Consider the following 576,716-nt stretch of genomic DNA (forward strand, 5'->3'; position numbering starts at 1 on the left):
CTCAGTCACTGCTTTCTTGCTAAAGTATAGCTTTCTAAGGCACTGTGCCTCACTCATAGGTAGCCATGCCTGCGATGGTACACACAGTGGATGGCATAGCAAGTGGGTGTAGACAATACACTGCTGGTGCCATCTGACCTCTGACAGCCTGTGCTTGTTCAGCTTCCCCTGCCAAGTTCAGTGCCTAAGACTATGGAAAAGGTTCCGATGCAAACGGCTGCTCCTGCAGGACTGCCCAGCGATGTTACCATTAAGGACACCCCTTCTAACGAAGGCTGCTGTGCTCCCTGAGCGTACAAAATCGGCCTTCCATTCACAGCAATGTCGAGCGTGGCGTGCAGCGACCGCGGACTTGCAAACAACCGTGTCCGCGACAGGAATTCTCAGCCTCTCCCCTGCTTGCGCGTCCGCTGTTGTCCTGGCAACAGCTGAACACAGTGTGAACATCAAAGAGAGTTCAGCACTTGGGAAATAGGGACGCTGCAAGATTACCTTCAAACTGCACCTTCAGGTGGGGCCGTATTAACAGACCAGAAGGTGCATTCATTTCCCACGGGCAATTTTTAATAAACCTCTATAATAGCTGAAGCCTGGACCTGGAGTAGGGAACATGGTGTAACGATTCGTGGGAAATGCTAATATAAGTTTGCACATGTCTTGTTCTTGATGTAATTCACTGACTGCTCTGGGGTGTGATTATGATCTTAGGTACAAATATGGAGAAAGGAATTGAAGGAGACTGGAAGCAGCACGCACGAATGGGCTGGGAGAGACTTCAACAATACATCATCAGCAGCAAGCAACTCAAGATTGGTAAACAACTTCCAGCTCTTTGGTTGATGCAAGCTTTAAAATGAAACTTTATCAAAAGCGCACATACAACGCGGGCTAATTTTCAGGTCTGTGCTCACTATTTTTCATGTACGTTCAGCCAGTTGCCCCAAATTACCAGGGGTGTTAAACTGTGTAGCAGTATAATGATCACTGGCAAAACCAACCACTGTGAATACCGCGCATTATGTCGCCTTTTACAGGGCAAACATTGCATCTGCTGCAAGTGCTTCCACTGGCAGGAGCTGGGTGAGTGGGGGCCATAAATGGGCGAGTTCGCACATTGGTGAACCCCTGGATGATTCGTGCGCTGTGCAACTTCGTACATTTTTGCACAGAATGTGCCAGAACTTCATTAGATAGTGAAATACAATGCAAATAGGGCATAATGAGGCAGTCCATGATGTTTCCAGTTTCTTCCTGATTCCCACCCAGTGTTAAATCTGTTCCTTTAAAACGAGTTAAAGCCCAGCTGGGAAGTGATCTCTTAAAGAGGCATTGTGACGTTTTCTCCCCACCAGACTTTCAATTGCAAAACATGAGCTTCCTTCCAGGATTAAGAAGTATGTGAGGGAGATCAACCGGCACCAGAGGCAAATTGTTCTCACCTGCCATTATATGATCAACCGAATCTGCAGGCCCCACCACTCCTACCTGGCAATGGCCAAGAACAACTATCTCTGCAGGCCCCACCACTCCTAGCAATGGCCAAGAACAACTACGTCTGCAGGCCCCGCCACTCCTACCTGGCAATGGCCAAGAACAACTATCTCTGCAGGACCCACCACTCCTACCTGGCAATGGCCAAGAACAACTACCTCTGCAGGCCCCGGCACTCCTACCTGGCAATGGCCAAGAACAACTATCTCTGCAGGCCCCACCACTCCTACCTGGCAATGGCCAAGAACAACTATCTCTGCAGGCCCCACCACTCCTACCTGGCAATGGCCAAGATCAACAACGTCTGCAGGCCCCGCCACTCCTACCTGGCAATGGCCAAGATCAACAACGTCTGCAGGCCCCGCCACTCCTACCTGGCAATGGCCAAGAACAACTACCTCTGCAGGCCCCGCCACTCCTACCTGGCAATGGCCAAGAGCAAGTACCTCTGCAGGCCCTGGCACTCCTGCCTGGCAATGGCCAAGAGCAAGTACCTCTGCAGGCCCCGGCACTCCTGCCTGGCAATGGCCAAGAGCAAGTACCTCTGCAGGCCCCGGCACTCCTGCCTGGCAATGGCCAAGAGCAAGTACCTCTGCAGGCCCCGGCACTCCTACCTGGCAATGGCCAAGAGCAAGTACCTCTGCAGGCCCCGCCACTCCTACCTGGCAATGGCCAAGAGCAAGTACCTCTGCAGGCCCCGGCACTCCTGCCTGGCAATGGCCAAGAGCAAGTACCTCTGCAGGCCCCGGCACTCCTGCCTGGCAATGGCCAAGAGCAAGTACCTCTGCAGTCCCCGGCACTCCTACCTGGCAATGGCCAAGAGCAAGTACCTCTGCAGGCCCCGGCACTCCTACCTGGCAATGGCCAAGAGCAAGTACCTCTGCAGGCCCCGCCACTCCTACCTGGCAATGGCCAAGAGCAACTACCTCTGCAGGCCCCGCCACTCCTACCTGGCAATGGCCAAGAGCAAGTACCTCTGCAGGCCCCGGCACTCCTACCTGGCAATGGCCAAGAACAACTACCTCTGCAGTCCCCGGGCACTCCTACCTGGCAATGGCCAAGAACAACTACCTCTGCAGGCCCCGGCACTCCTGCCTGGCAATGGCCAAGAGCAAGTACCTCTGCAGGCCCCGGCACTCCTGCCTGGCAATGGCCAAGAGCAAGTACCTCTGCAGGCCCCGGCACTCCTGCCTGGCAATGGCCAAGAGCAAGTACCTCTGCAGGCTCCGGCACTCCTGCCTGACAATGGCCAAGAGCAAGTACCTCTGCAGGCCCCGGCACTCCTGCCTGGCAATGGCCAAGAGCAAGTACCTCTGCAGGCTCCGGCACTCCTGCCTGGCAATGGCCAAGAGCAAGTACCTCTGCAGGCCCCGGCACTCCTGCCTGGCAATGGCCAAGAACAACTGCCTCTGCAGGCTCCGGCACTCCTGCCTGGCAATGGCCAACAGCAAGTACCTCTGCAGGCCCCGGCACTCCTACCTGGCAATGGCCAAGAGCAACTACCTCTGCAGGCCCCGGCACTCCTGCCTGGCAATGGCCAAGAGCAAATACCTCTGCAGTCCCTGGCACTCCTGCCTGGCAATGGCCAAGAGCAAGTACCTCTGCAGGCCCCGGCAATCCTGCCTGGCAATGGCCAAGAGCAAGTACCTCTGCAGGCCCCAGCACTCCTGCCTGGCAATGGCCAAGAGCAAGTACCTCTGCAGTCCCCGGGCACTCCTACCTGGCAATGGCCAAGAGCAAGTACCTCTGCAGGCCCCGGCACTCCTGCCTGGCAATGGCCAAGAGCAAGTACCTCTGCAGGCCCCGGCACTCCTGCCTGGCAATGGCCAAGAGCAAGTACCTCTGCAGGCCCCGGCACTCCTGCCTGGCAATGGCCAAGAGCAACTACCTCTGCAGGCCCCGGCACTCCTGCCTGGCAATGGCCAAGAGCAAGTACCTCTGCAGGCCCCGGCACTCCTGCCTGGCAATGGCCAAGAGCAAGTACCTCTGCAGGCCCTGGGCACTCCTGCCTGGCAATGGCCAAGAGCAAGTACCTCTGCAGTCCCCGGCACTCCTGCCTGGCAATGGCCAAGAGCAAGTACCTCTGCAGTCCCCGGCACTCCTACCTGGCAATGGCCAAGAGCAAGTACCTCTGCAGGCCCCGGCACTCCTACCTGACAATGGCCAAGAGCAACTACCTCTGCAGGCCCCGGCACTCCTGCCTGGCAATGGCCAAGAGCAACTACCTCTGCAGGCCCCGGCACTCCTACCTGGCAATGGCCAACAGCAAGTACCTCTGCAGTCCCCGGCACTCCTACCTGGCAATGGCCAAGAGCAAGTACCTCTGCAGGCCCCGGCACTCCTGCCTGGCAATGGCAAAGAACAACTACCTCTGCAGTCCCCGGCACTCCTACCTGGCAATGGCCAAGAACAACTACCTCTGCAGGCCCCGGCACTCCTACCTGGCAATGGCCAAGAGCAACCATCTCTGCAGGCCCCGGCACTCCTACCTGGCAATGGCCAAGAGCAACTACCTCTGCAGGCCCCGGCACTCCTACCTGGCAATGGCCAAGAGCAAGTACCTCTGCAGGCCCCGGCACTCCTGCCTGGCAATGGCCAAGAGCAAATACCTCTGCAGTCCCTGGCACTCCTGCCTGGCAATGGCCAAGAGCAAGTACCTCTGCAGGCCCCGGCAATCCTGCCTGGCAATGGCCAAGAGCAAGTACCTCTGCAGGCCCCAGCACTCCTGCCTGGCAATGGCCAAGAGCAAGTACCTCTGCAGGCCCCGGCACTCCTACCTGGCAATGGCCAAGAGCAAGTACCTCTGCAGGCCCCGGCACTCCTGCCTGGCAATGGCCAAGAGCAAGTACCTCTGCAGGCCCCGGCACTCCTGCCTGGCAATGGCCAAGAGCAAGTACCTCTGCAGGCCCCGGCACTCCTGCCTGGCAATGGCCAAGAGCAACTACCTCTGCAGGCCCCGGCACTCCTGCCTGGCAATGGCCAAGAGCAACTACCTCTGCAGGCCCCGGCACTCCTGCCTGGCAATGGCCAAGAGCAAGTACCTCTGCAGTCCCCGGCACTCCTACCTGGCAATGGCCAAGAGCAAGTACCTCTGCAGGCCCCGGCACTCCTGCCTGACAATGGCCAAGAGCAAGTACCTCTGCAGTCCCCGGCACTCCTGCCTGGCAATGGCCTAGTGCAAGTACCTCTGCAGTCCCCGGCACTCCTACCTGGCAATGGCCAAGAGCAAGTACCTCTGCAGTCCCCGGCACTCCTACCTGGCAATGGCCAAGAGCAAGTACCTCTGCAGTCCCCGGCACTCCTACCTGGCAATGGCCAAGAGCAAGTACCTCTGCAGTCCCCGGCACTCCTACCTGGCAATGGCCAAGAGCAAGTACCTCTGCAGGCCCCGGCACTCCTGCCTGACAATGGCCAAGAGCAAGTACCTCTGCAGTCCCCGGCACTCCTGCCTGGCAATGGCCAAGTGCAAGTACCTCTGCAGTCCCCGGCACTCCTACCTGGCAATGGCCAAGTGCAAGTACCTCTGCAGTCCCCGGCACTCCTGCCTGGCAATGGCCAAGTGCAAGTACCTCTGCAGGCTCCGGCACTCCTACCTGGCAATGGCCAAGAGTAAGTACCTCTGCAGGCCCCGGGAACTCCTGCCTGGCAATGGCCAAGAGCAAGTACCTCTGCAGGCCCCGGCACGCTTGCCTGACAATGGCCAAGAGCAAGTACCTCTGCAGGCCCTGGCACTCCTGCCTGGCAATGGCCAAGAGCAAGTACCTCTGCAGGCCCTGGCACGCTTGCCTGACAATGGCCAACAGCAACTACCTCTGCAGGCTCCAGGTTTGCAAAAGGCAGTTGCAGACTGGCACCATCACTGCAAGACCAACAGTCAACCTCCTTGGGATGGCACTGCCACTGGCAGTCAAGATTACCTCCCTCCCTCCACTGTTGTGCCTCTGCCTCCTTTCAGGCTGTCATAGGAATTATCTGCAGTATCAAACAATGCGTTATTTACAGAGGTAGCAAACAAATGGCAGATACGGTGCTCAGCAGGGAAGTAGTGTCATCTTCTTTCCCACTAAATATCAAAAACAGCATGCCACAACCGCCCAGTTTCACCATATTATTGCATTTCACAAGGTACAGGGGGTAGCAGATAACATCTATGTGGTCATCTGGATTGCATGTTCTAGCTCCTTCTCTGGTAGCACCACTTGGTCTTCCACATCTTTGCACTGTACTCGCCCAGTACTACCTCCTTCAGCTCACTAACAGTATCCTGCAAGCAGCCTGCTAGTGACCCACAACAAGCCAGCATCTCACAATCCCCTGCGTTCCTCTCACCTGTGCTGATGCTTGTAACTTTTGGTAAGAAGAAGTCAGGGTACTGTGAGGTGCTCCCTTGTTCTGGGCCACAGGCAGGCTGCTCTTTCTGGCCTACAATTCCAGAAAAGGATCATCTATTACAATCCTGGCTCCGAGAAAAAGCTTCAAACATATTTCCATTGCAAGGCACTGTGGCTGGTGGTTTTATGAGTGTGTGTGCACCTGTGTATGCGCATGAGAGAGAAAGAGGGAGAGAGAGGATGGAGTTTGCACATTCTCCCCGTGTTTGCGTGGGTTTTCTCCGGGTGCTCCGGTTTCCTCCCACAGTCCAAAGATGTGCGGGTTAGGTTGATTGGCCATGATAAAAAAAAAGTTGGCCCTTAGTGTTAGGGGGGATTAAATACGTGGGGTTACGGGGTTATGGCTTGGGTGGGATGGCTGTCGGTGTAGGGACCGGGTGCTAGGGTTTGGATGATCAGCCATGATCTCGTTGAATGGCGGAGCAGGCTTGAAGGGCCGAATGGCCTACTCCTGCTCCTATCTTCTATGTTTCTATGTTTTCTATGTAGAGGGAGAAAGGACCAATCATAAGAACAGGATGGTATTAGCCCTAAGCTTTGGGGAGGCCTTCAGCTTCACTGTTCCCTCTGCCCTTAGCATTCTTATAACAGCAGCAGCTTGTATTTATATAGTGCCTTTTATGTAGACACGCATCACAAGGCACTTTGATGGAAACAAACAATAAAAAGGAATGGGCACTGAGCCATGGTGGGTGTGTTAAGAGATACGACTGTAAGCTTGGCTGAAAAATGGATTTTAAGAAGGTTTTTAAAGGATGAGAGAAAGGTAGAGAGGTTTAATGAGAGTGTTCTAAAAAGTCAAGCCAAAGCACATGAAGGCTCTGCCACCAACAATGGAGTGAAGAGAAGGGTGCAGAGAAGTCCAGAATAGGAGGATGGTAGGCCCTAGAATGGAAAGTAAAGTTGGAGGAGATTGCAGAGTCAGGTTAGGGCAATAGATTTAATGAAAAGAATGAGGATTTTAAATTCATGACACTGGGAGACATGGAGCTAATGTAGGTCAGTGACAATGCGAGTGATGGACAAGGGGGACCTAGTGCAGGATAAGGAATTCACTGCTGAGTTTTGGACAAATTAGACAGGGAAGATGGTAAACAGTATTTTATAGAAATTGAGTCAAAAGATGGCAAAACAGTGGTTAAATGTTTTGGCTGTGGTGGGAGTGAAGTAGAGGCAGAGGCCGGCAATGTTGTGGAGGTGGAAGTTAGCAGTTTTGGATAGAATATGGGATTTGAAACTCAGCTCTGGGCTGAACTGGATGCCAAGATTTCACATGGCCTGATTCAGCCTGAGTGAGTGGCCAGGAATGCAGTTGGAATCAGTGGCAAGTGAGCAGACTCTATGGCAGTGACAGAAAACAGTGGCTTTGATTTTGCTGATGTTTTAATTTGAGGAAATTTTGACTCGTAGATGACTTAAAGGCAAGGATGCCTAGGGTAGTCTCCTTAAAGGGCTTGTCATTTTTGGGCACTCCTCCAATTCAGGTCCATTTCCTATTAGCATAGGAAAAATTCAGTAAAACTGCAATACAGGAAGAAAGCCTTGCTAAGCAGGTGCACAAGTTGGAGATAATATGGGCTATAAGATTATCATCCCAATTCTCAGGCCCACACACCTATCTACCGAGGCTCAGCTGTGGGAATGTAGCTTCACTGAATTTGTTCTTATGTGCAATTTTGTCCTGTAAACAGAAAGTGAGTCTTGAGATGCTGTGAAAGGGACAGCAGGCCTGAACTTTTTCACCTCAGGCTCTTTTAGGCTGGCAGCATGGACATCAGCAACATGAGTCAGTCTGCAGCCCACATATGCACTAAGCAGGTGACTGATGCATTGTTTGCAAGAGCAAGCATTCATATAATTTTCCTCATGGGCAACAGCCAACAGCAGAAGAGAGCCATTGGATTCTTTCAACTGGGAAGATTTTGCAAAGTCCAGGGTGCAAATGTAGCCTTACCTATACCTGCAAAGTCCTTGAACATATTGTCGCCTCATGGACTTCTTTGTCATTAAGATTGAGACCATCCACTCAGCTGCCTCTATCGCTTCCCTCCCTTCCCCAAGCCCCAAAAGTGCAAGGCAGGAGACCAGGAATATCCCATGCAGCTGTGGCTCATGATCTCTCTGCACCATCCATGGATAGCAGCAGTGTACAGATTTAATGACGTGCATGTGTTCTACAGGAGTTGTCACTGATTCTATTCCTTTGACAGATCCTCTGGTACAGTTTCATGAATCATTCTGTGTGCTGCATAACTTTGATCTTCAGTGAGGAGTCCGTATAGATCAGCTGCAGCAAGAGGCCGCACAGTGTCACCAGGGAGAGGTCATTAAAGAGTTGTAGAAACCAGAGGATACAGGTGCACAAGAACCTTTGCCATTTGGCAATGTCTCAAATGACAGCATCAGTTAATCACGGCATTGACTCCCTCCAGCCTTCCCTGCCCTGGATAAATCACCAGCCTCTACATTTGCACAGCAAACCTAGTAATCTGACAGCCACAACACTCCTCTCAAATGTACATGTATTTCCACAGGCATACACATGAAACTGAACTCATAATTTGAAGACGCTTGAGTTGCAATATCAAAAATGTGATGCGTCTATGATGTACAATAGGTTACAGCTAAGAGCTGCCATATTAATGAGGTACAAGGGGGCTTTCCTGACCATCCCACCTCATTTTCTTCCCTCAGCACCGGAAAGGTACTCATATTAAAGAACAGGCAGTAAAAACAACAGGACTCAAAGCAAGTCCTTTTTATTTTTTATGGGGCAGGGATCAGTGCTGTAGCCCTTCTGATTACTATTTTTGGACAGCAGACAGAAGACTTTGATGCCGGTGGCCATTCCTGCTGCTGCAAGCCTCTCAGGTCTGCAGCAGCACTTATTTTCCCTTCCCCACTTCCATGTGTTAGGCCCTGCCAGGGAGCGGGCCTGTGGCAAGGGAGTGTCTGACCTATGTAAATGACTTGGACCCAAGCCTACAGCAGGCTGAGGTCATTGTAGTCAGATCACACTTCAGGCATTTTCTGCCTGCCTGGCAGCCAGTGCAGAGGACAGATAAATTGGTCCCGATGACTCTCAAGGGCTGAAAGTAAAGACTGTATTTGTAAGTTAAATAAGCAACAAAAACAGGCCAGTGGTTAACTAATCAACAGTTCAGAATTACCATTGAGGTATTTTTGACACATTTATCTACTTGTGAAAAGAATATACTTAGGCCTAGAAATTCAGTATAGCCAGTTTTGGGGCGCTAACGTTAGCGCCCGCCCCAAAGTTGCGCCCCCTTCGCGGAAATTCAGTCGCTTCGCCCTAAGAGGTTGCTGGAGCGCTAAAACAGGCGTTGCACGACTATCTTCAGGCGCTAAGCTGTCAGGCCGGAGCGCAACCCCCGAGCTCGGGCGCAGCGCAGGTGCGGGGAGCTGGTGATTGACGGCAGACACTCTGGTGCCAGTGAGCTCTTAAAGGGGAAGGGTGCATGTGTTTTTTTCAAAGGCCGAGTCTGAGAGGGAGGAGGAGGAGGAGGACGGAAACACAAATACACCTTTTACAACAACACACTGGACCCTTCCACACAACACATGCAGAGTGCCTTTTAGAGAAGTGCCCTTTAATTTGCACTCCCCGGGGCCCGCGTCGGCTGTGTTGCGTTCCATTTTACAAACGCTCTGGACGCCAGCCGCACAATGGGGTGGTCCGACTGAAGTTTGGAATCGGGGCGCGCAAAGGGCGTTGCACGTGGATGTGACGTCATTTTCTGCGCGCGCAGCCGGGCGGGCGCTAAACTTTGCGCCGGCGCTAAGGGTCAACTTAATTTGGGGCGAGGCGCAAACTGCACTGCGCCCGGGCGCTACACGCATAGCGCCCGAAATTCACTTCTCTTAAGGCGTTAACTGCTGGCACAACCAACTGAATTTCTAGGCCTTATTATCTCCATTAACCACTAATGCTTGATTGGAAAATGTTACATTATTATAGTTTTTACAACATTAATTAATTTTAATCTGCCACGGTGATAATTTTCATCATTATTAGGAGTATCCATTGGTGCTACAGAGTCTCCTGACAATTTCAATGTACACTGGAATTGAACTGGAAGTAGAGTGGAATGAAAGAATGCTAGCGGTAACAGCACTGTTTACAGATGTGCATTTTAGCCTCAATACGAATCTTTTTTTTATTCGTTCATGGGATGTGGGCGTCGCTGGCATTTATTGCCTATCCCTAATTGCCCTTGAGAAGGTGGTGGTGAGCCTCCTTCTTGAACCGCTGCAGTCCATGATATTCTTTGTAGCGGTTTGGTACAACTGAGTGACTTGCTAGGTCATTTCAGAGGGTGGTTAAGAGTCAACCACATTGCTGTGGGTCTGGAGTCACATATAGGCCAGACCAGGTAAGGACGGCAGATTTCCTTCCCTAAAGGACATTAGTGAGCCAGATGGATTTTTACGACAGTTTCATGGTCACCATGACACTAGCTTTTTATTCCAGATTTATTTAATTAACTGAATTTAAATTCCCCAGCTGCTGTGGTGGGATTTGAACTCACATCTCTGGATCATTAGTCCAGGCCTCTGGATCACTAGTACAGTAACATAACCACCATGCTACTGTACCCCTATTCTAGCCTATGCAAGTAGTTCATCCAATTTCATACCAGGATTGACACCTATAATGTACCATGTTCATCACCAAAATGACCAATGCTGGGGATGATGCAATGCAGGTGCTACAGTGAAACGGATGCCACCTAAAGAACTCAGATCAAACTTATAGCATGTGAGTGAGTCAGGAAGAGGTGGTATTCCCACAGCTGTCTCAATTCAATGTAACGGAGTGCAAAAGGCAAAGCTGAAGCGTTTGCAACCATCTTCAGCCAGAAGTGCCGAGTGGATGATCCATATCGGCCTCCTCCTGAGGTCCCCATCACCACAGAAGCCAGTCTTCAGCCAATTCGATTCACTCCACATGATATCAAGAAACGGCTGAGCGCACTGGATACAGCAAAGGCTGTGGGCCCCGACAACATCTCAGCTGTCATACTGAAGACTTGTGTTCCAGAACTAGCCGCGCCTCTAGCCAAGCTGTTCCAGTACAGCTATAACACTGGCATCTATCCGACAATGTTGAAAACTGCCCAGTTATGTCCTGTCCACAAAAAGCAGGACCAATCCAATCTAGCCAATTACCGCCCCATCAGTCTACTCAATCATCAGCAAAGTGATGGAAGGTGTCGTCGATAGTGCTATCAAGCAACACTTACTCACCAATAACCTGATCAATGATGCCCAGTTTGGGTTCCGCCAGGAACACTCAGCTCCAGAACTCATTACAGTCTTGGTCCAAACATGAACAAAGGGGCTGAATTTCAGAGGTGAGGTGAGAGTGACTGCCCTTGACATTTGACCGAGTGTGGCATCAAGGAGCCCTAGTAAAACTGAAGTCAATGGGAATCGGGGGGAAAACTCTCCACTGGCTGGGGTCATATCTAGCACAAAGGAAGATGGTTGTGGTGGTTGGAGGTCAATCATCACAGCCCCAGGACATTGCTGCAGAAGTTCCTCAGGGCAGTGTTCTAGGCCCAACCATCTTCAGCTGCTTCATCAATGACCTTCCCTCCATCATAAGGTCAGAAGTGGGGATGTTTGCTAATGACCGCACAGTGTTCAGTGCCATTCGCAACTCCTCAGATAATGAAGCAGTCCATGCCCACATGCAGCAAGACCTGGACGACATTCAGGTTTGGGCTGATAAGTGGCAGGTAACATTCGCGCCACAGGAGTGCCAGGCAATGACTATCTCCAACAAGCGAGCGTCTAACCACCGCCCCTTGACATTCAATGGCATTATCATTGCCGAATCCCCACCATCAATATTCTGGGGTCACCATGGACCAGAAACTTAAATGGACCAGCCTCACAAATACTGTGGCAACAAGAGCAGGTCAGAGGTTGGGTATTCTGCGGAGAGTGCCTCACCACCTGACTCCCCAAAGCCTTTCCACCATCTACAAGGCACAAGTCAGGAGTGTGATGGAATACTTTCCACTTGACTGGATAAGTGCAGCTCCAACAACACTCAAGAAGCTCGACACCATCCAGGACAAAGCAGTCCACTTGATTGGCACCCCATCCACCATTTTAAACATTCACTCCCTCCACCATCGGCGTACCGTGGCTGCAGTGTGTGCCATCTACAAGATACACTGCAGCAACTTGCCAAGGCTTCTTTGGCAGCGCCTCCCAAACCCGTGACCTCTACCACCTAGAAGGACAAGAGCAGCAGGCGCATGGGAACACCACCACCTCCAAGTTCTACTCCAAGTCACACACCACCCTGACTTGGAAGTATATTGCCGTTCCTTCATCATTGCTGGGTCAAATTCCTGGAACTCCCTCTCTATCAGCACTGTGGGAGTACCTTCACCACACAGACTGCAGCGATTCAAGAAGGCGGCTCACCACCAACTTCTCAAGGGCAATTAGGGATCGGCAATAAATGCTGGCCTTGCCAGCGACATCCACATCCCATGAACGAATATTAAAAAAATAATGGAATAGTTTCAGGAAACACTGGCCTACATACCTAAATCCCACACTGAAATCTTTGGCCCAGAATTCAGCCTTGGGCCGAAAATGTGAGACTTCTGTAGGTGTTTGGATTGGAGAGTGAACAAAGGCTACTGTACAAAGACTACTGTGCAACAAGGAAATACACATTCAGACAAGAGATGTCAGTACAATGACATAAAATCACATGTTGGTGTCTTTGCTATACAGCTGTGAAGGTTAGCATTTTGGAGTGTGATTTCTATTGAAGTGTAGACAGGATGCAGTGGGCTGCCACCATGAGAGGCAACTTAGCTTCCAGAGCACAGGTTAATAGGTACCCCATCAAGTTTGAACTAAGAGCTGGATGTCAGCTTGTACCTGTCTGGAACAGTAAAGAAAAAAACAAACTCCGCAGTTATATATAAAGAGGGATTTTTTTTTGCAGTTATACAGACAATGGCATTCTGTGTTACTATGACTAAAATGCATTATCGCTCGACCTCTGCAGCTTTCAACAAGGTTAGCCTCACATCCTCCTTCATCGCTCATCTATGTGGAAGACCGTGATATCCCCTTGTATGATTCCATTCCTACCTGTTAATAAAGGCAGCGCATTTCCTACTATTGCTTCTCCATCCTATACCTGGTTGATCACCTGCAGTGAGCTGCAAGGTTCCTGCCTTGGCCCCTTCCTATTACTTAACCATATGTTCTCCCCTCGGTAACATCATCTGTATGCATGAGGGCAGCTTTCATACATATGCCTAACAATACCCAGCTTTCCCTCTCCAAGATCACCCTTGATTTCACAGGTGTCCAATTACCTGTCCAATGCCAAGTCATGGATGAGCCAGAACTTTCTGCAACTCAACATTGGCAACAAGACTGAACCCATCCTGTTGGCTCCCATCAGAAACTCAATGCTTTAGCCTAAGATCCCATCTCCCTTACTGGGTGCTTAGCCAACAACATGCAACTCTGGTGTACTACTTGACCAAGAATTAATCAGTGTTTTAATCCACCTCCCCTCAAGAAAAAAGCTGACATATGATTATCTCTAATAATCAGGAAAAGTTTGTTCCTGTTTTCTAATAGTTTTATCTCTCCTGGCAGGAGTGAGGTCAGTTTTCCCACTGGACCCCCTTTCTAGATTAGCATTTTAGAGTTAACAGTTCAAGCACATTTGAGGAAGAATTTTGAACATTCTGTACAAATGCACATATTATGATATTTATCTACATGGATTTCCAGCTTAATTTCTCTTTTTCAATTCCTAACTCCCATTAGGGAACAATAAAGACAACAATACAATGTGGGCAAAATCCAAACCTGCCCGTCACACCCACGGTACTAATAACGGCCAGGTGCAGAAGAACCTCAGAATACTTCGCTATGTGAAAAAGACTCCTCTGTATCATATCCACAGAAATCATGATGTGAAGTACTGGTATGAGGAGCCAGGTATTGGAATGGGTAAGTTACGTGATACCATCATTATCAAGTTATTTGAATGTAGCTGTATTGGTGTCTAATTCTGTTGAAAATGGAATTACAGGGAGAATACAGTTCAATAACTGACACAAAATAAACCTTTCTGTTGGACTCAAATAAATATATTTGCCCCTTTTTGTGCCCAGTTCCAGCAACAAATATTCCCACTCAGTCCCATCAGTCTACTCTCAATCATCAGCAAAGTGATGGAAGGTGTCGTCGACAGTGCTATCAAGCGGCATTTACTCAGCAATAACCTGCTAACTGACGCCCAGTTTGGGTTCCGCCAGGGCCACTCAGCTCCTGACCTCATTACAGCCTTGGTCCAAACATGGACAAAAGAGCTGAACTCAAGAGGTGAGGTGAGAGTGACTGCCCTTGACATCAAGGCAGCATTTGATCGAGTGTGGCATCAAGGAGCCCTAGCAAAACTGAAGTCAATGGGAATCAAGAGGAAAACTCTCCATTGGTTGGAATCATACCTAGCACAAAGGAAGTTGGCTGTGGTTGTTGGAGGGCATTCATCTCAATCACATGACATCACTGCAGGAGTTCCTCAGGGTAGTGTCCTAGGCCCAACCATCTTCAGCTGTTTCATCAATGACCTTCCCTCCATCATAAGGTCAGAAGTGGGGATGTTCGCTGATGATTGCACACTGTTCAGCACCATTCAAGACTCGTCAGATACTGACGCAGTCTGTGTCCATATGCAGCAAGACCTGGACAACATTCAGACTTGGGCTGACAAGTGGCAAGTAACATTCGCACCACACAAGTGCCAGGCAATGACCATCTCCAACAAGCGAGACTCTAACCATCTCCCCTTGACATTCAATGGCATTACCATCGCTGAATCCCCCACTATCAACATCCTGGGGGTTACCATTGATCAGAAACTGAACTGGACCAGCCATATAAATACTGTGGCTACAAGAGCAGGCCAGAGGCTGGGAATTCTGCGGCGAGTGTCTCACCTCCTGACTCCTCAAAGCCTTTCCACCATCTACAAGGCACAAGTCAGGAGTGTGATGGAATACTCTCCACTTGCCTGGATGAGTGCAGCTCCAACAACACTCAAGAAGCTCGACACTATTCAGGATAAAGCAGCCCGCTTGATTGGCACGCCATCCACCACCTTCAACATTCACTCCCTCCACCACCGGCGCACTGTGGCTGCAGTGTGTACCATCTACAAGATGCACTGCAGCAACTCGCCAAAGCTCCTTCAACAGCAACTTCCAAACCCGCGACCTCTACCACTTAGAAGGACAAGGGCAGCAGACGCATGGGAACATCACCACCTACAAGTTCCCCTCCAAGCCACACACCATCCTGACTTGGACCTGTATCGCCGTTCCTTCACTGTCGCTGGGCCAAAATCCTGGAACTCCCTTCCTAACAGTATTGTGGGTGTACCTACACCATATGGACTGCAGCGGTTCAAGAAGGCGGCTCACCACCATCTTCTCAAGGGCAATTAGGGATGAGCACCAAATGCAGGCCTAGCCAGCGACGCCCACATCCCATCAATGAATACAAATTTTTTTTTTTAAATACTGCACTAAGACTGTCAGAATAAATTTCCTTGTGACTCTTAACAATCATCAAAATGGTGAAGGAGGAAGGGGGAATTTACTCCTTCTGTTTGAATTGAATTTGAACTAGGGGTTGAAAAGGTATTTTTCTATTGCATATTGCTAAATGATGTGAATACATCTCTCACTGAAAACAGTAGGGGTGAGAAAAGGAAATAAAAGCTTGTAATGTATTACTTGGGAAGTGGAATTTTTATGTGCATGGTACACACTCAGTGCAGAAAAAGTACAATGAAATCCACCCCTCCATGACACATGAACTAAACGGACAAAAGTCTTTATAATATTGTGAAAATTAAAAACAAAAATCATGGGCTTGATTTTCTTGTACTGCTTGTCCTTTCCCTACCCAGTGCAACCAAATGGTGACAAGGGGGCGGGGCCCAGGTCCCCAGTGGATCTTCCTGGCATCAGCCCATAGTACTACTGCTTCCCAGGACTGCCAAGTGGAGTTAGGCCCCAGGAGATGGCAGTAAAATCCCTGAAGTCTCTCTAATCAGGCACCAACCCACCTACCATTGTGGGACTCCATCTTTCCGGAGACCTCCGGAAATATATCACCGTTCCTTCATCATTGCTGGGTCAAAATCCTGGAACTCCCTATCTAACAACACTATGGGAGTACCTTCATCACATGGACTGCAGCGGTTCAAGAAGGCGGCTCACCACCATCTTCTCAAGGGCAATTAGAGATAGGCAATAAATACTGGCCTTACCAGCGACGCTCAAATTCCACGAATGAATGAAAGAAATGTTGACATTCTGCTATTCAGTTTATCTTTTGCACCATTTAAGTAATTTTCCATAGAAGGAAATCATCAGTTGCCAACAAAAAACATTATCCACAAACTCTTGCCAGTTTTTGTGATGTTGCTTTAATCATGGACTGGAATTATCTTTTATAGTTGTGGGACTGAATTAGTTATGACATTGATTAACAATGGGACTTTCCTCAGGCAATGATATAAAGGTTCTTTCTCGAACAGTAGCCCAATTAGCCCCATTCAACACCCTCCTCTGCTTGGCTGAACTTGTTCTCACCTTGAACAATTTTTCTTTTAACTCCACTCATTTCCTCCAGATAAAAGGTGCTATGTGAACCTACACAAGTTCCAGCTATGCTGATCTTTCTGCAGAAATATTCTTCATGTCAGCACTTCCTTGATGTTTTCTTCTGCTACATTGACAACCATGTTGGTGCTACTTTTTGCTTTTTCTCTGATCTGGAGAATTTCATTCACTATGTTTTCAATTTCCACCCATTTCTCACTGTCACATGATCCATCTCTGGCTTTCCCTTTTCTTCTTGGACTTCTTTTTCTATCTCTGATGAAGTACGTTTCTTCCCACCTGCTTTTACAAGGACTCCATACCTTCTATTTTCTCCATCTCTGTCACACCTGCTCTGATAACTCTACAATCTGCATCAGTGTTTCCGAAAAGTCTGTTTTCCTTAGCTGAGGAATCTCCTCCGCAGCGGTCAACAGGGCCTTTGAATGTGTATGGCCCAGTTCCCGTGCCTGTGTCGTGAACCCCAGACCCCCCTCCTCACAACCATAAAAGAGTTCTCCTGGTCTTCATCTTCCACCCCACAAGCCTCTACATTTGCCAGATTGTCCTCCTCCATTTCCACCATCTACAGTGTGATCCCAGAACTAAATCCATCTTGCCCTCTCTGCTCTTCAGATGGTATGTTTCCCTCCATGACACCCAGGTTCACTCTTCCACCACCCCGAATTTCAGCTATCCTCTCCCCAGCACCTTCCTTTGCAACCACAGGAGATACAATGTCTTGTCCATTCATCTCTTCCCAGTCCATTGCCCAGAGCCCTAAACTCCTTCTGTGTGAGGCAACAATCTATCTGTCCTTCCTTTAATCTGGTGCACTGTACTTGCTTCTCACAATGTAGTCTCTACATTGGGGAGATCAAACACACATTAGGCGACCACAATACCTCAGTTCTGTCCACAAGTATGATCACGAGCTCACCATGTTATCTTCCCCTTCCATTCCCACTTTTCCTCTAATAATGCTCCAATGAAGCTCAACACAAACTTCAAGAACAATATTTCATCTTTTTCCTCAGGCCTACATCCCTTTGGTCTGAACATTAGATTTAGTAACTTCAGACATATCCTCAATTTTCTTAACAGTAGGTGTTGCTGGTGATGTGGGGTGGATCTGTCAGTGTTTAAGGGAAGGAGGTACGGCTTGACCTTTGAATGCTGGGCTCCGTGAGCGTGAGAGAAAGGAAAAAGTAATCGAAGTGTGACATCACCAGAAAGCAGGTAAGTGATTGGTTGGTGAGTATTTCTCTCTTTCTCGTTTTTTCCAAACTTAAATTTTGTGGTTTATAGTTTCTAGGGTCTCTGTTGTGTAGCGGGGACTGCTGTTAAACAAGGGCCCTTGAGTATATCATTTAATTGTAGTGTAATTGGTGGGATTGATTTGATTTAATTTAATTTGAATTAATTAAAGGGTAAGTCATGGCAGGACAGCTCGGTGCCGTGGTATGCTCCTCCTGCACTATGTGGGAAATCAGGGACACTTCCTGTGTCCCTGATGACCATGTGTGCGGGAAGTGTATCCAGATGCAGCTACTGGCAGACCACATTGCGGCACTGAAGCTGCGAATGGATGCATACTGGAGCATTCACAATGCTGAGGACATCATGGATAGCACATTTAGGGAGTTGGTCACACCGCAGGTAAAGGATGCACAGGCAGGAAGAGAATGGGTGACCACCAGGCAGGGTAGTAGGCGCAGGCAGGTAGTGCAGGGGTCCCCTGTGGCCATCCCCCTCTCAAATAGATATACTGCTTTGGATATTGGTGAGGGAGATGGCTTATCAAAGGAAGGCAGCAGCAGCCAACTTCCTGGCACCGTGGGTGGTTCTGCTGCACAGGACGGGAGGAAAAAGAGTGGGAGAGCTATAGTGATAGGGGATTCTATTTTAAGGGGAATAGATAGGCGTTTCTGTGGCCGCAAACGAGACTCCAGGGTGGTATGTTGCCTCCCTGGTGCAAGGGTCAAGGATGTCTCGGAGCGGCTACAGAGCATTTTGGAAGGGGAGGGTGAACAGCCAGTTGTCGTGGTGCATATTGGTACCAACGATATAGGTAAAAAATGGAATGAGGTCATAAAAGCTGAATATAGGGAGTTAGGAGGTAAATTAAAAAATAAGACATCAAAGGTAGTAATCTCAGGATTGCTACCAGTGCCACATGCTAGATAGAGTAGAAAAAGAAGGATATTTCAGATGAATATATGGCTAGAGGAATGGTGCAAGGGGGAGGGATTCAAATTCCTAGGACATTGGAACCGGTTCTGGGGGAGGTGGGACCAGTACAAAATGGACGGTTTGCACCTGAGCAGGACTGGGACCGAGGTCCTAGGGGGAGTGTTTGCTAGTGCTGTGGGGGAGGGTTTAATCTAAAATGGCAGGGGGTTGGGAACCTGTGCAGGTAGACAGAGGAAAGGGAAACAAGGATAGAAGCAAAAGACAGAAAGGAGAAAAGCAAAAGTGGCAGTCAGAGTAATCAAGGGTTTAAATCAAACATGGCCACAGTAAATAATAATTCTAAAAGATCTAAGAGTGTTAAAAAAAACAAGCCTGAAGGCTTTGTGTCTAATGCGAGGAGCATTCGTAATAAGCTGCGCAAATAGATGTAAACGGATATGATATGATTGGGATTACGGAAACATGGCTCCAGGGTGACCAGGGCTGGGAACTCAACATCCAGGGGTATTCAATATTCAGGAAGGACAGGCAAAAAGGAAAAGGAGGTGGGGTAGCATTGCTGGTTAAAGAGGAGATTAACACAATTGTAAGGAAGGATATTAGCTCTGATGATGTGGAATCTGTATGGGTAGAGCTGATAAATACCATGGAACAGAAAACGTTAGTGGGAGTTGTATACAGACCCCCAAACAGTCATGCGGAGGTTGGGGATGGCATTAAACGGAAAATTAGAGATGCATGCAATAAGGGCACAGCAGTTATCATTGGTGACTTTAATCTACATATAGACTGGGCTAACCAAATTAGTAACAATACTGTGGAGGAGGAATTCCTGGAGTGTATACGGGATGGTTTCCTGGACCAATATGTCGAGGAACCAACTAGAGATCAGGCCCCATTCCCACTCAGACCTCACTGCACTTGGGCTCTTGCATTGTTCCACGGAAGCTCAGCGTAAACTCGAGGAACAGCACCCCATCTTCCGATTAGGCACTTTACAGCCTTCCGGACTCAATATCGAGTTCAACAATTTCAGATCATAACCTCGGCCCCCATTACATTTTTACTGATTTTTTATCCCCACCTTTGTTTTGGCCTTTTTCCTCCCCCCCACTTTTTTTTCTCTCTCCCACATGGCAGCTGTCTCTCATTCTGCCAGCACATTTCACACCTAATCTAGAGCCATCTTTTGTCTCCACTAGTCCTATCATCATCTTGTCTCATTTGGAATACCTCTTAATGTCTCTTCACTTCCCTTTTGTTCTCTCCCAGCCTGGCCTCTCAATCTATTTCATTTCCTGTGCCTTTCCAGTCTTGACAAAGAGTTTGACTCGAAACGTTGACTCTATTTTCTCTCCACGGATATTGCCTGGCCTGCTGAGTTATTCCAGCATTTTCTGTTGTTATTTCAGATTTCCAGCATCCGCAGTATTTTGCTATCGTAGAGATCAGGCCATCTTAGACTGGGTATTATGTAATGAGAAAGGAATAATTAGCGATCTTGTTGGGCGAGGCCCCTTGGGGCGGTGCGATCATAATATGATAGAATTCTTCATTAAGATGGAGAGTGAAGTATTTGACTCAGAGGCTAGGGTCCTGAATTTAAATAAAGGAAACTACAATGGTATGAGGCATGAGTTGGGTAGGATTGATTGGGGAATGTTACTCAAAGGGTTGACGGTGGATAGGCAATGGCAAACATTTAAAGATCGCATGGATGAACTACAGAATTTGTTCATCCCTGTTTGGCTTAAAAATAAAACAAAAAAGGTGACTCAACCGTGGCTAACAAGGGACATTAGGGATAGCATAAGATCCAAGGAGAGGACATATAAATTGGCCAGAAAAAGCAGCAAACCTGAGCAGTTTAGGATTCAACAAAGGAGGACAAAGGGATTAATTAAGAGGGGGAAAATAGAATATGAGAGTAAGCTTTCAGGGAACATAAAAACTGACTGTAAAAGCTTCTATAGATATGTGAGGAGAAAAAGATTGGTGAAGTCAAGCGTGGGTCCCTTGCAGTCAGAATCAGGGGAATTTATAATGGGGAACATAGAAATGGCAGACCAATTAAATATATATTTTGGTTCTGTCTTCACAAAGGAGGACACAAATAATCTTCCAGAGATGTCAGGGAACATAGGGTCTAATGAGAGGGAGGAACTGAAAGAAATCAGTATTTGTAGGGAAATGGTGTTAGGGAAATTGACAGGATTGAAGGCCGATAAATCCCCAGGGCCTGATAATCTATATCCTTGGGTACTTAAGGAAGTGGCCCTAGAAATAGTAGATGCATTGCTGGTCATCTTCCAAAATTCTATAGACTCTGGAACAGTTCCTGTAGTGTCCGTATATCAATAATACACGGACTGCAAGAGAACAATAATAACAGGTATTTACTGAACAGAGGGTACTCTTTTATTTGGACCCAAAAAAAACCAATTCGACTGTAAATAAACAAAAGTTCAACTAAAGCTTAACAAATCAAATTAAAATTTGGTTTTCCGTGTTGATGATGCACTCCAGTCCCCGCGGCGCCCACCGGTCGCGGAAATACTCAAGCGCACCGGCGGACACCGCGTGCTCCATCTCCAGGGCCACCCGGGCGCGAACATGGCCGCGGAAGAGATGCAGGCAATCCGGCTGGACGACCCCCTCGACCGCCCGCTGCCTGGACCAATTGATGGCTCTTTTAGCCAGGCCCAGGAGCAGGCCCACAAGGAGGTCCTCCAACCTGTCCGCTCCCCTCCGCACCGGGTGACCGTAGATCAAGAGCGTGGGACTGAAGTGCAACCAAAAATCGAGGAGCAGCCCCTTCAAGTAGTGAAAGAGGGGCTGCAACCTCTCACAATCCATATAAACGTGAAACACAGACTCCTCCAGGCCGCAAAAAATGCAGGCGGCCTGGGAGTCCGTGAACCTACTTAAAACCTTATTGCACGGGACCGCTCCATGCAACACCCTCCAGGCCAAGTCCCCGATGGAACAAGGGAGGACTCCCGCATAGAGAGCCCTCCATTGGGGACCTCCGCTACCGCCGGTCGGCAAAACGCCACGCCAAGGCGTGTCCGGACGGTAGACGAAGATGGCAAAGTGGAGAGTGTGCAGGAGCAGCCCGTACAGGAAACCCCTCCGCGCGGAATGAAAAGGCACGGAGGGTATTTCCTCGAGACGGCTCAAGTTGTGAGGCGCCGGTTCCCGAGGGGAGTTTCGGGGCCGGGCGCCGATGAGGAATTCCGTCCGAACGGGGGTAAGCTCGGACGGGATCGCCCCACGTGCTTGAGCCGCCTCGATACACCTAGTGGAGTCGGGGCCCAGTGCCGCTTTTACCGATTCGATGGTTTCGACCGCGAGCTGGACGTTGGCCCAGGACAGGCGCCGCGCCAGCTCCTCCGGCGCCATCCAGCCCGCTCCTCCGCCATCGAGCAGGTCCCCGACTCTGGTCACCTTGCCAGCCACAGCCCTACCCTCCGCCAGCCGCCCGAACCCGTGTTCGTGGAGGTGCGGATTCCTGAGCAGCGGCTCCCGAAGGAGAGCCGCCGCTCCTGACGGGGGAGAGCTCCGCCTGGAAGCGACGTAGTTCCAAACCCATAGTAGTTCCTGGTAGAAGACAGGCAGCTCCCGCAGGCCGGCACGCCTGCTGCCCACTTTCGCAAACAGGAGCTGCGTGTCGTAATTGAGGCCATGCAGCTGGCGGAAGAAAAACGTCGCCAGCGCACACCATCTCGGAGGATTCTCGACGTACAGGTATCTCTGCAGCGTCTGAAGACGGAAAGTCGCAGCCTGGGTGCGAAGGCACACCAGCGCCTGACCGCCCTCCCTAAGCGGGAGACACAGAACCGCGGCAGAGACCCAGTGCTTCCTTTTGTCCCAGAAGAAGTCGATGAGCTTCTTCTGAATCTTGGCGACAAACGCAGGGGGAGGGATCAAAGTGACCAACCGGTACCACAACATGGCGGCCACCAGCTGGTTTATGACCAGCGCTCGACCCCTGTAGGACAACACTCGGAGCAGTCCTGTCCAGCGTCCTAGGCGAGCGGTGACTTTGGCCTCCAGCTCTTGCCAGTTCGCCGGCCAAGCGTCCTCGGCAGGGCTAAGGTAGACTCCCAAATAGAGGAGGTGCGTGGTGCTCCAGGCGAAAGGCCTGAACTCCTCCGGCAGGGAGTCCACCCGCCACTGACCCACCAGGAGTCCGGAACATTTCTCCCAGTTGATCTTGGCGGAGGATGCGTCCGAGTAAATCTGCTGGCATTCCCGCATCCTCCGCAAGTCAGCGGGATCCGTGACCGTGAGGAGCACGTCATCGGCGTAAGCCGAGAGGACCACCTCCACGCCCGGCCCTTGCAGAGCCAGTCCCGTCAACCTCTTCCGCAAGAGGCGCAGGAAAGGCTCCACGCAAATGGCATATAACTGACCGGACATGGGGCATCCCTGACGCACCCCCCTCCCGAAGCGAAGGGGCGCCGTCAAGGACCCGTTAACTTTAATCAGACACTCCGCGGCGGCGTACAGAAGTCGGATCCGGGCGACGAAATGCGTCCCGAACCCGAATGCGCGCAGAGTCCCGAAGAGATACTCGTGATCCACCCTGTCGAACGCCTTCTCCTGATCCAGGGAAAGGAAGGCGACCGACAGACCAGCCCTCTGGGAGTGGTGGACCAGGTCCCGGACCAGATGGATGTTATCGTGGATGGTCCGGCCCGGGACCGTGTAGGACTGGTCGGGGTGGATCATGTGGGCCAGCACGGTGCCAAGGCGAGCAGACATGGCCCTGGCAAAGATTTTATAGTCCGTGCTGAGGAGGGAGACCGGGCGCCAGTTCTTAAGGAGGCGGAGATCGCCCTTCTTAGGCAGCAGGACAATGACCGCCCTGCGCCAAGAGAGGGGCATCTCCCCGGTCGCCAAACTTTCCCCCAGGACCCGCGCGTAGTCGCCCCCCAAGACGTCCCAGAACGCCCTGTGGAACTCCACGGTCAGCCCGTCCAGCCCCGGGGACTTTCCCCTAGAGAGCTGGCGGAGGGCGCCGGTCAGCTCCGCCAGACTTAGCGGAGCGTCCAATTTTTCGGCGCCCTCCGGGCCAACCTTCGTCAGGTCCTCCCACAAAACTTTGCGCGCATCCTCGCTGGACGGATCCGGAGAGAACAGAGCCCTGTAATAGGCGCGGGTCTCCGCGCTGATTCCCTCCGGATCCGAGACCAGAGATCCGTCGTCGGCCAGCAGCCCCAAGAGCTGCTTACGGACCCCCCGTCTTTTTTCCAGCGAGTAGAAGAAGGGGGAGCCACGGTCCAGGTCCCGCAGGAGCTGGATCCGCGACCTCACGTACGCGCCTCGGGACCCGACGAGCTGCAGGTCCTTCAGCGCGCCCTTCTTCTCTTCGTACACCTTCCGCAGGGCCGGGTCCTCGACGACCTGACCGAGACGGGACTCCAGGTCGAGCACCTCCTTCTCCAACCGCCCGACCCGGGCCTCCCGCCTCTTGGTCGACCCCTTCGCGTACTCCTGACAGAAGAGACGGATGTGAGCCTTGCCCACATCCCACCATAGCCTCAAGGAGGGGAAGCCCCCCTGCTTCCTTCTCCAGTCGGCCCAGAATCGACGAAACGAATTCCGGAACCGTGCGTCCTCCAGCAGCAGGTTGTTAAAATGCCAGTACACGGACCCCCCCCGCGCGCGCAGCGGAGCGAGCTCCGCCCACACCAGGTGGTGGTCCGTGCACGGCACCGGCCGCATGGAAGCTGCCGGAACGCAGGAGACGAACGCCCGGGAAATGTAGAGGCGGTCGATTCTGGACCTTCCTCCCCCAGACCTCACGCTAGTGAAGGCGCTGGAGTCGGGGTGGAGATTTCGCCAGACGTCCACCAAGTCGAAGGACCCAACCAGGTCCCTCAACTTCTCCATCGCCGCCGGGCTTCGCGGGGGACCCGAACGGTCCCTCGCCTCGAGGGTGCAGTTAAAATCCCCCCCGAGGATGACGCACTCGCCCACGTCGATGGAGCCCAAGAGAGCGGACACTTCTTCGAAGAAGCGCACTTGCTGCGCACTGGTCTGAGGGGCGTACACGTTCACTAGATGGAGCAGCACGCCCCCCAGGCGAACAGTGACATGGAGCACGCGGCCCGGCACGTGCTCCTTGACCCCCAAGATCTCCGGCTGAAAATGCGGGGCCAGCAAGATAGCCACCCCGCTGGAATTGTTGGAGAGGTGACTCATGCTGACCCCTCCTTGCCACTCCAGGAGCCACGTGGCTTCGTCTCCCGGAACGGTGTGGGTTTCTTGCAGGAAGCACACCGCATACTTCCCGTCCCGAAGGACCGAGAAGTTATTGAATCTGCGGCGCGCCTCCCTGCTGCCGTTGATGTTGAGGCTGGCTATGGTTATCTTCATGTCAGAAGCATAGTGCAACCTCTACCTACACCTAACGGGGCGAGGAAGCGCAGCCGCTGGTCCGCCGCCACTTCCTCAGCAGCCCAGTGAGAAACGTTGTGAGCCGACGCAGCTCGAGCGGGTTCACACCCTCGTCCGCGCCCAAGATCTTAACGGCGGCGCGGACGGAATCGATGAGCAGCGCCAGCTCCGACCACCTGTCGAGGGCCAGCCGGACCTTATTGCGCTGACCCAGGCACGTGGCCATAAAATCCCGGAGTTCCCTTACGGAAATGAGGGGAGACTCGGCAAGGGGCACGAGGTCATCCATCGCCACGTCGGCGCTGGAGTCCGAATCGTCCTCCGTGCCCATCACCGAGTCCCCATCCTCCTCCAGGGGGTCGTCACCAGCGGCCGACCCGTCCGCCGCGCAGTGCGAAGCGAACGACTCGGCCGCGCCAGCCAGCCCCGCCTCCGCCCGGATCCCACCCCCAGGATCGGCGGCAGAGGATTTCTCCCTGGGCTCCTCTAGGGATGCCGGGCCAGAAGACGGTGGCGGTTCAGAGCTCCCCTCCGCCTCAGACGCCGGAACGACCGGAGAAACCGGGGAGAGAACAATTTCCAGCTCCTCCAGTACGTCCGGCACCAGAGACGCAGCCAGGGGGCCATCCTCCTCCCCGCCACCAACCTCCGACCCAGCGGACGGGGGGTTTTGAATTAAAAGCTCTACCAGGACGAGCATCCCCTGGGAGACGTCCGGGTCGCATTGGGCGAGCTCATTATCCTCGAGCTCGCCCGACCCAGCCCCCAGGCTGCCCGACCCGGCGAGGGGTAACGACACCGATAAAAGGTCAACTTCAATTACTGCCGCGGGTTGTTCCGCAACCCCCCCCACGGGCAGGGTCTCATCCCCATCCCCGGGAGGCACATGCTGGACAGACACATCTGCCTCAGCCTCCCGAGGGACAGGCGACCCCTGCCGATCGCTGGTGATGACGACAGCGCTGGGGGGGCGGGGGGGCGCAGTACCCGCGGCGGGCGACGACTCCCCCTGCTCGGAGGGACCTTCCTCCTCCCGGTCCTCCTCCTCATCCAGGGGGTCGCGCCTTCATTTTAGCACGGAGGGAGCGAGGGAGACCTCCATGTCTGCAAAGGCCTCCTCCTCGACTCCCTCCGGCGGAGCAGGTTTGTCGGGTTCCTCGGGCCCGAGCCCGGCCGCAGGTATTGGCATTACCGCTGCGGCCACAGGCTCGGGCACGGGGCCCCTCCCGCTCACATCTGCCCTGATCAACTCCGCGAGGAGCGCGGGTGTAAGGGGCTCAAGGGGCAAGGGCTCACCATCCACGGGGTGGCCTGCCCCAAGGTGCTTCTTTTTTCCCCGCGCCTTCTTTCCGGCCGGACATGCTCCCTCCCCCCCGCCGGAGGCCTTGGTGGCATCGGCCCCCGACGTCAACCGCGCATCAGACGTACTTGACGCGCGGGCAGATCCGGGGGGAAGGGCGGCGGCGGCGGCGCCAGCCTCGGCCGCACGAGATGATCCGGCGGCCTTGGAGGCAGGGCAGTTCCTCCTGATGTGCCCCACCTCCCTGCAGGCATGGCACCTCACACCGTCCGACGTCCAAAAGGCGCGGTAGGCGGTCCCCTCGTGGAGGACGACGAACGCCCCTTCAGTGTCCTCCTCCCGCGCCAGCTGGATAAACAGCTGGCGCCGGAAGGAGAAGACGTGGCGAAGGCTGGCCTCCCGGAAGCCGAGCGGGATGGGCGTGATCCCCGACCTCACCTCCCCAAGTTGTCGCAAATGGGGAAGGAGGAGCTCACCAGGAACATAGGGCGGGACATTGGAAATAATGATCCTCTGCGCGGTGGCCTCGAGAGGATCCACCGGCAGGAAGGTCCCGCCCACGGTGAGCCCCTTGGCGACAGCCAGGGACACCGCCCGCTCCGACCCCAGGAAGAACACAGCCTTCCCATACATTTTCGAGGCCGCGACGATGGCTGAGGGGCCGACAACCCCAGCCATGGCCTTGACGCAGGCCTCGATGGTCATAGTGGGGTGAGTGTAGCTCTTCACCCCAAGCTTTTTCGTTATTAATTGAAAAGGTGACGGGGCAGCAGGAACAGCGGGAGCAGCTGTGGCTGTGGCTACCACTCTCGCATAGGTCCCGGCTGGCCCCGCCACCGGCGAAGATGCAGTCGCCATTCTGGGGTGCTTTTTTTAAGGGCTACACTCACCCCAAGTCACAGGCCTGAAGGTGTTAATGGCCTCGGTGTATATATATATATATTTTTTTGTCCTCTATTGAGCAGAGGGAGCTGATTAAAATGAGGACACACCTCTCTCCTTATTGATTTAAATTGGGAGAGGAGCCCTCGCCCCTCTGCTCAATTGGCAATTAATAAAATAGATGAAACTAAGGTGCCTTAGAAAGACAGGCAGAGAGAGACAAAGAGAGAGAGAGAGAGGTGGGGGGGTGGGAAGGAGGGAGGCCGCAAAGGGCAGTGTTGCCACTCAGGATGGTGGGTGGGTGTAGGCAGGGTTGCACTCTCCGATGGAAAAAGTCTTTGGTGATGGTGGTCTTCTGGCAGGGGGAGAAGACGTCTTCACCTGGAAAAGCTGGAGAAGCCCAGGCTTAGTCCTGCAACAGGTCTTAACGATGTAATTAAATTAAATTAAGGACTTCACCTTGGGCAGCTCCAAGCTCTCCCAGGGCAGGCAATAGAAGGGATGCTAATTAGTGGTGTGTGTGGCCTAGCTTTTAACAAGAGCACACACACACACACACACTACACCCCTTGATGATCCGGCCTTGCTTCTTCTTTTCTCCCCCCACCTAAAATACAAAGTCTTGGGAGAGTGCCCCAAATAACACCCACCTGTAGATGTTCCGGATGAAGTTTTCTTCCCTCCTTTCAAGCAGTTGGTTTCTCTCCCTCTCCTGAAGTGGAGGCCAAATTGGGGAGGCAGTGATGGAAAGGCCTCTCCCCTGGTTGATGTTGATGATAGGCCTCCTTTCTCCTTTTCCTCCTCTGTCCTCTCTCTCCAGGCACCTCAGTTGATGTAATGATGGTGGAGTTGGTGGTGGTGGTCCAACGTTCTCCTCCTCTTCCTGGTCAGGGGACCACCACTTTAATCCACTCTCCAAAGTCTGGCTGCTCCCTCTGCTCGTGCTTGCAGCTGAACAGAGGGTACTCTTTTTGTTTGGACCCAAAAAAAAACCCAATTGGATTGTAAATAAACAAACGTTCAACTGAACAGAGGGTACTCTTTTATTTGGACCCAAAAAAAAACAATTCGACTGTAAATAAACAAAAGTTCAACGAAAGCTTAACAAATCAAATTAAAATTTGGTTATCCGTGTTGATGATGCACTCCAGTCGCCGTGGCGCCCACCGGTCGCGGAAATACTCAAGCGCACCGGCGGACACCGCGTGCTCCATCTCCAGGGCCACCCGGGCGCGAACATGGCCGCGGAAGAGATGCAGGCAATCCGGCTGGACGACCCCCTCGACCGCCCGCTGCCTGGACCAATTGATGGCTCTTTTAGCCAGGCCCAGGAGCAGGCCCACAAGGAGGTCCTCCAACCTGTCCGCTCCCCTCCGCACCGGGTGACCGTAGATCAAGAGCGTGGGACTGAAGTGCAACCAAAAATCGAGGAGCAGCCCCTTCAAGTAGTGAAAGAGGGGCTGCAACCTCTCACAATCCATATAAACGTGAAACACGGACTCCTCCAGGCCGCAAAAAATGCAGGCGGCCTGGGAGTCCGTGAACCTACTTAAAACCTTATTGCATGGGACCGCTCCGTGCAACACCCTCCAGGCCAAGTCCCCGATGGAACAAGGGAGGACTCCCGCATAGAGAGCCCTCCATTGGGGACCTCCGCTACCGCCGGTCGGCAAAACGCCACGCCAAGGCGTGTCCGGACGGTAGACGAAGATGGCAAAGTGGAGAGTGTGCAGGAGCAGCCCGTACAGGAAACCCCTCCGCGCGGAATGAAAAGGCACGGAGGGTATTTCCTCGAGACGGCTCAAGTTGTGAGGCGCCGGTTCCCGAGGGGAGTTTCGGGGCCGGGCGCCGATGAGGAATTCCGTCCGAACGGGGGTAAGCTCGGACGGGATCGCCCCACGTGCTTGAGCCGCCTCGATACACCTAGTGGAGTCGGGGCCCAGTGCCGCTTTTACCGATTCGATGGTTTCGACCGCGAGCCGGACGTTGGCCCAGGACAGGCGCCGCGCCAGCTCCTCCGGCGCCATCCAGCCCGCTCCTCCGCCATCGAGCAGGTCCCCGACTCTGGTCACCTTGCCAGCCACAGCCCTACCCTCCGCCAGCCGCCCGAACCCGTGTTCGTGGAGGTGCGGATTCCTGAGCAGCGGCTCCCGAAGGAGAGCCGCCGCTCCTGACGGGGGAGAGCTCCGCCTGGAAGCGACGTAGTTCCAAACCCATAGTAGTTCCTGGTAGAAGACAGGCAGCTCCCGCAGGCCGGCACGCCTGCTGCCCACTTTCGCAAACAGGAGCTGCGTGTCGTAATTGAGGCCATGCAGCTGGCGGAAGAAAAACGTCGCCAGCGCACACCATCTCGGAGGATTCTCGACGTACAGGTATCTCTGTAGCGTCTGAAGACGGAAAGTCGCAGCCTGGGTGCGAAGGCACACCAGCGCCTGACCGCCCTCCCTAAGCGGGAGACACAGAACCGCGGCAGAGACCCAGTGCTTCCTTTTGTCCCAGAAGAAGTCGATGAGCTTCTTCTGAATCTTGGCGACAAACGCAGGGGGAGGGATCAAAGTGACCAACCGGTACCACAACATGGCGGCCACCAGCTGGTTTATGACCAGCGCTCGACCCCTGTAGGACAACACTCGGAGCAGTCCTGTCCAGCGTCCTAGGCGAGCGGTGACTTTGGCCTCCAGCTCTTGCCAGTTCGCCGGCCAAGCGTCCTCGGCAGGGCTAAGGTAGACTCCCAAATAGAGGAGGTGCGTGGTGCTCCAGGCGAAAGGCCTGAACTCCTCCGGCAGGGAGTCCACCCGCCACTGACCCACCAGGAGTCCGGAACATTTCTCCCAGTTGATCTTGGCGGAGGATGCGTCCGAGTAAATCTGCTGGCATTCCCGCATCCTCCGCAAGTCAGCGGGATCCGTGACCGTGAGGAGCACGTCATCGGCGTAAGCCGAGAGGACCACCTCCACGCCCGGCCCTTGCAGAGCCAGTCCCGTCAACCTCTTCCGCAAGAGGCGCAGGAAAGGCTCCACGCAAATGGCATATAACTGGCCGGACATGGGGCATCCCTGACGCACCCCCCTCCCGAAGCGAAGGGGCGCCGTCAAGGACCCGTTAACTTTAATCAGACACTCCGCGGCGGCGTACAGAAGTCGGATCCGGGCGACGAAATGCGTCCCGAACCCGAATGCGCGCAGAGTCCCGAAGAGATACTCGTGATCCACCCTGTCGAACGCCTTCTCCTGATCCAGGGAAAGGAAGGCGACCGACAGACCAGCCCTCTGGGAGTGGTGGACCAGGTCCCGGACCAGATGGATGTTATCGTGGATGGTCCGGCCCGGGACCGTGTAGGACTGGTCGGGGTGGATCATGTGGGCCAGCACGGTGCCAAGGCGAGCAGACATGGCCCTGGCAAAGATTTTATAGTCCGTGCTGAGGAGGGAGACCGGGCGCCAGTTCTTAAGGAGGCGGAGATCGCCCTTCTTAGGCAGCAGGACAATGACCGCCCTGCGCCAAGAGAGGGGCATCTCCCCGGTCGCCAAACTTTCCCCCAGGACCCGCGCGTAGTCGCCCCCCAAGACGTCCCAGAACGCCCTGTGGAACTCCACGGTCAGCCCGTCCAGCCCCGGGGACTTTCCCCTAGAGAGCTGGCGGAGGGCGCCGGTCAGCTCCGCCAGACTTAGCGGAGCGTCCAATTTTTCGGCGCCCTCCGGGCCAACCTTCGGCAGGTCCTCCCACAAAACTCTGCGCGCATCCTCGCTGGACGGATCCGGAGAGAACAGAGCCCCGTAATAGGCGCGGGTCTCCGCGCTGATTCCCTCCGGATCCGAGACCAGAGATCCGTCGTCGGCCAGCAGCCCCAAGAGCTGCTTACGGACCCCCCGTCTTTTTTCCAGCGAGTAGAAGAAGGGGGAGCCGCGGTCCAGGTCCCGCAGGAGCTGGATCCGCGACCTCACGTACGCGCCTCGGGACCCGACGAGCTGCAGGTCCTTCAGCGCGCCCTTCTTCTCTTCGTACACCTTCCGCAGGGCCGGGTCCTCGACGACCTGACCGAGACGGGACTCCAGGTCGAGCACCTCCTTCTCCAACCGCCCGACCCGGGCCTCCCGCCTCTTGGTCGACCCCTTCGCGTACTCCTGACAGAAGAGACGGATGTGAGCCTTGCCCACATCCCACCATAGCCTCAAGGAGGGGAAGCCCCCCTGCTTCCTACTCCAGTCGGCCCAGAATCGACGAAACGAATCCCGGAACCGTGCGTCCTCCAGCAGCAGGTTGTTAAAATGCCAGTACACGGACCCCCACCGCGCGCGCAGCGGAGCGAGCTCCGCCCACACCAGGTGGTGGTCTGTGCACGGCACCGGCCGCATGGAAGCTGCCGGAACGCAGGAGACGAACGCCCGGGAAATGTAGAGGCGGTCGATTCTGGACCTTCCTCCCCCAGACCTCACGCTAGTGAAGGCGCTGGAGTCGGGGTGGAGATTTCGCCAGACGTCCACCAAGTCGAAGGACCCAACCAGGTCCCTCAACTTCTCCATCGCCGCCGGGCTTCGCGGGGGACCCGAACGGTCCCTCGCCTCGAGGGTGCAGTTAAAATCCCCCCCGAGGATGACGCACTCGCCCACGTCGATGGAGCCCAAGAGAGCGGACACTTCTTCGAAGAAGCGCACTTGCTGCGCACTGGTCTGAGGGGCGTACACGTTCACTAGATGGAGCGGCACGCCCCCCAGGCGAACAGTGACATGGAGCAAGCGGCCCGGCACGTGCTCCTTGACCCCCAAGATCTCCGGCTGAAAATGCGGGGCCAGCAAGATAGCCACCCCGCTGGAATTGTTGGAGAGGTGACTCATGCTGACCCCTCCTTGCCACTCCAGGAGCCACGTGGCTTCGTCTCCCGGAACGGTGTGGGTTTCTTGCAGGAAGCACACCGCATACTTCCCGTCCCGAAGGACCGAGAAGTTATTGAATCTGCGGCGCGCCTCCCTGCTGCCGTTGATGTTGAGGCTGGCTATGGTTATCTTCATGTCAGAAGCATAGTGCAACCTCTACCTACACCTAACGGGGCGAGGAAGCGCAGCCGCTGGTCCGCCGCCACTTCCTCAGCAGCCCAGTGAGAAACGTTGTGAGCCGACGCAGCTCGAGCGGGTTCACACCCTCGTCCGCGCCCAAGATCTTAACGGCGGCGCGGACGGAATCGATGAGCAGCGCCAGCTCCGACCACCTGTCGAGGGCCAGCCGGACCTTATTGCGCTGACCCAGGCACGTGGCCATAAAATCCCGGAGTTCCCTTACGGAAATGAGGGGAGACTTGGCAAGGGGCACGAGGTCATCCATCGCCACGTCGGCGCTGGAGTCCGAATCGTCCTCCGTGCCCATCACCGAGTCCCCATCCTCCTCCAGGGGGTCGTCACCAGCGGCCGACCCGTCCGCCGCGCAGTGCGAAGCGAACAACTCGGCCGCGCCAGCCAGCCCCGCCTCCGCCCGGATCCCACCCCCAGGATCGGCGGCAGAGGATTTCTCCCTGGGCTCCTCTAGGGGTGCCGGGCCAGAAGACGGCGGCGGTTCAGAGCTCCCCTCCGCCTCAGACGCCGGAACGACCGGAGAAACCGGGGAGAGAACAATTTCCAGCTCCTCCAGTACGTCCGGCACCAGAGACGCAGCCAGGGGGCCATCCTCCTCCCCGCCACCAACCTCCGACCCAGCGGACGGGGGGTTTTGAATTAAAAGCTCTACCAGGACGAGCATCCCCTGGGAGACGTCCGGGTCGCATTGGGCGAGCTCATTATCCTCGAGCTCGCCCGACCCAACCCCCAGGCTGCCCGACCCGGCGAGGGGTAACGACACCGATAAAAGGTCAACTTCAATTACTGCCGCGGGTTGTTCCGCAACCCCCCCCACGGGCAGGGTCTCATCCCCATCCCCGGGAGGCACGTGCTGGACAGACACATCTGCCTCAGCCTCCCGAGGGACAGGCGACCCCTGCCGATCGCTGGTGATGACGACAGCGCTGGGGGGGCGGGGGGGCGCAGTACCCGCGGCGGGCGACGACTCCCCCTGCTCGGAGGGACCTTCCTCCTCCCGGTCCTCCTCCTCATCCAGGGGGTCGCGCCTTCATTTTAGCACGGAGGGAGCGAGGGAGACCTCCATGTCTGCAAAGGCCTCCTCCTCGACTCCCTCCGGCGGAGCAGGTTTGTCGGGTTCCTCGGGCCCGAGCCCGGCCGCAGGTATTGGCATTACCGCTGCGGCCACAGGCTCGGGCACGGGGCCCCTCCCGCTCACATCTGCCCTGATCAACTCCGCGAGGAGCGCGGGTGTAAGGGGCTCAAGGGGCAAGGGCTCACCATCCACGGGGTGGCCTGCCCCAAGGTGCTTCTTTTTTCCCCGCGCCTTCTTTCCGGCCGGACATGCTCCCTCCCCCCCGCCGGAGGCCTTGGTGGCATCGGCCCCCGACGTCAACCGCGCATCAGACGTACTTGACGCGCGGGCAGATCCGGGGGGAAGGGCGGCGGCGGCGGCGCCAGCCTCGGCCGCACGAGATGATCCGGCGGCCTTGGAGGCAGGGCAGTTCCTCCTGATGTGCCCCACCTCCCTGCAGGCATGGCACCTCACACCGTCCGACGTCCAAAAGGCGCGGTAGGCGGTCCCCTCGTGGAGGACGACGAACGCCCCTTCAGTGTCCTCCTCCCGCGCCAGCTGGATAAACAGCTGGCGCCGGAAGGAGAAGACGTGGCGAAGGCTGGCCTCCCGGAAGCCGAGCGGGATGGGCGTGATCCCCGACCTCACCTCCCCAAGTTGTCGCAAATGGGGAAGGAGGAGCTCACCAGGAACATAGGGCGGGACATTGGAAATAATGATCCTCTGCGCGGTGGCCTCGAGAGGATCCACCGGCAGGAAGGTCCCGCCCACGGTGAGCCCCTTGGCGACAGCCAGGGACACCGCCCGCTCCGACCCCAGGAAGAACACAGCCTTCCCATACATTTTCGAGGCCGCGACGATGGCTGAGGGGCCGACAACCCCAGCCATGGCCTTGACGCAGGCCTCGATGGTCATAGTGGGGTGAGTGTAGCTCTTCACCCCAAGCTTTTTCGTTATTAATTGAAAAGGTGACGGGGCAGCAGGAACAGCGGGAGCAGCTGTGGCTGTGGCTACCACTCTCGCATAGGTCCCGGCTGGCCCCGCCACCGGCGAAGATGCAGTCGCCATTCTGGGGTGCTTTTTTTAAGGGCTACACTCACCCCAAGTCACAGGCCTGAAGGTGTTAATGGCCTCGGTGTATATATATATATTTTTTTTTGTCCTCTATTGAGCAGAGGGAGCTGATTAAAATGAGGACACACCTCTCTCCTTATTGATTTAAATTGGGAGAGGAGCCCTCGCCCCTCTGCTCAATTGGCAATTAATAAAATAGATGAAACTAAGGTGCCTTAGAAAGACAGGCAGAGAGAGACAAAGAGAGAGAGAGAGAGGTGGGGGGGTGGGAAGGAGGGAGGCCGCAAAGGGCAGTGTTGCCACTCAGGATGGTGGGTGGGTGTAGGCAGGGTTGCACTCTCCGATGGAAAAAGTCTTTGGTGATGGTGGTCTTCTGGCAGGGGGAGAAGACGTCTTCACCTGGAAAAGCTGGAGAAGCCCAGGCTTAGTCCTGCAACAGGTCTTAACGATGTAATTAAATTAAATTAAGGACTTCACCTTGGGCAGCTCCAAGCTCTCCCAGGGCAGGCAATAGAAGGGATGCTAATTAGTGGTGTGTGTGGCCTAGCTTTTAACAAGAGCACACACACACACACACACACTACACCCCTTGATGATCCGGCCTTGCTTCTTCTTTTCTCCCCCCACCTAAAATACAAAGTCTTGGGAGAGTGCCCCAAATAACACCCACCTGTAGATGTTCCGGATGAAGTTTTCTTCCCTCCTTTCAAGCAGTTGGTTTCTCTCCCTCTCCTGAAGTGGAGGCCAAATTGGGGAGGCAGTGATGGAAAGGCCTCTCCCCTGGTTGATGTTGATGATAGGCCTCCTTTCTCCTTTTCCTCCTCTGTCCTCTCTCTCCAGGCACCTCAGTTGATGTAATGATGGTGGAGTTGGTGGTGGTGGTCCAACGTTCTCCTCCTCTTCCTGGTCAGGGGACCACCACTTTAATCCACTCTCCAAAGTCTGGCTGCTCCCTCTGCTCGTGCTTGCAGCTGAACAGAGGGTAACTTAAGACTGAAGCACAGAAGCCTGCTATGGCTTTATATACAGGGGTGGTCACTGCCGGTACTGCAGTATAGAATCAGTTCTTCTCTTAAAGGTACATAGACAACAATTCCTCCCCTTTTAGATAAACAGTACATAACATTCATTTAACAACGAATTAATAACTAATTACAATTACAATTTTCTCTGTACTATATACATCAACTGAAATAATCATTTATAAGTTCAGTCTTTGAGGAGGCTTCCTGATCCTGACTGGATAGCGCCTTTCTCGAGTATCCTGTTTTTGCGGCGGAGTTGATTCTGGCTCATTGTCATTGGTTGGTTCGTCAGCTTCCAATACCACTGCTTCTGAGGTAGACGCAATCTGTACTTCGGGTTTATTACCAGGTGCATCTGCTCGTGGTATGGGTTTGGCTTGTTCCTGTGACTCTAGAATCTGGTCAGCATGGCGTCTCACGATGCTCTCTCCAACGTCCACTGTGTACATTAGTGGTCCCTGCTGTGTGCATATCGTTCCTGGCTGCCATTTTTCTGTTCGGTAGTCGCGGGCCAAGACTGGTTGCCCTATCTTGAAGCTCCGGGTTGGCTTCTCATTTATGTGCTGGAATTGCTTATCCTCAACATCTCGTCTTATGTTTGGTTTGACCAAATCCAGGCGACATCTTAGCCTTCGGTTGAAGAACATTATGGCTGGAGCTTGGTTGGTCACTGCATGTGTCGCATTCCGGTAAGCAAACAAGAAATTATCCACCTTGTGTTGCAGTGGTATGTCGTCGTTATACATCGCCTTTATTGCCTTTTTAAAGGTCTGAACAAACCTCTCAGCCAACCATTTGTGGCTGGATGATATGGGGCAGATGTGTAATGTTTTACCCCATTATTCCTCAGAAACCTCCGGAAATCCTCGGACACAAACTGTGGCCCATTGTCGGAGCAAATCTGTTCTGGCAAGCCATTCCTGGTGAAGATGGTCCGTAGGACTGCAATAGTTTTCTCCGTGGTGGTGGAGGACATTTTGATGACCTCTGGGCATTTCGAATGGGCGTCCACGGCGATTAGGAACATTGAGCCCATAAATGGACGAGCAAAATCAATGTGTACCCGTTGCCATGGAGATGAGGGCCACTCCCATGGATGTAGCGGGGCCTGTGGTGGAGCGTTTTGGACCTTCTGGCATCCTGTGCATCTCTTGGTCATATCCTCGATTTCTTTATCGATTCCCGGCCACCACACAAACGCCCTGGCTAGGCGCTTCATTTTTACCCCTCCCAGATGACCCTCATGAAGCTCATTGAGCACTCTATCTCTCAACTTGGGTGGAATTACCACTCGGGATCCACACATCAAGGTCCCCTGGCACACTGACAGCTGTTCTCTCCTTGGCGAGAATGCTGGCAACAGTGAGTCGCCATGTGCTGGCCATCCCTTCACCGTCAAATCATAGACCCGAGAGAGTGTCGGGTCATTTCGGGTTTCCTTCTCTATACTTGAGTTTGTAACAGGTAGACATTCGACTATGGTCGCATGGAATATCTCAACAGGGTCCACTGCAGGTGCTTCCTCTACCGTAGGCAACGGTAGGCGCGACAGCCCATCAGCATTTCCATGCTGTTTCCTACCCTTGTACTCTATGTCGTACTGATGTGCCCCTAGAAAAAGTGACCATCTTTGCAGCCGTTGTGCCGTCATCACCGGAACGCACTTCTTTGGGTTAAAAATGGAGACCAGGGGCTGATGATCAGTCAGTAGGGTGAATTTCTGCCCGTGCAGATAGTGATTGAACTTCTTCACCCCCCACACCAGGCTGAGGGCCTCCCTGTCAATCTGGGCGTAGTTACGCTCGGCTGAGGTTAACGAGCGCGACGCAAAGGCTATTGGCCTCTCTGAACCGTCAAAGAATTTGTGTGACAGCACCACTCCGATGCCATAGGGAGAAGCATCACATGCTAACTGAATCGGCAGTGTTGGATTGTAGTGGGCCAATACTTCTTTTGAAGTGATTAGGCATTTACATTTCTGAAAGGCACGCTTACACTCATCACTCCATTTCCATGTTACTCCAGTTTGCAGCAGGGCATACAGTGGGTGCAGAATTGTAGATAAATTCGGCAAGAACTTATGGTAGTAGTTCACCAACCCGAGGAACGACCTCAGTTGCGACACATTATCCGGTGCTGGAGCCTTGACTACAGCCTCAATCTTGCCCGGCGACTTATGCAACCCTTCCTCATCAATCATGTGGCCACAATACGAGATTTGTCTCCTGAAGAACTCGCATTTGGGGCAGTTGGCTCGTAGCCCATATTCTTGTAATCTAGTGAGCACCTGCTCCAGGTTGGCAAGGTGTTCACTGTCATTTTCGCCCGTAACCAGGATGTCGTCCAAATAACACTGGGTCCCCGGGATCCCTTGCGGGACTTGTTCAATCGCCCTCTGCCAAATAGCCGGGGCTGATGCTACCCCGAATACCAGTCGATTGTACTGGTAAAGGCCTTTGTGAGTGTTTATCGTGAGGTATTTCCTAGATGCTTCTTCCACCTCCATTTGTAGATACGCTTGGGCCAGATCAATCTTTGTAAAGCGTTTCCCTCCAGATAGTGAGGCGAAAATATCTTTTATCCGTGGAAGTGGATATTGTACTGTGTGCAGGACTGGGTTCACAGTTACCTTGAAGTCCCCACAGATGCGAACCTTCTTCAGCTCCCCAGGCGTGCTGCTCAATGATTTCTTCATTACAGGAACAATGGGTGTGGCCCACTCGCTCCAGTCCACCTTGGACAGCACACCCGAACGCTCCAGACTCTCCAGCTCTGCTTCAACGGCTGGGCGGATCGCGTACGGTACCGGTCTGGCCTTAAAAAATTTGGGGTTTGCGTTATCTTCGATTTTTATCATTGCCGTTACTCCTTTTAGCGTCCCAAGTCCTTGTTGGAACACCTCTTTCGCGTCAGTTAGAATTTTTGACAGTCGTCCAGGTGTGACGTCATCATCGTTTTTGTCAGTCACAGTTAGCGCCTGAATGGAATGCCAATCCAATTGTATTTTTCGGATCCATTCACGTCCCAATAATGGTGGTCCTCCATCTTGTAGTATATATAGATACAGTTTCTGTGTTTTCTTGCCGTTGTATTTAACTGGCACCCTTATTTTTCCTCTGGGGTAGACTTTTTGCCCCGTGTATGTCTTCAATACGATGGACGTGTCCTTCAAGGGTATGTGTGAGAATAGCCGCTCATAGTCTCGTCGATTCATGACAGTTAGGGCTGATCCTGTGTCCAATTCCATCTTTACTGGGGACCCTGCTATCATGAGGGTGACCCAAATGGTTCGGTGATCCTCCTTTGTGATCACATTGTGTAACTTTAGACAACTTAGTCTCCTGCTCCCGGAGCCATTATCACTCTCCTGATCTTCCGAACTACTGTCTGTCAATTTCTTTACTTTCTTGTACTTTTCCTTAGTAGCTCTTGTAGTGTTGGTTTTCTTTCCCAACCTGCAGACTCTTGCTTTGTGTCCCATTTTCCCACATTGCCTGCATACTTTGTCCTTAAACCAGCAGTCCTTCTGATCATGGGTTGTTCTGCCGCAGCGATAGCACTTTTCTGCTCCATACGCCATTTTGTTAGCGCTGTATTCTTGTGGTTTCTGTTGTATTTCCGCAGCTCCCCGTGCTGCTGCTTCGTAGGACACTGCCACACTGAAAGCCTGTTCTAGCATCAGGTCCTTTTCCAAAAGTAGTCGTTTCTGGGTTCAACTTATCCCGTAAGGTGTCTGCCAGTCCTGATCCAAACTGGCAGTGCTTCGATAACTTGCGTAGTTCCGTAAGATAATCAGCATTGCTCTCATCTTTGTGCGAGTTTCTTTTATGGAACTTGAATCTTTCTGCTATCAGCAGCGGTGTAGGGTTTAGATGTTCCTGTAAGAAATTGACAATCTCTTCAAAACTTTTCTCCATTGGTTTAGCTGGGGTAATTAAATTCCTCAATAGGCCGTACGTTCTCGCGCCCATCAAATTTAATAATACCGACGCCTTCTTTCCATCGGCCACCTCATTTGCCTTGCAGTACACTTCAATTCTTTCCACATACGTGGTCCAGTCTTCTACCTCGTTGTCGAAAGCAGTGATACTGCCACTTTTCGGCATCTTGGGTGATTTAAAATGGCGCCTCCCGCGCTTTTTCTTCTTCCCCAATGGATTAAAATGGCACCTCCCGCGCTTTTCCTTCTTCCCCAATGGAATAAAATGGCGCCTCCCACGCTTTTCCTTCTTCCGCTTGCTGCCACGCTGCTCCTAGCATTCTACAGGGTAATGGCGGAGACCCACGGCTTCGGCGCGTCTCACTTTTCCTTCCCCTCGTTTGTTTTCGCTAAGCTGCCCGGTTCTTGAGTACCGACCGCGCCCTGTGCGCTCCACCCTCTCTCTCACTTTTTTCCTCCCAACGACGCTGCACGGCCCCGTTGCAGAGCCGCTCGATCGAGCTCGAGCCCGCCGCAGTCCGGAAGGGTCAGTGCACTACCTGCTACCAGCACGATTTACTGGAACACCTTGACTGGGGAGCCAAGCCCAGCTCTCCACAGCCTCTCCTGCAACTCTCCGAACTCCGATGGATCCTTGGGCGGTTGCCCGCGGTCGACGCCCGTTGCTCTGACTTCGACCTCCAAGAAGCTTCTTCTCAGGGAAAGATCCCTGTGAGGTGATGCAGTACCGCAGGTGAGTTCGCACCTGTTCGTCGCCAGTATAGTGTCCGAGTATCAATAATACACGGACTGCAGGAGAACAATAATAACAGGTATTTACTGAACAGAGGGTACTCTTTTATTTGGACCCAAAAAAAAACCCCAATTCAACTGTAAATAAACAAAAGTTCAACTGAAGCTTAACAAATCAAATTAAAATTTGGTTTTCTGTGTTGATGATGCACTCCAGTCCCCGCGGCGCCCATCGGTCGCGGAAATACTCAAGCGCACCGGCGGACACCGCGTGCTCCATCTCCAGGGCCACTCGGGCGCGAACATGGCCGCGGAAGAGATGCAGGCAATCCGGCTGGATGACCCCCTCGACCGCCCGCTGCCTGGACCAATTGATGGCTCTTTTAGCCAGGCCCAGGAGCAGGCCCACAAGGAGGTCCTCCAACCTGTCCGCTCCCCTCCGCACCGGGTGACCGTAGATCAAGAGCGTGGGACTGAAGTGCAACCAAAAATCAAGGAGCAGCCCCTTCAAGTAGTGAAAGAGGGGCTGCAACCTCTCACAATACATATAAACGTGAAACATGGACTCCTCCAGGCCGCAAAAAGTGCAGGCGGCCTGGGAGTCCGTGAACCTACTTAAAACCTTATTGCACGGGACCGCTCCGTGCAACACCCTCCAGGCCAAGTCCCCGATGGAACAAGGGAGGACTCCCGCATAGAGAGCCCTCCATTGGGGACCTCCGCTACCGCCGGTTGGCAAAACGCCACGCCAAGGCGTGTCCGGACGGTAGACGAAGATGGCAAAGTGGAGAGTGTGCAGGAGCAGCCCGTACAGGAAACCCCTCGCGCGGAATGAAAAGGCACGGAGGGTATTTCCTCGAGATGGCTCAAGTTGTGAGACGCCGGTTCCCGAGGGGAGTTTCGGGGCCGGGCGCCGATGAGGAATTCCGTCCGAACGGGGGTAAGCTCGGACGGGATCGCCCCACGTGCTTGAGCCGCCTCGATACACCTAGTGGAGTCGGGGCCCAGTGCCGCTTTTACCGATTCGATGGTTTCGACCGCGAGCCGGACGTTGGCCCAGGACAGGCGCCGCGCCAGCTCCTCCGGCGCCATCCAGCCCGCTCCTCCGCCATCGAGCAGGTCCCCGACTCTGGTCACCTTGCCAGCCACAGCCCTACCCTCCGCCAGCCGCCCGAACCCGTGTTCGTGGAGGTGCGGCTTCCTGAGCAGCGGCTCCCGAAGGAGAGCCGCCGCTCCTGACGGGGGAGAGCTCCGCCTGGAAGCGACGTAGTTCCAAACCCATAGTAGTTCCTGGTAGAAGACAGGCAGCTCCCGCAGGCCGGCACGCCTGCTGCCCACTTTCGCAAACAGGAGCTGCGTGTCGTAATTGAGGCCATGCAGCTGGCGGAAGAAAAACGTCGCCAGCGCACACCATCTCGGAGGATTCTCGACGTACAGGTATCTCTGCAGCGTCTGAAGACGGAAAGTCGCAGCCTGGGTGCGAAGGCACACCAGCGCCTGACTGCCCTCCCTAAGCGGGAGACACAGAACCGCGGCAGAGACCCAGTGCTTCCTTTTGTCCCAGAAGAAGTCGATGAGCTTCTTCTGAATCTTGGCGACAAACGCAGGGGGAGGGATCAAAGTGACCAACCGGTACCACAACATGGCGGCCACCAGCTGGTTTATGACCAGCGCTCGACCCCTGTAGGACAACACTCGGAGCAGTCCTGTCCAGCGTCCTAGGCGAGCGGTGACTTTGGCCTCCAGCTCTTGCCAGTTCGCCGGCCAAGCGTCCTCGGCAGGGCTAAGGTAGACTCCCAAATAGAGGAGGTGCGTGGTGCTCCAGGCGAAAGGCCTGAACTCCTCCGGCAGGGAGTCCACCCGCCACTGACCCACCAGGAGTCCGGAACATTTCTCCCAGTTGATCTTGGCGGAGGATGCGTCCGAGTAAATCTGCTGGCATTCCCGCATCCTCCGCAAGTCAGCGGGATCCGTGACCATGAGGAGCACGTCATCGGCGTAAGCCGAGAGGACCACCTCCACGCCCGGCCCTTGCAGAGCCAGTCCCGTCAACCTCTTCCGCAAGAGGCGCAGGAAAGGCTCCACGCAAATGGCATATAACTGACCGGACATGGGGCATCCCTGACGCACCCCCCTCCCGAAGCGAAGGGGCGCCGTCAAGGACCCGTTAACTTTAATCAGACACTCCGCGGCGGCGTACAGAAGTCGGATCCGGGCGACGAAATGCGTCCCGATCCCGAATGCGCGCAGAGTCCCGAAGAGATACTCGTGATCCACCCTGTCGAACGCCTTCTCCTGATCCAGGGAAAGGAAGGCGACCGACAGACCAGCCCTCTGGGAGTGGTGGACCAGGTCCCGGACCAGATGGATGTTATCGTGGATGGTCCAGCCCGGGACCGTGTAGGACTGGTCGGGGTGGATCATGTGGGCCAGCACGGTGCCAAGGCGAGCAGACATGGCCCTGGCAAAGATTTTATAGTCCGTGCTGAGGAGGGAGACCGGGCGCTAGTTCTTAAGGAGGCGGAGATCGCCCTTCTTAGGCAGCAGGACAATGACCGCCCTGCACCAAGAGAGGGGCATCTCCCCGGTCGCCAAACTTTCCCCCAGGACCCGCGCGTAGTCGCCCCCCAAGACGTCCCAGAACGCCCTGTGGAACTCCACGGTCAGCCCATCCAGCCCCGGGGACTTTCCCCTAGAGAGCTGGCGGAGGGCGCCGGTCAGCTCCGCCAGACTTAGCGGAGCGTCCAATTTTTCGGCGCCCTCCGGGCCAACCTTCGTCAGGTCCTCCCACAAAACTCTGCGCGCATCCTCGCTGGACGGATCCGAAGAGAACAGAGCCCCTTAATAGGCGCGGGTCTCCGCGCTGATTCCCTCCGGATCCGAGACCAGAGATCCGTCGTCGGCCAGCAGCCCCAAGAGCTGCTTACGGACCCCCCGTCTTTTTTCCAGCGAGTAGAAGAAGGGGGAGCCGCGGTCCAGGTCCCGCAGGAGCTGGATCCGCGACCTCACGTACGCGCCTTGGGACCCGACGAGCTGCAGGTCCTTCAGCGCGCCCTTCTTCTCTTCGTACACCTTCCGCAGGGCCGGGTCCTCGACGACCTGACCGAGACGGGACTCCAGGTCGAACACCTCCTTCTCCAACCGCCCGACCCGGGCCTCCCGCCTCTTGGTCGACCCCTTCGCGTACTCCTGACAGAAGAGACGGATGTGAGCCTTGCCCACATCCCACCATAGCCTCAAGGAGGGGAAGCCCCCCTGCTTCCTTCTCCAGTCGGCCCAGAATCGACGAAACGAATCCCGGAACCGTGCGTCCTCCAGCAGCAGGTTGTTAAAATGCCAGTACACGGACCCCCCCCGCGCGTGCAGCGGAGCGAGCTCCGCCCACACCAGGTGGTGGTCCGTGCACGGCACCGGCCGCATGGAAGCTGCCGGAACGCAGGAGACGTACGCCCGGGAAATGTAGAGGCGGTCGATTCTGGACCTTCCTCCCCCAGACCTCACGCTAGTGAAGGCGCTGGAGTCGGGGTGGAGATTTCGCCAGACGTCCACCAAGTCGAAGGACCCAACCAGGTCCATCAACTTCTCCATTGCCGCTGGGCTTCGCGGGGGACCCGAACGGTCCCTCGCCTCGAGGGTGCAGTTAAAATCCCCCCCGAGGATGACGCACTCGCCCACGTCGATGGAGCCCAAGAGAGCGGACACTTCTTCGAAGAAGCGCACTTGCTGCGCACTGGTCTGAGGGGCGTACACGTTCACTAGATGGAGCGGCACGTCCCCCAGGCGAACAGTGACCTGGAGCAAGCGGCCCGGCACGTGCTCCTTGACCCCCAAGATCTCCGGCTGAAAATGCGGGGCCAGCAAGATAGCCACCCCGCTGGAATTGTTGGAGAGGTGACTCATGCTGACCCCTCCTTGCCACTCCAGGAGCCACGTGGCTTCGTCTCCCGGAACGGTGTGGGTTTCTTGCAGGAAGCACACCGCATACTTCCCGTCCCGAAGGACCGAGAAGTTATTGAATCTGCGGCGCGCCTCCCTGCTGCCGTTGATGTTGAGGCTGGCTACGGTTATCTTCATGTCAGAAGCATAGTGCAACCTCTACCTACACCTAACGGGGGGAGGAAGCGCAGCCGCTGGTCAGCCGCCACTTCCTCAGCAGCCCAGTGAGAAACGTTGTGAGCCGACACAGCTCGAGCGGGTTCACACCCTCGTCCGCGCCCATGATCTTAACGGCGGCGCGGACGGAATCGATGAGCAGCGCCAGCTCCGACCACCTGTCGAGGGCCAGCCGGACCTTATTGCGCTGACCCAGGCACGTGGCCATAAAATCCCGGAGTTCCCTTACGGAAATGAGGGGAGACTCGGCAAGGGGCACGAGGTCATCCATTGCCACGTCGGCGCTGGAGTCCGAATCGTCCTCCGTGCCCATCACCGAGTCCCCATCCTCCTCCAGGGGGTCGTCACCAGCGGCCGACCCGTCCGCCGCGCAGTGCGAAGCGAACGACTCGGCCGCGCCAGCCAGCCCCGCCTCCGCCCGGATCCCACCCCCAGGATCGGCGGCAGAGGATTTCTCCCTGGGCTCCTCTAGGGGTGCCGGGCCAGAAGACGGCGGCGGTTCAGAGCTCCCCTCCGCCTCAGACGCTGGAACGACCGGAGAAACCGGGGAGAGAACAATTTCCAGCTCCTCCAGTACGTCCGGCACCAGAGACGCAGCCAGGGGGCCATCCTCCTCCCCGCCACCAACCTCCGACCCAGCGGACGGGGGGTTTTGAATTAAAAGCTCTACCAGGACGAGCATCCCCTGGGAGACGTCCGGGTCGCATTGGGCGAGCTCATTATCCTCGAACTCGCCCGACCCAGCCCCCAGGCTGCCCGACCCGGTGAGGGGTAACGGCACCGATAAAAGGTCAATTTCAATTACTGCCGCGGGTTGTTCCGCAACCCCCCCCACGGGCAGGGTCTCATCCCCATCCCCGGGAGGCACGTGCTGGACAGACACATCTGCCTCAGCCTCCCGAGGGACAGGCGACCCCTGCCGATCGCTGGTGATGACGACAGCGCTGGGGGGGGGGGGCGCAGTACCCGCGGCGGGCGACGACTCCCCCTGCTCGGAGGGATCTTCCTCCTCCCGGTCCTCCTCCTCATCCAGGGGGTCGCGCCTTCTTTTTAGCACGGAGGGAGCGAGGGAGACCTCCATGTCTGCAAAGGCCTCCTCCTCGACTCCCTCCGGCGGAGCAGGTTTGTCGGGTTCCTCGGGCCCGAGCCCGGCCACAGGTATTGGCATTACCGCTGCGGCGGTTGCGGCCACAGGCTCGGGCACGAGGCCCCTCCCGCTCACATCTGCCCTGATCAACTCCGCGAGGAGCGCGGGTGTAAGGGGCTCAAGGGGCAAGGGCTCGCCATCCACGGGGGGACCCGCCCTAAGGTGCTTCTTTTTTCCCCGCGCCTTCTTTCCGGCCGGACACGCTCCCTCCCCCCCGCCGGAGGCCTTGGTGGCATCGGCCCCCGACGTCAACCGCGCATCAGACGTACTTGACGCGCGGGCAGATCCGGGGGGAAGGGCGGCGGCGGCGGCGCCAGCCTCGGCCGCACGAGATGATCCGGTGGCCTTGGAGGCAGGGCAGTTCCTCCTGATGTGCCCCACCTCCCTGCAGGCATGGCACCTCACACCGTCCGACGTCCAAAAGGCGCGGTAGGCGGTCCCCTCATGGAGGACGACGAACGCCCCGTCAGTGTCCTCCTCCCGCGCCAGCTGGATAAACAGCTGGCGCCGGAAGGAGAAGACGTGGCGAAAGCTGGCCTCCCGGAAGCCGAGCGGGTTGGGTGTGATCCCCGACCTCACCTCCGCAAGTTGTCGCAAATGGGGAAGGAGGAGCTCACCAGGAACATAGGGCGGGACGTTGGAAATAATGATCCTCTGCGCGGTGGCCTCGAGAGGATCCACCGGCAGGAAGGTCCCGCCCACGGTGAGCCCCTTGGCGACAGCCAGGGACACCGCCCGCTCCGACCCCAGGAAGAACACAGCCTTCCCATACATTTTCGAGGCCGCGACGATGGCTGAGGGGCCGACAACCCCAGCCATGGCCTTGACGCAGGCCTCGATGGTCATAGTGGGGTGAGTGTAGCTCTTCACCCCAAGCTTTTTTGTTATTAATCGAAAAGGTGACGGGGCAGCAGGAACAGCGGGAGCAGCTGTGGCTGTGGCTACCACTCTCGCATAGGTCCCGGCTGGCCCCGCCACCGGCGAAGACGCAGTCACCATTCTGGGGTGCTTTTTTTAAGGGCTACACTCACCCCAAGTCACAGGCCTGAAGGTGTTAATGGCCTCGGTGTATATATATATTTTTTGTCCTCTATTGAGCAGAGGGAGCTGATTAAAATGAGGACAAACCTCTCTCCTTATTGATTTAAATTGGGAGAGGGGCCCTCTCCCCTCTGCTCAATTGGCAATTAATAAAAATAGATGAAACTAAGGTGCCTTAGAAGGACAGGCAGAGAGAGACAAAGAGAGAGAGAGAGGTGGGGGGGTGGGAAGGAGGGAGGCCGCAAAGGGCAGTGTTGCCACTCAGGATGGTGGGTGGGTGTTGGCAGGGTTGCACTCTCCGATGGAAAAAGTCTTTGGTGGTGGTGGTCTTCTGGCAGGGGGAGAAGACATCTTCACCTGGAAAAGCTGGAGAAGCCCAGGCTCAGTCCTGCAACAGGTCTTAACGATGTAATTAAATTAAATTAAGGACTTCACCTTGGGCAGCTCCAAGCTCTCCCAGGGCAGGCAATAGAAGGGATGCTAATTAGTGGTGTGTGTGGCCTAGCTTTTAACAAGAGCCACACACACACACACTACACCCCTTGATGATCCGGCCTTGCTTCTTCTTTTCTCCCCCCACCTAAAATACAAAGTCTTGGGAGAGTGCCCCAAATAACACCCACCTGTAGATGTTCCGGATGAAGTTTTCTTCCCTCCTTTCAAGCAGTTGGTTTCTCTCCCCTCTCTCCCTCTCCTGAAGTGGAGGCCAATTTGGGGAGGCAGTGATAGAAAAGGCCTCTCCCCTGGTTGATGTTGATGTAGGCCTCCTTTCTCCTTCTCCTCCTCTGTCCTCTCTCTCCAGGCACCTCAGTTGATGTAATGATGGTGGAGTTGGTGGTGGTGGTGGTCCAACGTTCTCCTCCTCTTCCTGGTCAGGGGACCACCACTTTAATCCACTCTCCAAAGTCTGGCTGATCCCTCTGCTCGTGCTTGCAGCTGCACAGCCAACAATGCTGTGCAAACTGAACAGAGGGTAACTTAAGACTGAAGTACAGAAGCCTGCTATGGCTTTATATACAGGGGTGGTCACTGCCGGTACTACAGTATAGAATCAGTTCTTCTCTTACAGGTACATACACAACAGTTCCCATGGATTGGAGGGTAGCTAATGTTACCCCACTATTCAAAAAAGGTGGTAGAGAGAAACCGGGGAATTATAGACCGGTAAGCCTGACATTGGTAGTGGGGAAAATGCTAGAGTCCATTATAAAAGATGTAATAGCAGAGCACTTGGAAAGCAGTGACAGAATCGGACAAAGCAACATGGATTTACAAAAGGTAAATCGTGCTTGACTAATCTACTGGAATTTTTTGAGGATGTATAACTGGTAAAATAAATAAGGGAGAACCAGTGGATGTGGTGTATTTGGACTTTCAAAAGGCTTTCGATAAGGTCCCGCATAAGAGGTTAGCGTGTAAAGTTAAGGCACATGGGATTGGGGGCAAGGTACTGACTTGGATAGAGAACTGGTTGGCAGACAGGAAGCAAAGAGTTGGAATAAACGGGTCTTTTTCCGAGTGGCGGGCAGTGACTAGTGGGGTACCGCAGGGATCGGTCCTAGGACCCCAGCTATTCACAATATACATTAATGATCTAGATGAGGGAACTAGATGTAATACCTCCAAGTTTGCAGACGACACAAAGCTGGGTGGGCGTGTGTGCTGTGAGGAGGATGCCGAGAAACTCCAGGATGATTTGGATAGGATGGATGATTGGGCAGATGCATGGCAGATGCAGTATAATGTGGATAAATGCGAGGTTATCCACTTTGGTGGCAAAAACAGGAAGACAGATTATTATCTGAACGGCAATAGATTGGGAGAAGGGGAAGTGCAACAAGACCTGGGTGTCCTTGTGCACCAGTCGCTGAAGGTAAGCATGCATGTGCAGCAGGCGGTTAAGAAGGCAAATGGTATGTTGGCCTTCGTAGCGAGAGGGTTTGAGTACAGGAACAAGGATGTCTTGCTGCAGTTGTACAGGGCCTTGGTGAGACCACATCTTGAGTATTGTGTGCAGTTTTGGTCGCCTTATCTGAGGAAGGATGTTCTTGCCATGGAAGGAGTGCAGCGAAGATTCACCAGACTGATACCTGGGATGGCAGGAATGACGTATGAGGAGAGATTGGGTCGATTGTGCTTATACTCGCTGGAGTTTAGAAGAATGAAAGGGGATCTCATTGAAACTTATAAAATTCTAACAGGACTGGACAGATTTGATGCAGGAAGGATGTTCCCGTTGGCCTGGGAGTCAAGAACCAGGGGTCACAATCTAAGGATAAGGGGTAAGCCATTTAGGACAGAGATGAGGAGGAATTTCTTCACCCAGAGAGTGGTGAACCTGTGGAATTCTCTACCACAGCAGGCAGTTGAGGTCAATTCATTAAATATATTCAAGTAGGAGTTAGATATATTTCTTAAGGGTAAAGGGATCAAGGGATATGGGGAGAATGCAGGGACAGGGTACTGAAATTGGATGATCAGCCATGATCACATTGAATGGCGCAGCAGGCTCGAGGGGCCGAATGGCCTACTCCTGCTCCTATCTTCTATGTTTCTATGTTTATATGGGCAGTCCTTTGTCAGAACACAGAGCTGATGGAGTAGTGGTGCTGGTGGCGGGGGAGGGACAGTGGTCCTTGTTAACCCGTTATTTTTCTTTTTGAGCTAGTGGACCTAGTGTACTTTGCTAGCATCATCGGATCTAATTTCAAATATGATCCGCAGGTTACCTATCTGCCAGTTTCTCACATTTTTTAGGCCTCTCACTGCTTCCGATAGTCACACATCCTGTTTTTTCTTTAATTTCTTTAAAGGTTCTGTCCACTGCTTGACTGAGATGATCGGTTACATCACCCAATCATTCCACTGATACTTCTTTTCTCGGTTTGTTTTTTCAATCCCCTTCCCTTTTCTGGTACTATTAAAATGCTTGTTCCTCCCTTACTTTTCAGTTCTTAAGAGTATGAATCCAAAACGTTGATGTCTGTTCTCTCCACAGATGCTGATTGACCTGCTCTGTATTTCTAGCATTTTCTGTTTTTGCTTCAGATTTCCAGCTATTTTGCTTTTTATTTGTAATGATGTAATCACTTGGTTGATCGTAATTGTTAAAACAAATTGCTAACTGCATTATAATAAATTGTTAACCTTCATTTGTTCACATTTCAACAAAGCAAATGCTATTCCTTGTTAATACATTGAATGCCCAACAAGAATGTCAGGACAGGAAGATAAGCAAGTTTTATAGCAGTTCAATCAAAAATCAGTGAACTGTAATCCCCCAACTTACATAAGTATATAATTTATGACCAATGTTCTCTATTGTAGGGAAATGTTTTGAATCGGTAACATAATTTTTACTCGTCACTGCGGCACTTTGAGAATGAAAATGCCTTTGTTGTTTGTATGAAACAGGAAAAAAGCCCCAGACATTAGGGACGTATGGGACTTTCCTGGGATTGTGCGACTCCTTACGGAAATGAAACCCAGCGCCAGCGACTGTAGCAGCTATTTCTCATAAGAAAATATGGCAGTAAGGAAGACCAAAACCCTGGGAATTTCAATATTTGACCATTATTATCTGTAACACTTGAATCATTATTCCAAGGTTTATTTAAACCATGCTGGAAAATTAATAAAGCTAAAGAATAATATTATGCACATGAATGTTATGCTTAGAAATAAGTAAAAATTTCATTTAGATTGGTAGGTAACCATATACAAAGATATGCAATTGTATAAAATAGTGATCTGCTTAAACAAGATCAGGGTCAGATGTCTGGTACAAATGAAGCCAGACCTATAACCTCTACCACCTAGAAGGACAAGGGCGGCAGACGCATGTGAGCACCATCACCTCCACGTTCCCCTCCAAGTCACACACCATCCTGACTTGGACATATATTGCTGTTTCTTCGTAGCTGGGTCAAAATCCTGGAACTCCCTACCCAACAGCACTGTGGGACATCACACGGACAGAAGCGGTTCAAGTCGGCGGCTCACCACCACCTTCTCAAGGGCAACTAGGGATGGGCAATAAATGCTGGCCTTGCCAGCAATGCCCACATCCTGTGAATTAGTAAAAGAAAAGGTTGGAACTGGGCAGTCCTACAGTTTATAAGTCATTTGAAAGAATTGTAAGATCATCTTCTTTGTTTGTTGGCGTAATATTGTGGTCTAAAGGTGCAGGGTATTAAATTCAAGAAAGCTACGCACACAGTGTGCTGTGCCAGAGATGTGGGTTTCATGTGCATCATTTCTTAAATGATGACTTTTTGATCTTTGCATGTGCTGTTAGGGACAAGCTGAGTAAAGGGAGAAAGGGAAAATCAGCAGAGTTACCTCTCGCAACTTGTGCCCTTCTTCATGATCAGCTCAGGAGTGACACAGTCATTCAGTCAGGCAATGGTGCATGATCTGGGTTTGCAATTTTGGTTTGATATAAATAGGCTGATTTAGCAATGACTTTACAGCTTTTAAAATTTAGCATGCTGTTTTTCACAAAAGTATATTCATTTGTTGTTTAAAATCAAATTTGAATAATACATGGTGGAAGAATGGTTCTTTAATTAGTTCTTCTGTTGTCTGGGATTCAAGAATTTATATTTTAAAATATAACAGCCTGCATCTTAGGGCAAGTTACATGTACATGAACTTCATTTGTACCACAATTATGTTTTAAATTACTGAATAATAAAAAGGTAGCATTCAAAAACATAAAATGCTCTGTTTGTAAGATTTGTTTTTTTAGACTTTATCATAGTGTTGCTCTTTCTGTGGTTATTGCAATCAAATATTCAGTTTGATTTGATCTGAGTTGACCCCTCCCATCAAATCTTAAAGCAGGTTCAAACCATGAGAAATCTACAGATAAGGGAAATTTTAGCTCAGCCCCACTATTTCTGAAAGAATAAAGAAAACATCAATTTTTACAAGACCCTGAACACAACACAAATGAGTTCTGAATAAACTTTGAAGTTTTCACAATATCGTTACTTCAAAATATAAGTTTATTGTGCTGGGAATATGACTTTTTTTTGGATTTTGAGTTTGAATATGGTTGCAAATATTGAAAATGTGAGCATATCAAATCATAGGATTAAGCTGAAATGGTTTAAAAATTTCAATCCTGCCCAATTCAGATTTGTACAGACTCATCCCCCTAAATAAAATAATAGCATTCATGATACTATTTTCAAAGTCACACTGAAAGGTTGTACCATCTACATGCTTGAGGCTGAACCAGACTGTTTGCAACCTTGGTGTCATATTTGAACTCGAAATGAGCTTCTGACCACATATCCGCGCCATCACTAATACCGCCTATCTCCATCTCCGGAACATCGCTCAACGCCACCCTATTAGGAATGAATACCAAACTTGGTCGATTTGAACTGGTCTGAATTTGGACTTTTTTCTAAAACTTTTCTTCTAGATATCAATTTACGTAAGCATACCAAGCCCTCATGAATCAAAATCTATGCCGTGATTTCGCCGACCGAGGTGGGTCCGCGGCAGCCGGGGTCGGTGTCACGGTCCCAGCCCGCTGACAACTGTAGCCTACACTCTCCAAGTGATTTTATGTTAATAGGGATTGTTAAGCCCGCCCTGCAAGGTTCCCAGCCAATTAAAAGGAAGCGGGTCCGAAGACATTATTTGATGACGTGTCACCAACGGGTTTCCTTAAAAGAGCCATGTCCAAATTGATTTTGACAGCACTGCTGTCAGTGTTCTACAGCATTGAGATGCTGCAAACACTGACAAGCACTGCACAAAGGTACACGCCTGCACCCAGGATCTACCATGACTCCCTCCATAAGCATATGGAGGGAGTCACAGCACGCAGGGAGGTTCTCTTTCCTTTTCATGGGCGGAAGAGACCTCCCCAGGAGATCAACGCAGCCTGGTTGCACATTGCACAGGACGGCACAAGCAGGGATGTTGTCAGGAGGACTAGGCTGCAGTGGCACAAACCTTTCAATGATCCTCGTAGATCACGAAATGTTACTGCCAAGCCACACTCAACCTCATCCTGCTGTGCCATTCATCACATCCCCATCACTCTGCCTTCCTTACTCTACTCCTGCACATCTTTACTCACACCAACTTACCTTGCACCTCCACCCATCCCTCCCTATCGACATTATCACTTCCCCATTTGACTAGCCACCCCTCACACTCACCCCATCCGACTGCAAGCATACCAACTAACAACACACAAGGGTAGACGCTTGGGTGGTTTAGCCAATGTTTATGTGAAGTTTCTGGTAATGTGCTGTCAAACATTGAAACCTTTATTTTCAGCACTTTGCATTCTTGGACGGATTTGTGTGCACCTTTGGAAGTGGCTTAGTGAGTTGGAGTGAATGGTGAGACATAAGGTTACTTCCTCCCCCCGCCCTCCCCCTCCTCCACCCCCGCAATTGTGACGAGTGTGAAAGGAATGGCTTGGGCATTGTAGGGATGCTTTATGGTGTTGGTGTGGGGTGGTGCCAAACTGGCGCATCATGTGGCAGGACAGAAGCAATCAGTCAATGGTGAGAGAGTTTGTTCCAATGAGGTGGCACTGGATAGAGAGTTGGCTCCAAACACTTGTAAGCTGCAGAAAGCTCAATATGTCTTACAAATGCAGTAAGCAACAGTTTCTGAGCTTTGAAAGTGAACAGCTGTAACATGGGATCTTTTATACAACTTTGGCAGCTGTCAGGTCCTGAGATAATTCAATGCTGAATCCACTCACGACATGTTGAGCTGACGTGTTCCCCGAGCAGCGGGTAACCCATGGGGGAGCACGTAAAATTGAAATGAAGGCTTAAAATAACAGTGAATTGGATGTTAACCCATTTAATGATGTGAATTGCTTCCCCCGCCGCTTGGTGTCGGGTCTGTTCAGCGCCAACAGACCCGATACCTGGGAGACTCGCGTGGAGGCGGGTTGACAGCGGATTCCCTACTCACTGTCAATCTTTGCTATTTTGACAGCTGATCTGCCTCCGAACCCACCCTCTGAGCGCCAGCAAAAGTCAGCCCAATGGGCTGAATTTTGCCAGTGTGGGCGGGCTGGGGCATGTCAGGTGGAAATCGTGTCAGGACCCCAACTCCTAAGTGAAGTATTGAAAAAGTAGGATTTTCCCCTAATTGGGCAATTGAGTTCCTGTGTGTGGGAACCCCTGGCCCAATTAGTCTTTTCATACAGAAAGTTGCCTCCGATGATGTCATCAATGCTGCTGGATTTAAGGCCTGCAAGCAGCCTTGCTTTCTCTGGAGACTGCAAACGCTTTGCAAATTGTATGAAGGAGTTGATTTCCCGACAATGTCCACGATCAAGCAAAAGTGTGCACCTCGGTTTGATGAGCCCTCCCTCCAAGCTCTGGTGCACAGAGCCAGATGTAATAAGGAAGTGCTGTTCCTTTCCTCAGGGAGAAAAAAGCCACCCCAGCAGACTAAAGCTGTGTGGCCGCAAGTGGCCGAGGTGGTTAGCTCCATTTCAATGAGCCACAGAACCTGGCTGCAATGCAGGAAGAACTTTCATGACCTTCTCCGCACCGGAAAAGTGAGTATGACTTTCCCATCACCCTCAATCTGATCCCCATCGCCTAATAAAAAGGGCAAAAGCAGGAACTAAGTGTCACAAAACATCTTTGAAAGTTCTCTATCTGAATGCACGTAGCATTCGTAACAAAATAGATGAGTTAATGGCACAAATAACTACATATGGGTATGATCTTGTGGCCATTACAGAAACATGGCTGCAGGGTGACAATGCCTGGGAATTAAACATACCAGGTTATTTAACGATCAGGAAGGACAGGCAGGAAGGAAGGGGAGGTGGGGTGGCTATGTTAATAAAGGAAGGAATCACTGTAATACAGAGAAATGATATTGGGTCAAAAGATCAGGACAATGAAACAGTTTGGGTGGAGGTAAGGAATAATAAGGGGAAAAAAACACTAGTGGGCGTAGTCTATAGGCCTCCGAACTGTGGCAACTCTGTTGGATGGAGTATCAATCAGGAAATAGTTGAGGCTTGTAATAAGGGAACATCTATAATTATGGGGGATTTTAACTATCATATTAATTGGACAAATCAAATTGGGCAGGGCTGCCTTGAGGATGAGTTCATTGAGTGTATTAGGGATGGGTTTCTTGAGCAGTATGTAACTGAACCGACCAGGGGGCAGGCAACCTTAGATCTGGTCCTGTGTAACGAGACAGGATTAATTAAAAATGTCCTAGTAAAGGATCCCCTTGGAATGAGTGACCATAACATGGTTGAATTCCATATTCAATTAGAGGGTGAGAAGGTTGGATCTCAAACAAGCGTGCTAAGCTTGAATAAAGGAGACTATGAAGGTATGAGAGCGGAATTGAGTAGAGTGGACTGGGAAAATAGGTTAAAGGGTAAGACGATACATGATCAGTGGTGTACATTTAAGGAGTTATTTTACAACTTCCAAAAAAAATATATTCCACTGAGAAGAAAAGGGTGTAAAAGAAAAGACAGCCATCCGTGGCTAAGTAAAGAAATTAAGGATAGTATTCGACTAAAAACAAGGGCATATAAGGTAGCCAAATCTAGTGGGAGGATAGAGGATTGGGAAAACTTTAAAAGACAGCAAAAAATAACAAAAAGATTGATTAAGAAAGGGAAGATAGATTATGAAAGTAAATTAGCAAAAAATATAAAAACAGATAGTAAGAGTTTTTATAGTTATATAAAAACAAAAAGGGTGGCTAAAGTAAATGTTGGTCCCTTAGAGGATGAGACCGGGAAATTAATGGTGGGAAATATGGAGATGGCAAAAACACAATGAATATTTTACATCAGTCTTTACAGTAGAAGACACTAAGAATATCCCAACACTGGACAAACAGGGGGCTATAGGGGGGGAGGAGCTAAACACGATCAAAATCACTAAGGAAGTGGTACTCAGTAAAATAATGGGACTCAAGGCGGATAAATCACCTGGACCTGATGGCTTACATCCTAGTGTCTTGAGGGAAGTGGCGGTAGGGATTGTGGATGCATTGGTAATAATTTTCCAAAACTCCCTGGACTCGGCAATGGTCCCGGCAGACTGGAAAACTGCTAATGTAACACCCTTATTTAAAAAGGGCAGTAGACAGAAGGCTGGAAACTATAGACCGGTTAGCCTAACATCTGTGGTAGGTAAAATTTTGGAGTCCATTATTAAGGAGACAGTAACAGGACATTTGGATAATCATAATTTAATAGGGCAAAGTCAGCATGGTTTTATGAAGGGGAAGTCATGTTTGACAAATTTGCTGGAGTTCTTTGAGGAAGTAACATATAGGGTGGATAAAGGGGAACCAGTGGACGTAGTGTATTTAGACTTCCAAAAGGCATTTGACAAGGTGCCACACAAAAGATTATTGCTTAAGATAAAAAATCACGGGATTGGGGGTAATATTCTGGCATGGATAGAGGATTGGCTATCTAACAGAAGGCAGAGAGTTGGGATAAATGGTTCATTCTCAGACTGGCAATCAGTAACTAGTGGTGTTCCGCAGGGGTCAGTGCTGGGTCCCCAACTCTTTACAATCTATATTAACGATTTGGAGGAGGGGACCGAGTGTAACATATCAAAGTTTGCAGATGATACTAAGATGGGAGGGAAAGTAGTGAGTGAGGAGGACATAAAAAACCTTCAAGGGGACATAGACAGGCTAAGTAAGTGGGCAGAGATTTGGCAGATGGAATACAATACTGGAAAGTGTGAGGTTATGCACTTTGGCAGGAAAAATCGTAGAGCAAGTTATTATCTTAATGGCAAGAAACTGGAAAGTACTGAAGTACAAAGGGATCTGGGGGTCCTGGTGCACGAAGCTCAAAAGGTTAGTATGCAGGTGCAGCAAGTGATTAAGAAGGCCAATGGAATGTTGGCTTTCATTGCTAGGGGGATAGAATATAAAAATAGGGAGGTATTGCTTCAGTTGTACAAGGTATTGGTGAGACCGCACCTGGAATACTGCGTACAGTTTTGGTGTCCATACTTAAGAAAGGACATACTTGCTCTCGAGTCAGTACAAAGAAGGTTCACTCGGTTAATCCCGGGGATGAGGGGATGGACATATGAGGAGAGGTTGAGTAGATTGGGACTCTACTCATTGGAGTTCAGAAGAATGAGAGGCGATCTTATTGAAACATATAAGATTGTGAAGGGGTTGGATCGGGTGGATGCAGGGAAGATGTTCCCGATAGAGTCATAGGGCTAGATTTTCAGTATAGACAGTTTTGGGGCGCTAAGCTTAGCGCCCGCCCGAAGTTATCGCCCGCCCCAAAGTAGCGCCCCGTTGCCGGAAATTCAGTGGCTTCGCCCTAAGAGGTTGGTGGAGCGCTAAAAGAGGCGTTCCACTAGTATCTTTAGGCGCTAAGCCGGCGGTGGAGAGCGCAACACCCGAGCTCGGGCGCAGCGCACGGCAGACACTCTGGTGCCAGTGAGCTCTTAAAGGGGAAGGGTGCATGTGTTTTTTTCAAATGCAAAGTCTGGGAGGAGGAGGAGGAGGAGGAGGAGGAGGAGGAGGAGGAGGAGGAGGAGGAGGAGGAGGAGGAGGAATGTTGTGGTGGCCGGAAACATAAATACACCGTTCACAACAACACACTGGTTACTTCCACACAACACATGCAGAGTGCCTTTTATACGAGTGCCCTTTAATTTGCGCTCCCCAGGGTGTGTTGCGTTCCATTTTACAAACGCTCTGGACGCCAGCCGCACAATGGGGCGGTCCGACTGAAGTTTGGATTCGGGGCGGCCAAAGGGCGTTGCACGAGGATGTGACGTCATTTTCTGCGCGCGCATCCGGCCGGCCGCTAAACTTTGCGCCGGCGCTAACGGGCAACTTAATTTGGGGCGGGGCGCAAACTGCGCTGCGCCCAGGCGCTACACGCATAGCGCCCGAAAATCACTTCTCTTAAGGCGCTAACTGCTGGCGCAAGCAACTGAAAATCTAGCCCATAGAGTCATAGAGTTATACAGCACGGATAGAGGCCCTTCGGCCCATCGTGTCCGCGCCGGCCATCAAGCCCTGTCTGATCTAATCCCATAATCCAGCATTTGGTCCGTAGCCTTGTATGCTATGGCATTTCAAGTGCTCATCCAAATGCTTCTTAAATGTTGTGAGGGTTCCTGCCTCCACAACCCTTTCAGGCAGTGAGTTCCAGACTCCAACCACCCTCTGGGTGAAAAAGTTCTTTCTCAAATCCCCTCTAAACCTCCCGCCCTTTACCTTGAATCTATGCCCCCTAGTTATTGACCCCTCTACTAAGGGAAAAAGCTCCTCAGCATCCATCCTATCTATGCCCCTCATAATTTTGTACACCTCAATCATGTCCCCCCTCAGCCTCCTCTGCTCCAAGGAAAACAAACCCAATCTGCCCAGTCTCTCTTCATAGCTGAAGCGCTCCAGCCCCGGTAACATCCTGGTGAACCTCCTCTGCACCCTCTCCAACGCGATCACATCCTTCCTGTAGTGTGGCGACCAGAACTGCACACAGTATTCCAGCTGTGGCCTAACCAGTGTTTTATACAGTTCCATCATAACCTCCTTGCTCTTATATTCAATGCCTCGGCTGATGAAGGCAAGTATCCCATATGCCTTTTTTACCACCTTATCCACCTGTTCCGCCGCCTTCAGGGATCTGTGTACTTGCACACCCAGATCCCTCTGACCCTCCGTCTTGCCTAGGGTCTTACCATTCATTGTGTATTCCCTTGCCTTGTTAGTCCCCCCAAAGTGCATCACCTCGCACTTTTCCGGGTTAAATTCCATTTGCCACTGTTCCGCCCATCTGACCAACCCATCTATATCGTCCTGCAGACTGAGGCTACCCTCCTCGCTATTTACCACTGTAAGAGCCATAAAAGCTTAAGAAAATACTTTAAAATAGTGGCTAAATGGCATAATACAGTTAATTTACCTGAACGACTTATTGTATTAAGAAACCCCCTATTTTCTTGCTCCAGTAGTATAGTCCGACACCCCCTTCATTCTTGCCACAATGGAACAGTCCCTAAGCCACACATGGGTGCAGCCATCTTACAGTTTTAAACTGCACGTGGTGAAAGAGGCAGAAGCTGTGAGGTTTGGAGCAGTACAGTTTTTGACCGTGTTCGTTTATACGTGTTTGCTTTGTAATTCTGTTTGTTAAGTGTTATAGTAAACCGTTTAAAAGACAAAGCTACGTTTGGGAACGTTTTATTTCGACACGCGTCTACTCGATGTTAAAAGCCCCACAGCCCAGTGGCCTGCCTGTTTGGAAACTAAGAAGCGCCACTACATTAGTCAAAAACTAGCTCCCTAAGAAGGAAGGGACGGAATCGTCGGCGAACGTATACATGAATGGTCACGGAGCCAGACGACAATTTAAGAAAGCGAAGGTACAGTGACTGTTACTTGCTTTGTTCATTCTGTTGAGAAGCTAAATAAGATCTGCGGGTAAAATGGCCGAGGCCTTACGGAGCCAGGAGCTTCCCCCAGCCAGAAGGATTGCTGGCCAAAAGAGGGAAATAAAGCTCACCCCAAAGGCAAGGGAAGAGAAGTTACATAGAAGCATAGGTGCAAGGAAGGCTAAATTAGTTCAGATAACTGGAAAAATGAAGATAATTGATCGTCTCATGGAAGATAATGCTAATATTAAGAAAGCTGAAGACATGATGTATTACGATTTCTCCAAGCTGCATGAAGAATTCAATATACTCAATGAAGATGTATTAGCACTTCTGTCTGAAGAAGAGGGAAACACTGATCAGCACGACTGGTTTGATCTTAAATCAACCAGCATTAAGGACTATATCAAGGCCACGGAGCAGTGGATGTTAAAAATTCGTCAAGATGCTGATACAGCAGAGAAAGATAAGGTTGACGATGAAGTCGGACCAGACGATAGCATTTCAGAGACTTCCGCCAGACCGAGCAAAAATCGAAAAGAAGGTAGCTCTGTTTCCGGACGCAGGTCAGTCGCTTCTACCACAAGCTCGGCGCGACGCATGAGAGCGGAGGCTGAACGGGCGGCGTTGATGGCGCGCGCAGCATCTTTAGATGAGAAGCAAGCTCTTGAACGGGAAGAGGCCCAACTGCAGGCCCAACAGGCCCAACTGCAGGCTCAACTGCAGGCCCAACAGGCCCAACTGCAGGCCCAAGTGCAGGCCCAACAGGCCCAAGTGCAGGCCCAGCGGGCCCAAGTGCAGGCCCAGCGGGCCCAGGTGCAGGCAAAGAAAGAACGGCTGGAGATGAAAACAGCTATCGAGGTCTCAGATGCCAGGTTGAGTGCGTACGAAGATTATGAAGGCTCACGGGATGGCGGGAGCCACTGCCAGTCAACGTTGCCACATAGAGTTGGATCCAGGGCACCTTCAAGAGTTACAACTGAGCCCGAAAGCAATTCCCCGGCATTACAGCGTGGAAGAGTGGCCTCTCCACTAACAGGAGCACGTGATGCTACCCCAGACGTCAGACGGTCTAGACTAGACCCTGCTGATGACCACCAGAGGCCTGAAGACACAGGGAGAAGCCTATACCGAGTGATGCAACGTCAGAACGAAATTACAGAGATGCTTGTAAAACAACAGAATCTGTTTCGACTCCCTCAAAGAGACATACCAGTGTTCCAAGGCGACCCACTCAAGTATAAGCCCTTCATCAGATCCTTTGAACAAGCCATTGACTCCAAGACAGAGAGCAGCAGTGGTAAGTTGTACTACCTGGGACAGTACACCAGTGGTAAACCACAAGACCTGGTCAGAAGCTGTGAACACATGAGACCGGACCGGGGATACATAGAAGCCAGGAAGTTGCTGCAGGAGCACTATGGTAACGAGCTGAAGATAGCCACTGCATATATCGAAAAGGCTACCAAGTGGCCACAGATCAGATCGGAAGACGGAGAGGCATTGAATGCATATGTTCTCTTCCTCATAGGATGTCGCAACACCATGGAGGATGTTGAATTCATGGAAGAGATGGACAATCCTACGACTATGAGAATCGTCATCTCTAAGCTTCCTTACAGGATGAGAGAACAATGGAGAAGAACAGCCTTTGAGATAATGGAGAGATGGAAAAGTAGAGCCAGGTTTGCAGACTTAGTGAATTTCATAGACAAACAGGCTAAAATTGCTAGGGACCCATTGTTTGGAAACATCCAGGATGTCAGCCCGACCACCGATGGAAGAGTGAAAGCCAAGCCTGCTGAATCAAAGACTCTCAGGAAAGGTGGTTCCAGGGGAAGCAGCATTGCAACTATCGTCACTCAGGCCGAGGAAGAAAGGCCCCAGAACTCATCTCCCAAAAAGAGCAGCACAGTGACGCCTGCTAATGCCTTTCAGAAGCCATGCTTATTCTGCCAGAAGAATCATACATTGGATTTCTGCAGCGACATCAAAGCACAGCCACATAAGGACGGAATCGAATTCCTGAAGTACAACGGCCTATGTTTTGGATGTCTCTCTCAGGGGCACCTGAGTAGAAACTGTAAGCAAAGAACAACATGCAGAGAGTGCACTCGGAAACATCCCAGTCTGCTGCATATCCATAAAGAAGAACAAGTCTCTAAGAAGAGTGAAGAAAACAATACCGACGAGAAGGTTGTTTCAAGTGCTCTGGTGTCGCTAGAACCAGAGACTTGTGGACTCACTGGGGCCGGTGACAGTGACTGTATTCTTGCCATCATACCAGTAAGGATCAAGTCTAAGAGGAGTGAGAAGGTTGTGGAGACTTACGCCTTCATGGATCCAGGTAGTTCAGCAACGTTCTGCACAGAATCACTCATGCGACAGCTGAACGTTAGAGGCAGAAGAACAGAAATCCTATTACGCACCATGGGTCATGAGAAGTCAATGCAAAGCTATATCCTGTCAGACCTAGAAGTGTGTGGACTTGAAGAGAAGGACTTCATAGACCTGCCTAATGTTTTCACACAGAGGGAGATTCCTGTTAGAATAGGGAACCTAGCCCTGCAGAAGGATGTGGATAGATGGCCCTACCTAGAAAAGGTGCGTCTCCCATACATTGAAGCAGAAATTGGCCTATTAATTGGAACCAATGCCTACAAAACTATGGAGCCATGGCAGGTGATAAACAGCAAGGATGACGGACCCTATGCCGTCAGGACAGCCCTTGGATGGGTAATCAATGGACCGGTAAGGAGAGATGATGGCCACAAGTCGAACAAGGAGGAACGACAAAACGTCACAGTTAATCGCATCTCTATCGCAAGCATTGAAGAGCTGTTGATACAGCAGTTCAACGCAGACTTCTCAGAACGCAGCTGTGAGGAAAAGACAGAGATGTCACAAGAAGACCATCAGTTCATGGGTTTGATGACAAGGTCTACACAGTTCATTGATGGCCACTATCACATTGGTTTGCCACTGAGAAGACAGACCGCGAAGATGCCGAACAATCGCTGCATAGCAGAGCAACGCGCCATCAGTCTAAAGAGAAAGCTGAACAAGAACCCCGACTTTCACGAAGACTACAAAGACTTCATGAGAAACATCATAGCGAAAGGCTATGCTGTAAAAGTGCCCGAAGAACAGTTGAACAGAGACGATGGAAGGGCCTGGTACATTCCTCATCACGGGGTGTATCACCCAAAGAAGAAAATGATCCGTGTAGTGTTTGACTGCGCCGCCTCATTCAGAGGAACTTCATTGAATGACCAGCTGCTTCAAGGTCCTGATCTTACTAATACCCTCATTGGCGTCTTGACTAGGTTTAGACAAGAGCTCGTTGCCATGATGGCAGACATAGAATCAATGTTCTACCAAGTCAGAATCCCTGACGAAGATGCTGATCTTCTGCGTTTCCTTTGGTGGCCAGATGGCGACGTTAGTGAAGCGATGGTGGAATGTAGAATGGCCGTACACCTGTTTGGAGCCACATCATCTCCCAGCTGTGCAAGCTACGCTCTCAGAAAAACTGCAGAAGATGGCAAGGGCAAAGCACCATCCGAGGCTGTGGAGACAATCTTCAGAAACTTTTATGTCGATGACTGTCTGAAGTCCGTGTCAACAGAAGACGATGCCATCGCACTGTCAAGAGACCTTAGAACTCTGTGTTCGAATGGAGGATTCCATCTGACTAAGTGGATAAGCAACAGCAGAGCAGTTCTAGCTTCTATCCCAGAAAAGGAAAGAGCCACTGAAGTCAAAGATCTGGACCTGAGCCACGATGTCCTTCCTATCGAGAGAGCTCTTGGTGTACAATGGTGCATCGAGTCAGACACGTTCAACTTCAGGATAATGGTGAACGAAAGACCATCCACAAGACGAGGGATTCTCTCCGTGGTCAGTTCCATCTACGACCCTCTCGGATTCCTGGCACCACTCATTCTGCCGGTGAAGCTGATGCTACAAGAGCTGTGTAGAGACAAGAGAGGATGGGATGAAGATATCCCAGAAGGTCAAGCTCAGAGATGGCACAGATGGCTGACAGATTTGCAACAACTTTCTAGCTTCAACGTCAGTAGATGCATCAAGCCTGCGAGTTTTGGAGTTACAAAGACGGCTCAACTACATCATTTCTCGGACGCCAGTGAGGATGGCTATGGCATGGCTACCTACCTCTTGCTGACAAATCAACAGGGCCAGAAACATTGTGCCTTCCTCATGGGAAAATCCAGGGTGGCTCCGCTGAAGCAGGTCACCATCCCGAGACTGGAATTGACGGCAGCGGTTGTTGCAGTTAAAGTTGACCAGGTGATGCGTAAAGAGTTACAGCTCCCATTAGAAGAATCTGTCTTCTGGACGGATAGCACGATGGTGCTGAAGTATATAGAGAATGAGAAGATACGCTTCAAGACCTTCGTAGCAAACAGAATCTCATCCATTAGAGAAGCTACACAACCATCTCAATGGAGGTATGTAAACACCTCATTAAACCCAGCAGATCAAGCCTCACGGGGATTGAAGGCTGAAAACTTCATGAGGAGTGAAACTTGGATACAAGGCCCAAGTTATCTGCTGGAAACAGAGAGATCATGGCCAGAAAGACCAGATATGCCAAGTCAGATTACTGAAGATGAAGTCGAAGTCAAGAGATCAGTCACAGTAAATTTCATAACTACGAAAGAGAACTTTGACACAGTGAACAAGCTTGTTAACCATTTCTCAGGATGGCACCAGTTGAGGAAAGCAGTTGCATGGTTTCTAAGGTTGAAAGAGTTGCTGCTACACCTGAGCGGTAAGAGAAAAGAGTACCGAGCCACTATCAGTCAGTCTGAAAGTAACCCTGATAAGCAGAGAATGCTTCTACAGCAGTATATGCATCAGCACAAGACCACATTGAGCAAGAATTCATTGACCGTGGAGGATTTGGCCAAGGCCGAGAAGGAGATAGTTTGCTTCAGTCAAAGACAGATACGCACCGTAAGAAAACTACTCAGTTCTGTACTGAAGCAGCAAGCGCTGGACGACGAGGGACTCCAAACCGTTCTGTGCGAGGTCGAAGCCATCATTAATGACCGACCGATAACTAAGACATCAGATGATCCCAATGACCTCGAAGCCCTGACTCCGAACCACCTGTTGTTGTTGAAAACACAGCCAGCCATGCCCCCGGGAGTCTTCAAAAAGGAAGATCTGTATGCCCGTCGGAAGTGGAGGCAAGTTCAGTATATGTCAGACCTCTTCTGGACCAGATGGACAAGAGAATACTTACCTCTGCTACAGGAGCGTCAAAAATGGTCCAAAATAAAGAGGAACTTCATCGTCGGAGACATTGTCTTAATTGTGGATGATCCAGCCCCTAGAAATTCTTGGTTGATGGGAAAAATAATTAAGACCATGCCAGACTCCAGAGGCGTCGTTCGTTGTGTCTGTTTGCAAACCAAGACCAGTACCCTGGAGAGACCGATCACAAAGCTCTGCCTGCTACAAGAAGCAGCGTGAAAAGCTCCTGAACGAAAGAAAAAAGTGGACACTTGTATTGTAAATATGTTGAACTCATTAGTTTATGACTCTTAATGTTTGAGTAATTGATATGCTTCATGTGCCTAGTCAATTAGGGGCCGGAATGTAAGAGCCATAAAAGCTTAAGAAAATACTTTAAAATAGTGGCTAAATGGCATAATACAGTTAATTTACCTGAACGACTTATTGTATTAAGAAACCCCCTATTTTCTTGCTCCAGTAGTATAGTCCGACACCCCCTTCATTCTTGCCACAATGGAACAGTCCCTAAGCCACACATGGGTGCAGCCATCTTACAGTTTTAAACTGCACGTGGTGAAAGAGGCAGAAGCTGTGAGGTTTGGAGCAGTACAGTTTTTGACCGTGTTCGTTTATACGTGTTTGCTTTGTAATTCTGTTTGTTAAGTGTTATAGTAAACCGTTTAAAAGACAAAGCTACGTTTGGGAACGTTTTATTTCGACACGCGTCTACTCGATGTTAAAAGCCCCACAGCCCAGTGGCCTGCCTGTTTGGAAACTAAGAAGCGCCACTACAACCACCCTACCAATTTTTGTATCATCCGCGAACTTACTGATCATACCTTTTACATTCATATCCAAGTCATTAATGTAGACCACAAACAGCAAGGGACCCAGCACCGATCCCTGTGGTACCCCACTGGCCACAGGCTTCCAGTCACAAAAACAACCTTCGACCATCACCCTATGCCTTCTGTCACTAAGCCAGTTTTGTATCCAATGTGCCAAGGCACCCTGGATTCCATGGGCTCTTACCTTCTTGACCAGTCTCTTGTGCGGGACTTTATCGAAGGCCTTACTGAAATCCACATATACCACATCCACTGCGTTACCCTCATCCACACACCTAGTCACCCCCTCAAAAAATTCAATCAAATTAGTCAGACATGATCTTCCCTTGACAAAGCCATGTTGACTATCCCCGATTAATCCTTGCCTCTCCAAGTGGAGACAAATTTTGTCCCTCAGAATTTTTTCCAATAATTTTCCTACCACTGATGTTAGGCTCACTGGCCTGTAGTTCCCCGGTTTTTCCCTACTTCCCTTCTTGAATAATGGTACTACATTAGCGGTTCTCCAGTCCTCTGGCACATCCCCTGTGGCCAGAGAGGTCCTGAATATATGTGTTAGAGCCCCCGCAATCTCTTCCTTTGCCTCACACAGCAGCCTGCCATACATTTCATCCGGGCCTGGGGATTTATCCATTTTTAGGCCAGCTAAAACCGCCAATACCTCCTCCCTCTCGATGTGAATATGTTCGAGCATATCACAGTCCCCCCGCCCTATTTCTATGTCTACATTGTCCTTCTCCATAGTGAAAACAGATGCAAAAAATTCATTTAGAACCCCTCCTACATCTTCCGGCTCCACACACAGATTGCCACTTTTGTCCCTAATGGGCCCTATTTTTTCCCTAGCTATCCTCTTACCCTTAATATACTTATAAAACATCTTAGGATTTTCCTTTATTTTGCTCGCCAGTGTTATTTCATGGCCCCTCCTTGATCTCCTAATTTCTTTTTTAAGTATCCCCCTGCACTTTTTGTACTCCTCTAGGGCTTCCTCCGTCTTTAGCCTTTTGTATCTGCCAAAAGCCCTCCTTTTTTTCCTAATCCATTCTCGTATATCCCCTGACATCCAAGGTTCCCTATGGTTTTTGGAACCACCCTTGACCTTTACGGGAACATGTTGCCATTGTATGATCCCAATCTCCCTTCTGAAAGCCTCCCATTGCTCTGATGCGGATTTTCCTACAAGTAGCTGATCCCAGTCCATTTTGGCCAGATCCTGCCTTATCCTATTAAAATCGGCCTTCCCCCAATTTAGAACCTTTATTTCCGGCCCATCCCTGTCCTTTTCCATGACCACCTTAAATCTTACCATATTATGGTCACTGTCACCAAAGTGCTCACCTACTAGCACTTTTTCCACTTGGCCGGCCACATTCCCTAGAATTAGGTCCAGTACCGCCCCCTCTCTTGTAGGACTTTCTACATGCTGGCTCAAAAAGCTCTCCTGGATGCACTTTAAGAATTCTACACCCTCTGAGCCTTTCACACTCTGACTATCCCAGTTAATATTGGGGAAGTTGAAATCCCCCATTATTATTACCCTATTATTTGCACATTTCTCTGAGATTTGCCTACATATCTGTTCCTCTATCTCCCCCTGACTGTTTGGAGGCCTATAGTACACTCCCAGCAAAGTGCTTGCCCCCTTTTTGTTTTTAAGCTCCACCCATATGGCCTCATTAGAGGAACCTGCTAATATATCATCCCTCCTTACTGCAGTAATTGACTCCTTAATTAATATTGCGACACCCCCTCCTCTTATACCTCCCCCTCTGTCTCGCCTGAAGATTCTGTACCCCAGAATATTGAGCTGCCAGTCTTGCCCCTCCCTCAACCATGTCTCCGTGATAGCAACAATATCATACTCCCATGTGCTTATCAACACCTTCAGTTCATCCACCTTATTTGCAAGACTCCTTGCATTAAAATAGATGCCATCCAGCCTTGCCCTTATATATTTGCCCTGTCTACCAAGCTGACTTGTTTTTTTCTCTATAATTGGCAGCACATCACCCCCTATTTCAGCTCCCCTCTGTATCCCATCCCCCTGCCAAGTTAGTTTAAACCCCCCCCCAACAGTGCTAGCAAACCTCCCCGCTCTGGTTCAGGTGCAACCCGTCCGACTTGTACAAGTCCCATCTTTCCCAGAAGCAGGCCCAGTGATCCAGGAAAGTAAAACCCTCCCCCCTACACCAACTTTTTAGCCACGCATTCATCTGCTCCATCCTCCCATTCCTATACTCACTAGCACGTGGCACTGGGAGTAATCCAGAGATTACAACCTTTGAGGTCCTGCTCTTTAATCTGTTACCTAGCTCCCTAAATTCTTGATGCAGGACCTCATCCCCCTTCCTACCTATGTCGTTGGTCCCAATGTGGACCACGACCTCTGCCTGCTCACCCTCCCCCTTAAGAATGCCCTGTAGCCGCTCAGTGACATCCCTGACCCTGGCCCCAGGGAGGCAACAAACCATCCTGGAGTCACGTTTGCGGCCACAGAAACGCCTAGCTGTTCCTCTTACGATAGAATCCCCTACCACTATTGCTCTCCCACTCTTTTTCCTCCCTTCCTGAGCAGCAGAAGCGTCCCTGGTGCCAGGAAGCTGGCTGCTGCTGCCTCCCCCTGGTGAGTCATCCCCCTCAACAGTATCCAACTTGGTATACCTGTTTGAAAGGGGGATGACCGCAGGGGTTCCCTGCACTACCTGCCTGCCTTTGTTGCTCCGCCTGATGGTCACCCCCTGTGCTGCCCTACCCTGAGGCATGAACAACTCACTAAACGTGCTATCCACGACCCTCTCAGCATCGCGCATGCTCCAAAATTCATCCACCCGCAGCTCGAGCGCCGCAATGCGGTCTACAAGTAGCTCCAGCTGGATGCATTTCCCGCACACATGGTCGTCAGGGACACTGGCAGCGTCCCTGACTTCCCACATGGAGCAAGAGGAGCAGAACACGGGTCTGAACTCTCCTGCCATGACTTACTCCTTTAATTAATTAAAAAATTTATTCAATACCCCAGTTACAGGTATACTCTAGGGCGCTTTATTTACCAACTGTCCCCACTACACCACAGAAATTTAACACCACAGAATTCAAGCTTGTATTGAAAAGAGAGAAATACTCACCAACCAATCACTTACCTGCTCCCTGGTGACGTCACACTTGGATTACTTTTCACCTCTCTCCTGGAACCTGGATTGGTATGCCTCTGACTGCTCCCTTTTAAGCCATTAAGCTCTCCCGCCTCGGGCTGCTCCCGCGCAGGTCCGCTGCTTCTCCGGTCCCGGGGCTGTGGGCCTCGGTGCCTCTGACTGCTCCCTTTTAAGCCTTTAAGCTCTCCCGCCTCGGGCTGCTCCCGCGCAGGTCCGCTGCTTCTCCGGTCTCGGGGCTGTGGGCCTCGGTGCCTCTGACTGCTCCCTTTTAAGCCTTTAAGCTCTCCCGCCTCGGGCTGCTCCCGTGCAGGTCCGCTGCTTCTCCGGTCTCGGGGCTGTGGGCCTCGGTGCCTCTGACTGCTCCCTTTTAAGCCTTTAAGCTCTCCCGCCTCGGGCTGCTCCCACGCAGGTCCGCTGCTTCTCCGGTCTCGGGGCTGTGGGTGATGGGTGAAACTAGAACTAGGGGGCATAGTCTTAGAATAAGGGGCTGCTCTTTCAAAACTGAGATGAGGAGGAACTACTTCACTCAGAGGGTGGTAGGTCCATGGAATATGCTGCCCCAAAAAACTGTAGAAGCTACATCATTACATAAATTTAAAACAGAAATAGACAGTTTCCTAGAAGTAAAGGGAATTAAGGGTTACGGGGAGCGGGCAGGAATTTGGACATGAGTCTAGGTTCGGATCGGTCATGGCCCTGTGGTTTGCGGAGCGGGCCCAGGGGCCGTGTAGCCTGATCCTGCTCCTATTTCGTGTGTCTAATTCTGTTAGATGCAGGAGATGGTTCTGTGATAGTGGATTGGCAGTTAGGATCAGATCAGCCATGATCTTATTGAATGGCGGAGCAGGCTCGAGGGGCCGATTGGCCTACTCCTGCTCCTATTTCTTATGTTCTTATGTTTATGTTCCTCACCAGCACTCTGCTTTGCCAACCTCTTCCTCCACATCCCACTTGACACTTACATCCCTGCACCCTTACCCATTCCCTCTCTCTCTATGGTCATATTCACTTAACTATTCGACCATGCAGCCCTCACACTCCCTATCACTGTGATGCAATGACAACAACAACTTACAACACACAGGGAGGGTCCTTTGTATCCTTCTAAGCATCTATGCTATGGATTCTCTACACTCACTCCTTCATTCTCACTCAAACTCCACTTGTGTCCCTCATTGCAGGAAAAGAGAGTCCACAATAAGAGGGAAAGAGCCATGACAGGAGGATGGCCACCCTCAGTAGCTAGGCTCACCCCCTGGGAGGAGGCGGCCCTGGAAATCGCTGGGATCAAGGACAATACTTAAGTGGGGGACGGACAGACAGGCGCATCACAGCAAGCTGGTGACAGAATAGTTTGGCATCTCTCTCATTGACATTGCATGAGTCACTGATAATGAATCTGATGCTCTAACAGATTGACTTATGATCATCTGCACAATTCAATGTGCATGTAACCTTGACCTCACATCTCTAACGCTTTCCTTTACTCCCCCACAGGACCATCGAAAGCCCCCATCCCCACTGTCCAGGAGGAAGAGCCTGAGCTTCTAGACTCCTCAGAGGAAGCTGCAACCTCTGAGGGCGCAACGTCACCAGAATTCAGCGCACCCAGCACCAGCGCAGACACTCACACCTCGGTGGGACCTTCGTGAGATAGAGTAGAGTTGGCACCTGGTGTATCAAAGCTCACAAATGAGCATCAACAAATGGTGGAGACAGAATCAGCAGTGGAGAGTCCTCGTCGGAGGGCGCAGGACTCTGCCAGCTTGGCTCAGCTGCATGTGCCTCTGGGTCCATCCAGGAGAGCAGTGCTGGAACTCCAGGAACAGGTGCAGGAGTCTCTGGCAGGTTTTGTCTCCAGGGTCGCTGCGAGTGTGGAGTGAATGGAGGAGTCCATCGCGAACATGAGCAGAGCCTTTGTGGAGGCATTGGCGCATGAACTCATCGCCACGGAAAGGATGGCAACCTCCGTGGAAAGAATGGCTAACTCTGTGGTAAGGCTGGCTACGGTAGAGGAGAGGATGGCTACGGCCATGGAGGAGCTTAGTCACCAGGGTATGGAAAACATGTTAATTGTTCAGAATAGAATGACATCTCTTGAGGAGCGATGGTCAGCTATTGAGCATACAAACCAGACCTTCATGGAAGTCCTCTGGAGTAGGACTTCCAGTGCAGAAATGGGTCCTCATGGCACCCCTGAAGTGCAGCAAGGTGCTGTCAAGCCACTTGCTAGCTCTGAAGTGGAGCTGACCCATGAGAGGGATGTTGGTGGCAGACAACAAGGAAGTGGGGGGTCCTCTCCAAGCGCGCTCACAACCATGCCACTGCAGAGCCCTCGGTCAGAGCCCCACCAGAGTCCTCACCCAACTGTGATGGGCATCTCAGCCCCTGCACAGCCGCAGGAGCAGCAGTCTGTTGGTGAGCCCACACAGGTTCGCCACCCCAGTGGACGGCCACCAAAGGCATCAAGACAGGAGCAGCAAGAAAGTGAACAAGGGGCCTGCACATCTGTTGAAGCCACAGGGGAAGCACCACGTAGGAGCACGCGTAAGAGGAAGATAAAGCACAAGTATTCACAAGGGTAGTCACTTGGGTGCTGTGATGTTTTGTATTTGGACCAGCCATCATTGTCATTGTATTATAAACAGATTTGATGGCAAACTGTTGAAGTTGTGGCCTGTGTCATTTCACAAATGGGACTTTCACATTGAGGGCTTAGGGCACGCCTTGCAATTGTCAGTATGGTGGTCAGAGTGATAGGAATCCACAGGTTCTTGTCCATTGTGGATGCACTGGTAAGAAGGTGCGAGACAAAAGTGTTTGATTGTGTAGGCTCACCAAATCTGGCCAAGATGAGTGCATCACTTGCATCCCGGGCAGCAATGTTGTCGCATGCTGGCACCTTCTGGCCTGTGCAGCTTCAGGTGGGTGACGAGCAGTTTGGCGCTCCTGTTGTTGCTCCTGCTGTTGGTGGTGTTGTTGTTCAGAGTTCTGCTGCTGCCGCAGCTGGTCTTTGTCCGAATCTGATGTCCAGGAGGAAAGGAATTAAATGGTCGCCATGCTTCTGGTATATGCCTTAGTTGAAGAAGCACTCAGTCAAGGTGGGGAGAGGGATTTCCCAGGAGGTCACACTGGAGATGGGTGTCAGGCTCCAAACTTCCACAACACTGAGTATGCTTGCTAAAAGTTCGCCCAGATCCGAGACAACAAAGTTCTGCCACCTGCAAATGATCATCGGTGAAAACTCCTTTGTAATGGTGGAGCTGCAGCTGTTAGTAAGCAATCCACTTGTGAGGCCACCAGGATTACCTGGCGTGTTCCAGAGGAGGTGTGTAGGATGGGGGAAATGTCTAAAAATTGGAAAGGCCTCTCAAAATGGGATAATAGAGGCAATTAAGTGGTTGTTAAGGGCCTTAAGGGCCTATCCCACCTCTTGGAGGCTGGATGGAAAGGGGATCAGAAAACACACATTTGGGAAAATGGCTTGGAAGCGGGATGGAGACGGGATCGGGCCCGCCTGCCATTTTTTGCGATTTTACCACCTTGCACGCCTCCAAACCCGCCTCCTCGTGCTTGGCAAAATCGAGCCCATTGGGTCAAGAATACCAAAGTAATTACATGTGCATGAATCATTATCTATTGAAATGGGTGATGAAAGAAAGAAAGAAAAATAAAGCGAGAGAAAGAAAAAAGAGAGAAAGAGAAAGAAAGAGCGAAATAACTTGCATTTATATATCGCCTTTCACAACCTCAGGATGCCCTAAAGCGCTTTACAGTCAATTAAGTATTTTTGAAGTATAGTCAATGCAGGAAATGCAGTGGCCAATTTGTGCACAGCAAGCTCCCACAAATAGCAATGTGATAATGACCAGATCATCTGTTTTTTAGTTGGTTGAGGGCTAAATATCAGCTTTACTTCGAAATGGGATTTTTTACGTCCACCTTGGTTTAATGTCTCATCCAAAAGATGGCATCTCTGACAGTGCAGCATGAAGGGGCGTTTACTAGTCCTGGCCCCTTTAGGGCTACCCCGGATCAGGCATATTTCTCAGACGTTCACTTTCAACTAAAGTTTGAGGTAGCCGAATCCTAAAGGCGCTTAATTGGGTCTAAAGGTCCAGGCTATCCTCTCCCTAAAGGAAAAGAACAACCCGAGAATGTTACCGTACTCCAGATAGCGCTTTTAATAAGTTTAGCTAGACTGTAACGTCCCAGATATTATGAGGGTCTGGAAAAACTCCCTCAGAATTCTGTAACTCTAAAGAGTGTACAGAAATTGAGTTTGCGAGTTATTGATATAAAAGACTTGTGTAAGACAATTCTAAAAATATATAGAGATTTATTAAAAGAACCGACATGCAATTTACAGTTGGTGAATCAGTCAATTGCAACATTAACAGTTCTAAAAAGAGAAAAAATACTGCCCAGAAATTCGGGTCTCCACGGGTGAGTATGCACAGGGTACTCACCCGTAGGCCCGATGGAAGAGGTTCAGAGGTTGAACACGTGCGCGGGGGAGGCTGTGCGTGCGCATTGAACTTTGTTTTTTTTTACAGGTTTTCCCGGGAGAGTAAGCCTGCAGAATTTAGAAATATAAAAAACATTTTTTCCACAGGTTTATTATTTTTAAATACTTTAAAGCAAGGTAAGTTGATTTTTAGCCCCGTTAGAAAATAAAATTATTTTTTTCAAAAATTTAAATTATTGTTTAAAATAGTTATTTCATGTAATTTATAGTTTATTTTAAAAATGTGATTTTTAAAAAATTTATTTGAAGATTTAGTGCTATTTTGGGGCCGTAGTATTTATAAGTCTTGACAGCACTTCCTGTCAGACTTATGAATGGAGCATTCCCTGCTCCGATTGGCTGCCCATAGCCCACGTGATTCCAGGGGACACATCGAACTAACTGCGCCCCTGGGATACGCAAGTACTGCGCACCGGCAGCTGGACCAGGCCCCGGATCGGAATTCCACGGGAGCCCACAGCTCAACGGCCGGCACGCAAGGTAAGTGCAGGTCGGGGGCTTACACCTGCGGGAAGCCCCCGACCCGAATTTCTGGGCCAGTACTATCTTTTTAACAGAGAATCTTACTTTTAAATCTTAACTTCGCTACAGTATTACAGTTCTTAAAGTTTTCTATACAGGATATCCATCAATATCAAATAGCTTTGATCCCCAAGATACAAAGAGTTGGAGACTACAGAGCTGCCTCTGAAGCCAAGAATCGCTTTGCCCAATTAAAGCGACTCTGATATCCCATTTGAAACTTTAATATTTATACCCTTTTCCAGTGGTATTTCCTTTAAAGTCAATTATCCCTGTTCATCTTTCTGCTGACCCCTGCAATTCTTATTGCTACATCAGCCAGAATCTTGTCTCATCTCCAGGTGTTCTAGGGTCACCATATAGAATGGTGTGAAAGGCAGGTGTTCCTTATTTTATGTCATCTTTACGAGGGCAGATGTTCCTTATCTTATGTGCCATCTTTACGAAGTTTAAATTAGAACACCTTATCCAGGGTGAACCATTGTTTTTGTTCTGAAAGGTCAGCCTGTCGGAGCCATGCACCTTCTGTTTCAATAAGATTATTTATTCAGGGTCAACAACTGTCTTATCTCAATAGCCAGAATTCTTTCATAGCTATTTCATAGCTAGGTTTCTAAATTTCCAAACCCAGTTGGTCATGTTTTAATAAAGCCAGAATTCTTTCATAAGATAGTGTATTTTTCTGAATAGGTTATATGGCTTATTCCTTCACAAGCACTCCTTCAGTACTGTACTAGAGTGTTAGCCTAGATTTTGTGCACAAGTCTCTGTAATGGGACTTTTACCTACAACCTTCCAACTCAGAGGTGGGAGTGCTACCACTGAGCCATGGCTGACACCTACTACTAATACCCATAATAAAATGAAGCAATTACTCACTTATTTTCTTTGATTTGAGATTGACATGAGATAGATTTTACAGGTGGATGCGCTCCAAAAACAAATGTATATTATGGGTTATTTGTAGTCAGGGTAGACTGAGATGGCTAGTCAGAGGTCGGGAGAAAGGAGGCTAATGTAGTGTTTGTCCCTTTTCTCTCTGCCTAATCAGCCCAATACATTTCCAAAAGAGAGATTTTGTTTTATGTCTATCTTATTAGGAAAGATGTCTGACCCTCCATTCTGTTCCTTTATGGTTTCCTATTTTTGTGAATGGGGACTTGGGGATCTCCTTCCAGGCAGTTGCTTTGTTTCACTTTTCGCTATTTATTTCTCTAGCGGATTTATTTTCATCTTGATTCTACAATGGTCTCTAGTTTCCTGGTGTCAGTACCTTTAAATGTGGCTATTGATTTTATTTCCGTCTCTGATCATGGTCTATGGAACTCCCTTGGACCTAATCCAGAGGTTATCCGGTCACAAAAATGGAAGCTTAATGAGTTGCTTCTTAAGGACCCTCACTGGTGAAAAAGATATCGAAGGAATTTCAAGAATACTTAGATATTAATGACACACTTGGGACACTGTCAGCTTTGCTTTGGGAGACAAGGAAGACTTTCCTAAGAAGGGGGGGATTAATTTTAGACAGAAAAAACAATCTGTGACAGCCAACTGTCCTTATAAAAGAGGAAATTTAAAATGTTCAGAGGTAAAGTATGTAAGAAATCTAAACCAAACCTCCCGAAGGAATCCAGTGACCTAGTTATATTGCAGCTTTTGTGTCACTGCAACTGTGATATACCTACAGAGTTGCTGAACTGACAATCCTTCATACATTGGCAAGTGGTGTGAGGGCACCTCAAGGAGACAGTATCACACCACTTTGTGGATTCACATTGGCAAACTGTGACAAAGGAAATTTTGAAAAGTTCTCAGGTAATTCATTGGAATGTCCAGGAACTTTTTAAACTTCATTTCCAAACCTTTTAACACTAGCAAAAACTGACAGGAGAGTTTGTTTTTAGCTAACATTAAAAATGTAACCGGGTGCACACAGCTCCGCTTGCTTCACCCACGAGTGAAGAGGAGCTGACAATGTGACTTCGCACTGCCATCTCCACATCACACTAATCAGATGCCAGTCACAAAGGACCTGCAGTATAATAGTGCCATAGCAGTTAAAAAACATAAGCCTAATACAGTGCTAGCAGAGAGATAGCTATATATGGGAAAAGATCAATACACGTATGTAGAAATGATGGACAAAACAGTTTGCGGAAGAGAAATTGAGGGTAATGAAGAATCAACAACAATATTTGCAATTGTATCGCACCTTTAATGTAGAAAACATCCTAATGTGCTTTAAAGAGAGGAAAGGCATGGAGTAGTTAGGAGGAATGAGTGAAATGTTTTCAGGAGGCTTTTAAAATTGAGAAGAGAAGTAGTAAGACAGAGGAATTTAAGGAGGATGTTGAAGGGAGGAGGACTGGGATGGCTGAAGGCTATTCCATGGTGGAACAAAGGCAGGGTGGAACCAAAGGCAGAGGTCTGAAGGGCACGGGCTGGGACAATAAGTTGGAGGAAGTTATAGAGTGTGATCTATGTTGCGGAGGTAGACATAAGTGACCTTAGTGAAGAATAGCATATGGGGGTTTGAGGTTTAGGGCTGAATTTTGTCAGTGCTGCGGGGGGTGGGTTTGGAGGCGGGTCCGCTGTCAAAATAGCAAAGATTGACAGCGAATAGGAAACCAGCTGTCAACCTGATGCCACTAACCTCCTGCTGAATTTCACGGGAGGCATTAGTGGCGCCGCCCCCGAGTGCTAGTTGCTTTGCACCTGATTAGTGCTAACGGGAGGTGCAAAGCAACAGAATTTTGCCCTCATAGAGATTTCTTTAGCTTGCAAGTGTTTAGAGCCAACTCTGTATCCAGTGGCACCTCATTGGAACAACCTCTCTCACATTGACAGATCGCTTCTGTCATCTTAACTTCACCTGCCATCTATTCCAGCCCTTGAAAAAAATCACACCTTGATCCTCTGAATCCCTTCATGATCAGCCCCAACACCAACATCACCAGGCACACCAACATCAACAACACCAACAATAACACCAACCTCTCCGCCATCACCTGCACAGGACACAGGGCATCAGCACCTGACAACATTGCTGCCCAGGAGGCCAGCGATGGCATCACCATGGCCAGATTTACTTAACTTGGCGCTATAAACCCTGGCTGCCACATGATTCGGCAGGTTGACACCATACCACACCAGCACCATAACACATCCCTATATTGTCCAAGCCATTCCTTTAACACTTATCAAAATTAGGGGGGGTGGGTAGAAGTTATGTCTCAACGTTCACTGGAACTCACTAAGACACTTCTCATGGTGCGCACAGATCTGTCCAATAAGGTGAAGCGTTGAAAATATAGATTTCAATGTATGACAGCACATTACCAGAAACTTCACATGAACATAGGCTGAACCTCTCAACTGCCTACCCTTGTGTGTTGTTAGTTGGTATGCTTGCAGTAGGATGAGGGTGAATGTGAAGGGTGGCTAGTGAGATGGGGAACTGATAATGTAGAGAGAGAGGAATGGGTGGATTTGCAAGGCAAGTTGGTGTGAATAAGGATGTGCAGGAGTAGATTAGGGAAGGTAGAGTGATGGGCACAGCAGGGTGAGTTTGAGATAAAAACAGAAAATGCTGGAAATACTCAGCAGGTCTGGCAGCATCTGTGGAGAAAGAAACAGAGTTAGGCCCAGAAATTCGGGTCGGGGGCTTCCCGCGGGTGTAAGCCCCCGACCTGTACTTACCTTGCGCGCCGGCAGTTGAGCTGTAGGGCCCCGTGGAATTCCGCTCCGGGGCCTGGCCCAGCTGCCAGCGCGCTGTGCTTGTGTGTCCCAGGGGCGTAGTTAGTGCGATGCGTCCCCTGGGATCACGTGAGCCATGGGCAGCCAATCGGAGGAGGGAAAAGCCCATTCATAAGATTGACAGGTAGACCTGTCAAAACTTATAAATACTACGGGCCCAAAATAGCAGTAAACCTTCAAATATTTTTTTTTTAAATCACACTTTTTAAATAAACTATAAATTACATTAAATAACTATTTTAAACAATAATTTAAATTTTTGAAAAAAATAATTTTATATTATAACGGGGCTAAAAATAAACTTACCTTGCTTTAAAGTATTTAAAAATAATAAACCTGTGGAAAAAATGTTTTAATTTTAATTAATTGACCACTTACCTTGCAAAAAGCAGGCCTTACACCTGCCTTTTAAATGTGTAAATCCTGTAGGCTTACCCTCCCGGGAAAACCTGTAAAAAAAACCTAAGTTCAAAGCGCACACGCAGCCTCCCCTGCGCGCGCGTTCGACCTCTGAACCTCTTCGTTCAGAGGATCGGAAGTGCCGGTTTCCCGCGTATGCGCAGTGCATGCAGGAAACCGGCAATTCCATTCGGCCTACGGGTGAGTACCCCGTGCGTACTCACCCGGGGAGAGCCGAATTTCTGGGCCATTGTTTCAGGTCGATGACCCTTTGTCAGAACTGGAAAAAGTTGGAGATGGGACAGGTTTTTAAGCAAGTGTAAGGGCAGGGAAAGGGGGAAGGGGAGGAAAGAACAAAAGGGAAGGTCTGAGATCGGATGGAAGGCAGGAGCGATTAAGAGACAAAAGGGATGATGGTGCAAGGCAAAAGGAGATGGTAATGGGACAAGTTAAGAAACAAAAGATGACTCTAGATGAAGTGTAAATGGCACTGGCAGAATGATCGACAGCTGCCATGTGAGAGAGAGAGAGAAAACAACATGAAAAAAAAGATAGGGGCAGAGGCTATAGTCTGAAATTGTTGAACTCGATATTGAGTCCAGAAGGCTGTAAAGTGCCTAATCGAAAGATGAGGTGCTGTTCCTCGAGCTTACATTGGAACAGTGTAAGAGGTCGAGGATGGAGAGGTCACATTCTTTGTTCCAGTCCTACTCAGGTCCCCTCCCTCATCTCTTTTTCCGGTACATTGATGACTGTATCGGTGCCGTTTCCTGCTCTTGCCCTGAACTAGAAAATTTCATTCACTTTGCTTCCAATTTTCACCCTTCCCTCACAGTCACATGGTCCATCTCTGACTCTTCCCTTCCCTTCCTTGACTTCTCTGTCTCCATCTCTGGGGATAGGCTATTGACGTCATCAGACTCGCTTCCTGTTAATTGGCCAGGAACCCCACAGGGTGGGCTTAACAAGGCCAATCTACAGAAAATCATTTTCAGAGAGTGGCTGCAGACGGGAATGGGATCAGAGCTCGCCAACCAGCTCTCCTGCCTCCATTGATAGTCATCTTTCGATTAGGCACTTTACAGCCTTCTGGACTCAACATCAAGTTGAACAATTTCAGACCATAACCTCTGCCTCTATCTTTTTCTCATTTTTATTTCCTCTCTCACACGGCAGCTGTCGATCATTCTGCCATTGCCATTTACACTTCATCTAGAGTCATCTTTTGTTTCTTAACTTGTCCCATTACCATCTCCTTTTGCCTTGCACCATCATCCCTTTTGTCTCTTAATCTCTCCTGCCTTCCATCCTATCACAGGCCTTCCCTTTTGTTCTTTCCTCCCCTTCCCCCTTTCCCTGCCCCGACACTTGCTTAAAAACCTGTTCCATCTCCAACTTTTTCCAGTTCTGACGAAGGGTCATCGACCTGAAATGTTAACTCTGTTTCTCTCTCCACAGATGTTGCCTGATCTGCTGAGTATTTCCAGCATTTTCTGTTTTTATTTCAGATTTCCAGCATCCGCAGTATTTTGCTTTTGTAATAGGGTGAGTTTGAGTGCGGCTTTGCAGTAATGTTTCGTGATTCACTGAGATCATTGAAAGGTTTGTGCCACTGCAGCCTGGTCCTCCTGACAACATCCCTGCTTGTGTCCTTCTGTGCAATGTGCAACCAGGCTGTGTTGATCTCCTGGGGAGGTCTCTTCTGCCCATGGAAAGGGAAGAGTACCTCCCTGCGTGCTGTGACTCCCTCCATGAGCGTATGGAGGGAGTAATGGGAGAGCCTGGGTGCAGACGTATACCTTTGTGCAGTGCTTGTCAGTGTTTGCAGCACCTCAATGCTGTAGAATACTGACAGCACAACTGTCAAAATCAATGTGGCCGTGGCCCTGTTAAGGAAACCGGCTGATAACGCATCATCAAATGACGTCATCGGACCTGTCCTGTTAATTGGCCAGGAACCCCACAGGGCGGGCTTAACAAGGCCAATCTACGGAAAATCATTTTCAGAGAGTAGCTGCAGACGGGAAAGGGACTGGAGCCCGCCAACCAGCTCTCCCACCACCATCCTGCCTCTGCAGGGAAAATCCAGCCCTTAATCTGCATTGAACAGGACTCTGAGATTGTGAAACATGTGATACAGAGTGAACAAGCAGTCAAGGAGCAGGAAAAAATGTAGCTAGACAAAGGGGTTTAAGGAGAAGATTTACAGGGAGCCAAATACAATGGCTTTGATCTTTCTGATGTTATTCCAAGGTTATGCCATGACCCTCATCAACACAACGCCAAAATGTTTGAACTATAGGGGAGTCAAGGGTTATGGGGAGCAGGCAGGGAAGTGGAGTTGAGGCCAAGATCAGATCAGCCATGATCTTATTGAATGGTGGAGCAGGCTCGAGGGGCCACGTGGCCTACTCCTGCTCCTAATTCTTATGTTCTTATGTTCTTATTCTAATTAAAATACTACTAGGGAAAGGAATGGGTAATGAAATTATATAAAATATTGTTCTTTCACTTCTAAGTCCTGTGTCTGAAGTGAAAATAGACATATGGAATGAAAGTCTCCTCTTTAAGATGGCTGTGAGGATTCTAAGTGAAACATGTTTGGCCAACCTCAACTGTATAACAACCGTGCTTGAGCCCACAGCCCAAAATTTCCAATACACAGTTACCTAGCATTAAATTGTCAATCTCAATCAGAGCCGAGCAAGATAGCTGGTGCCAGAAATAGCAATGGCACTCATGCAGCATTGGATTTCTTTGGAGTTTGAATTCAAGCCACATCGTTGGGTCTTTGTAGAGACATCTGTACCTTATTTTTGATCTATGCGAGACATAGGATTGCTTGGAGCACACAATGGAGGAAAAAATTGCAGCACTGAAATTTGGTTTAATGAACACAAAGTATGAAACTACTAGTAGGGTGGTTGGTGAGGACGATGCAGGAAGATCAAGCCAATTTTGTGAAGGACAGATTGATGACAATTTTTTGCATTTTCTTTGCTGTCTTGCAGAGAGATAGATTCCTCAGTGGTTACAGGCTCTGTAAATGTGGAGAAAAGATTTGACGTTTTTGATTTGGAGCTTTTCCTTTGTGGATATCCACAATCTCCTCCAGTCCAAAGACTGATGATTATAAGCCATTGTATCTCTGCTACATGACACCTAGGCAGAAATATAGCAGTTTACAGCAGGATTGCCAAATCTCTATCTGTGTTTGAATTTTATTTTGAAGAGACTAGCTGTACAATCCAGAGGAAGAGTGAGTTTTGAGTTGGTACTAGGAAATACAACCTTCCATACTGAGATAAAAATGTATTGCTCTTTCTGCTTGATCTGCAGGACCTAATCATTCCTTCTCAGCATTAATGGAGAGCAGTTAGTTAAAAAATTACCCAGGGAAAGTCAGTGTCAGTAATTGGCAAGGGTTAGAATCATAGAATCATAGAATGGTTGCAGCATGGAAGATGGCCATTCGGCCCGTCAAGCCTGTGCCGGCTCTCTGCAAGAGCACTTCAGCTAGTTCCACTCCCCCGCCCTTTCCCTGTAGCCATACACATTTTTTTCTTTCAGGTACTTATCCAACTCCCTTTTGAAAGCTGTGATTGAGTCTGCCGCCACCACCCTTTCAGGCAGTGCATTCCAGATCCTAACCACTCGCTGCATAAAAAGGTTTTCCCTCATGTCGCCTTTGGTTCTTTTGCCAATCACCTTAAATCTGTGTCCTCTGGTTCTCGGCCCTTCTGCCAATGGTAACAGTTTCTCTCTATCTACTCTGTCCAGACCCCTCATGATTTTGAACATCTCTATCAAATCTCCTCTCGACCTTCTCTGCTCTAAGGAGAACAACCCCAGCTTCTCCAGTCTATACACGTAACTGAAATCCCTTATCCCTGGAATCATTCTTGTAAATATTTTTGCACCCTCTCTAAGGCCTTCGCATCCTTCCTAAAGTGCGGTGCCCAGAATTGGACACAATACTCCAGTTGAGGCCGAACCAGTGTTTTATACAGGTTCATCATAATTTCCATACTTTTGTACTCTATACCTCTATTCATGAAGCCCAGGATCCCGTAAGCTTTTTTAACAGCTTTCTCAACCTGCCCTGCCATCATCAACGATTTGTGCACATGTACCCCTAGGTCTCTCTGTTCATGCACTCCCTTTAGGCTTGTAACCTTTAGTTTATATTTCCTCTCCTCATTCTTTCTACCAAAATATATCACTTCACATTTTTCTGTATTAAATTTCATCTGCCACTTGTCCGCCCATTCCGCCAGCCTGTCTATGTCCTCTTGAAGTCTATCACTATCCTCCTCACTGTTCACTATACTTCCAAGTTTTGTGTCATCTGTAAATTTTGAAATTCTGCCCTGTACATCTATATCCAAGTCATTAATATATATCAAGAAAAGCAGTGGTTCTAGAACCGAACCCTGGGGAACACCACTGTATACCTTCCTCCAGTCTGAAAAACTACTCTGTTTCCTGTCACTTAGCCAATTTCGTATCCATGCAGCCACTGTCCTTCTTATTCCATGGGTTTCAACTTTGCTGTCAAGTCTATTATGTGGTACTTTGTCGAACGCCTTTTGGAAATCCATGTACACCACATCAACCGCATTGCCCGCATCAACCCTCTGTGTTACCTCATCAAAAAACTTGATCAAGTTGGTTAAACACGATTTGCCTTTAACAAATCCATGCTGGCTTTCCTTAATTAATCCACACTTGTCCAAGTAACTGTTAATTTTGTCCCTGATTATTGTTTCTAACAGTTTCTCCACTAATGAGGTTAAACTGACTGGCCTATAGTTGCTGGGTTTATCTTTACACTCTTTTTTGAACACGGGTGTAACATTTGCAATTCTCCAGTCCTCTGGCACCACCCCTGTTTCTAAGGGGGATTGGAAGATTATGGCCAGTACCTCCACGATTTCTTCCTACACATCCCTCAGCATCCTAGGATGCATCCCATCCAGTCCTGGTGACTTATCTACTTTAAGTACAGCCAGCCTTTCTAGTACCTCGTCTTTATCAATTTTTATCCCATACAGTATCTCCTCTACCTCCTCCTTCACTATGTCCATGGCAGCATCTTCTTCCTTGGTGAAGACAGATGCAAAATACTCATTTAGTACTTCAGCCATATCCTCTGCCTCCATGTGTAGGTCTCCTTTTTGGTCCCTAATCGGCCCCACCCCCACTCTTACTACCCTTTTACTATTTATATGTCTATAGAAGACTTTTGGATTACCTTTTATATTAGCTGCCATTCTATTCTCATACCCTCTCTTTGCCCCTCTTATTTTCTTTTTCATTTCTCCTCTGAACTTTCTATATTTACCCTGATTTTCAGATGTATTCTCGACCTGACATCTGTCACACACGCTCTTTTTCTGCTTCAGCTTACTCTCTATCTCTTTTGTCATCCAGGGAGCTCTGACTTTAGTTGCCCTACCTTTCCCCCCTCGTGGGAATGTACCTCGACTGTACCCAAACCATTTCCTCTTTAAAGGCAGCCCATTGTTCTACTACAGTTTTGCCTGCCAACCTTTGATTCCAATTTACCCGGGCCAGATCCGTTCTCATCCCACTGAAATTGGCCTTCCTCCAATTAAGTATTTTTACTCTCCCAATTATCCTAATATAAAAGCAAATTTGAACAGATGAAAAAAGCCCAGTGAAGGTCGCCCTATCCACTGGCTCTTCACTTAAACTTAGCTCCCAAATTCCCAGACCTCTCTGCTGTCAAAACTACGCTTCTCCACTAGACTAGTGATCTAGTGACTAGTGGATCGCGAGTGGAGTTCGGGGCCAGGGATCGCAAGAATATGTGCTAATTTGATCCTGTGAGAGACAACATCATTCATGTCCGAGGCTGGGACCCAGGAGCGAGGACGAGCTCAGCAGCGAGGTCAAGGCCCAGCAGTGGCGCAGCGTGGACCAGCAGCGGGGTCGGGGCCCAGGGAAGGTGCGGCACAGGCCAACAGCGAGGTCGGGAGGACCACAATGCATCCTATGAAACTCAGGCAGAGAGGGCCTGCAGGAAGGAGGGAGGAGGACAGTAGCATTATGTTTGTGTGTGTGTGTGTGCTAAGCCGATGTAGCAGAGCCTGGTCTCCAATCGTCTTGGATCCCCTTGCCATTGGACCAAGACCTTGCTCTGTCAAGCCCGTGTGGTAGCTGGTGTGCAACGGCCACTCCACGTTAAAAGAATTCATGCACAAGCATCTCCCACCCTTTAAAATTAAGTTCGGGACCTGGAACGTCAGGACCCTCATGGACAACCCCAATAGTGACTGACCAGAACGCCGTACTGCTATCGTTGCCTGGGAGCTCGCAGGCAGCACAAGGAGCGCACGTCAACCCAAGCACCCCACCCACCCCCCCTTCAACCACCGTCCGCCCCACCTGTGACAGAGACTGTAGGTCCCGCATTGGACTCATCAGTCACCTGCAAACTAATTTTTAATGTGGAAGCAAGTCATCCTCGGTTCCGAGGGACTGCCTAAGAAGAAGAGATTTTTACTCCAGATTGCTCACTGTCCTTTTCCATAGCTAATCTAAACCTTATGGTACTATGGCCTAGAAATTGAGTGGGGTTAGCGCCCATTTTGAGGCGCTAGAGGGCCTAGCGCCGCAAGTACAGCCGATTGAGAAATTCACTTGGGCGCTGCCATCGGCATTAGCCGGTTGCGCTGCGCCGGCACCGATGACGTCATCGGTGTGCGCAGCGTCCCGGTTGCCGTGGCAACGCGCCCGAACGCCGAAATTGAGTTGCGGCCGCCTCGCCCGTGGCAGCCGCAACCAACGATTTTTCAAAAGTTCGCTACGGGTCTTAGCGCCGGCGCATTAAGGTCGCGCGGTGGCCGGCCGCTTTCCCGGCGGCCGCCTGCCCGCACCTCCCTCCCCGGACTCCTCCAACACCCCCCCGCGGCACAGATGCGTGTGGGCCGCGAGCCCGGCACTTCTCCGAGGTGCCGGGCTCATTTTTCTCCACAGATCAACGGCCAGCGGTCGGGTGCAGGCAGCTCCTCCTTAACGGAAGGAGGAGGCCTGCACTTCCCCAGCCTGCCGCACCGCATCGGGTGCCGCAGCGGCGGATTAGCGCCGCAACGCGGCAGTCATCGCCCATTGCGAGGCGCTGACACCCTCCAGTAGCGCCGGCAGCCGTCTGGGCGTGCCGCTACTGAATTTTTGGCGCACGCAGGGGGACTTAGCGCCGGTGCTAAATTTCCGGCGCTAAAGCCCTGGCGCGGCGCCAACTCAATTTCTAGGCCTATGATTCCTGTTTCCTACTGACACTTGCTCCACTTGACCTACCTCATTCCCCAGAACCAGATCCAGCAATGCCTCCTCCCTCGTTGGGCTGGAAATGTACTGCTCAAGAAAGTTCTCCTGAACACACTTCAGAAATTCTTCCCCCTCCCTGCCCTTTACTCTATTACTATCCCAGTCTATATTAGAATAGTTGAAGTCCCCCATTATCACGACTCTATAGTTTTTGCATCTCTCTGTAATTTCTCTGCAAATTTGCTCCTCCATATTTTTCCCACTAGTTGGTGGCCTATAGAATACACTGAGTAGTGTAATGGCACCTCTATTATTTCTGAACTCTAGCCATATAGATTCTGTCCTTGACCCCTCCAGGGGATCTTCTCTCTCCAGCGCTGCAACATTCTCCTTAACCAATGCTGCCACACCACCTCCTATCTTTCCTTCCCTATCTTTCCTGAACACCTTGGCCCGTAATTTCCGATAGGAGGCTTCGTGCGTGCAGATGCCTCCTATCGGGAAAAAATCTACGGCCTTACCTGAGGGCTCCTGAGGTCTGGCCATTTCCAATCCTGGGCCTCTGCACGACGAAATGCACAGGGCCCACGATCCCAGGGGCGCATGCGGTTCGCAAGCGTCCCTGGGATCACGTGGGCCATGGGGAGCCAATGGGAGAAGGGAATCTCCCTTCATACACTTGACAGATAGACCTGTCAAATATATAAATGGAGATCACTGAAAAAAGACACTAAAACATTAAATAAATGTTTTAAAAACATCAGATTTTTAAAATGATTTAAAATTACATTAAATTTAATATTTTTAAACAAAAATTAAATTTTTTGAAAAAAATAATTAACATTTTTTACAGGGCTAAAAATAAACTTACCTTTTTTTAAAAGTATTTTTAAATTATAAATGAGTGAAAATTAAAAAAAAAAAACTTTTTTAAACTCTTATGCTGGTAAGTGCAGGCCTTACGTCTGCTTTTACCAGGTGTAAGATTTCTAAGGGTTTTCAGTGGGCAGAGGTTCTGCAGAAAGCGGAACTATCCGCCCGCAGAGGCCCTTCTCCAGGGCAGGCGCCCGATCTGTCAAAAGCATTCTTTTTGCGCTTCGCATGCCTGAAACTGGCATTTCCGATGTCCCTACGGGTGTGTACACACCTCATACATACCCGTAGGGTTCGGAAAATACGGGCCAGCCAGTATATCTAGGAATATTTAAAACCCAATCCTGCCCTTTTTTGAGCCAGGTCTCTGTCATTGCCACGACATCATATTCCCATGTGGCTATTTGTGCCTGCAGCTCACCAACTTTGTTTACTATGCTTCGTGCGTTCACATACATACACTGTAAACCTATCTTAGACCCTGCTGTGTTCTCTCTTAGTCTGACCCCACCTAATACTTTACTATTTTTTAGTTTAGTGCTATCTGTCTCTCCCAATCCTTTGTGCCTATTGTTTCTCCTTTCTAATGCTACATCCTGGTGCCCACCCCCCTGCCAGCTTAGCTTAAACTCTCCCCAACAGCACTAGCAAACCTTCCCACGAGGATATCGGTACTGGCTCTGTTGAGGTGCAACCCATCCGGCCTGTACAATCACTCCAGCACCAGCTCTCCAGACATGCATTCATCTGCTCTATCCTCCTATTTCTATACTCACTCATGCGTGGCTAACAAGGGAAATTAGGAATAGCATAAGATCCAAGGAGAGGACATATAAATTGGCCAGAAAAAGCAGTAAACCTGAGGATTGGGAGCAGTTTAGGATTCAGCACAGGAGGAAAAAGGGATGAATTAAGAGGGGGAAAATAGAGTATGACAGTAAGCTTACAGGGAACATAAAAACTGACTGTAAAAGCTTCTATAGATATGTGAAGAGAAAAATATTGGTGAAGTCAAGCGTAGGTCCCTTGCAGTCAGAATCAGGGGAATTTATAATGGGGGACAAAGAAATGGCTTACCAATTAAATACATACTTTGGTTCTGTCTTCACAAAGGAGGACACAAATAACCTCCCAGAGATGTTGGGGAACATAGGGTCTAATGAGAGGGAGGCACTGAATTAAATCAGTATTTGTAGGGAAATGGTGTTAAGGAAATTGATGGGATTGAAGGCCGATAATTCCCCAGGGCCTGATAATCTACATCCTAGGGTACTTAAGGAAGTGGCCCTAGAAATAGTTGATGCATTGTTGGTCATCTTCCAAAATTCTATAGATTCTGGAACAGTTCCCATGGATTGGAGGGTAGCTAATGTTATCCCACTATTCAAAAAAGGTGGTAGAGAGAAAACGGGGAATTACAGACCGGTAAGCCTGACATCAGTAGTGGGGAAAATGCTAGAGTCCATTATAAAAGATGTAATAGCAGAGCACTTGGAAAACAGTGACAGGATTGGACAAAGTCAACACAGATTTACAAAAGGTAAATCGTGCTTGACTAATCTACTGGAATTTTTTGAGGATGTAACCGGCAGAATAGATAAGGGAGAACCAGTGGATGTGGTGTATTTGGACTTTCAGAAGGCTTTCGATAAGGTCCCGCATAAGAATAAAGGAAACTACAATGGTATGAGGCGCGAGTTGGGTAGGATTGATTAGGGAATGTCACTCAAAGGGTTGACGGTGGATAGGCAATGGCAAACATTCAAAGACCGCATGGATGAAGTACAGAATTTGTTTATCCCAGTTTGGCATAAAAATAAAACAAAAAAGTGACTCAACCGTGGCTAGCAAGGGAAATTAGGGATAGCATAAGATCCAAGGGGAGGACATATAAATTGGACAGAAAAAGCAGTAAACCTGAGGAGTGGGAGCAGTTTAGGATTCAACAAAGGAGGACAAAGGGATTAATTAAGAAGGGGAAAATAGAATATGAGAGTAAGCTTTCAGGGAACATAAAAACTGACTGTAAAAGCTTTTACAGATATGTGAAGAGAAAAAGATTGGTGAAGTCAAGTGTAGGTCCCTTGCAGTCAGAATCAGGGGAATTTATAAGGGGGAACAAAGAAATGGCAGACCAATTAAATACATATTTTGGTTCTGTCTTCACAAAGAAGGACACAAATAACCTCCCAGAGATGTCGGGGAACATAGGGTCTGATGAGAGGGAGGAACTGAAAGGAATCAGTATTTGCAGGGAAATGGTGTTAGGGAAATTGATGGGATTGAAGGCTGATAAATCCCCAGGGCCTGATCATTTACATCCTAGGGTACTTAAGGAAGTGGCCCTAGAAATAGTAGATGCATTGCTGATCATCTTCCAACATTCGATGGAATCTGGAAGAGTACCCATGGATTGGAGGGTAGCTAATGTTACCCCACTATTCAAAAAAGGTGGTAGAGAGAAAACGGGGAATTACAGACCGGTAAGCCTGACATCGGTAGTGGGGAAAATGCTAGAGTCCATTATAAAAGATGAAATAGCGGAGCACTTGGAAAACAGTGACAGGATCGGACAAAGTCAACATGGATTTACAAAAGGTAAATCGTGCTTGACTAATCTACTAGAATTTTTTGAGGATGTAACTGGTAAAATAGATAAGGGAGAACCAGTGGATGTGGTGTATTTGGACTTTCAAAAGGCTTTCGATAAAGTCCCACATAAGAGATTAGCGTGTAAAGTTAAGGCACATGGGATTGGGGGCAAGGTATTGACTTGGATAGAGAACTGGTTGGCAGACAGAAAGCAAAGAGTTGGAATAAACGGGTCTTTTTCCGAGTGGCAGGCAGTGACTAGTGGGGTACCGCAGGGATCGGTCCTTGAACCTCAGCTATTCACAATATATATTAATGATCTAGACAAGGGAACTAGATGTAATATCTCCAAGTTTGCAGACGACACAAAGCTGGGTGGTCGTGTGTTCTGTGAGGAGGATGCTGAGAAACTCCAGGATGATTTGGACAGGTTGGGTGATTGGGCAGAAGCATGGCAGATGCAATATAACGTGGATAAATGTGAGGTTATCCGCTTTGGTATCAAAAACAGGAAGGCAGATTATTATCTGAATGGCAATAGATTGGGAGAAGGGGAAGTGCAACGAGACCTGGGTGTCCTTGTGCACCAGTCGCTAAAGGTAAGCATGCAGGTGCAGCAGGCGGCTAAGAAGGCAAATGGTATGTTGGCCTTCGTAGCGAGAGGGTTTGAGTACAGGAACAAGGATGTCTTGCTGCAGTTGTACAGGGCCTTGGTGAGGCCACATCTTGAGTATTGTGTGCAGTTTTGGTCGCCTTATCTGAGGAAGGATGTTCTTGCCATGGAAGGAGTTCAGCGAAGATTCACCAGGCTGATACCTGGGATGGCAGGAATGACGTATGAGGAGAGGTTGGGTCGATTGTGCTTATACTCGCTGGAGTTTAGAAGAATGAGAGGGGATCTCATTGAAACTTATAAAATTCTGACAGGACTGGACAGACTAGATGCAGGAAGGATGTTCCCGATGGTCAGGGAGTCCAGAACCAGGGGTCACAGTCTAAGGATAAGGGGTAAACCATTTAGGACAGAAATGAGGAGGAATTTCTTCACCCAGAGAGTGGTGAACCTGTGGAATTCTCTACCACAGATGGCAGTAGAGGCCAATTCATTAAATATATTCAAGAAGGAGTTGGATATATTTCTTAAGGCTAAAGGGAACAAGGGATATGGAGAGAAAGCAGGGCCAGGGTACTAAATTTGGATGATCAGCCATGATCGCATTGAATGGCAGAGCAGGCTCGAGGGGCCGAATGGCCTACTCCTGCTCCTATCTTCTATGTTTCTAAGAGATTAGCATGAAAAGTTAAAGCACATGGGAGTGGGGGGCAAGGTACTGACTTGGATAGAGAACTGGTGGCAGACAGGAAGCACAGAGTTGGAATAAACGCCTCTTTTTCCGAGTGGCAGGCAGTGACTGGTGGGGTACCACAGGGATCGGTCCTAGGACCCCAGCTATTCACAATATATATTAATGATCTAGACAAGGGAACTAGATGTAATATCTCCAAGTTTGCAGACACAAAGCTGGGTGGGCGTATGTGCTGTGAGGAGGATGCCGAGAAACCCCAGTATGATTTGGTTAGGTTATGTGATTGGGCAGATGTATGGCAGATGCAGTATAATGTGGATAAATGCGAGGTTATCCACTTTGGTGGCAAAAACAGGAAGGCGGATTATTATCTTAACGGCAATAGATTGGGAGAAGGGGAAGTGCAACGAGACCTTGGTATCCTTGTGCACCAGCCGCTGAAGGTAAGCATGCAGGTGCAGCAGGCAGTTAAGAAGGCAAATGGTATGTTGGTCTTTGTAGCGAGAGGATGCGAGTACAGGAACAAGGATTTCTTGCTGCAGTTGTACAGGGCCTTAGTGAGACCACACTTTGAGTATTGTGTGCAGTTTTGGTCGCCTTATCTGAGGATGTTCTTGCCATGGAGGGAGTGCAGTGAAGATTCACGAGGCTGATACCTGGGATGGCAGGAATGACGTATGAGGAGAGGTTGGGTCGATTGGGCTTTTACTCGCTGGAGCTTAGAAGAATGAGAGCAGGTCTCATTGAAACTTAGAAAATTCTAACAGGACTAGACAGACTAGATGCGGGAAGGATGTTCCCGATGGCGAGGGAGTCCAGAACCAGGGGTCACAGTCTAAAGATAAGGGGTAAGCCATTTAGGGCAGAGATGAGGAGGAATTTCTTCACCCAGAGAGTGGTGAACCTGTGGAATTCTCTACCACAGAAGGCAGTTGAGGCCAATTCATTAAATATATTCAAGAAGGTGTTAGATATATTTCTTTAGGCTAAAGGGATCAAGGGATATGGGAAGAAGGCAGGGACAGGGTACTGAGTTTGGATGATCTGCCATGATCTCATTGAATGGTGGAGCAGGCTCGAGGGGCCGAATGGCCTACTCCTGCTCCTATCTTCTATGTTTCTATGTGGCACCAGGAGTAATCCAGAGATTACTACCTTTGAGATCCTGCTTTTTAATCTCTTTCCTAGCTCCCTAAAATCTGCCTGCAGGACTTCATCCCTTTTTCTACCTATGTCGTTGGTACCGATATGGACCATGACCTCTGGCTGTTCACCCTGCCCCCTCAGAATGTTCTGCAGCTGCTCAGTGGCATCTTTGACCCTGGCACCAGGGAGGCAACATACCATACTGGAGTCACGTCTGCAGCCGCAGAAACTCCTGTCTGCTCCCCTAACTATCGAATCCCCTACCACTATTGCTGTCCCTTTCTTCCTCCTCCCCGACTGTACAGCTGAGACACCTGTGGTGCCATGGACTTGGCTCTGGTTGCACTCCCCAGAGCAACCATCATCCTCACCAGTACTCAGAACAGAATACTGGTTGTAAAGCAAGATGCACTCAGGGGACTCCTGTACTACCTGCCTGGTACTCCTCTTGTGTCTGGCAATGACCCATTCCCTCTCTGCCTGCGCACTTCTTATCTGTGTGTTGACCACCTCCTGAACTGTGCTATCCACGTAACTCCCAGCCTCGCGGATGCGCTGCAGTGACGCCAGCTGCTGTTCAAGCTCTGAAACCCGGAGCTCGAGCTCCTCCAGCTGACAACAACTCCTGCACACGTAGTTGTCCAGGTCATGAGAAGCGTCCTGGAGTTCCCACATGGCACAGGATGTGCATTCCGCTGGACCAAGCTGCCCTGCCATGCCTTTATTTATTCGACTATAAACTAACTTTACGGAAAGTTAAGACTAAGATGTATCTAATTCAAGTTATTAATATAATATAGTATTAACAGTTACTAATTTAATATAATATTAACAGTTACTAATCTCCAAGCTCCTGCTTTATCCCTAACCAACTATTTCATCCCGGCCCCTAACTTGAAGAGAAAAAAACCCGGTGTGACTGTAGTGTCCGCGTATCAATAATACACGGACTGCAGGAGAACAATAATAACAGGTATTTACTGAACAGAGGGTAAGCTTAAACTGAAAGTACAGAAGCCTGCTATGGCTTTATATACAGGTGTGGTCACTGCCGGTACTGCAGTATAAAATCAGTTCTCTCTTAAAGGTACATACACAACAATTCCTCCCCTTTTAGATAAACAGTACATAACATTCATTTAACAATTAAATAGTAACTAATTACAATTACAATTTTCTCTGTCCTATATACATCAACTGAAATAATCATTTATAAGTTCAATCTTTGAGGAGGCTTCCTGATCCTGACTGGATAGCGCCTTTCTCGAGTATCCTGTTCTTGCGGCGGAGTTGATTCTGGCTCATTGTCATTGGTTGGTTCGTCAGCTTCCAATACCACTGATTCTGAGGTAGACGCAATCTGTACTTTGGGTTCATTACCAGGTGCACATGCTCGTGGTATGGGTTTGGCTTGTTCCCGTGACTCTAGAATCTAGTCAGCATGGCGTCTCACGATGCTCTCGCCAATGTCCACTGTGTACATTAGTGGTCCCTGCTGTGTGCATATCATTCCTGGCTGCCATTTTTCTGTTCGGTAGTCGCGGGCCAAGACTGGTTGCCCTATCTTGAAGCTCCTGGTTGGCTTCTCATTGATGTGCTGGAATTGCTTATCCTCAACATCTCATCTTATGTTTGGTTTGAGCAAATCCAGGCGACATCTTAGCCTTCGGTTGAAGAACATTATGACTGGAGCTTGGTTGGTGACTGCATGCGTCGCATTCCGGTAAGCAAACAAGAAATTATCCACCTTGTGTTGTGGTATGTCGTCGTTATACATCACCTTTATTGCCTTTTTAAAGGTCTGAACAAACCTCTCAGCCAATCCATTTGTGGCTGGATGATATGGGGCAGATGTGTAATGTTTCACCCCATTATTCCTCAGAAACCTCCAGAAATCCTCAGACACAAACTGTGGTCCATTGTCGGAGCAAATCTGTTCTGGCAAGCCATTCCTGGTGAAGATGGTCCGTAGGACTGCAATAGTTTTCTCCGTGGTGGTGGAGGACATTTTAATGACCTCTGGCCATTTCGAATGGGCATCCACGGCGATTAAAAACATTGAGTCCATAAATGGACCAGCAAAATCAATGTGTACCCGTTGCCATGGAGATGAGGGCCACTCCCATGGGTGTAGCAGGGCCTGTGGTGGAGCGTTTTGGATCTTCTGGCATCCTGTGCATCTCTTGGTCATATCCTCGATTTCTTTATCGATTCCCGGCCACCACACAAACGCCCTGGCTAGGCTCTTCATTTTTACCCCTCCCAGATGACCCTCATGAAGCTCATTGAGCACTCTATCTCTCAACTTGGGTGGAATTACCACTCGGGATCCACACATCAAGGTCCCCCGGCACACTGACAGCTGTTCTCTCCTTGGTGAGAATGCTGGCAACAGTGAGTCACCATGTGCTGGCCATCCCTTCACCGTCAAATCATAGACCCGAGAGAGTGTCAGGTCATTTCGGGTTTCCTTCTCTATACTTGAGTTTGTAACAGGTAGACATTCGACTATGGTCGAATGGAATATCTCAACAGGGTCCACTGCAGGTGCTTCCTCCACCGTAGGCAATGGTAGGCGTGACAGCCCATCAGCATTTCCATGCTGTTTCGTACCCTTGTACTCTATGTCGTACTGATGTGCCCCTAGAAAAAGTGACCATCTTTGCAGCCGTTGCGCCGTCATCACCGGAACGCCCTTCTTTGGGTTCAAAATGGAGACCAAAGGCTGATGATCAGTCAGTAGGGTGAATTTCTGCCCGTGCAGATAGTGAGTAAACTTATTTGCCCCCCACACCAGGCTGAGGGCCTCCCTGTCAATCTGGGCATAGTTACGCTCAGCTGAGGTTAACAAGCGCGACGCAAAGGCTATTGGCCTCTCTGAACCGTCAAGGAATTTGTGTGACAGCACCGCTCCAATGCCGTAGGGAGACGCATCACATGCCAACCGAATCGATAGTGTTGGATTGTAGTGGGCCAATACTTCTTTTGAAGTGATTAGGCATTTACATTTCTGAAAGGCACGCTTACACTCATCACTCCATTTCCATGTTACTCCAGTTTGCAGCAGGGCGTTCAGTGGGTGCAGAATTGTAGATAAATTCGGCAAGAACTTATGGTAGTAGTTCACTAACCCGAGGAACGACCTCAGTTGCGACACATTTTCCGGTGCTGGAGCCTTGACTACTGCCTCAATCTTGTCTGGGGACTTATGCAACCCTTCCTCATCAATCATGTGGCCACAATACGAGATTTGTCTCCTGAAGAACTCGCATTTGGGGCGGTTGGCTTATAGCCCATATTCTTGTAATCTAGTGAGCACCTGTTCCAGGTTGGCAAGGTGTTAACTGTCATTTTCGCCCGTAACCAGGATGTCGTCCAAATAACACTGGGTCCCCGGGATCCCTTGCAGGACTTGTTCCATCGCCCTCTGCCAAATAGCCGGGGCTGATGCTACCCCGAATACCAGTCGGTTGTACTGGTAAAGACCTTTGTGAGTGTTTATCGTGAGGTATTTCCTAGATGCTTCTTCCACCTCCATTTGTAGATACGCTTGGGCCAGATCAATCTTCGTAAAGCGTTTCCCTCCAGATAGTGAGGCGAAAATATCTTCTATCCGTGGAAGTGGATATTGTACTGTGTTGCAGGACTGGGTTCACAGTTACCTTGAAGTCCCCACAGATGCGAACCTTCTTCGGCTCCCCAGGCGTGCTGCTCAATGATTTCTTCATTACAGGAATGATGGGTGTGGCCCACTCGCTCCAGTCCACCTTGGACAGCACACCTGCACGCTCCAGACTCTCCAGCTCTGCTTCAACGGCTGGGCAGATCGCGTACGATATCGGTCTGGCCTTAAAAAATTTTGGGTTTGCGTTATCTTCGATTTTTATCATTGCCGTTACTCCTTTTAGAGTCCCAAGTCCTTGTTGGAACACCTCTTTCACGTCAGTTTGAATTTTTGACAGTCGTCCAGGTGTGACGTCGTCATCCTTTTTGTCAGTCACAGTTAGCGCCTGAATGGAATGCCAATCCAATTGTATTTTTCGGATCCATTCACATCCCAATAATGGTGGTCCTCCATCTTGTAGTATATATAGATACAGTTTCTGTGTTTCCTTGCCGTTGTATTTAACTGGCACCCTTATTTTTCCTCTGGGGTAGACTTTTTGCCCCGTATATGTCTTCAATACAATGGACGTGTCCTTCAAGGGTATGTGTGAGAATAGCCGCTCATAGTCTCCTCGATTCATGACAGTTAGGGCTGATCCTGTGTCCAATTCCATCTTTACTTGGGACCCTGCTATCATGAGGGTGACCCAAATGGTTCGGTGATCCTCCTTTGCGATCACGTTGTGTAACTTTAGACAACTTAGTCTCCTGCTCCCGGAGTCATTATCACTCTCCTGATCTCCTGAACTACTGTCTGTCATTTTTTTTACTTTCTTGTACTTTTCCTTAGTAGTTCTTTTAGTGTTGGTTTTCTTTCCCGACCTGCAGACTCTTGCTATGTGTCCCATTTTCCCACATTGCCTGCATACTTTGTCCTTAAACCAGCAGTCCTTCTGATCATGGGTTGTTCTGCCGCAGCGATAGCACTTTTCTGCTCCATATGCCATTTCGTTAGCGCTGTATTCTTGTGGTTTCTGTTGTATTTCTGCAGCTCCCTGTGCTGCTGCTTCGTAGGATACTGCCACGCTAAAAGTCTGTTCTAGCGTCAGGTCCTTTTCCGAAAGTAGTCGTTTCTGGGTTCCCTCACTCTGGAGCCCGCAGACAAACTTATCCCTTAAGGTGTCTGCCAGTCCTGCTCTGAACTGGCAGTGCTTCGATAACTTGCGTAGTTCCGTAAGATAGTCAGCATTGCTCTCATCTTTGTGCTGGTTTCTTTTATGGAACTTGAATCTTTCTGCTATCAGCAGCGGTGTAGGGTTTAGGTGTTCCTGTAAGATATTAAGAATCTCTTCAAAACTTTCCTCCATTGGTTTAGCTGGGGTAATTAAATTCCGCAATAGGCCGTACGTTCTCGCGCCCATCAAATTTAATAATACCGACGCCTTCTTTCCATCGGCCACCTCATTTGCCTTGCAGTACACTTCAATTCTTTCCACATACGTGGTCCAGTCTTCTACCTCGTTGTCGAAAGCAGTGATACTGCCACTCTTCGGCATCTTGGGTGGTTTAAAATGGCACCTCCCACGCTTTTTCTTCTTCCCCAATGGATTAAAATGGCGCCTCCCGCGCTTTTCCTTCTTCCCCAATGGAATAAACTGGCGCCTCCCGCGCTTTTCCTTCTTCCCCTTGCTGCCACGCTGCTCCTAGCGTTCTACAGGGTAATGGCGGTGACCCGCGGCTTCGGCGCGTCTCACTTTTCCTTCCCCTCGTTTTATTTTCTCTACGCTGCCCGGTTCTTGAGCACCGGCCGCGCCCTGTGCGCTCCACCCTCTCTCTCTCTCTTATCCTCCCGACGACGCTGCACGGCTCCTTTTGCAGAGCCTGCCGCAGTCTGGAAGGGTCAGCGCACTACCTGCTACCAGCACGATTTGCTGGAACACCTTGACTGGGGAGCCAAGCCCAGCTCTCCGCAGCCTCCCCTGCAATTCTCCGAACTCCGATGGATCACTGGGCGGTTGCCCACGGTTGACGCCCGTTGCTCTGACTTCGACCTCCAAGAAGCTTCTTTTCAGGGAAAGATCCCCGTGAGGTGATGCAGTACTGCAGGTGAGTTCGAACCTGCTCATCACCAGTGTAGTGTCCGCATATCAATAATACACGGACTGCAGGAGAACAATAATAACAGGTATTTACTGAACAGAGGGTAAGCTTAAACTGAAAGTACAGAAGCCTGCTATGGCTTTATATACAGGTGTGGTCACTGCCGGTACTACAGTATAAAATCAGTTCTCTCTTAAAGGTACATACACAACAGTGACCTTTACCAACCCATCAGTTACCAGCTATCCTGTGATGTCACTCCTTGTGTTTTTTTTGAATCGCTGCCCAGCTCCCTTTATGCTGCTGCCTCTGCTCCCGCTCAGATCCGCGCTCTGTCTTTAGATACGGGTATCCTTCACCTTTTTAAACTCCCATGAAGAGTATCACTGGAAATCTTTGTGATACCATTGCATAGGTCAGGTAATCCAACACATCCTTCTGCCTATTCTGAGTCAGAAATACTTCCCCTTGAGAAGGGAAATTCCTCTTTGATATCTTAATTGCCTTTATACCTGTAACAGCAGTTCCTGTTCCCACTCTTCTGGCCAACAACCCAGCTGAAGGGATCGGGTTTCCTGATTTCATGTTATAATAAGTGCTGGGTTATCTCACAATATTGAGCAATGTCATGCCTGCCATGATAGATAGGAAGGCAATCATAATATCCAACTGGAATCTCTCTATCCCAGAACCGGATCTCTGAATATTTCTCTCAATCTGTTCGGTGTGTGCAAATGCATGCATGAGACAAATGGTGAGAGTGCAGTGAAAGAAATGCACAGGAAGACAGTCAACTTAGGTCTGTTGGAGTTTGCTGTTCTTAAAAATTTTTGCAATGGTGTCCATCTCTATTTTCATTGATGTGATCAGTGCACGATGAGATAAAAATGGACACTCTAGTCTATGACAGCAGATTAAAGCATGAAGCAACCTGTAGCACTTGATCAGTCAGAGCTATTGTGATAATTGTGTGTAAGTGCGAAGGTTGTGTTCTCGAATAAAGGCAGAAAGTTCATTAGTGACACTCTGGGCTTTATTATTCCAGTATAGAATCTGTGGGCTGGATTTTGCCAGCTGAGACGAGTTGGGGGCGGGACTGCTGCCTTCCGGGTTCTAGTCCCGCCCCCAGTGACGTCTGACGAACCCACGCTATTTTCTCTTGATTGGCCTCGTTACCGGCCACTTAAGGGAAAGGCGGTGACAGATGACGTCAGCGTATGATGCTTCATCTGTCGAAAAAATTTTGACAGGCAGTTAGTTGGCTCTAATCCCCTTCCCGCCTCGAGGAGACGGGTCCCTGCGCGACTCAGGGACCCGCTTCCCGGGAAGATGGCACGGAAGTGGGTTGGGAGCGGGGTCGGTACCCGCTCCCAGTTTCTGCCATTTTCCTGGCAGTCCCGCCTCCAAACCCGCCTCCTCAGGGCTGGGAAAATTCCCCCGTGTGTTTATTCCTGATGACCATTAATCCATTGCTGTTTTTAAAATTTAACTAAAGTTACAAAGTGGAACTGGACAATGGTTAAAATCTACTCAACAGCCATTCAAAATATTGATTATAAAATTCATATCAATTAAAGCTTTACTTGAATATTGCTGCATTTTGATGTGGAAAAACATGCAGCAAGTATAGCAGGAATAAATCGCTTTCTTTATAAGAATAACAAACGTGAAAACTAATGCATTAGGACTCAAACCATAGACACCGCATTCCTATTGGAAATGTATAAATTGCTACTTATTTCTTCTTTCCAATTTCTATGGAGCATCTTTTTCAGGACATTTTCATCACTGGCCAAAAGGTAAATCAATATAAACATTTGTTGGGTGGATGACCGTCTGCTGAACCAGTCAATAATCAATTGGATACAGTCAGCCTCGCTGTCCATAGCTAAGTGATTATTCACAGGTCTTAACGCTGGAATTTTGGCTCTAACAGCCACAGGTGAAAGGCAAATTTTTGTTTTGTCACTGTGCGTTGACAGTTAGGAGTTTATGATATTATTTTTGTTCTTTATTTATAATTTCTTTTGCCAAGTAAGTCACTGCCAGGAATCCAGTATAGTATTGCCATACACACGTGAACAGTGTTCGTCTTAATCAGCTATCTTGTGTTGCTCTCATCAGATTTTAAGTGTGACTCCTCTGCTCTTAGAGGGTTTCTCAGTTCGGTCAGCAGTGGTGGAGGCAAAGAATATGTGGGGGAAAAAATTTGCCATCGACCATTTTGTGGCGTTAATATCGGCCGGGTGCAAAATTTAGCACCTGGCACAAATTAATGCCGGCGACTGGGAAATGAGTCTCCAGTGCCCCTGGAGGTGATTGGAGCGCTAAGTCAAGCGCTATACACTTCTCTTAGGGCGCTAACGTCGGGGAACGGGGCGCTACCTCAGAGCACTACTCAAGCTCAGGCGCTATCAATTACCTTGTACTCAGACAGACTGGCGCCCTCCAGTTCTTAAAGGGGAGGGTCCATCATGCTGCACAGCCTCACCCTGATCATTGCTGCATTTGACCTGGGCCTGCAAGGAGGTGCAAATCTTCAACAACGATTATCATGGCTACTCAGAGGCCCAGGGAGAGCGCTCGCCGGTTTATCAATGAGGCACTGGTGGCTCTGGTTGTGGCTGTGGAACGCCAACAGGCAGTGCTGTTTCCAGACACTGGCAGGTGGCCATTGCCCCGGGAATTCACAAGGGTGTGGAGGGAGGTTACCCATTACGTATCTTCCAGTAGCCTGGTCCAAAGGACTTGCACGCAGTCCGCAAGAAGTCCAACGACCTCACTCGGGTGGTCAGGGTGAGTAGATGCATGAAATACCTCTACATCCCATCATCTCAACCTCACTCTGTGCACAGACAGTATAAAGTGCCAAGTCCCCAACACTCACCCAACAACTATGCCCATCTACTAAAAGTCACATCCACATCTCACACCTTGCAGACATTAACGGTTATTCAACTATGGTAGGCACATCTGCCAAACACATGGCTTCACACTCACTCGCACGCTGTCCTTTTTCTTGCAGGCCAAGCTTTTTCATAACAGGAGGGAGCAACAACACACGGGAGATGGACAGGCAGAGCTGCACCCCCCTCACACAGCTGGAGGAGCGAGTTCACAGACTCATCGTGAGCCATGTCGTGGGCATTGTGGCAGTCGGAGAGGTCGACCTCCTTGGGCACAGCAACGGTATGTTCATCATCTCTCTCTCCTCTCTCATACCACTTCCCCCTCACAACACCAGCCCTTCCTACTTTTCATCTAACTATACTGTCTCCATTCCTTGCTCCCTTCCTGCCCCCCTGCCCTCATGTTAAAGCCACTCTTGTACCTTCCTGCTTTCAGATAGTGAGCCTCCATCTGACCAGCCTGTCCCTCAGCCTCCCAGTGACAGCGATGTGGGAGAGGATCAGGAACATCAACCCGGAGCCTCACCGCCTGTGTCTCCCAAGGGCGAGACATCCGACACTGGGGTCACGCGGTCACTGGAGGGGAACAGAGGATTTGGCTCTGATGTGGGTGAAGCTCTGGGACCCAGTGGCTGCAGCAATGCCATGGGGAAAGGGAAGCTCGGGGGCCATCTCCCCGGAGGGTGAGTACACACACGAGTTCTGTTGCACAGGACTCGGATGAGGACCTCAAATTCGCGGCGATGAATACTCAGGCGATGAGCATGCATGGGTGCTCTGGCAAGGGTGCCCGACAGCATGGATGCACTGGCTGGGAGCGTAGAGGAGTCGACCGCCAGCACAGCTGTCATCTGTGTGCAAACCCTCGAACCCATCCTTGCCTCGTGGGGGCCCATGCCGCATGTAATGGGTGAGGTAGCAGCATCTATTGCAGCACAGGCCGAGGCAACGCAATGGCTTAGTGCTGTAATCGAGTCATTGGTTGGTGCCATCCAATGTCAGACTGCTCTCATGCAGTCTCAGATTGATGCCACACAAGCGCTGACTGCTGCCATCGTCGCTGGGTCGCTCACTGCCCACCGGGGATCTCACGGTGCCGCAGCAGGCCAGCAATCTGTGCTCGAGCAGATTGCTCCGGATGCTGAGGTTCTGCCCCGAGGGAGTGGCAGTGTGTTGGTCGAGCAGGAAGGTGCTGTCCATCTCTCAGGATGACAGCGTTCCTGCTCCCACCACTGCCACTCCACCATTGCATTTGTCACCGCCTGTAACCCAGCCAGTCCAGACTGCTGCCACCCATGCAGAGTTGGTGCAGTCTGCAGCCGGCCCTCCAGGCCCACAGCTGGTCGAGGGCATCCTGCAAAGCCATCTGCAGTCTCTGGATCCAAGATTCAGCAGCCTTCCGCCAGCCTTGCTGCAGCCACTGGGGCCACATTACGGAGGAGCAGTAGGGTGGGAAGGGGGGAAGTGCGCAGGGGAAAAAACATTCTCGAAGGACAAATAGCTAAAAATTTTCAAACACATGGGGGAATGTTTCTACCAAAGTTGGATGTGTTTATAAATATATTAATCACTCTGTTGAGACTTATTGCGATGTCGTGAGAACCAGTGTTGTTTGCTAATGATTTGTTGTGTTTGTTTGTTATTGGTTGTGCTTAATAAGACACAGTTGGTCAGAAAAATCATTTTTTTTATTGAAACGTTACAAATTTCCTCATGTTACCCATTGGAACTTTGCCCGGTGATAGGGGCTACGGGATGGTTGTGATGATGTGCTTGTTCATCCCAAAAGCCATCTTCTCTGTCATTCATCTGAAGCGGTGTTTTATCAGGCGTTCACGAACGGCCCTTGCAGAAGCAACATTGAGCGCCTCCCTCACACATTGTTGCTACTCATCCTCCTCTTCTTCCTCCTCCTCCGCCTCCTCCTCTCCCTCTCCCTCTTCCTCCTCCTGAGGTGGTCCACCAATCCCTGGTGGCAATGGCTGGGCCCTCAGAATTGTGAGGTTGTGAAGCGTGCAGCACACAACAATGAAAACCGATACTCGATCGGGGGAGTATTGCAGGGCTCCTCTAGAGTGGTCAAGCCACCAGAACCATTGCTTCAGCACGCCAATCGTCTGTTCAATGAGGTTCCTAGTGGTGCTATGGCTCTCATTGTTTGTGAGCTCAGCAGGTGTGTTGGGGTTACAGAGCGGTGTCATCAGCCAGGTGCGGAGTGTATAACCCTTGTCCCCAAGGAGCCAGCCACGAGCTTGATGCGGTGGGTGGAAGAGGTCTGGGACACCAGTCTGGCACAGGATGAATGCATCGTGGCTGCTGCCAGGATAGCGGGCATTGATGCGCTGTCTGTGTCCACATACCAACTGGACTTTCAGAGCGGTTGCGGAAAACCTTTGCATTTTCATGAGGTGCCTGCAATGCCACGTGCGTGCAGTCAATGATGCCCTGAACTATGGGGAAGCCCATTATCCTAGTGAAGCCACTTGCGTGTTCATGCTGTTTGTCTCGGGTCATGGGGAATGAGATGCACTCCTTTCTCCTTTTGTAGGAAGCATTTGTGACCTCCCGGATGCAGCAATGGACAGCGAACTGGGAGATGTTCGCAATATCCCCTGTTGAAGCCTGGAAGGAGCCACTGGCGTAGAAATTGAGAGCCACCGTCTCCTTCACTGCCACCGAGACGTCCTGGTCCTGAGCTGAGGCTGAAGCTCTGGCTGCAGGAGGTGGCCGAGCTCTGTGACCACCTCCTTGCTGAAGCGGAGTCTTCTAAAACGCTGTTCCTCGGACAGATGAATGTAGGAGAATTGCTCCTGAAATACTCTGGGAGGGTAAGGTCTCCTGTGCAGAGCCCTGTTGGCCCTCCTCCCTCTGGCCACGTTTTCCACTCTCTCTCTCCGCCTCCGCTGCCTCTGACGGTGAAGCTGGAGGGTGAGGCCCGATGCTAGTACAGCCTCCATTAAATCTTCTAAATGTGGTAGTAATAAAGCTGACAGAAATGGGAACCTGAAAAGTCTTGCTGACGAACAAAACTCCTTCAAGTAGGACAGCGTTAAATGTCTCCAGATGCCTCTCTCAACCTGCGTATGCAGAATTGATTGCCGACAGGAAAAAGCAGGAAGTGCTCCCCTTTAAATAGCGCTCCCCAGCTCCCAGCCGACTGCAAACCGTCCCCCTTTATCTGTCGTTCCTAGCGCCATGTGCTGAGGCAGGGGGTGTGAATCAGTTTCTGGCCTGGGGCGCTAACAGGGCGACGCGCACTTGGATGACATCATGATCTCCGGGCGCAGGAGATCGTGGCGGTAGTGTTTAGCTCCACCACAAACTGCCAGGTCAATTTCACGGGCGGCACTAAAATCGCCACGCTCGGGTGGTAAGTTGTTCGCGCCCCCCTGGAGGCGCTAAAGGAAGGCACTAACCAACCGAATTTATCGCCCATGGTCTCCTAAGAGCCATCCCACCAATGCTTTTCCAGTTCATAAAATGCAAGCACCATAGATTCTTACTTAATAAAGGCAAATTGGCTGTTTCCTGGATAACAGTCACTGATGGTTTTTTTAATGTTTCTGTGGTCAGATGCCACCTGAACATTGAGTACAAACCCCTTCTGTTCACATAGGCAACTGTGTTGATATGGGAAGCCCTGATGCCCACTTGGGTGCCATCTTTGCTGCCTTGCACTCAAGAGAACCCTGCTACCTGGTGAAAAGCTGTGTCCTCTGGTGTCTTCTTTCCACATGGGAAAGTGGAAGGATTTGCCCATTGCACACTTTATAGTTGTCACTTGCTTGGTACATGGTGTGCACTGCAGACTGCCTGATGTGACAAATATTTTCAGTGGTGCTTTGGGAAGATCCAGCAACATGAAAGCTTCACGTCATGGTAACCTTCACTTTCACAGGTAGAGCCCTACATCTGTTCTAGATGTTGACTGTAGGTCATTCTGCTGCAGGTAGCCTTGTGAAGTGAAAGCATATCTCTGACTTATTTTTAATTTGTTCTTGGTCTGTGGGTGACATTGACAAGGCAGTATTTATTGACCATCCCTAGGTCCCCTAAGGACATTTAGAGTCAAACATTTAGTGGAACTAGAGTCACATGTAGACCAGATCAGTGAGATGGCAGGTTCCCTTCCTTGGGTCAAGTTTTTTATGGTTATCCGGCAGCTTTCATGGTTATTTATTTCCTAGTATTAACCTGAACATTACCACATTTTGTTTTTCAATTGAATTTCACAGCTTGCCATGGTGAGATTTGAGCTCACCACTTCTGGGATGCCAGTCCAGTAGTATGACCACAAGGCTTCGTACATGTACAAGAATGCGTGGAGTAGCCTATAATGCAGGTCCTGGGGTGTATCATGTGTTGTCTCTGCATTTGTTGTCTCTATGAACTCATCTTTCGCTTCTAAATCATGGCAGAAATAGCAAAAATAATGCATGGAGCAAAATGTAAATTAAACAAACTTTTACTGGCAACTCAAAGTGTGACCCAATTTTAAGAAGCTTACTTGGGCAAACCAGGTCCAAGGACACCCAATACACCAAGTTAATATGGGCAAAGTGTGTACTGTGGGCAAAGTCTTGCAAAAAGTCATGAGGTTCAGCGTGGGACCTCGTTTTATTTATTATACCATGTAAATGAGGCTCGTGTATACCTCATTGTACCCCACCCCCAAAGTCGCGCGTTGTGAAATGCAGTGGACAGTGAATGAGGTACACAATGTCATTGGCCACACCCATCACCAGTGAGGCTCCTCGAAGCCAGTGGAGCCTTGCAAAAGTTACCCCATATATGCGAAATAATCAGCTGACTAAACATGGTTTTACTTTGGGATATTTTATGTACCAATCAATTATCAAACATTGGATAAGGTTTGTTCGGTAATCTGTTTGGAGGTTGCTGTGAAAACTCAGTCCTTGAACGGTCATGATTTGTCATAGAATTTGGCCAGTTAGGTTTAAAGTGTGTGCCAAACATCAAACCCTAAAGGCAAAGCAGAACAAATGGTTTACTTGGGATTCCTAATTAACCCATTTAGCAGGTAAAGCGTTGAAGCGTGCACAGAACTACTTTGATTTTAAAAAATGAAACAAAAAGGGTACTACACGCCTTTTGCAAGTCAAAACACAAACATGGATACCAATTGTTAAAAAATCTATAATATGTTTGAAATTGATAGAATTATGATATTTACAGTGCATATTGCTACAAAGGTTATTTAGTGTTGCACCAAAGAAAAGCAGAATACCTTAAGTTTAACTTAGTTGGCACTTTGAATCTGTGTTTTCTGAGCAATAGGCCCAACCTCTCCCCAGCTTTCCAGTCAATCTAGCCCTGCACTCCCATTCTCTACAGTTTCTCCCCATCCCTCCCATCCTCTCCAAGCTCAACTTGCTCACATTCTTTTCACTCACTCCCCCTCCTGACATTGTCAATAGTTTGTTTTCCTCAGTCACTATCCTTTTTCCTCCAAAGCCACCTATATCACCCCTTTTTTTAAGAAACCCACCTTTGGCCCCCTTAAATCCTTGCCAAGTAGTGCCCCATCGCCAACCTCCCTTTCCTCTCTGAGGTCATCAAGTGTGCTGTCACCTCAAGCTCTAGGTCTGTCTCTCCCAACACTTCCTGTTTGAACCTCAGTCGAGTTCCTGCCCAGCCACTACACTGAAAAGACCTTTAGCCAAAGTTACAAATTACATTTCCTGTGACTGTGGTTCTTTATCCCTCCTTGACCTGTCCAAGGTGTTTGATATGGATGAACATACCTTTCCCTCCATCATCCACTCATTGCAAGGTGAAATTCCTACTTATCGGAGTCTCCAAGAATGGCTTCTTTTGTCCCTGTACTTGCATTTTCAGAGACCCCAGCGATCTATCCTCAGCCTCTCCTTCCCTATTTACATGCGGCAACCTTCACTGCAATGTCCTCACTGCCTCGCTTGATTTCACAACTGCCTGAGTGCTGTCAGACTGTCCTTTTAACATCAAGTGTTGGATAAGTTACAACTTCTTCCATCCATTATCTTTTTTCCCAGCCATAAACTCCACCCTTGCTACGTTCTCAGGCTCACCCAGATCATTTGCAATATTAGCATCTATTTTAACGCTAAACTTTAAACTCCACATCCTAACCTTTATCAAAACCGCTTACTTTCACCACCGCAACATTGCTCACCTGCCCTACCTAAGCACCTCCACTTTTACACAAGCCTTTGACACCTCCAGACTTCTCTAATGCTGTCTGTGCTGATCTCCCATCCTGAATGCTCCATAAACTCAAACATGTCCAAACCTCTACTGCACATAACCTCATCTGCACTAAGTTCTGCTTGCCAATCACCCATGTCCTCTCGGACTTACATTGGCTCCACATCCCCCAATGCATTTCACTTAAAATACTCATCCATGTCTTGAAATCCCTCCATGTCCTTGCCCCACCCTACCTCTGCAATCTCCTGACCTCCACTCACCTTCACCCACCACTGGTGACAGATCTTCCTACTGTGTAGAACTCCCTTTTTAAACCTTCTCATCTCTCCTTCTTTAGCAGCTGTGGCTCAGTTGGTAGCACCCTCGCCTCGGAGTCAGAAGGTTGTGGGTTCAAGTCACACTTCAGAGACTTGAGCACAATAATCTAGGCTGACACTCCAGTGCAGTACTGAAAGAGTGCTGCACTGTCGGAGGTGCCGTCTTTCAGATAAGACATTAAACCGAGGCCCTGTCTGCTCTCTTAGGTGGATGTAAAAGATCCCATGGCACTATTTCGAAGAAGAGCAGGGGAGTTATCCCCGGTGTCCTGGCCAATATTTATCCCTCAATCAACATAACAAAACAGACTATCTGGTCATTATCACATTGCTGTTTGTGGGAGCTTGCTGTGTGCAATTGGCTGCCGCGTTTCCTACTTTATAACAGTGACTACACTTGAAAAAGTTTTTCATTGGCTGTAAAGCATTTGGGATATCCTGAGGTGGTGAAAGGCACTATATAAATGCAAGTCTTTCTTTAAAAGCCTTCTCAAAATCCATCTCTCCATCCAAATTTTTGGTTATCCCTCCTAACCTCCCCACTCCTGGCTTGGCATCTGTTTCTTTACATTTATTTGTGAAGCATTTTGGGTGAACCATATAAATGTAGGTTGTTGCTACCTGTATGTCACAGTTTACAGTGGATCTTTTTAGTTTTATAGTAGGTTTCACGGCTTGCATGTCATCGTGAAGCAGGCAGAGGATAGTGACAAACTTTTGAGGGCAGCCGAATTTGAGGAGGACACTCCATAATCCCTCACAGTTGACAGTGTCGAAGGCCTTTGTGAGATCAAAGAAGGCCATGTACAGCGGTTGGTGCTGTTCCCTGCATTTCTCTTGTAATTGACGTGCGGTGAAGATCAGGTCCATTGTGCACCTTAGTGGGCGGAATCCGCATTGCGACTCTGGGAGGAGCTCTTCGGCCACTGGGAGAAGGCGATTGAGGAGGATTCTTGCGGTTCCACCACAGACCCAATTCACGTACGAACCGGGGTCAAGCAAGGCTGTGTCATCGCACCAACGCTCTTCTCGATCTTCCTTGCTGCAATGCTCCATCTCACCCTCAGTAAGCTCCCCACTGGAGTGGAGCTAATTTACAGAACAAACAGGAAACTGCTCAACCTCCGTCACCTCCAGTCCAGATCCAAGGTCGTCCCATCCTCTGTCGTCGAATTACAGTATGCAGACGATGCTTGCGTCTGCGCTCACTCGGAGGTCGAACTCCAAACCATTGTAAACACCTTCACCGAAGCATACGAGAGCATGGGCCTTACACTAAACATCCGTAAGACAAAGGTCCTCTACCAACCTGCCCCCGCCACACAGTGCTGCCCCCCGATTATCAAAATCCACGACAAGGCCTTGGACAACGTGGACCACTTTCCATACCTCGGGAGCCTACTGTCAACAAGGGCAGATGTCGATGACGAAGTCCAACACCGCCTTCAGTGTGCCAGTGCAGCCTTTGGTCACCTGAGGAAGAGAGTGTTTGAAGACCAAGACCTCAAACCCGGCACTAAGCTCATGGTCTACAGGGCAGCAGTGATACCTGCCCTCCTGTATGCCTCAGAGACATGGACCATGTACAGCAGGCACCTCAAAGCACTGGAGAGGTACCACCAATGCTGCATCCGCAAGATCCTGCAAATCCATTGGCAGGATAGGTGCACCAACGTCAGTGTTCTTGCTCAGGCCAACATCCCCAGCATCGATGCTCTGACACGCTCAATCAGCTCTGATGGACGGGTCACATTGTCCGCATGCCCGATACGAGACTCCCAAAACAAGCGCTCTACTCGGAGCTCCGGCACGGCAAGAGAGCCCCAGGTGGGCAGAGGAAACACTTCAAGGACACCCTCAAAGCCTCCTTGAAAAAGTGTAACGTCCCCACCGACACCTGGGAATCCCTGGCCCAAGACCGCACAAAGTAGAGGAGAATCATCCGGGAAGGCGCCGAACACCTCGAGTCTCTTCGCTGGGAGCAAGCGGAAGCCAAGCGCAGGCAGCGCAAGGAGCGCACGTCGACCTAAGAACCCCACCCACCCGCCCCTTCAACCACCGTCTGCCCCACCTGTGACAGAGACTGTAGGTCCTGCATTGGACTCATCAGTCATCTGCGAACTCATTTTTAATGTGGAAGCAAGTCATCCTCGGTTCCAAGGGACTGCCTAAGAAGAAAGAAAGAAAGATAGTAGGTTTAGTCACTGTCATACACATTGAACCTAACCAACCTAAATCCATGATAAATCCAGACAGTGTAAAAGGCTAAAACAACCAAAGGAAATCAGAGAATCTTACAGCCATTCGACCCATCATGTCTTTAAAACAGCTAGCCAATTAAAATTGTCTTATCTACTGTTGACATTATATAAAATATCCTGTAAAACCACATTTTGTCATATAAGTGATTAGCATATCTATCTGTATAAAAAAAGTTTTGCGTAAAACACACAATTTCTATCTATTTCAGTATCACGATTTTCTGTCACGTCTACTTTTGTCCTACTATCTGTTATGTCTGGGTGTTAGTTGTTAACTGTAAGGTATCTATACTTACTATTATACGTGTCTTTCAGTCCGCCTGATCCTAGGTGGCATTGTTTCTTTTCCATCCACAGGCGTGACCCTGAGCTCCCTGTCGCTTGCCACTTCAATACGCTGTCCCACTCCCGTTCGACACTGTTCCAATGAAGCCCAATGCAAGCTCGAGGTAGGTCACCTTGTCTTTCTATTAGGAAGCCGTTGGGCCTTAATATTGAATTTAGTAACTTCAGAACTTAACTGGAGCTTCCACATTCTCTTTGGTAAGAGGTACTGGTGATGAGGGATGTATGGGCCAATATTCCTGGGGGTGGGGAAGGAATGAGTTGATACTTGGGGTAAGGACCCTCTGTTGGAATACTGTGCTGATGAGTTGGTCTGTACCCTTTTTTCGTGTCCCAATCTCCTGAGCTGCTGTTTAGTTATGCTTCCATTTCTACTTGGCTCATCCCCCATCCCCTCGATTAGTAACAAAGGGGGTGATTTTGCCAGCCCTGGGGAGGCGGGACTGCTGGGAAAATGGCAGAATTTGGGGGCGGGTGCCTAACCCACTCCCAACCCACCTCCATGCCATCTTCCTAGGAGGCGGGTAGCGGGCCCGTCTCCTTGGAGGTGGGAAGGGATTAAAGCCTATTAACTGTCTGTTAACAGGTAGTTAACAGGCAGAAAATAGGATTATCCCCTTTTTGCTCTCACAAGTGCGAGTTTCCCGAAGGCTCCGAAACCCACCAGGTCACCGAGCGGGTCTGCAGGGCTCGGGGGGAGGGGGGAGGTGGGGGTTGTAAAAGTGTGCTGTGAAGGTAAGTGATGGGTGCAAGTGTGGAGAGGTGAGTATCTGAGGTAATTGCAAAGTGTTAGTAAAAGTGTACTTACCTTTGTTTCTTCCTGCAGGCTTCAGTCGGTGGGTATGCGGAGAGTCTCGCACCTCCGCAGTAGAGATGACAGATGGCTGTTGCATTCTCCAATGCAACAACCATCTAATTTCTGCAAAAGAAAGCTGTTTGATGAGCTCTTAAATTTAAGACCTCATCAAACTACAGAGAATGTCAGTGTTTGACAGCTTCACAGAGCTGTCAAAAAGATGACAATTCATCTGTCAAAAACTCTTGACAGATGAAACGTCATACGTTGATGTTCTCTGCAACTGGCTTTCCCTTAATTGGCCTGCTAAGCCCGCCAAGGTCAATCAAGGGAAAATAGTGTGGGTTGGCCAGAAGTTGATGGAGGCGAGACTAAAACCCGACAAGTGGGAGTCCCGCCTCCAAAAGCACCCCATTGGCAAAATCACCCCCATATTCTCTGTCTCATAAATGTCTTTCATTTCTTTCATTATGCCTTCAATTTGTCTCATGCGAGGATCTCTTCTACTACTTAACCATCTCCTCTCTTCCATTTTTTTTCTCGTGTGTGTGTGTGTTTCTTCTCTCCCTTCTCCTTGTTCTATTCCTTTTTAAATGCTGTTCACCTGTAACATCCTGCAGTTATGATAAAGGTTCCACACCCGAAACAATAACTCCTCTATTCTTTCATGGGTGAGCCTAGGGCAGCAGCGGTCCAAGCTTTCGCTGTGAGGCCCATAGGAGCATTGCTGGCCCTCCAGGCCCCACAGAAATAATTTTTACATTTACCTTTAAAGGCCTCTGCTTCTTGTCCGCCAGGTTTTACTGAGCAAAGTGTCTGTGACAGGCACTCCACCCAGTAAGCCATTAATATAGCTTTGGGGTCCCATGTACATCATAGGACTGGGATTTACATGCATTCACGAATCAGGTGGACATCTCAACTACTCAAGAAAACCGGGACTGTAATATAACAGTAAGTGCACCGCTTGGATTTGAACTCCCATTCTGCCTGGTTTCGGAAGTTAAAATTCCCCCTTCTGTTTCTATTTCTCCTGATGCTAGGTGGCGCTGTTGCTCCTTCCCCGGGTCCATTTTTAAACCGCCAGAAAGGTGCAAGTTTTTTTTTCTCTCACTGGCTTTTATTTTAGGTGAATGCACTCACCTCGGCTGCTGCCACCTCGTAGGCTTTTTATTTTGTAAGTGCTTTGCCTTCCCCCATTCCTCACCAGCTGTCACTTCTTGCTCAAATGAGAAGAAAAACAAAAGATGACAGAGACAAGCAGAAGAAGAAATAAAAAGATAAACAGCAACACAGCCACGACACAGACACAGACTCACCATGACCAGCATCACAGGCGATACACTCATAGTATTATTACCTGTGCATGTTGTGCAACTTTAAAAAAAAGTTTGTTTGAGTTTTTTGCTCATTAAAACGAAAGAGGCCAGTTCTGGGGAACTTCCTTGAGGTGGTAGTCTCACCATGATGCTTATATATAACTACAACAACTGGTGCATGTGTCAATTGTGAAGCTTTTCAGGTGATCCACTAGCTGCCTTTATCCCAAGGTCAAAGTAAAAACAGATGAAAGGGGTAAGTTGGCTCGTCTTAGTTAAGATTTACAATCTCCCCATCATGCTATCTAACTGGATTTTGAATGAATCAAAGGTTTTTGCCCCACTCCAGAAGACCATTCCAAATCTTGATCACTCCTCACAGGAAGGAGTTGTTTCTGACATCAGTCTTAAATTGATCTTGCACCAATTTTAGCCAGTGCAGTCTTGTTGTACTCTCTGGCCAACGAACCTCAGTGTCTCATGACTCAATCTTATTAAACTTTAAGGCTTTGAAATTATGCCATGGGATACCAGAATACAAATGCTTACTGCGTTCACCTGAAATTTCATTCTGTTATTTAGTGCAGGTGAAAATAAGTGGATTGATACCCCTGCTAAAATAGCAGAGAGAGAGCTGCTTTATCTGACTGAGCTGAGCATTTGTATACCAGTATCTAATAGCATAATTTCAAGGCCTACAGTGTTCATGATAGAAGAGTTAATGAGATAGGCAACTCTTTTCTAAGTTTAAAAACATTCACTGACAATTTTAGGTGTGCAGATCTCTGCATTTATGTAAGAGTGAAGAAACTATGCTTTGTCTGATGCAGGAGCAATATAATTGCCGTATAAAGGCACTATTACACAATAACTAAAATGTGCTGCTGCTCGTAAGGAAGAGATATAAATAACAACAGACTAAAAGACACAGAGCTGAGAGAACCAACAAATTGGGGAGGGGAGGTAAAAAGAATAACTGGGAAAATAAAGATACAAAAGGATGAAAATGAAAAATGGGAAAGGTGCCAAGATGTACATAGAAAAAACTGAAGAGCAAAAAAAACCTGAGGTAATATGGACTTCATAGGAAGAAGTCTATTAGATAGAAGAGGAGGAAGTGATTGATGACCAACTATAACCACTTTATTGAATTTTCATCATATTCAGGTTTCATAAACCGCACTGTCCAACTCCAGCTGGTATAGGTAATAGAATTGTTCCATGGTGTGAGGCAGGGTCACAGAGACAACTGCAATGTTTCTTTACCTTGGGTACATTGAGAATTATAGTACAAAAACAGCACAGAAAACACATCAAATCTACAAAAGAACACTCCAGAAATTTTTGACAAATGTACCGGGATAAACCTGTTGGGCCATGTGGCCTGTTTCTGTGCTGTAAATACTTGTAATTGGCATCTGAACACCCCCTCCCCCCTGCAAGAAGATTATGCAGAGATTAACAATTTGGTGATTTATTAGTTAGGCTGGCACCAATAATGAGACTAAGAATGAAAAGTAACAGAAGCATATAAAGAGATGGAGGCAAAGAGATAGAAACCGAAAAAGAATCAGACAAGCTGAGAGAAAGAGATTGGCAGAGATGAAAGCAAACAGGAGGATGAGGACCTGATAAGTCCTGCTGGCTGACCAGCCTCCAGAGCAGCACTGATTGTGGCCACTGAGAAGTCCAGAGCTCACAGTTACAGCTGCAAGATGAACTGTAGTAATCAGAAGCAGAATTAAGAAATGCAAAAAGCACAGAAAATTTATGACCGTTAGAAGCACTGGTGAACATATCCATCTCATTACCATTGCCGAATCCCCCACCATCAATATCGTGGAGGTCACCATTGACCAGAAACTTAACTGGACCAGCCACATAAATACTGTGGCAATAAGAGCAGGTCAGAGGCTAGGTATTCTGCGGCGAGTGTCTCACCTCCTGACTCCCCAAAGCCTTTCCACCATCTACAAGGCACAAGTAAGGAGTGTGATGGAATACTCTCCACTTGTCTGGATGAGTGCAGCTCCAATAACACTCAAGAAGCTCGGCACCATACAGGACAAAGCAGCCCGCTTGATTGGCACCCCATCTACCACCTTAAACATTTACTCCCACCACCACCGGCGTACCATGGCTGCAGTGTGTACCATCTACAAGATGCACTGCAGCAACTCACCATGGCTTCTTCGGTAGCACCTCCCAAACCCGCGACCTCTACCACCTAGAAGGACAAGGGCAGCAGGTGCATGGGAACACCACCACCTCCAGGTTACTCTCCAAGTAACACACCATCCTGACTTGGAAATATATCTCCGATCCTTCGTCGCTGGGTCAAAATCCTGGAACTCCCTACCTAACAGCACTGTGGGAGTACCTTCACCAAACGGATTGCAGCAGTTCAAGAAGGCGGCTCACCACCACCTTCTCAAGGGCAATTAGGGATCGGCAATAAATGCTGGCCTTGCCAGCGACGCCCAGATCCCAAAAGCGAATTTAAAAAGTTTCATTGTTTTTACACATTTTTCTTGGTGTATTCTAACTTGTGCATACAGGAAAAAATATAATATACAAGAAAAACATGATCATGATTTGGGTCCACCTGAGTTCACTGCAACGTTAATGCTTTTGTAAAAAAAAAGAGATGAAGAAGTGGGCAAGTTCAGAAAAGCACTTTGTGAAACCAACACCATACTTGATAGCTTGAATGATTATTAATTGCCTGGCCTCATAGCACTGGGGTTAAGGTTTTTTCCCTTTTCACAAAGGCTCTGATGATGCAGCTATGCTACCATATAGACTTCTCCCTCAGCTTCTCAGTTGCTACCTGCAGTGATTAATTTAAATAATCAATCATTTTCTTTAATGTCTTCTGATGTACAGCAGTATATGAACTTCAACAGTTGTCAGCCCTGGTGCTGGATTCCCCCTTTCAATTTCTCACAGTTGAAAGGAGGGACTGAGATGTGCTTTTTGATCATTTACTGTAAGCATCACCCTTAGAACCAGGCTCAGATAAGGCAGGTGTCAGTCTTCATCTCATGGAGGTGCCCACAATCAATTCAGTTTATCCTGCATATTTAACATTTGTTTGCCATACAGGATAAACAATAGAGTGATGCAGTCACCAAGTTATCAATTAAGTTACCATTTCTACTTATAGTAAACAAGTAATATTTAAATGTACATAGCACCAAGCACCAAATCATATCTATAAAAACATTTCACTGGTTGATTTACAGTCAATGTTGTCATGCAGACAAATGCAGTAGCTGTTTGGCACATAGCAACATCCTACAAACGGCAATGAGCTAAATGGCAAGTTAATCTGTTTTGAATGGTTGAGGGAGGAATGTTGGCAAAGACACTGGTAGAACTCCTTGCTCTTCTCGAATAGTATTATGGGATGTTCAATATTCACTTGAATCACCTGAACATGCTGAAGGATGACATTTTCAACAGTGCAGCACTTCTTTAGTACTGCACAACCTAGATTATTTGCTCAAGTCCTGAAATGGGGCTGACAATGCAAGAGTCATAGGCCTAGAAATTGGGTTGATAGCGCCGGCGCTGAGCGCCTAAAGAGACCTAGAATTGGGGCGATGCCCTATGTTGGGGCGGGCGCCATGAAGATAGTGACAACTCAGATATTGACTATACATTTAGTGCCTGCGCTAAGTGTTTGCACGCGAGCGCAAGCAGTTCATGACGTCATTTCAGTGTGCAATGCCTTCTAGGAGCGCCTGAGCGCATATTGGGTGGCGCCCGGGGCCTTAGCGCCCAGCGCTATTAGTGACAGTTCGAGGGAGGGCTAACAGGCCCTTCTCGGAGTAGGGGGGCGCTATTCAAAGGGGACAGCTTTAGTGCAGATTCTTCTGCCACTTGGCCTGCTCATTGCGATCGTTGCCAGAGAGAGTTGGCGAGCTAATGTGGAGCGGAGTTCTGGGATTTGAGCTTTACAGTACTTGGGTCCTTCAAACCTGTCCGAAGCACTTGCAGCACTACACCTAAAAGCCTTTTGACCAACTGGCATCGGAATGAGAGCTTGTTTGGAGGGCGACGGCCTCATCGCCCAACACTGTGAAGGGGCAGAGAGAAGGCGGCAGAGAGGGCCGGGATTGGCCAGAAGGAGGAGGGGCAATGGAGGTTGGCCAATCCGACGGGAAGCTGCGAGGGTCTTTAGGCAGCAGGTGACAAGCCTTGACATGTCGGAGGAGCAGTGTTTGGGAAGGCTCCGATTCTGGAGGGACATTGTTACTGATCTGTGCCACCTGTTTGGTCATGATCTGCAGCTGCGTGAACGCTGCAGAACCTCTCTGTCCGTGATGGCTAAACTGACTGATGGCCTCCATTTTTATGCCAACGAATCCTTTCAGTCAGCCATTGGGGACATTGCGACTGTCGCTCAGGTTGCAGTCCACTGTTGCATCCGACAAGTTACAGAAGCCCTTTATAGGCGAAGGCGTCAATTCATTACCTTCCCTCGGACCCTGCACAAGCAGGCGGAGGGCGCGCAGGGTGTCGCTTCTATTGCGGACTTCCCCATGGTGCAGGGGGCGAGTGACAGCACACACTTGGCTTTGAGGGCGCCATGCCATCATCCTTAGGACTTCCGCAACCGCAAGGGGTTACACTCCCTCAACATGCAGCTGGTCTGTGACCACCGGCAAATCATCATGGCAGTCACCGCGCATTTCCCAGGGTGCAGCCACGATGCCTTTATCCTGCGGCTGACTTCAGTTTGTAACCTTTTTGAGGGGCTGCCTCGAAGACGAGGCTGGCTTACTGGGGACAAGGGCTATCCTCTCTGGCCATGGCTGATGACAACACTCCGTGTGGCCGACACCCCAGCAGAAGAGCTGATCAGCAGCGGCCATCAGGCGACCAGGCACAGTAAACAGCACACTATTGGTGTTGTCAAAAAGCGTCTCCAATGTATAGAAGATTCGGGGGGATCCCTGCAGTACTCGCCGCAGCAAGTGGGACACATCGTCGTCGTCTGCTGCATGCTCCACAACTTGGCGATTCGACGCACACAGCCAATTCCACCTGTCCCTCAACGACCAGCAGAGCAGGCGGAGGAGGAGGAGGAGGAGGTGGAGGAGGAGGAGGAGGAGGCGGAGGAGGAGGAGGAAGAGCAGGCGGAGGAGGAGGAGGAGGAGGCGGAGGAGGAGGAGGAGGAGGAGGAGGAGGAAGAGCAGGCAGAGGAGGAGGAGGAGGAGGCGGAGGAGGAGGAGGAAGAGGAGGAGGAAGAACAGACGGAGGAGGAGGAGGAGGAGGCGGAGGAGGAAGAGCAGGCGGAGGAGGAGGAGGAGGAAAAGCAGGCGGAGGAGGAGGAAGAGCAGGCGGAGGAGGAGGAGGAGGAGGAGGAGGAAGAAGAGCAGGTGGAGGAGGAGGAGGAGGAAAAGCAGGCGGAGGAGGAGGAAGAGCAGGCGGAGGAGGAGGAGGAGGAGGAGGAGGAAGAAGAGCAGGTGGAGGAGGAGGAGGAGGAGGAGGAGGATGAGGAGGAGGAGGAGGAGGAGGCGGAGGAGGAGGAAGAGGAGGAGGGAGATGGAAGGGCTGCTGAAAGTGGAAGGGCCATACGTCAGAGGCTCATCTGGACTCGTGTCGAGACCCCTGTGGCGGAATGATGAGAGTCTTAACTCATGCGCACTTTGGATGTTTGAGGGCCTGTGAATGCCAGCATCACTGAAACTAGTCACATGCACCATGCTGCATTGAAACTTCTGTTTATTGGCACAAAAGTCTTTCATTACAGCTAAACAACGTAATGTCAACAGAAACCATAACTTTCAAAAGAACTGTGAACTGTTCGGCAAAGCCGCAAAACTCAACAAACCTTCTGCAAATATAACAACAGGTGAGGGTGTCCTTGCATTTGGACAAACAAACGTCTCAGCACCTCACTCTACAACTGGCCCCTTGAGGGAGAACGACTTCTCTTTCGCGCCCGGCCCCTTCCCTCCCTGCTGCTCCGACGTAATTGGACCCCAGTGGCGGCCTCAAGGCTGGGGGACGCCTGCTGACTGTCTGGAAGCGCAGAAGCCCCTGAGGGACGGCCTGGCCGACCTCTGGGCTAGGAGGGTGTGGACGCAGGATGCTTGATGGGACCATGGCTGGAAGCAGTGTGGCCTGCAGGTGGTGGCAGCTGCAATGCAGGCGTCCCAGCGCTGGCATGTGCAGTGGTCTCCTGCTGAGAGAGGACACCTGCACCATGGTCGGACAACACACTGGCTATCTGAGGGGAGCGGGTCGGCTCTACCGCCACAATCGCATGCTCCACTGATTGCTGGCCTTGTATGGGACTGGAAGGGCCCGGGGTGATCCTAACTGATGCAGAGAGGGTGGCTACAGTGAGAGATCGCGTTGCGTCAATCTGGCTGTGGAGGAGCCCAGCAAGTGACTGCGTGGCAACAGTGAGGACCTGTGTGCCAGGTGCCAGTGCTTCGGAGAAGGCCTGGACAGTTCTTCCCATTGCTTCGGACAAGCCAGGTGCCGACCGCTCCACTGCCTCGGACAAGCCCTGCACAGACCTTTCCAGGGATTGTCCGAAGCCCTGAACAGTCCTTTCCATAGCCGACTCAAAGCCATGGACAGTCCTCTCCATTGTTGGGCCGAAGCCCTGGATAGTCCTGTCCATTGTTGCCCCGAACACCTGCAGAGTCCTGTCCATTGTTGCCCCAAAGCCCTGGAGAGTCCTCTCCATTGTTGCCCCAAAGTCCAACATACTCTTAGCCAATGAATCTATTGACTCAGGCATCTTCTCCACTGCAGCCATCAGCTCCGTGTGTCTGACCCGGGCCTGTTTGCTCATCTCAGCCAGGCGACAGACCTCATCTGCACTCTGTGCAGCAGTCATCACGACCTGCCTTGCCCTCTGGGGAGATGGTGGCCGAACTTGCCTACCCCCCATGCGTTGCTGCATGCCGCTTGGTCCGGCAACTGGTTCATCCTCAGAGCCCCCCCCCCTCCTCCCCTCCAGGGGACTACTATCCCCAGTCTGTAGATGTGTCAGCTCCCCGGATTCTGCAACGGCTGGTCCGGATTCCTCCTGGTCCTCGCCTCCGGTGGCACTGGCACTGGCAGCTTCAGCGCGTTGAGCCCGAGTTGGTGCTGCTTCATCTGAAAGTGGAAGGTGGAAGAGTGGCTTTAGCAAAAGGACAGCTTTGCTGAAAGGCATGCCAGATTGCGGCAAGGCTCTGACATGGCTGCACACTGAGGATGCATGCTGGTGGGGGGACCAAGTGGAAGGCAACAGGTGAAAAAGGTGAGTCTTACCCTCGCTGTCGGTAATGGGGTCGGCAGATGCAGTGGTCACAGGACCAGACAGACGTCCTCCAAGTATCTGGTGCACTCTCTCCTCCAGATCCGTCAGAGTGACCACTTGTGGAGGTCCGCCACCGGTTCGACGCTGCTCCTTTCGGATCATGGCCAGTTTGGACTGCAGGGGAAAGAAGGGGAAGTTCTGTAACATGAGGCCTTGAGAGATCATCGCATGCCCCCCATGGTGCAAGAGCCCTTACATGAGGCCTTGAGAGATCATCGCATGCCCCCCATGGTGCAAGAGCCCTTACATGAGGCCTTGAGACATCTGTCCATGTGTGTGCCCAGAAAGGGCCATGGGTGCATGCTGACAGATGGCCATTGGGGCATCATTGCAGCAGGGTGCCCGAAGTCAGCTGCAGATGGAGGGAATCAGAAGATTGCTAAACCATCACTCACCCTGACGATCCGTGTGAGGTCGTTGAATTTCTTCCTGCACTGAACAGGGGTCCTGGTCGCCATGCTGCTGGAGTTGACCCTCACAGCAACCTCCCTCCAAGATCGTCGGTAAGCCTTCTGATTCGGCCTCTTGCCATTATCCGGATACAGGACCTCTCGACAGCGCTCAACTGCAGCCATCAAGTGGTCCAGAGCCTCAGTGCTGAAGCGCTCTGCTCTCTGTCTAACCTTCTCCATGCTGAACAACTTTGTACCGCCAGACAAGGGCAAGCGCCGAATCTGAGGCCTACAGGGCGTTGGGTGTTGAAGCTCAGGCTGACTGACCCACCCCTTTAAGAGCTGGCCGGCGCCTGGAGGTCTCGTGGTTTCCCGTAATTGAGATCACCTGCGCTGCGCCCGTCCGCGTCGATATTGAGTAGCGCCTGAACTTTTGCGCCTTAAGAGCACCGTGCAACGGCTGAATTAGCGCCTCAACACCCTTTGGGGGCGATGCAACCCAATATCTTGCCAGGCAGCGATAACTTTCGTCTGGCTATAAACTTAGCGCTTCGCCAATTCTAACGCCTCAAGCGAGGCTATACCCAATTTCTAGGCCATAGAGTCATACAGCACAGGAGGCCGCCATTTGGCCCATCGAGTCCACGCCGGCTCTCTGCAGCGCAATATAGTCAGCCCCATTTCTCCGTTCCACCCCCGTAGCCCTGCAAGTTTATTTCCCTCAAGTGCCTAACCAGTCTCCCCTTGAAAACATTGAGTGTGTCCGCTTCTACCACTTCCGTCGGCAGCGAGTTCCAGGTCCTCACCACTCGCTGCGTAAAAAAGTTTTTCCTCACGTCCCCCCTGTATCTCTTACCCAAAACCTTAAATCGGTGTCCCTTAGTCCTTGTATCATCAACTATTGAGAACAGCCTTTCCCTGTCTAGCCTATCCAAACCCGTCATAATCTTGTACACCACTATCAAATCACCCCTGAACCTCCTTTGCTCTAATGAAAACAAATCCAGCTTCTCCAACGTGTCCTTGTAGCTAAGATCCCCCATCCCCCGAACCATTCTGGTAAATCTACTCTGCACCCTCTCAAGTGTCTTCACATCCTTCCTAAAGTGTGGTGACCAGAACTGGATGCAATACTCCAGTTGTGGCCTAACCAGCACTTTATAAAGGTTCAGCATAACTTCTCTACTTTTGTACTCAATACCTCTATTTATGAAGCCCAAGATCCCATATGCTTTGCTAACCACTCTCTCAATATGTCCTGCCACCTTCAGGGACCTATGCACATTAACTCCCAGGTCCCTCTGTCCCAGCACACTCTTTAAAATTGTGCCATTAAGTGTATATTGCCTCTCCCTGTTCCTTCTGCCAAAATGCATCATCTCACACTTCTCTGTATTAAATTCCATTAACCACTTGTCTGCCCATTCTGCTAGCCTTTCTATGTCCTGTTGCAGTCGATTGGTATCATCCTCACTGTTTGTCACACCCCTAAGTTTGGTGTGATCGGCAAACTTAGAAATTCTACTCTGTATTCCAATATCCAGGTCATTTATATATATCAAAAAAAGTAGTGGCCCCAGTACTGACCATTGGGGAACACCACTGTCTACCATCCTCCAGTCTGAAAAACAGCTATTTATCACAACTCGCTGTTTTTGTCCTTAAGCTAATTCCTTATCCAAGATGCCACTGACCCACCTATTCCATGAGCCTCAATTTTGTTAACCAGCCTTCTGTATGGTACTTTGTCAAACGCCTTCCTAAACTCTATGTAGACAACATCCATTGCATTCCCTTTATGAATCCTCCCTGTTACTTCATCAAAAATTTAAATTAGTCAAACACGATCTGCCTTTTACAAATCCATGTTGGCTCTCCTTAATTAGCTTAAACTTTGCCAAGTGCCCGTTAATTTTTTCCTTGATTATTGTTTCTGAAACTTTACCCACCACTGATGTTAAACTGACGACCTGTAGTTACTAGGATTGTCCTTACACCCTATCTTGAACAATGGTGTCACATTTGCCACTTTCCAATCCTCAGTCACCTCCCCCACATCTAGGGAAGATTGGAAAATTATGGCAAGCCCTTCCGTTATCTCCTCCCCCAATTCCCTTAGCAACGTGGGATGCAAGCCATCTGGACCAGGCGACTTATCCACTCTAAGCATACCCAGCCTTTCTAGTACATCCTGTCTATCAATTTTCACCCCTTCCATTGCTTCTACCTTTTCCACTTCTGCCAATATTTTGTCAGCATCCGCCTCCTTAGTAAACACCGCTATAAAGTACTCATTGAGTATTCTAGCCTTGCCCTGCGCCTCTAAGCATATATCACTTTCTTTGTTGCTAATAGGCCCCACCCCACCTCTTACTACCCGCTTACTGTTTACATGCCGGTAGAAGATTTTTGGTTTCCCTTTTATGTTAACCGCCATTCTACTCTCATATTCTCTCTTTGCCAATCTTAATTTCATCTTCACTTTCCCTCTCAACTTATTGTATTTGGTCTGGTTCTTGTAATGATATCAGCAAATAGTGATGTTATTTGCCTGTTTGATTATGATGCCTTACCAGCATGTTTGCATGTATTGATTACTTATGCCTGACCAGCAGAGGTCATGTGACAGAGACAAGCAGTTTAGTTTAGTTTCAGTTTCGTTCTAGATGGATCACTAGCATGGTGTCTCCTGAAATGCTGTATAAAGAGTTGAACAGACTTAAGATTCTCTTTCATAAATGCCTCGTCATTGAACCCACAAAGAAATCAATACATGGTGTCAGAAGTGATTGAAAGAGATGAAGAGGAAAAATCTGAAGTTAAATCAGCTCTCCACAGATTAGCAAGCCAAAAGAGAACATCGTTACTTACCATTAGAGAATAGCTAACGAAGTGAAAAATGGAAGGTTTACTCCCACCGGCGACGCTTCAGTTGACAGGTAATGTGGCTGAAAATTGGAGAAGGTTCAAACAACGTGTGGGGTTGTATTTATCAGCAATCGGAGCTGACGAGAAAAGTAATAAAAGGAAATCGTCACTGTTCTTACATGTCGTGGGTGATGAGGCGCTGGAGGTGTATAATAACTTCACATTCGCTGCTGATGGAGACAAAATGAAGCTAGATAAAATAATGGAACAGTTTGAGGCCTACTGCATACCTAAAAGTAACGTGACGTTTGAGAGGCACAGATTTTTCACATGTGTACAGAAAACGGGTGAGACTATTGATCAGTATGTGACTGAACTGAGAAACAGAAGCAAATCGTGTGAATTTGGGGGACTGACAGACTCGCTGATAAAAGACAGACTGGTGTGCGGTATTCCAGATAATGGTCTAAGGGAAAGACTGCTAAGAGAGCAAGATCTAGGCCTGGGAAAAGCCATAGCACTGTGTAGGGCTACAGAAACTGTGAAGTCGCAGGCAAAGGAGCTGTTCAGTGACAGTAGCTGCAATGTGGATGCAGTGAGAAAGAACGGATACAAACCGTTTAACAAAAAGAGCGCCAATGTGAAAAAAGAGGCGTGGCCAGCAAACGAAAATGAAAGGGACAATCGAAAGACATGTAGTCAATGCGGTACACAGCATACACCAAGAAAGTGTCCAGCATATGGTAAAACATGCAATAGTTGCAACAAGAACAACCATTATGCCTGTTGCTGCAAGAATCAAACGCAACAAAGCAAGGTCCATGCAGTAGATGAAAGCGAGATAGAGGAGTTCAATGTGGATGTTGTGTCTGAAAACAAAAAAGAAGAAAGAAACTGGATGTTGACACTAAAAGTGAATGACATACATATTCCATTTAAATTGGATACTGGAGCACAAGTTAATGTGATATCAGAGACTGATTTTAAGAAAATTAGACCCAGACCAAAGATACATGGAATAAAAGTGAAAGTGACAGGATACACAGGTACTGATATACCAGTGAAAGGAAGATGCATTGTCAAAGTAACACACAAGGACAGAGAGCACACGCTAGCATTAATCGTGGTGCCAAAGGATGTGCAAGCCATACTAGGTTTAAAAGCCTGTGAGAGACTGAACCTGGTAAAGAGAGTCCTTGTTGTGGAAAGCGAAGGAGAGACAGTCTATGATGAACTGAATGTTGCGTACACACTGGGTAAGCTGATGTATACAGCAGACACGTTGTCCAGAGCTGTTGACCCAGGAAAGCCCGCAAACACAGTGAAAAGACTGATGTACAAGGCAAAAGACAGTGGAACTGACTTCTACCAGAGCATGCTTGTATACCGCACAACGCCGCTCGAGTGTGGTAAGTCACCAGCCTAACTCCTTATGGGACGTCGGCTAAGGTCAAACCTACCCATCCCGGAGAACCTCCTGAAAACAAAAGAGGGGGAGAAAGTGAGGAAGTTCAAAGAGCAACAGAAAGAAAAGCAAAAGTACTACTATGACAGAGGAACACAAAACCTACCTGAACTCCACACGGGTGACCAACTAAGTTTCAAAGACAAAACAAACACATGGACTCAGAAGGGAACTGTCCTGAGTGAAGTTCAACCAAGATCATACACCATTCAGACAGATGAGGGTGCTGTTCTGAGAAGAAATCGTCGAGATCTTCTCATGGGACCAGCCACAGCAGGTCAAAAGACTGACACTGTTGAACAACCTGATCACACAGCAGGTCGAAAGACTGATACTGTTGAACAACCTGATCACGCAGCTGAGAACACATCATCTGAGGCAACAACTCAGATTCAAGGACAATCAATCAGAAAATCCTCAAGACACGTGAAGCCTCCTGAGAGACTCATTGAGCAAATTTAAGGACTATTGTTATAGAAGGAAGTAATGTTATCTTATTCTTTCTTCAAGTTCTAGTGTATTTACATATTTTATGTGAACACACAAAGCAAGGTTAAAAAACCTTGATCATGATAATGATAATGTAAGTTCATTAAGTGTTACCGTTAAAATGCAGATTAATACAAAGAAAACATGTTGTTAGTTAAAAGTAAAATACTTTTGTTTTAAGAAAGGGAGATGTAATGATATCAGGAAATAGTGATGTTATTTGCCTGTTTGATTATGATGCCTTACCAGCATGTTTGCATGTATTGATTACTTATGCCTGACCAGCAAAGGTCATGTGACAGAGACAAGCAGTTTAGTTTAGTTTCAGTTTCATTCTAGATGGATCACTAGCATGGTGTCTCCTGAAATGCTGTATAAAGAGTTGAACAGACTTTAGATTAAAAGACATTCTCTTTCATAAATGTCTCGTCATTGAACCCACAAAGAAATCAATATAGTTCTCCCTTGAAGAATTCACCTGACATTCATCATACATCCTCTTTTTTTGTTTCATCATCTTCTCTATCTCCCTCGTCATCCAAGGAGCCCTTTGGTTCCCTTACCCTTCCCCCTTGTTGGAATGTACCTAGCCTGTACTTGGAACATCTCCTCCTTAAAGATCACCCATTGTTCCATTACAGTTTTTGCTGTCAGTCTTTGGTTCCATTTTACCCTGGTTAGATCCTTTCACATCCCATTGAAGTTAGCCCTATTCCAGTTGAGAAGTTCCACTCTAGATTGTTCCTTGCTCCTCTCCATTGCTAATCTAAATCTTATGATACGATGATCACTCATACCCAAGTGTTCTCCCACAGACACTTGGTCGACCTGGCCCACCTCATTCCCCAGCACCAGATCCAGCAATGCCTCCTTCCTAGTTGAGCCAAGAACATACTGGTCAAGGAAATTCTCCTGAACACAGAAATTCCTCCCCTTCCTTTCCCTTTACCCTAGCATTATCCCAATCGATATTTGGGTAATTAAAGTCCCCCAATATCACCACTCTATAGCTCTTGCATATCTCTGCGATTTCCCTGCAGATTTGCTCCTCTATCTCCCTCTCGCTATTTGGAGGCCTGTAGAATACCCCAATAGCATGATCATACCCTTGTTGCTTCGCAACTCTAACCAAATGGTTTCTGTCCTTGTCCCCTCAAGAACATCCTCCCTTTCCAACACTACAATGTCTTCCTTAATCAGCACTGCCACCCCGCCTCCCTTTTATCCATCCCCATCTTTTCTGAACACCCTGTACCCTTGAATATTAAGTGCCCAGTCCTCACCGTTTTTAAGCCACATTTCCGTTATTGCCACAACATCATATTGTCACACGGCTAATTGTGCTTGTAGCTCACCAACCTTATTCACCACACTTTGTGCGTTTATGTACATGCATTCTAAACCCATTTTTCGTAGTCTTACTTAGTCTGCTCCTATCTAATATGGTACTACTTCCACCTCTAGTACTACTTTCTTCTCTAGTACTAACCAACACAATCACCCTTTTATGCACCTTACTCCTCTTTTCTACTCCTATATGCTGGTGCCCATCCCCCTGCCAAGCTAGATTAAATCCTCCCCAGCAGCACTAGCAAACCTCCCCATGAGAATATTGGTCCGGGCTCTGTTGAGGTGTAACCCGTCTGGCTTGTACAGGTCCCACCTTCCCCAGAAACGGTCCCAATGCCTCAGGAATCTAAAGCCCTCCCTCCTGCACCATCTCTCCAGCCACACATTCATTTGTTCTATCCTCCTATTCCTGTACTCACTAGTACGTGGCACCGGGGGTCTCCTTTGAGGTCCTGCTTTTTAATTTATTTCCTTGCTCCCTATAGTCTGCCTGCAGGACCTCATCCCTCTTTCTGCCTATGTTGTTGGTACCAATATGGCCAACAACCTCTGGCTGATCACCCTCCCCCCTCAGAGTGTCCTGCAGCCGCTCAGTGACATCAATGATCCTGGCACCAGGGAGGCAACATACCATCCTGGAGTCATGCCTGCGTCCACAGAAACACCTATCTGTTCCCCTAACTAATGAATCCCCTATCACTATTGCTCTTCCACACTTCTTCCTCCCCCGCTGTGCAGCTGAGCCACTCGTGGTGCCGTGGCCTTGGCTCTGGCTGCTCTCCCCAGAGGAGCCAGCAACCCACCTGTTTCCAGAACTGTGAACCGGTTAGTGAGCGAGATGCACTCTGGGAATAGATTTGGTTGCTCATTGCAACTACAGGTATCCAAATTCTACTTTCTTTATATAATCAGCTAAACTTGTTGCTAATCTATAATTTTGAGGCAAAAGGATAGCTATTATGGAGGTTACCATCTTGAATCTTACAAACTTTCAGTTACTGATTATCGAGTTTATATACGCCACATCTCTCCTAATGCAGCCGTGTCTCAGAACGGTACTTAACAGGTATTGGAACGGTATTGGATTTAACTCAATAAAGTGAATTCACCTATGTAGATATATTAATTTTAGGCTAAGAAAACTTACTGCATAATGTTGGAGGAAATTTTAAAATGGCACCGTAGTGCCTGCTGAAATACTTGACATTCATTGACATTTTGCAGACACTGGCATAACAGACAGCTGACTTGATCTGCTTACACCAAACGTGTGATGTCACTTGTACAGAACAGTAATATAATTAAGTTGTTTGCTAACGGTATAATAATATAATCAACTTGTTTTTGACAGAATGTGATTAAGGGTTGCTAAGGTATCGGATTGGCCAAAGTTAAAGGATGCTAAAGTACCAGATTGGCCAAGGAATTAATGTAATATGGTATCTTTCCTGTTTTTAAATTGTATAAAAGGAGCGCGGCTGCTATTGTAAAGCTGAGAAGCTGGCGATTGCACCAAGGGGGTGTATAGCACTTCTCCCAGAGCGCTCTGTAAATAAAAGTGTACTCGCACATTCCAGCAAGGTCCACAGTAGTCTGAGTTTATTGCTCTATAAGTCAAAGTTGGGTATACGTCGACCCTGTATATCACTGGGTCCGTTCAGGCTCCAATTCGGCGGTAACAAATTGGCGCTGCGAGCAGGGTCACCAGTGTTTTAGTACTCTGATCAAGTATAAGGACGCCGAGTGATCAAAGAATAAGTGGACTAGTGGAGTGTGGGACTACACTTGACATTTGTCTGTGATGAACTTATATTCGTATCTGTATTGACAAAATTTTAATCCTCAGGTCTTATTCGGGACTAACAGACTGATGTTAGGAACTTGTGGAGCGGGGTAAAATGTTACACATCCGGACACTCTTGAAAGACAGAGAAACCCAGACCTCTGAGAACGCCGTTTCGAGTATGTTAAAACGCCCGGGTATTCTTAGAAGAAAAGAATAGGGGGGCTTTCAAAAACGTGACTCCAGACAAAGAGGAAAGGTCGGTGGACTACTGATGTCAGGTAAGGAGATTAAGAGGGGGCCCCCGGGCTCCCTCATCGATTCTTATATGACAGACAGGCATTCACTAATTTTAAAAAATGCAGAAGGACGGATGGGACGTATCACAGACATTAGAACTTCAGAGAAATTGGCTGAGTGAACAGAAAAAGGATAAAACTAAAAAGGCGGGCATGTTACTAGTACACCAATTGTCAGGACTGATAGAACAAGTAAATGTAATTAAGAAAATTGTTAAAGATAAAACATAGGACATTAAAACTCTCGAAACAAAGATAACTTGCCAAGATAAGGTAATTAAGGATTTAGAAAAGAGGGCTACATGTGAGGGCGGACGAATGAGTGGTTGGACGGATACTACTTCCCTTCCCCCATACAAGACACTAGATCCAACGGCTCCCATGTTTGAGGAAAAGGTCGAAAGTGTCGACATGGCCCCAGTAACCCGGGGTGGAACCGCCGCTGCACCAACAGCGAGTTATAAATGCTTTACCCCCGGGGAGAGACAACAAATCATGACAGTCCTGGGAAAACTCCAGACCCGTAGCCTGAACGCAAAGTTTTGGGCAGAACTCAACACTGTTTGGGTGGGGCATCAGTTACATCTAAGAGACATCCATCAGTTAGTTCGGGCAGCCTGTCCGGCAGACAGGTGGCGACTTGTGGTGGGCGATCCCGGTGCGGGCGCCACCGCAGCCACAAGGGATTACAGTGGGGGACGCTGGACACATGCAGTAGCCCTCACTGCCGAAGTAGACGCCCAACAGGCACCCTTTGTTCTCTTTAAAACTGAAGTCCAACGGGTTTTAGGTAACTCCCCCACTAATTGGAGTAAAATTACAGCGACTAAACAATAAAAGGGAGAAGGGGCCTCAGAATATGGCGAGCGACTATTTAGTATTTACCAGGAAAGTTCGGGCCAACCAAACGCAGTTAGGACAGATCCGGCATTTATACAAGCATTTAAGGACGGCTTATTACCGGCACACCAAACAATCATAAAAATGGGAGTAATGACCGCAAGAAATTATGATGACCTGGTAGAATGGGCATGTGAAATAGACGGAAACGAGATGAAGGATGAGATAGTGACAAAAGTTAAACAAGAAAAAATAGCTGCGGTCGGCCAATTGGAAACTGGAGCAAGACCCAAAAAGGGATCATGCCATAATTGTGGAAAGACGGGTCACCTTGCAAAAGAATGCAAGGGCAAAAAGAATGAGAGACAATGTAACTATTGTGGAAAAAGGGGACACTTGGAAGCCACTTGTTATAGCAAACATGGCAGGCCAACTAGCGGGCAAAATACGATGTCCGCCGAAGACTACAGGGAGTGGCAGGAGTATAAACGACAGCAACAGAATAAGTGACGTCCAGCGGCCCCTGTAAAAAGCAAAAAGGAGGGTAGGATTTATGTGTCTGCACTAATAGGGGACCGACAGTGTGAAATGCTAGTGGACACGGGAGCGTCAATATCCGTAACCGACCTTCCCCTCCCTACAACCAGTAAGATGATATATTTAACAGGGATCGGTGGCACCAAGGTGCCCGCCTTCCTAAGTACCACCCAAATGGTAGAAATAGACAATCTTTACATCCCGATGAGATTCTACATATGTAAAAATAACGAGGGCACAATAATGGGTAATGATCTTATGAAAGAATACGAAATATTAATCGATTGTGGCAAGGGAAAACTAATGTGGCCAAAAACAGACGGTCACGTAGCAAAGGTAGGGCGACTCGCAAATAATACCGGCACGGTTGGAGTAGCCACAGTAACCAAAAGAAACTGGCAATTAGATACAGGTGATTACGGGGCCATTTGCGCCTCCGTCCCCGGAGTTTGGGCAGAAACAAAACTAGACACAGGAAAAGCTGGTATTGACCCTATCAAGATCCCCGGACCAGAACATAAGCCACACCGCCAGTACCCCATAAAAACCGAGGCAAGAAAGGCAGTCATAGACATAGTAAAAGGACTTGTAGAGAAAGGCATCCTGAGAGAAACAACAAGTACCACCAATTCCCCTACATGGCCAGTAGGAAAACCTGACAGAAGCTATAGGTTAACTATAGATTACACTGCCCTCAACAAGGTCACCCCTAAGTTACACCCTATCGTCGCCAGCCCCTCAACCATCTTAAACGGTCTAGCCCCAGAACACCAAATCTTCACGGTCCTGGACATAGCCAACGGATTCTGGGCCTTACCCTTGGACCCAGAATCACAGGAAAAATTTGCATTTACGGTAGGGGACAAACAGTATACCTGGACCCGGCTCCCACAGGGGTTTCACAATAGCCCGGCTATCTTTCACCGAGTCATGAGCGACATCTTAAAAAGGGTAGAACTGCCCAGCGGGAGTACGATTCTCCAGTATGTTGATGACATACTAATAGCTTCGGAAACAAAAGAAGGGCACCAGACGACCCTGTACCTAGTATTAAAAACATTGGAGCTGGCTGGCCTAAAGGTGAGCCCCAAAAAGGCACAGATAGGAAAAACCCAGGTATTGTATCTGGGACACCTTATCTCCTAGGGACTTAAAGAAATGCCACCGGACAGAAAGGACGCTGTCCAGAGTATGCCCAGGCCCGTAACAGTGAGGGGAGTAAGGAAGGTATTAGGCCTCTTTAATTATAGTAGAAATTTTATCCCAGGGTTCGCTAAAATAGCAGAACCCATACAGCGGCTAGTGAAAGGGGGCAAACCAGCACTGGACTCAATAGAATGGGGCCCAGAGCAGGAGGAAGCTTATATCCAACTGAAGTCAGAATTAATATCAGCCCCAGGATTGGGATTACCAGGCACGTGCAAAGACTTCCACGTACACTGCAATAATGAAGGGGGATTTTATACAGCGGTGGTAACACAGGATCATGGGGACAAGCGCAGGCCAGTGGCATACTACTCCACTGCAGAAGGACCTGTAGTAACCGGGCTTTCACGGTGTATAGCCGCATTAGATTGTGCTGCCTGGGCCATAAAGGTCAGCGAGCCAATTGTGATGACAGGAAACATTATCCTTCACACCAAACACACCTTGGTAGAAATGCTGAACACGGGAAAATTGAGATCCGTCTCAAATATGAGACGAGCAAAATGGGAAGCGGTCCTCCTCCCTCCGAGTAAAGCAGTAACCATCATTAGGGTTCTGGGGGACAATCCGGCAGAAGGAATATTAGGAACCGGAGAGCCTCATAATTGTGGGGATGTAGATATGAACTTAGAAGAAGATAGAATAAAGGATACCCCTCTGGCGACGGCCGAAGGAACACTTTACGTAGATGGGTCGCGCAAATATATGGATGGACTACCCTGCACAGGGTGGGCCATAGTTAATGACCGACTGGAAACAGTAGAGTCAGGGCGAATCGACGGGGGTTTGTAAGCCCAAGTGGCCGAGTTAGTGGCACTCACTAAGGCACTGGCGATGTCGGAAAATAAAGTAGTAAACATCTACACAGATAGTAGATACGCCTTTGGGGTAGTCCATGACTATATGACCGCCTGGGGTAGGAGAGGATTCATTACGACAGGAGGCAATCCTATAAAACATCAGAGAAGGATAGAGGCCCTCCTTGAGGCTAGTAATAAGCCCCAACAAGTTGCAGTAATAAAAATCAAGGCGCACCAGAGAGAGCCGGACAGAACTAGCCCAGATTGGTTAAACCACCAGGGGAACCAAGCAGCGGACAAAGCTACACAATTCGTGTTAGAACAAGAGGAGATTAGCGACACACCAGTGGCTAGCATAAGTAACCCAGGAGATGAGATAAGTATTGAAGAACTGCACAAGGACACACCAGATGTTGAGAAAGGCACGTGGGAGAAACAAGGCGCTATACGAGGAAGCAATAACGTCTGGCGAAAGGATGATAAGGTAATGGCCCCAGAGTGCATACAAAACACTCTGTTGGAAATTCACCACGGGCTCTCTCACTCGGGAAGAGAGGCAATGACAGGAAGTCTCGGTACAGAATGGTGGTGGAAAGGGATGGGAAGAGATATTGCTAAACACTGCCACCAGTGTGTTACGTGTGCACAGTACAATCCAGGCAGGCCAATAAAGGTTAATATGGGACATCAACCCAGGCCGCGAGGCCCATGGGAACATTTGCAAATCGATTTTACCGGCCCTCTACCCCCGTCCCATGGTAAAACATACTGCCTGGTAATCATAGACCAATTCACTCGATGGGTGGAGGCTTTTCCAACACGGAACTGCACCGCCCTGACGGTTGCCAGAATCCTAGCAGAAGAAGTAATTCCCCGATGGGGAGTTCCCCTTCAAATCGACTCCGATCAAGGCACTCACTTTACTGGCAGTGTCATAAAAACCGTATGTCAATTAATGGGTATAAAACAGAAGTTCCACATCCCCTATCACCCACAAAGTTCAGGAATGGTGGAACGGATGAACCGTACCCTTAAAAATGCATTGGCCAAGGCGATGCAAACATCGGGAAAAACATGGACTGAAGTGCTGCCCATCATCCTGATGAAACTTCGGGCCACTACAAACCAAACGACTGGCCTTACCCCTTATGAACTAATGACAGGAAGGGCGATGCAATTACCCGAAGGCATCATAACAGGTGGGGCCGATGTAGGTCCTCTAAAAGATAAATTAAAACGGTATGTTTTGGAACTCAGCACTCAATTAAAGGAGATGCGTAAAAATATCCGTGACCAACAGCGGGAAAGGGACAAGGAGCTAGAACTTAACACGCTCCCGGACGTTCCCCCCGCCGGAGCGCGGGTCATGGTAAGAAATCTACCTGGCAAACCGGGGTTCGCGCTGAAATGGAGCGGACCCTATGAGGTCATAATCAGTGGGGACACCTGTGCCTGTCTGGACATAAGGGGAAAGGGCATATGGAAACATTGGACTCAGTTGAAGTTATATAAAGGACATGAACGTGAATAATTACCCCCACTGTTCTGAATCTGTTCCACAGAAAAAAAAGGGAGACCCCTTCGGCAATAACTGGAAGAAGAATATTGCATCAAAAACATGTATAAGTTACTGTGTATAGTTGCGTTGATACGTATTGTCACGGGAGATGCGGCGACAGGACCGCATAGAAAACGGGGATTGCATGTAAATACGTTTTTATATATGTCATATAAGTATGCCAAACGGAGTGGGATAGATGCCTGTTGGGTATGTAGCCATACTCCCACTCATGCGAAAGGAGGGATACCCTTGCGACCAATACCCTTGAACCTCACAGATATGGCAGAATGGATAATTAATAGAAATCATACGAAACAGAAAAATACCACTTTATCCACCTTCGGAAAAACCTGGGAACAGAAATGGACTAGCCTAAGGAATGAGTTCCGGGGAGGAGGATATTCGTTAGAAAATTTTAAAGAATGGTATAAGCCAACATATAATTATACAAAAGAACCCCCCTTTTTAGTTCTTACCAATACGTCAGGAAAGGGCCAGCCGATTGGGGAGATATGTTGGGAGCGCGGTACAGAACAGACTGAAGGGATCAGAATTGATGTGGGGAAAAGTCATTGTATACAAAATTTTACCACATATAATGCAGAAAATTCCATGGAAAGCTGGTGGTTCAATACCACCAATTTGATGAATTTGACCAATAATAAACCATGGAATGGGACCAGGCGAACAAATACTGACAACCAGATGGGTTTTACCATCTTCCGCGCCAACATAAACCCCGAACAACCGGGACAGATAATGACAGCCTATAATGGGACATACTTCATATGCAGTCATAGAGCATACCCCTGGCTACCAGAGAATTGGGCAGGATCATGCTATTTGGGGTATGTAGTACCATATATACACCACATAAAGGAATTGAAAGACCACCACAAGCATAGTCGTACTAAAAGAGAACTTCCCACCTGGCAGGTGGTACTAGGAGCTATGTTCCCCATGGCTGAAATAGTGTTTACTTCTCAAGAAATATGGTTATTGGCAACCATAATTGAGGGAGTAGCCAATGACATGGCTGAATCCCTGAGAGAGATGAGTGCCGAAATGGTAGCCCTAAGAACTGTCGCCCTACAAAATAGAATGGCACTAGATTACCTACTAGCTGCACAGGGAGGTACATGTGCCATGATCGGAGCAGAATGCTGTACATACATCCCAGACAGTTCTGAAAATATTACCAACCTAGCGGGCCATATTCAAAAACAAGTAGCTTTGCTCCATCAATCCAATATTGGAGGCGGATGGTTTGATTGGTTACTGGGAGGATCAGGCTGGGGTGCTTGGCTAGTGCAAATGATATTGATCATGGTTGTGATATGTATACTGCTGTGCTGTGCATTGAGTATCATTAAAATGTGCTGTCAAACTACTGTGAAAGCTGTGCTGCCAGTAGCTTCTGTCGAAGAATACACCGACCACCTGCCCAGAAATATGGGTGAAGAAGAAGAAACGTATGATGACGTGGCCGGAACGGCCGGTTCTCACGAGATGAGTCAGTGGTTGTAAACCAACCCTGTGAAGAAACGAAGAACGATGGTCATCTGGGAGCAAGAGGATCGTGCTCCAGGACCAAAAGGAGGGGCTGTTGGAGGAAATTTTAAAATGGCACCGTAGTGCCTGCTGAAATACTTGACATTCATTGACATTTTGCAGGCACTGGCATAACAGACAGCTGACTTGATCTGCTTACACCAAACGTGTGATGTCACTTGTACAGAACAGTAATATAATTAAGTTGTTTGCTAACAGTATAATAATATAATCAACTTGTTTTTGACAGAATGTGATTAAGGGTTGCTAAGGTATCGGATTGGCCAAAGTTAAAGGATGCTAAAGTACCAGATTGGCCAAGGAATTAATGTAATATGGTATCTTTCCTGTTTTTAAATTGTATAAAAGGAGCGCGGCTGCTATTGTAAAGCTGAGAAGCTGGCGATTGCACCAAGGGGGTGTATAGCACTTCTCCCAGAGCGCTCTCTAAATAAAAGTGTACTCGCACATTCCAGCAAGGTCTGCAGTAGTCTGAGTTTATTGCTCTATAAGTCGAAGTTGGGTATATCTCGACCCTGTATATCACTGGGTCCATTCAGGCTCCAATTCGGCGGTAACAATAAGATCACTGTGGAAGTAGTAACACTGTGACCATGCATTAGTGTTGTAAACCCCCTGCATAGTTACTTGTTGATTGTAGAACATTGAGACCACTTACCACTGGCATAAAGATTCTGCCATTGTTTAAAATTAAATTTTAAATTATGAATTTTTAACTTTTAAACCAGAAACAGGTTCCAACATCTTGCATTATATAGTGCCTCAAACGTAATGATTGCCCCAAGGCACTTCACGGCTAGAAGAGGTTGCGGATTTAGGGACAAGGCCAAGGCTATTGAAGTCAATGAGTTGGAGGGGGTGCAGCACAGATTCACCAGAATGATACCGGGACTAAAAGGGTTAAATTATGAGGGCAGGTTGCATAGACTAGGTTTGTATTCCCTTGAGTATAGAAGATTAAGGGGTGATCTAATTGAGGTGTTTAAGATGATTACAGAATTTGATGGAGTAGATAGAGAGAAACTATTGCCTCTGGTGGGAGAGTCCAGAACAAGGGGGCAGAACCTTCAAATTAGAACAAGGCTGTTCAGGGTGATATCAGGAAGCATTTCTTCACACAAAGGATAGTAGAAATCTGAAACACTCTCTCCCAAAAAGCTGTTGAGTCTAGGTCAATTGAAAATGTCAAAACTGAGATCGATAGATTTTTGTTAGGCAAGGTTGTTAAAGGATATGGAATCAAGGTGGGTAAATGGAGTTGAGATACTGCTCAGCCATGATCTAATTGAATGACGGAACAGGCTCGAGGGGCTGAATGGCCTACTCCTGTTCCTATGAATTGGGGAACGAGGAGCTAATAGAGCTTGGTGAAGAAAGGAGATATGGGAGCAGAAATTACTATAGGATCTAACTAAAATTAAAAACCTTACTGTCTTGTAACTTATGTTGAGGAGGCTTTTGAAGGTGGGGAGATATGTAGCAAGGTGAAGGGGTTTACTGTCTTGTAACTTACTTTCCTGCCTCGTTCTTTTCCCTTCACTATGCAGTAGTTCTGGGATTTATAAAGATTTAGATGCTTTGTGAATTTAAATACTTTTTTCCCCCTCTAGACAACCACAGGGCTCTACAAGGTACAGATTGCAATAAAACTCTCAGCACTGGTACTATGGAAAAGTTAAAATAAATCAAGAACAAGTAATTCATTAGCCTCAATCCTGGTGCTCTAAACCAGTGACTTTCAAATTGTGGCCCGTGGGCCATATGCCACACTCCAGTCCTGCCCATCCAGTCTTTGAAATCCAAACAACTCAGGCCTATTTGCATTTGTATTTCTTATGTGTTGGCTCATCCTGTTTGAATTTTGTGGACCGGAAGGTTTGCAAAAGGCTTTTCTTAATGACGTTGCTTATAGATATGTCAGAACTACCGCATTGTGGAGGGAAAGAAATGAGACATGAAGATAAGTTACAAGACAGTAAAGTCTCAGAGAATCTGTTGAAAGGCTGTAATGGCAATGTTAGGTCCCAGATGTTCCACTGAGGTCTGCAGAGAAGTGGCATTCGTGACCTGACAAAGTTCAAAGGTCATGTGCTATTCCTTGGCTGATAGTAGTTACAGGAATGCATTAGGTGACAGATGATCTTTAAGCAAATATGAAGCTGTCAGTTATTGCACACTGTAGGCTCAAAGATCAAATGAATTAGCAACAGAAAAGCTGCAATTAGATTTCCTTTGAATTGAGATTAAACTTCTGGGAATCCCCAAATTAGTTGAATTACTAAACACATACACGATTCTCAAGTGCACTGTTAGTCTACAAATCTATCCATAGCCCCGAGCTGTGTACTTTAGTTTCTGCTCAAGCATATTTACAGAAACAAAATTACCATGATTATAGTGCAAACAAAGGCAGAGAGAACATAATTATGAATTGTATATCTTGAAAAGAAAACATTAACAATCTTCTAACCACTAATGAAATGCTACCTATGCAGATATAGTCTACAAGATAATATTCTATTTACATTTGCACTAACAATATACTTTTCTCCTCGAGTTCAAGCTTTGTGGAACTGCAGACAGTATATTTTGAAAGTTTAGTTAAGGTACCCAGGCTGCAGTTAGCAATGGATAAAGTTGGATAATTTCCACAAATGATATATTTACAGAATTATAGCTTTCACATTATTTGCTGTTGTATATCTTTTTCATCATGTCTTCAAAGCATTTAGAATAAAATTTAAAATCCCATAGGCAGGCATTGCTATTATGTACTTTTGCTTGACTTTAAAATATTCAGCTCCACAATCACTTTTCAATGCTGTTTAGATTAGTGGGAGGAAGATTTTTTTTTAAATCAGAAGCTGCTGTGACTTGGCTGACAAGATGTTACTCCAGGCCCCTAGCACTAGGTGGCAGCAACATCCACTGAATGGAGTGAAGATCGTGATCTCTGTGCTGATTATAAACCTGCCTTGATTTTAGTGGTTTAGAAGATAAAATGGTACATCTGCTTTCTAAATATTGATGTAGATGTTGCAGGTTGTTTATTTCACATAAATATCTAAGATTAAAATAAAAATCACATAGGCAACTGAAAGGGAATGTTGAAAGAATTGCACCTCCAATTCAGTGCAAGTTGAGATATTGCATTTTTTAATGTATGTAAGAAGTCACACAACACCAGGTTATAGTCCAACAGCTTTATTTGAAATCACAAGCTTTCGGAGCGCTGCTCCTTCGTCAGGTGAAGTGGAAAAATTGTTTTGTGTAAATAGTGGAATGCTTTAGGAGTGAAAGAATCTGATTTGTTCTTGGCTCGATAGGGAAGCACCTCATCTCTCCTCACACAGTTGGGACTCAAAGAAATTTGACACATCAAGCTGGTTGATATTAAAATGTAATAATCCTATCTAATTATTGCACTGAATTATATGGTGTATATAAATCTCATGGTTTGCCTCATTTATCAAATATCTTGCTAATTATTTAACTAACCACATTAGCTTTTGTTTTAATGCTTGCAATTTCTTATTACAGGCTACTCTTGATAATGCTAAGTTCCTTTTGCACTAAAAAATTGAATTATCCAATTAAGTGAACTTAGGAATATAAATAACACAGTAAATTTGGAATTTAGTACTAAAAATTTGTATAGCCTGGAAATCTGAATTTAGCAACTTTGATTGCATTGCCAACCTACATTGTATCAGTTTTACTGATCACAAAACAAACCGATGCAACAAAATTGTACCATAAATCTTACACTGCAACTGTAATGTTGATGCAAAGTGGGTTCACGTTGCAGATATTACAGTTATCATATAAATGTAGCCTGAATCCAGAGTCAGGTCCTCACCTGACAACAGAGTGAAGCAAAGTGTGACTCCCTGGAAGAAAACGTCTCAGTCCACTTTGCTCCAGAGTTTAACGCTGGTAAACTTGTAGGCAATAATTTTCCAAATATATGCTGGCAGTGAGGAAACCCGTCCACTGCGAGTGCATATTGTAAAATTTACGCTGTGGTGTAAATTTAGTCTCTTTGCAAGGCTCCATATGCAGATGTCTTGGGGCTTCATTCAACCTTGATCGGCAAATACAGTTTTACATGCAATTGTCAAAGATTTTCAGATATCCAGAACTGGCATCGAAGTACTGAAGAACATATGACTTTGAATGAAAATGTAGAGCTATAAGTCATTAGGACATTACTAGCACTAGAATATACACATGCGTTGATATTGTTAAACTTTATAATTAACAGCCAGACTTTCCCCAAATTGATTGAAAACTCATGCTTCCTGCTTAGCCCCGTCCATCAATAGTTAATCCACATCGAAGCCATATTTTCAACTCAAACCATGTCTTCATATTTTTAACATGATCACTTGAGGAATTATGCTGCTTGAGCTGCATTGACATGTTCTGTCAGTTTCTGGGTTGATTTCAATCATCATTTGCATGGAAGCAGTCCACTCGAGACGCTACAGGACAGTACTGAGGGAGTGCTGCAACGTCGAAGGTGCCATCTTTCGGATGAGACGTTAAATCGACACCCTGTCTGCCCTCTCAGGTGGACGTAAAACATCCTTCAGCACTATTTGAAGAAAAGCAGGGTAGATTTCCTGGCCAACATTTATCCTTCAGCCAACACCTAAAACAGATGATCTGGTCATTTATTTCATTGTCGTTTGTAGGACCTTGCTGTGTGGAAAATGGCTGCCACGTTTCCTACATTACAGCAGTGACTACATTTTTAAATACTTAATTGTCTGTGACGCGCTTTGGAATGACCTGAGGTTGTGAAAGGTGCTATATAAATGCAAGAAATAACAACAGAAAATGCTGGAAAAACTCAGCAGGCCAGGCAACATCTGTGGAGAGAGAAATAGAGTCAACATTTCGGGTCGAAACCCTTCTACAGAACTGAGAGAAAAGGCAGGAAATGAAACAAAAGGCAGTTTAGGGGCTGGGAAATGGGGGAGGGGATGAAAGAAGAGACATTAAGAGATATTCTAGGTGTGACGAGATAGTACAGGAAACTTTCTGGTATCCGGCACTGACGGGACCGAGCTGGTGCCGGTCGATCAACACTGCCAGAGAAACCAGCGCTAATGTTAAAACATACGGAGCTTCTGAGCTCCGTATCTAGCAACAAACCCTGTTGCTTAGCAACAGCTTCAAAACAGTCGGCGCAGCTTGCAAGCATCTCTGTAGCTAAGCAACAGCTTCAGCTAGACGCTTGCAGAGCCAGGAATGGAGAAAAAAAAGCAACGAAAAGTAAAAAAATTATCTGAACCGACTCCTGAATTTTGCCGGTGGATAGAGCATTCCGGAGATTTAACCTCCATTTAAACGAAAGTTTCCTGTAATAGGATAGGTAAAGAAACAAACAATGGCTCTAGATGAAGTGTGAAATGCGCTGGCAGAGTGAGAGACAGCTGCCATGTGGGAGAGAGAAAAAAAAAGGAAAAGTCACAAACCAAAAGTGTGGATAAAAAATTTAAAAATATAATAGGGGCCGAGGTTATGATCTGAAGTTGTTGAATTCGATATTGAGTCCGGAAGGCTGTAAAGTGCCTAATCGGAAGATGAGGTGCTGTTCCTTGAGTTTATGGTGAGCTTCCGTGGAACAATACAAGAGGCAGCAGACGGTGAGGTCTGAGTGGGAATGGAACGGTGAATTGAAATGACAGGCGACCGGAAGCTCGGGGTCATCCTTACGGACTGAATGGAGGTGTTCCGCAAAGCGGTCACCCAATCTGTGTTTGGTCTCCCCAATGTAGAGGAGACCACATTGTGAGCAGCGAATACAGTATGCTAGATTGCAAGAAGTACAAGTAAATCACTGTTTCACCTGGAAGGGGTGTTTGGGGCCCTGGACAGTGGGAAGGGGGGAGGTATATGGGCAGGTGTTACATCTCCTGTGCTTGCACGGGAAGGTGCCGGGTGAAGGGGAAGGGCTGCTGGGGGTGATAGAGAAGTGGACTAGGGTGTCTCGGAGGGAGCGGTCCCTACGACTTCCCTTCCTCGACTTCTCTGTCTCCATCTCTGGGGATAGGTTATTGACCAACATTCACTACAAGCCCACTGACTCTCACAGCTACTTGGACTACACTTCCTCCCACCCCGCCTCCTGTAAGGACTCTTCCATTCTCCCAGTTTCTCTGTCTCCGCCGCATCTGCTCCAATGATGCCACCTTCCACACCAGTGCTTCCGACGTCTTCCTTTTTGCTCAACCGAGGATTCCCCTCTACCGTGGTTGATACGGCTCTCGACCGGGTCCGTTCTATCTCCCGCACTTCAGCCCTCACCTCTGTCCCTCCCTCCTGGAACCAAGGTAGGGTTCCTCTTGTCCTCACCTTTCACCCCACCAGCCTCCACATTCAACGGATCATCCCACCATCAAACACATCTTCCCCTCCCCTCCCAGCATTCCATAGGGACCACTCCCTCCGAGACACCCTCATCCACTCTATCACCCCCAACACCCCTTCCTTCGCCCGACACCTTCCCGTGCAAGCGCAGGAGATGCAACACCTGCCCATATACCTCCCCCCTTCCCACTGTCCAGGGCCCCAAACACCCCTTCCAGGTGAAACAGCGATTTACTTGTGCTTCTTGCAATCTAGTATACTGTATTCGCTGCTCACGATGTGGTCTCCTCTACATTGGGGAGACCAAACACAGATTGGGTGACCGCTTTGCGGAACACCTCCGTTCAGTCCGTAAGGATGACCCCGAGCTTCCGGTCTCCTGTCATTTCAATTCACTGTTCCATTCCCACTCAGACCTCACCGTCTGCGGCCTCTTGCATTGTTCCACGGAAGCTCACCGTAAACTCGAGGAACAGCACCTCATCTTCCGATTAGGCACTTTACAGCCTTCAATATCGAGTTCAACAACTTCAGATCATAACCTCTGCCTATTTTTATATTTTTTATCCACACTTTTGGTTTGTGACTTTTCCCTTTTTTTTTCTCTCTCCCACACATGGCAGCTGTCTCTCACTCTGCCAGCGCATTTCACACTTCATCTAGAGCCATTGTTTGTTTCTTTACCTGTCCTATTACTATCTCGTCTCACCTTGAATATCTCTTAATGTCTCTTCTTTCATCCCCTCCCCCATTTCCCAGCCCCCAAACTGCCTTTTGTTTCATTTCCTGCCTTTTCTCTCAGTTCTGTAGAAGGGTTTCGACCCGAAATGTTGACTCTATTTCTCTCTCCACGGATGTTGCCTGGCCTGCTGAGTTTTTCCAGCATTTTCTGTTGTTATTTCGGATTTCCAGCATCCGCAGTATTTTGCTATCGTATATAAATGCAAGTCTTTATCTATATAGGCTTCTGAAACAACTAATATGAATAGGTGGCACGGGCTTAAGGCAGGCACTGCACAATGCCATAATCAAAATCTTTCTTACAAATGGAATAAACTGGGTCTCGCAATGTTTTCCATTTTGTATTTTGTTCATGCAATGTATATGGGATTCATAATATTTTTTTCAAAACATAATTTAAGTTTTATCATCTCATTGCTCAAGATTTTTATAGGCACGTTAGTGCTCCCTGTAAATCACATAAGCTGCCTCTCGACTCTCTCCAGCCATATTGGCAGCTATTTTAAAAATCCCCAATTGAATTAAGGAATAAGCTGTGTTGAGGCTGTATTGGCCCAAATCTTTATTTCTTTCACCACAGAGATAAGGATGCACATTTAATTCTATAACCCAATAAAAGACAAAGGTTTTTTTCAAATTTGCTATTAGTCAACTATGAAAATAAAAGTTGCCTTAGGCTTCATCTCCATGTAGTAGGCTTAAATGTAGGCATCACTGCTCTAAAACACCAGAATACTGTCAAATCATATCTGTAATGGGCAGAAAGAAATAGTTCTGATTTTGCTTAGCATACGTATATATATTTTCCGTATCATACATGTTTGTATATTTTTCCATATCATACGTGTTTGCAATTAGTTTATCACAACCAAAATAACTTAAAACATTCACAAACTTGTTTCCTCAATATATTCTTACGATACCAGTGAAAATGTCAATTAAAAATGACAAAATTAAAGAAAGACTTCCTACTCATTGTATGTATATATTCACACAAATGTAACAATGTCATTGCTCAAAACAGTATCCACCTTTCTTTTGGTTACAGTTTTTGGCATGAAATATAAATAAAATATAATTGTATTGGATAATATCTAATATCCTGCAGATAGTTAAATAATTTCAAAGCATACTAAGCAATCAGCTGCTGCTTTGACTCATATTGCCCTTGATGACCATTATATATATCCAATAAATACCCGCATCAAACTAACTGGTAACATTAGAGCTTTGTTGCCCACACAGAACATATACTTACTTTCACCACAATGATTTAATTCTGTTTTCATACAACAGCAAGACTTTTACGTGAAATAACATGAAGAACATTTGCAGCAGTGTCATTTCAAAGGCCAATTTTAAGGAAAAAACGCACATTGAAACAGGATGTCCTTGACGCAGAATGGCCGCTTCAGCTCACCGCTCTCTTACCCAGGAGACAGTCCGCTTCTGTTGTCCTCCACAGTTCGTAGCACAGGAAAGAATGCACCACACTTTCTCTGTGCTGTGTCAGGTCTAATCCAGGGTTATGTTTCCATAAAATGTGTAGAACGATTAGATAATAACTACTTAAAATAACCTGAGTATTGTTATATAGCCCATTTATAATGGCTTTGCAATGTCAGAGGTCTCACACACTTCAAGGCTCCCCTTATTTCAGTTCCCAATAAGCCTGTTCGGATACTGAGCCCTCATACAAAGAATACAATTCAGTTACTATGTCAGTGTTTTCAAAATTCTGCGCAATAAATGATAAAAACAAAAGATTAAAGAGACCTGTAAGAATGAACAGAAATGAATTTGATATAGCTGGTAATGTGTTATTAAAGTCATTCAAAAGGTATTTAATACCCTCGTCATCCTGTACTAGGTCTATTTGCATTGTTATGTAAGTAGTCAGTGCCACAATATACTAGGCACTTGCAATGCTATTATGCAATGAACTAGCCCTACTTAAAACTCTGAGCAAATGTGTTCTAGTGCATACAGAAACTGTGATTTAAGTTACCTCTTGTTTTGTTTCTTCTGACTGGAAATACTCGCAGGAAGTGGCACATGTTCAAAAAGAGATAAATAAATGTATCTACTTTATAGTGGCTGTAGTTATACTGCCGATGGTAAAAAGAGAAATTGGCAGAAGGCCAGCTCTTGGACGTGGCCTCATTTATATATCTTCATATAATAATAATCATGGATGGACAGAGGCAGAAACCCTCATCTCATTTAAAAAGTACTTGGATATGCACTTGAAGTGCTATAACCTACAAGGCTACGGACCAAGAGCTGGAAAGTGGGATTAAGCTGGACAGCTCTTTTTCAGACTGCGCATACACGATGGGCTGAGTGGCCTCCTTCTGTGCCGTAAACTTCTATGATTCTAGGACCGTGCTATGCCTTACTTTTTGGGCCAGTCTGATTATAATAACATTGGTCCCAACTGGGGTAGAAGAAATATTTTTTCAATCTGTATTTTTTTTTTTTTTTATAAAAGTGTTCTGCTTCAGTGACAGTTTTCAGACTTCTGCTTATTTACTATTTATATACAGCAGATAAATGCGTTTTATTTCATTATGACCAGACTGTGACATTAGCCCCATTGTTTCCTTTACACATTTGTTTACTAATGTCTTTTGGCATTTTAATGTTATTGTCCAGCTAATCCTAGGTTGGTGCTGAGGTAATTTATAATTTAATCAGCCTGCATTTTTGTCTCAAAGTTGGAGGGGTATCAGGCTTGTTGTTGCTGTTTTTCAGGTGCATTTCTATATATTCTGTATTAGCATTTGACTATAGAAAAAGTAAATGCGTTGGATGAACTTACTATATAAAAAAAGTCTGCATTGTTAAATATGGTATAACCAAGAACTATGTAAGCACACATAATAAAATCCAGTCACATTAGTTATTACTAATGCACTTAGTCTCATGTCCAGAGAGTAATAATCTTGCATAGGTCAATATGTTGCCAATGATGACTCTGGTTTTCTGACATCATGCAACTATTAACTATTAATGGATTTACATCACTAGATGTGTACTTCAATTACGGACAAGTAGATTTATCCCCAGGGCGTGATAAAAACAGATAGTGAGAACAGATTTTTTTGTAATCGTGAAAAAAGTAGTGCAAGCATGAAATGGGGAAATGCTGTGGAAAAGTCCAGTCTTGACCACCTGGGCCTACCAGTTGACGGTTCCACATATGCACAAGTTCCACTAATTCCTAAGAAAACAGAAATAAAAAAGTACATATGTGGAAAACAAGCACCGTTTAAAAAACATTGTTCTCAGGATGTTGGCATCGCTGGTAAGACTGTATTTGTCATCAATAATTGGTGTGCTAGGCCATTTCAGATGACAGTAAAAGTCAATCAGAGTCACTTGTAGATTAGACTGGATAGGAGTGGCAAGTTCCCTTCTCTAAAGTATGTTAATGAATCAGTTGGGCTTTTATGACAAAATGGCAGTTTTCATGGTCATATTTTCTGGTGCTAGCTCATAAATTACCAATTTATTGGATTCAATTTGACATACCTCTGGGTTGCTAGTTCAGTATCATAACCTCTACCTTTGTTAATGGTGACAGTGAACTTCAGCCATTCTCTTATTGCTTCAAAGAACCATCATATGGGTATTTCACACTCAAAAAAATCATCTATAATTCATCTTCATCAGTGAGATATCTTCAGTTACCTCGGAAATCTCAAGTTGCTCAACCTGTGCAGTAACTTGTGTGGATTTATTGCACAACATATAAAGCCAGTGAAAATGAATCTCTTTTCTAACAGGTTCTAAAGCATGCTTCATAACACTTTCAAGTCCAAGATCAAAATGACTCACCAGGGAGAGTGAGCTTTAATAGGCAAGTGCCTTTCTATTTTTGTACAAATGCTGAATTAAGTAGAAAACAAAAGGTTGTTCATAACATTTTTCTGTTTGTGTGCTGCTGAGCTACATGCTTCATGCATCAATCTCAGAATTGGCTCTCTAATGGCTCAGAGAATTCATCCAGTGAGTAGCTGAGGTACACAAACCAGGAATGTCCCATATTCGATCCCTGGACTGAGCTGAGTTGGCTAATCTTGGCTGGGATAGTGGTAGAAATGCTGCAATGGCTTCAGGGTCATGGAGAGGTGTCAGCCAGGGTTTCCAGCCCTCATGGCTATCTGGCAACCTCTACAGGGAGAGAGAGCGTGCACATATCTGACATTGGTGAAGGTGGGGTCAGGCTTGGCTATGACACCTCCTGTTGGCACACACTGTCAAGGCTCACACATGAAGAATGACCACTGGGACATGGTGTGCAATGCCTGAGAAAACATGCTCCAACAAGATGTCAAATCTTTTACAAGGAGAAAGTGAGGGGGGGCGGGGGAGAACGGGAAATCAAGACTTAAGTACTAAACAATTGCACTGCCAGTAAATATGAGGACTCAGTTTCTGTTCATCGGTGGTACAATAAAAATGGAAATTTCTATAAAGATGAGAAAAGATTTAACAATTGTTTTAAAATTAAAATGACTTCATATTTTTGTACATCATAACTTTAACAACAGAATTCAGGCACCATTATAGTTTATGCTATCTGCACAGATTATAAAAACTGATTGGTCTATAAAGTCAGCCAAGGGAAAGTCAAAGTTAACAGTAAAGCCAGTAAATGTGCAACACCTTTTTTCCCATTGCTTTTATCAGTTGCCAATAAATGTAATAGTAAACTTGGCCATGAACTAGAAGTCCTTTGTTACTATGTAGACAGAAGTGTTGACCGAAGTGTTGTTTGAAGTTCTTTCTGTTGCATGCTGTTGGATCTGCTACTATAATGAAGTTCTTTCTGTTGCATGCTGTTGGATCTGCTACTATAATGAAGTTCTTTCTGTTGCATGCTGTTGGATCTGCTACTATAAACACAGGTGAAGTTCTGCTTTTGTTTTCCTTTGTTTAAAAAAAAAGGGGAGGAAATGGATTTACAGTAGCTGGTAAGCCATCATTCTCCATCCTGTCTTTAGTCCTTAGCTGCTCAGCCAACAAGCAACGTGCAGAATTTCAAGGCCAGGCAAATCTGCTGCAGGCACCAAAATCAGAAGAGGGACTTTTGAGCCCAGTAAGTCTTCTAGGGATCTCTCCAAATCTAAAAATAACAAGAGTGTTAAAAACGTGCTTTCTAATAACTTAATTACACAGAAGTTTAGAAATCATTATTTAAATAACGGGCACCATTCTAAAAATATGTATTGTAAAAGAAAGGACATGTATGATATAAATAATAAATCACATTTTCTTAAAATACTATTTCTGATAGTGTTAAATTTCTACATGGTGAGAAAGAATTTAATAGAACGTGAAAGCTCTTTGTCTCAGCTGCCTTCACAAAAAAAATCTATATTGTCTGGAAAGCTGCGCCGCACTTTGTTTGCAGCATATGGCAAGCTGGGTTTCACAAACCTCACATCAAACATCTGAACTACCCAAGGACTACCCCTCCGAGTATAAATTCCATACATGGCTTGTGCTGTGAAGAGGGGTCCCACTGGGGATTGGATTCCTGGTACTAGGGTAAGAAGTGTTGTCCCTAAAGATGTGCCCTATGGTCAGTGGAGCACTTAACCCATTGACCAGGCCCTATATGATTATTCAGAAGTTATTGATGTCTCTTGGTCCCTAGCAGATTGTGGAATATTCACATCTCCTTACTGTCAAAGCATATGGCCACTAATTGGATGCATTAGAAAGACAGTAGCTTTGGCTTCATTGATGCCAAACTAAGGACCTACGGTGAATGACCCAAGACTGATTGTTTTTAATGCATGGTTTGCTTTCTGCTGAGTGATCATTAATTAGTTCCTACTTTTTCTGAAGAGTTTGATTAAAAGCATATACAACCAGGGCTTTTCTAGAAAATGTGTTTTTGAGCACTAAAATAATAAACAGTGACCAGAACACAATACTTTTACACATACAATATATAATTCTTTAAACAGTGAAATCTAAATGCAGAGAAATGGCTGAGGTTGCTCCATTTGCAATGCAAAAACTGTCCTGTAAACAGAGCTGTGAGAATACGGTTTTAATATTAATTCTTTTGCACTCTTGGGACTATCTGATCTTTTATAATGTATGAATCATAGCAACCTATTGCTATTAGATCAAGGTATAATTGTTCACTATGGCTCGTTAAAGGGCTGCATATATAGTACAATGCGACCTGTTAATTCTTATTTGACGTAAGAAAAAGGTGATCTTAAGGAAACTCTATTTTTGCTGTAATAATGAAAAATAATTAACAGTACTTTCTAGCTGCCTTTAGAAAGTACTGAAGTATGGTAAATATTAGACTGTACAAAGTGTGCTAACAATATCAAATATCATTGCTCTGCTACAATATTACAGAACCAAAAAATAAACTCACTTCTGAATAGGATTTTAATGACTCGAATTTTCTTATCCATAATTTGCGCAAACTTGTTACTTGCTTGCAGCAAATACTACTATATGTGCGCTTGGTTCAAATGCAAACTGGTTTCATGCCGAGTTTGGCAGAAGGAACCCAGTTCCGAAGAAAAAAGGCTTTTTCCAACTGTAAATGACGATGATATTTAGTTAGTCCTTCTGACCAAAAATACCACCTCAGTTGTGGTGAACTTGAGTGGCTAATGGGAATAAGGAGACCCAAGGTGAGGAATGTAAAGTTCAGAACTTCAACATGATTCAGGTTAGATCTTGAATCCCAGAAACATTTGCTGGAGTTACCTAGTGACAAAAATATTGAAGCTGAACTCTAAATGTTGGGACTTTCACAGTCATAAAGTAAAGTTTTGTCAGAACGGCCTGGCCGGGCAGGGGGACTTACTTTGTCACTGTATACTTGAGAGAGGCAAGTTTGGTTTGGTTAGCACTGACAGTTCTAAAGACCAAATATAGAGCAAAACTTCAATTGAAGAATAACCTTAGGGTGGTGGTGTCTAAAGTAATTGGATAAATCAGTTTGTTACACTCCAAAAAATAAGCTCATCTTTCACAATAGGTAACTTATTCTTCCCTTATTTGTCATTGCACAGCTGGTATCAATGTGTGTTCACTAAGAAGATGCTGCATGGAAGCCTTCATTTTGCTCATCATATGACGACTGGCCAGAGGGCACATTTGGAATTTTGCCTTCTACTGTGGATTTGCGGCTAATTAATTAACTAAAACTAGCAGAATAATACAAATCTTTTGGGGGCTGAATGCTTAAATTATTAAACTTTCAATTATGCACTTGTCTCCATGGGGTATTTAAAAAAAAAAAATTATAAATGTAATTAAGTTTTGCTTCTTGGCAGCGATGATTTATGCAGGTTATTTTAAAAGGTCTTTTTTTGTTTTTATTCCATAATGGTGTATAATATATTATTACGTATGCCAGTGTTCGCGTGTTATAATGATGGGCCCATCCGTTTAAGAACTATTGTATCCAATGGGTACACAATGGGATTCTGTCGATGCCATGGCTAGAAACAGAAAAGTATTCTCTTTCTTTAGGTTAGACTAGATCAGAAAATAGAAATAAAAGTGGCAGAGACCTAACTCGGATAAAGGCAATGCAGCACATCGTGATGTCACAGGAGACACAAAGCCCTCTCAAAGCAGCAAAAAATGCACTGATTCGGTCAGTATTGTGACTGAAGAAGCTCAAGTGGTTTGTTAGGTTAGGAAAGCCTCCTATTCATCTTGGCACTGAGATTACTAAGGGAACGCGGGATGTTCTCAGTGCACAGATGAAGATATCAATTACCGTTAAATAGTCAATATGTTCAGCTACACCCATATCTGGGATTAGAACCATTGTGGAAATGATGACTCGTGTTGTTCCCTCATGGTTGAACAGTGTAGCCATGGTATAAAACGAATTTCATTGTGAATGGGGATCACATGGCCACACCAATAGGCGTGCAGCATTACCGCTGAGCCCCTGGATCAACTTTCATTACTCGCCACCAAAAGTTTACTTTTGAAACTCCCAATGTAGCAAACACAGAGGATGAAAGGCCACAAGTAGCTTTATTTGTTCAAGGTGGCAAGGGAGAAATGACCAGCAATTGTCTGAACTTTGTGCTATCGCAGGCAGCATCAGTTTTAATACGATGCGACTGAATTTCAGCACTGAATAACTGATTTCTGGTGACTGAACTATGGACAACTAAAAACAAAGACACTATTTACATGTGTTTAGAGGCCTGAAACAGTTAACAATGAAACTATACATCCCAAAACGTATGGTTTGATGCCTTAACTGAAAGAGGTGCATTTTCTAGAAACTTTAACACCAGCTAAGTTTTCTCAGGCTCATCAAATGTTAAATTTGCCAGACCACACAGGATTGCATTTATTCTGGAGTATGTAATCCCAAATAACAATTCATATCGTCAGATTTTAAATGCACCAGGAGGAGGAAGCCATTATGTTCAGCCAGAGACATAGCTCAATTTCTTGTGTAAAACAATGGGAATTTTACTCAGTTAAATCCCATCTTCTCGCCTCAGACGCTAAAGCAGTAATGGGTCCAGGCAGCGGTGAAGAAAATCTGTAAACTATTGTACTAGCTTAAGCACGGCCTCAATTCCTTGCATGCCTCAGCATGACGTAGGCTGTCCGCGCACATGTACTGAATTGCCAGGACCAGGCCTATCAATGCCTGGGCCAACGTATTGCAAAACTGGAGATTCAGCACAGCAGGATGGAAACTGTGGTTGGGCCGTTAACCTCCTCCACATAAAAAACAAATCCCGACGTGAACAACGGAGATGCAGTCCAAAAGATTCCACTTTTAGCCATCTGCCTTTTACTTCGAAAGTTTTTCACCGTCTTAAATCTCTTTTAAAGTCACAACTGCACCAAAGTTGAACCCAAGCAAAGAGGACATGTGAAAGACCATTAACTATCATTTCTTTCAGAGAAAAAAGGTGCGGTTTGTCCAGTAGAATTGGTAAAACTTCAATAACTTAATAGCCAGTTACAACTGTTTGGTTAATAAGAAGAAAAAAGAGAAGTTTGAATTTACGTAGCACCATATCACATCCTCGGGACTTTCCAAGGTGCTCCACATCCAATTAATTAAGTGAAGTTATTTGTTATATAGACAAATGTAACAACCAGTTTGCATGCAGGATCCAACAAACAGCAATGAGATGAATCCTCCCCTCCCCCCTTTCCCTACCCCTGCACTTGCTTAAAAACCTGTTCCATCTCCAGTTTTTTCCAGTTCTGACAAAGGGTCATCGACCTGAAACATTAACTCTGTTTCTCTCTCCACAGATGCTGCCTGGCCAGATGAATGACCTGTTGTGGTGTTGCTTATTGGCAAGAAAGACAGAGTGAACTCCCTGTTATTCTTTGAATGGTGTCATGGGATCTTGTACATCCACTGCAGCATTGGTTTAATGTTGAAAGGTGCCACCTCTATCAGTACAGCACTGAAGCTTAGATTATGTGCTCAAACACTGGGGTGGGGCTAGAACCCATAACGTTCTGACTTAAAGGCAAAAATACTACCAGTCTGTCACAGGGACACCAATGTTAAATATTCTATCTTTCGATTAGGCACTTTACAACTTTCCGGACTCAACATTGATTTCAATAACTTCAGATCATAACCACTGCTCCCATTTTTTTTCAGACAGCAGTTGCTGGCAATGGTTCTGCTGTTGCCATTTACAGCTCCTCTAGACCCATCTTTTGTTTCTTTACTTGTCCCATTATCATCCCTTGCACCATCATCCCTTGTTATTTAATCACTTGCCTTCCATCCTATCACAGACCCTCCCTTTTGTTCTTTCCTCCTCCGCCACTTCTTTCCCTGCCTCTGTACTTGCTTAAAATCTCTAACTTCTTCCAGTTCTGTCGAAAGGTCATCGACCTGACTTGTTAACTCTGTTTCTCTCTTCACAGATGCTGCCTGACCTGCTGAATATTTCCAACATTTTGTTTTTATTGCAGATATCCAGCATTTTGCTTTAAAAAAAAATCTATTTCCTGATTTGTCAATAATTTGCCAGCACAACTATTTTAAATTTCAGTCATTCTTCTTGCAGAAACATTATCCTTAGTGCAGTCAGAATAATTACAGCTTTTTTTTTTACCATGATCCATTACCTCACACTTAATGACATTGAATGCCATCTGCCACTTTTTAGTCCATTCCCTCGTCTTATCAATATCCCTTTATGGGTTTTTTGATCTTCTAAGGAATTAACTACAGCTCCTAATTTTGTATCTTCTGCAAATTTTGACACCACTCCCTCTGAGCCAATATCCAAATCATTGATGTACACAGTGAACAAAAGTGGCCCCAAAAGTTAACCCTGTTGGACACCACTACCCACTTCTAACTGTCCTCAACTCTTATCCTGTTTTATCCTTTCTTAACCAATTCTTAATCCAGTTTGCTATCCTCCAACTAATTCCACTCCCCTTAATCTCTCCCATGTGCTACCTTGTCAAAGGCTTTCCTAAAGTCCATGTATACTACATCCACTCCACTTGCCCATTTACTCTGTCTATTACTTCCTCAAATAATTCTATGAGGTTTGTCAAGCATGATTGTCCTTTTGAAATCTGTGCTGGCTTTTCTCTTTATCTAGAGATATGGCAATTTTGTCCTTAATTAAAAATCCTAAAATTTTCCTTACCAGATGTTGAACTGAATTAACTGCATCTACCTTTTAAAAAATGGGTACCACACTGGCCTCCAACGTACATAATTGCTAGGGCTGTCTGAAATTCGTGCTCTGTTTTCCTTTAGCTTAATGAACTTAGCTAAAATTTTCCTTTTAACCCTCACAATATTGCTCATCTCACTCTCAACCACTTCAGGATTGATCTACTCTCCGCTATCCTTTTCTTTAGTAAAGCCTGATGGAAATACATATTCAATACCTCTGCCTTTTTTTTATCATTATCTATAAATTGACAATCCTCCCCTCTCAAGGGTTCCACCTCACTTTTAACAATTTTCTTTTTACTGATATCTGTAAAATACTTTACTGTTCCTTTCGATGGTTTTTGAATTTTTTTCTTCATACTCCTTCTGAGCTTTCCTTATCCCACCTTAACCTCTTTTCTTATTTTCTCATTATTCCTTTAGTTTTTTTATTTTTAGTTTTATGGTCCTTTTCTTCAATTTTAAGTGGTTTCTAACCTCTAATTAGCCATGGCATCTTGAAACTACTAGTAGTTTTTTTCTTTTTTTAATGGAATATACTTATTCTCTTTTTTAAAAAAAAGAACATTCTGCTGTTGCTCTGCAGTCCTGCGTGCCAATTTCTTCTTCCACCTTAGCTAGCTTGCTCCTCAACTTTCTAGAATCTGCCCTAATCCAATCTGGAGCTCTAGTTTTTGTACTGACTGTTCTTCCTTTGTAGTAGGATCTTAAACTTTATCATATTGTCATCACTCCTCCCAAGGCACTCACCAACATTTAGCTCATCTACTCGATCCATTTCATTATTAATAACTGGATCTAGCAATGCCTCTGCCCTTTTTCAACTTATGTGCCTCTTGAGGAAGGAGTCCTGCACACATTTTGGGAATTCCATTGCCTTTTCTCCATTTACTCCCTTTCTGTCCCAATTCATAATTAAAACTCCCAGAACAATAATTTTATGATTCCTACTCATCTCTCTAATCTAACTGCAGTTTTCCTTCTCATTATTTGGAGGTCTGTAATAAACCTTTATGAAGTAACAAGCCCTTTTACAATCTTTGAGCTTCAACCATATTGACTCTGTCTGTACCCCTTCCTTTCCTACATTAACCCTCTCTGCAGCATGTATTCCCTCTTTAACTAATATTGCCATTCCACCTCCTTTCTTATCTATTCTTTGCCTCCTGAATATATTATATCCTGATGTTTAGTTTGTCCAGTTTGCAGCCAGGTTTGTGTTTATTTTATATCCTTGGTAGTTTTTCATTGGAAGTCTGTGTACCAGTTTTGCCTGCTCATCCCTACCTGTCCAGCTGCGATTGCTGCTAGTTTATGAATATGAAATGTAAGTCAATCAGGAGTATGTGCAAGACAAAAATTTGATAATAAATAGATGCAACACCAAAGTGTGACTGACTCAGCTGTACGTGGTACATACTTCAGAAGAGAAATCAGACAGACTATTAAAAAAGAGAATCCTCAGGTGACTGGCTGGCACAGTGGATTAGCACATTGTTCTTTTACCTCTCATGGCCCACCCCCTCGACCTTGCCATCTCACGTGGCCCCTCTACACCCATGGTCTCGATCATAGACAAGGACATCGATGACCATTTTCTTCTACCTCTCACAACCTACATCCCGCTACCCCATTCCAACCACACTTCTTCCTGCAACCACCCTTGGGGAAAAAAACTCTTCCTAAAGTCACTTACAATTTACATTTCAACCTCCCAACTGCCTAGCCTTTGGTCTTCCATTCGTCACAATACTTTTGCAGCTGTCCATCTGCTCATTCCCTCACCTTGCCTTTTATGCCCTTTCCCCCCATTAAAAATTCTACTGTCTCCCATCCTGGTATGGGCCCCATCTCGACTCCCTCAAGTCTAAGGGGCACAGACCTGAGTGTATCTCTCACCGGTGTTATCCTCGGTGTCCTAGCCAATATTTATCAGTCAATCAACATCACTGAAAACAGATTATCTGGTCATTCTCACATTGCTGCTTGTCCCAAACGTCTCCATTTTAAATATCTCATCTTTATGGTTAAACCCCTTTATGGCCTCTCCTGCCCCTATTTCTGTAACTTCCTCCAGCCCTACAACCCACTCACCCAAAAAAGCTTTCTGTTCCTCCAATTCTTGCCTCGTGAACCCCCTCCCTTAGTCCCACTTTTCAGCTGTATCTTTAGCAGTCTAGGCCATAAGGTCTACAATTCCTGCCCTAAACTCCTCTGCCTCTTCACCTCCTTCTTCTTTAAGACTCTCCTTAAAACACACTTCTTTGATCAACTGTTGGTCACCGCTCCAAATATTTCCGTATTTGTTTCGATGCCCATTTTTGTCTGATTACACCGCTGTGAAGTGCCATGGAACATTTTTCTACGTTAAAGGCACCATATCAATGCAAGTTGGGCTCAAATCATGCCCAGAGATGTCAGTATTGGACAAACATCATGTGATATTTTCAGCTGCAACCAATACACTTGCGGTTTTGCCTCATGCCAAAAACATAAATTTGGATAAACTGCTGCAAGCTGCGTCTTTCACATGGGGACCATCAAGTGGCTTTAGTGTATTCTTCACTCCCTTTTCCAAGTCTTTCCCTCCTTATTTTATCTCTCATCATCTCTATTTCTCTATAGAACAAGTGGGTGTGAGATTTGTGAGATTCTTTGCTTTTTCCAAAGCTTTATTTTGGGCAAGTTTCACATTTAGAATTATCAACTGCTCCTTTTCTATGGCTCAATCTTTACCTCGCCGACAGTTAGACAACACCTGTGATTAACAATAGCTGGTTTCTAGCTGTTAGCTCATGAAAAGTGGTTTTCTTTTCTCAATGGAAAAGTCGAATAGGGTTTCAGTCTGCTTTTCCAAGTGATTTAAACGTAGCTGAAATGTGAATTTGAATTATACTAGGGTCTTCCTGACGAGCTGATATCTATAGTTATCACTGCAAACTCTTTCTTCATCATTTTAGCTAAAAGTTGTTAAAAATCTTGTTTTTTCTAAGAAAGACAGTGAACCATTTTTGAGGCCTAAAGATAATTTTATTGTATAAATTCTTGGAATGTTCATAAAAGATGAACTTTAGAGTATTTTATAAGGCAGTTTTGTTTATTTATGGGAAAGTGTTGTTCATTAAAGATAGCAAAAGCACCAAGTACTTTAAGGAAGGAATCGGTTGACAGCATGGAATGCAGTGAGGATGGGGCTCAAAGGAACGACAGATTGGCATAAGAGGCTGACTGGTGGAAATGCGGTGGGGTGGCTCACTCATGGTCTAAAAAGAGCCAAGGTCAGTTTGGGTCTCATTCTTCTGGGCCCTCTCCTCCTCCATGATGAGACCAGTCTCTGCCCCGCCCCCCCTCCAATACTGCCAGAGCCCATCCTCACCCCAATACTCTTCGAGTTCCCTCCTCAGCTCTCTTTTCATCCTGTCCAGGACATTCTCCCACTCTAAAACCCTGGGCCGCCCTTCCACGGCACCTTTCTCAATGCTCCCAAATCCCAGCGCCATCGTCAATGCTGATAGATCAGTGCCCCATGTAATACTAATTGGCATAATGCCACAGTTCTTATAAAGCCTTTGGCTCACTGTCAGCAACACCATGGGACATTAGCTAACATTATATATACAATTTAAAAAAAACAATTTATGGTGAATGCTTTAGAAAGTGTTCATCAACCAGCAAACATAATAATCTTGTGTAGTGAATTCATTGAACTAATCAATGTATTAATTCTCTTGTTTTTATACCTCGATACTTAAAAACCAAAAATAATAAAATAGCCATTACCGTTTCTGTTTATTAAATGAGTTAGCCATAATTATGCTGTGTAAGAAACCATTCCCCCCCCCAAAAATACATAACTGTACAAAACTGTACTAAAACAGTCTATTCTCAGGCACCACGTAAAAATGATAAAGATATGAGTCGTGTTTTCTACTGCTCCCAACTGAAGAAAACAAGGGAAACATGCACCCAATGATACTTTAGTTGCTGGCACAACATGGCGACGGACTGTTGGGAAAAATGTGCCACATCATTGTCGGTCAATCTAAAAATGACCGTCAGCTGCAGCAGCTTTCTACTATTACTGCAGCATTACTACTTGTAGGTGAAACAGCAATGTACGCACAGTTGAAGTATTTGTTACAGATCATTACCAAATACTTCTGTAATTTAATACTTACCTGTTGCAAAAAAATGCTCTCAAGCAGCCATCCTTTTTGTAAAACAATATGGCCATACAAAGTCAAAAAATGAAAGATTTGCAAAATTTCTACATTTCTCCAAAGGCTGTTATTAATAAACGGGACCCCGCGTGGACATTTTAAATCAAAAAGGGTACCCAAGATGGCGTCCGTGCCTCGTGGCAGAAAGCCTGTGGGATTTTAAAATGGACTCTGCAACGCAGACAGCTTGTGGATCGAAACCCAAGCTGCAGGTTTCTGTGAAGAGAGACTTTGTATTTTGGAACCAGACAGGACTCTGAATTATGCATTAGACCGAATTGGAGACAAATCTAAATTCAGTTTAGGCCTATAGTTAAGGCCATCAAGCAGTCTACATATATTATCGGAAACAGATTAACAGAGCCATCGAGGCTGGACAGGCCCATCAAGGAACTTTCATGACAATACAAGTCAATTATCGGGCCGGTAGACGTGATTACCGGCCATCTAAAAACAGTATGGATTGCTACCATTATTTAAAATAGCCCACCAAAATTAAGACAAAGAACTAACCTGATTTGGCGCGCAGATAAGGATTTTCGAAAAAGGTATAATTGAAGGCCCCCGGGTAGCAATCGGGGGTTGTTCTTCGGTGTGCTGTCCTGGTGCTGCTGCTCTCTCTGCTCTTTGGCCCCTCGCCCTCGTGGCTGCCGCTCTTTCCCCGTCCCATGCTTACCCCCTGGCCTTTGCCTGTGCCTTTCCCCACTCCATCTGGAATCGCCCCGGCACCGGGTTGGGCGGGCACGGACAATTCAGGCCAGGCGAGGCGGGATGCGCCGAGGGGAGGAGGGAAGACCACCGGAGGGAAGGCCACCTGAGGAAGACCGGCTGAAGAAGACCAAGTGAGGAGACGAACTGAGGGGAGGCTTCGAATTATCGGGCCTTCAGCCTCAGCCGACCTTCGAATATCTGCACACCAACTCAAACTGTCGGCTGGCGACGAAGAATCATCCCTGCAAGGTAAAGTACCCAGAGACTTTAACTTTGGGGTACTCGAACCTGGACAACGCCCTTGCAGTGCTCGGAGGCCACGTGACGACGGCAGGCTCCAGAGAGCACCAAGAGCGAACCCTGAACCCAACCGCTGTTTTGAGTCCAACAAACCCTTTTGATTGGTGAGCATGAAGTTCTGACCCCTCATAGCTTAACCTAGTTAGGTATAGGGGGTGGGATAAAGATAAGGGGATTGTTAAGATAGTTGTTTTCCCTCGATGTGCCGTGTGTTCCTCATTCCCTGTATAAGTATATAGTTATTCTTCTTTTGTATTTTCGCCTGTAGAAGTGTACACTAGTAGTAATTTTCCATAAGATTGTATCAGTTTTTCCTCTTCAATAAAATCTGGGTTTTTGTTTACATCCAAGCACCTGTCTACTCGAGTCTTCTCTGTACCACCGCCTTGTACCTAAGTCCGGTATCTAGAACCCAGGGGCATGGGAGCGATTCGAACCGCTCACAAAACAGTCAGAGGCATAACTGACTGGGCGTACGCGCCAAACACCACCACACGCCACCCCCTACATGTGACATCTGCATTGTTGTGGGGATGGTTCATTCCCCATGCAATCAATGAATTGATGACATTGCATCACCAATTACATAATCCTTCTATAAACGACTTTATTAACTGATGCTCAAAGCAGTCCTACCACTATCCGCTAATTGCAATGCTGTTCTTGATGCTCTATCTTATTTCCATTCACTTTACTGTGCTTCTGTGTGGCCAGAAATAGCTAAGTTTTCTCACACTTTACAATTTACATCAGATAGTTATTTTGTTGTATTTTACCTTGTGAACAATATTTCTGTCAATAAACTCAGGAGGACATCTGATTTCTGTAAAAAGCATTCAAGGTTAATTGCAGTGTAATACTGAATTTGCAGAATTACTGAATGTAATCTGAATATTAACTCTGAAATATTTAATCAATATGTTCCAGTTAATGGCTTCACGTAGTTGTTTTCTGGTACATAACTACAGAAAATGTTGAGTGAGAAAAGGTCAGTCGGTCCATCAGATACACTCCCAGATGCATGACCACCTCAATCATGGACTCCTCCCCCTTCCAAGATCTCTTACTAACCCCCGTGAATGAAAATTCTGTTAATGGGCCAGAATTTGCTGGAGCAGGGCATCACGCTCGGGCGTACCCGGTTAGTTAGACATTTTCCTGCACCTTCACCTCAAAAAGGTTTTGTGCTGTAAGTTTCTGGAGGTATGAGCTGGTAACTGCACAGCGAGGGCAGCAGGCCATCTGGGACCTTGGTGAATGATGGGAATCACAGTGCATTTCCCTAACCTATGAGATTTAAGGATGGAGAAATAAACAGAGGAAGGACTGAGAAAGAGGGTGAATTAGAGTGGATGAATTCAATGTCAAATCAATTACAGAAGGAGAAATAACGTTATTTAATAAGGTAAAGAAAAAGAAAGGCTGGATTAAGCAAGAAGGGGATAAAAAGAGATAGAAAGGAAAAGTAAGTTGTTTTTTTTTTTTAATTGACATTTTTGTAATCCCCAACAATTCACTACGTGAAGCAATGAGACTCCACATTTTAACTGTTCACTTTCTGGGCCAGAGAGGTCGATTGGCAGTCATTAACAATTATCATGCTATTAAAAAGGTACTTATGCTATTAATTACTAGACTTAATTTTCTGTAACGAGTTTAATGAGCAATTAATGTGCAAATGCAGCAATTTCATGAAACTCATGGGGAAGTTAAGGACGGGATGCCGTTTTTACGAAGCTAATGGCGGAGTGCTGCAAATCGACCAGCAACTTGTGGTGATCTGCAATTTATGGGGTATCTCTTCGTCACCACAAGTTGCTGCCCATTCAGACACCGTTATTTTTGCAGCAAATTCTGGCCCAAAGTCTTTATAAACCGCAATCCCCTTTCTTGACAGCTGTATTGCACTTAATCATTTTCTGCTGAAAAAGTGTTAAATGCGTCATCTTAAATGTAACGTTTTGCCTTTTGTTACGATGCCTGACTGGAGATCAGCAAAAGCTTCATGCAAGTGCCTTGGGTCGTTTTACTACGTTAAAGGCGCAATATAAATGTAAGCTGTTGTTGTTGATGATGACAACTCGAATAGGATTAAGCCAGCTGTGTCCAGAAAATCATATACGTAAATGGACAGGAGAATTTCCATTAAATATAACAAAAGTAGGAAATGTAATATTTGCATTTTAACATGCCCACATCACACATATGACTCCAATAAACGTGGTCAGATGGCAATTCTTCAGGCTGGTTAGTAAGTGCTGACAAGCTGTTCGACTGTGAAGATCATTACATCCGAACCCAATCCTGTCCTCCAGATACCCATTCCAAGTAGCAACCAGTATCAAATCTTGGACCTTCCTGATCCATATAGCTCACCAAAAACTGTGGAGTAGAACGTCTACGAGGGTTCTCCAAATCCCTGCCAAAACTTTGGAGGAAAATCTGCGGAAATCCTGGAGAAACAGCATAAATGGCCAAATTTCCAGGTGCACATATTTAATAAATTGTCATGGAACAAGTTTAAATTTTGGTGGCTCAAGGGATTCCAAACGTTAGGAAAAGAAATGAATAAATGTTAATGTGTGGGACAAGAATCGAATAGTTTCTACAATCTGTAGGTAAGGCATGGTTGCTACTATTTATCTGCAGGCTGTGATTTCAAAGTGTGTATTTTTTTACAAATATTTGCAAATCCAATGTGTCAAAGAAATCTAAACTAGCTCCATAACAAATTTATAAAGTACACATAGCAATTTGGATGCCTGTACTTTCTCAGAATTAAAAAAAATCAATATATACATAAAGGTACTTTATAGTAACACAATTTAGGTAAAATCCACATTATGTAAACTAAGTTTTAGCTTCACTCAATTGCTAGCACTCATGTGTGTGTGTGTATATATATATATATATATATATATACACATATATATATATAAATAAATTTCTCTGAGTCAGCAGGTTGCGAGTTCAAATCCCACTCCAGGGTTGAGCGCATAATCTAAGCTGACACTTTACTGCAGTGCGAAAGGAGTAATACATCGTCGGAGCTGTGGTCTTCAGGTTGTTACGTTAAGCTGAAGCTCTGTCTTCCTATTCTGCTGCTTCAAGGGGCAATTAAAGATCCCATGGCAATATTCAAAGAGTTCTCATGGTGTCCTGGCCAACATTCCTCCCTCAGCAAACATCGCCAAGACTGATTAATTGGTCATTCATTTAATTTGATGTTTGTGGGACCTTTGTGCGTGCAAACTAGCTGCTGTACTTGACTCCATAACAACAGTGACTACACTTCAAAACTAATTTACTGGTAATGATTTGGGACATTCAAGCACTTTTACTAAATTCAAAAACACAGCCTGCACTATGTTTTCATGGGACGGCATATATTAAGATCTGTTCAGCTTCCTGAAAAGACTTTGAACTTTGAAATAAATTGTGTAGATTTTATTTTTGACACGCCTTTTTAGAGTTAGCAAAGTATTTTAATTACTGTTTTTCTTAAATGGCTGGAATCTTGGGACATCCTGAGGGTGTGAGAAGGCGATATAAAAATATAAGCTTGTTCATTCTTCTAATGGCAATTGCGGCGTATTCTCCTTACTTAAATTAATGGTAAAAGTAACAACAAAAATGCATGCTGTTTTAAATTAATAAATTTATGGCCATTTATAGTATAAATACAATATTTAGCTGTTAAATATTATATATGACAATATAAGTTATACTGCTCAACTCATCTTGTGCTTAAAGTATGAGATAAAATCTGTATTGAACCTCTTCTGTATAAAATGCAAACTATGAGCCCCAACTTAACTCAGAGTGTATAAGACACAGTACCTGTACTTACTTTAAATTTTATAACATTTAATTTCTCCCAGCTCCTTAAGTTCATCCGTACCACTCTGATTGAGAGGAGGAACAGACAATCCGCTGTTCTGCCACCGTCACTGCGTATCAGCTCAACAGGACAGTGGCAAGTGTGCGGATCCATTTTCTGATGTTCTTCATTTCCCCTCGAGGAAGCACTGCCTGGCATATACCCCTGAAATGCCCAACTGAGATCAAGAACTAACCGCGGAAGGAACCATGGTAAAGAATTTGCCTCTTACCGCTCTGTGGCGAGGAACATCAATATACTACTGGCCTGTGCCAACAGGGCCACCCAAAGGTTTGATTTGTTTTTGATGCTGTATTTTTGACAGCTGCTTTCCATTTTCCCCTTATTACTTAGTGTACAACTGGCTTGTTTTTACTATAGTTTGGGACAATTCCCAAGGCTAAAGAATGTAGCATAATGCATGACTAATCCACAGCAGGCAATGTAAATCTTTGCAATATAAAACATATTAATTTATGGCACATATCAGTGCACTCCTAATACAGAGAAATTACAGTAATGAGATACTGCTGAATGTGTTTGTTTTTATATATGCATTACTCACTTAGTACTATGTTGCCTTAGGCAATAAAATTAGTATTCAGTATAGCGCCAGGGAAACGGTACAATGAAACAAAGACTGTTAGAGAAAATATTGATCTTTCATCAAATTTGCTCTTAAAAGGTCTACACAGGTTCTCTACCATAAGAATGCCAAGAAAGAAAACAACTGTAGGAGATGGTGTGGTGGCTGAGCGAGCTGTGGACTTCTATCTGTGATCCAGCACACCATGCTGTAGGGGATGGTGTGGTGACTGAGCGAGCGGTGGACTTCCACCTGTGGTCCAGCACACCATGCTGTAGGGGATGGTGCGGTGACTGAGCGAGCTGTGGACTTCCACCTGTGATCCAGCACACCATGCTGTAGGGGATGGTGCGGTGACTGAGCGAGCTGTGGACTTCCACCTGTGATCCAGCACACCATGCTGTAGGGGATGGTGTGGTGACTGAGCGAGCTGTGGACTTCCACCTGTGATCCAGCACACCACGCTGTAGGGGATGGTGCGGTGACTGAGCGAGCTGTGGACTTGTAGCTGTGATCCAGCACACCATGCTGTAGGGGATGGTGCGGTGGCTGAGCGGGCTGCGGACTTCCACCTGCGATCCAGCACACCACGCTGTAGGGGATGGTGTGGTGACTGAGCGAGCTGCGGACTTCCACCTGTGATCCAGCACACCATGCTGTAGGGGATGGTGTGGTGGCTGAGCAAGCTGTGGACTTCTATCTGTGATCCAGCACACCATGCTGTAGGGGATGGTGCAGTGACTGAGCGAGCTGTGGACTTCTATCTGTGATCCAGCACACCATGCTGTAGGGGATGGTGCAGTGACTGAGCGAGCTGTGGACTTCTATCTGTGATCCAGCACACCATGCTGTAGGGGATGGTGCAGTGACTGAGCGAGCGGTGGACTTCCACCTGTGATCCAGCACACCATGCTGTAGGGGATGATGTGGTGGCTGAGCGAGCTGTGGACTTCCACCTGTGATCCAGCACACCATGCTGTAGGGGATGGTGCAGTGACTGAGCGAGCTGTGGACTTCCACCTGTGATCCAGCACACCATGCTGTAGGGGATGCTGCGGTGGCTGAGCGAGCTGTGTGATGTGCCTCAATAATCCCGAGACTCGATGTTAGCGAAACAAAACAAGGCTTTTATTAACTTAGAAGATAACACGCAGTGGAGAGAGGTATCTTCCCTGGAGGTCTGCAGTACTGGCTGTGAGGCCAGACTGAGCTGGCTTACATAGAGGCCAGGTATGGGCGGAGCCCTACACACAACACATTCCATACATTCCAATACACAATACAATGGTGAGGAGAAACCTGAAACCAACCACAGTCACGGGCAATACAATGGTAAGGGGGAACCTGAAACCAACCACAGTCACAGGCAGTGATGAATGGAATATTTCATCACATTCACCCCTTCTATAGATTTAGTCTGTTCGGGGGTTTGGTAGTCCTCTGCGACCGACGTGGCTGTTGTGGTGTCGCGGGTGTCGGCTGGGTGTCCCCGGTGGCCTCCTGGGTCTCTGCCGGGGGTGCCGCCAGGGTTGTTGAAGGGGTAGTTGGTGTGGGTGCCGTTGGTCGATGTTCTTCCGGGGGTGATGAAAGAGTAGTGGGTGGGTAAGAGTTGCTGTGGTCGTTGTTGCTGCTATTGCCGTGGTTGTTGTCGTTACCGGCTGGGGCGACGTCTTTTATTGACACGGTGTCCTCCCTTCCGTCGGCGTGCCGGACATACGCGTATTGGGGGTTGGCGTGGAGTAGGTGCACTGGCTCCACGAGAGGGTCCGTCTTATGGCCCCTCACATGCCTTCGCACGAATACCGGACCCGGGGTGGAGAGCCATGACGGCATGGATACGCCTGAGGTGGATTTCCGGGGGAAGCTAAACATTCGTTCATGAGGCGTGGCATTAGTGGCAGTACACAATAGCGACCGTATCGAATGGAGCACATCTGAGAGGACTTCCTGCCAGCGGGAGATAGGGAGGCCCTTGGTCCTTAGAGCTAGAGTGACTGCTTTCCATACTGTCCCGTTCTCTCGCTCCACTTGACCGTTACCCCGGGGGTTGTAGCTGGTGGTACGGCTCGTGGCGATACCCCTGGACAGCATGTACTGGCGTAGCTCTTCACTCATGAAGGACGCCCCCCTATCCGTGTGGATGTAGCTCGGCATACCGAACAGGCTGTTGAGGCATTTAATGACCGTGGCGCTGGTCATGTCTGGGCAGGGGAAGGCGAATGGGAACCGGGAGTATTCGTCCACAATGTTCAGGAAGTAAACATTGCGGTCGACGGACGGGAGGGGGCCCTTGAAATCTAAGCTGAGCCGCTCAAAGGGCCGTGTAGCTTTGATTAAGTGGGCTCTATCTGGGCGGTAGAACCGAGGCTTGCACTCAGCGCAAGTGCGGCAGTTCCTGGTCAGGGACCGAACTTCCTCAATCGAGTAGGGTAAGTTGCGGGACTTTATGAAGTGGAACAGCCGCGTGACCCCTGGGTGGCAGAGGTCGTTGTGGAGGGTCTGTAGCCGATCCCCGGTGGCGCTGGCACACATCCCTCGTGAGAGGGCATCTGGGGATTCGTTAAGGGCCCCTGGCCGGTAAATGATGTCATACTCGAAGGTGGAGAGCTCAATCCGCCACCTAAGAATCTTATCATTTTTGATCTTCCCCCTCTGTTTATTATTGAACATAAACGCTACCGACCGCTGGTCGGTAAGTAGGGTGAAGCGTTTGCCGGCTAGGTAGTGGCGCCAGTGGCGCACTGCCTCCACGATGGCTTGGGCCTCCTTTTCCACGGAGGAGTGTCTGATCTCGGGCCCTTGGAGGGTCCTCGAGAAGAAAGCTACGGGCCGCCCCGCCTGGTTGAGGGTGGCCGCCAAGGCAAAGTCAGACGCATCACTTTCCACTTGAAATGGAGTGTTCTCGTCCACTGCCTGTAGCGTGGCCCGCTCAATATCCTGCTTAATGCTTTTGAAGGCGGCATGGGCCTCAGCAGAGAGCGGAAAAGAGGATGCTTTCAAGAGGGGGCGGGCTTTGTCGGAGTAGTTGGGGACCCATTGGGAATAATAAGAAAATAACCCCAGGCACCTTTTCAGGGCTTTGGGAGTGTTGGGCAGGGGCAGCTCCCGTAGGGGGCGCAATCGGTCGGGGTCTGGTCCGATTTCCCCATTCTCCACCACGCTGCCTAGCATGCAGAGGCGCGTGGTGTTGAAAACGCACTTGTCCTCGTTGTAGGTGAGGTTGAGTTTTTGTGCGGTTTTCAGGAACCTGTCGAGGTTCGAGTCGTGATCCTGCTGGTTGTGACCGCAGATGGTGACGTTGTCGAGGTAGGGGAAGGTTGCCTGCAAGTGGTGGTCATTGACCATGCGATCCATCTCCCTCTGGAAGACCGAGACCCCATTCGTCACCCCAAAGGGGACTCTGAGGAATTGGTAGAGGCGTCCGTTCGCCTCGAAGGCGGTGTACGGGCGGTCCTCTGGTCTGATAGGGAGCTGGTGGTACGCTGACTTGAGGTCGATGGTGGAGAACACCCGGTATTGGGCGATTTGGTTCACCATTTCTGATATGCGGGGTAGCGGGTAGGCGTCTAGTTGGGTGTACCTGTTGATCGTTTGGCTATAGTCGATCACCATCCGTTTCTTCTCGCTACCCCTTACCACCACCACTTGGGCGCGCCACGGGCTATTGCTGCGTTCAATAATGCGCTCTTTCAGGAGCCTGTCTACCTCGGTTGCGATAAACCGCCTGTCCTCCCAGCTGTACCTCCTGCTTTTGGTCGCTATTGGCCGGCAGTTAGGGGTAAGGTTCGCGAATAGCGAAGGCGGCTTTACCTTCAGGGTAGCCAGGCCGCACACTGTGAGGGGCGGCTGGGACCCACCGTACTTGAGCGTGATGCTTTGGTGGTTGCACTGGAAATCCAGGCCCAAGATCACGCTCGCGCATAGATTCTTCATGATTAATACTTTAAAATTATCGTATACAGTCCCGTTAACGGACAATTGTACCGTGCAGTAACCCAGAATGGTCGATGTCTGGGTTTTATCAGCCATAGAGATGGTACCCCGAGTAGGGACCACCTTTAGGGAGAGTTGTCGTGCCAGTTCCGGGTGGATAAAACTCTCCGTGCTTCCACTGTCAATTAAACATTTAACCCCGCACCCATTTACCTCGATGTCCACCATTGATTTGGATAGCGGGTGGGGCCTGGTCTGGTCCACAGTGACCGATGCCACTGTAGGGCCCTGATCGAGACAAGGTGGCATCCGCGCTGTCTGCTCACAAGATGGCGGACCCCACGAGGTCGGGCAAGATGGCGTCCAAGATGGCCGCTCCCACGGCGCACACGCGGCGGTGGCGGGTTTTGGTTTTCCAGCGGGGTTCCCTCTGCACACCTTCCCAAAGTGCCCCTTCTTACCGCACTTAAAGCAGGTGGTGCCTTTCGCCGGGCACAGGTTTCTGGTGTGCTTTGGCTGCCCGCAGAAGTAGCAGTTGGGTCCCCGACGCGTCGCGGCTGTCGTAGGGCTTCTGGGGGGAGAGCGGGGCCCCGACGGTGTCGGGCTGCCGGGCGGGGAAGATGCCTTCCAAGATGGCGGCGCCCTTGGTGCATACGTGGCGGCGTGGACGGCGCGGGCTGAAGAGTAGGCGTCCGAGTTTCTCTGGGTCACATCCAGGGATCGCGCGGTGTCCGCAGCCTGTTTCAGGTCCAATCCCGTTTTTTCCAGCAGTCTTTGCCGGATGTAAGTGGAGCTGAGGCCTGTGATAAAGGCATCGCGAACAAGCTCGTCGGTGTACACTGCGGCTTTTACATCTCGGCACTTGCAGTCTTTGCCAAGCATTTTCAGGGTGCCTAGGAACTCCTCCACCGATTCCCCAGGTCGCTGTGCGCGAGTGGCGAGCAGATGCCTAGCATACACCTCATTTGTAGGCTGCTGGTAATGCGCCTTTAAGATGTCGCAGGCGGCCAGGTACGTGTCGGCGTCTTGGATGAGGGGGTAAACCCGGTGGCTTACCCAATTCCGCAGAATTCCGAGTTTCATACTCGCAGCATCCGTAGCGTCTTTGACGGCTGCGGAATTGTCCAGGAAGAATTCCATACACATAAACCAGTGTCCGAAGCGTGCTGATGCGTCCGGAGCATGCTGATCCAAATCCAAACGTTCGGGTTTCAGGAGTTGATCCATTGTGTTGAAAAATAAGTTAATAAAATTGATGTGCCTCAATAATCCCGAGACTCGATGTTAGCGAAACAAAACAAGGCTTTTATTAACTTAGAAGATAACACGCAGTGGAGAGAGGTATCTTCCCTGGAGGTCTGCAGTACTGGCTGTGAGGCAAGACTGAGCTGGCTTACATAGAGGCCAGGTATGGGCGGAGCCCTACACACAACACATTCCATACATTCCAATACACAATACAATGGTGAGGAGAAACCTGAAACCAACCACAGTCACGGGCAATACAATGGTAAGGGGGAACCTGAAACCAACCACAGTCACAGGCAGTGATGAATGGAATATTTCATCACACTGTGGACTTCCACCTGTGATCCAGCACACCATGCTGTAGGTGATGGTGTGGTGACTGGGCGAGCGGTGGACTTCCACCTGTGATCCAGCACACCATGCTGTAGGGGATGGTGCAGTGACTGAGCGAGCTGTGGACTTGCACCTGTGATCCAGCACACCATGCTGTAGGGGATGGTGCAGTGACTGAGCGAGCTGTGGACTTCTATCTGTGATCCAGCACACCATGCTGTAGGGGATGGTGCGGTGACTGAGCGAGCTGTGGACTTCTATCTGTGATCCAGCACACCATGCTGTATGGGATGGTGCGGTGACTGAGCGAGCTGTGGACTTCCACCTGTGATCCAGCACACCATGCTGTAGGGGATGGTGCGGTGACTGAGCGAGCTGTGGACTTCCACCTGTGATCCACCACACCATGCTGTAGGGGATGGTGCGGTGACTGAGCGAGCTGTGGACTTCCACCTGTGATCCAGCACACCATGCTGTAGGGGATGGTGCGGTGACTGAGCAAGCTGTGGACTTCTATCTGTGATCCAGCACACCATGCTGTAGGGGATGGTACGGTTACTGAGCGAGCTGTGGACTTCTATCTGTGATCCAGCACACCATGCTGTAGGAGATGGTGCGGTGGCTGAGCGAGCTGCGGACTTCTATCTGTGATCCAGCACACCATGCTGCAGGGGATGGTGCGGTGGCTGAGCGAGCTGCGGACTTCCACCTGTGATCCAGCACACCACGCTGTAGGGGATGGTGTGGTGGCTGAGCGAGCTGTGGACTTCCACCTGTGATCCAGCACACCATGCTGTAAGGGATGGTGCGGTGACTGAGCGAGCGGTGGACTTCCACCTGTGATCCAGCACACCATGCTGTATGGGATGGTGCGGTGACTGGGCGAGCTGTGGACTTCCACCTGTGATCCAGCACACCATGCTGTTGGAGATGGTGCGGTGACTGAGCGAGCTGTGGACTTCCACCTGTGATCCAGCACACCATGCTGTAGGGGATGGTGCGGTGACTGAGCGAGCTGTGGACTTCCACCTGTGATCCAGCACACCATGCTGTTGGAGATGGTGCGGTGACTGAGCGAGCTGTGGACTTCCACCTGTGATCCAGCACACCATGCTGTAGGGGATGGTGTGGTGACTGAGCGAGCGGTGGACTTCCACCTGTGATCCACCACACCATGCTGTATGGGATGGTGCAGTGGCTGAGCGAGCGGTGGACTTCCACCTGTGATCCAGCACACCACGCTGTAGGGGATGGTACGGTTACTGAGCGAGCTGTGGACTTCCACCTGTGATCCAGCACACCATGCTGTAGGGGATGGTGTGGTGACTGAGCGAGCTGTGGACTTCCACCTGTGATCCACCACACCATGCTGTAGGGGATGGTGTGGTGACTGAGCGAGCGGTGGACTTCCACCTGTGATCCACCACACCATGCTGTAGGGGATGGTGTGGTGGCTGAGCGAGCTGTGGACTTCTATCTGTGATCGACCACACCATGCTGTAGGGGATGGTGCGGTGACTGAGCGAGCTGTGGACTTCCACCTGTGATCCAGCACACCACGCTGTAGGGGATGGTGCAGTGACTGAGCGAGCTGTGGACTTCCACCTGTGATCCAGCACACCATGCTGTAGGAGATGGTGCGGTGGCTGGGCGAGCTGTGGACTTCCACCTGTGATCCAGCACACCATGCTGTAGGGGATGGTGCGGTGACTGAGCGAGCGGTGGACTTCCACCTGTGATCCAGCACACCATGCTGTAGGGGATGGTGCGGTGACTGAGCGAGCGGTGGACTTCCACCTGTGATCCAGCACACCATGCTGTAGGAGATGGTGCGGTGACTGAGCGAGCTGTGGACTTCTATCTGTGATCTAGCACACCATGCTGTAGGGGATGGTGCGGTGAGTGAGCGAGCTGTGGACTTCTATCTGTGATCCACCACACCATGCTGTTGGGGATGGTGTGGTGACTGAGCGAGCTGTGGACTTCCACCTGTGATCCAGCACACCATGCTGTAGGGGATGGTGCGGTGACTGAGCGAGCTGTGGACTTCCACCTGTGATCGAGCACACCATGCTGTAGGAGATGGTGTGGTGACTGAGCGGGTTGTGGACTTCCACCTGTGATCCAGCACACCATGCTGTAGGGGATGGTGCGGTGACTGGGCGAGCGGTGGACTTCCACCTGTGATCCAGCACACCATGCTGTAGGGGATGGTGCGGTGACTGAGCGAGCTGTGGACTTCCACCTGTGATCCAGCACACCATGCTGTAGGTGATGGTGCGGTGACTGAGCGAGCTGTGGACTTCTAGCTGTGATCCACCACACCATGCTGTAGGGGATGGTACGGTTACTGAGCGAGCTGTGGACTTCTATCTGTGATCCAGCACACCATGCTGTAGGGGATGGTGCGGTGACTGAGCGAGCTGTGGACTTCCACCTGTGATCCAGCACACCATGCTGTAGGAGATGGTGTGGTGGCTGAGCGAGCTGCGGACTTCCACCTGTGATCCAGCACACCACGCTGTAGGGGATGGTGTGGTGGCTGAGCGAGCTGTGGACTTCCACCTGTGATCCAGCACACCATGCTGTAGGGGATGGTGCGGTGACTGGGCGAGCTGTGGACTTCCACCTGTGATCCAGCACACCATGCTGTAGGGGATGGTGCGGTGACTGAGCGAGCTGTGGACTTCCACCTGTGATCCAGCACACCACGCTGTAGGGGATGGTGTGGTGACTGAGCGAGCTGTGGACTTCTATCTGTGATCCAGCACACCATGCTGTAGGGGATGGTGTGGTGGCTGAGCGAGCTGTGGACTTCCACCTGTGATCCAGCACACCACGCTGTAGGGGATGGTGTGGTGACTGAGCGAGCTGTGGACTTCCACCTGTGGTCCAGCACACCATGCTGTATGGGATGGTGCGGTGGCTGAGCGAGCTGTGGACTTCCACCTGTGATCCAGCACACCATGCTGTATGGGATAGTGCGGTGACTGAGCGAGCTGTGGACTTCCACCTGTGATCCAGCACACCATGCTGTATGGGATAGTGCGGTGACTGAGCGAGCTGTGGACTTCCATCTGTGATCCAGCACACCATGCTGTATGGGATAGTGCGGTGACTGAGCGAGCTTTGGACTTCCACCTGTGATCCAGCACACCACGCTGTAGGGGATGGTGCGGTGGCTGAGCGAGCTGTGGACTTCCACCTGTGATCCAGCACACCATGCTGTAGGGGATGGTGTGGTGACTGAGCGAGCTGTGGACTTCCACCTGTGATCCAGCACACCACGCTGTAGGGGATGGTGCGGTGACTGAGCGAGCTGTGGACTTCCACCTGTGATCCAGCACACCATGCTGTAGGGGATGGTGTGGTGACTGAGCGAGCTGTGGACTTCCACCTGTGATCCAGCACACCACGCTGTAGGGGATGGTGCGGTGACTGAGCGAGCTGTGGACTTCCACCTGTGATCCAGCACACCATGCTGTAGTGACTGAGCGAGCGGTGGACTTCTATCTGTGATCCAGCACACCATGCTGTATGGGATGGTGCAGTGGCTGAGCGAGCGGTGGACTTCCACCTGTGATCCAGCACACCATGCTGTAGGGGATGGTGCGGTGACTGAGCGAGCGGTGGACTTCCACCTGTGATCCACCACACCATGCTGTAGTGACTGAGCGAGCGGTGGACTTCTATCTGTGATCCAGCACACCATGCTGTATGGGATGGTACGGTTACTGAGCGAGCTGTGGACTTCCACCTGTGATCCAGCACACCATGCTGTAGGGGATGGTGTGGTGACTGAGCGAGCGGTGGACTTCCACCTGTGATCCACCACACCATGCTGTAGGGGATGGTGTGGTGACTGAGCGAGCTGTGGACTTCTATCTGTGATCGACCACACCATGCTGTAGGGGATGGTGCGGTGACTGAGCGAGCTGTGGACTTCCACCTGTGATCCAGCACACCACGCTGTTGGAGATGGTGTGGTGACTGAGCGAGCTGTGGACTTCTATCTGTGATCCAGCACACCATGCTGTAGGGGATGGTGTGGTGACTGAGCGAGCTGTGGACTTCCACCTGTGATCCAGCACACCATGCTGTAGGAGATGGTGCGGTGACTGAGCGAGCTGTGGACTTCCACCTGTGATCCAGCACACCATGCTGTTGGGGATGGTGCGGTGACTGAGCGAGCGGTGGACTTCCACCTGTGATCCAGCACACCACGCTGTAGGGGATGGTGCGGTGACTGAGCGAGCTGTGGACTTCCACCTGTGATCCAGCACACCATGCTGTAGGGGATGGTGCGGTGACTGAGCGAGCTGTGGACTTCCACCTGTGATCCAGCACACCATGCTGTAGGAGATGGTGCGGTGACTGAGCGAGCTGTGGACTTCCACATGTGATCCAGCACACCATGCTGTAGGGGATGGTGCAGTGACTGAGCGAGCTGTGGACTTCCACCTGTGATCCAGCACACCATGCTGTAGGGGATGGTGCGGTGACTGAGCGAGCGGTGGACTTCCACCTGTGATCCAGCACACCATGCTGTAGGGGATGGTGCGGTGACTGGGCGAGCTGTGGACTTCCACCTGTGATCCAGCACACCATGCTGTAGGGGATGGTGCGGTGACTGAGCGAGCTGTGGACTTCCACCTGAGATCCACTACACCATGCTGTAGGGGATGGTGCGGTGACTGAGCGAGCTGTGGACTTCCACCTGTGATCCAGCACACCATGCTGTAGGGGATGGTGCGGTGACTGAGCGAGCTGTGGACTTCTATCTGTGATCCAGCACACCATGCTGTAGGGGATGGTGCGGTGACTGAGCGAGCTGTGGACTTCCACCTGTGATCCAGCACACCATGCTGTAGGGGATGGTGCAGTGACTGAGCGAGCTGTGGACTTCTATCTGTGATCCAGCACACCATGCTGTCGGGGATGGTGCAGTGACTGAGCGAGCTGTGGACTTCTATCTGTGATCCAGCACACCATGCTGTAGGGGATGGTGTGGTGACTGAGCGAGCTGTGGACTTCTATCTGTGATCCAGCACACCATGCTGTAGGGGATGGTGCGGTGACTGAGCGAGCTGTGGACTTCCACCTGTGATCCAGCACACCATGCTGTAGGGGATGGTGCAGTGACTGAGCGAGCTGTGGACTTCTATCTGTGATCCAGCACACCATGCTGTCGGGGATGGTGCAGTGACTGAGCGAGCTGTGGACTTCTATCTGTGATCCAGCACACCATGCTGTCGGGGATGGTGCAGTGACTGAGCGAGCTGTGGACTTCTATCTGTGATCCAGCACATCATGCTGTAGGGGATGGTGCGGTGACTGAGCGAGCTGTGGACTTCCACCTGTGATCCAGCACACCACGCTGTAGGGGATGGTGTGGTGACTGAGCGAGCTGTGGACTTCCACCTGTGATCCAGCACACCATGCTGTAGGGGATGGTGCGGTGACTGAGCGAGCTGTGGACTTCCACCTGTGATCCACCACACCATGCTGTAGGGGATGGTGTGGTGACTGAGCGAGCTGTGGACTTCTATCTGTGATCCAGCACACCATGCTGTAGGGGATGGTGCAGTGACTGAACGAGCTGTGGACTTCTATCTGTGATCCAGCACACCATGCTGTAGGGGATGGTGTGGTGACTGAGCGAGCTGTGGACTTCTATCTGTGATCCAGCACACCACGCTGTAGGGGATGGTGCAGTGACTGAGCGAGCTGCGGACTTCTACCTGTGATCCAGCACACCATGCTGTAGGGGATGGTGCGGTGACTGAGCGAGCTGTGGACTTCCATCTTCCACCGCACTGCGGAGTTCCCGATTTCACCCGCAGTAGTGCGGGAGAGGGGGAAAAAACAAATAGCCATCAACATCAGGGCTTGCTTCTGTGAATCTTCCAGTGGGCAGCTGAGATCACAATCAGGGTGCCTACATGCAACTGTCAGGAAGACCAAGAGTAAAACAAAGTTGACAAGAAAACAATTTGAAAAGTAGGTTGCCTCAGACTTGGCAGTAGACTGTTCTTTGGAAATTCATTTTCCCTTTTACACCAAAGAAAGTGCTGTATATAGATGTTTACTAAGTTAGAACAATATTGCACATACAGTGGTGCCATGTAAAAACCACACTGAATAAGTATCTCTAAGGAAAAAAAGTGCTATATCTGAGGCAGGCAGTAGAGGAGATGGATACATTACTACCCCATTTAAACCTTCTACATTATGTTGATCAGAGATCAGAAATGCATAATACAGGCAATCATGCTGTCAATGAAATTTGTTACAAATTGTCAATACCGTAAGTGCTGATTTGTGTGCAACACTGGGGGGGATTGGGACTGATGTGTAGCACCATCAGACCCAACGCTGCTAATCGCCTGGTAGTATTCCCTCTCCAATTTTTCTGTTCAGCAGTAAGCTTGAGTTAATGGCAAGTTAATACTGTTTCTATCCACATTACAGACTTAGCTATTCTCCTGATGAAGCCTCTCAGCCACACTAAGTTCTGGTTCCCTGATACATGTGACTTCCTGTACAGGCACACACTGATATTTGTGACAGATGTGTAAAGATAGAGAGCAGCCCTACCCCCAACTGCTCCCCACCCACATGGAGTGCCAGCCAGTCCAGTGCAGCAAGGACAGTTGTAGCTACCACATGCTGACCAGACATCCTCACTGCCTGGTTATCAAGCAGCTGTGCACAAAGTCACAAACTAAACAAATGAGAAAGTCAATCAACATTTTCCCTCACACAGCAGGAGTCCAAACTGCACACTGCATCGAGTGGCTGGCAACAAGTCCAATGCAATCATCCTACATTACAACAGGGACTACACTTCAAAGGTACTTCAATGGCTGTGAAGCAAGTCCTTTCTTCTTTCTATTATTCCGTGCAGCTGATCGCGACAGATTTCACATTGGGATGCACCCAACTTCAAAGTTAGCACTGAGATAATGCGGCATATGGCGAGTATCACTCTGAAAATGATCTCCAAACTTACTCCTTCTATTTTGGAAGCAGTCATTGGGCAGTTCTTTCTGGTGCAAAAGTAACATGTAAAGAGAGAAAGACTTGCACTGATATAGCGCCTTTCACGACCACCAGACGTCCCAAAGCACTTTACAGAGTGTAGAATTTGCAAAATTGAACATTGTCCTGTAAGGGTCTATTGGCAGAAAAGGCCTTAATTTTAAAGACTGTTTTAAAAGAAGCCCAGAAAAAGCGACACACAAAATGGCCACCGGACCCCGTGACCAGCTTTTGAGACACTTTAAAATGGTTCCTGCAGTCCCCAGACAGCTTTTGTGGATTCAGCCCACAGTAGGTTCTGGAAGGCAGTTTCAGGGAAAACGAAACCAGACAGAGCCCCATACATATAGATTGGATGCAGATCCGATCAGATCGGCCTGTTGATAAAGGCCATCTAAATGTTTACCCAAAGGGGAACAGATTCAAGTTCGAAGAGGGACATTAAAGACAATACAGGGTCGTTCCAGACCAGAGATGGCAGTTACCGGCCATCCCGAAGATACTTTAAAAAACAAAGACTACCCCCACTGTGCTGCAAGCCCGCCAAAAGTTAAACAAAGACTAACCTTGATTTGGCGGGAGATAAGGGCCTCTTTGAGAAGTATAATTGGGAACCCAGAATAGCTATCGGTACGCTTCTTAGCCTTGGGAAGGCTTGACATCGGAGAAGGTGGTTCGAAGAAGAAGACGACGAGACCCGGGGTAGTCATCGGGAGATCATCGACAAAAACCCCGGGCCGTTGACGAGAAGAGAGGACGAAATGCCCTACAGCGTCGTGTGTAGGAGTACGGAGAAAAACGAGCTGCGGGCGAAATGATGGTCAGCGCGTCTTGCTGAAGAGAAGGAGCCATCAGCTTGAGCAGCCCGCTACTCCTACAGCCCAACGACCACGTGGAGACAGGATGCCTGAGAGGACCAAAACGCAGACTTCAAAATCTCTATGTTTCTAACTGGGATTGGTGAGCATGTTTCTGACCCCTCGTAATCTAATCTAGCTAGGCTTAAGGGGTGGGCATTTTGGGTATAATTTAACAGTGAATTGTTGTCCCTCGATGTTCCGTGTGTTTTCCTATTTCAGGATGAATCTTGTAAAACTTAATATGCCTGTAGATATGTTGGTTAGTACTGTATTATGATTTTTTTTTCCTCCCATGTACCTTATTGGCTTATATTTAATTTTTCCTCCATGCAATAAAATTTAATTCCGTCTCATTAAACTTGGTCTATAGAGTATTCTCTGCATTGCAGTTCCTGCCTCAAAGTCCAGTGTATAGAACCTAAGGGGTGAGTGGATTGAACCACTCGGTGAATTACTGTGCACGAGAGCGAGGCCTCCAGAGCGAGAGAGAGAGACCTCGGCGATCGGAAAACCCCTTACAGAAAATGGCGACCGCGGCAGGACACTGGCAGCAGGATTGCAATGTATTAGACCCAGGTTTAAATGGACGAAATGTTATGGATGAGAGGATAGTGGATTATGTTTTTGGCAAGGTAAATCTCACTAAGCAGTGGATTTCCGATCTCTTACTGGATGGGCGTCTGGTAGACGCAGCCGTCAGGTGGACAGAGAGTAAAGAACATAAAAAGTCAGTAGAGAAGGCAGTGTGGCTGATGTGCTACAAAAGACAAGTCCAGATTTTGAACAAAGTCGTTGCAGCGCAGGCAGCCAAGATCAAAACCCAGGCTTCAGAGATAGAGGAAAAGGCCATGGGTGGGGAAAAGCTAATCGCAGCGCTTCACGCGCTGAATCAGGAACGCCAAACTGTAGCCAGCCAACATCAGGCTAAAATAGAGTACCTGGAATGTCAGGTTACTGAGGCAAAGTTGCATGAAGCGAGGGTACGGGAGAAAAGCGCCCGCCTCGCACAACAGCTAAGAGCGCAGGAGGAGAGAGTAGTAGAGGTCAAGGCAGCTTACAAGCTGGCTATTGAGAACGGGTTTGAGGGCGCAGACCACGGCCCCTGCCAGAAGGCATTAGAAGACCTAAGAACGGCCCTGGCAAAGGCAAAAGGCATGGTACGCCTCGTAGGCCCAAAAGCGAGTCAAATAGACTTCCTGAAGGAATCCAAAAGACCGATTCCACACGAAGTAGTTGTGGCACCAGCCACTGAACCCTCAGCACCGCCGAGCTATAGTGAGGTTTGGCCCGAAGGGGGGGTGGTAGAAGGGGAGGAAGCCGAGGTAGAACCGGAGGAGGAACAACCCCTGGTAGTGAAGCCAGAGCCGGCACCAATGTGTCCTACTCGGCACCAGAGGTACGGTCCCGTTGACGCAAATGGCGTTGACGGACCCCTCCTGAACCAGATTGTGTTGCCCCACGGTGCTAAACAACTCAGAGCGATGGTGAGCCACCTTCCAAAGCTCTCCGAGAAGGGAGATCCCTCGGTCCATTTCAGGGAGATAGAGCAGACAGCCGCCGTCAATGACTGTGACGGTTCGGAACAGGCTAAGATGTTGCTGTTCTCCCTGGATAGTACAATCCTCCAGTGCCTCTCAGACGGGAGAAAGAGGGGGCAGAGAGGGTATGAGGAACTCCGGGGCGAGGTCTTGGAGGTTATGGGAGTGGACGACGGCAACCCGTTCCTCCGTGTGGAAGGGACTACGCAGCTAACTGGAGAGCCCCCACGGGTTTTCGCAGAAAGGCTGTGGCCAGTGTATCGGCGCAGCTGTCCGGGCATGCCCGAACGGGCCGCAATGAACAACGTCCAGCGGGTTCATTGGCTCCGCTGCCTGGTTGCCAACAGCTCACCGCAGATACAGGCCCAAGCCAAATCTTGGTTTGACCCCCAAGGTCCCGGGATCACAGAGGAGACAGTGCTCCGACAGCTCACCATTGCGTATAAGAATTGCAGGAGTCAGGAGACACCTACCTCTAAGGGAAAAGTGCATGAGGCAAAGCCCGCAGCCCCAAGTAAAAAGGAGTGGCATCAGGAGGGGAATCGCCTTCCCCAAGCCAAGCTCAACTGCTACGGGTGCGGGAAGGATGGACATTGGCGCAGGGACTGTAAAAATCCGCGGAAGGATAATAAGGGAAGATCTCCCGCAGCCCAAACCCAAGCCCAGACCGCCGCCCCAGCACGAATCCAGGTCCAAGCCGCAGCCCCTGTCCCAGAAAAGGGAACCGGTGCAGCTATGGATCCCGCTGCGATAGAGTCAATTTTAGAGACAATGCGGTCTCTTATGATCTCGCAGGGGAGGGTAGCAGCCACCACCGGTCCTGTCGTTCTCGCAAACCCGACCGTTTCACCCCAATGACTAGAGCCAGCGCAGCCCATTTACCTGTGTTCGCTGCGATATGATTTATGGAGACGACCCCTCGTGGAGATGGAAGTAGAGCAGGAAAGGGGGACCTATCTGTTGGATACGGGGGCATCGTGCACCGTGATCCACACAGCTAACCCTACCACCTCACCTCTGTCCACCGGGGTTCCATATATTCTGTCGGGCTTCACAGGTAAAGAACAGGCTGGCGCATTCTCCATCCCTCTCTCCATTCATTTAGGACCACTCCGCACCACGTGGAAGTTTATACTGATGAAGTGGGAGGTGGAGAGTGGAAAAGGGATCCTTGGGTCCGATTTCTTAGTGGAACACGGGATTCTCGTGGATCTTAGAAATCACTGTCTCTGGGGAGCGAGCACGGGTAAGAGAGGCGAGGTAGTCATCATCCCAGAAAAGGAAGGGAAAGGGACCCTATGTACCGTGAAGCCAAAAGAGGGCTACGACCTCGAGCTCATGGTCGCAAGTGTCCCACAAGATCTGCAGGCATTCGTGTCAGACCACCTGACTACGTTTGCCACTCACAAACACGATTGTGGGAGCGTCACCGGGTTGGAGGTCAGAGTAGACGGGGACCCCATGGCCTGACCCCAAAAACAGTACAACTTCCCCAGGGAAGCGGAGCCCGACATGGAGACGGCAATGTCTTCACTGGTGCAGCAGGGCGTGTTGAGGCCGATAGCCACCCACGTAAACTCTCCTTTGTGGCCGGTGAAGAAGCCGGACAATTCATGGAGAGCCACGGTGGACTACAGAGTCCTCAATAGTAACATCCCAGCCTGCGCGCCGACGGTAGCAGCAGTTGCCGACCTGATAGGGAGTATTCCAGCATCTGCGCCCACGTTCACGGTGCTGGATATTTCCAATGGGTTTTGGTCCATCCCTTTAAGGAGGGAGGATCAGTACAAGTTTGCCTTTACTTTTAAAGGGCAACAGTACACCTGGAACTGCTTGCCACAGGGTTTCCATAACAGCCCCAGCATTTTCCATCAATGTATGGCAGGAAGCTTAAAAGAATTCAGCCAGCCCAATCAGCTAGTGCAGTATGTGGACGACCTGCTCCTGTTCACAGATTCCAGAGAGGAGCATGGCCCACTATTGGCCGAGCTATTGGAGCTGTTGGGCAGAAAGGGTTTCAAGGTGAACCCGAAGAAGGCACGGATCGGCCAGCAGGAAGTAAAATTCCTGGGCCTGACCATCCGCGCTGGAGAGCCATAGACAAGGCTAGACGGGAATCGGTGCAAGATCTACCAATCCCCACCACTGTAACGGGTGTGAGGTCCTTTCTGGGACTGACCGGGTACTGCAGAGACTTCATTGATGACTATGCAGCCACAGCAGCCCTGCTGCTCCGACTCCTACACAAAGGAGTGGAATGGTCCTGGGATGAGGGTTGCCAGGCAGCATTTGAAAAACTCAAGGGGGGCTTGCAGACCGTGCCAGCTCTGGGGGCCATAGATGGAGAAGAGTTTTCCTGGAGGTAGCGGCTAGCGGGGATAGCCTAAGTGCTGCACTGCTTCAAGAGCGACACGGCAAGCTAAGGCCGGTGGTTTACTCCTCCAGGGTGCTCACAGATGTGGAAAGGAGTTTCTCCAATTGCGAGCGGCATCTTTTGGCCACGCATTGGGCTGTGAAAAGGTCTTTGATCTTCACAGGCACCTCTCCCATCACTCTCCTCACCCATCACACACCCACCCGGATGCTTCTGGATGGAAGGATTAAGGATGGGACAGTAAGCAGTGCCCGCATTGCACGCTGGACCCTCCTCCTTTCCCAGATGGATCTGAAGGTGAAGGGTCTCTATGAGCCCAAGCTCGCGGCCAACATGGTATATCCCGGAACAGCCCATCGGTGTTCCGTAGAAGGGGTATGGGAAGTGAACGTAGGTTTACGGGCCAGGATACATCCCACGGGATGTAGACGGTTCCAGCATGGTGTCTGCTGGCGAACGACTCACAGGGTGTGGAGTTTATGACCCCGCGGCAGACATTGCCTTGGCGATTAAGCTCCCCAGCACTATGAGCGCCCAGCAGGCTGAACTGTCCGTGGTATGTGTACGTCGTTACACATCCCAAAATCTTCCCCACCCCATACACGATTTGCTCAGACAGCATGTTCACATGCAACTCGTGTACGGAATACCTGGCCATCTGGTCTCGCCGCGGATACACCTCTGCGGACGGGCGACCCTTAACCGTGAAGCCCCTACTAGAAAAAATCCTGGCCGCAGTGGGGGAGGAAGGGGAAGTCTTTATCCACAAGGTGAAGGCTCATTCCTCCACGGAACCCCGCAACCAGGGTAACCAGCAAGCGGATACGCTAGCCAGGGAAGGTGCCCGCACCGGCACTTTCTGGGATCCCTATGGGTCCAAACCCATGGCAGTAATCCGAGGCAGGGATGGGAATCAGGGGACCAAAGGGGTGACACTGCCCCCAGACTTCAAGACCGTCCAAACCCTAGATCCCGCCCTAAAAACAGTCCTCAATGCCATCACTGAGGGCAAGTAGAAGGTCCGTACGGTACAGCAGCCCTTTCCATCAAGGAAGGCATGCTGTTCCGAGAGGAACAGTGGGTTGTGCCGCAGCAGCACCGGAGGGAATTCCTTCAACTGGCCCATGAGGGTCCAGGAGCAGGACACCCCGGGCCTGAGGTCACCTGGCAATGGGTAGAACAGGCAGGATGGTGGCCGGGACTTCGGGACAATGTCCGCGAGTTCTGTGCTAATTGTCTTGTATGCGCTACAAACAACCCAGACCCCCAGAAAAGGAAGGTGCCCATGGGACACATCAGGAGAGTAGAGGGACCATGGCAGTCGATACAGGTCGACTACATCGGGCCCCTGCCCACCGCCCAGGGGGGCTATAAGTATTGCCTTGTCCTGGTGGATGTGTTCACCAAATGGGTAGAAGCCTTCCCATGCAAAACAGCCACGGCACTTAGTACTGCCAGGATCTTGGTCCGGGAAGTGTTCTCGCGGTGGGGACTACCACGATTTGTGGAGTCTGACCAAGGGAGTCATTTCACCGGCCAAGTGATGCAGAACACCCTCATGCTCTTAGGCATCGAAGGGAAGTGGCACGTGGCCCACAATCCTCAGTCATCCGGGATTGTGGAGCGCATGAACCGCACCCTCAAAGAAAAACTGAGGAAAGAGACGATGGACTCGCCCCAGAAATGGGCGGAGGTCCTGCCTCTAGTCCTCATGGGGATCCGGGCTAGCCAGTCTAAAAGTACAGGGTACTCCCCGCACGAATTAATGACTGGGAGAGTCATGCGGACCCCCACCCATGTACTAACCCCGGTGCTCACTGAAGGTCAGCTCCGAGAGGTAAATCGGGATAAGTTTGCCCAGACCCTTTTTGAGCACCTGAAACAGATTTATGGGCAAGCGGCTGGGAACATGGGAAAGCAGCATCAGGGCAACCGGTTGCTGCTCGAACCCCGTAAGACACAGGAGTGGGAAGTAGGAGATCAGGTCATGGTGAGAAACTATGCCCGAGTGGGGAGTTTAGAACCACTGTACATGGGCCCTACAGTATTGTAGACAAAGCCAGCCCCATGGTTTACGCAGTGAAGTTGCCCCGACGCACTAAATGGTTTCACGTAAATCAGTGCAAACTATTTAAGCCGGGTGCAAAAGGGCCAACAACCGAAGCCAGGTCTGAGGGTAAAAATCCTCAGCCTGAGGCGTGCAAAGAGTCACAGACCACACAGGTGAAACCACAGCCTGCTTGAGGGGAGGAGCTATCCCGCCCACCTGGGAGGTTTCCCCATTGGCCTGGGACTCGGACGGGGAAGAGCCCGAACAGCTAGGCCCCGCCCTTGACACGATTCTGGAGGAGGTGGAGTCGGAGGACGGAGGTCCTGCCCTCGACTCAAGCGTAGGGGAGGTAGAACTTGGGGGCGGAGATCCTCCACCTGTAGGGACAGGTAGGGAGAAGTCGTCTGCCACAGATCCAAATCCCGAAGGGGCGGAGCCTGAGGGAAGGGAGCCGAAGCTGGCAGTCGTGGTGGAGCCACGGGCTGTGAGGGCTAAAGTCCCAACCAAAGGTCCACTCGCTAAGGGAGCCTCGCCCAAGGCACCCCCTCGCAGGTCGTCTCGAACGCCTCAGCCAGTAAAGCTCTGGCCAGATTCCCCCTACTTCAGCAGACACCGACTTGGGAAATCCCTAGAAAGGCGCAGTCCCCAATTGGCAGCAAAAGGCTGCAGGGGACTCAAGCTACAGGTCAGTGTGGCCCCGCCACAGGGAGCGGAGAGCTGCAGTCCGAACAGGGATTAGGTAGGCTGCCCGGGGACGGGTGGCGCTGTACATAAGTTTAGCTAAGTTTAAGATTGGTTAAGTACAAAGTGTGTAAATTTTTAAGGTGATGGGTGTTATAAGGAATAGTTCTAGAATCTGCCCAGCATGCGTGTTTGTTTTGGATCGAGGTCGAAAGACCCGATCATGCCTTCACCTAGGCCAGAATCTCTCGGGAGCCTGGCTGTATCGTTTAATCTGTTGCAGGAACCAAAGATACTATGGAAAGGATTCTCATTGTGTTCGCGGTGATCGGGTGTAGCTTGGCCTATCGGGGCTACACCAAGGACTCCATCGTATATGGATGCTCCGGGGACATAGCCCCCATCGCGACTGATGGGACAGGAGTATGGGACGTTGAAGAAACAGCTACCTACTTCCACGAAAGGAGGTGGCCAGGATGGCTGGGGTCGAACTCTACGGAATACTCCAGCCAGTCCGGGTTTGCATACAGAGAGACTTCTCTAATGTGTCCCAGGGTGAGGATCATCGTGCCCAGAGTCAGCGTCACCGTCGGAAGGAAGATTTGTTTGATATGCCATGGACATGTTCCTTTGGACAGATGGTGGTGGCTCCGGAAGCTGAGCAAGACCATGAAGAACTCCACGGTCGAGTGGGAGCGACTGGGTAACAATACACATCGGACTATTACGGGGACTCATGGGGGACTGAGTGTCTGTTGGGACAAATGGTGGGAACCAGATGAGGGGATTTACATCTGTATGTGGGGTTCAGAACGCGTCTGCCCCACAGGCGTCTCCATCTTTTTCCAAAGACAGTGGCAGGATGCTGGGAAAGGGATGAGGTGGGACGTCATCACACGGGCGTGCGGAGTCCCATACTCTCAGATCCCGGTGAATTCCACTGAGCTCATCACCCGCCCCCGCAAGCCCCTGCCCACGATTCCGGTAGCCAAAGCCCGCAAGGGAGGGTGCCCCACCACTATCAAGGGACCCGGGAACGGATTGGTATTGGTACCCACAGGTCAGGTGCTGTACCAAGGGGTGCACTACGCGGTGGCCTCGGGGATTTTAAACCTCACCAAGATGCGATTGCCAGAGTGGTGCCCCAAGGAAACGGAGCAATTGTACCAGGTGCTGTTAACAACTATGTTCAGACAATTTTATGAGTTCGACTTTGCCGATGTCGACAGAGCCGGATTATACACCACACCACGAGGTCTTGGACAGGGTAGGGAGACAAAGAAGGGGTACAGTCAATGATATTTTTACCGCTTTTAACACAGGGACTTCCGTCATCAACACTCTGGATGACGTGGAGCTGCAGACCCAGATCAATGGTTTAAAGGGGCGGTTAAGAAAGATACTGACGGACGAGAATAAGGTAGTGGGTTCTGAGTTACATGAGGACCAGGCCATGACACTACACTTAAAAGAAATCATAGCTGAGCTGGAGAAACACGCTAAAACGGTAAATGCTCTCATCAGAGAGGATCGGAATGCGTCAGATCAGGCTGCGCAGAATGAAGCGTGCGTGCTGTATGGGGCGTGGTTACTGGGCGAGGGCCGCAGTAATCTGGAGGAGTTAAAACAAGGTTTGGTCCCCTCCTGGATCGGCAATAAGCAGCTCGCAGCCCTCCACCCTTTTGAGAACGCATTAAGTCCGTGCCAGCTCAGACTAGCTTCAGAGGCCTACCCAGTCCCAGTGGACTGTGGGCGGTCTAATCACACCATTATGGGTATAGTGGTAAGAATGCCGGTTATGGGAAAGACAGCTAAACCCGCCCCGGTATACAGGGTGGAGAATATTGGAGTCATTCAAGGGGGTGCACACATTCGCTACACAGCGGTCCCACCTTACGTCATTCGATGGGAGCATGCAATGACGGGTACCGACCTCTCGGGGTGCCGGAGCCGGGGAGCACACATCATCCTGTGTCCCCAGCACTTGAATGCCTATTCGAAACCACAGTGCGGGCTCAGAACTGCTGGCGCGAAGCCTATAAATTGCACCATGGAGGCAATGGCACAAGGCCATGTGCCCCCGCAGGTGGCATATATAGGAGGTGGGACATACTGTGTCACCACTGCAGCGCCCCACTACCAACATGGACAGCACGGCTGGTGTCCGGTCAGTGACAGCAGTTTCTGCTTCAAACCCAAGGCAGAAGTTCAAGTGGCCCAAGAGCGAATTGTTCCCATTCCTGAACCTTCCACTGTTCACATCACTGTCAAAGAAAATTTCACCGATCTGCAACAATTCGTTGCACATTTTGGCTGTATCATTCCCCCTCTCCCTGAACACCTCACCAAGATACTAAAAGCCGTTGCTGTTTCACAGAAACATTTTTACACGCTGGAGCAGAAGACTTTAGAAATAGGGGCAGATATATTAGATGTGGTGGGACCTGTTAACTAATATAGAAGTCCCTTCATGGATTAGGATAGCCTCCCACATCCTCGTAGTATGTCAGATTTTTATCGTGATTTATTTACTCTTTGTACATTGTAAGAGGGACAAACGTTTCCAGAAGTATGAGAACAGAGGAGAGTGGAGGGAGCATTATGTGCGGGTAGACGAGGAGACACCCGTTTGAATTTTTGCTGCTATGTATAAAGATAGAGTTTCCCTCCCTCCCTCTATATTTTTTTTGACCGTTTTCGTGTGTATTTTCTTTATTATTTTATTGAAGTTTATTATGTGTGTTGTTATTAATAAAAATAATATGTATGAACCAGGTGGTGTCGGGGTATTAGGCTGAACTCAATATCAGTTTCCTGAATGTCAAGGATCTAAATGCTCCAAAAAAAAGAAAATCCTCACTTATTTCAAAAAGAGGCAAGCTGATGCGGCAGTTCCACAGGAGGCCCACCTTATCTCTTCCGAGTCCACCAAGCTCATGAGGAACTGGATGGGCTAAAGTGTAGCAACCAAGAGCACAGGGCTGGCCATACTTATTAATAAACTACTGCAATATATAATTCAGTCAACTACTTCTTCCTCAAGCAGTCACATTTACCCAAATCAAAAGCTGCGCTATAAGGCAAAAAGATGTCTCTAACCATACTCCACTTAGTCTCCAGCCCACACTCATTAACCGACCACTCCACTCCTGATGCTGGTGCCTAAATTCAATACTGCAAACACTTGCAGGTCCAAAGCATTAAGACAGGCTCAGTCTTGCCAACCTCAGGTACTACTATTGGGCAGCACAATTCTCAGGGATTATAGCCTGCCCCCACAGTACTTGTCTGACCACAGAGCCCTGGAGCTCATAGCCTGCCAGTAACAATCTCCCAGAAAAGGCTGACAAAGGCCCAGAAACACCCAATAATAGCTATTTACCTGAAATATCGATGAAAATACCTCAGGTCTTATTGGTTCTTTTTCCAATCTGGCTCACTGGGGAACTTTCAGATACATTTCCCAAAGGTAAGTCCTGAACTTGCTACGATATAAGCATCACTAGGCTAGGTCAACTCCACAACATAACCCAGATTATGCTACTGCAACAACTGACCTCACCAAGCTACCAAATTAAACAACTCTAGGTCCCGACCATGCTCCATAAACTCCAACATGAGCCATCCCCCCACCACAGAACTGTACCTATACTCTCTGATAAATTCCTGCAATGCACCTCCATCTTCTGTTTATGTTCGCTTCCAGATCAAAAGACAGCACAGAAACCCTTAAAGAGGCCAGGGAATTAAGAAAAGGATGGAAGCCACTACTTGCAACAGAATGTTAGAGAGCCAGTACACTGAACATACTGCACTCCACAACTGATCTACAAATTCCCCTCCTCCCTGACGGATGAATACTGAAGGAGCTGGAGAGGTACATTGCTGCACACATTCTGGTCTTTCCCCCTCATTCAGCCATTCTGGATGGCGTCCAAGAGGTCACAGAGCCAACCGGCCTCACAATCCCTGCAGATTCGAGTCCGAGCCTGTTCAGCCTATCCATTATTGAGAGAACCCCCTCCCTGCAGTATGTGGGCCAGTGCCACTGTCGCTGCTAGCTGTAAGATGAGACCACTCTCCATTGTGTTGAAGTACAACCCTCCACATAACAAAATGTGGTGGGACATCTGTGGGGCATATGGAAAAGGTGATGTATGCACTCTGCCTGGAACTCAGGAAGTACCAAGCAGTCTGGAATGCATTTCAGGAAACCCACATGACCAGCCACTTCCCACAGAGTTATACACCCCCAAGAAATTCAGAGTGTTGCATAAACTGACCACCCACTCCTCGCGCTCCTCTAAGGGCAATTCTTTCGCCCTATCAAGTCCATCACTAAGTTTGCAAGATCCTTGATACCCTCATGAACAAAGCAAAACCTAAGGATCCTTGTCTGGATATTGTGACCCCTCCCCAGAAACAGCATGCAGTTCCCAACATGTGCACGGTGTACTTAAAACCACCATATACTCTTCTGCAAGTACCCCGTTACAAACTGTACAGTTACGTCACAAAAATATGCATTTGCTTTTTTTTTTAAAGTGTGTTAAAGGCTAGAGGATCTTGTTCCTCGCACAACGATCGAGTGAACAAGTTCTTGTGGTAATACATTAGTGAAGCTGTCTGGGAATTTGGTGTAGATGATAATAGGCTAAAATCATGGTTGAAATCTTAAGTGAAATTTGACTTTATAGAATACAACTTAAAAATGCAATTTGTTTCAGCCCAGGGAATGGAATTGGTTTTGAATGTGGTAGACTTTTGACCTAAAGTATAATTGGACCGATTCACACATAATCATAAGTGAGCTGCAACATAGTATTAAATGGCCATTTGACTGTGGTAGATGACACCCCAGGCTGATGAATTATATAATTCAGCGTGCCACAACAGCACTATAGTAACGTCATACAAATTACCAAAGGAACATCTGTAAACTATCTTCTTCCGTGGAGGCAGCAGATGCCAGAACGGTTCTACAGAAAGACCAGAGTGTGAATTTAGGGTCCAGAGTCAAATGAAGAATAACTGACCCAGCTTGTTTAATGGAGTCTTTTGTCATTATACTATTTTTTTTTAATGGAAATCTGAAATAAAAACTGAAAATGTTGGATACACACAGCAGCTCTGTTAGTATTATAATGTGAAACTGTTTTTAAAATCTGCTGGTACTTCCAGGATTTTCTGCTTTTATTTCAAACCCTGGGAGAGCCCATGAGATTTATTTTCATAAAAGTAAAATAAAACAAAGCAGCTCGACTATTAAGTCTTAAGATCAACTTAGTCTGAATGCAGCTTATTTGAGAGGATTCTTCTACCAGGTGGCTTTTGCATATCATTATCGAATGCATTTGCACAGATTGTTCCCCCTGTCCACAGACTATCATTGCAGAATCATGAAGCCGATTCCTTTTGTAAAATGAATGTCATAGTGCTGATAATTTTCTAAAATACACCAGGCGATAAGATATATTCCATCTCTCATCTACTGGATCACTTTGCTCTGAAGTTCAAGTTCTTGTGAATAAATTTGATATTCCTTTTTAAAAAATAAATGTCATTTTAATCCCTAGTTCTCAGTCAAATTTTGCACAACATTGTATATATAACAACATTTTATCACACTGGTCAGATTGCAAGGTTTTGCAGTTCGCTCTAAAATGGCTGATATAATCAAAATCTTAACAAAATTGCAACAGCATTTACTACAAAAGAGTGACTCAATATTTTTGAGTGATTTTATCGCAAAAAAATCTGAAATGATTCTGTGAGGAAGACTATGCAGCGTTCAGATACTGTCATTGTCACCTCGTTGGCTGACAAACTGAGAATAATAATAGGAATTCACCTTATTTGTGCACTATTGTTTTATTCCATGTGACTGTTCTGCCCAACTGCATGAACTTACATAGAACTACATCGAATCTACAGCACAGAAATAGACTAAACGACCCAATATGTTTTATGCTGTTTTTTATACTCCACGCAAGCCTCCTCCCACTCTAATTCTCGTTCCACCCTGCCCATATAACATAGCCTACTAAAATTAGAAGTAATTATATAAAGTTGCCACAACAATTTGCATTTATATAGTGCCTTTAATGTAGTAAAACATCCCAAGGCACTTAAAAGTTAAACAGAAAGTGGTTTCATTCAATAAATTGACATCGAGTTACAATGCTGCAATTTATTAAGTATCTTTGATGGCATCATGAACAAAGGGAACAGAACTGAAGTCAGTGATGAAAGAGAGAGATCAGGGTGTTACATATTAGGAAGCTATAGCTGAAGCAAACAGGGTTATAGGTTGTATGCACAGGACAGTTCACTACAAAACAAAGATACCATTTTGTTCAAGACCTTGGTTAGGCCTCAGTTAGAATAAGGTGACCAGTTTTGGTCTCCTCACATGGTGGGGGATTTTGAGGCTTTGGAAGCTTTGGAGGGTCACTAGATTGACACCTAGTTACTGTACCCAGAAAGGTACAAATAAGCATAGACTCGGGTGATTTGATTGAGGTTCATAAAATGAAGGGACTAGATTGTGTTTAAGTGCGCCATTTATTTCAACTGGCTAAGTTACGGAGGACCAGGGGTCACGCTTACAAGTTATGTAAGGGCAGAACTGAGATGGATGTTAGGTGGTTCTTCTTTTCCCAGAGAATCGTGGGCCTGTGGAATGGCTCCGGGTGGGTAGGGAGTGTCTGTGTGGTGATGCATAGGGCAGCACAAGTTTATGGGACAGGTTAGATGGACCAGTGGGTCTTTTTTTGTTGGTCATTTTCATATGTTTGTAAAGCTCGAGTGGTTACGAATAATAACACAACTCCACAGTGGAATTGCTACGCTTTAAAATAAACAATATTTTCCTTAATTTTGAAAAGCTTCCCAATAACAAGCTTGTGAAATTCAGTAGAGCTGGCATGAAGTCACAAAATCGGTCCAGATGTACAAGGCCCTTTGGCACTTTTGATTTCACCCTTTCAGAATACCAACCCTACCATCTTCCCATTACAGCTTCGAGCTGTTTCTTAAGTAAGTTCAGTAATCCTGGCCTCGACCACGCTTACTGGCAACCAGTTCCAGCTGTTGTTCACTTTATACGGTAAAGTAGAGGAAATGGTAATGTAGAAAATAGTATTGGTCCTAAAGCTCATGACAGCGTGTAATTGGTACTGTATTATGACATAATTCCCCCACCGCCAAAACTGATCTAAAGAAAGAAAGAACTTGCATTTATATAGCGTCTTTCACAACCTCAGGGCGTTCCAAAGTGCTTTACAGCCAACAAAGTACTTTTGAAGTGTAGTCACTGTTGTAATGTAGGACACGCGGCAGCCAATTTGTGCACTGCAAGGTCCCACAAACAGCAATGAGATAAATGACCAGATAATCTGTTTTTAGTGATGTTGGTTGAGCGATAAATATTGGCCAGGGTGCTGGGAGAACTCTCCAGCTCTTCTTTGAATAGTGCCATGGGATCTTTTAAGTCCCTCCTAAGAGGGCAGACGGGGCCTCGGTTAAATGTCTCATCCCAAAGATGGCACCTCCGACAGTGCAGCACTCCCTCAGTAGTGCACTGGGGTGTCTGCCTAGATTTTGTGCTCAAGTCTCTGGAGTGGGGCTTGAACCCAAAATCTTCTGACTCAGAGGCGAGAGTGCTACCAACTGAGCCAAGCTTGACACCAAAGAAATTAGCACAACACCATACATTATGAGGTCTAATTGTTACTATAAGCAGTGAATCTGGTGACTTCTCACAGCTGCTTTTGATTATTTTACATGAACATTGACTGCATACAGTTTATTTGTTTAAAATCACACATCTGGCTGATGCTGTGCTATTGCTAGGTTAAAAAGAGGCATTGAGTAAACCTAAATACTCAACAGGATATCCAAAATACTTTTCATTTAAAACAACAACAGTTTGCTGGTCAGAAATTGGTGAAAGGGATAACTTGAAGCTGCTGTCTGAGCAACCCAGTGGTGGAACCAGTTGGGGGTCATGACCCCTCCCCCCAATCATTTTGAGTGTCGGCCAATGCAGCTTTGGAGGACCGCCTCCATTTCGCTCCCAGGAACCTCTGTCACCAGTCTTCAACCTCCAGTGGTGCTCCGCTCAGCCTTCCAACTAGGTAAGTCAACATTCCCCAGTTCTCAGCTTGGTCTCTTCCCTGCCAAGTCGGCCAAATCTCGAGTACGACCCCCAACCCCACGTTCGGTCAAACCAAACTCCACCACTGGCGCAAGGGCAACCACATGATGCAGTGACATTTGTTATCTTCCCAGAAAATGTTGCAACAAGACTTTGAAATAAGATGACACCATGACACTACTATTGCTCTGAAGAATTACTAAATCTCAGGTAATGCACATGCCAAATAAAATTGGTGGATGGGTTTTCTATCCGTATGATCATAAAACATACTTGTTTAAAGCCCACAGCTGTGTCTTTTCTACACCACGTGGCTAAGCAGTAAAACAAAATTACTTGTATAAATACACCAATCATGGATTCAAAGATCATAGAACTTTGCATAAAGGTGCAACATCAGCATTTGATTATAAGGTACCCAGCTGCTAAAGTTATGCATCTTTTACAACAATTATGCAGCATGTCACTTGAACTTTTAAAGAAAATAAACAAAGATACCACTTTCATCTTACCACTGCATCCAAATTACTGTCCTCAAGATGGAAAAATAAAATACTCCAGCTCAGATGTTGCCATAGATGTTATCAATGCTACCTTGGGCTATTCAGAAGTTATACTTGAATAATGATAAACCCATTTTTCTTCCCTTACCTACTACAACAATAACTTGCTTTTATATCGCACCTTTAATATAGAAACACATCCCAAGGCACTTCACAGAGGCATAGTTAAATAAATGGACGCGAAGTCAAGAGGGGGATATTAGAAGGGGTGACTAAAAGCTTGGTCAAAGAGGTGGGTTTTAAAGAATGAGAAGGTATTGTAGAGGCAGAGGGGTTTGGGGAGGAAATTTCAGAGCACAGAGTTTAGGTGGCTGAAGGTATGGCCGCCAATAGTGGGGTGAAGGTGGGGGGGGGGGTGATGCACAAGAGACCAGAGTCAAAGGAAAGGGCAGTTTTATGAGGGAGTTAGGGATGAACAAAGTTACAGAGATAGGAAATGGCGAGGCCTTTTGGAAATGTCCATCCGAAAATGTCAGTCAACCCTGGGATTTGAACTCTTGTCTCGAAGTCAATAGTTCAACATTCTAGCATTGCAGTTATATATTTCCAACTAAACTATAACTTCTAGCAATGAGACAGTCCTACCTCTTTGCACGAAGCTGGGATTTATGGTGTCTTCACAATAGAAAGTTTTGAAGCACAGAGGAAGTTGGGTAACATCTTGAGGGAGCTTATCCATTGCTTGCTGGAATACAAGAGCTAGTTCTTGCAGTGCATCCTTTAAATCTAAAGAGGTCACTGATGGCAACAGAAGACTTAGAGTCAATGAGATAGCAGCACTTGACAGCGAACTTGACACAACCACCTCACAGTCAATTATATAATCATCCAACTTCTTATTTATCATGAAGGATTTTCTCTCACAGGGATCGTCAGTCAGGGCAATGACATGCCACTCCACTGCAGCACTTTTTGGCAGATGAGGGAACACGGCTACTACCAGTAGGCCAGAAATAGCCTCCGAATCTCCATAAACTTCATCCTGTGATTCATAATGAAAATATATTAGGAAAATTAGTGCATGTCACACAAATTCACATGTTTGGAGCATTACTGTGAATTCGTAGAAGACTCCTGCAATCTGTAAACTAGAAATAAAAACTGTTTCCATGGTTGCTACCTTATCAATCAGCACATGGGTACCACTTCCCCACCGAGACGGACTGACCAAGTACCTGAACTGTGCACAACTTACGCTATGCAACATTTTTCAGCAGTACCATGCTTGCCCTCATCAGTTCCATATAGCAAATTTTAAAATGTTTTTGTGTGCTTGCAGAAGTCAAAAAATTAAAGTAGCAGCATGACTCCCTGACAAAAGTAGCAGTTATCTGTGGCAGAGGCAACCTCATGAACTTATTACATCAATCCTATTCCAGGGAGTATAAAGATGGTGCCAAGCTCATCTCTGAAGACAGCTGAAAGCTCATGTGAAGAATACCATTTGCACTTGTGCCAACCCTCATTAGAATTTAAACAAATGCACCGAATGTAATCATAACTCAGTCTTAAAAGCAAAAATGGTATTTCATTAGAACAATTTTTTTCATGAGAAATAAAAGTGTGGATTGCATATTTTAATTTTATTCTCTAGGCTCATAACCTAAACATGAATATTCTCCAGAATTGTAGTAGTACCAAGCAATAGCTGCCAATACTTAATTTTTTCTAGCCTCCTGCTGTTCGCAACGCATTTACTCCAATGCATTTACCCCAATGCATTCCCCAATTGGTTGGAATTCAGGCAAACTGATGGGCAGCAGCAGAAATGGAGACAGAAATATTTTGCATATTGACTGCGACAAACAATCCTGGGTCAGGTACAGCCGCCACTAGACCTAATGCGGAGCTTCCCAGTATAAATAATGATTAAATCCAATCTTACATGAGTATTCCCTTTACGCTGTATCAGCACTGATTTCTCATTTTATGCATTCAACTGCCTACATTGAGATTCCTGAACAAATCTTATTGTGCTAAATTTTGTTCATTTTCGAGGACCGATTGAAACAGCAAACTGCTGAAGACATTTCTGGATTTTTCAAAGCAAAGAACCTAGATTCGCACTAACAAACATACCCTCCACTGCTCACACTGTCTCTGTTTTTCAGTTCCTGTCCCAAGATTTTGCTCATCACTTTAAAGAAAAAAAGAGGGTTTAAAATCAACCCCATCAGTCACACAGTCTCTTGAGGGAGGCGAAAAAAAATTCAACCAATTTAGGAAAATAAAAACTGTGAAATTCCTCTCTGCCTCCCAAGAACAATTAGGCAAACTCCAGCACAACAGTAACTGTAACTTCTGGCCCCACCTCTCTCCTTTAAATGGAGAAGGTTTCCACTCACAGGAACTTCTCCTGCTCTCTTCTGAAGGCTTGTAGTGAATCTAATCCAGAGGTTACTGGGGAAGACTATCGATTTGGGTGTTGAACGGGCACGATATCGGCAATGCACCCAAGGCGCCCGCCCCAACGCAGCAATCGGGAGGCCGCAACCACTTTCAGGTTCAGGCCTCACCAACAGTTGGTTGGTGAGCTGCAGTCGACAAATAGGTGCCCTGTTGCAGCTCATAGGTATCTTGCAGCGGAAAGTCGGCCGGCCACAGCTCACAGCCAGTCGACGGTTAAGGCCTGTCCAGTTTGGGGGGGGGGGGGGGGGAGGCGCGGATGTTAGAGGGCGCGAGAATGGTACTCCTCCTGGTCCCACAAAAATCTGAAAAACACAACAAAACTTAGCTTTTTGGCAAGACCTCCAGTGGTCCCTTTAAGGATCGTTGATTAAGCTTCTCAGCACTTGAAGAAATGCTGTTCATGCTCGGAGTTGCTTATATTTGATTGCAATATTTTTAAAAATGCAGATTGTTATTTTTCATTCCCACTTTCTGCATGTAAATTGGTACATATCTTACTGCTTCATTTGTGGCTTGTTTAAAGTTTAATGAATGTTACATTTGAGCCAATCTGAAGCAGGTATGACACAGAACTTCTCATACATGCCCAGTCTTAAAAGTTAATTATTGCTGTTTGACAAACCTTTTTTCCCTTAAATGAAAACAGTAACATGACATGGTAAAAGATCACTTATTGGTATTTGCTTTTCATGTAGAGGACACGCACTTTTATCTGGATGATTATTTTTTAATTATGATTAGATTAATAGACAAACACAGAAGTTTGAGCCATTTTTAATATTCTTTAAATTAGTTTCAGCAAAACGGAAGTAATCTGAATTACATACTATAGCGCACCAATAAAGACTGCTCCTGTTTGGACTTCACATCTCACCACAGTAAATTTCATGAAATTTCTCATCGCAAACCACTTTACTTGTAATCTTTCCTCGTAAAAGCTTTAATCTAATAGTTGAGCATTTTATAACAAGTGTTAACCACAGTGACGACACCGCAAGGGACTTAAATGTAACCCTTAACAAAAATTGGACCAGCCTTTGAAAATCGTTTTTCCACTTGCTGTGTGCTGTCTTAAAACGGGACAGGAATGAAATCAACAAATTACCAAGTGAAAAAAAAACTGTACACGCATCAATAAGGGCACAACACTTATCCCTCTTTCAATTTACAGGATCAATTTTCATCCACTTGCACTTCGTGAGTGGTGCATAATAATAGGTTACACATACTCCATTTCACAACTCGGCTACTAAATTACTGTAAAGAATACCCATAGCATTTTTCCACAGTGAAATACATTGCTGCTTGATTGTAGTGCACTGTTTAAATAAAAATCACCCTCACTTGTGGATTAAACGTTAGCAGAGACTAATTGTATATCAACAGCAAACAATCACACAAGTATCCTTGTTGTGTGAGGGATGGCAAAAATAGAAATGATTTCACCTCAAATTGCTAGCACTTCAGACACAATAACATTTCAGAGAGCAGTTTGCTTTTGGTGTATTAGGTATGGCAGGGAAGTGGTGTAAAGTTACCGACAGATAAATGTTGTATTAGCACTTACACGGGTAGGCTATTCTCCTTCAGGAGACAAATTCTATCCTTGTCAATACTAATTCTACTCCAAGTGGTAGAAAACAGTTTGAAAAGATGAAAATTAGAGCTCTGTGCTGGAAAGAGCCAAGCTCGCTCAAGCTTAAAGGCCATTTTGTTGGCCCAAGGTGCTAAGGTGCAGCTTGAAAACATTTCCACAACTTCCAGGTCAACCCATTCATCTACAGTAAACTTTTCTCTTTTTTTATTCAACCTGTCACAGGTTTTAATGTCAATACCCCTTCCACTTAAAAAGACTGATCCTCTCACAGCATAAATGATATTTTGTGTCTATATATTGTAGAACATATTTTAAAATACTGTGCAGCACTTTACTGGAAATTAATTCAACTGATTTTTTTAATGAATTTCTGTGAGAAAGAAGTGTTTTAACAGAAAAATAAACTAATGCAGTTTTTCTACAAATTTCTTCAAAATGTATGTTTTGTTACAATGCCTCAACAAAAGTCCAAAATGGTTTCTGATGTTTTCCATAATTTTAACCTTTTGCAATGCAGTTATTGTTTCCCCCCATTTTTCTCCCCTAGGCAAGTCAAACTACACCACAAATATCCTCCAGCTAAAAGAGCAAGACAGATGGAGCCTGGGGCTTCTCCACTCATGCTGCTCAGTGGCTGGCCAGCAGGAGGCAGGATTCAACTGCAGCAAGCTGAAAATGTTGGCTTTGTTGCATTCTGACTGAGAATTGATGAAAATGTGCAAAGTTGAGGCAAACCAATTACAGTGACAGGTGGCCTGTGGACTCAAACTTGGCAACGGTGGCTGCCAATAAAGCACAACCTTGCCCAGGATTATTTGTCAAGGTCCAAATGAGCTCAGTTTCCTCAAGCTTGGCTTGGCAGGTACCACAATTTTGTATTCTAAGATTCACCTGGTCTTGCCTTTATTGGTCAAGATTACACGTTTTTGCACAACATGACCTATGTCCAGCTGAGTCTTGGGTTTTTACAGGTCATCACTGAATCCAATGTGAAGCCAGAACTTGATTCAAATGGGATGCAATGTCAGCCAGTATACACATTTAATTAGCATTTTACAACATAGAAGCTAGACAATTTATCAAAATCTATCACCCTGAGTAAAGTTATTTTGAAAGTACATACCATCATTTCAAATATATTAAAACACAAGGGGGATCATTTTCGATGCTGCCACCTGGGCAGTAACCTGGTAGAGCTGATCACCCACCTGTTGTAGAACCCGCCCGACCCCTTTGGCCAGGTCACCCATTCAGGTAGTGAAGTTGAAAATGACTCCCAACATCCGACAAATAATATTCTATTTAACAATAATGTGACATTTATTTTTGACCAATAAAGTGTGAATTTTTCCGTAAGAATGCATTACCCTGAAGAATTCAGCATTGACGGGCTATTTGGCCCAGCTTGATGAGCTAATGCACTGTCTATCCTTCCCCATGAAAGGTTTAAATGATTGATCTACCTCCTTAAAGATTGCCCAGTGGAGGGCTCTAGGGCTAAGTGTTCAACAACCTAGTAATTTCCCATTGTGGCCCGTCAGTGCAGCCCTCCATCACTGCTAATATGAAGCAGATAAAAACTTTCCAGATGCCTCATTTTAATAATCAACAACAAAACCATATTTTGCAAGATATATAGTTGAAATTCCAGTGTTATTTCCCAAGCAAGTAAGAGAATAAAAGCTTTGTGGCTGCTGGAGTTTTCTTGAGAAAACCATGCAATACTACATTAGCTGTTCTAAATGGAACAAAAATCTAACAACATTCTATTTTCCGACATTAAAGCCAGTGGTTCAAAACTTAAAAGATCCTTTAATCAGACTTCTGCTGATGGTGAAAATCCACAGGATACATCTTTGAAAAGTTGAGGCTGGGAATTTTCGAACAACCATTCCTGAGGGTGGAATTATCGGATCCTATCGAAGGGCCATCTGGAGAAATTAGGTACTGTTCAATTTGTAGTCAGTTTAAGGACTATGACACAAGTCAACAGCTTAGTGCCCTACCTTGGAAAGCTATGCAGTTTAATGCATGCTCAGGAATTCCTAACGTCCCTCATTGTTAGTTAGGCTAAGTCTATTTTTGATTACTTTCCACCTGACAGCAACTTTGAAAAGAGGCAGTTTAGGCCGGGTGGGACATGCAGTTAGGACAAAAAGACTATTATCATTCAATGTGAGGGTTTTCTTTTTCCAACCCATCCCACGGTAATAAAAGAAAGTTGCATCCTTTTTTATTTTGTGAAATCTATTCCGGGGAGTAGTAAATATTGTGGCCATCCTGCATGCTTCTGGCAGAACCTAGATTTTCAGTTATTTAACACTGTTTAATGATCGTTGAAAATGAAGTGACAGCACTTGTCAGAGGGATTTTGCTTTTTGCCCAGTTGATCACATATCTCCACGATATTTATCACTAGGGTTGCAAAATTCTGGGAATTTTTAAAGGAGGAAACTTTCCATGGGAATTTTCGGGAATTTAGAGTTTTTTTGCACACTGATGGCTTTTGTCTCTGACCCTTATATTGGCCCAGAAATTCAGGTCGGAGGCTTCCCGCGGGTGCAAGCCCCCGACCTGCACTTACCTAGCGCGCTGGCCGTTGAGCTGTGGGCCTGCGTGGGATTCCGATCCTGGGCCTTCTCCAGCTGCCGGCGCGCAGTGCTTGCGTATCCCAGGGGCGCAGTTAGTTCGAAGCGTCCCCTGGGATCACGTGGGCCATGGAGAGCCAATGGTAGCAGGGAAATGTCTATTCATAAAATTGACAGGAAGAGCTGTCAAAACTATAAATACTATAAGTCCCAAAACATAACTAAAACTCCAAATAAATTTTAAAAAATCACATTTTTAAAATAACTATAAATTACATAAAATAACTATTTTAAACAATAATTTAAATTTTTGAAAAAATTAATTACATTTTCTAACAGGGCTAAAAATAAACTTACCTTTCTTTAAAGTATTTAAAAAGAATAAACCTGTGGAAAAAATGTTTTAATTTTAATTAATTCATCACTTACTTTGTTAAAAGCAGGCCTTGCGACTGCTTTTTAAAAGTGTAACTGCTGGAGACTTACCCTCCTGGAGAAACCTGGAAAAAAAACTTAAGTTCCAGGCGCACGCGCTGCCTCTCCGGCGTACGCGTTCGACCTCTGAACCCCTTCCTTTAAGGAAACGGAAGTTCTGGTTTCCCATGCATGCGCAGTGCATGCACGAAACCGGCACTTTCGTTGGGCCAATGCATGAGTACCCAGCACATACTCACCCGTGGGGGCCCGAATTTCTGGATTATCTTTGTAGATTATCTTTATCATCAAAATAGACATACTGTTCCATACAAATAAAAACAGGCTTTCAAAACTTTATTTAGGTTATAATTTTGAACTTTATTGAACCCCCACAAAAAAGATCCATCTATAATAAAATAAAAAGAGTGTCAGCTTATTTAGCCTGTAATTTGTCCTTATTTTGTCCCTTTGAGTCTTCTACTCATGAGTCTTCTACTCATCATTGCTCCTCCTGATTCTCTGACTCTGGCTCTGACATGTCCATTTCCTCCTCTGTGTCACTGTCTAGCTGTGTGGTGGACACTTCTGTATCTGGCTCAATAAGTTGTAGGTTCGCCCGGATAGCCACCAGTTTCTCCACTCTCTTGTTAGTCAGCCTGTTGCGCACCTTTGTATGCGTATTCCCAAAAAGTGACCAGTTTCGTTCAGAGGCCGCTTTTGAAGGTGGAATTTGGAGTATCACAGATGCAATGGGTGACAGGGCCTCAGATGCACAAAGTCCCTTCCACCAGGTATGTGCACTGATATGCTTGCATGATTCCCATATCCCGTCCCCATCCAAAGACATTGCTTGGTAGAGAACTTTGCCAGACTTCCCAGAACTTTGCCCACGTCCAGATTGAGGTGGCGTGAGAGGGTAGAAATCACACTGTAAGCGCTGCTGATCTGTTCCCCAGAAAGTATTGGTCTCCCAACATGCTTTGGGTCCAGCATGTATGCTGCAGCATGAATCGGCTTGACACACAATTCTTGACGGGTCTGACGGGCCTTGGTGAGACCACACCTTGAGTATTGTGTGCAGTTTTGGTCGTCTTATCTGAGGAAGGATGTTCTTGCCATGGAGGGAGTGCAGCGAAGATTCACCAGACTGATACCTGGGATGGCAGGAATGACGTATGAGTAGAGATTGGGTCGATTGGGCTTATACTCGCTGGAGTTTAGAAGAATGAGAGGAGATCTCATTGAAACTTATAAAATTCTAACAGGACTGAACAGACTGGATGCAGGAAGGATGTTCCCGATGGCTGGGGAATCCAGAACCAGGGGTCACAGTCTAAGGATAAGGGGTAAGCCATTTAGGACAGAGATGAGGAGGAATTTCTTCACCCAGAGAGTGGTGAACCTGTGGAATTCTCTACCACAGAAGGCAGTGGAGGCCAATTCATTAAATATATTCAAGAAGGAGTTGGATATATTTCTTAAGGCTGAAGGGATCAAAGGATATGGGGTACTGAATTTGGATGATCAGCCATGATCTCATTGAATGGCGGAGCAGGCTCGAGGGGCCGAATGGCCTACTCCTGCTCCTATCTTCTATGTTTCTATGTATGAATTGAACAATTGCCTTCTCCTCTGCTTTGAGCAGCAGGGATGTGGATAGGACAATGCTGATTTGTACTTTTAAATCAGCAAAAAGCCTGAGAACATCTGACAAGACAGCGTCATCTCCTTCAATCTGAGCAATTGCAGATGCTACTGGTGAGAGTAGTTTAAGGCTGCTAACCACTCTCTCCCAAAACACATCATCCAGCAGTATTTTCTTGATGGTGGTTTCTATATCCCCAGACTGGGATATTGCCATTTCTTGCAGCGACTCCTTACCCTCCAGAAGGCTGTTGTACATTATGACAACGCCACCCCATCTAGTGTTGCTGGGCAGCTTCAGTGTGGTGTTCTTGTTCTTTGTCGTTTGCTTGGAGTTGTAGGTTGCTGCAACTACCTGTTTTCCCTTGACATACTTAACAACTTGCTTGGCTCTCTTGTACAGTGTTTCCATGGTTCTCAAACCCATGATGTCCTTGAGGAGCAGGTTGAGCCCATGAGCTGCGCACCCAATAGATGTAATATGAGGGTAGGCCTCCTCCACTTGAGCCCAAGCAGCCTTCATATTCGCAGCATTGTCAGTAACTACTGCAAAGACCTTTTGTGATCCAAGATCGTTGATGACCGCTTTCAGCTCATCAGCAATGTATGTGCCTGTGTGTCTGTTGTTCTTCGTGTCTGTGCTCTTGAAGAACACTGGGAGAGGAGTGGAGACGATGTAGTTTATGATGCCCTCCCCTCGTACATTTGACCACCCATCTGAGATAACTGCAACACAGTCTGCCATCTCTATCATTTCTTTGAGCTTTCCTTGGACTCTGTTATACTCAGCCTCCAGCAAATAAGTCGACAAAGCATGTCTGGTGGGAGGACAGTATGCAGGGCGAATAACATTGAAAAATCTCTTCCAGTACACATTGGCTGTGAGCATGAGGGGTGAGCCTGTCGCATATACAGCTCGAGCAAGGCACTCATCTGCATTCTTCTGGCTATGGTTATCCATTGTATCAAAGAACTTTCCAAGTGGGCCAGGAGCTGCTGATGATAAGGAGCCTGATGCTGAATGTGAACCATCATCTTCTTGAATGGAAGCAGAGGAACTCTGGGCTGACTGCTGTGAGTGAAGTTGTTGCATTTGGATAAATGCTGCTGCATCTATGTGGCATTCTTTACATATGGCTTTGTACAGTGTTTGCACATGTACACAGTCTTTCCTGGGGTAAAATGCTTCCACACATCCGACGGTAAATGTGGCATTGTTCTATGCATTCGTCTCTGTGTCGAACTGCGATCGATCAGCATGATTGCAACAGGGTGAGTAAATTTTTCCTGATGCTCCATGTGATGGAAGCATGACCTGTGCACGTATGACGCTACATCACCAATAGAGGGAGCTAATCGCTCCTCCACTCATCCAACCAATCAGGACGCATTTGTTCACAGTCACACACAAAACTTGTAATTATTAAAACAAGCCAACTAAGAAGATAAACATATATTGATTAAGAAATTCCATAATAATTAAGATTCCATCTCTGTTATTAATTTTAAGAGAGGACCTGTGGAAAAAAAAGGAAAGAAATACAAAAAAAAAGCAATATTATGCCAGCATGTGCTTTTTTGGGCAAAATTCCCAAGCTAAACTTCCCATGGAAAATTTCCAGAAATTTCCTGGAAACTTTCCACCCCTTCGCCACCCTATTTATCACCTCCAAAAACTGCTGCTGACTGCCACTAAGAATTTGTTGAGAGGATTAGGACAGTCTGTCCTTTTTAAGCTGCTATATTCCAATGGTTAGTAAAGACTCTTCACTCCAACTATCAGAGGTTTCAAGACACAATAACAGAAGCAAGGATAGAGTGGCCTACTCTGGTTCCTTTGCTGAGCTTGCAGATGGAGTTATCCATTGGTCACCATGTAAATCTAGGGCTTTGCATACGATGTTTGCATCCCGCATCAAAATACAGGACCAAACATAATGGCCCAGAAATTCGGGTAGGGGGCTGCCCGCGGGTGTAAGCCCCCGACCTGCACTTACCTTGCGCGCCGGCCGTTGAGCTGTGGGCCCCCGTGGAATTCCGATCCTAGGCCACTCCAACTGCCGGCGCGCAGTGCTTGCGTATCCCAGGGGCGCAGTTAGTTCGATGCGTCCCCTGGGATCACGTGGGCCATGGAGAGCCAATGGTAGCAGGGAATGCCCATTCATAAGTTTGACAGGACCTGTCAAAACTTAGAAATACTATGGGCCCCAAAACATCATTAAATCTTCAAATAATTTTTTTTTAAATCACATTTTTTAAATAAACTATAAATTACATGAAATAACTATTTTAAACAATAATTTAACTTTATGAATTTTTTTTAAAATTTTCTAACGGGGCTAAAAAATAAACTTACCTTGCTTTAAAGTATTTAAAAATAATAAACCTGTGGAAAAAATGTTTTAACTTTAATTAATTCACCACTTACCTTGTAAAAAGCAGGCCTTACACCTGCTTTTTACATGTCTAACTTCTGGAGACTTAACCTCCCAGGAAAACCTGCAAAAAAAACGTAAGTTCGATGCGCACGCGCAGCCTCTCCGGCACACGCGTTCGAACTCTGAACCCCTTCTTTCAGGGGAACGGAAGTGCCGGATTCCCGCGCATGCGCAGTGCATGCACAAAACCGGCACTTCCATTGGGCCTACGGGTGAGTACCCCGTGCGTACTCACCCGTGGAGACCCGAAGTTCTGGGCCAATACCTCCAATGACTGGGGGAATTCTACTCCACCCAAATAAATGCCTCTCTTATGTATGGATGCATTTATTGCCCATCCCTATTTGCCCTGGAGCCATTTGATACAACTGAGTAGCTTGCTAGCCCACTTCACAGGGTGTGGGACTGGAGTCACATATAGGCCACAGAGGTTAAGGGCAGTAGGTTTTCTTCCCTAAAGGACATTTGTGAACCAGTTGAGTTTGTACAACAATCTGGCATGATGCCAGTTTTTTATTTCCAGATATTAAAAAAAACTGAATTCAAATTCTCAAACTGCCATGTTGGGATTTGAACTCAGGATTATTAGTCCAGGCCTCTGGATTACTGGTCCAGTAACATAACCACAACACTACTGTATCCTATAAATTTTGAACAGCATGTCAATGAAATGGGCATATAATTCAAGTAGATTTTATCCTTCTTTGCGAGAGCAGAGCCCAAGTCAAACCACTTTGTGACACTAACCCTGCTGATTATTATTCATTTTATCAATTGTCATAACTATAATTTTGATGGGAAGACGACTCCAGTGATTTCCATGAACTCAAGGTAGCCTTGCATTTTTGTAAAGTGACGACTGCCTTCAAATCACCCTGATAAACCACAGCTGTAGAATGATGGGTGAAAAGTACAAATTGATAAAGGGCAAATACAGGAGTGATGTCAGGAAGCATTTTATACAAAGACTGATTAATCCCTGGAATGGTATTCTGGATAGGTTAGTGGAGGTAAAAACACAAGTGTTCAATCAAGAGGCAGTTAGATGCTACGATGGTGGAGGTTATAGATTTATGTGGAAGAATGAGCTATATGGCTTTATTCATCCGCATATATCTTTGTAACCTCTTTGGTATCAGATTGAACAGCAGAGGACATTTTGTTTTGTTCCTCTGGTGTACATGTACACTCCTGTATAAGCAAGCTTTTGTAAGATTTGAAAAATTCAGCATTCATGATCGAGTTTGACAAAACTTCAAGGCCATTGACCAGTTTTGTGCACACCTTTGACGCCTTCATATTTTGCTCTCACTCAAGTCATTTGCACTTGCCCTCCAGAAACGGAATCTTAAGGAATTGTTCTTTCTTTCAGGGAAAGGCATAATGGATTATTCTTCCCCCTAAGCACTGCCATTGCAAAATAAAGATGTCAGTGACACATTCATCCAAAAGAACTTCTTAGTCTTTTTCTGAAGACGACACACCATCACTTCTCCTGCATTGAACCTTGTACACTGTTCACGAAATCAAGGGAATAAGAGACTGTCGTTGGCTTAGATTGTTATTTGACCAAGGTTACCTTATGCAAATGCATGCAGCAAGTTTACTTGGTCAAGAAGCTAACCTATTTGAGAATACAAATCATGTGGGATGGGGTAAAGAGAGCTAGCGGGACCCACACATTGGTTAGACTAATCTTTCACTCATTACACCCTGCCCGCTGGAATTGTCTCTCAAAATCACTTTGTCCTGTTACCTCCTTCCCTGCCTTCAAAAACTTCTTTAAAAACCAATCTCTTTGACTGTGCCTGCAATCTCTACCTGCCCCCCATGCATCACCCACTCTATTTAATTCTTCCTCCACATGTAGCTTTCCACCTTATTATGGGCTGTGAAACATTTTTTTGTGAGGAAGGCTACATAAATAAAAAAAATGTTGCTATTTTATTGGCACATGCATCTCAGTCACAACACTTGGTAATGGTTCATAAAGTTTCTGGCCAATGGTTACATCACCCAAGGTTATGTACATTATGGGATCCAGGGTAAATATTTAATTCCCAACCTGCACCATATAAAAGGGCTATTAAAGATTAAGAAAAGGCAGAGACCATGTTCATGAAATATGTATCTGTCTCCATGGTAGAGCAGAAATGTTGGCTACAGTAAAATCATTTTGATCCAGTCTGACATTGGCTACAGCTAATCCCTCCTCTGGGTTCCAAAATGAAGAAAGGGTTGCCAGAGGAAAATACCTAAGAATCACTGTGTTCCCCAGTTCTTTTGAGTTCCAGTTAACCACTCCAGCTACTATCTAGTTCCTCAGCAATTTGCCCCACAGTTTCTCTATTTGGATCAAGTGCTTATCTAGAAATAGGACAATGTTGCACCGTGACCTGTTCGAGCATGACAATTTTTTTTCTTCCTTTGACTGGGATATTAATTTGTTTTCACAATAAAATTCTGAAGTTTATTACCTTGCATACAACTGCTGGCTGAATTTTACTCTGGGCTTTAAGCCGCATTTGTTGAATAAATATCTCCTCCATGAGTCCATGCTTTTGCTATATTGCGCACTACAGTATAGTAACTCTTTTTTATTATACTTACTCCCCTTTTCTCCTTCAGTAGCCAAAGAGAATGGAAAAACTACACATAAAACATCCTTCTACAAATAAAAATGAATCTTGGACTATGGTTTCTGCTCCACCTAACCTTCAGGGGATATCATCATCTACCATCCTCCCTGCTGTTCACATTAATCTGGTGGATTATTCATGTGATCATTAGCCATTTCTTTTGCAATAAGGTGATTCTAGTTGGTGCTAAATAAGGATTTTGCTCTAATACCCTGTTCACTGTAACTGAACATGGGAGAGGGGTGCTGTAACAATGGCCAAAATTTTCCAGGGGGGGGTCAGCAGGCGGGTCAGGTGGGAAAGTGTTCTTTTTTGACAGCGGGTCGGGATCCCACTGTCAACCCGCTGCAACTTGCCTTTCCCAATGTCGGGTCTGTCAGCACTGAGCAGACCCAACCGGCAGCGGCGGGCGACCCAATTAAACTCATTATAATGTACTTAACAGAACCTTAACAGGTTTATTTAACTTACTTTTTAACTTTAACTTCATGACTACAGGAACCACACTGTTCGGGGACCACGACTGTCAATCTGAGGCAGGAGTTCAGTGGCCATTGCTCCAGCTGATTACTTGACAGTTTCAAATATACAGTAAAAGCTCCTACTTGACAGATCATCACTTTCCTCAGCAACAAGCTGTTTCTCAGTCCATTTCCCAACACAGATTCTGCAGGCTTTCCACTCTTCATCCAGTGTCACCTCATTGGAAGAATTCTCTCACTGTTGACAGAATGCTTCTGTCATCTCTATTTCACTTGCCATCTATTCCATCAACATGGATGCCATTTATACTGTCTCACTTTGGTCCTCAGAATCCGACCACAATCAGCCCCAACACCAGCAGCACCAACAACAACACCAACCTTTTCTGCAATCACCTGATGCTGCACAAGACACAGGGCATCAGCACCCGAGCACATTGTTGCCCAGGAGGCTAGGGATGGCGTCACCATGGCCACATTGATTTCACTTAACATTGTACACCCTGGCACCACTCCACACCAACACCATAAAGCATCCCTACAATGTCCAAGTTATTCCTTTCACACTGCGGGGGGTACCGTTATGTCTCACCATTCACGGCAACTCACTAAGCCACTTCCAAAGGTGCACAAAAATCTGTCCAAGAACGGAAAGTGTTGAAAATAAAGGTTTCAATGTTTGACAGCACATTAACAGAAACTTTACATGAATATTGGATAAAAGACCCAATTGCTCACCCTTGTGTGTTGTTAGTTGGTATGATTGCACTAAGATGAGGGTGAGTGTGAGGGGTGGCTAGTAAGATGTGGAAGTGATAATGTAGATAGAGAGGGATGGGTGGAGGTGCAAGGTAAGTTGGTGTAAGGATGTGCAGGAGTAGGGTAGGGAAGGCAGAGTGATGGGGATGTGATGAGAGGCACAGCAGGATGAAGGTGAGTGTGGCTTTGTACTGTTTCCTGATCTGATGAGATAATTGAAAGGTTTGCACCATTGCACCCAAGTCCTCCTGAAGACATCCCTGCTTGTGACCTCCTCTCCTAAGCATATGGAGGGAGTCATGGGAGAACCTGGGTGCAGCCCTGCACCTCTGTGCAGTGATTGTCAGTGTTTGCAGCACTTCAATGCTGTAGAATACTGACAGCACAAATGTCAAAAGTAAGGTAGCCATGGTCCCTTTAAGGAAACCGGCTGATGATGCGTCATGAATGACGTCAAATGACCCGCGTGCTCTAATTGTCCTGGGAAATGCGCTGGGTGGGCTTAACAAGCCCTATCAATGTAAATTAATTTTAGGCAGCGGGATGGAGCCAACAGCGGGATGGAGCCAGCAGCGGGGCCGTGCCCCGCCACCAACATCGCCCGCCCCGGACCCGCCAAGGTGAGCAAAATCCTGGCCAATGTATGCGCACCACTCTAGCTAATTGATAGTGGCCATTTTATTTACTCGCCTTAGCTCCATATCCTTTGATACCCTTGCATATCAAAAATCTATCAATCTCAGTCTTCAATTCTCCAATTGTCCCATCATCCACAGCCTTTTGGGTGTAAGAATTTCAGATTTCTACTACCCATTGTGTGAAAAAGTGCTTCCTGATTTCTCTCTTTAATGGCCTGTATCTAATTTTAAGATTATGTCCCCTTGTTCTTGATTCCCCATCAGAGGAAATAGTTTCTCTGTAACTACCTTATCGAATCCTTTTAACATTTTAAACACCTCGATCAGATCACCGTTCAATCTTCTAAGCTTGTGAGACCGACATAAAAAGTGGGTCTCCGATGCTAGTGGATCTCTGAAATTCACACCCTTTGCATTTGTAAGTGTCACCTATGGCAGGAGATGTGTCTTCTGTTGATAGTGCTCGCCTAAGGTAAAACGACTGTATACTGTGACAGATTGTGTCAAAGGCAAGGAAATATTAATCGAAGGAAACAAAGAACATCAACTTTTATAGGATTAGAGAGTAAATGGAGAGATCCCTATTCCTGGCATTGTGAGGAGGAAGTTTGCACTTTGCAGCTATAAAAAAGTGACAGAATAACTTTGAAGGAGGTCCTCATCTGATTATGGAGGGCAGGAGGATGAGAGCGCATGGAGTGCCATTCCACTGCAATGTCAGGGTGGGCTTGGGTTTATTGAACCTTCAGGGCACTTTGTAAACTTACCCAGAGTTTTGAAAAATGTTTGGAGAGAATGCGAGCTCTAGCTCACTCTCAAAACATTTAAAATTTGCAGGACAGGAGTCCACCCATGCCTGTTAGCACACATGTACAGAATGGTTTCCTGGTCCCAAGAGTTTAATTTACGATCTGAATTAGGTACTGCTGGCTGTGAATCAGTTATGCTGATGTAGCTACCGGTCTTACACTGGTAGCACCAGTATAAATGCAACCTAAAATGTTTCTTTATTCAGGAGTTACAGGGCCTTTGCTTAAACTGCAAAAAGCTAACTTCCATGAGGAAAAAAAACATATCAAACTAAAAAGAAGTAACCACACCTAAACAATCTGTAAAAGCAAATCAGCTAAGTACAATCAATAAATCCAGCTAAAGAGCGTTCAACTCTTCTGTTGCTCTCCTTTTCTTTGTGAAGAAAAGTTGTTTATCTATCTTTCCTGCTCTTAGAATGCCATTTGTCATCTCTGAGTGGGCCTAACCATAAAAGAATACAATAAATAAATAAATAAAAATGAAAAGCACTGGCTGAACTTAAGAAAGAAAACAACCCATTTCACCATAGCCATAAGTGTGTCTGCCCAGAGTTGTTTATTTACAAGAATTTCCTCTGCCAAAAAAGTGCCATTTGTATGGTCAAGGTGACCGAATATTTTGGGTTATATAGGTACAGAAGTGGTTGGGTGGAGAGTATATATAATGACTCTGAAACTTGCTTCAGCCTATTTAACAATACTGACATTTGGATTTGTTCCATACAGCTCTTATTATTTCTACCCTGCCAAAACATTTTTCAACTAAGCATCTGGACTTTAACCCCCTAGAGCCCCTGCCACCATATTGAAAAGCAGACTCCTTGCTCATTATCTCTTTTAATCTCCCTGGATGATAGTTTTTAATTTTTAAATCATGATACATGAAACTCTTTCTTTCATGTTCTCTCATGGATATAGGCCTAGTCTCAGAACGGTGATATTTGCATGGTAAATGTAATAATCAGGAAACAGGTTAAAGCCTATTAGCAGCAGGGAGCATATGTCGACAAAGTATGCAAGATCCCCCCACATTTCCTACGCAGCAGGGGTTTCTAATCACATCGTGAAGTAGTTCCTCAGCACAGTGCAGGACTGCTGTTTAAGCAGCAGCAAGCCTACTTCCTCCGCTTTGATGCTTCACTGCAGAACTAAGTAAACCATTTACTTTTATAAACTTCAGATTGCTCTACATGTGTTACAGGAATATCTGAATGTATCCTGTAAAGGGACACACTTACAATCACTTGTAGACAATGCTTCAACATCACAAAGAAATGCAGCATACAAGAATTCAGCATTTTACTACACAAAACATTTAGTGATTTATGTACACAAATCTAATAAATGTAGTATCCGGATATCATCATTTTCAATTTTTTTTTATTTAGACTTTTATCACTGTATGGAAATATACTGATCTTATAGAAGCAAAATTGGGAGGAATTTTATTTCACATTACAGTGGAGCTGCTTATTACTATACCATTGAGTAACAATATGCTTATGATGGTACTCAAACACCAATTTTCTAGATAAACATAATTTAGGTAATTTGTTATCATGATCTAGATCATTAAAAATGGAAATAATAACAATATTAAACACTTCAATAACCAGATTATCTGCATTCAATATTGGGAGCATATTTTAATATTTTCACACCTTGACATTCACTATTCACAATATAAATAAAGGGCATCTGATACATTACCATATAAAGACAGTGTTTAATAGCTTCTTAATTACAGTACTTAAGGATATGAATAGGACTCATTAGTATAATAAATATCGATGAATATATTAACATTAACCCATCACCTGATAACCACAATCCTTTCTGTAAAGCATACTTCTGATTTGCTGAATATTACAGTAGTTTAGCTTTACCTGTTTTGACTACCTGGCTAAATGGGAAGAGAACAAAAATAATGTTCTTGAGTTCAAAATTCTTAACACAGATTTGCTGTTGACCTCTGCTAATCTCATAGTTCATTTAACCCTTTGAGAACTGTTGCACCAAGATCAAAAATATGAGATCAATGCCTAACTCCAGTTCTGGGAATACTGAGAAACACTTTATGGTTTTGCAGATTTGGTCAATTTGACTTTACAGTTCTCAGCATCAGAAATGTATAGAAAGTAGTTTCTGCAGATGCCATAGATTGCAATAGATGAAACTACTTATAAAGCTGAATGGATCTTTCAGTTCTCAAAGAATTCATATAAATAGGCATAATGGGCTGAATGGCCTCCTTCTGTGCTGTATGATTGATTCTATGATAAATATCTTTTCCATCATTTGGAACAATGACAAATGAACAATATCAAGTCTGGGGTTGAAGTGAGAAGCTAGTTTACCCACCTGTATTAGAACACGGTGCAAATTGCTCCTAATGAGAATATTCTGATGATAAATATTCTCATTAGGAGATTAAAAGAGCTGATTTAATCGTATTGAAGGTCTTCTTTGTCTGACAATTATTTGGAATACACAAAAGAAATACAGTGAGTAACTGCATATTCTACATTGGATAGACTGTTTTTGTAACTGACTGAGAATAGCTGTTTAAAATTAAAATAAATAAAATACACTGATAGCTTAAAACAGAGCAAATATTTAGCAGGAATAAGAAAATTTGTATCAAATCAGCCACAAAACACTACTGTCAAGAAAACAAGCTCTGAACTCTCAATTGCACCATCATCCCTTTTGCCATTTAATCGCTTCTGCCCTCCACCCTATCACAGACCTTTCCCTTTGTTCTTCCCCCACCCACCCCCGCTCTGTTTTCCCCTAGCTTTGTGCTTGCTTAGAAACTGTAAATCTCCAACATCTTCCAGTGAAAGGTCATCGACCTGAAACGTTAACTCTGTTTCTCTCTCCACAGATGCTGCCTGACTTATTGAGTGGTTTCCAGCTTTTTCTGTTTTTATTTCTGGACCTGACATGCGAGAAGCAGACTGTGCCAACCCAGCATGCCCACTGCACTAAAATGGGTAGCTACAGTTCCACTGGGAAGCTTTGTAATTATGAGAATATTTAAAAACTAATAATCAAGGTAAAAAAAACATTGGAACAAGACTGCGCTAACATTTATTGCAGAATGGGCATATAATTGGCAAATGAATTTCAATACCCCGTGGTATGCTCCTCCTGCGCTATGTGGGAACTCAGGGACACTTCCTGTGTCCCTGGCAACCATGTGTGCAGGAAGTGTATCCAGCTGCAGCTACTGGCAAACCACATTGCGGCGCTGGAGCTGCGATTGGATACATACTGGACCATTCGCGATGCTGAGGACGACGTGGATATCACGTTTAAGCAGTTGGTCACACCGCAGGCAAAGGTTGCACAGGCAGAAAGGGAATGGGTGACCAACAGGCAGAGTAGTAGGCGCAGGCAGGTAGTGCAGGAGTCCCCTGTGGACATCCCCCGCTCAAACAGATATACCACTTTGAATACTATTGGGGGGGGATGGCTTATCAGGGGAAAGCAGCAGCAGCCAACTTCCTGGCACCAGGGGTGGTTCTGCTGCACAGGACAGGAGGAAAAAGAGTGGGTGAGCTATAGTGATAGGGGATTCTATTGTAAGGGGAATAGATAGGCGTTTCTGCGGCCGCAAACGAGACTCCAGGATGGTGTGTTGCCTCCCTGGTGCAAGGGTCAAGGGTGTCTCAGAGCGGCTGCAGAACATTTTGGAAGGGGAGGGTGAACAGCCAGTTGTCGTGGTGCATATAGGTACCAACGATATAGGTAAAAAACGGGATGAGGTCCTAAAAGCTGAATATAGGGAGTTAGGGAGTAAATTAAAAAAATAGGACCTCAAAGGTAGTAATCTCAGGATTACTACCAGTGCTACGTGCTAGTCAGAGTAGAAATAGAAGGATATTTCAGATGAATATGTGACTAGAGGAATGGTGCAAGGGGGAGGGATTCAAATTCCTGGGACATTGGAACCGGTTCTGGGGGAGGTGGGATCAATACAAACCGGACAGTTTGCACCTGGGCAGGGCTGGGACCGATGTCCTAGGGGGAGTGTTTGCTAGTGCTCTGGGGGAGGGTTTAAACTAAAATGGCAGGGGGGTTGGGAACCTGAGCAGGGAGACAGAGGAAAGGGAAACAAGGATAAAAGCAAAAGATAGGAAGGAGAAAAACAAAAGTGGCAGTCAGAGAAATCAACAGTTTAAATCAAACATGTCCACAGTAAATAATAATTCGAATAGGTCCAAGAGCGTTAAAAAAACAAGCCTGAAGGCTTTGTGTCTTAATGCGAGGAGCATTTGTAATAAGGTGGATGAATTCGCTGCGCAAACAGAGATAAACGAATATGATTTGATTGGGATTGCGGAAACATGGCTCCAGGGTGGCCAAGGCTGGGAACTCAACATCCAGGGGTATTCAATATTCAGGAAAGATGGGCAAAAAGGAAAGAGAGGTGGGGTAGCATTGCTGGTTAAAGAGGGGATTAACACAATTGTAAGGAAGGATATCAGTTCTGATGATGTGGAATCTGTATGGGTAGAACTGAGAAATACCAAGGGGCAGAAAACGTTAGTGGGAGTGGTATATAGACCCCCAAACAGTAATGCGGAGTTTGGGGATGGCATTAAAAGGGAAATTAGAGAAGCGTGCAATAAGGGCACAGCAGTCATCATGGGTGACTTTAATCTACATATAGATTGGGCTAACAAAATTAGTAACAATACTGTGGAGGAGGAATTCCTGGAATGTTTACGGGATGGTTTCCTGGACCAATATGTCGAGGAACCAACTAGAGATCAGGCCATCTTAGACTGGGTATTATGTAATGAGAAAGGATTAATTAGCAATCTTGTTGTACGAGGACCCTTGGGTCGGAGCGATCATAATATGATAGAATTCTTCATTAAGATGGAGAGTGAAGTAGTTGACTCAGAGACTAGGGTACTGAATTTAAATAAAGGGAACTAAGATGGTATGAGGCGCGAGTTGGGTAGGATTGATTGGGGAATGTCACTCAAAGGGTTGACGGTGGATAGGCAATTCAAACATTCAAAGACCGCATGGATGAACTACAGAATTTGTTCATCATCCCAGTTTGGCATAAAAATAAAACAAAAAAGGTGACTCAACCGTGGCTAACAAGGGAAATTAGGGACAGCATAAGATCCAAGGAGAGGACATATAAATTGGCCAGAAAAAGCAGTAAACCTGAGGATTGGGAGCAGTTTAGGATTCAACAAAGGAGGACAAAGAGATTAATTAAGAAGGGGAAAATAGAATATGAGAGTAAGCTTGCAGGGAACATAAAAACTGACTGTAAAAGCTTTTATAGATATGTGAAGAGAAAAAGATTGGTGAAGTCAAGTGTAGGTCACTTGCAGTCAGAATCAGAGGAATTTATAATGGGGAACAAAGAAATGGCAGACCAATTAAATACATATTTTGGTTCTGTCTTCACAAAGGAGGACACAAATAACCTCCCAGAGATGTCGGGAACATAGGGTCTGATGAAAGGGAGGAACTGAAATAAATCAGTATTTGAAGAGAAATTGACGGGATTGAAGGCCGATAAATCCCCAGGGCCTGATAATCTACACCCGAGGGTACTTAAGGAAGTGACCCTAGAAATAGTAGATGCATTGCTGATCATCTTCCAACATTCGATGGAATCTGGAACAGTACCCATGGATTGGAGAGTAGCTAATGTTACCCCACTATTCAAAAAAGGTGGTAGAGAGAAAACGGGGAATTACAGACCGGTAAGCCTGACATCGGTAGTGGGGAAAATGCTAGAGTCCATTATAAAAGATGTAATAGCAGAGCACTTGGAAAACAGTGACAGGATCGGACAGTCAAAATGGATTTACAAAAGGTAAATCGTGCTTGATTAATCTACTGGAATTTTTTGAGGATGTAGCTGGTAAAATAGATAAGGGAGAACCAGTGGAGGTGGTGTATTTGGACTTTCAAAAGGCTTTCGATAAGGTCCCGCATAAGAGATTAGCTTGTAAAGTTAAGGCACATGGGATTGGGGGCAAGGTACTGACTTAGATAGAGAACTGGTCGGCAGGCAAAAAGCAAAGAGTTGGAATAAACAGGTCTTTTTCCGAGTGGCAGGCAGTGACTAGTGGGGGACCGCAGGGATCGGTCCTTGGGCCCCAGCTATTCACAATATATATTAATGATCTAGACAAGGGAACTAGATGTAATATCTCCAAGTTTGCAGATGACACAAAGCTGGGTGGGCGTGTGTGCTGTGAGGAGGATGCCGAGAAACTGCAGGATGATTTGGACAGGTTGGGTGATTGGGCAGAAGCATGGCAGATGCAATATAACGTGGATAAATGCGAGGTTATCCACTTTGGTGTCAAAAACAGGAAGGCAGATTATTATCTGAATGGCAATAGATTGGGAGAAGGGGAAGTGCAACGAGACCTGGGTGTCCTTGTGCACCAGTCGCTGAAGGTAAGCATGCAGGTGCAGCAGGCTGTTAAGAAGGCAAATGATATGTTGGCCTTCGTAGCGAGAGCGTTTGAGTACAGGAACAAGGAGGTCTTGCTGCAGTTGTACAGGGCCTTGGTGAGGCCACATCTTGAGTATTGTGTGCAGTTTTGGTCGCCTTATCTGAGGAAGGATGTTCTTGCCATGGAGGGAGTGCAGCGAAGATTCACCAGGCTGATACCTGGGAGGGCAGGAATGACGTATGAGGAGAGATTGGGTCAATTGGGCTTATACTCGCTGGAGTTTAGAAGAATGAGAGGGGATCTCATTGAAACTTATAAAATTCTGACAGGACTGGACAGACTAGATGCAGGAAGGATGTTCCCGGTGGTCGGGGAGTCCAGAACGAGGGGTCACAGTCTAAGGATAAGGGGTAAGCCATTTAGGACAGAAATGAGGAGGAATTTCTTCACCCAGAGAGTGGTGAACCTGTGGAATTCTCTACCACAGAAGGCAGTTGAGGCCAATTCATTAAATATATTCAAGAAGGAGTTGGATATATTTCTTAAGGCTAAAGGGATCAAGGGATATGGGGAGAAAGCAGGGGCAGGATACTGAATTTGGATGATCAGCCATGATTGCATTGAATGGCGGAGCAGGCTCGAGGGGCCGAATGGCCTACTCCTGCTCCTATCTTCTATGTTTCTATGTTAATACAGATAAGTGTGAGGTATTACATTTTGGTAAGAAAGATAAGGAGGTCACATATTACTTGGAAAATAAGACTCTAAATGGGGTAGAGGAGCAAAGGGATTTGGGAGTACAAATACAGAAACTACTAAAATTTGTGACACAATAAGGTCATAAAAAAGCAAACCAAGCACTCGGGGTTATTTCTAGAGGGGTAGAATTGAAAAGTAGAGAAGTTATGCTAAACTTGTATCGAACCTTAGTTAGACCACACTTGGAATACTGTGTACAGTTCTGATAGCCACATTATAAAAAGGATATAGAGGCACTGGAGAGGGTGCAAAAAAGATTTACAAGGATGATACCAGAACTGCAGGGTTATACCGATCAGGCTGGGTCCCTTTTCTCTTGAAAAGAGAAGGCTGAGAGGTGACCTAATAAAGGTCTTTAAAATTATGAAAGGTTTTGATAGAGTAGACACAGAAGCCAGAATTTTCCCTACCTGGGCGGGTCCGGTGCGGGCCGTGGCAGATCACAACCCTGTTGCTGGCTCCATCCCGCTGCACAAAACGCCTTTACATCAATAGGGCCTATTAAGCCCGCCCTGCGTGTTACCCGGCACAATTAAATGGTGCGGGTCTGCTGACGTCATTCATGTCATGTTTTCAGCCGGGGTATTTAAAGGGACCATGGCCACATTACACTGACAATGATTGCACAGAGGTAGAGGGCTGCACCCAGGTTCTCCGATGACTCCCTCCATATGCTTATGGTGGGAGTCAGAGCACGCAGGGAGGTACTCTTCCCTTCCAGTGGGCAGAAGAGACCGCTCCAGGAGACTGAAACAGCCTGGTTGCAGATTGCAGAGGTCAACAGGAGGGATGTGTTCAGGAGGACCTGAGTGCAGTGCCGCAAACGTTTTAATGTTCTTATTATGTCAGGAAATGTGAGTGCAAAGCCACAGTCAACTTCATCCTGCTGTGCCTCTCATCACATCCCCATCACTCTGCCTTCCCTACCCTGCTCCTGCACATCCTTACTCACACCAACATATCTACATTATCACATCCCCATCTCACTAGCCACCCCTCACACTTACCCTCATCCTTGTGCAATCATACCAACTAACAACACACAAGGAGGCCACTTGGCTTTGGCACCCCGCTCCATCATAGTCTCCCTCTAAAGATCTAACCCATCCATTCCTTACACTCATTCCATCACTCTCACTCAACCTTCTCTTCTTTCCCTCCTTGCAGGAAAAGAGCCCAAAATAAGAGGGAGAGGCAGAGAACCGGCGGTGGCCCTCCATCATTTGCAAACCTTACAACAGCAGAGGAGGCTGCTTTAGGAATATCTGGAGTCGCCGAGCAGCTGAAGCTGGGAGATGGAGAGAGAGGGACATCTTAGCAACCTGATGACACAATTACGTATCATACAGCTACATGGCATACATCAGTCACTCATTTGGGGACTGATGTCAGCAGCCACTGAATGGTCATCATGTGCATAATGGTATCTGTACTCATTCTTCATGTGATATATCTAGCTCATCTCTTTACTCTCCCACAGGTCCATCAAGAGCCCCCCCCCACCCCCGACTCCTCAGAGGAGCCTCCAGCCTCTGAGGGTGCACCGTCACCAGACATAAGAGCACCCAGCACCAGCGCAGATTCGCACACCCCATGGGTGCCACACAACATAAGAGTAGTGTTGTTACCTGGTGTCTCACAACTCACAAGTGAGCAAGAGCAGATGGTGTTGACAGGGACAGCAGTGGAGACTCCTTGCCGGAGAGCGCAGGATGCTCCCAGCTCTGCTCAGCTGCATGCAGACGCTGAGCCTTGGGGGCCATCCAGAAAGAGGGCGATCCTGGAGGTGCAGGTTTTGCAAGCGCGATGTCCGCAAATGTTCAAAGAATGGAGGAGTCCATCTCCAACAGGAGCACCACCATGTCGCAGGCGATGGCGGCTGTAGGCTCCTCCATGGATAGGATGGCAACCTACATGGGGCAGCTAATGCGCCACTCACAGGAGCACATGCTATCTATGGAGAGTAGATGGCAGAGGCTCATAGACCTCCTCGTTAGGAGGGATGTCAGCGTAGACGTGGGTCCTCATGGCCCCACTGCTGTGCAGCAAGATACTCTCCAGCTCCTTAGCAGCAGGGAAGTGAGCAGGCTGCCTCTATCTCTGCTGAAGCCACAGAGGTAGCACCTCGTTGAAGAGAAGAATGACATGCAAGTATAATCACAAGGGCTGGCACTTGGGTATTTTATTGAATGTTTATGTAAAGTTCCCGTTAATGTGGTATCAAACATAAAAATCTTTATTTTCAACACTTTCCAGTGTTGGACAGATTTGTGTGTACCTTTGGAAGTGGCTTAGTGAGTTGCAGTGAATGGTGAAACATAACAGTACCTCCAGCGTTGGTGGTGAATGTGAAAGGAATGGCTTGGTCATTATAGGAATGCTTTATGGTGTTGGTGTGGGGTGGTGCCAACCTGGCACATCATGTGGCAGCCATATGGGTGTACAACATAAAGTTAACTAAATCTGGCCATGATGAGGCCATCCCTGGCCTCCCGGGCAGTAATGTGCTCACGCCCTCTGTCCTGTGCAGCATCAGGTGATTGCGGAGAAGTTTGGTGTTGTTGTTGGTGCTGCAGGTGTTGGGGCTCATCATGGTCAGATTCTGAGGACCAAGGTGAGACAGTATAAATGGGACCCATGTTGGTGGAATACATGGCAGGTGAAGTAGAGATGACAGAAGCAATCTGTCAATGGTGAGAGAGTTCTTCCAATGAGGTGACACTGGATGGAAACTTTGCTGGAAAAACTTGCAGCCTGCAGAAAGCTCAATTTGTGCTGGCAATGCAGTGAGCAACAGCTTCTGCCTGAGGAAAGTGATCAGCTGTCAGGTGAGAGCTTTCTGCTGTCAAGTAATCAGCTGGAGTGATGGCCACTGAACTCTCGCCTCAGGTTGGCAGATATGGTCCCCGAGCAGTGCGAGTCCCGTGGACATCCAGTGAAATTGGAAAGGTAAGGTTAAAAAGACTCTTAAGTGTCTGACCACAAGCTAATAACCCTTTAAAGTGGGTCACCTGCCTCTGCCGGTCGAGTCGCTGCCGCGCTGACAGATGCGCCCAAGGGAAAAAGGCGCGTGGGGGCGGGATGACGTTTCCGACCCGCTGCAAGAAATTTCAACTGTCCCACCAAACCCATCTCTGATTGCGCCTGCACGAACCCCAGAAAATTCCGGCCAGAGTGTTTCCACTTGTGGGGAAGAGCAAAACTAGAGGCCATCAATATAAGGTAGTCAGCAAGGAATCAAATAGGGAATTCAGGAGAAACTTCTTTACCCAAAGAGTGGTGAGAATGTGGAACTCGCTGCCACAGGAAATAGTTGATGCGAATAGTATGGATGCATTTAAGGGGAAGCTAAATAAGCATATGAAGGAGAAGGGAAGACTGTTATGCTGAAAGAGTTAAATGAGGAAGGATGCGACAAGGCTCGAGTGGAGCATAAATGCCGCATGGACTGGTTGGGCCGTATATTCTATGTAAGAGTAAGTACTGGTTATTCAGAATCAACATGCTTAAAGTTTAATTGAAATTGTCCAAATTTGAAGCGAAACATTAGAGGCACAAATTGCACCACTGCAAATATTCCAGTGCTCACAGCAATCTGTGGAGCCATGCCACTTAACAGCTAGGTTGTAACTGCCTAAACTCATTTCATATAGGACGCTTACAGCCTACAAAGATGACAGGCTTCAACCTCATTAATCTGGGTTGTTAATCTGCTGCTCTCCACAACAAGATCATTTATAAATATTTTCTTGATTGAAAGGGTTTATTAATTTGTAGTCAATTAAGTCATCACTTGTGCTGAACAAGTAACGAACAAATACTTTTGGGGAAATTTTAACCCCCCAGGTATGCAGAAGGGGAGGGGATTGGAGTTAAAATGTTTTAAATCGTAAACCTGACTCCAACGTGCCCACGTCTGTTTTTTAACGGAGGCAGTTTGGGTGGGGGGGGATGGGGAAACGGGGGAGGGGCGGGCGACTAACCTGATATCCAGAGGCGGGTCCGTAATTTAAATATTTTAATTAGGCTGCGTGACTCAAATTGTAGCTCTGTTTTACTTTTAATGCATGGGCTCGGGAAACCCGACAGCTGGAGGGAGGCGAGAAGGGGCAGATCCATCAGGTACGTGCCTTTCCAACACTGCTTGTGGGCCAGGAGGAGCAGGAGTGTTTCTCCCGGACCACCAAGTTTATCTGCTTCCCTCCCCGCGATCGGCAGAGCTTCCCTGCAATCAGCCGATTCCCACATGATCTGATCTCCCACGACCCACGATCACCCCATGACCTCTGATCTCCCCAAGTCCTCCGATTCCCCTCCCCACCACCGCTGACCTCTCTAAGGCCTCCGATTCCCCTCCCCACCCGACGTCTGATCTCCCCGAGGTCTTTCCGATCCCCCACCCGCTGCCCCCGCCCTGTCCTAGCTCTCCCTCATCTGCTCTCCACTCCCTAGCTGCAGCCTGGCGCTGTTAAATTCGGCAGGACCTCCAGGTTGCTCGGCCTTACGACCCCCCCACCCCGCAAATATCGGAGCCTTTGTGTCCATTCCGCAGTTGATGTAAGAAAACACGTGGCAGGACAAAAAACATATTTTTCACAAATCCTAAACAAAAAGGACCATTCAGCAGAATGACAAACTGATTGTGGCAGTTTATTTTCTGGAAACAAGAACAATAGCTCAACATTATTAATATTATTGTTTGTATCCACTACTGAAAATAACAGTCATGCTTAGATGGGCTCAGTTCACCTTATTCTAGTCCCTACCTTTAAAAAACAATAAACATATGACTGTCCATGACTCAAATGCAAAGAGAGTCAAGGAAAAAGTAATAGATGTGTGAGTTCTGCATTTGACCTCTACTAAATATCTTCATTTCAATTGCTTCAAAAGAATACAAAACTTTGGTTTAATCTGGACCCCAGGGAAATCAAATATACCGCACAGCAGATAAAAGCCAAGTACTCTTATGCCTTTTGAATTCATTGTTCGCACTTCACATGGATTATAAAAAGACCTTTAGAAATGACAATGACCAGAGAAGCTACATCAGTAAGGGCACGAGAGTAAAAAAAAAGACATAAATTAAATCTAGTGGTGCTCATGCTCGGCACAGCACAGCAGTGGCTAATTGGCAGTTTTAAAAAAAGCGAACTAATATAATTTCTCAAAAAGCTGCAGCTCCAGCCAGGGTCATTACCATTTGTTGAAAAATTCTCTATAAATGCACTAAGGGCTAAGACCTGATTTAATGCTAATTAGGTTTATGCCTATGGTGCATTTTTCTCCTTGGTAGTTATCAGTTCCTGTCACCTTTTTTTTGGTAGCTTTCATTACAATTTTGGCAACTGGTTGGAACTGGAGAAAGGATTAACTTATAGGAAGCTCCAGAGACAATTTACGCAAGACAAAAAAAATAGATCAGATGCCCCATGGGAAGGCTGCCAGAGCCTCCAGAGGTTAAAAGCATTGCAAAATCAAAGGTAGTACTGCAATAACGTAGAAAGGTTTAATCGCTTTCCTCTATGTATTTGTGATACTTTACTGAAAAGTATGGTAAATTACAATAGTAATAGATTTGGCAAGCATCTGTAAGCAAAAATCTGAAAGGATCAATCACACGCTATTTCAGATGAATACTGATCTCACCCTGCTGTCATGGTTATTTGATAAGTGGCCGTGAAGTGATATCCAGTCAAAACTGTGAAACTAACTTTGGTCATTTACACGTTTATATACTCCACCCTTATAATATGGTCTTTGGGAGCCAAGAATTTTGTATGTTATAATGAGTTGCATTATAACAGCATAAAATACAACAACAGCCTTACAACAAAAACAGTATTACCGAGAATCTAATTTCGACTATAGACCGGGGAAATCTAATAAGAGCACTTAATAATTTAAATGGCTGTTCCTTCATTTAATGTAAAAAAGGAGACATCAACATCATTTTTTCAAAATTAAAGGTCGACTGCAGTATTTTAAAGTGAAATATAATGTCTGCATATTTAACCACACAGTGGCAAGGTGCACGGCCACATCCAAGATTCCACTGCCACCGTGCTGTCTGAGGAAATACTCTGGAGACCAAGCACTTCCCATGAAGAGAGAACAAAAATTGGAGGGCATGTAACTTTGGGCCACTAGTGGCTGTCTGCACAGAGAACTGTGAGCAGGTTTGCCTGTCTGTGCTCTTCAATTGGTTGCATAATTATTTCTGTATTGCAACAAAACAAAACCCTCTGCAATGATTATGAATTCAAAAGAATGGCTGATGCTTGCTTTTTGTCGCCCCCTCCATTCTGCCTACTCATTACAACAATGGAAATCCATGTTTATCTAAAAAATAGAGCCTTAATTAATGAGAACACTGCATAAGTGCAACCTCCAGAAAAGAAAATATCCATATTGTTTGATAGTTAGGATATAAAACTTAAGATAAATTCCCGACCTAAAAACATACATTTAATATTTTGGCAACTTAAGTCCCCCTTAATAAACTACAAAAAGTAGAAGTCCTGAATAAAGTCTAAATGGGGTAGAGGCACAAAGGTATCTAGGGGTACAGATTCACAAATCATTAAAAGTAGCAATGCAGGTTAGCAAAGCCATATGGGGTTCATTTCTAGAGGTATAGAATTGAAAAGCAGAGAAGTTATGTTATAAACTTGTATAGAATCTTGGTTAGACCACACTTAAGAGTACTGTGGTCAGTTCTGGTCTCAATATTACAAACAGGATATAGAAGCACTGGAGAAAGTGCTAAAAAGATTTACAAGGACGATACCGGAACTGAGAGTGTACAATTATCAGGAAAGACTGAACAGGCTGGAGCTTCTTTCTCTAGAAAAGAGAAGACGGAGAGGTGACCTGATAGAGGTCTTTAAAATTATGAAGAGTCCGATAGGGTAGACGTACAAAAGATGTTTCCACTTGTGGGGTGTCCAAAACTCAGTCATGCCAACCCCACCGTCTCATAATTCCTGAGACAAACTCTTAAAAATCATGGGATTTGGTAAGAAATCATGAGTTGCAATTTTTTTCCAAACATAAACCAATATAGATTGACAGTTCATTTATAAACCTTTAACAGGTCACAGCTCTTTACAAAAACTATTACTGCATCTGAAAATGCTTTACAAAAAACTTTTTGAAAATCCTACCCGTTATCACCACCCCTCACCTGGTGCCCAACACAACCACCTCACAATGCAGTCCCTGCAACTGCCAACCAAAGGTATTCAGCCCATAAAAGCTCATCCCTCTGGAACCCTAACCTGTCAATCCAACTTTAATTTGAACTATAAAATCAGCAGTGATGGGGACTATTTGCTCCATTGTGCCATATTATGGTGCTAACCTAATCCCATTTCTTTTACCTATATGATTTTGTATTCATTCCTTTTCAAATACATATCCAATTTCCTTCTAAGTAATGTTACAGTGCCTATCGCAATAGCCACTATACCTGTATTGCAACAACTCTGTGTGAAAACATTTCTAACTTTGTCTTTGATATGAATAATTACGATTGTTACCAATTCACCAATCAATTTTTCACAATTTACCCTCTTAAAACTGTTCATAATTTTGAAAACCTTGTATTAGATTCCTCTTTAACCTGGAGTGAGAAAACCTCGAATTTATTTGAAGCTAGTACATGGCAGCACATTACAGTTCCCACGACCTGGGCTCCTACCTCACAAGGCTCGGCACTCAGTGCTGCTGGGGGGTCAGGGCCTACCGGTCTCTCCATAAACTGGATTAATTTAAGGCTTCAATATTTGACTTGGTTCTAAAAAAAGATAGGCTCCACTCTGACTGTAAAATACGTTTCACAATAGAGTTACATAGAATGTACAGCTTAGAAACAGACCATTCGGCCCAACAGGTCCATGCCGGCGTTTATGCTACACACTAGCCTCCTCCCACCCTATCCGCATATCTGAAGGCAGCACCTCTGACAGTGCAGCACTCCCTCAGTACTGCACTGATAGTGTTAGCCTAGATTATGTGCCCAAGTCTTTGCAGTGGGACTTGAACCCCCAGCCTCCTGACTCAGAGATGAGGGTGCTACCCACTGAGATGCAGCTGACACCTAGGCTAGGCTGACATTTGAGTGCAGCACTGGGAGGAGGAGATGTCAAACTGAGGGCCCACCTGCCAGTTCAGGTGGATGTAAAAGATTCCGTAGCACTATTCTTATCGCAGGTGAGCTCTCCTGGTGTCTTGGTCAACATCCATCTCTCATCCAAACACTGGTTATTTCTGTCATTACTATTTGTGCGCAAATTGGCCACCACGCTTACCTGCATAACAACAGTGACTGTACTTCAAAAGTAATTTAGTTTGTTCAGTGGCTGTGAAGCACTTTGGTTATATAAACATAGGTTCTTTCTTATCCACAGCAGTTTGTCTTTGGGTGGCTAACACAGTCATAAAAATTAGAACAAGGGATCAATGGACAGTGTGAAAATGTATAGGGGGTCCCAGGGACAGTATTAAAACTTGCAGGGGCTCCCCAGGCGCGTGTCAGTATTTGCAGGGGGGGTTTTGCCTCACACAAAAGTTTGAAAACCACTTCATTAAACAGCTGCTTTTAGGAACTCCGGGTTAGACAGGTGGTCACCCAATACACGATCAAAGCAAACCTGTAAAGCCCCCGGGATCCCATGGTTATTTAAACCCTCACTGTGCCTACTGCAGAACTCTACACAGGTATTCAAACACAGCAGTCTGAAGGCTCATGCACCGTCCTGCTTTTTATTGTTTTAACTCAGATAAGCCCTCATACCATTCAAACCTCCTCTGAAAACCTGTGATTACTTATTAGTCTTATTCCAATCAATTCAATTCAATTCAAATCGCTTTATTGGCATGACAAGGTACATCTTATGTTGTCAAAGCATCGAAAAACATTTATGGTTGAACACATAAATGCAGGTCTATCCATACAGTGTATGAACAGATATATCCCTGAGTGTATAAATATACATTCATATAATTTGCATATACTCTTTTCTTAGATTTAATGGTTGTCCCTCTGTTTATGGCAAGCTGTAACATAGTGTGCCGCTAAGGTTACACAATTTCTCTGTTCCCCTAGTAGGTATGGGAGTTTTTGGTTGTCATTCACCTCTGGGACTTCCTCCCCGCCCCCCCCACACCCCACCTCCCTTTTGGTGCTAACTCTTTCTGGGGTGGTGCTAACTCTTTCTGGGGTGCAATTCCACGAGAGTTGACTATTTCCTTGTACCTCACTCAAGTACTTATTTGCGCGTCTGGCAGACAGTATAGGCTGTTCGACTGTGGAAGCTGAGCCCTCACTTGATGGTCACGCTCACGTACACGAGCCAAAAGGAGCTACTTGACAGTGAGCAGAAGTGGGAATCTTCTGTTCGACTGTCCTCAGCTCCTTCGCTCCCCCGCCTCATGGTCCAGCCGTTTCACGCTGCCTCTCCATTACCACAGCAACCCCACAGGAGGAGGAAGATATCACGAGATCTCTTCGCATTTGCGAGAAGGAGAAGGAAGGCGTCCAAGGTCACGGAGCCGATTAATGCAATAGGGACCGCGGCGCGGTCATCAGCCGGGGCCGAAGGGAGGAAACTGAGCGTGGCTCCTTCGAGGTGGCTCGCTCGGTTGATTGTTCATTATGGAAAGCCCTCTGAACCTGATATTTTTTTTTGCGCATGTACAAATAGCGTATTTGTTTCCCCAAAAAAATATCCAGTGATTTAGGCGTTCCATCACGAGAGAAGTTTTATTTCATTCCGAAATCGCGTGTCTAGTGAGGGAATTGCGAAAGTTGACATTACTGAAAACTAGGGGCCATAAATATAAAATCATCACTACTAAATCCAACAAGGAATTCAGGAGAAACTTCTTTACTCAGAGAGTGGTAAGAATGTGGAACTTGCTACCACATAGAGTGGCTGAGGCAAATAGCTTAGATGAATTAAGGGGAAACTAGATAAGTAAATGAGGGAGAAAGGAATAGAAGGATATGTTGATAGGGTGAGTTGAACTCAGGTGGGAGAAGGTGTGGAACATAAACACTGGCATGGACCTTTGAGCCGAATGGCCTGTTTCTGTGCTGTAAATTCTATGTAATTCTATGAATGTACACAGTAAAATTTATTCCCCAAATTACATTGTTTCTTTCTTTTCAAACAATATGTTCTGTTCCATCGGATGACGATGAGTTGAAAAGATTATTTGGGAAGTAGCAGCACAGTACACTGAAAATGTAGGAGCAACATGAATTCGACAACACTGAACATATATTCAAGAACTAGAACCGTTGAACAGTATGGAATTAATAAAAGGTCTATTTACTGTCAGAATTTGATTGAGATTTTTGATGAGGTAGCAGAGAGGGTTGATGAGGGCAATGCGTTGACGTGGTGTACATGGACTTCCAAAAGGCGTTTGATAAAGTGCCACATAATAGGCTTGTCAGCAAAGTTAAAGCCCATGGAATAAAAGGGACAGTGGCAGCATGGAGACGAAATTGGCTAAGTGACAGGAAACAGAGTTGTGATGAAAGGTTGTTTTTCGGACTGGAGGAAGGTACACAGTGGTATTTCCCAGGGGTCGGTACTAGGACCACTGCTTTTCTTGGTATATATTACTGACTTAGACTTGGGTGTACAGAGCACAATTTCAAAATTTGCAGATGACACAAAACTTGGAAGTATAGTGAACAGTAAGGAGGATAGTGATAGACTTCAAGAGGACATAGACAGGCTGGTGGAATGGGCGGACACATGGCAGATGAAATTTAACGCAGAAAAGTGCGAAGTGATACATTTTAGCAGGAAGAACGAGGAGAGGCAATATAAACTAAAGGATATAATCCTAAAGGGGGTGCATGAACAGAGAGACCTAGGGGTATATGTGCACAAATCGTTGAAGGTAGCAGGGCAGGTTGAGAAAGCAGTTAAAAAAGCATATGGGATCCTGGGCTTCATAAATAGAGGCATAGGGCTGGATTTTGCTACGGGGGCGGGTTGGAGGTGGGAAACCCACATTCGGGCTTGTTGTCCCGCCTCCATGGAGATGTGGCCAACCCACTGGATTTTCCTCTGATTGACCTTGTTGAGCCCGCCCTGTGGGCTCAGCAGGCCAATTAAGGGCCACCCGGCAACAGGTGACGTCAGAGATTGACATTTCATCTGTCAAAAGCTTTTGGCAGATGAAATATCAGTGTTTAACAGCTGTTTGAAGCTGTCAAGCACTGAAAAACTGCTAATTCAGCCTCAGTCCTTTCTCAGGATAACTTTAAAATCATTTTGCTGCAGAAACCAAGAAGCTGATTTTTTTTTTTAAATCGGAGCTTCTGTGGTTCTTGCAGCCGACTCCCGACACCGGAATGCAGGACTCCTGTAAAGGTAAGTAAAAGTAAGTTAAACTTATTTAAACACTTGCAAAACACTTACCTTTGCACTCCTGCACCCCTCACTCACCTGAACACTGGGCATCTCGACCCCTCCAAGACCTCAGACCCACGTCCTGCCTCGAAAACTTTTCGTGGTTTGGAGCTGTCGGGAAGCCCACAAACCAGCAATAAAAATTGCGAATAGGCAAAAAACTACCTGTTAACTACCTGTTAACAGGCAGTTTAATTGCCTTTAATCCCTTCCCGCCTCTGGGAGTCGGGTTCCAGCACTTGTCGGCAACCCGACTCCTATGAAATTGACATGGAGGTGGGTTGGAGGCGGGATGGGGTCGGGACCCCCGGATCTCCGATTTTTATCGCCCGCACGCCTCCAACCCGACTCCAGGGGCTTAGGAAAATCCAGCCCATAGAGTACAAACGCAAGGAAGTTATGATGAACCTTTATAAAACACTGGTTCGGCCTCAAATGGAGTAATGTGTCCAATTCTGGGCACCACACTTTAGGAAGGATGTGACGGCCTTAGAGTGGATGCAGAAAAGATTTACAAGAATGGTTCCAGGGATGAGGGACTTCAGTTACGTGGATAGACTGGAGAAGCTGGGGTTGTTCTCCTTAGAGCAGAGAAGGTTGAGAGGAGATTTGATAGAGGTGTTCAAAATCATGAAGGGTCTCGACAGAGTAGATAGAGAGAAACTGTTCCTATTGGCAGAAGGGTCAAGAACCAGTGGACACAGACTTAAGGTGATCGGCAGAAGAACCAAAGGCGACATGAGGAAAAACTTTTTTTATGCAGCGAGTGGTTATGATCTGGAATGCCCTGCCTGAAAGGATGGTGGAGGCAGATTCAATCGTGGCTTTCAAAAGGGAATTGGATAAGTACCTGAAGGAAAATAATTTGCAGGGCTACTGGGGAGTGGGACTAGCTGAAGTGCTCTTGCAGAGAGACGGCACGGACTCGACGGGCCGAATGGCCTTCTTCTGTGCTGTAACCATTCTATGATTCTAATTTTAAAAGTTTGCTGTTAATAATTTTGGCTTGGAATTTACTTTTACACTTCTGTCCACTGAACAACCTCTACTGCATATATTCAAAGCAACACATGCAGACAGATATATAACTACCAACACAAAGAGAGACCCCAGATGTTACACATTTAAATCAAAGGAATAATCCACAGTAGGTCTCCTTCATTGCCACATTATTGTGCATTCTTCTGAAAATGTAGCCCTTTATCTGATTACAAAAAATTCAAAGTGAATTTGAAATGGCAGCTTGGCTTCTCTACTGAGGCCAACACCCAAACTGCATTTGCAAGAAGAAGCGATGAAATACATTTCTGTGCATGGCCTTGGCTTCCTGTCCCTTACATTGCCCTATTGTTTCCATGGAGCAGCCTCAGAAATTATACAGCATGTTTCTGTGATCAGCCATAGTAGCCTTAACCACGAGGGTGGCTACACTGTACTGTAATTAGTTGTTAAAAAAATGACATGGGGTGTACTTCTTAGCTCAGTACTTGAAAATAACACCGCTGCATAAGCTTATTCTCAAGTATATTCCTTTTAATACAATCACATTTTCGACAGAACGATTTTGGGAAAAAGAGAGTTCTCTTTAAAATATTGTGTTTTAAATCATAGTGTATTCACACAAGTTTTAAAAAATGGCTCTGAGATGGTAGGCAGTTCAGATGCTAATGAGCCAGCTTCCATGTTGTTTCCCTATAGACTGTAAATAATAATCAATTTGTTAACTTGTCTTGGCAATAAAAAGGACTCAAAGCCATTGGTGAAAGCCTTTGATACCTTTCCGATTTTGAAAAGACGATAAAACACAGAGACAGAGACACAGTCAGTCAGTCAGGTTTTTGAAACAGAAAGGTGTAAGACAATCAAGGCCCGAAAAGGCTTAGACTTAGAGGTTAGAAATGCAACGAACAGTAAGAAGCAATCTTGTTTAAGTTAAGTGAAACGACCCATGGATGGATATGTGGAAGTATGGAGTGTTCTTTATTTTGTATTATTACGCAAAGATAAATTGCACTGATTGAATTAAGCCCGTCTGATCACAACTACTATTCTGGATGTTCATCAGACTGTGAAATATCAATTCATATCAGCTTTTGTCTCACGAATTATTTGTTCAGTCTACCGTTAGAGATTGAAACGTATGTGTGAGAAAGACATGAATACCCGGTTCAGGTTACAAGGGGGTATTCCATTACATCCCTGGTACACTATCATACAAGTAGATATAAGGCGATGTGAGTCACCCATACAAATCAGATGCTCATATCGTTTCCAGGAACCACTGATGCCACTGAATCCAAGAAGGTATCGAAGGCAGGCCTGAATTTGAGTTCATTACATAAGTTGAAACAATTTTCCCTTTTTTGTATTCTATTGTTAAAGAATGACACTCAGACATATACCATGGCAAGCTTCAGACCAGGCTTGGGAGCTCCACTAAACATAGTGGTTTGTGTTTTGAATGTCAGAAAATTGAGAAAATAAAAATTGACTGGAACATGAAGCAAGCCTAGGCTCGTGTGTATGGAATTTTTTTCAGGAGCAATTATAGAAGGTAATAGGCAAGAAAAATAAACTCAAGAGAGATACTGGGAGAAATTTAAATTCCACACACAATTCTTTGAAATTATGTGGAGAATGACACAAGTTCTGAGTTGCCCTTTTAATTAACACAGAAAACCTGTCTGTACATAAGTGCAACCATTTCCATAAATTTTATGGTCAGTTAGACTTACAGTTTTAATGTTAGATTCTATTTCACTTGGTTTAAAAAAAACAAAATCACATCCTCACTTCAGGCACCTTTACATAGCTGCTTTCAATGCCATCTGTGTTCAGTTGATAGAAGGTGTTGAATTCGAGAGTGAGAGTGGTTCTATTGAGCTCATTTTGTAACCACCACCCCACCCTGAATACAACATAGAAACATAGAAGCAGGAGTAGGCCATTCGGCCCCTCGAGCCTGCTCCGCCATTCAATGAGATCATGGCTGATCATCCAAACTCAGTACCCTGTCCTTGCCTTCTCTCCATATCCCTTATCCCTTTAGCCTTAAGAAATATATCTAACTCCTTCTTGAATATATTTAATGAATTGGCCTCAACTGCCTTCTGTGGTAGAGAATGCCACAGGTTCACCACTCTCTGGGTGAAGAAATTCCTCCTCATCTCAGTCCTAAATGGCTTACCCCTTATCCTTACACTGTGACCCCTGGTTCTGGACTCCCCCGCCATTGAGAACATCCTTCCTGCATCTTGTCTGTCTAGTCCTGTTAGAATTTTATAAGTTTCAATGAGATCCCCTCTCATTCTTCTAAACTCCAGCGAGTATAAGCCCAATCGACCCAATCTCTCCTCATACGTCATTCCTGCCATCCCAGGTATCAGTCTGGTGAATCTTCGCTGCACTCCCTCCATGGCAAGAACATCCTTCCTCAGATAAGGCGACCAAAACTGCACACAATACTCAAGGTGTGGTCTCACCAAGGCCCTGTACAACTGCAGCAAGATATCCTTGTTCCTGTACTCGAACCCTCTCGTTACGAAGGCCAACATACCATTTGCCTTCTTAACCGCCTGCTGCACCTGCATGCTTACCTTCAGCAACTGGTGCACAAGGACACCCAGGTCTCGTTGCACTTCCCCTTCTCCCAATCTATTGCCGTTCAGATAATAATCTGCCTTCCTGTTTTTGCCACCAAAGTGGATAACCTCGCATTTATCCACATTATACTGCATCTGCCATGCATCTGCCCAATCACCCAACCTGTCCAAATCATACTGGAGTTTCTCGGCATTCTCCTCACAGCACAAACGCCCACCCAGCTTTGTGTCGTCTGCAAACTTGGAGATATTACATGCAGTTTTGGTTTCCATATTTAAGAAAAGATATACTTGCTCTCGAGGCGGTTCAGAGAAGGTTCACTCGGTTGATTCCAGAGATGAGGGGGTTGACGCATGAGGAAAGATTGAGTAGGTTGGGCCTCTACTCATTGGAGTTCAGAAGAATGAGAGGCGATCTTATCGAAACATATAAGATTGTGAGGGGTCTTGATGCGGTGAGGATGTTTCCACTGATGGGTGAGACTAGAACTAGGGGGCATAATCTTAGAATAAGACTTTCAAAACTGAGATGAGGAGAAACTTCTTCACTCAGAGGGTAGTAAATCTATGGAATTTGCTACCCCAGAGAGCTGTGGAAGCTGCAACATTAAATAAATTTAAAACAGAGACATACAGTTTCCTAGCAGACAAGGGAATTAGGAGTTACGGGGAGAGGGCAGGGAAGTGGACGTGAGTCTAGATTCGGATCAGCCATGATCCTATTGAATGGCGGAGCAGGCCCGAGGGGCCGTATGACCTACTCCTGCTCCTACTTCTTATGTTCTTATGTTCCCTCGTCTAGATCATTAATATATATTGTGAATAGCTTGGGTCCTAGGACCGATCGCTGCGGTACCCCACTAGTCACTGCCCGCCACTCGGAAAAAGACCCGTTTATTCCAACTCTTTGCTTCCTGTCTGCCAACCAGTTCTCTATCCAAGTCAGTACCTTGCCCCCAATCCCAAGTGCCTTAACTTTACACGCTAATCTCTTATACGGGAACTTATTGAAAGCCTTCTGAAAGTCTAAATACACCACATCCACTGGTTCTCCCTTATCTATTCTACCAGTTACATTCTCAAAAAGCTCTACTAACTAACAACAGAAAACGCTGGAAAAACTCAGCAGGCCAGGGCTGCATCCGTGGAGAGAGAAACAGAGTTAACATTTCTGGTCGATGACCTTTCGTCAGAACTGGAAAAAAGGAAATGGAAAGCAGGTTTAGGGGCTGGGAAAAGGGGGAGGGGATGAAAGAATAAAAGGGAAGGTCAGTGATAGGGTAGAAAGCAGGAGAGATTAAGAGACATTGAGAGATATTCAAGGCAAGAGGAGGTGGTAATGGGACAGGTTAAGAAACAAAGGATGGCTTTAGATGGGGTGTGAATTGCGCTGGCAGAATGAAGGACAGTTGCCATGTGGGAGGGAAGAAGAAAAAAAAAAATTGTGGATAAAAAAAAAGAAAATATATATATGTGATAGGGGCCAAGGTTATGATCTGAAATTGTTGAACTCTATGTTGAGTCCAGAGGGCTGTAGAGTGCCCAATCGAAAGATGAGGTGCTGTTCCTCGAGCTTACGCTGAGCTTCCGTGGAACAGTGCAAGAGGCCGAGGGCGGTGAGGTCTGAGTGAGAATGTAGCAGAGAATTAAAGTGACAGGCCACTGGGAGCTCGGGTTCCCCCTTACGGACTGAACAGAGGTGTTCCACAAAGCGGTCACCCAATCTGCGTTTGGTCTCCCCAATGTAGAGGAGACCACATCATGAGCAGCGAATACAGTATACTAAATTTCATTCAGACTTGGGCTGACAAGTGGCAAGTAACATTTGCACCACACAAGTGCCAGGCAATGACCATCTCCAACAAGCAAGACTCTAACCATCTCCCCTTGACATTCAATGGCATTACCATCACTGAATCCCCCACTATCAACATCCTGGGGGTTACCATTGATCAGAAACTGAACTGGACCAGCCATATAAATACTGTGGCTACAAGAGCAGGCCAGAGGCTGGGAATTCTGCGGCGAGTGTCTCACCTCCTGACTCCCCAAAGCCTTTCCACCATCTACAAGGCACAAGTCAGGAGTGTGATGGAATACTCTCCACTTGCCTGGATGAGTGCAGCTCCAACAACACTCAAGAAGCTTGACACCATTCAGGATAAAGCAGCCCGCTTGATTGGCACTCCATCCACCACCTTCAGCATTCACTCCCTCCACCACCGGCGCACTGTGTACCATCTACAAGATGCACTGCAGCAACTCGCCAAAGCTCCTTCAACAGCACCTTCCAAGCCCGCGACCTCTACCACTTAGAAGGACAAGGGCAGCAGACGCATGGGAACATCATCACCAACAAGTTCCCCTCCAAGCCACACACCATCCTGACTTGGACCTGTATCGCCGTTCCTTCACTGTCGCTGGGCCAAAATCCTGGAACTCCCTTCCTAACAGCATTGTGGGTGTACCTACACCATATGGACTGCAGCGGTTCAAGAAGGCGGCTCACCACCATCTTCTCAAGGGCAATTAGGGATGGGCACCAAATGTAGGCCTAGCCAGCCAGCGATGCCCACATCCCATCAATGAATTTTTAAAAAAAGTACAAGTAAATTGCTGTTTCACCTGGAAGGGGTGTTTGGGGCCCTGGGCAGTGGGGAGGTATAAGGGCATGTGTTGCATCTCCTGTGCTTGCACGGGAAGGTACCGGGTGAAGGGGAAGGGGTGCTGGGGGTGGTAGAGTGGACTAGGGTGTCGCGGAGGGAGTGGTCCCTATGGAATGCTGAAAGGGGAGGTGAGGGGAAGATGCATTTGGTGGTGAGATCACGCTGGAGGTGGCGGAAATGGCGGAGGATGATCCGTTGAATGTGGAGGCTGGTGGGGTGAAAGGTGAGGACAAGGGGAACTCTATCGTGGTTCTGGGAGGGAGGGGCAGGGGTGAGGGCAGAAGTGCGAGAGATATAACGGACACGGTCAAGGGCCGTGTCAACCACAGTAGAGGGGAATCCTCAGTTGAGGAAAAAGGAAGACATGTCGGAAGCACTGGTATGGAAGGTGGCATCGTCGGAGCAGATGTGGCGGAGACGGAGAAACTGAAAGAATGGAATAGAGTCCTTACAGGAGGCGGGGTGGGAGGAAGTGTAGTCCAGGTAGCTGTGGTAGTCAGTGGGCTTGTAGTGAATGTTAGTCAATAACCTATCCCCAGAGATGGAGACGGAGAAGTCGAGGAAGGGAAGGGAAGAGTCGGAGATGGACCATGTGAAGGTGAGGGAAGGGTGGAAATTGGAAGCAAAGTGAATGAAATTTTCTAGTTCAGGGCGAGAGCAGGAGACGGCACCGATACAGTCATCAATGTACCGGAAAAAGAGGTGAGGGAGGGGACCCGAGTAGGACCGGAAGAAAGAATGTTCCACATAGCCCACGAAAAGGCAGGCACAGCTAGGACCCATGTGGGTACCCACAGCAACACCTTTGATTTGGAGGAAATGAGTGGAGTCAAAGGAGAAGTTGTTCAATGTGAGAACAAGTTCAGTCACGCAGAGGAGGGTCGTGGTGGATGGGGACTGGTCGGGTCTCTGTTCAAGGAAAGGAGGACACAAATAACCTCCCAGAGATGCCGGGGAACATAGGGTCTGATGAAAGGGTGGAACTGAAAGAAATCAGTATTTGTAGGGAATTGGTGTTAGGAAAATTGATGGGACTGAAGGCCGATAAATCCCCAGGGCCTGATAATCTACATCCCAGGGTACTAAAGGAAGTGGCCCTAGAAATAGTAGATGCATTGCTGGTCATCTTCCAGAACTCGATAGACTCTGGAACAGTACCCATGGATTGGAGGGTAGCTAATGTTACCCCACTATTCAAAAAAGGTGGTAGAGAAAAAGCGGGGAATTATAGACCGGTAAGCCTGACATCGGTAGTGGGGAAAATGCTAGAGTCTATTATAAAAGATGTAATAGCAGAGCACTTGGAAAGCAGTGACAGGATTGGACAAAGTCAACATAGATTTACAAAAGGTAAATCATGCTTGACTAATCTACTGGAATTTTTTGAGGATGTAACTGGTAAAATAGATAAGGGAGAACCAGTGGAGGTGGTGTATTTGGACTTTCAAAAGGCTTTCGATAAGGTCCCACGTAAGAGATTAGCGTGCAAAATTAAGGCACATGGGACTGCGGGCAAGGTATTGACTTGGATAGAGAACTGGTTGGCGGACAGAAAGCAAAGAGTTGGAATAAACGGGTCGTTTTCCGAGTGGCAGGCAGTGACTAGTGGGGTACCGCAAGGATCGGTCCTAGGACCCCAGCTGTTCACATATATATTAATGATCTGGACGAGGGAATTGGATGTAATATCTCCAAATTTGCAGACGACACAAAGCTGGGTGGGAGGGTAAGCTGTGAGGAGGATGTCGTGAAACTCCAGTACGATTTGGACAGGTTGGGTGATTGGCAGAAACATGGCAAATGCACTATAATGTGGATAAATGTGAGGTTATCCACTTTGGTGGCAAAAACAGGAAGGCAGATTATTATTTGAATGGCAATAGATTGGGAGAAGGGGAAGTGCAAAGAGACCTGGGTGTTCTTGTGCACCAGTCGCTGAAGGTAAGCATGCAGGTGCAGTGGGCGGTTAAGAAGGCAAATGGTATGTTGGCCTTCGTAGTAAGAGGGTTCGAGTACAGGAACAAGGATGTCTTGCTACAGTTGTACAGGGCCTTGGTGAGACCGCACCTTGAGTATTGTGTGCAGTTTTGCTCGCCTTACCGGAGGAAGGACGTTCTTGCCATGGAGGGAGTGCAGCGAAGATTCACCAGGCTGATACCTGGGATGGCAGGAATGACGTATGAGGAGAGATTGTGTCGATTGGGCTTATACTCACTGGAGTTTAGAAGATTGAGAGGGGATCTCATCGAAACCTATAAAATTCTGTCAGGCCTGGATAGACTAGATGCAGGAAGGATGTTTCTGATGGCCGGGGAGTCCAGAACCAGGGGTCATAGTCTAAGGATAAGGGGTAAGCCATTTAGGACTGAAATGAGGAGGAATTTCTTCACCCAGAGAGTGGTGAACCTGTGGAATTCTCTGCCACAGAGGGCGGTGGAGGCCAGTTCATTAAATATATTCAAGAAAGAGTTGGATATATTTCTTAAGGCTAAAGGGATCAAGGGATATGGGGAGAAGGCAGGGACAGGGTACTGAATTTGGATGATCAGCCATGATCTCATTGAATGGCGGAGCAGGCTCGAAGGGCCGAATGGCCTACTCCTGCTCCTATCTTTTATGTTTCTATGAAGAAGCGGAGCGCCCTCAAGCCATCCTGGTGGGGGTTGGAGGTGTAGAGGGATTGTACGTCCATGGTGAAAAGGAGGTGGTTGGGGCCAAGAAACTGGAAACTGTTAAAGTGGTGGAGGGTGTCGGAAGAGTCCCGGATGTAGGTGGGAAGAGACTGGACAAGGGGAGAAAAATAGAGTTGAGATAGGAAGAGATAAGTTCCGTGGGGCAAGAACAGGCTGAAACGATGGGTCTACCAGGGCAGTCCTGTTTGTGGATCTTGGGAAGGAGGTAGAAGCAGGCTGTGCGGGGTTGGGGACCAATGAGGTTGGCGGCCATGGGGGGGAAGATCTCCAGAGGAGATGAGGTCAGTGACAGTCTTGGAAACGGTGGCTTGATGTTCGAGTGCGGCAGCGGCGGGAACTCGAGCGGCGGTAGTATTTAAGGTAAGCCCGAGCGCGGGTAGGCCTCAGAGCGGCAGCGGCGGGAACTCGAGCGGCAGCAGTATAAAAAGGTAAGCCTGAGCGTGGGTAGGCCTCAGAGTGGCAGCGGCGGGAACTCGAGCGGCGGCAGCATAAAAACGTAAGCCCGACCGCGGGTAGGCCTCAGAGCGGCAGCGGCGGGAACTCGAGCTGCGGCAATATAAAAAGGTAAGCCCGAGCGTGGGTAGGCCTCAGAGCGGCAGCGGCGGGAACTCGAGCGGCGGTGGTATAAAAAGGTAAGCCCGAGCGCGGGTAGGCTTACCAATCTCCAATCTGAGGGAGAGTAGTAAAAAGTAATCGAGGTGTGACGTCACCACAAAGCAGGTAAGTGATTGGTTGGGAGTATTTCTCTCTTTTTTAAAACTTTAACTCTGTGGTTTATAGTTTTTAAGGTCTTTGTGGTGTAGCGGGACAGTTTGTAAACCAGGGCCCTTAAATATATCATTTAAAATAATAATAATAAATTTAATTAATTACATAGAATGGCAGAGCAGGTGATGTGTTACTGCTGCAATATGTGGGAGCTGGTGGACACCATTGATGCTCACGGAGATCACATTTGCAGTAAGTGTTGGCTGCTCGAGGAACTCCGGCTCCCCGTTGATGAGCTGGAGTCCGAGCTACAAACACTGCGACACATCAGGGAGGGGGAGAGTTACCTGGACTCTGTGTCCCAGGAGGCAGTCACACCAATTAGATTAACTAATTCAGATGTAGTCCGTGGTCAGGGACAGGAGGGTGTGACTGTGAGTGAGGCAGGTACGGGGATCCAGGAGGTACTGTTGGAGGAGCCGCAGCCCTTGCTCTTGTCCAACAGGTTCGAGGCTCTTACTCCCTGTGAGGACAGGAACAGGGACTGCAGGGAGGATGAGCAACCTGGCCACAGCACCGTGGAACGAGGGGCCAGTCAAGTGGGGGGAGTAAAAAGAAATGTTGTAGTGGTAGGGGATAGTATCATTAGGGGGATAGGGTTCTTTGCAGCCGAGAGCGAGAGTCCCGAAGGCTGTGTTGCCTGCCTGGTGCCAGGGTTAAGGACATCTCCTCTGGGCTGGAGAGAAACTTGGAGTGGGAGGGGGAGGGGGAGGATCCAGCTGTCGTGGTCCATGTTGGTACCAACGACATAGATAGGACAAGGAAAGAGGTTCTGCTGAGGGGCTAGGGGCCAAATTAAAAAACAGAACCACTAGGGTAATAATCTCTGGATTACTACCTGAGCCACGAGCAAATTTGGCTAGGGTAAATAAAATCAGAGAGTTAAATGCGTGGCTCAAAGACTGGTGTGTGAGAAATGGGTTTTGCTTCTTGGGACACTGGCACCAGTACTGGGACAGGAGAGAGCTGTTCCGTTGGGACGGACTTCACTTGGCCAGTGCTGGGACTAGAATCCTGGCGAATCGAATAACTAGGGCTGTAGAGAGGGCTTTAAACTGATTAGTGGGGGGGAGGTTTCAAGAGAGCAAAAAAAAGAAATGTCAGCGGAGAAGGCAATAGAGCAAGGTAGCAGTGGGGGAATTAAAAACCAGAGCGTGTCAGGAAGGGACAGAATGTATAAAGATAAAGGTAAAGTAGTAAAGGGGGTAAAAGCAGGAATAAATTGTCACAAAACATATTTAAAAGTTCTTTATCTGAATGCACGCAGCATTCGTAACAAAATAGACGAGTTGACGGCACAAATAACTACACACGGGTATGATCTGCTGGCCATTACAGAAACATGGCTGCAAGGTGACCATGACTGGGAACTAAACATCCAGGGGTATTTGACAATTAGGAAGGACAGACAGGAAGGAAAGGGAGGTGGGGTGTCTATGTTAATAAAGGATGGAATCACTGCAATAGTCAGAAATGATATTGGGTCAAAGGATCAGGATAGTGAAACAGTTTGGGTGGAGACAAGGAATAATAAGGGGAAAAAGTCACTAGTGGGCATAGTCTATAGGCCTAACAGTTGCAACTCTGTTGGTCGGAGTATAAATCAGGAAATAGTTGGGGCTTGTAATAAGGGAACAGCTATAATCATGGGGGATTTTAACTTTCATATTGACTGGACAAATCAAATTGGGCAGGGCAGCCTTGAGGAAGAGTTCATAGAGTGCATTAGGGGCGGGATCCTTGAGCAGTGTGTTACTGAACCAACCAGGGGGCAGGCAATCTTAGATCTGGTCCTGTGTAATGAGACAGGATTAATAAAAAATGTCCTAGTAAAGGATCCCCTTGGAATGAGTGACCATAACATGGTTGAATTCCAAATTCAGTTGGAGGGTGAGACAGTTGGATCTCAAACCAGCGTACTAAGCTTAAATAAAGGAGATTATGAAGGTATGAGAGCAGAGTTGACTAAAGTGGACTGGGAAAATAGATTAAAGTGTAAGACGGTACATGAGCAGTGGTGTACATTCAAGGAGATATTTCACAACTTTCAGGAAAAATATATTCCACTGAGGAAAAAGGGGCATAAAAGAAAAGACAGCCATCCGTGGCTAAGTAAAGTAATAAAGGATAGTATCCGACTGAAAACAAAGGCATATAAAGTAGCCAAATCTAGTGGGAGGATAGAAGATTGGGAAGCATTTAAAAGTCAGCAAAGAATAACTAAAAGATTAATTAAGAAAGGAAAGATAGATTATGAAAGTAAACTAGCAAAAAATATAAAAACAGAGAGCAAGAGTTTCTACAGTTATATAAAAAGAAAAAGGGTGGCTAAAGTGAATGTTGGTCCCTTAGAGGACGAGACCGGGAAATTAGTGGTGGGGAACATGGAGGTGGCAAAAACGCTGAAGAAATATTGGCCTAGAAATTCACTAGCCTTAGCGCCGCTTTTGAGGCGCTAGAGGGACTAGCGCCAGAGTTATGGCCAGTTCAAAAATTCCCTGGGGCCCTAAAGCGGCGTTGCACCGGTAGCGCTGCGCCGGCACCGATGACGTCATCGGTGTGCGCAGCGTCCCGGTTGCCATGCCGACGGGCCCCAGCGCCGAAATTCAGTTGCGGCCGCCTCGCCAGTGGCAGCCGCAACTAAGACTCTGGCAACAGAGTCCAACATGTGTTTGCGCCGGCGCATTAAAGGCCCCGCGGCGGCTGGCCGCTTTCCCGCCGGCCGCCTGCCCACAGCTCCCTCCCCGGACTTCTTCCCTCCCCCCCCCCCGCCCCGGAACAGATGCAAGCCCGGCACTTGTCCGAGGTGCCGGGCTCATTTTTGAAGAGATTTGCGCGGGCCGCGGCCGGGTGCAGGCAGCTCCTCCTTAACGGAAGGAGGAGGCCTGCACTTCCCGAGCCTGCCGCACCGCAGCGGGCGCCGCAGCGCCGGAATAGCGCCGCAATGCGGCGCGTTGCGCCAGATTTCAGGCGCTAAAACCCTTCAGTAGCGCCGGCAGCCATTTGGGCGCGGCGCTACTGAATTTTTGGCGCGCGCAAAGGGACTTAGCGCCGGCGCTAACTTCCGGCGCTAAAGCCCTGGCGCAGCGCAAACTCAATTTCTAGGCCATTTTGTATCAGTCTTTACAGTAGAGGACACAAAATATCCCAACACTGGACAAACAGGGGGCTATAGGGGGGAGAGGAGCTAAACAAGATTAAAATCACTAAGGAGGTGGTACTCGGTAAGATAATGGGACTAAAGGCGGATAAATCCCCTGGACCTGATGGCTTACATCCTAGGGTCTTGAGAGAAGTAGCGGTAGGGATTGTGGATGCATTAGTGGTAATTTTCCAAAACTCCCTGGATTCAGGAAAGGTCCCAGCAGATTGGAAAACTGCTAATGTAACGCCCTTATTTAAAAAGGGAAGTAGACAAAAGGCTGGAAACTATAGACCAGTTAGCCTAACATCTGTGGTTGGTAAAATGTTGGAGTCCATTATTAAGGAAGCAGTAACAGGACATTTGGATAAGCATAATTTAATCGGACAGAGTCAGCATGGTTTTATGAAGGGGAAGTCATGTTTGACAAATTTGCTCGAATTCTTTGAGGACGTAACTAACAGGGTGGATAAAGGGGAACCAGTGGATGTGGTGTATTTGGACTTCCAAAAGGCATTTGACAAGGTGCCACACAAAAGATTACTGCACAAGATAAAAGAATCACGGGATAGGGGGCAATATACTGGCATGGGTGTGATGATGCGCTATCAATTACTCATAAAAGACTGAGAGTTAAGAGAGTAACTAAAGGCTTTTATTAACAAAAGAATGAAGGTCTGCCTCGAGTGGTCGACCGGTCCAGAATACAAAGGGGGCTGGAGAGCAGTCACCTTTATACTAGGACTTGTGGGAGGAGTCAGCCGAGGCATGTCCAGGCATGTACACAGTGGAATACAAACAGTGGTTTACCACATTCACCCCTTGTTTAAAATTGAGTCCGGCGGGGTGAAGTGTATTAAAAGTTAGTGTATTGGAGTCTCTCCGGAGGTCTTGTCTGCCGCTGTGATCGGCGTGGCGACGGCAGGGGTAGTGGAGCTTCCGGCGTCGAGTCCCGCGTAGGCTGTGGCACAGGCGTGTCGTCCTCGTAGGTGTCGAGCGGGTCGCTGGGCCCAGGCCTGCCGTCTGCTGGGGCTGGATATCGGATCGTGGGGGGGGGTGGTAGTGAGTAGTGGGTTACTGCGGCCCCCGAGGGTGCGAGGTCTCTTATGGAGACTGTGTCCTCCCGCCCGTCCGGGTATGCAATGTAAGCATACTGGGGGTTGGCGTGGAGGAGGTCGAACCTCTCGACCAGGGGGTCCGTTTTATGGGTCCTCACGTGCCTTCTCAGTAGGACCGGCCCTGGGGACATCAGCCATGGCGGTAGCGATGTCCCCGATGTGGACTTCCTTGGGAAGACAAACATTTTCTCATGAGGGGTGGCGTTAGTGGCAGTGCAGAGCAGTGACCGAATAGAGTGGAGCGCATCGGGGAGCACATCCTGCCAGCGGGAGGTTGGAAGGCCCCTAGACTTTAAGGCTAGCAGGGCGGCCTTCCAAACTGTCGCATTTTCTCTTTCCACCTGTCCGTTCCCCCGGGGGTTGTAACTGGTGGTCCTGCTTGTGGCAATACCCCTAGTTAGCCGTACACATTGCGGTTGGAGGAGGGGAGAGGCCCTTTAAAATCAACGCTCAGGCGCTCGAAGGGGCGAGTGGCTTTTATCAGGTGGGCCCTGTCTGGTCTATAAAAGTGCAGTTTGCACTCAGCGCAGACTTGGCAGTTCCTGGTCATGGTCCTGACCTCCTCAATAGAGTAAGGCAGGTTGCGGGCCTTGATGAAGTGGAAGAACCAGGTGACCCCCGGGTGGCAGAGGTCATTGTGGAGGGCCCGCAGTCTATCGATCTGCGCGCTGGCGCAGGTGCCACGCGATAGCGCATCCGGGGGTTCATTGAGCTTCCCGGGCCAGTACAAGATCTCGTAATTGTAGGTGGAAAGTTCGATTCTCCACCTCAAGATCTTGTCATTTTTGATTTTGCCCCTCTGCTTGTTGTTAAACATGAAAGCAACTGAACGTTGGTCAGTGAGCAGGGTGAATCGTTTTCCGGCCAGGTAGTGCCTCCAATGACGCACAGCCTCCACAATCGCCTGGGCCTCCTTCTCAACAGCGGAGTGTCTGGTCTCCGGGCCTTGGAGGGTTCGTGAAAAGAAGGCCACGGGTCTCCCCGCCTGATTGAGGGTAGCGGCCAGGGCAAAGTCGGACGCGTCGCTTTCCACCTGGAAGGGGATAGATTCGTCCACTGCGTGCATGGTGGCTTTGGCAATGTCTTCCTTGATACGGTGGAAGGCTAAGCGGGCCTCTGCCGCCAAGGGAAAAGAGGTGGACTTGATCAGCGGATGGGCCTTGTCCGCATAGTAGGGGACCCACTGGGCATAATAGGAGAAAAACCCTAGGCACCTCTTCAGGGCCTTGAGGCAGTGGGGCAGTGGGAGTTCCATAAGGGGACGCATCCGGTCGGGGTCGGGGCCGATGACTCCGTGTTCCACAACACAGCCAAGGATGGCGAGGCGGTTTGTGCGGAATATGCACTTCTCCTTGTTATATGTCAGGTTCAGGAGTTGGGCGGTGCGGAGGAATTTTTCGAGGTTTGCGTCATGGTCCTGCAAGTCACGGCCGCAGATGGTCACATTGTCCAGATATGGGAAAGTGGCCTGCAACGCATTTTGATCTACCATCCGGTCCATCTCCCTTTGGAAGACGGAGACCCCGTTGGTGACGCCAAAGGGAACCCTAAGGAAGTGATAGAGGCGGCCGTTTGCCTCAAAGGCAGTATACTGGTGGTCCTCAGGGCGGATAGGGAGCTGGTGGTACGCTGATTTCAGGTCAATGGTCGAGAAGACGCGGTACTGCGCGATCTGGTTGACCATATCAGCTATGCGGGGGAGTGGGTAGGCGTCCAGCAGGGTGTAGCGATTTATTGTCTGGCTGTAGTCGATGACCAGGCGCTGCTTCTCGCCAGTCTTAACGACCACAACCTGGGCTCGCCAGGGGCTGGTGCTGCCCTCAATAATCCCTTCCTTCAGGAGCCGCTCCACTTCGGTTTTAATGAAAACCCTGTCCCCGGCACTGTATCGCCTGCTCTTTGTGGCGATGGGCTTACAGTCGGGGGTGAGGTTAGCAAACAGTGGGGGGGGGGGGGGGTGACTCTGAGTGTGGAGAGGTTGCACCTGGTGCGCGGCGGGCAATTTGGGAGCTGCTGGCTGCGGACCGTGAGTGGGGGTAGGGGTCCACCTTACGCCATCGTAACACTTTTAAGGTGGCACTGAAAATCTAACCCCAGCAGGACGGCAGCGCAGAGGTCGGGCAGGACCAGAAGTTTAAAATGATCGTACACGGTCCCGTCTACTACGAGTGTCACTACGCAGTAGCCGCCGATGTCCGCCGACTGGGACTCGGAGGCCATAGAAATCCGCTGGTGCGCAGGCAGGACTGGGAGAGAGCAACGCCGCACCGTGTCGGGGTGGATGAAGCTCTCCGTGCTCCTAGAGTCAAAAAGGCAGATTGTATCGTGGCCATTTACCTTAATGTCCATTGTGGAGCTGGCCAGCTGGTGCGGTCTCGCTTGGTCCAGTGTAACGGATGCCAGCGTAGGGGTCGGTGTGTCGCTGCGGGTATCAGATGAGGCGGTGTTGGGGGCCTGCTGCGTTCCGGCTGTCGTCCAAGATGGCGGCGTCCATGATCCCCATGTGGCTGGAGGCATCCAAAATGGCTGCTGTACCGGTGGTTCGCACATGGCCGGGGAGGCCCAAGATGGCGGCCCGCATGGCCCACACGCGGCGCTGCTGGGGTTCGGGGTGGCTTTGGCCCTGCAGACGTTAGCGTAGTGTCCCTTCTTCCCGCAGCCCGGGCAGATCGCGTTTTTCGCCGGGCAGCGCGCTCTGGGGTGTTTTGCCTGGCCACAGAAGTAGCATTTCTGGCCTTGGGGCACTGCTGTCTGGCCTTGGGACACTGCTGCGGTAGTTGGGCCGTTGCTGGGGTGTGGCTGGGGTGTCACGGCGCTATGAGGCGGTCCTACCGTGTCCCAGGCTGTCATTCCCCGCGGCGTCCACGGCGCAGAGGAGTAGGCATCCATGCCCCGGTAGGCTGCATCCAGTGATAGTGCGAGTTCAGAGGCCTTGTTGAGGTCGAGGTCACTCTGCTCCAACAGTCGCTGTCGGGTGTAATTGGATCTGTGGCCCGCTACAAAAGCGTCCCGGATAAGTTCCTCTGTGTACACGGCGGCCTTTACATCCTTACAACCACAGGCCCGGCCAAGCACAGACAGTGCCTGAAGGTATTCCACGGTCGATTCCCCAGGTTGTTTACGACTCCCCAGAAGGTGCCTGGCGTACACTTCGTTCACTGGGCGCGTGTACTGGTCCTTGAGGAGCTTGATAGCGTCCGCGTACGAGGTCGCGTCTTGGATGACCGAGTACACTCGGTGGTTCACTTTGGAGGTCAGGACATCCAGTTTGTCCTCGTCCGATTTGATTGCTGCGGAGGCGGTCAGGAATTTTTCGAAACACTTAAGCCAGTGAGTAAACTTGTTGGATGAGTCCGCCTCCCGATGATCTAAGTCCAGGCATGCTGGTGTGAGGATCTTCTCCATTATAAAAATTTGTTAATAAAATTGATGCGCTATCAATTACTCATAAAAGACTGAGAGTTAAGAGAGTAACTAAAGGCTTTTATTAACAAAAGAATGAAGGTCTGCCTCAAGTGGTCGACCGGTCCAGAATACAAAGGGGGCTGGGGAGCAGTCACCTTTATACTAGGACTTGTGGGAGGAGTCAGCCGAGGCATGTCCAGGCATGTACACAGTGGAATACAAACAGTGGTTTACCACAGGGTGGAAGATTGTCTATCTAACAGAAAACAGACAGTTAGGATAAATGGTTCATTCTCGGGTTGGCAATCAGTGACTAGTGGTGTTCCGCAGGGGTCAGTGCTGGGACCCCAACTCTTTACAATCTATATTAACGATTTAGAGGAAGGGACCGAGTGCAACGTATCCAAGTTTGCCGACAATACAAAGATGGGAGGGAAAGCAGTGAGTGAGGAGGACATAAAAAACCTGCAAAAGGACATAGACAGGCTAAGTGAGTGGGCAGAAATTTGGCAGATGGAATATAATGTTGGAAAGTGTGAGGTTATGCACTTTGGCAGAAAAAATCAAAGAGCAAGTTATTATCTAAATGGAGAGAAACTGCAAAGTGCTACAGTGCAAAGGGATCTGGGGGTCCTGGTGCATGAAACACAGAAGGTTAGTATGCAGGTACAGCAGGTGATCAGGAAGGCCAATGGAATCTTGGCTTTTATTGCAAGGGGGATGGAGTATAAAAGCAGTTCAGAGAAGGTTCACTCGGTTGATTCCGGAGATGAGGGGGTTGACTTATGAGGAAAGGTTGAGTAGGTTGGGCCTCTACTCATTGGAATTCAGAAGAATGAGAGGCGATCTTATCGAAACATATAAGATTGTGAGGGGGCTTGATCGGGTGGATGCGGTGAGGATGTTTCCACTGATGGGTGAGACTAGAACTAGGGGGCATAATCTTAGAATAAGGGGCTGCTCTTTCAAAACTGAGATGAGGAGAAACTTCTTCACTCAGAGGGTAGTAAATCTATGGAATTTGCTACCTCAGAGAGCTGTGGAAGCTGCGACATTAAATAAATTTAAAACGGAGATAGACAGTTTCCTAGCTGATAAGGGAATTAGGGGTTACGGGGAGCGGGCAGGGAAGTGGACGTGAGTCTAGATTCGGATCAGCCATGATCCTATTGAATGGCGGAGCAGGCCCGAGGGGCCGTATGGCCTACTCCTGCTCCTACTTCTTATGTTCTTATGTCATGGTCCAGGCGGAGGTAGGAGGAGGTGTCAGAGAGTTAGCGTTTAGCTTCCGCTAGGTAGAGGTCGGTTCGTCAAACAACAACAGCACCACCCTTGTCAGCAGGTTTAATGACAATGTCGGGGTTGGATTTGAGATAATGGAGTGCTGCAAGTTCAGAGGGAGGTAGGTTGGAGTGAGTGAGGGGAGCAGAGAAATGGAAACGGCCGATGTCATGGCGGCAGTTTGCAATGAAAAGATCTAGAGAGGGTAAGAGGCCAGAGGGAGGGGTCCAGGTAGAATGAGAATTCTGAAAGCAGGAGAAAGGGTACCCACTTCTTTGGCCAGGAGTCCTCCCCCTGCACAGCTGACCCTTTCTCCCGCTTTCAGAATTCTCGTTCTATCTGGCCCCCTCCCTCTGGCCTCTTACCCTCTCTAGATCTTTTCATTGCAAACTGCCGCCGTGACATCGGCCGTCTCCATTTCTCTGCTCCCCTCACTCACTCCAACCTACCTCCCTCTGAACTTGCAGCAGTCCATTCTCTCAGATCCAACCCCGACATTGTCATTAAACCTGCCGACAAGGGTGGTGCTGTTGTTGTTTGGTGAACCGACCTCTACCTAGCGGAAGCTGAACGCCAACTCTCCAACACCTCCTCCTACCTCCAACTGGACCATGACCCCACTACCAAACATCAAGCCACCATTTGCAAGACTGTCACTGACCTCATTTCCTCTGGAGATCTTCCCCCCACGGCCGCCAACCTCATAGTTCCCCAACCCCAAACAGCCCACTTCTACCTTCTTCCCAAGATCCACAAACAGGACTGCCCTGGTAGACCCATCGTTTCAGCCTGTTCTTGCCGCACGGAACTTATCTCTTCCTATCTCGAATCTTTTCTCTCCCCTTGTCCAGTCTCTTCCCACCTACATCCGCGACTCTTCCGACGCCCTCCGCCACTTTAACAGTTTCCAGTTTCCCGGCCCCAACCGCCTCCTTTTCACTATGGACGTACAATCCCTCTACACCTCCATCCCCCACCAGGATGGCTTGAGGGCGCTCCGCTTCTTCCTTGAACAGAGGCCCGACCAGTCCCCATCCACCAGCACCCCCCTCCGCCTGGCAGAACTTGTTCTCACATTGAACAACTTTTCCTTTGACTCCACTCATTTTCTTCAAATCAAAGGTGTTGCTATGGGTACCCGCATGGGTCCTAGCTGTGCCTGCCTTTTCGTGGGCTATGTGGAACACTCTTTCTTCCGGTCCTACTCGGGTCCCCTCCCTCACCTCTTTTTCCGGTACATTGATGACTGTATCGGTGCCGTCTCCTGCTCTCGCCCTGAACTAGAAAATTTCATTCACTTTGCTTCCAATTTCCACCCTTCCCTCACCTTCACATGGTCCATCTCTGACTCTTCCCTTCCCTTCCTCGACTTCTCCGTCTCCATCTCTGGGGATAGGTTATTGACTAACATTCACTACAAGCCCACTGACTCCCACAGCTACCTGGGCTACACTTCCTCCCACCCTGCCTCCTGTAAGAACTCTATTCCATTCTCCCAGTTTCTCCGTCTCCACTGCATCTGCTCCGACGATTCCACCTTCCATACCAGTGCTTCCGACAGTCTTCCTTTTTCCTCAACCGAGGATTCCCCTCTACTGTGGTTGACACGGCCCTTGACCGTGTCCGTTCTATCTCCTGCACTTCTGCCCTCACCCCTGCCCCTCCCTCCCAGAACCACGATAGAGCTCCCCTTGTCCTCACCTTTCACCCCACCAGCCTCCACATTTAACGGATCAACCTCCGCCATTTCCGCCACCTCCAGCGTGATCCCACCACCAAACGCATCTTCCCCTCACCTCCGCTTTCAGCATTCCATAGGGACCGCTCCCTCTGCGACACCCTAGTCCACTCCTCTACCACCCCCAGCACCCCTTCCCCTTTGCCCAGCACCTTCCCGTGCAAGCGCAGGAGATGCAACACATGCCATTATACCTCCCCAATTCCCACTGTCCAGGGCCCCGAACTCCCCTTCCAGGTGAAACAGCGATTTACCTGTACTTCTTGCAATTTAGTATACTGTATTCGCTGCTCACGATGTGGTCTCCTCTACATTGGGGAGACCAAATGCAGATTGGGTGACCGCTTTGTGGAACACCTCTGTTCAGTTCGTAAGGGAGACCCCGAGCTCCCGGTGACCTGTCACTTTAATTCTCCACTCCATTCCCTCTCAGACCTCACCGTCCTCGGCCTCTTGCATTGTTCCACGGAAGCTCAGCGTAAGCTCAAGGAACAGCACCTCATCTTTCAATTAGGCACTCTACAGCCCTCTGGACTCAACATAGAGTTCAACAATTTCAGATCATAACCTCGGCCCCTATCACAAATATATATTTTCTTCTTTTCATCCACAATCTTTTTTCTCTTCTTCCCTCCCACATGGCAGCTGTCCTTCATTCTGTCAGCACAATTCACACCCCATCTAGAGCCATCCTTTGTTTCTTAACCTGTCCCATTACCACCTCCTCTCACCTTGAATATCTCTCAATGTTTCTTAATCTCTCCTGCTTTCTATCCTATCACTGACCTTCCCTTTTATTCTTTCATCCCCTCCCCCTTTTCCCAGCCCCGAAACCTGCTTTCCATTTCCTGCTTTTTTCCAGTTCTGACGAAAGGTCATCGACCAGAAACGTTAACTCTGTTTCTCTCTCCACGGATGTTGCCCTGGCCTGCTGAGTTTTTCCAGCGTTTTCTGTTATTTCAGATTTCCAGCATCCGCAGTATTTTGCTATCGTTAGCTCTACTAACTGTTGAGTGTTCCACCTAATGGGCCACTCATGAGCTGCTAAAACCCATCCATTGAGGGGAATCAAGTTCAAATGACAATAAAAACAGAAATGAATATATATCTTTTGAACAGCAATTGATTTCACTGCAACTACTTGATTTGGATGTTTTTTCTAAAATTGTTTAAAGTAGCATGACTGAAATTTTATCTGAAAAACCTCAATCATGGTGGCATACTGGCCACTGTCTAGTATGTACATTTCATCAGACGTGCTAACATAATATTATAGAGAAATTATTGCCTGGGTGTAGTATTGGGACCTGGTCTTTAGAATAGAGATCTATCTTCAGTCCCAAAATGCTGTCATGATCAATAACCTCTTAAAAGTGAATCGTTATCAAATGATTAGAAACATTTTTGCAGGTTCAATCACCCTCCGAGGTGACTGAAGTTTTGCATAAACACACAAAAGGCACTCTCCATTTCTATTGGAGGTTTTTTGTTTTGTTTAACCAAATTATCAAAAGCTAACAAGCTAAATTACAAAATAGATATAGATGTTATTTAGGCAATACAGCAGGGATGCACAGCATAAGGTTGACCATTTTATCTGGTCCACTGCAATTGGTAATTATGCAGAAAAGCTAGCCCATCCGTGGAAACGCAAAAATATGAATTGGTAGAATAACAAAGGTAGATAAAATGTGAATTTTGCACTGTAATTAGAACAAAACATCTAATTTAAAATTATTCCAATTTGGGTTTAAGCACAAGTTATTTGGATGATTGCAAAATGAAAAACATTTTGTTATCTGATCGTATATGTGACTTTGAAGAGACTGCATTGCCCATTTGGTGCTTTGTAAATGTGATTGGGTCCCCAAGTTGTGTGTTGTTGCATTTCAGTTTCCAGTCAAGTTTCTGGGAGTGATGACAGTAGCATTAGTCATTGAGCTGTGTGTTGCACAAGGATTAGAATTGATTACATTTGTTTGAGATTCATTGATTTTGAAAAGTATTGTTAATTAGGTAATAATGATTGCGTCTTTAAAGTGCAAGTCCATCCTAATTAGCTGAAAGGTCAATTATCACTCGAGTGACTTTATGTTTTTGTGCAATTGAGAAGTATGTCTGGTCTTGGAAAATGTCTGATTTACGGAATGTTATAAAGCCCTCTTTTTCATATGGTGAATTTATACATCAACATGAAGCAGCTTTCAGTTTGCTGCGTTGCTAAAGTTGGTGTGTAAACAGGGATCTGTCCAAACAACCCCCTATGGGTTGCACTGCAACAGTGGAGGTCGAAATCCTGGCAGCTGGGAATTTCACACTCAAACTGACCATCTCAGACCAGAGTGTAAACACAGATTTCTGCAGTCCGGGTCAGAGGTGCAGAGTTGTAGGTGGGGTTTACATTTTCCATTGTACTCGTGGTGTAAGTTTTACTAAGCCACCATCAGACCAATTCACAATTTGGCATAACAACAAATTAACAATCTTGTTTGTCTCTTTTGTGTACTTCAGCAGTCAGTTACAAGATTAAAGAAGTCACACAACACCAGGTTATAGTCCAACAGCTTTATTTGAAATCACAAGCTTTCGGAGCGCTGCTCCTTCGTCAGGTAAAGTGGAGAAATGCATAAAGACACAGCTTATATAGTCAGAGAATAATGCCAGATGATTACAGGTAATCTTTCTAACTGCCATTTATCACACCTCGGCAGAGAGATAATCACAGCAATCAAAGGTGTGAATGGTGTCCAAACAGGTCAGTCAGGAAAACATTACATCAAAGAACAATGAGGTGGGGTCACAAGGGGTCAAATATTGCAGATGCTGGGGTCTGTATGAAAAACAAAAAAAAGACAAAAAACATTTTAATTTTTTTTGCTGGAAATCACAGCAGGTCCGGCCGCATCTGTGTAGAGAGAACAAGCCAATGTCGACTCGAGTCTGGATGACCCTGCATCAGGTGGGGTTACATGTAGCGTGACATGAACCCAAGATCTCTGTTGAGGCCGTCCTCATGGGTGCGGAACTTGGCTATCAGTTTCTGCTCGACGATTTTGCGTTGTCGTGTGTCTCGAAGGCCACCTTGGAGAATGCTTACCCGAAGATCGGAGGCTGAATGTCCTTGACTGCTGAAGTGTTCCCCGACTGGGAGGGAACACTCCTGCCTGGTGATTGTTGCGCGGTGTCCGTTCATCCGTTGTCGCAGTGTCTGCATGGTCTCGCCGATGTACCATGCTCCGGGGCATCCTTTCCTGCAACGTATGAGGTAGACCGAGTCACATGAGTATGTACCATGTACCTGGTGGGTGGTGTCCTCACGTGTGATGATGGTATCTGTGTTGATGATCTGGCATGTCTTGCAGAGGTTGCTGTGGCAGGGTTGTGTGGTGTCGTGGTCGCTGTTCTCCTGAAAGCTGGGTAATTTGCTGCGAACGATGGTCTGTTTGAGGTTAGGCGGCTGTTTGAAAGCGAGTAGTGGAGGCGTGGGGATGGCCTTAGCGAGGTGTTCGTCGTCATCGATGACATGTTGAAGGCTGCGAAGAACATGGCGTAGTTTCTCCGCTCCGGGGAAGTACTGGACGACGAAGGGTACTCTGTTGGTTGTGTCCCGTGTTTGTCTTCTGAGGAGGTCGGTGCGATTTTTCGCTGTGGCCCGTCGGAACAGTCGATCGACGAGTCGAGCGTCATATCCCGTTCTTACAAGGGCGTCTTTCAGTGTCTGTAGGTGTCCATCGCGTTCCTCCTCGTCTGAGCAGATCCTGTGTATTCGCAGGGCTTGTCCATAGGGGATGGCTTCTTTAACATGGTTAGGGTGGAAGCTGGAGAAGTGAAGCATCGTGAGGTTGTCCGTGGGCTTGCGGTAGAGTGAAGTGCTGAGGTGTCCGTCTTTGATGGAGATTCGTGTGTCCAAGAATGAAACCGATTCTGAGGAGTAGTCCATGGTGAGTTTGATGGTGGGATGGAACTCGTTGATGTTATCGTGTAGTCTTTTCAGTGATTCTTCGCCGTGGGTTCATAGGAAGAAAATGTCGTCGATGTATCTGGTGTATAGCGTTGGTTGGAGATCCTGTGCAGCGAAGAAGTCTTGCTCGAACTTGTGCATGAAGATGTTTGCGTATTGGGGTGCGAATTTGGTCCCCATGGCTGTTCCGTGTGTTTGGGTAAAGAACTGGTTGTCGAAGGTGAAGACATTGTGGTCAAGGATGAAGCGGATGAGTTGTAGGATGGCGTCTGGAGATTGGCTGTTGTTGGTGTTGAGTACTGAGGCTGTCGCAGCGATGCCGTCATCGTGGGGGATACTGGTGTAGAGTGCCGAGACGTCCATCGTGGCCTCCGATCTTCGGGTAAGCATTCTCCAAGGCGGCCTTCGAGACACACGACAACGCAAAATCGTCGAGCAGAAACTGATAGCCAAGTTCCGCACCCATGAGGACGGCCTCAACCGAGATCTTGGGTTCATGTCACGCTACATGTAACCCCACCTGACGCAGGGTCATCCAGACTCGAGTCGACATTGGCTTGTTCTCTCTACACAGATGCGGCCGGACCTGCTGTGATTTCCAGCAAAAAAAATTTAAATGTTTTTTGTCTGTTTTTTTGTTTTTCATACAGACCCCAGCATCTGCAATATTTGACTCCTTGTGACCCCACCTCATTGTTCTTTGATGTAATGTTTTCCTGACTGACCTGTTTGGACACCATTCACACCTTTGATTGCTGTGATTATCTCTCTGCCGAGGTGTGATAAATGGCAGTTGGCAAGATTACCTGTAAACATCTGACATTATTCTCTGACTATATAAGCTGTGTCTTTATGCATTTCTCCACTTTACCTGACGAAGGAGCAGCGCTCCGAAAGCTTGTGATTTCAAATAAAGCTGTTGGACTATAACCTGGTGTTGTATGACTTCTTACATTTGTCCACCCCAGTCCAACTCCGGCATCTCCACACCATAGTTACAAGATTCATCATGATGTCAGGACATGAAAAGAATTAAAACTAATTTCAACATCAGGTAGAAAATATCTGGTTTAGAACAGGCGGTGTAAATTGACTCCAAATCTGCAGCAAACTCAGGTTCAATTCACTCTCAGTTTGCTCTGTGGGGTATAAATGCACCCCTAGAATTTTGCCTAGAATACTGCTCTATATGACTTCTTGATTCCTTCACTCATTTTGGGATACAAAACACTTGCAGTCTTCTGCTTCTTTGGCTTGGAAGCATTAGCACTGCAAATGGACTCTGCTCCTTCAAGCCAGAGCAGCCTGTTCCGCAGTTTTTCTGCAACTGCCAACAAAATTTGAAGAGAAGGGGTAACAAAAGGTACTTTGTGGAAGGTCCTTCTACTTGAACACACATGTAGAAGTTAGGACATGGAATAATTGATTTTCCAATACATCGCACTGGGACTGTGTCCACAGATGGACTTTGAGTCGGGCAAAAGACAAGCAGGCCCTGGGCCGTGGAGCGTGGAGCCAGCGACGGTGAAGAGGAGGCCGCATTGGAGCATTCACATCCTGACGATGTGTTCGGCGAGTCGGGCGGAGGAGCGCAGCGCAACGAGCAGCAGCAGCAGACTCATGACATGCTGCAGCACGTCAGCCGGCAGCTCCATTTTGGGTAACTCGCAGTCCGGCTGGGAGGAGGGGAGCCGGGCATGGTGGCCAGAGCGGGAGAAGCAGGCCACCACACGTGGAGCCGGCAACAGTGAGGAGGAGGCCGCGGTGAAGAGGAGGCCGCGGTGAAGAGGAGGACGGAGCGGCTGAGGGACATTGTGCTCCCACTGCCACGGGAAGCCATTGTATTGACTCTGAACGCGGTGCTGTATGTATAGCTGACTCGTCCCTACGGGGAACAAGCATTCCATTGTACTTGTTACATATGGCAAATAAATCTAATCTGAATCTGAAAGTAAAATACTAGAGTTAAACACGAAATCTGAGCTAAAGCAGACATGAAAATAAATGCAATGGGGCAGAATTTGCAGTCAGTATGACGGCGTACTCTCAGAGCACGCCATCTGACCGCCTTTGAAATGGACAGCAAAGCGCATGCGTTAACTCCCGAACTTGCGATCCGTCGAGTTCCGACTTGACAGATCATCTGCTCCGACATTGAAATCCTAATTGCTGGCACAGAGTTGGGCTAATTGCCCACCAACTGCCCAGCAATTGTGTATGAACATTTTACGGCTGGTGTAAACAAGTGCAGGCGCCTGTTTGCACAGCGTAAGGGTAATTTTGGAAATACATTATATATTTAATTTTAAAAGCTTAAATTACAAGCCAGTCTTTCAAACTTACCGACAGGTGGGTGGTGTTCTCAGTGAGGCTGCTATTTTTGCGATTCTGAGGCCGGAAATGGAAACATGTCCTATTACCTTATCTTAGCTTACAAATACTTTCAATGGTGTATGAAGGTAGATGGAAGTGATAGAACATCACATTTATGCATCTCACCTCAGGAAACACAAGCAATGACATCCCCCATCAGAGTAGAAAACTCTTCCAAAAATGTCATCGTAAATGGTGTTTTAAATTGGATAAATTCTGAGCTGTTTTACAACTGAATGCTGTAAGGCCAATGTAGAGCAAGCGTGCTTGAGTATTCAATTGAGATGAACAGCACAGCAACTGTGGAATATGATTTTTGTGCCATTCCACTGTAGCCTGGCATATATCCTTTTTATTTTTGGATGCAAATAGAAAGTTGCTGCATTTTGCTTGAATGTTGCAAGCATTTACATATGACCCACAGGATTATTACAGTTATATTTATTGTCCATGAAAAGTAATATACCCTCTTGGCTCGTGAATGAGAGACTGGGGGTGAATGAGGGACCTTCTGTTTGCTGATTGGAGCACCGGCCCACATGATCCCAGGAACGCTTACGCACACGGTGCACCCCTGGGATCCGCGGACCACTATGCTGCGCTCAACTCCGCAGCGTCTGACAGTAACTTCTCGAAGTTGGGTTCCCAGCAGCTAAATGCACATTCGGTTTGGATGCTGGTGGTGTAATCCTTAGTTACAAACTCTGGGCCAATATTTATTTTCCATCACTGCTGAGACTGTACAACTGCAATTGTCACTCAAGGAAAGGAATGAAAAACTGAAGACAGTCATTTGAGCGCGTGCCCTTATGTACCATGTGATGGAGAAGCCACATGAATTCTGAATGAATTAATAGGACACACATGCCTCTGATTTTTTTGATGCATCTTTTATCTACCATTAGTCCACATTGCCAAACAAATAATTAAATTTGGCTCCTTTGGGTTTTGGGGGCTAGGGTAAATCTAAATTTTAAAAAGCTTTGCTCATTCTGGTTTTGCATTGTATCTACTTTGGAGAATAGCAGACCCCAAACTGTGGAATTTATTTAATCTTTAGATGCTTCTCCCATTTTATTTTTAAATTATTACTTAAATTAAGTTTTTCTGCATTAAAAAAAATGAATGTTACTAGTGTAATAACCTTAGTTGATGCAAATTAATTACTTGGGCAGAGTTCTAAATGAGAAAAAGTAAAATAACACAATTGTAGACTCCAAAAACACAGAAAGGGCTTCATACAGGTTAAGACACCAGCAACTTCTCACTTAAACAAAGCAGGACTAAAATGAGGAATGGTTTCTCAAATTATGCAATATTATCCATTGGAGAAGTCTTTTAAAACAGACACAGTGCTTGTGGTTAAATAAAGGGGTAAAAATCAACCATTTCTCTATTGGTACATTTATTCATTTCAAGTACAAAACCTACTGAGACTAAATTTTATACCCCGAGGAACTTGTCTCACACAAAATCTAAGTATATGCAGTGTTGATAATAATTTTCAATGATCTGCTGGCGTAGATCAATATTAGAATTTAGCTTCCACTTTAGCAGATGAGAAGTGACTTGGAATTATAGCTTAAAATGTAGAATGCCTTTAAAAATTACCCTGAGGCTTCACATTAGTTGTAGAACATTCGACTTTAGTGGTCAAGATTTAAGCTAGGTTCTCAGCCTTGAATGTTTTTTAAACCCAGTTAGCATCAGAGAGGAAAATTCATAGACCCTGGGCCAGGCTACATGACAGCATTGTGTTGAAGCACCATACATTAGGAGGAGGAAGAAATCAAACCACCCGGCCCCAGAAGTCAGTCGATGTGAACCAGCATTTATGGAAGATTTTAGCCCTGACCATCACATCCTCTTGGTTGAAGAAAGATAAAGTAAGAATAAGAAAGCAGCACAAACAAGAATATGGGGAGATCAGAAAACAATCTAAAAAGTTGATTTTCATATAAGCACCTCAAAAACAGGCAGCAACACATGAACAAGGTCGCAATATCTACCTGACTAACATGATTTCCAATGCAACACAATGCACAAAATATTTTTTCCCAATAATGAAAATGAACACACTGTTAACATGCTCCCCTTTGGAGCCAGGCCACTGCAGCGCCAGAGAGTGAGGTCAGATCATTTTGTGATGCATCAAAGTTCTTAAATTACAACAAAAAGCACTTTTTTAGGACATAAAAAAGGGCGTTTTAACAATTTTGCAGGTCCCCACTTGTCTCTCTAAAGTCCTTTTTCCTGGAGGAACAGTGTTGTGCGTTACATGCAAATGCATGTTACATTTGAACATTTACTGCAACGGACTTCAAAGTAATTTTTGCATATATGAATTGCAGAAGTTTACATTGAGAAATGGGCTTGAAGTCCATGTTTGGGTACATTTTGATAGGGTAAAGTTCGGTTTTATATGGAAAAAAAAGTTGAGGGAATACAAGCTTTGGGATCTACTATTACAATTAATAATGTAAATAAATAGTTAAGTAAATGCAATTTTTTGCAGGATTAGACTTGACTTGGATTAATGATATGAAATGCAAATAATAATTTAAACTATAGTATTTTGAACATCTTCAATAGACTACTGTGCAAGTGTAAGTATCACAGGGACACTATTGCTTACCTCTTGTTTGCGTTCCTTTATGGTCTTTTGCCAGAGATTCTGAACAACAGAAATGTATTTCTTGTCTGTGACATAACAGTTTGCCAGTAAGATATTGCTTAAATTTGTTCCACTTTTCATAGCTTCAAGAACTTTCTGGACATGGCTCAGAGAAAGTGCAGCCTCAGATTTGACGCCTCCTTTGCTAAGCTGCATGGTGCACGGGACCAATCCAATCTGACCAGCACAAAATATCTCATCTCCAATCTAAGAGGATAAATGAAAATAATTAGTAATGTGCTGATCTCTATCATGAGGAATGAGATCATTCAAAATAGCAAATGCATCACAAATTTATATTATAAACTATGTGCATATGTACACACATTATATATATATTACATAAAATATTTAACTGTAGCGCAGATTCTAAAGGCCTAGATAATTTATGCTGTTCAGCAATCTATGTTCTGCAGTCTAGATGGAGCTGCAAAAAAATAAGCACATCCAACCATTTTAACAATGTCAACTGTGTGTTAATATATATGAGTGTCATGTTCCTAAATGTTATTTATTTGATTGCAACCAAATTTTCCATTATAAAATAAACCTAGAGGGAAATTAGTTATAAACTAAGTAAGGAAACCTTTTTCCACATATTTAGGGTTGTAAATGCTTTTGTCATTTGCACTAAAATATGAACCAATTAATCGAGAGATACGTACCCTATTTCTAAACATTAGCACTTTTCCTTGACAGCATGACTTACAATAAAAACTAGTTTGTGCAAAACTCCCGATTTGTTTTGATATTTAAAAAAATCATAACTGGCAGATTCTGTTTATGAAGGTGAGCCATAAAATGCTGAGACAAGGAACTGTTATGATCTTGGTAATCAGCATTAAGGTTGAGGCTTGGGATTGCATAAAGCACAGCTGGCTCCAGAGTAAATCTTCTTTTACTCTTCCCCCATGAATGGACCTAAACCTCAAAAAGCATCAACCAGTCTTCTGGGCTCTGAGTGAGTGTGCAAAATTGAGGGTAATATCATGTTATGTCCTCACATTCTCTAGGAACTCAGGCGAGATTGCACAAACTCATTTACACATTTACAGAGAAGTAAGAATTTCACCCCATCAAGCTGGGGGAGAGGTTAATTCAAGCAGCGGTGTCCATGGGCTAAAAAAGATATGTATTTGCATTAAACAGATCATAAAAGGTGCAAGAAAAGCTGTCTGAAGTACTTACATAGAAAAAAAAAGTTGATTAAAAACAGGACTGTTTATTTAAACCTATTGTGATGGAAAGTGAACGTGCTGGATCAGAAACCAAGTAATGTGAATGCAATGTAGTACATTTGGTTTATAAGCAGTTTCATTTTTCCTCCTTTTCAACTGAGTTTTGAATGGGACAATTAAATGTACTTGTTCAGAAATATCAACCACTTTTTTTTTTTTTTGAGGTGTATCCTTGGAGTACTTAACAAGAAATAATTATTTTTGCATTGATTTGGTAAGTTTGGTCATGGACCAGTCATGTTCTTTATCATAATGCATAAATGCACTCAAGGATGCTGGGTATTCTGACATTGCATTGATATATAAACTTGTACAGAAGCTCACTTAATGCAAGTGCCATATTCTGAGAACTCTAGATACAACAACTTGCATTTATGTAGCACCTTTAATGTAGTAGGTCCTTCACAGGAACATTATTAAACAAAATTTGACACTGAGGCACATAGGGAGATATTAGGGCAGGTGACCAAAAGCTTGGTCAAAGAGGTAGGTTTTAAGGAGTGTCTTAAAGGAGGAGAGGTAGAGAGGCAGAGGGGTTTAGGGAAGGATTTTCAGAGCTTAGGGCCTAGGCAGCTGAAGGCACAGCCACCAATGGTGGAGCGATTAAAATTGGGGACGCTCAAGTGGCTAGAATTAGAGGGGCGCAAAGATCTCAGAGGGTTATAGGGCTGGAGGAGGTTACAGAGATAGGGAGGGGCAAGGCCATGGAGGAATTTGAAAACAATTATGAGAATTTTAAAATCGAGACATTGCTGGACTGGGAGCCAATGTAGGTCAGCAAGCACGGGTAAATGGGGCTTGGTGCCAGTTAGGACACAGGCAGCAGAGTTTTGGATGAGCTTAAGTTTATGAAGGGTGGAAGATGGGAGGCTGGCCAGGAGAGCATTGGAATAGTCAAGTCTAGAGGTAACAAAGGCCTGGATGAGGGATTCAGCAGCAGATGAGGCGGGGTGGAGTCGAGCGATGTTACAGAGGTGGAAGTAGGCAGTCTTGGTGATGGAGCGGATATGTGGTTGGAAGCTCATCTTGGGGTCAAATACAACACCAAGGTTGCGAATGGTTTGGTTCAGCATTAGACAGTTGTCAGGGAGAGGGATGGAGTCGGTGGCTAGGGAACGGAGTTTGTGGTGGGGACAGAAGACAATGGCTTCTGTCTTCCCAATATTTAGCTGGAAGAAATTTCTGCTCATCCAGTACTGGATGTCGGACAAGCAGTGGGACAAATCAAAGACAGTGGAGGGGTCGAGAGAGGTAGAGCTGGGTGTCATCAGCGTACATGTGCAACCTGATGTTGTGTTTTCGGATGTTTTGTCGAGGGGCAGCATGTAGATGAGAAATAGGAGGTGGACAAGGATAGATCCTCGGGGGACTCCAGTGGTAACGGTGCAAGAGAGGGAAGAGAAGCCATTACAGATGATTCTCTGGCTACGATTCGATAGATAAGAATGGAACCAGGCGAGGGCAGCTCTACCCAGCTGGAGGAGGAGAAGTGTTGGAAGAGGATGGTGTGGTCAACCATGTCGAAGGCTGCAGATTGGTCGAGAAGAATGAGGAGGAATAGTTTACCACGGTTAGTCACATAGGTTATCATTTGTGACTTTGACAAGGGCAGTTTCAGTGCTGTGGCACGGGAAGAAACCTGATTGGAGGGTTTCAAACATGGAGTTGCGGGAAAGATGGGCACGGAGTTGGGAGGCGACAATACTTTCAAGGGCTTGAGAGGAAAGGGATGTTGGAGATGGGGCGTAGTTTGCAAAGGCAGAGGGGTCAAGGGTGGGGTTTTTTTTTTTTTTTAAGAGGGGGTGCTGATGACAACAGATTTGAAGGGGAGGGGGAACAGTACTTGAGGAGAGGGAACCATTAACAATATCAGCTAACATGGGGGCCAGGAAGGGAGGCTGGGTGGTCAGTGGTTTGGTGGGAATGAGGTCGAGGGAGCAGGAGGTGGGTCTCATGGACAAAATGACAAGTAATAGAAGTCCTTCAGCTTTTTATTCCATAAAAAAACCTTTATACCATTTTAGGAAAAAAACACCTTAATACAGATGAAGAAAGGTACATGCTGGTATTTTCTTTTATTCGTTCATGGGATGTGGGCGTCGCTGGCAAGGCCAGCATTTATTGCCCATCCCTAATTGCCCTTGAGAAGATGGTGGTGAGCCACCTTCTCGAACCGCTGCAGTCTGCGTGGGGGGCGCTAAGTGGCCAGATTAGATTTGTCCTGCTTTTTGTGGACAGGACATACCTGGGCAGTTTTCCACATTGTCGGATAGATGCCAGTGTTGCAACTGTACTGGAGCAGCTTGGCTAGAGGCGCGGCTAGTTCTGGAGCACAAGTCTTCAGCATGACAGCCGGGATGTTGTCGGGGCCCATAGCCTTTGCTGTATCCAGTGTGCTCAGCCGTTTCTTGATATCACGTGGAGTGAATTGAATTGGCTGAAGACTGGCTTCGGCGGAGGCCGATATGGATCATTCACTCGGCACTTCTGGCTGACGATGGTTGCAAACGCTTCAGCTTTGTCTTTTGCACTCACGTGCTGGGCTCCACCATCATTGAGAATGGGGATATTCATGGAGCCTCCTCCTCCAGTTAGTTGTTTAATAGTCCACCACCATTCACAATTTTGTGAGAACAGGTTTGGAGTTAGATTGGAAAAAAAAATTACATTTTGTTTGACTACTATAATTTGGGAAGATGAATCATTTGGGATGTGAGAGTTTATGCAGTAAATTTCTGCCACATTATTAAAAAATTTAACTTTATTATTTTTCCTTTCCTACTCAGCTGCAGGTAAACAAAAAACCTAAATGTTGTGGAGTAAATGTATACACCACAAAGACCTCAACTTGAGAAGGAACCTGGGGAGAACAAATCAGCAAATCAGAGAAAGATAGAAAGAGAAAGTAGCAGAAATTGCTCTTAGCAACTTTTAGACTACACTTCAAAAAGTGCTTCATTAGCTGTAAAGCGCTATGGGACGTCCGGTGGTCGTGAAAGGCGCTATATAAATGCAAGTCTTTCTTACTCGAGTTTGGTCTGCTGACACTGGATACCTTACTTGACAAAACTGTTACATTGAAATAAAAACAGAAAACACTAGAGACTCATAGCAGGTCAGGCAGCATCCATTGAGAAAACACGAGTCAGTTGACGTTTCGGGTATAAACCCTTCCTCCAGTTTTGAGGAGTTTAGACCCGAAAAAATGTTTTCTGTTTTTGTTTCAGATTTCCAGCATCTGCAGTATTTTGCTTTTTGTTATGTAGAAATGCTCTTTTAACACAAAGTGGCGGTTAACTGGCTTTTCTCCTAAAGTTGTTTTACATCCTTTCCCTCCACTTACTACTTCTTTTACTGCCTCTCATTGCATCCTTCCTTAACTTTTTTTTTTGTCTTTCTCCACACACGGTCCTGTGTTATTTATAATCCCAGACCTGGAATTCAGCTCTGTGCATTCAGAAGCAACGCCAGTTGTGAGATATTGATGTTTATATCAAGGAACGGTTCCACAAACAGGAGGGAAAAGGAAACACAAGTTACTGCAATTAAAGAAATATTGCCTCTGCCAATCCGCCCTCCCTATTAGCTGTTTTAGTAACACATGACTCTCTTAATAGCCTCCTTGTCTACCTGGTGTGATGTAAAGAATAGTTCTTTTTAAAATGGAGTTGTGCTTTGAGAAGTGGTTAAGTCAAGGTAACCGCTTCTAAAGCTGATAAGAAGGGACATAGGAGAAGGCAGTGGCTGCATATTTTTACTACTGTAAATTTTGCTGTGGAACCTACCACTGTTGATAGTACAGATACGCAATATACTTAGAGTGGCAGAAGCTTCGAGTTTGAAATAAATTAAATAGAACAGGAAAGCAGGTTTTACTTATTGTGAATTAACTAAACTCCCACTTGATTTAGCTTCTGTAAGCAAACATCTAACAGGCAAAACATTTTTTCCATTTTTGCTATTTTCCTGTTCCCTTCTTCTGCACTACACTCTTCTATGTTTTTCTCTCCATTCCAGCCTCTCCCCCCTGCTCTCATCCTCAACATTCAGCTGTGGCTTAGTTGGTAGCACCACTGCCTCTGAGTCAGAAGGTTGTGGGTTCAAGTCCCACTCCAGGCTGACACTCCAGTGCAGTACTGAGGTTGTGCTGCACTGTCGGAGGTGCCATCGTTCGGATGAGACGTTAAACCGAGGTCCCGTCTGCCCTCTCAGGTGGATGTAAAAGATCCTATGACACTATTTCGAATAGGAGCAGGGGAGTTATCCCCAGTGTCTTAGCCAATATTTATCCCTCAATCAACATCATTAAAAATAGATTATCTGGTCATTAACACCCTGCTGTTTGTGGGAGCTTGCTGTGCACAAATTGGCTGCTGTGTTTCCTACATTACAACAGTACTTCAAAAAGTACATCATTGGCTGCAAAGCACTTTGGGACGTCCAGTGGTCGTGAAAGGCTCTATATAAATGCAAGTCTTTCTTTCTTTTCATACTATAAACAATGTCTGAGATAAAATTTAAAATGACCCCTAGATTTCAGTAATTTGACCCAAGCATAGTAATAAAGCTTTTATGGATTCCTGCAGTTCTGAAGCTTGACGTTATTTCCAAACTTTGTACAAGGAAAACATAATGACACAAATCACACCCAAGGGATATTCTATAAGTTGGTGATCGCTTCTCATTCCAGATATTTGCAAGACACCTTTGTTGGATGACTTTGTGCTCTCTTCCAGGATGACACGCTTAAAACACCTGTTTTTGAAGGGTAATGGATTAATCAGTAATATATTAAAATGTATCTTATTAATGCTGCAAGCTGTTTGAGTTATCCCTGCTATCCCAATAGGTCACAGGTTCAGATAAGACCCATTGACCTGCTGACCTGTCAGTCAAATACTTGCTTACAAGATGCTGCCAATGTAAATAACCACAAGTGACAATGTGCTAATTGCTGGCTTCTGCAAAGCCATGTAACCTTATGACCTTAGGGTAGACCTCAACGGCTGGATCAATTAGAACCTCAGGCAAAGAACCCATACTGATATACGCAGATAGAAAATCTTTTTATAACAAGATTAGGGATGTTAAATTTGTAGCCTCACTGGTAAATAATCCCAGCTCTTCAGGTTCAATTAGTGTCTTAATGGTTGCAAATGCGATCATTTATTTTAATTTTTCCTATTATATGAAGGCAATCTGAAACAGAATAAACAGTGATCAAGATTACAATTCACAAGATGAGAATGAGGGAACATGGCCTATCACACATAATGCCTGAGAGCCATAAAATGAACACGTCTTGAATGACTGTACTTACTCCACTCAAAAGACTAAATTTAGTAAATGAAATGAAAACTAAAATTATCTTCATTCAATAACTTCAAATTCAGAAATTAATAATTAGTATAATTATACAACTAGTTTCTGCAGCTCTTGGGTAATATGTTTTTAATCAGGCTGTCGTAGTTGAAGCTTGTGAAAATCAAATTATGTTTTTCATTAAAAAGGCTCAATTTGCAAAAGCCTTCATCCATTCAGCATTCAGAGAACTGTTTTATTAAACTAAGCATTTTACCTGCACTGTCAACATGTTTTCTATTTTTACAAGTCAATCAAGGTACACCTTTATCTATTTTGACCAAATATATTAAAGTAAAATGAATAATCAAGCCTTCTTACTTGGTATTACTTTATTTCCATTTTGTATTGTGCACCTATTTGTATGAAATAAATTATTTTAGGAGAGCTGAGTAGGTACAACTGTAAAGACATTGGACCATAGAACTGAAAACCTGAATTTAAATCCTGGTCTTTTCTTATTGCTGAAAGTGCGAGCTGATAACAGCACGGCAAGGTCAACAGGCCACCTGGAACCTTGGTGAACAATGGGACCAACAGTCTATTTCCTCAATCAATGAGAGTTAAGGATAGAGAAAGAAACTGAGCAGCAACAGAGATGGAAATAGGGTAAAATAGAGTCAAATTAAGTAGAGAAAGAGAAATAGAGAGAGGGAAAGAAAGATTGGATTAAAAGAGAGAGAAAAAAAGAGACAGAAAGGAAAAGAAAGAAAAAAATGTAAATTTTAAAAATCTCTAAGAACAATTTACTACCTGCAAGAATGAAACTCCACTGGTTCATATGTCAAATAAGTAATTTGGGTAAGGAAAAGAAAACTAGAAGAGGCATGGGGGTCATCTTTCTATACAGATCTTCAGCACCTATTAGTAAATCGATGAAAAGCTATGGCCTGGAATTTGCGATAAGAATAACGGTGCGGCTATCGGCGCTCACTGTAATAATGGAGGAAATTTGACAGCCACTTCTGGAGTACGCACATGTGCAGTTAAATGTGGAAATATAGTCAGAGATACCCCGCTCCTTCACAGGATGCACTGTTGCAGTCCTCACCAATCGACTCAGCATTAAAATGAATTCAACGGCATGAACTTGCTGTACTTGCCCACTAGTTCCACACTTAAAATGGCTGAAAACGTTAGGGCTGGTGCATGCAGGAGTGAGTTTTTAATAGCGTAATAAGTGATAATTACTGCTGAATAACTACTCTGGCCCTGAAAAAATAATTTTACAAGTGTGGAGTCTCATTCCCTCAGAAGAAAGTTAGTGTTGGAGATTTTTTTTACTTTTTTCTGTCTGTCTCTTTTACCTCTCTCTCTTAATCACACCTGTATTTCTCAATCTTTATTTTGCTTTCTGTACATCATTTAAATCTAATTTATATTTCCTGCTTTATACTTCTTGGTTTGGACTCTGCATGTCTCAGTTAGAATTTTTCAATCTGATTGGTTGAAGAGCCTTGCCGTTGCTTACCCTGCTCACACATGCCACAAATCCATCATAGAGGGCAGCGCGTTGGAAAAGATGCCGGATTAGAGGAAATCTGTCAGTGAGGTGAACAGCCAGTGTTGTTCCTTCACCACTGAGAGCAGAATCCCCAGGCCAAGATGTATTGTTGGGTCTGTAAAGATACTCCTGTCCTCATAGTACGAAAGATAGAATGAATGCTAAAGTTTCCTTGATATTTCCAGGGAAGTTATAGGATTTTTAATTTACTCCTACCTTTAGAAGTTTTATACAAGCATGCTCTCTGCTCTGAACTTTAAAACACGAATGGAACTCCTGGTACAATTTATACTGTACATTTTGGTGTACCGTGTATTATACAATCAGGAACATTCAATTAGAAGTGCCATATATCATGACGATTCATTCAAATAATGAGATTTCAGCATTTCTATCGCAAGTCGCAACAATTATGTTCAGAAATGGTGTCCAAATTGCACTACCGCCAGTAACAGTCAGATTAGAAATGATGGAATGAGCTGAAGATCTTGATAATCATGCAGCAACATATGGGTTTGCCATATCCAGTATTAGAGTGATGCAAATTATAAGAATAGTCAAAAATACCAACGAAGGCAAAAGTTGCTCAAGAACAGGACAATGGTAAACTTTGATTCAGCGCAATTATCACTTGCATAAGTAGAATTAGCAGACAACAGAATTTCCTGGCTCTAAATACATGTAATCCGTGTCTTCTAAATTGAGGAATATAGATAATGGGTAACGGGTCAAGGATCATAGTGCATGTCACTAACAAGGCTGTAAAAAGCAAAAGGGAAAATAAGAAAATAAGAAAAAACAGATAAAACTTGAGTTTTAAAAGAATGGAGATCCTGGGAGGAAGGAAAGGCTAAAATAGGTAAGGAGTTCCATAATTGAAGCTTAGATAAGCAATGATCATAAGTGGTATTGCTAAAGTAGGGAGTGATCAGAAAGGTTGTGACGGAAAGAAAGCAAGAGGAGTGGAGGAGGGCTGCCCATCAGCAAACTTATTTGTATATTGGCCTAGAAATTCAGTATAGCCACATTTGGGGTGCTACAGCCGGGTGGTCGCTAAATTTTGCGCCCGGCGCAACTTAGCGCCACCTTCGCCAATATTCAGTTGCATCGCCCCAAGAGGTTGCTGCTGTGCTAAAGCAGGCGATGCACGACTATCATAAGGCTCTAAGCCGGTGAGCCGGGGCGCTACCACCGAGGGCGGGCGCAGCGCAGGTGCGGCGAGTTGCTGATTGAAGGCAGACACGCTGGCGCCGGTCAGCTCTTAAAGGGGGAGGGTGGATTTGTTTGGCTGCCACGCCCTGCACACTGCAGCCCTGAAGCAAGGCCTGACCATTGCTGCTTGACCAGTTCAACGCCCAGGACAATGGAGAAGGCCAGGGAGAGAGCGCAGCGCTTCAGCGAGGGTGACCTGAAGGTACTGGTTGGCGCAGTGGAGCGCAGGCGCCTTGTCCTCTTCCCTGAAGGTGGCAGGAGGCCGCTGCCCAACGAGTATCAAAAAACCTGGAGGGAGGTGGCAAACAGGGTGACCTCCAACAGCGTGGTTGGCAGGACTCCTGTCCAATGCAGAAAAAAGTTCAACGACCTCATTCGGGTTGTCAGGGTGAGTTCCCTTTCCAGTATCCTCCTCATCCCTACATGTGCACCTCACTTTATGGCCAAAGGGACCTGAAAGCCCTAATGCCCAGCCCTCATCCAGCAGCTATGGGACTGTCATGAAAATCACTTGCACATTCAGGACTTTACACACTGTCAGGGCTATTCCACCATGGGAGGCAGTGCAGGCAAGATGAGGGCTTCACACTGTCAGGGCTATTCCACCATGGGAGGCAGTTCAGGCAAGATCATGGCTTCACACTGTCAGGGCTATTCCACCATGGGAGGCAGTGCAGACAAGATCAGGGCTTGACACTGTACTTAGAGACCGTCCTTTCTCTTGCAGGACAAGCTGTCCCACAACCGAAGGCAGCAGCGACAGACCGGGGGAGGCCGTCCTGACCTCAAACAGCTCAGCGACCTGGAGCAGCGTGTGGAGCGCATTATGTCAGGCCGGCTGATTGGCCCCGTCGCCAGTGGAGATGCCGACCCTGTTCTGGGCCCCAATGGTAAGGGCATCACCTTTTTGACCTCTCTCTTTCCACTTGCGCCTCACACCAGCATCCTTTGTCACTATCGAACCAATGCAGTGCATAGCAGCACTCATGCCTCCCTCGCTGCCGCCCTGTCCTCACTCTAAAGCAACTCTTGTGCCTCCCTGCTTTCAGATGGCGAATCGCCAGGTGAGGAGGCAGGCCCTCAAGCTGGCACTGTGTCTGAATCGGAAATCGAGGAGGAGGAAGAGGAAGCCGGCCCATCAGTGACACCCTCAGCCGAGGCAGCCCATGGCCATGATGGGGACATGTCTTCCCTGGAGGGGAGCAGGGGGGAAGGGTCTGAGGAGAGTGAAGCTCCGGGGCCCAGCGGGCTGCAGCAACGCGGGAGGGGTGGGGAAGCTCGGCGGCCTTCTCCCTGGAGAGTGAGTGCAGCCTCCAGTCCTGCTACGGTGAGCGCAGAGGAGGTGCGGCTCCTTGCTGAAATGGGTGCCCAGGCTGAGCGCAGGCACACTGAGCTCATGGCTGCAGTGGCAAGGATGCCTGACTCCATAGAGTCACTGGCAAGGCGTGTACAGGAATTCGGGGCAGCACAGGCCAGGAGTCTGCAAGAATTCAGTGCAGCACGGGCCAGGAGTCTGCAGGACTTCGTGGCAGCACAGGCTAGGAGTCAGCAGGACTTCGCTGCATCACAGGCGGCTTCCAGCCAAGTGCTCAGTCGTGCCGTGCATTCACTGGCTGCTGTCATGCAGACACAGACCAGGGCCACACGGGCACTAACTGCTGCCACCCTCGCTGGATCGGCCAGGCATCGCCGGGGCACTCGCCGCGCCACTGCAGCCCAGCAGTCTGTGCTTCAGCAGATTGCTGCGCATGCTGCAGTGCTGGCCCGTGCGAGTGCCAGTGTATCAGCCGACCATGGAGTGCCTGTGCTCTGTCAGGTTGGCAGCATTCCTGCAGCCAACACTGTCACTCCTCCACTGCAGCTGCCACCACCCGTAGGACAGACTGCTGCCGCCCAAGCAGAGTTGGAGCAGTCAGCAGCCGGCCCCTCCAGGCCCAGAGCTGGTCCAGGCCGACCCCCAAGGGCATCTACCATCTCACCATCTGACCCTCAGCAGCCTTCCCCCAGCCTTGCTGCAGCCACTGGGGTCCCATTGAGGAGGAGCTGCAGGGTGGGAAGGGGCTACTCGCGGAAGCGAGACGGATCACCCTCGCAGAGGAAGAAGTAGAAGGTGTGGCCAAATGATTTTTTTATATATGAGGCCGAGAGGGTTTTTTTTTATATATGAAGGCCGAGACTGTTGTGTTTGTTTATTATAAAGGCCCAGGATCATGGTCATTTTTGTTTAACTGCTTTTTGCATTTTCTGAAGGTTGTGAGAGCCAGTTATGTCTCTGACTGCTTTTTGGGGGATTTCTCTGAATTAGTTTGTCATGCGGGAAGGGCACAGAGTTTGCACAGTGAAAAATTTTCTTTAATCGCATTGTCCATGTTTGCTTTTGGAAGTATTTGTTGCCTTGACCGGCTGAGGGCTTGCGGAGCGGCTACATTAAACTTCTTTCATTGGCACAAGCCATTCCCTGAGAGGGGGCCTAGAACTGAGTTGCAATAAGCCGCCGACGGACGGCCCTTGCACTTTGTGCCTCCCTCCCGTGCTGGTGCTCCTCCTCCTCCTCTGGTGGTCCTCCAATGTCTGCTGGCAGTGGCCGAGTCCTGCGGATAGCCAGGTTGTGCAGCATGCAGCACACTACAACGAAATGGGAGACTCGCTCAGGCGAGTACTGTAGGGCTCCCCCGGAACGATCCAGATATCGGAACCGTTGCTTGAGCACGCCGATTGTGTGCTCAATGATGTTCCTGGTTGCTTGATGGCTGTCATTGTATTGCTCTTCAGCAGGGGTGCTGGGCGCACGGAGCGTGGTCATCAGCCAGGTGCACAAAGGATAGCCTTTGTCCCCGAGAAGCCATCCTCGTGGGTGAGGCTGGGCTTCGAAAATGTCTGCCACGGAAGTCTGGCGCAGGATGAAGGCATCGTGGCTGCTGCCTGGAAAGTGGGCATTGACAGCTAGTGTGAGCTATCTGTGGTCACACACCAACTGCACGTTGAGCGAATGGTAGCCCTTCCGGTTGCGGTAATCCTCGGCATTCTGTAGAGGTGCCCGCAAAGCCACATGCGTACAGTCAATGGCGCCCTGCACCATGGGAAGCCCGCTAATGCTGCAAATCCCACTGCACGCTCTTGCTGCTTGTCCAGGGTCATGGGGAAGGAGATGAACTGACGTCTCCTTCTGAAAAGGGCATTGGTCACCTGGTGGATGCAGCAATGTACCGTGAACTGGGAGATGTTGGCAATGTCCCCAGTAGCGGATTGTAAGGAGCCGGTGGCATAGAAGTTGAGAGCCACCGTCACCTTCACTGCCATCGACAGAGACGTCCTGCACCTCAGCTGTGGCTGCAGATCTCTGCGAAGCAGGTGGCAGATCTCATTGACCACCTCCCTTCTGAATCGCAGCCTCCGAACACACTGCTCCTCAAATATGTTGAGATATGAGAACTGCTGGCGGTATACCCTGGGTGGGTAAGGCCTCCTGTGCCGACGCCTGTTGGCCCTTCTCCGTCTGGCCATGACTGGCACTCTCTCACGGCGTCTCTGAGCCCTTTGAATGCAATGCAGTAAGCCAACGTTTCCACCCATTGCAGCCCCCATTATATGTTTCGAATCAAGGCTATGGCACTGAAAGTTAAATCCAAGTGCAAAGCTCTGGCCTGAAGCCACAAGTACCTGTGCGAGCGTTGAGTCAAACCAGAAAGCTCTCTCCCTTTGTCTCTCTCCAAATATCCGTCTCTCACAAAGAAGGAGTGGAACAGAATGGCTGCCACTTATACTGCAGGAGGAGGCCCCTTTAATTAGCGCCCGCCGCGCCCCGCAGCGACTGGGAACCGTTCCCCTCTACCAGTCGCTGGGGGCGCCAGGCGCACATAAGGGCGGCACCACTGAAGTTCCGGTTCGGGGCGCACCAAGGGCGTTGCACCATGAAATGACGTCAGGATCTGCACGCGCAGCTGAGCGGGCGCTGCGGTTTTGCGCCGCCGCTAAATCTTAAGTGAAGTTCGCGAGAGGCGCAGATCGCGCCGCACCCGGGCGCTAGCCGCTTAGTGCCCCACTTCTCCTCCTCCTAAGGCGCTAGCGGCTGGCACTAACAACGGAATTTCTAGGCCATTCTGTCTAAGAATACAAGGTGGAGAACAGTCCTCAGCATTCTGGGGAGGGAAAGAGTCCAGAATAGCTGCATGCCACACCTAACCAAATTGTGAAGCATTATGTGCCAGCAAGGGAATGTTATTTTTCTACCATAAATGACATTGTGCCGTTTTCATGAGTGGGAAATAGGTCACCCAACAATTTTTCAGTGTTAAAGATGCTAATATAACATTGGGAAGCAATCTGGGTTTGACTACACATTACAGGAAATCAACTACTAGTAGATCAATACGTTGTTTCAACATTGCAGTGTTAACAGTGGCCGTAATTTGCGGTCAGTGGCGAAACAAAGGCGTTCACTGCTGGCCCCTAAGTAAGCTTCCCACAAAGATCTTGCAATCTCTGTGGCAAGAAGTTCGGCTTTTCCGATGTGCAGCTGAAATCAGTGAAAGTTAATTGGAGATCTTTACTGCGAGCTGCTGTGATGTCAACAAGCTGTCTAAGCAGCCAATCACAATGCAGAATTCTTATAAATAATAATAATAATAATTCAACTTTATTGTCATTGCACAAGTACATGAACAACGAAATGTGATCTTGCAAGCTCCCATGACTGGGAGAAGCAAAGCCGCTGCGTCGGTGCGCGCCGCCATTCCATTTCCACCATTCCTCCTGTCCGACAATCTTCAGCCCAACGCCCGGGCCTGCTCACCAGCCGCTCCTCCTTCCGTGACCTTCTCACCAACCGCCCCTCCTCGGGGCTCCTTCCATGACCTTCTGCACCTGGTCTTCCCTGATGGTCACCCCTCCAGGTACTAACCAGGCCTGGCTCTGCTTAGCTTCCAAGCCTTGCCAGTGACCCTGTCCCTAGTCCCAGGAACAGGGCGAAGAACCAGGAAATGAGTAAGTTCCTTTGATTCTAACTTTTTAAAAATGTTAGAGAGCAAAACAAAGCTTGGGGCTCTCACATGCGGAGGTAAAGATGAACAAACTTTTTTTTTAAATATATTTTTTTAAAGTTTCTTAAATATTTAAATTTTTATTAAAATGGATAAATTTGACACGCCACAAAATTAAAATGAGTTTTTCAGGGCCACAACATTTGTTTAGCAGTCAATACGCTGTTAAAACCCCAGTTACACCTAATCCAAAAGGGTCTAACTTTTAATGGGGTATTTAACAGCAAAGTTTACGTCAGTTTCCCTGATTTCACAGATTACACTGATTGCCGGCTGTGTGAATTCCTGCCCCACCTCTGCAAACCACCCCCCACCCCCCCCCCCCCCCCCACCGCGAAGCAACTTTGATTTTTTTCCTATGTTAAAAGCACTAGAAGTGTGTAATCTGTTGCTTGTCCATTTAATAATTTACAGCAAATTAAAAGTAATCTTAAGTTTAATTTTTTTTCCAGCAATTTTTCTACATCAATTATCTCTCCTTCTTGAAGATGTCGCCTCCTACTTTGGGTACAGTTCCACAAGTGCCCTCTAATATCTCACCTGTGTTGCCATTCTTCAGCTGTGAAGCTGCTTTTACATTGGTGCTTACTTAGATTGAAGCCATGAGCTGGGCTCCCAGGATTTACACTGCTAAATCAAGTTCTTTACTCTGGTGGTAGACTTCTAAGCCCCAGTTTATTATGCTTCAGCCACTTTAAGGGAGCCAGAGTTAGTACTGTCAACAATAGACAGTCATCTAAAGTACTTATACTTTGAAAGCAAAACAATGAAAATGGGTCTACTGTGCAGTTAAGTCTTGCATCATGTGGCTGCTTACACAAGCCCAAGTTATGCTGGAAAAAGCATTTGGAGGTATGATGCACAACTTGTGCCAAGTGCCACTTGCCCCATAACCAAGAGGGCAGGACTGCCCATTTATAGCATATTTAAAAAGTATTACCTTTGGTGTAGAGATATAGAAAGAATAGCCTGCAGCTTTGTAAGTGATCAGAAGCTGTTTTAAAAAAGTCTCGAGTAGGGTCAGGTTTTAATCAAACCTCTGATAACTAAGGGTCATCGACCTGAAACGTTAACTCTGTTTCTCTCTCCACAGATGCTGCCTGACCTGCTGAGTATTTCCAGCATTTTCTGTTTTTACCTCTGATAACTAAGTTCTATTAACTTTATTCTTCATTTTATAACAATCTATTGCTGTTCTAATGTTCAATAGAAATTTCTTTTTGATGTTGAATCTGGGGTTTCAGTCTACTAGTGGATCTCTTGCAATATTGCTTTCAGGCAGTGGATGAGATCGGGGCTCTGTGTTGTGGAATTCCACTATGCCCCCAACTCACTTGCCAGCAATCATCCCATGGCCCCAAGAAAAAAGGTGGTGGGTTTGAGGTAGTTGGGCAACAGGAGCAGGCTGGGCTGGGGAGGCAGTCTGGTTCTGAGGGCAGATGGAAGCCATAGAGGAACAGGTGTGAAACTGGCCAGGCTAGGGAGGCAGGCTGGGCCTGAGGGACAGGGCGGGAAGCAAGAGAAGAGGCAGTGAGTGTGATTGGGTGGCTAGAGTCATGGGTGACACACTAGAGTTCACAGGTCATTTTTTTTAGCATTCATCTATTTTTCACGTTTATTGGGCTGGTTAGAGACCACAGATGAAGTTGACTTAGAACTATCACAGCTGTTTCTTTTTTTTTCCCAAATTGATTCATTGCTATTAACCAACTGACTGATAATACAAATCAATCAGAAAAGAAAGACCTTTAGAATGCTACATTCATTTCTAAGATAAACTGTTTTAATCAATTTAAAATTTATGTTTCTTATGAAATAATGGTCAATAAAGTAAGATAATAAACTTATGTCAATGCATTCATTGCTCTTAACTATCAAGTAGTTTATTGTAGGCTTTATAATGCATCTAAATAAATTTAGTCCCAAGTGTCAGGTATACATGAACTGGGGAGTACATCATTCACATTCTCTTTAATTATGAATGATAAATAAGATGAAAGCACACTATGGTACATTAGGCACATACAGCTTTGATGTATCTTTCAGATCTGTCTTTGGCCATGATACAGTGAATAAAAAGGCACCGAAATGCCTTGTGACCTTTCAACTGTGTTGCATGTACATTTTTTAGTAATATTTCTTTTTTTAATTTTAATTATAATGACTTTGGCTGAGAAAAATCACTTACAGATTGAAAACAGCAAGATGATTCCAAGTTCGATCACTGAGTCTGTGCTGAACTAGCTAATATCAGCTGGGCAGAAAAAAGGACATGACAATTAACCTCAGCAGCCCTAGATTAGAGAGGGACTTGGATGTAATGTCCTCTCACAGTTCAGCAGTGTGCTGAGACAGGCTGTTGAGGCTTGTATATGAAGAATGGCCATTTGTGCAAGGGACCTTATGAGGACTGGCTCCTATGAAACAGATACCCAGCAAAGAATCAATGTCTTCAGGTGACGATGGGAGGGAAGAAAATTGTCAGAGAAAAATGATTAGAAGAAAAATAAACTAATTCAAAATTAGGAATTATTTATAAAAAATCATCATCCATCAAAGATTCAAATTGATTGATGCCTGGACAGGGATTATTAGGTCCCAGGATAATTTTGTTTTAAAGAGTGCTGCAATTATAAATAATCCTTAGACCACTTTTGGAATCAGACATTGCCTGGCTTCCACTTCCAACTCTGGAAAAATCGAATGAGGAATTTCAAGGTTGTTTCATTGATGGAGGTTTCCAGGCAAGCCAGATATAAAGATCCACTCAACCAGGGATTAATTGATCCCCATTTGCCTTGTTTCACAAAGATTGTACTGCAAACCAAATGGCATTTTGGTTGATGCTGGAGCTGCTCCAACTTCTGATGTGCAGCATTACCATTGTAATTCACACTCTGTCTATTCAAACAGGGTATAAGAGGTGAAACTGGCTCACCTGTCCAACAGTATACTACTATTATCCTGCATTACTGAATTCGTGGCAGGAAGTGTGCTGTGACAACTGTGTGTGGGGAATGTGAAGCGTAAAGAAAGTGACAAATTCAAATGCTTTCCCTCTCCCCCAAGTCAGCACAAAGTACTTAAGTGGTAACTGAAATGCACAAAGCTGAAACCCTCCCTTCATGTGAAATTGGCATTAACCAGGTTCCAGAATGTTCAAGGAAGGGTATCATATTTTACTACAAGTGATGGTCAATTATTTGTGGAAAAACAGGAGCTCTGGAGTCTCTATTTCATGCAGGGGTTTTTTGTATTTTAAATCATCTGGCAAAACAAAAGTAGCAGCTAAATATGTCAATATCTTAGTTGAAAACAATATACTAAACAACAATTAAGACTTATGAGCACAGTATTAATGCTGAAATACTTGAAAATAAACTTCCAAAATCCCAAACTTAGTTTAACAAATTATTGAAGATTGTCCCTTATATGCAAAAGAACACAATTTCAGAGCAACATTTCCACCCACTTCCTAAAACAGATTAAAATCTAAACTGAACAAGAAATCTCAAGAACTGAATTCATCTTCAAATAAAGAGAAAGTCCCAGTCAATTTCCAGCAGTTTAACGCTACTTTCAATTTGATGAATGAAACTGTGCATTTACAGCAGCATTACTTCACAGGAACATTACAAACTAACACTTTCAGCCTTTTCACACTAAAATAATGAAGACCATGTTTTTCCAATCTGCAATGTGTTCAAATTTTTGACAGCAAGTTTTTTTTTATTACGTGCAACTATTCAGCACTTCCTTACATTTCCAGTAGTAGAGCACTGCGTACTTTTTTTAGCGGGTGTAGAAGAAGCCTGCTTCCCATATCACGTTTCCCATGATACTGCGCCTGTCTGTCAAGTTTGGCTGTCAACTTTGATGCATTTTTCAGAGCAACAGTACAAGCTTAAATTACTATGACTGCAAACCATAAATGAGAACCTAGTGCTTTGAAACCATCAGATCAATCAGAAGATCATTTACTTGGAAGGGTTATTTGGTAAAGTGAGAGCTGTACATCAACTACCCGCAACTGAGGGCTGAGGCAGCAAAACGACAACAACAAATTGTCATTGGCATTCCATTTATGAACCTTCAGACAGCATCAGAGTTCTGTTCCACAGGAAACCAGATAAGGTCAGACTTTCACTGAATATTTCTTAACAAGCTACCATCAAAAGAAGTTATGATTTGAATAAAAATGCTATCACTCCTTAATTTCAATATCAAAGAGATACACTGTGAACTCCCAATGCTGAAAAAAATCTCCCCAAGCTGCATCAGGCAGGTGCTTAATAATCTATTATTTAGGATTTATTTTAGGTTGGTTGGAATAAAAAAAATAGCTGTGCTACTGAGAAACCACAAATGGGATAGCACAAAGGAAAGAATGTTATTAACATACTATTAACAGTTCAAAAGAATGATATGACACACCAATCAAACTTGTTAATTGACTGTCAATGATCTGTCCTTAAAAATGCAACATGACTGCATAATGCAGCTCTAAATCTGACAGGAAGACAGTTACATTTGCATTAGTCTCATAAACTAATCAACAATCAGAATGTAATGTACATTTTTAATGTGTTAGGTATTTGTTTAAATATGCATTGTTTTTCCACTGGGCAATAACAATAAATAAAGAATTCTTCTAAACTATTGTTAGGGTTATCTCTGTTAAAAGTACTGTGTTTAATTTATTTATTGCAACACACTGAATGCTTTAATTAAGGATCTCTATTTTTCCACTTTTTAAAAAAAAAAGTTGTAAAATTGCTATTCTGCTTTTTACCTCCACCTCAAACACATGCACACTAAAAACACAGTCTGCATACAAATTTATAGGAAGTGTTCTGGAAACTCCTTAAGAAAGAAACTCAGCAGGATAATAACTTACAAATATTAAAATTGCCGTGGGGATTGGGGGAGGGAAGAGAGAGTTGCCTCCAGAGATTTTCATCTACTTTGAAACTACATCTGTGCTTTGACTGAAACAAATTTAACCCTACGAGGGCTGGATTTCTTCTGCAGCTGCCAAATTGTGGCCTGCTCCAATCAGAGTGTGCATAAAGTTAACTATATGGAATGGATGGAAAGATCCTTTCTCTATTTTAACTTGCTCTAGATTTTGTTTAGAATCCTGTGTTTACTTTGGTTAAAAATCTTGCTTGTTGGTGCAGTAGCAGGTTATGTTATAGGATGATAGCAAAATACTGCGGATGTTGGAAATCCGAAATAACAACAGAAAATGCTGGAAAAACTCAGCAGGTCAGGCAACATCCATGGACAGAAATTTGAGTTGACTTTTCGGGTCGAACCCTTCTTCAAAACTGGAAAGATAACAGATCATAGTAGTTGTAGTAGACTTGGTGAATTTTCAATCAGACAGTGAGTTAGTCTGTACTGCTCTCCTTACCTTCTAGCACCTGATTTGAGTGGGGTACAAATATAAATCTACAGTAGGTCCCCTGTTTCTATTGGTCATGAGATGGTGCATAGTTGGAATGAAAAGAAGGAAAGCAATTTATAAAAAATGAAAAAGTTCACATTTTTAGAACCAAAAAGTGAAGCCTCATAAAGTCTTTTACTGAAAAATATTACATGAGAATTCTGGAGGTAAAATTATTTAACATAGCTTCACATAATGAAACCTTTTATGACACAATAACCCCTTACCCATCCAAGATCTGTATAGTGTATAAACTTGCTAAACACAGTACAACAATTTTTACATTATTATATATTTAAAAAAATCTCAAAGGTGTCAATTATTGACGTATTTTGTGATCACTCTGTCTGGAATTTTAATGCATGTTCAAAGTCTGGCCAAACAAAACTTCCTATGGTGGAATAACAAATCCAACCAGGAAACTGTTCTGAGGAAAAGAAATCAAAACATGCAAACGCTGGTTCAACATACAAAAGGACCAATTGTTGCAGTCGTTCAATTCATATATTGTACCATCTAGAATAAACTTAACTTCATAAAGGATAATCTAATCACTTTCTCTTTTCGGACACAAAAAAGCAACAAATGCATTCCCTACCTCTTCCCTTGCTTAAAAACGGTTATATCTATAACTTTTTCTGGTTCTGACAATAAGTCATCGCCCTGAAACAGTGGATGGAATTTTAACCCCCAAAAACAGGTGGTTTTGGGTCAGGTGAGATGTGAAATTTTAAAAATCTCAAACCCGACTTCAACCCGTCCGTTTTAACGGAGATGGGACGTGAGGTGGGCAACCCACTCCCAGGAAGTGGGCTGGTCATTTACATATTAGAATGAGGCTGTGTGCCTCAGATTTAATCTGTTTTCCAGGTTTAACCCGGCAGCTAAAGGGAGGTGAGGATTGCTTCGTGGAAAAGGTAAGTGCCTTTACAGCATTGTTTGTGGGCCAATAGGAGCGGGAGTGCTTCCTCCCAGCCCCCCAAGCTTACCTACCCGCCATAGGACCCTCCCCCCGGGATCGGGGATTAGACTCTCCCCTCCCCCCCACCCCTCGGAATCGCCAACTAGCCCCCCCACAACCAATGTTCCATCTGATTTTTTTTGGTGCCACGCGGCCCTAAGGGGCTGCAGGGGCCAGTCAAAATACCGTGGCATGCGCAGTTTCTGCATTGAAAAGTCAGCAAGCGGGCTGCGCAGGTTCCCTGGAGCGCTGTGGGGCTGCACACCTTAAAAGGGAATGTTGCCCCCCCACCTGCTTCGGAATGGCCGATCGGCTCCCCAACCCCTCCGGGATCGGCCACCACTGCCACCCCCCCGGGATCAGAGATCAGAAACCCCCCACCCCAGGATCGGAGATCAGACCCCTGCCACCACCTCCCGGATCGGAGATCGGGCCACCACCGCCCCCACCCCCCTCAGGATCAGCACCACCCCCACTGTCCCCTCCCACCCCGGGATCGACGACCATCCCCCTCCCCTCCAGGATCGCCGAACAACCCCCCGCCACTCTCACTAGGGATTGACGACCACCCTCCCCACCCCGTGATCAGAACCCCCCCCCAGGGATTGGCGAACACCCCACACCACCACCCACCCCCTTTCCCCCCCCCAGGGATTAGTGACCATCCCACACCACCACCCACCACCCCCCCACCCCCCCGCAACAACACTATCACTAACCCAGCTCCAGGCTCCCTATCTGCTCCTGGGTTACGGCCTCCTCTGGAGCGTTCCCCACCCGACAGGGAGCCAAGTCCGTCAATCAGACTGGGTTACGGGTAGGGAACCTGCTGGAGAAAAAAGGCGCACACTGTGATGTTAAAACTGCACGCCGTGCGACAAAACCTGGACATCCGGGGTTCACGAGCAAAACTCCTCCACCCCCCCTTCGCCCCGCTCACAAAATCCACCCCAGTAAATATCGGGGCCATGAACTCTGTTTCTCTCTCCACAGATGCAGCCTGACCTGCTGAGTATTTCCAGGATTTTCTGTTTTTGAATGCATACACAGTCATTTGTTTTTTACGCCACATTCATGGAATGCATGTGTCACAGTTAACTGAAGGACCTGATGCTACTAAGTTAGGACAGAGCAGGAGGTGTTCTTATTTATTCAACACTGTTGTATCTGAGTGAAAAGAAAAACCCCAGGAGACTTAGTAAACAGTTTATTGAAAAACGTTACAATGATCTTGAAGCCTAAATTAAAAATGTATTTTTGAAAACGTTATTTAAATCCTTTTTTTAATAATACTTCTTGTCCCATATACAGGTACATTTGCTGAATAACGTCAAATGTATCTGAATGACTGTAATGACTGCACATACATCAATGACACTCAATTCATTCCAGATAGGGACTTTAAATCATTTATTACGAGATCTGCATTCTAATACCATCACATAAAACAAGATTATTCTAATATAACTGATCTAAGGACCACTTAACGTATATTTTACTGTAATTTAACTGACTGGACAGTATTTTTGTATCATTTAGATTTTTAAAATGGTGTAATTTGCAATTCTAAGGATGTGATTACTGATACCTGAGGCCTACATTAACCAGTACTCAGGAGTATTTTGTGAAACAGCTTTGCTCCGGACGTATCATAATAGGAAATTAATGAAGGAATGCTTTAGTCATAAGCCTACAAAATGTTCCATCTGAAGATCCTTGCTACTGAATCATTTCAATATTAAAAGTCCTGTATCAACATTCTGCATCAAAGGTTAACATTCATAGACTGGGGACAAGTGGAAGAAAAGTAGTGTTATTAAATACAAAACACAGATATCCAGCTGAAAATGATTGCTAAAATTCCAGAATCCCTAATGCTTCCACGGATGGTGCTGGTCTAGAGACGAAGGCGGCTTGATTCGCAGAATCTGTGCTGAATTAAATGATTTTATCTGGGGCAACAGGGTACTATAATTGAGCTGGAGGAGGGGGAGGGAGAAGAAAAATCAGTCAGGGTTCCTGCTCCTAATCACGATCCAATGAAATGTCTGCTGGAAAGTGCATTTTTAAGGATTTTGGGTTACGACAGGATCAAACTCAGCTGTGATGTACCCCGCTGATGGTGAATATTGGTCTGCCAACACCCATTGCCCGGACTCACACACTGCCGCTACATTCAGGAGAGTGGGAACGAGAAAAAGGTAACAACTAGGGTGAAAATTATATTAGAAAAGAGGGTAACTTAAAAGAAGGGGTGAATAACATCATATACGAGTTTCTTGCAATAACAGAAAATTACCTTTTTGAATTTTGCATCAAGAATTTCTAAATTACGGTCAATTGTACCTTTTTCAGAAGTTTCACTTAAATTTTGGTGGCTTCATTCTATTAGCATTTGGTACAACTAGCAACTGCCCTACACAACATCCAAGCAACAAGGCTGTCACCACTAAAGGAAAAAAATACATAATACTTTACAGTAGGTAATTCATCCATATTAATTCAGTACCCAACACAGTCCGACATTGTGATATGATATACTCTATTACTGTAGCAATTGCTAAATATCCAGCAGCCTCATTTGTGTTACATCACATCAGTCACTGCGTCATATGCATTATACAAAAGTTACCAGAGTATTATTTTTGTCACATATGCCTCAGTAAAATCCCTTCTCCAGGGTGCTTAATGACGTTATGTCACTCCAATGGTTAAATCACAGTAAAGTACTATACAAAAAGAAAATACTGCAGATGCTGGAAATCTGAAATAAAATGCTGGAAATACTCAGCAGGTCAGGCAGCATCTGTGGAGAGGGAAACAGAGTTAACGTTTCAGGTCGATGACCTTTCGTCAGAACTGGAAAAAAGCAGGAAATGGAACAGATTTTTAAGCAAGTGCAGGGGCTGGAAAACCTATTTCCTGGAGATAGGTGGCCCTGGAGATAGCAGATGCTCTAAGGATCATCTTCCGGAACTCCATTGACTCGGGAACAGTACCCGTGGATTGGAGGGTAGCTAATGTTACCCCAATATTTAAAAAGGGGGGTAGAGAGAAAGCAGGGAATTATAGACCAGTAAGCCTTACATCGGTTGTGGGCAAAATGCTAGAGTCCATTATTAAGGATAAAATAGCGGAGCACTTGACAAATGGGGAAAGGATCGGACAGAGTCAACATGGATTTACAAAGGGTAAATCGTGTTTGACTAATCTGCTGGAATTTTTTGAGGAAGTAACTGGTAAAATAGATGGGGGAGAGCCAGTGGATGTGGTGTACCTTGACTTCCAGAAAGCCTTCGATAAGGTTCCACACAAAAGATTATCATGCAAAATTAAGGCTCATGGGATTGGGGGCAAAGTATTAACGTGGATAGAGAACTGGCTGGCGGATAGAAAACAGAGAGTTGGAATAAACGGCTCGTTTTCGGAGTGGCAGGCAGTGACCAGCGGGGTGCCGCAAGGATCTGTCCTGGGACCCCAGCTGTTCACAATATATATAAATGATCTGGATCAGGGAATTGGATGCAATATTTCCAAATTCGCTGACGACACTAAACTAGGAGGAGGGGTGGGCTCTGATGAGGATGTCAGGAGGCTACAGTGCGATTTGGACAGGTTGGGAGAATGGGCGGATACGTGGCAGATGCACTATAATGTGGATAAATGCGAGGTTATCCACTTTGGGGGTAAAAACAGGAGGGTAGATTATTATCTAAATGGCAATAGATTGGGAGATGGGGAAGTGCAGAGGGACCTGGGTGTTCTTGTGCACCAGTCACTGAAGGAGAGCATGCAGGTGCAACAGGCGATTAAGAAGGCAAATGGTATGTTGGCCTTCATATCAAGGGGGTTCGAGTATAGGAATAGGGATACCTTACTACAGCTGTACAAGGTGCTGGTGAGACCGCAACTGGAGTATTGTGTACAGTTTTGGTCGCCCCATCTGCGGAAGGATGTTCTTGCCATGGAAAGAGTGCAGCGGCGATTCACCAGGCTGATACCTGGAATGGCGGGAATGACCTACGAGGAGAGATTGAATAGTTTGGGCTTGTACTCACTGGAGTTTAGAAGATTGAGAGGGGATCTCATCGAAACATATAAAATTATGGCAGGCCTGGACAGGCTGAATTCAGAGAGAATGTTTCCAATGGCAGGGGAGCACAGAACCAGGGGCCACAGTCTAAAAATAGCGGGCAAATCATTTAAAACAGAGATGAGGAAGAATTTCTTCACTCAAAGAGTGGTGAGCCTGTGGAATTCCCTGCCACAGAGGGCTGTGAAGGCTAATTCAATAAATATTTTCAAGAGAGAATTGGATATATTTCTGAAGGCTAAGGGGATTAAGGGTTACGGAGAAAAGGCGGGGACGGGGTACTGAACTGGTAAGATCAGCTAAGATCTCAGAGGAAGATCAGCCATGATCTCATTGAATGGCGGAGCAGGCTCGAAGGGCCGAATGGCCTACTCCTGTTCCTATCTCTATGTTTCTATGTTTCTATAACCTGGAGTCTAAATATAGACAACATATAGCCTTGCTGCGCTAGAAATAGCTCTAGGTACAAATCTACTGCCAGATAACCAGCACATGGTATTTATAGAAACACCTTCAAAACTAAAACACTTGGACTCCCGTTCCTTTCCACCGCGCCAATTCCTGATTGGATAATTCTATATGCGCACTTAAAACTAAGTCATTTTATTGGCATCACTCTGCTTTTGCCAAAAGATCGCACAACAAAATTTAACAATGAAATATGCCAGCAAATTATAGTAAAACATTACGGGATAGCTAGAATCAGGTACGACTGTATATGATTCAACAGAAAAATCATAGACTCATACAGCACAGAGGAGGTTACTCGGCCCATCATGCCTGTGCCGGCTCTTTGAAAGAGCTATCCAATTAGTCCTACTCCCCAGCTGTATCCGCATAGCCCTGCAATTTTTTCTTTTCAAGTATATATCCAATTCCCAAAAGAGTACTCTTCAAAAAGAGTATGCTTCTTCCTTAATTTTGGGAGTTTTATCATTCATAAATATCCATGAACTTCCAAACATAAGATAATAAACACTTAAAGAGATGATTAAATTAAAAATCAAATTAGACATTATACTATTATATTTTACTCCAATTTTCTATTCTTTTATATTGTAGCAATTATCCAAATGAAACCTCAGTTTGTTAAAGTTGTCCTTTGGGACCTTATTCCCTTTCCTGCACTTTAATTTTTATTCAGGTTTTGTTGCAGTATTAACTGAGGTCTATTGAAATGAATTTCAACGTATACGTTTGATGTGCCTCATTACAACAATTTGTATGTATTGATATGAAAGGGGGATATATGTAAAATCCAATAAAATTGTGAATTAATTTGTGAAAATCAAGACCCCTCGCTATTGAAGGAGAATCCTTTCTGCTAAATGAGCAACTTCAGTTGTACTACAAATTCTTCATCTTGGACCTGATTATATTTATTTTGTTTACAGTACAATTTATACAGTCATAGTCTTCATCAAATATTACATCCCTTTCCTCCCCAAACTATGTAATTCATTTGTTCCACCACTTTTACTGTTTACTGTTCATGGAAATTGTATACAATGTGTAATATATTTCCATTTAAATTTCAGTAAATATTCTCCAACTAATAAAATTGTCCTCAGCTAAAAAAAATCCATAATTGGGAGAAATGGATGAAACAATCCTTTCTGGATAAAAAATGACTAACTCAGCTAATCATATAATTAACATATCTTTCTAAAGGATTGCACAGGACTATCATTGTATCATTCCAACTCAGGGATACCTACCTGATGAACCAAGGTCCAAAACATCTTGGTTTTGTTTAACAGGTCCAATACACATACAGATAATTTCACACTTTACGTTTAGTTGCATGGACTGTTTACTTCCTTCAGCACTAAGGAACAATAAAAACTCTTGGTCCATCACTGGACTGAGTACTGCACTGTGCTTAAGGAACTCAATCAATGCCACTGTTTCATCTTTGTAATGATATTTACTTCTGATATTTCATTTCCTAGCTCAGTGGAAATGCACCAAGGTATAATGTGCGCCTCTCTGTAGGGTATTGCTCTTTATGGTTCTATGCAAAGACTGAGCACCTTAAAAGTTATACTTTGCTCATGACAGGGGAAAACGTCAACACAAAATGCCAATGCTTTTTTTCTCTTTCTTAAAAGGAATTAAAACTAAAAAAAAAACTTACACACATCCAAATTCACCAAGAAATAAATAACCAATTGCTTGAATACCAATTCACAGCTTAGGACCAAATGAATCAATGGCTGCAAAAAAACTTCCAAGGAAACAGCACATTTGGTTTTCTAAAGATGACATTACTGGTGAGTGTGAGTGTGCGTATTTATTTTCTCCTTCCTTTTGTTTTGTTCCATTTTAAATGCTGTTCTTCTGTAATTTCTACCAGCTCTGACAAAGGGTCTACACTTGAAACTTTAACTTAATCTGTTTTCTCCAGAGATGCTGACTGACCTGCTGAGTGTTTCCATTATTTTCTGGTTTTATGACAGTAGGTAGCCATTTTTCTTTCAAGTTTCTATCATATCTATCTGTACAACAGGAGATTCATTCATATAAATATCTCTTTATTCCATACATTCAGTTCAATGACATTCGATCCAGTTACCCAAACAGTAAATTTTCAACAATGATCTTTTTGGAGCTGCAATATTTCAATGTGCTATTTGATATTGGTTTATCCTGAGTCTTCTAGTTTGTTGAATCAACTGGGATGATTATTTGTCTAAAACTTGGTATCTGATATACTTTGTACACTCTGCCAATAAAAGAACTTACCCAAGGGGCAAGAATATGGCATAATGCATGGTGTGAACAGTGCAGATAATCTTAAAATAAAGGTTATTTTCTGGTTTCAGTACTATCAGAATCTGATCTACCATCTATTTCCATAACCACAACTTTTGGCCCATCTGGAAATATGTGAAGTGAAATTGCATTTCCAGCAATGTAATTTGACAATGAGCTCATACTGCAATACAGTGGTAAAGATATGAAGGTGTTAACCTCTGAATCATTATTTCTTATGTTACTTATCTGTAATATGCTCCAAATAAATAAACTAACTGGCCAAGTTGCTTTTTTTGTTTCACTTTTTTGGTACAAAATGGAGGATCTGGACAATTCAATTTGATTTAGCTATTAAGGCCTTTTTATAGTAGTTTGTGGAAGAAAAAAATCTACTTTATAAATCTAAAACATTATATAAAATTCTTTGCAGAAGAATTAAAAATTGTAACCTTTCTGTCTTGAAGAGTGGTATAGCATAGAAGTGGACTTACTCTACACGTACAGGATATTTTATATATTTTTTAGCACTTCTGAAATCCCCAACCCGCGAATGCTCAACTGTCACATACGATCAGTGTTACTTAACTGGCCTTATCAACCTTGTTATTTCAATATATGTAGTAAGCGAAAAGGCAGACATCGTTGAATGTCTTGTGAAATATCACCAAATCTTGCTCAATATTTACATGGCAAATTGCATAACCCATGCGTGCATATAAGTTTAGCGGAGGGAAAAATATAAAATGCCAAAAGAATGGCATCATAGTCAGTTCGTCCATAAATAGATTGTGGTCATTTCATGACATTGGACCTTTTCTTCTTGCTATGCTACTGTAAATAAGCGTGTTCCCTTGCCTGTCTGCTTTCCTCATGCCCATTTCCAGAAATGCCGCAGCAGATAAGTAACACTGTCATGTCCGTTTTGTCAACTACATGCTGATTATCCTTTCTATTGGCAGTTTGTGAACATTATCAAGGTCAGAAGCAATCACTCAGAAGACACCTCCTGATGCTGTTATAGTTAATGATGATTTCAGTGAGAAGATTCCTTTCAGCAGAGGCAATCTGTTATTAGAATAATGGCAAGCGAAAATTAACGGACTTCATAATTTTTCAGCTGTTTACTTAAAAAGCTTTAATAGCCAAGAATACAAAATGTGCAATAAAATTATTTGCTAAATTTAGCAAAGATCATGATTAGCAGGCTATATATTTTATATACAGCAAGATTACTTTGTAATGAATATGCTATTTGGCGATATATGCTGACTTCATTTCTCCTTGTATTAGGGCAAATGCCCACTGTTTTCAACTGTCTGGACCTCAGCTTTTGACAAATTGGTTGTGAGGCATTTACGACTGATGCACATATCGGAAAATCATTTCTGCCAAGTTTCCTTCGTGACCTGCCCGTGGGACATGACATGCTCCAAGACGCATCGCTCTATCAAACCGCATCTTTCCAGAACAATGCAAATTATGACAAATTCCATCATCCCGCATTATGCGCTTCATGCTAATCTCCCTAATTCGAGAGAATCAGGAGGCTCGCTGTTCTGCTGAAGGGCATGTTGTCTGATTGAATGATGGTGAAAAAACATCCACAATCTCTTTTGCCTCCTAATCCCAGCTGTGCCCACCTCTGCCCTCAAAGCACCATGTATCTCATTCCTTTAACTTTTACACAAAATTAACTTATCATCTACTTAGCCTCTCATGTTTAATATAGTAGAAATGAATAGTGTTTTAATTTCATGCTAATGTGAGCGTTATATATTTTGAACACAGTTCTACCTCTTCCTGCTGACTTCCCAGGCCTGTCAGACTGTCACATTGGGAATGCAACCACACTGAGAAGCTAGGACTTCTCCCACACTGGCTTCTGAACCAATCATTTAGAAGATGGGATTCAGGCAATCCTGGAACTCGGCAAGTTGACTTTGTGAGGTTATGCTGCTTGCTTTCAGCAATTGGACAACCTGCAGAAGACATTAAAAAGTCTCCAGGACACAACCTCATTTAGTTGATAATACTTCCCTGTTTCAGAAGGTGGCAGCATTACTACATGGAATCGAACATCAGCCAGCACAATGTGGCAAATTCCATATTCTCCAATAAATATGTAAATTCTGTACTCAATTAGGATTCCAAGTTATTAAACTGTAGAATTTAAAGCTACAGCATCATCAGGACATTTTAGTTCTAGACACAAACATAATTCCTTCTGAAGAGGTAACATTTCTGCACATAAAAAAGTGCATGTATTGTCAGTGAATCTTCATATTTACACTGTTGTTAGAAAAACACAGATAGAATATAGATACAAAGCAGGAGAAAGGAAGTAAATTTTCCTTTCCTTTAGATAATCAAAATAATTCCAAAATACAGTACAGTAAAACCTAACTGCCAGGTGCAAAAGAGGTGCTCTTTGGAACAGTGAAATTTCTATTCCAATTCTAAATTTTTCAACACGCTCACTTACAGTTTAGAGAATTTTCAATTAAAAAAAACCTATGTGATTTTAGACATAACGAGAATCATTACCAAGCTACATGAATGGAATGTGTGTTTTACTGCTTTCATTAACGCAAAATGTTATAATTTTTAGCCTGAACCACTGACAGAAAAAATATCTGGACATTAACTTGTTCGGACAGAAGATATTTTTAGTTAGGCCTGAACAGACTCTCTGCTACAATGCCCTAAGTCTATCCATGTATGTGTGTGACTATGTTTGAGACTGCTAATGGCTGTAGCATCTCGCCTACATGAATTAAATTGGTCAATAGATTAAAACAAACAAAAATAGTAACATTTGAATTTCAAAAAATTGTGGCATACATAGGCTACATCAATTTTAATTTAAATATAGGTACCTTCAACTTGAGGAACTTGTTACGAAGTCTTAGTTTGAGCCCTCTCCCAATAAAATGGCCCCTCCAGACTGCTGAAAGTTCACCTTTGCATACCAAAAATAGATAGTTACAGATGTTACAGCACAGATCTAACTCCATTGTCATCTGAGGGGCAACGATAAAATCTCACTGGAGTAAGTCAGCATGTTTAACACAATAAAGTCTGATGATGTGAGTAATATTCAGCATTTATAAACTTACTGTGTAACCCCTTAAAAACTATCACTGACTTACACCGATTCTCTGCATCACTATAGCTGATAAGAATACATCCTGCTACATCTGAATGATTTCAGTGACCAGAATGCTGAGACTATATTTTTAAGTAAGAGTTATTACAAATGGAATCCACTTCTTGGAGATTTCATGAAAGTTACACAGTAAGTCATCATTTTAAGTATAAAAACTGCTTAAGGTCAGCGCTTGAGCTCAGTCTTTGTCTGAGAGATGCTCCACTGAATATATTGAACAGCAGAGGGTGCAGGGAATCTTAACTTACGTGCTTGTCATGTCATGTCATGCCTCGGGGCTCCCAGCCTGCCTAGCACTCTGTAACAGTGCAAAATGGCAGCTCCAATCAGAAGGCCAGTCACATGGTGGTACACATTTGAAAATCAACTTTTATGACAAAAATAAGCACAAATTAAAATATATAATGGGGCTACATTTTCATAGGCAAGGCTTACTCCAGAGCAAGGCTGTGATTCAGCGTTATTATGGAGCATTTCTTTAAATTTAAGGTAGGCCATGATAGCTCTACTTTAGTAAAGACACATGACCTATTATAAAAATCACCAGATTAGCAACTGGACCAATTTTTTGAAAATGAATGTGCCGATTCTAACAGATGAAACCCATCTTTTCATCATGGTTCTCAGGCTGTGCCAAGCCAATGTACAGAATTAAGAATACTTTAATCGGATTCTTATTCCATAACCTTTGGAAAAAGCCAGTCCAAGAATATACTGATTATTGAAGCTAACCATTTGGTTTTACCATAATCTGTTTACATATTACGTTTACTGAAAGGGCAAAGCATCTCACCAAGCAGTACAAACAGAAATAGAAGGAAATGGTTTGACTGGGTCCATGTGACAATAACTTGGTACAATCTGGACAGGGTGACAGTGCTACCAGTTGGGTCACGGTTCTTATATTTAATTATTTAAGGCTGCAGTAGCATTTTTGCAGCATGCCATAAAATAACACAAGAGTAGCAGTTCAGGCCTTGGTTGAATCGTCCTTTAAATTAAGGAGAAAACATAGGTATTACTCTGTTCTATCAAAATATACTTGCCATTCCCCCTATTTTGACCTTCCAACAAAGGGAAGGAAATTACATCCAAAACAATGATCAGTATCAGGCCATTTTTTAAAACCCACCAATGACTGTCATGAAAATACATGGCTGGGGTCATGTTCCATTTTGGATACCCAATCCATGCCCGCTCCCCCACCCCCGCCCTAATTATTCTTTAAAAAAAGATAAAATGAGCAACCATTTCTAATAGCTGCTTTCTTTCGTCATCACAGCAAATTATTTTAATGGATAACATTTTGAGCAGCCAGTAATTCCTCCCCAACCACTCCTGATCATCATATTCTGACCACGCGCACATTAAGATATCATGAATTTTGGTACTCAGTGGAAAAAAATTCACCCAGTGGAGGTTACGTATGCCCATCATAAAATTGGCCAGTAACATTAATGCCCAGTGGAAAATCCAGGCTATACTTGTCTGCTGGTATTTTGTAAAATTTAATATTAGTTATTAGGTTTCTCCAGAATATAATTTTAGAAAAGAACACCACAGAATGAAAAATATATTTCTCAGAAAGTAAAAAAAATGCTCTGTCCTCAAAGGAATAAAGGGCATGAAAGATATTCATAACTAAGCACTTTAAAACACTGTTCATAATGTTTCCTCTATTCATGTTTTATAGCCTTTATGCAGGCCCACTTTTACAACATTATACAGATGCACATTCAATATTTATTGCTATGGGATGAAGGGATCTTGGGTTTCTCACTTTGCTTCCAGCAAGTTCAGCACCTTAAGAAGTAAGTGACTATTTTAGTATCATTGCAGAAAAAGGCACTAGGCACACCCTACACTTGCTGTGGCTTGTTGACATGAACCAGGGCAGGCAGAAACCAATAATACATGAAGTGCTGTTCAGAGGCAATTAGGATCAGTTGTCAAGGCTGGACCATTAATGAAGGAACATGTCAGCAGAGCCACAGACCTCAGCATTTGAGGGCGAGAAGGCGATTTAGTGTGACAGATCGAGTCCTTCCAATGTCCTCAGCAGTACATGCTAATACCAGTCTTAACAACACAGTGTGGCAGTGTATAATGCAACTAACATGGACTTTGATTCAGCAAAATGACTGCTGCCACTGCTAGTCCATCTCACTTCAGCTGCAGATAAGGTTACCCAGCTAATAATTACCAGTTTGCCATACTCTTCCTTCTCCAACCAACTGTGTCCTCCTTAACACACCCAGTTCATCTATCTTTCTTACAGATGGGACACACAAGAAAATACGAAGATACACTCAACAATATTTTATTCCCTGTACAAACTACGCTTCTAGTTGATTTTGAATGTCATGCAAAATTCTTAACAACTGTAAGCTGAAACACCTGCTCTAAAGGCTATACAGAACATATCTGGCTAACATTTTTATGCGCTTTTCAAAATACTTAGTCAAGAAAATTGCATAGATGTGCAAAAAAAGACTAATATCAAATTAATGCTATTAGCAAGAATTCTTCTGCAAAATAAATGTGCCATCATCCCTACTGTCAACACCGTGCTCGTATAGCACCAGGTTTTCTTTTAGTCTCACGACATGCATCATCACTTTTAGTTACACTACAGAATTCTCTCATACAAAGGTGTGTTTCACTTTAAGATCGAGTGAGCATTTTGTGTCTCTAATATACATTACAGTAAAGGACTATTGTTTACATCACACTGGTCAGTAGATCTGCACATTATAAAAAATCAAACATTGTCTTTAATTATGTTCTGTTAACTACATTTTGATATATGGAAAACATAAAATACTTCTTAACCTACTTTTAGTGGGACCTGCTCTCTATTTCATTAATTTAGATCACTCTCAGCAGTGAAATAATGTTGACATGTATACACAGGAACATAAATACAAATGAAGCACCAATATACCAGATAAACTAAAAGAAAAGAAGGAAACATAAGTTATATCACATTAATGCATCATAAGTTTAGCATTTGCATGTCTCATGAGGATATTTTCTGAAGCGATTGCCTCATGATACCAAAAATAAAACTGGTAAACATTTACATTATAATAGGGCACTTTATTGTTGTTTAGCATCATTTCTGTTATAAGTAAGGATAAGCTTCAATAGAGAATTGAGCAAGAGTAGATTCAAAATTAAAATGGAAAGATCCAGGTTATTTTTTGATAAAATTCAGGACTGGCTAATGGACACACTCCATAGTGAGCTCCCTAACCCACATCATTTGCATGGATCTGAAATGTTTATATTGTAATCTAAGTGACACACCATGGTGGAGCTAGAGATAACTGTACCAAGGGCAGCTATCTCACGAGATTAACGGTGCTCGTTGGGAGCACAGAAAGACTTGGTGTAATTGTACTGAGGTAGCAATAGCTAGGTCACAAATTTCCTACAGTCTAATACATTCTCCAGAAACCCTGTTCAGTTAGTGATAGCTAACTCGGTGTTTAAACAAAGGACAAAATTCCAGTGTCACAGAGAGAAAGCTGTAGACAGGAGACACTATGTGAAATTTTGTCACTCGCACTATGCATAGACTTTTTGGATTGATACAGCATGTTAAGAGGTGAACATGCTGTAACTTTTTGTTGCTGATGTGAACATGAAAGCCTTTAAGGGCTTGCAACTCTCATGTTGCTAACTCATCTGTTATACTGCTAGAACAAAAGGGAAATATTGCGGAAGCTGGAAATCTGAAATAAAAACAGAAACTGCTGGAAACACTCAGCAGCTCAGGCAGCATCTGCGGAGAAAGAAACAGAGTTTCAGGTTGATGGCCGTTCTGATGAAAGGTCAACGACCTGAAACGTTAACTCTATTTCTCTCTCTGCAGGCTATTCTCCTTCTGGTTCAATGGGGTCCATGGCTTTGGACTGGACGTAGTCCAGGAACAAAAGATGAATTCTCTTTGTAACTTGCCAAACAGGTGTACATGATTTCATCTCTGGGCATACGTAATCGTACAGACACTGGAGCTAGTATTACAGCTGAGCCTTCAAAGGATTCTCATTCTTCTCTTCCAGCACTCTTTGCCATTAGTTTTACCTCGATAGATTTCATTTTATTAGTAAGCCAAGATGCGGAATGTTTGTAACTGACCAATTTGCAACCTATAATATACATAGAAGTCTGAGCAATAAAATAAATCTTTCTCTGTGTACAGAGATACATGGTCTTGTCAGTTCAGCACTAAAGGGAATGCATCTTTTATCCATCCAGTGTCCAACTCTGGTTTGTACTGATTCAACTGATGCTTGCCTTTCAGATTGGAAGTAAGCCATTCTTGAGAGGGTGGTCTCACAAAGTCAACTTGTTCTCACCAAAGAACACACATTTTTCATGACATCCACCAGCTTACTAACAAAACATATAAGAGTGGGGCTAAGTATGCTTCCCCAAGGGGTCCCTGCAGAGGTCTTGTGACTGTGTAGAATCCATCCCTTTGAGATGGTGCAGTGTTTGTGCTCTCCCAGGCAGTTACATATTCAAATCAGTAACTCACTAGGTAAGCGACATGAGGCCAGCTTCCAAATGAAGCGGGGATGCCATAACCTAATGAAAGTTCTAGAAATATTGAGAGATTATTACCCTGATTTTGAGTTGGGCAATAAAATTCTTTCATTTCTGCACCATTAGATTGAGAGATCAAAAATCATTTCGCTCTGAAACCAAATTAGTGGCAAAACAGCAGGTTGATGTGAAGAGCTTTTCAATCATGTTGGTCTCCATAAACTTTAATGAAGTTGGCAGCGGGGATAATGGTTTGTAATTACTGGGGTCCAATTTTCTGTGGATTGGCAGAATGTTTGATGTTTTCCACTTGGATGAGACAATATTGGCTGACAAATACAATTGAAATTGGTAAGCCACAAAGGCAGGTAGTTTCTTGGTTAGGACTTTAACAACTTCAGCAGCTATACCATTAGGATTGTTTGTTTTTCAGGACCATGTTTTTGAAGGAGAATCTTCATTTTCTGCTCTCTGACCTTGATTTGACTCATAGGGCTCGATTTTAACTCCTGGGCGGAAACACGACAAAGTGAGCGGCTGGATTGTCCAGGAGCTGTAGCAGGGCGACTCGGACAATTTTAATGGCTTGGCCTCAATAACGTGCGCTTGCCGATCCCTTGACCAAAGTGGCCGGGAAGTCGGCGGGAAACGGGTGCCTGGTCATTAAAATCAGGTGAAAGGAGACAACCACTGGGGATCCAGTAGAACGGTCCTCGGTGCAAGGTAAGTGCTTCGGATGGGGAATCCCAGGACAAGGGAGGCCCGAGATTTGCTTTTGGGGCTCGGAGGAGCACTCTTGCTTCTCCTGGCCCACAAGGCAAATAAAAAAAAATGTAAAAACTCACTTCTTCTGGCCCTGGCTCCTGTCGCCAGCAGGTTAGGCATGGTGGGGAAGCCACTATTGCTCCGCTGTTCAGACCTCTGGTTAAAACAGCAGATCGGGCCATGATGACATCTCAGAGTCCAATCTGCATATTTAATAAGGATCCCGCCGGCTTGGGGCAGGTTTTCTTGCTGCCTGTACTTAATATTGCAGTCAGATCGGGTGGGAAAGGTGTAGGTAAGTCCCCAGCTCCACTTTAACTTGCCCCCCCCCCCCTGGTTTCCACCAGGCGGGGGGGAGATAACATCAAACCCATTGTTTTATTTAACTCTTAGATGGAACTTTTGGGATCTGACCTTGGATTTTATTGACATTTTAGCTCAAGAACTCAGTTCAATCTGCAGGTGTATATCATGTGACGCCATCCTTTTGAAGAAAAGGGATAGTGGGTGGGCCTCGATGTCTGAGAATTATGCAACATGTAGCTGATCTCAGTCTCAGTCCTCTGGCAATCTGATGAGAGAGTCTTTTCATATTGCCGTTCAGTACAGAGAAAGGCTACCCTGTTCTGTTGGTTGTTTGATCTTTTCCATCAACTAAAACATTTCTGCTTCAGAGCTAATGCTGCAGCACCAATTTTATTAAACCCAAACTGTAGCCCAAAGCCAATATTAAGCTATTTGAATACAATACAGTGAGTGCTCTACAGCATTAAACATGATCTGCTTGGTCTCAGCCTAGATGAAAATCTGAAAGTTTCGCCAGGAAAGCCAGTTTGGAATCGCAACTTTCCTGCTTGAGACTGTTCACATAACTCCAATTTAAATGTTAGAGATTCTGAGCTCAATAGAAGAGGTCAACAACAGGTGACTTCTTTAAAATTGTAGGCTTAACTTTGAAACCTACCATACTGACTTCAAATACTAATATTGTCTTTTGCCCTTCAATATGATCTTAACCTATGGCAATTTTACTACAATACTGCTGCACCTGTATTTCAAGTCCCACATTGTGGTTGATGAGTGATGCCATCTGAAATGGCCTAGCAAGCCACTCAGTTGTAAGAGCAATTCTACAAAGCATCATCACCACAAGGGCTGCAGTGATTCAAGAAGGCAGCCCGCCAGTACTTCTTCAGAGCAACTAGGAATATATAATAAATGTGACCTTGCCGGTGTTTTCTAAACCCCGAGAACAATTCTTTTCTTAAATTATGAAATAGTGAGCTACATAGGAGAACTGAATTAAATGAGAGAAGAGCTCATTAAAATAGTGTGCACGTGTGGGCGAGGTGGAAGAAGAGGTGAACAGTTCCTATCAATATATTCTTGTTTCTTACCTGCATAAATGAATCAGTATCCATCGACAAGTTTTAGTGTCCTAATGACTCAATAAAGATTTTTTAGATTTGTAGCTGTACAATGCACATGGGGATTTTTCCAACATAATAACTCAAAATATGGGGCCATATGGTAAAGGTGTTTAAAATTATGAAAGAATGGGACAGGGTAGATAGAAACAGACCGTTTCCAGTAGTTGAAGAGTATAGAATGAGGGGCAATAGATATAAAATTAAACGTGAGAGATTCAGAACAGGGAGCAGGAGAAACATCTTCACACAGAGAGTTGTGAGGCTGTGGAATTCACTTCCTGTATTAATGGTTGAGGCAGAAACGATGTCAACATTGAAGATTAGATTGTATAGGTGGATGAAGGAAAAGGGCGCGAAGGGATATAGGAACAGAGCAGGTAAACTTAATTAGGACTATTTGCTCGCATGGAGTGCAAACAGCGACATAGCCAAATGGCCTGTCTTGTGTTGTAACTTCTTTGTATTTCTGTATATGCATTGTCATCACTAAATACAGGCATTACTTTAAATGTCTTATTGTTCATCCGTCTGTCTTCTTACACCTCATAGCATTCTTTTCAAATACCTCCAACTAAAGTCAAAGCAACATTTCAGCTTTTAAAAAAAAGTTACAAGTCTTTGGCACAACACTTATCTGTTACACTTTAGGTTGCTAGTGATTTACACCCATTTCAGATCAATATCAGCCACACAGCATGTGTGTTTTTTTTACGCAGTGTCCATCTGTCACACATCTATATCACTTGATGTGCACGACACAAAGTCAAAATCTTTTGAAAAATGAACAATCACATCACTTCTACATTGGTTAGGCACTGATTTGACATACGTTGTAACACTACACTGCAACATCCGGTAAGCAGAGCAGAAAATCTAGATAGCCATGGTACCACTTGCTGTTGATAAGGTCTGTCAACATCTTATACAGTCTCTCAACAATTTCACAGAAATGTTATTTTATTTTATTTGTGTTTTATTTTTGATTTCTATTGCAACAATGAGCTGGGTAATGTAACTTTTTAAAAATGGAACAACATAACTGACTCATTAGCTACAAAATAAATGAACAGTGTCAGTCGTTCATTTTTTTAAACTTTCTCAATATAAGCTCTTAATTTCTCTCGACAGGGTCCAATGCATCCACAAATATTTGCATTCTATCTCGCATTGACATTTGCATTAAAATATAGCAAAATGTCCACTTCAAGAATCATTTTCTGATAGCTGACATTTCAACAGATGTGATTAGTTTTGCACTATGCAGATCAGTTCTTTTTTACTGTTTTTATAAACACATTTTAGCAACACTAAACAAAATATTTTATAGTTCACAGGGAATAGATATCCTTACAATTTCCTATTAATTTGATTAATCCTTTTTGTCAATAGGCAATGGGTTATATTCTTGTGCTGTTTTACTTCACAAGCCATGTGAAGATGTTAACCACTGTTATTGCCTCCAGCACCTCAAATTATTGGTGTATTATTTCATGCATGCACTGTCCTTTTATCAATTGCTTTTGAAGTAATGTTAATAGACTAGAAAATTGAGACATTTATGAAGTATAGGCAGTGTTTATGGAAAAAATCCATAAAATATGACAAAGGCAAGCCTTGATAAAAGCCGCTTTTTAATAGATTATGGCAAAGTGATCCTGCCAGAAGCTGACAACTGACTCCTCTGAGATCACTCATTTTTATGGGATTAATTTTGTCGTACTATAAATGAAGTTAAGCGTCCTAATTGATCTGTACACACAGTACAGTATTTCAGCACAAAACCTTATAACCCTCCTTATACTCTGTTCTGCTGATCCTTGGCTAATTATCTTCTACTGATAGCTGAGAAAGACATTTCTGCCGGCAAATTAAACTGATCGCATTCCTGTCTTAGTCAGAATTTTATTCTGCATAGAACTATTCTTGATGGAGCATACCAATCATCAGCTTTGGTGTCAATAAGAGTTTGTAATCTATTGCGTCAATTTTATTGACTATCAAAGGGGAACAAATATTTTTTAAAAAACAATGTGACTACAATATTTAACTGCAAAAGTTAATGAGCTATAAATTATAATACTCTACAATAATTATGACCAAGGCTTTAGGCAAAATGTTCTCCAGAGATTACTAAAATACGAAAATCATTATTCTATCATTTTCATTGCAAAATACAAAGATTGCCTCACATCTCAAAGACTGGATGATGTACAGTAGAAATTCTTTCACCTCGAGCTTCTGGGACTGAAACCCAGCCCACTCAAAGAGGATTAAGTCTCTCCCAGATGTATTTTTAAGAGTCCTAATTGGGCGTTTCGTAGTCTCATTCCAGCTTATAATGGAAATGACTCCACAGTGCAAAACTGTTCCCACATTTAGCAACAATTGATGCTTAAATAAAAATCTAGTACTCTATTTCACTTTTTTTTTTAAACAGAGCTTTATAGTTGATATCCTACTGTGACTCAAGGTACAACAGTGTGGGAGAAGGACAAGCAAAAGAGGCAGCATTCTTTAAAGTAGAAAATCAGCTCACTGGTGATTCTGACACCTAGATGGGCTTTATTAACAGAACTAAAAGGTTCCTGCCTCCAGGTACCTATAGCTGTCTGCAGCAGATTATAGTACCAAACAGAGGTGACAGTTATTAGAGCTCTGTCAATAAATGTCTCCATTGCCATAGCAGCATATAATTTTACATACTGAAAATATGATGTTTTGAATCAATTTTAATGACTCAAATCACTTAAAGGTTATTAACATGCTGTGACTAAAATGGTTATTTTGCATCAATGCTAGCAGTCTTGTTTTCAGCACAATACACATGACTACAACAACATGATTTTCTTTTGCAGTTCTTAACATAGTCAGCAGTACTTCTCACCTCCCTACAGGAACATCATTAGCTGCAGGCTACTATGGAAATTAGCTACCGGAGTTGAGAAGTTCTGTTAATAAAACACCTTGCTTCCTTATGCACCAAGTTTGCCAAAATCACATAATAGATACATTCTGGAGAGAAGGTACTTATTATGATCAAAAATGATGTGGCTCTTAAATAGTGTAATTTAGTACAGGAAGGATATTCCTTGCTTACCTAATGAGTCCTTAACCAACATCATTGCTTACCTTACCTTTTTATTTCAGATTTCCAGCATCTGCAGTATTTTCATTTTGTATCATTGCTTACCTTGACTGACTGACTGTAAGGTCCTATGTTAGCAGGGGCCCAGTGTGAAATACTCTGAACATGCATAACCTCCTTCTGCTGTTTGAATGTATCCTGCAAAGTTAACTCATTTTTGTGTACAAGGCAATCAATTTGAAGCGGTACTCCATCAGGTAATGGGACTTCGACACAAACCCTAGAAAAACACAAGGGGAATTTCACACTTGATGTATCATTTCAACTTTTGACAATTTCAACATATGCTATGTTACCCCTTACTATAGTCCATTTGGTTGAAGACATTTTTCTGGGATGATTCACCTTCCTTGTTAAGAGCTAACTTAATTTAGCACATGTGATGATTCAACCAAAGATCAAGAACTAATTGTTACTTCAAAATACACATCTTTTGAAGATCATCTGTGAATGTGTTTCTCCTTACATTTATAATGAATATATACTTATTTTAAAATTTTTTTTGCTGTACTGTTTTTTTCCCTTTATGCCCCTGTTAAGCATTTTGGGATGTTTTTCTATGTCAGACGCGCTATGCAACTTCACGTTGGCGTTGTGCTGTTTAAATAAACAAATAATTGCAACTAATTTGTTCATATTCATTAGAACAGAGGCTTTCAAACTTTTCTATGTAGAGAACAAACTCTCAGAGACTCCTACCTGAATTGCTGAAAGGCAGCATCAGCTAACCTAGGAAAAACGTGCTATCATTACGGAAAGCTTTTATTAGTCTACAGCAACAAAAATAAGTGCCAGTAAGTCAATGAATACAGAAAACCTATGACGACTAGATAAAGATCTGATCACCAATATAAAACCAAGCAGCACTGGATTACTAAGTGAGCTATCTAGAGCATGAAGCATGCAATTTTGACGTAGCAGTTATGAGTGAAACAATTTCAACATGTACAGCACAAAACTCATCATCTACAGCTAAATTATCTGTAGCTGTAAAGCTAAATGAAAATAAGATTATGAGAGCAAGGGAGGTTGCAGGTAGGGGAGATGGGAGAAAGTGAAACAAAGATGCTGTCACCTCAATTTACTTAACAGTTCGCATCCAATAGCATGAATTCAAGTGCAGTATAGCACCCGGGGGGAGGCAGCGCTCCTGGATTGGCATTAAAAAAGACTCATTTGTTGTAGCATTATAAAAAATTGTAGTCAAAAATTCCTTCTCTACCTCAATCCAGATTCTTGATCATAAAGGATTAAAGGGCAATATAGCAATGCCTAGAGTAGTTTATGGATATAATAACTGGAGGCCAAATGTTACTTGTCTGTTGCTGTACTCTGCAGAACCACAGGATTAATTCTAGTCTCTGCTGAGATATCTAGGTCAAATTATACTGCTAGGTAAAAATATAAACTATACATCAAGCTGCTCCTCTGGCAAAGGTCCAAGCAAAAACCTCACTCTTTCTGCATAAGGTTAGCTTTTATGGGCCAATCATAGACACCTCAGGTTTAACTTGACCAGTTGAACCCCTGCATTCAACAAAAGTAATATACAGTACAGGAAGTTTTCAGCATTATAAATTGGATTTGGAGAGTTACTATTCTAAACCTGAGTTAGGGGTTGGCCTATAGGATAATCAGAAGTAGAGGTTCACATAGATTAGTTGGAATTTATGGTGAGAGAGAGACCTTGCTTTTGAAAATATTGAAGCCTCCTTCTCCACCCAACATATCAACTTGGCTAATATACGTAATGCCACCACGAAAATGTATTTAAACACAATAATTGGGGAAGTTCAAAGCTAAACATATGAAGACATGCAGGATCAGGCTAACACTCTGCTGAGGAAATGAATCATGCTTCATGGTCTGTTTGGATTGCAGCAGTACAAGCATCCAAGAATGTAAGGTTGAGTATCTAACTTCTCCCTTTATTGTACTGATTGATATGCCTTGAAGCTTCAGAGTATTCAAGGTTACAGCAGCCCTTTATTAACTCCTTTGTACAAGGAATCAAATACTTGAGCTTAAAGAGATCACAAAACACCTCCTAACCATTCAATACCTTCCTTTCTAGATCCTTCAGAGGTAAAGCTGCCTTTTGTGACAAGAAGTGATACACTAACAAATCCTTTTTCACATTGAAATCCAGGGCACAGCTCTATACACTACTACCAAAGCCCATGATTCAAAGTTGGGGGAAAACTCACACTTTCCTGAAGAAAAAGAGCTTTCCTTCCAGAATATTACCTCCATAAAAGTTGGTCAGACATGTGCGGGCCTGTATAGATTCAGAAATTCTCACCTTCAGCCTCTGGTCTCTCTCTCCATCAAACCTTTCCTCAATTTTAATCATACTATTATGGTCAGTATTCTGCTGAACTTCCCATTCTTGCTTCCTTCAAGCTCCAAATATGTCAAACTAATGTTCTTTCTCTTCCTTACATCTTCATGGTGTTCAAATGAAGATTCAGTGCAGTCTCTCACTTTAACTAATTCTTTCTCAGGGCTTCAAAATTGAAATGTCTTACCTTCGTCAGTCCTTCTTCCCTCCTACAATCTTCAAGTATTTAAAGCCCAAAACTGGATGTCACCTAATCATATCTTTTTTTTTACTCTTTTCAATCTTGGTGATACCAGCTCTCCAGGTCTAAGACTCTGGTTTTTCAATAAACTAAAAAACCATTAACAAAGCTAAATTTTAAATTTAAATATAAATGAGCAAAGCCATAGCGGCATGTGCCTTGGATGAAGATCTCTTATATTGCTTCTTAGGGAGTATTTAAATCTTTAAAAAAATATTTTCGGAATCATTTCCATTCTGAAGGATTCCATTTTAGCCAACTAAAAAAAATCTATTGCCCCTGGACTCACTTTCAAAAGTTCTCAATATCTGGGCTTACACAAAAGATGGACTGAAACATTTTATTTTTGATCAAATAAAGGATGTAGAGATAATGAATGATCAAAGTTTAAGTCACATGGTTGATTTCAGTATATAACAGTACAGTTTCAGATGTCCTTTCAAGGCAGTAAGCATTAGAAGTGCAAAACAGTATCAGCCTCACAGAAGTGGCCTGCTTTTCATGTTTCCTATGGGCTGGGCTGCACTGAGGCACACTGGCTTGTTGCTGACCCTGAACAGCTTGTACAGCAAGAGTGGCTGCAATATTTACCACATCTCTGCAGAGAAGAGCTGGGGGCATATAGGGAGGGAGAGAGAGAGAGAGAGAAATTATAAACCATCACTAAAGGAGCAACTTGAATGTTTTGGGGTGGATATCAAACAAGAAGATAGAAATGTCACCAAAACCTATACATTTTTCAAAAGCTACAATATGCAAGACATCTGTTACTGATCCTTTGACAACAAGCCTTAACACAGATATGGTTAACTATCTTGGAAAGTCTGAAATGATAACTAATACAGGGCTCAGGTGGACACAGGAGAAATAATTCAATGGGCATTACCGGACTCCTTATAAACTTGGAAAATCAATTTAGGATTAAAACCAGATTTCTGCTGCTCGTGCTATGGAGACAGTAAGAATGCCATATAGTACAAAATATCCGATAATTATCATTAATTGAAATATTGTGCTCTTCTTTAGGACAGGATCAAGAATTACAACCTGCACTTTGATAATCCTGGTTTTTCTCTTTTGGTTAACATTGATCCTGTTTTTTTTGAAAGCTTGAAAAAATGTGCCATTACAAGTCAGAGTAAACTATTTTATTGCCTAATTTGTAGGGATTAACCCAGAAATCAGTATATATGAATGTATGATTGTCAGGTATAAGGGTAGTTTAGAAAGTTACATAGTTGTTTTTCTCTCTCTCACCCTGCCAAATATTTTGCAATGCAAGAATATTAATGTTTGTGAAACAGTAAAATTAGGCAGTCAAAATGGGCTTTTACACTGTATCTGATATATTACCTTGCAGGTGGGTTTAGGTTGAAGTAGGACTGATAGACTGAGTTTATGACACCAAAGTCACTCATGTTCTTCACGTACAGATGAAGCAGAATGATATCCGATAACGTGTACTCTTTCATTTCCAACTCCGCTACAACAAAAAACAATAATTATCTTTCAACCAAACAAGTGAAAGTTTTACATTAATATATTCTGAAGAAACTCTCACCATTACATTTATTTTCTCTTTTTGTTCTGATTTAGAAAGAGTGCTACTCAATTGCACAGTGATGTTAAACATTTATGTAGGAAAATGAACACTTCTATTGGAGAAAACCATTGCAAATGTGGAACATATTTATGGTGATGTACATCCTTATTTCATATAAACCATTATGCTGGAAAAGTCAATTTTGCAATCCTTGAAGAGCTAACAGCATTTTTATCCTAAATCCCAGGGTGTGATTAGAATTACCTTTATTCTACAGTACACAACAAAAGAGAGATGAGCTCCATCAGGATATATTATGCCTTGCTCAAAATGCTCCAATATATCCACCTTTGTCACGTACATCATTACTTTGGGAAAAATAGATTATATGCAACGTCTTTCTGCAGGTAACGGGCCAAGTTTTATCTAAGCACAATGGCACAGATGCATTTTTGCTGTGGTGCTGAGGACAGTGGCGTTTTCCAAATCGATGCCCATAACCCTGCTAGTCGCAATGCATTATTCTAACACGTTTTAGGTGGACATGTTCCCCAAGGTTTCTTTTGCTGACATAACAAATTATTCTAACTTTTGAGACTGACTGGAAGCACACCGCTGAAATACAAGAGAATTAAGGAAATACCTTGCAGCATGGAAAATGTCTGCTTTGTTGCATCATTAATGCTTTTCCTTTCCATGGGAAAAAATGCCCCACTAATCCACTGGTATCCTTTTTTTGTTTTCCCAGACCAATAATTTAACTTCTCTGAAAGAAAATAAATCACAAACTCATAAAATATGAAGCTAATACATGGAGGATGGTGAATTCTTCTGTCATTCACCATCTAAAATTATTTAGGGCTCTGGAAGACCTCATCTCACAGTTGAATAGCCTGTAACAGCTGTATCAAAGTCTATTTACATGCTCAACATTATACGCACACACAAACTGAAAACATAGAAAATAAATTTATGACTGTTGTACAAATAAGTTTATTGGAGCCATGCAGCAAGAAATTATTGCTGTGTGATATGTTTATATTGTGGCAAAAATGTTTTTATTCTAACAGGACATTTGAATTTGAAGGTCAGTGTTAACCTATTTATGTTAAACAGTTTAATGCTCGACTAAGTGGCAAGAATATGGCACGAGTACCTTAAGCACTTGCACCAAAATATTGCTCATCAGAAAATGTTCCCTTATTTGCCATTTTTCAGGCTGCACCATTTAAATGCAAACAGCAATGTAATCTGATCTGTATACAATATACCATGATTCACTGTAACTCAACATTTGGAAACAACTTTAAAAGTTAACATGCAATCTTGAAATCAACTAAAAATTGTTATTACAATACACTATTTTTAACTGATCACTTCTAATAATCAGTCTAGAAATGGGGAATTCATAAAATCTTTATAAAATATACAACTTTATGTTTTCTACATAATTCTTATAACATGCCCCTGAATGGAAGATTTAAACCACATCCAACCCCGGGTGCCAGAAACCCTCCAGTATGTGATTCAAGTGGCCGTTCTTCAAGCCTCATCCTGCCCTCGCCCAATACCCGCACATGCTCACCTTGCAGCAAGGATTGCTAGCAGGAATTCTGGCTGATATTTTCCCTCCTTTGCACACTGAGGCTAATAATTGGACATCCATTGCTATCCCTCTGAGATCAGCTAACTTGGCACCTGCCAGGAATCAAATGCAGGTCTTCCTGATCTGTATGGCTCAGTACCACATTACGCAGTGCCACCCACAGCACTCTTAAAAATATTTTTTTGTGCAGTTAGAGTCTATAATGCAATGGCAGCTTCATATCTCTAATTGTAATGCTATTCATTCATCAACAGTTGAATATCTGTGCATGTTTAAGCATTATGCTATACATCTTTGTTTCTGACACCCATTCCTAATCCTTCTGACAGGTCTCAAACACTAGCCACTCTAAATTTTAAAGAGAAGACCAAAGGTAACAGCAGATATATAATTTTGGCAATTAACGTATTCCCATAGTGATAATGTTTAAAAGTTAAAAATCTGGAGTCTGAATTTGAAATTTAACTGGGGCATATTCAATTGCCAGTCTCTGCAGACATTAGAGTTGTACTTATTCTGAAAAGATTTTTGACAGTCTCTACTGTTACTCAGTAGGTACACAGTCAACCATCTTTTCCACCCTTTCCCGAACAAACCCTACTGCCACTTTAATGATTTCAATTGTAAAATCCTTTCCTGTCAGCTGCACAAGGTCATTTCTAAAATTTATTTGTCAGGTTTCTCAAGCAGGACTTAGACAGACTAGTGAAATGGGCAGACACATGGCAGATGTAATTTAATGCAGATAAGTGTGAAGTGATGCACTTTGGGAGGAACAACATGGAGAGGCAGTATAATCTAAATGGTACTATTTTGAGGGGGCTGCAAGTGTTAAGGGACCTGGGGGTGCATATTCACAAATCTTTGAAGGTGACAGGGCAAGTTGATAAAGTGGTTAAGAAAGGGTATGGGATACCTGGTACAGGAAACTTTGTGCTATCCGGAGGTGAGCTATCCGGCAATCTGGAGCCACCGGCAAAAATCAGCAGCCGTTTTTTATTCCTTTTGTATGTTTTTTTTGCTTTGTTTGAACAGTCAAGCTGTGCAAGGTCTGTAGCTATAGCAACAGCTTCAGCTACAGAGCTTGCAGGCCACACCCGAGTGTTTGGAAGCTGTTGCTTAGCAACAGTGTTTGTTGTCAAATACGGAGATAAGAATCTCCGTATCTCTCAACATTAACTCTGGAGAGTACGGCAGTTTTGAGGCAACGGCAGCAGCTCGGTCCCGTGGGTGCCGGATAGCACAAAGTTTCCTGTAGTTGGTTAAGAAAACATATACAGGAAACTTAGGTTTAGCCGGAGGTTAACTGTCCGGAATGCTCGATCCACCGGCAAAAATCAGCAGCCGTTTCGTTAGGTTTTTTTTCTTCTCGTTGCTTTTTTTTCACCAGTCAGGCTATGCAAGGTCTCGCTGAAGCTGTTGCTAAGCTACAGAGACGCTTGCAAGGTACGGCCGACTGTTTAGAAGCTGTTGACAGGGTTTGTTGCCAGAAAGCTCCGTATGTTTCAACATTAGCGCTGGTTTGTCCGGCAGTTTTGATGGGACGGCAACAGCTCGGTCCCGTCAGTGCCGGATATCACAAAGTTTCCTGTAGTTTACTTGAAATAACAACAGAAAATGCTGGAAACACTCAGTAGGTCAGGCAGCATCAGTGGAGAGAGAAACAGAGTTAACGTTTCAGGTCTGTGACCCTTCGTCAGGACTGGAAAAAGTTAGAGATGTAACAGATTTTAAGCAGGTTCAGAGGCAGGGAAGGGGAGGAAGGAACAAAAGGGACGGTCTGTACTAGGATGGAAGGCAGGAGAGATTAAATGTTGCAAATGGGGATGGCAGAATAATCAACAGGTGCCGCCTGAAAAAATAGGGGCAGGGGTTATATAACGGAAATCCTGTCGGCGATTTATATTTCGTTTACTTGGCTTTGTAAATAGGGGTATTGAATACAAAAACAAGGAAGTCATGCTAAACTTCCTGTATTGGGGCCTCAACTATTCACTGTATTTATTAACAACTTAGATGATGGGATAGAGAGCCACATATCCAAGTTTGCCGATGACACAAAGATAGTGGATTTGTAAGCAGTGCAGATGGAAGCATAAAATTACAAAGAGATATTAATAGATTAAGTGAATGGACAAAACTGTGGCAAATGGATTTCAATGTAGGCAAGTGTGAGGTCATCCACTTTGAACCTAAAAAGGATAGATTAGAGTACTTTCTAAATGGTGAAAAGCTAGAAGCAGTAGAGGTCCAAAGAGACCATGTACATAGTACATAATCATTAAAATGTCATGAAAAAGGTACAAAAAAATAATCAAAAAGGCCAATGGAATGCTGGGCTTTATAGCTAGAGGACTAGAATACAAACGGTTAGACATCATGCTGCAGCTATACAAAGCCCTGGTTAGAACACACCTGTGTTCAGTCTGGGCACCACACCTTAGTAAGGATATGCTGGCCTTGGAGGGAGATCAGTGTAGAATGATACCTGGACTCAAGGGTTAAATTACGAGGAGAGATTGTATTTCCTGGAATTTAGAAAATGATGGGGTGATTGGATCGAAGTTTTTAAGATATTAAGGGGAATTGATAGGGTAGATAGAGAGCAACTATTTTCGCTGGTTGGGGAATCTAGGACTAGTGGACATGGCCTAAAAATTACAGCCAGGCCTTTCAGGAGTCAAGATAGGAAACACACCTACACAGAAAGGATGGTTGAAGTTTGGAACTCCCTTCTGCACATGGCAGTTGATACTGGGTCAATTATTAATTATAAATCTGAGATTGATAGATTTCTGTTAACCAAAGATATTAAGCGATGTGGGACAAAGGCGGGTATACGGAGTTAGGTCACAGGTCAGCCATGATCTCGTTGAATGGCGGAACAGGTTCCATGGGCTAAATGGCCTACTCCTCTTCCTATGTTTCTAAACCTTTACAAATCACTGGTTCGGCATCAGCTGGAGTATTGTATACAATTCTGGGCACCACACTTTAGGAAGGATGTCAAGACCTTGGAGGGGTTATAGAGGAGGTTTACCAGGATGATACATTTTGGTAGGAAGAATGAGGAGAGGCAATATAAACTAAATGGTACAATTTTAAAGAGGGTGCAGGAGCAGAGAGACCTGGGGGTGTATGTACATAAATCTTTGAAGGTGGCAGGCCAAGTTCAGAAGGCTGTTCAAAAGGTATTTGGAAATCTTTGGCTTTATTAATAAGAGGCAGAGAGTTCAAATGCAAGGAAGTTATGCTAAACCTTTATAAAACACTGTTCAAGATCATGAACGGTTTTGATAGAGTAAATAAGGAGAAATTGTTTCCAGTGGCAGAAGGGTCGGTAACTAGAGGACACAGATTTAAGGTGATTGGCAAAAGAACCAGAGGCGACATGAGGAATTTTTTTTACGCAGCAAGTTGTTGTGATCTGAAATGCACTGTCTGAAAGGGTGATGGAAGCAGATTCAATACTGTAGTAGCTTTCAAAAGGGAATTGAATAAATACTTGAAGGGAAAAAAATGCAGGGCTATGGGGAAAAAGCAGGGGAGTGGGACTAATTAGATAGCTAATTTCAAAAAGCCAGCACAGGCACGATGGGCCAAATGGCCTCCTTCTGTGCTGTAGATTCTATGCTTCTAAGTGAAGCCATACTACTGTATTATTAAAGTTTTAAATGCAATAACTTTTCATTTATGTGTTTTCTCACTGATTGTCTATTATTAATTAACATATACTGTTACGTTTTGGTCATAAACTCACCAGCTTCAGAGGAATTACTTGAGGTGAGATTCCAAGTGATCTGTGGTTTTGACATCTCGCTGCAATCCTCACTTTCTGTGCTATCCTCCTGATTACAGCAAGACGAACAGGACTCCATTTCAGCAAGTGCTATGCTAGAAGGTATCTGCTACAGAAAAAAAATCAGTTAAAAATTAATGTCCTCTTCACATCGAATACACAACTACATGGGGCTCGATTATAGCAAAGCTACGGTATGCCTGTCCGGGAGTGGCAGCAGGCAGGCACAACCGATTTTAACGGCAGGGCATCATTAACATGCTGCTTGCCACCTTCCCGATCAAAAGGGCTGGAAAGTCTGCGGGAAGCGGCTGTCGAACCGTTAAAATCAAGCAGCAGGAGGCTGTCATCGGGGGTCTGTGGCAACCGTCCAGAAGTGTTCCAGGAGGGAGGAGGCCCAGTGTTTCCTTGTGGGGCACTCCTTCTCCTCCTGCCCCACAGGATACTAAAAAAAGACCGACTTCCTGCCTGGTTTCCACCTGGCATGGCGAGTTAAAATTGACCCTATGGTTTCAGAGTCATTCTGATTAAATGAGCAGGCAGAATAACAGCAGATGCAGTTTAGCATAACAAAATCTGAGGTAGTATGCTTTGGATGTAAGAATAACAGATAAGAAAAGAGTCTGCAACAAATACAAAAGCAAAATACTGCGGATGCTGGAAATCGGAAATAAAAACAGAAAATGCTGGAAATACTCAGCAGGTCAGGCAGCATCTGTAGAGAGAGAAACAGAGTTAATGATTCAGGTCGATGACCCTTCGTCAGAACTGGAAAAAATTAGAGATGCAACAGATTTTTAAGCAAGTGTAGGGGCAGGGAGAGGGGGGAGGGGAGGAAAGAACCAAAGGGAAGGTCTGTGATAGGGTGGAAGGCAGGAGAGATTAAAAGACAAAAGGGATGATGGTGCAAGGCAAAAGGAGATGGTAATGGAACAAGTTAAGAAACAAAAGATGACTCTAGATGAGGTGTAAATGGCAATGTCAGAATCATCAACAGTTGCCATATGAGAGAAAAAAAATAGGGGTCGAGATTATAGTCTGAAATTGTTGAACTCGATGTTGAGTCCAGAAGGGTCGTAAAGTGCCTAATCGAAAGATGAGGTGCTGTTCCTCGAACTTACGTTGAGCTTTGTTGGATCAGTGCAAGAGGCCGAGGACAGAGAGGTCAGAGTGGGAGTGGAGCAGAGAATTAAAGTGACAGGCGACTGGAAGCTCGGGGTCAAGCTTACGGACTGAACGGAAGTGTTCCACAAAGCAGTCACCCAATCTGCGTTTGGTCTCCCCAATGTAGAGGAGGCCTCATCATGAGCAGCGACTACAGTATACTAAATTGCAAGAAGTACAAGTAAATCGCTGTTTCATCTGGAAGGAGTGTTTGGGGCCCTGGACAGTGGGAAGGGAGGAAGTAAAAGGGTAGGTGTTGCATCTCCTGCGCTTACACAGGAAGGTGCCGTGGGAAGGGTAAGGGGTGTTGGGGGTGATAGAGGAGTAGACCAGGGTGTCGCAGAGGGAGCGGTCCCTTCGGAATGCTGAAAGGGGAGGGGTTTGGTGGTGGTGGTGGGATCATGCTGGAGGTGGCGGAAATGGCGGTGGATGATCCATTGAATGTGGGGGCTGGTGGGGTGAAAGATGAGGACAAACGGAACCCTATCATGGTTCTAGGAGGGAGGGGAAGGGGGGAAAGCAGAAGAGCGGGAAATAGTGCGGGTCGAGGGCCGTGTCAACCACGGTAGAAGGGAATCCTTGGTTGAGGAAAAAGGAAGACATATCAGAAGCACTAGTATGGAAGGTGGCATCATCAGAGCAAATGCGACGGAAACTGGGAGAATGGAATAGAGTCCTTACTGGAAGCAGGGTGGGAGGAAGTGTAGTCCAGCTGGTTGTGGGAGTCAGTGGGCTTATAGTGAATACAATAGAAAAATACTGCAGATGCTGGAAATCTGAAATAACAACAGAAAATGCTGGAAACACTCAGCAGGTCAGGCAGCATCGAGGAAAGAGAAACATCTCTCTTCCCTAACCTTATCCAGTTCTGACGAAGGGTTCAACCCGAAACGTTGACTCTGTTTCTCTCTCCTCGATCCTGCCTGACCTGCTGAGTGTTTCCAGCTTATAGTGAATGTTTGTCAATAGCCTATACCCAGAAATGGAGACAGAGAAGTCAAGGAAGGGAAGGGAAGTGTCGGAGATGGACCATGTGAAGGTGTGGGAAGGGTGGAAATTGGAAGCAGCGAATGAAATTTTCTAGTTCAGGGCGAGAGCAGGAAACAGCACCAATACAGTCATCAATGTACCAGAAAAAGAGGGGACCTGAGTAGGACTGGAACAAAAAATGTTCCACATATCTCACGAAAAGGAAGGCACAACTAGGCCCTATGCAGGTTCCCATAGCAACACCTTTTATTTGGAGGAAGTGAGTGGAGTCAAAGGAGAAGTTGTTCAATGTGAGAACAAGTTCAGCCAGGCGGAGGAGGGTGGTGGATGGGGACTGGTTGGCTCTCTGTTCAATGAAGAAGCGGAGCGCCCTCAGGCCATCCTGGTGGGGGATGGAGGTGAAGAGGGATTGTACGTCCATAGTGAAAAAGAGGCGGTTGGAGACGAAAATGGGAGAGCACTAATAATCCAAACAAATTAAGAGCTCAGGTACATAAATCGTTAAAGGTTATCTCCCAAGTGGAAAAAAATTACTGCTTAATTGAAAGTTTTAGGTGTACCATTTTTACGGGTTTAGCTATGGGAGAATCATGACTTTCAGTACTACTGTAGTTAAAAGAGCAATGGTTGGCCTCATTTGAACGAATGTATTCAGTTTTGAATGTTCCAACACTATACTGGCCTTAGAGAAAGTCCATTGAAGATACCTGGGAAAGAATTTTGCTATGATGAGAAACTCGGTAAATTTTGATTATATTCCCTGTAGATGAAGCATCTTATGGACATTTAAAATAGCCTCTGTGCACACTTACCATTGCAATTAACCCACCTAGGATTCTGACCTAAAAGTTATGGTTCTTCCATAATTGAATCCTTGGGGAACTTAAGCAGTTCACCTAAAATAGTGTTTGGATACCCTTCAAATTAGCAACAATGTCTCAAAGATGGGATTGAGCATCTTAATATACTATATGCAGAAAATTCCCTTCAGCAATATGGGCCTCTTAACTTTCAGTCCTAGGACACACCCCAGGAGAGGGGGCCTCAGCAAAATGTCATAAACTATCGGATCAGGAAACTTCCTCTTTCTAGCTTGCAACTTCAAAATGCTAATTTTGGGGCTTTTCCCAGCCTAAAGAAATATTAAGAATGTCTCAATCCAGTTCCAAGAATATTTTCTGCTTTCTAAGGAAATCATTGCTAGGAGATAACTAATCTGTAACCTCATGTATCAAGAAAGCTGGAGAGCCCGGTCAAATACTACAACAGAGGTATAAAGTTCAGATTGACAGTGGCACAGAGTGAGGATATAATCGTTTTGTCTAAGTCCAAGCCATCTCTAGCTAGCCACCTAAATGGTGAAACCCTTACAGATCAATCCACTTAATAACATGAACTATTCTGTTATTTTCAACACAGAAACAAAAAAGCCGGTTTCATAATATGATCAAAACATCATCCACAGGGGTATTAGTTCTAGAATCTGGTGAGGAACTTGGAGAGGTTTGGAAAGGTAAGCTAGACGGACCAACATTCTTCTACTGCCCTAAACATTATGTTAGTTCGAGGCTAAGCTTATGAGCTCTCTTCCCATGTTAGCCTTGCCCGTGATATAGCTGCTGTCAAAAGCTCAAGAGCTGGAACAATCAATAGCGGTGACAAATGACAACCCTGTCTGACATTTTCTCCAGTTAAAGAGAGAGGTGGTATCTGGTGCAAGAAGCCGTGGGAGCCAACTAAACCACCTGCAAAAACCGAATCCAATGCTCCACCTCTCCAATGCAAATAGCATACATCTTCATTCTTCTCGATCAAGCACCTTATTCGCGTTCAAGGAAACAGGTAGTGACAGCCTCTTCAATAAGTGGGTCCTGCAAATTAGCTGAAATGAATTACTTGCATTATCTAAGAGCAGACCCTTAATAAAGCCAACCCGCTCCTGAGGAGTCAATTGAGACAAATCTCCCTCCAATATTGTAGCTACTGCCTGACTTTTTAAGTTTATATTCAATATTTAATAATGAGATGAGTCGAGAGCTGCCAAACTTCAGCAGATATTTGTCTCTTTCCAACAGGTTTGAAATTTGGGCCATGTTTGTTAGAGTACAGGCTCAGCAGTCGCCATCACCCTATGCCAAATATTAAAAATGGGATTTAGCAGATCTGCAAATTTCTTGGCAAATTTAATGGTGAAGCCATCATTCAATGATGCCCTGCCCATTTAAATGGAGTAACCATACTAGACTGATGCAGGGCATGGGAATTGCACTGCAGCACATCCACTGTGCAGCTTCGAACAATATGTTCATTACAGGTATATTTAATATCTTTTACAAACTGTTCTCAGGCTTCCACTGCTCCCCATCCAAAGATCTTGCTGAGGATCCAGTGCTTCACTATTCAAATGAGATACAGCTGAATAATCTACTAAAGATGTCTAACACTATGGAAAGTAGTTAGCTATTACTTTAGTCAAACACTTTATAGCAATGTCATATTATAAGTAGAACTGAACACCAATCCAAACTTGCAAATTGATGTGGGTATTTTTGGATTAACAGCAGAATTTTGTCTACTTTGAATTATTTCTAGTTACTGATTCTCCAGCAGATAATTTGTTCAATGGCAAAAAAATTAAAGAGAAACAGATCAACGGAGTGTCACATGCTCTGCTGTTATGCATAAGGCTGTGCACAGCAATTGCAATTGGGATGAGGGTTGTTATAAGAGAGATTTGTGTGGGCTAGCTCTTAGAGGGAATGCTGTATAGTTGGAAGTGCCGCCTCTGGATGAGATGTTAAACTGAGATCCCGTTTGCAGTGGACGTAAAAAATCTCACTTTTTTTTAATGTTCATTCACAGGATGTGGGCATCACTGGCAAGACCATCATTTATTGCCCATCCCCAATTGCCCTTAACTGAATGGCTTGCTAGGCCATTTCAGAGGGCGGTTAAGAGTCAACCACATTGCTGTGGGTCTGGACTCACATATAGGCCAGACTGGGTAAGTGTGGTGTATGTAACTTGTACCACCTTAAGAGAACTACCTTAAGAAGATGGACTACTTTCTCTTGCTACTGTATATTGTAGTACCGGTGGTGACCACACCGGTATATAAGCTCTGTGTAGTAATTTGTAAAGCAGTTCAGCCCTGACCTTCAAGTAGTAAAGACCTGTTTAAGTTTTTCCTGTTGTCTGTGTCCAGTTATTTAAAATAAGTATATCTGGAACACACAGACTCAACAGTGGCGACGAGTCGATCTTACCCAGCGGCAATTGCATCCAAGGCAGCTTCGTCCCCAGAATGGGCGTCGAGAAGAGGCATCCGCCCTCATCATCCTGCTGAGCACCGCATTCGCACGGGAGGCATCGAGAACCCGGGTTGGAATTGCTGACCACGAAGTCCACCATCAGCGACAGGCAGTGATCATCTTTCTTCCACGGCGGTGGGTAAGCCGATCTAGCGACACGGGCAGAAAGTCGGCCGCGTTGTCAGTGGAGAAGGGGGGCGAGACCGGAGGAAAAAGGGCGGAGAGCTCGACCGCAGCCGGTGTAAAGGGCCGGGCTGCAATCGGAATAGACGCGCAGCAAGAAAGGAAGCGCTAATACCCACGAGGACAGCAGGGAGTAAAAGCAGCTGCGTCGGGGGGAAATTATGGACCGCTGGGAGGCGAGAACGGCAACAGCGCGGTAATCGCCATTGTAGCCAGCGGGGGAAGAAGCCAAGCGCGGGAAGCCGCCATTTTAGTCGGCGCAGGAAGAAGACAAGCGCGGGAAAAGCCGCCAAGCACGGGAAGCCGCCATTTTGGAAAAAAATAAAATACTTAAAGAAACTTACAAGGATGCCTACAAACGGTAACATCACTGCTTTTGATAGCGATGTCGAAGATTGGGCCACTTATGTGGAGCATATTGAAGTTTATTGTACAGCAAATGAGATACCGGCTGAAAAGAAAGCACTAACCCTATTAAACTCGATGGGTGCGAAGACGTACGGGTTATTAAGGCACCTTGTAACACCAGATAAACTGGCGGATAAGACTTTCGCGAATATTGTTACTATCCTGCAAGAGCATTTAAACCCCACGCCGCTGCTGATAGCGGAACGATTTAAATTTTACAGAAGAACGCAGCTGAAAGAGGAAAGCAACGCTGAATTCTTAATTGAACTGCGCAAGCTATCAAAGTACTGTCAGTTTGGTACAGGACTAGCAGATGCTCTGAGAGATAAGTTCGTGTGTGGACTATTAAAAGAAGGAACTCAGAAGCGACTGCTAGAGGAAAAAGACCTTACGCTAGATAAAGCTGTCACCATTGCAGCATCGCACGAGGCGGCAGCACGAGGCACCGCGGAAATGCAGCTAAGGCCATCGGAACTCAGCACCAATCAAATGGCATTGGGTGCAGTAAAGTGCTATCGTTGCAGAAGGACAACGCACGATCAGAACCAGTGCTGGTTCAAAGATCAAGAATGCAGAAAATGTGGCAGACTCGGTCACATAGCGAAAGTATGCCGGTCAGGAAAGAAGACCAGCAACAAAAAGTCACCACAGAAGAAGTACAAAAAAGTACACAAGGTGACAGAGAACAGTTCGGATGAACAGAAGACGGATTCAGACTCCAGCAGTAAGGAACTGGGTTGTCTAAGAATACATAATGTGGGTAACACAGCAGACCACCAAACTATTTGGGTTACACTCCAGATAGCAGGAGTCCAAGTGAAGATGGAATTGGACACGGGATCGGCATTGACGGTCATGAATAAGCAAGATTACAAAAGGTTATTCTCACACATTCCCCTAAGGGATACGGAGATTGTATTGAAAACATACACGGGGCAAAGAGTGTACCCCATCGGAAAGATAAAAGTAAAGGTGGTCCACAAGGGTAAAGAAAGCAAAGGAATGGACTTGTATGTGTTACCTGAGGGAGGTCCACCACTACTGGGACGGGAATGGATCAGGTGAATAAATATGGACTGGCATTCCTTAAAAGCACTAACTGTAGATTCCAGTAAAAAGGACGATGTCAAACCTAAATGACTATCCAGAATATTGGACGATGCTAAGGAGGTGTTCCAACAGGGACTGGGAACACTGAAAGGAATTATGGCAAACATCAAGGTTGAAGAACATGCAAACCCGAAATTTTTCAAAGCCAGACCGGTACCTTATGCGATACGACCTGCTGTGGAAGTTGAGCTGGAAGGGCTAGAACGTTCAGGAGTACTGTCAAAGGTGGGCTGGAGCGAATGGGCCACGCCCATTGTTCCCGTCATGAAGCATTCATTGAGCAACAAGCCGGGGGAACCGGGGAAGGTTCGCATCTGTGGCGATTTCAAGATCACTGTTAATCCGGTTCTTCACACGGTGCAATATCCGCTTCCGCGGATTGAGGATATCTTCGCTTCATTGTCTGGCGGGAAACACTTCACCAAGATAGACCTGGCGCAGGCGTACTTACAGATGGAAGTTGATGAAGCATCACGCCAGTATCTCACGATCAACACGCATAAGGGCTTATATCGGTATAATAGACTGGTTTTTGGAGTGGCATCGGCTCCAGCGATTTGGCAAAGGGCCATGGAGCAGCTTTACAGGGAATTCCTGGCACACAATGCTATCTGGACGACATTCTTATTACAGGAGATGATGATGAGGAACACCTTGCTAATTTGGAACAGGTGCTCACCAGATTGAAAGAGTATGGACTTCGAGTTAATCGCCAGAAATATGAGTTCTTTCAGAAGCGAATCTCGTACTGTGGTCACGTCATTGACCAGGAGGGGCTTCACAAGTCACCTGACAAGATCAAAGCTGTTGTGAAGGCTCCCGCTCCGGAAAATGTGTCCCAGTTGAGGTCGTTCCTAGGGTTGATTAACTATTACCATAAGTTTCTGCCAAATTTATCCACGGTGCTACACCCGCTGAACGCTCTTTTACAAAAGGGAGTGCCATGGAAGTGGAGCGAGGACTGTAAGCGGGCTTTTCACAAAAGCAAGGCATTGATCACCTCTAAGGAAGTGTTGGCTCACTTTAACCCAACGCTGCCTATTCGTTTAGCTTGTGATGCTTCTCCATATGGTATTGGGGCAGTGCTATCACATAAGTTGCCAAATGGCTTGGAAAGACCAGTCGTGTTCGCATCCAGATCATTGACCTCCGCTGAGCGCAACTATGCTCAGATAGATAGGGAGGCTCTCAGCCTCGTGTGGGGAGTAAAAAAATTTAATCATTACCTGCAAGGCCAAAAGTTTACGCTGCTGACAGGCCACCAGCCGTTGGTTTCCATTTTTAACCCTAAGAAGGGTGTTTCGGTGATGACAGCGCAGAGGCTCCAGAGATGGTCCCTTTTCCTAGGGGCACATCAATATGAGATCGAATTCAAAGGTACAAAGCAACATGGTAATGCTGATGGGCTGTTGCGCCTGCCACTACCTACAGCGGAAGAGGCACCGACAGTTGACCCTGTTGAGTTATTTCACTCGACCATCATCGAATGTTTACCAGTCACCAATGCGAGTATTGAGAGAGAGACCAGGAACGACCCGACACTGTCTCGGGTCTACGAATTGACAGTGAAGGGATGGCCAGCACATGGCGAACCACTGTTACCGGCATTCTCAGCCAGACGGGAACAGCTGTCCGTTTGTCAAGGAACATTGATGTATGGAACAAGGGTGATTATTCCTCCTAAATTAAGGGAGAGAGTTCTAAAGGAACTGCATGAAGGTCATCTGGGGGGAGTCAAGATGAAAAGCCTTGCTAGGGCTTATGTGTGGTGGCCAGGTATCGACAAACAAATAGAGGATCTGACTAAAAGCTGCTCAGGGTGCCAAAAAGTTCAAAATGCACCTCCAATTGCACCGCTGCATCCATGGGAATGGCCTTCAACCCCATGGCAGCGTGTACATATCGACTTTGCAGGTCCATTCATGGATTCCATGTTTTTGATAGCGATAGACGCACATTCTAAATGGCCAGAAGTGATTAAGATGGCGACCACTACCTCGGAAAAGACGATCGCAGTTCCAAGAACCATATTTGCAAGAAATGGATTGCCAGAACAGCTATGTTCAGACAACGGACCGCAATTCGTGTCAGAAGAATTCCAGAAATTCATGAAGAAGAATGGGGTGAAACACTATACATCTGCCCCATATCATCCGGCTACAAATGGGTTGGCCGAGAGATTTGTACAAACGTTCAAAAAGGCGATAAAGGCCATATTCCACTACAACACAAGGTGGACAATTTCCTAATGGCATATCGAAACGCCACACATGCAGTGACAAATCAAAGTCCTGCCATGATGTTTTAGAACAGGAGGTTGCGGTCCAGGTTGGATTTGTTAAAACCAAATGTGCGTAGGGAAGTCGAAAACAAACAGTTCCAGCATGTAAATAACAAGACCACTCGGAGTTTCGAAATAGGACAACCAGTGTTAGCCCGGGACTATAAGAATGAGAAATGGCAATCTGGAACAATTCGTGCCAGACAAGGACCCCTGATGTACACGGTAGAGATTGGTGAAAACGTAATACGACGTCATGCTGACCAACTTGTAGAATCGAGAACAAGGGTCGAACCCATGGCTACGGCAGAGACACCAGTGGAAGAAATTATTGAACCTGTAGCATCTACCTCAAACGCGAACGTACATGAGGATGTTCAATCCATAAGAGATCAATTAGAGGAGTCACCCCAGCAACCAGAATCAGAGACCCCTGAAAGGCGTTATCCAACTCGGATCAGGAGGCCTCCTCAGAGACTGAATCTTTGAACAGTTGCATGAAAGTTGTATATATGTTATCCATGTTATGTTTAAATTGGGGTGTACACTGTTAAGCTAAAAAGGGAGGAATTGTGGTGTATGTAACCTGTACCACCTTAAGAGAACTACCTTAAGAAGATGGATAACTTTCTCTTGCTACTGTATATTGTAGTACCGGTGGTGACCACACCGGTATATAAGCTCTGTGTAGTAATTTGTAAAGCAGTTCAGCCCTGACCTTCAAGTAGTAAAGACCTGTTTAAGTTTTTCCTGTTGTCTGTGTCCAGTTATTTAAAATAAGTATATCTGGAACACACAGACTCAACAGTAAGGATGGCAGATTTCCTTCCCTAAGGGACATTAGAGAACCAGATGGGTTTTTTATGACAATCCGGTAGTTACATGGTCACCATTACAGATACTAGCTTTTTATTCCAGATTTATTTATTAACTGAATTTAAATTCCCCAGTTGCCGTGGCTGGATTTGAACTCACGTCTCCGGATCATTGACATCGGCCGTCTCCATTTCTCTGCTCCCCTCACTCACTCCAACCTACCTCCCTCTGAACTTGCAGCACTCCATTCTCTTAGATCCAACCCGGACATTGTCATTAAACCTGCTGACAAGGGTGGTGCTGTTGTTGTTTGGCGAACTGACCTCTACCTAGTGGAAGCTGAACGCCAACTCTCCGACACCTCCTCCTACCTCCACCTGGACCATGACCCCACTACCGAACATCAAACCACCGTTTCCAAGACTGTCACTGACCTCATCTCCTCTGGAGATCTTCCCCCCGCGGCCACCAACCTCATAGTTCCCCAACCCCGCACAGCCCGCTTCTACCTCCTTCCCAAGTTCCACAAACAGGACTGCCCTGGTAGACCCATCATTTCAGCCTGTTCTTGCCCCACGGAACTTATCTCTTCCTATCTCGACTCTATCTTTTCTTCCCTTGTCCAGTCTCTTCCCACCTACATCCGCGACTCTTCGGACGCCCTCCGCCACTTTAACAGTTTCCAGTTTCCTGGCCCCAACCGCTTCCTTTTCACCATGGGCGTACAATCCCTCTACACCTCCATCCCCCACCAGGATGGCCTGAGGGCGCTCCGCTTCTTCCTTGAACAGAGGCCCGGCCAATCCCCATCCACCACTACCCTCCTCCGCCTGGCTGAACTTGTTCTCACATTGAACAACTTCTCCTTTAACTCTACTCATTTCCTCCAAATCAAAGGTGTTGCTATGGGTACCCGCATGGGTCCTAGCTATGCCTGCCTTTTCGTGGGATATGTGGAACACTCTTGGTTCCAGTCCTACTCAGGTCCCCTCCCTCACCTCTTTTTCTGATACATTGATGACTGTATCGGTGCCGTTTCCTGCTCTCGCCCTGAACTAGACAATTTCATTCACTTTGCCTCCAATTTCCACCCTTCCCTCACCTTCACATGGTCCATCTCTAACTCTTCCCTTCCCTTCCTCAACTTCTCCGTCTCCATCTCTGGGGATAGTTTATTGACCAATATTCACTACAAGTCCACTGACTCCCACAGCTACCTGGACTACACTTCCTCCCACCCCGCCTCCTGTAAGGACTCTATTCCATTCTCCCAGTTTCTCCATCTCCGCCGCATCTGCTCCGACGATGCCACCTTCCACACCAGTGCTTCCGACATGTCTTCCTTTTTCCTCAACCGAGGATTCCCCTCTACCGTGGTTGACACGGCCCTTGACCGTGTCCGTTCTATCTCCTGCACTTCTGCCCTCGCCCCTGCCCCTCCCTCCCGGAACCACGATAGGGTTTCCCTTGTCCTCACCTTTCACCCCACCAGCCTCCACATTCAACGGATCATCCTCCGCCATTTCCGCTACCTCCAAAGTGATCCCACCACCAAACGCATCTTCCCCTCCCCTTTCAGCATTCCGTAGGGACCGCTCCCTCCGAGACACCCTAGTCCACTCCTCTATCACCCCCAGCACCCCTTCCCCTGGCACCTTCCCGTGCAAGCGCAGGAGATGTAACACCTGCCCCTATACCTCCCCGCTTCCCACTGTCCAGGGCCCCAAACACCCCTTCCAGGTGAAACAGCGATTTACTTGTACTTCTTGCAATCTAGTATACTGTATTCGCTGCTCACGATGCGGTGTCCTCTACATTGGGGAGACCAAACGCAGATTGGGTGACTGCTTTGCGGGACACCTCCGTTCAGTCCGTAAGGGTGACCCCGAGCAACATAAACTTGAGGAACAGCACCTCATCTTCCGATTAGGCACTTTACAGCCTTCCGGACTCAATATCGAGTTCAACAATTTCAGATCATAACCTCGGCCCCTATTACATTTTTACTTCTATTTTTTATCCACCCCTTTGTTTTGGTTTTTCCCTCACCCCCCCCACCACCTTTCCTTTGTTTTTCTCTCTCCCACATGGCAGCTGTCTCTCATTCTGCCAGAACATTTCACACCTAATCTGAGCCGTCTTTTGTCTCCACTAGTCCTATCACCATCTCGTCTTGAATACCTCTTAATGTCTCTTCACTTCTTTTGTTCTCTCCCAGCCCTGCCTTTCGATCTATTTCATTTCCTTTCCAGTTTTGAAAAAGGGTTAGACCCGAAACATCGACTCTAATTTCTCTCCATGGATGTTGCCTGGCCTGCTCAGTTTTTCCAGCATTTTCTGTTGTTATCTCCGGATCATTAGTCCAGGCCTCTGGATTACTAATCCAGTAGCATAACCACTGAGCTACCGTTCCCACATATGAAGGAGAACAGGGGAGTTCTCCTGATGTCACAGACTCAATGAACACCACCAAAAACAGACTAACTGATCATTTATTTCATTGCTGTTTGTGGAACCTTGCTGTGCATAAATTGGCTGCCAAATTTGCCTACATTACAATAAGTGATTACACTTTAAGGGCAAGTCATTGTCTGTGAAGTGCTTTGGGCTGACATGAAAGGTACTATATAAAAGTTCTTGCTTTTTTTTCTTACTATTACAAAGAACAAAGTGAAATTTAAAAAGTAATAATTTCCCTCAACTTCACAGTTTTGTGTCAATTTGCTGGGGTTCTACCTGTCTGACTAAAGGGGACAGCATGAATTATTGAAAAAAAAAAATGATGAAGACTGGGTATTACTAGAATGATTTCAAAGATATACTATCTTTATCATTTTTACATTGTAACCTGTGAAAGTAATGGGTACCAGAACCATTCCTTGTGATCTATTGATATGGACTTTATCCTGCACTCTTATCAGTCCTCATACCGAACTTTGGTAGGTTAAATTTAATGGAATATTGAATTGTCACAAAGATGAATAAGCAGCAGCAACATGCACCGATAGTGAAGGAGGGTATGCCATTTCATTCAATAAAAAGTTATTACCGAAGAGACAAGACTATTACCAATACAGAAATGCTACATACCCATTGTCCTCAGTATCACAGGTATCACCCTCAACGTCTACTGTTAATAGGTTGTACTTCATCCCCATGAAACTATCCTATGATTACTCCACAAAAATTAACTGTAATAAATGAATAAAAAATGTGATGATTTAACTACTAACTTTTGAAAAAAAGATTTTTTCCTTTCTTCTGGAGTATCTGTGACTGACTGTCCTGGTTTTTACACAACTTTGCTTGGAAAAAACACTGCAGGACATTAATTTAGGAAAGGGCCTAGGCTTTCCCATATGAAATATTTACTGGAGTGCAACATCATTTGTTTCTTAAGAAACCTATTGAGTGTTCTGAACTGTAAATGGAGTGATTACAACAGGAAAACTGCTTGGCCTCGACAAATATTTGCAACAGAGGAGCAATCGATTTCACTTTTATTGTGAACTACTGTTGACCTATGGCATCATTACAACTGCAAAAAGAAACCTATTAATATGCTGTGGAAAAATACTGTAAGAAAACATGGCAATTTTGTATCTGAGAAAGTAAGAAACTGTTATTTTCCCAAAGGAACGACGTCTTTTTGCGCTCCATGAAAGGTTAAAATGATCCGAGACAAATTTCTATGGACTTCTTGTAATGTCCGTGTGTAATTGAGACACGGACTGCAGAAGTTGGTTATAACAGGTGTTTACTGAATGGAGACAAAACTGGAACTACTATACAAAGTTACTTCACAGGCTTATATACAGGGGTGGTCACTACTGGTACTGCAGTATACAGGGGCTGCAGAATATAGTTCCTTCTTCAAGGTACATACACTACAATTCCTCCCCTTTTAGCTAAACAGTACATAACATTCGATTAATAATTAAATAACATATTTACAATTACAGTTGCTATATACATTAGCTGAAGTTAATCAATTATAAATTCAGTCTTTGAGGAGGCTTCCTGATTCTGTCCGGATAACACCTCTTTGGGGTATCAGGTTCTTCTGGCAAAGTTGATTCGGGATCAACGTCGTTGTTTGGTTCGTCTGCTTCCAATATCACCGATTCTGAGGTAGATGCAATTGGTACTTCTGTTTCATCACCAGGTGTATAGGATCGTGGTGTAGATTTGACATTTTCCAGTGACTCTAGAATCTGGTCAGCATGGCGTCTTACAATGCTCTCTCCAATGTCCACGGTATACATTAGAGGTCCTTGCCGTGTGCAGATAGTTCCTGGCTGCCATTTCTCTGTGCGGTAGTCCCGGGCCAAAACTGGTTGACCTATCTTGAAACTCCTGGTTGGCCTTTCATTCATATTCTGAAACTGCCTGTTCTCCACATCTCTTCTGATGTTTGGCTTAACCAAATCCAAGCGGCATCTTAATCTTCGATTGAAGAACATCATGGCTGGAGTTTGGTTGGTAACCGCATGTGTCGCATTCCGGTAGGCAAACAAGAAGTTATCCACCTTGTGTTGTAGGGGTATGTCTTCATTACACATTGCCTTGATAGCCTTCTTGAATGTTTGAACGAACCTCTCAGCCAATCCATTGGTGGCTGGATGATATGGGGTGGATGTGTAATGCTTAACACCATTGTTCTTTAAGAACCTCCGGAACTCTTCAGACACAAACTGTGGTCCATTGTCGGAGCAAATCTGTTCAGGCAGCCCATTTCTGGCGAATATGGTTCGTAAGACTGTGATAGTTTTTTCTGTGGTGGTTGAGGACATTTTTATTACCTCTGGCCACTTTGAATGTGCATCCACCGCAATTAAAAACATCGAGTCCATAAATGGACCAGCAAAATCCATGTGTACCCTTTGCCATGGAGATGAGGGCCACTCCCATGGTTGTAGAGGGGCTTGTGGTGGGGCGTTTTGGACCTTCTGGCATCCTGTACAGCTCTTGGTCATCTCTTCGATTTCTCTATCGATTCCCGCCCACCACACAAACACTGTGGCTAAGTTCTTCATTTTTACCCCTCCCAGATGACCCTCATGAAGCTCATTGAGCACTCTATCCTTCAATTTGGGTGGAATTACTACTCTGGATCCACACATCAATGTTCCTCGGCACACTGACAGCTGTTCTCTTCTCGGCGAGAATGCTGGCAACAGTGGTTCGCCATGTGCTGGCCATCCCTTCACCGTTAAATCATAGACCCCGGAGAGTGTCGGGTCATTTCGTGTTTCCTTTTCTATGTTTGCATTCGTCACAGGTAGACATTCGACTATGGTCGAGTGGAATATCTCCACAGGATCCACTGCAGGTGCTTCTTCCACCTTCGGCAACGGTAGGCGCGACAATCCATCAGCATTCCCATGCTGTTTAGTTCCTTTGTACTCGATGTCATATTGGTGTGCCCCTAGGAAAAGGGACCACCTCTGTAGCCGTTGTGCTGTCATTATCGGGACGCCCTTCTTAGGGTTGAAAATGGAGACAAGAGGTTGATGATCAGTTAGTAGAGTAAATTTCTGTCCGTGCAGGTAGTGATTGAACTTCTTCACCCCCCACACCAGGCTGAGGGCCTCTCTGTCAATCTGGGCGTAGTTACGCTCGGCTGCAGTTAACGAGCGTGACGCAAAAGCTATCGGCCTCTCTGAACCATCAAGGGATTTATGTGACAGTACCGCTCCAACGCCGTAGGGAGACGCATCACACGCCAGTCTTATCGGTAGTGAGCCAATACTTCTCATGAAGTGATCAGGCCTTTACACTTCTGAAAGGCCCGCTTACATTCATCGCTCCATTCCCATGCTACTCCAGTTTGTAGCAGGGCGTTCAGTGGGTGCAGAATTGTGGACAAATTCGGCAAAAACTTATGGTAGTAATTCACCAATCCGAGGAATGACCTCAGTTGCGACACATTTTCAGGCGCTGGAGCCTTAACTACCGCTTCAATTTTGTCAGGGGACTTATGTAGCCCCTCTTCATCAATCACGTGGCCACAATACGATATTTGTTTCTTAAAAAACTCGCACTTGGGGCGATTGGCTCGTAGCCCATGTTCTCTTAGTCTAGTGAGCACCTGTCTAGGTTGGCAAGGTGTTCACTGTCATTTTCACCTGTCACTAGGATGTCGTCCAAGTAACACTGAATCCCCGGAATCCCTTGCAGGACTTGTTCCATCGCTCTTTGCCATATAGCCGGAGCTGATGCAACTCCGAATACCAGTCGATTATACTGGTAAAGACCTTTGTGAGTGTTTATCGTGAGATATTTCCTAGAGGATTCTTCAACCTCCATCTGCAAATATGCTTGCGCTAGGTCAATTTTTGTAAAACGTTTCCCTCCAGATGGTGAGGCGAAAATATCTTCTATCCTCGGAAGAGGATGCTGTACTGTGTGAAGGACTGGGTTCACAGTCACCTTGAAGTCCCCACAGATGCGAACCTTCCTTGGCTCCTCAGACTTATTGTTTAACGTTTTCCTCATGACAGGAACGATGGGTGTCGCCCACTCGCTCCAGTCTACCTTAGATAACACGCCTGCATTCTCTAGATTCTCCAGCTCTGCCTCGACGGCTGGGCGAATTGCATACGGTACCGGTCTTGCTTTGAAAAACTTGGGAATTGCATTCTCTTCTATTTTTATTGAGGCGGTTACGCCTTTAAGAGTTCCCAGTCCTTGTTGAAATACCTCTTTAGCGTTAGCTAAGATTTTTGACAATCGTCCAGGTGTGACGTCGTCATCCTTTTTACCAGCCACAGTCAGTGCCTGAATGGAGTGCCAGTCTAAACTTATCTTTCTGATCCATTCACGTCCCAATAACGGTGGTCCACCATCTTGCAGTATGTACAGATACAATTTCTGTATTTCCTTGCCGTTGTATTCGACAGGCACCCTTATTTTCCCTCTGGGGTATACTTTCTGCCCCGTATATGTCTTCAAGACAATGGATGTGTCTTTCAAGGGTATGTGTGAGAATAGCCGCTCGTAGTCTCGTCGATTCATGACGGTCAGGGCTGATCCTGTATCCAATTCCATTTTGACTTGGGACCCTGCTATCGTGAGGGTGACCCAAATGGTTCGGTGATCCTCTTTTGCGATTACGTTGTGTAGTTTGAGACAGCTTAGTCTCTTGTTCCCGGATTCACTATCGCTCTTCTGGTCTTCGGAACTACTGTCCGTCATCTTTTGTACTTTCCTGTACTTTTCCTTAGTAGTCTTTTTGTTGTCATTAGTCTTCCCGGACCTGCAAACTCGTGCAATGTGTCCCATCTTTCCGCATTGCCTGCATGTTTTGTCCTTGGACCAGCAGTCCTTCTGGTCATGGGTTGTTCTGCCGCAGCGATAACATTTTTCAAATCCCCATGTCATTTCATGGGTGCCGTATTCCTGTGGCTTTTGCTGTATTTCCGCAGCTCCCCTTGCTGCTGCTTCGTACGATACTGCCACGCTGAAAGCCTTATCTAGCGTCAGCTCTTTCTCTGAGAGTAACCTCTTCTGGGTTCCTTCACTCAGGAGTCCACAGACAAATTTGTCCCGTAGGGTATCTGCCAGTCCTGCTCCGAACTGGCAGTGCTTTGATAGCTTGCGTAGTTCCGTAAAGTAATCAGCATTGCTCTCATCTTTATGCTGATTTCTCTTGTGGAATTTAAATCTTTCTGCTATCAGCAGCGGTGTAGGATTTAGGTGTTCCTGTAGGATATCAACAATTTCGTTAAAACTCTTCTCCATCGGTTTGACTGGAGTGATCAGGTTCCGCAATAGGCCGTACGTTCTTGCGCCCATTAAGTTTAGTAGTACCGATGCCTTTTTCTCATCGGCTACTTCATTTGCCTTGCAATATACTTCGACTCTTTCCACATACGTGGTCCAGTCTTCTATTGCATTATCAAAGGCAGTGATATTGCCAGTCTTCGGCATCTTGGAGATCTAAGATGGCGCCTCCCGCGCTTTGCCTTCTTCCCCGATTGAACAAAATGGCACCTCCCGCGCTTTGCCTTCTTCCCCGCTGGATTAAGATGGCGCCTCCCACGCTTTCTGCCTTTTCTGCTGCTGCCAGCACTGTTGCTGCCGTTTTTATGCCTTGATGGCGACGCCCTATGGTCTTCGCGCGCTTCCCCCCGCGCTGCTGCCAACGCCGCTCTCCGCGGTCCCCGTGGCAAACTGCAGCTCCTCGCGGCTTTCTGCGCTTCCAATTTCCTTTTCTTTTACTTTAACTACTGTTCCCGTCGTCAGAGCAGACCCTATGGGACACCTTCCTCCCTCTTCTCGGGTCTGTACGCTGCCCGGCTTCGTAGCACCGGCCGCGCCCTGTGTGCTCCACCCTCTCTCTCTCTCTCTCTCCTCTTCCCGACAACGCTGCTCGGCCCCGTTGAAAAGCCACCCGATCGAGCTCTAGCCCGCCGCAGCCCAGGAAGGATCAGTGTACTACCTGCCACCAGCCTGATTAGCTGGAACACCACAGACTGGATAACCAAGCCCAGCTCTCGACAGCCTCTCCTGCAAATCTTCGAATTCGATGAATCAGAGGGCGGTTGCCCACGGTCGACGCCCGTTTCTTCGTTTTTTTTTTTTTTTCTTTTTGGATTTCTTCCTTCTGGCTTCGACCTCTAATAACTTCGCTTCAGGGATAGATCCCCGTGAGGTGGTGCAGAACTGTAGGTAAGTTCGGATCTGTTCGTCGCCAATGTAATGTCCGTGTGTAATTGAGACACGGACTGCAGAAGTTGGTTATAACAGGTGTTTACTGAATGGAGACAAAACTGGAACTACTATACAAAGTTACTACACAGGCTTATATACAGGGGTGGTCGCTACTGGTACTGTAATATACAGGGGCTGCAGAATATAGTTCCTTGTTCAAGGTACATACACTACACTTCTAAACCTTGAATTGGATGTTACTCAAGGGTTCAATAGAAATCTGAAGTGGATGGATTTTAGATGAGGAACAAAGGATGAAAATTATAGCAAACTGTATGGATTCTTCAAAAAAAATGGAAAACACATTTTATTTCACTTACAATACAGAAAGTAAAACTGTCTAACTTGCTGTCTGGCAGGTACTGTAATATAAGGAACACTCCAACAGTGGAGATGTCATACAATACTCAAAAAAAGTCCAAAACAAAGGAAGTGCAAACTGCAACGAAAAAATTTGGCGATTATTCATCTATATGTATTCATATATACAGAAACGTAACTCGACCAGCCACATAAATACTGTGGCAACAAGAGCAGGTCAGGGGCTGGGTATTGTGCCGCGAGTGTCTCACCTCCTGACTCCCCAAAGCCTTTGCACCATCTGCAAGGCACAAGTAAGCAGTGTGATGGAAAACTCTCCACTTGCCTGGATGAGTGCAGCTCCAACAACACTCAAAGCTCGGCACCATCCAAGACAAAGCAGCCCGCTTGACTGGCACCCCTTCCACCACCGGCGTACTGTGGCTGTAGTGTGTACCATCTACAAGATGCACTGCAGCAACTCGCCAAGGTTTCAGCAGCACCTCCCAAACGCGCGACCTCTTCCACTTGGAAGGACAAGGGCAGCAGGCACATACGAACACCACCACCTCCAAGTTACCCTCCAAGTCACACACCATCCTGACATGGAAATATATAGCCGATCCATCATCGTCACTGGTCAAAATCCTAGAACTCCCGACCTAACAGCACAAGGCCTACAATTCTGAGCAGCTGAAGGCAGTTAATTAGGGAAAATAGATTAAACTGGTTTTCCTGTAGCAGGGCTCAGCCAGCTCCATTGTTTCAGGGCCAATAAAAACAGGCTTCGCAGTGCGATTTGCAATGAGTGCGGTTTGAATAGAGTGCTGGGAGTTGGTGAGTGAGGGAGTTGGGCGAGGACTGGAAAGAGGAGCTCCATTGCTTCGCCTTTGCTTTTCCTAACTTTTCACCCTGTAGGAATTGGTTCTTAGTTTACACCAAGAGTCCTAGAGCGGGAGAAGTCAAACAACAACAACATCAACTGCAAAACCGCTAAAGTGACATCACAACCAGGGAAGGAGCTGATTGGTAAGTAGGACCTGGTGAGTATTTCTACAGTCCAGTCGTTGAAGTAAAAGTAAGGTTTCTAGTTTAGAGTAAGTAGTGTGTAAAGTGAAGTAAGGTCCCTAGTGTATTTAATATTCTTTAATTTAGAGGAAGTAAAGGGAGTAAGTTAAGGGTAGAACATGGCAAGGCAGCGTGGAGTGCTCCTCCTGTGCTATGTGGAAAGCCAGGGACACTTTCGGTGTCCAGGATGAATACGTGCGCAGGAAGTGTCTCCAGCTGCAGCTACTCGAAATCCGCGTTTCGGAGCTGGAGCTGCGACTGGCATCACTGTGGAGCATCCGCGAGGCTGAGATCTACGTGGATAGCACGTATAACGAGGTGGTCACACTGCAGATAAAGAGTGCACAGGCAGAAAGGGAATGGGTGACCGCCAGACAGAGTAAAAGAACTAGGAAGGTAGTGCAGGAATCCCCTGGGTCCAACTCCCTCTCCAACAGATTTTCCGTTTTGGATACTGCTGGGGGAGATGGTTTCTCAGGGGAATGTAGCAAGAGCCAAGTCCGTCGCACTACGAGTGGTTCAGCTGCACAGGAGGGGAGGAAAAAGAGTGGGAGAGCAATAGTGATAGGGGATTCTATCGTAAGGGGAACAGACAGACGTTTCTGTGGCCGCAGACGTGACTCCAGGATGGTATGTTGCCTCCCTGGTGCCAGGGTCAACGATGTCACTGAGCGGCTGCAGGACATTCTGAAGGGGGAGGGTGAACGGCCAGAGGTCGTGGTCCATATCGGTACCAACGACATAGGTAGAAAGAGGGACGAGGTCCTGCAAGCAGAATTTTGGGAGCTAGGAAATAAATTAAAAAGCAGGACCTCAAAAGGTAGTAATTTCAGGATTACTCCCAGTGCCACATGCTAGCAAGAGCAGAAATAGGAGAATAGACCAGATGAATGCGTGGCTGGAGAAATGGTGTAGGAGGGAGGGATTTAAATTCCTGAGGCATTGGAACCGATTCTGGGGAAGGTGGGACCTGTACAAGCTGGACGGATTACACCTCGGCAGAACCGGCACCAATATCCTCGCGGGGGGGGTTTGCTAGTGCTGTTGGGAAGGATTTAAACTAGTTTGTCAGGGGGCTGGGAACCTAAGTGTGGGCCCAGAAAGGAGAGAAACAAAGCTGGAAGTGCAAGTTAGAAAAGGAGTCAGCAAAACTTGTAGGGAGCAGAAACAAAGGCCAACAGTAAAGAGGGTCAAAGTGCAGAAAAATATTAAACAGGCAAAGTCGAAGGCACTTTATCTAAATGCACGTAGCATTCGCAACAAGGTGGATGAATTAATGGCACAAATAGAAGTAAATGGGTATGATGTAATTGCCATTTCAGAGACATGGTTGCAGGGTAACCAAAGCTGGGAACTGAATGTTCCAGGGTACTCAACATTTAGGAAGGACAGACAAAAAGGAAAAGGAGGTGGCGTAGCGCTGTTAATAAGGGATGAGATCGGTATGGTAGAGATAAAAGATCTTGGCTCGGCAGATCGTGATGTAGAACTGGAATCAGTTTGGGTGGAGCTAAGAAACAGCAAAGGGCGGAAAACATTGATGAAAGTTGTGTATAGGCCACCAAACAGTAGTGGTAATGTAGGGCACAGTATCAAGAAATTAGAAGTGCATGTAACAAGGACAATACAGTAATCATTGGGGACTTTAATCTACATATTGACTGGGCAAATCAAATTACCACTAATGGTGTGGAGGACAAATTCTTGGGATGCATGCAAGATGGTTTCCTGGATCAGTATGTGGAGGAACCAACTAGGGAACAGGCTATTCTGGATCTGGTACTGTGTAATGAGAAAGGGCTAATCAATAATCTTGTGGTAAAGGGGTATTTAGGGACAAGTGACCATAATGTGATTGAATTTTACATTAAGTTTGAGAGTGATGTAGTCCAATCTGAAACTAAGATCTTCAATCTAAACAGAGGAAACTACAAGGGTATGAGGGACAAGCTGGCCATGGTAGATTGGGAGACTACACTAAAAGATATGAAGGTGGACATACAATGGCAAACATTCAAGGAAATAATGCATAAGAAGTCTTACTCCAATTATATAGGGCCCTGCTGAGACCACACCTGGAGTACTGTGTACAATTTTGGTCTCCTTACCTAAGGAAGGATATACTTGCCATAGAGGGAGTGCAACGAAGGTTCACAAGATTAATTCCTGGGATGGAGGGACTGTCGTATGAGAAGAGATTGAGTAAATTAGGCCTGTATTCTCTTGAATTCAGAAGAATGAGGGGATCTCATTGAAGCATACAAAATTATTACAGGGCTTGATAGGGTGGATGCTGGGAGAATGTTTCCATTGGCTGGGGAGAATAGAACCAGGGGCCACAGCCTCAGGATAAAGGGTAGGCCATTCAGGACTGGGATGAGAAGAAATTTCTTCAGAGGGTGGTGAATCTTTGGAATTCTCTACCCCAGAGGGCTGTGGAGGCTCAATCATTGGGTACATTCAAAACAGAAGTCGATAGATTTCTGACTAGTAAGGGCATCAAGGGATATGGCGATAGGCCCGGTGAATGGAGTTGAGGCAGAAGATCAGCCATGATCTCATTGAATGGCGGAGCAGGCTTGAAGGGCCGAATGGCCTACTCCTGCTCCTATTTCTTATGTTCTTATGTGGGAGTACGTTCACCACACAGACTGCAGCGGTTCAAGAAGGCGGCTCACCACCACCATCTCAAGGATAATTAGGGATGGGTAATAAATGCTGGACTTGCCAGCAACGCCCACATCCCATAAACGAATAATAAAAAAAATATGATTTGCAATCTCAGATGGCTTTTGTGATTCTCGAATTTCAGGATTCAATCTTGCTACTCCCAGGATTGGAACTGTTATTTACAACAGGGATTTATATGTTCACGACATTACAAAATAACCTTTTCAATTCAATTGCTGGACCACATACCTGGAAACTACTGAATTATTTACATTATTAAGCCAAGAGTTTCCCATTTGAGCGCCATCGATGATCCAGGCACAAATTGCACTAGTTTTAAGAAGTGTTTTTTTTGCTAAGGTTTCTGATCAAACTCATTTGCAAATCGCCGAACATTAAATCTTCCATGAACCAGCGCAATCGGGCAGCGTTTTAGAACGTAATTTTTTAAGTTTCTAAAATTAACTATTCAAAATACATCACACACCTTTATAAGTACATCATATTGCATTTTAGATACTTAAACAGTCATCAGTAAAAATAACATAATAGTAACTTACATTGGGTTTATCCTCCAGATGCAAGTTCAATAATCTAAGGTAGCCCACGGGCGCAAACGCATCAGCAGAATGCACAACTACTTCTGAGGAATCACTGTAAAAAATAAAAAATAGTGGGGGCATAATTGCAGATTACACCATTAAAATCACCAGAAAAAAATTATATTGACAACTCAAACTGCACGTAATATTTTCTGGCAAATATTGAACAGCTGTGTTTCCTGTTGAATAAACAGTTGTCCAAATGTTGAGGACATTCTGAATCCGCTGAGCTCTGACTTTGGTTTCAGAAACGACATAAATCCTGCAGTGTTAACATTAAATCCGACATACTGTACAACTGTTCTGAACACATTTACCCTAAAAAGTTATCAGCTGATCATTTTTCTTAAGATTCTCTATCATTTCAAATAAACTTCCTATTTAATGAAAGAAACATTAAAAAAAATTCTGACAGTAATGGAAATAAAGGTACAATTTGTTATCTTTTTTAATGGTTTTAACATTTTATTTACTTTGCTTCTGCTTTCTGTCCCACTCCAGATTCCACATTCTTTGATGACTTAACTTTCATTCTAAACACTAGGAGATGCATCAGAAATCTGCCTCCATTACAAACAGTCAGAAGGCTCTATTTCTATTTGGTTCCTTTTACATTGGCTCTTCCCTCACCCTTCAGTACTTTCTCTCTGTTATAGATATTTATTACTGCTCGTTGGTTTTCCTTTTTTTCCTGTCTTGGATTTGAAAGGCTATGCTTCCTGTTGGAATCTCACCTCCTCCGACTTACAACTTACTGGTTTCTCTTCATCAGTCGTTCTGCCTGCAAGTCTTCCTATGCCGAGATCATGCGAACAAACAGATAAACTGGTAGTTTCCCCAAGAGCCTCAACCACACAGATTTATTTTCACGTACAGTTTCCTGCTTTATCCCATTCTTCTCAACATACAATATCTCAGTTGTATCTGAAACCTCCCATATCTCAGTTGTATCTGAAACCTCCCATAAGTTTGCAGAATCTCTTTTAGCCCGTTTTGAAAAAAGCAAACAAAAACGGCAATGACCAGGTCAGACAAATATTAAACTATGAGTTAGTTTACTCATATGTTCATTTGTATTAAGCCCAGACAGTGTTTTAATTCAAACTCCCACCTCCGTAATAATTATCAATACAGCTGCCCCACAATTCAGTTCCCACATAGTACCGCAGCTTCTTACATCCTCAGGCTTCCACAGCAATTCAATTTCCTCCACCCTCAGGCAAAGGACTAGATTCGCTGCGAGACTTCTGAACTTTTCAAATGCTGTTGTTGCACAAGGATCAGCATCTAGGTCTGAGAATGATATTGGCATCACTCACCATAACTGCAGTCAACCAGGAATGGACTTGCAAAATAAATGATCTGAGTGGGTCGCCACCCGCCCCCAACCAAAAAGACTCACGATAGTAAAGAAAGACTTGCATTTATATAGCGCCTTTCACAACCTCAAGCCATCCCAAAGCACTTTACAGCCAATGAAGTACTTTTGAAGTGTAGTCACTGTTGTATGTAAGAAGCACAGCAATCTCCCACAAACAGCAATGTGATAATGACCAAATAATCTGTTTTAGTGATGTTGATTGAGGGATAAATATTGGCCAGGTCACCGGGTATAACTCTTCAAAATAGTGCCACATCTTTCATGTCCACCTGAGAGGGCAGATGGGACCTCGGTTTTAACATCTCATCCGAAAGACGGCACCTCTGACAGTGTAGCGCTCCCTCAGTGTCAGCCTAGATTTTTGTGCTCAAGTCTCTGGAGTAGGACTTGAACCCACAACCTTCTGACTCAGAGGTGAGAGTGCTACCAACTGAGACATGGCTGACACTTATTTCCAACAAGCTACTTTTTGAATAGGAAAATAGAAATAAATCTCAGGTAGGTGACGCTTCAATTTTTAAAATGAAAACAGTGTTAATTGCTTTCACTTAAACCAGCAAATTAACCTCTTTGTTCCTTAGCATCCTTAGTATGCACGTAGTATAGAACAATTGTATAATTATTATGAGACTAGTAGATCTCCAATGGTGTCGCGCATAGAAGGTCGGGCAATATATTGTTTGATAAGGATAGGATAATATGGTATAATGAGGAATATCTAATTTGAAAGCAAAACATAAATTATAATAAGTAATTGAAAAGTGGGGTAAAATTATTTATAAGGTTCTTATATAATTGCAGAGCTACTTGCATGTTATTTGTGACTTATAAGCAAAGGATGTTGTCCAGGTCTTGATGCCTGTGGGCATGGACTGCTTCATTATCTGAGGAATTTCGAATGGAGCTGAACATTGCAATCAGCAACGAACAGCCTCATTTCTGACCGTATGATGGAGGGAAGGTCATTGATGAGGCATCCCGAAATCCCTTTGCCCCACCGTTTGCAGCTGTGCCTTCAGCTGTCCAGGCCCTAAACTCTTCAATTCCTTTGCTACATTTCTCTGCCTCTCCACATCCCTCTCCTCCTTTAAGGCCCTCCCTAAAACACACCTCTTTGATTAAGTTTTTAGTCATCACTCCACAATCTTCTTCCTTGGCTTGGTGTTGATTTTTGTCTGATGTGAAGTGCCTTGGGATGCTTTTCTATATTAAAGGTGCTACAGAAATGCAAGTTGTTATAGTGCTATAAATAGAACATGGTTCTATAAGTACTTTAAAGAACAAATGCTCGCAAACAGACAAAGAAAGTAAAACAGTGGTGGAGATGGCCCCAAACAGGCCAAAATAATGGGAATGGCCAAGAACTGCAGATACAAATGGGCTACAAAATGGCAAAACAACAGGGGAGGGTGGGCAACTGATCGAGGTTGACAGGAGTCAGCAGCAGCACCTTTAAAGAGAGGAGGGGTGAAGAGGCAGACTGGGGTCACAAACAGAACAGGAGAGCAAGTGTGAAAAGAAATGTGTATGCTACAAATATATAAATTAAAAATATATAAAGATTAACAAAGACAACCATTTTTGGGCCATCGATTGGGCAGGGACAGTGACGAGAGACCACAGAATGAGGCGAAGAACAGGGAAAGGAAAGGACAGCTCCACACCAGGGAACAGGCTATCTTAGATCTTGTTTTGTTTAATGAGACAGGGTTCATTAGTAATCTTACAGTAAAGGATCCTCTACGGAAGAGAGTATGATAGAATTCCACATTGAGTTTGAAAGTGACATTCTTAAATCCGACACTAGAGTCTTAATCTTAAACAAAGCCAATTACATAGGTATGGGGCGAGTTGGCTAAGGTAGATTGGGAAATTAGATTAAAAGGTATTACAGTAGATAAGCTGTGGCAATTATTTAAAGAAATATTCGAAAGTTCTCAATGAATATACATTCCATTGAGAAATAAAACTCCATGGGAAAAGTGATCCATCCGTGGCGAACTAAAGAAGTTAAAGATAGTATTAGATTAAAAGAAGAGGCTTGTAATGTTGCAAAGAATAGTAGTAAGTCCGAGGATTGGGAGAGCTTTAGAAACCAGCAAAGGATGACCAAAAAATTGATAAAAAGAGAGAAAATAGAATGAGAGTAAATCAGCAAGAAATATAAAAACAGATTGTAAGAGCTTCTACAAGTATGTAAAAAGAAAGAGTAGCAAAAGTAAGTAAGCATTGGTCCCTTAAGAGGCTGAGACAGGAAACATTATATTGGGGAACAAGGAAATGGCAGAAACTTTAAACAAATATTTTGTATGTGTCTTCACAGTAGAAGACACAAAAAGTATACCAAAAATAGTAGGGAACCAAGGGGCTAATGAGAGCGAGGAACTTAAAGTAATTAATATCAGTAGAGAAAAAGTACTTGACAAACTAATGGAACTAAAAGCTGACAAATCCCTGGACCTGAGGGCTTACATCCTCGGGTTCTAAAAGAGGTGGCTGCAAAGATAGTGGATGGGTTGGTTGTGATCTTCCAAAATTCCCTAGATTCTAGAACGGTCCCAGTGGATTGGAAGGTAGCAAATGTAACCCTGCAATTCAAGAAAGGCGGGAGAGAGAAAACAGGGAACTACGGGCCAGTTAGCCTGACATCAGTCGGTGGGAAAATGCCGGAATCCATTATTAAGGAAGTGGTAACAGGGTACTTAGAAAATCATAACATGATTAGGCAGAGTCAACATGGTTTTATGAAAGGTAAATCGTGTTTGACAAATTTATTAGATTTTTGAGGATGTAACTAGCAGGGTACATAAAGAGGAACCAGTTGATGTAGTATATTTGGATTTCCAAAAGGCACTCGATAAGGTGCCACATAAAAGGTTGTTAAGCAAGATAAGGGCACATGGGGTTGGGGGTAATGTATTAGCATGGATAAAGGATTGGTTAACAGACAGAAAACAGAGAGTAGGGATAAACGTGTCATTTTCAGATTGGCAGGCTGTAACTAGTGGGGTGCCGCAAGGATCAGTGCTTGGGTCTCAGCTATTTACAATCTATATTAATGACTTAGATGAAGGGACCAAGTGCAATGTATCCAAGTTTGCTGATGATATAAAGCTAGGTGGAAAAGTAAGATGTGAGTAGGACGCAAAGAGCCTGCAAAAGGATATGGACAGGCTAAGTGAGTGGGCAATAAGGTGGCAGTTGGAGTATAATGGGCCAGAAATTCGCGGCCAGAAGCGTGAGTACGGTCGGGGTACTCACGCATCTGGCCGTTGGAAATGCCGGCGTTCAGCAGGAACAGCGCATGCGGGGAACACCGGCATTTCCAGACCCGAGGTCTATTCACAGCGCGTGCGACTGCACAGGCAGCGCTTGCGCAGTGAACTTTGTGGATTTCAATGATGGATTCAGTGAGGGTAAGTCCTTAGAAGTTACACTTGAAAAAAGCAAGTGTAAAGTTGTTCATTGGCTGCGGAGGAAGATATATTTTATCGTGGAGCTTCTGAAATGCAATATTTTTGTTTGGGAAAGGGAGGGAAGTTATTTTAAGAAATTTTAAGTAAGTTTTAAAGTTTAAATTTTTTTTTTTTTAAAGGGTTTTCAGAACGGTAGGTAGAAGGAGCAATTGTGGCTGTGTGAATGGAATGTGAGAATGAGTTATGTATGTATGTCCACATATATTCCTTTACGTATATGTATGTATGTTTTATATTCCTTTACTAATGTGTATGAATGTATGTTTTTAATTATGATTTTCCAATAAGTTACTTTCTCTGAAAGTCATAATTAAATAATACATTCATACACATAAGTAAAGGAATATATACATAACACGCAAAGGAATATATACAGACATACATACTTTCAGAAGCTCCACGATAATAAATATCTTCCTCCGCAGCCTCTGGAGCAACTGTACCCATGCTTTTTTCATGTGTAAGTTGTAATGACTTGACCTCACTGAAAGCATTAATGAAAGCGGCGAATTATACTGCGCACGCGCTGCCTGTGCAGTCGCACGCGTTCTGCCTCTGAACCCCTTCGTTCAGAGGACAGGAAATGCCGGTTTTCCCCACATGCACTGTGCATGCTGAAAACCGGCATTTCATCCGGCCAGATGCGTAAGTACCCCGACCGTACTCGCGCATTTGGAAGGGAATTACTGGGCCAACATTTTACATGTCAATAAAATGAAAAATTTAACAATTGCACGACTTGTCCCCTCGCATCTGCGACTGAGGGTCCAAGGAGGTGCATTGCCTAAGAGGTCATCATCGTACGTATCCTCACACTGTTCCCTTTGGGGAACTGTATGAAGTGGTGGAAGGATTTATGGCCGTGATTAACGCTCATTCCGTGACCGTAACCATCTTTGAACCAGCCATTAGGGTGGTTAGTCCTATGGCGGGAGGGTTTTACGGGATCCCACAACCCATCTGAGGGGGGGGGGGGCCACCAACACCCACGGACGCAAGTATCCCGCTGGATGTCCACCCAGAATTTAAAGTTGAAGCTCCGACTCCACTTGCCGGGACTGTCTGGAGTGGGGTTCAAAACCCTACTCCTTCTGGCCCAGCGGCGGGGATGCTTACTGCTACGCAAAAGGCCCACTCCGCACAAAAGGTGACACCCATACGTTTCCTGCGCCTTTTCCCTCCCCGTGACTGGAGCCCTATGCTGCCATTTCACGTTGCTAATCGGATTGGGCCTTTGTCATAGCGGTAGGATCCCCGCCGCTGGGCCAGATCAGGGTAGGGTTTCGAACCCCGCTCCAGACAGTCCCGGCAAGTGGAGTCGGAGCTCCGGCTCTAAATTCTGGGTTGACATCCAGTGGGATATTTGCGTCCGTGGGTGTGGGTGGCCCCCCCTCCTTGTATAGCTTGTGGGAGCCCGTAAAACACTCCCGCCATAGGACTAACCGCCCTAATGGCTGGTTCAAAGATGGTTACGGTCATGGAATGAGCGTTAATCATGGCCATAAATCCTTCCACCACTTCATACAGTTCCCCAAAGGGAACAGTGTGAAGACACGTATGACGACGACATTGCTAAATAAATAAATGGAATTTAAAAAATTCTTTTAGGGCTTTTAAAAGTCTTTAAATTGCTTTAATTCTCTTTAAAACTACTTCAGATTACTCAAAATAATGTAAACATTTTAAAAAGTTTATAAAAGTTACCAAAATCTTCAAAAAACTTCCAAAAACCTATTTAAACTGCTGCTTTGCATGTAAAAATGCTTAGCAGCTTGACAGAAACATTGGGGGCGTGTCCAGTGAAACTGAGACCTCAAGGGGCGTGTCTCACTTACACTGCATGCTCCTGGCTTCGCGCTGGCTGCACTCCTGGGCGGCGTGACGTCATACGCTGCCCGGGATTCTTCTTTTTCAAACACCAGGTCCAGGCGTCCCTGGAGCTGATCGGCAGTAGCGCGGGGTAAGTGCATATACGGGGCTTGCACGCGCGGCAAGCCCCGTTCACCAATTTCTGGCCCATTATGGGGAAATGTGAGGTTGTTCACTTTGGTAGGAAGAATAGAAAAACAGAATATTTTTTAAATGGTGAGAAAGTATTAAATGTTGGTATTCAGAGAGATTTAGGTGTCCAGTACAAGAAAGAGAGAGAGTTAGCAAGCAATAAGGAAGGCAAATGGCATGTTGGCCTTTATTGCTAGAGGGTTGGAGTACAAGAGTAAGGAAGTCTTGCTACAATTGTACAGGGCTCTGGTGAGATCACACCTGGAGTACTGTGCACAGTTTTGGTCACCTTATTTAAGGATATACTTGCCTTAAAGGCGGTGCAATGAAGTTTCAGTAGATTGATTCCTGGGATGAGAGGGCTGTCCTATGAGGAGAGATCGAGTAGATTGGGCCTATACTCTCCGGAGTTTAGACGAATGAGAGGTGATCTCATTGAAACATACAAGATTCTGAGGGGGATTGACAGGATAAATGCTGAGAGATTGTTTCCCCTGGCTGGAGAGTCTAGAACTAGGGGGCATAGTCTCAGGATAAGGGGCCAGCCTTTGAAGACTAAGATGAGGAGGAAATTCTTCACTAAGACAGTTGTGAATCTTTGGAATTCTCTGCCCCAAAGTGCTGTGGATGCTCAGTCACTGAATATATTCAAGGCTGAGAGGGATAGATTTTTGCACTCCAGAGGAATCAAGGGATATGGGGATAGGACAGGAAAGTGGAGTTGAGGTCGAAGATCAGCCATGATCTTATTGAATACGGAGCAGGCTCGAGGGGCCGTATAGCCTGCTCCTGCTCCTAATTCTTATGTTCTTATCATTCAGTCCATAGGGTCTGTGGAGCTCTTTGCTAGAAAAATCCAAAACTAACCCACTCTCTTGCAATAGTCTTTTTTCTTTCTCTCCTTCAAATATTTATCCAATTTTCCCTTAAAGAAGGCAACGATATCTGCCTTGACCACTCCCTGTGGTTAAGCATTCCATGCTTCAACAATCCTCAGTGGAAAGAAATGTTAACGTTTTAAGTTAATGATCTCTCGTCACTGACCTTTTGTAGACAATGTGCTGGCAGATGCAAGGTTCTTAGTTAGATATAGATATGCAAGTGTTAAACAACAGGTTAGTAGTTAAAGGTTGAAAAGTATTAATGCACTTGACTTTGAACAAAAAACAATCAGCAAGACTTTCACTTGTAAAAGAGAATGTACTGACGAACATGCATTTTGTATATTCAACCAATACTAGCTCAGTTTTAAAGTTTCCATTAAGAAGATATTCTTGGATGTGCTTTTGCATTCAAAATTGTTTCCTTAGTCTCAAAATCATTTTCTATGAAACCATATAGTGTGCACTGACTGAGCAGGGACAGTGACTCGAGACTATAGGAGGAGGCGAAGAGCAGGGAAAGGAAAGGACAGCTCCACAGCAGCAGGTGGGAATCCGATTTATTTTAACATTTTACAGGAGGTTAAAATGCATCATAAAAGAAAAGGCATTTCTCATCTACATGCTGCCCTTCGGCGACATCATCCGAAAACAATTTCCACATGTACGCTGACGACACAAAGGACAACCTCCCAACACCTCTCTCGACCCCGCCACTGTCTCTAAATTGTCAGACTGCTTGTCCGACATCCAGTACTGCATCAGCAGAAATTTCCTCCAACTAAATATTGGCAAGACCGTCCCGCCACAAACTCCGTTCCCTAGCCACCGACTCCATCCCTCTCTCTAGCATCTGTTTGAGGCTTAACTAGATTGTTTGCAACCTTGGTTTCATATCTGACCCAGAGATGAGCTTCAAATCACATATCCACGTCATCACTAAGACTGCCATTTCCACCTCAGTAACATCGTCCAACTCCACCCCTACCGCAGCTCCACTATTGCCAAAACCCTCATCCATGCCTTTGTTACCTCTAGCCTTGACTATTCCAATGCACTCCTGGCTGGCCTCTCACGTTCTACCCGCCGTAAACTTGAGGTCATCCAAAACACTGCCTGCTCATGTCCTAACTCGCACCAAGTCCCGTTCACCCATCACTCCTACGCTCACTGCCCTACATTGGCTCCTGGTTAAACAACGCCTCGATTTTAAAATTCTCATCCTTGTTTTCAAATCCCTCCTTGGCCTTGCCTCTCCCTATCTCTGTAATCTCCTCCAGCCCTACAGCCCTCCATGATATCTGCGCTCCTCCAATTCTGGGTTCTTGCGCATCCTCGATTTTAATCGCTCCACCATGCCTTCAGTTGCGAAGGCCCTACGCTCTGGAATTCCCTCCCTAAACCTCTCCGCCTTTTTACCTCTCTTTCCTCCTTTAAGACGCTCCTTAAAACCTACTTCTTTGATCTACCCTAATATCTCATGTGGCCCGGTGTCAAATTTTGTTTGATAATGCTCCTATGAAGCGCATTGGGATATTTTACTATGTTGTTGTTGTAGCAATTGTCAAAACGGGCCTAATCTGTGCCTCTGCAGTTACTAGCAACCAACCCAATCAAAATGCTTTTTGCTTTCAGTAATTTTATACGTTGTGACAGCAAAATAATTTTCTGCCAGAAATAAGTGAATATTTCAATATAGAACAAATGTTTGCATTCTAAAATTTTGTAGTTTACAACAAGGAATTTATCAAAAGTACATTGTGACAAAATAATAAAAGCAGAAACCTAATGTCATTTTGACACTGCAAGAAAATACAAGATTTGAATGTCAAGGCACAGCATATCTATGAAGACTAATTGTCCAATTTTAAGCATACTTGCAAACTTGGCAACAACAAAAATAAACGTTCACATTAGTATCATTGCAACTGCTTTCCATTAAAATAAAGTATTATTTCCTGAAAAAAACAGCAATGTTGTGTAAAAAACAGAAACAAACTTACTAAACAAGAAATCAGCCAAGCAGTATTGTTGTTCCCAATATCAATTTGCCTTTATGTAAAAGTGCACTAATGTACTAGGATAGACTATTAAACTGAGGAAGCAACACTCACACAACTATTCGTTTCCTAAATAAAGGGCAATCCAGTGTAAAGGTTTCATACTCTCCACCTTCTCCACACACATGCACTCCATACTTCTGAGAAATCTGCAATAACACAGATACATTTATTTGTGAATAAAAATTTCTCATAACAGAAACACAGTGCTGTGATATTACTAGTACAATGCTGTGTCATGATGAAACAGTTTTGTTTCTGTTGCCCTTACTGATGCATGTTCAAAAGTGGAACAACCTTAATTTTGATGATCAGCATGGTTTTTCTTTATTTTTTTTATATACAGCCCAGAGATTTTTTTTTAAATACAAGAAGCACTACACATCAATGGCATCACAGCATAGTAATACATTTTTCACCACATGCAGCATTCAAAAACACGACTAATTGTGAATATTTTAAAGAATAAGACTTCAACATTAAACATTTCTTTGTTATCAAAATTCTCTATCATCTGGTCTAATCTTCCAGACTTCTCTCATAAAGTATGACAGCATGGAATGTACAGCCACTGGGTTATCTTGAACATAAGTGTGAGAAGATGAGATGGCTACGGCATGTACTCCAACTGAGCTGGGTTTCAACCCAAAATCAATCAGACTACTGAAGTAGTCAAGAATCACAGGAAAACCACAAACAGCAGGGGGTTGTTCTGATGCTCTTGGCATCAAAGGGCAAATATTTTCCATTTACTGTTATAAACAGGCCATATGGAAGGTGTCTTTGAAGACACTTCTTCCAGCAAATCCCAAGCTTTCTGGTTCAACAGCAGGCTATCAACTTTAAGTAGAAAGGTTTGGTTGCTAGCTTCCTTTTTCCATTTTGGAAAGATAACCCTCCCTCTTTTGGAAGGAAATTGAGGTTAGCCAAGAAGGGGAGCAGTTAGGTGAAGGTATAGTTCTAAAGAAGCTGCCTCTTCAGTTTTGGTCGCATAAGTTTATTAAACTGAGACGGTATTTGGCTTACATGTCATATAAGATGACAGACAATAAAGCCCAACATGTCTTCACGTGCTTATATCAATGCACACATGTTTATGTATCACATACTTTCTTGACTCTTTGACATCATCAACCAGCCTGTCAAAGTATACTTTAGGAAGAGACCAAACAATATGGAAAACTTCATGTATTCCCTAAATATGCTTTTATAATGTTTTAGTGTGGTGTTAGAGCCACTTATTAACACCATAAAAGCAAATATGATGTTCTGATAATTGACAAAACAAGCCTGCTCATTAGCTCTCCTAAACCAGCACAGGCTACCTGGTTGGACTAATGGGATACTGAATCAAATTTCTTGCACTCCTTGTCGGGTTGTATCATTTTAATGGTCAGAGTACACACAATGGCCTAGAAATTCGGTGGGCTGCGCCACCAGTTAGCGCCCAAAGAGGGCACTCAGTGGCTTTAGCGCCACTGGCCACGCCTCCCGCGATATTTAGCTGGGGCGCTAATGGCGGCATTAGCCTGTTGCGCTGCGACCGATGACGTCATCGGTGTGCGCAGCGCCCCGATCTCGATATTCGGTAGCGCCCGCCTCTGTAGCGCCGTTCGCAAATCGCGCCCAGTTCACGGGGCCTACCTTTGGCGGCAGTGGCGCAAATTAAGGTGGCGGGGCGGGGCGGCCGCCTGCCAGCACCTCCATCCCCGGCCTCCTGATCGCCCCCTGCGGCAGTGCCAGCTGTTTTCCGAGAGCCCAGCACTTCGCCTCGGTGCCGGGCTCTTTTGCCGGCACTCGCGATCTCCGATCGCACTGGTGCAGGCCCCTCCCCCTTAAGAATAGGAGGAAGGCCTGCAGTACCGCAGCGCGCCGATCCGCAGCGTGTGGCGCTGCGGCACGTTGCGCTGCAATATTCAGTTTCAGCGCCCTAAGAGGGACGCGGAGCGCCTCGAGCCTCGCCCCGTGTCCCTCTTGGGGCGTTCAAGCTGAATTTCCGGCGGTCGCAACTGCTCCGATCACTGCGCTAATTCCGGCGCCCAGGCGAGCTTGGCGCCCCGTTTGCGGCTCCACCGAATTTCTCCCCCAATGGCTTTTAAGTGCCTAAACCATTATGGCTAGGTTACAGTCTGCCTCCAACAAACAAGGCACTGACTCATCCTGAAAGCTTTTGTAAAACTTGTCTGCTCAATGTGCAGGATTTCCAAGCAAGTCTGCACCAACCCTTTTTGATTGTGTTCCCTAGGATCTAGTGCTCAGGAAAAAAAATCATGTCTCGTAATTTCCTTGGAAAAGTCATTATGATCTGAACAGATGTAAGCAAGTATCCCCTGATTAAGCAAATTAACAAACTATGCAAAAATGGTTAAGATTGCTGATTCTTTTTCTCTGTAGATCTCACCTTCTTCCTTGTGTGTGATCATTCTCTGGAAGCTCCATTATGAGCTGCAAGACTTATAGCTCCCAGTTTGTCTGTACAAGATAGAAGCCTGGGTCAATGCTAAAAACGCATCTGCAACACTGAGAGCTCAGTTTGCAATGCAAAACTGCAGTCATTTGGGGGAGAAATTCGGTATCGCCCCGTTTGGGGCGCAATTATCGGCCGGGTGCAAAGTTTAGCGCCTGGTGCTAATTATCGCCAACTGCAAACTTGGCTTCTATTGCCCCGGAGGTGATTGGAGCGCTAAATCAGGTGCTACACACCTCTCTTAAGGCACTAACGCCGAGGAGCGAGACGCTACCTCAGAGCGCTGGCGAAGCTCATGTGATGTCAGTCAGCAATGGAACACAGACACACCGGTGCCAGCCAGTTCTTAAAGGGGAGGGTTGATCTTGCTCTCCATCCACACCCTGCTCATTGCAGCCTTGAATCTCAGCCTGGAGAGACCTGTACATTAAATCTGCTGGAAAGAACAATGGAGAGGCCCAGGGAAAGAGCTCAGAGTGCAGCCCCCATAGCCTCTTCTAAATCGATGCAAGGAAGATCAAATCAAAATGAACCTGCAAAGTGCTGCTCAGTACCCAGAACTCCTCAACACAGCGTTGAATATCTCCAGAAGTCTCTCTCTCTCACTCAGAAAGCGTGGTGCAAAAATGTCACAGACATAAAAAGGCAGGAAGCGATCGCCTTTAAATTGCGCTCTCCCAGTCCCTTCCCGACTGCAAAACGTTTCACTCAACCTGTCATTGCTAGCGGCAGGCAGTAAGGTAGGGGACGCCACTCAATATCCGGTCCGGGGCGCAGCACGCTCGACTGACGTCATGATCTGCGGGCGCAGGAGATTGCGGAGGTAGTGTTTAGCGCCGCCGCAAACTGTCTGGTCAATTTCGCGAGCGGCGCAAACATCGCCGCGCCCGGGCGCTATTTGCTTTGCGCCCCATTAGCGCCCTCTTAAGGCACTAACGGGAGGCGCAAACTAACCGAATTTTCCCCCCATTTGTCTTTAATGCTTGACATTAAAAAGTAGGTCAAATGTTAGAACCTGGAATATAACATGGTTGTACCTTTACTGCTTCGCTTATCAGCTGCCTTCTTTAGGGCATCATTATCACAACACATTGTCCCATGTCTTTTGCACTAATCAATACCAAAAATATCAACAACTTACATCATTTAGGTTCTTCAATGGAACAAAATATCCCAAAGTGCTTCACAGTTGAGAGTCAGACTCAAGCAGGAGTTGGAAGGATTAGGGAAAGCAGTTGAAGAGGAAGGTTTTAAGGAAGTGGAGACAGATGTAGCAATGTGGAACGGTTTAAGGAGAAATTTCCAGAGTACAGAGCCAAGATGGTTGGAAGCTCTTTCAATGATGGTAGGGTAGAGAGAGAGCAGGGAACACACAATAGACCAGAGTTGGAAGAGCAGAGGGTACAGGAAAGGGACAGATGACTAGAGGAGATTGCAGAGCAAAGGAAGAGAGGGGCCAGGAAGAATTTATAAATAAGGATGAGGATTTTGAAGCTGCTATGCTAAAGGATGGGATGCCAATGAAGATTAGCAAGAGAAATAGATGAATGGAACTTTGCGTAGCATAGGATACAAGCAGCAGAGTTATTGATAAGGCAGTTTTTTTAGGGTGGAACTCAGAAGGAGCTCTGGCAAGGAGGTCATTGGAAAAAGAGGGCCTGGAGGTGACAAGGGTATAAATAAGTGGCAATGAAGGAGATAAAGATAGGCAATGTTATGGAGGTGAAGGTAGAAAAGCTTGGTAGTGGGCTCATGTGGGGTTTGAACTATCTTAGAATCAAGCAGGACATTGAGATTGCACGCTGTTGCAATAAATTTGAGCGGGCATCCAGGAACAGGGTATAAGCAGAGCTAAAGTACAGCGTCTCTGGCAGGGACCAGGCTTTGGTCTTGCCAATGCTTAGCTGTAGAAAGTTCTGGCTCATTCATGATGATGATGATGGACAGGCAATCATAGATCGTAGCAATAGTCTTGGAATCAAGAATAGTGATAGAGAGGCAAAACTGAGTATTGATAGCATACATACGAATGGTGACCCCCATGCTTAAGGATAATAGCACCAAGAGGCAGCATATAGATGAAAACTAGGAGGTCCAAGAATGGAACCTTGGAGCACATTTTGAAATGACTGTTGAATCAGCTTAGTATTGCTCTTACTTTTTATAGGTTTTGAAATGCAGTGTGACACAGGCTATTCGTAGCAATATCCACTCTTCCTATTAAAACACAGGGGCATCGCAAAACCTTGGAATGATCCAAGGGAATAGTCATCCAAGTTCATTTTTCAACAGGGAATATGGTAGCTCCAAGTCATCCAGCAAACTGGTAATCTTTGTAGCTATGGTCATCTTCCTGAAATGCTGTTTTTTCTTTATTTTTCTGTTCTGACTGATACAGGAAACATTGTGTTATCCGGAGGCTAACTGTCCGGAATGCTCAAGCCACCGGCAAAAATCAGGTGCCGTTTTCGTTAGGTTTTTTTTTCTTGTTGCTTTTTTCCTCAACAGTCAAGCTCTGCAAGGTCTGCTGAAGCTGTTGCTAAGCTACAGAGACGCTTGGACTGTTTAGAAGCGTTGCTAAGCAACAGGGTTTGTTGACAGATACGGAGCTCAGAAGCTTCCGTATCTTTCAACATTAGCGCTGGAGTGTCCAGCAGTTTTGAGGGAACGGCAACAGCTCGGTCCCGTCGGTGCCGGATAGCACAAAGTTTCCTGTACTTGCAAGTGATTCCGATGTTCCATGACATGGGTTAAGATACAGGGGACACTGATCTGGGAAACGTCTCATTTATAACTAGGAAAGACACTTGATGCTAGCACATGAAAGTCTAAGATTAGACGTTTTACTTTTGCTAACAGCAACAGCAAATTTTAGATTTTCTATTAGTGAGGAAACTTAAATCCCTAATTTTAGAAGTCTTACTCTTTGAATGTAGTTATACAAATAGATTAGATTAGGCCCAATGACTAGTGCAGGGAAAAATCAGAGGGAGTGTACTCCTTTGAGAGATTTCTTTGCTGTAATCTCCCATAAACCACATGATCCCATGTAACACAAGAGCCATGGCTCCAGGCCAGACCCCAGTTCTTTTTGACAGAGACAGTCTGCCGTGTAGACCATTCTGACGTAGTGAACTAAATTATGTTTTTTCCCCCAAAATTTGATAATCTCCAATCATTCCAAATCAGGGAGTAAAAGAACAAAATTATGGATGATAAGATTTATGTATGAGGATAAAATACTTTCAAAGACTGAGGAGACTGTACCAAAGGTAGGTCATCTAACTTTTTTCTTAATTCACAGCCACATATTTCAGGATAATGTCAAAGAGTGGGTTTTAATGATTTGATCCCAAGGCCAAATAAAAAAGAACATATTCTTAGGAAGCCAAAGCCAAATCCCAACAGAGATTCATTTGAGACTCTGTCAGATTTTTAGTTTAAAAAAAATCTTAGGCACCACCTATCCCCAGCTCTGCATCGCCCTGAATCAGAAGGAACAGTTAAAACTCAAAGTCAGCATTTGGCAATCTGCCTTTAGAAAATAATTCACTGTTCTGCAGACACAGGCACATATAACATTCTGATGAACTCAGGCAAGTTGACTTAACTGCATGTGATCCTGTGGAAGATTCAGTGGCAGCACACAAATCTCTTACTTTATTCAAACCAGTTACTAATATTAGTTTACACAGTTGAAAGCCGTCTGGTTTGCATAAACTGTACAATAGATCCCTATTTAATTTATCTTCTCCCTTTTCTCCTCACATTTGGAGACAAATTTACCTGTTTGAGATGTGGTTCTATCTGATCCAATGTTTTCCCAAGATGCTTCGCTGGATCTAGACCTGCCAAATAAGACAATAGTTTCTCAATGGGATATTTTTAATAGGTATTTTTATGAATGCATTCTGAAACATTTTGTTTTTCAGATAAAACATCATCAAATTTAAAAAAGGGCTGCTGGGCAAAGGAGGACAATAAGGATTAATGAGGTATATAGTAAAAGAAGATGGTCATCATCTTGATCATCAATGACCATCATCAGTCTGAATTACACTCAGTAAGTAGACAACTTCATTCCAGATAAACTGCAATATAACTGGAAATGCTAAAACAAGTGATATGTTGATAGATTTTTTTTTAATGGAAAAAACAAACAATGGGGCAAGGATAATTATCTGACAGAGCAAAGAAAGTACACCTTGAAATAATCTTGCCAAATGGTGAAACCCATCAAGTTAAAGGAAAGGGGCCAATCAAAGAATAAGAATGGCCAGTCTTTCTTTAATACCTTGCTTCAACATACAATTTTACATATTGATACTAATATGCAAAAGGAAACATCACATTTAAGCAAATACACTTCAATGCTATGCCAATATGCTTCTCGTGTGACAATCTTAATTCATCACATCAATCTCACTGGGTGTTTTTCACAGTTCAAGTGTACAAAGCATGATAATTTCATCACCACTACTCTATTCTAAATTCCATGCGACACAACACTGACATACTGTCAGTGAGCTATCATCTCCCAGAAACTGCAAGGACCACAACCTCCTGGATCTTATACCCTGTACCATCATTTTTCAAACTGAGGTTTCTGGATCTTTGGAGTTCCATGAGAAAATATCAAGGGGTCCCAAAGGTCATCAATTTTGTTTATTCCTCAGATTTCTGTAATTTGTGCCATTTACTGACACTGACAATTTATTTCTATAGTTATGTATTAAAATAATGTTTTCCACAATGAAAACCGTTTTTTGACAGTTAACTGGCAGAGTCTTTCATAAGTTAGGGCAGGAGGTACCAAGGAGAGTGTCAATATTTGTAGGGGTTCCCAGGATTGTGGCAGTATTTACGGTGGATCGCAAGAGATGTATCAATATTGAAGGGGCTTCTGTACAAAGAAAAAACACTATCTTGTGCATATTTACTCTCACCCAAACTTTTTAATTTGCTTATTTTCCTATTTTCACTATCAACATTTCCCATAATTTAAGTTTTTCACTATATTTTATATATTTAGAAGTAAACATAATTTACTTTGAAGTAGATATATACAATAACAGTTTACTTACATTTATAGCAAAGGAATTTTGGCCACAGGTAATTACATTTACTGGAACGTGATGTAATCCTTCAAACATATGAATGTGCTAAAATCTAGGAGAAGAATCTAACTTTATCTGTTGCTCAATTGCATTTGTTTCTTATTGCAACAGTGTAATAGGGAGAATTTATATTATTGATCAGTTAACAAGACTGGACACAAATACATATTACAAGAAAATTGACAAGTATTTTTTTTAATTACATTTTCCATTTCTTTTCTAAGGCTTTGTTTCATTTTTCTGTTTTATTCCAGTTTTTGCTTCTCTAAAGTCATTTCCTTTTCAAAAAAAACCTCAAATTAGTGCATTCATGTAGTTCAAATTGTTGGGCATTGGACTCCCAGCTGAAAGGTTTCAAGCCCAAACAGGCTCAAATAAAAACAGAAAATGCCGGAAATACTCAGCAGGTCAGGCAGCATCTGTGGAGAGAGAAAGAGAGTTCATGTTTCAGGTCGATGACCTTCCATCAGAACTGAAAAAGGAGATATAACAGGTTTTAATCAAATGCAGGGGCAGGGAAGGGGGTAGGGGAGGAAAGAACAAACGGGAAAGTCTGTCACTGGCTCCCTCAGCTGAGTGAGTTTTATCAGTTTTCAGCCAGGCTTTCGGGTGGAGTGCCACACACAAGTTAAAGTTGCATCTCAAGCAATTAAAAAAAAAAATCATCGAACTTTCTCAAACTTAAACAAGTTTCTGTTGAGTGAAACAGAAGTTGCCACCAAAAAGTCCAAAGCCCAAATATGCCACCACCACGAACAGAGAAAGCCAGCTTCCTTGATGCTCTCATCTGTAAAAGGCAGCAACCTCTGTCTTACTAAGCCATAGACAATATACATTCCCTGGTTCAATTTCCTCTCTATGTTCAGTTACCTAACCTTAAACAGCACCTCATCTTCCGATTAGGCAGTCTGCAGCCTTCCGGACTCAATATCGAGTTCAACAATTTCAGATCATAAGCTCGGCCCCCATTTCATTTTTTCTTGTAATTTTTCCACTCCTTTCCCCCCCCCCCTTTCCTTTTGTTTCTCTCTCACACCTGGCAGCTATCTTTTGCCCTGCCAGTACACTTTACACCTAATCTCAGCCTATTACCATCTCATCTAGCTTCTAATCTCTTTTACTTCTTTTGTTTCTTTTATTCTTTTGTCCGATCGCAGCCCTGCCTTCGATCTAGTTTCTTTTCTTTCCAGTTTTGAAGAAGGGTTCGACCCGAAACGTCAACTCAAATTTCTCTCCACGGATGTTGCCTGACCTGCTGAGTTTTTCCAGCATTTTCTGTTGTTATTTCGGATTTCCAACATCTGCAGTATTTTGCTATCGTACTAGGGCACTGCAATTTGCTTCAGTGCTCTGGGCTAAGGAGTAGGAAGACAATTAGCCAGGTTTCTCACTCCTGATCACTATCCAGTGACTTCTGCAGTAAAGTATGAACATGTGGATGGCAGGTGGGGACAGGATCACCAGTTTCTCCTGTAAGCAGACACTGTGTCCCCTATGATCAGGAGTTTACCTTTACTGCCCAATATCTAGCCATACAATAGCATGACCCAGGAGCTGTAACAATGATACCTCTTGCGTGCCGGATACTGTAATATTACATGTGCTTCCACCTGTGTTACTCCCATCTTCTGGAAGGTGGACAGACCAGTACTCAAGTGAGACAATGCCAATTGTAAATCAAATATTACACATAAAATTAACGAAGAATACAGTTTTCAGTGAAATTTCAATTTCATTATGATTTTGTAACAGAGAATAACAGAGCATGCTACTCTACCCACATTAATAGGCTAAATTCACTTTACTGTAGAAAATTCCTCAAATTAGTTGGTTCGAATCATAAGAATCAAGTTCTCTCCCTCTGTGACTGATTCCACCCCAAATGTCTAGACTGTCCTTGTTCCAGCTTAACAGGAAGCCACCTCCCACTATGCTCAAATAAATGAGGCCATTCCAACATTATATATGTGAAAGTCACTATAATGTAATAACATACCCCACTGTTTCAAACTGATACGGCATGTAAGAAACACAATTCCAGCAGCCACTTCATCTGGATCGAATTGGCAATCCCAGATAGCGTGTGTCTTGTATGGATTTAACATCCTCTGTGCTGAATTTAACATTAAAGCAGCAACTTAATATAAACAAACCGGAAATGTCTCCTAGGCCAAATAGTCAAAAAACTTGTGACAGTCCTCCATGATTAATCCACCTCCCAACACTCTAAGCATGAAGAATGGCCATTTGGGGAGGGACAGGGGTGAAACCACTGCTACTTGTGGAATTGTACCCCAGGAACAAACACTGCCCCCAGGAGAGGAAGGGAGAAGATTGGTTAAAAAAAACCCAGAAAGGTGCAGTGGCAGTTGTCCTGTAAAGGAATAGGGAAGGAAAAAACCTTGCATGGTGGAAAATGCCACTGGGCACTCAATTTGCTGTTTATCTTCACATTGTATTATTACTTTTTCTGAAATACATCCATAAAGTAAAAGTCAGAAGCTTATGATTCTGGCAGGAGACATTTCAGAGTCTCTCGGATTCCAAGTTTTGTTGGAAAAAGTAAATGTACAATTTCAGTGGAAAAAAATTTAAATGGGAGAAAATATTTCTCAGAATTACTACAACCAGTTCATTAACACAATTACATATATTAACGGCACCGCACATTTTACACCAGGTTACAATTGATGCAGATTCTGTTCCCAAATACATTGCACATATTCTGATTATCTAAGGTATGTCATTCTACAACCTGTTTATCAGTGATAAGCAAACAGATGGACCTTCATTGGGGTTTTTGGCATCATTCTAGTAGAACATGCATCATTTTAAAGTATCAGATTATATCAAACCTATATATTATGATCAATACCTTCTGTGTGTGCTTGTCCTTTCCTTCAGCTGCCACCAAGGAGGATCAAAGAAATGCAGATGGCAGTAACATTCATGCAGAAAGTACATCTTTGTAAGATTTCTTTTTCATGTAAAATGTTGTCATACACCAGTTGAGGTCAGGATTGTAGGTCATAACCAAGCCTGCTAGAAGTTGAGCTTTTATAATGACAGCAGCTAGAAACTAGTATGACCAGTTGCTTGTTGAGGGTCCACACCCACTAGGAACTCGGTTGAGAAAATCCAAGCTCAATTCACAATAGAGCACTTATAATCAGCAGAGAAGAGCTGGTTTCATTCCAGGAGTTTGGCTTTGGATTTGAGCCCATGTCACAGACAGAAAATGACAGGATGCTAACTCAGCCCCCCGAAAATTTGACATTTCATGTTATCTCGAGAAGTAGGTCATTTTATACATATGAAAATAATTAATGCAATACTAATTTTTCTGTGCTTAGATGTAGTTAGTGACTTTATAATTACTATACTTAAGTGTGTTGACAATGAATGTTTGATAAATCTACACTAAATGCAGGGGTGGGTTTTAAGCATTATTTCCATTCAGCAAATGAAGCATCAAAAGTTAAGAACATGTAAATTTAGGAAAACAAGGACTGAAATTATAGTAAAATATTTTAATCTTAATGGGATTGATCTTGTATTTAACAATATCATGCCCAGAAAGTGTTTTGTTTACAAAAGTTAACCTTAAAAAGGCTTCAATGCAGATGGAGTTGATCTCAATGGACTCTGGTGAGTACGTCAAACTGTTCTGTCAGAGAAACTAATGCTTACACTGCAAAAGTTAAAATATACATGAAATCTCCAGTGCAGATGGTATAAAATTTTAAATGCCAGAAGTGTCACAAAACCCATTACTGGAGCTCTGAATTCAGTACTTCTTGTAGGCCAGAATACGGAAAGTTTAAACAAGATGTAGAGCTACTGACATTACTCACTGTCTGCTGGAAATGCAGATATCAACAAGTTGACATTTGTATTTTACCAAGGTTGTATGTAGCCTGATCAAGGTTAATTTTCATATTTGCCTTGCCCTAAATGTAATGTAAGTGGGGCCTTTTTTATTGCAGCCATATTTGAACCACATTGGAATTGTTCAGAATTCTTCAGAGTTGCTGTGTAAAATGGTTATAAAAGTAGAGTAATTCAAACTGCAAAATAACCTTTCTTGTGTTTGTTACAGTCACATCTTTTTGTCTAAGTAATGCACATTGAAAAGAGTAAAAATTGCTCAAACATTATTTAGACAAAAATCGTAAAACAAAGGAATGAAGGAATGGACTGAGAATAGCCCAAAGCATATGTGATACAGAAGACATCAAAGATTATTAGGTTCAGAGCCTTATTGCCTCATATATCTTAACACTGACAGATAAAAACAATGGCATTTTATTTATTTTTAAAAACAATTCAATTGCAAACCTGCTCTATTCGCCTTCAACTGTAATATAAAGTGTCACCAAAACTTTGTTTTTGGGGGTGGGGTGGGATTTAGAAATGTCAGAAAAAGGCGCCCTGATCATGAAATTAAAAACGTAGACATTGTAGTCACTACCTTGGAAAGGTAACTTCATGCACATCAGCGATCTGCCTTGATCAGATCCAGTGCCCTTTGCACTCCTCTAAGTAGAATGGGTGCAAGAACACAGCTGCTACAAAAGGAGTCTTTTACAGATTCTAATGTGTGCATGATGAAAGGGAAACAAAAGGAGATTTAAAGGATTATGTAAAAGGTCAATGTAAATATTTAAAAGGAATCTTGAAGCTCCAAAATAATTAATATTTAACAGACACTCCTCAGATATAACATTTTGAACACAAATTCAGTTTTATTATTTCATCTGCCCTGTAAAACAAATTTCCAACTGGATTTTTTTCAAGCTACTTTAAAGCAGCCATTAACTGTTTTACAAAGACTATCTGCCTTTTGCTACCAGGTGTGACAGAAGCTTTCTGCTGGCTGAAGGACATGAAAATCATGGAGTTTTGCATGCTTTCAATTTATCCATCTTCCCTTAACAACCCTTTCCCCCCCCCCAAAAAAAATCACAATGCAGATTGTCATTAACAGACCAAAGCATCCTCTTCAATTTAATCACTTATTAATATATAGTCTCGGTTTTAAAAATCCCTGATGACAAATCTAGCAAGCACTCCTAAAGCAAAGACTTGCATTTATACACTGCCTTATCATGTCTCTCAGAAATGTCTCAAAGTGCTTCACGCACAATAGGACCAGTTCCAGGAAAGGTGTGACTTGTATATGATGGATAAGCTTCACCTGAACAAGACTGCGGCCAGAGTCCGTGCTGGGAGAGTAGCTAATGCTGTGGAGGAGGCTTTAAATTAATATGGCAGAGGGAAGGAAAATATGAGATGAGGAAATAGAAAGAGCAAAAGGGACCCAGAGGATAGGAAAGATAAAAGTGAAAAAGAAATCAGAAGGAGGACAGAGTAAAATGAGTAAGATTACAAAACAGACATGGACTTGAGTTATATGTATGTTAATACACACAGAGATTGTGAATAAAACTGGTGAGCTAGAGGAACAAATTGCTATGGGGAAAGGATGATATATTGCATTAACAGAGATCTGGCTTAAGCTAGGACAGGAGATAGCGAGTAGGAAAAAGGGAGGAGAGATGGCAATCAAAGATTCCATTACAGCACAATAACATGGGGGTGATATAGAGGGTGGTAAAAAGCTGAATCTTTTTGGTGAGAGTTAAGGAATAAGAATGGAACTGTTAGTCTTGAGAGTCTATAATAGACCATTGAACTGTGGAATGGAAATAAAGAAAGGGATTACATATAGCCAAATTAGAGAAAAAAGCAGGAACAATAAGGTAGAATAATGGGTGACTTTAATTATCCAAAATTAGATTGGGGTAAGATTAATGTAAATAGCAAAGAAGGGGAGAGGTTTCTAGAATGTGTCAAGGGTTGCTTTCCACATCAGTATGCTTTTAGTCCAACAAGGGGCAAGGCAGTGCTCGATTTAGTTCTAGAAAATGAAGTGAGCTAGTACATAATATTAGGGATGGGGAACATCTTAAAAAACTGCGACCATAACATAATGAGTTTGATTTAAAACTTGAGAAGGAGGGAATGGTCAAACATAAAAGTAGTTGACTGATAAAAAGGCCAATTTCAACAAGACAAAGAGGGAATTAGCCTAGCTAAACTGGAAATAAAAATTGGCAAATAAGACAGGGCAGAAAGAATGGAAGCATTCAAACAGGAGATGATTAGGGTACAAACTAGACATCCTCTCACAATAAAGGTGGTGCAGCAAAGCTGAAGCTCCTTGGATGAGTAGAGAAATTAAAATTAAAGCAAGGCATATGACAAACCTAGTACTGATAAAACAAAAGAAAATAAACCTGAATATAAAAAATAAAGAAGGGAAGCAAAACAGGAGACTGGGAAGGCTAAGAGAAGGTTCTGTACTAACAAAAACTGGTAATTTGAAGGGAAATAGTAAAGTATTTCATGTACACGCAAAAAATAAAATAGTTAAGGAAGGACTCGGGCCAATTAAAGATGAAAACAGAAATCTTGTAACAAAAATGTTGTAACTTCTATGTATTTCTATGTAAGAGTATGATAGAAGGAATGAGAGTACAAGAGGAAGAGGTGCAGCAATTCCAAAGGATAACTAGAGATAAGGAAGTAGTACTAAAAAAAATTGATGGATGTCAAAGTGGAAAAAGCACTGAGCCCCGATGGCACGTATCTTAGAATGCTCATGGAAGGCAGAGAGAAAATGACAACAGCTCGGATCACAATCTTTCAAACAATACTGGATGTGAAAGTTATGCCTGAGGACGAGAGGGCTGGCATGTAACACTTCTAATCAAAAAAGTAGAAAGGAATAAACCAGTTAACTATGCAACAATCAGCCTAACATCAGTAGTGGATAGGTTTCTAGGAGCCATAACATTAATACTTACCTAAGGATTAATTAAGAACACCCGGCATCTATTATATATTAAAAATGGTGAGTGGCTGCAACATCCTATTGGTATTGTAGGTGGCACTCTGAGGGTCACGTTTTGTGACCCATTAAATACAGTGGAATTCAACTAATGTTGCATTTTGGCCCCATTCTACTGATCTACCGCATAGGTGGGACATGTAGGTAGCATGCAAGGATTGGTTAATTGCATGTCACTTCCATGTAGTCCTCATATTCAATTACAAAGGAAACAGACAAGAATAAAAATAATACCAGCTGCTCATTTGTCGACTATTGTAAGGATACGTGAATGACTAGCATGAGCGTCTATCACCCTGTGCTCAGGAGAAAGTGCCATTCACAATGAAAAATAAAGAAGCAGCAATTTATATGTTTCTCTAGCATAAGCACTTACCATCCCAATCTGGAGAACCCACTAGTGAATCCTCCCCAAAGGTAAGAATAAGTGATTTCTGTGTATCACTTGCAGAAGGATAACAACAACTCACATTTATATAGCACCTTTAACATAGTAAAACATCCCAAGGTGATTCACAGGAGTGTTATCAAACAAAATATGACACCGAGCCACATAAGGAGGTATTCGGACAGATGAACAAAAGCTTGGTCAAAGAGGTAGGTTTTCAGGAGTGTCTTAAAGGAGGAGAGGGAGGTAGTGAGGCGGAGAGGTTATGGGAGGGAATTCCAGAGCTTAGGGCCTTGGCAGCTGAAGGCACAGCCACCAGCGGCTAAAATCAGGGATGCGCAAGAGGCCAGAATTGGAGGAGTGCAGAGATCTTGGAGGGTTGTAGGGCTGGAGGACGTTAGAGATGAGGGGTGAGGCCATGGAGAGATTTGAAAACAAGGGCCTAGAAATTCAGTTGCGTTCGCCAGCCGTTAACGCCATAAGAGGGGTAGATTTCCAGCGCTAGGCACTTAGCGCCCGGGCGCAGGCCGGTCTGCGCCAACGCCCAACTTCAGTTGACATTTAGCACCGGTGCAAAGTGTTTGCGCCCGCTCAGCTGCGCGCGCAGCTTATGACGTCATTTCGTCGTGCAACGCTGTTTGTGCGCCCCAAACCGGAAATTCAGTGGCGCCCGCCCAATGTGGGCGTGGCGCTGTTAAGAACTGTGAAGTGGAACGCAGCAGAGGCCCTGTGGGCCTCGGGGAGTGCTAATTAAAGGGCACTTACACTGAACTATAAAGGCCAGCCATTTTGCTGCAATGACTTTAGTGCTTTGGATTTCTGGACAGAGACCAAGGAACAGACCTTACTGATTTGGGACAACATAGGAGAGGTATTTTTGGCTTCTGGCCAGAGCTTGGAAATTTGACTCTTTGTGATTTCACTGTTTGCAAGTTTATTATGGGGGCTGCATGGGGTTCCAACCCTCAGTTCCAGCATTATGTGCGAAGGGCTCGCAGACGCTGTGTGAGAGGGGCAGCCATGCCTAGACGCAGAGGGGCCATCAGGCGTCGGCAACGTAGGCCTTACCCACTCAGGGAATACCGGCAGCAGGTGTCCTATCTCACCATGACTGCCGCGCATTGTGTTAAGAGGCTGCGCTTCAGAAGGGAGGTGGTTGCAGAGATCTGCCAGCTGCTTCACAGAGATCTGCGTCCACAGCTGATGTGCAGGACGTCTCTGTCGGTGGAAGTGAAGGTCACGGTGGCTCTGAACTTTTATGCAAGCGGCTCCTTCCAAGCCGCTGCTGGGGACATAGCGAACATCTCCCAGTTCGCCGTGCATCGCTGCATCCGGCAGGTCACCGATGCCCTTTTCGCAAGGAGACACCAATTCATCTCCTTCCCCATGACCCTAGAGAGGCAGGAGCAGCGTGCAGTCGGATTTGCCAGGATCGCCGACTTCCCCATGGTGCAGGGCGCCATTGACTGCACGCATGTGGCTATGCGGGCACCTATCGACAATGCCGAGGATTACCGCAACCGGAAGGGCTACCATTCCCTCAATGTACAGCTGGTGTGTGACCACAGGCAGCGCATCCTAGCTGTCAATGCCCGCTTTCCAGGAAGCAGCCACGATGCATTTATCCTGCGCCAGACTACTGTGGCTGGCATGTTCGAGGCACAGCCTCCACCAAGGGGATGGCTTATTGGGGACAAGGGCTACCCTTTGTGCACATGGCTCATGACCCCGCTCCGCGCGCCCAGGACCCCTGCGGAGGAGGCATACAACGAAAGCCATCAAGCCACAAGGAACATCATAGAGCAAACGATTGGTGTCCTGAAGCAACGGTTCCGCTGCCTGGATCGATCCGGCGGATCTCTACAGTATTCGCCGGATAGAGTCTCCCAGTTCGTCGTCGTTTGCTGCATGCTGCACAACCTGGCTATCCGCAGGACTCAGGCACTGCCACCTCACGTTGGGCCACCACCTCAGGAGGACAAGCAGGAGGACCATGAGGAGGAGGAGGAGTACCAGCCCAGAAGGGAGCCACAAGGTCCAAGGGCCGTCCGCCGGCGGCTTATTGAACGACACTTCTAGGCCCCCTGTCAGGGAATGGCTTGTGGCAATGAACGCACCTGAATGCAGCCGCTCCGCAAGCCCTCAGCCGGTTAACGCAACAACCACTTGAAACATGACACCTGGACAAGCTGAATAAATAAAAAGCTTTATTTAACAAACTCAGGGCCCTTCCCACATGAAACAGAAAAACAGACAAGACCCCCAAAAAACAGTGAAAAACATATCTCACTCCCACAACCTGGGGAGGAATAACAAAACTTGTCAATCCAATTGGCCTTCATCTTCGGCCTTTCCAAAATAAGCCCCCCCCCTCCAGAACACAAACACCCCCATATAAAAAAAACAGTTGCCGACACCCTCTACTTGGTGTGCCGAGAGGGCGAGTCCTTGTGCAGGCTTCTCCGGCCCCTGCCCGACCTGTTGCTCCGCCTCAACCTGGGCCCTGTGGGTGTTGGAAGGCCGGGGAAAGGCTCCTGAGGGCCGCAATACGTAACGGCAGATGCCCTTGGGGGTCGGCCTAGACGAGGTCCGGCCCTGGAGGGTCCGGCTGCTGACTGCTGCAGCTGTGGCTGGGCAGCATCAGTCTCTGCAGCAGCTCGTCGCACCTTGGCTGGGGGAGTGGCAGTGGCGGCTGCAGCAATGGGGGCAAGCTGGCTGATGCCAGGCGCTCGCTGGTCGCCAGAGACATTGGCACTCGGCCGGGCTGGCACTGCAGCAAGCGCAGCAATCTGGTGGAGGCCAGACCGCTGTGCTGCAGCAGGGCGGCGGGTGCCCTGTCGATGCTTCCGTGACACAGCGAGCGTGGCAGAAGTGAGTGCCCGAACTGCCCTGTTCTGTGCCCGCATCAGATCAGCCAGTGTCTGCACGGCACCACTCATGAACTCGCGACTCGCGTCCTGTGCTGCCGCGAGTTGGTCGACACCCCTGGCCTGTGCTGCCGCGAGTTGCTCGACACCCCTGGCCTGTGAGTCCCCGAAAGCGGCCACACTATGAGCCAGGGACTCAATGGCCTGAGGCAACTGTCCCACAACCCCCATGAACTCGTTGTGGCGCCGCTCGGAGGCCGCGGACATTTCATCAAGGAGGCGCACCTCCTGGACGAGGACCGTCTCTGGACTGGAGGGCGGACTCTCCATCTGGGGAGAAGGCCGCCGAGCTGCCCGACCCTTCCCGCGTGCCTGGACGCCACTGGGCCCAGCAACTGCCCTTCCCTGCAACACTTCCCCCCTCTGGGGAGAAGGCAGCCGTGCTGCCCGACCCTTCCCGCCTGCCTGGACGCCACTGGGCCCAGGAGCTGCACCCCCCTGCAACACTTCCCCCTGGCTCTCCTCCAGGCAAGACGTGTCCCCTCCATTGCCATCCCCTGGTGCGGATGAGGGTTCCCCTGATGTGCTGCCTTCCTCTTGGTCCTCGTCGTCCTCCTCTTCCGAGGGACTGGCACTCTCAGCTTCATTGACCTCCTCCTCACCAGCTGAAAGCAGGAAGGCACAAGAGTAGCTTTAGAGTGAGGACAGGGCGTCAGCGAGGGAGGCATGAGTGGTGGCATTATGCGCATTGGTCGGACAGTGGCAAAGGATGTAGATCTGAAGCGCAAGGGGAACGAGAGAGGTCCAAACGGTCATGTCCTTACCATTGGGGCCCAGCACAGGGTCGGCATCTCCAATAGCAACGGGGCCAACCACCCGGCCACGCATGAGTCGAGCCACGCGCTCCTCCAGGTCACTGAGCTCCTGGAACTGGCCACGGCCTCCCCCGGTGACATTCCGGCTCTTCATATTCTTGGCCAGCTTGGCCTGCAAGAGAAAGGACGGCCTCTAAGTACAGTGTGTTGCCCTGTTGTTGTCTGCACTGCCTCCCATGGTCGATTAGCATGGCCAGTGTGGTGCCCTGTTGTTGTGTGCACTGCCTCCCATGGTCGAATAGCATGGCCAGTGTGGTGCCCTGTTGTTGTGTGCACTGCCTCCCATGGTCGAATAGTTTGGCCAGTGTGTAAAGTGCAGAAAGTGCTATTGATGATCATGCCAGTGCCATAGCTGCGGGAGGAGGGATGGCCATTAGGCCTTTGAGGTCCCTTTGCCCATAATGTGAGGTGCACATGCAAGGATGAGGAGGACACTGGAAAGGGTACTCACCCTGACCATCCGAGTGAGGTCGTTGTACTTCTTGCGGCATTGGTCCGCACTCCTGGGGACATCGCTGGTGGATGACACCCTGTGGGCAATTTCCCTCCAGGCTCTCCTGTACTGCCTCCTGGGAGCCTTCTTGCCACTGTCCGGGCACAAGATCTCTCTTCTCTTTTCAAAAGCCTTAAGCAGCATCCTCAAAGCATGCTGGGAGAAGCGCTGCACTCGTTCACGGGCCTTCTGCATGGCTTCAGGCGCTATTTGGGTCCACCAGCAGTGTTCAGGCCTAGCTGCAGGGCTCCACTATCCAGGGCGTGGCAGCAGACAAAGTCGACCCTTCCCCCTTTAAGAGCTGGCCGGCGTCAGGGTGTCTGCTGTCAATCAAAACATGACCGCACCTGCGCTGCGCCCGGCCTCGGCGTTATCAGTCCGCACCGCCGGCTTAGCGCCTAAAGATAGGAGTGCAACGCCAGTTTCAGCGCTCGCCCAAACTCCTTGGCCAAATCTACTGAATTTCGGCGAAGTGGCCTACACTTTCCGGCGGGCGCTAACTTTAGCGCCCGCCCGACTTTAGCGCCCCAGAAGTGGCGCGACTGAATTTCTAGGCCAAGGATAATCATTTTAAAATCCAACGTCGACAGTCCAGGAGCCAATGTAAGTCAGCGAACACGGGTGATGGGTGAACAGGATTTGGTGCGAGTTAGGGTACAGGCAGCAGAGTTTTAGATTAGTTCACGTTTAGTGGAAGATGGGATGCCGGCCAGTAGAGTATTGGAATAGTGAAGTCTCGAGGTCACAAAGTATGGTTGAGGGTTTCAGTAGCAGATGAGCTGAAAGATAATAGAAAACCTTCTTCTTACACGTAAACAAAATCACCTACAACACTCCCTCCCACATTGAGAATACAAGCTCAGGGCAGCACAAGTGTCCCTATCCCCGCCGTCATGTCTAAAACTCTGGTAAACAGATATATTATAATGATGAAGAAACCACTACATTACCTGATCCAAGACAGACTTTCTGGCAGCACCAACTCAGCATACAATTTTGACTATCGGTGCCAAATGATTTCAGGAAATTAATTTTGCAGTTGATTAAAAAAAGCCATCCATAAAGGAGAGGAGTCAGAGTGGCTCAGAAATTCTTGGTTCAGTTGTAATTTACTGCAAAGAACGTCTGTATTCTGCCTTCACAATTAAGGCTGCCAGTAAAAAGTTAAATATCAAATCAGTAAGGTTTGGATGCTTTTATGGGAAAGAGGTGTTATTAAATTAGCTTATTTTAGTGTTTCTTTTAAATAGTGACTCTCTTCTGCATTTCAACCCCACTCCCGCCAAGCAAAAAAAATCTATGAGCAGCCCACAACCTTGAAATGTTTGCCTAATGATATGCAAAATCACACAGTCGAAATAATTAGGGTTTTGGAACTGGACATCGATGTCACTAAATTTAGCAAAATTATGCAATTAAAATTTAATTAAAGAATTCTTGTGCGATAATTAAATGACTGACCTTGACATTAACATCTATGCAATTATGGACTTTTATCAATGACTTTAAAGATCATTTTCCTATACAGGATCCACAACAAAACCAACTTAATTTTTAAAAGAAAATAGTGTACATAATAAATTACAGTCTTCAAGAGTTTCAATTAGCTTTTTATATTTAGTTCAATTAAGTATAACATTGGTATTGAAATATTGTACAACAGTTGGTCAACCTGTACATTTCTGGGTGCCAAAGAAATGAGCAGCATTTTTTAAACAGGGGATAATTTATATAGAATTCAAAGGAGGGAAATCACATGGTGTTGCTTACAAACTGTTTTTCAGGAACAAGTGAGTTTTCCCTTCTGGATAAGTGATCTATTTTTGGTAAGTGTAACATAAAAAGTTTAATTAAATATATTTTGTATCATTGCACATTCCTCAAATATTAATCAGAGAGTTGAAAAATTAAGTTAAAAAAATTAAATTTGATTTGTACATAGTCCATCATATTTTGCAACACCACACAAGTACATTTAAAAATGTTTCTGTACTTAATTCTGGTGTCAGCAAACCTATTGGTATGTCTCAACAGTCATAGGCACAATTGAGATGCAACAGACAAGTTGGAACATGATATCTGTAATAGCTCTTCAAAGACAGGAAAGAAGCTCTCTTTGAAATATTGTAAATAAAACAAGTTACAACATGGTACAAGTTAAACGATAACAGAACAGGACTTTTGACTTTTCTTAAATCAAGGAACAGTAATGATAAAAATTCCAATTAATAAAACCACACAATGAACGTGCTGTAATTTCAGTGTGATATTTCATCTCAAATCTGCCATGCTAATCTGAAAATAACTTTTAGTAGATCAACTGATTATATGGTTTATATTTTAATACAAGGATTTCTCAAATCCATTTCCTGAGATATATAGTTGCAATTTAAGAAGTTACCCACATGTCATATTTTAGGAAAGTTGTGCAGAAAAAGATACGGTCAAATCCCTTGAGAGTCACAGATCACCATTACACTGTATTAACTGTGAACTTACTCATCCTTTGTGCAACCAGGAATGAAATACTTATACTTAGCTATCTCAGCCTACACAAAATGCCAGAATGCCTCCAACTTTTCGGCTGCAGTTTAAATCCTCAAAGTGTTTTCCATTGTTTGCGAACTTCAGTGAAAAAGTAGGCACACATATAAAGTGGAGAACACCACTTTATACTCAAGAGTATGGGTAAAAGGAAGTTTCTCAGATTGAAAATATGTGGTGAGTGTTGTTCCACAGGGCTGTGATGGGGCTGCTCCTATTTACTGTAAACATATATGATTTGGACTTAGGAACTGAGGGATTATTATTCAAAGTTTGACGATCACAATTGAGGGTCATGGCAAATTATGATGAGGATGATGAATAGCTGCAAGAAAACATAGGAAGGCTGACAGGAAGGGCAGCAGATGCAGTTCAATGTAAAAGAAAATGATAAGTAATACCCTGCTACAATGAAGATATAAAAGCAATGGAAAGTGTGCAATGTATATTCACAAGGATGTTACCTGGGATGAAGGGTTGAAGTTATGAAGACTTGAGAAATTAGGGCTTTTTCAACGGACGAGGTTAAGGAGTGACTTGACAACGAAAGGTTATGATAAGGTGATGAAGTAAATAGTAGTAGATTCTTCCGAATGATCAATAGGATGGTAATGAAGGAAACAAATTTAAGAAAAATCACACAAAAAAATTGAAAGGACAGTTAGAAACTTTTTTTAAAACAGAGAAGATGGTTAAAATGTGAAAGTTGCAAAAAGTTGTTTAAACAGAGTCCACTTTGTAAAGGGAATTAGACAGTTACTTGAAAAGGATGATTATTGGAAAGTTACAGCACAGAAACAGACCATTCAGCCCATCAAGTCTGTGCAGTCCTTTGCACAAGGCGCCTAATCTAATTTCACTATTCCCCTTCCCACATCCTTTTATATTTTTCTTTCTCACGTCCTACTGAAAGGAGAAAGAGTAAAAAACACTGGACATGAACAAAGAGAGCGAGAGAGAGAGGTGATGAGGGAAAGCAAGTGAAAACCACACAGAGAAAGAGCGAGATAGAATGAATTAGAATGGGCGATGAGCAGAGAGACAGTGACAAGCAGAGAGAGAAAAAGATTCATGAGCATTGCCACAAGAAATCAGCTAGTAATGAATGAAATGGTTATTTACAAAAATATTTCAAATTGAATAAAAATCCAGTCTTTTTTAACACTGCAATTTAAACAGATGTATGATTGAAATGTTAAGACTGTTCCCAGAATACTTATTTGCCAGACAGACAAAAGGTAACTGTATAATACGTACGCATCAATACCGGTTGGAAAACACACACACTAACTATTATTTTGCTTCTATTCAATTGCTGGGGATCCAGATAAAGATTACAAAATAGATAATAGGAACAGCCTGTTTATTTGACAAATTAAAAACATCACAAGTGCAGTTATTCAGCACAAGCACAGTAAAGATAGTCTGTTCTTCCTTCATTGAGTATTCAATTTAGATAACACCTACGGGGTGATTTCAATTTAATTTTATTAGTTTTAATGGAGATTACAAACAAGAAGCGCACTCCTGATAAAACTGTCATTAGGTGCCTTTTCTCTCTTTAAGGACTACCATCTTTCAAAATCACCGTATCACATAATATTAATGGGGCCATTTCAGTGCCAAATATTTCTAGTTTCATAGCTGCCAATATTTAACTTCATGATGATTCCAAAAGATTTTTAAAAACTTATTTTGTTGCCAAATTTGTTACCACTAAAGAAAGAAACAGCACTTTTCCATTCAATTTATCTTGATTTCAGTTGTACAGGTTGACTTTTCTTGCTCCGGTCATAAATAAAACTAGATTGAATAAGAAGTACCACTGTATTGGCAATGGGATTCCCAGTTTTTGCCTTTTTGTTCAATTATTATGTAACTGTGGATGCATTGTGCAAATTGCTAGTTTGAAAAACTATGTAAAAGTCTTCTTAACTATTATTCCATCAGTTCTAAATGATATTTTAAGTGTACATAATTATTCGCTATGTGAAATATGCATACAGTCCATGAAAAGGCCCAGAAGTCTTAAATTTGAATATCTGTCTGAATATACACCCCTTATTTTAAAACAAAATGACCTTTTAGCTTCATGAGTGAGAGATGTTGGCCTTATTTCAATTGGACCAGTAGGGGTGGCACTGGGAAATCAGTACCACAAGTGCCCTCTCTAGGAGGGTACTGCTAATAAAATAATTTAACTCAAGATCCAATCAAAGTGAAAGAAGTGTAACTTAAACTAAATCAGTATTTCTTTCTTGTGGTCAATTGTACAATTAACATCTTGAACTGAAGCTAAACGATGAAACATTGTGTTTCTCCATCTGGCCTCAGAAACGTGACAAAGATAGCAGCGGTGATCCAAAGGTCAGCAATCTTGTGGTGGGTTTCGTTTTAAAGATTTTTAATTCAATTGTTAATTAGTTACAGGATGTAGTTTTCAAATGATTACAAAAGGCCAGGGCCACAGCAGGCCTTAGCATTGGATATTCCTTTAATTCAAGAGCCCTTGATGTAGAGCAGTTACGTAAACAACTCTCTTTGCTGATGGTTTGGTAATGTTTCTCCAGATCAACTGTCAAAATGTCACACACAAGTTATATCCATGAATTCATCCTTTTAACACTTGAAGAAGTAATAATATACAGCAAGTTGACCCTCAAATCTTTTCGTCTCTTATCTGAAATTGACTCACAATAATTTAGTATTGACATATACATTTTCCAGCTATAAGCAAATATCTTTTAGTTTAACTCCTCCACAATCTGACACATTAAACCTTCAGGTCGTAAACCTGCTTTAAGAAGCGTAAATTATTCTGCCATTGCATAATGGTAGCAGAGCACACAGGGTCCAAGTTTGCTTTTGCATAATTACCGCAGCTCCAGACAGGTGAGAAACCAAATCAGATAATATCTAACTCTTTGCCTAAAGCCAAAAACCAGTAGGCAATTTTCTATTTAATTACTATCTAGAACTATTTGAGCTCAAAGTGACTATTCAACAAAGCAGTCTTTGTCTGTGACCGATTCAGTCTGGTATTTTACAATATGAGCTAGTCATAGACAACAGGCTTGTCTAGCCAAAGGGATGATTCAGGTCACTATCAATGTCATTTCTGCCTGCTCTCTCTATATATATATATTGATGACATTTCTGCTTTGGAAACTGTTACTTCAAAATTAAACTTTGCACCAGAAAAAATTAAGGGGATTGCAAAGAAAAAACAGTTCCAGTGCCAGTGTAGTCATGTTCAGAGCATTTACAGTGCAAACTATAATTCGGACCCCAGTAATATATATGAATGAGTTACAAAGCAGATAAATAATTTAGGAATCAGAGCAGTTGATGCATGGCTTGTGTAGTCAACTGTTTGAATCTCATTTATGGCCATAAAGTGAACTTCAGATTGTAACTTTTTTTTTAATCTCACTTCCCTGTGATTCTAAGTTGATGTGAGAAGTTCGGTTTTGGAATGGGCAGCAATGCAACTCTTCACAATGCAACTCTGTGCACTACCAAAGCAACCTTCAGGAGATAGATGAACTGGTGGCACAACAGATTAGTGTGATGAAGTGGTATGCCGTCGAGGGGCAGGATTCAGACTGACATTCAAAATTCCCTTTGGTCAGACCTCGCTTTCCACTATTTGGAGAGGCGCCAAGCAGATGCAAGGGAAGGAACGTTAACTGATATCATCATTCACATGGACAATGGATACAAAGACGAGACCTGAGAGGAGGTCGCTGCCCACTCTGCGTCACAAATGGGCGAATGATGCAAATGACGCCAACACAAAAAGAATACGAAAATAGGATGAAGAATATTTATTTGTACATCACTGAGGAAATAGACAAGCATTAAAGGATTTATAAATCAACTACTAGATGGAGTTTCATTAACTAGTAGTTTTCTTCTTCTTTCTGATTTAGAGATTTTTTGGAAAAAATAAGTTTGCATTCACCAGCACAATGCAAATGTGCTTGCTTCAGATTAGAGATCAGTATAATGGAAGAAAGTCAGGATTGTTGTTACATGAACACGTTTGTGCTGAAATGAAGTATTTTCAGATCTGCATCTGTAGTAGTCCAATTTAGGAGTCATGTCTGCAATCTGACTCTCATACTGAAGGTATGTTTATGTTAATGTATTACAAGCCAAATGTATGTTGAATGTTTAAGTGTCTTAATCTAAATGTACACTCTCGGGAGCCGCAAGCCTACATTTCGTTGTACTGCACTTGTGCACTAACAATGACAATAAAAGTTGATTTGATTTGATTTTGATTTTGACTCTCATACTGAAGAGCTGCGAGACCACCTCTTGGACGTTGCACTCCTGGACCTCCTGGAAACTTTTTAAGCTTAGTATGGAATCTCTTTAATGATAGGATAGATTTGGCACTCAGGAAGAGGAGCTCCCTGCTTGTATATAAACAGCTAAGTTACATCTGATTCCTGTGAAATATAACTACCAGGGACCTAGAGCAACAAGACTCACAGAAATAAAGTAGTGAAAGTGAGTGAGGAAACCTCTTTCATGAGCCATCACCAGTCAGTCATGAAGCAAAACAGGCTCGAGGGGCTGAATGGCCTACTCCTGTTTCTATGATAGCTCAGGCACAAGTGAAGAATCAGAGCACAGTGGTGCAATGTTTTATTACAGGACTGTCTTTTTAAATGTATAGACTAGGCTGTATCATACAATACAGATCACCAAGTGATAACTACAGTTACACAATGCTTTTTTCATCAATGTGGTTAGCACTTTGAGGTGAAATAGCAGTAATATTCTGAATATTGTGACAGAAGCAAATATAGGAGTCTCACAGTTTCTTTTTTCAGTGAGACAACAGACTATTCACAAAAGTAGTGTATATTCTAACACAGTAAAACCTAAAGAATTCAATTCAACTCAGTATGTGCTCCGTACAATTCCCTACATTGCACGTAATATATTCTTACTGCAATTGTAGAGTTGCTGGAAATAACTTGGTAAAATATTTTAAGATAGATTTTGGGGAAAGGAAGCAGTGCATAGAATTCAGAGACTAGGAATGCACTATGGCTTTTATCAGAAAATGGGTTTTGTGGACAATGCCTTTTACACAGCATCAATCTTCATCCTGAAACAAACTTAAAAAAATACTGACCTACAGCGAACTACAAAATGAAACAGCCTATTCACTACAATGTGCAAAAAGGCAGTGTTCTCAATAAATACCAACTACGTACTAACGTAAAAGGAACGTAATGTGGTTTATTAAATACATGATCATATTTTTCTTTAAAGGCTCATTAATCTGTGCAGCAGACATATCGATTTCAAGCTACTTTCTGTTTACTATTTTTAAAGGAATGCAGACTAATAAAATTCTTCTCCTTCTGCTTCTTAAACTGTCTAATAACATGTGATATTGACAGGTTTGATTAAAGGCATTTAAAAGTAATTACCTACCTCTGGCAGTCATTTTCCAACATCCTGCCTTTTCCTTATCTCTCCAAATTGTTTTGTGCTCAAATGTGTTCGCCTCTGGCAGATCTCTTTACAGTTTTATAAAAAAGTGATTGATGATTTGAACTTTTTCTCTGATATTTGACAGCTGCTCATTTGCAGGTTGTGGTTATACAAAGGGCTGGGATTATGTTGTGTTAATAGACTGCTCCCATGCGGCCTGGATACCTACCAAAAGCTGCGACTTTGATTATCATGGCTTGAACATTAGACAATATCATTTCTCTCAGCAAATCTTCCTGGTTTCGACGCCAGAGGTAAGCCAAAGGCTGGAGATTAAGTCGCCTGCACCTGTGAAGGGAAAAAAAAGGTGTTCAAACTGGATATATTTCAAAAGTACTGATACAATTTCAGGTCAATCTTTTAACCCTGATCACTTCCACAATCCAGAAATGGTTCAGGTGGTGTACAGTATCCATAAACTAAAATCATCAAATTGGCATTAAAAAGTCATGAGTTTATGGTTTAAAAAAACGAGTTAACAAAGAAACACTCAGGGACTGTCACATTCATTTCAATATTAAAATGGATTGGATTTATTTCCTTGTTTGTTGGCAAACTTTCAAGAGAATTTGAGAAGATTGTGCAATTGAAATGAATCGAAGTGCATGGTGTGATGCCACAAAATGTTCAGAAGCAGGTTTCCTCCATAGTTCATCACAAGGCACATTTCTAATTTTGAGCACACTATCAAAAGTAGGTAGCTTCTTTTCAAAAGAAGAAAAACTGGAATGAGTCACCCTGGCCCTCTCTTATGCACCTCCTATTAGCTGGTTACAGAGTGACATCAATATATTACATGGAATTACACAGAATACACAGCAGAGTAACAGGCCATTCAGCCCAACCTGTCCATGCCAGCATTTATGCTCCGCTCGAGCCTCCTCCCATCCTTCCTCATCTAACTTTATCAGCATAAATCTCTATTCCCTTCTCCCTCATATGTTTATCAAGCTTCCCCTTAAATGCTATACTATTCGCCTCAACTACTCCCTGTGGCAGCGAGCTCCACAATCTCATTACTATCAAGGTAAAGAAGTTTCTTCTGAATTCACTATCTGATTTCTTGGTGATTATCTTATATTGATGACCTCTAGTTTTGCTCTTCCCCACAAATGGAAACTCTCTCTGTGACTACTCTATCAAAACCTTTCAGAATTTTAAAGACCTCTATTAGGTCATCCCTCAGCCTTCTCTTTTCAAGAGAAAAGAGACCCAGGCTGTTCATCCTTTCCTGTTAGGTATAACCTCGCAGTTCTGGTATCATCCTTCTAAATCTTTTTTGCATCTTCTCCAGTGCCTCTAGATCCTTTTTATAATATGGCGACCAGAACTGTACACAGTACTCCAAGTGTGGCCTAACCAAGGTTTGATACAAGTTTAGCATAACTTCTCTACTTTTCAATTCTACCCCTCTAGAAATAAACTTGATTTGCTTTAGTTATGGCCTCATTGACCTACGTCACTACTTTTAGTGATTTGTGCATTTGTACTCCCAGATCCCTTTGCTCATCAACCCCATTTAGATTCTTATTTTCCAAGTAATATGTGACCCCATCTTTCTTACCAAAATGAAATATCTCACACATCTATATTGAAATTCATTTGCCAATTATATGCCCATTCTTCAAGTTTATGAATATCTTCTTGTAACTTGTTGCAGTCCTCCTCAGTGTTAACTATTCCTCCCAATTTGGTGTTGTCTGCAAATTTAGAAATTGTGTTTTTGATTCCAAAGTCTAATCATTAAATTGTGAACAACAGTGGTACCGGCACTGATCCTTGTGGGACCCCACTTCCCACCTTCTGCTACCCTTTACCCCTACTCTCTGCTTTCTGTCTTGCAGCCAGCTAGCTATCCATTCTATTACTTGTCCTTTGTCTCCGTATGGTCTGACCTTATTCATTAGTCTATTATGCAGTACCGTATGGCCTGTTGGAAATCTAGATATATAACATCTACTGCATTACCCTTGTCTACTCTCTCTGTTACCTCTTCAAAGAATTCAGTGAGGTTGGTCAAGCAAGACTTTCTTTTTTGCCATGGAGGGAGTGCAGCGAAGATTCACCAGACTGATACCTGGGATGGCAGGAATGACGTATGAGGAGAGATTGGGTCGATTGGGCTTGTATTCGCTAGAGTTTAGAAGAATGAGAGGGGATTTCATTGAAACTTATAAAATTCTAACAGGACTAGACAGACTAGATGTAGGAAGGATGTTCCTGATGGCGGGGGAGTCCAGAACCAGGGGTCACAGTCTAAGGATAAGGGGTAAGCCATTTAGGACAGAGATGAGGAGGAATTTCTTCACCCAGAGAGTGGTGAACCTGTGGAATTCTCTACCACAGAAGGCAGTTGAGGCCAATTCATTAAATATATTCAAGAAGGAGTTAGATATATATATTTCTTAAGGCTAAAGGGATCAAGGGATATGGGGAGAAAGCAAGGACAGGGTACTGAATTTGGATGATCAGCCATGATCTCATTGAATGGCGGAACAGGCTCGAGGGGCCGAATGACCTACTCCTGCTCCTATCTTCTATGAAATCCATGCTGACTATACATTATTATATTTTTGGTTTCTAGATATTTTCCTATTTTCTCCTTTAGTAGGAATTTCATTATTTTTCCTACAACCAATGTTAAGCTGACTGGTCTATAGTTCCTTGACATGTTTCATCGCCCTTCTTAAATATAGGTATATTTAAATAACAAATTATTAAATATGTGTAATAGTGCCTCTGGTATCTCTTCCCTATATTCTTTTAAAATGCTTGGATGCAATCCATCCGGAGCAGGGGTTTTATCCTTTTTGAGTTTGATTAGTTTATTTAATATTTCTCCTCTTTGTTTTTTAAATGTGATTATATCATTTCTAATCTCATCTTCCAATGCCATGTCCACCTGATCTGTCTCCCTGATATAGAACTAACTAGAAGCAGGTACCCTGCCTGTATTTCTAGTTGTGAAACATGGAACAGTATGTAACGTCGGAGGGTTTCAGGTGTACTTTAAAATGGATGAAAAGAATTCTATGATTCCCACCCACCCCCACCCCCACCTGTTTTAAAATGCCAAACTTACAAAAGCATTAAAATTGCACATCTCATGATCACATCACGGCACTTGGCATCACTGGGGTAACAGGTAACTTTTACTCATTTATTTGTGAAATTTGCATTCCAATTCCAATAGACACACAAATGGAAACCCTTCCTGCCCAATAAAAAGAGATAAACATATGTATTCAATGAGCTACTCTTAGACCAAATTTCTTTTCTGTAACAGTATTCGCAGTGAATAAAAATCTAACATTCTTAAATCAGTGCATTTTATCAGCACGTGCGGCTGTTGAGTTTACTTGACTGTTGTAACAGGTATTCCTGGGATGCACTGAAATGCTGCCTTCCGGGTAAATTTGGTAAAGGAGCTATAGGTGAAGGAGGAAAACAAATATGATAATGTCTATTTTATGGTGCTTCAGAGCATCAGCATTTGCAGGATCTAAAGAACCATTCAACCTACTTCAGTCCTATTACATAGTTACTATAAACGTACTGAGTGCCAAGATCATTTTTTTAAATAATCCTTTTCCTCCACTCGCTATCATAAACAATCTATATTTGAAGTTCAAAGCAATGCATTACAGACTTTTATCCGAAACCTTTCTCGCTCATTCCCAAATAAGGCACATGGCAGAAAGCACCAATTCTTAATCAGTATCTCAATAAAGACAAGTATATTTATCTTATAGCCACCTCCAGTTCTAATGCAGTGCAAATAGGTCTGGCTGGTAGAGAGAATTTATTTCTCTCATAAAAAAACGTGTGTACATAAACCCAAACCAATATAATATAAACTATATTGGTGCTGTACCTTTTCTTTGATTAACACACTGTAGTTCTCATGTTCTAGAATTTGGAAATATTTAATATAAAGGGGCTGAAACTCAAAATAATGCAAAAATCCTGTTTTTCTTGCATTGAAATGAACAAACCATTAAAGAAATCACTGGAATACGCAATTTTGCACGATAAGATATGGCAAGGCACCCCAATACGCACTGACATCTTCATGGAGGAATGGTAAGGTGCTAGCCAGTGGAAATCTCAATTTTACAGGCCATCTCTTCTGAATGCTTCCACTGCTGCTATGGAGGCTTTTGGAGTCCAAACTCAAGATGGGAGTCATGGCCAGCTTCATCTCAACGGGAGAACAGTTACAGACAAACACAAGGAAGGAATGTCAAGACTTCATAGATATCCGCTCTATGCTTAGACAAATCATTGAGCACAGAACTGAACTTGTTCCTAGTTTTAACTGTTGCTCCCTTCTGGACTTTGCAAATTCATATTCACATTCACGTTTCTGACACAATTTCTATCCCCCAGTCTTTTGCCTGTAAATATGAAAGAGCTTTGGAGATGATGTGAATTAAAAAATTTTTTTAAAGCAACAACAAAAAAATAGTTTTGCAGCTGGTTTCAATTGTTTATTCCCGCGGTTGCTGCAATACCAGTTAATCAAATCCCTAAATTTAGCACATAGTTCTTTCTAGTAATGGGCAGACCAGATTATTTTTTGTAAAGCTTGGAGTGAATAAATGCAATCCATTTACCCAGTAAATGAAATACAATTTAACAAGTTAACAACATGCTTACACATTTTCTACTCTGACCCGCTGGTAGTCAGAAAGAATGGCACCAACTGAAACTCCCTCCACTTCTTCCTTTTCCTGCAAAACAAAAGAAAAAGAAAATCACCAATGGCACATTTTGTTTATAAAAAATCTTCCTGTCATACAGCCTGAAATGACTACCGTGCCACAGATAATTCAACAGCAATTTAAAACTGCCCAGTGATTTCAAGTAGGTCTATTTCTGTTTTGACTTTGTCTCCAGGGCCACAGCACTGTGCATATATAAAACCTTCCTACTCAGAACATATTGCTTCCATCTTTCAGGGCTGCTTCTCAAATAATTTTGAGACAACTTAAATGGTTGTCCAGACAACAAGCTGTTTAGTCATGGCTGCCTGAGGACAACTGAATTTTACAATCATTTGCTCGTCTGCATTGTTTAGTCAAATAAGTTCAATTGTGTTTCAAAAGTTTTTTTTTTATAAACAAAGCAGATCGTCAAAAGTACAACTAATGTTTGCTGGTTCTGATGCACCTCATGAAAGGAGTTGAAAATTTACAAAAGAAAACCAGAGCTTTTAAATCTTAAGTTAACAACTATATTAATGGTTTTCCTCATGCTTTGAAGGCGGTTCAATCGTCAACATAAAAAAGCATTTCCCATCGTCTCAAGGGGAAATCACCTGGCAATATCAAAATATGCACCACTGTGCAGCTACATGAGATAAATAACCTCATCCTGAGCTCATGTGGTCTTCGTTCCTTGACCGGAGTTAGTAGCATTTAGTCTTTCAAGAAGATCAATCTAAACTAAAACTAATCCAAGTTGTACCAAGTCAATAAATGAATGAAAGCACAGGCTGGAGAGTTCTGTAAGTGGAATAAGGAACACCACACCTGTTAGCCAATTTAACAACCATCTTTCATTCATTCGACCTCTATGGTTTCTTCTGTTCATATCTTGTGAAAGATGCTTGCTATGGGGGGAAATGGAGATAAGGAATAAACACATTTCCTATTTCAGGAAATAGACACATTGGGCCTGAAATTGCGATTGGAGGCTTCCTGCAGGTGGATGCCTCCAACCTGTAAAAAAAAATCTATGAATGTACCTCGTGGCCCGGGAAGCATGGAGTTGCGATCCTGGGCCTCTCCAGGTCTGTGCGGGCAGAACCCCACGTATCCCAGGGGTACAGGTGGTTCGCAAGCACCCCTGGGATCATGTGGGCCGGCCCAACCGATAAAAGAAGGGGATCCCTATTCATACTTATGGGAGTTCTGTACGCACCGATCCTCCCATAAGTATGAATGGGGATCATGTAAAAAAATACATGAGCACATGAAATAAATAAATAAATACATACATACATATTTAAAATGCCATTTAATTAAATATTTTAAATGAAAATGTAATTAAAAACATTTTTTTATATGATTTAACGGGTTAAAAATAAACTTATCTTATTGGACAGGGTTTTTAATGTATAAATGAGTGATAACATTTTATTTTTCTACTTTTTAAAACTCTTATGCTGGTAAAAGCAGGCCTTACCAGGCATAAGAATTTCACAGGCATTCAGCGGGCGGAAGTTGGGCAAATAGCGCAACTCTCCACCCGCAGAGTCCCTTCTCCCGGGGATGCAGAAGATCTGTCCAGAGGATTCTTGACAGATTGCAAGTTCCGGGTTTTTGCGCATGCACTTCGCATGCCTAAACCCGGAACATGCGCGGCCCTTACGGGCGAGTGCGTACCTCGTACACACCCGTGGGGGTCGCAAAATATGGCTCATTATTGAGAGTTACTGCCCTGGTAAGCTACAACAAAATCTAGGTAACTATCTTGTTCTGGGAGGTGACCACAAGACCTTTGGTAAACCCACATCTCAAAAATGAAACAAGCCATTTTCGTCCAAAGGCTCCACTCATGAGGTTGGGTCTTATCTCTGCTGAGGGACTTTAATCATTACATTCTCCACATCAGTGCTGTGCTGAGCAGAAACAACTGAGTTTCCAATGGTACCAGTGCCAGATTTGAATGCTAGCAAGGGAGAACAGCTTGGATCATGTCGTTCCATCTTTCATTGTCTTTTCTGTTCAGACTGCTCTGAGCTTTAGTCTTTTCTGTATATATAAGGAGCTATATGTCATAGACATATATCTCTGAGTCTACACTTGGTGGGTACTTTGTCCTGTTAAGAAGGTATTAGTCGCTAGGGTGGAAGATGGGAGAGGAGCCAGTGACTGATATATCTTCAGATAACCAACCTATAATGTTGCGCCAGTGACCACTTTGAGAGAAAATTTAGCTGTAATCTTTTCATGAATATATTGGGCACCAAAAAATAAGTGACTTATGTTATCAGCCCTAGGGTTTATCTTTATGCTGCAACTAAATCTCACCTGGAGGGACAGACATCTTACTGAATTACTGTAAGTCTTTCTGCTGGTAGAAAGATCACAAATGCATTGTTGGAAATCGGGTCCCAATAAAGAATAGGTCTTAAAATGGATTTCTCTTTATTTATGATGATGCCCCATCTCCTAAAGGCTCCAAATTTGCTGAATCACCGCCTCAGTAGAGACCACATAGAGGTAGGCAATCCATGCAGGTTACAGAAATAAATGTTGTCACCACCAAAAGACAATAGACAACCTAAGAACTGATGGAAGCTCAAACACTAGCACAGTGGAATCCTGTCATACTGTCCACCATTTGTAAAAATCAATCGTTAATAATGAACAAATCTATTTTACAATAGCACAACCCACTCATATGATCTCATTGCAGCTGTTTACACTAACCAGGTTGTAGTGATCAATTTAATGGCAGTTCCCCATTGTTTGTAGAAACATTTTCATTTGCACAGTCCACCATATGAATGGGTAACAATATGCTAATAGTTGCAAATTAATTATCCTCAATTGGCCTGAATTGGATAACTGTAAAGGATCTAAGGATGACTCACTGACTGCACTGCTAAGTAGTGTCGCTCAGTGCTCACCAGCACTTTAAACACCTGAGCAGTGCTCCCTCAAGAGGCAGGTGCTAACATTCTGAGCAGCACTACTTAGCAATCTAAGTCACATTGTGGATCATGGGATCAGCAGTAACTCTCATCATATCAGACGGCAGCAATACCTTAGCAGCCAGTTATAGCAAGTATAGAAGATTGAGGGGTGATCTGATCAAGGTGTTTAAAATGTTTAAAGGATTTTATATGGTAGATACCGAGAACAACAACAACTTGCAATTGTATAGCGCCTTTAACGTAGCAAAACATCACAAGGAGCTTCACAGGAGCATTAGCAAACAAAATTTGATGACAAGTCACATAAGATGATATTAGGGCAGAAAGAGGTAGGTTTTAAGGAGTGTCTTAAAGGAGGAAAGCGAGGTAGAGCGGTTTAGGGAGGGAATTCCAGAGCTTAGGACCTCAGCAGCTGAAGGCACGACCACCAATGGTGGAGTGATCAAAATAGGAGATGCACAAGAGGCCAGAATTGGAGGAGCGCAGATATTTCGGAGGGTTGTAGGGCTGGAGGAGGTTACAGAGATAGGAAGGGGAGGAGGCGATGGAGGGATTTGAAAACAAGGATGAGAATTTTTAAATCGAGGCATTGCTCAACCAGGAGCCAATGTAGGTCAGCGAGCACAGGAGTGATGGGTGAACGGGACTTGGTGCAAATTAGGATACAGGCAGCAGAGTTTTGGATGAGCTTAAGTTTATGTAGGATGGAAGATGGGAGGCTGGCCAGGAGAACATTGGAATAGTCAAGTCTAGAGGTAATAAAGGCCTGGATAAGGGTTTTAGCAGCAGATGAGCTGAGGCAGTGTCAGAGTCGAACGATGTTACAGAGGTGGAAGTAGACAGTCTTGGTGATGGAGCAGATGTGTGGTTGGAAACTCAACTTGGGGTCAGGTTTGTGAACAGTCTTGCTCAGACCCCTATGGTCCAGTATTGGCTGAAGTCCTCTACGATCTGTAGGACTAAAAGTACTTGGAGTAAAACCATGAGTCTTCTTGTTCTGATAGTGCTCTTTCTGTAGCCCTTGAACTGTACTTTGCACCTCTTGGGTCCACCCAAAAAAAAGTCCTGTGACATTTTGGATAGATCCAATAAATTGAAGGTCAAGGCTTTTATTTTTCCTCACCCAGATGATGGCCAACCACTCAAAAACTTTTGAATACAATTGCCTCAGAGGCACTGTCAACATTGTGATCGGCAGTGACTCTGAATCATCATTAGGGAAGGGGCAGAGGTAGGAGGAAGCACCAGAAGGTTTCTTCTGCCCAGCCCCTTGCTGTGAAATGCACCCTGTCTGAATTAGTTAAATTCACAACAAAACCTCCATTAATCTAGAAGGAATCTCTTTGCTAGATATATTATGGCTTTTATGGATTTGGGCTCTTACATGGTAAGCCTAGAACTCCTCTGCTCTTCTGATGCTTCTTGAAGCTTCTGAGTTTCTCTTTAATTTAATTTGCTCACCAAAAATCCGTTAGCAAAGAAAGGCAATTTGGAAAGCCACTTTTAGAGGTCTATGGGCTGAATGGACAAACAATGGCTAGCATTTAAAGAAATAATACACAATTTACAACAAATATACCTTCCTTTAAGGCACAAAAACCCCACAGGAAAAGTGGTCCAACCATGGCTCACAAGAAGTTAAAGATAGTATTAGATCAAAGGAAGAGGCTTATAATGTTGCCAAAAAGAGTAGTAAGCCTGAGGATTGGGAGGATTTTAGAATTCAGCAAAGGAGGACCAAGGAATTGATAAGGAAAGAGAAAAAAGAATATGAGAGTAAATTAGCAAGAGACATAAAAACAGACTGTAAACGTTTCTATAGGTATGTAAATAGGAAGAGATTAGTGAAAGTAAATGTGAGCCCATTAGAGGCAGAAGCAGGAGAAATTATAATGGGCAATAAGGTAATGGCAGAGACATTAAACAAATACTTTGTATCTGTCTTCACGGTAGAAGACACAAAAAACATTCTAGAAATAATGGGGAACCAAGGGTCGAGAGAGAATGAGGAACTTAAAGAAATCAGTATAAGCAAAGACATAGTACTGGAGAAATTAATGGGACTAAGTGGCGACAAATCCTCTGGACCGGACGACCTGCATCCTAGGGTTTTAAAAGAGGTAGCTGCAGAGTGGACGCACTGGTATTAATCTTCCAGAATTCCCTAGATTCTAGAACATTCCCCAAGGTTTCAAAGGTAGCAAACATAACCCCGCTATTTAAGAAAGGAGGAAGAGAAAAAAACAGGGAAATATAGGCCAGTTAGCCTGATGTCAGTAGTAGGCAAAATGCTGGAATCTATTATTAGGGACATGGTAACAGGGCACTTAGAAAATCATAATATGATTAGGCAGAGTCAACATGGTTTTATGAAAAGGAAATCGTGTTTGACAAATCTGTTAGAATTTTTTGAAGAAGAAGTAATTAAGACTTATCACACCATTGAAAATTTATTTACACTGGAATGGACAAGCCCTAACTTTTTCTGGTAGATTTAGTAAGTACTGCAACTTCACGTCGTTCCATATATTTCAATGCCGAGTCTCTCGGCGAGATACCATTATCACGCAGTTTTTGGAGAAGCAGGGCAACTCGGATAGCAACTACAAAAGCAAAATACTGCAGATGCTGGAAATCTGAAATAAAAACAGAAAATGCTGGAAATACTCAGCAGGTCAGGCAGCATCTGTGGAGAGAGAAACAGTGTTAACGTTTCAGTTCAATGACCCTTCATCAGAACTGGGAGCAACTTCCTGATTTCCGCATGTGCGATCGCCAGAAGTTGCTGACCAATATCGACTAATATCCACATAAATAACGGCGAGCGCTGTTAGCCTCACTGTTATTTCTGCAGCAAAATCTGACCCAATACATTATTCTTCAGGCCTGTTCTGAGACATTTATTTTCTTCAAAGTTCTGAGATCTGAACCTTATTTTGCTGCAACTTGCATGTCAACTTTTGTCTCAGATGGAACCCAATTTAACAAAAAAACAAACCAGTATCTTTAGTGGTTCCTGTAACTTGAAAATCACCCTGGGCTCAGGCCCAAGTTACTTTAGTCATTCGGTTCATTTTCAACAGGCAGCCTAAGTCTCAGAGCAGAATGTACCTGGTTCCTTGCTTGCCATTTATTTCAAGGGAAGCAAGATATCAATAAAACTAGTTTATTTATCCAGTTTTCCAGCGATGAACCCATAAACTTCCATTCTTGAGGCAAAATTTTAATCTTTTTGGACACATCTAACTGTAAAATTTCCAGTACCACAGCATGTCTAACAGAGAAAGAACTTGAAGTGAGGAAGTTCGCTACAAAGTTAGTAGATAAGTATTGGGGGGAGGCAGGGATGGGAAATGGGAACAGGTCTGTGTTTAAATCGAACAGTTCCCAGCGCGTACATTTTCAAAACGAACCAGTGTTCAACGAGTCACTTATCAGGTTTGGTGAAAAGCCTGATATAGGCATCCAATTATTGTGATATGTTTACAGTTATTGAGATGGTGCTTACAGCTGTACATTTATCAAACTGGGGTGATGCTACTGCAAATTTCATTGACCATCTTTCCATATTTTTTTAAGCAGATGAGTGTATGTGGCAAAGCTCACTGTCAGAATTTGATTTCCAGCAATTTTCAAATGCTGCAGCACTAGTAGGCCAACATTAAAGAGATTCTGCAGCATAAAGCACAAGATACAGAATTATTTCTGGTTTTGATAAATACATTTTTTTATAACTAAACCTTAATCCACACTTACTTTGAAGTTGAAACCTGCTTTCAAAATCCTTAAATGCACACAAACATCAGCTAGGCAGTGGAGTATTGTAAAATAAGATTATGTCATTGACGATAATAACATGTAAAGTTGTCTCACTGAATATGGTAATTTTCTCAAAACACAATAAACCCAATCTAAGTACAGCTACGAAATTACTTCCTTTGCTACAAAACCTTTGTAGCAAATCTTAAGGACAGTAAGTGGCAATTGTAAACCCCACTCCAGGACTTCAGCACATAATCTCGGCTGACACTTCAATGCAATATGCGGCTGGAGAAGAACTGGGAGTGAGAAGGGGAGGATCCAGTTGTCGTGGTCCACATAGGAACCAACGACATAGGTAAAACTAGGAATGAGGTTCTGTCGAGAGAGTTTGAGGAGTTGGGGTCCAAATTAAAAAGCAAAACCTCAAAAGGTAATAATCTCTGGATTGTTACCTGAGCCACGCGCCAATTGGCATAGGGATAAGCAGATTAGAAGGTTAAATGCATGGCTCAAAGAGTGGAGTGGGAGGCAGGGGTTTTGCTTCATGGGGCACTGGCACCAGTACTGGGGAAAGAGGGAGCTGTTCCGTTGGGACGGGCTCCACTTAAACCGGGATGGAACCAGTGTCCTGGCGAATCAAATAACTTGGGCTTTAAACTAATGAAGGGGGGTGGGGTGGGAGGATTCAGAAGAGTAAATTTAAAAGCAGCAAGAAATACGTCAAAGCTCTAGAGCAGAGCAGAGTTTTGGGTGAAAATACACAGAGTGAGTCAGGAAGGGACAGAGAGAGTAACAAAGGTAATAGGGCATCAGTGACTAAGGTGGCATCAGGGAAAAGTAGAAAAAAGCCAAAGCTAAAGGCACTATATCTGAATGCGCGAAGCATTCACAACAAAATAGATTAATTAATAGCAGAGATAGAAATTAATAGGTTTGATCTAATAGCCATTACAGAGATGTGGTTGCGAAGTGACCAAGGTTGGGAACTAAATATTCCAGGATATTTAACTTTTAGAAGAGATAGGCAAAATGGAAAAGGAGGAGGGGTAGCCCTGGTAATAAAGGATGGGATAAAGGCAGTAGAGAGAAAGGATCTTAGCTCTGAAAATCAAGAAGTAGAATCAGTTTGGGTGCAGCTAAGAAACAGCAAGGGGTAGAAAACATTGGTGGGAATTGTTTATAGGCCCCCAAACAGTAGTTGTAATGTCGGGCAGAGTATAAATCAGGAAATTAGAGGCGCATGTAACAAGGGTAATACAGTAATCATGGGGACTTTAATCTACATATAGACTGGGCAAACTAAATTTGCAGTAATAGTGTGGAGGACGGATTCATGGAATGTATGCAAGATAGTTTTCTAGATCAGTATGTTGAGGAATCAACTAGGGAACAGGCTATTTTAGATCTAGTATTGTGCAATGAGAAAGGGTTATTTAATAACCTTGTAGTAAAGGGGCCCTTAGGGAAGAGTGACCATAATATGATAGAATTTTATATTAAGATTGAAAGTGATTTAGTTCAATCCAAAACTAGGATCTTCAATCTAAACAAAGCAAACTATGTAGGTATGAGGGGCGAGTTGGCTATGGTAGTTTGAGAAACTACATTAAAAGGTGTGACGGTAGGCAAGCAATGGCTAGCATTTAAAGAATTAATATGTAATTTACAACAAATATACATTCCTTTAAAGCACGAAAGCCCTACAGGAAAAGTGGTCCAACTGTAGCTAAGAAGAGAAGTTAAAGATAGTATTAGATCAAAGGAAGAAGCTTATAATGTTGCCAAAAAGAGCAGTAAGCCTGAGGATTGGGAGGATTTTAGAATTCAGCAAGGGAGGACCAAGAAATTGATAAAGAAAGGGAAAATGGAATATGAGAGTAAACTAGCAAGAGACACAAAAACAGACTGTAAAAGTTTCTATCGCTATGTAAAAAGGAAAAGATTAGCGAAAGTAAACGTGGGTCTCTTACAGGCTGAGACAGGAGAAATTATAATGGGGAATAAGGAAATGGCAGCGAAATTAAACAAATACTTTGGGCTGGATTTTGCTACGGGGGCAGGTTGGAGGTGGGAAACCCACATTCGGGCTTGTTGTCCCGCCTCCATGGAGATGTGGCCAACCCACTGGATTTTCCTCTGATTGACCTTGTTGAGCCTGCCCTGTGGGCTCAGCAGGCCAATTAAGGGCCACCCGGCAACAGGTGACGTCAGAGATTGACATTTCATCTGTCAAAAGCTTTTGGCAGATGAAATATCAGTGTTTAACAGCTGTTTGAAGCTGTCAAGCACTGAAAAACTGCTAATTCAGCCTCAGTCCTTTCTCAGGATAACTTTAAAATCATTTTGCTGCAGAAACCAAGAAGCTGATTTTTTTTTAAAAATCGGAGCTTCTGTGGTTCTTGCAGCCGACTCCCGACACCGGAATGCAGGACTCCTGTAAAGGTAAGTAAAAGTAAGTTAAACTTATTTAAACACTTTAAACACTTGCAAAACACTTACCTTTGCACTCCTGCACCCCTCCCTCACCTGAACACTGGGCATCTCGACCCCTCCAAGACCTCAGACCCACGTCCCGCCTCGAAAACTTTTCATGGTTTGGAGCTGTCGGGAAGCCCACAAACCAGCAATAAAAATCGCGAATAGGCAAAAAACTACCTGTTAACTACCTGTTAACAGGCAGTTTAATTGCCTTTAATCCCTTCCCGCCTCTGGGAGTCGGGTTCCAGCACTTGTCAGCAACCCGACTCCTATGAAATTGACATGGAGGCGGGTTGGAGGCGGGATGGGGTCGGGACCCCCGGATCTCCGATTTTTATCGCCCGCACGCCTCCAACCCGACTCCAGGGGCTTAGGAAAATCCAGCCCTTTGTGTCTGTCTTCGTGGAAAAAGACGCAAAAAACCTCCCAGAAATAGTAGAGAACCAAGGGTCTAGCGAGAATGAGGAACTGAAAGAAATTAGTATTCGTAAAAAAAGTGGAGAAATTAATGGGACTGAAAGCCGATAAATCCCCTGGACCTGATGGCCTACATCCTAGGGTTTTGAAAGAGGTGGCTATAGAGATAGTGGATGCGTTGATTGTCATCTTCCAAAATTCTATTGATTCTAGAACGATTCCGCAGATTGGAAGGTAGCAAATGTAACCCCACTATTTAAGAAAGGAGGGAGAGAGAAAATGGGGAACTACAGACCAGTTAGCCTGACATCAATAGTAGGGAAAATGCTAGAATCTATTATTAAGGACGTGGTAACAGGGCATTTAGAAAATAATAATAGGATTGGACAGAGACAACACAGAATTATGAAAGGAAAATCATGTTTGACAAATCTGTTAAGAGTTTTTTGAGGTTGTAACGAGCAGAATAGATAAGGGGGAACCAGTGGATGTGATGTATTTGGATTTTCAGAAGTCATTCGATAAGATGCCACACAAGATGTCATTAAACAAAAGTAGGGCTCATGGGATTGGGGGTAATATATTAGCATGGATTGATTAACAGACAGAAAACAGAGAGTAGGAATAAACGGGTCATTTTTGGGTTGGCAGGCTGTAACCAGTGGGGTACCGCAAGGATCAGTGCTCGGGCCTCAGCTATTCACAATCTATATCAATGATTTGGATGAGGGGACCAAATGTAATATATCCAAGTTTGCTGATGATACAAAGCGAGGTGAGAATGTAAGCTGTGAGGAGGATGCAAGGAGGCTTCAAGGGGATATAGAAAAGCTAAAGGAGTGGGCAAGAACATGGCAAATGGAATATAATGTGGAGAAATGTGAAGTTATCCACTTTGGTAGGAAAAATAGAAAAGCAGAGTATTTTTTAAATGGTGAGAGATTGGGAAATGTTGGTGTTCAGAGGGACCTGGTGTCCTTGTACACGAATCACTGAAGGTTAACATGCAGTTACAGCAAGTAATTAAGAAAGCAAATGGTATGTTGGCCTTTATTACAAGAGGATTTGAGTATAAGAGTAAAGATGTATTACTGCAATTATATAGGGCCCTGGTGAGACAACACCTGGAGTATTGTGTACAGTTTTGGTCACCTTACCTAAGGAAGGCTATACTTGCCATAGAGGGAGTGCAACAAAGGTTCACCAGACTGGTTCCTGGGATGGGGGGATTGTCATATGAGGAGAGATTGAGTAGACTGGGCCTATATTCTCTAGAGTTTAGAAGAATGAGAGGCAATCTCATTGAAACATACAAAATTCTTACAGGGCTTAGATGCAGGGAGGATGTTTCCCCTGGCTAGGGAGTCTAGAACCAGGGGTCACAGTCTCAGAATAAGGGGTCAGCAATTTAGGACTGAGATGAGGAGAAATTTCTTCACTCAGAGGGGGGTGAATCTTTGGAATTCTCTACTCCAGAGGGCTGTGGAGGCTCAGTCGTTGAGTATATTCAAGACAGAGATCGCTAGATTTTTGGCTATTAAGGGAATCAAGAGATATGGGGATAGTGCAGGAAAGTAGAGTTGAGGTAGAAGATCAGCCATGATCTTATTGAATGGCAGAGCAGGCTCGAGGGGCCGAATGGCCTACTCCTACTACTACTTCTTATGTTCTTATACTAAGGGAGTACTGTATTGTCGGAGCAGGTACTGTCTTTTGGATAAGTCGTTAAACTTCATGACTAAGGTCAGAGCATGTGGAGGCACGGGACAGGTAACTGAATGGATAGTAAGCTGGCTACAAAACAGAATACGAAGAACAGAGAGTAGGGCTTAAGTATAGCTACTCAGACTGGCAAAAGGTGAGAAGTGGTTTTCCACAGGGATCGGTGCTGGAACCACTGTTGTTCACAATTTACATTAATGATTTGGACTCGGAAATCGGAAGTACAATTTCAAAATTTGCAGACGACACCAAATTGGGAAGTGTAGTTAATACAAAGGAAGTATGTGACAAATTACAGGAAGACATTAATAAGCTCGCAGAATGGCGAGTAATTGGCAAATGGATTTCAATATAGATAAGTGTGAGGTGGTGCATTTTGGTACGAAGAAGAAGGAGGCCACATACTGTTTGGAGTCTGAATGGGGTAGAAGAGCAAAGGGATCTAGGGGTACAGATGCACAAATCACGAAAAGTAGCAATAGAGGTTAAAAAGGCCATTAAAAAAAAGCAAACCAAGCATTGTGGTTCATTTCTAGAGGGATAGAACTGTAAAGCAGAGAAGTTAAGTTAAACTTGTATAGAACCTTGGTTAGACCACACTGGGAGTACTGTGCACAGCCTGGTCTCCACATCATAAAAAGGATATAGAGGTGCAAAAAAGATTCATGAGGATGATACCAGAACTGAGAGGATATACTTAGTGACGTAAGAAAACTACTAGGCACTTGGTCTAGTATTAAACAAGGCTTTAATCAACTGTTTTTCAACATGGAGAGAGATCTAGTTGTGTCCTTCACTAGTTCCTGTTAAAGAATGTCCTGAGCAAGCTGGACCCATGCCCGAGTATTTATACTCTCCCTGGACAGCGCCACCAGCAGCCCGCCCAGTATCATTTCATAAGTCATTTCTACATGAATGACAAGATTCATGTCACTTAGTTAGTTGTTAGTTGGTACGATTGCACTAGGATGAGGGTAAGTGTGAGGGATGGCTAGTGAGATGGGGATGTGATAATGTAGATAGAGAGGGATGGATGGGTGGAGGTGCAAGATAAGTTGGTGTGAGTAAAGATGTACAGGAGTAGGGTAGAGAAGGCAGCGTGATGGGGATGTGATGAGAGGCACAGCAGGGTGAGGTTGAGTATGGCTTTGTCTTAACGTTTCATGATCTAATGAGATCATTGAAAGATTTGCGCCACTGCAGCCTGGTCCTCCTGACGACATCCCTGCTTGTGCCCTCCTGTGCAATGTGCAACCAGGCTGCGTTGGTCTCTTAGGGAGGTCTTTTCCACCCATGGGAAGGGAAGAGGACCTCCCTGCGTGCAGTGACTCCCTCCATAAGCATATGGAGGGAGTCATGGGAGAATCTGGGTGCAGCTCTGCACCTCTGTGCAGCGTTCGCAGCACCTCAATGCTGTAAAACACTGACAGCACAAACGTCAAAAGAAAGTTGGCCATGGTCCCTTTAAGGAAACCGGCTGATGACGCGTCATGAATGATGTCACCAGACCCGCTTCCTCTAATTGGGCTGGGAAACATGCTGGGCGGGCTTAACAAGCCCCATTAAGGTAAATTCATTTTCCAGAGTGGGATGGAGCTAGCAATGGGGCTGCGACCTGCCATCGACATCGCCCGCCCCGAACCCACTGAGGTAAGGAAAATCACGGCCATTGAAAGGGTTTGATATGGTAGACATAAAGAAATTGTTCCCACCTGTAGGGGAGTCCAAAACTAGAGATCATAAATATAAGATAGTCACTCATAAAGCCAATAGGGAATTCAGAAAAAACCTCTTTACCCAAAGAGTGGTAAGAATGTGGAACATGCTACCATAAGGAGCACTTGAGGCGAATAGCATAGATGCATTTAAGGGGAAGCTAGATAAACACACGAGGGAGAAAAGAATAGAAGGATATGCTGATAGGGATAGATGAAGTAGGGTGGGAGGAGGCTCGTGTGGAGCATAAATGCTGGCATAGACCACTTGGGCCGAATGACCTGTTTGTGCTGTACACTCGATAATGTAACTCGATGACAATGATGTAACTGAGGCTCCATAGAAACATAGAAGATAGGAGCAGGAGTATGCCATTTGGCCCCTTGAGCCTGTTCCGCCATTTAATGAGATCATGGCTGATCATCCAAATTCAGTACCCTGTCCCTGCTTTCTCCCCATATCCCTTTAGCCTTAAGAAATATATCTAACTCTTTCTTGAATATATTTAATGAATTGGCCTCAACTGCCTTCTGTGGTAGAGAATTCCACAGGTTCACCACTCTCTGGGTGAAGAAATTCCTCCTCATCTCAGTCCTAAATGGCTTACCCCTTATCCTTAGACTCTGACTCCTGATTCTGGACTCCCCCACCATCCGGAACATCCTTCCTGCATCTAGTCTGTCTAGTCCTGTTAGAATTTTATAAGTTTCAATGAGATCCCCTCTCATTCTTCTAAACTCTAGCGAATATAAGCCTAATCGACCCAATCTCTCCTCATACGTCATTCCTGCCATCCCAGGTATCAGTCTGGTGAATCTTCGCTGCACTCCCTCCATGGCAAGAACATCCTTCCTCAGATAAGGTGACCAAAACTGCACACAATACTCAAGGTGTGGTCTCACCAAGGCCCTGTACAACTGCAGCAAGACATCCTTGCTCCTGTACTCGAATCCTCTCGCTATGAAGGCCAACATACCATTTGCCTTCTTAACCGCCTGCACCTGCATGCTTACCTTCAGCGACTGGTGCACAAGGACACCCAGGTCTCATTGCACTTCCCCTTTTCCCAATCTATTGCCGTTCAGATAATAATCTGTCTTCCTGTTTTTGCCACCGAAGTGGATAACCTCGCATTTATCCACATTATACTGCTTTTGCCATGCATCTGCCCAATCACCCAACCTGTCCAAATCATACTGGAGTTTCTCTGCATCCTCCTCACAGCACACACGCCCACCCAGCTTTGTGTCATCTGCAAACTTGGAGATATTACATCCAGTTCTCTCGTCTATATCATTTATATATATATTGTGAATAGCTGGGGTCCTAGCACCGATCCCTGCGGTACCCCACTAGTCACTGCCTGCCACTTGGAAAAAGACCCGTTTATTCCAACTCTTTGCTTCCTGTCTGCCAACCAGTTCTCTATCCAAGATAGTACCTTACCCCCAATCCCGTGTGCAACTGCTTGTTCAGGACGATGTAAAAGATCCCATGGCACTATTTAAAGAAGAACAGGGGAGTTCTCCCAACACTGATCCCTTAACACAACCAAAAGAGATTAACTGGTCATGTATTTTGCTGTTGTTTTTGACACCTTGCTGTGCACAAATTGGCTACTGCATTTGCCTATATAATTCATTGGTTCTGAAATGCTTTGGGATATCCAGAGCTTGTGAATGGTAACATATTAATGCAAGGTCCTTCACTCTTTCTTAATTAATAATAGGTTTATCTAAAAATTATGAGTTATTTCAAATCCAAACAGAAATATAACATTTTTCACAAAGAAATTATGCTGTATTTTAAATTATTTTACTTTAATAAAATCATTACACTCACTATAATGCTTTTCCAGTAATAAAAGCAGCAAAATGAAAACTCATAATTCCACTCCGTGATATCATCTGTATTTTTTCACTTAATCATTTCAATAGTGGCTTAAAAGTGGCAGAAATATTATTTCAATTACTACCTAATCAGCACCAAATGAAAGCAATAATTTTGAGACATAAAACTTTTTTTTCGTCTTAACGGCATTCTTCATGCTGATTAACCGACAAAGCTCACCACTATAATGAGAGACTAATGACTCTTCATTTAAAATCAAAGGAACTTAATGTAACAGTATTAATGAGCGCACAGTCGTTTGTTACAACTGAATGAAATGACCACCGAGACAGTAACCAGGTCTCATTTAATAATGTGAGAAAGCGTACACCAAAAACGAAACGATGCTTTAAACAAACAGTACCTATTAACATTGTAAACTTGACGTTTGAAGTGACATCGCCTGCTGTTTTAAAATGCATTTAAGTGGTCTATACATTTTTATTCCACGTTACATTATTGAAATGCGTACAGTGGAACCCCACTTGTAGTAAAATCAATTCACAATGTCACTTACCATGTAACTGGCCAAAATGTACTCTGATTATAATGGCAATGCTGTGCATTTACAGTGAAAATCGTTTAGTGGACCCATGAAGAATTGCAGAAAGCACCTTCTAGATCAACAACAATCAGTGTCTCCGGTCACAAACCACTTTTGCTAATGGTTTGAAGACTGCGGCATTATTTCAACACCAACGTAAAAAATTACAAGACTACACTTTTTTAAGTTTAGTCAATGCACACTTGTATGCTTCTGTTTTGTTGTAACATTTAGTTACAATATACAGCCATTTTATAGTAGTTATACATGATACATAGAATCTTACAGCACAGAAGGCGACCATTCGGCCAGTCATGCTTGTGCCGGCTCTTTGAAAGAGCTGGCCAATTTAGTCCCACGCCCTAGCTTTTTCCTATGACCCTGCAAATTAGTCCTCTTTAAATACATGTCCAATTGTCTTACAAGTTCCTATGGAATCGGATTCCACCACCTTTTCAGGTAATGTATTCCAGATCTTAACAACCCTCTGTATGAAGAAATTTCTGCTCATTTCCCCTCTAGTTCTTTTGCCAATTATTTTAAATCTATGACCCCTCGTTACCGACCCACTTGTCAGAGGAAACCGTTTCTCCCTACTTTCTCTAAAACCCCTCATAATTTTGAATCCGCTATTAGGTCTCCCTTTAATCTTCTCTGCTCTAAGGAGAATAATCCCAGCTTCTCCAATCTCTTCCTCATCCCTGGTATCATCCTGGTAAACCTCCTCTGTACCCTCTCCAGGGCCTTGACATCCTTCCTAAAGTGTGGTGCCCAGAATTAGACATAATACTCCAGCTGAGGCCTAACCAGAGATTTGTAAACGTTTAGCATGACTTCCTTCTTTTTGTATTCAATACCCCTATTTACAAAGCCAGGTATCCCATAAGCTTTCTTAACCATCTTATCAACTTGACCTGCCACTTTCAAAGATTTGTGAATATGCACCCCTAGATCCCTCTGCTCTTGCCACACCCCCTCAAAATAGTACCATTTAGATGATACTCTCCCTGTTGTTTCTCCCAAAATGCATCACTTCACACTTATTCGCATTAAATTGCATCTGCCATGCAGAGGGCTCTAGCTTTGGTTGCCCCATGTTGTCCCATCTTTCCTCCTTATGGGAATATGCTTTGTTTGTACCTGACCTATCTCTGCCTTGAAGGCCTGCCATTGCTCATTTACTGTTTTCTTGGTCAATCTTATTTTGCAGTCCACCTGTGCTAGATCCCCTCTCAAATCACTGAAATTGGCTCTCTTCCAGTTGGGTATTTTCACTTTTGATTTTTCTTTGCCCCTTTCCATAATTACTTTAAACTTAATTATATTATGATCACTACTACCCAGATGTTCTCCCACTTCATTCCCCAGAACTAGATCCAGCACTGCTTCATTTCTCATTGGGCTAGAAACATAATTAAGAAAGTTATCCTGTAGACATTTTAGGAATTCTTCACCCTCCTTGGTCTTTACTCTGTTTTTTCTCCAGTCTATATTTGGGTAGTTATTAGGATCCTCTACTATTACAGCTCTATCATTTTTACATTGCTCTGAAATTTGCCTATTGGTTTCCTCCTCGATCTCCTTCTCATTATTTGGGGGTCTATAGTAAACACAGCAATGTAACAGCTCCTTTGCTGTTCCTTAACTCTAACCAAATAGATTTAGTCTTTGAACTCTCTAGTATATCATCCCTCTGCAGAACTGTAATATCATCCTTGATCAATACTGTCAACCACTCTTTCTTTTACTCTTCCCTATCCCTCCTGAATACCTTGTAGCCAGGAATGTTTAGTTTCCATTGCTGCCCATGTTTAAGCCAGGTCTCCGTTATAGCCACTATATCATAATCCCATGTGGCAACTTGAGCCTGTAGCTCGTCAACCTTGTTTGCAACACTCCTTGCATTAACATACATGCATTCCAACACCATGCTAGTCTGCTTTGCATTTTTTCTCCATTTACTTCCTGCTCTTTCTACCCTATTCTTTGTTCTGTTGCTGTTTGTCCGTCCTAGTTTTCTTTGCACCTTGTCTCCCCTCTCTGCTGCTATGTCCTGGTGCCCCTCCCTCTGCCAAATTAGTTTAAATGCTCCCCCACAGCACTAGTTAACCTCCCGACAAGGACATTGGTCCCAGCTTGTGCAGGTCACTCCTGCCCCAGGACTCATCCCAATGCCCCAGGAATCTGAAGCCCTCCCTCCTGCACCACTTCTCCAGCCACGTATTCACCTGCACTATGTTCCTGTTTCTGTACTCACTCGCATGTGGCACAGGGAGTAAGCCAGAGATTACCACCTTTGAGGTTCTCTTTAATCTTTTTCCTAGCTCCTGAAACTCTGCCTATAGGACCTCAACCCTTTTCCCACTTATGTCATTGATTCCAACATGGACTACAACTTCTGGCTGTTCTGCTTCCCCATGCAAAATGTCTTGCACCCATTCAGTGATGTCCTTTACCTTGGTACCAGGGAGGCAACACACTACAGGAAACTCTCTTTTTACCGGCACCTAAATAACCAGAAATCTCTCTTAACCGGCAAAATGCAGGAGTAGGTTCAGGTAAGCTTTACTTCATATTAGTGGCCACGTAACCGGGGTTCCTGGATCTGTGGCCGTGTAACCGGGGTTCCTGGATCTGTGGCCATGTAACCGGGGTTCCTGCACCTGTTGCCATGCAACAGGGACACCTGGATCTGTGGCCATGTACGGTGCTCTCATACCTTAGTAAGTATACCTCTCTGTAATCCGGACTTATTAATCAACCGGCACCATGCCGATCCCGTCGGTGCCGGATAAAAAAAAGAGTTTCCTGTATTTGGGGCTCACCTCTGCTGTTGCAGAAATGCCTGTCTATTCCCCTGACTATCGAATTCCCTCTAACAAATGCAGTGCTACACTTTATTGTGCCCCCCTGTGCAGCCGAGTCTCCCACAGTGCTGTGGATTTGCTTCTGCCTGCACTCCAAGGTCTTCACCCTCACTGGTGTGCAACACTGAATACCGGTTTGTGAGTGCCACACTCCCAGGGGATTCCTGCACTGCCTGCCTTTTCTCCTAGTCTGCCTGGTGGTCGCCCACTCCCTCTCCCCTTGAACTCTTTGTAGCTGCAGGGTGACCACCTCTGAAACATACTATCCACAAAACTCTCAGCCACCCCTTAAGCTCAGAAATTCAGAGCTCGAGCAGTTGGCGGCACTTCCTGTGCAAAGTGTTCTGGTGTTCCCACATGGCACAGGATGTGCACACGACAGGCCCCAACTGTCCTGCCATGTTAGCTAAGTTATTTAAAATTGTTTGTTTAGCATAACTGTTTAGCCAACACTAAAACTCTAACCACTAAAAACACTAACCAATAAACTAAATATTTAAACTAACTTAACACTAACCACCAAATACTTATCTTAAATACTTATCTGTAATTCCTCGGGTTCCACCCAGCACACTGGGTGTGACATGACTTGTTAACTTTTTCTCCGTGTTTGTTTTGTGATGCTCTCACCACGCCTGTGCTGTATTTATGCTCCTCGGCTCTCCCGCGATGCTCTCGCCATGCCTGCGTTGTATTTATGTTCCTCGATCCTCCCACTATACAAAGGAGGTACTTTGAAAGTTGTACAGTCTTCTAATTCAATCTCTGTTCATACTGGCTGAATATTTTAGTTACACTTTTAAAGTTTTTGGGCCAGAACTTGTTGTCAAAATAACAGTGAGGCTAATAGCGCTCACCGTTATTTATGTGCAAATGGTACAACAACTTCAGGTGAGGGCAGATGCGCAGTTAAATGCGGAAATCCAAAAGTTGCTGTCCAAGATGCGCCGCTCTGCCGTTAGCTTCGCGAAAATACCATCTCGCTGTCTGGCTCACCATTGAAATGCATTGAATGGCGTGAAGTTGCTGCATTGGCGCAGCAGATACAAACTAAAGTCAGCACAGGAAGTTAAGGCTTGTCCATTTCAGTCTAACTATCTTTTTAACGACTAGACAATTATTAATTACTGCCAATCAACCTCTCTCGGATTGAAAATTAACTATTACAAGTGTGGATTCTCATTTCTTCAGTTTTAATTGGTGAAGATTTAAAAAATATAACATTTATAGATTTTGTATTTACTTTTCCTTTGTCTCTCTCTCTCGATCCAATCTTTCCTTCCCTCTCCTTGTTTCTCTTTCTGTTCCTGATTTGACATTGAATTCACCCACTCTAATGTACACTTCCTTCTCAGTCCCTGCGCTGTTACTTTCACAATCCTTCAATCTGATTGGTTGAGATACACAGTTGCTTGCCCTGTTCACTCAGGTCCCAGATGCCCTATTTCCCTCAGTTTATCAACTCGCACTTCCAGCAACTTGCCACACCAAAAAATTAAAAACCTAAATGTGCAAGGGCAAGTCTAACTAACAGCAGACGCGTTAGATGTCCTGCTACAGCAAATTATGGAGCAATAATTTTAGTCTGGCTACTGGAAATAGGCTTAGATTTCCAATCATACCTAATTGACATGCGTTTGATCTGAAAAAAAAGTCTACACCTGAAACATTAGCTGCAGTAACTCACCAATGTTACTTCAACAGCACCTCCATCCCCTGCAACATCCATCACCAAGAAGGACAAGAGCAGCAATGTTGTGGGAACACCCATTACTTTTAGGTTCTCCTTCAAGTCACACACTATCCTGACTTGGACATATATCACAGTTTCGTCACTGTCACTGGGTCAATATCCTGGAATTTCATACCTAAACATCATCGTGGGAGCACCATCACCAAAAAGACTGCAATGATTCAAAAAGGCCCACCACCACGTTCTCAGGACAACTGGGGATGGGCAATAATGCGGCCTTGCCAGCACCATCCACTTCCCAAGAACAACATTTCAAAAACTGCTCTCCACAGGTGCTGCCGGACCTGTTGAGTGTTTCCAGCATTTTCTGTTTTTGTGTCAAATTTCTAGCACCTGCAATTATTTGTTTGAACTTTTTGTTTACATTGTTTAATTCAATGCCACTTCTCTTCTAGGAAAAACTACCTTTGAAGATGATCTCTTCCTCTCTTCGGCATGATTTTTGTTTATCCCTTTCACTGTGTTTACCTTCATTGCTATTCCTTTCACTTCCTGTTCTTGATCATGTATTTGCTAAGACTTGCTTGCACAGACACATTTCTTTTCTCAGCATCTGTCTCCAGCTCCAACTCATTCCACACGGATTGCCAGCTCAAATTTTACCCTTCCGGTTTCAGATCCACCCGCAATCACCAATATCTGATATTCAACATTTTTTTAACCACTGCTCACGCCACTTTACGGAAGTCCACCACTCCACGCCACCACATCCATATCATGTCAGCAGCACCAACTCACTTTATTTCAGAGCTGTCCTAGTCCTCAAATTCATATCATCCTTCACCTCATTAAGCACTCTAACAAACTCTTCCTTTCAAGTAACAAGGACCGTAAGCTTCAACAACGATTATAAGTATTCAGTTACATTCGCAACCTTGTGATTTAAATGTGGACTTTGCAGAGAAGGAGGAGCCTCAGTTGCCTATTTTAAATAAACTAATATGGGTGACACTGGGTTGCCCCAGTATCACTAACAGAAAAGCAACTGCGGAGGCACCACCTCAAACTGAGGAGGCACCACTAATATAATTAAACAAAAGTAACCTGAAGCTTCACGGGACAGAACAAGTTCAAATTATACATGCCCTTCCAATGCTCTGCATTCTCATTCTCATTCTGTTAAAATCAAGATTCATCACACAGTCTCCTACACTAACACATTCTTTCCCCGAACCTTAAAACCCAGTCTTCCCTCCCTTATACAATCTATAGGCTTTTAAAAGCTAATCTTACTGTCACTTAACCACTGCTTCGTGATTTATATCGTCCTCTCTCTGCTGTTTTCAACCTTGATGATAACCTGCACTGTAGACCTTGGCTCTTCACCTAGATTCCCAATTAGAGTTCATCTACAGTTCAGGAAACAGATTTAGTACTGGAAGATTTTAGTGGCTGCATATAATACCCATACTACGTGCATCAGGTTTAGCCTTGCAACTCTTGCTTTCTCCATTTCATCAAACTGTCACTCATCTAGCCCCTGGAATAGTGAAACTTCTGACAGTGATATTTTGTCATGGCAATCAAGGTTATAAAACAGTTCCCCTGTAGTATTAAAATTAAAGCTTTTAATATGTGGTTTGCTATAAATTTTAAGTGAACATACTCTTCTGGAGATGGATATTTTGAATTTCAAACAATATTGAGCTTTATAAGTCGTTTAAACTGTACAGCAATGTTAAATTTTATGCAGTTCGAATAGGCTATAACTCAATAGTTTATCACTAACCACATCTTAAATAGCCCCTGAAATAACAGCCAAAGACTGTTATCTGATTTCTCTACCACACATAGCGACAGTCATTAGTAATACCAGGAAATGAAGAAAAAGAAACACCATATTCCATTGTGTTGACAATCTAGTTATTGCAAATAACACTGACCAAGAAATGTGCTAAATCAACTGAAATTTCTACCAAGTCTAAAATGTGGTTAAACACTTGCTTAATTGTAACCGGTAAAGGCACGACAGGCCCTAACTTGTTCAACTGGTCAGTATTCATTTCATACACATTTGGTCATTTTAAATTCTTTTTCAAAAAACGACATGAGCTTTAAAGGTTAGACACCATTCCCTTGTTTTAGAAAGTGAACAGAATAAAGCCATTTTAGTATAAGGTTTCCCATAGACTCTTACAGCACAGCCATTCGTCCACGGGCGACCTTGAAAGAGCTATCCAATTAATCCCACTTCCTTGCTCTTTCCCCGTAGCCCTGCACATTTTTTCTTTTCAAGTATATATCCAACTCCCTTTTAAAAATTACTACTGAATCTGCTTCCACCATCCTTTCAGGCAGTGCATTCCAGATCATCATAACTCGCTGCGTAAAAAAAATTCTCCTCAGCTCCCCTCTGATTCTTTTGCCAATTATCTTAAATTTGTGTCCTTTGGTTACCAACCTACACGATCGGGTGGATGCGGGGAGGATGTTCCCGATGATGGGTGAAACTAGAACTAGGGGGCATAGTCTTAGAATAAGGGGCTGCTCTTTCAAAACTGAGATGAGGAGGAACTACTTCACTCAGAGGGTGGTAGGTCCATGGAATATGCTGCCCCAAAAAGCTGTAGAAGCTACATCATTACATAAATTTAAAACAGAAATAGACAGTTTCCTAGAAGTAAAGGGAATTAAAGGTTACGGGGAGCGGGCAGGAATTTGGACATGAGTCTAGGTTCGGATCGGACATGGCCCTGTGGGTAGCGGAGCGGGCCCAGGGGCCGTGTAGCCTGATCCTGCTCCTATTTCGTGTGTCTAATTCTGTTAGATTCAGGAGATGGTTCTGTGATAGTAGATTGGCAGTTAGGATCAGATCAGCCATGATCTTATTGAATGGCGGAGCAGGCTCGAGGGGCCGATTGGCCTACTCCTGCTCCTATTTCTTATGTTCTTATGGAAACAGCTTCTCCTTATTTACTGTAACAAAACCCCTCATAATTTTCAACACCTCTATTAAATCTCCTTTTACCTTCGCTGCTCTAAGGAGTATAATCCCAGCTTCTCTAGTCTCTCCATATAATTGAAGTCCCTCATCCCTAGTACCATTCTAGTAAATCTCCTCTACACCCTCGCTAAGGTCTTGACATCCTTCCTAAAGTGTGATGCCCAGAATTGGACACAATACTCTCACTGAAGCTTAACCAGTTATAAAAGTTTAGCATAACTTCCTTGCTTTTGTACTCCATGCCCCTATTTATAAAGCCAAGGATCCTATACGCTTTTTAACAGCCTTATCAACTTGTCCTGCCACCTTCAAAGATTTGTGTACGTGAACCCCCAGGTGTCTCTGTTTCTGTACCCGCTTTGAAATTGTACCACCAAGTTCATACTGCCTCTCCTCATTCTTCCTCCCAAACTGCATCACTTCACACTTCTCTGCATTTTTCATCTGCCATGTGTCTGCCCATTTCACCAGTCTATGTCCTCCTGAAGTGTGCTACTATCCTCCTCACTGTTTACTATCCTCACTGTTTACTACATTTCTAAGTGTTGTGTCATCGTCAAACTTTCAAATTATGCCCTGTATGCACAAATCCAGCTCAATAATATATATCAAAAAGAGCAGTGGTCCCAATATCGATCCTTGTGGGGATACCACTGTAGACTTCCCTCCAGTCTGAAAACAACCGTTCACCATTACTCTCTGCTTTCTGTCCCTTACTTAATTTTGTATCCATGCTGCCACTGCCCCATTAATCCCATGGGCTTCATTTTTGCTAACAAATTTATTATGTGGCACTTTCTCAAAAGCCTTTTGAAAGTCTATATACACAACATCAACCTTCCTTCATGACCTTCATCAAACATCTCTGTTATTTCATCAAAGAACTCAATCAAGTTTATCAGACAGGAACTGCATTTAACAAATTTGAAATAACAACAGAGAATGCTGGAAAAACTCAGCAGGTCAGGCAACATCCATGGAGAGAAATTTGAGTTGACGTTTCGGGTTGAAACCCTTCTTCAAAACTGGAAAGAAAATAAAAAGATCGAAGGCAAAGCTGCGATCGAACAAAAGAAGAAAGGGAGCAAACACGAGAAGGGAGACTGAAAGTAATGAAGATGAACAAGGTTGAAGAGCCAAACGGAGATCCCGTCGAAGAGAAGAACTTCTTCAAGGTAGGCATTCCTAGAAGAGGTGTGGCAGTGAACCAAACACTAGTACGATAGCAAAATACTGCAGATGCTGGAAATCCAAAATAACAACAGAGAATGCTGGAAAAACTCAGCAGGTCAGGCAACATCCATGGAGAGAAATTTGAGTTGACGTTTCGGGTTGAAACCCTTCTTCAAAACTGGAAAGAAAATAAAAAGGTCGAAGGCAAAGCTGCGATCGAACAAAAGAAGAAAAGGAGCAAACACGAGAAGGGAGACTGAAAGTAATGAAGATGAACAAGGTTGAAGAGCCAAACGGAGATCCCGTCGAAGAGAAGAACTTCTTCAAGGTAGGCATTCCTAGAAGAGGTGTGGCAGTGAACCAAACACTAGTACGATAGCAAAATACTGCAGATGCTGGAAATCCAAAATAACAACAGAGAATGCTGGAAAAACTCAGCAGGTCAGGCAACATCCATGGAGAGAAATTTGAGTTGACGTTTTGGGTTGAAACCCTTCTTCAAATTTGTGTTGGCTGTCATTAATTAACCTGTGTTTTTCCAAGCGAAAATTAATTTTGTCCCGAATTAATGGTCTCTAGAAATTTCCTGAACCACCGACATTATGCTGACTGGCCTGTCGTTACAGGGTTTATCGCACTCCCCTTTTTTGAACAAGGATGTAACGTTTGCAGCCCTCCATCAGGTAGACTAATGGAAGCAACTATAAAGAGAACATGCACATGCATGACCCACTACACACACATTTTAAAGGGGCCCAAAACCCATTTTAGGACTGGACTTCAGTTTGTCAAACATCCCTAACTTGTTAACCCTAACAAGTGATTTTGTGCAAAATAAATTCCATCCTGTAAAGAATCTGAAATTAGGCGTATAAATTGTGTTTAAATTACTAATTCAATCCAATTATTACAGTGTAATTTAAAAAAAAACATGAAGCTTTCAAACTCTGATCACAGAGCAGTACTGTCAAGCACAGTGGGATTTAAAATGCAAATTAGAGAAAAAAGTATTTTGAGACAAGCATCAGCTTTGCATCACAAACACCGAAATAAAATATAAAACCATGGTACGAGGGGTGAGATCACCTTTTAAAATTGATATCTTTCATGTAGATCAGAAACACATTTAAAAGGAGGTACCTAGCTCCAATACTGATCTGTTTCTGTTACCAAGTTTGTTTATTTACTACTAAATGGTTGCTAGGGTTATACTATACAAAAAGCAGAGTTGAAGAGCCAGAAAGGTGCAAACTTTTTTTCAGTTGCCGCTCAGAAATGAGAACTGGCATCAAGCCCAATTACTCAGCTCCAGTTTTTTTTATATAAATATAATTGGTCTCAGAGCACAACTAGAAATTACAGTTACAGTGATGTCATATATTTAACTATTATGGAGGCCTGGTTGTGCTGCAATATAAAGGTTATTTTATTTTTCTGATTTAGTTGGGGAACTAGGCCTCAAACCAGGCATCAGCAGGGACACACATTATTTTTTAATCTTTCCAAGTTTAAGCTATAGTCTTTGTATATCATTGTAGTTATGTGAATTTAATGTAAGTTCAAATGTGATCATCTCTGGTCTGCTAATAAATGTACAGTAGGACCTTGCAATACTGAACCCCAGCCTACTAAACCTCTGGGTTGCCGAAGCACGCCGTGAACCCGCTCTGCAATTTCATGATTCAGATGCTGTGATAGTGCCATCAATCACTTACTTGAGGGAGCATATTTGAAAGATACGAGGGATCCAATATAAAAAAAGCAGTGGGCGATACTGCAGCACCAAAGCTACTGAATGTCCGGGTCCAGAATACTGTACTGTTTGGGACCAGTAACAACTTGAAGTTAAATTGTGTTTACAGGTGCAGGAAGGCTGCAAGTTTGGCGTTGGTGTATGCGACTCAGGCTTCACACCAACACGAAACTTGCAGCATCAATCTGGCATCTGAACCTGACGCACTCTTGGCTGCATTGTAATTACGCCTTCATTGTCTTGAATATACTGTATATGAATTGGAAGAACTTGTATTTAAGAAAATAGAATAGAATCATAGTTTCTTAAAAGTTTCTTATGCTGCTATAAACAGGTTGTTGTTACTGTAGTTTGTCGATCACATTTCAGGTTTCCAAGACAGTAGTCATTGTTTATGACTAGCCTCATTCCTGTTTTTGAGCAATACTTGCAGTTTCTTGTTACATAAGAAATAACAAATTTTGGGAAGCGTGGAAGGAATTTAGGGATTAATTAGTTTGTTAATTAGTATTTAACATTTTAAACATATAGGACTCTCCTGCTAATGAACAAGTCCTCCTGAAATACATCTGCAATGCCGGTATTTGATCCAATACATTCTAGTTATCACACCTTGTACAATAATTAAACTATCACAGGATTCAAAATGCTAATGTTTCCAGATTAAGGCACTTCAATTATCCATGATTAACAAGGCAATAATGAACATGAAAGTGTGCATTTATTGTGGGTTTTAGGACACCAGGGACTGTTTTGGCACAAACCAATGCCAAGTGCTCAGCAAATTCTGGTGTGCTGAAGCTCAAGTTAAATGCACACATTTAGTTAATTGAAACTGATAGATAGAAGCACTTTTGTTCATCCTACAATATACATTTTGTATTTTCAGTTGCCATCAATGATTTTACTGCAATGACTCTAATGCAGAAGAATAAAATACTTCAGGACTGAATAAAATATAGTTTGGTTGGAGGAGAAGTGTATTAGAGGCACTTTGTAAATCAGGAACAGTTGTCAGTGCAGAGATGCAGGTTGCAGAGATATGTTCCAAGTTAAGACGATCAGAAACCAGAACATGTCCTCACCTTTTAAACAGACTGCACATTTAGCTATCTAGCAGGAGATACAAAAAAGGAGCAATTTAAATGCGGGGAATTTATCTCTTCCAGAGTTGAACATCATGAATTTCTCCTTCTATGATGTTGTTTTGCATATCCGGAGTGTCAATGTTAAGTATAAATTGGCCATGAGGAAAAAACTTGCATTTATATAGTTCCGTTCATGGCCTCGAGATGTCCCAAGGTATTTCACAGCCAATGAATTACTTTTGAAGTTAAGTCACTGTGGTTTTGCAGCTAAACCCAGCAGCCAATTTTTGCATAACAAGGTCTCACAAACAGCAAACGAGACAAATGACCAGTTAACCTGTTTTGGTTCTGCACAAGAGATTACTAGCAAACATGAAAGTGTATGGAATTGGAGGTAACCTTCTGGCATGAGTTGGTAAATGGTTGGGAGCAACATTCCGTCTAAGATGCTTGGTGGCGCAGTTCTCTGCTGGTCCCGCACAGCCCGGGACTGACTTTTCCAATGTGAAATTTTGCGCATGCGCGAAACGATGAATGGGCCGCGCACCCAAAAAAACAAATTGGGGGAACATTGTTAGGGAGGTAGGAGACAGAGAGTAGAGATAAAGAGAAGGGTCTCTGATTGACAGGAAGTGACCATTGGTGTTCCCCAGGGATCGGTACTGGGGCCTCAACTTTTCACTGTATACATTAATGATTTGGATGAAGGAAGAGAGAGTTGTACATCCAGTTCTGCAGTTGACATTAATTTAGGAGGCACAGTAAGTTGTATCGATGAGAGAAGGAGGATACAAAGGGACATAGCCAGTCTAAGTGAGTGGAAAAAAACTATGGCAAATAGAGTTCAATGTGGGGAAGTTTTTTTTTAAATTTGTTCCTTTAATGTGGGCATCACTGGCAAGGTCAGCATTTATTGCCCATCCCTAATTGCCCTTGAGAAGGTGGTGGTGAGCCACCTTCTTTAACCGCTGCAGTCCGTGTGGTGAAGGTACTCCCATAGTGCTGTTAGGGAGAGAGGTCCAGGATTTTGACCCAGTGATGATGAAGGAATGGCGATATATTTCCAAGACAGGATGTTGGGGAACTTGCAGGTGATGGTATACCCATGCGCCTGCTGCCCTTGTCCTTCTAGGTGGTAGAGGTCGCAGGTTTGGGAGGTGCTGCCAAAGAAGCCTTGGCGAGTTGCTGCAGTGCATCTTGTAGATGGTATACACTGCAGCCACGGTACGCCGATGGTCAAGGGAGTGAATGTTTAATGTGGTGGATGGGGTGCCAATCAAGCAGGCTGCTTTGTCCTGGATGGTGACAAGCTTCTTGAGTGTTGTTGGAGCTGCACTCCTCCAGGCAAGTGGAGAGTATTCCATCACACTCCTGACTTGTGCCTTGTAGATGGTGGAAAGGCTTTGGGGAGTTAAGAGGTGAGACATTCGCCACAGAATACCCAGCCTCTGACCTGATCTTGTAGCCACAATATTTATGTGGCTGGTCCAGTTAAGTTTCTGGTCAATGGTGACCCCCAGGATGGTGGAGGATTCGGCGATGGTAATGCCATTGAATGTCAAGGGGCGGTGGTTAGACTCTCGCTTGTTGGAGATAGTCATTTCCTGGCACTTGTGTGGCACGAATGTTACCTGCCACTTATCAGCCCAAGCCTGAATGTCGTCCAGGTCTTGCTGCATGTGGGCATGGACTGCTTCATTATCTGAGGAGTTGCGAATGGAACATCCCCACTTATGCTGGAGGGAAAGTCATTGATGAAGCAGCTGAAGATGGTTGGGCCTAGGACACGGCCCGGAGGAACTCCTGCAGCGATGTCCTGGGGCTGTGATGATTGACCTCCAACAATGACAATCATCTTCCTTTGTGCTAAGTATGACTACAGCCAGTGGAGAGTATACCCCCTGACTCCCATTGACTTGTGTAACCCCCTCCCTTTGTCCAACTATTGGCGGCTGTGCTTTCAGCAGCCTAGACCGCACACTCTGAAATTCCCTGCCTTATTCCAGCTGCTTCTCCACCTTCCTCTCTCTTCCTTTAAGACCCTCCTTAAAACCCACCTCTTTGGCCAACCTCCCACTATCTCCTGCTTGGCTCGGCGTCCATTTTTCCTTATGCCTCTGTAAAGCACCATGGGACATTTTTTTTACTAAGTTAAACATACTATATAAATGCAAGTTGTTGTTCATATGACATTTGTCTGCTAAAATAGCACACAAATAATGTCATGTGAACATAGCAAATGTCCATTTGTTAATGGCTCTGAATTTGCGGTCGGAGGCTTCCCGCGAGGAAATGCCTCCGATCCGCAAATAAAATATGTGCCTACCTGGGGATCCGGGAAGTACAGAGACTCACAGTCCTGGGGTCCCGCGGGCAGAGGCCCATGTATCTCAGGGGCGCAGGCAGTTCGCAAACGCCCCTGGGATCACGTGGGCCAACCCAACGAATGACAGAAGGGAATCCCCATTCATTCTTATAGGGATTCTGTATGTACAGAAATCCCCTAAGTATGATTGGGAATACCCCAAAAAATACCTCTACACTTCAAATAAAAAAAATCACATATTTAAAATTAAGTAAAATGGCATTTAATAAATATTTAAAACAAAAATTTAATTTTTTGAAAAATAAATTTACATGTTTTAAATAGGCTAAAAATACATTTATCTTATTTAACAAGTTTTTAAATGTATAAATTATTGATAACATTTTAATTTTCTGTATTTTAAAACTCTTACGCTGGTAAAAATTTCACGGGCATTCGCTGGGCAGAAGTTGGGCAAACCGCTCGCAGATACCTTTTTCCCAGGGATGCGTTGGATCTGTCTAAACCTGGAGCTTGCGTGGCCCTATCAGGCACGTACGCACCCGTAGGGGCCGCAAATTACGGCCCAATATTTCCCACTCTCATTTTTAGGCTGTTGTTTTAAATTAAGTTTTTTTTGTGCAAGACTTGCAATGCCACAGTAACTCTTCACTATTGGAAATATGTGCGACAATTTTAGAGTGTTAAAAGAAAAATGTTGTTTCATCAATGCACAATGTTTGTGATTGTGCAAGACTATATGAACTGTTTCCCAGCTGAGCAGGCATGCAAGAGTTTGAAGGACCAAGCTCAGCAGACTTCTGAACAGAACTATTGACGAAAGGATGCTGCCTGACCTACTGAATATTTCCAGTATTTTCAGTTCAAAAATTCTAAGGTCCCAGTCATATTTCATAATTTAAAAATCTGTGCAATTGTTCCTGTGCACAGCGGAGATTTTCAGTTGTACTGCACAGATGATTATGGCAATGACTCTCTTCATACCCTTCGGGCTAAATTAATGTTGGTATCTTGTTTTTAATTATAAATCACACCACGGAGCCATAAGAAATCCAAGTTTTGCTTTTGGTACATACGATCTGATAGAGTTGTCTCCAACATCCAAGCAGAGAGCAAGTCTGCTGTCTCTCCTTCATGTACTGCAGAACTGTAAGATGTTTACTAAGGGAGTCTCAAGATTACACTATCAACTTCAGAAGAAACTACTCTAACCAACTTGTAAAGTTATATTACAATTCTTCTCAGCCAATCTGAACCCTTTATCCATAATCTAGCCTCACTATGTAAACAAATTTGGCTGCCAGTAAGGATTAAAGTGAAGCTTCCCAATCTGATGTGCTGTGCTGTACCCTTTTGCAGAGAGATGTCTGCCTTCCACTCATAAAAGCCAGAGACATGCCAAGTACCATAAGGAAGGTGCATAAGGGTCTATTTTCCAGACAACTGGGTCTAAAACCTCATGGAAATGACAAGTGAGGAATAACCTGTTTATGGAATATTAGGTGGGAATTTTCCTGTTACCCACTTATCCCTGCTGCAGCTCGGGTTCCCAACTCTTCAGCTTTGGGCAGGAGTCTACCGGAATGGGCAATTGGTCTCCTGAGCACTGCTGCTGGCAACTCTGGAGAAACAGTCCTTGTTTGGCCAGTTCATGCATGCTGGCTGTTGTTGCTTGCAACCAAACCGCATTGTCTGAGCCCTGCAGATCTCTCTGCTATTCCAAAACATCAATTCATTGTGAGGATGACGGCTTCAAGGCCAACGAAAATCACCTGGAAACATCCGTGAATCCTGAGAGAGGAACTGGGGGAGGGAGAGAAAGAGGAACACAAACTGAGGGAGGGAGGGAGGAACACAAACTTGGGGGGGTGAAAGAGAGCAACATAAACTGGGGGAGGGAGGGAGAGAGAGAAACACAAACTGAGGGAGGGAGAGAGAAACACAGACTTGGGGAAGAGAGCAACACAAACTGGGGGAAGGAGAGAGAGAGCGAGAAACACAAACTGGGGGAGGGAGGGAGAGCAAACGAGCATCAAAAACTGGGGGAGGAAAGGAGACAGAAACATAAACTGGAGAGGGAGATAGAGAGAAATACAAACTGGGGAGGGAGAGAGAGCAACACAAATTGGCAGAGGGAGGGTGAGAAACAAACTGGAGGAGGGAGGGAGAGAAACAAGCTGGGGGAGGGAGGGAGCGAAACACAAACTGGGTGAGGGAGAGAGGGACAACACAAACTGGGGGAGGGAGAGAGGAACAACATAACATAGAAAGATAGCAGACAGGAGCAGGAGTAGGCCATTTGGCCCCTCGAGCCTACTCTGCCATTCAATGAGATCATGGCTGATCATCCAAATTCAGTACCCTGTCCCTGCCTTCTCCCCATATCCCTTGATCCCTTTAGCCTTAAGGAATATATCCAACTCCTTCTTGAATATATTTAATGAACTGGCCTCCACCGCCCTCTGTGGCAGAGAATTCCACAGGTTCACCACTCTCTGGGTGAAGAAATTCCTCCTCATCTCAGTCCTAAATGGCTTACCCCTTATCCTTAGACTATGACCCCTGTTTCTGGACTCCCCGGCCATCGGGAACATCCTTCCTGCATTTAGTCTGTCCAGGCCTGACAGAATTTAATAGGTTTCGATGAGATCCCCTCTCAATCTTCTAAACTCCAGTGAGTATAAGCCCAATCGACACAATCTCTCCTCATACGTCATTCCTGCCATCCCAGGTATCAGCCTGGTGAATCTTCGCTGTACTCCTTCCATGGCAAGAACATCCTTCCTCAGATAAGGCGACCAAAACTGCACACAATACTCAAGGTGCGGTCTCACCAAGGCCCTGTACAGCTGCAGCAAGACATCCTTGTTCCTGTACTCGAACCTCTTGCTACTTAAACTGGGAGAGGGAGAGAGGGACAACAAAAACTGGGGGAGGGAGGGAGGGAGCAAAACACAAACTGGGGGAGGGAGAGGGACAATACAAACTGGGGGAGGGAGGGAGGGAGAGAGGGAACCAAACTCTGGGAGGGAGGGAGCAAAACGCAAACTGGGGGAGGGAGAGAGGGACAATACAAACTGGGGAGGGAGAGAGGGACAATACAAACTGGGGAGGGAGAGAGGGACAACACAAACTGGGGGATGGAGAGAGGGACAACACAAACTAGGGGAGGGAGAGAGGGACAACACAAACTGGGGGAGGGAGAGAGGGACAAGACAAACTGGGGGAGGGAGAGAGGGACAACACAAACTGGGGAGAGGGACAACACAAACTGGGGGAGGGAGGGACAACACAAACTGGGGGAGGGAGAGAGGGACAACACAAACTGGGGGAGGGAGAGAGGGACAATACAAACTGGGGAGGGAGAGAGGGACAACACAAACTGGGGGAGGGAGAGAGGGACAACACAAACTGGGGGAGGGAGAGGGACAATACAAACTGGGGAGGGAGAGAGGGACAATACAAACTGGGGAGGGAGAGAGGGACAACACAAACTGGGGGAGGGAGAGAGGGACAACACAAACTGGGGGAGGGAGAGGGACAATACAAACTGGGGAGGGAGAGAGGGACAATACAAACTGGGGGAGGGAGGGAGAGAGGGAACCAAACTCTGGGAGGGAGGGAGCAAAACACAAACTGGGGGAGGGAGAGAGGGACAACACAAACTGGGGGAGGGAGGGAGAGAGGGAACCAAACTCTGGGAGGGAGGGAGCAAAACACAAACTGGGGGAGGGAGAGAGGGACAACACAAACTGGGGGAGGGAGAGAGGGACAACACAAACTGGGGGAGGGAGTGAGGGACAATACAAACTGGGGACGGAGAGAGGGACAATACAAACTGGGGGAGGGAGGGAGGGACAACACAAACTGGGGGAGGGAGAGAGGGACAACACAAACTGGGGGAGGGAGTGAGGGACAACACAAACTGGGGAGAGAGGGACAACACAAACTGAGGGAGGGAGAGAGGGACAACACAAACTGAGGGAGGGAGAGAGGTACAATACAAACTGGGGGAGGGAGAGAGGGACAATACAAACTGGGGGAGGGAGAGAGGGACAATACAAACTGGGGGAGGGAGAGAGGGACAATACAAACTGGGGGAGGGAGAGAGGGACAATACAAACTGGGGAGGGAGAGAGGGACAACACAAACTGGGGGAGGGAGAGAGGGACAATACAAACTGGGGAGGGAGAGAGGGACAACACAAACTGGGGAGGGAGAGAGGGACAATACAAACTGGGGGAGGGAGAGAGGGACAACACAAACTGAGGGAGGGAGAGAGGGACAATACAAACTGGGGAGGGAGGGACAACACAAACTGGGGAGGGAGAGAGGGACAACACAAACTGGGGGAGGGAGAGAGGGACAACACAAACTGAGGGAGGGAGAGAGGGACAACACAAACTGAGGGAGGGAGAGAGGGACAACATAACATAGAAAGATAGAAGACAGGAGCAGGAGTAGGCCATTTGGCTCCTCGAACCTACTCTGCCATTCAATGAGATCATGGCTGATCATCCAAATTCAGTACCCTGTCGCTGCCTTCTCCCCATATCCCTTGATCCCTTTAGCCTTAAGGAATATATCCAACTCCTTCTTGAATATATTTAATGAACTGGCCTCCACCGCCCTCTGTGGCAGAGAATTCCACAGGTTCACCACTCTCTGGGTGAAGAAATTCCTCCTCATCTCAGTCCTAAATGGCTTACCCCTTATCCTTAGACTATGACCCCTGTTTCTGGACTCCCCGGCCATTGGGAACATCCTTCCTGCATCTAGTCTGTCCAGGCCTGACAGAATTTTATAGGTTTCGATGAGATCCCCTCTCAATCTTCTAAACTCCAGTGAGTATAAGCCCAATCGACACAATCTCTCCTCATACGTCATTCCTGCCATCCCAGGTATCAGCCTGGTGAATCTTCGCTGTACTCCTTCCATGGCAAGAACATCCTTCCTCAGATAAGGCGACCAAAACTGCACACAATACTCAAGGTGCGGTCTCACCAAGGCCCTGTACAGCTGCAGCAAGACATCCTTGTTCCTGTACTCGAACCTCTTGCTACTTAAACTGGGAGAGGGAGAGAGGGACAACACAAACTGGGGGAGGGAGGGAGGGAACAAAACTCTGGGAGGGAGGGAGCAAAACACAAACTGGGGGAGGGAGAGGGACAATACAAACTGGGGAGGGAGAGAGGGAACCAAACTCTGGGAGGGAGGGAGCAAAACACAAACTGGGGGAGGGAGAGGGACAATACAAACTGGGGAGGGTGAGAGGGACAATACAAACTGGGGGAGGGAGAGAGGGACAACACAAACTAGGGGAGGGAGAGAGGGACAACACAAACTGGGGGAGGGAGAGAGGGACAACACAAACTGGGGAGAGGGACAACACAAACTGGGGGAGGGAGGGACAACACAAACTGGGGGAGGGAGAGAGGGACAATACAAACTGGGGAGGGAGAGAGGGACAACACAAACTGGGGAGGGAGAGGGACAACACAAACTGGGAGAGGGAGGGAGGGACAATACAAACTGGGGGAGGGAGAGAGGGACAACACAAACTGGGGGAGGGAGGGAGAGAGGGACAACACAAACTGGGGGAGGGAGAGAGGGACAACACAAACTGGGGAGGGAGAAAGGGACAACACAAACTGGGGAGGGAGGGACAACACAAACTGGGGGAGGGAGAGAGGGACAACACAAACTGGGGGAGGGAGAGAGGGACAACACAAACTGGGGGAGGGAGAGGGACAACACAAACTGGGGAGGGAGAGAGGGACAATACAAACTGGGGAGGGAGAGAGGGACAACACAAACTGGGGAGGGAGAGAGGGACAACACAAACTGGGGGAGGGAGAGAGGGACAACACAAACTGGGGGAGGGAGAGAGGGACAACACAAACTGGGGAGGGAGAAAGGGACAACACAAACTGGGGAGGGAGAGAGGAACAACATAAACTGGGGAGGGAGAGAGGGACAACACAAACTGGGGGAGGGAGAGAGGGACAATACAAACTGGGGGAGGGAGAGAGGGACAATACAAACTGGGGGAGGGAGAGAGGGACAATACAAACTGGGGGAGGGAGAGAGGGACAATACAAACTGGGGAGGGAGAGAGGGACAATACAAACTGGGGGAGGGAGAGAGGGACAATACAAACTGGGGAGGGAGAGAGGGACAATACAAACTGGGGGAGGGAGAGAGGGACAATACAAACTGGGGGAGGGAGAGAGGGACAATACAAACTGGGGAGGGAGAGAGGGACAACACAAACTGGGGGAGGGAGAGAGGGACAATACAAACTGGGGGAGGGAGAGAGGGACAATACAAACTGGGGGAGGGAGAGAGGGACAATACAAACTGGGGGAGGGAGAGAGGGACAATACAAACTGGGGGAGAGAGGGACAATACAAACTGGGGAGGGAGAGAGGGACAATACAAACTGGGGGAGGGAGAGAGGGACAACACAAACTGGGGGAGGGAGAGAGGGACAATACAAACTGGGGGAGGGAGAGAGGGACAACACAAACTGGGGGAGGGAGAGAGGGACAATACAAACTGGGGGAGGGAGAGAGGGACAACACAAACTGGGGGAGGGAGAGAGGGACAATACAAACTGGGGAGGGAGAGAGGGACAATACAAAGTGGGGAGGGAGAGAGGGACAATACAAACTGGGGAGGGAGAGAGGGACAACACAAACTGGGGGAGGGAGAGAGGGACAACACAAACTGGGGGAGGGAGAGAGGGACAACACAAACTGGGGGAGGGAGAGAGGGACAACACAAACTGGGGGAGGGAGAGAGGGACAATACAAACTGGGGGAGGGAGTGAGGGACAACACAAACTGGGGGAGGGAGAGAGGGACAACACAAACTGGGGAGGGAGAGAGGGACAACGCAAACTGGGGGAGGGAGAGAGGGACAATACAAACTGGGGGAGGGAGTGAGGGACAACACAAACTGGGGGAGGGAGAGAGGGACAACACAAACTGGGGAGGGAGAGAGGGACAACGCAAACTGGGGGAGGGAGAGAGGGACAACACAAACTGGGAGAGGGAGGGAGAGAGGGACAACACAAACTGGGAGAGGGAGGGAGAGAGGGACAACACAAACTGGGGAGGGAGAGAGGGACAATACAAACTGGGGGAGGGAGAGAGGGACAACACAAACTGGGGGAGGGAGAGAGGGACAACACAAACTGGGGGAGGGAGAGGGACAACACAAACTGGGGAGGGAGAGAGGGACAACACAAACTGGGGGAGGGAGAGGGACAACACAAACTGGGGAGGGAGAGAGGGACAATACAAACTGGGGGAGGGAGAGAGGGACAACACAAACTGGGGGAGTGAGAGAGGGACAACACAAACTGGGGGAGGGAGAGGGACAACACAAACTGGGGAGGGAGAGAGGGACAATACAAACTGGGGGAGGGAGAGAGGGACAACACAAACTGGGGGAGGGAGAGAGGGACAATACAAACTGGGGAGGGAGAGAGGGACAATACAAACTGGGGGAGTGAGAGAGGGACAACACAAACTGGGGGAGGGAGAGAGGGACAACACAAACTGGGGGAGTGAGAGAGGGACAACACAAACTGGGGAGGGAGAGAGAGACAACACAAACTGGGGGAGTGAGAGAGGGACAACACAAACTGGGGGAGGGAGAGAGGGACAACACAAACTGGGGAGGGAGAGAGGGACAATACAAACTGGGGAGGGAGAGAGGGACAACACAAACTGGGGGAGGGAGAGAGGGACAACACAAACTGGGGGAGGGAGAGAGGGACAACACAAACTGGGGGAGGGAGAGAGGGACAACACAAACTGGGGGAGGGAGAGAGGGACAACACAAACTGGGGGAGGGAGAGAGGGACAACACAAACTGGGGGAGGGAGAGAGGGACAATACAAACTGGGGGAGGGAGAGAGGGACAACACAAACTGGGGGAGGGAGAGGGACAACACAAACTGGGGAGGGAGAGAGGGACAATACAAACTGGGGGAGGGAGAGAGGGACAATACAAACTGGGGAGGGAGAGAGGGACAATACAAACTGGGGGAGGGAGAGAGGGACAATACAAACTGGGGAGGGAGAGTGGGACAACATAAACTGGGGAGGGAGAGAGGGACAATAGAAACTGGGGGAGGGAGAGAGGGACAATACAAACTGGGGGAGGGAGAGAGGGACAATACAAACTGGGGAGGGAGAGAGGGACAACACAAACTGGGGGAGGGAGAGAGGGACAACACAAACTGGGGGAGTGAGAGAGGGACAACACAAACTGGGGGAGGGAGGGAGAGAGGGACAACACAAACTGGGGGAGGGAGAGAGGGACAACACAAACTGGGGGAGGGAGAGAGGGACAACACAAACTGGGGGAGTGAGAGAGGGACAATACAAACTGGGGAGGGAGGGAGGGACAACACAAACTGGGGAGGGAGAGAGGGACAATACAAACTGGGGGAGGGAGAGAGGGACAACACAAACTGGGAGAGGGAGGGAGAGAGGGACAACACAAACTGGGGGAGGGAGAGAGGGACAATACAAACTGGGGAGGGAGGGAGGGACAACACAAACTGGGGAGGGAGAGAGGGACAATACAAACTGGGGGAGGGAGAGAGGGACAACACAAACTGGGGAGAGAGGGACAACACAAACTGGGGGAGGGAGAGAGGGACAACACAAACTGGGGAGGGAGAGAGGGACAACACAAACTGGGGGAGGGAGAGAGGGACAACACAAACTGGGGGAGTGAGAGAGGGACAATACAAACTGGGGAGGGAGGGAGGGACAACACAAACTGGGGAGGGAGAGAGGGACAATACAAACTGGGGAGGGAGAGAGGGACAACACAAACTGGGAGAGGGAGGGAGAGAGGGACAATACAAACTGGGGAGGGAGAGAGGGACAACACAAACTGGGGGAGGGAGGGAGGGACAATACAAACTGGGGGAGGGAGAGAGGGACAATACAAACTGGGGGAGGGAGAGAGGGACAACACAAACTGGGGGAGGGAGAGAGGGACAATACAAACTGGGGGAGCGAGAGAGGGACAACACAAACCTGGGAGGGAGAGAGGGACAACACAAACTGGGGAGGGAGAGAGGGACAACACAAACTGGGGAGGGAGAGTGGGACAATACAAACTGGGGGAGGGAGAGAGGGACAATACAAACTGGGGAGGGAGAGAGGGACAATTCAAACTGGGGAGGGAGTTAGGGACAATACAAACTGGGGGAGGGAGAGAGGGACAATACAAACTGGGGAGGGAGGGACAATACAAACTGCGGAGGGAGATAGGGACAACACAAACTGGGGGAGGGAGAGAGGGACAACACAAACTGGGGGAGGGAGGGAGAGAGGGAACCAAACTCTGGGAGGGAGGGAACAAAACACAAACTGGGGAGGGATGGAGAGAGCAACACCATCTGGGGGAGGGAAAGAGAGAGAGCGCAACACAAACTGGGGAGGGAAGGAGAGAGAAACACAAACTGGGGAGGGAGGGAGAGTTCATGCCGGCCTGTGATGTGCGCTGTTGTCTAATGTGTTTTGTTCCAGGAGTCGGGCAGCTTTGGTGCTTCCTGAAGACTGAGCCTCACCTCCCAGAAGCGGGGCTTCAGTGGCGGGGTGCGGGAGTCAGTGAATTTGAATTAGGTTTGGTTTTGGTTTTATTTATTATTTTTATAACTTGCTGTGTATTATAAAAAGTCATAAAATTGTACGAAAACTTTAGTTAGAAGTTACTTATATTGATGATGTTTTTGTTGAATCAGTGGTAGTTACATGGTGTTTTTCATTGCGCTCGATACTGTAGAAACATCACAGAAGTTTTTTTTAAACATTTCTTTGATTTATAAAGTATGTTATTCATCTCACTATAAAACAAAAAGTCAAATACTGTACTTTATTTGGGGTTTGGTGATACTGAGACACTCAATTAAGGTAAATGCAATAACATTTGTAAATGGTGATGTCACATGATCAAATGTCATGTGATTAAGGAGCACATGGACGGTGTCACGTGATTAAATGTCACGTGATCAAATCTCTCTATGTCAAACCAGAGTTGGCAACCCTAGTGGATGTGATCTGGAACCCAGAGAAATAAGGAAGGGTGTAAGACCAGAGGGCCACAACTCTGGTGTGCTGGGTTGATGCTCCAACGCACTACAAAATTCTGTCATCTATTTTCCATCCCAGTTTTCTCATCTGAAAACATGATTCCATGGGTATTGTCAGCAATTGCAATGGTCAAAAATGGCCATTATTCAGGTGTTAGCTTAGACTGAACTGTACTATTTGTGCTAAACCCTAATTCCAGTGAGATCAACTCACAGTCCTGTAAATAAATACTTATTAGAGTTGAAATTAGCTGAAAGTCTAAGTATAATCAAGTTTCAAACAATTTTTCATGTTACTGTAGCTACTGTGCAGAGATTCTCAGAAATAGTCTATGAAACAATCCAGATTCTTAAAGATTTTTCTTATAAATCCCCAAGTTATGCACAATATTATGCTTTAAACGGTAACCTGATGTTATGTTGAATTTTCTATACTACGCTTAACTGTGTACGTGAATTTCATCAGTTTCAGTGCAGAAATTGCCTAATAAAAACAAGAGTCATTTTTACACACTAACATCTAAATTGTTTTGTGGAGTGAGGAAAAAGAATGGTTTAGTGGTTTGGTCGAACCTTCACAATAATCTCACTGAAATTCATTTCTGGAACTTGTCAATTCTGAGTTTACACATGGCTGGCGATTAACTCGTATACCTTGACTACATCTTTGTACATTGCCATCCATAAAGTTTACGTGCTGCTAATGGGGGAAAACCGTAAAAAAGTTACTAGCACTTTTTTGTAGCAGCTGGTGCTGAATTCTGAGGAGATTCTATTCAGATGCAACCTACCCCCTGTTCGCCAACTAGTAATTTTCTATTTATATATTGCTAATCCTGGTATATAAGACAATTCAAATATGTTTGTGCTTTAATTAAATGCCTTGCTGTGCCTGGGGGCCAAGACTACTTTCAACTAAAGCTGTCAGTCAAGTCAGCTGAAAAGCTATTATCAGTTGTTCAATGGAACTCGTGTTCAGCAGCACCAGTGAAAAGCAATCAGCTATTAGAACTTTTTTTAGGTAGGGTAAAGTTTACAAAAACTGCAACAACCAGCTAAAGGTATACTTTAATTTGACAATGGCTACTGGAGGTTTGAGGACATGTAGTCCTGGGAGTTCTAAGTCACATGCTGGAGGGCACCTGAAGGCTGAACATGCAGTAAAGTCGCAACAGAGCTGTAATCATGCAACACATCACCGCAGGACAAAAAAAAAATGCATTTTATATAGGTACAGTCTCACAATAAAACCTGTCTTACCCTTCAGTCACAGAGTCTAAATCCTCTGCTGGTAAAATAAAACTTGACTGCAGACATTTCTTTTGCAAAGTGTTCACTTACAAAAAGCGCTTCCTCCTGATTATTGTGAACAAAACCAAGCTTAGCATTACCAGAAACACTCAAATCCCAAGGAAAATGGCATAGAATTCTTAAACAAAAGTTTGAACAACAGAGGTAATTTAATTGTAAGCAGTCATAACAGCTGCCAATTTTTTTTTCTTATTTGAATAGCAGACACGTTTAGTTAATGTGCTGCTTCAAAATTGAGGTTTCCTTTAAAAGGTCCAAACACCAGTGTTTCAAACGTCACTCAGAGTTTCACGTGAAGTTTTGCTACTTAAATCAGTAATTGCCCAAAATAACTTGTCTACCACCCCAGCAAGGCAAAACTACTGTATCCCATCGCCGAATCAGTGCAGCAACTACTGCTGCAAGAAATTGGGCTGCTGTTTTTCCACAGGAAATATCACCTTCAATTTATTTTCTATCAAATTTCCTCTTAGTATTCTCCTTTCCAGAGAAAAGTGCCCCAGCATGCTCAGTCTTTCCTGCTAGTTGCATCCTCTTAATTCTGCTAACATCTTTGTAAATCTTTTCTGAATTTTCTCCAGTGCTTCAATATCCTTTTTGGAGCAGGGACACCAGAACAGCACACAGTACATCAAGTGTGGTCTAACCAAAGTTCGATATAAAATTCCCATTACTTACCTGCTTTTTTATTGTTTCTCTGGAAATGAACCCCAGTATTTTGTTTGCACTCTGTGGCCTTATCATCTTGTGTTGCTACTTTTAGCGATTTATGTATCTGTCTTCCCAGATCTCGCGGCTCCCCTGCCCCAGTTTGTTTCTTACCTTCCAAGGAATAAGTGGCCACCGTATTCCTATCAAAATGAACGAACTCACACTTTGCTACATTGAATTTTTTTTTACCATTTATCCCCCTTACTCTGCAAGCCTGTTTATGTTTTCCTGTATTTTGGTGCAGTCCTCTGCATTATTAGCTATACCCCACCAATTTGATGTCATTTGCAAGTTTCGACACTAGGCTTCCAAATCCTTTTATGCATATGGTGAACAACTTTGGTCCCGGCTCGGATCCCTGCGGGACATCACTTCCCACTTTGATAGTCTGAGAAATTTACCCTAATGTTACCCTCTGTTTTCTGTTTTTTAGCTGTCCCTCACTCCATTCTGCTAACTGGTCCCTGAGGACACATGCCTTGATTTTTATCATGAGTCTCTTATCTGGCACTTTATTGAAGGCCTTCTGAAAGTCCATGTATTCTACATCCAATGCATTGCTCCTTTCTACTCTGTTATTTTTTCAAAGAATTCAATAAGGTTGGTTAAACATGACCTTCCTTTTAGAAATCCATGTTGACTTTTTATTATTATATTCTCCATCTATAGATGTTCTGTTATCTGATCTTTTAGCAAAGATTCTAGTATGTTTCTTATCACTGACAGCCAACAGGTCTATAGTTCTCTGGATTACTTTTATATCCCTTTTTGAATATAAGAATGACATTTGTTGTTCACCAGTCCTCTGTCACTATTCGTTTTTATTTTTATTTTTTATATATGGATACTCGTGCCTCTGCTCTCTCCTCTCTAGTTTGAGTATCCATGGGTACAATCCATCTGGACTTGGGGATTGGTCCTCCTTAAGACTTTTGTGGTTTCAAGAAAATGACAACCATAAAATAGGAGAGTGACAGAACATGGGATATTTCATGAGAAATTTACATTTATATTAGTGCATTTCATATCCTCAGGACTTCTCAAAGGACTTTCCAACCAATGAATTACTTTTGAAGTACAGTCAGTGTTGTTATGTAGGCAATGTTCCACGAGATACAAATATAAGTGCTGATACCCATGACGGATATTTATTAAACACCAACCACAAATTTAATTTCCAACACTCAAGCAATCTAAATTCCTCTTGTTCAGATGAGACAATTGAGAGGCTGAAAGTTTGGCATCATCATACTCTCCTCCACCCACCCCATTCAGGTTTTCTGGCTGGAAACACATACCACACGTTATCCATGTTCCTGAAGTTGATGTATGATTATAGGGCAACATGTTTTCCACCTAAAGGAAAAAGAAGGGACTTGACAGAGGGATTGCTCTCAAAATAGAGAAAAGTATTGGACCTCTAATCAGCAGTATAAGCATTTTTTTAAACTACTAATTATACAACATTATAAATGATTCATGTTTGCACTAGAAATGTGCCCAATTTCCTCATTAGATTCTTCCAGCAAACAATTGTTGTTTGGTTCTTTATAAAGAACTAAATACACGAACATTTGAAAGCTCAGATGTCTCTGTGGTTTGCTCACACTGTCACACCACCACCAAATGTCGATCCCAACTAGTTGGAAGTGAGATAATCACTTAAAACTATGCAGTAATTTAGCCACAAGAACTGAGCCAATACCAATCAGTTGAAAATATAAACACAGCCTCTATGTGGACTCCTCTCCACCTTGTATCACATGGGAGGAAAATTACATTTTAGTTTCTGGATTCACAAGGCGGTATTCGCTGCCTACAGCTGTCATTACAAGCTTCTTTTATATTGGCTTCAGTGGGGTGCTGGGACTGCCAGCTCCCAAAGCAAGACCACTCCAGAGTTAATTTACTAGATTCGACTTGGCCAGTCAGAACTGGTAGCAGGTGAAAAGTGCAAAGCTGTTGGTAGTGCAAGCATTGTGCAAACAGCTAAATTTACTATGACAAGTGGTACTTGCAGCACTGAGGAATACTCGAACCTGGCCATCAGTTCCATGTGTAAAATCACCCCCATGAAGCAACTTCACTATTTAAATTAGAATAATGCCATAAGACAAAAACCATTTTTAGTTGTTAAAAATACATAGGGGGAAAAATTCAATTGGTTTGCACCTCCCGTTAGCGCCTTAAGAGGGCGCTAATGGTGCACAAAGCAACCAGCGCCCGGGCGCGGCGATGTTTACGCCGTTCACGAAATTAACTAGACATTTTGCGGCGGCGCTAAACACTACCGGCATGATCTCCTGCGCCGGCAGATCGTTATGTCAGTCGAGTGTGCAACGCCCCAGTAGCGCCCTGGATCGGATATTGAGTGGCGTCCCCTGCCTTACCGCCTGCCGCTAGCAACAACAGGCTTAGGGGAGCATTTTGCAGTCAGGAAGGGACTGGGGGAGTGTTATTTAAAGGCGACCGCTTCCTGCCTTTTTTTGTTGGTGACATTTTTGCACCACGCATTCTGAGAGAGAGAGACTTCTGGAGAGATTCAACGCTGTGTAAAGGAGTTTTGGGTACTGAGCAGCACTTTGCAGGTTCATTTTGATTTGCCCTTCCTTGTATCGATTTAGAAGAGACTGTGGGGGCTGCACTCTGAGCTCTTTCCCTGGGCCTCTCCATTGTTCTTTCCAGCAGATTTGATGTACAGGTCTCTCCAGGCCAAGATTCAAGGCTGCAATGAGCAGGATGTGGATGGAGAGCAAGATCAACCCTCCCCTTTAAGAACTGGCCGGCACCATTGTGTCTGTGTTCCATTGCTGACTGACATCACGAGCTTTGCCAGCGCTCTGAGGTAGCGCCTCGCTCCTCGGCCTTTGTGCCTTTAGACAGGTGTGTAGCGCCTGATTTAGCACTCCAATCACCTCCATCGGCGATAAAAGCCAAGTTTGCAGTCGGAGGCGATAATTAGCGCCAGACGCTAATCTTTGCGCCCGGCCGATAATTGCGCCCCAAATGGGGCGATACTGAATTTCTCCCCCATAATGTTGCTCTCATACTATCTTGGCCGAAATAAGTGAGCACATAGTGATCTGACCACAAATTAACAACTGAGATATTAACAGTATATTAAATTAAAAGTGAAACATGTAATATATAAATAATTCAATAATGAAGCATAGTTCTCTTTTAAAAGGTTGAAAGTTTTAAAAAATGCCTTTAACTGTACAATAGTTTCATCTAAATAGTGACCTTTTAATCATATTTTCTAGAGGGGCAAGAATTGTTCTACTGACTGCACACAAAACTTTAGATTTACAAAAAGTTAAACAAACATTTTCTTGCGTATATCTTGCCCAAAGAGCATGACCGAGCGGAATGGCTGTTAACTCCCATTAATGAATCTTCCAGTTGACTGACAGTGTGCCCTGGAGCAGTCCCAGCACACGATCTGTCTCAGATAACTGCCTTCCTTGGTGCAAAGCACTGCAGAGCAATATAGTTAGAAATATTTAACAGATCAATTGCTCTTTCACCAAGCACAACTAGCACTAGTATGCAACAGTTCCTGCAGTTAAAAAATTACAATAATTATAATAAAAAACTAATTAGCACACCAAAAGAAATAAAATTAGTTTAGCCTTGGGCAGAACATTACGCTAAATTCTACACTGTTCTCAAATGTTGGAATATGTGTATAGGTCTCTCCCCATCAATTATTATTCAACAAAAAAGACAAGTAAGCAAAACTAATTCCAGAGTACAGCTGTGCCGCATAGTTTTGTAATTAAACACTTTTAAATTAAAAATGTTTGCTAACTGTCCATTTATTGAACTGGGGATGGTGACGTGGACATACTTTACAGAAAAAATAATTTGTTGGTTTTGAAACATTTCGAATAAATGAACAAATCTGTTAGTTACTCCCGAGTTAAAAATACATTTTGCAGTTTAGGAATTAATTCATAACACCTTAATAGAAAATATTCTGCATAATAGAATGGATTACTGTTAAAGAAAGTGATTTTTAAGTTCAATATTTTACACCCTCTTGTGAGGTATACCCTTAATGTACACCCATTTAATTCCATACAAAGAACATTGTTATAAAGACTGATCTAAAATTGGAAAACCTTTGCCAAGTGACTAAAATAACTTGATAACAGCTAAAGTAGAATATTTATATGAGAGATTTGACAACACAGTATTTCACTCTAGCAAGTTAAGGGAATGCCTAAGTTAACAGTGTATGTTATACACAACATCGAACATATCCCCTATAAAAACTATGAGGTACAATAGGAAAGTGCATTCTAGCGACATTCTTTCCTCCATGCATGATGGAAATGTGAAACACTGCCTGAATGTCAACTCAAATTTCTTTGTGTGTCATTAATGAACAGTAATATGTCCAAACTTCTCCCAAAGCCAGAAATAATTATTTTTCGGATCAATGTTATATCCAGAATTAAATATTCTGTGTTGCTCTAGCTGAAATCAGTGCGAGCAAGACAGTAGAACTTGATGCTATCGGCATGCAGTGCTCCAAAAACAGGTACCCAATGTCAGCTTTGGGTACCCCTAGCACAATCATATTTAGAAAAACACAAGAACACTAACTTTCAGTCATTCACTCATGCTTGAATATTTTTCTTAAACCCTTTGCGTACTTAAAGTCTTTCTGCTTTACATGTGAGTGCCATTAACACAGAAAGCCATTTTCTGTAAATTTCTAATACCATTAAAGAAACTAAAACTGATCAAAAATACAAAATATGTCTCAATTCTTCATATTCATGGAGTAAGCGGGGGGGGGAAATCAACTTTATACTGTAGTACAAAAAAGTTACTGCTATACAGTAAGCTCATTAAACAGGTTTGTCAAAATATAGAAGTATAAATAATTTGAACATAATAAATACCTTTCAAGTTATAATTCAGAGAAGTAATTGGTCTCATGTGTACTAGCTTGTTAAAATAAAATCAGTGTGTCCTACAAATTAGTCTACTTGATTTTCAAGTGCACAATGCAGGCAAATTATGTCAGATCATCTTCACGATACATTTGGTTTGGGGGATAGATTACACTTTCTATATAAGATCAAGGTATCACCTGGGCCTCAACTGTTAGTTCTTTTCAGCAACAACAACAAAAACTTTCCCAGACTCAGCACTCAATAAATAGCAAACAGAGACACGCGAGATCAAAATGAACACCACAAAGAGAAGTTAGAACATGTAACTAATTCAATCTGAGGTTAAGTCAGCTGCTGTACTTATGCAAAATGTGTACAACTATTTGTACAGCATGGTAGCTTGGAGGACTGGCTGAAAGAATCATGGGTGCAGCCTTCAGCTCCCATTCTTTAATCATTCTGGCTATCCTCAATTTGGGAGGACATCTCTCTCTTCCTCATTTACTCGTGCACAAATACGCTGCTCCCAATTCCTGAATAGCAGTGCACATCATAAATAGTGAAAGGCTGCAGAAATCATGATGGTTAGAGCTAGAACATGTTTATTCTTTTACAAAAATATCCCATGGGATTTTGTTCACTCTGGACATCAATGATTTGGATATAGGACTAGAGAGTGGTGTTCAAATTTGCAGATGATACTAAAATAGGAGGCACTGTAAATAATCCTGAGGACCAAAGTAAGCTACAAACAGATATTGAAAAATGGTAGAATTTGCAAACAAAAAGGGCATATGTAAGTGTCACTAAGTGTGAGGTGGTACATTTTTGGTTAAAATTATACTTTGAATGGGGGAAGATTGGGTGACGTGGGAGAGCAGAGAGATTTGGGGGTTCAGGTTCACAAGACATTAAAAGCAGCATCTCATGTGGATAAGGCTATAAAAAAGCTTCATGGAATACCAGGTTTTATGGCAAGACATATAGAATATGAAAGTCGAGACATAATGCTGAATCTGCACAAATCTTTAGTAACACCACACTTGGAACACACTTATAGAAGGATGTTGAGGTAATGCGAGAGTACAGCACAGATTCACTATGATGCTGTCTAATACAAGGAAATACAAATCCGAATAAAGACTTGAAAAACTGGGGTTGTTTTCATTGGAACAGAAGAGATTATCAAGTGATTTGATCAAGGTGGTTAAAATTATGAAGGGATGGGGCAGGGAAATATTAACAAACTTTCCCACGGTTGAAGGGTCCAGAATGAGAGGACATAGATATAAAATTAAATTTAAAGAGATTTCAATTATAGAGCAGGAGAAACCATTTTACAAGGAGGGTTGTGAGGCTGTGCAATGCATTACTGGAGTTAGTGATTGAAGCAGATACCATATCAATATTTAAGAATAGGTTAGATAGGGAGTAGAAGGAAAGGGGGGGAGAAATAAAGGGATGTGGGAATATGATGGGCACGTGGGATTAGGACTATTGTTGATGTGGAGGATTAACACTAACAAGGACTGGTTGGGCCATCAACGGCCTGTTTCCGTGTTGTAAATTCCATGTAATTCTATATGAATATTAGGTGGCATTTATTTGAAAAGAGAGATTAGTAATGCACTTTCAAGCTCTAGCTCTAATTCTGCCACATAAGCTTTAAAATAATTTGGATCAAGAAGCATAGTTATCTTCCCTTGTCCCTGCCAAAAATACCAGTGTACTATCAAATATTGCATATAACAATACATCCTGGACCTGTTCTAGTGCAGGTACTGGTTTGCCACTGTTTCCTGGTTTAAAGCAGCGTGTGCTGGCAGCAGAGAGTTACAATGTCAGCCCCAATACTGCTTTCTGTTCACTCAAAATGAAGTTCTGCACATGTGTTTACAAACTTCTACACAGCTCCACTCATCAGTCTCCAACTCTTAAGTTACATTTTTGAAGAAAGATTTGCTAACCTTAAAAAAATGTTTTAATTAACTTTTAAATTTCACTTTGCAGGGCTACTCTCCATTCATCCTGCCTCTTCTTGGTTGGGTACCCAAGACTGGGATCTTACCCTGTGGTAAATCACAACCTCCTGGGGTACAGTGTGTTGGAGAAGCACTGCGCTAATAGGTACTGCAGCCTTCAAACAAAAGTCTTGTGGTCACCCAAGGTGAATGACAGATAATAGTCAATATATGGCTGTATAAAGAAAGCATGAGAAATAAACAAACCAAATAAAAGACAAACAGCGAGTTAAAGCTACAACCGTTTCTCAGCTAGTTTGTTTGGCTGAAGTGGGTGAAAAATGCTGCTTTTATAAGAAAAAAATGTTACTGAACCAAGACAGAAGATTGCTTTGAATAACAAATGTGCGTAATACATGGTCGATTTACAATAGTTCAGTATCAGAGCATTATTCACTTACCAGTAATGCACTGAACAATATATTCACTCTAAAATGCAGTTATAGTATCATGATATTTTTTCAATTTCTGGTTTATGTTTCTGAATTATAAAATATGGGGTACTGGGATTTTCTGTCTTTAATCTATAATTCATGATCTCCACTGGAATAAAACTACTTGATCAAAAAAACCACAACTAAACTTGAAAATGAATTCTGGTAGAAATCTTCCCCCTGAACCCCCCCCACCCCACTGAAAAAGATCATTCGAAATGACTTAAGTAGGAGTTAAATAAAATGTGATGGGATGAAAAGTACACATGTATATGTGTAAAGCACACTGAAGAGCTATTACTGCAGAGTTTGCTGGAATCTCTATTTTCTTTGTTTATACGTTTCACATTTTAGCCTGCATTCTCTCGGTGGCTAACTACCCCCCACAAAAAAAATCGTCAACTAGTGAGATCAGAATATTTCACATTATATAAACAAATATATGCTTTCTTTTTCTTTCTTCAACGTGTCCCATTGACTGAAGATTAGAAGAAATATTCAGTTATCTTGCGAATTGCCGAAAACCTAACCTTTCAACAGATGTGTATTAGTTGCAAACACTTGGCCAATTTCACAGACTGTTTTCCAAATTAGATTCTTAAGTAGTGCCATTTCTAATACCCTGTTTAGGTGCCAAAACCCAGGCTCAGCGATTGAACCATCATGGTGGATAAAGTGAAATGTCCCATTTCTAAAGCCAGGCAGCAAGTCATTTTTTATTTGCTATTTCTGGAGGAGACACGAGTTTAAATTAAGGTATCTGTGGGCAGTAAACACAATGACCAGCAGAAGGGAGGATGCTATCAGTAAAAAGGGATTTGGCTACAAGTCTGCTCATGCCTACTTTTAAAAGCATGAGGAGAATTTATGAAGATTGTATGACATGTGTTTAAGTTAGTGAGGTCATTAAGAAAGAAAAGAAAAAACTTGCATTTTCGCATAGCAACTTTTACATCCTCAAGATATCTCAAAGTGCTTCACAGCTAGTGAATTACTTTCGGAATGTAGTCACTGTCATAATGTATGCAAACGCATCAGCCAATTTGTACATGGCAAGGTCCCACAAAACAGCAATAAGATTAATGACCGGTTAATCATTTTTGGTGATGTTTGGTTGAGGAATAAATTCTGGGCAGGACACCAGGAGAACTCCCCTACCCTTCTTTGAATAGTGCCAGGAAAAGATCCTATGAACAGGCAGATGGGGCCACAGTTTAACATCTCATCTGAAAGATGGCATCCCCGACAGTACAGCATTCCCTCACTACTGGACTGAAGTGTCAGCCGAAATCATGTGTTCAAGTTCTGGAATGGGATTTGAACCCAGGACTCTCTGACTTAAGAGGCAAGAGCCAAGTTGTCAGCTTTTATGTGTGCATGATGTAAAGGACGCCACAGTATAAAGAACACATCAATTGTTACATTTCATTATTAGCCAAAAGAATTTGTTTGAGGTAGTATGGAGTCATTTTATTTGCTTTTTTCGGAGGTGATTTTTTTTTTTTTTTTTTTTTAAATATAGTTGTGCAAAGTCTACATGCCCTGTAGATTTTGCAGTTCTGTACATTTAGGCAGCAGTGCACATCAATCAGATGAACTCATCATGCCGAAGGCCATAAGCATAAAACCATGCCCTACCACTCTGTGCATAGTGCAGTATGGCTCCACATGACTATGATTATGGATGGGCACATGACTGTTTTTCAAATAATATAGTAGGAGCCAATCTAATGTTTAATGAAAGGCAGCCACTCATGAATTAATTTAGTTTAAATCTGACAAATATTTTTATTTTGAAAGGTCACTGCTTGGGGTAGGAAAGAAGTCAGAGAATCTGGCATTATTTCCATCACAATGATGTCAGAAGGAGGTTACAAGATGGTGCGTTAAATGTAATTTAAATCTCGTGAATAAATAAAAAATGGTTTATCAAACACTTTTTTCATGAAGATACTACCCCTTTAAATTATTGTTGAAGCAAATTAGTGTTCAAAGATAGATGGACCAGAGATTTTAGCAATCGAATGGCTGATAAAAAACTAAAATAGTGGCCCATAATTTCCGATAGGAGGCTTCCTGCGTGCAGATGCCTCCTATCAGGAAAAAATCTACGCCCTTACCTGAGGGCTCCCGAGGTGCGGCCATTTCTGATCCTGGGCCTCTCCAGTCGAAATGCGCAGGGGCCACATATCCCAGGGGCGCATGCGGTTCGCAAGCGTCCCTGGGATCACGTGGGCCAGGCGAGCCAATGGGAGAAGGGAATCCCCCTCATACTTTTGACAGATAAACCAGGCGTAAGATTGCTAAGGGTTTTCAGCGGGTGGAGGTTCTGCAGAAAGCAGAACTCTCTGCCCGCAGAGAATTCTTGACAGATCAGAAATGCTGGTTTTCAGCGCATGCCTGAAACTGGCATTTCCGATGCCCCTACGGGTGTGTACACAGCTCATACGCCCACCCGTAGGCATCGGAAAATACGGGCCATTAAGTTTTTTATATTTGTGCAGATATATGTAGTACATAAGATCCCAGAAATATGAAAAGCATTGGGACTATAAAAATACTGTAAACAACATTGAAACCAAATCTAACAACATCTTAGAAATAGTGGGTAGTTTCTGCTTTGGCTGCAATTGGGAAATTGCACACAAAATGCACTTGAAATTGCGCTGATTAGGTTACGCTTCAAGTTTCCGCTAAAATTAATTTGCATGATCACAAACTTGTAATCTTCCATGAGCTAGTGCAATCGGGAAGCATAATAGAACGTAATCATTATCCATTAAACAGTATTCCTTGATGTATTTAAGAGTGGTAACCTGGTGCAGTTTCATTAATACAGTTGAAAATGGGTTTATCACCAAAAATAAGCATTTTTAATAAGAGTGTCCAGTCGTCCACCTGTGAGTAACCCAATTTGAAATCACTGAAAATTACTTTTTTTTAAAACTATGCTGAACCATTTAAAAGTATCCTTGGTGCACACTAGTCAGTTTCTTCGTAAATTACATATGTTCTGTTATGAAAAAACTTTTAAAACATGCCTACTAGTGCCTGTGTGCCTAAGAAAGTCAGCGCAATTTGAAGAGCCTTCCTGAACCAGCGCAATCTTGCAATTTTGACCTGGGAATGTGGCCAGTTTGTGGGCAGAGCCTGATTCAGGCAAATTAAATCTTGAACCAGCGTAAAAAGATTGCGGAAAACACAAACTCACCTACGTTTTAAATTCCCCGATCTTTTGCGCTGATTCCACCTGAATTGTGCTGGAATCTGGGTGCAAAACTAGCGAAAACAAACAGAAAACTCCCCATCTTCTGCATATGCCAAGTAAGCAACACGGTAGGTTTGAGCACTGAAAGTTCACCAAGCTACATGCTGAAACTTGTTCACAGTCAGCAATGCTATAGGCAATATTAGAAGCATGATTTTTTAAAATACAATAATAAAATTTATTAAAAAAGTATGTCATAAAAACCTCTCATTTTAATAATATTTCCCACTGGTTCCAGCTAGATTTCTCCCAACATCGCTGGAGTTTCAATATGGTTAAGACAACCATGGTTTATGATGACTACCTTTAACCCTGCTCGAATTCTTTAAACTAGACATTTTCAAAGTTACAATTAAATCAACACATTTATGAAACTAAACTCCAGGAATAATCCCAATAAAAATGTAGATTCTCTTTGAATATTAAGTTACCCTTTCCAAGTAATACAATTTAAAATATTCATATGCAAAATAAAATTGGACAGAGGAAAATAATGCTAAGAAATCTCTTAAATTGTACATAAATGCCGATGGCATGTCTACTTTTAGCAAACCACAATAATGTTATCTTTTTTCATCATCATTAAACATGATTAAGCAAAGCATATTAAGCAGAAAAATACAGACATAATTTGACTCCAGTCACCATGCTGTGCAACTGTGACAGTTAGCACACATTTCCCAGTCTAATCTGGCTGTTAATTTTAGAGCAAATGTAACTTCTGGCACAGAACACTCTACAACTTTTGGCAATTGCACTAAACTAGGAATGTAGTAATGCTGAAATCAGATCCTTGAAGGACTACCCTAATGTGGAAAATGTTCAGCATAGAAAATGTCACAGGATTAGCGTGATGACTGCATTAATTAACAAAATGCTGTATGTTTCATACAACTATAAAGTAGCCAATGTCTCTTATTTGGCTCCAAGAAACATTGTTAACATTTATAATCTGCACTCCTTTGCCCTGACTTCCTAAAGTAAGCCTCATTTAAGAATGCCCTCGTGCAAAAGACCTTTCACTCATTCGCCACCCCACAAAACAAATATATTTTGATGGCCGTGTTCAAAGTCGAGCTTCATTAACTGAATGTATGATTTGATTCTGTCATTCTCAAATTACCCCGATAAACGGGAGAGGAAAATCTACATTTGCAACCGAGAACAACTAATGAGTTATTAACACAAGTAAGGATTCAAAATGGACCATTGTTTCCTTTGTTGGCTCAGAGGCCCCATTGAAACTGAAAATACTTCTCAATCCAAAATGGCTCTTCATAGCTAATGAGTTTAGAAAAAAATCCCTTTACTACACTGACTTAAAGGTTACCGAAGCATCTGATAACCTCATAAACATTATGCCAGTTGTTCAGGAATGAGCCATAGAGGGCACTAGTGTAACATCAACAAACCAGAGAAAAAAGATGCCACATACACAATACATAGTAGGCTGACCTAATGAAATGCATGTACACGGTACAGAAATTCCTGTATGCAAATAAAATGCATAAGTAGTCATTCGAAATCTTAGTATGAAAATAAAGGTACCTAATGATGTCCATCTAAGAATTAACCATTTTACAACTAATATTCCTCAATATTTCTGAAAATGGCCATTTTTATGTGATACCCGGTCTCAATTTTCTTTTTAACACAAGCAAAACACTTCTCTAAAATGCTGTACTTTATTAGTTATAAATATTTCATTTATCCCTGAGACTACAGCAGCATATTCAAAAGTAATATATTAAAAATTTACCATATTCTGACTACACTATAAACAGATTTTCTGTAGGTGCTGTTGTAGACTGCGGCATGTGTTTTGTCAAATACTTTTTGGAACCAAAATACATGGGAAAAATATTTTTTGATTTCCCAGAAGAAAGTCCTCCAACCCACAAAGGATATTTGAGTTTATGAGTTAGAATACAAGTGTATATTCAGTGCATGTATACTCAGTTTGCACATAAAAAGTAACATAAAATATATCAAACAGGATATCGGCATGTACACAAACTATCTGGGCCCAAGGTATTTCATCAGTCTTCGTACTAAATATATCATGGTCCTTCTGCAGTGGATCCAAGGTCCCAATGCTGTACGCATAAAATTGCTTTCTAACAGCCAAAGTTCTGCCATCTGTGTGGAGTACTTTGTGTGTTTAACGGATAGTTTAAAACTACTGCATTCCATTTAACCAGTTAAAACGCACAGAATTAAGTTGTAAGATGCAACTTGCAGATCTGGGGACAACTCAAAACAAAGTTGATTTCAAAAATCCTGTAAACCTTTTACAACAATGTTCTTCCCACTGCTGTGTAAATTGAATGTGCAATAACAACTGAACATTAGAAATAAAATATAGTGCTGTGGCCATGACTTTGGTTGTATCATATTGTGTACATGTACAATGGAATCAAATCATTATGTAATAGGTTGGGGAGACAAAAATTACACAAAACAGAACTGCTTAAATATAGATATGGTGACATATATCAAGACAAGGCTAGAAATCTGCATGTACTAGCTACATGGCATGCTGTTCCTACATTACAACAGTGATGACACTTCAAAAGTACTTCATTGACTGTAAAGCGCTTTGGGACGCCCTGAGGTTGTGAAAGGCGCTATATAAATACAAGTCTTTCTTTTCTTTCTTTCCCTTGTAACATGCAGTAAAATTAATCCTATAGTTCAAATCATGGTTTCATCTTCATAATAAAATAATTTTGGGGAACTGGAAAGGGTGTTTCAGCACAAAAAAGCCTGTCACTTTTTCATACGCCAATCCCATCTACCCGCCTACTCACCATATCCCTCAAATCTTGTCTCTCGAGAAAAGTTGTCTCTTGAACCCACTTACACTGTCTGCTTCAATTATATTCCTTGGTAACATTTCAGAACTCTTTGGTTGGAAAAGCTCCTCGTATCATTCCCTCTTACTCCCATCTTGCTGTGGTGTTTTTGCTTATACTCTGCCTCAGCCTCAAATGAGTACCCACTACCATACCAGTGTGACAGTTTTCTGTGTCCCACAGCAGCCAGACCTGTGGCTTCTTTGAGTGAAATTCAGAATTAGTCTTTAATTAGGGTCAGTGGCATTCTGTGGTCTGACACAGACAGCAGGCAGTGGAACATCTCATCCCATCACTCTTGGTCGGAACTATATATAACAGAAAATATAGACTGGAGTGCATTTCAAGGATGAATTTTTCTCATTATTCAAAGAACATTAGGAAACTAACAACTAGAGCAAAGTTCTTGCTTTTAACATATATATAAAATTTGATACTACTTCTCCATTGTTCAACATAAATATATTGCAACACATCTGTAATAATTCAACATCCTTGATCCTGTCATACAGACCTAATCATCTCATCTCTTTCTCCAACTAACTTACTTCACCTTCTCTTCTCTTCTGGTATCTAGTCCTGGGTAAACTACATGCGTGAACCATTTTGGTTTAAACATAGAAGATAGGAGCAGGAGTAGGCCATTCGGCCCCTCGAGCCTGCTCCGCCATTCAATGAGATCATGGCTGATCATTCAAATTCAGTACCCGGTCCCTGCTTTCTCCCTATATCCCTTGATCCCTTTAGCCTTAAGAAATATATCTTTGTTCATTACCAGTGGTAGCTTTTCTGTCTTTCACATAGCTTTACTTCTAAAATGGTCTAATAGACACAGCATTGGCTGAGAAATTCCTGTTAAGAACTTTACAATACAATTCAGAATGTACTCCTAACAAGATTTTTTTCTTATGGGCAGTTAAAGCAGATCTGAAGTAGCAAATAATGGCTACACACTAGTCTTAAAACCTGGGTGGTCTGAATGCAATTTCTGGCACTTTAAAATTATACCCATTAACACAAACACAAAGTGACCATAATGGTAGGTAGCATTTTACTTCACCATTGATTTTAATTAGAGACGACTTCACATTAAAAGATCAATTACAGGAGATCAACAACATTCCCACTAGAATGATTTGTACAGGGACACACCACGACATCTTTTATTCTGGTTAAATCACACAGATTTGGATTCTTGCAATAGGTAGGGCTAAGGAGTTAACACCAAAAGTAATCCTATTTTTTTTTTTTAATTGCACTTAAAACTCCCTCTTATTAATTTCTCTGGCAGCAGTCATTAATTAAAAAATATGGATACTGCCAGGCATGGGCAGAAAGTACAGCCCTGCATCCAAGTGCAGGCCAGCTGGAAAAACTAAAAATACATCATTTCAACTCCAGCCTCCCTCCCTCCCTAATACTATTTAAACACACAGCTGGAGCTCTGGCTTGGTGAGAACCAGCCTTGTCCAACTAGAAAGAGGCTGTTTTATTTTAAACAGTACTTCAGCCATGTGGCGTTGATGAAAACCTCCAGTTCCCCTGATTTGCTGACGGGCCTTTGATTATCTTATTATATCCAATCTGATGGCAACTGGGGGGGATGCCACCGGGTAAATTGGTTTTACCTGATGGCTATTGTTACTACCAGGTAAAGCACAAAGGCAAACAGACTTACCATCCTGTGGGAAATCCAGCCCCTGATTACTTAATCAGTGTTTAAATTAAGAATCCAACAGCTCCAATTATAAGAATGAAACCATTAAATCAGATTGCTTACTTGGTATTGTAAGGAGCAGCTCCTCTTACATGAAATATTAACAGAATTGCCCAAAAGGCTTGCACATTAACTTCTGCGAAAATGTTTGCCCTCACTTTTACTGGTAGTCACGTCTGTTTACAACTTTCAAATACAAGTACAACCTGTGCAATTGAAATAAACGTAAAGGAAAGGTTCACATTTTATTTTGTATTAAAAGATTAGGAAATATAAATATTTCGGAAGATCTGCCAGACATCTACAAGAACAAGTAGTCAACAACTAGTAACTAAAATCCAAATGGGAACTGTTCAACACCCCATTAGTACGTTTTTTAAACAGGAAAAGAGCTGAAGGGAATAAGTAAAACTGGAAACTCATACTTCACATTCTGTGATCTCCCTGATAAAGGCAGGAAATGTGTGTTTATCAAACTGGCTGCTAGTGCTCAGTTCACTTGGAGTCTGGTAAACAATACATGTCTAACCATTCCATAGCCACGTGAGATTCTCAGAGACCCAGACCCTCATATATTGCAGACAAGGTCATGGCACCAGTGCCCTGGAAATGCAAAATTAGTAAAGCCTGGCAATCAGCAAGTTTAAACTGATGAGTAAAGCCTCAAGGCTTTCTCACACCATCCATAGCCAGCCAGCCTCCCGGTCTGTCTCTGACTATTCGTATCATACAACTAAAGCTTAGCAGGGAAGAAAATCTTGCACCGTTACTACATCAACTCTTCTGAACACACAATATTGGATGGTTCTCCTAAAAGGAAAAAAAGCTGCAAGATTAAAAGTAGTTTTCAGTCTGATAGGAGGTTGAGTGTATTGGGAAAACAACAGTGCCATTTCAAATATTTCTGTACATAGGAACTATAATCCTCATTGTTAGCCCTGTCACACATGCCTCGGAAATTTTTCTTTTCTCTTTCATGTTGTCACTTCACAGCCTTTTGTGAGACCTTTTTGGGCTGGGAGGCAAGGTCCAAAACTGTGGGCTTCTACACAGAGCTGGTGATCAGAAGATGTGCTTCTAATGGATACTGTTTTTAGCTCTCTCCTCTCTCTCTGCCCCTCGCCAAAACACTCGACTGTTCCACCTAACCATTAGCTGATGATAATAAATAGAACATAGATTCTCGCACATTTCCCATGTTGTGAACTGTTGAATTCAGTCAGGCTACAGAAAGAGGCTCCCAGTGGAAGTTTTGTACTCCTCTCCCACCCCCCACCCCATTGACAGAAGTAAAATGGGAAAGCCAACTTGCCTTGCTCTCAAGTACCTCCAACCATCCAGCTCAAACATGGCACAGGCTCAGGCCTGGAACCAGACTGTCTGTCCACCTGCTTACCAAGCAATATTATCTGCTGTAGAGAAATCCCAACAGGGAATGGAAAGACATACCTGTAAATATATTCTCCCACGACCAAAGAACCCCCATCCAGGATTTAAGCACAACATTTAGGCTGAGACTTCAGTGTAATACTGAGGGAATACTGCACTATCAGAGGTGCTGCCTTTCAGATAAACTGAGGCCCCAGCTGCCTATTTGACTGGACTTTAAAGATCCTATGGTACTATTTGAACAAGAGCAGGGAGTTCTCTTCATGTCGAGACCAACATTCCTCCCTCAACCAAAACCACCAAATACAGATTAACTGGTAATTTATCTCATATACTGCTTGTGGGATCTTGCTATGCTCAAATTGGCTGCTGCATTTGTCTGCATAACACCAGTAGCTGCGTTTCAAAAGTAATGAATTGGCTGTGAAACACTTTGGGCTTTCCCGAGGATGTGATGCTGTGCTATATAAATGCGAGTTCTTTCTTTCTGCTTATATAAAGGTGCATATTTGAAAACAATAGCATAAAGAAAGTATACCAACCATAATGGCAGAGTGCTTTATGGTTTATGAAGTCCCATATTTACCTGTCAGAATCAAAGTCTCATTTGCTCACATGGATGGAAGGGTCCAATATAAAATCAGATTCGTAATCACAAGTGAGTTTTGAGTGGGTATAGGCCCACTAAATTATCAATCTTAATCCTGCCTGCTGACCGTGACTGGTGTGGCAAATAGAAAAATGTCACGCTAGTGCTAGAAATCCTTGAGAGATTTAGGCACAATGTTGGGGCAAAGTGGGGGGACGCTTTACCTGTACCTAACTTGGGAGTATTTGATGCCAACACTGGATACCTATAACAAGTAATCCATTCCCAGCAGCAATCTGTTCTGACGAAGGGTCATCGACCTGAAACGTTAACTGTTTCTCTCTCCACAGATGCTTCCTGACCTGCTGAGTGTTTCCAGCATTTTCTGTTTTTATTTCAGATTTCCAGCACCCGCAGTATTTTGCTTTTGTCCCAGCAGCAATCTTCTTGGCCTCAATGAGCACAAAGATTTACACAAAGAAAAAGTCAGTGATATTGAATCTCCTTCCAGCACAACATCCATCCTAACAATTATGGCATTATTTATATCTGTTTACAGCAAGTAAACATTAGCACGGCCAGTATTAAGTTTGCATTCAAAGTAAGTATAAACCACACTTCCCACTTCCATATTGCAGTCACACAGATGCAATAAACATTGCAAACCTGAATAGCGAGAATAGATCAAAACAAGTAGTTGCATTTGCAAACCATGCATAATACAATCACTTCTAGTACAGGAGTTACCTCATGTTGCCAAAGCAAAAGACTGCATCACTCAAACTGCATACTACCTGTACTGTCAAATCTAGTTCAAGGGCATTTGTGGTACAGCATCCTCAAGACACTATTTTTGGATCACATGCACATCGAGTGAAGACTTATTAGATTCTGTGCTAGAGCTATGTATCAATGTCTGTCTCTGTGCTTTCATCACTAACATTATTGAAATCTTCACTCCAGTGCCTAATTTGTTTGTGGAACATTTAGATAACTATTTACAAACACTGCCTCAGCTAAAGATAAATAACAGAAACAACTTTTGTGGAAATTCTTTACTCAAAGTCACACTGCACAATTATGGTACAAAAAAGACTTTAACTCTTTTGCTATTATAATGCTTTTCTGAGACTTCTGCCAACAGGAGAGGTTGAGGGAAAGACCTTGCAAATTTGGTAGGGAGGGGAGTAAAGCATTAATCGCACAAATATAACCTCCCTCCTAATGCCTTGTTGCGATGAGAGATAGCACTGAGTCATACAGGCCAGAAAGGTTTGCTCCCTGATTTGTGCGGAGTTTGCCAATGTCAGCCTGGGCTGCATGGGAATTACAATTAGTCTTAAGTATCCTTGATTAAGCAGGGGGTTAAAACATCAGCCAGGATCCTCACCTGATGACAACAAAGATAAACACAATTTTCAACTGGAATCTGATCACTATCCAGCTGAAACCCTGCCGCAAAAGTAAGTGTATGTGTGTTTGCTGTCACCAGGTGAGGACAGGATGAGGCTTGGCTGTGATTCCCTCAGTGGTTGAATAGCTAGCTGATACTCATTGTCCACGTACAAATAATACACATTTGTACAAAGTGCAAGAGGGACACTGGTAGCACCTGAATCAGATGTCAGCATCAGCTGCCAGTTTGAGAAGAGAATAAATAAAAACAACCCACACAACCTACCAGAAACGTCATAGCACATGTGAGAGAATGGCCTCTTCCCTGGTCTTTCAATTCAGGAAAAGCTTTTTGACACCACCATGAAGAGAAAATTACTGTGTGCACAAATGAAGTTTTAACAAAGCTTTCTGGCCACAGAGCAGAACTTCTAAAGCATCTGTTGCTAACTAGATATATAACTGTCTGATAAGTGATTAATTAAAAAATTAAAGGATCAAGCTATTTCCTGGCCTGAATAGCTGAAAATTTACAACACTAATTAACCTTTTCCCAGTTGGCTGTAATTATATGGAAAACCTGAACACATTAATAATTCTTCTGTCTTTGCAATTTAAAAAAGAATTTTAAATATTTTGATGATTAATTATTTGTCCAATTTTAAGTCACGCAGCACAGTAAGTGTAAAAGCAAAGCATGCTTTAAAAGAACAGACTGCTGTTGCTGCGTAATACAAAGAATTCACATCCTTCATCAATACCCACTGCCATATCCAGGAGCAAAATAAAACCCTGTGTCACAGTTTCCACAAACATATTTGTACTGTACCTGCTGTGAAATTAGTAGCAATTTTTATTATTTTTGCAAACCAGACACAATGGCAATGTTAACAAAGGAGAAGGGGCGAGGGGGCCCAAACATATCTGCATTTGGGTTACATTAAATCCGCAGCAGGTACCCAATACTAGCTGAGCAGTATTTCTAAAGGATATTAGCAAGAATGACACAAAACTTTTCATGGATCGACTACTAATTCCGTGAGTTTTTAAAACAGATACAAGTGCCTTTTTTCCCTATTTTTTATATAAGAATTTACTACCTGATGCCTTTGTCCACAACAAAACACTGTAATCATATTACTGCAAATCTGGCAAGCAGTCAAGTGAATTTTAAATTATTACAAAAAATTTGTTACAGCAGTTAACACTGTGAAACAATTCCATTATCGAGTCATCCCTATTAAGCAAACACTATGGGGTGAGTAAATGTTCTCATCAAGGGGTGTCGATTTGCTGCCATGTTCTGTATTTCTCCAACTGATGCCTTCATTTCAGACTTCTGAAACATTCAGATATAGTCCCACAGGCCTACCTACACTTTAAGCAACGTATCCTAACTGTTTTTAAACTGTGCTTAAGGTATTCTGAATATTGTGAGTAAATCTAGCTTCTTCACCAATACCATAAACTCAGGATAAATGCTTACTTAATCCACGCATACAGTTTCAGTGCATCACATCATCTCCTGTTCCCTAAAATTACTGATCAAAGTGGAGTACTTAAAATGCATAAACTTAATTTAAACATAAAATGCTGCCCAGGTATGTATCGCTTCAATGTGTTGAACATTTTCAACTGAAAGCAGAAGTAAAAGTTACAACAGCTTGCATTTCTAGAATACATTTACTGTAGCAAATTGTCCTAAGCTAGCAATCTTATTTTTATTGACACCTTCTTGTAGATGACCGTTTTCATTAGTACCTCTACAGGAAGCAAGGACCGATGCACATATGCATGTAGGAAGCAATAAGACACTGATGATTTTAGAATGACAAGCTGCGTGACTACTTCATAAAAATGGTGAAATTGTGCTCATTAAGGTGACATATTCATGGTGGAAAATGAACACTCTTCCATCCTGGTGCCCAGTGTCCCCATCAAGCACTCCTATTTCAGGTAAAGCACAGGTTGCATGCAGGGCAAAAAGGTTATATGCACCGTCCAAACTATTCCTAACAATGTGCCTGCAATCTTCCTCAAACACACCACTGTGAATTTTCTACTTCTTGTATCATTCATCACAGGCGGCTGACGACTCAGGCCATCCGATAACTCAAGCCATCAATATGCTTTCACCATTACTGGTCTGTATGGACCTTCCCCCAGCACTGAGCAAGTTTTGGTCAGACTGGCAAAATTTGACTTGTAACTTATTGCAAATGCACAAAATACACACATGCGGAATTGATTTAAAGTCCCACTCACAACTTCTAACCAACTGAAGGGATGCAACCTGTCACCCCGGATCCTCTCTAACTTTTACCGCTGCACAATAGAGAGCATCCTGACGAACTGTATCACAGTGTGGTATAGCAGCTGTACCTCCTATGACCGGAAAGCCCTGCAGCGGGTAGTCAAAACTGCCCAACGCATTACCAGCACCCGGCTACTGACCATTGAGAACATCTACCAGAAACGCTGTCTACGGAGGTCACTGACCATCATCAAAGACCCTACCCACCCCAGCCACAGTTTGTTCGCCCCCCTGCCATCTGGGAGACGCTACAGATGCATTCGCACCCGCACGACCAGATTTAGGAACAGCTTCTTTCCCAGGGCTGTCATCCTACTGAACTCTGCTAATAAATTCTAAAGCCTGCACATCTGCCAATGCACTTTATTATGTTTATGTTTATGTTACAAGCCAAATGTATGTTAAATGTCTTAATCAAAATGTACACTCTCGGGAGCCGCAAGCTTACATTTTGTTGTACTGCACTTGTGCACTAACAATGACAATAAAGTTGATTATGATTATTATTATAACTGTGCATGTGTGAATCTTGCACAATTGCAGTTTCCTTGTTGCTGCTCTATTCATCACACAGTATAACCTGGGCAGCTTTGACATCAAAAGCAACAACTTAATTCCATAATATGAGTGTGCCAACTAGTGCCAAATTAACTGGTTCTTTATCTCATTGCTGCTTATGTGAACTTGGCTGCCACGTTTTCCGATATAACAATGGTGATGACACTTTAAAAGCAATCCATTGACTGTGAAATGTTTTGGGACATCCTGAGGATGAGAAAGGTGCTATATAAATGCAAGTTCCTTCTTTTCTTTCAATTTATAGGCTGCGTTGTGCCACAGTTCACAACTTCTAGGAACTCATTTCAGACATCTCAAACTTGTTCCGTTGTGTAATCTTGCAGCTATCTTACAGCAAAAGCAGCAGTTTTGTTACATTTACAGGAAACTCTCTAATAACCGGCACAATTCTCACTCCGAAAACTACAGTATACAGTCGTTTATAAGTTTTGTTTTACTGTTAAGTAATTAAAGAGTTATGGATTACCCTCAACTGGCATTACTATACTTAATCAAGCATCTTCCACCATCCATTTAACACAACATTCTGTAGGTGAGTACCCAATTGTGCTGCACATTTCTTGATTTTTTAATTTTTGTTTGTTAAAAATAGCCTCGGTAGATATACCTCTCCGTTATCCGGAATTTTTTTATCAACCGGCACCATCCCGGTCCCGTCGGTGCCGGATACCAAAGAGTTTCCTGTAATTTAAAATTAATTCATGCTAGTTATAGTTGTCCATTAATTTAAGTAATCAACACTGCACTTGATACACACCAACTACATGGATATTTTTTGAAGACAAGGCATAAATTATTTCAGAAATCAAAATCATTGAGCAGTCTGATGGTGGTCCACAGAGTGTTAAGACATGGGTTCAAGCCCACAATTCTCCGTGTGGCGAGTTCCTGATCTGAGGCAAACCTTCAGGTAGATGCAATGAAAGCTAAGCTAGTTCCCTGATGGACATTCGGAAAAGTCAGGGCTGAGTCAACTTAGCCAAGCAATAGACAATTCAAAGAACTGCTTATAGACCAACACTAGCAAAGTTCTGGGATAAGTCTCCTGCCCGGGGAAATGGTGTTTTCATTCATTATTTGTCCAATGGGATGAAAAAGGATAACGTCTAGGAGAGGCAGATGATTCATTCCGCCACATACCGCCCGCCCAGGTGGTGAATGTGAAAATTACCCCCCCCAAGTGAATTTTACGACCTCTGCTATGCCTTGATAAGATGCAAAACAGAGGCCTCTGCTTTCATGCAAAAATGAGGGAGAAAATGTCCAGAGGGGCAGTTGCTTTCAACATTTAGCAACCAACACCAACAATAACTTGCATTTATATAGCGCCTTTAATGTAGTAAAACGTCCCACGGTGCTTCACAGGAGCACAATCAGCTAAAACCTGACACTGAGCCAAAGTAGGAGATATTAGGTGACCAACAGCTTGGTCGAAGAGGAACATAAGAAATAGGAGCAGGAGTAGGCCATTCGGCCACTCGAGTCTGCTCCGCTATTCAATGAGATCATGGCTGATCTTCTAACTCATCTCCACTTTCCTACATTATCCCCATATCCCTTGATTCCCTTAATATTCAAAAATCTATCGATCTCTGTCTTGAATATACTCCCGACTGAGCCGCCACAGCCCTCTGAGGGTAGAGAATTCCAAAGATTCACTACCCTCTGAGTGAAGAAATTCCTCCTCATCTCAGTCCTAAATGGCTGACCCCTTATTCTGAGACTGTGACCCCTGGTTTTAGATTCCCCAGCCAGGGGAAACATCCTCCCTGCATCTACCCTGTCAAGCCCTGTAAGAATTTTGTATGTTTCAATGAGATCACCTCTCATTCTTCTAAACTCTAGAGAATATAGGCCTAGTCTATTCAATCTCTCCTCATATACAATCCCCCTATCCCAGGAATCAGTCTGGTGAACCTTTGTTGCACCCCCTCTATGGCAAGTATATCCTTCCTTAGGTAGGGAGACCAAAACTGTACACAATACTCCAGGTGTGGTCTCACCAGAGCTCTATATAATTGAAGTATGATGTCTTTACTCTTATATACTCAAATCCTCTTGTAATAAAGGCCAACATACCATTTGTTTTCCAAATTGCTTGCTGCACTTGCATGTTAACTTTCTGTGATTCGTGTACAAGGACACCCAGGTCCCTCTGATCACCAACATTTCCCAATCTCTCACCATTTAAAAATACTCTGCTTTTCTATTTTTCCTACCAAAGTGGATAACTTCACTTTTCTCCACATTATATTCCATTTGCCATGTTCTTGCCCACTCATTTAGCCTGTCTGTATCCCCTTGAAGCCTCTTTGCATCCTTCTCACAACTTATATTCCCACCTAGCTTTGTATCATCAGGAAGGTTTTAAGAAGAGTCTTAAAGGAGAAGAGAGTGATGGAGAGGTTTAAGGAGGGAATTCCAGATCTTAGGGCCTAGACAGCTGAAGGTACAGCCACCAATGGTGGGGTGAAGGGCGTGGGGGACGCATAAGAAGCCAGAGTTGGAGGAACGCAGAGTTCTCAGAGATTTGCAAGGTGGAAAGGTTACAAAGATAGGGAGGAGCAAGGCCATGGAGGGATTTGAACACTAGGATGAGAATTTTAAAACTTAGGCATTGCTAAACTGATGGTAACCAGTTACCCTGTATTAACAGAAGAAGTTTGGAGCAGTTCTAGGACCTATTACTGAGCCAGAATAGACTAATGAAGTGCATGGGTAATTGAGGCTTTAGGGATGGGGATACAGAAGTGAAACAGAAGAAAAAAGATTTTAAAATTTAAATGTATATAGTTTTTTTTAATGGATTCATTGGCCACTGCACAGATATTATAATGAGTAACATTTTTGTTGTTTAACATGTCTGAAAAAGGAAATAACTGAAATGAGTTTGTTCTGTCTATGCCTAAGACATAGCAACTGAAACTGAGGTTTTAACCAATCTCCCGAACAAAAGCACATAAGAACTGAAATTCCGCTTTTAATAGAAAAAAGACAGTAAGCCTGTAATTAACAACCCGTTAACAGAACCACCCAGCTTTGAAACATTCAATTTCATTAGCAAATTGTGAATCATTGAGACAAACTAGCATTGTCCCATTTTATGTTAACTGGAAATATGTTGTTAAAGGATATTCGCAGCTATTCGGTTTGACTACTTAGTAAAATTTGGTACTGATTTAATTAAATACCTCAAACACCCTGGATACTAGCAAAAGGAAATGAAGGGTTAATGACAATTAAGAACCTGAACTAATGAAGTATCCTCAAGGAATTTCAATGCAACTTGTTGTGGACCTAAAAGCAATTAAGTTAGTCTGCACAAGTGAAGATAAAGTGCTTAGCAGGGGAAAAGTAATTATGAAGACTTGGTGCATAGCACTACTGTGTGATTTTTCATGCTCAAAGTAGAATCATTTTTATTTAAAGTGTGACATTTTTTATGCAGTGTTGTGAATCAACTGATAGGTGTCGACCTCAGGCAAACACATACCTGCTCTAATCATGGGATGCCCATTCACAAACTGCATCCTATTCACCTTTACTGTGGAGAATTTCTGATCCAAGCATAAAATAATCTACAACTATTGAGTGTTACTTTGTGTCATGTTAAAAAGCCAGTAGGCAGAAGGCTGGAAACTATAGACCTGTTAGCCTAACATCTGTGGTTGGTAAAATGTTAGAGTCCATTATTAAGGAGACAGTAACGGGACATTTGGATAAACATAATTTAATAGGACAAACTCAGCATGGTTTCATGAAGGGGAAGTCGTGTTTGACAAATTTGCTGGAGTTTTTTGAGGAAGTAACATACAGGGTGGATAAAGGGGAACCAGTGGACGTAGTGTATTTAGACTTCCAAAAGGCATTTGACAAGGTGCCACACAAAAGATTATTGCTCAAGGTAAAAAATCACGGGATTGGGGGTAATATTCTGGCGTGGGTGGAGGATTGTCTCTCTAACAGAAAGCAGAGAGTTGGGATAAATGGTTCATTCTCAGATTGGCAACCAGTAACTAGTGGTGTTCCGCAGGGGTCAGTGCTGGGTCCCCAACTCTTTACAATCTATATTAATGATTTGGAGGAGGGGACCGAGTGTAACATATCAAAGTTTGCAGATGATACAAAGATGGGACGGAAAGTAGTGAGTGAGGAGGACATAAAAAACCTGCAAAGGGACATAGGCAGGCTAAGTAAGTGGGCAGAGATTTGGCAGATGGAATACAATACTGGAAAGTGTGAGGTTATGCACTTTGGCAGGAAAAATCATAGAGCAAGTTATTATCTTAATGGCAAGAAACTGGAAAGTACTGTAGTACAAAGGGATCTGGGGGTCCTGGTGCACGAAACTCAAAAAGTTAGTATGCAGGTGCAGCAAGTGATCAAGAAGGCCAATGGAATGTTGGCTTTTATTGCTAGGGGGATGGAATATAAAAACAGGGAGGTATTGCTGCAGTTGTACAAGGTATTGGTGAGACCGCACCAGGAATACTGCATACAGTTTTGGTGTCCATACTTAAGAAAAGACATACTTGCTCTCGAGTCAGTACAAAGAAGGTTCACTCGGTTAATCCCGGGGATGAGGGGGTGGTCATATGAGGAGAGGTTGAGTAGATTGGGACTCTACTCATTGGAGTTCAGAAGAATGAGAGGCGATCTTATTGAAACATATAAGATTGTGAAGGGGCTTGATCGGGTGGATGCGGTGAGGATGTTCCCAATGATGGGTGAAACTAGAACTAGGGGGCATAATCTTAAAATAAGGGGCTGCTCTTTCAAAACTGAGATGAGGAGAAACTTCTTCACTCAGAGGGTGGTAGGTTTGTGGAATTTGCTGCCCCAGAAAGCTGTGGAAGCTACATCATTAAATAAATTTAAAACAGAAATAGATAGTTTCCTAGAAGTAAAGGGAATTAAGGGTTATGGGGAGCGGGCAGGAAATTGGACATGAGTCTAGGTTCGGAATGGTCATGGCCCTGTGGGTAGCGGAGTGGGCCCAGGGGCCGTGTAGCCTGGTTCTGCTCCTACTGTGTTCTAATTCTGTGTTAGATTTCAGGAGATGGTTTTATTCCTGTTCCTGGCTGGGGTGGAGATCGCCTTTACAGAAGGTAAGTACTGTAGAAAATATAGGGACAGAGTGATCTCCTGGAAGAATTTCGATCGCCTAGATGGGTCGGAGAGGAATTTCCCAGATTTTTTTCTCCCAAATTGGCCATTGGGTCTTTATCTGGTTTTTCGCCTCTCCCAGGAGATCACATGGGTTCGGGTGGATGCAGAGTGATAGAAGATTTGAGGTTAGGATCAGATCAGCCATGATCTTATTGAATGGTGGAGCAGGCTCGAGGGGCCGATTGGCCTACTCCTGCTCCTATTTCTTATGTTCTTATACTATATTGTTGGATATGGTTTAGGTTTTGTTTTGTCTTAAGGTAAAGCAGATTGTAAGAGCTTCTACAAGTATGTAAAAAGCAAGAGTAGCAAAAGTAAGTGTTGGTCCCTTAGAGGCTGAGACAGGAGAAATTATTATGGGGAATAAGGAAATGGCAGAAACTTTAAACAAATATTTTGTATCTGTCTTCACAGTAGAAGATACAAAAAATATACCAAAAATAGTGGGGAACCAAGGGTCTAATAAGAGTGAGGAACTTAAAATAATTAATTTCAGTAGAGAAAAAGTACTAATGGGACTAAAAACCAACAAATCCCCTGGACCCCGATGGCCTACATCCAAGGGTTCAAAAAGGGGTGGCTGCAGAGATAGTGGATGCATTGGTTGTGATCTTCTAAAATTCCCTAGATTCTAGAACGGTCCCAGCGGATTGGAAGGTAGCAAATGTAACCCCGCTATTCAAGAAAGGAGGGAGAGGGGAAACTGGGAACTACAGGCCAGTTAGCCTGACATCAGTCGTCGTGAAAATGCTGGAATCCATGATTAAGGAAGTGGTTGCAGGGCACTTAGAAAATCATATGATTAGGCAGAGTCAACATGGTTTCAGGAAAGGGAAATCGTGTTTGACAAATTTATTAGAGTTTTTTGAGGATGTAACTAGCAGGGTAGATAAAGGGGAATCAGTGGATGTAGTATATTAGGGCTGTGGATGCTGAATCATTGAGTATATTCAAGGCTGAGAGAGATAGATTTTTGGACTCTCATGAAATCAAGGGATATGGGAAATGGGCGGGAAAGTAGAGTTGAGGTCAAAGATCAACCATGATCTTACTGAATGGAGGTGCAGGCTCAAAGGGCCGTACGGCCTACTCCTGCTCCTAATTCTTATGTTCTTATGTACTGTGTAATTTAGGTGTGACGTGCACTTTACAAGTGGTGTGAGACCAGCTCTACAAAGTAACCTCACATCATTTTGGCTTCACACCCACTGCAGTATAACTGCAAGTTCATTGCACAGTGAAGTTTAAGATGTTGATCACGTTGGGAATTTTAAAAATTTCATTTGTAATACAAATCCAGCAGTCGTCATCTCTCTCCTAATATTAAGATTTAGATTGTTGATGAGCAACTCTCTGCAGATGCATGTTCAGAGAGCAATGAGACCGCTGGCAGTGTAGCATTGGTCTGCAGGCCACAAATTGCCACAACCTGGTCTCAGATCAGTACTTGTAGTGCAACAACCAAAATATTATCAACCCACTGCGAAATGTCACGTAGACACAGCAGCACATTTTTTAAAGTTTAACAGTGTTGTGAAAAATATGCAAATTTTTTTATGTTTACATTGAATTACTGAATCAATTATTAAATGAAATGCAGCACAAAGACTTTTGACTTCTTTTGTCTGCAAATCACATAAATGCAAATTCAGGATAACTTACCCTGGGAAACTACACACTTATCAAGGTTGAACAAATGCAAGCATATTACAAAATACAACATAGACTTGTATCAAATCAGCATTTATCATTCTTCAGTAGCAAACTGCAACGTATGCACTCTGATTTATGTATTCCAACACCAAACAGTAGGCTGTAAAATATATATTTCTTCAAATACTATTATTCCTTGTGAGAAAGAGTTATGATAATAAAGTTGACTAATATTTACAAACAAAACTACTCATCAAGACTGTTCAAAATATTTTCATTAGTACCGTAATCTGCTTCAGAAGATGGTATAGGTCTTCTACTTCATCGCCTTCACATTTGGTGTAGTCTCTTCCAATTGCTCGACTGCTACCTTGGATAGTGTGACGATACAGTGGCAGGCCCATGGCTTCTGAATACAGATCTATAGCCTCGTGTCCCACTGTCTGATACATGTAACTGTCAAGCTCATCTGCAGAATAAACAGTCAGTCAATACGACAGTGGCTTAAGGGGAACCAAGACAGTGAATCTTGTTGACATCTGTACTCCCTTACTTATAAAGACAAAACAGAATTTTTTGAAATTTGTCAAAGCAAATGCTGTGCTTGAAATTTACGAATGAAGCAATATTTTGAGAAAATAAAAACTTCTTTTATAAAATTCAGTATTTGGGTTTCATCTTGTTCACTGTTTTGGAAGCAAAGTACCTGCCTCAGGTCCCTGTGGCTTGGAACAACCCTTTGGAGATCTGAACTGGCCTGGTCCTTTAAATCCATTTAGCCTTATGCCAAAGGTCTGAGTTATGTTGAGGTTTCTTAAGCCGTCACTTTGTCAGGTCCCTATAGTTTGCTTTTCACCTATTGTAAAGAGCGCTTGTTATTCTGCAGTTAATTCTCCTACACCTCTAAAAATTCTCTGTTTATGTTTTTTATGTGTTCTTGGGATGTGAGCAACTTTGGCAAGGCAGTATTTACTGCCTATCCCTAGGTACTCTGAAGGTCTTAAGAGTCAACAACGTAGTGTGGAATTGGACGCACGTGGGCCAGATCATGGAGGAAGACCCAAAAAATCTCCCAGAAATACGAGAAAACCAAGGGTGTGGCGAGAATGAGGAACTTAAAGAAATTATTATTAGTAAAAAAACAGTACAGGTAGACTATCCTTTATCCGAAAACCTGGGACTTACGCTGACCGAAAAAACCTTTGGTTTTTAGAGGGTTTCGGTTTTCGGAAGTCCGGATAAAGGGTAGTCTACCTGTACTAGCAAAATTAATGGGACTACAAGTCGATAAATCCCAAGGTCTGGATGACCTACATCCTAGGGTTTTGAAAGAGGTGGCCATTGGAATAGTGGACGCATTGGTTGTCATCTTCCAAAATTCTATAGATTCTGGAACGGTTCCTGCAGATTGGAGGATAGCAAATGTAACCCCACTATTTAAGAAAGGACGGAGAGAGAAAACTGGGAACTACAGACCTGTTAGCCTCACATCAGTTGTTGGGAAAATGCTGGAATCTATTATAAAGGATGCAATAACTGGGCACTTAGAAACTAATAGTAAGATTGGGCAGAGTCAACATGGAGTTATGAAAGGGAAATCCTGTTTGACAAACCTATTGGAGTTCTTTGAGGATGTAACTCGTGGAGTAGACAAAGGGGAACCGGTAGATGTGGTGTATCTGGATTTTCAGAAGGCCTTCGATAAGGTCCCACACAAGAGGCTGGTGAACAAAATTAGGGCACATGGAATTGGGGGTAATATACTAGTATGGATTGAGAATTGGTTAACAGACAGAAAACAAAGAGTAGGGATAAACGGGACATTTTCAGGATAGCAGGCTGTGACTAGTGGGGTACTGCAAGGATCGGTGCTTGGGCCCCAGCTATTCACAATCTATATCAATGATTTGGATGAGGGAACTAAATGTAACATTTCCAAATTTGCTGATGATACAAAGCTAGGTGGCAGGGTAAGTTGCGAAGAGGCTTCAAGGGGATCTCGACAGGCTCAGTGAGTGGGCGAGAACATGGCAGATGGACTATAATGTGGATAAACGTGAAGTTATCCACTTTGGTAGAAAAAACAGAAAGGCAGAGTATTTCCTAAATGGTGAAAGATTGGGGAATGCAGATGCTAAAGGGACCTGGGTGTCCTTGTACATGAGTCACTGAAAGTGAATGTGCAGGTGCAGCAAGCCATTAGGAAGGCAAATGGTATGTTGGCCTTCATTACAAGAGGATTTGAGTACAGGAGTAAAGAAGTCTTACTCCAATTATATAGGGCCTTGGTGTGAACACACCTGGAGTACTGTGTACAATTTTGGTCTCCTTACCTAAGGAAGGATATACTTGCCATAGAGGGAGTGCCGCGAAGGTTCATGAGATTGATTCCTGGGATGGCGGGACTGTCGTATGAGAAGAGATTGAGTAAACTAGGCCTGTATTCTCTTGAATTCAGAAGAATGAGGGGATCTCATTGAAGCATACAAAATTATTACAGGGCTTGATAGGATGGATGCTGGGAGAATGTTTCCCTTGGCTGGGGAGTCTAGAACCAGGGGCCACAGCCTCAAGATAAAGGGTAGGCCATTCAGGACTGAGATGAGAAGAAATTTCTTCACACAGAGGGTGGTGAATCTTTGGAATTCTCCAACCCAGAGGGCTGTGGAGACTCAGTCATTGGGTATATTCTAAACAGAAGTCGATAGATTTCTGACTAGTATGGGCACCAAGGGATATGGCGATAGGGCCAGTGAATGGAGTTGAGTCAGAAGATCAGCCATGATCTCATTGAATGGCGGAGCAGACTCGAAGGGCCGAATGACCTACTCCTGCTCCTATTTCTTATGTTCTAAGTAGTGAACCAGCTGGGTTTTACAGCAATCTTTTGCTGCTAGGCCAAAAATTACCAGATTTTTAAAATTCAATTTCAGAACTTGCCATGGTGGGATGACAACTCATGACCTGTGCTTCCAGTTCATTATGCCACCATACCCATATAATTTTGGCCATATTTTTTTCGCAATGTTATTATTCTATTTCCTGTCATGTCTGTGAAATTAAAGATAAATAAGTTATTAAAAATTTTCAAAAAGTAACTTCACTACAATTTTCTCACAGTGTTTCTTTACTATTGCCTTAAATATATGTAACTCGTTCATGCCAATGTTTTATAACAAATGTGCAATAAATACAACACTGGAATATAACTCAAAACATTATATAGGGGGGGGAAGAGGCCCAGTGTAGTGGTCCAGGAGGCTGGTGCTCTAATATATTTTGCAAGAGACTGTAGAATACTCATTTATACTGCAAGTTCATAATCTTCGATGAGCCATTGGGTCAGGAGTAAGACAGAGGTCCTGCACATTTCCACAGGGTGGAAGGAGTGAAAACAAATCTTAGGGAGTAATTCCAGGCATCTCTCATGCAATTCCTAGAAGCCAGTTACAAAGCAGAGACCTCTTGGCTAAGAATTGGCTGTGACATGGAGTAAACCTAAATGAAGGATGAAAAATATCAAAATTATGATGGAAGTGGATTGGTAAGCGACATTGGAAATAATTATGAGACCTTTTTTTAAAAAAAAAGACTCTTTTGTACAAACTCCAACTTCACCAAAGGGTCAAAGATCACACCCGTCCAATTGCAAGAAGACACTGAACAGGCTACTGTATGGTCGAAGAGACCTGGATCACCTACAGCGGGCATGAGAGAAGGCTAAGCACTTCCCGCACCCGCTGTCACACCTGTATTCTCGTGGGAAAACAAAGTTTCTGCACCAAAGTACTTGATGAAACTAAGTTTCCAAGTGTAATAACTTTTCTGAAACAGAGACCCCCTCCAGTGGCTTTGTCATCTATATCAGCTGGAAGGTGGGCGCATTGCAAAGGATCTCTTGTATGGAGAACTTGCAGATGCTTAAAGGACACTGGGCCGACCGAGGCTCAGGTTCAAAAACGTTTGTAAGAGAGGCTTGAAAACTTTCAACATCGATACCACAAGCTGGGAAGATGTAGCTAACAATGGGCCGCACTGAAGGTCTGTGCTCCATCAGGGAACCAAAAGGCTGAAGAGAGATAGCTGAGAAAGAGGAAAGAGAAGAGAACAAAGAGAAAAGCACGTTAGGCTTCAAGATTTAAGTACTGCTCTGGCTTCATCATCTGGTTCTGTGATTTACGCCTGCACCATCGTTCGAGAATTGGACTGTTCAGCTACTCATGAGGTTTGAAGCATGGCAAAGTAACTGGACTGCTTTGGCACTTATACCATCGTCTTTCAAGACAGACGGCTGCCAGTCATGCTAGATTAATATATATAAAATATATATATTATGTCAAACTGCTGCTGCAATAATAAAATATACCATAAAAAATTGACCTTGGTGTTGCAGCTTTGAAAGTGCTCTACACGCTGATTTAGCAAGATGTGTCACCAAACACGAAAGGATTCCTAATGACTGGCATAATTTTTCCCCTCACAGCCGATACGTATTTGAAGAAGAAATACCTGGCTGGTGATCTTAAAATTACTCAACAGTAGAAAGAAGAGGATATAAGAGTTAAAAAGAGAAATGGAGAGAAAGAGAAAAAGAGACAGATGAAAGGAAAAGGACAACAGCACGTTTAAGAACAATTAGAGCAACAAAAAGGAATGAAAATGTCTTCTTAAAAAACAAAATAAATTACACTGTGAAACTGAAGCAGCAGCCCTATACTGATGTGGAAGCCAGACCGAGTAAGGATGGCAGGTTTCCCTCCCTGAAGGACATAAGTGAACCAGTTAGGTTTGTAGCTTCATGGTCACTTTTCCAGATTTTTTTGTGAATTCAAATTCTCAAACTACCATGGTGAGATTTGAACTCTCATTCTCTGGGTTATTAATCCAGGCCTCAAGATTACTAGTTCAATATCATAACCACTATACCACCGTATCCTTCAAAATATCATTTTTTTAACTCCTTTTTAAATGTCTTAACTTTGGAAGCTCATAAAGACAAGGATGGGAAGAGAGCACTTCCACCCTTAGCACTCAGTGTCACCAACAGGGCAGATAAAGCATAGATCGGTGGCAGAGTAAAGCTGCCTCCGCTTTCCATTAGCAACGTGCTTGAACCCTAACCTCAGAAAGGCATCTGAACTGTGCCACTGTGAATGCTTCCAGTTCGTGTGCCAACAATCTTTATGGATTCTATGAGTGAAATTGGCAGTTTTGTGTCTGTGACCTTTTATGTTACCTGTCACCTTGGCTCAGTTGGTAAAACACATCTGAGTCAGAGGTTGTTAAGTTCAAGCCCCACTCCAAGAATTGAGCACACAAACTAGCTTGACATTCCAGTTCAGTACCATAGTTTCAGAGGGGCCATGTTTTGGAGGCCCCATCTGCCGTTTCCAGTAGTTCATGTGGCTCTTAAAGATCTCATGGTACTATTTAAAGAAGAGCCGTTAACCAACACCACCCAAAGCAGATTACCTGGTCATTCATTTCATTGCTGTTGGTGCAATTCCCACAAAGTAGCTGTCAAGTTTATCCACATAATAACAACAGTCACTGCACTTCAAAAATAATTCATTCAAGTACGTTGAGATGTGATAAGGTGCTATATAAATGCATGTCTTTCTTTTCTGTATGCCACTGTCAACTGATTTGAGTCTGCTGAAACTAATTTAATACAGAGCCTTATGACCAGCAGAAAGAGATTTCCATCACATCATTCTGAACTGAAGTAAGTAGGTTAATCCATTGTGCCACCCATTTAATTTCCCCATGTTTTCAATGCTTATTTTTGCTTAAATAGTGTTTGCTCTGGTCATCAGAGGGGAACTTTCAGGTAGCAGTTGATGACCCTGACTAAGGGAACTGAATTAACATGAAGAGATCCCTGAAGTACCCCGTGTTAATGATTCTATTTACTGAAAATAATTTCACTTCAAAACACTCAAGGCCAGTAACTCATCCAAACCAGCTCCACCAAAGATGTTATTATATCATTGTGTCGATGTAAATAAACAAAAACGGAAAAGCAGAATGGAAAGGATGATAAAGCTAATCATAGTTAATAATGTTTTTTCAAAAAGAACTGATGTTCAAATTCTCTCTTTAAAATACTGTCTTCTACCATAGGAACAGTGAAGTGTGGTTTTGCCACCCTTATTTGAATTTTTGTTCCGATTTTGTTCATTGTTATATATTTATCTTCTCAGTATATGTCTCATTGTCTCTCAAATTGGCAAATACCATCCCAATTGTATTAACTACAGTGAGAATCCATTCCACTCAATGGCTTCATGGAACAAAAAAGATCCTTTGCCAAGACTCACTTTAATAAGAGGTAAATAACATATCTATCTTATGTAGGGGCCAAGTCTCCTTTCAGCATTCAAAATCTTGAAACTAAATTACTCTGTCCAATCATTTTGTATATCAATAAGAAATAAATAAACAACGTGCACTATTTAGCACGTTTCACAACCTCAAGAGGACCCAAAGCACTTTACATCCAATGAAGTATTTTTGAAGTGTAGTCACTGTTGCAATGTAAGAAACGTGGCAGCCCATTTGTGCACAGCAAGGTCCCACAAACAGCAATGAGATAAATTGCCAGATGTTCTTTTTTCATTCATTCTTGGGATATCGGCATCAGTGGCAAGGCTGCCATTTTATTGCCCATCCCCAGATCTCTTGAGAAGGTGGTGGTGGGCCTTCGCGATCCGCTGCAGTCCATATGGTGCAGGTATTCTCACAACGCTAATAGCCAGGGAGTTCCAGGATTTTGACCCAGCAACTATGATGGAAGGACAATATATGTCCAACTCAGGATGATGTACGACTTGGAGGGGAACCTGAAGGTGATAGTGTTCCCATGCATTGCTGCCTTTGTCCTTCTAGGTGGTGGAGCTCACAGGTTTAGGAAGTGCTGCCAAAGAGGCTTTGGTGACATGCTGCAGTGCATCCTATAGATAGTACATAATGCAGCCACGGTACGCCAGTGGTAGAGGGTGCGGATGTTTATGTTGGTGAATGGGCTGCCGATCAAGCAGATTGCTTTGTCCTGGAATTACTGAAACAGTCCTTATCAAAGTCACAAATGACATTCTATTTGACAGTATCCATAGTAAGCTACCCTTCTTCATCCTTCTCGGCCTATCTGCAACCTACGACACAGTTGGCCACACCATCTTCCTCCAATGCCTCTCCTCCGTCATCCAGCTGGATGGAATGGCCCTTGCACCGGCTTCTCTTCCCACTCCCGCATCGTTATCTCTGGAATCACCCAAGGATCTATCCTTGGCCCCCTTCTATTTCTCATCTACATGCTGCACCTTGGCGACATCATCCAAAAACACATCAGGTTCCACATGTACGCTGACGACACTCAGCTTTATCTTACTGCCTCTCTTGACCCCTCCACTGTCTTTGATTTGTCACACTCTTTGTCTGATTTCCAGGATTGGATGAGCAGAAATTTCCTCCAACTAAATATTGGGAAGACTGAAGCCATTGTCTTCGGTCCCCACCACAAACTCCATTCCCTGACCAGTTTCCATCCTTCTTCCGAGCAATTGTCTCAAGCTGAGCCAGACTGCGACCCTGCCTCAGCTCATCTGCTGCTGAAACCCTCATCCATGCCTTTGTTACCTCTAGACTCGACTATTCCAACGCTCTTCTGGCCGGCCTCCCATCTTTCACCCTCCATAAACTTGTGCGCATCCAAAACTGCCACCTGTGTCCTAACTCGCACCAAGTCATGTTTACCCAGCGGCCTGTGCTCGCTGACCTAACCACCTCCCCTTGACATTCAACAGCATTACCATCGCCGAATCCCCCACTATCAAAATCCTGGGGCTCACCATTGTGCAGAAACTGAACTAGACCAACCACATAAATGCCGTGGCTACTAGAGTAGGTCAGAGGCTGTGTATTCTGTGGTGAGAGGCTCGCCTCCTCACTCCCGGTCTGACAAAACCTCAATTTTAAAATCCTCATCCTTGTTTTCAAATCCCTCCATGGCCTCGTCCCTCCCCATCTCTGTAACCTCCTCCAGCCCTACAAGCCTTTGAGATCTCTGCACTCCTCCAATTCTGGCATCTTGCGCATCCCCAATTTTAATCACTCCACCACTGCCGGCCGTGTTTTCACCTGCCTTGGCCCTAAGCTCTGGAATTCCCTTCCTAAAGCTCTCCTCCTCTCTCTCCTTTACGATGGTCCTTAAAACCTACCTCTTTGACCAAGCGTTTGGTCATCGGTCCCGATATCTCCTTCTGTGGCTCGGTGTCAACATTTTTTTATTTGTTGAGCGCCTTGGGACGTTATGCTACATTAAAGGTGCAATATACATGTGAATTGTTGTTGTTTTTGGATGGTGTCAAGCTTCTTGAGTGTTGTTGCAGCTGCACCCATCCAGGCAAGTGGAGAGATTCCATCACACTCCTTACTTGTGCCTTGTAGATGGAGGAGAAGCTTTTGGGGAGTGAGGAAGCGAGCCTCTCACCACAGAATACACAGCCTCTGACCTGCTCTAGTAGCCACAGCATTTATGTGGCTGGTCTAGTTCAGTTTCTGCTCAATGGTGAGTCCCAGGATTTTGATGGTGGGGGATTCGGCAATAGTAATGCTGTTGAATGTCATGGGGAGGTGGTTAGGTTCTCTCTTATTGGACATGGTCATTGCCTGGCAGTTATGTGGCGCGAATGTTACTTGCCGCTTATCAGCCCAAGCCAAGATGTTGTCTAGGTCTTGCTGCATGTGAGCACAGACTGCTTCATTGTGAGAAATTGATGACCTTATGATGGAGGGAAGGTCATTGATGAAGCAGCTGAAGATAGTTGGGCCTACGACGCTGCCCTAAGGAACTCCTTCAGAGATATCCTGGGACTGAGATGATTCATCTCCAAAAACCACAAGAATCTTCCTTTGTGCTCGGCATGAATCCAGCCACTGGGGAGTGTGCCCCCTGATCCCCATTGACTTCAGTTTTACTAAGGATCCTTGGTGCCACATTCAGTCAAATGCTGCCTTGATGTCAAGGGCAGTCACTCTCACCTCATCTCTGGAATTTAGCTTGTGTCCATGTTTGGACGAAGGCTGTGATGAAGTCTGGAGCCGAGTAGTCCTGGTGGAACCCAAATTGAGTGTCGGTGAGCAGGTTGTTGGTGAATAAGTGCCGATTGATAGCACTGTTGTTGACTCCTTCCATCACTTTACTCATGATTGAGTAGGCTGATACAGCGGTAATTGGCCAGGTTAGATTTGTCTTGCTTTTTGTGGATAGGGCATACCTGGGCAATTTTACACATTGCAGGGTAGATGCCAGTATTATAGCTGCACGAGGAATAGCTTGGCTAGATGCGCAGCTAGTTCTGGAGCACATGATTTCAGCACTGTTGTCAGGCGAGATGTTGTTGAGGCCCATTGCCTTTGCTGTGTCTAGTGCACTCAGCCTTTTCTTGATACCAAGTGGAGTAAAATTGAATTGGCTAGACTGAGATACGAGAGCAGTGGGAAGTGGGTGCTAGGGTTTGGGATGGCAGTATGGAAGTAGTTGGGAAGGATTTTAAAGTCTGGGAGTAGCGTGATGAGTGCGGCAGTGACGGCAAGGGAGTTCGGGTTTGTGGCAGTGCTGGGAGGTTGGTACTGGGGTGTGATGTTGCGATCTGGGAATATTGGGGATGGAGCCTACATTATAATTCCCCTTCAAGTACAGCGGCTGTACTTGTGAATAATGCACACCACCTACACTGTCTACATATTTATGGTCCACCCGTAAAGGAACTTACAACAGGCCTGGCAATGAATTGGTGCTTCTCCAGTTTGTTTACTTAGAGAATATTGCACATGAAGTTGTGTAGTATACATCTATCTCCTATTGCAAGCTGTAAAGGGCAGTCCACATTGAAAAAGGCTGAATATCTGATGCATCGATAGAAAAGGCTTACCTTTGTTATTAGCAGGTCTTAAATTAGCTAAGGCCACAACTTCATGCCCAGCTGCCACACACTGCATCATATTGTAACAGCTGTCCTTTCCACCACTACAAAAAAAAATTAAAATCAATTTATTTTCACTAGACTAAGACGAAAAGCCTATAAGCCACTCTATCACCATCATCACTACACATTCAAATATGATATAAGTTAAAGCATTTCAGCTCATTTGAAGAAGTATTCAGGACTTCACCTCAGTTCCTTGTTAAACGTTTTATGATCTGCAGCCACAAATGTCACTATCAACAACAACTTGCATTTATACAGCACCTTTAACATAGAAAAAGTTCCAAGGCGCTTTTTTTTTAGACAAAGTTTCAAGGCGCTTCAGATTAGTGTAATCAAACAAAAATCGATACCAAGCCGAAGAAGGAGACATTAGGAGGGGTTTAGTCAAAGAGGTAGGTTTTAAGTAGGTTCTTAAGGGAGGAGAGGGAGGTGGAATCAGTTATAAAGGGAATTCCAGAGCTTAGGGTCTAGACGGCTGAAGACATGGCCATCAATGGTGAGGCGAGGAATTTTTTGGTATGCACAAGAGGCCAGAGTTGGACGAACGCTGAGTTCTCAGAGGGTTGTACGGCTGGAGAAGGTTATAGAGATAGGAAGGAGGTGAGGCCATTAAGGGATTTGAACATGAGAATGAAAGTTTTAAATTTGAACGGTGGGGGCCTGGGAGCCAACATAGGTCAACAAGCACAGGGGTGATTGGTGAGTAGAACTTGTTATGGGATAGAATATGGGCAGCAGGGTTTTGATGAGCTTAAGTTTATGGAGGGTGGAGCTTGGGAGGCTGGCCAGGAGAGCATTGGAATTGTCGTCTGAAGGTGGCAAAGGCATGGATGAGGGTTTCAGCAGCAGATTGGCTGAGGAAGGTTTCGGAAGCAGATGGGCTGAGGCAAGGGCAGAGACGGATGATGTTACGGAGGTGGAAGGAGACCGTCTTTGTGATGGAGAGGATATGGGATTGGAAGCTCATCTAAGGGTCAAATAGGACGCCGAGATTATGAACAATTTAATTCAACCTGAGACAGTAGCTGGGGAGGGAGATGAAATTGGTGGCAAGGGAATAGAGTTTGTGGCATGGGCCAAAGACTTCAGTCTTCCCAATGTTTAACTGGAGGAAATTGAGGCTCATCAAGGACTGGAGGGGTGCAGTCTGACAACACAGAGACACTAGAGGGGTTGAGAGAGTTAGGTGCTATCAGCGTACATGTGGAAGCTGACCACACGTCTACTATGATGTCGCCCAGGGCCAACAATGTATATGAGGAAGAGGAGGGGGCCAAGAACAGGTCCTTGGTGGACTCCAGAGGTAGCGGTACGGGGCCAGAAAGAGAAGCCATTGCTGGAGATGCTCTGGCTATGGTTGGATAAGTAAGTGTGGAACCAAAGGAGGGCAATCCCACTGAGATGGACAGTGAAGAGTTGGAGGAGGATATTATGGTCGACCATATGAAAAGCATTGAGAGGTTAAGATGGATGAGGAGGAATAATGCACCAGTTACACAGAATGTCATTTTTGATTAGGGCTGTTTCAGTGCTGTGGCAGGGGAGGAAATCTTATTGGAGATTCAAACATAGGGTTGTGGGAAAGGTGGGCACAAATTTGAGAGGAAAGGAAGGTTGGAGATGGAGCAGTAGTTTGCAAGAACTGAGGGGTTGAGAGTGGGTTTTTTGAGGAGGGATGTGATGGCAGCAGTTTTGAAAGGGAGGGGGAACAGTACCTGAGGAGAGGGAACCATTTACAGTATTAGTTAACATGGGGGCTAGGAAGGGAAGTTGGGTGGTCAGCAGTTTAGTGGGAATGGGGATCAAAGGAACAAGAGGTGGCTCTCATGAACAAGATGACCTCCGAGAGGCCATATGGGAAGATAGTAATTAGAAAAGGACGCTGGTTCTGAGTTAGGGGAGGGGCAGGAATGCAGAACAGATGGTCTCAATCTTCGTGGCAAGAAGTCCATGAGTTCCTCGCACTTGGAGGAGAGTGGATGGGGCAAATATAGAGAAAATGAGCTAAATGTTATCTTTGCATTCCAGAATAATCCTGGAGTAGTAAGAGGTTTTGGCAGAGGACAGCTGAGCCCGATAGTGCTTAATGTGGTCCAGCCGGCCAGATTTGATGATAGAATGCTTAAATCGGGTAGTTTCCTAATGTACTTAACTGAAGAGTCAATTTCATGATGCAAGAACATGAGGCAACAGCAGAGGCTGCAAAGAACTGTTTCTGTCATGATAATTTACCTGATCAGAGCAACTACTTTCATTTTGTTCAGAGGGAGTGAATGATGCAGGGTTTTCAAATGCAGAGAGGTGGAAAAGACTAGTGTTTGACCACCGCTGTAGTGCCTGCTTGTCTCTCTCTCTTCCCCCAGTCCCGGTCTCCCTCCTTCTCTCACTGTCCGGGTCTCAGGATTTCCCTCCCCTTGTCCTTGTCCCACTCCCGGTGTCCCTCCCTCTGTCTCCCCCCTCCCCACCCTAGTCCCGGTCTCTCTCTCTTTCAAATTCAGTGAGGTGGGAAAGACTTCTATTCGACCACAGCTAGTCTCTCTCTCTCCCCCTCACTGTCCGGATCTCAGTAACTCCCTTTCCTTGTCCAAGTCCACTCTCGGTTCCAGTCTCTCTCCTTCCCCCGGGTCCCGGGATTTATCTTCTCCTGGTTTGTTCTCTGTCCCGGCTGGTCGATCTCTCCCTTTCTTTCTTACTTTTCCCCCCGGTATGTATGTGTCTCTATTTCACTTTCTCCCTCTCCCGATCTCTCTCTATATATTTCTCTATCTCTGTCTCTTATTTTTCTCTCTCTCTCCCGGTTATTTTTCCCTTTCGGTTATTATTTCTCTCTCTCCGGTTATTATTTATTTCTTTATCTATCTATCCCTCTCTCTATTTCTCTATCCCTCTCTCTCTCTCTCTCTCTCTTTATCCCTCTCCCTATTTCTCTATCCCTCTCTCCGGTTATTATTTCTTTCTCTCTTTATCCCTCTCTCTCCATTATTATTTCTTTCTCTCTCTCTCCGGTTATTATTTCTTTCTCTCTCTATCCCTCTCTCTCTCTCTATTTCTCTCCGGTTATTATTTCTACCTCTCTCTCTCCGGTTATTATTTCTATCTCTCTCTATTTCTCTCCGGTTATTATTTCTATCTCTCTCTCTCCGATTATTATTTCTTTCTCTATCCCTCTCTCTCTCTCTCTATTTCTCTCCGGTTATTATTTCTATCTCTCTCTCTCCGGTTATTATTTCTATCTCTCTCTATCCCTCTCTCTCTCTATCTCTCTCCAGTTATTATTTCTATCTCTCCAGTTATTATTTCTATCTCTCCAGTTATTATTTCTATCTCTCCGGTTATTATCTCTCTCTCTCCGGTTATTATCTCTCTCTCTCTCTCTCTCTCTCCGGTTATTTCTCTCTCTCTCTCCGGTTATTATTTCTCTCTCTCTGGTTATTATTTTTCTCTCTCTGGTTATTATTTTTCTCTCTCTCTGGTTATTATTTCTCTCTCTCTGGTTATTATTTTTCTCTCTCTGGTTATTATTTTTCTCTCTCTCTGGTTATTATTTCTCTCTCTCTCTGGTTATTATTTTTCTCTCTCTCTGGTTATTATCTTTCTCTCTCTCTGGTTATTATCTTTCTCTCTCTCTGGTTATTATTTCTCTCTCTCTGGTTATTATTTCTCTCTCTCTGGTTATTATTTTTCTCTCTCTGGTTATTATTTCTCTCTCTGGTTATTATTTCTCTCTCTCTCTGGTTATTTCTCTCTCTGGTTATTATTTTTCTCTCTCTCTGGTTATTATCTTTCTCTCTCTCTGGTTATTATCTTTCTCTCTCTCTGGTTATTATTTTTCTCTCTCTCTGGTTATTATCTTTCTCTCTCTCTGGATTTTTCTCTCTCTGGTTATTATTTTTCTCTCTCTGGTTATTATTTTTCTCTCTGGTTATTATTTTTCTCTCTCTCTGGTTATTATCTTTCTCTCTCTCTGGTTATTATCTTTCTCTCTCTCTGGTTATTATCTTTCTCTCTCTCTGGTTATTATTTTTCTCTCTCTCTGGTTATTATTTTTCTCTCTCTCTGGTTATTATCTCTCTCTCTCCGGTTATTATCTCTCTCTCTCTCCGGTTATTATCTCTCTCTCTCTCTCCGGTTATTATCTCTCTCTCTCTCTCTCTCCGGTTATTATCTCTCTCTCTCTCCGGTTATTATCTCTCTCTCTTTCTCCGGTTATTATTTCTCTCTCTCTCCGGTTATTATTTCCCTCTCACTCTCTCTCTCCGGTTATTATCTCTCTATTACGCTCTCCGGTTATTATCTCTCTCTCTCCGGTTGTTATTTCTCTCTCTCCGGTTATTATCTCTCTCACTCTGGTTATTATTTTTCTCTCTCGGTAACCACGCCAGCCGAGGGCCTCACAGCCAAGACCCCGATACTTTGCTGCCCTCGCGGCGCCTGTACAAAAGAAAAGCCCAAAATATTTATCCCGTCTCTGGAATATCGCCCTCAATTATCAGAGAGAGAAAAGAAACGGCAACACAATCCTCTCCGCGACCCTTCTGATTTTGCGTAGTTTTGTATAACTGGAACTAAAGATGTAGGGAAGGATGTGGCCGACTATCAAATTTAAAGGGGAGGTGCAAAATTCATTTCAGTCTTGCCAACCAATAAATAAGAGTGAAATTCATTTGGGAGATTATCATTTGCTATGGAGTAATATATCGGCAATATTACATTTCGTCCTATTGTTATTGTCAGGAAAAACATTTGGCATTCAAGAAATTAAAAATGTATCTGTAATATATGTCTATAAATAAATATACATGTGAAATTGGGACTCAGTGACATTCTCTCTCCAGAAGTAACCCTTGCAATATCCTCCGAAAGCCTACCCTACTGTCCTTATGCAAAGAGTGTGCAATACTGATTTTTACTGTACACCAGTGTATCAGTGGCACTCCAGCTTGTTAGAGATGTTAGTAAACCTGAAGTGTTTGGTGGCCAATTTGGAGTGCTGTAGCTTAATTTATCAAGTTGATGTGCTGTTGGTGTTAAAGATTGCTAAACTTGGGCTTTGCTGACTACACAATTGTTGCTGGAGTATTATCTTTGCTAATATCATCTCTGGTGTCTAGCAGCCATTGTTCCACCTCCAATGACATTCTTTTCTCTAGATATCCCTCTACCTATGTTTTGTGGAGGAGGCTGAAGAAGATGTGGAGGGAGCCCAGAGGGATTGCACCATACACATAGGCTGGCACAAATCCACAGATATCTGGTGCACCACATCTGCAGATCAAAACATTCCTATCTAAAGTTGTCCAGACACCAATGCATCAGAAGGCTGTGGTTTCCCAGGGAGACGATAACAGAGATGTTTAGAGCCTCCATCCACTACTGGCATGGCATTAAGTGTTGTAGTTAAAATGACAATGGCACTCAATTTCTATGCCACAGAGCTTTCCAGGGTACACTAGGGGATATGTAATTTATGTCAATCTGCAGCTTACTGCTGCATGAAGCAGGTGACAGAGACCATGTTTAGTAGTACTGCCCAGTTTACCTTGCTCCCCATGGAAGTCACACAAAAGCAGGAAAGGGCAATACAGTTTTACAAATAGGCAAGATCTCCTCAGGTCTAAGGAGCCATTTGTGTTCCCTTGCAGAATCCAGTAAACAGTGAATATACAGTTTGCTTGTGATGCCAAACACACCATCATGCATATGAATGAATGCCTGCTACCCAAAAGGCTGCCACGGTGCTTTCATTTTAAGGCAGTCAAGTATCCCAAGCGGTTCACTGGCTCAGGTCAGGGTTCAGGTTGGTATTCAGGGTCAAGGGCTGACCACTGCAGCAATGACTCATGACTCCAATGCAAAACCTCAGAATACCTGCACACAATGAGGCACAGAGCTACGAGAATAGTAATTGATAAAACTTGGCAGCCTGAAGGCTCGATTTAGTTATTTGGACCAATCGAGAAGGTGATTGTGGGAGTTGGCAGGGAGGGGTGTAAGAATTCGCAATAACTTACAGTTCTGAAGATCAATTTTTTTGATTAAAGAATCCCTGGGCGTTGTGCTTTTAAATTTCCAGGGATAAAAATGGCTGTCACCACATGGCCGAAGACAAAGGACAATGCTTTGTTTACAAAGCAATTGAATGCTATTAGCATTTGTTTGTATATCGAGTGGATACATCTAAACTGCAGAAGAGACTTTTGTACCTTGAATGGGAAACGTTTAAGAATTGAATGGGTTTTAAATCACCCAGCACTGGACAATAGGGCTGTTGCATTCTTTTGTTTCAGTCCAGGGAGCTCTGGAAGACACATTAACCCAGTCTAACCACTTTGAGTTAGCCAATCACAGCTTTCTCTTGTGTATTGGACCCTTTGGGTGGGGAATTTTGCACACAGCCCTTGCAGGGCAGAACAGCAGGGGGGAGGGGGGTGCTCACCATATATAAGATAAGCTGCTGAGAAGCTATCTCTTTCTTTACTTCCTGGGACCATAGGTGAGTCTCTCTCTCTCTCTCTCTCTCTTTCTCTCTTACTTCGCTGGACCAAAGGTGAGCAGAGTTTCTGACTCCTCAACAAGGCAACCTAGCAGGAGTTTGGGGTGGTGATTTAACGGTATTGCTAAGATTGTTTAAATAACATTGTAGCCATTGTATCCCTCGTTTTCGCCGTCTGCAACCCCCTGTTATATAGTTTTACTGTAATTACTGTGTTTGTGTGGTATATTTTGATTATAGTTTCTTTTAGTTAATAAAACTTGATTTTTTTCTCTCATCCAAACTACGTGTCTGTTTTAATATCAATAATTATAAGCCCTGCAGTCAGAACTGGAAGGTGGGGTAGCGATTCGAAATCGCTGTTTTAAAATTGGTTTTATTGGAATTGGTCTGAATGCAGGCAAAGGCTGCAAGACCAGGAAAATTACTTTAAACCAGTTTAAAGAAGCCCCCAAACCCTTACAATGGCGACCGCGGGCAGGACTGCAGGCCGTTTTTGATATGATACGTGGTCTGGATCTAGAGAAAGCATCAGTTATTGTCTTTCTTGCTTTCAGTCTGTGGGCAGCCCTGCGGAAGGTAGTGGCAGTGTGTAAGCTGACCTATCGGGGTATAGGTGGCTGGGCTAGGAAGGGTGAGATGGGAGAGCAGGAGGAGTTTAAAGAGGCCAAGAATCGGGAGTCCCAGCTTGAAAAATGCCAGGTGGAGGTAGAACGCCTCAGAGAGGTGTGTGAGGCCAGAGCTAGTGGTATGAGGGTGCGGGAAGAGAATGCACGCCTCACACTAGAGGTCACGAAATGCCAGGCATTTATAGAGCGCCTTGTGCAGGAAGTCACAGAGGCGAGGGACAGAGAGATGAGGCTACAAGAGGAGAATGCACACCTCACCCAAGAAGCTAGTGAGGGAGAGAGCCATGCGAGAAACGAGATAGAATTCCTAAAGTACCAAATCACTGAGACCAGGGAAAATGAGATGAGACTGCGGGAAGAGAATGCCAGGTTTGGTGAAGCAGATCATGGCCCCTGTAGGGCAGAGATAGAAAGCCTTAACGTGGCTTTAAAGGTAGCAAGGGGAATGATTTGCATGATCAGCCCGAAGGCAGGTCAGCTGGATTTTACTGGCAGCTCAAATCAAACCGCCCCAGAGGCAACACCCAGGGAAAGGCTGGCTAGGGAATTAGAGATCCGAAGACAGCAGCCCACAGCTCCGGGTTTTGGGGAGCTCGGGCAGCAAGGAGGTGTGGACAATGGGGTGGTAGAACGCCAGCAGGTCCCGCTAGGCAGGCGGGGACCAGGACCAGTGTACCCCCTCAGACAACGGAGGTACGGTCAGCCTGTGAATGATAACCCAGGGGCTGTTCAGAATACCTTTCTCATACCTTATGATACCCCACAGCTCAGAGGCATGGTGAACCATATTCCCATGCTCTCTGAAAAGGGAGACCGCTCAATGCACTTCCAACAAGTAGACCAGGCAGCCGGTGTTAACGGCTGTGATGATGCAGAGAAAGCCAGAATGTTGCTTTTCTCTGTGGATAGCAGGCTCTATCAGACCCTTTCCAATGATGCCAAGAGAGGGCAGAAGGGTTTTGAGAACATGAAGGAGGAAATGCTGGAAGCCATGGGTGCGAACGACGGCAATCCGTTTGATCGCATAGGTAAAATGAAGCAGCAGGAAGGGGAGACCCCACAGGCATTTGCAGACAGGCTGTGGCCAGTCTACAACCGTGCCTGTGCAGGGGGACAAGATAGGGCACAGCTGAACCAGCAGCAGCGGACCCAATGGCTTCGTTGCCTGGTGTACAATTGCCTGCCCCAGATAAGAGCAAAGGCCGATGCTTGGTTTGACCCCCGAGACCCCCTAGCAACCGAAGCGACTGTAATCCGGCAGCTCACGGTAGCATTTAGGAATGGGAGGAATAGTGAGAGCCCCCAGCAAAAGGGTAAAGTCCACAAGGTTAAACCTGGGGCTCCGTATAAGAAAGAGTGGCACCAGGAGGGGAACAGTCCCTCCCAGGCTAGGTTAAATTGCTATGGGTGTGGGAAAGATGGTCACTGGAGAAAAGACTGTAAGAATCCCTGGAAGGATAGCAAGGGAAAGAATCCCCCAGCCCCAGCCCAAAGGGTAGAGACAGGAATCTCCCCCGCCTCAGTCGAGTCGCTACTGGAGGTAATGCGGTCTCTCCTGACCAACCAGGGAAAGGTAGCAGCCATCAATGGTGCTGCAACCCCCTCGCCCGCCTCTGCCTCCCCACAATGACTGGCCGGTATGCTGGTCAAAGAGAGTGCACGTGCAGGCACTTTCTGGGACCCATATGGGTCCGGGCCAGTGGCAGTGATTACAGGCAGGGATGGGGCACAGAGAAATTCAGAAAAACTGTACAAGGCAAGTTCAAGTTCACCGCCTGTAAAGACAGGCACTGTGGCCTGTTTAAAGGGACCAGCTTCCCAGCCCGCTGCTAGAGTGGTCCCCCCCATGATGTGGGACCCTGCGGTGGCAGGGATAGCAATCCCTCTTGCAGGAGACATAGGGAGGGAGCTGACACCAGGTTTTAAACATGGGGAGGAAAATTTCCAGCCACCAGCAGCGGGTGGTGAGAGTATACCTGCCCCCAGCACAGGAGTGGGCAGGGAAGAGCAGACAAACCCTGAGAGAGATTTGCACCGGCAGGCTGCCAGGTACATTATGCAGTGCGGGCTATTTGGACATGGGGGAGAAGGTTCCCAGCCAGCTGGGGCTGTGACCCAAGCTCAGGGTCCGCCAGCCAAAGTTTTCCCCAGAGAGACACCCCTCAGAAGGTCTCAGCGGGTGCCCCGGCCTAAGAAAGCATGGTCACCCACTTTACAGGGGAGTAAGGCAGTCTCCCGAGCCAGGGAGAAGCCAGAGAACAGGGGTCCCCACTCAACAGCCATAAGCTGCGGGGGACCAGAGACAGGAGGCAGTCCAGCTTCGCTGCAGCCAGCAGCAATCTGCGACAGTGCCAGAGATTAGCCTGGCCGTCCAGAGACGGGCGGCATTTGTATTATAGCTTTGGTGTGAATATAGTGTGCTTTTAAGGTGTATTTTAAGTTTTGTTGATTTAACTGGTAGTTTAAAGAGTTTAAGTTTACATGTGTGCCGAATGTTTGTATTTTGGTCCGAGGTCAAGGGACCCGACCATGTCTCCACCTAAGGCAGCAGGTCAGTGAGACCTGGCTGCATGTCCTTTTAAGTTTTTGCAGGAGATTGGAAAATGAAGCAGCCATGTTCGCCCAGCCCGAGCTGGACATCGAATGAAGATACGGAATGTTGGGGATCACCTCACCACTGGACGAATCCAGGAGACCCCGCAGCGATCTTCGGGAAAAACCGGACAGGATCCGGAGGAACTTGCCTACTCCTCCTACGGGGAGGAGATGGCCCCAGCTGGGTGGGGCACGGCCCCCAACCCAGCACTATCCTGACCGAAGTTCATGTGCGGGAGACCTCGCTGTTGAGGAGTCACGATGGGGAAGCGCGGGCGCCTTGTGATAGGGACGCATTCCCCGGGGGTGGGTGGTGATGGCCCGGGAAAGATCTTATAGAGGAGGGGGAGACCCAAGAGTCGCGTGGGTGCGGTCGGGGGAGGGAGGAACTCACCTGGGGGCCCACGGGCAAAGAGGATAAGTGTGGCTGGGAAGGATGAGTGGGTGGCCGGATCAGTGTGGGGCCAGGGAGAGCCGCCACACAGGCACCCATCATTTTCTGCAGCCAGTCGAGGGAAGACGGGAGGGGGAGGGACTGGGAATCATGAGATCCCATACTCTCCGGTCTCGGTCTGTGCCAAGGTAATTTTAAACGTGAGGGGTACCCCGCCTCCACAAAGGGACAAGGGAACGGTTCGGGGCTGGCAGAGTAGGCTGGTCGGTAAATCCATTCTGCCTGTTTTAATGTTTAAGACGATCAAAGGGGGGTGGAAGGTACTTTTACTGCCCGAGTGGGAGGAGCAATGCCCACTCGAATTTCGTGCCCCATCATCGGCACGTGATGATCGGGGTTCATTTAAGCATGTTGTTTAATGATTTTTTGTATTTTGTGTTGCAGCCCCAAGTTGAGCAGAGGCGTAGGATCCTCTCTGTGCTTGGGACCAGTTTGTGACAACTCCAAGTTGAGCAGAGGCGTAGGACCCTCTCTGTGCTTGGGATCATTTTGATTACATTGTGTAACTAAGATTGCAACATTTTGTAATAACTTATGATGTAAAAAAAAAGTGATTGTAAATTTGGTTTACACTGTATAATTTTACAAGCGTGTAGGGGTATGAGACCCCTTGTTGAAAACTGAAGTATCTGTAAGATGCCTACCGTACCATGGTTTTTTTTCTTGAATTTAAGGGGAATAGACGGGACGGGGATCAGTGGCAGATAGCTATTAGGTAAATACAGGGGATGGTTGTATGTGAGGGGTCAGAAATTATTGCTCATTCCTTCAAGAGGATACTACAAACAAGCTGGAAGTATCCAAGGGCGGACTGTAAGAATTCGCAATAATTTACAGTTCTGAAGATCAATTTTTTTGATTAAAGAATCCCTGGGCGTTGTGCTTTTAAATTTCCAGGGATAAAAATGGCTGTCACCACATGGCCGAAGACAAAGGACAATGCTTTGTTTACAAAGCAATTGAATGCTATTAGCATTTGTTTGTGTATCGAGTGGATACATCTAAACTGCAGAAGAGACTTTTGTACCTTGAATGGGAAACGTTTAAGAATTGAATGGGTTTTAAATCACCCAGCACTGGACAATAGGGCTGTTGCATTAACCCAGTCTAACCACTTTGAGTTAGCCAATCACAGCTTTCTCTTGTGTATTGGACCCTTTGGGTGGGGAATTTTGCACACAGCCCTTGCAGGGCAGAACAGCAGGGGGGAGGGGGGTGCTCACCATATATAAGATAAGCTGCTGAGAAGCTATCTCTCTCTTTACTTCCTGGGACCATAGGTGAGTCTCTCTCTCTCTCTCTCTTACTTCGCTGGACCAAAGGTGAGCAGAGTTTCTGACTCCTCAACAAGGCAACCTAGCAGGAGTTTGGGGTGGTGATTTAAGGGTATTGCTAAGATTGTTTAAATAACATTGTAGCCATTGTATCCCTCGTTTTCGCCATCTGCAACCCCCTGTTATATAGTTTTACTGTAATTACTGTGTTCGTGTAGTATAGTTTGATATTTTGATTATAGTTTCTTTTAGTTAATAAAACTTGATTTTTTTCTCTCATCCACACTACGTGTCTGTTTTAATATCAATAATTATAAGCCCTGCAGTCAGAACTGGAAGGTGGGGTAGCGATTCGAAACCGCTGTTTTAAAATTGGTTTTATTGGAATTGGTCTGAGTGCAGGCAAAGGCTGCAAGACCAGGAAAATTACTTTAAACCAGTTTAAAGAAGCCCCAACCCTTACAGGGGTTGGTTGCACTCCACTATAATTCCTGAATCATTGTGGCTTGCTGTGTCCTTTACAATCTCACCATTAGAAAGGTTCTTCATCTTACAGAGGTGGAGGAAGGCAAGCAGGAAAACCAAGGCCAGAAGGCTCAGCAGCCTAAAGATTCCAAACCATGAAAACAAGGAGAACGACAAGGATTTTATACAAGCTGCTAGACAAATACAGAGCCTCATAATAAGTGACAACATTCTCTAACATGATTCTCTACCCATTCCATGCACCGACATTGGGATTTTTCATAAAAACTGAACAGTCTCAATAAAGCTATCACATGACCCTCTCACAAAATTCTCCACTTACTGCTTCCGAGTATAAGAGTTGCCATCTCATCACACTATCACTTCGTTCAAAGTAGCTAACAATGTCTAATGTGCATTCTAATGTGACTCTTTCTACTATTATGTGTTCCCTCCTGCGTTAATTCTACTATTTAATCCAAACCTCCTACTTCTAGCTGCTAACTCAGGGTGGGAGGTTCAGGGGTAGAAGGCTGGTGCTTTGCAGCAAGAACCTTTACGGCCTCAGGTGGCTCTCCTCTTGATGTGGCCAAGGGCCCAGAGAGACCTGCTGAAGGCTGCATTTCCTCAGCCATGGCAAGGTCACCCTTGCCCAGCCTGCTTTCACCAACATGTTCAGGTATTTAGGGGATTGGCAAGAGGGCACACACATCAAGCAGTCTTAAGAGACAGCACATTTGTGCATGAGCACAGCTGTTAATCCACTAGTGCTGGGTCACTGATCAGTGAGAAAGCAGACCAACTGGTACCAATCAGATCACTGAAGCCCTCAGAGAGAGTTGTCTAGATTCCAGCCCCAATAGATAGTGGAGTAGTAGAGATATCCCTCTCACAGATGGTGGCCAAGACCTCAGCAGCAGATCCTCTGTTAATAGGCCCTCTGCTGCAAATTCTCTGAAGCTACCAGATGCTCTTGACTCAACTGCAGAACCCTGTGGACATCCATCATGGTTGCAGCTGCTGGACCTCTCCATGTGAGCCACCTGACGCACATTCCTGGGGGGATTCCTTATTGACAGCCTCAAAATGGGTTAGATGTTCTGTAAGCATCTTGCTTTTAATTGCAGGACTTCTGAGATTCAGGTTCCATGGCTCCTCAGCCAAGGACAGACATATTCTGTACCTCTGGACAGCTACAGCTGATTCCTCCTCAACAATCTTGTTATCCTCCTTGCTGCTATTACTCTGTGCCCCACCAAATGCCCTTACTAACAACAACTAATCCCTCATGGGTAGGTGTCACTGAACTGAGGCTTGGCAGAGAGGGAAACAATAATGCAGTGGATAAGCTAATTATGTAGATAGGGAGTACAAGTAACCTGGCTCCTGTGACAGCTGCTCCTTTTGGTGTTGATGAGGTTCAAATGGAAGGAAATAAAAAGGAGAGAGGTTTGCTTGGCTGCTGTAAATGGAAAATGTTAAAAGCAGTTTATAAACAACTTGACAGTTATTTATGCCAAAAGATTGCATTTGAGTTATAGGTTCTGATGAGACTTGATTTGAAGACTTTCCTGACGAATCTGTAGCTGTCATATCCTCCAGCCCCCACTCTCCATCTTCCCAAGGTTGCTCCATTTGCCTGCTCAGCAGCTCCAGGGTTTTCTCCCCCGAGGAGTGCAAGGGCCCGCTGGCTTTGAGGTGCTCCCTGTGTTGCACGTCTTTCTTTTTAATTTTATACAGTCTTCTGCGTCAAGTGGAAGGTGCAGAGTGTGAATGCACCTTGCCTGCCATTCACTAAAAGTGCAACCCAGGAGTCAGTGAAGATTCTTTAATGTGAGTGATTCGAGGTACGAGATTGAATATAAGTCATTGATATCCTTTGCACATGGAGAGTGTGAGTTGAGGAATATTTTCAGAGAAAGGAAGAGGGTTTGAAGAGTCTTGTCCTTGCTTGCCAAAAATCCCAAAGAAACTAATATTGAATCAGGAGCAGGGACTCAATAAAATTAACGTAAGTAAATTAACAGTAATGAAGAAAATAATGGCACTAAAGAGTGACAAATCCCTAGGGTCAGATGGTTTCCATCCCAGGATTTTAGAGGAAGTAGGTGAGCACATTACAGGTGCCAGAACTATAATCTTCCAAAGTTCTCTTGATTCAGGAACCATCCCTTTAGATTGGAAAATTGCACATGTCACTCCGCTTTTTAAGAATGGTGAGAGAGGGAAACCAAGGAATTATAGACCACTTAGCCTAACATCTGTTGTTGGAAAATTGCGAGGCCTAGAAATTCAGTTGCGTTCGCCAGCCGTTAACGCCATAAGAGGGGTAGATTTCCAGCGCTAGGCACTTAGCGCCCGGTCGCAGGCCGATCTGCGCCTACGCCCAACTTCAGTTGACATTTAGCGCCGGCGCAAAGTGTTTGTGCCCGCTCAGCTGCGCGCGCAGCTTATGACGTCATTTCGTCGTGCAACGCTGTTTGTGCGCCCCAAACCGGAAATTCAGTGGCGCCCGCCCAATGTGGGCGTGGCGCTGTTAAGAACTGTGAAGTGGAACGCAGCAGAGGCCCTGCGGGCCTCGGGGAGCGCTAATTAAAGGGCACTTACACTGAACTATAAAGGCCAGCCATTTTGCTGCAATGACTTTAGTGCTTTGGATTTCTGGACAGAGACCAAGGAACAGACCTTACTGATTTGGGACAACATAGGAGAGGTATTTTTGGCTTCTGGCCAGAGCTTTGAAATTTGACTCATTGTGATTTCACTGTTTGCAAGTTTATTATGGGGGCTGCATGGGGTTCCAACCCTCAGTTCCAGCATTATGTGCGAAGGGCTCGCAGACGCTATGTGAGAGGGCCAGCCATGCCTAGACGCAGAGGGGCCATCAGGCGTCGGCAACGTAGGCCTTACCCACTCAGGGAATACCGGCAGCAGGTGTCCTATCTCACCATGACTACCGCGCATTGTGTTAAGAGGCTGCGCTTCAGAAGGGAGGTGGTTGCAGAGATCTGCCAGCTGCTTCACAGAGATCTGCGTCCACAGCTGATGTGCAGGACGGCTCTGTCGGTGGAAGTGAAGGTCACGGTGGCTCTGAACTTTTATGCAAGCGGCTCCTTCCAAGCCGCTGCTGGGGACATAGCGAACATCTCCCAGTTCGCCGTGCATCGCTGCATCCGGCAGGTCACCGATGCCCTTTTCGCAAGGAGACACCAATTCATCTCCTTCCCCATGACCCTAGAGAGGCAGGAGCAGCGTGCAGTCGGATTTGCCAGGATCGCCGACTTCCCCATGGTGCAGGGCGCCATTGACTGCACGCATGTGGCTATGCGGGCACCTATCGACAATGCCGAGGATTACCGCAACCGGAAGGGCTACCATTCCCTCAATGTACAGCTGGTGTGTGACCACAGGCAGCGCATCCTAGCTGTCAATGCCCGCTTTCCAGGAAGCAGCCACGATGCATTTATCCTGCGCCAGACTACTGTGGCTGACATGTTCGAGGCACAGCCTCCACCAAGGGGATGGCTCATTGGGGACAAGGGCTACCCTTTGTGTACATGGCTCATGACCCCGCTCCGCGCGCCCAGGACCCCTGCGGAGGAGGCATACAACGAAAGTCATCAAGCCACAAGGAACATCATAGAGCAAACGATTGGTGTCCTCAAGTAATGGTTCCGCTGCCTGGATCGTTCCGGCGGATCTCTACAGTATTCACCGGATAGAGTCTCCCAGTTCGTCGTCGTTTGCTGCATGCTGCACAACCTGGCTATCCGCAGGACTCAGGCACTGCCACCTCGCGTTGGACCACCACCTCAGGAGGACGAGCAGGAGGACCATGAGGAGGAGGAGGAGGAGGAGGAGTACCAGCCCAGGAGGGAGCCACAAGGTCCAAGGGCCGTCCGCCGGCGGCTTATTGAACGACACTTCTAGGCCCCCTGTCAGGGAATGGCTTGTGGCAATGAACGCACCTGAATGCAGCCGCTCCGCAAGCCCTCAGCCGGTTAACGCAACAACCACTTGAAACATGACACATGGACAAGCTGAATAAATAAAAAGCTTTATTTAACAAACTCAGGGCCCTTCCCACATGAAACACAAAAACAGACAAGACCCTCAAAAAACAGTCAAAAACATATCTCACTCCCACAACCTGGGGAGGAATAACAAAACTTGTCCATCCAATTGGCCTTCATCCTCGGCCTTACCAAGACAAACCCCCCCATACAGAACACAAACACCCCCATCTAAAAAAACATTTGCCATCATCTTCGGCCTTCCCAAAATAAACCCCCCCCATACAGAACACAAATACCCCCATATAAAAAAACATTTGGCAACACACTCTACTTGGTGTGCCGAGAGGGCGAGTCCTTGTGCAGGCTTCTCCGGCCCCTGCCCGACCTGCTGCTCCGCCTCAACCTGGGCCCTGTGGGTGTTGCAAGGCTGGGGGAAGGCTCCTGAGGGGCACAAAGCGTGACGGCAGATGCCCTTGGGGGTCGGCCTAGACGAGGTCCGGCCCTGGAGGGGCCGGCTGCTGACTGCTGCAGCTGTGGCTGGGCAGCATCAGTCTCTCCAGCAGCTCGTCGCAGCTTTGCTGGGGGAGTGGCAGTGGCGGCTGCAGCAATGGGGGCAAGCTGGCTGATGCCAGGCACTCGCTGGTCGCCAGAGACACTGGCACTCAGCCGGGCTGGCACTGCAGCAAGCGCAGCAATCTGGTGAAGGCCAGACCGCTGTGCTGCAGCAGCGCGGCGGGTGCCCTGGCGATGCGTCCGTGACACAGCGAGTGTGGCAGAAGTGAGTGCCCGTACTGCCCTGGTCTGTGCCCGCATCAGACCAGCCAGTGTCTGCACGGCACCACTCATGAACTCTCGACTCGCGTCCTGTGCTGCCGCGAGTTGTTCGACACCCCTGGCCTGTGAGTCCCCGAAATCGGCCACACTATGAGCCAGGGACTCAATGGCCTGAGGCAACTGTCCCACAACCCCCATGAACTCGGTGTGGCGCCGCTCCGAATCCGCGGACATTTGATCAAGGAGGCGCACCTCCTGGACGAGGACCGTCTCCAGACTGGAGGCCGGACTCTCCCTCTGGGGAGAAGGCAGCCGTGCTGCCCGACCCTTCCCGCGTGCCTGGACGCCACTGGGCCCAGCAACTGCCCTCCCCTGCAACACTTCCCCCCTCTGGGGAGAAGGCAGCCGTGCTGCCCGACCCTTCCCGCGTGCCTGGACGCCACTGGGCCCAGGAGCTACACCCCCCTGCAACACTTCCCCCTGGCTCTCCTCCAGGCAAGACGTGTCCCCTCCATTGCCATCCCCTGGCGCGGATGAGGGTTCCCCCGATGTGCCGCCTTCCTCTTGGTCCTCGTCGTCCTCCTCTTCCGAGGGACTGGCACTCTCAGCTTCAGGGACCTCCTCCTCACCAGCTGAAAGCAGGAAGGCACAAGAGTAGCTTTAGAGTGAGGGCAGGGCGTCAGCGAGGGAGGCATGAGTGGTGCCATTATGCGCATTGGTGGGACAGTGGCAAAGGATGTAGATCTGAAGCGCAAGGGGAACCAGAGAGGTCCAAACGGTCATGTCCTTACCATTGGGTCCCAGCACAGGGTCGGCATCTCCAATAGCAACGGGGCCAGTCACCCGCCCACGCATGAGTCGAGCCACGCTCTCCTCCAGCTGACTGAGCTCCTGGAACTGGGCACGGCCTCCCCCGGTGACAGTCTGGCTCTTCAAATTCCGCGCCAGCTTGGCCTGCAAGAGAAAGGACGGCCTCTAAGTACAGTGTGGTGCCCTGTTGTTGTGTGCACTGCCTCCCATGGTCGAATAGCTTGGCCAGTGTGTTAAGTGCAGAGAGTGCTATTGATGATCATGCCAGTGCCATAGCTGCGGGAGGAGGGCTGGCCATTAGGCCTTTGAGGTCCCTTTGCCCATAATGTGAGGTGCACATGCAAGGATGAGGAGGACACTGGAAAGGGTACTCACCCTGACCAACCGACTGAGGTCGTTGTACTTCTTGCGGCATTGGTCACCAGTCCTGGGGACATCGCTGTTGGCTGACACCCTCTGGGCGATTTCCCTCCAGGCTCTCCTGTACTGCCTCCTGGGAGCCTTCTTGCCACTGTCCGGGCACAAGATCTCTCTGTTCTTTTCCAACCCCCTAAGCAGCGCCCTCAAAGCATGCTCTGAGAAGCGCTGCACTCGTTCACGGGCCTTCTGCATGGCTTCAGGCGCTATTTGGGTCCACCAGCAGTGTTCAGGCCTAGCTGCAGGGCTCCACTATCCAGGGCGTGGCTGCAGACAAAGTCGACCCTTCCCCCTTTAAGAGCTGGCCGGCGTCAGGGTGTCTGCTGTCAATCAAAACATGACCGCACCTGCGCTGCGCCCGGCCTCGGCGTTATCAGTCCGCACCGCCGGCTTAGCGCCTAAAGATAGGAGTGCAACACCAGTTTCAGCGCTCGCCCAAACTCCTTGGCCAAAGCTACTGAATTTCAGCGAAGTGGCCTCCACTTTCCGGCGGGCGCTAACTTTAGCGCCCGCCCGACTTTACCGCCCCAAAAGTGGCTATACTGAATTTCTAGGCCCTAGAGTCTATAATTAAGGATAGGGTGATGGAACACCTTGAACATTTTCAGTTGATCAGAGAGAGCCAGCATAGATTTGTGAAAGGTAGATCATGCCTGATGAACTTGATTGAATTTTTTGAAGAGGTGACTAAAGTAGCGGACCGGGGAATGTCTATGGTTGTTATTTATATGGACTTCCAGAAGGCATTTGATAAAGTCCCTCATTAGATACTGTTATCTAAGGTAGAAGTCCACGGAATTGAGAGCAAATTATTGACCTGGTTAGGAAATTGGCTGAGCGGCAGGAGACAGAGAGTAGGGATAATGGGCAGGTACTCAAATTGGCAGGATGTGACTCGTGGTGTCCGGCAGGGACCTGTGTTGGGGCCTCAACTATTCGCAATATTTAGTAATGACTTAGATGATGGCATAGAAAGTCATATATCCAAATTTGCCGATGACACAAAGATAGGCGGCGTTGTAGGCTGTGTAGATGAAGGCATAAAATTACAAAGGAATATTGATAGATTAAGTGAATGGGCAAAACTGTGGCAAATGGATTTCAATGTAAGCAAATGTGAGGTCATCCACTTAGGACCAAAAAAGGATAGAACAGGGTACTTTCTAAATGGTAAAAAGCTAAAAACAGTGGATGTCTAAAGAGACTTGGGGATTCAGGTACATAGATCATTAAAATATCATGAACAGGTACAGAAAATAATCAAAAGGGCTAATGGAATGCCTTTATATCTAGAGGACTGGAGTACAAGGGAGTAGAAGTTATGCTTCAGCTGTACAAAACCCTGGTTAGGCCACACCTGGAGTACTGTGAGCAGTTCTGGGCACCACACCTTAGGAAGGATATATTGGCCTTGGAGGGAGTGCAGTGTAGGTTTACCAAAATGATATCCAGACTTCAAGGGTTAAGTTAGGAGGAGAGATTACATAAATTAGGGTTGTATTCTCTAGAATTTAGAAGGTTGAGGAGTGATCTGATCAAAGTTTTCAGGATATTAAGGGGAACAGATAGGGTAGATAGAGAGAAACTATTTCCACTGGTTGGGGATTCTAGGACTAGGGGACATAGTCTAAAAATTAGAGCCAGACCTTTCAGGAGTGAAATTAGGAAACACTTCTACACACAAAGGGTGGTAGAAGTTTGGGACTCTCTTCTGCAAATGGTAATTGATGCTAAATCTATTGTTAATTTTAAATCGAAGATTGATAGCTTTTTGTCAACCAAAAGTATTAAGGGATATGGACCAAAGGCGGGTATATGGAGTTAGATCGTAGATCAGCCATGATCTTATTGAATGGCAGAACAGGCTCAAGGGGCTGAATGGCCTACTCCTGTTCCTATGTTGTGGAGATTTGAGGGAAGGAAGACATGGCGAGGAATACTGGGAAGGAAAGGTCAATGGCACTAGTACTCATGTATTCACCGTAACAGCGGAAAATGATTAATGTTAGGTCTCTTACCTTGGCTGACCTGGTGAGATCATTTAACTTTTTTCTCCTTGCTTTCCATTTTTCTGACTTGCCATCTGAAGGGTTCTAGAGGTGGCATTTACTGCCTCTGCCACCTTCTTCCACTGTGCCTGTACTGTACACTTTGCTGGTTTCATGTTCTCTGTGCCAAATAGACCTTCACACCTTCTCCTTATTTCAAACAACAACACTTCCACTGAGACCTCCATGAGCTTGGTTGCCCTCAGCCCTAGTGATACAATCTGTTTAGTTTCTTCTTCAACTTCTCTTTTGTGAAGATGGATGCCATGGGACTTCCTGCTGATGCAACTACTTAAATGCTGCATCTGCACTGGATTTCCCTCTCACTCATAGGTTTGCCACTAATAGAGAATGAAAATAATGCTGGGAACTCGCCCACAATCATACAAGGGGTCTGACCCAGGAAAAGTGGGTCACTGGGACCAGTGAAAATGCAGCCTGGGCACTATTTCAGAGCTAAACCCAATGAAGAGTAAAATCTAGATCATAGCTTCTCCTTTGCATCATTTACTAGTGTTGGTTTCAGAAGTCAGCATGCTATAGGGAGGAGTGCCTTGATTCATCTGGCAAATAGGTTTTCTGCTGTTGAGGTGACCAATATCTCACTTACTCTATTGTACCAGTTGAAAAAAATAGGTAAAGGCCTGTGCCTGGCTCATGTGCTTTTTCTAGAAGAACTTTTGTAATTTTAACAGCCTTGCCATTTGACTCTGGATACCTTGATGAGCTGGTAACATGACTAAACTCATTGGGAGTAATTTTGAAATCAATAGAAATGAAAATTGGGTGGGTTCTATAATGAGTGGGTGATCCACTTCAGTTTACCGCCCAAGCGGTGAAGGTGCAAATGATCCCATTCTGTTGCAGAAACCATAGAACCACTTTGAGTTAAATAGTGTGCCATTGTCTGGAATACCATAGCATGCATAGTGATCTTTCATCTTAGCTATGACTCATTTTATCTGTCTATTGCAAAGAAATCAGAGTAATAGAGCATATGAGATAGCTTTTTCCATCTGTTTCAAACAGATCTTACTCTATTTTCTCCCAGGGCCCTTCTGGTATTTGGTGCCTAATAACTAGTTTCATTTGTTGTTTGACTTGAAACTGGTTGCATATGTCATAGCCAACTATGTATGTCTTTGTTCATCAGAGGCCAGTAAATCACTTCTCTAGCTCTCCAAAGACAATCTTGGATTCCGATGTGACTTGAGTGAACTCTGCACTTCATCTCTTCTCTCATCTGGAATCGTATAACTGTTCAATCCACCTTGAATATTAGTCCAACCCGTCTGCTTAGTTTTTCTTTAATGTTGAAACACAAGCAGTCTCTTGTGTCAGGCCCTCCTTTATTAATTGCCATTCTCGATAATTTCACCTCTTCATCTAATCCAGTAGCTCACTACATCTTGGCCATTTCATCCTAGGATAGGTGTAGAGCGTATTGATAGTCTTGACCTCTTTTTCAGCTTCCTAATGTGATTCAACTGACATGGCTTCCTTGTTGTCAACTTTTCTAGTTATGTGAGGTAGATATTCTCTACACATGTCAGCAAAAAAATCTTACCTCTGTTGTACAGACAATAGAATTTGTATTATTGAATTTGTTCCATTTGCTATCTTTTTTTGGACGTACTTTCAAAGGGATTCTTGTTTCCAATCATGGCGCTGCTCATCTGTACCATCAACTAAAAATACATCCTCCATGACAGTGGCTCCTTGCTGATTTTCAAGTGCCTTATAACATTTTCTATAAAATTCCACAGGAATTGTAGAGATTCTGAAAAGCATGTGCAACCATTTGTATCTTCGAAGTGGAGTTGAAAATTGCTGAGACCGATTCATTGCATTTACAACTATGAATAGTTTCACTTTCACTCTTGCAGGTAAAATATCATTTATGGTTTGAAGTGGATCATGAATACATTTGAGGACTTTTTTAAGTGGCATTGATCAATGCACAGACACACTTTTTTACTCTCTTTCACTTCGACCACCATTGAAGACTCTGTCAACTGGAACATTGACTTTCGCATCAACAAGCTCACATATTTGCTTATTTGGCAATTTGTGTTACAACTAGAGGTCGTTTCTTGGCTGACAATTGTGTAGGGGAGACTTGGGATGAATTTGGTGGTGCCGGGTACCTTCTAACTTTTCCTTTCCTTTGAAGGTATCCTGATACTTGGCCATTAAACCTAGTTTTGAGAGTTTTAATGAATCCATTGTCATAATGTTCTCATGATTTATTGTCACACGTTGCATATGTTGAATGACTCTAAAACCTAAAACAGGTCTACATCCACTTAGCACTATTTGAAATCTGATGCAGTATTATTTATTGTTCTTGGGGTTTTTAACACTGACTCTTTTCTCCAATGGCTTCATTTTTGTTTAACATGAACAGCAAAGTGTTACAATGTTGAAGTTCTCTGCAACTTCGATCATGAAACAGTCTCAAGTATCCAGTCTCAGATAAAACACCGACAGTAACACCACAGTCTAGCAAAATTTGACTTGCTTGCAATTTACTAGCATGTTGGCATATAGGGATAACAATTCTGATTTGCTACTCCTTGGGTATATTTCCAGTTTATGCTAACTGTTTTTTAAATTTCTAATTCCTCCCCCCTTTATTTACCTGGGGATGCTGACTCATGCTAGGGTATAGTTCCGCAGGTGCCTGAAGTATCTCACCCATGTATGAGCCTTGACAGTGAGGGTGAACTACCTAAACAACTGTTGGAAACACCACGACCAAGCTGAACACTACTGAAATCTAACACCCACGCTCATGCACTACCAGCAGGGTGATTAGATAGTGAGCAGTAGCAGGAGCAGGAAGCCTAGATGATTTTTTCCCCTCCCCAACCCAGTGGTGCTGAAGCCAATGAAAACACTTTCACTATTTCCCTAGCTGAGATCGTCTGACTCAGCACAAACCAGGAAACAAACCTGGGATCTTTCTAGTCAGTCTAGCTCAGTACAACAAAGGCAGTGCATCTACCGATTGATCCACCAGTGGCTCTTCACACCATGCCAATTCCATGAAACAATCATTAAGCAGTCCTTAGTCCACTGGTAGTGATAAGATTACATTGATGGTGGCATAGTGATGGTAAAAGGCCATCAATTTCAATTTTAAATGGAAATAAATATTGAACGCCTCCAGGTGGGGTAGAAGTTCCAAAAGGCAGTTTACTAAATTATGCAATGTGTGTGTTCAGATGTCAGTGTGGGGATGCCATTGGATAATGGCTCTATTACCTATCAGATTTAACACTCTCTGAAGCTTCAGAATTGACATCGCAACAGCTATGTTGAAGCTTGTTGGAAGCTTATGCAAATAAAGATTTGCATATTCATTTCACAGTGTTTCCAAGTCTGTCTCACTAACAGGATTTGTTTTTCCACAGATCATTATTTATGCCAGCCAACAACAATAACACAACCCTGCTCAAACACTTCAATGACATTACACCAACCCACTTGATCCTACATTCATAATGTAACTGCACAGCCAAGACCAGTGTCTCTCGTGAGTTGTTTCATGTATAATGAAATCAGCTCCTCACTTCCATACTTTGCATGAGAAATAGTCCAGTATTCATGGTTTGCTTTCAGAGTGGCAGCAGTTACCTGCAAATCTGAGACCTTTTTTTTGAAGTGTCACATGGATACAGGAAATATTGTCAAAAAGTCTTTCATTTGACATCTTAGATATCTATAACACATTTAAAGATCTCCTAAGGAGATGAGTGTGACAACCATCAAGCTTGCTTCCAATTCCTCATTAGCATCCAGGATTAAATTCAGTGAGGAGAATAGTGGCAAGAGTTGTGTAAAGCATCTTGAACTTACAGTCCCTTGCTGGACTGCACTTCTAGCTCATTGCTACGTTGCTGGGTGACTCAAAAGCAGATGTTGTTTCTGACTTTGTAGTCCTTGAATCAAAGCATTACACAAGCACCAATATAATCGTGGTCTTCCACTTGTTCTGTAGTGCCCTCTTTAATGGCGAGTATAGCCGTTGAATGTAATATAAGATTGTGAAGGGGCTTGGTCGGGTGGATGCGGTGAGGATGTTTCCACTGATGGGTGAGACTAGAACTAGGGGGCATAATCTTAGAATAAGGGGCTGCCCTTTCAAAACTGAGATGAGGAGAAACTTCTTCACTCAGAGGGTAGTAAATCTATGGAATTTGCTACCTCAGAGAACTGTGGAAGCTGCGACATTAAATAAATTTAAAGCAGAGATAGACAGTTTCCTAGCTGATAAGGGAATTAGGGGTTACGGGGAGCGGGCAGGGAAGTGGACGTGAGTCTAGGTTCGGATCAGCCATGATCCTATTGAATGGCGGAGCAGGCCTGAGGGGCCGTATGGCCTACTCCTGCTCCTACTTCTTATGTTCTTTTGTGCTTTTAGGGAGATATACTTGTTTTTTTTCTGATTTGTGTAAAAGCTATCAGCGCTGACATCGCCACATGAGTGTTCTTGCGTTTTATCGATGGTGTCAGGGATGAAAAAAAGTATACCATAAGCAAAGCCAAGGTCACTAAGACTCTGTGACATAAGGACAGGCATCCCTTGGTTGTGAAGTCAAGACTTCCATCAGGGGGAGTTTCTTTATGGAATGATTGTAAAAATAAGTAAAATCTCTGCAGGGAACTGGACCTACAACCCTATGCACAACCAACTTACAAAACTACAAAGCATTCTCATTGCCACTGAGTTGGCAGTTTTGACATGGGTGCTTTCCTTTGTGTCTTGATCTGAAATGTCATTCCCAATTTGGAGGAACCATGATTTTATGCTTAGAACAAGAGTGAATAGATTGTCAGGCTGTAAAGGTTTTTTTCCTGAGTTTCAGTGGTCCCTATATAGAACTGGGATTTGATGTCAGAGGTGTCTATTATTTATATTTCTCCACTTCCAGCATTGTGATATCAAGATGAATATTTAATTGTTTAGTTAATACTGTTATTATATGCATTAGCAGGCTAGGACATCTGTGCACATTTCCTCCAAGGTGTTCTGTGTACTTCATTAATTGACCTATTCTATTCGGTGTAGAATACGTATAATTGTACTATATGATGAATGTTTCTGTAGCTATTGAATGAGTCGCTAATCAATACTCATATTATTCTCGCAACTGAAAGCCTCTTTTGGAAGTTTTTTGAAGAAGTGTAAACATTCTTAAGTGATTATACTGCAAGTCAAGGATTTTTTGGAAAATATTTTCTGTACAGAACAAATAAGAGAGAAGCTGTCACGTTTGTTGTAATTAATAAATATTTCCAGATTGACGACAACATTTTTTATTCCCCCTCAAGCTTTCAGCACTTCCTGACTGAAATAGCTGCATTCACCAAAAATTCCACAAAAGGACTTGCAAATAAAGAGAAGTTGCAAGTGCTTTTGTGGAATCACAACTCATTTTAAAATCTGCCTATTATTCTTAGATCAAGCTGTATATGATGAGTGCTTGGTTGACAAGGCTTAGATAGCCTCCCACAAGACTAACATCTTGCAGAATAACTGCCTAATAAGGAAATATGAGGTTTGTTCATATCTTGTTTTCATTGTTATCTTAAGGATGTTGAATAAAAACATATATAGCTAAGTTTTCCATTGAAATTATTCTAGTTCTGCACTGAATGCAAATATAGCGTGATTTGCTTTATAAATAAAAACTGTATTTCCCTCTACCGCAGTATTTTTATTCTTGGCTGCAAATCATAGCATAACTTTCCCTGTCAGTCAGTTTGAGGTCAGCAGTGGAAGAAAATGACTGATCAGATGCAGAGATAAGGTAAAAGCTGAATATGTGTACAGGATTACTTTAAAATCAAATAAAGAACAAAAACAATTTGTCATTCTTTTCTAGACTCTTGCCCCGTCATGGACACACATTCATTAATTTCCTCAATCTATTTTCATTTATTTTTCTTGACCTTTGCCTGTTCCTCTTGCACCATGTATCCTTTGCCAACCAAGGGAGCAGGCAGTCAACTCTGCTTATGATGGTCTTCAGCTGGCCACATCAAGGAGGCTGAAGAATAGCCGAGTGCCAATCAGAATGATGCCCTTCTCAAGTTCCATGTGAGCCCTATCCATACTAGCACGGTTGTGAATGAAAGCTTGTCATTTGGAGCACCACAGTGCCACAGTGTATTGGAGCACGTGTGGTGCATCACACAACTTCACTTGTAAGTTTCTTATTTACACAATCTGGGGCTGAGAGGATGTTGCTATTAGATTAACACGTTAGAAACTTTGCAGCAAGGTGGTGAGGCATGAAACGTTGGAGCAGTGCACCTAGAATGCTAAAGCTTACATCAGGTAATGGGCAGGTGAGAGTGGGACACTGAGAACTTGCATGAGGATGGCTGGTTGTGAACAGGATGGCGGGGTATCACACAAGGTGAGTGTATTAGTTTCTAGGTGCATTGCTCCAATGTTTCACGCCTCACCACTTGCCCTCTTGAGCACCCCTGATTATAATCGCTCAACTATTGGTGGCCATGCCTTCTGTTGCCTAGGCCCTAAGCTCTGGAATTCCCTCCATAAACCTCGCTACCTCTCTTTCCTCCTTTCATTCATAACTGTGTTAGTATGGATGGGGCTCACATGGAACTTGAGAAGGGCATCATTCTGTTGGAGGGTTTGCACAAGGTGATGGTCCGGTGTGAGTGGGCTGGTGGGATTTTGCACAAGGTGATGGGTGAGTGTGAATGGGATGCTGGAAGTTGAAGTGAGGTGGTGCACACAAATCACAGCCTGCAAGCTGTTTGCTTTTTGTCAAATGCTCCCTGTTAATTTTCTTGTAACAAATATAACAAAATATGGTTCAGTAATTATTTTTGAAACAGAATACATAAAAATATGAAGGAGATTTAGAGATTAAGATATGAAGGGATCTTGAGCAGCAGTCTATTACAATTAAATAAATGTCCTATATTCTGGTAATATAGCACCTGGGGATGTAGAAATTGAAATTAGTCTGCACATGCTCTGAATACATTACTCAAACTTCTTTTCAGTTGAACCTTGTTAACACAGTAACAAAGAACAAACATCTTTTATAATTGGGCAATATGCTATTTTGCTATTTTCAATGAAAATAATTTGCTGTTTTTAAAGTACTACTTTTTAATTACTTATTACTGAAATTCCCTTTTCTCATTGTCAGTGCTGATATCAGCGGGAGAAGCTGGGTTGTAAAAGTTACTCTGCCCAACATAATGAATTGGTTGAATTGATATCAACGGAGATAGCTGTTAACCTTGGGATCTTCAACAAACCTATCATTTTAGTTCTGTATGTTTACTCAGCTCACTTGTACTATCAGGTTTAGTAATTTTGTCATTCCAAGGCCAGTGTCCCAATTATATCAGAAGAAGATAAAAAAGCACAGAATGAGAAATGGCCATTTGGTCCATCAAGCCCATTCCTGCCACAGACCACTTCATCACAGAATGAATGACCATGCCCAATCCTTTTAATCTGCTGAAGGATAGACTCTACAAACTCCCCTTCCTCTTATAGTATATTGAGCAAATCTCCAGAATAACTATTGAACCTTGTAGTCTGCATTATACATCTTATGCAGTTACTTTTTTGGCATGATATTTTCAAGGTGCCAACAGCTCAAGAAGCATTATAATCTACACAGCATTTGATTACCTCCCTCTGTACTTATTCTTGTAACCCTCAATCTCATTCCTGACCAAATCTTCTTAAATACATTAAGCAGCACACCATTACCTACTTAAGCTGGGGGTCTATTCTACATATCGGTTACTCTTTGAGAAAAAAAAATACTTCTAATTTCAAGTCTTGCTGGAGGCTTGTTAACTTTATATGTTGTCCTCTAGATCTATGCTCGTAGTCCAAGTTAAATAACCTGCTTTTCCATTTCGCCTGCATTTTACAAACCTGGATCAGTTTCACCTCAAACTTTTACTCTCCTAATGAAATTAAGTTTGTTGAGTTTCTCTTAGCCTTAAGTCAAGTCCAGGAATTATTCTTTGAATCTTCAATGACATTTTGAAGGCAAGGTGCCGAAAACTGCATACGATATTCTAGTGCAGCCTCACCAATGATCTGTAGAAAGTTAGAATAACATATTTCAGTTTATAATGGCTCCCATGTCTTTTACACAGTTTTTGTCACAGCCATCTACAAGTCAATTCAACATTAGATTTCAAATCAGGGAGAATGTTACAATACTAACATTGTTATGGCCTCTCTCATTCTATGAAAGTAATTCAGCATCCACAAATACATGACTACTCTGTCACCAACAGGAAAAAAATAAGCCTTTAAGGGATCCTCATATTGTTGTTCATTTTTGTTTGGACCAAATATAATATGCACCAATTGAAATAGACACATATGGCCAGAAAATCGATGTTGCTTTTGGCGAGATGCAGGCACAGTGTGGGAGCATCTCAATTTTCAAGTCAGATTTTGGGGTGGGCCTCATTCCTGCCAGGTTCATGCCCTGTTTTGACTCTGCTGAAATTTCCAGTTCAGGTAGCGCGGCAGTTTCCGTTGCTCACCCGCATTGCACGCTGTTTTATTATGTTAATGGTGCTCTATAAATATAAGTTGTTGTTTAACTTACGTCCAATTAAAAGGGGCCTGGTCTTATCATGAACAGATCCGCCCAGCAGCAGTGCTCCATTTAAAGGTGCCTATAACCTGCACAACTTTTCCCTCAACATCAGGTTTGCTTGTATATTTCAAGATTTATTTTTTTGCTTTGGAAAGTTATTGAGGTGCACTATAAACTGCCAGCGTTTGGGATGCTCTGGTCACATGCATGTATTTGCCCTTAGCATCGTCAGTGATATAATAGAGCAGCATGGGTTTGCTAAAAGGATCCCCTTGCTTGTATTCTTAATTGAGGTAGAGGAGGAGGAGAACAGAAGAGCACGAAGGAGACTGAGACTAATTCATTTTTACCTCCCCACAATGTGTCTATATGAAAGGAAAGGACTTTATAGTGTCTTTCATGACCCCGAAATGCTTTACAGCCAATGACGTACTCTTGAAATGTAGTCACAGTTGTAATGTAGGGAAATCTAAGACAAAATAAAGGACAGTAGATCACATATTTTCACAAACAATGCTGAGATTTTTTTTTAAATGCTGAAGGATGTTACAATGTAAAAAGTAAATCCAGTGAGAAGCTAAGCCATACAGCCAGGAAGGTCCTAGCTTCAACCCCGGTCTATGCTGAGATAACTGATCCTAGTTGTAAAGTGGTAGAGTGCTATATTTGATCTCAGAATCTTTTGCAAGAGAAGAGAAAACGGAGATGGTTGTTGCTTCTGATTATTGTCCAGTGAATCTTGCTGGAAAGTATACATGTGTAGGATGATGGGTGAGGACAGAAATAGGCTCGCTGAGCTTTCCAGCATAGTTGAAAAAAAACCTTAACCAACACTCCCCACCAAGACTGAGAAATGGACACTTAGTGAGATACTGCAGGGCAATGATAGTGGCCAGAATTTTCTGTACCCGAGCGGATCAGGAGCGGGCATCAGCGCAGCGGGTCACAACCCCATTGTTGCTTCCATCCCGCTGCAGAAATCAACTTTGCGACAATGAGGCCTATTAACCCCACCCTGCACGTTAACCGGCCCAATTTAATGGTGCGGGTCTGATGGACATGTTTTCAGCCGAGATATTTAAAGGGGCCTTGGCCACATTGCATTTGAAGGTTCATCTAGGAGTGTACAGGCAGCACACTGGAGGTTTTCATTGCTCCAAACAGTTGGAGAGATGGCTGCACAGAGGCAGAGGGCTTCACTCAAGCTCTCCGATGACCCTCCATATGCTTGTGGAGGGAGTGAGAGCACGCAGGGAGATCGTCTTCCCTTCCAATGTGTGGAAGAGACCAACCCAGGACACAAAAAGAGCCTGGTTCCAAATTGCACAGGCAGTCAACAGCAGGGATGTGTTCAGGAGGACCTGGGTGCAGTGCTGCAAATGTTTCAATGATCTCATTAGATCTGGAAAGGTGAGTGCAAAGCCACACTCAACTTTATCCTGCTGTGCCTGTCATCACATCGCCATCACTCTGCCTTCCCAACCCTACTCCTGCACATCCTTACTCACACCAATCTACCTTGTACGTCCACCCACCCCTCTCTCTCTATCTACATTAGCACATTCCCATCTTACTAACCACTCTTCACACTCACCATTATCCTAATGCAATCAAACCAACTAACAACACACAAGGAGGCCATTTGGCATTGGCATCCCACTCCATCATAGTCACCCTCTAAAGATGTAACCCATCCATTCCTTACACTCATTCCATCACTCTTACACAACCTTCTCTTCTTTCCGTCCTTGCAGGAGTAGACAGCCCACAATAAGAGGGAATGGGAGAGAACTGGAGGTGGCCTTCCATCATTTGCTACCTTCACAACAGCAGAGGAGGCTGCGTTGGAGGTCTCAGGAGTGGCTGAGCAGCTGGAGGTGGGAGTTGGAGAGATGGAGAGAGGGGGACATCTCAGCAGCCTGGTGACAGAATTACATATCATACAGCTACATGGCATACATCAGTCACTCATATGGGGACTGATGTCATCAGCCACTGAATGATCATCACGTGCATAATGGTATTGTTACCCATTCTTCATATGGCATGTCTAACTCATCTCTTTACTCTCCCACAGGTCCATCAGGAGCCCCCACCCCACTGTCCAGGAGGAAGAGCAAGATGACCCTCAGAGGAACCTCCAGTCTCTGAGGCCACAGTGTCACCAGACATGAGCGCACCCAGCACCAGCGCAGAGATGCACACTTGGGTGGGTCCCACGTGAGATAGAGTCGTGTTGTCACCGGGTCTGTCACAAGTCACAAGTGAGCAAGAGCAGATGGTGGAGACAGGGACAGCAGTGGAGACTCCTCGCCGGAGGGTGCAGGATGCTTGCAGCTCTGCTCAGCTGCATGCAGACGCTGAGCCTCGGGGGCCATCCAGAAAGAGGGCGTTCCTGGAGGTGCAGGAAGAAGTACAGGAGGCTCTGATAGGTTTTGCGAGCACAATGTCTGCAAATGTTCAGAGAATGGAGGAGTCAATTTCCAACATGAGCACCACCGTGTCGCAGGCGATGGTGACTGTAGGCTCTTCCATGGAAAGGATGGCCACCTGCATGGAGCAGCTATAGTGCCACTCACAGGAGCACATGGTATCTATGGAGAATAGATGGCTATCTATGGAGCGGCTCATAGACCTTCTGTCTAGGAGTGATGTCAGGGTAGACGTGGGTCCTCATGGCCCCACTGATGTGCAGCAAGGCGCTCTCCAGCTCCTTGCTAGCAGGGAAGTGCGGGTGGCCCATGAGAGGGATGACAGTGAGAGGGGAGGGGGAAGTGTGGGCTCCTCTCAAAGCACTCACACTTCCCCCCCCATTGTCACCCCCTCACTCAGAGCCCCAGATGGCTCCTCAGATCGCAATGGACGAGTCTGCCTCTGCACAGTCGCAGGAGGCGCAGACTTTGGCGGGGCCATCACAGGCTCCACAACCCAGAGGACGTCCACCAGGAGTGTCTAAGCAGTCACAGCAGGGAAGTGAGCAGCCTGCCTCTACCTCTGCTGAAGGCACAGGGGTAGCACCTCATAGAAGCACGTGGGAGAGAAAGATGACACACAAGTAGATTCACAAGAGTAGCCACTTGGGTGTTTTAGTCAATGTTAATGACAAGTTTCCATTAATGTATTGTTAACCATTAAAATCTTTATTTTCACCACTTTCCCATCTTGGACACATTTGTGTGCCCCTTTGGAAGTGGCTTAGTGAGTTGCAGTGACTGGTGAGACATAACGGTACCTCCAGCAATGGTGGTCAGTGTGAAAGGAATGGCTTGGTTATTGTAGGGATGCTTTCTGATGTTGCTATGGGGTGGTTCCAACCTGGCGCAGCATGTGGCAGCCATATGGGTGTACTGTGTAAAGTTAATTAAATCTGGACATGATGAGGCCATCCCTGGCCTCCCGGGCAGCAATGTGCCTGGGTGCTGGTGGGATCTGGTTCCTCCAGCTCCTGCTCCTCCTCGTCTTCCAGCTGATGCTCTTTCTGCTCCTCCTCCTCTGAAGAGGCTGTGCACTGAGTGCCTTGCTCCTCATGCAACATTAATCCTTGCTGCTGCACTATTTTGTGCAGGGCGCAGCAGCTGCCAGGGAATTTGGCGCTCGCATGCATGATGATCTTCCTATGCTTGGAGATGAGCTGCACAATGAGGGAGTGGAAACTCTTGCGGTTGACAAAGACTCCTGGGTTATGGTGGGGTGCCCTGATGGCCAAATGTGTGCAGTTGATGACGCCCTGCACCTGTGGGAAGCCAGCCACAGTGGCAAAGCCGAGCGCCCGCTCAGTAACACTGGCTTTATCAATGGCAAAGTTGATATAATTGGCTGACTTGTCAAAGAGGGCATCGGTGACCTGTGTGATGCATCTGTGGGTGACCAACTGCGAGATGCTGCCAATGTCTGCTGCAGATTCCTGGAAGGAGCCTGAGGCGAAGAAGTTGAGGGCGCTGGTGACTTTGACAGCCACTGGTAAGGAGTGTCCACCTGGTCCTCTGGGCTGCAGGTCTTGCTCCAGCAATGTACAAATGTTTGTGATGACCTGGCGTGATATCCAGAGCCTCCTTTGGCACTGCTGCTCAGTCATGTTGAGGAAGTTCATCCTCTGCCTGTATACCCTGTGTTGGGGGTATCGCCTTTGACATGGTGCAGCCCTGCACTGATGCCCTCTGTCCTGTGCAGCATCAGGTGGTTGAGGAGAAGGTTGGTGGTGTTGTTGCTGCTGCTGGTGTGCCTGTTGCTGCTGCTGGTGTGCCTGTTGCTGCTGCTGGTGTGCCTGGTGCTGCTAGTGCTGGGCCTCATCGTGGTACGATTCTGAGGACGAAGGTGACACTGTAGAAATGACACCCATGCTGATGGAATAGATGGCAGGTCAAGTAGAGATCAGAGGAGCAAGCTGTCAATGGAGTGATAGGTTGTAACAATGAGCTGAGACTGGATGGTGACTTTGCTGGAAACACTTGCAGCCTGTAGAAAGCTAAATGTGTGCTGGGAATGCTGTCAGCAACAGCTTCTGCTTGAGGAAAGTAACCAGCTGTGAGGTGGGAGCTTTTATTGTACATTTCAGGCTGTCATCTAATCAACTGGAGCAATGGCCACTCAACTCCTGCCTCAGGCTGACAGATGTGGTTCCCGAGCTGCGAGAATCCTGTGGGCAGCCAGGGAAATTGGAAAGGTAGGCTGAATAACGCTCTTAAGTGCCTGACAACTACCTGTTAATGATTTGAATTAGGTCACCCGCCTCTGCTGATCGGGTCGCTGTCGCACCGGCAAACGCACCCGAGGGAAATGCGTGGGATGACGGTGGGTTCCCGACCCACTCCAACTTTGTTCAAATTTCCCACCCGACCCGCCTCTAATCGCGCCCACACGGACCCCAAAAAATTCCGGCCAGTGTATCCTAGTGTGACATCATCACTTTCAGATGAGAAAAGGAGGAGAGGAGAAAAAAATGACTAAAATATTCGAATAAATAATGATGACCGGTGTCTGTAAGACACAGTGGCCTAGAAATTCAGTGCCCTTAGCACCGATTTTGCGGCGCTAGAGGGCCTAGCGCTGCAATTGGCGCCGGTTCCTAAATTGCCTGGGGCCCTTCCGCGGCGGTAGACCGGTAGCGCTGCGCCGGCACCGATGACGTCATCGGTGTGCGCAGCGTCCCGGTTGCCGTGGTAACCCGGCCCCAAGCCGAAATTCAGTTGCGCCCGCCTCGCCCGTGGCAGGCGCAACTAAGACTCTGGCAACAGAGTCTTCCCCCAGTGTGCGCCGGCGCATAAAAGTGGAGCGGCGGCCGGCCGCGTTCCCGGCGGCCGCCTGCCCGCACCTCCCTTCCCGGACTCCTGCATTCCCCCCCCGCGGCCCTGATCAGTGTCTCATGCGAGCCCGGCACTTCCCCGAGGTGCCGGGCTCAGATGTCGGGTCAATCCGCCGGACAGTTGTCGGCTGCAGGCAGCTCCTCCTTAACAGGAGGAGGAGGCCTGCAGTTCCCCCGCCTGCCGCACCGCATCGGGTGCCGCAGCGGGGGATTAGCGCCGGGAAACCCAAGTTCACGCCCGTTTTGAGGCGCTAAAGGAGGGTTTTAGCGCCCGCCGCCGTCTGGGCCCGGCGCACCCGAATTTTCGGCGGGCGCTGCCACATTACCGCTGGCGCAAACTTTCTGGCGCTACAGCCCTGGCAAGACCAGAACCCAATTTCTAGGCCAGTGACTTTTCCCATTGTGCATTGGAGGGATGATTTTTGTTTGGTTTACACTGCACATTTATATGAAGTGGTGGATTAAAGGCTTTGACTGGCTTGCTTTTATTTGTAATAGAAATGTGGCTCTACAAAATTTCACTCAATGCTTTTCTACTTTCCGCACAACAGAGAAAATTGAGGTGTTGATAGACAGTGCAACTGAGGCAATGAACTAGGAATGGGAGACATAAACATTGAGAAACCAGAGCTGAACATATCTCAGTGTAACCTTGGCCTCTCTGAAAAGAGCCTGAGAATATCATGGCTGATTTCCACAGTTGCATAAACAATTTTCCCAGTGTAAAAACAGCAAACTTTGAGTTCTTGAAGAGATGACAAGTATTAACATTTCAACAGCTACTGCATGCATGAATGCAAAGGACAGATAAAAGGCATCTAGTTTTTCAGCTACATATAAATAAACATGGTGTTTACATATTTTATGTTTGGAAAATTGAGAGAGATCTTAATCATTACTATCATTATCCAAATGTAGGATTTGTAGGTTCTCCTGTAGAATAGTGTAGGGCTACTTGCATTTGGATCCTTTTTGACAGGGGTGTTTAAACTGCAGCTTGTGGGCCACATCTAACCTGCAAGCCCTGGCAATCTAGTTTCTGAAACCTATGCAACTCAGTTTGTATTTATGCCTCAACTTCTTCCTTGCTTTGTCTGAACTTGTGTCTCTCTCTCCATTTCTACCTGTAGGTCCGAATTGTCTCTCTCTTCCACCGCACACCACCCCTTTTGTAAGGAATTAGCCACACGCTAGCAGGGCTGGGGTTATTTGTCTCTGGCCAGTCAGAAGCCTCTGAGCTGCTCCAGGGACCCCCTTGCAGTTTTGAAGCGCTCCCCTATTCCTGAGTTCTGACCGCCGGACTTATTCGGTAGCGATATAGACAGAAAACGACGTGACTCGTGGTTTGGGTGCAAAACAGACCAGTATTTATTGAAAACAAAAGAAAGAAACAACTTAGAAAAATCGATATAGCTCTTATGCCTGGTACAACACTTTTGCTTAAACGCAGTACATTTAGTGTCCACTAGAGGGCTACCTGCCCAGTGCAACACTACCTTATTTTAAATACAGTACTTTAATATAGACTTTAAAAACTAGCTACACAGTGTTCACCACAGCTCTACAGCTTGATGCAACACCCCTTTTAATACAGTATTACATACAGTACTTTAAAACAGCTACTCCTTTTTAATACGGTTTTACATACAGTACTTTAAAACAGCTACTCCTTTTTAATACAGTTTTAAATACCAAATTCCATGTTCACTATAGCACTTCTCTGCTAGGTGCAACACTGTCTTGCTTAAATAGGGGAGGAGAAACGGACACAACGAAGGAAATTGACTAAAATCACAATTCTAATGAAATTCTCACTTTACTCCCACCCCTATACCTATCCTAAGTTGCCTTGTGGTAGGCCAGAAAAATATATGCTCACCACTGGAAATGCCTACTCTGTGCCCTGCGAAATTAGATCTTCACTGCCCCGAAGTGAAAAACACCCCAGTGTTTTAAAAGTAAACAGCTGGTGTTTCGCTTCTACAGACAGACTCCCACGCTGTAGAGGGACACGGAGGCGAGGCCAGAGAGAGAGAGATGCTTCTGGGAAGCTATCTTTTATACCCCCATTTGGGGCCTGCCCAGATCCTGATGTTTCTGGGCTAAAACAAAAGGGATCCAACTGCCCCATTGTCCAGTAATGGGTTTGAATGTGTCCTCCCATTCATTTAAATGGTTTCTCCTCAGTTTGGATGTACCCACTTGATATACAAACAAATGCTAATAGCATTCAATTTCTTTGTAAACAAAGCATTGTCCTGTGGTCATCTGGAACCGCAATTGATTGACAGTCTTGAGTGCTTAGCAAACAAAGTTCCTTTGATCATGCTGGCAGTTTCAAGCACTTGATCTTAGAGTCAACATTGTATAACGTTCTGTAAACAGGCATCGATTGTCCTGCTGCAGGGCGGGGGGGGGGAAACTCCCCTTTGATTGACAGATTTGACTGCCATTGAACCTTTCTTCACAGACACAGAAAGCTGTTTTTCAAGTCCTTTGTCTTCGGCCATGCGTTCTGACGGCCATTTTTGATCCCTGAAATTTTTAAAGGTGTATCACCCAGGGATTCTTTAATCAAAGAAATTAATCTTCGGAGCTGTAAATTATTGCGAATTCTTACACCCTCCTCCACCCCCAGCATTCAGCTCACCAGCCCACTCATTCTGTCGATTATACACAATGAGGTAGAAATTGGTATGATCGTTTCCTCTACGTAAAATGGGCACAATGGTAACAAATGTAGCAGTGGGAGGGCCTATATCCAATCTGCGTGAGTGTTCAGGCCAGTGCTAAATTCATCAGGCCCATTTTTCAGGCGTCCCCAGCAGCTGCCTAAAACAGGCATTAGGGCCTATACATATGTAAATGAGAGGCCTTTTTGAAATTGGTTGGTGATGAGCGTCCACTTGGGATTCTTCAGTGGCCCTCGCGGCTGCCAACAAAGGGTGAGTTGATTTTTTTAAAGTCAAAAATCATTGTAGTGGAGCCACGCAGAGCAAGAGTGCTCCCCCAACTCCACAGTCCTCGCGATTGACTCTCCCCGTTGCTGCTCCAACCACCCCCTCCTGGGCGGCCTGATATTCACCTAAGTTAGTTTGTGCAAAAAGTGTTAATGAGGCCCGAGGACCAATTTTGTGCTGGCCTTGGGCCTCCCAGTTGGGGCATGTGCTGCAACACTTGGCACAAAGTCTCCTGAGTAACTAAGTACTGACGGGGAAAAGAAGAGATATAAAAAATATTAGGAAAATATTCTCAAAATACAACAATAAATCTTCTCAGAGTCCTCCTTAAATTTATGTCCACATACAACACAGCCCTCTAGCACCCCTGGACACCCATTTAATACAGGCAAGTATGAAGTGGGAGATCAGGCATAAGCCCTTTTTATACCTGTTCATATTAGCTGTAAATGATCAGAAAATCAATCCCAGTGAGTCTGATGGCATCACAGAGCTACATTGACAGACACGATTAATTCTGAAATGCCTTGGCTTGATGACTGTCACACTCTCCAACAAAATAGTAACACCTCTTTGATCTTACAATTTAATCATTTTCTTTAGCATGTTTTTGAACTACCAAGGAAGCCCACTTAATTATTGATCCATCAAAAACTGTTAATAGCATTGTAATGAGGGGATATTCCGCCTCTGCAGCCTCCCCCATTCAGGAAAGGTCCTGATTCCCCGAATCTTTTTGTGACTAGGTTTGAATGAAGAGCTGGACAAAATTCATTGCAATCAAAGGCAAGTTTCCTCAGGCACAGTGAAAGCAGTTAGCCTGACTGCACACCAGGCTATGCATTCTGTTGACAATGCTGGCTGTCAGCTCAGCAGTACACGGAGATCAATACAAATAAAAAGAAAAACTGTAAATCTGAAATAAAAACAGAAAATGTGGAAATGTACAGCAGGTCCCTCAGCAACTATGTAGAGAAAAAACACGTTAACTCAACACTCCCCACCCTTGTTATTCTGTATTTTCTCTTCGCAGATGCTGAAGGACCTGCTGTGTATTCCCGGTATTTTCTGGATTTATTTTACGTATAGATCAGGTTTGTTTCAGTAGGCTCCAGCTTGTGTACAATCAAAAGAGGCTGCTTAAGTCAGGTTAATGCTTCTGTTCCATACAGAGTCATAGAAAAATACAGCACAAAATTCAGCCCATCCTGCTTGTGCCGGCTCTTTGAAAGAGCTATCCAATTAGTCCCACTCCCCTGCTCTTTCCCCATAGCCCTGCAAATGTTTCATTTTCAAGTGTATATCCAATTCCCTTTTAAAAGTTACCATTGAATTTGCTTCCACCACCCTTTCAAGCAGTGTGTTCCAGATCATAAAAACTCACTGCGTAAAAAACATTTGCCTCATCTCCCCTCTGGATTTTTTGCCAATCACCTTAAATCTGTGACCTCTGGTAACTGGCCAACCTGCCAGTGGAAACAATTTCTCCCCATCTACTCTATTAAAACCTCTCATCATTTTGAACATCAGCATATAATCAAATATCTGGATTTTCCCTCAGAGCAAAATGCGCTGGCCAGCCACCTGGTAGGCCACCATATTGAGGACCAAGCCTCATTTACATTGAGCCAGCGGGCTGCAGCCGGAAACCGAGTGCCCTGGGCCAGTCTGCAATACCCAGGCGGCCTGGCCATCCGGGTGCGAGGAAGGTAGGTTCCTCGGGAGTGGAGGAGCGGGGTCCCAGAGTGGCAGTGGTGCAGTCTGAGCCTGTAGAGCTGGAGGAGCACTCCTGCTCCGCTCGGCCCCGCACGAATGAAGAGGAACCCGTCTTCGGGATCCTCATTGGCCTGTCCGCCACCTGACGCTGGCGGAACATGCACGGTGCTCTGATCAGCTCAGTCGATAAATGGCTGTTGGGGTCCTATGTACGTTCATGGGATGTACGATTAGCATTTTAAATGGTCCTACCGCTTGATTCAGAGAAGTGCTCCATTTACCTAGCGGTAGGCACGGCAAAACATTGCCGTGGCCACAACGACGGTAGCAACAGGGTGGTAGGTCCTTGCCCACCATTTTTGGTGCGCTACTGCCCGATTTACGTCAAACAAAAGGCCTGAAATTTCACCCCATAAAATGTTGCAACACAGAAATAGGCCATTTGACCCATCAGCTCTGTGCCAGTTTTCTTCTCTCCACACGAGCCACATAGTTTAATCTCATTCTCCCATTTGCTCTCCACATTCTGTAAAATTTATCTTCTTCAAGAAACTACTTAATTCCTTTTTAAAAGAATTTGCTTCACAACATTTGTGGCATTCCACTTTACTTCACAAGTTATTGGCATCTGTCTACAGGGCTAGAAATAGAGAGAGGAAAGGGGAAAAAGAAAACAGTGCAACAGTCGAACAAGCAGAGCGTGAACGGTTCAATGTATACCTAGTTTTCTACATTGGGTACGGTGGTTATAGTGGTTATGTTACTGGACTAGTAATCCAGAGGCCTGGCCTAATGATCCAGTGACATGAGTTTAAATCCCACCATGGCAGCTGGGGAATTAAAATTCAGTTGATTAAATAAATCTGGAATAAAAAGCTAGTATCAGTAATGGTGAACATGAAACTACCGGATTGTCATAAAAACCTATTTTGCCATGCCTACCGCTAGGCAAATGGAGTACTTCTCTGAATCAAGCGGTAGGACCATTTAAAATGTTAATCGTACATCCTATGACGTACATAGGACCCCAACAGCTTGCGTCTGCGCTCACTCGGAGGTCGAACTCCAAACTATCGTCAACACCTTCACCGAAGCGTACGAGAGCATGGGCCTTACACTAAACATCCGTAAGACAAAGGTCCTCTACCAACCTGCCCCCGCCACACAGTACTGCCCCCCGATTATCAAAATCCACAACAAGGCCTTGGACAACGTGGACCACTTTCCATACCTCGGGAGCCTACCGTCAACAAGGGCAGACGTCGATGACGAAGTCCAACGCCGCCTTCAGTGTGCCAGTGCAGCCTTTGGTCGCCTGAGGAAGAGAGTGTTTGAAGACCAGGACCTCAAACCCGGCACTAAGCTCATGGTCTACAGAGCAGCAGTGATACCTGCCCTGCTGTATGCCTCAGAGACAAGGACCATGTACAGCAGGCACCTCAAAGCACTGGAAAGGTACCACCAACGCTGCCTCCGCAAGATCCTGCAAATCCATTGGCAGGATAGGCGCACCAATGTCAGTGTTCTCGCTCAGGCCAACATCCCCAGCATCGAAGCTTTGACCACGCTCGATCAGCTCCGATGGACGGGTTGCATTGTCCGCATGCCTGATACGAGACTCCCAAAACAAGCGCTCTACTCGGAGCTCCGGCACGGCAAGAGAGCCCCAGGTGGGCAGAGGAAACGCTTCAAGGACACCCTCAAAGCCTCCTTGAAAAAGTGTAACGTCCCCACCGACACCTGGGAATCCCTGGCCCAAGACCACATAAAGTGGAGGAGAAGCATCCGGGAAGGCGCCAAACACCTTGAGTCTCTTCGCCGGGAGCAAGCGGAAGCCAAGCGCAGGCAGCGCAAGGAGCGCACGTCAACCCAAGCACCCCACCCACCCGTGCCTTCAACCACCGTCTGCCCCACCTGTGACAGAGACTGTCGGTCCTGCATTGGACTCATCTGTCACCTGAGAACTCATTTTTAATGTGGAAGCAAGTCATCCTCGGTTCCGAGGGGCTGCCTAAGAGAGAGAAGAGGGATTTGGTTCACTAATGTCCTTTAGGGAAGGAACTCTGCCGTCCTTACCTGGTCTGACCTATATGTGACTCCAGACCCACAGCAATGTGGTTGATTCTTAACTGCCCTCTGAAAAAGGCCTAGCAAACCACTCAGTTGTACCAAACTGCTCACGGACTACAGTGGTTCAAGAAGGCGGCTAACCACCACATTCTCAAGAGCAATTAAGGATTGGCAATAAATGCAGGCCTTGCCAGTGATGCCCACATCCCATGAATGAATAAATTTAAAACAAATTCAGTAACTGCTGTCTTTGGGAAGCACCAGCTCATGGGGTTGCATCTGCTCAACATTGCTGTCAATTATTATGTCACATCCAAGGACTTGCTGTCAATTATTCTAGACTTCAGGTCAGTTTACCATCACAACAGGTGTACAGTCGCTTCTATTGTGACACCACAGCAATAGCTGCCCCCTGCCGCAACTACAGTATTACATTTCTGTCAATTGGAAACTTTACTCCTTGTTTTTAACTGTGATAGGGATCATGACTATCACCAAAATCAGCATAGATATTTTACTTTTCATTGTTATCTACACTCTCTTTACTTGCTATATGGTAGTTGAAAATATTAGCCAGCTCGGCAGGGGCAACTAAGCAGCAAGTGCTTTTGGCCCTTACTAAAAAATTTACAATGATTTATAGAGAGAATTCTCTGTAGGCCCACTCTATTCTCAACAAGTGAACTAGGCTTTCCAAGAATGATCACCAAATCGTTTTAACTGTCCCATTCATAGCGACATGGGAGGATAGTTGCTGAGCAGTTTTGGTAAAACAGCAGACGTAATTAACTTTTAATTAGAACTTGGTAAAAAATACACACAATCTTGTGATTGCTGGAAAAACAATGTAAGCAGCATTAAGTATAACTGATGTCTATGCAGTCTACAAAGACTGCCAGACAACACACAGCGCAGAGATCACCCTTTGCAAAAATGATCTACCTCTGAAAATGGGCTTCATGAATTGATACATTCTCCATGGCTGTTGGCTGGTTTTAGATTAAGAAAGTAACTGCCGCAGGTGATAAGATATTCACACATATCCTTCCAACCTCTCTCCCAGCTGATTGGAGCAGTAGTGCTTGTGTAAACATTACCACTGTGCCTGCAGCCTGGCAGCACTGTTTGACAATGCTGTCATTGTAATGGACTGCTACGCCATCCAAGAGGATAGCTGAAGAAAATGTGGACTGGTCTCCAAATCAAGAGTCTTAAAACATAATGTAAGCCTTCAATGTTGCAAAATTAGGACAACATCCTTTATATTTCCTTTCCTGAATTTGATACTGCCTGATATTAGTTAAATACCAACACTGGTGATTCAATATTTGATGGATTAATTTCACCCATAACCTGCTGTAAAGCTTTTATATGATCATGTAACCATCACAAGTAATAGGAAACAGACTGAACTCAATTGATATCCCCACAATTTTTGTGAACACTTACATTTAAAAAATCATGATTAAGTAACAGGAAGCTGAAAGCAAAAGTGACATGCATACCCGATCATCCAGGCATCAAGCTATACTGCCGCTTTTACAATGATGTAAAACCATGCATTGCTGCAAAAGCAGTTGAAGTCTGAAGTCAGGTCAGGTCCAGATCTGACTCTGGGAACGTACTGTAGCCAAAGGGGAGATCATCTCACACAGCTTGGACTTGACATTGTGTGTAGAACTCCAGTGCAGTGTGACGCTGTGTTTAAAACATTCTTGGGCAGTCTGTTGGATCTCCTGGGCACCTCATAAAATTATTGCAGAGTCTTTCAACTTTATGAGAAAGTGGATGCTCTGGAAAATCTACCAGCTGGGATGTGGAGCTCTCTGCATGCCCGTAAACCCACATGCTTAGATGTTCCCTCCTGATGGGCAGAATGCAGTTCACAAGCAACATAACTCAGGTTTCTCTGGCTGCACTTTGCATTCTGCAGCGACTAGTGGCAGGCTAGTAATGGTATATAACTGCAGCCTAATTTCTTAATTTTTTAATAAACATTTTGAATGATAACTGTTCATGAACTGCAAGGTCTGCACCCTTAGTGCTTAGAAAGAAAGACCTTGCCTATATAGAGCACCTTTCATGATCTCAGGATGTCCAAAATAACTTTACAGCCAATGAAGCACTTTTGAAGTGTGGTCACTGTTGTAATGTAGGAAATGCAGCAGCTAATTTGCACACAGCAAGCTCCCACACATAGCAATGTAATAATGACCAGATAATTTATGTTTAGATGATGGTTGAGGGATAAATATTGGCCCGGAAACCAGGGAGAACTCCCCTGTTCTTCTTCAAATAATGCCATAGGATCTTTTACGTAAAACTGAGAGGGTAGATGGGGCCTTGGTTTAACGTCTCATCTGAAAGATGATACCTCCAACAGTACAGCACTCCCTCGGTGCTGCACTGAAGTGTCAGCCTAGATTATGTGCTCAAGTCTTTGGAGTGGGCTTACTGGGCTTAGTACTGGTCATATTTGAAAATTAGGTCGCCCCCCCACTTTGACACCTTATTGAGTGTTGGGAGAAGATTCTTCTATGGTAAGTCATTCCTGCAGTTATTTTCTCTGTTTATGCAAATCTAAATAAGTAATTGTAAACATATAATGGCAGCTGCAGAAATTAGGTCCAGCACAAGACATGCTTACATCAGGAGCACTGTATAGTTTTATATCACTGCACAATGGCATACTCTGAATAACCCGAGGTGGGCATATTTGCTGCCCGGTGACAGCAGTTTTACTCAGCTGGACACAAACAAAAATTGACAGTAATGTTAAGGGACCTTTCAGCTCATCCACAGTTTTAATTAGGGCTCAGCTGCCCTTCAAAGATTCTGGGGGAGAAATTGAGTATAGCCCCGTTTGGGGCGCCAGCCTCGCCAGGGCGCTAAAAGTAGCGCCCCAGAAGCATTCGCGGCCGCCCGCTGGAAATTGAGTGGTAGCGCCCCAAAGGGAAGCGTGGCACTACTGGAGGCGCCCCGCATCCATCTTGGGGCGCTGTGACTGAATATCGTGGCACAACGGCTGCGGTATTGCAGGCCTTCCTCCCCTTCTTAAAGGGGAGGGGCCTTGTGCAGCGTGATCTGGGGCCCAGCTGGGCCCCCGAGGATCGTGAGTGCAGGCAAAAGAGCCCGGCACCGAGGAGAAGTGCCAGGCTCTTGGAACGCAGCCGGCACTCCGCGGGGGGGGGGGGGGGGTTCAGGAGGCCGGGGACGGGAGCGCAGGCAGGTGCTGGCAGGCGGCCAACAAAAATGGCCGCCCCGCACCTCTCCTTTAATTTGCGCCTCCCTGGCCGCAGGTAGGCCCCCCTGAATCGGTCGGACATAGCGTCCGACGGTAAATCAGGGGGCGCTGCCAAATATCGCGGCCGGGGTGTCAGCGGGGCGCTGCGCACACTGATGACTAGCGGCGCAGCGCTAACGGCTAGCGCCACCACTAGCGTCCCGCGGAATTTAGCGGGAGGCGTAGACAGTGCCGCGCCCGGGTGCCAGTTGGCTTGCGACCCACTTAGCGTCCTCTTAAGGCGCTAACGGGTGGCGCAGACAACTGAATTTCACCCCCAATGTCTTTCTGCAGAGTTTAATTGGCAAATCAAATATTCAATTGGCACATTAGGCCCATATTTTCCTTGTGGGGGCACAACTAACGAAAATGTTTATTATGATATCTAAAACATTTACGGCTGTCCTCTCCATTTAAGAATGACCAACTTCTGAGATGTAAGTTCATTGATAAGTCAATTATTCTTAATATGGAGAGAACAAAGTAATTTATAATAGCTAATTTCAGAAATATAGGAATAAAATGAACCAATGAACGACTCGCATACAGAAATGAACGGCTGATAACTCAGTCACAACTCATTTCAATGTGTGGGCTGTCAACTGGTGGCTGCCATTCGGGGTTTGAGTGGGAGCCGTCATGGGGGGTGGGTTCCGTTGAGGGCTTTATTGGGAGGGGTTAAGTTGAGGGCTGGTCTTAGAACTGAAATCAAGGATGGTAGCAGGTCTGACCTCAAAGGTGGGAATGGGTTGAACTGAGGGCTCATAGCAGCATTTGGGTGAGGGCTGCACACATTTATATGAAGGAGAGCTTACATGCCCCAGGATGCACAGACATTTCTTACTAGCACTGATTTTTCGTCCATTCGCGTGACTACATAACTGAAGTTATGAATTTTCTCACTTTTCTTTAAAGTAACTTATTTAGTTGCTTGAGAAGTGTGAGGCGAATATGACAGGTACACTCTGATTAGCTGCTTTCTACAAGGTACATGTAAAGAATTTGTTAACTACGAACCTGACTGAAGAAATGTAGACAAGAATAATAGATTTGAGCTTCTGAACATAAATCACACCCAAATCTTGGCCATAAAATAGAAATAATAAAAAATAGATGAGCCAACATGCTTACAAACATTTTTACCTGCAAAACGGTAATGCTCCATTCATATGGAGACTAGTATTGATTCCAGCTAGTTAGTACTTTCTTGATACATTTGGGCTCCAAGTGCTATTCTCCTGCTTAGGAGGACTGCTATCCCAGTGGTTAGAAGTTAAGGCCGGAATTTTGTTTACCTGCGTGGGTCAGGTGAGGGCAATGGGTCGGGACCCCGTTCCCCATTTCATGCTGCTCCTCAGAGTGACTTTTCCCTTAATGGTGCCTATTAAGGCAGGCTTGCACGTTTCCCGGCCCTATTAAATGGTGCGAGTCTGATGACATCATCGATGACTCATTTCCAGCCTGGATATTTAAAGGAGCCTTGGCCACATTGCATTTGAAGGTTCATCTAGGATTGTGCAAGCACTGTATTGGAGCACTTGAGTGTTGCTAAGTCTTGGAAACATGACTGCACAGAGGCAGAGGGCTGTACCCAGGTTCTCAGATGACTCCCTCCATATGCTTGTGGCGGGAGTGAGAGCACGCAGAGAGGTCATCTTCCTTTTTGATGGGCGGAAGAGACCTCCCCAGGAGACAAAACGAGCATGGCTCCAAATTGCAGAGGAGGTCAACAGCAGGGATGTTGTCAGGAGGACCTGGGTGCAGTGCCAGAAAAGCTTCAATGATCTCATTAGGTCAGGAAAGGTGAGTGCAAAGCCACACTCAACTTCATCCTGCTGTGCCTCTTATCACATCCCCATCAGTCTGCCTTCCCAACCCTGCTGCTGCCCATCCTTACCCACACCAACATACCTTGTACATCCACCCATCCCTCTCTCTCTCTCTCTCTACATCTTCACATCCCCATCTGACTAACCACACCTCACACTCACCTTCATCCTAATGCAATCATACCAACTAACAACACACAAGGAGGCCATTTGGCATTGGCACCCTACTCCATCATAGTCACCCTCTAAAGATATAATCCATCTATTCCTTACACTCATTCCATCACTCTCACTCAAACTTCTCTTCTCTCCCTCTTTGCAGGAGAAGAGAGCCACGATAAGAGGGAGAGAACCGTCATTGGCCACATTAATTGCAGCAGAGGAGGTCACCCTGGAAGTCTCAGGATTCGCAGAGCAGCTGGAGGTGGGAGACGGAGAGAGGGGGACATCTCAGCAACCTGGTGACAGAATTACATCTCATACAACCACATGGCATACAGCAGTCGCTCATATGGGGACTGATGTCAACAGCCAGTGAATGTTCATCGTGTGCATAATGGTATCATTACCCATTCTTCATATGACATATCTAACTCATCTCTTTACTCTCCCACAAGTCCATCAAGAGCCCCCCGCCCCCCCCCTACACTGTCCAGGAGGAATTGGTCTGTTCTATGACAATCTGGCTGCCTTCCCAGGGGTGCAGGGCATCATCAACTGCACACATGTGGCCCTTGCAGTTGACAACGACTCCTGGGTGATGATGGGGTGCCCTGATGGCCACATGTGTGCAGTCGATGACGCCCTGCACCCATGGGAAGGCAGCCAGATTGTCATAGTGCAGATGGCCATGTGGCTTTCATTATATCTCTCCACGGCCTCAGTACTTGGCCTCCTCAAGAGTGTCATGAGTCATGTCTTGAGTGGATAGCCCTTGTCTCCAAGCAGCCAGCCGGAAACTCTGTTTGGAGGAGCGAAGATCTGAGGGAGGGTGGACTGGCACAGGACGAAAGAGTCATGGCAGCTGCCAGCGAATCTGACGCACATATGCATTATGATCTTCCTATGGTTGGAGACGAGCTGCACATTGAGGGAGTGGAAGCCCTTGCGGTTGACAAAGACTCCTGGATGATGATGGGGTGCCCTGATGGCCACATGTGTGCAGTCGATGATGCCCTGCAACCGTAGGAAGGCAGCCAGAGCCGCAAAGCCGAGCGCCCGCTCAGTAACACTGGTGTCATCAGTGGCAAAGTTGATATAATTGATATAATTGGCTGACTTGTCAAACCTATATTCCTAGATGGTAGGATATCAAGGCCTTAGAGAGGTGCAGAGGACATTTACTAGAATGGTACCAGGGATGAGGGGTTTCAGTTATGCAGAGAGATTAGAGAAACTGGGATTGTTCTCCTTAGATCAGAGAAGGATAAAGGGAGAGGTGTTCAAAATTATAAATTATAAAATTAATAAAGTAGATAGGAGAAATTGTTTCCACTGGCAGAAGGGTTGGTAACTAGAGGACACAGATTGAAGATAATTGGCAAAAGAACGAAATAAGAGATGAGGAGATTTTTTTTTACGCAGCGAGTTGTTATAATTTGGAATGCACTATGTGAAAGGGTGGTGAAGGCAGATTCAATAGTACCTTTCAAAATGGAATTGGATATATACTTGAAAAGGAAAAATTTGCAGGGCTATGGGGAAAGAGCAGAGGGGTCGAAATAATTGGCTAGATCTTTCAAAGAGCCAGCATAGGCATGATGGGCTGAATGGTCTCCTTCTGTGCTGTATGATTCTATGGTATCAAACACACATGATGTAAGACTGCCTTCTACAGGGGATCTCACATTGTTTTTCTCTGGAGTCAGATTACATGTCGAGTCCGCTCTGGGTGATGCACCCTAAAATATGCTGGGCAAAAATAAAATTGCTTGGTGTTTTATTATAAACGGCAACGACATAACATTAGCATCTGAAAAAATCAAACTTACATTTCCCATACATTTGGGTTTCTGGGGTGGGAGATAGTTTCTTTAATTATGAACTAAAAGTTTATGGGCTCCAATACTACCTTTACAGCAAGGGAACGGTTGTGACAATAAGCCAGTCGTGATATATGATGTTTCTAAAATAGAACTATGAATAATGAGGCAAAAAGACAAAGTAAAACAGCTGCAATGTATACACACTATATTATAAACTCTCACAGCACTGTGAACCAATCAGGAGTGGCGTTGACTGATCTCCAGTGACACTTTCAACGAGCAGAGATATGTCTGTTCCCATGGGAACACTTCTTAAATTGTAGAACTTGAAAAAAATGAAAACAAGATATAAATTCAGTCAATGCAGTGAGTGTTCATCCTTTGGGGGGAAATGTTTTAAAAATTGCTCTCAATTGTTTTCTTTAAAGAAACTGAGAGCTGAATATAAATGGAGCATCCCTACAGACCAAGTCGGGGCCAGACTTGATCCTTGGTCTGTACTGAGTTAGCTGATTTCCACCGCAGCAGCAGTGAGGACATTACAATTAGCCTCAGTGCACTTGGGCCAAGGAGGTTAAAAAAAGCAGACAGGATTGCCACTCCAGATTGCTCCTGTAACCAAGTGAAACATTCATTCTTTTCATGACAACCGACTCAAATGAGCAAGGTTTTCCCCCTTGATTAAAACAAAACAACAACTTGCATTGATATGGTGCCTGTAACCTCTGCCAGTGCTAAAAACTCCCCATCCAAAATCTCCTTTGACTCTGGTTCCTTGTGTATCTCCCCCATCTGTCAGCATGGGCAGCCACGCTTTAGCTGCCTAGATCCCACGCTCTGGAATTCCCTCCCTAAACCCCTTTGCATCTCCACCTCTCTCGCCTAAGATCATCCTTTAAACCTACCTCTTCGTCCAAGCTTTTGGTCACCCCCTCCTAATATCTCTTTCTTGGTCTTGGCATCCATATTTTGTGATTATGCCTCTGTGAAGCGCCTTGAGATATGTTTCTATGTTATTGGCGGTATATAAATGCTGTTGTTGTTATGGTAGTTACCAAAGACAGAGGGGTTGCTGATGGCAGTATTGAAAGGAGGAAGGTAGTGCCTGAGGAGAGAACACCATTTACAACATCAGCCAGCATGAGGCCAGGAAGGGAAGTTGGATGATCAGGAATTTAGTGGGGCATGGGAGGTCAGTCTCATGGATAAGAGTAACTTGGAGAGGGCGAGAGGGCATGGGGATATGGGATAGAAATCAGAGAAAGGCAGGGGTTCAGAACTGGGTTAGAGTGGAAACTGGGATGAGATTTGGCTTGATGGGGAAGGGGAAGGGTGCAGTTGTGGAAGCTGAAAAGATAGTCTCAATATTAGTAACAAAAAAAATCCATGAGTCCCTCCCCCCGCACTTGTTGTTAGAGGTTGCCAGAGAGAGGGGTTTAAGGATATGGTTGGTAGTAGTGAAAAGGAGCTGGTTGTTATCTTTGCCCTCCAGGATAATCCTATAGTAGCAGGCAGTTTTGGCAAAGGAAAGTGAAGCCCAGTAGAGCTTGATATAGTCAAGCCAGGTCTGGTGATGGATGGCTAAGCCAGTTGTGCACCAGGTTTGCTTAAGTTTGTGCTTCTTGGACTTGAGGTAGTCAAGATGTACCAGAGGGAATGACCAAAATGGAAGGTGGTGAAGGTTACATGGGACTGGTTGAGCAAATCAACAGCAGCAGAGGTATTGTGGCAAATGGAGGGCCAAAGGCTAGGCAGTTGGAAGTTAGAAAATGCAGTTGTAAGATACTTGGGAAGAGTTTTTTTCCAGGACTGGATGCAGAAGGACGTGGAGTTGAAAAAGGGTACGGGATGTGGATGGTGAAAAATACAAAGAAGTGGTCATGGATTGCATTGTCAGTGATTGAGACCACGGGATTAGAGAGACTATGGGAGATGGCACATTTGAGGGGGCGGGGGTGGCCATGAATATGAGTTTATATGGAGGGAAAGGTTTAGGGAGAACAGGAGAGCAGTGAATTTGAAGTTGGCAAGATGGTAAGTGATGTTTTTGATTACACCCAGAGCAAAACTGTGGCGTTTATTGGTTGTTGGGTCCTTTTTTTTCATTCATGGGATGATAGCAAGGCCAACATTTATTGCCCATCCCTAGTTGCCTTTGAGAAGGTGGTGGTGAGCCGTCTTCTTGAACCGCTACAGTCCGTGTGGTGAAGGTACTTCCACAGTGCTGTTAGTGAGGGAGTTCCAGGATTTTGACCCAGCAACGATGAAGGAATGGCGATATACTTCCAAGTCAGGATGGTGTGTGAGTTGGAGAGGAACTTGGAGGTGATGGTGTTCCCATGCACCCGCGGCCCTTGTCCTTCTAGGTGGAAGAGGTCACGGGTTTGGGAGGTGCTGCCAAAGAAGCCTTGGCGAGTTGTTGCAGTGCATCTTGTAGATGGCACACACTGCAGCCACGGTACACTGGTGGTGGATGGAGTGAATGTTTAAGGTGGTGGATGGGGTGCCAAACAAGTGGGCTGATTTGTCTTGGATGGTGTCGAGCTTCTTGAGTGTTGTTGGAGCTGCATTCATCCAGTCAAGTGGAGAGTATTCCATCACACTCCTTACTTGTGACTTGTAGATGGTGGAAAGACTTTGGGGAGTCAAGAGGTGAGACACTCGCCGCAGAATACCCAGCCTCTGACCTGCTCTTATTGCCACAGTATTTATGTGGCTGGTCCAGTTAGGTTTCTGGTCAATGGTGACCCCCAGGATGTTGATGGTGGAGGATTCGGCGATGGTAATGCCGTTGAATGTCAAGGGGCGGTGGTTAGACTCTCGCTTGTTGGAGATATTGCCTGGCACTTGTGCGGCACGAATGTTACCTGCCACTTTCAGCCCAAGCCTGTATATCGTCCAGGTTTTGCTGCATGCGGGCATGGACTGCTTCATTATCTGAGGAGTTGTGAATGGCACTGAACACTGTGCAATCATCAGTGAACGTCCACACTTCTGACCTTATGATGGAGGGAAGTTCATTGATGAAGCAGCTGAAGATGGTTGGGCCTAGGATACTGACCTGAGGAACTCCTGCAGCGATGTCCTTGGGCTGTGATGACTGACCTCCAACCACCACAACCATCTTCCTTTGTGCTAGGTATGACTCCAGCCAGTGGAGCGTTTCCCCCCGATTCCCATTGACTTCAGTTTTACTCGGGCTCCTTGATGCCACACTCGGTCAAATGCTACCTTGATGTCAAGGGCAGTCACTCTCGCCTCACCTCTGGAATTCAGCTCTTCTGTCCATGTTTGGACCAAGGCTGTAATGAACTTGGGAGCCAAGTGGTCCTGGCGGAACCCAAACTAGGCATCAGTGAGCAGGTTATCGGTGAGTAAGTGACGCTTGATAGCACTGTCGACAACACCTTCCATCACTTTGCTGATGATTGAGAGTAGACTGATGGGGCGGTAATTGGTCGGATTGGATTTGTCCTGCTTTTTGTGGACAGGACATATCTGGGCAGTTTTCCACATTGTCGGATAGATGCCAGTGTTTTAGTTGTACTGGAACAGCTTGGCTAGAGGCGCGGCTAGTTCTGGAGCACAAGTCTTCAGCACGACAGCCGGGATGTTGTCGGGGCTCACAGGGTGTGAAAATGTTGGTACTATTCTTTGGTAACTGGCACCAAAACAAGTTTGACAAACACTGGCATGGCAAAAGAAACGAAACACTTTTGCAATAAAATGTAATAGTTGTTGTGTCGGTACCTTTCTACCTAGACACAATTTAGGACTCAGAACTCAGAGATTCAAACATGAAGTGCTTTATTGGAAGGAAAGGAAGTTCTGGCAAGTTCCGACCAAAGAGAGCTAAAACTTAACTGAGAGAATACCCAACCATTTATCTCCTGTGACAGCGCCACCACAGGTGGGAGGAGAACACACAATAGAACACACAATACATAACATTTCCTCCCCTCTTAAATGGAAGGTCCACATTATTCCTCAATAGGTAAGTTACTTTCAATACACTCAACTAACCTAGGGTAGAGGTAGACAGCCTCAAACCCTGACTTTACCCTGGGGTTTATTCTGCCCCAGTCTTGTGGGTAAGTCACTAAGCCTACAGATCCAAGCGTCTTGGAGGCCGCCGCTCTCTGACAGGATACTGGCGGTCATCGCTGGCTTCCACAGCAGTAGGCATTGACACAGGCCTGGATGGAGAAGGTGCCTGTGTCAGTTGAAAGTCAGGAGTTTGCACAGGTGGAACAGTCTCTTTGACTTCCTGTGTTGGAGAAGAGCACTGTGGCAAAGGATGCTGGTTTGCGGTATCATTCGGAAACAGTTCAGGCCAACCAGCCGTTGGAGCCTCTGTGGCTGTCTCTGCTCCTAGCAACAGTTGATCTGTGTGTCTTCCCCAGACGACGTCCTCAGCAGTCTCAACCGTGTAAGACACAGGGCCCGTCTGTGCGATCACCGTAGCAGGAACCCATTTCGGTCCAGTGTTGTAGTTTCGAGCTAGGATGTGCTCTCCCGGATGAAACCGTCTCTCCTTGGCTCTTTTCTCTCTCTTTTCAACTTGAGCTTGTTGTTGACGATGGACAACCTGCTCTGCCCTTGGAGGTTTGAGTAAGTCAAAACTTGTCCGCAACTGCCTCTTCATCATGAGCGAAGCGGGGGAAGTTTTGGTTGTGGCATGCGGCTCGTTCCTGTAGGACAACAGGAAGCTGTTCAGACGTTGGTGGATTGAGCCCTGACCTTGCGATGCCTTCAAGGCGTGCTTCAAAGTTTGCATGAACCTTTCTGCCTGGCCGTTAGTAGAGGGATGATAGGGCGCAGACCTGATGTGTTGGACACCATTCACATGCAGGAAGGTTGCAAACTCCTGTGATACAAATTGTGGACCATTGTCACTTACGAGTTGTTCCGGTGAGCCATAACGGCTGAACATCTCACCAAGTTTCTCAATTGTTTTCTCTGCCGTGGTAGACCTCATCACAGCGACCTCCGGCCACTTGCTACGAGCGTCCACAACCACCATAAACATCTTCCCTTCGAAAGGACCGGCGAAGTCCACATGTACTCGCTGCCACACTTCTGCAGGCCAATCCCAGGGGTGTAGGGTTGCCAGCTGTGGAACATTCCGGACCCGTTGACATGGGGAACATGTTTTGGCTTTCTCCTCAATATTCCCATCGAGACCTGGCCACCAGAAGTAGCTTCTTGCCATTTCCTTCATCCGAACCATCCCACGGTGGCCTGTATGAAGTTGTTGCAGTATAGGTTCCCTCAGAGGTGGCGGAATGATGACACGGCGTCCCCAAAGAAGACAACCTGCCTGGACGGAGAGCTCATTTCTTTTTGAAACGTAAGGTTTCAAACTAGGAGAATCTCCTATCGCTCTCCCTCGAATGACATCGTCCATTACCTCAGACAGGGCTGGATCGTTGTGGGTGTACCTTCGCACCTGAACTGCAGTGACCGGTGCTCCCTCCACTTGTCTAAAGTAGAAGATGTCTATCTGACGAGGCTCTGGGGGAGTAACAGGCAAGGGTAGCCTCGAGAGACCGTCTGCGTTGCCGTGCAAGTCTGATTTGCGATATTTGATGTCGTATGTGTGTCCTGACAACAGTAAAGCCCACCTTTGCATCCTGCTTGCAGCGAGAGACGGAATTCCGGTGTGGGGCCCGAAGATTGAAGTCAATGGACGGTGGTCTGTCAGGAGTGTGAAACTTCTCCCAAACAGGTACTGATGAAATTTTCGAATTCCAAAAACGATTCCCAAGACCTCGCGCTCGATCTGCGCATAGTTACTCTCGGCCTTGTTCAAGGTGCGTGATGCGAAGGCGATAGGTTTCTCTTCACCCGAAGGCATGATGTGGGATATGACTGCTCCCACGCCATATGGTGATGCATCACATGCTAGCTGCACGGGTAGCTTTGGGTCGAAGTGTGTCAGGACCTCCGAATTCAGCAATGCTTTCTTTGCTTGGGCGAAAGCTTCGTTGCACAGTTCAGTCCATTTCCATGTTTTGCCTTGACATAGCAACTGATGTAACGGCTTCAGCAATGTTGCTAAGTTTGGAATAAACTTCCCATAGTAGTTAAGTAGCCCCAGAAGTGAACGTAACTGGCTCACATTCTGGGGTGCTGGGGCCTCCACGATCGCCTTGACCTTTGGCGGCGCCTTATGCAGGCCAGTAGCGTCAATCACATGCCCCAGGTACTCAACTGAAGACTGAAAGAATTCACATTTGTCTTTACGAACTCTGAGTCCGTACTCTTTCAGTCGTTGTAGTGTCACATCCAAGTTCAGAAGATGATCCTCCTCATTTGTCCCAGTGACAAAGATGTCATCCAGGTAGCACTGGACTCCTGGCAGTCCACTCAAAATCTGATCCATTGCCCTTTGGAATAGAGCAGGGGCCGACGTAATTCCAAACGGAAGGCGGCAGTACCTGTATAGCCCCTTGTGTGTCACAATTGTCAGCAGCTCCTTTGATTTGTCATCGACATGCATTTGTAGATAAGCCTGGCATAAGTCTATTTTGCTGAACTTTTGCCCTCCAGCCAGGCCCATAAAAAGATCATCAATGAGGGGAAGAGGGTACTGTTCCACAGACAGCACCGGGTTAATAGTCACTTTAAAATCCCCGCAGATTCGAACAGATCCATCCTTTTTCAGGACAGGAACAATGGGTGTGGCCCATTTGCTCACGCTCACAGGCTCCAGGACTCCATTCTCGACTAAGGCCTCCAAGTTAGCCTCAACTTTTGGCCTAATTGCATAGGGTACAGGTCGGGCTTTGTGAAACTTCGGCTTGCTGTCAGGTTTAATGTCCAGTCTCACGCTGATCTTTTTCATGCTCCCAAGTTCCCCATTGAAGAGTTCTGCATGTTTGTTTAACACTGCAGTCAGACCTGACTCCCCTTTTGACATCATGCGGACTGCAGGCCAGTCCAGCATGATTTTCTCTAGCCACGCATGTCCCAGTAGCGATGGGTAATTTCCCTTTACCACATATAGTGGCAGTTTTGCAGTCTGTCCGTTCAATTTAACTGTCACCTCAATGACGCCTCTCATGGCCACAGGTTCGCCGGTATACGTCTTTAGCACAATGTTTGTTGGCTGAAGGGTAAGATGTTTTAGCATTTTGTTGTAGACAGTGTCTGAAACAAGGGACACAGCCGCGCCTGTGTCCACCTCCATCCGCACTGATTGTCCCTCCACCAGTGGTGACACCCAGTAGCCATTTGAACCACCTGCAACCGTCAGTATATGCACCTCTTCCTCCTCAGAGGTGTCGCTCCCCTCTGTTTTGCTTGTTCCATCATACTGCACTGAATGAACTCTTTTTCCTCTCTTGTCCAAATACAGACATTTTGCTTCCATGCTTCCCAGCTCTGTCTGTTCTTTTTTTTACCTCTACAGGCGCGTTCAATGTGACCCTTTTTGCCACAATTTCGGCATTCCAGCTCCGTACACCAGCAGTCATTAGCGTGATGGCCCGTTTTCCCACAACGGTAACATGTGCCGTTCCGCGCACCTTTAGGCTCAGACGACACCTTGTGAACTCTCCCTGTTGAACTCAACTGGTGAGCCTCCTTTTCCGCCATCTCCATGGAGACACTAACTTCAATGGCCTTTTCAAGAGTAAGGTTGTCTTCAGTAAGAAGGCGCTTCAGTGTAGCTGCATTTTGCAGACCACACACAAGTTTGTCTCTAATGGTGTCATTCAGCACCTCCTTGAACTGGCAGTGTTCCGACAACCTTTTTAAAGCAGCAATAAACATCGTCACTGATTCCCCTCCTCTTGATTCCGTTTGTGAAATCTAAATCTCTCAGCAAGAACCAGAGGTTTTGGTGAAAAATGTGCTCCAAGAATTTCCACTAGTTGCTTATATGTTTTAGTTCCTGGCTTATCTGGCTGCACGAGGCTGCGAAGTAAATTGAAAGTCTTCGGCCCGATTACACTCAAAAAGGTAGGCACGACCTTTTCATTTGCCACCGCATTCGCCAATACAAAATAGTCAAAACGTTCCGTATATGCGCTCCATTGCTCCACATTTTCATCAAAATCACCGATGTTTCCTAATATAGTAGCCATCTCACATTTCAAATTAAATTTTCTGTTTACTCTCTGCACCTGTAACGTACGCAGATTCATCCGCTCCTCGTTGCCACTTGTTGTGTCGGTACCTTTCTACCTAGACACAATTTAGGACTCAGAACTCAGAGATTCAAACATGAAGTGCTTTATTGGAAGGAAAGGAAGTTCTGGCAAGTTCCGAACAAAGAGAGCTAAAACTTAACCGAGAGAATACCCAACCATTTATCTCCTGTGACAGCGCCACCACAGGTGGGAGGAGAACACACAATAGAACACACAATACATAACAATAGTTACAGCAATTACTTTGCACTGTATACCATTTAACTTTGGAAATTTAAAATTGATTTGTAAAGTACACAAAAACACAATGCCCACCTTTTTTCTATCGCACATATCCACAACAGGTTTAACTATACAGAATGACTGGGTAGTCCTATGAAAAAACACAATGAAATGTTGTGATCCAGAAAGGTTTTCCTTGCAGTTTATAAATCCTGCTCCATAATCCAGCAGACCTTAATTTTAATCACCAGTTGGTAGAAACCAATGCCTGTTATAGTATTGAATGTTGAGATTAGGACTTCTGGTAATGATTTATTCTAAATAAGGTTCCTAATATAATGCTGTTTACCTTTGTGGTGCTACTTCAACCGTTGATTGATAATAATGATGGTGAATACTCTTTCAGTGTATTATGTAGGGAGATTCTTTCCCCAAATTGATGTGAAATCAAAGAAAGATTCAAAAGTGTTTATCAAAAAAATTGAAAAGCAATAGAATATTAGAGTTGGCTGCAGCAGACCAAATGGGTGGATGAAACATTGCATGAGTCTACAACGAAAGTACATCTGACTCTTGGGAAGAATTGAGGTAGCATTTCCTCATGTTTCAATAGAACCAGGGTCACAGTTCATCTTACGAAGAAACTGTACTGCAAAGCTAGATGACAGAATTGATGAAAAGGATGCAAAAGAGCAGGTGAACATTGTTGTATTGAAAAAAATTGCATCCCTCACTCAACGAACAATTGATTATCAATTTTATCACCAAAGTCTTCGCTCCAGAACTCCCGAGTCATTTTCAAGCCACAACTGAAAATCCGAACCAAAGAGATCCATTAATAAATGTTTCTTTAACTTGAAAACAGAGGTACTAGCCAGTGCAGCTCAGTAAAAAACATATTAAGGAATTGATAAAGTTTGGTTCAGATTTAATAAAATGAGTTATCCCAAAACTTCATCGTCATGGAAAAGAATGAGTAGGAAAAGAAATTTTACTCATGCCTTTTTATATTGTTTTGTAAGAATGGTTCTTTAAAGCCTAGGATTTCCATTTACATCTCAATTATGTAAGGATAAATCACCCTTGTTAGTACATGAGATATACATTGCATGTGTTAGCAGACTACTGGAAGATATTAATGTTCTTAATAAAATCTTCAATCCCTCCAAAGTATCATTAAATTCCTTTGTCTTTCCTTATAAGTGATAAGTTAATATATAAATATTTAATGATTTGTTTTATAATTCAACAAGACTGATACCACAGAAACATATAAAACCAATTGATAATAATATCTATAAGTTAGAACTTGCAACAAAGTAAATCACACATCAACATAACCAGAAAACAAACAAACCAAAAAAAGGTCATTTTTATTATATAGGTGGATCTTGTACTTTTTACAATGGCACTAAAAGGCCATTTCCAGCAAACATTAAGCCTCAAAATGGTTTTTAGTGTTGTTGCATAAAACATATTGCACTGTGAGATTTGATTGTTTGAATGCCAATGTATTCATCTGAAATTCCTCTCCTTTTTTTAGAAAAGTTGTCAGCCCATTTATTTTACACAGGTTAATGGCTCTGCTAAGATGGCGGAGAGAGGAATTTCAGACCAACACATTAGTGTTTGAACGCTCGTATCCCATGGTGTTATTTCAGGGCTGCAGTGTTAGCAATTTGCACTCAGTTGCATCAAAGTGACAGAACCAAATCAACTGTGGAGCAAGCACCACTTTTTAAGATACGTTTTTGTGAGTATTGATGCAAAGACGCTCAAGAAGCCAGTTTTAGTAGCAAAGTGAAACTCGTAAATCAAATTTAGACTCTTATTCAAACACAATTATTCATAGAGGCATTTATTCAGATAGTCAACATTATAAGATTATGCGAATATACGAATGAACAATGACGGCCAGGTAAAGACCCTCTGGTCCATCCAGCCTGTCCCACATAATTGTGGTGCCTTGTGTATCACAATACATACACTCCCCACCCTACCCAAAACTATGTGATCTCCTGGGAGAGGCGAAAAACCAGATAAAAACCCAGGCCAACTTGGGGGGAAAACATCTAGGAAATTCCTCTCTGACCCATCTAGGCGATTGAAACTAATGCAGGAGATCACTGTGTCCTTGAATTCCCTGAAGTAACTACCTTTTGTATGAGGTGATGTCCGCCCCAACCAGAAACAGGTCCAACCCTCGCTTGAAGGAATTCAGCGAGTTGGCGTCCAATGCATAAGACAGCAGCCTGTTCTAGAGGTCCACTATTCTCCGGGAAAAGAACCACCTCCTGACACCTAACCTAGATCTGGCCTTACACAACTCAAAATTGTGACCCCTGGTCCACCCTAACCTATTTAATTGGAACAAACTGTCAACTGGAACACAATCTATTCCCTTCATCATCTTATAAATTTCAATCAGATCACCCCTAAATCTACGCTTCTCTAAAGTGTAGAATCCCAACTCTTTTAGCCTATCTTGATAACTAAGATACTTTACACTGGGAATTAATCTAGTGGCCCTCCTCTGCACCCTTTCCAAAGCCTCAATGTCACTCACTATGTGAGGAGACCAAAACTGGACACGGTATTCCAAGTTAGGCCTGACCAAGGTCTTGTACAAGGACAAAATAGTATGCGTCATCTTATACTCAATTGTCCTACGAATGCACCTAACACCCTATTTGCTCTAGGTATCGCTTCACGGCATTGCTCATGTACCTTTAGAGATGTATGCACTAGAATGCCCAGATCTCTTTCTATCTCCAGCTTCTTTAATTCTTTTCTGTGAAGGGTGTATGAATGTTGAACATTCGCCCTGCCCACATGCATAACACTGCACTTATCCAAATTAAACATCATTTGCCAGTCATGTTCACTAATGCCCTTTAGGGAAGGAAATCTGCCATCCTTACCTGGTCTGGCCTATATGTGACTCCAGACCCACAGCAATGTCGTTGACTCTTAACCGCCTTCTGAAATGGCCTAGCAAATCACTCAGTTGTAACAAATCGCTACAAAACACAATAATAAGAATGAAACCAGACAGACCACCCGGCATCGACCTTGGCACCGGCTACGGACATGGCAACGGCACACTCAGCCCAGTCGACCCAGCAAAGTCCTCCTCACCAACATCTGGGGACTTGTGCCAAAATTGGGAGAACTGTCCCACAGACTAGTCAAGCAACAGCCTGACATAGTCATACTCACAGAATCATACCTTTCAGCCAATGTTCCAGACTCCTCCATCACCATCCCGGGGTATGTCCTGTTCCATTGGCAGGACAGACCCACCAGGGGTGACGGCACAGTGGTATACAGTTGGGAAGGAGTGGCCCTGGGAGTCCTCAACATTGACTCCGGACCCCATGAAGTCTCATGGCTTCAGGTTGCTGGATCATTAGTCCAGGCCTCTGGATTACTAGCCCAGTGACATTACCACAATGTTACCATTCCCAGAAGCAGCATGCTATAGACAGGGCTAAGCAATCCCATAATCAATGGATCAGATCAAAGCTCTGCAGTCCTGCCACATCCAGTCGTGAATGGCGGTGCACCATTAAACAACTAACAGGAGGAGGATGCTCCATGATTATCCCCATCCTCAGTGATGGTGGAGCCCAGCACATGAGTGCAAAAGACAAGGCTGAAGCATTTGCAACCATTTTCAACCAGAAGTGCCGAATGGATGATCCATATCGGCCTCCTCCTGAGGTCCCCACTTTCACAGAAGTCAGTCTTCAGCCAATTCGATTCACTCCACGTGATATCAAAAAATGGCTGAGCGCACTGGATACAGCAAAGGCTATGGGACCCGACAACATCCCGGCTGTCGTGCTGGAGACTTGTGCTCCAGAACTAGCCGCGCCTCTAGCCAAGCTGTTCCAGTACAGCTACAACAACGCCAATGTGGAAAACTGTCCAGGTATGTCCTGTCCACAAAAACCAGGACAAATCCAATCCGGCCAATTACCACCCCATTAGTCTACTCTCAATCATCAGCAAAGTGATGAAAGTTGTCATCAACAGTGCTATCAAGTGGCACTTACTCACCAATAACCTGCTCACTGATGCCCAGTTTGGCTTCAGCCAAGACCACTCAGCTCCCGACCTCATTACAGCCTTTGTCCAAACATGGAAAAGGAGCTGAATTCCAGAGGTGAGGTGAGAGTGACTGCCCTTGACATCAAGGCAGCATTTGACCGAGTGTGGCATCAAGGAGCCCTAGTGAAATTGAAGTCAATGGGAATCGAGTGGAAAACTCTCCACTGGCTGGAGTCATACCTAGCACAAAGGAAGATGGCTGTGGTGGTTGAAGGTCAATCATCACAGCACCAGTACATTGCTGCAGGAGTTCCTCAGGGCAGTGTCCTAGGCCCAACCATCTTCAGCTGCTTCATCAATGACCTTCACTCCATCATAAGGTCAGAAGTGGGGATGTTCGCTGATGACTGCACAGTGTTGAGCGCCATTCACAACTCCTTAAATAATGAAGCAGTCAATGCCCGCATGCAACAAGACCTGGACGACGTTCAGGCTTGGGCTGATAGGTGGCAGGTAACATTTGCGCCACAGAAGTGCCAGGCAATGACTATCTCCAACAAGGGAGAGTCTAACCACCGTCTCTTGACTTTCAATGGCATTACCATTGCCGAATCCCCCACCATCAACATCCTGGGGGTCACCATTGACCAGAAATTTAACTGGACCAGCCACATAAATAAAGTGGTAACAAGAGCAGGTCAGAGGCTAGGAATTCTGCAGCGAGTGTCTCACCTCCTGACTCCCCAAAGTCTTTCTACCATCTACAAGTCACAAGTAAGGTGTGATGCAATACTCTTGCCTGGAGGAGTGCAGCTCCAACAACACTCAAGAAGCTCGACACCATCCTTAAACATTCACTCCCTCCACCACCAGCTGCAGCGTGTACCATCTACAAGATGCACTGCAGCAACTCGCCAAGGCTTCTTCAGCAGCACCTCCCAAACCTGTGACCTCTTCCAGCTAGAAGGACAAGGGCAGCAGGCGCATGGGAACACCAGCATCTCCAAGTTCCCCTCCAAGTCACACACCATCCTGACGTGGAAGTATATCGCCGATCCTTCATCGTTGCTGGGTCAAAATCCTGGAACTCCCTCCTTAACAGCACTGTGGGAGTACCTTCGCCACACGGACTGCAGCGGTTCAAGAAGGCAGCTCACCACCACCTTCTTAAGGGCAACTAGGGATGGGCAATAAATGTTGGCCTTGCCAGCAACGCCCACATCCCATAAACGAATAAAAAAAAAAACCCCAACACATTAAGATCCGCCTGAAGCAGATGAGCATTGTCTACAGCCCTGACGCTCGCACAGATCTTAGTATCATCTGTAAATTTGCAGATCATGCCCCCAACACCGACATCCAGATCATTAATACAAATAGTGAAGAGCAACAGTCGTGTAACACCGATCCCTGCGGGACACCTCTGGTAACTGATCTCCAAGCAGATCCAAATCCATCTATAACTACTTTTTGCCTATGTCCTACCAGCCAATTCTCAGTCCAGCTTAATATATTACCACTAAATACCAGAGGCTTCAATCTTATAGAGAATTCTCTTGTGTGGTACCTTATCAAAAGCTTTTTGGAAGTCTAAGTAGACAATGTCTACTGGGTTTCCCTCATCCACCAACTTCATAACTTCTTCAGAAAATACAATTAGATTTGTAAGACATGACCTCCTTTTTACGAAGCCGTGCTGGCTGTCCCTGATACATTCCTCTCTAGCCAAACAATCATATATTGCATCCCTAATGATTCCCTCAAGCATCTTTCCTATTACTGATGTCAAACTAATTGGGCCTATAGTTACCCGGGTCCATCTTGGCACCTTTTTTAAAGATGGGGACTACAGTAGCCTCCTTCCAGTCTACAGGAACCACCCCAGAGTGCAGTGAGCGATTAAAAATACGGGCTAGGGACTCGCACAGCACGTGTCCCATCCCCCTGAGAACCCTTGGGTGGATATCATCCGGCCTGGCTGCTCTATCTAGTTTCAAGTTCTTAATTCTTTCTAAAACAATATGTTCATCTAATTTAATACTACGAGTTTTATTATTAAAATCAATCAATCCTAATAGTTGAGCATCATCTTCAAGAGTCAAGACTAATTACTTATTTAATATTTCTGCCATACACAGTGGCCTAGAAATTCAGTTGGGCGCGCCAGCCGTTAGCGCCTTAGGAGGAGTAGATCTCAAGCGCTAGGCGCTTATCGCCCGGGCGCAGCGCGATCTGCGCCTCTCCCCAACTTCAGGACACATTTAGCGCCGGCGCAAAGTCTTAGCGCGCGCCCTGATGCGCGCGCAGATCATGACGTCATTTAATAGTGCAACGCCCTTTGTGCGCCCCAAACCGGAACTTCACTCGCGCCGGCCCATTGTGCGCCGGGCGGCCCGAGCGACTGTGAAGTGGAACGGTACACAGGCCAGCCGGGCCGCGGGGAGCGCTAATTAAAGGGCACTTACCCAGCAGTATAAAGGCCAGCCATTTTGCAGCATTCACTCTTGTGCAACGGTTTTCTGGACAGAGACCAAGGAGGGGAGTTTACTGGTTTGGACCAACACTTGGACAGGTATTTTTGGCTCAGGCCAGAGCTTACCAATTATCTTTGCCTTCATTCAGAGCTCAGTGTTTGCCAGCATATAATGGGGGCTGCATTGGGTGGCAACGCTGAATTTCAGCCTTATGCCAGAAGGGCTTACAGACGCCGTGAGAGAGTGGCAGCCCTGGCTAGACGCAGAGGGGGCAACAGGCGTCGCCAACTGAGGCCTTACCCACGCAGGGTATACCGCCAGCAGACCTCCTATCTGACCATGTCTGCCGCGATGTGTGTTAGGAGGCTGCGATTCCGAAGGGAGGTGGTTGCAGACATCTGCCGGCTGCTTCAGAGAGATCTGCAGCCACAGCTGATGCGCAGGACGTCTCTGTCAGTGGCAGTGAAGGTGACGGTGGCTCTCAACTTCTATGCCTCCGGCTCCTTCCAATCCGCTACTGGGGACATCGCTAACATCTCCCAGTTCGCCGTGCATTGCTGCATCCGCCAGGTGACCGAAGCCCTTTTCAGAAGGAGACATCAATTCATCTCCTTCCCCATGACCCTGGACAAGCAGCAGCAGCGTGCAGTGGGGTTTGCAAGAATAGCGGGCTTCCCCATGGTGCAGGGCGCCATTGACTGCACGCATGTGGCTTTGCGGGCACCTCTTGAGCATGCCGAGGAGTACCGCAACCGGAAGGGCTACCATTCCCTCAATGTACAGCTGGTGTGTGACCACAGGCAGCGCATCCTAGCTGTCAATGCCCGCTTTCCAGGCAGCAGCCACGATGCCTTTATCCTGCGACAGACAACTGTGGCTGACATGTTCCAGGCACAGCCTCCCCCAAGAGGATGGCTTATCGGGGACAAAGGCTATCCTTTGTGTACCTGGCTCATGACCCCGCTCCGCGCGCCCACGACCCCTGCTGAAGAGGCATACAACGAGAGCCATCAAGCGATGAGGAACCTCATAGAACAAACAATCAGCGTGCTCAAGCAACGGTTCCGCTGTCTCGATCGCTCCGGGGGAGCCCTCCAGTATTCGCAGGATCGAGTCTCCCAATTCGTCGTCGTTTGCTGCATGCTGCACAACCTGGCTATCCGCAGGACTCAGGCACTGCCACCTCACGTTGGACCACCACCTCAGGAGGAGGAGCAGGAGGAGCATGAGGACGATGAGGACGAGGAGTACCAGCCCAGGAGGGAGGCACAAGGTCCAAGGGCCGCCCGTCGGCGGCTTATTGAACGTCACTTCTAGGCCCCCTGTCAGGGAATGGCTTGTGCCAATGATAGAACATGATTGCAGCCGCTCCGCAAGCCCTCAGCCGGTTAAGGCAACAAACACTTCAAAGATCAAACATGGACAATGTGAATAAATAAAATGCTTTATTTTACAAACTCTGGGCCCTTCCCACATGAAAACCAAAAACAGACGAAACTCCCAAAAAACACTCAAACATATTACTCGCTCCCACAACCTGGAGAGGATTAACAAAATAGGGCAACTAAAATGGCCGTCATTCTCGGCCTTCGTCAAAAACAAACATCACATCATCGGCCTTCAAAAAACAAACATCCAATTCTCGGCCTCAAGAAACAAACACAAATGGCCACACATTCGACTATTTGGCCCGCTAGGGCGATGCCTTGGCCATCTTTGGGTGGCCCCTGCCCGCCCTGCTGCTCTGCCTCAAAGTAAGGCCATTGGCTGCTGCAAGGCTGGGGGCAGGCTCCTGAGGGGCACATGTCGTGATGGCAGATGCCCTTGGGGGTCGGCCTAGTCGAGGTCTGGCCGTCGAGCGGCCGGCTGTTGATTGCTGCAGCTGTGGCTGGCCAGCATCAGTCGCTGCAGCAGCTCCTGGCAGCTCCACTGGGGGAGTGGCAGTGGCGGCTGGAGGAATGGCGGCAAGCTGGCAGATGGCAGGCGCTCGCTGGTCGCCTGAGACACTGGCACTCGCCCGGGCCAGCGCTGCAGCATGCGCACCAATCTGCCGAGGGACAGACCGCTGTGCTGCTGCAGCGCGCCGGGTGCCCTGGCAATGCCTGGCTGACACAACGAGTGTGGCAGCAGTGAGTGCCCGTGTTGACCTGTTCACTGACTGCAGCAGAGCAGCCAGTGACTGGACGGCACCACTGATCACCTGGCCAGTCGCTGACAGATCTGCCCGGTATTCCGCCCGACTGGTGGCCTCTAAGGGCCCGAACTCGGCCACACTCCGAGAGAGGGAATCGATGGACTCAGGCAACCGTGCCACTGCCGCCATGAGCTCCGTGTGCCGGCGCTCCGAGTCCGCGGACAAGTCTTCGAGGCGTTCCATCTCCTCGGCAAAGAGCATCTCCTGACTGGAGGCCGGACTCTCCCTCTGGGGAGAAGGCCGCCGAGCTGGCCGACCCTTCCTGCGTTGCTGGAGGCCGCTGGGCCCAGCAATTGGACTCCCCTCTGACGCATCCCCCCTCTGGGGAGAAGGCCGCCGAGCTTCCACCCCCCTCCCGCCTTTCTGCAGCACGCAGGTCCCAGGAGCTCCCCTCCCCTTCGACACTTCCGCCACGCTGCCCTCCAGGGAAGACGTGTCCCCTACATTGGCCTGGGTGGCCGCGGCTGAGGGTTCCCCTGATGGGCCGCCTTCCTCTTGCTCCTCCTCCTGCTCCTCCTCGGAGGGTCTGTCACTGGCAAGTTGAGGGACCTCCTCTTGACCATCTGAAAGCAGGAAGGCACAAGAGTAGCTTTAGAGTGAGGAGAGGGCGTCAGTGCGGGATGCATGAGTGGTGGCATTCAGCGCATTGGTCGGACAGTGGCAAAGGATGTAGATCTGATGCGCAAGTGGGACGAGAGAGGTGCAAAAGGTGATGTCCTTACCATTGCTGCCCAGAACAGGGTCGGCATCTCCACATGCAACGGGCCCAATCACCCGGCCACCCATGAGGCGCTCCACGCGATGTTGCAGGTCGGTGAGTGGCTGGAGATGGGGTCGGCCTCCCCCGGTCGCAGTCCGGCTCTTGCGATTATTCGCCAGCTTGGCCTGCAAGAGAAAGGACGGCCTCTAAGTACAGTGTGTCGCCGTGATCTTGTGTGCACTGCCTCCCATGGTGGAATAGCCTGGCCAGTGTGTCGCCATGATCTGGTGTGCAATGCCTCCCATGGTGGAATAGCCTGGCCAGTGTGTCGCCATGATCTGGTGTGCAATGCCTCCCATGGTGGAATAGCCTGGCCAGTGTGTCGCCATGATCTGGTGTGCACTGCCTCCCATGGTGGAATAGCCTGGCCAGTGTGTTAAGTGCAGAATGTGCAATTGATGCTCATGCCTGTCTCATAGCTGCTGGATGAAGGCTGGCCATTAGAGCTTTCAGGTCCCTTTGCCCATAATGTGAGGTGCACATGCAAGGATGAGGAGGTCACTGGAAAGGGTACTCACCCTGACAATGCGTGTGAGGTCATTTAACTTTTTGCGGCATTGGGCACCGGTCCTGGGGACGTCGCTGTTGGCTGACAGCTTGCTGGCGACATGCCTCCAGGCTCTCCTGTAGACGCGGACCGTCGTCTTCTTGCCATTGTCCGGGTACAAAACATGGCGCCTCTTCTCCACAGCAGCAAGCAGCACACTCAGATCACGCTCTGAGAAGCACTGCGCACGTTCACGGGCCTTCTCCATGTCTTCAGGCGCTATTTGGGTCCAGCAGCAGTGTTGAGGCCTAGCTGGAGGGCTCCACTATCCAGGGCGTGGCAGCAGACACAGTCGACCCTTCCCCCTTAAGAGCTGGCCGGCGCCAGGGTGTCTGCTGTCAATCACGAGATGGCCGCACCTGCGCTGCGCCCGGCCTCGGCGCTATCGATCACCACCTCCGGCTTAGCGCCCAAAGAGAGGCGTCCAGCAGCAGTTTTAGCGCTCACCCGAACTAGTAGGGCGAAGCTAATGAATATCGGAGAAGTGGCCTAGATTTGGCGGCGGCCGCAAACTTTAGCGGATGCCCCACTTTTGCGCCCCAAAAGTGGCGTCAATGAATTTCTAGGCCAGTGAGTCCTTTGTAACCTGTCCATGATCATTCTTCAATAGCCCAATAGTCTTTGACAGTTCTCTGACTCTTCACATAACTGAAGAAGCTTTTCCCATTACTTCTACAAATGCCTACAATCCTCTTTTCCATTAGCCTTTTAGCAGCCTTTGTTATCCTTCGCTGTTCCTTGTACTCAACTCTGTTTAGTTGAGTATTAGATGCCTTTAGTTGATAGAAACCTTGCTGTTTACAACTTATTTGTTTTTGTACATAACCAGTCCATCACCTTGGCTTTTTCTTACAAAATTCCTTTTTTTTGACTTTAGCTACATATTTAATTTCCACATTTTTGATCTTATACTTAAAAACATTCAATTTGTATTCTACATTGGTCTCATTTACCATCCAGTAGGGTTACCCAATTGACCCATTCCAAATCGTCTGCCATTTTAACACACTGGCGGCAACAGCGAGAGCGGCCCTGGATGGAGACTGAGCGCGGAGACCGAGGAGTTAAAGAACGAGGAGAGAGAGCGGCCCAGACACACCGGCGGCAACAGCGAGAGCGGCCCTGGGTGGAGACTGAGCGCGGAGACCGAGGAGTTAAAGAGCGGGGAGAGAGAGCGGCCCAGACACACCGGCGGCTGCAGCGAGAGCAGCCCTGGGTGGAGACTGAGCGCGGAGACCGAGGAGTTAAAGAGCGAGGAGAGAGAGCGGCCCAGACACACCGGCGGCAGCAGCGAGAGCGGCCCTGGGTGGAGACTGAACGTGGAGACCGAGGAGTTAAAGAGTGGGGAGCAAGAGTGGCCCAGACACACCGGCGGCTGCAGCGAGAGCAGCCCTGGGTGGAGACTGAGCGCGGAGACCGAGGAGTTAAAGAGCGGGGAGAGAGAGCGGCCCAGACACACCGGCGGCTGCAGCAAGAGCAGCCCTGGGTGGAGACTGAGCGCGGAGACCGAGGAGTTAAAGAGCGGGGAGAGAGAGCGGCCCAGACACACCGGCGGCTGCAGCGAGAGCAGCCCTGGGTGGAGACTGAGCGCGGAGACCGAGGAGTTAAAGAGCGTGGAGAGAGAGCGGCCCAGACACACCGGCGGCGGCAGCAGCGAGAAGTAAAAAGTAATCGAAGTGTGACATCACCAAAAAGCAGGTAAGTGATTGGTTGGTGAGTATTTCTCTCTTTCTCGCTTTTTTCCAAACTTAATTTTTGTGCTTTAAAGTTTCTAGGGTCTCTGTTGTGTAGCGGGAGTGGTAGTAAACAAGGGCCCTTGAGTATATCATTTAATTGTAGTGTAATTAGTGGTGCTAATTTGATTTAATTTAATTTGAATTAATTAAAGGGTAAGTCATGGCAGGACAGCTTGGCCCCGTGGCATGCTCTTCCTGCACTATGTGGGAAATCAGGGACACTTCCTGTGTCCCTGACGAACATGTGTGCGGGAAGTGTATCCAGCTGCAGCTACTGACAGACCGCATTGTGGTGCTGGAGCTGCGAATGGCTATGTACTGGAGCATTCGCGATGCTGAGGACGTCGTGGATATCACGTTTAATCAGTTGGTCACACCGCAGGTAAAGGCTGCACAGGCAGGAAAGGAATGGGTGACCACCAGGCAGAGTAGTAGGCGCAGGCAGGTAGTGCAGGGGTCCCCTGTGGCCATCCCCCTTTCAAACAGATATACCACTTTGGATATTGTTGAGGGAGATGGCTTATCAGGGGAAGGCAGCAGCAGCCAACTTCCTGGCACCATGGGTGGTCCTGCTGCACAGGATGGGAGGAAAAAGAGTGGGAGAGCTATAGTGATAGTGGATTCTATTGTAAGGGGAATAGATAGGCGTTTCTGCAGCCACAAACGAGACTCCAGGATGGTATGTTGCCTCCCTGGTGCAAGGGTCAAGGATGTCTCGGGGTGGGTGCAGGGCATTCTGGAGGGGGAGGGTGAACAGCCAGTTGTCGTGGTGCATATAGGTACCAACAATATAGGTAAAAAATGGGATGAGGTCCTAAAAGCTGAATATAGGGAGTTAGGAGGTAAATTAAAAATAGGACTTCAAAGGTAGTAATCTCAGGATTGCTACCAGTGGCACATGCTAGTCAGAGTAGAAATGGAAGGATATTTCAGATGAATACGTGGCTAGAGGAATGGTGGAAGGGGGAGGGATTCAAATTCCTGGGACATTGGAACCGGTTCTGGGGGAGGTGGGACCAGTACAAACTGGACGGTTTGCACCTGAGCGGGACCAGAACCGATGTCACAGAAATCACAGAAATCACAGAAACCACACAGTGCAGATAGAGGCCATTTCGGCCCATCGAGCCTGCACCGACACATATCCCACCCGATCCCCGTAACCCCTACACCAACACATATCCCACCCTATCCCCGTAACCCCACGTATTTAATCCCCCTAACACTAAGGGTCAATTTATCATAGCCAATCAACCTAACCCGCACATCTTTGGACTGTGGGAGGAAACCGGAGCACCCGGAGTAAACCCACGCAAACACGGGGAGAATGTGCAAACTCCACACAGACAGTCACCCGAGGCCGGATTCGAACCCGGGTCCCTGGCGCTGTGAGGCAACAGTGCTAACCACTATGCCACCGTGCTGCCCAATGTCCTAGGGGGAGTGTTTGCTAGTGCTGTTGGGGAGCGTTTAAACTAAAATGGCAGGGGGTTGGGAACCTGTGCAAGGAGACAGAGGAAAGGGAAGCAAGGATAGAAACAAAAGACAGGAAGGAGAAAAGCAAAAGTGGAAGGTAGAGAAATCAAGGGTGTAAATCAAACAGGGCCACAGTAAATAAGAATTCTAAAAGGACTAAGAGTGTTAAAAAATCAAGCCTGAAGGCTTTGTGTCTTAATGCGAGGAGCATTCGTAATAAGGTGGATGAATTAGCTGCACAAATAGATGTAAATGGATATGATATAATTGGGATTACAGAGACATGGCTCCAGGGTGACCAAGACTGGGAATTTAACATCCAGGGGTATTCAATATTCAGGAAGGACAGGAAAAAAGGAAAAAGAGGTGGGGTAGCATTGCTGATTAGAGAGGAGATTAACACAATAGTAAGGAAGGATATTAGCTCTGATGATGTGGAATCTGTATGGGCAGAGGGGCAGAAAACGTTAGTTGGAGTTGTGTACAGACCCCCAAACAGTAATGCTGAGGTTGGGGATGGCATTAAACGGGAAATTAGAGACGCGTACAATAAGGGCACAGCAGTTATCATGGGTGACTTTAATCTACATATAGATTGGGCTAACCAAATTAGTAACAATACTGTGGAGGAGGAATTCCTAGAGTGTATACGGGATCGTTTCCTGGACCAATATGTCGAAGAACCAAATAGAGATCAGGCCATCTTAGACTGGGTATTATGTAATGAGAAAGGATTAGCAATCTTGTTATGCGAGGCCCCTTGGGGAGGAGCGATCATAATATGATGGAATTCTTCATTAAAATGGAGAGTGAAGTAGTTGACTCAGAGACTAGGGTCCTGAATTTAAATAAAGGAAACTATGATGGTATGAGGCACGAGTTGGCTAGGATGGATTGGGGAACATTACTTAAATGGTTGACGGTGGATAGGCAATGGCAAACATTTAAAGATCGCATGGATGAACTACAGAATTTGTTCATCCCTGTTTGGCATAAAAATAAAACAAAAAAGGTGACCCAACCGTGGCTAACAAGGGAAATTAGGGATAGCATAAGATCCAAGGAGAGGACATATAATTTGGCCAGAAAAAGCAGCAAACCTGAGGATTGGGAGCAGTTTAGGATTCAGCAAAGGAGGGCAAAGGGATTAATTAAGAGGGGTGAAATAGAATATGAGAGTAAGCTTGCAGGGAACATAAAAACTGACTGTAAAAGCTTATATAGATATGTAAAGAGAAAAAGATTGGTGAAGTCAAGCATAGGTCCCTTGCAGTCAGAATCAGGGGAATTTATAATGGGGAACAAAGAAATGGCGGACGAATTAAATACATACTTTGGTTCTGTCTTCACAAAGGAGGACACAAATAACCTCCCAGAGATGTCAGGGAACATAGGGTCTAATGAGAGGGAGGAATTGAATGAAATCAGTATTTGTAAGGAAATGGTGTTAGGGAAATTGATGGGATTGAAGGCCGATAAATCCCCAGGGCCTGATATTCTACGTCCTCGGGTACTTAAGGAAGTGGCCCTAGAAATAGTAGATGCATTGCTGGTCATCTTCCAAAATTCGATAGACTCTGGAACAGTTCCCACGGAGTGGAGGATAGCTAATGTAACCCCACTATTTAAAAAAGGTGGTAGAGAGAAAACAGGGAATTATAGACCGGTAAGCCTGACATCGGTAGTGGGGAAAATGCTAGAGTCCATTATAAAAGATGTAATAGCAGAGCACTTGGAAAACAGTGACAGGATTGGACAAAGCCAACATGGATTTACAAAAGGTAAATCATGCTTGACTAATCTACTGGAATTTTTTGAGGATGTAACTGGTAGAATAGATAAGGGAGAACCAGTGGATGTGGTATATTTGGACTTTCAGAAGGCTTTCGATAAGGTCCCGCATAAGAGATTAGCGTGTAAAGTTAAGGCACATGGGATTGGGGGTAAGGTACTGTCTTGGATAGAGAGCTGGTTGGCAGATAGGAAGCAAAGAGTTGGAATAAACAGGTCTTTTTCCGAGTGGCAGGCAGTGACTAGTGGGGTACCGCAGGGATCGGTGCTAGGACTCCAGCTATTCACAATATATATTAATGATCTAGACAAGGGAACTAGATGTAATATCTCCAAGTTTGCAGATGACACAAAGCTGGGTGGGCGTGTGTGCTGTGAGGAGGATGCAGAGAAGCTCCAGTATGATTTGGACAGGTTGGGTGATTGGGCAGATGCATGGCAAATGCAGTATAATGTGGATAAATGCGAGGTTATCCACTTCGGTGGCAAAAACAGGAAGACAGATTATTATCTGAATGGCAATAGATTGGGAAAAGGGGAAGTGCAACGAGACCTGGGTGTCCTTGTGCACCAGTTGCTGAAGGTAAGCATGCAGGTGCAGCAGGCGGTTAAGAACACAAATGGTATGTTGGCCTTCATAGCGAGAGGATTACAGTACAGGAGCAAGGATGTCTTGCTGCAGTTGTACAGGGCCTTGGTGAGACCACACCTTGAGTGTTGTGTGCAGTTTTGGTCGCCTTACCTAAGGAGGGATGTTCTTGCCATGGAGAGAATGCAGCGAAGATTCACCAGACTGATACCTGGGATGGCAGGAATGACGTATGTGGAGAGATTGGGTCAATTGCCTACAGGGAGGAGGTCCAGCATCTCGTGAAGTGGTGCGCCGATAACAACCTGGCCCTTAACATCAAGAAAACCAAAGAAATCATTGTTGACTTCAGGAAGTCTAAAGGCGGAAGTCACACCCCCATCCACATCCATGGGGCTGTGGTGGAAAGGGTGGACAGCTTTAAGTTCCTTGGAGTCCACATCACGGAAAACCTCTCCTGGTCCCTCAATACCTCCTCTCTGGTGAAGGAGGCCCAGCAGCGCCTATATTTGCTAAGGAGGCTGAAGGGATGTAACCTGTCACCCCTGATCCTCTCTAACTTTTACCGCTGCACAATAGAGAGCATCCTGACGAACTGTATCACAGTATGGTATGGCAGCTGTAGCTACTATGACCGGAAAGCCCTGCAGCGGGTAGTCAAAACTGCCCAATGCATTACCGGCGCCCGGCTACCGACCATAGAGCACATATACCAGAAACGCTGTTTACGGAGGTCACGGATCATCATCAAAGACCCTACCCACCCCAGCCACAGTCTGTTCGCCCTCCTGCCATCTGGGAGACGCTACAGATGCATTCGCACCCGAACGACCAGGTTTAGGAACAGCTTCTTTACCAGGGCTGTCATCCTACTGAGCTCCACAAATAAACTCTAAAGCCTGCACATCTGCCAATGCACTTTATTATGGTTATGTTTATGTTAATGTATTACAAGCCAAATGAATGTTGAATGTTTAAATGTCTTAATCTAAATATACACTCTCGGGAGCCGCAAGCCTACATTTAGTTGTACTGCACTTGTGCACTAACAATGACAATAAAGTTGATTATGATTATGATTATGATTAGGCTTATATTCGCTAGAGTTTAGAAAAATGAGAGGGGATCTCATTGAAACTTATGAAATTCTAACAGGACTAGACAGACTAGATGCAGGAAGGATGTTCCCGATAGCGGGGGAGTCCAGAACTAGGGGTCACAGTCTAAGGATAAGGGGTAAGCCATTTTGGACTGAGATGAGGAGGAATTTCTTCACTCAGAGAGTGGTGAACCTGTGGAATTCTCTACCACACAGGGCAGTTGAGGCCAATTCATTAAATATATTCAAGAAGGAGTTGGATATATTCTTAAGGCTAAAGGGATCAAGTGATATGGGGAGAAAGCAGGGACAGGGTACTGAATTTGGATGATCAGCCATGATCTCATTGAATGGCGGAGTAGGCTCGAGGGGCCGAATGGCCTACTCCTGCTGCTATCTTCTATGTTTCTATGTTTCTATGTTAATGAAGTTTGCTCTTCGGAAATCTGGTACGAGTTGCAGATTCTCAGTACCTTTAGTTTTACCAGCCAATTCAAACCGTATAGTGTTGTGGTCGCTGTTGCCCAAATGTTTCCCCTGCGTGGAGGCCCGATATAAGGTCAGGCTTACTACTAAACATTAGATCTAATATATGATTATCCCTAGTTACTCATTAACATGCTGAGTTAGGAAACAGTCTGGTATATTTTCAACAAATATATCAGTTGCACTTTCTGCCACAAATGAGGGTAAACCATTGTGCCATTGAATTCCAGGACATTCATAGGGAGAAAATATGCTTTCTGTCCAGCCAGTTCTTTGGTCCACCATGCAGAAGTGTGACAGAAATTAAATCAATTACCTTCAGTGGTTATCTATTATTAAAAACTCATTGATAAAAACAAGACATGTTATTAATGTTGCTCCCACACCACAACTAATGGGCCCAATGTAATTTAACCTCTATAGGTTTGACTTTAGCAGTACAAACAGGCCTACACAGTCTTCTCCTTGATATATGTCAGTGTTCTTTTAAAGCTAACTTTAATTGAATTACAAAAGCTCTTCAGAAATCTGCCATCTTTAAAAAAAAATGCTCTTGGGATGTGGCCAACACTTGTAAGACTGCATTTATTGCCCAACACTAGTTGCCCTAAGAATGTGGTGGTGATAAATTGTTGCAGTCCTTGTGGTAATGGTGCTCCCATGATGATGTTAGATAGGGAATTCAAGGATACTGAACCAGTGATGATGAAGGAACAGTGCAAAAATATCCAAGACAGGATGGTGTGTGATTTGGAGAGGAACTTGTAGGTGGTATTCCCACAACATTGCTGCTCTTGTCCTTCTTGATGCTAGTGGTCACAGGGGAGGGAGGTATTGTTGAAGTAAGCTTGATGAGTTGCTTCAGTGCACGCTGTAAATCATACATACTGAAGCCACAGCACTCAGGTGGTGGAGGGGATGGATCTTGAGGGGGCGGGAGGGATGGCGACCAATTGGACAGCTCTGTCCTGGATGGTGTCAAGCTTCTTGAGTGCTGTTGTGGCTGGATTAATCCAATCTACTGGTGAGTATTCCATCAAACTTCTAATTTAAGCCTTGTAGATGGTGGAAAGGCTTTGAGGAGTCAGGTGCTGAGCCACTCATAGTACAGCACCCAGCCGCTGCATTGCTCTTGGAGCCATGATGTTGATATGGCTGGTCTAGTTCAGCCTTTGGTCAATGGTGACCCTCAGGATGTTGCTGGTGGGCAGCTCGGCCATGGTGGCGCCATTGCAGGTCAAGGGGAGATGGCTGGGCTTTTTCTTGTTCAAGATGATCATTACCTGGTACTTATGTGCCATGAATGTTACCTGTCAGTTGTCAGCCACAGCCAGGATGATGCCCAATTCCTGCTGTTGGTTGGCATGGGCTGCTTCTACAGTGCTCTTTTTTCAGAAGCTTCATGCATTGTATAAAGGTATGGTGAGAAGATTTGATTTTCCATAATTAAAACTTCAGCCCAAGGCATTCGGAGTAAAGGAGAGTCAGCTGTTTGAAAGATATAAGAAGGCAGTTAAAACTCAGACAGTTAGGATACAACATACCAGTCAAAATAGTCAATATGTGTTACCTATTTATAGTGATATACTTTTGTTTGTCCATCTTGGCTCCACATACTGTGGATAAAACAACACTTTTTAATAGCTTCCCTATAATCTTTATGCAGATTTGGAATTTTGATGTAGATACTAAAAAAAAACAGGTTTAAGTATTATAAAAACATACATAATAAAATTAACTACACCCAGTTATAATATTATCCAACTTACAATATCACAACCAGCTGTAAAAATCTGAGCCTCATAAAAATCACAAACTGACTCCAACATCAAGATTCCACAAACCACATCAAAATACTATCAAAGACTACATCGAATATGCCAGCTCAGTTCCTAAAGTCCCAAGCTGACCTTTATACTGCCGCAACATTTGAACAAATGGGACCACACACATACCTAGAAAAATGCCTTGCAGTTTGTCACTTTTGCAAGGAGCGCAGTCTTTCACAACACACTAAACCACAGTTTCATACAAGGGAGGGAGATTAATTCTGATAAATCATTTGAACAATATACTTTCCCTCACTGCATATTTAAATTAATCACATCTTGTTATTATTATTTCATGACCAATTTGGGGGTAGAAATTGGTCCCCATCACGCTCGATTTCCAGGTGAAAAATAGGAGTGATGGGGAAAATTTCTGGGCTGGATCTCCCTGTACGCAACTATCCCTCTGGAGTGAGCTGACTGCCAAATTAGCCCCTTAAATGTGCTAATCAGGCGCCTAACATCTGTTTTAGGACCTCAATTTGGCAAAAAAAAAATGCACCTGCTCCCCTCAGTTTTTCCAGGTTTGCAGTGACATAACCAGCGGTCCTTAAAAGGGACTGCTGGAGGCTACCGAAGAATAGGCAAGTTTTTGTTTTTTTACTTACCTTAATGCTGAACCAGGAGTGCTTCTGCTGACTCAAAAGCAATACTGCGGGCCGCTGCAGGCCCAGACACATCTCCCCTCCCATTCGCTTCCTCCTCTCCCAGGACTTACCTGTGGGCCGGCTCTGCATTAGCGCTGGCCGAATTTTCCAGGGCTGCATCAGGACACCTGGTAGGCATCTGCAGATCACTATTATTATCTAGAGGAGACCTGAGATCCAATTTACAGCAAGCCTTGTGCCTTCACCTTCGGGTTCACGTTGCAGGTGCGCCGCCACTTTGCGCCAGTTTTCGGTGCGAGACCAATTTCTCGGCCGTGGTGCAACTGCATTAACTAAGACAAAAGCAAAATACTGCGGATGCTGGAAATCTGAAATGAAAACAGAAAATGCTGGAAATATTCAGCAGGTCAGGTAGCATCTGTAGAGCGTGAAACAGAGTTAACGTTTCAGGTCGATGACCTTTCGTTTAAAACTGGCAATGACCTTTTGTCAGAGTATAGGTAACCTGCTTTATTGATTCTGAGCCCTCTAGCTCCATTCAGTGACCCACTGGCATCATTCTGTAATTGTTTAACTGTCAGCAGCAATCAAAGTTGGGTTAATTCAGAAAATTTGCGATCGCCATTTATTTTGATGGGGGCGGAGCCGTGTTAACTCTCTTGCCGAAGGTCTCAGCAGTGCGGTGTGTAAGTCCCCGGTATTCATGGCGTTTTTATTGCATCAACTAGGACCTGTTTTTGGAGAGATGTTACAGCATGAGATCTAGAAATAATCAAAAATGTGGAAACTGTAGCTACATTTTGTTATAAGTTACTAAGAATCCTCTTTCAACATAATTATTGTTACACTTTGCACACATCTATCAGACCCTTTTATCTCGACTGTAAACGATTGTCAATGAACGGAAGAGGAATGCTGTTTTGAGGCAGCAAGATTAATCACAAATGGAGGTGAAAAATCTAGATTTGGAGTACACACCAGCTCAACCCCAAGATGAGACCCCTCTGGAACAATTAATTATTTAACGGAGACAGTAAGCTAATTATTAAAGTAATTGGTATAATAATAATGACATTCAACGTCTAAGCCAATTAATTACATTTAGTGCCTAATTTAATGAAAATGGACCGAATGATTGAACTGTGAGATGTTGAACTGTGGATGTGTTCAGTCTTAGGGCTGGGAGTCACACTCCGTTCAGCTCTGGGGTCAGCACCAGGCTTGCTGCTGCCTTGCACTGCATCACATAGGCACATAAATCCTGTCACTTTGTTCAGTGTATCAGCTAAGAGTTGACTGCAAATTGTCACTGAGGAGCTGAGCTCACCTGCCTGCCTGTGAACCAAGTTCCAGTAATGACAAATGGTCAGACAGCCCATGTCTTTTTATGGGCATGGACTGTTACATAGCACAGTTACATGGAGGTCCCATCAGCAGCAATAACAGAGACAAGTAATTATTTTGACCTAAATATTTAAAGGGAAAGAGCTGAAAGGATCTAGTTTGACTTGTTGGATGTAAACATCCAATTGGCTGGACTAGACCACCACTTTGCCTATTTAAGTGAAGACACATGCCCATTCGCTTGGTCTGCCCCGCACACATATCCGAGTGGCCTGTAAAACATTTCCAGATCATGACTTGGGACTTTGGGGAGCATGGGATCTTCATGGGTCATCATCGATATGACAGGAACAAAATGTGATTCCTCAGGGATTTTACTTGTTACAGAGAAGTCCTAAAACAAATTTTAGAAACATTAAAGACTAACGATGTAAATTAACAGTGTTGACAGTGTGTAGCCCACAACAAAGCGCCACTTAAGTGAAGCAGAACATGAGCTTTTAGTCATTGTTGTTCATAGTTTATTTTTATTTATTTTCCTCACCAATTTTCTCTCCATTATTCAAATTTGAACCTAAAACTGTGAATGTTAGCAGGCTACTCAAACATAGGGAACATCACAACCAAGCCAGACCCTGTAATCACCAAATATCCACACACACACTTCCAGCAGGGGATGTTTGATAGCGATCAGAAGCTGATTTCCCCTTACTAACCAGGGATGCTGAGGCCAGTTGTGGTAACCCAACTGACAGCAATGAACTCAACAGAGGTCAGAGATCCTTGGGCCTTCCTGGCCTGTATTCTAAGTTAAATTCACAGAGGCATTGGGGAAGCCCTTTGTTCATAGTCTGTATAGACAAATTCTTTATTGATGTTACTTTCAAAATCAGGATACTTAATGTTGTGGGTTACAATAAAAGATTAACATTCAAGGACCAATGGGGGAAAAATTCGGTTGGTTTGCGCCTCCCGTTAGCGCCTTAAGAGGGCGCTAATGGGGTGCAAAGCAACTAGCACCCATGTGCGGCGATGTTTGCGCTGCTCACGAAATTAACTAGACATTTTGCGGTGTTGCTAAACACTACCGCCACGATCTTCTGCGCCGGCAGATCGTGACGTCAGTCAAGTGTGCAATGTCCCGGTAGCACAACGGACCGGATATTGAGTGGCGCCCCCTGTCCTACCGCCTGCTGCTAGCAACGACAGGTCGAGGGGAGCGTTTTGCAGTCACGAAGGAACTGGGGGAGCGCTATTTAAAGGCGACCGCTTCCTGCCTTTTTTTGTCGGCAAAATTTTTGCACCATGTATTTTGAGTGAGAGAGAGACTGCAGGAGATATTCAAAGCTGTGTTGAGGAGTTTTGGGTACTGAGCAGCACTTTGCAGGTTCTTTCTGATTTGATCTTCCTTGCATCGATTTAAAAGATAATGGCCCAGAACTTCGGGTCTCCACGGGTGAGTACGCACGGGGTACTCACCCGTAGGCCCGATGGAAGTGCCGGTTTCCTGCATGCACTGCGCATGCGCGGGAAACCGGCACTTCCATTCCTCTGAACGAAGAGGTTCAGTGGTCGAACGCGTGCGCGGGGGAGGCTGCACGTGCGCATCAAACTTAGGTTTTTTTTTTACAGGTTTCTCCGGGATTGTAAGCCTGCAGAAGTTAGAAATATAAAAAGCAGGCGTAAGGCCTGCTTTTTACAAGGTAAGTGGTGAATTAATTAAAATTAAAACATTTTTTCCACAGGTTTATTATTTTTAAATACTTTAAAGCAAGGTAAGTTTATTTTTAACCCCGTTAGAATATAAAACTATTTTTTTCAAAAATTTAAATTGTTTAAAATAGTTATTTCATGTAATTTATAGTTTATTTAAAAAATGTGATGTTTTTAAAAAATTTATTTGAAGGTTTAGTGCTATTTTGGGGCCGTAGTATTTCTAAGTCTTGACAGCTCTTCCTGTCAGACTTATGAATGGAGCATTCCCTGCTCCGATTGGCTGCCCATGGCCCACGTGATCCCAGGGGACGCATCGAACTAACTGCACCCCTGGGATACGCAAGCACTGCGCGCCGGCAGCTGGACCAGGCCCCGGATCGGAATTCCACGGGGCCCTACAGCTCAACTGCCGGCGCGCTAGGTAAGTGCAGATCTGGGGCTTGCACCCGCGGGAAGCCCCCGACCCGAATTTCTGGGCCAATATGGGGGCTGCACTCCGAGCTCTTTCCCTGGGTCTCTCCTTTGTTCTTTCCAACAGATTTGATGTACAGGTCTCTCCAGGCCGAGATTCAAGGCTGCAATGAGCTGGGTGTGGATGGAGAGTAAGATCAACCCTCCCCTTTAAGAACTGGCTGGCACCAGTGTGTCTGTGTTCCATTGCTGACTGACATCACATGAGCTTCGCCAGCGCTCTGAGTTAGCGCCTCGCTCCTCGGCCTTTGCGCCTTAAGAGAGGTGTGTAGCGCCTGATTTAGCGCTCCAATCACCTCCAGGGGCGATAAAAGCCAAGTTTGCAGTCGGAGGCGATAATTAGCCACAGGCGCTAATCTTTGTGCCCAGCTGATAATTGCGCCCCAAACGGGGCGATACTGAATTTCTCCCCCAATATGTCCAAAAAATGTGTATTTCGAACTTAGACTATAAAACATTACCAGTGTTGTGGTGCAGTTTAAGGACATCATTCGTAGGCAGGCAGGTGCGTTCTGCTCCTCAGTGATAATTTGAAGGCAACTCTTAGCTGCTACACTGATCAAAGTGACAGGATTTACATGCCTATGTGATGCAAGGCAGCAGCAAGCCTGGTGCTGACCCCCAGAGCAGAAGTGAGTGGGACTCCCAACCCTGAGCCTCAATAATGAAACATATCCACAGTTCAACATCTCACCATTCAGTCATTCAGTCTATTTTAAAATGTACTTACTAAATTTAAGAATGAATGACATTACTCATTAAATGTAATAACTAAAGTAATCACTAAAGTTAATTAATTAGTTTAGACCCTGAATTTCTTTATTAATTTAATAATTGACTTACTTTTTCCATTAAGTAATTTATTGCATTATCATATGTGAATTAGCAGTGGGAATGTGGGGCCTGGACAGCCTTTTTTGCTTTTTTGAAGTCCAAAGAACACGCTTTAAAGTAAATTTTAATAAATTGTTGAAGTTATATCTGGCATTTATAAAATATCCACTGGAATAATTTTAGTACTGTAACTGCACCTACACGTTATCCCACCCCTCTCAGGCAGCAGAAGGTTGGGATTTGGTGACATGAGTGTCTGTTTTAAAACCAAAAGCTCATGCAGTTGAGCGGCTTGTATGGACAAACAGTTTGATTTGCCGCAACAAGTGGTGCCAGTTGAGCTGTTTTGTCTCTCGTACACTGAGGAGTCGAGCACCATCTTAGGCAGAACAGTTGTGTTTAAATACAACATTAATGAGAGAACGGGTGCTTCAGGCACCATCAGTGTAGGGCTTGAGGGACTCACAGACATCATGGAAACAATCTGAGAGAATACAGAGGGACAACCCTGCATCCAGATTTTGGTCATAGCTGGAGGAAAACATCACAAGGTGGCCTCAGTTATGGAAACTTTTGCCACACCATTGAAAAGTGAGGTAAAACTTCTCTCAATTATAGTTGCCAACCATCTGATTTTTCCATGGATTTCAACTATTCCAGCTGTTCAAGTGGGGGCCTGGAAATCAGCAGTTTTTCAGACCCCAGTGCTAAAGGGACAGTTCGCATGTATGTATAAACCAGAAAAGTTAGATCACATGTGTGCTTAAAAAAAATAATAATCTGAAAACAGCAGCCCAGGAAATGTAAGTTATACATGGTACACATGATAGATTTCACAGTGACATCCTACCAAACCAAAACTCCAGCAGACAAACTAACATAGGAAGTGCCTCAGGAAAGCTGGCCAGTAACAAAAGTACGGCCCATGCATCGCCTCACAACTTAAGTCTCACATCCCTGGTATCATCTTAGTGAACCTCTTCTGTGCCCTCTCCATGGCCTTGACATCTTTCTAAATGAGGACACAATATTCTGACTGCAACTTAAGCAATGATTTGTATAAGTTTATCATTATCACTTTAGTTTTTGTACTCTATGCCCCTATTTATAAAATCTCTGGGGTTCTTTTTACAGCTTCATCAACTTATCCCCCTCATTTAAAGATTTGTGTATCTGATCCTCTAGGCTTTTCTGCTCTTCTAATCCTTTTAAAGTTTTATCATTTAGTGCATATTTCCTCTTTTTATTCTTCCTCCCATATTGTCTCACCTCACATTTCTCTGCATTAAATTTCACCTGCATCTATTTCCCTATCTACTAACCTGACTATGTCTTCTTGAAGTTGCTTACAGTCTTCTTCACCATGAACCATGCTCCCCATTATTGTGTCATTTGTAAATTTTGATATTCTGCCCCTATACCTTGAGTCCAGATCAGAGAAAGAGAGAGAGAAAAAGAAAGAGTTGAAATTTAATGACACAGGCCGGATGTACTAGAGGGTCTTTTCCTGTCTGTCATTGTTTGTATGTTCGTATATCAGCGGTCCCAATAGTGACTCCAGGAGAGGACACAGTTTACATCCCACCAGTCTGAAAAATGCCTATTAACCATCTACTCTTTCGTTGCTGTCCTTTAGCTAACTTCTTATTAATGCTGCCACGTTCTCATTAATAACTTGCACCAGAACTTTATCAATAAGCCTCCGATGCGGCATCTTGTTAAATGCCTTTTGAAAATCCATATACACAAAATGCAGTACACTTCCTTTATCAATAAATATCATTAGTTCCTCAAAGTACTTTATTAAATTTGTCAGACACTGGGGAGACCACTTCAAATCCCATTCCCATTCTCACTTTGATCTCGCCATTGTTGGCCTCCTACACTGTTCCAACCAAGATTAATGCAAGTTTCAGGAAGAGGATCTCATCTGTCTCACAAGCACTCTCCAGCCCTCTAGTGTGAACAATGGCCCTTAATTTGCGAAGCGCATGTGCGAAAACCCGGAACTTGCGATCTGTCAAGAATTTTCTTGACAGATCAAACGCATCCCCGGAAAAAGGGCATCCATGGGCAGAGAGTTGGGCTATTTGTCCAAATTCTGCCCAGCGAATGCCTGTGAAATTCTTACGCCTGGTGAAAAGCAGGCATAAGGCCTGCTTTTACCAGCGTAAGAGTTTAAAAAAAAATTAAAATAATTTTTTTTCAATCATTTAAACATTAAAAAACCTGTACAATAAGGTAAGATTATTTTTAGCCCCTTTAAAACATTTAAATTTATTTTGCCAAAAATTTAATTTTTGTTTTAAATATTTAATTAAATGGCATTTTAATTAATTTTAAATATGTAAGTTTTTAAATATATAAGTTTTTAAAATGTATTTGATGTGTAGATGTATTTTTTTTGGGTATTCCTATTCATACTCATACAGTGTCAGATGTGGCTCAGTGGGTAGCACACTTCTGAGTCAGAAGGTTATGGGTTCAAGTCCCACTTCAGGGACTTGAGCACAGAAATTTAGGCTGACGCTCCAGTGCAGTGCTGAGGGAGTGCTGCACTGACGGAGGTGCCATCTTTCAGATGAGATGTTAAACCGAGGCCTCGTCTGCTCTCTCAGGTGGAAAAGATACAATGGCACTATTTCGAAGAAGAGCAGGGGAGTTATCCCCAGTGACCTGGCCAATATTTATGCCTCAATCAACATAACAAAACAGATTATCTAGTCATTATCACATTGCTGTTTATGGGGGCTTGCTGTGCGCAAATTGGCTGCCGCTTTTCCCACATTATAACAGTGACTGCACTCCAAAAGTATTTCATTGGCTGGAAAGTGCTTTGAGACGTCCGGTGGTCGTGAAAGGCACTATATAAATGCAAGTCTTTCTTTCTTATACTTATGGGGATTCCCTACTTTTATTGGTTGGGCTGGCCCACATGATCCCAGGGGCATTTGCGAACCGCGTGCACCCATGGGATACGTGGGCCTCTAACCGCGGGTACCTGGAGTGGGGGGAGGAAACGGGGTGGGTTAGTGGATTGGCAATGTGGGTATGAACTAGGTATGAACCAGATCTGGCGGTGAATGGCTAGGGCTGACATTGTTAACGGTTCGCTCTCCTCAGGTACTGTCCCCCTCTCCTTCAAATCTGCCATCATCACACCTCTCCTCAAAAAACCAACACTTGACCCCTCCGTTCTTGCAAGCTACCGCTCCATCTCCAACCTCACTTTCCTCTCCAAAGTCCTTGAACATGTCGACTCCCAAATCCGTGCCCATCTTTCCTGGAACTCCATGTTTGAATTCCTCCAATCCGGTTGCCACAGTACCGAAACGGCTCTCATCAAAGTCACAAATGACATTCTTTGTAACTGTGACAAAAGTAAACTATCCCTCCTCGTCCTTCTCGACCAGTCTGCAGCCTTGGACACGGTTGACCACTCCATCCTTCAACGCCTCTCCACTGTCGTCCAGCTGGGTGGGACTGCACTCGCCTGGTTCCATTCTTATCTGTCTAATCGTAGCCAGAAATTCACCTGCAATGGCTTCTCTTCCCATTCCCGCATCGTTACCTCTGGGGTCCTCCAAGGAACTATCCTTGGCCCCCTCCTATTTCACATCTATATGTTGCCCCTTGATGACATCATCTGAAACACAGCATCAGTTTCCACATGTATGCTGGCGACACCCAGTTCTATCTCAGCCCCACTTCTCTCAACCCCTCCACGGTCTCTAAATTGACACACTGCTTGTCCGACATCCAGTACTGGATGAGCAGAAATTTTCTCCAATTAAATATTGGGAAGACCGAAGCCATTGTCTTCGGGCCCCGCCACTAACTCTGTTCCCTAACCACCGACTCCATCCCTCTCTCTAACATCTGCCTGAGGCTGAACCACACTGTTCGCAACCTTGGTGTCATATTTGACCCTGAAATGAGCTTCCGACCACATATCCGCAGCATAACAAAGACCGCCTATTTCCACTTCCGTAGCATTGCTCGTCTCCGCCCTTGCTGCAGCTCAGTGCGAGAATCGGCGGGAATGGCGGGCTGAGCGGCTGTATAAAGGCTCCAGAGACCCAGGTAAGGCCTCAGTGCGAGAATCGGCAGGAATCGCGGGCTGAGCGGCTGTATAAAGGCTCCAGAGACCCAGGTAAGGCCTCAGTGCGAGAATCGGCAGGAATTGCGGGCTGAGCGGCTGTATAAAGGCTCCAGAGACCAGGTAAGGCCTCAGTGCGCGAGTCGGTGGGAATCGCAGGCTGAGTGGCTGTATAAAGGCTCCAGAGACCAGGTAAGGCCTCAGTGCGAGAGTCGGTGGGAATCGCAGGCTGAGTGGCTGTATAAAGGCTCCAGAGACCAGGTAAAGGCCTACCAATCTCCAGTCTCGGACCTCAGAGGGAAGGAGAGAGGTAAAAAGTAATCCAAGTGTGACGTCACCAGAAAGCGGGTAAGTGATTGGTTGGTAAGTATTTCTCCCTTTTTAAGCTTAAATCTCTTTGGTTTATAGTTTCTAAGGTGTGATATTCACAATCTAGAATTGGGGCAGAGGGTATTTAAGAATAATATTAATAAATTTAATTAACTACATAGAATGGGAGATCAGGTGATGTGTTGCTGCTGCAATATGTGGGAGCTGGTGGACACCATTGATGCTCACGGTGATCACATTTGCAGTAAGTGTTGGCTGCTCGAGGAATTCCGGCTCCGTGTTGAAGAGCTGGAGTCCGAGCTTCAAACACTGAGGCACATCAGGGAGGGGGAGAGTTACCTAGACTCTGTGTATCAGGAGGTAGTCACACCAATTAGATTAATTAATTCAGATGTAGTCCGTGGCCAGGGTCAGGATGGTGTGACTAGAAGTGAGGCAGGTACGGGGATCCAGGAGGTAGTGTTGGAGGAGCCGCAGCCCTTGCACTTGTCCAACAGGTTCGAGGCTCTTACTCCCTGTGAGGATGGGAACAGGGACTGCGGGGAGGATGAGCAACCTGGCCACAGCACCGTGGAGCAGGGGGCCATTCAAGTGGGGGGAGTTAAAAGAAATGTTGTAGTGGTAGGGGATAGTATCGTTAGGGGGATAGATAGAGTTCTTTGCAGCCGAGAGTGAGAGTCCCGAAGGCTGTGTTGCCTGCCCGGTGCCAGGGTTAAGGACATCTCCTCTGGACTGGAGAGAAACTTGGAGTGGGAGGGGGAGGATCCAGTTGTCGTGGTCCATGTTGGTACCAACGACATAGATAGGACAAGGAAGGAGGTTCTGCTGAGGGAGTTTGAGCAGCTAGGGGCCAAATTGAAAAGCAGAACCACAAGGGTAATAATATTACCTGAGCCACGAGCGAATTTGGCTAGGACAAATAAAACTAGAGAGTTAAATGCGTGGCTCAAAGACTGCTGTGGGAGAAATGGGTTTTGCTTCCTGGGACACTGGCACCAGTACTGGGGCAGGAGGGAGCTGTTCCGTTGGGACGGGCTTCACTTGGCCAGTGCTGGGACTAGAGTCCTGGCGGATCATATAACGAGGGCTGTAGAGAGGGCTTTAAACTAACTAGTGGGGGGGAGGTTCCTAGAGAGCAAATAATAAAAATGACAACAGAGAAGGTCATAGACTTAGGTAGCAGTGGGGAAATTAAAAGTCAGAGCATGTCAGGAAGGGGCAGAAGGTATGGAGTAAAAGGTAAAGTAATAAAAAGGGCAAAAGCAGGAACTAAGTGCCACAAAACATCTTTGAAAGTTCTCTATCTGAATGCACGTAGCATTCGTAACAAAATAGACGAGTTAATGGCACAAATAACTACATATGGGTATGATCTTGTGGCCATTACAGAAACATGGCTGCAGAGTGACAATGCCTGGGAATTAAACATACCAGGTTATTTAACGATCAGGAAGGTCAGGCAGGAAGGAAGGGGAGGTGGGGTGGCTATGTTAATAAAGGAAGGAATCACTGTAATACAGAGGAATGATATTGGGTCAAAAGATCAGGATAATGAAACAGTTTGGGTGGAGGTAAGGAATAATAAGGGGAAAAAAACACTAGTGGGTGTAGTCTATAGGCCTCCGAACAGTGGCAACTCTGTTGGACGGAGTATCAATCAGGAAATAGTTGAGGCTTGTAATAAGGGAACATCTATAATTATGGGGGATTTTAACTATCATATTAATTGGACAAATCAAATTGGGCAGGGCTGCCTTGAGGATGAGTTCATTGAGTATATTAGGGATGGGTTTCTTGAGCAGTATGTAACTGAACCGACCAGGGGGCAAGCAACCTTAGATCTGGTCCTGTGCAACGAGACAGGATTAATTAAAAATGTCCTAGTAAAGGATCCCCTTGGAATGAGTGACCATAACATGGTTGAATTCCATATTCAATTAGAGGGTGAGAAAGTTGGATCTCAAACAAGCGTGCTAAGCTTGAATAAAGGAGACTATGAAGGGATGAGAGCGGAATTGAGTAGAGTGGATTGGGAAAATAGATTAAAGGGTAAGACGATACATGATCAGTGGTGTACATTTAAGGAGTTATTTTACAACTTCCAAAAAATATATATTCCACTGAGAAGAAAAGGGTGTAAAAGAAAAGACAGCCATCCGTGGCTAAGTAAAGAAATTAAGGATAGTATTCGACTAAAAACAAGGGCATATAAGGTAGCCAAATCTAATGGGAGGATAGAGGATTGGGAAAACTTTAAAAGACAGCAAAAAATAACAAAAAGATTGATTAAGAAAGGGAAGATAGATTATGAAAGTAAATTAGCAAAAAATATAAAAACAGATAGTAAGAGTTTTTACAGTTATATAAAAAGAAAAAGGGTGGCTAAAGTAAATGTTGGCCCCTTAGAGGATGAGACTGGGAAATTAATGGTGGGAAATATGGAGATGGCAAAAACACTGAATGAATATTTTCTATCAGTCTTTACAGTAGAAGACACTAAGAATATCCCAACACTGGACAAACAGGGGGCTAAAGGGGGGGAGGAGCTAAACACGATCAAAATCACTAAGGAAGTGGTACTCGGTAAAATAATGGGACTCAAGGCAGATAAATCACCTGGACCTGTTGACTTACATCCTAGGGTCTTGAGGGAAGTGGCGGTAGGGATTGTGGATGCATTGGTAATAATTTTCCAAAACTCCCTGGACTCGGCAAAGGTCCCGGCAGACTGGAAAACTGCTAATGTAACACCCTTATTTAAAAAGGGCAGTAGACAGAAGGCTGGAAACTATAGACCGGTTAGCCTAACATCTGTGGTAGGTAAAATTTTGGAGTCCATTATTAAGGAGACAGTAACAGGACATTTGGATAATCATAATTTAATAGGGCAAAGTCAGCATGGTTTTATGAAGGGGAAGTCATGTTTGACAAATTTGCTGGAGTTCTTTGAGGAAGTAACATATAGGGTGGATAAAGGGGAACCAGTGGACGTAGTGTATTTAGACTTCCAAAAGGCATTTGACAAGGTGCCACACAAAAGATTATTGCTCAAGATAAAAAATCACGGGATTGGGGTAATATTCTGGCATGGATAGAGGATTGGCTATCGAACAGAAGGCAGAGAGTTGGGATAAATGGTTCATTCTCAGACTGGCAATCAGTAACTAGTGGTGTTCCGCAGGGGTCAGTGCTGGGTCCCCAACTCTTTACAATCTATATTAACGATTTGGAGGAGGGGACCGAGTGTAACATATCAAAGTTTGCAGATGATACTAAGATGGGAGGGAAAGTAGTGAGTGAGGAGGACATAAAAAACCTGCAAGGGGACATAGACAGGCTAAGTAAATGGGCAGAGATTTGGCAGATGGAATACAATACTGGAAAGTGTGAGGTTATGCACTTTGGCAGGAAAAATCGTAGAGCAAGTTATTATCTTAATGGCAAGAAACTGGAAAGTACTGAAGTACAAAGGGATCTGGGGGTCCTGGTGCACGAAACTCAAAAGGTTAGTATGCAGGTGCAGCAAGTGATTAAGAAGGCCAATGGAATGTTGGCTTTCATTGCTAGGGGGATAGAATATAAAAATAGGGAGGTATTGCTTCAGTTGTACAAGGTATTGGTGAGACCGCACCTGGAATACTGCGTACAGTTTTGTTGTCCATACTTAAGAAAGGACATACTTGCTCTCGAGTCAGTACAAAGAAGGTTCACTCGGTTAATCCCGGGGATGAGGGGATGGACATATGAGGAGAGGTTGAGTAGATTGGGACTCTACTCATTGGAGTTCAGAAGAATGAGAGGCGATCTTATTGAAACATATAAGATTGTGAAGATGTTGGATCGGGTGGATGCGGGGAAGATGTTCCCGATGATGGGTGAAACTAGAACTAGGGGGCATAGTCTTAGAATAAGGGGCTGCTCTTTCAAAACTGAGATGAGGAGGAACTACTTCACTCAGAGGGTGGTAGGTCCATGGAATATGCTGCCCCAAAAAGCTGTAGAAGCTACATCATTACATAAATTTAAAACAGAAATAGACAGTTTCCTAGAAGTAAAGGGAATTAAGGTTTACGGGGAGCGGGCAGGAATTTGGACATGAGTCTAGGTTCGGATCGGTCATGGCCCTGTAGGTAGCGGAGCGGGCCCAGGGGCCATGTAGCCTGATCCTGCTCCTATTTCGTGTGTCTAATTCTGTTAGATTCAGGAGATGGTTCTGTGATAGTGGATTGGCGGTTAGGATAAGATCAGCCATGATCTTATTGAATGGCGGAGCAGGCTCGAGGGGCCGATTGGCCTACTCCTGCTCCTATTTCTTATGTTCTTATGTTCTTATATTCTTATCTGCTGCTGAAACCCTCATCCATGCCTTTGTTACCTCTAGATTTGACTATTCCAATACACTCCTGGCTGGCCTCCCACGTACTACCCTACGTAAATTTGAGGTCATCGAAAACTCAGCTGCTCGTGTCCTAACTCGCACTAAGTCCCATTCACCCATCACCTCTGTGCTTGCTGACCTACATTGGCTCCTGGTTAAGCAATGCCTTGATTTCAAAATTCTCTTCCTTGTTTTCAAATCCCTCCATGGCCTCGCCCCTTCCTATCTCTAATCTCCTTCAACCCCCCACGCCCGCCCCCCATCCCGAGATATCTGCGCTCCTCAAATCCTGCCCTCTTGAGCATCCCTAAATATAATTGCTCAACCATTGGTGGCTGTGCCTTCTGTTGCCTAGGCCCTAAGCTCTGGAATTCCCTGCCTAACCCTCTCTGCCTCGCTACTTCTCTTTCCTCCTTTAAGACGCTCCTTAAAGCCTACCTCTTTGACCAAGCTTTTGGTCACCTGCCCTAATTTCTTATGTGGCTCGGTGTCAATTTTTTGTCTTATTACACTCTTGTGAATGTTAAAGGTGCTATATAAATACAAGTTGTTGTTGTTGAACTCTGTGTCAGAATACAATTCTGGGGAAGATCTGCAACCAGGGTGTTGGCCTGTCTTTTCTCTTTTTGGATGCTGTGTGCTTGCAACATTTCTGATTGCATTTCATGACCTATTTTACTTTATTTGTCTTTTGTTCTTTTAATGTTTTTTTTAATTGCCTCATTTAGATAATGATTTCCACCAGCCTCTTTTCAGCATTTCAAAAATCTTGTTAGGGAATTCAACCAATTATCTCCCATCCTTTTCCCTCCCTTTATTTAAGGCTCACTTCTCTTTCGTGTCCAGTTCTGATGAAGGGTTTATCTCAAAACATGAACCTGTCTTCTTTTTATAGACAGATCTGCTGCAGATTTCCAAAATTTCCTGTTTTTATTTTGATGACTTGATTGAGTTTTTTGATAAGGTATGAAGATGAGGTTAATGCTGTGTATATGGACTTTCAAAAGGCGTTTGATAAAGTATCACATAATAGGGTTATTAACAAAATTGTAGCCCATTAAAAAAAGGGGCAGTAGCAGGATGGATACAAAATTAGCTAATGATAGAAAACATAGGCCGCGATTTTTCCTCTCGATGTGGCTTGGGGGCAGGACAGCTGCCTTCCGGGTTCCAATCCCGCCCCCAATGACGTCTGACACACAGACGCGATTTTGCGTCAATTGGCCTTGTTAAGCCTGCCCTGCGGGCTTGCCAGCCAATTAAGAGAAAGCCGGTGTCAGATGACATCAGTTGATGACGCGTCATCTGCCGGTTTTCTTAAAGGGGCCACACACAATATATTTTGACAGCTGAATTTTCAGTGTTTGACAGCATTGAGGTGCTGCAAACACTGACAATCACTGTACAAAGGTGAGCCCTTGCACCCAGACTCTCCAGTGACTCCCTTCTTAGGCTAGAACAGATGTCAGCTGCAGATGAGGTTACAGAAGCGATCTGTCACTGGTGAGAGAGGTTCTCCCAATGAGGTGGAACTACACAAACAATTCAAAACTTGTCACCTACAGAAAAGCCTAAATACATTAAAAATGATTTTCCCAACATTTTCTTACCTCTGAAACTCACCAGTGTACCATTGGATCCTTCACACCACTTCTGCAGCTGTCATCAATGCACAAACATTACAGTAGACCCACAGCACACCACACTTACCTGGCGTGGTGTCCGGACGTCAGGAAGCCCGCAGTAGACCTGTTAAAATTGCAAAAATCCTCTTAACTGACTGTTAACAAGCAGTTAAGTGCCTATAATCTTCTTTCCGCCGCTAGGTGTCGGGTCCATGCGCAAATCGGGAACCTGACACCTGGGAAGATTGATTGGAGGCAGGATGACAGCGGGTTTCCGACCTGCTGTCAATCTTTGCAATTTTGCCGAAAACCCGCCCCCTGAGTGCCAGTAAAATTCCCCCCAAAGAGTTGTGGTAAATGGCTGTTTTTCAGATTGGAGGGAGGTACATTGTGATGTTCTCCAGGGTTCAGTACTAGGTATACTGCTGTTTTTGATATACATTAATGACTTGGACTTAGGATTACAGGGCACAATTTCAAAATTTGCAGATGACACAAAACTTGGAAGTGTAGTAAACAGTGAGGAAGATAGTAATAGACTTCAAGAAGAAATAGACAGGCTGGTGGAATGTGCGTACACATGGCAGATGAATTTCAATGCAGAGAAGTGTGAGGTGATACATTTTGGTAGGAAGAATGAGGAGAGACAATACACACTAAATAGTACAATTTTAAAGGGGGTGCAAGAACAGAGAGACCTGGAGGTGTTTGTGCACAAATCTTTGAAGGTGGCAGGACAGGTTAACAAAGCAGTTGTGTGGTGGAGACCACATAGGGACATGAACACAATTCACTATGTATAGCAATGTTGTGATATGTACATGCTGGGTTGGGTTATCGGTGCAGGGTCCCTTTAAGAGCGTCGGTAGCATGATGACGTCATGACGGCGGCTTGATGACGTCATAGCCCCTGCATGGGGCTGAGCCTTCAGATCTCATGGAGAGTGATTAAAGTAAGACATGTTTTGCCTTAGCTTAAACAAAAGTCTCTGCCTGTTGTTCTCTGTCGATCCCAACATTGGTGACCCCGCTGCTCTTTTGGACGATTCCAAAGACCTCATCTGAAATGGCGACGAACGCCGTTTCCATCAAATTACCCGAGTTTTGGGAACAACAGGCTGCCGCTTGGTTCGCCCAGGCTGAGGCTCAATTTGCAATCTGGGACATCACCGCGGACGACACGAGGTACTAATACGTCGTCTCTGCTCTCGGCAGCTCCACCGCGGCCAGAGTCGTGAACCTGCTGGAAAACCCCCCGGAGCTCAACAAATACGGTACGCTGAAAGCGCACCTCTTACAAACTTTCGGACTCACCGAAGCCGAACGCGCATGCCGGCTTCTCTCTCTACCTGGGCTTGGCGACTCCAAGCCCTTGGAGCTGATGGACCACATACTGGCCCTCCTGGGCACACACACGCTGTGCTTCCTCTTCAAGGAACTGTTCCTTCAACAGCTGCCAGGTCAGATATGGTCGGCTTTAGCCAACTCTTCCACTACCGATTTCCGCGACCTGGCCAAGGAGGCCGACAAATTTTTCTCCGCCGGGCAACAGTACTGTGCGGCCGCGCGGAGCCCTGCCCCCACTAATACAGCCCAACAGCGGCTACCCTCCAGCCTCTGCTTCTACCATGCGCAGTTCGGTCCCAAAGCCAGGAAGTGCCAGCCCCCGTGCAGTTTTCCCACGTCGAAAAAACTAAAGACCACTCGTCGGCTGCTATGGCTGTTGGCCGTTCAGGCAGTTTGTTGTTTATTACAGACACCGACTCCGGACGTCGTTTCCTTTGCGACACGGGCGCCCAGGTGAGCGTCCTGCCTGCGTCAACCATAGACATTCAAGGGGGGAACCACGGCCCCGTCCTCGAAGCCGCCAACGGCAGTTCCATCCGCACCTTCGGGAAACGGAACGTGTCACTTTGTTTTGGCGGGCAGCGGTTCACCTGGGACTTTGTCACAGCAAAAGTGCCCACCCCCCTTCTCGGCGCTGACTTCCTCTACGCCAATGGCCTTTTGGTGGACGTCAAGAACCGGCGTCTCATCAACGCGGAAACCTTCAGCTTGCTCCCATGTTCCCTCAGCGGGTCCAGCACGATGCAGTTGTCCAGCGCACTCTCGGCTTCCGACGAGTTTTCCCGCCTCCTCGCCCAGTTCCCGGACCTCACGAAGCCCACGTTCTCATCCACCGCCACCAAACACGGGGTAGAACACCACATCTCGACCACCGGTCCGCCCGTCTATGCCCGCGCTCGACGCCTCGACCCCGGGAAGCTCGCCATCGCCAGAGCCGAGTTCGACACCATGGAGCGCCTCGGCATCATCCGCTGGTCAAACAGTCCATGGGCTTCGCCCCTCCAGATCGCCCCGAAACCAGGCGGCGGGTGGCGCCCGTGCGGAGATTACCAGCGCCTCAACGATGCGACGACCCCCGACCGCTATCCGATTCCACACATCCAGGACTTTTCCGCCCGTCTGGCCGGGAAAGTGGTATTCTCGAAACTGGACCTTGTCCGGGGTTACCACCAGGTCCCTGTCCGGCCGCAGGACGTCCCGAAAACCACAGTGATCACCCCGTTCGGGCTATTTGAATTTCTCCGCATGCCATTCGGCCTCAAAAAGGCCGCACAGGCTTTTCAACGCCTAATGGACACCGTGTTACGGGACCTGACATTCCTGTTCGTCTACCTGGACGACATCCTCATTGCCAGCGCCTCCAGGACGGAGCATGTGTCCCACCTCCGGACTCTCTTCGAACGACTCAGCCAACAGGGCCTAATTGTCAACCCGGCCAAGTGCCAGTTCGGGCTGTCCTCAATCGACTTTCTCGGGCATCACATCACGAAGGACGGGGCGGTGCCACTGCCATCGAAAGTGGAGGCCGTGATGGACTTCCCACGACCACTCACCTTGAAGGCCCTGCAGGAGTTTTTGGGCATGGTGAACTTCTACCATCGTTTCGTCCCCCGAGCAGCCCAGCTTATGTGGCCCCTTTATGAGGCCCTCAGAAGAAAGCCCGACAAACTCGCCGTCGACTGGTCCGATGAGATGGCCAATTCTTACACAGACACGAAAAGGGCCCTGGCTAACGCGACCATGCTGGCGCATCCGTTACCTGATGCGCCGATCGCTCTCACCACCGACGCCTCAGATTATGCGGTCGGCGCCGTCCATGAACAGTGGGTCAACGGCTCCTGGCAGCCGCTCGCCTTCTTCAGCCGGCAGCTCCGCCCCAACGAGCGGAAGTACCGCACCTTTGATCGCGAGCTTCTCGGCCTCTACCTCGCCGTCCGACACTTCCGTTTCCTGCTGGAGGCCCGCCCATTCACAGCGTTCGTGGACCACAAGCCGTTGACCTTCGCCATGGCCAAAGCCTCCAAGCCGTGGTCAGCAACGTCAGTTGGCCTTCATCTCGGAGTTTACAACGGACAGCCAGCATGTGGCTGGGAAAGACAACCCCGTCGCTGACTGTCTCTCCCGAGCCGTCGCCAGCGCCGTACACCTCGGCATCGACTACACCCGCATGGCGGCCGACCAGGCCTCCGAACCGGACATCCAGGCCTACAGGACGGCGGTCACGGGCCTTCAACTGGCGGACGTCGCGTTCGGCGCTGCCGGCACCACACTCCTGTGCGACATCTCCATTGGACAGCCACGTCCCGTCGTGCCCGAAGGGTGGAGACGACAAGTTTTCGACGCCGTCAATATTCTTTCCCACCCGGGCAGGAAGCCGTCACAGAAGCTGGTGGCGGCTAAGTTCGTCTGGCACGGGTTCAGGAAAGACGTTTGCAACTGGGCCAGCACCTGCGTGGTATGCCAACGCTCGAAAGTACATTGCCATACTAAGGCCCCGTTGGCGCCTTTCGCGGTGCCCGAGAGAGGCGGTTTGACCACGTTAACGTGGACCTGGTGGGGCCCCTGCCGCCCTCCCGCGGGTTCACCCACCTCCTCACAATGGTCGACAACCACTCGATGGCCGGAAGCCGTCCCGCTGTCTTCAACGACGGCCGCCGATGTTGCTCGGGCGTTCATCAGCACTTGGGTCGCCCGGTTCGGTGCCCCATCTGACATTTCCTCCGACCGGGGGCCCCAGTTCATGTCAGAGCTCTGGAACGCTGTCGCCCGAGGCCTCGGGTTGAGACTTCACCGCACCACAGCATACCACCCCCAGGCTAACGGGCTGTGCGAACGGTTTCATCGCTCCATGAAGGCTGCGCTCCGGGCCAGCCTCCGGGACGACAGCTGGATCGACAGACTCCCGTGGGTCATGCTGGGACTCAGGACCGCTCCCAAGGAGGACCTCCAGTCATCGTCCGCCGAGCTCGTCTACGGCCAGCCGCTACGGGTTCCCGGGGATTTCATCCCCAACGCAACGGAACCTTGGTCTGCAGCCCATCAGAAGTCCGACCTTCTGGACAACGCCAAGGTTTTCGCGCTGGTGCCCACGTCGCAGCATGGCCTCCCGCAGTCCCACGTTCTGCTCGACCTGTGTGAGGCGGAGTACGTTTTCGTCCACCACGACGCCCACCGGGGACCCCTTCAGCCACCCTACGAGGGACCATTCCACATCCTGGAAACTGGGGACAAGACCTTCGTAGTGGATGTCGGTGGTAAGCCGGACTACATTTCCGTGGACCATCTTAAGCCGGCACACCTGGATCTGGACCAACCCGTTGAGTTGGCACAGCCCCCGAGGCGGGGCCGACCTCCGGTTTCCGCACCCTCAGTCCACCACCGAGTGCCCGAGGTCCCTCCGATGAACCCCCCCGGTCCCCGCCCCCGAACTGAGGAGCCATTCTGGCCCTGTGATCCGGCCCCCCCAACGACTGACATTGCCAGCGCTAGTGAATTCTGGGGGGACGTATGTGGCGGAGACCACATAGGGACATTAACACAATTCACTATGTATAGCAATGTTGTGATATTTACATGCTGGGTTGGGTTATCGGTGCAGGGTCCCTTTAAGAGTGTCGGTAGCGTGATGACGTCATGACGTCGGCGGCATGATGACGTCATAGCCCCTGCACGGGGCTGAGCCTTCAGACCTCGTGGAGAGTGATTAAAGTAAGACACGTTTTGCCTTAGCTTAAACAAAAGTCTCTGCCTGTTGTTTTCTGTTGATCCCAACACAGTTAATAAAACATATGGGGGAAAAAATTCCGTTGGTTGCGCCACCCATTAGCGCCTAAAGAGGTCAAGAAGTGGGGGCGCTAACCAACTAGTGCCCGGGCGCAGCGAACCCTGCGCCTCTTCCCATATTGAGCGGACATTTAGCGCTGGTGCTAAACTGTAGCGCCCGCTCACCGACGCACGCAGATCATGACGTCATTCCAGAGTGCAACGCCCTTGGGGCGCCCCGGTCCGGAAATTCAGTGGCGCCCCCTGCCTTACCGCCTGGCGCTAGCAACGACTGGTTGAGGGGACCGTTATGCTGTCTGAAAGGGACTAGGGGAGTGCTATTTAAAGGGGAACACCTCCTGCCTTTTTTTGAAGCTGACATTTTTGCACCACACATTGTGAGAGAGAGAGACAGACTTCTGGAGAGATTCCACGCTGTGTGAAGGAGTTTTGCAGGTTGGTTTTGATTTGCCCTTCCTTGTATCGAATTAGAAGAGACTGTGGGGTCTGCACTCTGAGCTCTTTCCCTGGTTCTCTCCATTGTTCTTTCCAGCAGATTTGATGTACAGGTCTCTCCAGGCTGAGATTCACGCCGAGATTCAAGGCTACAGTGAGCAGGATGTGGATGGAGAGCAAGGCACGATCAACCCTCCCCTTTAAGAAAAAAACAGAAAATGCAGGAGAAACTCAGCAGGTCAAGCAGCATCTGTGAAGAGAGAAACAGATTTAACGTTTCAGGTCGATGACCATTCGTCAGAACTCCCCTTTAAGAATTGGATGGTGCCAGTGTGTCTGTGTTCCATTGCTGACTGAAATCACATGAGCTTCGCCAGCACTGTGAGGTAGCGCCTCGCTCCGCTGGGTTAGCGCCTTAAGACTGCTGTGCAGTGCCTGATTTAGCGCCGCAATCACCTTCAGGGGTGCAGGTACCCAATTTTGCAGGAGGTGACGATACTTTGCGCCTGGCGCTAAATTTTGCGCACCGCCAATACTAGCGCCCCAAACGGGGCGATACCGAATTTTGCCCCCATGGGATCCTGGGCTTTATAAATAGAGACACAGGTAAAAAAAAAACAGAAATTATGCTTATCCTATTGTGATCAACCACCACCTAGACCGAAGGGTGTGTTGATGCAGGATGGCGGACACAAGCACAGTCACAAGATTGGTAAATGAAAAACAGCAATTAGCTGTGTTTTATTTTTAGAAAACATCTGGCAACATCCAATAAATCAGTTTTCTCCAAAAACAATAAGCCAGCGTTACTTTACCACTGGATCCTTCTCAGCCAGTCCAGGGATCACATCAGGCTCTCAGAACTAAACAATATTCCACCCAGGTTCAACAGCAGACCTCTGTGGCAGCTGCAAGCTGGGCCCCAACCGCAGCCTTGGCCTTGTCCTGGCTTTCTCCTCAGGTACTGGCCCTGTCCTGGGCCTCTCCTCAGGCCTTGGCTTGGCCTGGCCTGGCCCTCTCCTCAGGCACTGGCACTGGCCCTCTCCTCAGGCACTGGCACTGGCCCTCTCCTCAGGCACAGGCACTGGCACTGGCCCTCTCCTCAGGCTCTGGCACTGGCACTCTCCTCAGGCTCAGGCTCAGGCTCAGGCTCAGGCTCAGGCTCAGGCACAGGCACAGGCACAGGCACTGGCACTGGCACTGGCACTGGCACTGGCACTCTCCTCAGGCACTGGCCCGGAAGGGATGCACTAGTTTGCCTTTTGAACTCCTGAGCTAATGGGTAGATTTGCCTCAGGTGTGTTGGAGGTGGGTGCGGCCTTCACCTAAATTGGAGTGAGAGGGGGACTTTGTCTCCATCTCGTGGCCACATACCATCCATCCACCACAAACCGCCCCCATAGCTCACACTATATAAAACTCTAGTTCGGCCCCAGCTGGAGTATTGTGTCCAATTCTGGGTACCACACTTTAGGAAGGACTTGAAGGCTTTGGAGAGAGTACAGAAGAGATTTACTAGAGTGGTTCCAGGGATGAGAGGTTACAGCTACGAGGATAGGCTGGAGAAGCTGGGTTTGTTCTCTTTCGAGCAGAGAAGGCTAAGAGGAGATTTGATAGAGGTGTTTAAAATCACGTAGGGTTTAGATAGAGTGAATAAAGAGAAACTGTTTCCAATGGCTGAGGGGTCGATAACCAGAGGACACAGATTTAAGGTGATAGGCAAAAGAACCATAGGCGATGTGGGGAATAATTTTTTTACGCAGCGAGTGGTTAGGATTTGGAATGTGCGTACAGATGGCAGACGTCTGAAAGGGTGGAGGATACAGAGTCAAGAGAAATGGCAGACCAATTAAATGCATACTTTGGTTCTGTCTTCACAAAGGAGGACACAAATAACCTTCCAGAGATGTCGGGGAACATAGGGTCTAATGAGAAGGAGGAATTGAATGAAATCAGTATTTGTAGGGAAATGGTGTTAGGGAAATTGACGGCATTGAAGGCCGATAAATCCCCAGGGCCTGATAATCTACAACCTAGGGTACTTAAGGAAGTGGCCCTAGAAATAGTAGGTGCATTGCTGGTCATCTTCCAAAATTTTATAGACTCTGGAATAGTTCCCACGGATTGGAGGGTAGCTAATGTAACCCCACTATTTAAAAAAGGTGGTAGAGAGAAAACAGGGAATTATAGACCGGTAAGCCTGACATCGGTAGTGGGGAAAATGCTAGAGCCCATTATAAAAGATGTACTAGCAGAGCACTTGGAAACCAGTGACAGGATCGGACAAAGTCAACATGGATTTACGAAAGGTAAATCATGCTTGACTAATCTACTGGAATTTTTTGAGGATGTAACTGGTAGAATAGATAAGGGAGAACCAGTGGATGTGGTGTATTTGGACTTTCAGAAGGCTTTCAATAAGGTCCCGCATAAGAGAATGGCATGCAAAGTTAAAGCACATGGGATTGGGGGTAAGGTACTGACTTGGATAGAGAACTGGTTGGCAGACAGGAAGCAAAGAGTTGGAATAAACAGGTCTTTTTTCCGAGTGGCAGGCAGTGACTAGTGGGGTCCCGCAGGGATCGGTGCTAGGACCCCAGCTATTCACAATATATATTAATGATCTAGATGAGGGAACTAGATGTAATATCTCCAAGTTTGCAGACGACGCAAAGCTGGGTGGGCGTGTGTGCTGTGAAGAGGATGCAGAGAAACTCCAGTATGATTTGGACAGGTTGGGTGATTGGGCAGATGCATGGCAGATGCAGTATAATGTGGATAAATGCGAGGTTATCCACTTTGATGGCAAAAACAGGAAGACAGACTATTATCTGAATGGCAATAGATTGGGAAAAGGGGAAGTGCAATGAAACCTGGGTGTCCTTGTGCACCAGTCGCTGAAGGTAAGCATGCAGGTGCAGCAGGCGGTTCAGAAAGCAAGTTGGCCTTCATAGCGAGAGGATTCGCGTACAGGAGCAAGGATGTCTTGCTGCAGTTGTACAGGGCCTTGGTGAGACCACACCTTGAGTATTGTGTGCAGTTTTGGTTGCCTTATCTGAGGAAGGATGTTCATGCCATGGAGGGAGTGCAGCGAAGATTCACCAGACTGATACCTGGGATGGCAGGAATGACGTATGAAGAGAGATTGGGTCGATTAGGCTTATATTCGCTAGAGTTTAGAAGAATGAGAGGGGATCTCACTGAATCTTATAAAATTCTAACAGGACTAGACAGACTAGATGCAGGAAGGATGTTCCCGTTGGCGGGGAATCCAGAACCAGGGGTCACAGTCTAAGGATAAGGGGTAAGCCATTTAGGACTGAGATGAGGTGGAATTTCTTCACCCAGAGAGAGTGGTGAACCTGTGGAATTCTCTACCACAGAAGGCAGTTGAGGCCAACTTATTAAATATATTCAAGAAGGAGTTAGATATATTTCTTAAGGCTAAAGGGATCAAGGGATATGGGGAGAAGGCAGGGACAGGGTACTGAACTTGGATGATCAGCCATGATCTCATTAAATGGCGGAACAGGCTCGAGGGGCCGAATGGCCTACTCTTGCTCCTATCTTCAATGTTTCTATGTTAATAGTATCTTTCAAAAGGGAATTGGATAAATACTTGAAGGAGAAAAAATTGCAGGAATATGGGGAAAGAGCGGGGCAGTGGGAATAACTGGATTGCTCTTCAAAAGAGTCAGAGCAGACTCGATGTGCTGTACTTTGATTCTATGATTTTGAGCATTTGAAGTTTCTTTCTCTTCATTATCTTTATATGCTTTATTTCACATTTTATACCTTGTTGAAATTTTTTTATTGGTATAGATGTTGTTTTGAAAAATCTGGAAAACCGCTGTGGGGTAAATCGCCAAGGATATGCACTCATACACTGTCCTCTGTTGCCTGGGAAGGGGCCTTTAGCAATTCTGATAATGTAACATTAAACTTGATTCCTTAGAAAGGGTTTGCACCAAGTTCAGGCAAGTTAAAGCCTGGTCTTAATAATAGCAAAGATTTATGCCAGGAACTTAAATGGAAACGTCTATGTGTTCTTCAATTGGCTTAAACATCGCCCCATAATCAACATATTCACTGGAAGAAAATTACTGGGTACTGTTTTTGAATGCTGGCACAAAATTTACTTTGGAATATCTGGCACATGTGTTGATTAGTAGAAAAATAAATCTGTACTGGTACAAGTAACATTTGTTATGGCCAGAAAGAAATTGGGGACTTAAAGTAGCTGTGGATGAGTTTAATTTCAGTATCTTTTCTTGCATTTCAAGGTTCACTTTTCTCCTCAGACATAATCCTGGAGGAAGACCCCGTAAAAGGTGGATACTAATGGTAGCTGAATTTAGCAAATCTAGCAGCTTTACATTAGGAGTTGTCACCAGCTACATGAGACCTGCACTTCAGGAGCTGGCAACAGAAAGGCCTCACTGACGCTAAGATTAAAGATCGTTTATAAAATAGGCTGGATGTTGGAACAGTGGCCTAGAAATTCAGTATAGCCACTTTTGGGGCGGTAAAGTCGGGCGGGCGCTAAAGTTAGCGCCCGCCGGAAAGTGGAGGCCACTTCGCCGATATTCAGTAGCTTTGGCCAAGGAGTTTGGGCGAGCGCTGAAACTGGCGTTGCACCCCTATCTTTAGGCGCTAAGCCGGCGGTGCAAAGTGATAACGCCGAGGCCGGGCGCAGCGCAGGTGCGGTCATGTTTTGATTGACAGCAGACACCCTGACGCCGGCCAGCTCTTAAAGGGGGAAGGGTCGACTTGGTCTGCTGCCACGCCCTGGATAGTGGAGCCCTCCAGCTAGGCCTGAACACTGCTGCTGGACCCAAATAGCGCCTGAAGCCATGCAGAAGGCCCGTGAACGAGCGCAGCGCTTCTCAGAGCATGCTTTGAGGGTGCTGCTTAGGGGTTTGGAGAAGAAAAGAGATATCTTGTGCCCGGACAGTGGCAAGAAGGCTCCCAAGAGGCTGTACAGGAGAGCCTGGAGGGAAATCGCCCAGAGGGTCACAGCCAACAGCGATGTCCCCAGGACTGGTGACCAATGCCGCAAGAAGTTCAACGACCTCACTCGGTTGGTCAGGGTGAGTACCCTTTCCAGTGTCCTCCTCATCCTTGCATGTGCACCTCACATTATGGGCAAAGGGACCTCAAAGGCCTAATGGCCAGCCCTCCTCCAGCAGCTATGGCACTGGCATGATCATCAGTAGCACTTTCTGCACTTGACACACTGGCCAAGCTATTCGACCATGGGAGGCAGTGCACACAACAACAGGGCACCACACTGGCCAAGCTATTCGACCATGGGAGGCAGTGCACACAACAACAGGGCACCACACTGTACTTAGAGGCCGTCCTTTCTCTTGTAGGCGAAGCTGGCGCAGAATCTGAAGAGCCGGACTGTCACCGGGGGAGGCCGTGTCCAGTTCCAGGAGCTCTGTGACCTGGAGGAGCGCGTGGCTCGACTCATGCGTGCCCGGGTGATTGGCCCCGTTGCTATTGGAGATGCCGACCCTGTGCTGGGCCCCAATGGTAAGGACATGACCGTTTGGACCTCTCTCGTTCCCCTTGCGCTTCAGATCTACATCCTTTGCCACTGTCCCACCAATGCGCATAATGCCACCACTCATGCCTCCCTCGCTGACGCCCTGTCCTCACTCTAAAGCTACTCTTGCGCCTTCCTGCTTTCAGCTGGTGAGGAGGAGGTCCCTGAAGCTGCAAGTGTCAGTCCCTTGGAAGAGGAGGACGACGAGGACCAAGAGGAAGGCGGCACATCGGGGGAACCCTCATCCACGCCAGGGGATGGCAATGGAGGGGACACGTCTTGCCTGGAGGAGAGCCAGGGGGAAGTGTTGCAGGGGCGTGTAGCTCCTGTGCCCAGTGGCGTCCAGCCACGCGGGAAGGGTCGGGCAGCACGGCTGCCTTCTCCCCAGAGGGGGGAAGTGTTGCAGGGGAGGGCAGTTGCTGGGCCCAGTGGCGTCCAGCCACGCGGGAAGGGTCGGCCAGCTCGGCGGCCTTCTCCCCAGAGGGAGAGTCCGGCCTCCAGTCCGGAGACGGTCCTCGTCCAGGAGGTGCGCCTCCTTGATCAAATGTCCGCGGATTCGGAGCGGCGCCACACCGAGTTCATGGGGGTTGTGGGACAGTTGCCTCAGGCCATTGAGTCCCTGGCTCATAGTGTGGCCGATTTCGGGGACTCACAGGCCAGGGGTGTCGAACAACTCGCGGCAGCACAGGCCAGGGTCTCGAACAATTCAGGGCAGCACAGGACGCGAGTCGAGAGTTCATGAGTGGTGCCGTGCAGACACTGGCTGGTCTGATGCGGGCACAGACCAGGGCAGTACGGGCACTCACTTCTGCCACACTCGCTGTGTCACGGATGCATCGCCAGGGCACCCGCCGCGCTGCTGCAGCACAGCGGTCTGGCCTTCACCAGATTGCTGCGCTTGCTGCAGTGCCAGCCCGGCCGAGTGCCAGTGTCTCTGGCGACCAGCGAGTGCCTGGCATCAGCCAGCTTGCCCCCATTGCTGCAGCCGCCACTGCCACTCCCCCAGCAAAGCTGCGACGAGCTGCTGGAGAGACTGATGCTGCCCAGCCACAGCTGCAGCAGTCAGCAGCCGGCCCCTCCAGGGCCGGACCTCGTCTAGGCCGACCCCCAAGGGCATCTGCCGTCACGCTTTGTGCCCCTCAGGAGCCTTCCCCCAGCCTTGCAACACCCACAGGGCCCAGGTTGAGGCGGAGCAGCAGGTCGGGCAGGGGCCGGAGAAGCCTGCACAAGGACTCGCCCTCTCGGCACACCAAGTAGAGTGTGTTGCCAAATGTTTTTTTATATGGGGGTATTTGTGTTCTGTATGGGGGGGGTTTATTTTGGGAAGGCCGAAGATGATGGCAAATGTTTTTTTAGATGGGGGTGTTTGTGTTCTGTATGGGGGGGTTTGTCTTGGTAAGGCCGAGGATGAAGGCCAATTGGATGGACAAGTTTTGTTATTCCTCCCCAGGTTGTGTTTTTTGAGGGTCTTGTCTGTTTTTGTGTTTCATGTGGGAAGGGCCCTGAGTTTGTTAAATAAAGCTTTTTATTTATTCAGCTTATCCATGTGTCATGTTTCAAGTGGTTGTTGCGTTAACCGGCTGAGGGCTTGCGGAGCGGCTGCATTCAGGTGCGTTCATTGCCACAAGCCATTCCCTGACAGGGGGCCTAGAAGTGTCATTCAATAAGCCGCCGGCGGACGGCCCTTGGACCTTGTGGCTCCCTCCTGGGCTGGTACTCCTCCTCCTCCTCCTCCTCCTCCTCATGCTCCTCCTGCTCCTCCTCCTGAGGTGGTGGTCCAACGTGAGGTGGCAGTGCCTGAGTCCTGCGGATAGCCAGGTTGTGCAGCATGCAGCAAACGACGACGAACTGGGAGACTCTATCCGGCGAATACTGCAGAGATCCGCCGGAACGATCCAGGCAGCGGAACCGTTGCTTGAGGACGCCAATCGTTTGCTCTATGATGTTCCTTGTGGCTTGATGGCTTTCGTTGTATGCCTCCTCAGCAGGGGTCCTGGGCGCGCGGAGCGGGGTCATGAGCCATGTACACAAAGGGTAGCCCTTGTCCCCGATAAGCCATCCCCTTGGGGGAGGCTGTGCCTGGAACATGTCAGCCACAGTAGTCTGGCGCAGGATAAATGCATCGTGGCTGCTTCCTGGAAAGCGGGCATTGACAGCTAGGATGCGCTGCCTGTGGTCACACACCAGCTGTACATTGAGGGAATGGTAGCCCTTCCGGTTGCGGTAATCCTCGGCATTGTCGATAGGTGCCCGCATAGCCACATGCGTGCAGTCAACGGCGCCCTGCACCATGGGGAAGTCGGCGATCCTGGCAAATCCGACTGCACGCTGCTCCTGCCTCTCTAGGGTCATGGGGAAGGAGATGAATTGGTGTCTCCTTGCGAAAAGGGCATCGGTGACCTGCCGGATGCAGCGATGCACGGCGAACTGGGAGATGTTCGCTATGTCCCCAGCAGCGGCTTGGAAGGAGCCGCTTGCATAAAAGTTCAGAGCCACCGTGACCTTCACTTCCACTGACAGAGACGTCCTGCACATGAGCTGTGGACGCAGATCTCTGTGAAGCAGCTGGCAGATCTCTGCAACCACCTCCCTTCTGAAGCGCAGCCTCTTCACACAATGCGCGGCAGTCATGGTGAGATAGGACACCTGCTGCCGGTATTCCCTGAGTGGGTAAGGCCTACGTTGCCGACGCCTGATGGCCCCTCTGCGTCTAGGCATGGCTGCCCCTCTCACACAGCGTCTGCGAGCCCTTCGCACATAATGCTGGAACTGAGGGTTGGAACCCCATGCAGCTCCCATAATATACTTGCAAACAGTCAAATCACAATGAGTCAAATTTCCAAGCTCTGGCCAGAAGCCAAAAATACCTCTCCTATGTTGTCCCAAATCAGTAAGGTCTGTTCCTTGGTCTCTGTCCAGAAATCCAAAGCACTAAAGTCATTGCAGCAAAATGGCTGGCCTTTATACCTCAGTCTAAGTGCCCTTTAATTAGCGCTCCCCGAGGCCCGCAGGGCCTCTGCTGCGTTCCACTTCACAGTTCTTAACAGCGCCACGCCCACATTGGGTGGGCGCCACTGAAGTTCCGGTTTGGGGCGCACAAACGGTGTTGCACGACGAAAAGACGTCATAAGGTGCGCGCGCAGCTGAGCGCGCGCAAACACTTTGCGCCGGCGCAAAATGTCAACTGAAGTTGGGCGTAGGCGCAGATCGCTCTGCGCCCGGGCGCAAAGTGCCTAGCGCTCGAAATCTACTCCTCTTATGGCGCTAACGGCTGGCGAACGCAACTGAATTTCTAGGCCAGTATCTCTTGAGTGCCGCTCTCCTAAATTTACTTCTAAATGGTGCCACATGTCTCCCCATGAACCAATGGCACAGAGGATGCACATGCACAGAATGACCATGGCAGGTTAACCACTGCACATACAGAACACAATTGTAGCATGACTTCATCAAATGATGATGTCATGATGCACAATATTATATATATACTAACTGGGGGAGCCCGGCTTTGCCAGGGCTGTTTTGGGGCGGGCGGTTTAAATCGAGTGCCAGGCTTTGGGGCCCTGTCTGTGTCCCTTTGTGAATTTGGTACCGGGCAACATTTTAAATCGAGTCCCAGGCTTTATCTACCTTTTAATACCTTGAAAGATGAAAGTGAAAGTACTTATAAAACGTTTTTGGTAAATCTTATGTTATTTTTAAAAGAGAAACTAACTTTTTCAAAGCTGGATAAGGAGAGTAGTTTGAGCTGCAAGCAGTGAAAGAATGGCTGGCAGATCCCTGAGATGAAAACGATTAGTCCCGCCCACACACACACTTAATACCTTGAAAGATGAAAGTGAAAGTACTTATAAAACGTTTTTGGTAAATCTTATGTTATTTTTAAAAGAGATACTAACTTTCAAAGTAGTTTGAGCTGGAAGCTGAAGTCATGGCACTGAAACAATGGCTGCCAGATCCCCGAGATGAAAATAATTAGTCCCGCCCACACACACACACACCGATTGGCCAACCATCAGGGGACCATACTGTAGGATTGGTCAATCGTGACGGCACAGGATTGGTCGAACCTTGACGTCAGTCAATCAATGCTAGCAGATAATGAGTTTAATTTTGAAGGTTTTTTGCATAAGGCGCGAATAATTTTCGTCCGACCGAAAAGTAAATACGCTTACCAGCGTCCCGGAAGCGTAAGTTTTCTTTGGAGGTAACGCGCGCGTAGGTACGCCGTATAACTTTCGAGCGTATAGCCGGACAGACGCACACCCGAGGACAGACAGAAGGACAGACAGATCGACCGCTTTACATATATATATAGTATATAAGGACACCATTGATGACCCCACATCCCAAGAATGAATTTTAATAAGTTATGCCTTGGCTTTTACTTTTCTATATATAGGATATTTATCATATTGTAACAGACTACATCAATAGCATGTTAACGCAGATTAAATAAAACAAACAGCAAATTTCATGTTTCTACAAGTGTTTTGCTATTTGTCCTTCTCCTCCCTCCCATCTTCCTGGATGGTTCAGTCCTGTAGCTTGCGCCAACAGCTATATTAGATGGATTCATCCTTAGCAGTCCAGCTGGGCCGAAATGCCTTTTCTCACTTCATATATTATCATTTTTATTGTTTGCCAATATTACTCATTTGAGCAACAAATCATTGGCTTGGTTCAATATTTGAACTCCATGATTCTGTATGCAATTAAAAACAAAACTTTTAAGTCCATTGTTGGGTACTGTGTAGAAAGGAAACGCGCTCTTTATATTTTAATTCCGAAAGCAGGATGTAAGTCCAGCAAACACATTGTGGCAATAGAACCAGATTTCAACGAGTTCCCTATAAAGTACACAGACTTTAAAGTAATGCATTATTGATGATATGGCAATTTTTTAACTGGGCAGGGATCAAACTTCGGTACAAATTTTACCATTTCGTCACAAAGTAGTTAATACTGCCTAACTTCTTAAACTTAAATGGATTTGCTGCGCTTAAAGAACTGCAGTGAGATCCAGATCTGATGGCATCCCAGCATCTGATTAGCAGTAATGATTTTACATAGGATACTGCTTTACAATTAGCCTTTGTAATGCAAAAGAATGCCATTGTGTCTTATACATATATCAGAAATTTTTATCAGTGATTTGGTGGATGTTGTAATTAGGATGGCTGCCCTATGATCTGCATTGTGCTGATTAAATTCCATTTCATCTGACAAACATGATCTTTATCCAGGAAATAGTTTGCAATCAGAATATTGGATCTGACATCAGAGGTAGCCACACAGCCTTCCCTCATACTCCCTGCTTCAAAGGTCTTCTCATTGCTATTATTGGTCTTACTAATGATGAAGTATGACACTCAGTAAACAGAATCTGGACCAGTGCAGGCCTCTGTGCTTTTCTTGGCAAAAAAACTCGACTGGATGCCAAATCAATTTGGCTCTCATTAGGGCAGCTTTATATCTGCAAATGTTTTTGTGTCTGGCTGTGGTTTTGTTCAAATGATGTAATTTCTCCCTAATCATAGCCAACACCTGTTTCTGCTAACAGAGGCCTGTGTGTATAACTTTATCTGAACCAGCTTTTAGAAAGGCACTGAACTTGGGTCAGACTAATTACAAATCACGTCCCCAAAACAGAAAGGAAGCAGTTTGTTATTGTGACATGATGCATCATCGTCTGCACAAAGTTGGAAACCTAACCTGCGTGTCTTTTAAAAAATGTTGTCGGTCTGATCAATCCATTGCAGCTATAATGTCTGTCGAGTTATTCTACAACACAGTGTGGCTTATTTTTAGATGCTACATTTAGGATTTGTATTTTTTTAATAAGTAAAATACAGCTAGCTTTTTTGTTTATTGTGAAACCAAATGGAAAAGTCCAAGGGGTAAAAATTGGCTATGGCCCGTTTTTGGCCGCAAAATCAACCAGCGCAGACAGCGCGCGCCTGAACCGGGAGGCCTCTAGAGGCAGCTTGTCCATTGTAAGGGCTTCAGTTTCATGCTGCCTGCCTCGCCAGCAGTGGCCAGGAGGTAATTCCCTGGGTGGGGCGGCATGTACAGGAAACTTTCGATTTACCGGCACCTAAATAACCGGAAATCTCGGTTAACCGGCAAAATTCAGGAGTAGTTTCAGGTAAGATTGACTTCATATTGTACTTGTCTTCCTCCATCTGTTGCTGTGCAAGGGTGTGGCTGCAGCTGTTGCTAAGCTACAGAGACGCTTGGAACTTGTGGCCATTGTTCTGAACCTGTTGCTAAGCAACAGGGTTTGTTGCTTTATACGGAGCTCTCAGCTCTCCCTATCTTTGACTATAGCGTTCGGTTATCCTGAATTTTTGATGAACCGGCACCACGTCGGTCCCGTCGGTGCCGGATAAAATTTTTTTTCCTGTAGCTAGACAACGGGAGAAGGGCCGATTGCGGGCCAGCAGCGGCCCTCAACAAGGCTGAGGAGCTGGAAGGACCATTCCCGCAGGGAACTTTTTTTAATGTGGTCGCTGCTTAGGCTAAAACAACAGCTGGAGAAACCTGAGCAGAACAGGCTCGCAGCCTACTCCACTCATCTCCGGCCAATTTAGTGCAGAGGACCTGAAACAGGTGTTATGCCACTCATTTACATACGTAAAGGGCCTAAAGTTTGTTTCAGACAGGCACCATGGGTGTATTGATTTCTTTGTGGGTTCAATGACGAGACATTTATGAAAGAGAATGACTTTTAATCTAAAGCTTGTTCAACTCTTTTAACAGCATTTACAGGAGACATCATGCTAGTGATGCATCTAGAACGAAACTGAAACCAAACTAAACTGCCTTGCTTGTCTCTGTCACATGCCCTCTGCTGGTCAGGCACAAGCAATCAATACATGCAAACATGCTGGTAAGGCATCATAATCGAACAGGCAAATACCATCTCTATTTGCTGATATCATTACATCTCCTTTTCTTAAAACAAAAGTATTTTACTTTTAACTAACAACATGTTTTCTTTGTATTAATCTGCATTTTAACTGTAACACTTAATGAACTTACATTATCATTATCATGATCAAGGTTTTTTAACCTTGCTTTGTGTGTTCACATGAAATATGTCAATACACTAGAACTTGAAGAAAGAATAAGATAACATTACTTCCTTCTATAACAATAGTCCTTAAATTTGCTCAATGAGTCTCTCAGGAGGCTTCACGTGTCTTGAGGATTTTCTGATTGATTGTCCTTGAATCTGAGTTGTTGCCTCAGATGATGGTTTCTCAGCTGTGTGATCAGGTTGTTCAACAGTATCAGTCTCTTGACCTGCTGTGGCTGGTCCCATGAGAAGATCTCGACGATTTCTTCTCAGAACAGCACCCTCATCTGTCTGAATGGTGTATGATCTTGGTTGAACTTCACTCAGGACAGTTCCCTTCTGAGTCCATATGTTTGTTTTGTCTTTGAACCTTACTTGGTCACCAGTGTGGAGTTCAGGTAGGTTTTGTGTTCCTCTGTCATAGTAGTACTTTTGCTTTTCTTTCTGTTGTTCTTTGAACTTCCTCACTTTCTCCCCCTCTTTTGTTTTCAGGAGGTTCTCCGGGATGGGTAGGTTTGACCTTAGCATACGTCCCATAAGGAGTTGGGCTGGTGACATACCACACTCAAGCGGCGTTGTGCGGTATACAAGCATGCTCTGGTAGAAGTCAGTTCCACTGTCTTTTGCCTTGTACATCAGTCTTTTCACTGTGTTTGCGGGCTCTCCTGGGTCAACAGCTCTGGACAATGTGTCTGCTGTATACATCAGCTTACCCGGTGTGTACGCAACATTCAGTTCATCATAGACTGTCTCTCCTTCGCTTTCCACAACGAGGACTCTCTTTACCAGGTTCAGTCTCTCACAGGCTTTTAAACCTAGTATGGCTTGCACATCCTTTGGCACCACGATTAATGCTAGCGTGTGCTCTCTGTCCTTGTGTGTTACTTTGACAATGCATCTTCCTTTCACTGGTATATCAGTACCTGTGTATCCTGTCACTTTCACTTTTATTCCATGTATCTTTGGTCTGGGTCTAATTTTCTTAAAATCAGTCTCTGATATCACATTAACTTGTGCTCCAGTATCCAATTTAATTGGAATATGTATGTCATTCACTTTTAGTGTCAACATCCAGTCTCTTTCTTCTTTTTTGTTTTCAGACACAACATCCACATTGAACTCCTCTATCCCGCTTTCATCTACTGCATGGACCTTGCTTTGTTGCGCTTGGTTCTTGCAGCAACGGGCATAATGGTTGTTTTTGTTGCAAATATTGCATGTTTTACCATATGCTGGACACTTTCTTGGTGGATGCTGTGTACCGCATCGACTACATGTCTTTCGATTGTCCCTTTCATTTTCGTTCGCTGGCCACGCCTCTTTTTTCACATTGGCGCTCTTTTTGTTAAACGGTTTGTATCCGTTCATTCTCACTGCATCCACGTTGCAGCTATTGTCACTGAACAGCTCCTTTGCCTGCAACTTCACAGTCTCTGTAGCCCTACACAGTGCTATGGCTTTTCCCAGGTCTAGATCTTGCTCTCTTAGCAGTCTTTCCCTTAGACCATTATCTGGAATACCACACACCAGTCTGTCTTTTATCAGCGAGTCTGTCAGTCCCCCAAATTCACACGATTTGCTTCTGTTTCTCAGTTCAGTCACATACTGATCAATAGTCTCACCCGTTTTCTGTACACGTGAAAAATCTGTGCCTCTCAAACGTCACGTTACGTTTAGGTATGCAGTAGGCCTCAGACTGTTCCATTATTTTATCTAGCTTCATTTTGTCTCCATCAGCAGCGAATGTGAAGTTATTATACACCTCCAGCGCTTCATCACCCACGACATGTAAGAACAGTGACGATTTCCTTTTATTACTTTTCTCGTCAGCTCCGATTGCTGATAAATACAACCCCACACGTTGTTTGAACCTTCTCCAATTTTCAGCCACATTACCTGTCAACTGAAGCTTCGCCGGTGGGAGTAAACCTTCCATTTTTCACTTCGTTAGCTATTCTCTAATGGTAAGTAACGATGTTCTCTTTTGGCTTGCTAATCTGTGGAGAGCTGATTTAACTTCAGATTTTTCCTCTTCATCTCTTTCAATCACTTCTGACACCATGTATTGATTTCTTTGTGGGTTCAATGACGAGACATTTATGAAAGAGAATGACTTTTAATCTAAAGCTTGTTCAACTCTTAACAGCATTTACAGGAGACATCATGCTAGTGATGCATCTAGAACGAAACTGAAACCAAACTAAACTGCCTTGCTTGTCTCTGTCACATGCCCTCTGCTGGTCAGGCAGAAGCAATCAATACATGCAAACATGCTGGTAAGGCATCATAATCGAACAGGCAAATACCATCTCTATTTGCTGATATCATTACAATGGGCACCTAGGCAGCCACCTATGCAAATATGGCAGCACCCACACCCTTGGCACTGATCAGGCACAGGACATCGTTCCCCGCAATTGACCCTCATTGCGCCCGTTTTAAACTTGTAAAACCGACACAATGCAGACTAATTTCTGCCCCAAGATTCATAAGTCCTGATGTTAAACTAATGTGCCTGGCAAGAACAGGTCGCATTTGAGTCAGATGCCTGAGTTAGACCTGGCCCAATTTTAGTTTGAGTTCAATGGAGCTAAAAATCAGCCTGAGTAGAAATCAGGCCTCTGATCCAAACGCACTCCAATCTCACCGGCCACGTTAGGCTAAAGTCGGGGCAATGGTGTAAAGCCCTACCAAGACTGAAAAGAGTAAATGTGAAGATAAGGGAAACGAGGAAGTAGTAATTAGATGATAGCGAGTACAGGTTTGGAAAGCCACTAGATTGTGGAAGATAGGAAAGACTGAAAGAAGTAAGGAGTTCCGTACTCTGAGGTCCTGGGAAAGAATGAGTTCAAGTTTTGTATTTAATAATACTTTGGAGATTATCAAGGAAACATAATTGTAAATAGAATTATAGTGAAACTCTGTACTATGCCAATTTTTTGAACTAAAAAAGCTAGCATATATCTGATTTCACATATAAGTAGATGAGGCAATGCAACCCTATCTAAAGGCTACACACAATTTGCTATGTTATCAAAATAAACTACAAATTAAATTACATCCATTTACTTGCTGTTTGCGGTGTTGTAAGAATAGCACAACAGCATTTCGTGTCTCGCAAATTGTGACAGGACACTTGTCCGCCAGGTTTCCACTCTGCTCTTCTTGCAGCATGACGCTGAGTCTGGCTATGGGGCTCTGTTTTCCCTGCTCACCCATTCATGTGGGCCCTCATTTACATTTATGCAATTACATTCATGGGGAAGGGGTAGCTGGCTGAAATCCTGGGATTTGCCCCGCTGTTGCACCCAGTATTACCAACCCTGAGGTAAAAAGAGTCTCATCAGCTGAGACTGGCAGAATTGCGCCACTGATTGCCGCCTGCAGCCTCAGGAGCTACGTTGGGTTATATCTGGATGTAGCAGTAATTGTTTAGAAAACTGTTCTCTTTTACTTTGGTGATTTGCAAAGGCGGACTTGGATCTGGTGCCTGTCACCCAGATTAAGAGGTACTTCTTTATCAACATGGGTTTCCCAATAGAGATTCCTTTGCCGTATTAATGGAGGAGTAGGAAGATAAAAGAAAGTGGAATAGGAGTGTGAGGTAGTATCTGAGGAGGATGCTGCCCAGTACACATTACTACCCACCACCCCCCCACATACACACCTAGAAAGAGTCTACAGGCCATGGAGACCTTATCCGAATCTGAGTGAAGAACTCTGTATGAAAGGAGTAAGGTTCACTAAAGAGGCTGTAGATGAACACTGCCATCTGCTGCAAGATGACCTGCAGCCAAGATCATTTAGCCAAACAGTTCTATCAGTGGCTGTGAAAATCACCAACACACTGACTTTGTTTGCCACCGACTCATTTGAAGCAGCAACAGGGGACCTTTGCAACATCACCCAGGGCCAGGACATTTGGGCACGCATTTACCAGGTCACAGATACAATCTTCAGGAGAACTGGAAAATTCATACATTTTTGGGATGACTACAAGGCAGCGGCATGATAGGGCTGCACAGTTTTATCATGTTGCTGGCTTCCCTAAAGTTCGAAATGAAATAGAGGTTGCGCTGCAAATTCCAACAATCAACCGGTCAAACTTTTTAAGCAGAGTGGGATACCACTTGCTTAATTTGCAGATGGTCTGTGACCAGCTCCTGCTCTAAAGAATTATACATGTGACTGCCAACTTTGCAGGCAGTTATCATGTCACCTTTGATTGCAGGAATTCCAGCCTCCCTGATCTATTCAGGGAAGATAATTAAGTGTCTGATGGTTCTTGGGCAATAAGGCCTGGCCCATGCTTCCATAGATCATGACCCTTTTGTGAGGTGTAAGAACAGAAACTTAAGAGCGTCACAACAAGACCTATTCTTCAACACGATTGATCATTGAGAGAACTGTAGAGGTCCTGAAGGGTACGTTTCGCTGCCTGGACAAATCAGGAGTGTCAATTCTAAGTGTGTCTCCCACAGAGTGGTCGCTTGCTGTTCCCCACCATTATAAGTTATAGGTTCCAGGATTTTGTCCATCTCCATCAATGTAGACCCAAAACAGCGGCGGCAACAGAAACAATGCCACAGGAAAATCAATGCTGGAGCACTCAAAGACCCCGCTAAGAAAGCCCTATTCAGCCTGCGCCTCACAAACAACCTGATGATTCCCAGTGATGCAGAGACACAGAGGGGTCGATTTTCCTGAAGCTGTCGGGAAGAAGGTGGGACTACCTGTTAACAGGCAGTTAATTGGCACTAATCCTTTCCTACCTGGTTTCGGCGGGTCCCAGTGCGGGGCGGGTACCCGCCGCCCCTGAAACTTGCGTGAGGCGGGGTTTTGGGCGGGATGGTGTCGGGACCCCCAAATTCGGGATTTCCCCCCCCCCACACGCCTGAAGCCCTGCCTGACGGCTCCAGGAAAATCGACCCCAGAGTGTCCACAGCGCCTGGTCTGCACTCAAGGCCTCCATAATCAGCACCTGTGAAGAGACGCTCAGTCACTCAACCAGGAAACACCAAGACTGGTTCGACGAGAACGACCAGGAGATCCAGGAGCTAATAAGCCGCAAGCGCAAGGCATTCCTGATCTGGAAACAGCAACACAACTCGAGAGCAAGAAAGCAGCTCTACAGGCGCCTGAAGGCCGAGGTCCAACAAAAAACTCGCAACCTAAAGAACAGCTGGAAGGTGGAGAAAGCGCAGAAGATCCAGCGGCTAGCCGACAACCACAACGTACATGGATTCTTTAGTACAGTCAAGACCATCTACAGCCCAAGCACCCAAGGTCCTACCCCACTGCAGGCCAAGAATGGAGAGGTACTCATCAAGGACAGAGAGGCAGTCAGTGCCCGCTGGAAGGAGCACTTCGAAGACCTTCTTAACCGAGACTCTCATCGACACAAGTGTCCTCAGCTCCATCCCACAGCATGCTACCCGCCACCATCTCAGCACAACCATGAAAAGGCCATCATACAACTGAAGAACAACAAGGCCTCAGGAATCCCTGCCTAGGCACTAAAGCGTGGCGGAGAAGCACTAGTGGTGCGAATTCATGGACTCATTTCTTTTTTCTTGAAGGAGGAGAGCATGCCAGGGGATCTCAGAGACGCCGTAATTGTGACCATCTTCAAGAAAGGTGACAAGTTCAATTGCGGTAATTACAGAGGAGTTTCCCTGCTGTCTGCCACAGGGAAAGTCATCGCAAGAATCCTCCTCAATCGCCTCCTCCCAGTGGCCGAAGAGCTCCTCCCAGAGTCGCAATGCGGATTCCGCCCACTAAGGGGCACAATGGATATAATCTTCACCGCACGTCAATTACAAGAGAAATGCAGGGAACAGCACCAACCGCTGTACATGGACTTCTTTGATCTCACAAAGGCCTTCGACACTGTCAACTGTGAGGGATTATGGAGTGTCCTCCTCAAATTCGGCTGTGCTCAAAAGTTTGTCACCATCCTCCGCCTGCTTCATGACGACATGCAAGCCGTGATCCTGACCAGCGGTTCCATCACAGAGCCAATTCACGTACGGACTGGGGACATGCAAGGCTGTGTCATCGCACCAACGCTCTTCTCGATCTTCCTTGCTGCAATGCTCCATCTCACCCTCAGTAAGCTCCCCGCTGGAGTGGAGCTAATTCACAGAACAAACGGGAAACTGTTCAACCTCCATCACCTCCATTCCAGATCCAAGGTCATCCCATCCTCTGTCGTCGAATTACAGTATGCAGATGACTCTTGTGTCTGCGCTCACTCGGAGGTCAAACTCCAAACCATCGTCAACACCTTCACCGAAGCGTACGAGAGCATGGGCCTTACACTAAACATCCATAAGACAAAGGTCCTCTACCAACCTGCCCCTGCCACACTGTACTGCCCCCCCGATTATCAAAATCCACGACAAGACCTTGGACAATGTGGACCACTTTCCATACCTCGGGAGCCTACTGTCAACAAGGGCAGACGGCAATGATGAAGTCCAACACCGGGCCAGTGCAGCCTTCGGTCGCCTGAGGAAGAGAGTGTTTGAAGACCAGGACCTCAAACCCGGCACTAAGCTCATGGTCTACAGAGCAGCAGTGATACCCGCCCTGCTGTATGCCTCAGAGACATGGACCATGTACAGCAGGCACCTCAAAGCACTGGAGAGGTATCATCAACATTGCTTCCGCAAGATCCTGCAAATCCACTGGCAGGATAGGCGCACCAACGTCAGTGTTCTCTCTTAGGCCAACATCCCCAGCATCGAAGCTTTGACCACGCTTGATCAGCTCCGATGGACGGGTCACATCGTCCGCATGCCCGATACGAGACTCCCAAATCAAGCGCTCTATTCGGAGCTCTGACACGACAAGAGAGCCCCAGGTGGGCAGAGGAAATGCTTCAAGGACACCCTCAAAGCCTCCTTGAAAAAGTGCAACATCCCCACTGACACCTGGGAATCCCTGGCCCAAGACCGCACAAAGTGGAGGAGATGCATCCGGGAAGGCGTCGAACACCTTGAGTCTCTTCGCCGGGAGCAAGCAGAAGCCAAGCGCAAGCGCAAGGAGTGCACGTCAACCCAAGCACCCCACCCACCCGCCTCTTCAACCACCGTCTGCCCCACCTGTGACAGAGACTGTAGGTCCCGCATTGGACTCATCAGTCACCTGCGAACTCATTTTTAATGTGGAAGCAAGTCATCCTCGGTTCCAAGGGACTGCCTAAGAAGAAAGAAGAAGAAGGTCGCTTGCTGTTCCCCACCATTATAAGTTATAGGTTCCAGGATTTTGGGTCAAAATCTTGGAACTCCCTACCTAACAGCATTGTGGGAGTATCATCACCATACAGACTGCAGCCGTTCAAGAAGAACGCCCACCACCTTCTCAAGGGCAACTAGGTATGGGCAATAAATGTGGGCGTTGCCAGTGACACCCATATCCCAACATTGAGTAAAAAAAAGAGGTTTTGAGGAAGGAAATGCCATTACAAATATATTGGTGAGTCCTTTTTACTTCCTTATCAGTAACTAAAGCACTACTTTTACCTCATGTTAGTCACTTGACATATTGGGGAAGCTGTTCGTTTGTCTTGCTTGGGCGCTAATCTGATGGATCGCCTGCCCAATGATTTCAACGGAATGAAAATCAGGCGGGTTATATAAAAGGACATGCGATCTATCCCACCATATATTACCACCCAGGTGGTGAAGATGAAAATCTACCCCAGTACCAACGGGCAAATTGCTGTTGCACTTAGACTGCAGCAGGACCGTGGTAAACATTGGGCAGCACGGTGGCATAGTGGTTAGCACTGTTGCCTCACAGCGCCAGGGACCCGGGTTCAAATCCGGCCTCGGGTGACTGTCTGTGTGGAGTTTGCACATTCTCCCCGTGTTTGCGTGGGTTTCCTCCGGGTGCTCCGGTTTCCTCCCACAGTCCAAAGATGTGCGGGTTAGGTTGATTGGCCATGATAAAAAAAAATTGGCCCTTATTGTTAGGGGGGATTAAATACGTGGGGTTACGGGGTGACGGGGATAGGGCTTGGGTGGGATGGCTGTCGGTGTAGGGACCGGGTGCTAGGGTTTGGATGATCAGCCATGATCTTGTTGAATGGCGGAGTAGGCTCGAAGGGCCGAATGGCCTACTCCTGCTCCTACCTTCTATGTTTCTATGTTTCTATGTTTCTAAACTTTACTCCAGATCCTGGACTACCCATGAGCAATACCATAGGGGATCTAATTAACTTGATCATACGATACTTTAAAATGAGGATAGTGCATACGTATCAATCTGTGATTTAACAAATGCAAACAAGATTCTTGTGAGCAGATTTAAAGTAAGACTCCTAAGACCTGGCATGACATGTTGGCAATGTATTTATGAGAAATAGCATCGCATGCACTGTTTCAAATATTGAGGTTTAAAGGTCTAAGGCACAGATTAGCAATCTAATGCTTAGTAAAAGAAAATACATGGAAACTTAGAAATGCCATAAAAGAATAAATTAGTAAATGACGTTATACATGACTTTAAATAATGTAATGGTACCTGTCAAGTATTTACCACATTGGCATTTTGTCACTAATGATAGGTTGAAAGTGAGTAAGGTTTGTGACTTCACATATGACGTTTATGATTTAGGAGGAAGCAGGGTGTTTCCAAATACCATGTCTACATGTCCAAAACAGCAAATTGTTTTGCAGTACAAAAAATAAATTACACTGGGACTGAACAACCATTAACTTGTACTGTTGTGTAGAGGTATGCACATAGACCATACCTTATCAGCCGTGCTGGTTGCATTCAGGAAAGCCAGGTCAACATGCAGCCTAACAGGTGGTCATGAAAGGGACAGCTGCAGGCCACAACCAACAGGGTAAGCGTTTAAAATATACTTACCTGAACATGGAGCTGGGAGGAGCAGGAGTGTTCCTCAACCCCACATTCAAACCATACAGGCCGCTGCCGGCCACTGCTACCCTCCTGACTTGCTCACCCCCCTCCCGACCCAGTCGCCCTCCCTCACGAGTCAGTCGCCCTCCCCCCTTCCCGACCCGATCACCCCCCCCCTCCACCTGACCCAGTCGCACCCCCATCCTCGTCCCCTTTAACCACTTACCTGAGGACCGATGCTGGTGTCGCAGTGGCCCGATCTTGGATTCCTCTTCACCAGTGAATGTCTCTTAGGGATTTGCAGCTCGCCAGCTCCATGATAATGAAGCCTGAGGCTCAATATCACATGCTCCTCGGGCCTATCCATTATCTTTCTCTGCGTCCCCTGCGTGCCCAAAAATGGACGTTCCCATCTTGCTATTATCAATTCAAATGTATTTATAAAGTATTTGTTGCCTAAATAATCCATTGCCTAATTGCTTTGATTTCCAGTACTTAGAACACTGGATATTCCCTATCCCACCTTTGTTTAAATGTACAATGTTCGTAATAGATTTTGTACATCCAAAGAATCAATTCTCTAACAGCTGATAGCAAGTTTTTGTTTCATAAAATTGCTTTCCCTCCTGTACTTACACAGAGCTCTTCCTCCTTTTCTTTCATTAGCAGTGAAAGGAGAGCAACAAGATTTGAAAGGTTATGTAGCCAATAAATGGTGATGATTAATAACTATCCTGTAATGTCTTGGCTTTTGTATTTTTCCCATAAAAATAATGGCAGATTTATTGAAATAAAATAATATCTCAGACTATGTGACATAGCGTTTTAAAGCACTGTCCTTTCACCTCTGGGACTGGGGTTAAAATCCAACACTCTCTAATAATTGTCAATATCTTAAGTGAAATGAATTTGGGATGGCCTTAGCCCCGTTCGTAATGGATTTGAGTCCCGAGCGTAAAACTGCCCATTCCTTGCCAATAATTCACACCAAACTGAAAATCTTACTCAAAGAGGTACTATGTTAGTTTGTGAAATAGCATCATAATAGGTAGCATAGTTGGCAACTGTCTGCCTTTGCAGCAGACATCAGCGTTTCTAGCCTCAATTCATGCATCAACTCACTGAATAACACCCCGTAATACATCGACTGCACATGTGCAGAAGAGGTGCATTATGGGGCCAGACATCTGTGTATTTGAAGAAGGGCCCGTCCAGTTTCAGGCGGGTATCCTTGCCGCCTGCTCAGAAGAGCAAATGAATTGAAGATGGCGGGATCAGTGCGGGACGTCAGGGATAAGTCATCTGACCGATTTTAACTGCCCGTCCACTTTCAGCCTGGCAGGGGTTAAAATCGCCCCTGAAGTTATTGAAGCCTGTGATCCCAAAACACCAAAAAAAAGGTTGAATGCCAATGTAATCAAAAGGAATATCACTAATTCAGGCTCACTGAAGCAGTGTCCTTGGTCATTGGCCTTTATACAAGTCTGTTCTTCAATTGCATGCCGATTTTTGAGTTGTCAGCATTTTTGAAGCTGTGTTAGAAGCTGAACTTGGAAGTGGTTTGTCAGCTTTTTTGAGTTTTGTAGGTTGGCATGTATGAGTAGAGCAGGGCTGCATCCTTTGGGGTTCATGTTGAAACACACAAGATGGGGACAGCTTTACGCTATATCTGACCCCTACTACACCTTACTTGGAGGTGTTTGAGCTTACACAATGTGCAAAATGTGCAAATATCTTCCATTCTCTGACCTCCCTCAATTTAACCCCCAGAAAACCTTCTAACAGAACTCCAATATCAAAGTACGTGAAGACATTTGTATAATTGCTAGAAATAGTAATTTAAGCCAACAAATCCAAACAATTAATTCTCCTAAAATGACATTGTAAGGGTACATTTACACTGCTCTAAAGAGGTTTTAGCTTTGCAACAATACTAACATTGCAGTGTAAATCCAGAGTCAGGACCCAACCTGACTCCAGAGCAAAACAAAGTGAGACTCCCAGGAGGGGGCAATTTTCACTGCTTCAGTTTGACACCGCATGGAGTATAAATCCAACGCCAAGTCAAACCTGGTTTGAAAAATGTCCAGGGATCCATTGCATACCCTGGTCACTTTGTATAACTCCCTGACCTTTAATTTCAGTGTTTAGAGACAGGGATTCTCCTCTCCCACTCTCTAAACATTTACATTTTTTTACTTTTAAGGGACAACTCCACGCCTGTGGGTCTTCAGGCAATGCAGAGAGCTCTCCTAAACTGAACAGTTAGCGTTCCAGCCAGGCAGGAGCCAAGCAACGTAAACAGGGTTCTGCCTGGCTGGAAGCTGAACTGAAGTTAGTTCTCTCAGACCAGCAACTGCAGTGTATATGCACCCTTGGAAGCAGTGCTTTTACTGAAGTTTGCTTTCGGAAAAATTCCGTTCTGTTAACCTTTTTCCATTTGAGGTATTTGATTAAAACGTATCTTCTAATGTAAAACACTGGAATATAATTTTCCTTATAAAAAAGCATGATGCATACTCGCACCTTCTGGCAGAACCATCATATTTTTGGTAGCGTTGAACTTTTCATACAAATTTCCATTCTGTGGGTGCAGAAATGAAGTCATCATAACACATCGACAAGCCTGGTCATAGATTCCTAAAGAATCATATGTAGCTGATTAGGGCACTTACAACTGTTGCCAAAGAATAGATTCATTTTTCCATTTAAGCAATCAGTTTAGCAAAAGTATTTTCAAGCTGGGCTTTCCGAAGTTGAACCATAGTTGGTGTGGTTTAAAACCATTATAATATTTTGTTCTCATTGAGGTTAAAATGGTTATCATTTCATGTAACAATCTGAAAATAAAATAGATACCGTGATTATAATGCTCAGGCTACTTGCGCTCCCCAGAACTCATGAGATAAGATTTTAAAATAGCCGTACATAAATAAAATACCATTTTGGTAGTTATTTTGCAGTTTTTTATTTTTTTGCGGTTGGGGTTGGGTCGGAGCAGTTATTTTGTATTTTCTCCTTTCCCCTCTTTCAGGTTTCTCTCCTTCTGTAATCCATCTACTATTCCACAGGTAACAAAGTGGCCAGGTGATCGATTTCTGTTTATCTGAATTGACTGTGCCATTGGCTGTAAGGAAGCCCTTGGTATTCTCTAACCAGATAGGCTGAAACAGGGGATATGCCATGCGAGGGAATGCCACCATATCACTTTGCTGCTTTGTAAAAGTGTTTTTAATTTTCTAAGCTCATTGAATGTGAGGCCTAATGCCCGTTGATAGACCCTTTCCAGAAATTGGGCTCCCCATTAACATATTCAAAGGACCCAATGCCTGTTTTAGGCAGCTGCCAGGATTCCTAAAAAAATGGACCTCATGAATTTAGCAGTGGGACCAATTCCTGCGCCCAATTTTGGGCCGGCCTGAGGTCTCTCTGTTTGGCTATGCGCTGTGCCAAGTCTGGGCCTGAGATCGGCCCCGTAGGATTTAAAGCTCAGTTCAGGATTGAAGAGGAGCAGGAAAAAGGAGAGCAGAGTCTGGTGGGGTGTGTTGGGGGGAGTGGGGGGAGTGGGGTGGGGGGTGCGGGTTGTAAGGCACACTACGAGTAATAGGTTTAGGCGCAGGCTAATGTGACCAAAAGCAACATAATTAGTAAACTTTTCTGCAGTTTATTTTCCAAAATAAGTTTTACTTTTGTGGAAAACACCTTTCAAGATGGAGGAGACACCAGCAAGGCTACATTTATCAGACATCGCTAATTGCTCTTATGGCAACTGCTCATACAATTGAGTGACTTGCTAGTCTACATCAAAAGACGTTAAGAGTCACGATGTGGTGTAGATTAAGGTTATGTATAGGCTAAACTGAGTATTGATGACAGATACCCTTCCCTGAAGGACATCAGTGAACCAGTTGGATTTTTACAACAATCTACAGCTTTCATGGTCATCTTTTGCTAGGCCACAAATTACCAGATTTATTGAATTCAATTTTACAACTTCCTGTGGCATGACTTACACCCAAAGGGGGCAAAATTGGGTCGCGCCCCCGTTGGGGCACTAACTTCGCCGGGGCGCTACTTTTAGCACACCGAAAAAGTTAGCACCCCCACATCCGAAATTCACTGGTAGTGCCCCAAGAGGGAGGTGGGGCACTACTGCAAGTGCCCCGCCTTCCTCTTGGGGCGCTGCAAGTGAATATCGCGGCGCTACGTGCCGCAGCGCCACGTGCGCCGGCATGTCGCGCTGTGGTACTGCAGGCCTTCCTCCCCTTATTAAAAGGGAGGGGCCTAGCGCAGCACACCCTGTGGCCCAGCTGAGCCACCAGGGATCGGGGTGCTGGCAAAAGAGCCCGGCACTCAAGAGGAGTGCCAGGCTCACGGAGTGCAGCTGGCAGCCCGCGGGGGGGCTTCACAGGAGGCTGGGGACAGCAACGGAGGCAGGTGCTGGCAGGCAGCTAGCAACAAAAATGGCCGACTGGCATCTCCCCTTTAATTAGCACCGACCCGGCCGCAGGTAGGCTCCCCTGACCCTGTTGGACATAGCGTCCGGCGGTAAGTCAGGGGGCGCTCCCGAAGATCGCGGCCGGGGTGCGAGAGGGGCGCTGCGCATGATGATGATGTCATCGCCAGAGGCGCGGCGCCACGGGGCGCTAATGGTTACTGCCGCCGTTAACATCCCGCTGAATTTCGTGGGAGACGTTAACAGCACCGCACCCAGGCGCTAGTTGCTTTGCGCCCCATTACTGCCCTCTAAGGGCGCTAATGGGAGGCGCAAATCACCCGAATTTTCCCCCCAAAATCTCTGAGTTATTAGTCCAGTACCATAACCATTATACTACTATACCTGAAGCTATTTCTAGTCTTGATAGGAATGCCAGGCTGTAAGGTACTCAATAGTGTGTTGTACTTGTTATCTAAGGGCTCCAGTGCATGTGGCACTGCTCTTATTGTGATGGTAGGAAGACTAATTTTCTCTCCACTGCCTCCGACCTAACTGGGCCAATACACCATTTGAAATCAATGGTGTGGAAAAGTGACTTGCTTCCAGATTACCGCGAATTCTACGACTGGAGGACACATGATAGATGCTGAAGGTGAATCTCTCTCTTGATTTTGCTCCCCACCCCCATACATGTAAGTGTATCATTGACATTTCTTCAGCTGACAGGGCAACTGCAGCATGAGGGACTGAACTTGAATAGTCCCACCCAGCCTCACCATGGCATCTCTATGGTATACCTTTTAATTGTGGTCAAGTGTCCTCTTTTGCATTACTTGCTGTATAATTATTAGACAGATTGATGTCTGTCTGATTAAAGGAAGCTGGCAGGATGAAATCAGTAGCATTTATCTTGTGCCAGCAGTTCAGCACTACTGTGAAATGAAGCAGGAATGACCATTTTCTTCCTTTTAGAAATCTTGCATTGCCTCATTTTGTAGATCCTCCCAAGTCTTTCAGGAGTTGGGTGCTGAGGCTACAGAATCATACACACTGGCTTTCAGTCATAGTCAGGTAACCTGGGCAGACTCTGTAAAATTGATTTGTATTGTAATGGCTTCTTCTCCTAGGTTGGCCATCATCTTTTGGTTATACATTTTCTGCTACGTGAGTGATTTCTGTAGGATCTGCTTCTGTGAGCACTTTAATAGTGCTTTGTTGGAAATGAAGCCAACTTCAGCATGAACTAAATTTGTCACTAAAATTTGATCTTGAATATTGTTTCTGCCATTTCATCAATTATGAGGTTTGTTGGATGTGAGTTGATTTAGCATTAACTGCCACTACTCAGGATTGGCATCAGTATCAGATGAACTGACAAATAATATGCTATGTGATTATTTACTTGTCCTAAAAATATGTTCCTTTTGACACTAAATATGAGCCACCATAACCTCATGTAGCACGACATGTATTTGCTTTTAGATTTAAAACGACGTTTTATGAATCTCTCGCTCCCTGTTTGTCTCTATTTCTACGGCTGGAATTTTCTGCACCTGGGCGGGCCGGGTCGGGTGCGGGTGATCGCCATGGCGGGTCATGACCCCGCTGCTCATTCCATTCCGTTCCTGAAATCGACTTTTCATTAAGGGCGCCTATTAAGGCCGCTCTGCGCGTTACCCGGTCCTATTAAATGGTGCGGGTCTGATGACATCATCGATGATGCGTTTTCAGCCGGGATATTTAAAGGAGCCTTGGCCACATTGCATTTGAGTGTTCCAAACAGTGCCAGACATGACTGCACAGAGACCGAGGGCTGCACCCAGGTTCTCCGATGACTCCCTCCATATGCTTGTGGAGGGAGTGAGAGCACGCAGGGAGGTCCTCTTCCCTTTGAATAGGCAGAAGAGACATCCTCAGGAGACCAAAGGAGCCTGCCTCCAAATAACAGAGGAGGTCAACAGTAGGGGTTGATATACCTATCAATTCCTCCAATAAAAGGCGAAGAGTTACGAAGGTGACTAAAGGTTTTTATTGACTAAATAACAGAGCCCACTCTCGTGGGTGATCCGATCCAAGCAGGAGGAATACCAGTCAGTCGCTCACCTTTATACCTGGCCTGGTGGGTGGAGCCAAGGCGGAGTCGGCGGTGGTCATCCCAGGTATAGCAGTGTGGCAAGAGGCGACCTCGTACCGTGATACAATAGTGGTCAGTGATACAGTTATAACGAACAGTGGTGAACAGTGCTAACTACTAACAGTGATACGATAGTGAACGTGGTTTACCACATTCACCCCTTGTTTAGAATTAAGTCCGGCGGGGTGAAGTGTACTACCAATTCTGGTAGGTCAGTCTGTCCGGAGGCTTCGTAAGCCTCTCCGATCGCCGCAGCGGTGGTGTTGCCTTATCCGGTGCTGGTGCCTTATCCGGTGTTGATGCTGGTGTTTGCGTGGTCGGCGAGGGCTCGTGGGGTTCCGGCATGCCGTCTACCTGGGCTGGGGTTGGGGGGGGTGGTGGCGGTGTTTCCGGATCGGCTGAGGGTGCGAGGTCTCGTAGGGAGACAGTGTCCTCCCGCCCGTCTGGGTACGCCACGTAGGCGTACTGGGGGTTGGCGTGCAGGAGGTTCACCCTCTCGACCAGGGGGTCCGTTTTATGGGCCCTCACGTGTTTCCGCAGCCAGACCGGCCCCGGGGCGGTCAGCCAGGTTGGTAGAGTGGTTCCCGTAGTCGACTTCCTGGGGAAAACGAACATTCGTTCATGGGGGGTGGTGTTAGTGGCCGTGCAAAGTAATGACCGGATGGAGTGCAGCGCTGTCGGGAGGACTTCTTGCCAGCGGGAGGTTGGGAGGCCCTTAGACTTTAAGGCTAAGAGGACGGCCTTCCATACCGTCGCGTTCTCTCTTTCCACCTGACCGTTACCTCTGGGGTTGTAGCTGGTGGTCCTGCTTGCTGCAATACCTCTCTCTAGGAGGAATTGCCGGAGTTCCTCGCTCATGAAGGAGGAGCCCCGGTCGCTGTGTATATAGTTCGGGAACCCGAACAAGGCGAAGAGGGCATTCAGGCACTTGATGACCGTGCTACTGGTCATGTCGGGGCAGGGGAAGGCAAAGGGGAAACGGGAGTACTCATCAACGATGTTGAGGAAGTACACATTACGGTCAGAGGACGGGAGGGGCCCCTTAAAGTCGATGCTCAGGCGCTCGAAGGGGCGGGTGGCCTTGATCAGGCTTGCTCGGTCCGGCCTATAGAAGTGCGGTTTGCACTCCGCACAGGTCTGGCAGTTCCTGGTCATGGTCCTGACCTCCTCGATGGAGTAGGTCAGGTTGCGGGCCTTAATGAAATGGTAGAGTCTGGTGACTCCGGGGTGGCAGAGCTGGTCGTGGAGGGTCTGAAGCCTATCGATATGCGCGCTGGCGCATGTCATTCGTGAAAGGGCATCAGGGGATTCGTTCAGCTTGCCTGGCCGGTACAAGATCTCATAATCGTAGGTGGAGAGCTCGATTCTCCATCTCAAAATCTTGTCATTCTTGATTTTGCCCTTCAGCTTGTTATTAAACATGAAAGCCACCGAACGCTGGTCGGTGAGGAGGGTAAATCGTTTGCCTGCCAGGTAGTGCCTCCAGCGCCGTACTGCCTCCACGATCGCCTGGGCCTCTTTCTCGACCGACGAATGTCGGATCTCGGGGCCCTGTAGGGTCCTTGAGAAGAAGGCCACTGGCCTCCCCTCCTGGTTTAGGGTGGCGGCTAAGGCGAAGTCGGATGCGTCGCTCTCCACCTGGAAGGGGATGGACTCGTCCACTGCGTGCATCGTGGCCTTGGCTATGTCTCCCTTAATGAGGGAGAAGGCCGCGCACGCCTCCTCCGTGAGGGGGAAGGAAGTGGCTTTCAGGAGGGGTCTGGCTTTGTCCGCGTAATTGGGTACCCATTGGGCATAGTAGGCGAAAAGCCCCAGGGTTCTCCTAAGTGCTTTAGGGCAGTGGGGGAGGGGTAGCTCCATGAGGGGGCGCATTCTTTCTGGGTCGGGGCCGATGATTCCGTTCTCCACTACGCAGCCGAGGATGGCAAGGCGTGTGGTGTTAAACACGCATTTCTCCTTATTGTAGGTGAGGTTCAGCCGTTGGGCCGTACGGAGGAATTTCTCCAGATTCGCGTCATGTTCCTGCCGGTCGCGGCCGCAGATAGTGACGTTATCTAGGTAGGGGAATGTAGCCTGCAGTTCGTTCTGGTCAACCATCTGGTCCATCTCCCTTTGGAAGACCGAGACCCCATTAGTGACACCGAAGGGGACCCTAAGGAAGTGGTATAGGCGCCCATTCGCCTCGAAGGCGGTATACTGGCGGTCCTCAGGGTGGATAGGGAGTTGGTGGTAGGCCGACTTCAGGTCGATGGTCGAGAATACTTTATACTGTGCAATCTGATTGACCATGTCAGATATGCGGGGGAGGGGGTATGCGTCCAGCTGGGTATATCTGTTTATGGTCTGGCTGTAGTCGATGACCAGGCGGTTTTTATCGCCGGTCTTTACGACTACGACCTGGGCACGCCAGGGGCTGCTGCTCCCCTCGATAATGCCCTCTTTCAGGAGGCGCCGCACCTCAGAGCTAATGAAGGCTCTGTCCCCGGCGCTATACCGCCTGCTCTTGGTAGCGACGGGTTTGCAGTCAGGGGTAAGGTTAGCAAACAGAGAGGGTGGCGGGACCTTGAGGGTGGAGAGGCTGCAGGTGTTACGCGGTGGGCGGTTTAACATTTGCTGGTTGTTGACTGTGAGTGGGGGGAGGGGTCCACCGTATGCTAGGGTTACGCTTTGGAGGTGGGATTGGAAGTCCAGCCCTAGTAGGACGGCAGCGCAGAGATGGGGGAGGACGAGGAGTTTAAAGTTTTTATACTCCGTGCCCTTAACCGACAGGGTCACGACACAGTAGCCGCTGATGTCCGTGGCGTGGGACCTCGATGCCATCGAGATTCGGCTGCGCGTTGGTAGGACAGAGAGGGAGTAGTGGCTCACCGTGTCTGGGTGGATGAAGCTCTCCGTGCTTCCGCTGTCGAACAGGCAGGTCGTGGCGTGGCCGTTCACTTTGATGTCCATCATTGACTTGGACAGATGGTGCGGGCGGGCTTGGTCCAGGGTGACGGAAGCTAGTGTGTAGCTGAGCGAGTCGTTGTCATCTGCGGGCGAGGCGGTCGGGCGTGGTGAGTAAAATGGCGTCTCCCACGAGGTAGGGCAAAATGACGGAGAAGATGGCTGCCCCCGTAGCTCACATGAGGCACTATTGGGGCCGGTTGCCTTAATCAAAGATGGCCGCCCCCATGACTCATGTGTGGGGATGCTGGCCTCAGTTGCCCTAAACAAAGATGGCCACCCCCATGACTCATGTGTGGGGATGCTGGCCTCAGTTGCCCTAAACGAAGATGGCCGCCCCCATAGTTCGCATGCGGCACTGCTGGCCTCTGAGGATCCGCTCCTGCAGGCCTTGGAGAAGTGGCCTTTCTTCAGGCAGGTTCTGCATGTGGAGTTCTTGGCTGGGCAGCGCGACCTCGGGTGCTTCTCCTGGCCACAA

At 45.6% G+C, this 576,716-nt stretch overlaps 2 protein-coding genes across 5 annotated transcripts; one reads left to right on the forward strand and one right to left on the reverse strand.

Annotated features, from left to right (window-relative positions):
• The first annotated feature begins 210 nt into the window (after nt 1-210).
• Nucleotides 211-51,248, forward strand: LOC147109479 (uncharacterized). The gene is made up of 3 exons (XM_086004206.1): nt 211-813; nt 13,722-13,907; nt 49,957-51,248. The coding sequence occupies exons 1-3, from the start codon at nt 699-701 to the stop codon at nt 50,022-50,024; spliced, it is 369 nt and encodes a 122-aa protein (XP_085860332.1). The 5' UTR covers nt 211-698; the 3' UTR covers nt 50,025-51,248.
• A 92,678-nt stretch (nt 51,249-143,926) lies between these two features.
• dph6 (diphthamine biosynthesis 6) lies at nt 143,927-451,571 on the reverse strand. 4 transcript variants are annotated; one of them, XR_015080288.1, is made up of 16 exons: nt 451,324-451,478; nt 449,035-449,129; nt 439,384-439,568; nt 369,228-369,301; nt 364,738-364,856; nt 343,641-343,702; nt 337,442-337,536; nt 327,547-327,640; nt 303,932-304,079; nt 299,209-299,331; nt 298,376-298,505; nt 294,486-294,660; nt 253,728-253,973; nt 189,868-190,264; nt 155,540-155,979; nt 145,151-145,238 (listed from the first exon to the last, which is right to left on the reverse strand). XR_015080288.1 is itself a non-coding variant. In XM_086003446.1 (15 exons), exons 1-15 carry the CDS (start codon nt 451,344-451,346, stop codon nt 145,120-145,122), a joined length of 2,085 nt encoding a protein of 694 aa, XP_085859572.1. In that variant the 5' UTR covers nt 451,347-451,571; the 3' UTR covers nt 143,927-145,119. The 4 variants fall into 4 exon arrangements, 3 of the variants coding, with proteins under 3 accessions (XP_085859572.1, XP_085859570.1, XP_085859571.1); XM_086003446.1 differs by lacking the exon at nt 155,540-155,979 and having other exon boundaries at nt 143,927-145,238; nt 451,324-451,571; XM_086003444.1 differs by lacking the exon at nt 155,540-155,979 and having other exon boundaries at nt 143,927-145,238; nt 303,932-304,076.
• Nucleotides 451,572-576,716: the final 125,145 nt, after the last annotated feature.

This window comes from Somniosus microcephalus, chromosome 12, assembly GCF_052327205.1.
Source record: "Somniosus microcephalus isolate GS21.2 chromosome 12, FLI_Smic_1.0, whole genome shotgun sequence".
Classification (NCBI taxonomy): domain Eukaryota; kingdom Metazoa; phylum Chordata; class Chondrichthyes; order Squaliformes; family Somniosidae; genus Somniosus; species Somniosus microcephalus.

Excerpts from the sequence above, each read along its gene's own strand:
- LOC147109479 (XM_086004206.1), top strand. The coding sequence starts at position 699 with ATGATCTTAGGTACAAATATGGAGAAAGGAATTGAAGGAGACTGGAAG. Across the intron at positions 814-13,721 it reads CAGCAAGCAACTCAAGATTG|GGAACAATAAAGACAACAAT; the intron begins GTAAACAACTTC and ends AACTCCCATTAG. Across the intron at positions 13,908-49,956 it reads GGAGCCAGGTATTGGAATGG|GAAAAAAGCCCCAGACATTA; the intron begins GTAAGTTACGTG and ends TGTATGAAACAG.
- dph6 (XM_086003446.1), bottom strand. The coding sequence starts at position 451,346 with ATGAAAGTAGTTGCTCTGATCAG. Across the intron at positions 327,641-337,441 it reads TTTAGGAAACGAATAGTTGT|TGATTCCTCAGAAGTAGTTG; the intron begins GTGAGTGTTGCT and ends TATTTTTTACAG. Across the intron at positions 294,661-298,375 it reads AACCTAAACCCACCTGCAAG|GGTTTGTGTCGAAGTCCCAT; the intron begins GTAATATATCAG and ends GTGTTTTTCTAG.